At 41.5% G+C, this 576,716-nt stretch overlaps 4 protein-coding genes and 1 pseudogene across 6 annotated transcripts; 2 read left to right on the top strand and 3 right to left on the bottom strand.

Annotated features, from left to right (window-relative positions):
• The first annotated feature begins 108,714 nt into the window (after positions 1-108,714).
• On the top strand, positions 108,715-326,603 carry DOCK5 (dedicator of cytokinesis 5). Of its 2 annotated transcripts, XM_045997731.1 has the most exons (52): positions 108,715-108,994; positions 170,924-171,007; positions 190,535-190,575; positions 195,907-195,962; positions 197,801-197,897; positions 207,286-207,434; positions 209,878-210,013; positions 211,401-211,558; positions 212,742-212,823; positions 215,137-215,266; positions 218,208-218,280; positions 221,995-222,137; positions 225,580-225,705; positions 230,322-230,446; positions 232,577-232,675; positions 233,987-234,059; positions 242,751-242,854; positions 243,812-243,995; positions 250,354-250,451; positions 250,692-250,781; positions 252,475-252,575; positions 254,596-254,730; positions 259,849-259,960; positions 260,678-260,748; positions 261,338-261,444; positions 263,332-263,468; positions 268,150-268,245; positions 272,704-272,802; positions 275,818-275,912; positions 277,291-277,369; positions 278,915-279,015; positions 281,207-281,265; positions 281,579-281,733; positions 282,373-282,458; positions 283,631-283,790; positions 284,560-284,600; positions 285,252-285,342; positions 288,124-288,243; positions 291,566-291,655; positions 293,846-293,950; positions 298,712-298,853; positions 301,036-301,117; positions 302,724-302,808; positions 303,216-303,302; positions 305,132-305,308; positions 309,654-309,737; positions 310,353-310,490; positions 312,326-312,492; positions 319,742-319,910; positions 320,629-320,767; positions 321,796-321,899; positions 322,463-326,603. In XM_045997731.1, exons 1-52 carry the CDS (start codon positions 108,952-108,954, stop codon positions 322,565-322,567), a joined length of 5,610 nt encoding a protein of 1,869 aa, XP_045853687.1. In that variant the 5' UTR covers positions 108,715-108,951; the 3' UTR covers positions 322,568-326,603. The 2 variants fall into 2 exon arrangements, with proteins under 2 accessions (XP_045853687.1, XP_045853688.1); XM_045997732.1 differs by lacking the exons at positions 298,712-298,853; positions 301,036-301,117; positions 302,724-302,808; ... (7 more) ...; positions 321,796-321,899; positions 322,463-326,603 and having other exon boundaries at positions 291,566-291,659.
• On the bottom strand, positions 263,017-263,145 carry LOC123937703 (annotated as a pseudogene).
• Positions 326,604-329,721: 3,118 nt separating the features above from the next.
• On the bottom strand, positions 329,722-332,978 carry GNRH1 (gonadotropin releasing hormone 1). Its single transcript, XM_045997431.1, has 3 exons — positions 332,826-332,978; positions 331,411-331,506; positions 329,722-329,763 (listed from the first exon to the last, which is right to left on the bottom strand). Exons 1-3 carry the CDS (start codon positions 332,976-332,978, stop codon positions 329,722-329,724), a joined length of 291 nt encoding a protein of 96 aa, XP_045853387.1.
• Positions 332,979-337,698: 4,720 nt separating this feature from the next.
• Positions 337,699-386,664, bottom strand: KCTD9 (potassium channel tetramerization domain containing 9). The gene is made up of 12 exons (XM_045998583.1): positions 386,556-386,664; positions 377,246-377,367; positions 374,763-374,806; positions 370,926-371,022; positions 370,246-370,304; positions 369,913-370,041; positions 357,918-357,985; positions 357,735-357,830; positions 356,688-356,837; positions 343,180-343,285; positions 342,321-342,454; positions 337,699-339,626 (listed from the first exon to the last, which is right to left on the bottom strand). Exons 1-12 carry the CDS (start codon positions 386,601-386,603, stop codon positions 339,510-339,512), a joined length of 1,170 nt encoding a protein of 389 aa, XP_045854539.1. The 5' UTR covers positions 386,604-386,664; the 3' UTR covers positions 337,699-339,509.
• Positions 386,665-387,480: 816 nt separating this feature from the next.
• Positions 387,481-441,478, top strand: CDCA2 (cell division cycle associated 2). 2 transcript variants are annotated; one of them, XM_045986373.1, is made up of 15 exons: positions 387,481-387,602; positions 388,228-388,291; positions 388,387-388,563; positions 389,691-389,845; positions 401,519-401,669; positions 409,302-409,501; positions 411,119-411,203; positions 416,515-416,723; positions 418,938-419,022; positions 419,475-419,725; positions 423,746-423,824; positions 425,098-425,186; positions 426,319-426,456; positions 436,392-436,563; positions 440,104-441,478. In XM_045986373.1, exons 2-15 carry the CDS (start codon positions 388,228-388,230, stop codon positions 441,330-441,332), a joined length of 3,084 nt encoding a protein of 1,027 aa, XP_045842329.1. In that variant the 5' UTR covers positions 387,481-387,602; the 3' UTR covers positions 441,333-441,478. The 2 variants fall into 2 exon arrangements, with proteins under 2 accessions (XP_045842329.1, XP_045842319.1); XM_045986363.1 differs by having other exon boundaries at positions 387,582-387,782.
• Positions 441,479-576,716: the final 135,238 nt, after the last annotated feature.

Here is a 576,716-nt window from a genome sequence, read left to right as displayed (position 1 = left end):
ACCATGCCGTACGTTACATTCCCTTGACTTATTCTATAACTGCAAGTCCATCCTTTTTGATTCCCTTCATTCATTTTGCTCACCCTCCACTCTTTTATCCCTGACAACCACCAATTTGTTCTCTGTATCTGTGAACTTGGGTTTGCATTCTGTTTTTTGGTAAGATACCACAGGTAAGTGAGATCATAAGGTGTTTGTCTTTCTCTGTCTGATTTACTGATTTAGCATGATGCCCTCAAGGTTCATCCATGTTGTCACAAATGTCAAGATTATCCTTTTTTGGGGGGCACCTGGGTGGCTCAGTGGGTTAAGCCGCTGCCTTCGGCTCAGGTCATGATCTCAGGGTCCTGGGATCGAGCCCCACATCGGGCTCTCTGCTCAGCGGGGAGCCTGCTTCCCTCTCTCTCTCTCTGCCTGTCTCTCTGCCTACTTGTGATCTCTCTCTGTCAAATAAATAAATAAAATCTTTAAAAAAAAAGATTATCCTTTTTTTTAATAGCTTAATAATAGTCTCAATGAAACTTAACAACAGTAATGTGATTTATTCTTTTCTTTCTCGTTCTCAAAGTACCTTCATTATCAAAAACGTGGAACAGAATAACACAATAAAAGGTTAAACATCGCTTCCTGCTAGAGACAATACCTCATTTGGTGTAAATCTTTTTATTTCTGTCTGTATCTGCACACGCATCATACCCTACATGCTGCCCTAAGTCTTAAAGCCAGACAAACCAAGTGATTCACACTTTCTTTCATTGGGAGCAAGATGGAATCCTGCACTGGGAACTGGGAGGCTGGAACACTGGGGACAGTCTGCTGTGAACTTGAAGTCAACTATTTAACCCTGCTGGCCTCACTTCCCTCCTCTCTACCCTTCCAGTGCCTGGACTCTCTCTAAGGTTTCTGCCTGTTTGCCCTTTGAATCAAACTCTGAGGATATGAGGATGGATGAAAGGATAGAACAGGTTTTAGATCCCCATACTCAAGGCTGGTCCATTAAAATTCCCATTGTCAGGGGGTCAGGGTGGTTCAGTCAGTTGAGCATCTGCCTTCAGCTCAAGGTCATGATCCCCGGGGGCCTGGGCTCAAGGCCTGTGTCAGGCTGTCTGCTTGTTGGGGACGCTGCTTCTCCCTCTCTCTCTGCAGCTACCCCTGCTTGTGCTGTCTCACTTTCTCTCTGTCAAATAGATAAATAAGAACTTTAAAAAACAACAACAAAAAATAATAATAAAAGTCCCATTCTCCAGGTAAAATGGGACTTAAAACTCAATATCCATACATGACATACTTATAACACACAGGCACGGTATATAAACGGATGACTGGGACTCTATTAAACCATTTCTCTCAGACTTAAGAATCCTCTGCAAATAGCAGTTTGGGAAAAGTGCCATTTAATGCAGAAATGAACCTCTTTAACGTACAGATGAGTTAACTTCTAGGGCAAGGCTCCGCTGAATTGCATTGTGAACAAAAGCCACAGCTCAGAGCAACCTCTCCCTCCCTCTCCTGGGCAACGCCCTGCTGCAGTGTTTTTCTGCACCCCGTTAGCATTCAGCATCAGATCACCCGGTCCCATAGGCAGCAGTGGCCACTTAAAAATTCCAATTTGTTAAAAGGAATTGACTTTGGCTTGAAGAAGGTGATAGATCACGGGTGCTATTAGCTAACAGCATGTATCACCCAATGTCTTGCTCTTGGCAGATAGCAAGTAATGAAAACAAGGGTGAATGTTCATGGACACAATCCTGTTTGCCCTTTGAATCAAACTCTGTGGGTATGAGGACGGATGAAAGGATAGAAGTTCACAAGACATGGGAGTGTAATCTAGGTCTTTTGCTTTGGGTTCCTACACGCATAAGCTCTATGATCAATAAACTCCCTTTTATTTTCAGTACTTAGAAAACTGAACTGATAAAAGAGACTTTGATGTTAATAAGCCTAGATCTAAACAGCATGAAGTCAAGTGAAAATGGGTAACTTTATTAGTATCCGTGAATCAGTCTAAAAAACACGGGTTTCTTAAAGCAGTCTTAAAAACTGCATTTCTTGGGAAACTGAACGTTCGGATATGGCTGCCTACAATTTATTCATCTGCTCTGGTGATGCTGCAGAAAAGCACTTTAAAATGTTTACCACTTACAAATTAGCCCGTTTCCCACTGCACTTAGCTGAATCTGGAAACCCCAGCAGGGGATTCTAATTTCCAGCAAATATGCCATTCTTGACACTTAATTCCACCAAAGGATGTTGTTTTTTTTCCTTAGGTCTAATGGGATTTCCTGTCTTTTACGAGCATGGTTTTTTAAGAGTATGGCCCTTTCTTAAAATAAGCAGATGTAGATTTAATTTATTATACTGGTATTAATTTGATCATCTCACTAACAATTTTTAAGAAGATACCCAGATGCTTCTAAGAGCCTTTTGAATATGTATGACTTGAAGATGAATTATGTTAATCTGGACCTACTGGTCACTATTCCACATTTGATTAACTGTGGGCCTAAAGGAAGATCAGTTATTAGATTATTTCTTTGTAAAGGAGAAAAGGAAGGAGACAGCCTGATGGATTTGTAGGGCTCTCTGCAGAAGACGCACTATGGCCTGAAAGCATTTGAGACCATGAGGTTGGGAAAGCTTTCTGTAAAAGCCTATCAAGTTGTCTTCCTACCCAGCCAGTCACAAGTCTTTTTGTTCTGAACATGGTAAATTGCAGCCCCTAATGGGATGAACCAATGCCTGCCTTGCTCTAGCCAGCTTCATTTTATTTTATTTTATTTTTATTTATTTATTTTTAAAGATTTTATTTATTTATTTGACAGAGAGAGACAGTGAGAGAGGGAACACAAGAAGGGGGGATGGGAGAGGGAGAAGCAGACTCCTTGCTGAGCAGGGAGCCCAAAGTGGAACTGGATCCTAGGACCCTGGGATCATGACCTGAGCCAAAGGCAGATGCATAACAACTGAGCCACCCAGGAGCCCTTGGCCAGCTTAATTTTAGACCCAGGTCACCATCTGTGCCCAACACCTCTGATCCAGAGATAAGTTCCTTTACTGTGGAGCTAATCATTGTTCTTTCATCTTAAGTAAGGGTAATTAAACACCTGAAGTGATGGGGTGCCATTCTCAGGCCATCAGTATCTCCAGGCAGAATGAGACTAACAGACTTGAACAAATCAATTAACTCCATCATGTTGAAGTGTGGCATGCCCAGCCTCAGCTTGCTGGGACTGTTCTCTACCTGGAAACTTTGTCTGCAGACAGAAGTGCATCATGGGGGCCTGAGTTCCCTCGATTCATCAGTGACCCTGAAGATAGTCCATGAAGAAGATATCAGACTTCCACGATGCCTAGTGTCTTGCAAGAAGCGCACAACCGTTCTGCTGCCTGTGGGCAGTGCCTCGAATGCCTGCTTCTGGATGGCAAATGAAAGCTTGCTGAATGCCCAGACCCATGAAAAGTATGTTCATGATATCATAAACACAGGAGGCAGCTGCAGAAATTTCTAGCATTATTCAGATAATGTGGTAACTCTGCATTATCTGCCTAGAAGTCTTGAGTATAAAGAGTTAAGGGTGAATGTCTTGGTAATAGAAGTCTTTGTTGGAGTGGAGAGTCTTAATAAGCCAAAGACATGGAGGTAAGGTAGGACATAGGGCGGGGTCACAGCTAAGGGGCCAGCAGCCTAGAGCCCAGTTGGCTGGGCTTGAGATCAACCAGTGAATCAAGGACTAATGGCAGAAAAAAGAACCAGAACCTGTACTTTATTTTTTTTAATAGACCATTTTTTAGAGGAATTGTAGGTTCACAACACAATTGAGACAGTACGGAGATTTCCCAAATACCCTCTGCCCCACAGGTGCATAGCATCCCTCATCAGAGTGGTATATTTGTAACAATTAATGAACCTACAATGACACATCATAATCACCCAAAGTCCATCGTCTACATTAAGGTTCATTCTTCATGTTTATATTCTATGGCTTTCAAAAGATATATAATGGCATGTATTGGCCATTGTAATATCACACAGAATATTTTCACTGTGCTAAAAATCCTGTGTGTTCTGCCTATTCACCTCTCCCTGGCAATCACTAATTTTTTTTCTGTTTCCATAGTCTTGCCTTTCCCAGAATGTCATGTAGTTGGAATCATACAGTATGTAACCTTTTCAGATGGTCACCTTTCACTTAGTAATACGCATTAGGCTTCCTCTATATCTTTTCATGGCTTGATACCTCATTTCTTTTTAGCACTGAATGACATTCTGTTGTCTGGATGTACCAGTTCATTTATCCATTCACCTACTGAAGGACATGTTGGTTGCTTCTGAGTTTTGGCAATTATGAATAATGCTGCTATAAACATTCGTGTGCAGGTTCTGTGTGAACAGAAGCCTTCAACTTCTTTGAGAACTCAAGTTTTTTGACTTCCAACTGAGTTCTTTTCTCATCAACTTAGATTTCTTTTTTATATCACTTCCCTATGGAATCCTGTGACTTACTATTTCTCTCCCTTTTAGGTCCATGATGTCCTTACGATCAATAGATGGCAAGGGTTAGAAGAAAAGGGTTTCTTCACTTTACAGTTTTATACCTTATTTGACAAGTTTTTGCAGTTTTATACCTTCAATTTGATATTTTTTTCTAGACAAGAACTTTGGATCACCCACTCTAGATCCTTTATTTTACATAAATGAAAACCTGCCCAGAGAGATTACAAAGTGTGCCCAAGGGAACAGAGCTGGAAGCTGGGCCTCTGATTCTGGGACCCACACTGCTCCCCACACAATGCTGCCTCCTACCCCTGTGAAAGGAGTTACAGAGTCTTCTTGCCCAGGTGGCTTAAAATAATCTAAGTTTACCGGGGTGAATTGATCCTGTGTGAAGCGAAGAGGAAAAACCAAGTATAGAGGATCTTACCTGATGGAGGCAATTTTTCTTGCTACATTTCTCCTGAATGCTATTGTGATCTCTCATTTTATTCTGAGGAAGGTAGAACAAAGGCTTTTGTCCTGGGTTATGAATGAGGAAAGAGACCCAGCAGAGCCAGGGCCCACGTCTTCCGCCCCCTGGTGTAATGAATGGGCAACAACAGTTCCCTCCGGAAAGGTGGAAGTGAGAATCCCGCCTCCTACACTCTAAGCTACATACCAGCTGGAAGAGGACAATTTTCCCCCGAGGAATCACCGCGGTGTAAGTCCTCTACTGGCAACCAGATAAACATGCTGTGTATGCTGGTATCCTAGAAGCAATCCTGTGATATTAAAATTATTTGTTTATCTTCTTTTAATCAGACCATAAGTTCCGCAAAGACAAAGGCACAAAACAGCCTATTGATAAATATATGCATACTCTAGAAACTACTTTTTTTTGAAAAGTGCTGACTGCTGGAGAATTAGAATAAAATGTGATTCGTTCATAACTTGGCGCCTGCCAGCTTTGGCTCTTTCGCATGGCTTATTACAGCTATCTCATCTGAAACGTCCAACCGACTTTAATAAATGGTTTGACTCTACTTGGTCCTGAGGCTTTTCATCACAGGAAGCAATTTTAGAGATCATATGATAAACAGGGGGGAAGTCACTAAAAGCACCGGTAGTTTCCTTGAAGAAAAGATTTAGTGTGGATACTTAGTAAAAGTAATATTATTATGCTGTCTCAGTGCTGTCAGGTTGTGGAAATAAAAAAGTACTGGAGATTGTAAGGTCACTGAAATGTTACTGCCACCCCCTCCAATAAGGGGCTCTTAGGGAGGATGGGAAGTGACTGAGGCGGAGAAAGCCCATCTATGAAAGGGTAATAAAGCAAAGGGGTTGATAGAGAAGGAAAGGAAGACACAATGAGTACTAATGATTCCTTGAATGAGTCAGCTGTGTGCTTGAACATTCTCATCGATGCTCTTGCGATATAATCCTGTATCTCCAATATCTCTGATTTTCCATCAGCTGAGCTCAGTACACATGCACTGTTAGGTGGCCTGTGTGTGTGTGTGTGTGTGTGTGTGTGTGCACGTGTGTGTACGGAGGTATCAGGAGAATCCTAACAGCAAGTTAATGAGCTTTATGTATGGAAAGTTCAATCCTCAGAAATGACTCATTTATTCCAAAAGAACCTTCTTTTCATGACGGATAGGTAGTCAATTTCTGGCAGCTAATGCATACATGTCCCCACGGTCTGAAACGATAAAGAGGTTCTCTCTGAAGAAGGACGTAACAATAGCTCTTTCATGATTATATGCAGAGAGAAGACAGAAATGGGATTCCAGCCTTGTGAAAGGTGGTAAAGGAAAAAATATAATCATAGAGCACTGAACTAGGCAGCAGACTTTGTCAGTCCACACTCTATTAGTAGACTAACCTGTGTGACCTTGGCACTGTATGATCTCTAATATCCCTTCTAGAACACTGGCTTAGAGCTATAGTGCATTTCCTCCCACAAACTCTGATCTTCAGTTTTCTAATAGAATTTCTTCTGCTATAGTCTGCTATGTCATTCATTCATCATTTGCTCTTTGATCCAACAAAGATTTATTGACACCAATTATATGCCAGGCCCTGTAATATCATCATATTGTAAACTCCCTGCAGGCAGGTTCATCTTCACATTTTCTACTGCCCAATCCACTGTCATTGGGTCTCAGTAATTGTTTGCTGGATTGAGTTGAATGGTGTCTTTCAGTTAAAACCAAAGATCAGACATGTGATTTTAGCTGCGATGATATTTTGTTGTGTTAGAAATAGCCCAATCCTTGGAGACAGACAGACCAGAGTTCTAATCCCAACTCAGTCCCTACTTGGAGGCCTTGGGCAAGTTACTTAACTCCAAGGCACCTCAGTCTCCTCCACTGTAAAATGGGAATGATCATTCCTATCTCATAGGGTAGTTGTTAGGATTAAATAAGAATGTCTACATCAGGGGCACCTGGGTTGCTCAGTGGGTTAAAGCCTTTGCCTTTGGCTCAGGTCATGATCCCAGGGTCCTGGGATCGAGCCCCGTGTTGGACTCTCTGCTCAGCAGGGAGCCTGCTTCCTCCTCTCTCTCTCTCTGCCTGCCTTTCTGCCTACTTGTAATCTCTGCCTGTCAAATAAATAAATAAAATCTTTAAAAAAAAAAAAAAAAGAATGTCTACGTCAAAGGGCCCTCAAAGTGCCTAAAGCATGGCAGGCTTTTCATAAATAGTAGTGATTATTTTTCATTAAACCCATCTGGGTTTCGGGGCTCTGTATTCTCATTGCCACATTGGTCCTGCAACTTTCCCTGAACTAATACTGCTGTGATACTCTGAAAGGCTACCCTAATTCTTAGAAGCACAATCCACAGGAAACTGTGTCTCAGAAGTTTCGCTGGTAAGCTAATGTGAAACTGCATCATGGCGCAATGGAAGTGTGTAAGTGGGAGCCAGATGGCTGTACCGAATCCCAGATCTGCCACTGTTAGCAAGTAACTGCATAGCAAATTACTACACTATGAGCATGGCCCTTAAACCTCCCTGAAACCCAGTTTTGTTGTCTGTAAACACTAGGTAAAAAAACAACTTCTAGCACCTGTTACTCACTTTTCATTCAACACATATTTATTCAAGTTTTTTGGAGTGGTAGGCATTTGGAATATAGAGAAGATGGAGTGGGGTTTCAACTAGGAATATTGTAAAGACCGAGTAAATCCAGATGCTACATGGTAAACACCTGGCACATAATCCGTGTCTGATAAATATCCACAGAGTGCATCCGCTGAATGAGGGGGCCTTTCTGGTCATCTCCCATTCTCCCCTGCACTTTGATAGGAAGATGAACATAATATGCTTCCTATCATGGCTCAGAAAGAATAGACAGAAGAGGATAAAGCTTTCTAGTCTACTTAGTCTCTTTGATTTCAAGTCACTCATGTTATCTCATAATTTACATGATAGGGAAGTCCCATGGAAACCCAGAAAAGCCATATGGCTTAGTTATATAAGGTCAGGAATTGCAGCACATCTGAGATGCAGAAGAAACAGGAGCCGAAGAAGTGGGCCTTGGGTCTTCCCTCCCAGGAGGGCATAGAGCAACCAGCGCCTTTTAGGCAGAGAAAAGAGGAAAGCATGTAGCCAGAGACCCTGGGAACACCAGAACACTAAACCTAGTCAGGGGTGGGGGGAAGCATATGATTTTGGGTACAGTGCTGGCTTTTTTTTTTTTTTAATCACAGATAAGTTGTAACCTTTATTTTCACAGTACTAATGTAACTTGTAGTTATTTCAAAGACTGGCTGGCCAATATGTAAGTTGTGAAGACCCTTTCCATGTCTGTGTCCTTTCAGTTACTTCTTCATGAGACAAACAGGAGTGATCACTGCGCCACACTGCTTCTCTCCTCTAATTCACTCCTGATATGGAACTGTCGGGAATACCAAAGTCTATCAGCAGTTACAAATAAACGTTATCCCAAGGCCGAGCACAGCTGGCGCGGGAGCTTCCTATTTCCGAGGATCCCTAGGGCAGCCCACTCCGGTTGCTACGGCAACCCCAGCTCCTCCTGGAAGCCATGGGCGCCTCAGTCACTACCGGAAGTGACGTGTATCCAGTGTTAGCTTTTTTAAACGTAATAGTCATATTAGTTAATAGTAGATAAACACCCTTGGTAATCTCCAACTTCCTTCATGAAAGTCAAATCCTGATGAAGAGGAGCTCTAGGTGGAGTGCAGGTGGGGCCTAGACCTCAGAGCCTCTATTCCTGTCACCTGAGATTTACTGGCCCCTTGGGGCTTTCTCACTAATTGCCAATCTTGGAAGATTGGTGCAAACCAGATGCATTCCGTATAAAACTAACATACTTATGAGCGATTCAATAAATATTTATTGGTTCAATCAATTAAACTTCAGAGATAAAGAGGTTCTTTTATATGTGAGTCCAAAAATCCTCTAGCAATTCTAATTTGACATTAGGGAGCACGGAAATCTCAGCTGTCAGATTCAACTGACCATATTCATCACCTTCATTTGACACAAAATCCTATATCTCTGAAGGGAGAGGACATTTCAATAGCTTTGCCAGCATCGATCTTTCTAGTATGAGTGGGTTAGAGCCAGAAACAGGAACTAGTGGTAGCACATTTAAATTCAGAAGAAACAAGATTTGAAAGTTATTTGTATTTCATATCATAGGAGTAAATTCAAACCCTATTGTGGTCCACAATTGGCGGCTTTAAATGGTAAATAAGTATATGTGTTTACATTTTTTTCCTAGGGTGGGAGGGGGAGGAAGGTCAAGATACTGTCATAATATCCTAAAGTTTTATATCACTTTTCTTCCCCACAGCTTCTAATAGCATCTCATTTCCTCTTATGGAATCTTTTTATTAGGAACAGCTTTCTAGAGTGACATATGGGTGCACTTTAAATTCCTTTAAAATGTTCAAACTTCCATCCTTACAATACTATTATTCAAACACATTTTAGATTTATCTCTTCTCTGCCCTTGTTTTTTTTTTTTTTTTTTTTTTTTTTTTTTTTTTTTGAATAGCTATTTTCAGTGAGTCACCCCAACAGAGCCTCTTCCAATTCTTTCGCAAATATTTCTTTTCAGGTCATCTTTTCATGGATGTTCCCAAGCAAAGGGTCCTTTTCTTATCCATCTTGCAAGTCATTTGCATTTGATTAAAAATATCTTTTGAACCTACTTTCTCTCCTAGATTCTACGATGGACATGTTTTCCTCTCTCAGCTTGATACAGACATCGGGTTCCTGATGCTCTCCTGATCCTCAAAACAATGATATACTTCTTTTAATGAGTCCCAACCTCACCTGCAACTAATCACCTATTAGAAAACCCAACACCTGTATAATAGGAAACACTGAGTCAGAAATTAGAAACCCAGCATCCCATCTCCCATCTCTCATTCCTAAACTGTGAGAACTTTCACAAGTAACACTACCTCTCTGAGCCTGGATTTCTTCACCTTTAAAAGAGGGGTAACGATTCACCCTGGCAGGCTGTTAAGCTTATTCTGGAAAAGCACCTAATGTCATTCGGGGACACAGGGGGTGCTCAGAAAATGGATTGACATTGACCATAGCGCAGTCGTATTTTAGGACTCGCGTATCTCATGTCTAGACGGCTGTAATAATTTCCTAACTGATTGGGATTCTTTCCCTCTTTAAATCACTCCTGTGCTATGGTGCCAGATTAATCGTCTAAAAGCATCATTTTTATTATGTCACCCTCTCGGCGTAAGGACATATATCAGTAAAGAATCAAAATCCTCCTTCTGCCATTCAGTTCTGGGTGACCTAGTGACAAGGCAGAGACTTACTGCAGACTCAGCCAGGCTTTTACACCCCTTCCCCATCTGTCCCTCCCCTGCTCCCCCTTCACCCTCAGGGATGGATTCCAATCCTTACTGTCCTCTTCAAGGTCGTTGCTGGGAAGCCTTCTCCCAAGTTCTACCCAAGCTGTCTCTTTACTCACTTACCCTCCAGGAGACTCGTGTACACATATAACGTGCATATATTTCCTGCAGCGTACGTTTTATACATTTATATGCATTCAATTTAATAATTGATTATTTATCAATTTATTCAATTTATTAATTCAAATTAATAAAATTGATTTATTAATTAAATTAATTTATGGCATGTACAACTCTTTCTTTGTCTCATATGTGGAAGTTTAATTCCTATGTGGAAATCGTGCCCCCAACAAGGCGATTAGCTGCCTGGAGGCAAGTGCCATGCCACTTGCTGGCTCCAGTCTGGTAGGAAGTTGGCTCTTGGTATACGCTTCTAAAGCGTAGGTGTAGTCTTCAATTTACTGGGCTTTTTGTGAATCAAATTTCTCCTTTTATTCAATACTTACAACATCCATGTCATGCCTCTGTGACATACTCCCTGTCTTCGGAGCATCCGCAGGCTGAGAGAGGCAGACAATGACAGGAAATTGCCCTGAGTGTGGAAGAGGACAGATAACCGCCGCTTCCGCTAGCCTCATTTCCGGGGGTGCCTACTATGGCGGTGCCCTATAGCTTCAGCCAGAGAAACTTGAGTATCAATTCTGTCACTTTATCCTCTCCCAAACCTAGGAACTGAAGAGCTGGGTGTGACCCTCACCTTCGATGTATTGAGAGCTGTAAGGGGGGGTGCCCCAGGCCAGGGGCTAGTCATCTGCATCTCAAAGGATCCTACCCCAGGTCCGGTCTTCTCTGCATCTCCAGGCCCTCTTTCTCCCTCATCTGAGGTGTAGGACCAGTCCCTCCACCTGCTGAATGAGGGCTGGCTCTTTCTCTTACCCTCCCAAGGAAGGCCTTTGGATCCTAACAGCAGGGGCTTGCGACACCCCCCTCTGTCCCCAGTCATGGCCGGGTTTTGCCCTGGGCGATCCAGCGCTGCCTCTGCTCTGAGCTGACGCTCTTCCAGCAGGAAACTGCAGTGACTACAACCTTCCCTGGTCCCCACACTAATCACAAATGCTTTTCTGGGTTTCCAGGCTGCCTCCTTCCTACTCCCACCCCGTCCCCATGCAGCCATCTAGACATGAGATACGTGAGTCCTAAAATACGACTGCGCTGTGGTCAATGTCAATCCATTTTCTGAGCACCCCCTGTGTCCCTCCCCACAACTGTTCTCCTACACAGTGTTTGAAATTGCTGCAGCCCATCTGACCATCCTGATTGATCCAGGGCTCTTGTAAGTCCCTCAGCAGAGACAGCAACCCCAGGACCCCTCCTGGGAAGTAGATTCTGGGCTGGCTGACTGCTTCCAGTCTCAGTATGGCCTGGGCTGGGGTAAGGATGGGAGAGGACTGGTGTGCACTGAACTCCTTGGGAGTGCCTAGTACAAAGCTAGAACCTCTTCACATGTTTCATTTACTCCTTCTAGTAAACCTGGAGGGAATATTATCATCCCTGGTTTTGAATGTGAGGGACCTGGGGTGCAAAGAAGTTAGGTGACTGGCTCCAGTTCCACAGCAGGGTGGGGATTCAGAGGCCCAGGTCTCCTGCCCCGCCTCACAGCCTCTTGCTCCAGCACCCTAGGGCTGTCTGTCGAGCCAGACCCGACCCAGCACCCGGCAACATGATGCCGTGGGTGAAAAGAAAGTCCTGCCTCAGCCTCCCTGGGCTCTCGCTTTAATAAACCGCTCCTCACCTCTCTTCCATCAGCTCACAGATACTGGGAACTCCCCAAGCCAGGCATCAGGCAAAGCATCCTGTGCGAATCATCTCAGTTGGCTCTCTAAGCAGTCCGATAAGCAGGAGCAACCCCATTTTACAGGTGAGGTAACTGAGGCATAGAGGGCTTCCTGTCTGTCACCGAATAAAGGCAGAGTCATACACTCAATTCCAGAAAACTGCAGGAAATAACAAAATCAGCGTTTCTCTCCCAGCCCCTCAGTGATGGGAGCCCTCTGAGGTGATGTCACCCTATCTTCCCTGGGGGGAATTAAGAGGTAATTTAGCCAGGTCAGGGATGCTTTCCGGCCTTCCCTTTTTTTCTTCTCAATTCAATTTCTTTCTCCTCCACCTTGAAGGCCTTCTTACTAAGGCTAGGGGTTTAGAACTCAGATTAATGCTCACATTGGGAGGGAACATTTAAGCATCTCAGTTCACAGAGGAAAATGAAGGTAAATGCTATGCTTGCATGGATCCTATCCAGTCCAGCAGAATATTTGGCATATAATAAATACTCAAAAATGTCATATGAATGAATGAATGAATGAATGAATACATGGGAAGCATTTCCCCTTGAAACAAAACTGGGTCTTTATTAGATTGGTCAGGCCGGGTCTAAAACGCCTAAGAAGAAATGTAAACTTAAAATAACACCTCTCGGCCCTACACAGATTGTGGCCCTGGAGACTGAGTCCCCCTTGGAGCGCCTGCTGGAAACCTGCTCTCTGTCTGGTGATGCCAGACTCTTCTATTCTAGGTGTGGCCAAAGATGGAGCTTGGCTGGAGGGAATACAGTGCTGTGCCTTTAACAGGGCGTGCCTGACGCTTGCTGCAGTCTCTACCGCAGTGAGCTGGGGACAGCAGGCGGCCCCAGGCTGAGCCCAGTGCCTGGGGGGGACACACCTTACAGCCAGCCACTAGGGGAGCCACCAGGAGCCACCCGCTTAGCTCTGGTGATGCCACAAGATCCTCGTGTCTAAGGAAGAACAGATGGACCAGGAATGGCACAAACCCCGCTTTCCTTAAACAAGGCTCCTGACGTTAAACCATTAATTACAGGCACCAAGTTAATGGGGAACCGAGTCATCTCTAATGCTTAGGTCAGAGCTACTTTCAGATATACAGAGCGCAGTCCCTTAACTGAATTTTTAAACCTAACCCCTCAATGCAAATGGGATGCTTTATTGATTTTTTTTTTCACACTTTGGGAAGATTTTCTTCTGTGATGTGGTTGTCTGGTGAGGGTTTACTGAACCTTTTTATAGCAAAAACTTCACTCGTTTAAAGAATATGAATCTTTTCGAGATCGTAAGACACAGGAGCCTTCTAGAAACAGATTCTTATTCATAATGTCACTGCCATGCTAGCTATAGTTCAGCAGAACCCGTGTGCCCTTGGAGGATTTGCCTGTATCCTCACTTGATTGGTTTTGTTCATGTTCTTTTATATAAGATTCCCCCTTTTTTCAAGAGCCTGCTGTTACATAAAGATATATAGAACACAGCACCAATTAAGTGCCTTTCCTCCCCTCTGTAAACTTCCCACACCTCCCAGCTCTGGGATGACAAGCCCAATTAAGCAATTTAAAATAGGTCTACGATAGCCCCATGTAGGCTGCTATATATTACTTTACTGCATGTTACACCCTGAGAGAAATGGCCAAAAAAGGAAACAATGATATTAATATGTCCCTGTTCCCATTGGCTTATAAGTTAGCTGGTCCAGCGATCATCAGAGAAGAGCTAAATGTTCCAGCCCATTTCGGGATGCTCTGACATATATTTCCCTCCTACTACTCCCTCCTATTTCCCTTCTGTCCCTCCGAGACAGAAGCAGAACAGGAGGCAGAAAGGGGAAAGGGGAGGGTCCTACAAACTTGTGCTAATAATGATTGGAGATTTGTGGTCAGAGGATTCATCCCAAGAGGGGCGAGTTAGAGCGCCCTTGAAACAAGAGGCAAAAGAACACGGGGCTTAAGATGTTTGCACATACGTACAATATTTGCACAAACATTAGCAATGCTTCCTTGCCAGCTTAGATTTACTATGTGGAGGCTCCTGCCACCTCGTGGTCAAATCTCACCATGGCAAAGCCCAAAGCAGGGAGAAGGCTGTTGTGAAACCTGATGGACTTCTCTCTTGGATCAACACTATTGCAAAGGATATTGCTAGCTTCCTCCACTGTGTTCACAGGCCAAAGCGGTATAAGAGTATATATGTTTGAGGATGTTTTTCCAAGCCTGTTGAGGAAAGACTATTGATTCCTTCTGTACTTGATTAAAAAAAAAAATAAATAAGAAGGGTGGTCAGATCATGAGGAAAATTAGATTCAGCTTTTGTCTTTGCCATGAACCAGATTTTGAGAAGTTTAAACACTCTCAGTTCCTTTATTTAATAGAAAGATTGAGCAAATTCCCCCTCTCTCTCTGCCTGCCTCTCTGCCTACTTGTAATCTCTGTCAAATAAATAAAATAAAAATCTTTAAAAAAAAAAAATGGGGCGGGGGCACCTGGCCACTGGCTCAGTTTAACCCACTGGCTCAGTGGGTTAAAGCCTCTGCCTTCTGCTCAGGTCATGATCCCAGGGTCCTGGGACAGAGCCCTGCATTGGGCTCTCTGCTCAGCAGGAAGCCTGCTTCCCCCTCTCTCTCTGCCTGCTTCTCTGCCTACTTGTGATCTCTTGTCTGTCAAATAAATAAAATAAAAATCCTTTAAAAAAAAGAAAGAAAGATTGAGCAAATCAAGATAATGGCTACTCTGTTTCTAAACTGGGTTGGAAAGAATGTATTGGCAGGCTCACATAGGCTTCAGTATGTATATTTGCTGCTTATTACACCAAGAGAAATGTGCAAGAAAAGGGACAAAGATATTAAGATCATGGAGGGTACAGTGATCATGCCCAGGACTGTCACAGCAGGTGGGAACACTTTGTTTTGAATACTCTGGGATATCTTGGGAGTTAAGTGAGGTTGATGGTCAGCAACCAGAGCAGCCCAGTTACTGCCTCTCCCCCCAGCCTTCAGATGTCCTATTGCCAAACACCGTTTCCTTTATCTGATCGAAATAGACACCCCAGCCCATGGAAGGAGCACACACTTGAACTCATGAAGGCAAAATTTCCCAGAAAGGGAAGCATAAAGGCAGGGCCCTTGGCATTCACTGTGGCCTGTCTGGGGAGATGGGAAAGTCTTCAGCAGCCACATCCTTTGAAATTAATTTTAAAATGCAGCTCGGGTAAGTAACAATTGAAATCTCATTGTCACCGTACAGGATGACACTGTTGTAGGGCATAAACTGGGTTCTCCGAAGGTTGAGATTGATAGGGACACGCACTACCCTGCTGACAGGAGAGAAAGCTGCTACCAGTTCTGTAGTGATTACAGACAGCTAGAGCTTGTTTTTTCCCTGAGCGTGGCAGAGGGGATGGGCAGAAGTGGGAGGCCACACTGCAAACTCAGGAAACGTTGGCCATTGCCAGAGTCATGTTCCCATCCCTTCCTCTCCTTGTTTCCTCCTGCAAGGAGAGCGTCCCCAGCCTCAGCTGCTGACTCTGAGTAACTGAGACAGGGGAGATCTGTCCATCTCGCTCAGCTAGGGAGAGGGGCACCACTCAAGTTGTGCAGAAGCAGCCCCAAAAGGGGCTAAAAGAAGTCAAGTTGTTCAGGTTCCAGTGGAAGAAAAGGAAGACAGTGATCCCCATTAGATGCTGTTGTTTCTGGCAGCAACCCCCACTGTGTTTGGGTCTCAGCCTGGAAAATGGAAGGTTCTGACTTCAATACAATGAGGTCCTAGATTTTAAAGGAGGGCAGAATGGGACCCCACACACCCATGCACACACATGCCTAGGGATAGAAGGAAAGCCTTCCCCAAGAGACCAGTCCTCCTTGAACTCACACTGAGGTGCGCACTTAAGTCATAACCCAGTTCTACCGTGTTTTAGTTCTCTCCCTCACTACCTCCACCCTCCACCCTCTTTCTCTCAGGAGTCTGGTGAAGTGTATGAAAACCCCATCTCATAATAACATTCTCAGTGCCATAAAATAATAGGAAGCCAATGATACTGAAACTAAAGATTCTTTAGTTTAAAATATAATTGTGGTCTAATTATTTCAGAAATAAATTCTGCCTTCCCCATAAGATTTGAAGTCATTTTAGGTTAGCAACAGTCCTTTTTATTTTCCTAAAATTCCTCTTTCCAGAACTCCTCCAGAACTCTTCCCCAAGTGTGTACTATAACACTTAGCACAGTTTGGAGGTTCATCAAAGGCCAGTGTCTCTTTCATGGGTTATAAACTCATAGGTTAAAAAATGTAATGTAAGATACGTAATATTCTCAGTAGTCATGACTCATCCTCTGCTGATGGGAAGATAAAATATCACCCTTAATTGCATGAGTGAACATGAATAAAAACATCAGTGTGGTTTTATCATTGAGAGATCTGCACTAAGCAACAAGGTTACTTCTGGTTGCATATTAGGATCTTTTAGCCAGTGCTCTCTGAGCTCATGGACTTCGTCTAGAGCCCTTCTGTCAGATAAGCAAGGTTATTTTGTGTTCAGAGTTGGAAGAGGTCACATGCTGAAAGGGTGGGGGGCTCATTCATGTATTCACTGCTCGCCCCTCACCATGGCAGATGACATAGTACAGAGTTTTTTGACAAGCTCATATAGACAAGTTGCTCTTTGGAAGAAAGACATTCAGAATTTGCTGATTTGGGCAGGCCAATTGTGAGAGAAGCATCTTCTGCTGAGGGGCTCACCTGGTAAGTAAACTTAGCAATTATTCATTACCTCAGAAGGCATTCAGATCATATATTGATCTTGGAAATAGCTAGCTCCTAGGTGACAAGCTTTGCTCTAGGCATTGTGTGTTGTCCTCTGTAATCTTGATCTCAAGTCTGTGAATAGTTACTATTATTCCTATTTCCAGGAAAAAAGGTGAAAGTCAGATGTCAGAGTGGTAGAATATAGATTGATGTTTCCATAGGGAGGAAAAATTATTTTTTCTCTAACTTTCTGAGCTATTTGCTGAGACCCCCCCATAACAAAAGACATTAACAGAAGAAAAACAAACAGAAGTTTATTAATATGTATACATCAGGTATATATAGGAGATACCCAGGGAAATATGAGTAACTCAAAGAAGTGGCTTAGATCTCTGACTTAAATACCATCTTGACCTGAAGACAAAAGACAAAAGGTGTTGGGGGAGGCCAGTTTGGGAGTTTACCAGAAAAAGCAAGATAAATAAGGGTAAGGTTTTTTTATGCAGATTTAAGTCCAGAGCCTTTTCCATTGACAAGATTCTTTTGTGATTTAGTCATTGTCCTATATCTAATAAAGAGAAGGAGATACCCTTGTCAATGGACATTTCCTTATAAAAGCAAATTTCTCTTACAAAAAGGTAACTACTCTTCTGTTTTCAGAGCTTCTCCCATGTCTACTATTTCTCAGAATAATTGACTCAAAGTAATCCTAGGCCAAAGAGTCATATTTTGGGGTGGAATACTCTGCTACTTGTCATTTAAAACCCAGGTCTGCCTAAACTTCAAAGCCTACACAGTTCCTATATGTCTGGCAGACAGCAAGGAGACACATGTGCCAGAGCAAAGGTGGATGGGAGTGGGTGGGGAGTTAAAGTGAGGGAGTTGCTGACACCTCTGTAGCCAGCATAGAGCTCCCTTGTATATGTAAGAGTTCAATTAGTACGTGCCCATTAATCGGGGGTTAGGGAGTCATATTTTTTTATTATTAGTTATTTATTTGACAGAGAGAGATCACAAGTAGGCAGAGAGGCAGGCAGAGAGAGAAGGGGAGTCAGGCTCCCTGCTGAGCAGTGAGCCTGATGTGAGGATCAATCCCAGGACCCTGAGACCATGACCTGAGCCGAAGGCAGAGACTTTAACCCACTGAGCCACCCAGGCACCCCAAGGGAGTCATATTTTACTTCCACATTTAAGGGCATAAAACTGAAAGGGTAGTTTGAGTTCTATTCACAGGATTGAGAATGACTTTTGAAATACCCAAATGAGCCTCAGGTTTTATTCTGAAAGGTGTAAGAAGCCATTATCAGTCATGTCAGACATTATTAAAGATTAATGTGTGTGGCACAGAGATGGAATAGGAAGGATGATATTAGACACCCAGAGCATTGTTAGGACAAGAATTTGGGCTTCATGGGTTCTGTGAACTTTCTGATATTATACTCAAAATCTTGTATGTATGTATACTTGTATGTATGTACACAATTACATTTTGGGCGGGAAATGATTCATCAAGTCCCATGAAATCTCAAAGGAGTCTGTACACACAATGAAGTTTAAGGACCACAAGACAAAAGTCTAAAATGGTGGGCAGTGATGGAAATAAAAGAAGGAGATCAATACAAATGGGTTTTTTTTTTTTTTTTTGGATAAATTAACTGGACTTAGAGACTTCTTGTTTATAAGCAATAAAGGAAAGGAATGAATCAAAGATAATTCAAAATCAGCTGTCTTGTGGTGCTATTTATCAGAAATGGGGAAAGAAGGAGAGGGAGTCAGGAACCTGACTTGTTATGACAGAGAAATATTTGAGAGGAACTTTTCATTTTGGGGAGAAAGTAGAATGAACCTAACTGTAAGTATAATTTTAAAATCATCTGTACAGAAGATTTCATGGGGAGTCTGGAAAACAAGATGCCTTCTGGGTAGGGAGAGACCAGGAAAGTGTAGGATCCAAGAGCCACAAGAGATTTGGGATGAAAGAAATGATCAATAAGGAGATGCATTTAAGAGATCAATGGCGTTCTTGGCTTCAAGAAAACACCACCAAAACAACCTGTTGATGAGACAAAGCTGAGTTCATTGTTAAGAAAGAACACTACTTAATCTTAGAGGGGTAGGGCCAAGTTAGAATATATATGAGATTTGGGGTTGGTTTAAGGTAGCTTTTTCAATGCTGGGTCTCATTAGGACTAGGCAAGAATCATGATAAGAAACTTTAGAACTGTGGACACCAAAAGGTGAGGGTTTTGAAGAAACGTGTACAGAAAATGCTTCTTTGATGCTGTTAATTGAAAAATGTAATAGTATGGTGTTCATTGAGTTGGGTTTTTCACGAAGTTTCTGAAATAAGTAATAAAGTGATCTGCAACTTTCTTCTTTTTTTTTTAAGATTTTATTTATTTACTTAACAGAGAGAGAGATCACAAGTAGGCACAGAGTCAGGCAGGGGGGTGGGGGGGGGAAGAAGGCTCTCCACTGAGCAGAGAGCCCGATGTGGGGCTCGATCCCAGAACCCCGAGATCATGACCTAAGCCGAAGGCAGCAGCTTAATCCACTGAGCCACCCAGGCGCCCCTGCAACTTTCTTCGTATTGGGCCAGAATTTCCAGAATAGTGAAGGTCATTAATGAAGACACTAGAGGAGTCAAGTCATGTTATGATGACAGCCAAACAGCACAGTTATGTTCTGCAGACATGCTGTGTGGTGTCAATGATTTCAAGTCTCGAACCCAATGACTTACCAGCAAATTTCGTTAGTAAGAGGTTGTTAGTGGCCTTTGGAGCATTAGAGGTTGAGTTACTGAAGAATTTACTCAAATTCCTAGTCTCCCTTCACAGTCTCCCCTTCCCCCAAGTTCCTCCCAGACCTGGTCCAGTCTAGTCCTACTGCCAATAATGTGCTCTATAATCTGAACTAAATCCCAGGCAGAATGAAGCTACCAGATTGTTTTCCGCTATTCAATCATTGAGGTTCCAATTTGCATACTGTTTGAACACATTTGCAGTGCTAACTTCAAAACACCCCATTTGTGAATCAAAAGAACAAAATTCTTTGCAGTCTGCTGCAATTCTTCTCAAACCAAACATTCAGTGCAAAAAAAGTGGAAAGAGAGGATTTTAAATCACCACACAGAGTAAAGAAGAGGAACCCTTTGCCTTCCATATTCTGAACACGTACATGGCTCTGAAGAGTAGGACGAGGAAGGGAGGGACCAGTTCCTTTTCCCTGACGCCCTTGCCCACACAACTGTCTCAAAACAGAACCTGAGTGGCAAAGGACTCACTCCCCGAAACCAGACTCTCAGGAATCTTCACTCATCTCCATCATTATCCTGTATCTGCATTTGCTCCTGGATAAAAACAGAATGCACCCATCATTAGGTGGAGGGAATATATCACACCATCTGTGATCATTACAAGAATTTCTTTCCTCAGAGGAATTTTTTTCTTAGAGAATTTCTGACTGCAGAACACAAGCCCTACCCTGTTAAAACTTCTTGCCTCACAAAATGCAAAATTCCAAAGCTGTGTCTGTTCTGCAGGCCTCTCACAGTGGGACTTGGGTAATAGCTCAGTTACGCACACCTCCACAAAAGTTCTCAGCTTCCTGATCTTAATCTTAGGGGTGTCTTGAACATTGGTGTTAAAAGATTTTATTCTTTGCGTCAGTTCCTCCTTCAAAAATAAACAGCTGTGATTGAAACAGAAAATTGCACCATGAGTCAGCTAAAAAGAATGCAAGGAGGCCAGGGCCTCTGCTGTGGAGTTGGATGCCTCTAACTCACGATCTTAGAGTGACATCTAGAGTTGACAAGGTAAAGACCAGCTATTCCCTGATCACAGCGCCAACATCGTGTTAACATTCATAGTAACTACAACTGGGTCACTTTACATGTGTGATACGTGAATTGTAATCCACAACATCCATGTGCAGCAAATGTCTCATTTTTCCCCCGAATCCAAAATAATTTGATGTGATCCACCATCCTATTAGGTTGTCAGAAAAATTCTATTTCAGCCATTATATTGTTTCCCTCTGTACAATTCTCAAACCCATTATTTGAGAAGGTCTCAAAGGACCTTAAACAGTACAGAACATTTAGGAAAATGCCTTCCATATTTCAGCCCAAACAGGTCACCTCTGATATGCTCAAGGTTCAGGATGACAAGGATTTGAATCCCACCTCTGTCAGTTGGGCAAGTTACTTAATCTGCTTCAATTCCCTTTTGCAAAAATTGAGGGGCACCTGGGTGGCTCGGTTGGTGAAGCGTCTACCTTCATCCTGGCTGGGGTCATGATCTTGGGGTCCTGGAATTGAGCCCCGCATCAGGCTTCTTGCTCAGCGGGGAGTCTCCTTCTCCTCCTCCCTCAACCTCTCTCCTGCTCCTGCTTTCTCTTTCTCTCATCTCTCAAATAAATAAATAAAATCTTTTAAAAAAAAATCAAATCTCCCTCTTGTAAGGGCTGTGAAAGAGAAGAAATTTAATCTGCCCTTCAAGGTTCTTCTAGCTAGACTAAGAAACGAACTGACATAAGATAGATTAACAAGAGAAAATCAAATTTGATTTTGTATGTATAGGGAATTCATACATATGTGGAATTCCAAAGATAGTCAGACAAAATGAGGTACATATGTCATCCTGAACCTAGGAGAAGGAGTAGGTGTGTGGGGCTTCAGAGGGAAGGAATACAATTCACAGAAGGAAAAACAGTAAGTGTTTGGTAAGCAAGTGTTTGCTGGGCCCCTGAGAAACCATGGGATGATCAAACAGGTTCCTGCCTGTCCGTCACACCGGATTCGTATCCTAAAGTAATCATCTATGGCAACAGCTCTCTCCCTCTGCCTAAATTCTTTTAGGCAGTTGGGAGAGAAGAGTAGTGTCCACGTTTTTTCTTTAACCTTGTAGGCCTTGTTTTTAGCTCCAGATAATCTGCATGGCAAAGTAGCCCATCTTGGGGTCGCCTGCCCTGGGACGCTACAGGATCAAATGAGGTAAGGAAAAAAGGGAAGTAAGTGCCTTACACAGACAAAGCGCTCAAGGGATCCGTTCTTTTGTTCTTTCTTTCTTTCTTCCTTCCTTCCTTCCTTTCTTTTTTTCTTTTTAAGATTTTATTTATTTATTTGACAGACAGAGATCACAAGCAGGCAGAGAGGCAGGCAGAGAGAGAGGAGGAAGCAGGCTCCCTGCTGAGCAGAAAGCCCCATGTGGGGCTCCATCCCAGGATGCTGGGATCCTGACCTGAGCTGAAGGCAGAGGCTTTAATCCACTGAGTCACCCAGGTGCCCTGGGGATTTTATATTTTAAACCTCAGATACACTATGGAGATTTTGCTATTTTTTTTTAAAGATTTTATTTATTTATTTGACAGAGAGAGATCACAAGTAGGCAGAGAGGCAGGCAGAGAGAGAGGAGGAAGCAGGCTCCCCATGGAGCAGAGAGCCCGATGCGGGGCTCGATCCCAGGACCCTGAGATCATGACCTGAGCCAAAGGCAGAGGCTTAATCCACTGAGCCACCCAGGCGCCCCAGATTTTGCTATTTTCAAAGGGGTAATGCTCCCACTTGACTCCTCTTCCTAGTTGCCACATATCTTCTATCTTTCTGAGATATTGGTTATAGATTTCTTAATGTTTTTATGTTCTCCATGGAGTAGGGTACTAGATTTAGCAAATAAAAATGCAGCATATTTAGTCAAGTTCTAATTCCAAGTAAAACTTTTTTTTTTATATAACTCTATCTCAAGTATTGCTAGTACCAAAATAGTATTAGCTGAAATTCTAACATGACTGGGCCTCATATTTTTTTTTAAAGATTTTATTTATTAATTTGACAGACTGAGATCACAAGTAGGCAGAGAGGCAGGCAGAGAGAGAGGAGGAAGCAGGCTCCCTGCTGAGCAGAAAGCCCCATGTGGGGCTCCATCCCAGGATGCTGGGATCATGACTGGAGCCGAAGGCAGAGGCTTTAACCCACTGAACAACCCAGGCGCTCCTCAAGGGGTCCTTTCTTTCCACATTCCTCCTCATAAAACTTCTTTCTGCTCCCAGTCACGCTGCACTCATTTTCGCATGCTTGGTTCCCAACGCTGTACTGAGGGTGCTGACAAAGCCTCTCTCTTGACCAAACTCTGCATAGGCTCCTCTGAGCCCTTTTCTGACTAGGTCCCATCCCGGAGCACATCCTCAAGAACTCAGTTTTAAGGGGCATCTGGATGGCTCAGTGGGTAGAGCATGGGACTCTTGATCTCTGGGTTGTACATTTGAGCCCCACTCTGGGTCAAGAGATTACTTAAAAGTATATATATATATATATATATATATATATTTTTTTTTTTTTTTTTTTTTTTTTTTTAAAGACCCCAGTTTTAGCAAGAATCCTGCTAGGTCCATTTAGCCCGACTCCCCTACCCTCAGTATCTGATCCCCTCATTTTCCACCATCCCCACAAGAGCTATCTGAGCACCCTGGCCCGCCTTTAGCAACAGCCCTGTTAGGTCATTGCAGCCAAGAATTACCCTACCCGCTTAGTAATGATTCTCCACGGCTTACCAGCCCTGTTCCTTGTCTATAGACGCCCACTGCACCTCACTGTAGTCAGAACTGGGCCCAATCTCTCTCCCCTGCTGCAACACCCCATTGAAGGGTCCCTACAGCTATCATGACAGTCCTAAGGAAAATCTGACGTCCTATTTTAACGAGTATAATTTTCACTTCAGTAGCACCCGAGAGAGGAGTCACAGTGCGCATTTTTGAGGCATCTGTAGCATTTGCATACAGAAAACAGTTTCTGAGGCTCAATTTCATCCTCAAAAAATTCTGCTGCATCACCTCTGTTCACCTCCTCTTGGACTATTGGCACTTCGCACATCTGTAGCCATCCTGTGAATAATGAGGGTCAAAGAAAAATTGCCTGAAGTCCGCGAAATGCCTGGGAGCTAAAGAACACTGAGAAGTATAAATGACTGAGAAGTATAAATGAAGAAGAATCTGTGAGTATTTCTGCCTCCAGTTAATGCAGTCTGTATCGAAATGAGCTTTCCTCATCTAGAAAATGTGGGTCTGGCACTGGGGCAGACATTTCAGTAAATCACGAAGGCACCACCAACAGGCTCAAGCAAGTTATTTAGAAAAAGGGCTTATTTATCTCCATCAAAGCTACTTGCCTTGTTTTCTTTCCTGACAGTCCAACATGTTCTCTGACATAGCAAGCCATTTCGCAAACCGGGAAAACAATGAAAATGACAAATGGGATGCATCAGAACAGGAGCTGCGGGAGGTAGAAAGCAGGAAGAAACTCGTACAACTGCATAATCTCATCTTCTCTCACACCTGACTTTTCCTCTATAAAGAATTTTTTTTAAGATTTTATTTACTTATTTGAAACAGAGAGATAGACATCACAAGTAGGCAGAGCAGCAGACAGAGGGAGAGGGGGAAGCAGACTCCTGGCTGAGCAGAGATCCCAACACAGGACTCTGGGATCATGACCTGAGCCAAAGGCAGGCGCTTAATCAACTGAGCCACCCAGGTGCCCCTGGAGTCAGTATTTAAAAATAAATCTGTGCTGTCCTCATGAAGCAAAAAGAAGATTTCAAAAACCCATCAGAGTTCCCAAAAAGTACAAATCTAATGAAGCAAGTGTTGGTGGCCATGTCACTATGTGGTTACTTCCTTAACACTGGATTTGGCAGTGGAAGGAGGAGCCATCATGACGGAACACGTATCCAGCAACATGACTCAGCATTTCCAGCCCGAGATATATATCCTCTGGGAACACTCATTCAGACAAAAAGAAGACACAGTTGGGAGTCCTGACTGCAGCAGGCTCTAATAGAAAAAAAAAAACCAAAACCGTCCTGAAAATAACCAATGTCCACTAATGGAAGAATGAGTAAATAAACTGAGTTGTAGATAAACAACAGAGTATTATTTAGAAGTTAAAATGAAAAAAAAAAAAAAAAAAACCCACAGGAGAATCAAGTTGCAGGAAGACAGGTAGAGGAAAATGCTATTTATAGAGAGTTTATAAATATTCAAGATAATCATACATTGCTTAAAGAAAAGTAAAGACTTAGTTAAAAGCATAAAAACGTACATGGAGATTATAACTGCCCAAGTCAGGATGGTTGTTAGTCCTGGGAGGGGAGGAGACTGGTTGGTGAGGGCTGCACAGAGGGGGAAGGAGCAGAGTTCAAGTTTGTCTGTAATGTTCTTTTTCTATCAAAAGAAAAGTGATCTGGAGCAAACAGCAAAGGGAGATTAGATTTGATAAAGCTTCATATTGGGAGTGATAGTATTCATGATATTATTCTTTTTAGTTCTCTCAAGTTTTCAGACTGTTCACAGTTGTTTTGTTTTGTTTTTTTTTAAGATTTTATTTATTTACTTGACAGACAGAGATCCCAGGTAGGCAGAGAGGCAGGCAGAGAGAGAGGGAAGCAGGCTCCCCACCGAGCAGAGAGCCCGATGCAGGGCTCGATCCCAAGACCCTGGGATCATGACCTGAGCCAAAGGCAGAGGCTTTATTTAACCCATTGAGCCACCTAGGTGCCCCATGTTCACAGTTTTAAAAGGAAATCCAGACTTCTAGATCCCTATAGGAAAACAGGGGCCACCTAAATCAAAATTTCTTCCCACACTCTCTAAAACCTATGAGAATGCACCACACACACACACAAAAAAGCAGATAAAACCACCCATATCAGGCACCTGGGTGGCTCAGTGGGTTAAGCCTCTGCTTTTGGCTCGGGTCATGATCCCAGGGTCCTGGGATCAAGGCCCACAGCGGGCTCTCTGCTCAGCAGGGAGCCTGATTCCTCCTTTCTCTCTGCCTGCCTCTCTACCTACTTGTGACCTCTCTCTGCCTCTGTCAAATAAATCAAATCTTTAAAAAAAAAGAAAGAAAGAAAGAAACACTCACATCCATGCCTTCAGCAAAGCTAGGAGACAATATTAAAAATCTAATGTATGTGGGGAAATAAATATTCAAAACCAACAGAGACAACTACTGGGCCAAAGAAAAGTGTCAGACAGGTACTGCAGGAAGAAGAGGAGATGCAGGTGATCTTAAGTTCACTGGGGAAAGCCAAGAAAATCAATGAAACTAGTATGAACAGTAAGATAACTCAATAAGGTAGCATGACATAAACTGAAAATTAAAAAAATCAGTGATGGGGACACCTGGGTGGCTCAGTTGGTTAAGCGTCTGCCTTCGACTCAGGGTCCTGGGATGGGACCCAGTGTCAGGCTCCCTGCTCAGCAGGGGGGTCTGCTTCTCCCTCAACCCCTCCCTCCGTCCTCCTTACCCCCATCATACTCTTTCTCTCAAATAAATAAATAAAATATTTTTTTAATAAAAATTAGTGACTTTCAGGGCACCTGGGTGGCTCAGTGGGTTAAAGCCTCTGCCTTCAGCTCAGGTCACGGTCCCAGGGTTGGGTTGGAGCCCCGCACCTGGCTCTCTGCTCAGCAGGGAGCCTGCTTCCTCCTTTCTCTCTGCCTGCCTCTCTGCCTACTTGTGATCTCTGTCTGTCAAATAAATGGGTGGAATCTTTAAAAAAAAAAAAAATCAGTGACTTTCAGGGTGCCTGGGTGGCTCAGAGGGTTGGGCCTCTGCCTTCGGCTCAGGTCATGGTCTTCAGGGTCCTGGGATCGAGCCTGCATCAGGCTCTCTGCTCGGCAGAGAGCCTGTTGCTCCCTCTCTCTCTGCCTGCCTCTCTGCCTGCTTGTGATCTCTCTCTATGTGTCAAATAAATAAATAAAATCTTAAAAAAAAAAAAAGCAGAAAAAATCATTTACTCTCATGTATACAATCTACAACCAATCAGAAGGTGTAATGAAAAAGAAGACATCATTTTAGTAGCAACAAAATAGAAACAAAATTCTTAGGAATAAACTGAACAAAAAATTTGCAAAAGCTGTAGGAGGAAAATTTTCAAAACATGAAAATACCCAAAGATAGACTTGAAGAAATGAAAAGACATTCCTTGTTTTTGTTTAGGATGACTATACCAAAAAGATGTCAATTTGCCACCAGTTAATGCATACGTTTACAATGATCCCAGTAAGATAATATTTTTTCTCTAGAGCTAGGCAAATTGATTCTAAATAATATCCTCTGTATTTTACCTATTCAATTTTATTATCTATCTCTTGCATTGGAATGTAAATTCCATAAGAATGGTAGTTTTCATCTATTTTGTTTACACCTGTTTCCCCAGGTGCCCGACGCTCAATAAATATTTATTCAATGAATGGATGAATCTTTCTGTTCTGGTATTATTTCTTCCCGAAATTTTCTCCAGTTTCTCTTTCTGAAATTTCTATTACGCAGATAGTAGATCTCCTGGATAGATCCTCTTCGGTTATATTACTCTAATACTTTTTTTTTTTAAGTGCCCACCATGGGTTTCAATCTCACAACCCCACAATCAAGTGTTGCATGATCTCCTGAGTCAGCCAGGCACCCCTTCTCTATTACTTTCAATTTCCCTGTCTTTGTTCCTTACTATGTACTGATTTTTTATTGCAGTAGCATATTTTTAATTGTGATAGTGCTTCTTTCTGTTTTTCATAGCATAAAGAATTTTTTTCCTTAGAAGATATTAGACTCTTTGATGCTTTTTCTAATTCTCTGCATTGTATCTGATCTTGTAGAATCTCATTCTCTGTTTACTTTGATCTCTACTTTTTCATCTTGGAGGCAGTCCTCAGCTATCCCTTCGGAGTGAGACACTGAAAACTGATTGGAAACTGCCTGGGCAGGGCTTGTGGACTCCTGGGTTCTGTTGTCAGGTGATCGTGAGAGGAACCAGCCCTTTCATTTCATCTCCATATGTTAATGTCTGCTCTCTGGGGCTGTTCACTTTCTCTGGAGAAGAATCCGTACATTCCCATCTTCCTGAATTCCTGAAGTGAAGCAAGGAAAGGAATCTGGGGAGGACATCTGGTCATTTGTTATCAGACTTTTACTGAATCCACCTGTTTTTAACTGCCCCTTCTGCCATCCCTGAGTCCCTGATTCCCAAGTATCTCATCTACAGCCAATTTCTCTAAACCCAAACCTCCTCTTTCTTTCCTGATGGTGTAACCAGATGATTGTGAGCATGGAATAGAAGCCCTGGCTGTCCTACCACTCCGTTCAGACTTCCGGCCATGTTGTCATCCCTTCCTCTCAGCCCTCCCTCCCCTCTTTGGTGAACCTCTTGGGGATTCTCCAGAACAGATGAGCTCTTGAAGCTCTGCTCAGCTCAATCAGTTGCACCCGTTCATCCACTTTCCTTCTTCCCAAAACCTATTGCAATCTCTTTGTTCCTACCATCTCCTCTCAATACATTCTTTGCTCTTAGTGGTTATTTACTTTTTCATTCTTGAGCTATCATTTTGTTTTTTTTAAGTTTTTTTTTTTAAGTCCAGTTAGTTGACACAGTGTAATATTAATTTCGGGTGTATAATATAGTGATCAGCACCTGCGTTCAACACCCGGCGCTCATCACACGGGCAGTCCTTAACCCCGTCACCTGTGTCACCACCCCCCACCCACCTCCCCTCTGTAACCCTCAGTTTGTTCTCCAGAGTTACGAGTCCGTTTCTTGGTTTATAGTCAAGAGTCTGTTTCTCGGTTTGCCCTCTCTCTCTCTTTTTTTTTTCTTTGCTTATTTGTTTTGTTTCTTAAATTACATGTATGAGTGAAATCATATCCTATTTGTCTTTATCTGACTGACTTATTTCACTTAGCATAATAGTCTTTAGCTCCATTCATGTCTTTACAATGGCAAGATTTCATTGCTTGTTATGGCTATTATTCATATATATATATATAATGGGTAAAGAAGATGGGATTATACATATGGGATTATATATAATTATATGTATATAATTATATATGTAATATATATAATATATGAGGTCACATTATATATGTTTTATATGGGATTCCATTTTATGTATATATACGGATATGGGGTATATGTATACATATATATTGGTACTATTATATATATTCATGCAGGCTAATAATAATATATGGCTAATATTCCTATATATCTATATATATAATTCATAAAGAAGCTGGGATTATATACATATGGGACTATATATGTAATTATATATGTTATATATAATATATAGAATTATATAATATATATTATATATGGGATTTCATTTTATATACATATATATGGATATGGGGTATGTATATATGGGAGATATGGGGCATATATATGGTGTGTGTGTATGTGTGTGTGTGTGTGTGTATATATATATATATATATATATATATACCATCTTCTTTATCCATTCATCAATTGACGGACACTTGGGCTATTTCCATAATTTGGTTATCGTTGATAATGCTGCTATAAACATCAGGGTGCATGTATCCATTTGAATGAATATTTTTGTATTCTTGGGGCAAATACCTAGTAGAGCAATTGCTGGATCATAAGGTAGTTCTATTTTTAACTTTCTTTTTTTTTTTGAAGTAGGCTTTACACCGATCATGGAGCCCAACTTCAGACCTGAACTCATGACCCTGAGATCAAGACCTGAGCTGGTACCAAGAATCAGATGCTTAAACAGTGAGCTATCCAAGCACCCCTGTTTTTAACTTTTTGAGGAACTTCCATACTGTGAACGCATGAACGCATACATGAACACAGACAACAGTTTGCGTTCCCACCAACAGTGCAAGAAGGTTCCTTTTTCTTCACATCCTCACCAACACCTGCTATTTCTTGTGCTGTTGATTTTAGCCATCCTTATAGGTGTGAGGTTTTATCTGTCATTTTAGATGAGTTTTAGGAGGGGGATCACAAATGTTAGTTGTCAGTCTGTCAGTTTAAACTAAATGCTGGGTTTTTTAAAGATTTTATTTATTTATTTGAGAGAAGAAGTGTGTGTGAGTGAGAGAGCATAAGCAGGGGGAGCAGCAGAGGGAGAGGGAAAAGCAGACTCCCCACTGAGCAGAGAGCCCAATGCAGGGCTCGATCCCAGGACCCTGAGATCATGACCTGAACCCAGGTGCCCCCTAAATGCTGTTTAAACAAGATTTAAAATCTGGGCACCATGCATCCAAATCTCAGGAAAATTAAGTCCTGGCCCTTTTTTTAGTTACTCCGCATTAGGGGAGGAGACTTACAAATTGCAACAACCGTTAAGTCAAGGGACCCAGTAACTAGATTCTAGTGTTTTCTTTTACGAGAACATTTCCGTGGCTCGGCTTTTCTGCCTATAGATGGTTGGAGTATACATACAGTGAAATTCATTCAACCTTAAAAAAGGATGCAATTCTGACACATGCTACCATACGGATGAATCGTGAAGACAGTAAAATAAGCCAGGCTCAAAAAAAAAAAAACAAACAAAAAAACAAATTCTCTAGGATTCCTCTTTCCTGAGGTACCTTATAGAAACATAAAGCAGAGTGGTCACCCCCCTTCTGGAGAGCTGGAGGGAAGAGGAAATTGGGAGTTACTGTTTAATGGGTACAGGTTACCCAGTTTGGGAAGAAGAACATTTTCTGGTGACAGATGGTGGGTGACGGTTGCACAACAACGTGAATGTTCATAATGCCACCAAACTGTACCCTGAAAAAAAATGATTAAAATCATAAATCTTATGTATTATATATATTTTACCACAATAAAAAAAATGGGAGATTTTTGGGAGGATACATTAGGCACTTGAAGGGAATACTAAGCATCACTCTTACTAATTATCATTGAAATTCCTCTCCCATTAGGAGACACGGATAAATTGACATGGTTCAATTACTGCTTTCACACACAATTTTTCTCATATAGAAAAATAGAGAGTGCTACAAATCCAAGCATTTGGGGCTGGGATGACAACCAGGGCATCTCTTCGTAATGAGGAGGAAATGGAGACAGTGTGGCAAGGGGTGGAAAAAGGGGAAATCTAGAGCCTGGCTTGCTTTTGTAATCTTCTAGAACATGATGGATGAGACTGGAGTAAATGCTTAGGGCAAAAAAGCCCAGGCCGGTGAAAAAAAAACAGTTGGCAAATTCCTTTCAAGTTCACTCACTATCAAATCTTCCTTCTTGATGCTAAAATCATATTTCTCTACAAGAATCAGAATTGACCCTATCACAATGAGTTTCCATAGTTGGAGAGCTACCATGTGAGCCATTCATACCGCATGGACTTTTGAACTTGCTTTATGGCTGTGTGACACCACACAGGGGTGACAGATCACGGTCCCCTGTGCAAAACCACTTTCCTTGTGTTACACAGCACACATTTGCCACAAGACCTTGATGTGAACGACATTTCCTAGAATTGTGCAACATGCAGCTTTGATGGGGATATGCCCAGACTGGCAAAAACCCATCCTGACTGCTTGGAGAAGAACTAGCAATAGCATATGCTTCACTATAACATCATTTTGGATAGGAGAGATACCATTCTGACTTCTATTCCTCTTGCTCAGTTCTGGAGGTCATCCCTCAAGCTCAAGGGTATTTACTCTTATGGGCTATTTGCTTAAGAAACTATTTAGGGGCAAAGAGAAAGTCACAATTCCCCTAATTTAGCCATTCCTGTGTCTGTGCTTAGAAGGTAATATTTTTACATTCACTAAAGTGTCATGTAATGAGAATGGCAAGATGGGGCTCTGGAAAATAAATTATTAAAGAGAACTCTTTTCTTCTAGAGGGAAATTAAATGAATAGCAAGTAGTCCTGTTATTAGATTTTAAATGACTTTAATTTCTTAACACCAACCGGGAAAAAGTAACCAGGGTTATAATGTATAATTTCTGATAATAGTAATAATAAAGTTTTTATTTGCAATCTTACTATGCAGTGAGAAGGTTACTAAGCAATTTACCAGAGTGTGGGCTGAGGATAGTAAAATCCCATTTACGTAGAAATGATACAATGCGTTGCCACGGTAAAGGACTGGTCAAACAGGATAATGTTCTGACTCTTTCGAAATTTATGGAAGCAATGATTATCTGGTTTAAAAGAAGCAACTTCATTCTCATAGTCCATGAGCTTTCTGGAAAAAATGCAAAGAATATTTGGAAACTAAAAATTCTAACGCTCTGTTCCTCGAACTTGGCTCTATGCTGAGATCATCTGGAAAGCTTTAAAATATACTGAAAGCCAAGTTCTATCCCCAGAGATTCTGATTTAATGGGTGTGAGGTGCAGACTGGAACTGGGATTCTTAAAGTTCCCCCAGGTGATTCTAAGGTACAGCCAAGACGGTGTCACATCCCTCCATCCGAAGAGTAGAGTGAAGTGAACTTTATTTATCACCTATTTGTGATTCCACAGTAATGAGGGCTTTGTGTTAGAGGTAATTACATCTATCTGTGTGTCTAAAGACAAGTGAAGAAATAAAAATATAGCAGTAGAATATAAATATAATATATTAAAATAATAGATAACATAACATTGTCTATTAACATAGCAGTATCCGATTATATTGTATACGTTAGAATCAGGTTACATTTTATATATTATATATCTACTACTATGATCTTGTCATATAATCATAGAAATGTGGGAGGACATGTAATTCCAGAGTTTATAAAGATTGACATTCAAATAAACGTAATCAGAACTATACCTGTCTAACTGAAAGGGGTGCAGGGTGAGATGTCCCCAAATGTGCCACTTTGGCATAAAGATTATTTCGAGTTAAAACAATCAAAACCGGGTTTTGAAGGGTCAGGGGTGGGAGGTTGGGGGAACAGGTGGTGGGTAATAGGGAGGGCACGTTTTGCATGGAGCACTGGGTGTTGTGCAAAAAGAATGAATACTGTTACGCTGAAAAAATAAATAAAATGAGGAAAAAAAAAAAAAACAATCAAAACCCAGCAGACGCCGGAGAAGCTCTCTGCCTCCCCCATAAATGCCTAAATTTACATCAGAAAGGAGAGGCCTCAAGAGGAAGAGTAACAGAGCCTGCATAATCAGCAACCTGTTTGCCCAAATGTCTCCTTTCACCTTCCAGCTAATGAGCTTTCTCTCCTTCGTGTCTTCAGACCCCTACTATTCTCCTTAGCTCGTAGAAGCGTCCTGTTGCTGCCTTGTCCTTGGAAGTCCACATCCGCGTGGATTCCCTGCAGGTAAGCCTGGAAAATCTGATTTTCTCCTGTTCATCTGTTTCATACCAATTTGATTCTAAGTCCAGCTCAAAGGACCAGCGGGCAGAGGAAGTTCATCCTCCCAGGCACTACAGTGAAAAATAAGTTTTGTTCCCAGAGACTGTCTGGGACTCCCTCATTTTGAAGAAAACCAAGTGCCCTCACCTGTAGAATCAAGCTCTGGCCAGGTAAGGCACATAGTTATGATAGTTATGATACCAGTGGACGCAACTGATTTAGTTTCCATTTGAACCTGAGTTACTTAACTTTACTGCATCCTATGGAGCCAAACGGTGGTATAAATGTTAACGGATGATCCCAGAAAAGCCTAGATTTGGTTACAAAGGACACCAAGTTTAAATCAGTTGTCACCAGGGAGAAAACGATTCACTGGTGTCAAGCTCATACACTCATCCATAAAGCATTTCTTGAACACCCACTGCTGGCAAAGCAATGAGATTTTTGAAAATGGAGGAGAACTTTGTATCTGTAATTTTATGACTTCAAAATGATCCAAGGCAAATACGGGTGAGTTTTGCTCTGTGTGTTTGTTCAGTACGACTGATGAATGCACGTGTTCTTTCTTATTCTTTTTACTTTTCATATTCATCTAAAATATTCCACTGAAGAAGCTTGAGTCAACATGGACTCTAATGAAATCTACAATCAAGGAGATGAAATAAGAGAGCTATATAAGCAATGATAATATACAGTGGAAAACAATGGGTAGTATGCAACAAGAGTTTAATTCTCAGCCCCTTCACAATCCAAAGCAAGCGTTCGGCAGACAGCTTTCAGTAGAGTGATTTAGGGGCTCAGGTTCTCATGGCTGCGCTGTTTCCTATAGCCTACTGGCCCCTCACTGGATCCTCAGAGAGTAGACTGGAGGCAAGTAGACTGGAGGACTACATGGCAGGTTTCTCTGAGTCAGACTTTGGACGGGCACACATCATTTCTGCTCACATTTTATTCCCTAGAACCCATCACGTGGCCAGCCCATAGTGCAGACTGGAAATAGAGCCTGGCTGTCTGCCCAGGAAGAACAGGAAAAGGGTTTGGTGAGCATCTGTGCACAAGAGCAAGAAGGTAGAAAGTATGTTCCATGCAGGGACCAGAGAATGATAATGGAAGGTGGAGCATGTGTAACCTGGCTGATATCCATCTGGTCCGGACGGGAAGGATACATGAGCTGCTGAAACAAAGAAATACATCTGAGCTAGTTGAAAGATCCCCCTGTCCCCACCCCGAGTGTGCACACTGCCATCCTAGCTGCCCCCTGGGCTTCCGGGACCTCCCTGACCCAGCGAGCCTCCTGCGGGACCCTGCCCCATTGCTGGATTCTCATCAACTCCCACTGACTGCTGCCCCAATTTCAATGGCTGTGACACGTCTTGAACATCATGCCTGAACACGAGATTATGAGAGGGACCAACAACAGGCTCTGGAGAGGCAGGTTAGAGCCAGTTCAGGGATATCCTCAAATGTCATCACCATGAAGTCAGGATTGTATTCACTAAGAGGGAGGAGAGTGTTCATCACAGATGTTTTGAGTAGGCAAGGAATACGATCAGGGCTCCGTTTAGGAAGATTTCTCTGACAGCAGCTAATTTAGAATTTGCAGAGAAAAACTAGAAGCAAAGATTCAATGATCTTTGTGAATGAGAGACACTGCGTTATTAAAACAGCAGGGAGGCCACATCTAATTAGTTATTACCTTATTAGGGTAAGGAAAATATTTCTAACAATTAGATCAGACCTAAGCTTATTACTTTGTTCTAATTGCCAATGTTTATAACTGGAATTGCTCTTGCTATATGTGGGTGAGTGGCAATGTTACTTTGATATATTGTTGTGAGGGCTCCTGTGCCAGGACTCATAGACTATCACAGAGTACACGTCCTCAAGGAGCTCGGGAAGGGCAAGGACCTCACTGTTCTGCCTGTTCTGGGAGGGACGTGTCTGGGGTCTCCTCACCCACATATGTTCCCTACATACCCACACCCACACACGTACACACCACAGCAAGGGTGCACATGTATACACACACATGCATGCACAAACACACTCATGCACACACACACACACACACACACACACACACCACACCAGGACCCTGACACATAAGAGGGAATCTTATACCTGCCCTCGCATGTTTACTAGAATCCACTGGCTCCTCTGTGCCAGCCCCGCATCCGAGACAGTGGGCACGATTTCTGCTCTTTTCTTTCTAATCTTCAGACTGTTTGCCTCTGACTTAAGAATCCAAGCCAGATCGTTCTTGCTGTGTACTTCTGAGGCCATGGTCTTCCCCAGTTGCCCTAGACCAGACCCTTCCTCTCCAACCCAGGCTCTGGAAATCCCACCCAGGCTCTGGAAATGAACCATGTTCTCCACACCCCTGCCTGGGCTCGACTGAGAGGGCTGACATCTCCTGGGGGCTCCATGTTTCCCCCAAGTTCCAGCTAACATCTCACTAATGTCCCCTGTGCAAGACTGGAACAGACCCTTCACTCTCCACATGTTTGCGTGATTTGTGCAACATAGAGGGGTTTGGGTCTGTTCTGTTTCCCTTCAGTCTGAGGCTGACAGAAACTATCTGTGGACTGCATTCTCCATAATGCCTCGCTCTGTGCTCAATACTTAGATTCTCACTAAAAGCTCCAGTTGACGAGAATAATGCAGGGACAGAGCACTAACCTGAAACCATAGAGTACATGCCCCTGGTGGCGCCTCTCCCCAGCTCACAGACCTAAGTCCTCTGGCCTCAGTTTCCTTCTCATTTCTCAGATGGGGGGATAGAGCTAGGCCAGTGCTTCCTTGAATGCTATCCAGTGGAACATGGTACTAGGGGGAAATAATAGGTTATGTGGGGGACAAAAAATTGTTGGGAATGTGGCGTGTTTTTGTAGATACACATTTAGAAGACAAGATAAATACAAATAGACTTCCTGAGTGCAGGAATTCTCAGGGCCTTTAATATGTGATGAAGCTTAGAAATAAAATAAAGAAAAAGGGACTCCTGGGTGGCTCAGAAGGTTAAGCGTCTACCCTCAGCTAGGTCATGATCCCAGGGTCCTGGGATTGAGCCCCATGTCCATCGGGCTCCTTGCTTAGTGGGAGTCTGCTTTTCCCTCTCTTTTTGGCCCTCCCCCTCTCATATGCTATCTCTCAAAATAAATAAATGAAATCTAAAAAAATAAAACAAAAAAGATAAGATATACAATGTTAACCCAAATTATTTCACCATGAGGCCCTTTTGTCTCATAACATTTGATATATTAACATTCCGAAGAACCCAGATTTTGCCTAGACTAACCTCAGGTTCCCCTCCATTCTTAAAGAGCCTCATCGGATGACATGACCTCCAGAAAGACTGATGTCTGTCTGTCTGAATTTCCACATCATGTTATCTCTAACATCCCACCCCCACTATAAACTCCCGAGGGCAGAGCTTTGGTCTTATTCACTCTTGTATCCCAGCACCTAGAAAGGTATCCAGGACTTAGCAAATGCATGTGGAATAATATGATTTCCTCCTCCAGAAAATGGTCTGGCCCAGATTGCTAATTGCTCCCCCATTACCTTTTATTTTATTATTCTTATAGAATCCTAGATTTTTAGTCAGACACCTGACTGTCTGGATTAAAATCTACGTATGACTTCCCTTGCAGTTGAGTATGACCACTTGGCTAAATCTGACACATGAGATATAAGGAAATGACACGTGCAAGTTCTAGCATATGTCCTTTAAGAAGGGAGCTGCCATGTCCTTCTTCCCTCCTTTCTCCAACCCACTATCTGGAACACAGACATGATGACTGGGACTTCATCTTCCATAATAAGTACATGGGTTCTTAGAAGAACTATAAATATATGGTATGTTCCTACCATTATAATATTCTTGTGTGATCATTTAAACTCCATGAAATTTGGTGAGTTCATCTGAATAGGGTTCTAAGATAGTTTTAAAATCTAGGCTTCACTGCCAATAGGGCCAGAGTATTCCAGAAGCCTAATTTCCAGTTATTGGTGGAAAGACTATGGACTTTGCTCTACTCACCCCGTACTCTCCTAACTTATCAATTAGTGCAGGAAAAATTTCTCTCCTTTATTGTTTATAAATGTGACTTCATCATAATTGTAATAATTTTAAGAAAACCTATGCTTGGCTGCAATAGGACTATATTTATCAGAGTCCCCAGAAAACCAGAAACCACACTAGACTTTTCACATCGAGGGGATTTAATACAGGAACTGGTTACATGGGCATTAAAAGATTGGGCCATTCATAATGACAGGAAACAGTTCCCACCTCTAGGGCAAAAGTGAAGAAGAATGATACCAAAGCCGAGGAGCTCCGGGAACAGTTGGCTAGATTTCTTGTTGGATTGGCTGGTGCTCTGATTTCTGAACAGGATACTGCACAGCTGGTGCAGATCTCTGAAGGGTTAGTGTGACACAGAAGGTTCTGGAAGTACTGAAAGAAGCTGGCGGGTTGACTTGTGCTAACAGGGGCTAGAAACAAGAGGGAAATCCCCACTGCTCTCTCTGTCCCATCTCCCACTAGTGTTCTACTTGGTGACATGTCACCTTGCAACAGGATGCCAGAACGGACCAGAGGGCAGGGCATCTGGTTTACACAGTCCTAACATCAAAGAGCTGAGCACTATAGGCTCGGAGCCAAAAGACCATCAGTGAGTAGTCAGCACAAATGCTTCATGCCACAGGAATACCCAATGGAGTCATCATGTACATGGAGGCTCTACTCAAGGTGATGGATTTGAAGAGTCACGTCATTACTGTTGGAGAGTATCCATCACAGCGGAGAACGGCCAACACGCTTGTTAATATCCACATGTAGGTCTCCCAGCCTTTGTTTTCAGTTTTAGTATTATGATTTTTCTAGCCTACAGTGGAAGCCAATTTGGATCTAAGTCTATGTTTGAACTCACATTTCTTATGCCCTTATTAATGATGATAATGTAAAATTATTTCAGGCTATGAAAATAAATATGCAATTTTTGCAACACTGAATATATTCAGGGAAAACATGTAATTTCAGTTATTACATTATGGTATCAGACATTATGCTGTTTCTGGTCCAACCTTCGTTTTGTAAACATGTGACCCTTTCTATAGCAACCCTTTGTTTCAAAGACCACTCTGATGCAAAGATTTCAAGCACATAAAAGCCCATAATAAATCCACATTGATTCTTCCAAAAGAGCTCATTTCTGTGACTAAAAAATGAAAAGCAGATGGTAAATATTTGCCAGAGTTGGAAAAAAAAAAAAAAAAAAGAGCCTGGATCCTAGAGTCCTAAGCCCAGCTCTTTTTGTTTTGATTCACCAAATAGTGCCTCTCAAAACTGTTTTCCATGCCTCAGCTCCATGAGAAAAGAAAGGTAATTCATTCTTAAAATTTCAAATCTTAAGGCTCCCGGATTCCTTGGATTTGATGAGAAATGAGATGTCTCTGGGCCCAAGTTCATCCAGCTGTTCTTTGTACTTTACTTCTACAACACTGTGATGTGTTTAAATGCATTAGTTCAAAAATTCACAGTCAGTTCCTACGCACTGAGAGGTCATGGCATAAAGAAACGTTCATACATTTCGCTCAGCAGAAAGGCCTGATATAAATCATGGCATCTTTTTTTGGAAACCAGTATTAGCAGCCATCCTGACTATGCATTTTAAAAGCCTTCTTGACTGCTGTTACTCACTCAGGGAAAAGAGTATATAAAAGGAAGAAAACCGCAGAATGGCTAGAGACCGCTCAAAAGGAGTGACAGCAAAATGACATTGCAAATGTATGCTGTCCTTCAAAATAGTCACAGTGGGAGAGAATGTGCATCTTTCAGTGACACTGTCATTTGCAAGTGTTTGGATGACCACTTTGAATCTTTCTGAGTCCGTTGAAGAGACCTAGAAGAAGTCAATTTAATCACTTTCTTCCCGGTCCCTGTTTTTTTGGGGGACCAAAGAGCACTTACGTAGCTCAAGGTGTTACCAGATTGGGGTTCTCATTTTTAACAGCTATCTTAAGAGACAGCATTATATATCTATTGAGAATGCTCCCCAAAATGGGCTTTTTTCCTAAAACAATTCCAAAACCAAAGTCCCAAAGTATTTTGCATCTTGGCTATTATCTAAGGGTTGGTTTCCAATGTTCCTATCCTGAAAGAAAAAAGTCACTGGAGTGTTCAGATTCTGGTATTTTGTTAAAGAATCGGTCACAGTGTTTTATAGACTATGTACTTTAGCTGTGCCTTTAAGGGTGGGAAAAATTTCAACAATGTTCCTCAGCTTTTTGTTTTTATCACGTACTTACTAATTCATTTAAGTGAGATGTTTTGCTCCAAGATGAGTTTCTCAATGATGGAATCACATCCAGTTACATTCCAGAAGATTCACAAATGAGTAAATGTTCGCAAACTTAGAAAGTGTCTTATTATTGTTAAATGAATACTGGAAAGTAATCAAAGATGGCATAGAGTACTTTCTCAACAAGTCAAGTAACCACAAGGAAACCAAGAGGCCAGCAGGGGGTAACTTCCTAAAAGTAAATATTTGGTGGTGATGACATATGTTCTTTCCTTCTATATTAGTAGTCTGTTTGGGTGATCACAATAGAAAGCCACTGACTTTGGGACTTAAATACCAGAAATTCACTTTTTCCCAGTTCTACAGGCTGTGAAGTCCTAATACTGGGATTCTGGCAGGCTTTGGTTTCTGGTGAGAGCTCTCTTCCTGCCTTGCCCAGCTCCATTTTGTCCTCACATGGCCTTTCTTCTACGTGCATGTGGACAGAGTGAGCCCAGGGGTCTCTTTCTCCTCTTACGAGGACACCGGCCCCATCAGGTTAGAGCTCCATCTTCACGACCTCATTTAGCCTTTATCATCTAACCTCACAAACCCCATCTCCAAATACTGTCATGGTGGAGGTTAAGGCTTCAACATATGAATTGGAGGGTCCTGAACACTTTCCTTCTGAACACTAAAGTCATTTTTGCTGAGGTTCTGGCACACGTTAAATAGGGAGGCCAAACGGTTAAGCGACGGGATCTTCTAAAAGTGAGGTCCAAGTTAGCAAAGGAAGGTCTGGACAAAAATTAAAATCTAAAAAAGAATTGGAAGAAGCACACAGACTCGAGCCGAAGAAATTAGGGAGTACAGAAGTTCAAGCTTCGCACCTGTTTGAAAACTGATAATGAGAAAGAAAAAACTCCCTGGCAGTGAGGACTAACGCTGAAATGTCCACTGCCACCGACCACCACTGCTCCCTGGCAGGCCCGGCAGGCCCTGGCCACAACTGTAGAGTCCCGTGCCTCCACCTCTTGGCCGTCCCCTTGGCCCCCAGACTGGGCATCCACCCCCCTCACACCAACCTAGTCCCAACTTCATGCTCTCCGGTGCTCTTTCTGTTATATTCCAAAACACAAGCCTATTTGGGAAATAATTTAAAGGTTAATATTCTGCACCACCCAGCTGTTCCAGGTCCTTAGTTAGAATGAAAGATCTGGATTAAACCTTGTGTCATTCCACCTTCCCCACTGGCCATAGAGACATTTGCTCTGCTTGTTTCTTGCATTCGTTTTTACCTTATTACTCTTCTTTTTTTTTTTTTTTTTTTTTTTTTTGCTTCTCATCATCAGAACCCCCTTCCCATGATCCTCTGGTTCAGGAATCGCCATTATGTGACTCTTGGTCATTGGTAAAATTCTATCTCACCGTGGAAGCTTCAGATTCAAATGTGGACCATTGTTTTCCCCAGACCCTGGCAGCTGTAGCTTGGGTATGGGAGGAGAACTCAGCTGACTGGATGATCCCCCAGAATTTTACTCTGGAGGAAATGACACAGGAATCGGGGAGCCCCAAAGGAGTCTCTCTGATGGTAGTGTCAGCAGTGGCCTGCAAAGGGCATTCCACTTCCCCTGGCTATAGCAGTGTGGTAGAGGGGCCCTGTCAGCCTCCCCACGGGGCATGCTCTGGGACTCTGACCCCCTGTTCTCCTTTCCCTATCGCTTTGTTTCTACATTTCTCCATCCTCCCTGTCCCTTCTGTGAACTCTCTGATACCCATTTAATAAATTTCAATTCTACTTAAACTAACCAGAGGTGGACTCTCTTTGCAACTAAGAAGCCCGAATAGTGCACTAAAACAGGTTCTGATCGTTGGAATGGAAATGGATTTCTAAGCCAGAAGAAACATCAAAAATCTCACATAACATCGAATAAGAAAGCGGGACATGAACTTGATGGGGAACCAATTAAAATATAAGTACAAAATAATCCTCAAGCATTTTTTTTTCTTTTGTCCCTGAGGCTTTTGTCCCTGAAGGTCATGCAGACTTTTCAACAGTTTTTGGGCGGCAGGCTTAAAACACCCTGAGTCCGATCTGCGGTTAGGAAAGGCGTACCTTTTTTATTTGCTTGGCTAGTTCCTGAAGCCAGCTCTCTGCAGTGTCTCACGAAGGCTGAGCAACTTTAAAACTATTACAGATTGCTTCTAGAGCGCAAAACTTAGCCACATTTGCAGGAGTAATTTACTCATAACCTGATGTGTTCCATCACGTAGAAGCCCAGGGGCCTCTTTCATGTCCAGTGTGTCAGGAACAAATGGGCCTCGGTGCATTCCAGAAAACAAAGACATTTGGGGAATAATTTTAGGGAACATTCAAAACTTTCCGGCACTTCAGGGTCTAATTTGCTGCCATATTGAATTTCAGTGATCCTAATTTTAGGGTTTTTACAACACCTGCTGGTAAAGCCATCCAACTTTCTCTTACTGAGCTGGTAAGTAGGGATAGATGATGTTTTACTGAGAGCTGGGTGATCAGGAAATATGGGGGAGAAAAGATTGATTGCCCTTGTTCTCAGAGATGAGCCCACAAAAAACAGCATGAAATGTCTACATTTTCACACAAACTAATTAAAACTACTTGAGCCTTACCTCATTAGACCGATTTCATTGGAGCTAAACATGCAGAGACTCCTACAGTCAACAGGATTACAACAATACAGGCTGTGAGGCTACTGTGATTTCCAGCTTGGTAGATGGGCCTCCCTGGGTCTAGCAAAGATCTGTGTCTCCTACCTAATTTGACCACTGATTAGATTAAGGACTTAGACCCAAAGGTAAATATAAAAAGGACTGCAATGCCGGTAATGAGTTGATCACAGTGGATACATTGAGGCTGACAACTTTGATTACAAGCATAAGTGATTACATCAGAGTTCTGTTTCCAGCTAAGGTTTTCCTTTTCATTTATTTTGTATAATAATAATTAAAAATTACCAAGCTCCTCACAGGGATTTCTGGATGCCAATAGCTTTGTGGGTATTTGATCTTGATACCTAACATTCAGTATCCGAGCCATCAGATTTTGGTTTGATGTTTTTCTTTTTTTTTTTTTTTTTTTTTAAAGATTTTGTTTATTTATTTGACAGAGAGAGATCACAAGTAGGCAGAGAGAGAGGAGGAAGCAGGCTCCCTGCAGAGCAGAGAGCCCGATGCAGGGCTCGATCCCAGGACCCTGAGATCATGACCTGAGCCAAAGGCAGCGGCCTAATCCACTGAGCCACCCAGGCGCCCCTGGTTTGATGTTTTTCTTTTCCCTCTCTCGGCCTTAAGGCTCTATTTCCCTCATCCTTTTTTTTCTAATGCCTGAAATGAAATTTCTCATTCATGCTCCTTCTAGGTAATCTGAGGAAACTATAGTTGTCAGCCTCTGCTCTGGGTTTTGACCTTGTTCTCTTTTCTGACTCTGGGGTAGCATAAGTCACAGTAGGAAGCCCACAAAGGGATCTGGCCAGGACAGGACTATGCCTCAGATGCAAGGTCTCCTTGGTGCCTGTTAAAACACACCCCCTCCACCCCTGCTGGAAGTTAGGGCCGACTGGTAGGTATGGCATCACAGGGACTCCAGGGAGGAGAGTTTTCAGGGGACACAAATGAGGGGAGGGGAACAGGAGTGGAAGCAGGAGGGATAGAAAACCAATGAGCAGGCCCTGGATCCTGGCCAGCACCAAGAGCAGAACTGACCACCCCAGTGGAGTGGGGAGGGTCAGGAGGAAGGTCAGGAGGAAGGTCTGCTTTGGAAGTCAAAAGCAGAAATTGGGAGAACATCAGGCATAGTGCAGGTCATTGTAAGAATTCTTGCAAGTCAGGAGAAAAGAAGCAAAGTTTAGTTCTGGAAGTGACTCTAGAAGAGACCAAGAAGAGCGTTAGCTGCTACCCTTGGGCAGCACAAGGCTGGGTTCCATTCTTTTTCTTTTTCTTTTTTTTTTTTTTTAATTTATTTTAGAGGGAGAGAGAGAGCGCGTAAACAGGGGGAGGGGCAGAGGGAGAGGATCTCAAGCAGACTCCATGCTGAGAGCAGAGCCCAACACGGGACTTGATGTCAGGACCCTGAGATTACAACCTGTACGGAAATTAAGAGTCCGATGCTTAACGGACTGAGCCACCCAGGTGCCTCAGGACTCCACTTTTGAGTCAGTACAACCCAGGACCTTGGGAAGACTCACCAATTAGGTTACCCCGCCCTATGGGGCTCACTGATGGTCTGGTCTCAACAGCATTTGCTCTGGGAGGGAAAGGAGGATCTGAAATATGACAGCCTTACAGAGAAAGTTGCCTTACAGCTTAGAACAGCAAGAAAAAAGATATGTCAGTTTGTAACAGTGGCTCTTATTTATTGAAAATATCTTTTTTCCTGGGGACACAGTCATAGTGCGGGGAACTTATAGTCCTTGCTTCTGAGTCCCTTCAAACCCAAGGGTGGTGTGTGAGGTTGGCAAAGCCCAGGTCTTGCGATCATGGCATCACGGCAAGAAAGGCAAGTTCTAGCTTCCATAATGGTAGGTGAGCTCTGACTCCCACAGTGATTCATACAGCAGAGAACTCTTCACACTGGAAACATTGGCATGGGACACAAGAGACGGGCAACCAAAGAGAATGACAGAAGCGATTACTAGTCCTCTGGTACCTCTAAAACAGTATGCTATGGACTTAATGTTTGTGTCCCCCACACCACCCCAAATTCATGTGTGGAAGCCCTAACTCCATAGTGTAAGGGTATTACACTATGGTGATTAGATCATGAGGGTGGTGCCATTGTGATGGGTTTAGTGCCCTTACAAGAAGAGACACAAGAGTTGATCTCTTTCTCTTTGTCTCTCTGCCATGTGAGGACACAGCAAGAAGGAAGCTGTGTATAATTCAGAAAGGGAGCCCTTACCAGACAGCAAACCTGCCAGCACATGATCTTGGGCTTCCCAGGCCTCCAGAACGGTGGCAAATAAATAATGTCTGTTATTTAAACCACCCAGTTCAAACTGTTCTGTTACAGCAACCACAGCAGACATAAACAAGCTGGAATGCGCTAAACCTGGTTGATGGATGACCGTGCTGTGCCTCACACCTCTCACTCTGCCTCATGTCTATGGTTTCATGGTCACCCCTCCTGGCTGAATGCCTGCTGGGGCTTCTCAGTGTCCATGTCCTCCTTGTTCTCATCTGCCAACAGTCCCTGACCTGAATCCTGGACATGGCTTGCTTTCCTGGTGGTTCAGGATATTTATTCTTCTCCGAGTCTGGCCTTTAGTGTGGTTCCGATGGTCCTGCCACGGTAAATGATTCTGACACCCCTTCTGAACGGTACGTATGTGGTCCTCAGTGATAAAGCATCCTGCTGTATCTTAGGGTCAGAGGTCTACAAAGTCACATGATGATAAGACCCTCTAGGTAATTGAATCCCTGTGGATGGAGCTGTGATCTATGTGATTTGTGCCAAACCTTCTAGCGCCATGGACTGTGTTAAGCTAGCTGTACTGTACCACTGAAGTGACATTTTTGCTGACTTTTAATAATAGGTTCCCCATCCAATCATCCTCCTAGAGCGTGTCTGAATTTTCAATAAGTAAGTTAAAATATTACTTTGAAAAACCTGTCTCTTGAGTACTCTTTTACAATAATTGCCATAAATCTGACAAGAAGCGGGAGGGAAGAGGAAGTAGCCGCATCAGCAGCTCTGCAGTGAAGCCCTGGTTTCCCTGGTACGGCTCCTTATTTACATGTCTGTGGGCACAGCCTCAGCAGCCCCGTGGCTAAATACCTTCAACTGTGAGGTTCTCTAAAAATCCTAATAACACACCTTATAACACTGTTGAAAGAGATCACTCAAGTATGCTTGAGAAACATTTTTTGCCAAATAAAATGTTGAGTAGTCATCTAGAAAGCTCGACACCATCCAAAGGCAGATAGAAGAAGAATTGCATTAGGACACGTCATGTTCTTTCCATCAAAAATCAAACAGGATGTCAACCCTAAAATGCAGCAGTGCTCCCTTCTGGGAGTCCTCGAGCTGAGCAAGGGGGTTAGATTCCTGAAAAGGAAAAAAACATGAAGTGAACCCAACAGGGAGATAGTTGACCCCTGGCCAGAACCAGATAAAAATCTCTAAAGGAATTTTATGTAGCAGTCTTCTGCATCCACCCTGGCTGCAATGAAAGCCTTCACTGTGAACTTGGACTTGGGAGTCTGCCTCCCGTGTGTTAGGCTTCAGATGGTGCCGTCTCTGCTGCTCTGGAGCCACTGCCACTCTGGGATTTAAGAAGCCACCTGGTTCACAACATCCCCAAGTGTCTTGCAGTGTGCAAAACATTCCGTTCTTTCCTGTGGATCTCAGGGCATCTCGGCAGGTAAGCAGAAGATATAAAGTCATAGGAGCTGAGCACACAGGCACAGGCTGTCTCATGCTCTCTCCTCCAAGGGGTCCAGCAAAGGGGTTTCCTCCCTTATTTTTTTGAGGAGCCATGAGCTATTTAAATCTACTTAGCATCTCTTCTTTTCCTTAGGGAATTACCCCTTCCTAATTTTTGGCGGTGCTCCTATCACAGTCATCAAGAGGTGGGTTCAGAGTCTCCACAACTCCTCCCACATAATGTCTCCTGAATAGGTGACATCCATATGGAAACTGAGAATACAGGCTTTTCCACTATTCACCCAAAAAGGAGAGTTGGATTCTTTCTGCTATTGAGATCCCCGAAAGTCCCCGGTGCTGTCCTTTCTGAGGACAGGAAGTCATATTTCTCTTAACTTAGCTGAACTATGCTAACCCATGATTCCACTTCATTAGTGCCATTAATCAACTGCACTGGGCGGGGGGGGACTTGAATTTTAAGTCCTCGAAAAGCAAACAAACTTTACTTTCTGGGAAACATATCAAAAATCATTTTTCTTATAGGCAGGAAGATACTTTTTAAGATTTGTCTATGTGTGCAATCTTGGCCTGGCATCAACAATCTAAGTTTATTCGGGTCCTACGGCATCAGCAGAAAAGGCCTCACAAATCTGTCAGGGAATAGTAACACTTTTCAGACAGTTACTTGCGGAAGTGCAAATCGTCATTAAACATCTTCGTTGACTTGACTAGTCAGATCTAAACAGGCTTCTGAGCTGAGAATGCCCAGGGGATCTTAAATAATTACCTTGCCAAGTATTTTCAAAAACACATCATGCTCTCTGAATTCTATTTGGCCTAAAAGATTGGCATGGGCCCAGTTTCTCTTCCTTTGCTCTTGGAAATCTTCCCCTTCTTCCCAGTGTTACTGCTAAGCCAAATGAGAACCCAAGAAAATGTATGTTTATTTCCTCTAAACTCAGTTCCTCACTGGGACTGTCGATTCTTCCTGGCGTCCCTTATATCACAGCATGCTTCTAGCAAAGGAGACAATATCTATTATTTATCCTACAGCACACATTTATATCTGAGTTAGGTAACTACGTGGGGTAGTAGCAGGCTCACTTTCAGCTATTAGCCAGCAGATGAAGAAAACATGAGGGATGGTATTGGCACAAAGCAGGTCATACTTCTTACTTATAGCCAAGGCTGATGTCACCTTCAGAACTCTGAGAACACAATATGTGAGTGAAGCCATCAAGATCCCTTCACGTGCAAAGATCCTTATCCCAACTCCCCACTCCAAAAAGAGAAAAAGCGAGAGCATATTAATTTATTTTTATTGCCAGGTTTTCTCCAGACCCACTCTAATTTCTTTTTTGCAGGAAGACACAGCTGCCCTCATGACAAGAACAGAGAGTTTCAAATCACCAGTGAGAGGAGCAGAGAGCAGCAGACTTAGGTTCCAGTCCTTCTTTTTCTCCATACCGCAAACAACTCATGCCAGTGAGCCCCATGCACCTCACGCTTCAGAGGCATAGCCACACAGGTCATTACCAGTCTAAAGAAGTAGGGTAACCACCAGATGATTCAGGAGCATTTTCCATTTGGAAACTACAAGTTCTGATCACTGCAGGTGAGGAAAAATAATTTTCCTTCTACCCTTCTAGGTTCCTAACAGAAACAACCCTGTTGTAAAAAGACAGATCAACAGGAGAAAACCAAATTTAATTATATATGTATGTACAGGAGCCCCACAAAGATATGTCTCAAAGAAGTGACCAGAGCAGGAAGCTTTCATACTTTTTGAACAAATAAACAATGAATTTCTGAAGAATTAACAGAGTAAGGGGGGTTTGAACTAGAGATAGTAAAGGAGTGAAGAAGTAATAAGATTTGTTTATAAAATTCCCTGTGTCTAGTGATAAGGAGGCCTTCAGCACTATCACTGTAGGGAGATTAACTTTCACATGGGAAATTTATCTTCTGCTTTCAGAGTGTCCTTAGTGCATCAGCTGTTTCTCAAGTGCCTTTAATTCAAAATAACCAATAAACCAAAGTGGCATATTTGAAGGGAAGCCATTCTGAACCCCTACATCACCAATTCCAAGGAATAATGGTTGTTTTTGGGGGGGGTTGTTTGTTTTTTTCTTTTTCCACACCAAGCAATTCTCAGACACCAGCTGGGTGTCCTACAATTCAACTCAATTCTGATACTATCTACCTGGAGATAGCATCAGATTCTGCACTATAAGGGTGCAGTTCTACAAGAGTGCCCCCCATTTCAGAGCTAATCACAAATCTAGGTTATTTTCGATGCTTCTGACTATAAATCATGCTTATGGCCATAAATGCTTCATATTTATGAATGATTCATAGATGCTTCTGGCCATAAATCAGTGGTTCCCATGAACCCCATTTTGGGTTAATTTTTTAGAGCAGCTCACAAGATTCAGAGGAACATTTTCCTTACTGTATTACCAGTTTATTACAAAAGAATATACCTCAGGAACAGCCAGATGGAAGAGAGGAATAGGGCAAGCTATGGGGAAGGGGCACAGAGCTTCATGCCCTCCCCAAACATGACACTCTTCCCAAATCTCCATGTTTTTGCTAACGAGGAAGTTCTCCAAACTCCATCCTTTTGTATTTTTATGGAGGTATTATTATATTGCCGTGACTGATGAAACTATTGCCCATTGGCAATCAAACTTCATCTCCAGCCCTTCCTCCCTCCCCAAAGATAGGGGTGGGAAGTAGGGAGACTGAAAGTTGTAACCCTCTAATCACACAGTTGGTTCTCCTGGCAACCAGCCCCCATCTTCAGGTGCTTTCCAAAGGTCGCCTTATTAACATAACAAAGGAGACCTTGATTGCCCTCATCACTTAGGAAATTTCAAGGGTTTTAGAAGCTCTGTGCTTCTAAAGGGGAAAAAGACCACATATATATTTTTTTTATTACAAATCACAATATCACAGGGACTGACTCATCAAAAGCACTGTCTTGAGGCAAAATTTTAAAGGCAAACATTTTGACTTTGCTCCCCCTGAAATAGTTTTAAGGCCCCTGAAATCATATTGTCCTATATGGCCTCCTGCTGAGATATGATAATAACATGAGTGGAGGAAAGAGCAGCAGGAATCACTGTGCTGTGGCTGAGAAGAGTGGACCCACAGTTCATCTCCACCACTAGCTCCAAGACCTTGGCCAGGTCACTTGCCTTCTCCTCACTGTAGTGCTTCATGTCCAAGTTGACAAGATTGGAAATGAGGAAAGCTAAGATCCCTTCAATCACTAACATTCTGCCCCAAACTGTCTACACTCTCTAGGCAAATGCCTCTTTTCTCTGTGATGGCCATGCAAGGCTGGCATGTGAAAAGTGAGAATATAGCAAAACAAAGCAAATAAATCACCCCTAGCAGTGCCTGCAAATTATATGCAATAATTTTGCACAATAAAGACACGCTAAACATTTTCTGTATTAATGGTGCTGAGACATATTAAGACGCACTCATTGTGCACCTCAGGTTCTTTTATTTTAAGTTGAGGATTAGGACAAACGTTAAAGATAATAATTCATTGCCATGAGCAGCAGTCGAGAGGAGCAGCAGTAGTTTAGGGTGGGGAGTGTGTAGAATAGGAACTATCTATATCTCACTAAATTATCTCTAAATAATAATAATAATCTGAAGACAGCAGGTAGCTTTGATATTTTAATCCTTAATTTGAAATTTTTAAAAACTGATTTTAGTGATTTTGGTGTACCGAACTCAAACCATTCTCGTAACATGTCAGGTGTGTAGTGAGTTAAATGGTGGCTCCCAAAAGATATGTCCACATCCTCATCTCCAGAGCCTGTGATTATTACTTTAGATGGAAAAAGAGTGAATATTACTGTATTGGACAGAAGATGTGGTTAAATGAAGAATATTGAGAAAAGAAGCTTATCCTGGTTCTTTGGGTAGGCCCTAAATGCAGTCACATGTGTGTTCAGAAGAAAGAGGCAGGGGGAGTTTTGAGACATACACACGACTATGGACTGAATATTTGTTTCTACCCTCAAATCCTTGTGTTGAAATCTTAACTCCCAGTGTGATAATTTCAGGATGTTGGGGCCGCCGGTAGATGATTCGGTCATGAAGGTAGAGCTCTCATGAATGGGATTAGTGTCCTTATAGAACAGACTCCAAGGAGCTCCATCACTCCTTCCACCATGTGAAGACTCAGCAAGAGAAAGATTGCTTATGAACCAGGAAGTGAGTCCTCACTAGACACCAAGGCTGCTTTGAAGAAGAAACAAAGGAAAAGATTCCCTTTAGAGCCTTCAAAGGGAACACAGCCTTGTCCACACCTCCATTTCAGACTTCTAACCTCTTGAAAACTGAAAGAATAAATGTGTTATCTGAAGCCACTTAGTCATGTAATTTGTTACAGCAGCCCTAGGAAACTAACACATGTAGCAAACGTACTTTAATAAATAGATGATAATTATTGATAAATACCAGCAAAATAGCCTAAGTAGAATAATATTTGACTTCCATTATTGCTTGAACTATTATCTTAGAATTATAACTGTATACAAATTTCAAAATTTTAGTAACATATAGATCAATCGAACAGAATTACAGAGCTGAGGGAAAAAAATCATACTTATATGGTCAATTAATCTACAACAAAAGAGGCAAGAACATACAATGACAAAAGGACATTTTTTTGATGCTGAGAAAACCGGACAGCTACATGCAAAAGAATGAAACTAGATCACTTTCTTACACCATACACAAAAATAAACTCAAAATGAGTTAAGGACCTATATGTGAGGCCTGATTCAATAAAAATCCTAGAAGAAATTATAGGTAGTAATCTCTAATATCAAACGTAGCAACATTTTTCTAGATATGTCTCCTTGGGCAAGGAAACAAAAGCAAAAATAAACTATTAGGACTATACCAAAATAAAAACCTTTTGTACAGTGAAGGAAAACATCAATTAAATGAAAAGGCAACCTACTGAATGGAGAAGAAGATATTTGCAAATGGTGTATCTGATAAGGGGTTATTTTCCAAAATATATAAAGAACGTATATAATTCAACACCAGAAAGACAAACGATCGAATTAGAAAATGGGCAGAAGATCTGAATAGACATTTTCCCGAAGAAAACATACAGAAGACCAACAGACACATGAAAAGAGGCTCAACATCACTAATCATCAGAGAAATGTAAATCAAAACGCCAATGAGATATCACCTCACACCTGTTGGAATGGTTAGAATCAAAGAGAAATAACAAGTGTTAGCAAGGATGTGGAGAAAAAGGAACTCTGGAGCACAGTTGGTGAGAGTGTAAATTGGTGTAACCACTGTGGAAAACAACATGGAGGGTCCTCAAAACATTAAAAATAGCAATACCCATACCATCCAATAATTCCAGTATTGGGTAATTTACCCAAAGAAAACAAAAACATTAATTCAAAAAGACATATGAACCCCTGTTTATTGCAGCATTATTTACAATAGCTAAGATATGGAAGCAACCCAAGTGTCTACTGATAGATGAACAGATAAAGAAAATGTGATAACTGGGGCGCCTGGGTGGCTCAGCGGGTTAAAGCCTCTGCATTCGGCTCAGGTCATGATCCCAGGGTCCTGGGATCGAGCCCCGCATCGGGCTCTCTGCTTGGCTGGGAGCCTGCTTCCTCCTCTCTCTCTCTCTGCCTGCCTCTCTGCCTACTTGTAATCTCTATCTGTCAAAAAAAAAAAGAAAGAAAGAAAATGTGATAACTGTATATATATACAATGGAATATTATTCATGCAACATTAAGTTGCATGAGATCTTGTCATTTGCAACAACATGGCTAGACCTAGAGGAAATTATGCTAAGTGAAATTAGTCAGACAGAGAAAGACAAGTACCATCATTTCACTTATATGTAGAATCTAAAAAACAAAACAAATGAATAAACACAGAAACAGACCCATAAAAACAGGGAACAAATTGGTGGTTGCCAAAGTGGGGAAGAATAGGCAAAATGGGTGAAAAGGAATAGAAGATACAGGTTTCCAGTTATGAAATGAATGTCATAGGAATGAAAGCTACAGCATAGCGAATATAGTCAACTGTATTATAATTGTGTTGTTTGGTAACAGGTGGTAGCTACACTTAGGATGAGCATAGTATAATCTATTGAGTTCTTGAATTACTGTGTTGTACACATGAAACTGATGTAACATTGTGTGTTAACTATACTTCAATAAAAATAAGAAAATCTCAAATTTTGAGAAGCTGAAGAGGTCACTTAACTTTCTACGCACACTCTTTTGTCTACGGCCATACCACCCTGAACGCGCCCGATCTCGTCTACGCACACTCTTTTTTTTTCCCAAGATTTATTTATTTTAGAGAAAGAGTATGTATGAGTGTGGGGAGGAGAAGAGAGAGGAAGAGAATCTCAAGCAGATGCACGCTGAGCATGGAGGCTGATGTGGGGGAGGGGGGTTGATCTCAGGACCCTGAGATCATGACCTGAGCTGACACCAAGAGTCAGACACCTGACCGACTGAGGGACCCCTCTACACACACTCTATAAGAGTCTGAAAAATGAGTTCTGTTTCAAACACCATCTGATTAGTATCACCTAATGCAGCATTCATTCTCAAATAACTTGGAAGATACTAGGAACAAAAAATCACCCAAATATAAGGTTAACAGATAATTTATTGTCAGAATCTGGGGTTTCCTTTAACAGATGTTTGAAGTATTTATAATTTCTTTTTTTTTTTTTTATTCGACAGACAGAGATCACAAGCAGGCAGAGAGAGAGGAGGAAGCACTCTCCCTGCCGAGCAAAGAGCCTGATGTGGGGCTCAACCCCAGGATCCTGGGATCATGACCTGAGCTGAAGGCAGAGGCTTTAACCCACTGAGCCACCCAGGCGCCCCAGTATTTATAATTTCAAAGCTAAATGCTTGACTCCATTAGTAAACATGGGTGAATAAGACAGGCCCAAGAAGTTTAAAATTTCAAATAAAATATAAAAAAAAAAAAAGAAGAAATGTTTGTGAAATGAATATAATGTAAATGTTTCTATCCACACTAGATATACACTATTTATAAGATGCATAATTAATACATAATGGCGTGAATAGTTAGAAGAAAATAGACTGAAAACACATGCACACATGCACAACACTGCACACAGCAGACAAGTACAACCAAAAGAAAATTGACGTTGCTCTTACAATTATGAATAAAATAGGCTTTGCTGGAAAAAAAATCATTACTAGTAGTAAAGTTAATCACTACTCAGTAATAAAAAGAACAATGAAGATTTATCAATTTTAAACATATATGTACTTCAGTATATATATTCCAAGTATATGAACAAAGCTTTTCAGAATTATAAAAAAATAATAATACCTGCACTGCTGTGGTAAGATGTTTCATATAATATTCTCAGTAATTGCTGTATCAAGCAGACAAATGATTACTAAAAATGAAGGTTGGACAATACAATGAACACATTTTCTCTAAGTCATATGAATGAATTACTGAGGCTAAAAAATCTTTCCAAAGATATGTACAGTATTTATAAATTTGATGATGCATGATGCCAATATTCTATCAACAACATTCTCTGACCACAATACCATGAAGAAGAAACAGATAAAAGATAACCCCAAAATGCTTATATTGGCAAGTCAAAAAAACTTTTCCAAATAATCCATGAGCAATTGAAAAAAGAATGGAAGTTCGAATATAACAATACATATAAAACTTGTGGAATAAAGCTTACAAAGTATCAGAGGCAAAAACATTTAAATACATATTCGAGGAAAGAAAAGTCATTGAAATTATGAGTGAAGTATCCAATTTTGAAAAAAGTATCAGTGCAAATCCTAAGGAAATAGAAGGAAAAATAATAATAAAGGTAAGACAAAAAATAAAGACACAATAAAATATATATAAGAAAACCTGGTTCTTTGGAAAGACTAAGTTGAAAAAAATCATAAAGCCTGAATTAGAAGAAGTTGAGACGGTAAAATAAGTAATCAGAAATGAAAGGGCAGGAGTGTAGGTAAAATAGAATTTTTCCAAAATACAAAAAAAAATGAAATTGTTATGCCAGAAAAATCCTTTCTTCTCCTGAGTATGTGCACATTTTTGAGAAAGGATTTTATCATTATGATACTAGAAACAAGTTTATAAAGAAAGCGATTAATCAAACTAAAAAATATAAACTAAAACTTACTCTGTAAGTTAAAATAATAATTTAAAAATGTTTTAAATTTTGGGACGCCTGGGTGGCTCAGTAGGTTAAGCCTCTGCCTTCAGCTCAGGTCATGATCTCAGGGTCCTGGAATCGAGCCCCACGTTGGGCTCCCTGTTCGGCAGGGAGCCTGCTTCCCCCCCACCTCTCTGCCTGTCTCTCTGCCTGCTTGTGATCTCTCTCTGTCAAATAAATAAATAAATAATCTAAAAAAAAAAGTTTTAAATTTTTAGAAAACTAGAAAATGTTTTGACAAGTATGTCAGATAAATGTTACTATATTAAATGTTCCAAGAATCTTTCTAATAGATAATAGCTAAATATCCCAGTGGAAAATGGAAAAGATTTGAATATATAATTCAGAGGAGTAGAAAACAAATGGCCGTTGGATTTTTTTTTTCTAATTCATCCTTGGCTCACTGGTAACCAAACAACCCCAAACAACAGCAGCCAAAGACCTGAGAAACATTTTGCTCCCAGCACAACCGTAAGTTAACAGATAATATAACACATATCTAAGCCTTGGAATAAAGGTACACTCTCATCTAGTGCTGGCAGGAACTTAGCAAGATATATTTCCAAATAGCACTTCAAAAATATATAGGAAACACTTAAAATATATGCATTCCTCAGAGTCAGCAATTCTAGTCCTGAAATTTATTACCCTATGAGAAAAGTCATGGGTTTGCATAAAGCCTTATTCCTGGTGGTATTCATCCTTATAATACAGAAAGTTTGGTAGCAAACTAAATATCCAGTGATGGGAAAAACAAAGGTTTGCAACTATTAAAAATGGTGCTGTAATGTCACAAAGATGTAAACAAACAGTTCAACAGAAGAGAAAGTAGTGTCCATAAAAAGACTCATACATACACAGCCTCCTGAGTAAAACAGCAAAGGTGTCAGTGAAATTTAGTGGGAGAAAGATGAACTTTTCAATGAATGGTATAAGAGCAATTGACTATTTGTATGAAAAAATGAACTTTGATCTTTAGCTTATACTGCCGACAAAAATTAGTTTGTAGTGGACCGTAGAGTAAATATAAATGGTAAAAAAAAAAAAAAAAAAAAAAAAAAAAAAAAAAGGCAAGCTTTAGGAGAAAATAGACGAATGGTTTCATGACCTTGTGGTAGGCAAAAGAGGACACTGTCCTGATAAGCAGGAGACTAAAAGATTTAATCAAAAAGAAAAAGAATTGATAAGTTGGATTTTATTAATGTAAAAACTTCAGCTCATTAATAAGTATCATTTCACAAAAATGATGTTTTACAGAAGAGGATGCCACATAGGTGGTAAACTACAAAATATACTCAACATCATTATTCATCAGATATGTACACACTAAAACCACAATGACTGTAGCAAATGCCTACCAGAATGACTACAATCAATGCCCCAAATGCCAAACGTTAGCAAGGATATGGCAGAATTGGAGCTCTCACATATCCCTGAAGGGAGTATCAATTGCTTTGACCACTTTGAAAAGTTGATCTGGCTACTAAAACTAGACATATACCGACCATATGATGTGTTCCTAGGCATCCAAGAGAAATGAAAATGTAGTCTTCAAAAAGACTTGTATGGGGGCGCCTGGGTGGCTCAGTGGGTTAAAGTCTCTGCCTTCGGCTCAGGTTATGATCCCAGAGTCCTGGGATCGGGCCCCACATTGGGCTCTTTGCTCCATGGGGAGCCTGCTTCCTCCTCTCTCTCTCTGCCTGCCTCTCTGCCTACTTGTGATCTCTGTCTGTCAAATAAATAAATAAAACCTTTAAAAAAAAGAGTTATGTGACAAAATGAACATGAAAAGACTTACATAAGAATGTTCATGGCAACTTTATTCACAATAGTTACAAAATGGAAATAACCCAATGTTTGTCAATAGGAGAATGAATAAACAAATTATATATATAATTAATATAATATAATAAACAAATTATATATAATTAATATAATATATTATATATAATAATATTTTATTATATTGAATCTATATATTTATAGATTCTACTATATTTATATAGTAGAATACTATATAACAATGATGAAAAAGGAAGAGCTATTAATATATGCAACAAGATGAATGAACCTTTGATAAAATTATGTTGAATGAGAAAAGGCAGATCCAGAGGAGTACTTTTTAAAAACTTATTTCACTTTTTAAAAATTTGTATATTATTTATTAGAGAGAGAGACAGCATGAGCAGGGAAAGGGTAGAGGGAGAAGGAGACTCCCTGCTGAACAGGGAGCCCAGTGACCCTGGGATCCCAGGACCCTGGGATCATGACCCAAGCTGAAGTCAGGTGCTTAACTGATTGAGCCACCCAGGCGCCCCAAACCTATCCCATTTATGCAAAGTTCAAGAATAGGCAAAAATAATCTATGGTATTAAAACTCAAAATAGAGGGCACCTGGGTGGCTCAGTGGGTTAAAGCCTCTGCCTTCGGCTCAGGTCATGATCCCAGGGTCCTGGGATCGAGCCCCACATCTGGCTCTCTGCTCCGCGGGGAGCCTGCTTCCTCCTCTCTCTCTGCCTGCCTCTCTGCCTAGTTGTGATTTCTCTCTGTCAAATAAATAAAATATTTAAAAAAAAAAACTCAAAATAGAGATACCTATGGGGAGATCTTGAATAGGAAGGAGCTCAGGGATGCCCATGAGTTGATGGAATGTTCTATATACTGATGGGGTGGGGCTAACAGATGACACGTAAGTAGACATTTATTGAGATGAACATTTAAAATACATACAATTGGGCGCCTGGGTGGCTCAGTGGGTTAAGCCGCTGCCTTCAGCTCAGGTCATGATCTCAGGGTCCTGGGATTGAGTCCCACATCAGGCTCTCTGCTCAGCAGAGAGCCTGTTTCCCTTCCTCTCTCTCTGCCTGCCTCTCTTGTGATTTCCTCTGTCAAATAAATAAATAAAATCTTAAAAAAAAATTTAAAAAAAATAAAATAAAATACATAAAATTTATGTGTGTAAACTATACCTTAAAATCTTTTTAAGAGATTTGTAAAAGAATATTTAACAGTATGTGGGAATGTTAACATAATACTAAGTAAAAACAGGTTTTATTCATTAATTCATCCATTCAACAAATATTTATTGGGCACCTACTAAATGTCAGACATTGTCTTAGGACACAGAGAATGACAGTGAATAAAACAGAAAATGTCTCTATACCCAAGCAGTTCACAGTCTAGTGTGAAGTTTGTTAAACAAGGAGTACATACATGATTTCACTTATGTGTGGAATCTTTAAAAAAAAAAAAAAAAACAACTGAACTCATAGATAGAGAGAACCGATTGGAGGTGGCCAGATGTGGGGGGTGGGTGAAATGGGTGAAGGTGTCAAAAGGTACAGGACTCTGGGATCATGACCTGAGCCAAAGGCAGAGGCTTTAACCCACTGAGCCACCCAAGCGCCCCTGAAAGAGTAGATCTTAAAAGCTCTCATCACACACACACAAAATTGTAACTATGTGTGGTGATGGATATTAACTAGATTTACTGTGGTGATCATTTTGCAATTTAAACATGTATCTTACCATTATGTTGTATACCTCAAACTAATATGATGTATGTCAATTTGATCTGAATTGAAAGTCCCAGCTTGCATAACACGTTACTTTAAGTTAAAATGTGTTATTTAATAAAACCAGAGGGAAAAATGTCCTTGGTACTGAGTGTCAGAGAAGTTACTTGGTTGCTAAAGAAAATTTCAGTCTACTCCATCCTCACCTTCCCTTGCACACACCTCGTCACAGTAAAGATTTTTTGAAGGAGTGAATGGAGGCGTGACTGCCACTGTATACTCTATTCTTTTGCAAATAATAAAGATCAGTCTGTTTCCATCATAACCCAAAAGTTAGGCAAAATATTGGCTACATTACCAAGAAATAGTAAACATTTTGGTAAGTTATAGTAATCATTCAAGTATCTGGAATGCTCACTGCATATCTATTCAAATTTATTTAATCAATGAATAAGTCTACAAGCAAACAAAACAAATGACTACATAGATATACTATTTATTAAAGTGTGTGTCCATGTATGTGTATACAATTGTGTTAATATATGTTTAAAATAAGCATAGGAAAAAAGACGAAAATTTTAGAAGTGGTTTCTGTTTGGGGGATTACGAGTAATTTTTATTATCTTCTCTGTGTTTTTATAATTTTCTACAATGAGCATATATTCCTTTTATAATCAGGAAGAAGTGTTATTAACAAAACACTTAATACAGGCATGTTGGTTCTAGCTGTTTCTCAACCTCAGTACGCTCCCTGAGAATTTGCAGCTTATTAGTTTTGACAGCTGTGTAACACCTGGAGCAGTTGCATAGACCCTGAATGAATCTCTTCAAGGCAGTTGATGTAGAAGTTATATTAAGAGAGGAAGGACAAAGAGTCATCCAGAAAAACTTTTTAATTGGCATCATGAAATAGTCTCTGCAGGGATTATTTGCCAAGCCAGGATTTTTCATCGAACGTTAGGTCAAAGTCATTAAATCAGAGCCAGGAAAGTATATAAATTATAGTGGAATGTTTGTCCAGCCTGTTAAGTCATATTTGCCTCTGTCATTAACTTGCTGAGCATCCTTAGGTAAATTCACACAATTTGATTTCTCATCTATTAAGTGGGGAAAATAATCTCTAGATGAGAGGTCTGCTGCCGTTTTCCACTTGGCTATCACTGACCTAAACTGTGCTCCTCCTACTTCAAAAGGTCCATGGTGGGGCATGCACCCAGAGCTCCAAATGACTATCACTTCTTTCATGCTTAGACTCCTTTACAAGCCACACCACAGAGAAGACATTATGTGAACACATGTTTGCAATGGAATTTAGATTATTTAAAAATCCACAATCTGTGATTAAGCTGATCAGTCGATTCAGAACAAGTAAGTGAGACATTAACTTTGGAGGTGAGATCTTGCTGTGTGTTCACCATTGTTTTTCTTTGTCCCAACACATGGAAGCATTCAGCTATGTGAATCTGCTTCAAATTGCAAGCCCTTTATTTCAGAGAAAATCCTGTGTTCTATATATTTATTCCAGATAGCACTTACATTAATTGTAAAACACATGCACACACACACACACACACACTGTGATGCTTAACTTTATGTATCAATTTGACTGGGTCACAGGAGGCCCAGATATCTGGTCACACACTATTTGGGGTGTGTCTATAATGGTGTTTCTGGATGAGATTAACTTTGGTTCAGTAGATTGAGTAAATCAGATTGCTTTCCCTCATGTGTGGGTCCTCATCCAATCAGTTGAAGGCCCAAGTAGAATAAAAACCTCAATAATAGGAAACTCCTTCTACCTGGCTGCCTTTTTTTTTTTTTTTTTTTTAAAGTAGGCTTCCACCTTGAGCAAAGAGCCCAATGTGGAGTGTGAACTCACGGGACTTGAATTCACAACCCTGAGATCAAGACCTGAGCTGAGACCAAGAGTCGGAAATGTAACCACCTGAGCCACCCAGATAATCCTCTACGTGTCTGCCTTCCAACTAGGACATGAATTTTTTTTCTGCCTTCAGACTCAAACTGAGAACTGGCTTATTCCGGGTCTCAAGCCTGCCAGCTTTTGAACTGGAACTATACCATCAACCCTCCTGGTTCTAGGCCTTTGGATTTCAGATTAGGACTATAACTTTATCTCCCCTCGGTCTCCAGCACACCAACCACAGAGCTTGGCACTCTGTAATCACGTGATCTGATTCTATATAATAAATAAAGTCATCTGAGAGTAAAGATCTTGACCATCTTTCATATGTTTACTGGCTCTTTGGGCATCTCCTTTTGTAAAATGATACTTTTTAATGAACAGAAGTTTTTAACTTTAATAAGGCCAATTTACCAAGACTTTTTCTTTGTGGTTAAAGATTTTAGTGTCCTGCCTACCACAGCCTACCAGAAGATCATTTATTATATATGTTTTTAAAGATTTTATTTATTTACTTCTTAGAGAGAGAGAGAGCACACAAGTGGGGGTAAGAGCAGAGGGAGAGGGACAAGCAGACTCTGCAATGAACACAGTACCTGACATGGGGCTCAGTGTCATGACCCTGAGATCATGACCTAAGTGGAAATCAAGAGTAGGACACTTAAAGACGGAACCACCCAGGTGCCTAAATATATATATTGTATTATATATATGTATATACATATATACGATATCAGTTACAATTGATAGTATATATTGAATTTGTATCAATATAAAATTTCAAATCATTATGATAATTTAAATAGTGGTTTCTGGATCTGTCCAGGAAAGAGGTGGTTTTAGAATTTATTCATTATTATAATTTATTCATAAAACATGACATGTTTTAATCCTGAAACTGCTAAAATGATTATAAATTAGCTATGCAAATATACTAAAAAGTCATAATTTTGTCTATAATTATTGGACCTATTGTAGATTAGTTTTCTCAAAGAAATCAGTTATATAAATAAGATTTTTGTGAATGTCTTCAACGTGATTATCTTTATTAACATCCTTTGCTCTTTCGTCTTCATCTCTCTGAATTTTAAATGTTAGAGTCTACCATGCTCTGTCCTTGGAACAATTATTTTTTCTTTATTTTTTTTATGTATACTCAACCCCTAGATGATTATATCCAATATAAATTGCCACATTTTACTCTTCAGAATGTATTTCATGACTCAGACATTTCCTTGGACTTTAAGCACATATCCATTCCCACTTATAAGCCTCATGGACATCTCAAAATTATAAAGATTGAGTCAGCACTGAGCTTCTGATATTTGTACACACTCTTTCCACTTTCTCAGGCAATTCCAGTCTCCCAGTTACTTCTTTTTCCTTGATATCCTATCTATAAATAAACACCATCAACTCTAACCACAAAATATATTCAGAAGCTTAGAACATCTGCAGTTGTGACCCTAGTCTGAGCTATCGTAATCTTTTGTTTAGACTATTGCAACAGCCTCCACCTGGTCTACTTATTTTTTCCCCTTTCACCATTTACACCACTCTCAAGAGAATAGTTAGGAAAATACTGTCTAAATGTAAATCAGATCATCATTCCTCTGCTTCAGACCCTTTAATCACATTCAGGGAAAGAGTAAAATTCTTTCCAATACTTACAAATCTATATTAGTCTGTGGTCACTGAGAAGCAGATCTCAAGATGGAATTAAAAGTGCAAGGATAACCCTGAGTGAGATCAGCAAGATGGCAGATGAGGATGCCCCGGACCATTATTCCCTCATGGAAACATTAAATAAACAACTAGAAACTGCGTGAAATAGCTTTATCAGAATAACAGAAATCAGTCAAAGAATTTACAGGAACCAAGCAAATGCCAAGCCAAATTCAAAATGTCAGGAAATCTCATGATGTATGTACCTTCCTCTTCCTTGTGTAGCGCAGCTTTGGGGGAAGCAGTGGCCTAGGCCCCAGCCCCTGTCCATGAAATGAATTTACAACATTTTAACCTGTATGTGGGCTGCCTGTGGGATTTATCTCAGTATTGCCTAACTCAGAGTCCAGACAGCAAAAAGTGGCTTAGACCTTAGGCTATAATAACCTTCAGAAAACAGCAGACATGGTTCGTGAAAATTACAAGAGTGCAGCAGGACCTACAAGTACCCTAGGACACAGCTCACTAATTGAGGAATACAATAGAACGGCTAAAACCCTGAGACCCTGAGAAGAAGCAAATGCTTAAGTGCAAGTGTATATACAGAAGAATGGAAGTGAGGGGAGGCCCACCTCAAGGAAAACGCATGACCAGTTTATGTTTCTGACGACCATAAACCTTCACACTGGGTTAATGAGTGAAGGTCCTCCCCTAATCGCCAGTCTGGGAAAGGTAGCTGTTCCTTCTTCAAAATCCCAACCTTCCTTCCTTCTTATTCTTCCTTCTTATTTATTTATTTATTTATTTATTTATTTATAACAGAGAGCATGCCCATGGGCAGGGAGAGGCGGAGGGAGAAAAAGAGGCTCAGCGCAGAGCCTGATGTGGGCTCTATCTCACAATCCTGAGATCATGTTCTGAGCTGAAATCAACAGTCAGAAGCTTAACCAACTGAGCTACCCTGGCGCCCCTGAGCCCAATTTTCAACAAAAGATCACAAAGCATATAAAGAAACAAGAAAATATTGCCCGTGAAAAAGAACAAAACAAATCTCCAGAATCTGTCACTGAAGAAACAGGCATCAGACTTACTTGGAAAAGACTTTTAAAAACTATCTTAAATATGCTCAAAGAACTCAAGGAAAACACAAACAAAACCTAAGAGAAATCAGAAAACAAAATATGAACAAAAAAAGAACTAAACAGACATTCTGCAGCTGAAAAATACAATAGCTGAATTGAAAAATTTGCTAGAGGAGTTCAATAACAGACTCAAACAGGCAGAAGAAAGAATCCATGAATTTGAACATAAGTGATTTGAAATTATTGAGTCTGAGGAACTAAAAGAAAAAAGAAAGAGGGGTGCCCGGGTGGCTCAGTGGGTTAAAGCCTCTGCCTTCAGCTCAGGACTTGATCCCAGGGTCCTGGGATCAAGCCCCACCTTGGGCTCTCTGCTCAGCGGGGAGCCTGCTTCTCCCTCCCCCCCCCACCTCTGCCTGCCTCTCTGTCTACTTGGGATCTCTGTCTGTCAATTAAATAAAATCTTAAAAAAAAAAAAAAAAGAAAAGAAAAAAGAAAGAAAAGTGAAAATCACCCAAGGGCTTAATGTGATGAAGTTAGATATATTCCTGGAATGCAAGGATGGTTCAACATACAAAAATCAACATAACATACCACATCAATAGAATGAAGGGGGAAATCACCTGATTATCTCAATTGATACCAAAATTTAACATCTTTCCATTATAAAAACACTTTTCCAAACTGAGAATAAAAGGAAACTATCTCAACATAACAAAGGCCATATTTGGAAAGACCCACAGAACTCATACGCAATGATGAAAGACTAAAAGGTTTTCTCCTAAGATCATGAACAAGTCAAGGATGCCCACTCTCACCATTTCGGTTCAACATATTGAAAGATGGGAAAGGACTTAAATAATCATTTCTCAAAAAAAAAAAAAAAAAATTCAGATTACCAAAAAGCACTGAATGAGTTTCTCAACATCTCTAATCATTAGGGAAATAGAAATCAAAATCAAAATGACATTGATTGCAGCAATTAAGAAGACTATTATCAAAAAATTAAACAGGGGGTGCTTGACTGGCTCAGTTGGTAGAGTATGTGACTTTTGATCTCAGGGATCATGAGTTTAAGCCCCACATTGAGTGTTGAGATTGCTTAAAAATAAGATCTTTAATTAATTAATTAATTAATTAGAAAATAGCACATGTTGGTGAGTATGTTGAGAAATTAGAACTCTTATGAATTGCTGGTGGTTCAGTCCCTGTGGAAAACAGCTTGGTTGTTTCTCAAAACATAAAATAGATTTACCTTGTGATCCAACAATTCTATTTCTGGGTGTATACTCAAAAGAACTGACCACAGGAATTTGCACAGAGCTTCACTCATACAGATTGTTCACCAATTCATAGCAACAGTTTTCACAATAGCCAAAAAATGTAAGCAATCCAGGTATCTATCAATGGGTAAGTGGATAAACAAAATGTGTCCTTTACATATAATGGAGTATTATTCAACCCTTAAAAAAGAATGGAATTCTTACACATGCTACAACATGGATGAACCTTGAAGACATTACATTGAGTGAAATCAGCCAGTCACAAAAGGACAAATACTTTATAATTCCACATATGTGTAGTACCTAGAGTAGTCAAATTTATGGAGACAGCAGGTAGAATTGTGATTATCGGTGGCTGGGGAGGTGAGGGAAGAATAAGGCATTATTGTTTAACATTTATAAAATTTCATTTTGGGAAGATGAAAAAAGTTCTCATGATAGATAGTGGTAATAGTTGCACAACTATGTGAATATACTTAGTACCACTGGACTGTATGCTTAAAACTGGCTAAAATGGTAAACTTTATGATTTGTATCCTTTTTCACAATAAAAAATTATCTTAAAAAACAAAGTGCAAAGATTTTATTAGGAGAAATGTCTTTGAGGGGAAAAGAGGAGGGAACTGAGAGATGTTGAGATAACTTTAGACCATGAAGCAAATCTGATTCTCGGGAAAGGAGATAGGAAAGCAAGACTGAGTGGAAGCATCCCAGACCTCCATTCAATCTAAGAAAGTTCTGGCAAGTCCATGAGTCACAGTCACCCATAAGAGGAGTCTCCATTTTCTCCCAGAAATTGGTCTGCTTTAATGTCATTGAGCTATTGGTTCAATGACAGGGAGCTGCCCTAGAAAGTGTCAGTGGGTTTCAGAATGCAGCATCTGGGGCCCTTGGTCAATGACACTCTTTGTAACTGGAGGTCAGTGAGACATATTCTCACTGACATCTCAAAGACCTCAATCTGCCCTGACAATGGCCTCTTGACTCACCTCTTGACCCCTTGCATCATGTATCCCAGCCACATTGGCCTTGCTATTCCCTGAAAACACTAAGCATATTCCCACTGTAGAGCCTTTGCCTATGTTACCATTCCTAAATGCTCTTCTCTCAGATATCCACATGGTTTGTTCCTTCACTCACTTCAGATTATCAAATATCACTTTCCCATTGAAGCCTGCTCTGGTCACCCTATGTAGAATTTTAACACCCCTCCACTAACCCCCATACACACACACATACACATACTTTCTATATCTCTCCTCCACTTTATTTTTTTTCCTTAGCACTTGTCACTATAAAACCTACAATACTCATTTATTTATCTCATTTATTTCCTGGCTCCCCTACTATAATGTAAATTTTATTTTAGCAGTAACATTGATTTTCTCAGTTATTATTGTTTATTCAGCAAGTAGAATAACACATAGAAAATATTAAGCATTCAATAAATATTTGCTGAATGAAACATTTAACACAGAGAAGAAAAAGATTGAGAAATATTAATCAATTTACTGCTAATGTGCAAATGAGTCATTACAAGAAATCCAGAAGGACATCTTCTTGGCAACATTTAATTCACAGTTAGTCCAAATTTCCATGTGTACTTGGAAGGAAGAAACCTCATGACAAATCTACAATCCAAACGTTTCTCAAATTTAGAATGATTTTCATTAGAAAAAAACAAGGAAGCTTTCAAAAATAAAAATTATGAGACTAAGTAGTCATCATCAAAAGACACTATAACTAGCTTTGTGACTTCTTTGGGTCAAGAATAAGATGATTTGTGCCTCAAAAATGCTAGTGAAAACAATTGATTTAAACACATCAAACTTTTTAAAATACCCACAGTTCTGGGACGCCTAGGTGGCTCAGTAATTTAAATGTCTGATTTTAACTCAGGTCATGATCTTGGGGTCCTGGGATGGAGCCCCGCATCAGGCTCTGTGCTCAGCAGGGAGTCTGCTTCTCCCTCTGCCTGTCGCCCTCCCTGTGCTCTCTCTCTCTCTCTCAAATAAATAAGTAAAAATCTTTAAAAAAAATAAAATAAAATACCCACAGTCCTTAATGATAAAAAGAAAAAAAATCGAACAAGGGTAACATCAAAAATAAAAACTTTCCCTTTGGGACACAAGTAGGAAAATCAGGGCACCAACTTTTTATTGTGGAGATTGGCAATTAAAATACAAAGATTTGCCACTTAGCCTAATTTGGGGACAACCCTTAGTTAATAAGGAAACATCTTCCTTTTCAGAAAACATTCAGCTAATGAATGAAGAAATACAATAATTTGTACAATACATCATAGTGAAATATCTGATTCAATCAAGCAACCTCAGTGAGAGTAACAGAAGAAATTGATAGGAAACTGAAAGCACACATCATGCTATCACCCATCTAAATGAAGAGTCAATCATCGCGTCACTAAAGGTAGAACAGACGTTTTTGTGCTTCCTGTTGTAATGCGATACAAAACACACGGCTCCATCTATGAAGTATTCTGGCCAAGAAAGCAGAACCTGAATCTAATCAAGCTCTAGAGCTTACTTCCTGTTACAGGAAAGATGAAAAATAGAGAAACAGGGACAAGTGAGATGACACCACCAGGAAAATCAGACAAACCCAGAAGGTGAGACATTCTATAAGACAACTGGCTTGGCTTTTGAAACAAGTAAATAGCATGCAAAAATATGATGGGAGATTGTTCTGGATTTTTTTTAACTTAATAACATTAGTCAACAAAATATAATGTGTAGACTTCTTTCGGGATCCTAATTCAGATGAACCAAATACAAAAATACTTTTCGATAGGCACCTGGCTGGTTCAATCATTTAGGTGGATTTTGGCTCCAATGGTGATCTCAGGCCCGTGGGATCAAGCCCTTCATTGGGCTCCTCATTCAGTCTGCTGGAGGCTCTCTCTCTCTCTCTCTCTCTGTCCCTCTGCCCCTCTCCCCTGCTCACTCTCTCTCCCTCTCAAATAAATAAATAAATCTTAAAATAAAATATTTTTGAGGGGCGCCTAGATGGCTCAGTGGGTTGGGCCTCTGCCTTCGGCTCGGGTCATGATCTCAGGGTCCTGGGATAGAGTCCCACGTCGGGCTCTCGGCTCAATGGTGAGCCTGCTTCCCCTCTCTGTCTGCCTGCCTCTTTGCCTACTTGTGATCTCTCTCTGTCTGTCAAATAAATGAAATCTTTTAAAAATATATTTTTGAGACAATTGAAAAATCTGATTATTGTCTGATTATCAGAAGTCACCAAAGAATAATAATTATCATTATTAATTAACATTAATTATTAATATCAATAATAATTAATGTCAATATTATTATTAGTGTTGCTGGATGTGAACATGGAATTGTATTTAGGTAAGAATATATCCATATTTTTAGATTTATATTAAAATATGGAAGAATGACACATATTTAATTACATTTAAATGACTTCAGGAAAAGAGGAAAACAGATTAATCCAATGGGGCAAAATCACAATAATTTTTGAATATACATAATGAATGTGTGTGGTTTATTTTATTATTCGCTCCATTTTGCACATGTTTGGAAAATTTAATGAAAAAAAAAAGAATAGGTTATCTTATTTAATTCTAATGAATGATTGTTTATAGTGAATCACAAAAGTCACAATTAAATCATCCACTTACCTGAATTATGTTACAATAATATCCTAAAATACGTATTCATATAATTAGAGGGGGAAATATAGCAGGAAACGATCTAATCTTAAATATTTGGAAGGTCTGATATCCATTAATTCAATATATGTTTATTGAACCCTTACTATGAATCTGCCATAGTTCTAGATGCTAGGAATATAGTGGTAAACAAAATTAAGTCCCTTTCCTTTTAGATCTATATACTAGTAAGAGATAGATAGACAAATAAATGATCATAGTGATCACAAAGTAATAAGTACCATGAAGAAGATAAAGCCAGAAAAGAGGGCAGAGGGACAGAACAGCAGGAGTGGAAGACTGCTGAGATAAGAAGTTTAGATTTTATTCAAATGTAATGACAAATCATTTAAGAATCTGAAGCAGGAAAATGAAATGATTAAATATTTTAAAAACATATACCTTCCTAGATTTAGAGTTTGTGCATCTGAGTTCATAACAATAACAAGATTGGCCTAAAACTTTCTTTTCTCATTTTGTCCTTGAATGGTTTTGATGTAAGTTATATTAATATAATTTAATGAGGTAGAGAACATTCCTTCATTTTTTATCCTCTGGAACATTTTGTATAAGACTAGAATTATCTGCTCCTTGAATAATTTATAAACATTGCTTATAAAGCTATCTGATCCTGATGTTACTTTACGCATAAATTTATGTTTTAATTTATTTAGCAGCTATATATTTCTTCATGTTTTCTATTTGCTAAGTTGAATTTGGTAAGTTATATTTTTCTGAGAACATATTTCTTTCAGAGTTTTTTTTTTAAAGCTTTTGTTTTTACTTACTGGACACAGAGAGAGAGAGCACAAGCACAAGCAGGAAGAGGGGCAGAACAAGAAGCAGACTCTCTGCTGAGCAGGGACCCCAATGCGGGGCTCCATCCAGGGACCCTGAGATCATGCCCTGAGCCAAATGCAGACACTTAACCGACCGAGCCATCCAGGTGCCCCACTTTCAGAGTTTTAAAATATATTTACATAGCCTTTCGATTTACCTCTTAACCACAACAACTGTTAATTGTTCGGAAAATATAAACAAAACTTTGAACACATTAGACAACAGGCAACAAAAACAGTACCCCTGAGAGACAGAAAACAAGATGGACACAGCAATGGACTATTTTATGCCCCTAGAAGAATTTCCAGGCTGCAGCCCAGGGTGGGAAATCTGAAGTCGGGCATGGAAGACTCCCAGAGTTGGAATATAGAGCGGAGGGCACAGTTGCTCAATTCACAGAGTACGAGAGATGAGGGAGCAGTCCCTGAGGACCCCTAGCAGAGTGAAAATCAGTATAAACATGCGAGAAAACTACCCCAGGCTGAGGAAAAAATGACCTGAAATTATTAAAAAGAACAGTTCCCCAGGGCTCAGAATAGTGCCCAGTCCTAACAGCCAGTCAGGAACACCTCATTATTCATGGGGCTTTAGGCAGGACATTCATAAGAATCTTGCTTCCACAGTGGAAAATAGCTAGATCCAGATTAAACACTGCTCCTGTCCTACCTCATGAGCGAGAACCGAAAGAATCAAACAGTGTCCGTGGAACCTAACTATATACCAAAATAAAGCTCAAGAATTTTTATGGAAATGCAAATATACTCAAGCATAAAAGAAGCTAAAATTCACAATGTTTGGTATTCAATCAAAATTTACTATGTAGGCAAAGAAACAGGAAAATATGACCCATGGTGAGGGGGGAAATCAATCAACAAGAGTCAACACAGAATCTATACAGATGTTAGAGATAGCAGATGAGTGTACGAGAACAGTTATTGTAACCATATTCTGTATGTTCAGAAAGAGAAGAGAATGAGCATCCTAAGTAGAGATGCAGAAGATAAAAAATGATATGATTCAATGAAGTAAAAAACTGGTATTTTGCAAAGATTAGTAAAAAACGATAACCCTCTAACCTGGTGATTCTCATTTGAGGTGATTTTGCCTGCCAGGGACATGTGGTAATGTCTGAAGACATTACTGAGTGCCACAATTCAGAATTGCTGGTATCTAGCAGGTGAAGAAAGGCCAGGAATGCGGCTAAACATCCTATAGGAAATCCCCCCACAACAAAATTATCCAGCTCAAAATGTCAATAATGCTCAGGTTGAGGCAGAGCAGAAAAACAGAGAGAGAGAGAGTGAACCCACAAATGATCAGTATCAGATATGAGAGCGATGACTCCATTATAAGTTTTACATATATTAAAAGTACAATAAGGGGGATCTGAGTGGCTCAGTCGGATTAAGCATCTGAGTCTTGATTTCGGCTCAAGTAATGATCTCAGGGTCATGAGATTGAGCCCCACATTGGGCTCCATCCTGGGCATGGAGCCTGCTCAAGATTCTCTCTTACCCTTTCCTACTGCCTCTCCTCCTACTAAAAACGCAAAACAAAACAAAACAAAAATACAATAAGCTAATGTTACAGATAACTGTGTGCAAATAAGTATGAAAATTCAGGGGCGCCTTGGTGGCTCAGTTAGTTGAGAATCTGCCTTTGACTTGGGTCATGATCTCAGGGTCCTGGGATTGGGCTCCACATAGGGCTCTCTGCAGCAGAGAGACTGCTTCTCCTTCTCCTCCCCATTCATGTTCTCTCTTGCTATCTCTGTGTCTCTTTCAAATAAATAAAATCTTACCCAAAAAAAGAAGAAAAAAGTAAATTCATGCAAACTTGATAGATTTCTTGAAAAACATAAATTACCAAAGCTCACTCAAGAAGAAATAGATTACTGGGCGCCTGGGTGGCTCAGTGGGTTAAGCCTCTGCCTTCAGCTCAGGTCATGATCCCAGAGTCCTGGGATCAAGCCCTGCATTGGACTCTCTGCTCTACAGGGAGCCTGCTTCCTCCTCTCTCTCTGCCTGCCTCTCTGCCTACTTGTGATTTCTATCTCTGTCAATTAAATAAATAAAATCTTAAAAAAAGAAGAAATAGATTACGAAATCACTATATATCTATTAGAGGAAATAAATTTGTACATTAAAAAATGTATACAAGGAAAACTGCAAAATCAGATGGCTTTCTGGATAAATTCTACCAAACATTTGAAGAATAAATAATATTAATTCTACAAAAATGTTTCTCAAAAATTGAAGCAAAGCAACTACATCCCAAATCATCCTATAAGACCACCACTAACCCAAATCAATGAATTATTTTAAAACAACAACAACATGTATTGGTCCTTGAGAAAAGACTCATATAAAAGATATCTATGAAAACCTGTTGCTAACATATAGCTAACATGTTCCTACTAAGATGAGGAACAAGGCAAGGATGTCCACTATTCAATGTCTATTCAACATTGTACTGGAAGATATAGTCAGTGCAATAGGGAAGAAAAAGAGCCAGACTGCCATTCCCACCCAGCAGAAATTAGGAGCCTCCCACTATGTGCCTACAAAGGCTGAGTAAGGAATCTTGGCTTCTACCATCTGGTAGTAACAAGTTGACTTCTCCTTCCTTCCCTAGTCAGACCAGTGCCAGAAGAAGACAATTAGAGCAGAAGGTCTCTATGTCTCATAACATAATACCTAAAATATCTTTGTTTTAACTGAAAAATCGTTTTCATATCTAGGGCCAGAAAGATCTCAAACTAAATGAAAAAACACAATCAACAGATGCCAATACTGAGATGACAGAAGTAATAGAATTATCTGCTGAAGATTTTTAAGTACATATGATAAAAACTTAAATGAGCAATTATGAACAGACTCAAAACAACTGAAGAAAATGGAAAGTCATGGTAAAGAAATAAAGAATCAAATGGAAATTTCAGAACAACCAAAATAAAGAGTTCACTGGAAGGACTCAATAGCAGAATGGGGGAGACAGAGGAAATCGTGAACTAGCGTTTAGAACAATAGAAATTAACCAGTCTGTAACAGCAGAGAGAAACAGAATGGAAAAGAAGAACAGAGCTTAAGGGACCTGTTGAAATAAAACAAAAATTGAACATTTATGTCATTAGAATCCTGAATGAGAGGAGAAAGAAAACAAAGGTAAAAAAGCATTCAGAGAAATGAGGTGGAAATTATCAGAATTTGGAAAAAAAATTAACCTGTAGATTCAAGAAATTGAAATGTCAACCTAGAAAAACAAATTAGCCAGTTATTTTCTTAGCAAAATGAGTTTATTTGGAAATAGCTGAGGAACTGCCATTTGAGACCAGCACACTATGGAAAAAACATGGAGTCTGAAGAGACTAAGGGAAAGTCAACATATTGGCTTTTAGGAGGAAATTGAGGAGAGTTGTTTTGAACAAAAGTTCATTGAGAAGAACATGACTTTGAGGTCCTGGTGACTTCCCATTGACTGTAAGGGGAGTTAGTGCGTTGTTGCTGAGTCAAGGAGGGACCTTCCTTCTTCCTGCTGGTTATGCAGGCTGCAGAAAGTGTGTATGTGTGAGAGCTGCCCCTTTGGGGCAGTTTCATAATAGATGAAATTTCCTTTACTTATTTTCACATTTCCCCCTTTTGACCAGGATCTGTTCTTAAAAGTTTCACTGATCAAGAGTTGGGTTTTTCACATTTAGGGATTTTTGTCCCTCGGTGCCAGAAGGGACATGACAAGTTTGTCATGTCCCATGTTGCAGAGAAAGTGCACAGAATGGAAACTGTTGAGGCTACATTTGAGTAACAGGAAAGCGTAGCAAGGGGACTTCTCAGGCATTGTCCCCCTAAGTTCTGTATCTTTTGAGGTTCTAAGCATTGGAGATCACCTCAAAGCTCTGAGTTGCCTTTCCACTTTGTTGGTAGTGTCCTGTGAAGCACAAAATTTTGAATTTTGACAAAGTCCAATTAATCTAATTTTGATGCCATCACTTGTGGTTTTGGAGTCATTTCTAAGAAAACATTGTTTAACATGAAGTCACGAATATTTACTCCTATGTTTTCTCTTAAGAGTTTTATATTTTTGCTTTCACATTTGGGTTTATGATCCGTTTTGAATTAATTTTATGTATTGCATGAAGTAGGAGTCTAACACCATTCTTTTTCATGTGGCTTTCTGACTGCCCCAGTGCCATTTGTTGTAAAGACTATTCTTTGCCCCATTGTAGTGCCCTAGCACTTTTTTTTTTTTTAATGCAGATTCCACGCCCAGGGGAGAGCCCAATGCGGGGATTGAAGTCATGACCTTGAGATCAAGTCCTGAGCTGAGATGGAGTCAGACGCTTCACCAACTGAGCCACCCAACTGCCCCATGTCTTGACACTCTTACTGAAAATCAATGGACCATAAATGTTAGGATTTATTTCTGGATTCTTAATTCTGTCCCACTGAACTGTAAGTCTATCCTTATGCCAAGATCACACTGTCTTGTTTACTGTAGCTTTGAAATAAGTTTTCAAACTAGGAAATATAAGTCTTCCAACTTTTTCTTCTTTTTCAAGATTGTTTTGACTATGCTGGGTCTGTTGTAATTCTATATGAATTTTAGGATCAATTTTTTAATTTCTGCATGCCTAGCAATTGGCATTTGAATAGTCACTGCATTGAATCTGCAGATAAGTTTGAGCAGTATTGCCATCCTAAAAATTTTTCAAATATTATATTTATTTATTTATTTATTTAGAGAGAGGGAATGAGCAGAAGTGCAGAGGGAGAGGGAGAAATAGGCTCCCAGCTGAGCAGGGAGCCCAACACTGGGCCCCATCTCAGGACCCTGTGGAGTTTTCTTATAATGTCTTTTTGGTATCAAGTCATGCAGAAGTCACAGAATGAGTTGAGAGTTCCCTCTTCTTTTTTGGGAGAAAATTTGTGAAAACATTGGTGTTAGTTATTCTTTCTATGTCTGTTAGGTTTTACTAGTGAAACCATCTTGACCTGGCTTTTACTAATTCAATTGATTTACTTGTTCTGTTCAGATTTTGTATTCTCTCTTAGGTCAGTTTTAGTAGTGTATGTCTTTCTAGGAATTCTCCCTTCATTTAGGCAATCTAATTCGTTGTCATACTGTTCATAGACTTCCTCTATACTCATTTTTATTCCTATAAAATCAACAGTAATAATGTTTCTTTGATTTCTGAAATTAATATTTGAGTCTTTACTCTTTTTCCTTATTCTGTAGCCAAAAGATTTTTAATTTTATCGTTCTTTTAAAAAGCAAAAACAGGGGCGCCTGGGTGGCTCAGTGGTTTAAGCCTCTGCCTTCGGCTCAGGTCATGATCTCAGGGTCCTGGGATCGAGCCCCGTATCGGGCTCTCTGCTCAGTGGGGAGCCTGTTTCTCCCTCTCTCTGCCTGCCTCTCTGCCTACTTGTGACCTCTCTCTGTGTCAAATAAAATAAATAAAATATTTAAAAAAAAAAAAAAGCAAAAACAGCTTTTCTTTCACTGACTTTCTTCATTGTGTGTCTATTCTCTATTTCATTTATTTCCACTCAAATTTGTATTATTTCCTTCCATGTGCCTACTTTGAATTTAGTTTGCTCTTATTTTCATGTTTCTTAAAATAGAACATTAGCTTATTGATTTAAAATCTTTTAAAAAAACTTTTAAGAGGGTCCCTTTGACCCTCCCCCCATAACTCGCTCGCTCTCTCTCTCTCTCTCTCTCTCATTCTTTCTTTCTCTCTCTCAAATACATAAATAAATCTTTTTTCAAAAAATGCGGTGCCTGGGTGGCTCACTTGATTAAGCGACTGCCTTCAGCTCAGGTCATGATCCTGGAGTTCTGGGATGGAGCCGGCATTGGGATCCTTGCTCAGTGGAGAGTCTGCTTCTCCCTTTGACCCTTCTCCCTTTCATACTCTGTCTCATTCTCTCTCTCTCTCTCAAATAAATAACTAATCTTAAAAAAAAAAAACTTTTCTTGTGATAAAAAAACCTTAAATCTACCCTCTTAACCATCTTTAAGTCTACAGTTCAGTAATGTTAAGTATATTTAAAGTGTTGTGCGACAGATCTCTGGAACTATCACGTCTTGCAATACTAAAAACATGTACCCACTAAACACTAATAAATACCATTCCCCAGGCCTTGGTAATCACCTTTATACTTTCTATTTCTGTGATTTTGACTATTTTAGATACTTCAGATGAGTGGAATCACACAGTATCTGTCCTTTTGCAACTGGATCATTTCACTTAGCTTAATGTTCTCAAGGTTCATGTGTATTATAGCATATGACAGGATTTCCATCTTTTTTAAAGCTGCCTAATATTCCATTGTTTAGGCCACATTTTCTTTACCCATTCGTCCATTGATGGTTGTTTCTACCTCTTGACTATTGTGAATAATGCTGCAACGAGCATTAGTATGCAAATACCTTTCTGAAAGTCTACTTTAAATTCTTTTGCATATATAGTCAGAAGTTGGATGAGTAAATGTTACGGTAATTCTATTTATAACTTTCTGAGGATTTCCCATACTGTGGCAACATTATATTCCTATCAACAGTGCACAGGTAAAAAGTCCTTTGTCCATTTTTAATGTGGTTGCTTGTTTTTGTTGTTGCTACATTTTAATTGTAGAATTTGTTCTATATTTTGGATTTTAATCCCTTATCTGATATGTGTAACTGGCAGTGTTTTCTCCTCTATTTTATATTTTTTCTACCCAGTGATCTACCCACTAGCAATGAGCACACTTAGCCCCCAACATGTGATCTTAAAATATCATTTTCTCTTAAAAGAAGTCAAAACTTCTTGAAGAAATTATTAATTCCAGGACTTGGGCAAGAAATATACAAAAGAAGCCTAGTGTATCTTGTCATACCAAGTAAGCTATCAAAGAGTATAGGAGTACTATCAAAAAGACACAAAAGCAACTTGAAGAAACTTCCACCAAACACAGGTGGACAGGATGAACATTAGTAAGGATAAAAAGAGTAGGGGGCGCCTGGGTGGCTCAGTGGGTTAAAGCCTCTGCCTTTGGCTCGGGCCATGATTCCAGGGTCCTGGGATCAAGCCCCACATCGGGCTCTCTGCTCAGCAGGGAGCCTGCTTCCCCCTCTCTCTCTCTCTGCCTGCATCTCTGCCTACTTGTGATCTCAGTCTGTCAAATAAATAAATAAACTCTTTTTTAAAAAAAGGATAAAAAGAGTAAAATATTTTAATGGTCCAAGAATAAGAAAATTTATCTCTTTGGAAAAAATACTCTAATTTAGGAAGGATGATGAAAACCATACTTTATATTCTTAAATAGGTTGACATGGTTTCAGGGATTCTAAACTAATTACTTTCACCTAATCTAAAGTGCAAGTTAAGGGGTGCTTGGGTGGCTCAGCCAGTTAAGTGTCTGACTCTTGGTCTCAGCTCAGGTCTTGATCTCAGGGTCATGAACTCAAGCCCTGACTTCACACCCAGTGTGAAGCTCTACTTAAAACAAACAAAGAAACAAATAAATAAATAAAGTGCAAGTTAAATATGTGAGTTCCTAATAATGTTTTAAGGACTTGGTTACCTTTGGGGGTGCCTGGGTGGCTCAGTGGGTTAAAGCCTCTGCCTTCAGCTCAGGTCATGGTCCCGGGGTCCTGGGATCGAGCCCCACATTGGGCTCTCTGCTCAGCAGGCAGCCTGCTTCCTCCTCTCTCTGCATGCCTATCTGCCTACTTGTGATCTCTGTCTGTCAAACAAATAAAATAAAAAATCTTAAAAAAAAAAAAAAGAATTTGGTTACCTTTGAAGGATGTTAGGGAATTAACTCATTATTTTTTTAAACTGTTTTTTTTTTCCTTAAAAAAAAAATCAAGCATTTCTCCTGACTTTCTTATAATAGATGATATACTGGATTTTGCCGATGCCTCTACATAAGTATTTTAAGAATTCACTCTGTCCTTTGTGTTGCCTGTGAATTGAGATTAAGATCTATGAGCTTGGTCATATTTGAAATGACCAGGTTTGAAATTTTGGGTCATATTATCTGATATTGGGGAATACTATCAGGAGAAAGATCCAATTTCTTCAGCAAATACAATGCACAAGTAAAAGATGATGATCGAGGGGGATCTTTAGATTAAAAGAGGCTTAAATAACCTTTTTTAAAAAAGATTTTACTTTTAAGTAATCTCTACACCTCATGTGGAGCTTGAACTTACAGCCCCAAGATCAAGATTCACATGCTCTCCCATCAGGCTCAGTAACACATTAAAAGAAAGAAAAGAAAAGAAAAAAAGAAAAACAGACAGAACTAAACTTTTTTTGTTTAAGGATACACATGGGGTGGGAAAACTATAAAGTGAAGCAAGGACCTGATTTTTATATTACTTGAATAAATCTCTGTCTTCCTGCCAGAGGGACGGGGCATGTGGTAGGGTAGTGGGTGGCTGGCCAACTTGTATCCCTTGACCTGTGTGGTAGTTGCAAGTGTTTACTTTATAATTATTTTTGACTTGATATATATATATATATATGATGAGGCTTATGTGCCTGTGCCATATTTTAAAATGAAAATTTAAAAAAACAAGTCTGGACAGTGATGAATTTTGAAGGCAGGGTTTAAAGCGGGCACGAAGATTCCGAGAACATGGCGGCACTCTCTTTTGGATCCAAGTAGTAGGTACACGGGTGTGTGTAAAAATGTGCCAAAATAAACATCCATGATGTGTTCACTCTTCTAGATGTATGTTTTACTTCAATAATAAAAGTTATGTTAAAAAATAAAAGGAAGAAAGCACAAGAGTCTTCCTTAGCCACTACTTAATTTACCCTTCATTTTTTATTTTAGGAAATGTTGCCTTTTGGTCTCATCTGTGTCATGGGAGAAATACATAATTTCATACTCGATTTAGAAGGCGTCCAGATGCTGTTACATTATTTAGTTGGCGCTGTGTGGAAGTGTTGCTTAAAGAGAGACTTTTAGTGCCAGAAATTTCTTTGCAATATATCATGTTAAACACCAATGATTTGTGTTTTAAATTTTGCCTAATGCTTTTTGTAGTATTTGAATTCTCATTGTAAACCATGAGAGCTATCTGCAGGGAATCGAGACCTTTCCTGTTTCCCATTTCCTTCATTTGGGGAGATAACATCACGGTATATAGAGAGAGGACCCAGTTATTTCCAAATCCATAGATTCATCGGGGCTGGAAAATGTCAAATCGGCACCTGAATAAATAAAACACGAGCCCATTAGTGCAAGCTTATGTGACCTGTCAGCATCATTAAGCTTTCCCGTGCACGGGAAGCCAGCTGGTATAAGGCCTTTAATAATGATGACATCTCTCAAGAGAGCCTAACAAATCCAGGCTTTGCTTTTTGAATAAGCATTCTGAATGTTTACTTTCCAGTCAAAGGGTCTCACTTCGTCTTCAGGTTGCTGTAATTCAAACCTTGCCCTCCTAGAAGTCTTCCCGCCCTGCTGTGAATGGATGCACCCAACTAGATTCCATCATGGAACTCAATTGCATAGACCTCACTAACACACACAATGACCCAGCAGTCAGACTCTTCACTAGGCTTTAGGTCCCTGATGTTGGTATTCAAAAGCAATCTCTACAAGGACCCCTTTGTTTGAGAGAGTAAACTCATTTGTATCACAGTACAAGTTCATGTAGTGAATATTAATGTTGAAGAGTGTGAAGTTTAGGAGCATGGACCTGGACCCAGATTGTCCAGATTCAAATCCCTTGCCACTTATTAACTGCGTAAACTTGGGCAAGTTACTAAAACTTTCTGGCCCTCTGTTTACTCATTTATGAATGTGCAGCATGATAGCTGTCGCATAGCATTCAGATGAGAATTAAATAATATTAATATGCACCTATCTTGGGGCGGCTGGTTGGCTCAGTCGTTAGATGTCTGCCTTCCGCTCGGGTTGTGGTCCTGGGGTCCTGGAATGGAGCCTCACATCAGGCTCTCCACTCAGCGGGAAGCCTGTTTCTTCCTCTCACACTCCCCCTTCTTGTGTCTCTTTCCCTGTCAAATAAAGAAATTAAAAAAAAAATTTTTTTTAATATGCATATATCTCATAAAACAAAGCATTTAATAAGCACTCTGAATGCTTTGATTATTATTATTAGCTGTGTGAGCTTGAAAAAGAAATGACCTCTCTTGTGATTCTCTTACCTACAGAAATGCAGCTAGGAAGCTGGGCTGAATATAGTTTATGCCACATGTTTACCAATTTTCAGGAGAAAATTATAATTGATTCTTTAATACAATCTATTTAACATAAACTGTGTTTCAGATTATAAAGGAAATCTATTTCTGTAATAATACATTTGCAAAATAATAGAAAAAATGAAATCTCCATAATCTCACTATGCAATTATAGATATTATACATATATTATACATGTATATTTTTTTCTTTCCACTCCCTTCTCTAGCATATAAAACTTGAGCAGGGTACAAGAAAATCATAATTTTTTTAAATTTTTTTTTAATTTCTTTTCAGTGTACCAGAATTCATTGCTTATGTACCACACCCAGTGTTCCATGCAATATGAAAATCGTAATTTTAACACTGGACCCTTAAATTCCTTTTAAAGGAAACCTGTCTTCCAGTAGCAAAATCCTCTAGTAGTATCACTTGGGTGGAATGTGAGACAGTCAGGGCTTTATAATTGTCAAGGACACCAAAAGGAAGCTAAGGCACTCAGCAATAGGACTGACCAGTAAATTTGAAATACAGAGCAGACAAAGGAAAGGGGAAAGCAGAAGTGAGGCTGAGAAACACAGTGAAAGGGATGAAGGTCTTTAAAGAACAAGAAAGTATGGTAGTGTAATTTCCATCATTTATGATATAAATAGCATCTATCTTTCCCAAACTGAATCTATTATCTATTATCACCAACAAAAAATTTGTGCAAATATGCATGGTTTATGTGTGTCTGTGAGTCATGAGAACTAAGTTCCACGACTGGACCAGTGTGGTGTAGAAGAGAGACATCATGCCTGAGTGTGGCCAAGACTGACTAATTGCTTGCAAGTATCCTTCATCTGCATCTTTAATAACAGGACTCCTAAGTTTCAGATCAGGAAGAGCTACTCAGCTCGGTCTACATTTCCTACTGTCTTGCAGCCAGTTTTGTCCGTGTGAAAAGCTCGAACCTGTGAGATGGGAGAGGAGCGGTGGGCGCTACGTCCTAGCCAGATGATAAAGCCTCCAACACACCACAGAAAAGACTGTGTATTCACCCAAGACCCTGGGCTTTGACCCGGTTGGAAAGGATCAGTTAGACTTTGGGCTGTTTCCCTTGCGGAGGGGCCCAGTAAGTCCTGCACCAGCAAAAACAAGTTGTCCATGTGACACAGACTTTAAGTGGGCCAGACTCTTTAGGTGTCTGCTTCATCACAGAACAAGGGGAGAGAGAGAACAATAGATCAAAGAGTTCTGCCCAGAGAACAGAACCAGAGTCTGCCCTAAAAGTCACTCTACTGCTAAAGCAAGGAACCTTCACAGCTGGTTCTGCAAGAATTAATCAGTGCTATGGAGCATCGTCGGCTAGTGTTTACAATTCTTTTCCTTTTCTAAATAAGATTTTATTGCAGTTGTCCTTGACCTAGTCTACCATTTCAATGTGCATCTTTAGGAGGGATACACACCTGTGTTCTTTGTTTTATGAGTGTTGGGGAAGGCCGCCTCATGCATTCAGTCTTTTCACCATCCCAGACCTCCCATCCCCCACCCTCCATTCTGTTGCATAGGAACTGGCCTTGGGCCTGGAACACTTCCCACCAAGAGATAAAGAGCCCACGTGCTCTGTGCAGGCTTATCGCCCTGTGTGAGAGTATCTTTTCTTGTTTCAGACTCAATAAGTACTCTTTTGTCTCAGCTTAAAGCACGTGTGTCAAATGGCACCTGGCCAAGCCCATTGCAATATCCGTCCTCCATGAGAAGGGAACAGAGTTCCCTCAACTGTGGCACTAGAGGGTCAGCAGAGGCCAACTGCTCTGTGTCCCTGCTGGGAGAGACCCTCTGGTACACTACTAAACCTAATCTTGCTCTGCCCCCTTCTATGTGAGTAAAACATTGTCTCATTTAGTACTGTCGCCTTGGCCACTTCGATACCAAGATGCACTGGGCAGAAGTGTTTGCACCTTCTATTCCTGGTGTTTGGCATGGTGATGATCTTTGCTATCCTCCACGTACGCAGAGTCCTTTGGGGACTGGTAACTGGTACATGGTACTCTGCTCCACAGTAGGTCATCAGATCATGAGAAGCCACATCCAAACTTGATGGACAAGAATGCATAGCAGCTTGAGATCCTAGCCATTCACCCAGAAAAGCCTTTTGAGATGTCTCATCTGGGGAGGTATGAGAATGTCCGGGACACTGAAAGGCAGGAGTGCATTAAGGTATCCAGAAGCATCAACAGTGACAGAATGCCAATTGTTCCCCCACTATATCCATAGCCATGTTCCCCTTATTCCGTAGTAGTAGCTATAACTAACCCATGTAAGCCAGCTAAAGCTACATTTCCCAGCCTCCCTCGCAGCAAGGTATGGTCATGGGGTAGGAGCAGGTTGATATGTGTCAGTCACTTCCGCAGCATTTTTCCAAAACAGTTGGGCATGCACTGCCCTGGCTCTTTATGCCCCCCTTTCCAGAAATGCTTGGAAGATGATGAAAACTGAAAGCACTGACCAAAGCTCAGCTTTTTATCTCTAGACAAGTACTTTTCTCATTATCTGTGGTGAAGGACAATCTTTCATAGACTGGTTCTTTGGAAAAAATTTCTAAAAGTAAATCTCTAGGAAACATGAAATAAATTAAAAAAAAAAGACAGGCCTCAAATATTTCATTGTTAGATTCCATAATAATAAAATTTTATTTCAAAAACTATAGTTAATAATGACATAGAAAAATTATAAAAATTTGGCACATTAAAGTTGATAAAAGACATGCAAGATTCTTTATTGGGAAAAATGGAATGGAAAACTCAGTATTCTTAATTCTCCCCAGACTGACTTATGGAGTCAGTGTAATCCTGATCTCTATTCCTGCAGGCAATTTGGTTGCTATTGATAGGTTAATTCTAAAATGTATAATGAAAATTTCTATAGAACTAAAAGAGCAAAAGCCATTTTTAAAAAGAAGAAAGTTGGATAAAGCTATCTGATTTCATGGTTTACTACAACAGAGCTATAATAATTAGGACAAAAATTCAAAAATTAAGCTTTCAGTAAAAGAATAGATGTAAAGATCACTGAAATAGTATGGTGACTCCAGAAATAGATCCACTAATATTTGGTAAATTCATTTTCCCCAAACATGTCAAAGCAATTCAATGGGTAAAAGGAAAGTCTTTTCTATAAATGCTACTAGAACTACTGGATATCTGTATTTTTAAAAGCTGACCATTCATCACACTTCACACTATTATAAAAATTAGAAGTGTATCATAAACATAAATAAAAAAGCAAAAATTACTATGCTTGTAGAAGAGGGGCAGAGGTGAAAATCTTAGATAGGACATAAAAACATAGACCAAGAAAATTAAATAAAAAATGGTTTTCTTTACAATAGGCATCATTAAGACAATAGGAAAACAAGCTGCAGAATGGGAGAAAACATTTACAGTACATACCTGACAAAAAACTTGTATCAGAATATAAAAAGCACTCTTAAACGTGCAAACTTCCAGTTATAAAATTAATAAATCATGGGGATGAAAAATATTGCATAGCAGAGTCAATAATGTAATAATTTTATATGGTGATAGATGGTAATTACACTTATTTTAATGAGCATTGCACAATATATAGAATTGTCAAATCACTGTTGTACACCTAAAGCTAATACTAATATAACATTCAATGTCAAGTACAATAAAAAGAAAGAACTCCTACAATGCAGTGATAAAAAGATGAGGGGCACCTGGGTGGCTCAGTCGGTTAAGCCTCTGCCTTCAGCTCAGGTCATGATTTCAGGGTCCTGGGATGGAGTCTTGCATCGGGCTCCCTGCTCAGTGAGAAGTGTTCTTCTCCCTCTTGCACTCCCCCTGCTTGTGCTTTCTCTCTCTCTCTCTCAAATAAATAAATAAAATCTTTAATTAAAAAAAGACAAATAAACTTATTTTTCATAAAAAGGCTGGAATATATATCCAAATGGCTGATAAATACGTGAAACACACTCACTATAACCAGTCATCAGAGAAATGCAAACTGAAACCACAATGAAATACATCTATAGACTCATTAGATTAGGTTAAAAATTAGAAAGATTAACAATGCCAAGTGATGGTAATGATGTGTAGCAACTGGAACTCTAGCACACTGCTGGTGAGAATGTGAAATGGTACAACAACTTTGGCAAATACACACCTCCCATACAACTCGGTTGCAGGAGTGTGAAGGTAGCTGTAGACAATGCTCAAACTGTGTTTACAGGGGCACCTGGGTGGCTCAGTGGGTTAAAGCCATTGCCTTCTGCTCAGGTCATGATCTCAGGGTCCGGGAATCGAGTCCCGCGTCAGGCTCTCTGCTCAACAGGGAGCCTGCTTACCCCCTCTTTCTCTCTGCCTGCCTCTCTGCCTACTTGTGATCTCTCTCTGTCTGTCAAATAAATAAATAAAATCTTAAAAAAAAAAAAAAAGCTGTGTTTACAAAAGCAGCTCGTAAGCTGGAGTTGGCCCATGGGCTCAGGTTTTCTGCCATGGTCTAGAACATCTTCTTGTGCCAGAGAGAAAAGAAGTGCCTAAAGAATGAAGAAAGCATATCTCGATGACCCTATCTGGGATAATCTGAGCATAAAATAATGATTAACAGATTAGCGCTTTGAATAAAGTAAGCATCATGAGTCGTATGTACATCCACAAGAAAGGAAAACTCTCATTTTAATAAAAAGTCAGTTAATACATGTAGAAGAAATAATGGAATTAGGAAATCAACATTTAGCAGCCATGATAGTAGTAACTGATTAAAGCAAAGAATCACCAACAGACATCAAAACTAGGGGGGTAAATTTTGCTGAAGAACAGGAAATTTGCACAAAATACTGAGTACAAAATATTTATTTACTCTACAATAGAGGAACACGGCAGACAAAATTTTAACCAAGTGGAAAATGTTAAAAGTTGTGTGTCTCCTAATATAATGCACTAAGAACACAGAATCACTTCTGTGACATTCCTGAAAATATTATACAGCCTGAACGTAATCATGAGGAAATATCAGACAAACCCAAACTGAGGAACATTCTACAAAGTAAGTTGCCTGCACTTTTCCCAAATTGCCAAGGTCAGAAAAGCCAAACGAAGACTGAGGAATAGTTCCAGATTAAGTAAAACAACCAAATGCAACATGTGATTATGGATTGGATCCTAAATCTGTATGAGACATTTTGGGGACAGCCAGTGAAATGCGAATGGGATCTGGGGGTGAGAAGGGACTAGTGTCTCAGTGTTAATTTCCTGACTTTGATGGCTGCTCTGTGGTTATGCAGAAGGGTCTCCTTTTAGGAAACATTAACAAGTAATGGCTTCATACCTGTAATTTGTTCCCTAATGACTCAGAAAAAAAAGATTGGTTAATGTATTGTCCTACTTATAATAGCTGAGTAATTATCCCAAAACTTAATGGCATGGAACAACCAGTTATTATGCTCATGGATTCTGTGAGTCAGGAATTCAGACAGCACAGAGCATTAGGAGGCTTGTCTCTGCTCCATGATGTCTGTGACCTCAGCTGGAAGATTTGAGGGTTGGAGGCTAAATCATCACTCCCCTGTCTGGTGGTTGATGTTGGCTGACAGCCAAGCTGATGCTGATGCTGTTGACTGGAAAATCTCTATGGCCTAACCATATGTTCTGGGCCTTCTCAAAAAATGACAGTTGGGTCCTAGGGTAGATATAACCAGGCCAAAGGTAGAGATAACCAGGCCAAAGGTGTATCTTTTCTATGATGTAATCTGAGAAGTCACATAACCTCACTTATGCTGAACTCCGTTCTCTACAGCAGTCACACACCCACGCAGGGCAAGAACAGAGGATGCAGACCACACTTCTTGCTGAGGAGTGGCAAGGTTCTAGAAGAGCGTATGGAACAGTGACATATTGCTCTGGCTATTTCAGAAAGTATTACCTGCCATGTCTCTATAGTGAGAGAGAGAGAAAGAGAGAATGGTAAGACAAACGTGGTAGAATGTTAGTCACTGGGAAATCTAGGTGAATACGGGAGTACTTTGTATTAGTCTTCTGCCTTTTCTGAAGTTACTGTTGTTTTAAAACTAGAAAATAAATAATAAAAATATATTCCATTAAGCTAATCATGTTCAACAATGAATTTAAGAAGGCTTGGTTAAGAAACAAAACAATTACTAATATTTAATAGTGTAATAAGTATTATTAATTACTAAAATTTCAAAAATGCTTTAAATCATTACATTTTCTCATACTGAACTTTAAATATCACATGTTATAATAAAGTCCTACCGCCCAGGACCTCCACCACCCACCATGCGTTCTCAGCCTCCAGAATGCGATATACCATTTCCGGACAGAAGATCGTGCACTTGAAGGTCACAGCAAGGTCAAATGGCCATAAAAGTTTCTAAACGCTCACACTCAGTTTCAGGACCTACGTCTTCATAGACCACAAACACGTAGTGTGTAGACCACACATGGAGCAACAACACCCTGAATTGTATTTCTGGTGTTTTGTTAAAGTGGCTTAGCTATATCCCATTATTACCATTTTTTGAACACACTATATTTCCTCATCCAATTTGAAGTGTCATTTCATCATAAACCAAGTTCTCATACAATTAGCCCTTTTCTAGGTCCTATATTTTATTCCATCAATCTTCACTACTACCACTTTTTAAAATTACTATAACTTTAAAAGATATTTACTCAGTACTCTTCATTACAAATTTTTATAAAGCTCTCTCTCCCATTATTCTCTCAGAGGACCTTCAAAGTACCATTTCAAGTTAGGAAAGAATCACACTTGTAGGGGCACCTGGGAGGCTCAGTGGGTTAAGGCCTCTGCCTTCAGCTTAGGTCATGGTCTTGAGGTCCTGGGATCGAGCCCCGTATCAGGCTCTCTGCTCAGCGGGGACCCTGCTTCTCCCTCTCTCTCTGCCTGCCTCTCTGCCTACTTGTGATCTCTGTCTCTCAAATAAATAAATAAAATCGTAAAAAAAAATCACACTTGTATATTTATCAGTATGCATCAAATAACTGATTTAGAGAAAAATATCATTAAATGTTCCCTTCCAGGAACAGAATGTGTCTTTTTATTTATATGTCTTTGTATATTTGTATATTTCCTTAAGAAAAGTTTCATAATTTTCAGAGTGTCTAGATGGCTCGTGGGGCACCTGGATGGTTCTGTTAATTAAGCATCCAACTTACAGTTTTGGTTCAGGTCATGATCTTGCGGTCCTCGGATACAGTCCCACCCGGGGGCTCCTCACTCAGTAGGAAATCTGTTTGAAGACTCTCTCCCTTTCCCTCTGCCCCTCCCTGCTACTCACACCCTCTTTCTCTCTCAAATAAACCTTTAAAAAAAAAAAAAAAGAAAAATTTCAGAATTTTCTTCTCATAGGGCTATTCATTTCTTATCAGATTTATATTATTCCTGGATATTTAAGAAGGTGCTAATAGATACCGGCAGCATGAATGAGTATGTCTTTATCAAGGTCCTGCTCCAGCCCAAACACTGACCAGGGTAGGATTCAGAATGTTGGATGCAGGGTCCTGGCAGAAGTAGGGCACATTGTAGTCCAAGAGGCTGTCAGGATGTACTCATTGTAGGGAAGAATGAGAAGCCTGTAAAGTTTGGGTTTATGATGATACAAACCCAAACATCAGAGAGAAAGAGCACATGAAACTGTGTAAACCCTAAAGAAAGAATGTAGTGAGTGAAAATGGAAACTCTGTTTATATAGTAGACTACTGGGGGAAGCTGATTCTACAGTTTATATACTTAAATTAAAAAGCAATAGCCAGAACACTTTTGGGGGGAAAAAAACCAACAAAGCAGTGAATGTTTTAGCTCAGTTGGTTGAGCGGCTGCCTTCGGCTCAGGTCATGATCCCAGCGTCCTTGGATCGAGTCCCACATTGGGCTCCGTGCTTGGCGGGGAGCCTGCTTCTCTCTCTGTCTCTGCCTGCCACTCTGTCTGCCTGTGCTCACTCTCTCTGACAAATAAATAAATAAAATCTTAAAAAAAAAAAAAAATTTTAAGTGGTTTGGTATTAAGACATGAATAAACAGATAAGTAGAACAGAATAAAAAGACCAGACATTAGGGGCACCTGGGTGGCTCAGTGGGTTAAGCCTCTGCCTTTGGCTCAGGTCATGATCTCAGGGTCCTGGGATCGAGCCCCGCATCCGGCTCTCTGCTAGGCAGGAAGCCTGCCTCTCTCTCTGCTTGCCTCTCTGCCCACTTCTGATCTCTCTCTCTCTCTTTGACAAATAAATAAATAAAATCTTAAAAAAAAAAAGTCCAGACATTAATCAAAATATATGTGGGAATTTATTCTCCCTCTGCCCTTCCCCATTCCCCACTCTAACCCCACCCAGCCACTCCCTCCCCACTCACACATGAGCACACTCTCTCTTTCTCTCTCTCTTAAAAAAAAAAAAATAAGTATTAATTGCAAGATGGTTTGTAGCAGTAAAAATCCAAAAATAATTCAAGTATTCATCAGTAGAGCAAGGTAAATAAATTATGGTAATCCAAAGAGAATATTGCGTTGCATTTTTCAGCACAGGAAAGCTTTTTTGTACTGCTTCAGAAAATCTCTGCTATGTTAAGTGAGAGAAAAGCAAAGTGCAGGTTCTAGTTCACTAGGTCTATGCTATCAAGTTGCCACAAACTAGATGGTTTACAACAACAGAACTGTATTGTCTTATGTTTCTGAAGGCTGAAAGTCCAAAATCAAAGGGTTGGCAGGCCTACCCTCTCTCTAAAGCCTCAAAAGAAGGGTCCTTTCTTGCTTCTTTTAGCTTCTATTCTTGGCTGGCCGTCCTTGGCCTTCCTTGGCTGGCAGGTGCACTACCCCAGTCTCTGCCTCTGGTACCACCGGAATTCTCCCTCTCTGTCTGTGGCCCAATTTCCCCCTTCATAGAAGGTCACCAGTCATATTAGATTAGGGTCCACCCTAAAGACCTCATCTTAACTTGATCACATCCACAGACACTTTATTTCCAAATAAGGCTATATTCATGGGCACTGGAGCTTAGGATTTTTAAAAATACGTTTTGGAGGGACCCAGTTTTACCTATAATTATCCAGAATCATACACAGTATGCTGCCTTTTGCATAAGAAAAGGAGTTAAAAATACATTGCTAGTATTTATTCAGAAATTCTAGAAGAATTTAAATTATATACAATATAATAATAATATCAGAAACTAATATAAATCTGTATTCTCTGAAGGGAGAATTGGGCACATGCAGGTGAGAATGGAAGCCAGATTGTATGTTTTCTTATATCGTTATTATATTTTATTTGTTATACCATGAACATTTTACCTCTCCAAAAAATAAAAACGTAATTCAAAAAAATCACTGTGGGGGCACCTGGGTGTCTTAGTTGGTTGAGTGTCCAGCTCTTGATTTCAGTTCGGGTCGTAAGCTTGGGATCATGAGATCGAGCCCTGAATCGGATTCTGCTCACAGCTGGGAGTCCGCTTGAGATTCTCTCTCCCTCTGTTCCCCCACCTCCACATCCCCCTGAAGACATGATCTCTCCCTCTCTCTCTAAAATAAACCGATAAATCTTTAAAAAAAAAAAAATCACTATGATATACTGAAAGCTAAAGCCAATGGTACTTTGGGTCCAGGGTCAAGGAGGATGGTAGCGCATGACTTCAGGGATGTCAACTGTCATACCCAAGCACACACCTCAGAGGCATGGGGCCAAAGCAGTGCCCACAGAATAGACACGAGCAGCCACACCCTGAACCCCACGCTGAAAGCCTGCTAGTTCTGATGGGCCCCAGCAGCTTTGGTACCAGTGAATCTATAACAAGAGAGTCTGAAGTAGGTAGCGATTCAATATCAAGAAGTGACGACCCCTGGGAGGTACGTTTATGTAGCTCTGTACATGGCAGGGACCTCACCAGCTGGTCAGGCTGAGAGGATCTGTTTGTGAACACACATGAGATACTCCCTAAAAAGTTTTGGGAGTAGTGTGAAAGGATTTTGAAGGGGGAACAGGGCCTACAAGAGAGAAATAATGTTTGTTTGTACTGTTTATGAGACCCCTGGAGTTTGGTCGTACCACTTACAAGCTGTGTCACCTTGGGCAAGTTGCTTGCCGTCTCTGTGTCTCAGTTTCCTCAACTACAAAGCAAAGATCCCTTCCAATTTCCTTTTTTGTCTCTTCCTATAGGTGAGTACACCTGCTCACTTCACATCAGGTGTGGCCATGCCAGCTGGCCAATAGAATGAAAGAGGAAGTGATGGGCAATGGGTCTGAGCAGAAGTTTTCAGAACTATTACCAAGTTCAGCCGCCTCTTTTCCCTCTGCCATGAGACCAAAATAGGGGCTGACCTTGACCTTGACACCAAAGTGAGGAAGAGCTGCTGATCTACCGCTGACCCACAGCCACCCTGAAATACAAGTAAGAAATGAAGCTTTGTTGTTGAAACCACTGAAACTTGGGTTTGCTTGCTACCACAACCCTACCTAGCCAATACTGTTTGATGGAGAGTACTTTCTCCCTCCTAGGATTGTCGTGAGAATTAAATGAGTGAATATACTGAGCATTTACAATCATTGCTGGCACAGTTATCACTACTTAATAATTGTGACCGTTGTTTTGTTTTGTTTTGTTTTTAAGATTGTATTTGCCTGCTTCTCCCTCTCCCTCTGCTGCTCCCCCTGCTTGTGTTCTCTCGCTCTCTCTGTCAAATAAATAAATAAAATCTTTAAAAAAAAAACACAGCAATTAAAGCAAAAGTTCTAAGAAAGATATGAGACATATAAGATGAATCCAGATGGTCCTATTACCACATGGTAGATATTCCAGAACAGAGAACAGAAAATGAATGGAGGACATCATCAAAGAAATAAGAGAAGAAAAATGCCCTGAGTTGGGGAAAACTGAAGAGATGTGGGTCTTCCAGTTTAAAAGGAGCATCAGCATGATCTCAGGTCGTGAGATGGAGCCCTGCCTCAGCATGGAACCCGCTTAAGATTCTCTCTGTCCCGGGGCACCTGGGTGGTTCAGTGGGTTAAAGCCTCTGCCTTCCACTCAGGTCATGATCCCAGAGTCCTGGGATCACCTCCTGCATCGGGCTATTTGCTCAGGAAGCAGGGAGCCTGTTTCCTCCTCTCCCTCTCTGCCTGCGTCTCTGCCTACTTGTGATCTCTGTCTGTCAAATAAATAAATATATATATAAATAAATAAAAATAAAATTTAAAAAAAGAAAAGATTTTCTCTGTCTCTCACTCTTTGCCCCTCTCTACCCCCAAAAATTAAAAAAAAAAAATTAAAAGAAAACTAAGAATTAAGCAAACTGAACGGGGGCGGGGAAACCAAGACACATGCCCGTAAAATTAAAGCACTTCAAAAAAAAGGAAAGAGAATTCCCAAAATTTCCCGACAAAAAAAATTTCCTATGAAGAAAAAGCAGCCTATTGGTGTCAGATTACTGATCAGCAACAATGAATGCTATAAGAAAGTGAAATGATAACTTCAAGATTTTGAGAGAAAGTTTGGCACTGAGTGTTCCATCCCTGGCCAAACTCTCAACTGAACATAAGAAATGATTATCAACACTTTCAAACAGGTAAGGACCCAGAAAGGTAACCTCCATTGCACCATTTCTGGAAAAAATTATTTGAGGTGTTATTTTAGCAAAATGAAAAAGGATTCCAAGCAAGAACATATATAATCTAAAAAATAGTATGATGCATTCAAAAGTGCAAAGAAGAGATTCTTGGAATAATTGTATGCAACTTGCCTTGAAAAAAAAGTAGTTCAGGGCACCTGGGTGGCTCAGTGGGTTAAAGCCTCTGCCTTCGGCTCAGGTCATGATCCCAGAGTCCTGGGATCCTGCCAGCATCGGGCTCTCTGCTCGGCAGGGAGCCTGCTTCCTCCTCTCTCTCTGCCCACCTCTCTGCCTACTTCTGATCTCTCTCTGCCAAATAAATAAGTAAAATCTTTAAAAAAAAAATGTAGTTCAAATTAAATCAGGAAGTTAGAAGGCTCTTTGAAACAAACAAACTAAAAAACCTTTGAGTTCATTCAATATATATGTTGAATATGAAAGTAAAATTTTGCTCTTCTTTCCTGTGAACATGAAAATAATAAAAACAATACAGTCTCCAGTAAAACAAAAGCTGTCCAAGGAGATCACAGGTCTGCACAGGGGCAAGTTAAAATGTGAACCAATTTTTAGAAGTTGCTGGGCGGGGAAATCCCACTGACCTTGGTACTTGGAATTTTTTTCTTCCAAGAGATACAGTTTTAGGGATGTAGGATTGCAATTTCTTTTCTATAGGTCTGCTCCCCCTGTTTTTCCTTCAGTGACTAATACCTTCAGAATCATCATATCAGAATCACTATGTTTAATTTGAGAACTAATCTATAGACATATAGACAAAGCACATGGAAGGCTTAATTATAGAAAATTAATCCTTGACAATAAGAAACTAATGATATCACTGACGAGCCAAGCATAGAGGAGTAGGAGGAAACCTTGGGAAAAGTATAAATACAGCAACTCTTGCATCCTGCTTAGAGGCCATCAATAAACAGTGTCAAATGTCAATGTCAGGGGCGCCTGGGTGGCTCAGAGGGTTAAAGCCTCTGCCTTCGGCTTAGGTCATGATCCCAGGGTTCTGGGATCGAGCCCCGCATCGGGCTCTCTGTTCTGCAGACAGCCTGCTTCCTCCTCTCTCTCTCTCTCTGCCTGCCTCTCTGCCTACTTGTGATCTCTGTCTGTCAAATAAATAAATAAAATCTTAAAAAAAAAAAAAAAGTCAATGTCAGGGGCACCTGGGTGGCTCAGTGGGTTAAAGCCTCTGCCTTGGCTCAGGTTATGATCCCAGGGTCCTGGGATCGAGCCCCACATCAGGCTCTCTGCTCTGTGGGAGGCCTGCTTTCTTCTCTCTCTCTGCCTGCTTGTGATCTCTATTAAAAAAAAAAAAAAGTCAGTGTCAAGTCAGTTAATTAGAGGAGAAAGGGAATACTGAGAGGCAAGAGAAGAGAGGTGTGTGTGTTAAATTCAGTATTTGTCAACAAGTAAAAATATCGACAGATACTTCTAAAGTTTATCAATCAACAACTAGAAATATATAAGTAATGCTAGTTAGAGTTTGGTAGCAAACTAGCAGAACTTATGATAGACACAATTAAAAATTATTTGGGGGGTGATTTGATTTTTTATGTTATGCCCTCTATGTTACTTATTATCCTTTTATCAAGTGTGGTAGACAGAACAGTGATCCCCAAGGATGTCTATTTCCTCATCCTTGGAACCTGGGGCTATGATACCGTACATGGCAAAAGGGACTTTGAAGATGTGATTAAGTGACAGATCTTGAGATGGGGAGATCATACTTGATAATCTGGGTGAGCTCCATGCAATCTCAAAGGTCCTTGTAAGAGGGAGGCAGAGGGCAAGACTCAGGGAGGAAAGTGACAGTGGCAGCAGAGCCTGGAGTGACGCACTCTGAAGGTGGCCGAAGGGGCCGGGAGCCAAGGAGGTTTCTAGAAGCTGGAAAACATAGCAAAAAAGAGTCTCCCAAAAGAAATACAGGTTTGCAGACACCGTGATTTAGCCCCTAAGATTCATTTTGCACTTCTGACCGGTAGAACTGAAAGAGAGTAAGTTTGTGTTGTCTTACGCCGCTCAGTTTGTGGTCATTGGTACAGCAGTAACAGGAAATGAACACACTCTGTGTGTATTACTTATGCTACTTGTTAAAAAATTAAAAGAAATGGAAACAAACAGATGTAAGCCTGTTGGTAGAGGAAAGGTGGGAAATGGGATGAAATCCCACCCTCTTTCCTTGGTGAAGGCAGGGAAGGCCATGATCTGATTTTTCATGGATTCGTTTTAAGAGTTTCAATCAGGCTGGAAAAACTGCAGGAAGATCCACGTCATGAAAACACAAACACTGGATTATCAGACACGGTTCTGTTTTGAAAGGCTTCCAACCCGAAGAACTTTCTGCCACCCTACCCACCATGGCTGCCCAGGGAGGGTGGCCCAGAGACCAAGCTGAGGTCTATGCCTAGGGATATCTCTGAGGAATCTTGCCCCAATGAGAGTGGGATAGCCCCACTCATGGCCTTTTATTTAGAAATCAGTGCGGCCATCAGTTAGAAGGACTGGCGAGAGATCCCAGGACTAGGGCCTACGAGAGATGGGCATAGCTCTGTTTCAGCCAGGTAGGCAAGAGACCTCCCTTCTTCATCCCATCTCCCCTCGACCATTCCTCAGGGTGACTTTTATCCCCAGTGCTGGGACTTTACACTTCAGAAGCACCTAGCAGGATGACGGACCACAACGCTCAGACTTACTGGTGACAAACTAAGAAGACACACTTCACCCCTATCCCCTCATTTTTAGCACAACTGTGTGCAGGATTTAAAACCACCAGAGAGTCCTTGGTAGTCAGTCCAGAAAGTCTGGTTGGTATAACTCAAGTGAAATACAATCTTTCTCCCACTGAAAAGGAGGAAAAGAAGGCGGTACAGCGCAGGTGACAAGCGCAGTTGGGAGTTTGGAAGCATAGTTGGGGGGAGGAGGGGGACTAAAAGATTGCATTACAGCTCCTTTTTGAAAATTTCTTTATCACAGCACTCAACGCCACTTGAAAGGGTCTTCATTTATCTGAGGCTCTGGAGTGTTGATGGTTTTCCTGCACCTGCCAAGTCATTCCTGAAACTTACACTCTTTTTCCCAGCCAATGGAATCATTCTATTAAAAATGGGAATGAGCCGACTTTGCGGTGCTTTGGTTCATGGAAGAAATAGTCATTCTTGGCAGAAAAAAAAAAAAAGAAAAGAAAAAAAACAACCCACGTGGTGAACAAGTACCAGGACAAAGACAATGTTTAGTCAAAGAACAGGGAAAATAAAGTACTCGATCTAGGGACAAGAATTTCTCCTTTCAGGGACGGCTATTGTATGGTTGAACCAACATACATGGTAGCAGGATAAAAGGACACTGACAGATTGTGTAAATCCATCATGGAGCCCATTCCCCAGTGAAGAAATTGCCTTCAGGTAAAGCTCGGTGATTGGCCCAAGATCTATTAGGTGGTAAGTGGCCGAGCCAGGAATTGAAAGCAGATGTCCTGACTCCAAGCCCAGGGCTGCCTACTTAACAAGCGACTTGGCTGTCAGAAAGACTTTGTGATGCTAGCTGTTTGTAAGCCTCTATCACTTCTGCGCATACTTTCTTAGCCAAGCAGGCCACATATCCATGAGGCAGGATGTATAAACCTGGAAGCGTAGTGAATAAACGGGAAGGATGATAAAATCCATACCATTTCCTTCAGTCCTTTCGGACCAGCAGTGGTAGCAGCTGTTTGCTAATCCCTAAATTACCTTACTGTCTGGCGTTGGGCTCTTCCACCCTCTGGGTTCCCAATCCCCTCTACTGGCACCTCTCTGTGTAAATATTCAAGAAGTTTTCCGCTTCTTAGTTAGGCCAACAATGTCTGCCACATCCACATTTGAAAGCTTTCTGCATTTGAGGATGTCCTGGGCACAGATAACAAAGTGTGGTGTGGATTTTTTTTTAAGTAGTATATCTAAAAATACCATGTGAGTAATAATCATGATTGTGATCAAATTTGTATCAGTTATAGTTTGGTTCCATTCTGAGTGACAGAAAACCCCAGGCAACAGTGGCGTGAACAAGAAAGAACTTTTTCTTGCACATAAACCATGCCTAGAAATAAGTGACCCAAGGATCTGATTTGGTAACTCTGGATTTATTGGGGACGCAGGATGATCCCAATTCATGCTCCAAAATAGAATGCAGCAATGACGGAATGTTCTGGAACTTAGTAGTTCAGATGGCAGCCTCCTGCCACCCCATCTTCCAAATATTTTGAAGGGAGCTAATTGCCTATATTAACTTTTTTTCTTTTTGGCTTAAAAAACATGTAGACAGACCCAATTTCAATTGGCCAAAACTCCATACCTAACCACAGCTCGCCACAAAAGAAGCAAAGAAACACTAATCTTTATTCTAGACAGCTATGTGTCCAGCTAAAAACAAAACAAAACAAAACAGGAGTTCTGTTATTAAGGAAGGTGTAGAGGGACTAGACATACAGGAAAAACCAGCAATTTCTGGCACTCCCCATAAACATTTTCATGAGTTGGTAAATTTTGAGTAACTATTTCTGTATTCATAGAAGCTATAAACCCGAGGAAAGACAGCTGTTTTTCCATTTGAATTTGAGAGGAAAGGACTTACTTTTCAGAACCCTGAAAGACATGTGATTAAGAAAGCTTGCTATCCTCTGAGTTATTAAAAGAAAGAAAGCAGCTAAATGACAACAAATTGAAACAGAAATTTGCTACAAATGCTATTATACTGATATTCACTAAAACTTATTTAGTCAATGTTTATATCACACTTTTTTTTTAGAATTTACAATTACTCTCATTAAATTCTCACCCAAAATTTGTAGTCTGCTTTATCATCCTCATTTGATAAATGAGAAGGTTGAAATTTAAAGAATTTAAATGATTTTCCTAGGTTTAAAAACAATGGACTACAGTTAATGTCCTCCGAGTCCAGAGTTCAGGATATGTCTTCTTTCTTCCCTCCAGCATGCCTCCTTTCATGGAATTTGACAGAGCACACGTCTCCATGCTGGAAGCAGATGATGATGACTCCCATAAAATTTCTGGATGACATACAAGGACACTGGAGATCTGAGCTATGTAACCTGCATGAGTCACTGAAGAAAAGTTCCAGCCCTTTGTTGCAAATTTGTCTTTCCGTAAACCCAAGGGGGTCATGCCAAAAGCTACATTATGTTCTAAGTGAAACGTACAGGCAGTGAAGCATGGCGGCCAAGAATTCTGCCCACGTGCTCTGCTTCCTGAAACACTTAGCTCTACTGATCATCATTCTGCCTCAGTTTCCATCAACACTCCCTAGACTGCTAGACTTGTAGGTTGGGTAGATTGGGTTTTCAAAAAACCCAATTTAAAAAAAAAATAAACACCACACCCATGTTCACTGGAGCATTTACAACAGACAAGAGGTGTGATTGATGTATGAACGGGTAAAGAAAATGTGGCATATATGTACAATAACATATTACGCAGTCTTAGAAAAAGAAAATAAAAGGGAGGCCTGGGTGACTCAGTGGGTTAAAGCCTCTACATTCGGCTTAGGTCATGATCTCAGGACCCTGGGATGGAGTCACCCCGCCCCCCATAGGGCTCTCTGCTCAGCAGGCAGCCTGCTTCCTCCTCTTTCTCTCTCTGCTTGCCTCTCTGCCTACTGGTGATCTCTGTCTGTCAAATAAATAAATAAATACATCTTTCAAAAAAAAAATCTGTCACATGCTAAGACATGGCGGAACCTCAAGAACACTATGCTAAGCCAGTCACAAAGGGAAATAATACTGTGTGATTCAACTCATAGGACGTATCTCAAGTAATCAAAATCATAGAAACAGGAAATAGAAAGGCAGTGACCAAGCGCTGGAGAGAGGAGGGAGGAGGAATTAGTTTTAATGGGTATAGAGTTTCAGTTTTGCAAGATGAGAAAGTTCTAGAGATCTGTTGCACAACAAGGTAAAATATACTTAACGCAACTGAGCTGTACAGTTAAAAATGATTCAGATAATACATTTAATGTCATGTGGGGTTTTTTTAAACCACAATTCTTTAAAAAGAGAAAACAATTTACAACGAATACACACGCATGTAAGAGGTAGGATTCCGCAGGCCAGAAGCAGGATCCTGGCCCCGGCAATCATTACACCGCTTGGAGATGCCAATCGAGTCTGTAACTGAGTAACTAAGCCGTAGCTCTTGGGCGCACCGTGCTTAATCAGATTGGAACTCAGCCACTGAGCTTTTCCAGCCTTTACAGCTAGATGGCATTAAATACTGCCAATGCAAATGTGCAGTGAGGACAGGGAAAGGAGGTCTGTTGAGACAGATTTTTGACTACTCACAGTGTACAACTACCACAGTGCTCTTTATACCAAAGGCACTGGATAAATATTTATATAGTTGAATTGATTGGACTCTAATAGTATCTGGTGTTGACTCTCTTTATTTGAAAGGTGTCCTCTTAAGAAACAACACACGCTGGCATGGAGTTCCCAGCCGTGGGCTTCCCGCTGGGCTCAGCTCCACATCACTCCCCATGGGTGCGTGCTGAGACTGCATCTCCAACTTCTGCTTTTCCTAGGAAGCGCCTCCTGGGTACATATCCCTGATTTTGCTTCCCTCCTCCAATTGGATTCGCTATCCTGCCGGTGTCTCCCTCTCCCTTTCCCCTCTGCCCTCCTAAACTCCGTCTATTCTATACTTTTCCATTTGCTTCATCCCTTCTTTGTTTGGTGTTTTCAAACCTTGGACACAAAAACCCACTATATTTAGCACAAATCCAGGGATTCACAGGAACATAGTACTACCAGTTTTTAGCATCTCCATACAATGGCCAGTAAAAAGTTTGGATAACTAGGGGTGCCTGGGTGGCTCAGTGAGTTAAAGCCTCTGCCTTCGGCTCAGGTCATAAGCCCAGGGTCCTGGGATTGAGCCCCGCATCGGGCTCTCTGCTCAGCGGGGAGTCGGCTTCCTCCTCTCTCTGCCTGCTTGTGATCTCTGTCAAATAAAATAAATAAATAAGTTTTGATAACTAGCTTTCTATACAAAATAAGGACCAATAAGTCATTCTTACCCCCTGATAGAAAAACAATGGTGGTGGAAGCCTTAGTCTCAGAGGGGGAGCCTTTCAGGGAAAATCTGGCCCATCTTCCTATCACTAACGGTAATCTGAAAATATCCAAAAACTAGTTCTCTCTGTCAGACATGCAAATTAGCACAAAGGCATATGAAAGCTTGAAACTTGATAACCGGGTTTTTTTTTTTTATTAAAATAGGAAGGACCACCCAAAATAACCTGCAAAACCTCTTTTTTTGCCCTAATAGTGTTTTATAATAATTCACTCCCCTGTGTGAGTTCTTCTGAAGGTGATAAGCTGAGGCTGAAGGCATGGAAACATATATTCTGGAAGATCTCTCCCAAGGAGGATCCCAAGACATAGCCAAAAACCAGACAAAGGCAGAAGAGCAGCCTGGAGGTTGATTTCTGATCAGAAAGTTCTACCCCTGGCTCTGTCCGTCCCCGCCCATGGGACCTGGGCTAAGCAGTTTAGCGACTCGAAAGCTCCAGTCTATGTAAAGCTCTTAGCACAGTCATTCTTCATAAGATTTAAGGAAGTGGAAATAGTGAAAGCAACTCAAAACACCTTCTCCTGCCTTGAGAGGGCAGGTTTTAAAAGAATTTTGAAAAATCAGAGAGAACTATTGCGTAGCTGCAATTTACACCTACAACAGTGGGTGGCGCTGGTATCATATCTATGGAGCATGACATTGTCCGGATTTTTATTTTTTTTAAACTGCATTCCTTCTTAGCTTTCTTTTCCAGGAATAGCAGCATTCCCCCCTCCACACACACACACCCCACCACCACCACCCCACCGTGATCTTTTAATTTTTGTTATCCCCTTAGAGTTTCATAGGCTATTTTCAGTAGCATAGTAAATTATTTCTATTTTAAAACGCAGACACAAATGACCATGGGCTGATTTCATGAAATTTTAAAATCTATTTTGAAGTCTGGCGCTCTTTCTAATTCATTCCCTAAACTTGACTGTATTGTTCTACCATGGACATTGAAACAAATATTTCACCTCTGTGGACATCGTTAATCCCAAGAAAGTTTCAAGCCCCTTTTCCTAGGATACCATAGGATGTGTTTATTTAGGAGTGTTTGAAGAAAAGATTTTGAGCATGGCAAGAAAACTACCAATGGTTCTGAAATCATCCCTCAATTCTTTGTTGGTTAATTCAGCAGTGATTATAATTGTGTGTGTGTTTTTCTGTTTAATTTTTAAATTTTTTAAATTTTTGTAAAGACTTATTTACTTATTTTAGTGGTGGGGCGGTGCAGAGGAAAAGAATCTCAAACAGACTCCCCACTGAGGAAAAGCTGACTCAGGATTCCATCCCACAAGATCATGATCTGAGCCCATACAAAGAGTAGGACGCTTAACTGACTGAGCCACCCAGGCTCCCCTACAATTATAGTTTCCAGTTCAGTTTGTGTTGCTCTCACAAACACCTTCGTGAATTTTATTTCCTATGCTTTTGCCACTGCAACTAAGTTCAGCCCAGCCTGTAGCTATAGGTTGGGCCTTATTTGGGTGTATCAGGCTTGAACTGTAACATGGCCCAGGGCTCCTTTGCATCACAGGGTTTAGAGATTTTAGAGTTAACTCAGTCCCCAAAGGTAGGAGGCTCCCTCTGAGCCAACTGTACGCAAACACAGGCTCAGTGCAAAATGTATTTGTGCAACCACACCCCAAAGTCTTGTTTGCAGCTGTAGTTCTGTGGTCTGAGCACAAACGGTGGTGTTAGCAGAGATCAACAACAGGGGCAGGGCTGTCAGCTCACCCTGGGGTGGGAGGTGAACTCTGAGGGTCCTGCCAATGCTTCTTAGGGGAGCAGGCCTTGCAGAATTCAGAATGACATCCTACCACCCACTGAAATTGGCTCTCTACCTAAGAGAGCACACTACTGACAAAATAATAGCAACTGAGCTGACCCAGTTAAACTTCTCTGTGACAAGTGAAACAATTTTGAAGCTAGATTCTCTTCTGTGTTTAAAGATGGGTTAAGATTAAAGGGGGATCCGAACTTTGTAGAAACTGAAATATCACACATTACCGTGCAGTAGTAAATTTGGGGGAAGAATCCCATTGTTGGTTTTTTGTTTTTGTTGGGTCTTTTTTTTTTTGCTTTGGTTTTTGTTTTTTTGGTCTGTTGAAGTCCCCTTACATGTACAACAAAACAGGAGAAAAGAGTTAAATATAATATATGATAAAATTCTGATTTATTTGAAAATATTCATTGTTGATTCTGTTAGCCAGTTATATAATTGTCAAAGAATAACAATTTGGTCTCTGTGTTTCGCATTTCCTTGCATTGGACAGAGAGAGCAATCCTGAATACTGCTCTAACCACTGTGTTGCAGGACCTCACTTCTGATTTCTGGTGAATGGGAATGCATGACACTTAGCACTTAAGTGTTGTTTCTTAAGTGCTTCTTTCCAACATACGTTCTTCATCAAGTTGAGGATGCATGTCTTATTCTTAGTTTACTAAGAGTTTGGATTGCAAGCGAATGTTAGTTTTAATCAAACGCCTTTTGTATATCTACCTACGTGATTGCTATCCACACTGAATGCTTGATGCGCTGCACTAATATTTCATTCTGAATCTCTATTAATCGCAGTATTTGTATTATATTTGCACAAATATCAATTTTTATCTTTTTTTTTTCTTCCACATTTTCACAGGTTTTTCTGCCAGGGTGGTGTTGTTTCATACGGTAAATCAGGAAGCATTCATTCCATCTTTTCCTATGGAAGAGTTCATATTACATCCTCAAGTGATCTTTTGTTGGACTATACAAAAGTATTTGTCTTTATGACTAGGCCTGCCACGTTTTCAGATGTAATATTTTGATCACATTTTCTATGTCTTCTATGCTGTTTGGCTGCCTGAGGTTGTTTGTGTATTTCTTGGCTCAATTTTGGTCATTTACATTTTCCCAGTGAATTCTGTTTGTGATTTTTTACAATTTATTAAGTAAGAACTATATGCATAATCTTACATAAATTTGCTCCTCTAACTCTGTAGTCCTATGTTCTTTTGTATTCCTAGTTTGCATATTTATGTTTTGTTTTGTTTTTTAAGTAGGCTCCGGGCCCAGTGTGGAGCCCAACACAGGGCTTGATCTCAGGACCCTGAGATCAAAACCTGAGCTGAGATCAAGAATCAAACACTTACCCGGACTGAGCCACCCAGGCACTCCTGTTTTTCTCTTATACTTGGCTGGATTCACTACAGGTCTATTTATTTTATTGGTATGCTTCTACTTAAAATGGCTTACAGAACATTAAGTAAAATACATGGCCGCTGGAATTTTCCTTTTGTTCACATTTTAGATGACTAGTAGTTTCCTGTCTTCAAAGAACTACTTAATCTGAAGAATTCTAACATTTGAACCCAGGCAATGAATTACAACAACAGGTTCACAAATAGGAAGACTGAAGTCAAGAGAGGCCCTTTTGGCAAATTACAGGAGAAATCAAAACAGAAGTCCCAGAGCCAGGGCCGGCTTAGCACTTGAAGCGTGGGCCAAGCCCGGTTAACAAGGAAGGACATTAGCAGTCTGATCATTTCTAAGTGGAGTTTGCCTCCACAAAGAACATAAGTGAGTTTACTTCTCCTAAAGGACCTTTTGCCTCTGTGGTATGAGTGGTTCTGAGAAATGAAGCCTGAGGCATGATTTTATGGAAGGGAAGGGCTTGTTTAAATAAGAACATTATGCCACAGTGACGTGACTAAGAAACTAGGTAAGTAGAAAGCCCCAGGGCGCCCTCCCCTGAGGTGGCTGAGCCAGGTGATCTCGGCAAAGTATGTAGACAGACCTTGTTATCTTGAAAGAAGTGAGCTCGGGATATTGCCCAAATAGGAGGTGAAACAATCTTGGGATGAAGCCGGACCCTGTAGACTTTAGAATGCCATGCCCGAGACTGTAGACTTTAGAATGTGGTCTACATTTTTATATGAAAGTTTTGTTAGCTATCATTAAAGGGTTGGCAATCACAGATTCGCTTGATTCAAAGAACAGCTTTCAAAGGATCCCAATTTAAAATCTTGCCTTCCCAATGAACAATCCCTAAAACTTGGAGTTACTTGTCCTGGGGCACTAACTGTAGGTTCTCTCAAGAGAATAAAAAGACTGATATTCAAAAACATGAGTTCTGAGCCAAGAAAAAGACAGCAAATGGTGGTCTCAATCTTAGTGCGCTAATGAATGTGAAAGCATTCAGAATATTATTCATCAAAGGAGATGAGAACAGGATATTGAAAAGGTATCTGCACCCTCATGTTCACTGCAGCATTATTCACAATAGCCGAGATATGGAAATAACCTATCAATGGATGAATGGGAAAAGAAAATGTGCTGGATTTATTTATGCACAGTGGAATATTATTCATCATGGAAATAGAAGGGGATCCTGCCATTTGCAAGAACATGGATGGATCTTGAGGGCATTATGCTAAGTGAAATAAGTCAGAGAAAGACCAATACTTTATGGTCTCATGTATATGTGGAATCTAAAAAAAAGTCGAACTTTTTTGAGAGTCGAACTCTCAAAATAGAGAGGAGATTGGTAGTTACCAGGGCCTAAGGGGAGGGGAATATGTTGGTCAAAGGGCACAAACTTCCAGTTATAAAGTGGATAGGTTCTGGAAATTTAACGCATGTGTGATTATAGTTAACAATACTGTATTATGCACTTGAAAACTTCCTAAGAGTAAATCTTAAATGTTCTTACCACACACACAAAGTGGTGTAAGTGACAAAGGTGACCTCACAATATAGAAGTATAGCAAATCATCATCACACTGCACACTTTAAACACATGCAATTTGGGGCGCCTGGGTGGCCCAGTGGGTAAAGCCTCTGCCTTCGGCTCAGGTCATGATCTCAGGGTCCTGGGATTGAGCCCGGCATCAGGCTCTCTGCTCAGTGGGGGGCCTGTTTCCCGCCCCCCATCTGCTTGCCTTTATGCCTACTTGTGATCTCTCTCTGTCAAATAAATAAATAAAATCTTAAAAAAAAAAAACGCATGCAATTTGATATGTCATTATATTTCAGCAAAATTGTTTTAAAAAGTTCCTATCGGTTGCTGGTTCTACAGCTTCAACACCCTCATTTATTTCCCTGCCAAGTCTCCCTTCCAGTATTTCTGGAAAAGCCCAGAGGGTGTAACTCAGAATTCACAGCAATCTGCCCACTTTTTCTTTTTTTCTGCTCTGACCTTTGCCAGATGGTCTCGTCAGGATCTACCTGGCGTGCAAACTTTTCATGGAGCTTGTCATCTCTCCTAGTACCGTGATCTGAGAGCACCCATTGTCATTTCCACTAGCATATTCATGAGAGTGCCTTCCTCCACTCTTTTCCTGTTCAGCTTTACTGAGATATAATTAACATATAACACCGTGTAAGTCTAAGGTGTACAACATGTTGATTTGATACATTCATCTATTGCAAAATAATTAATCCCACAGCTATAGCTAACACCTTGATCACATCACGTAATTACCATATGCTTTCCTATATAGTTCAGGTGAGAAAATTAAAGATCTACTCCCTTAGCAGCTTTCAAGGATATAATACAGTATTGTCAGCTATAATCACCATGCAAGATCCTCACAACTGGGGCGCCTGGGTGGCTCAGTGCGTTGAGCCTCTGCCTTTGGCTCAGATCATGATCTTAGGGTCCTGGGATCGAGCCCCACGTCAGGCTCTCTGCCCGGCATGGGGTCTGCTTCCCCCTCTCTCTCTGCCTGCCTCTGCGCCTACTTGTGATCTCTGTCAAATAAATAAATAAAATCTTAAAAAAAAAATCCTCACAACTTATTCATCTTCTAACTGGGGGAGTTTGCGCTCTTTGACCAATATCTCCTCACTTCTCCCAACCCCTGCCAACCACCATGATACTTTCTATGACTCTGGCCTTTTTAAAGATTCCACCTTCAAGTGAGATTATACAGTATTTTTCTCAGACTTATTTCACTTAGCATAATGCCCTCAAGTTCCATCCATATGCTATCACAAATGTCTGTCTTTCTCATGGTGGAACAATGTTCTATTGTATGGACACACCACATCTTCTTTATCTATTCATCTTGGATGGACACTTCGTTGTTTCCATATCTTGGCTCTTATGAATAACAGTGTGAGAAATGTGCCTCCCCCGTCCACCTGAGGAAGTCTACTTGTTCCACGGATACCAAAGCAGCTGCTTGTGTGCTGTCTTACAGAGGCTGTTATGTTTTTTTTATTTATAGCGCCTATCATTCAGAATAGAGTTCAGAGGAGCTAGGCCAAGAGACAGAAGAGACAGTTCCCCCAAACAGGTACTGTTTTCAGGAGTGCCCAAATCTCTAAAGCAACTTTTGTTACCTGGAGTCATTCTCTTCCAACGACTTGTTTTCCAGGAGCTTCTCTCAAACTCTTAATGTAGCAGACTTCTGGTGGAAAGGTCCTACACTGATGTCTCCCTTGTTACCCTGACCCTTCTCCTGGCGGCACCCCCAGCCTTTCCACTCACTTCAAAAGGTGGCGGTCATAGTTTTGAGCAGGGATTGGCCAACTATGGCCCTCGGGCCAACAACAGCACACGACCTGTTTTTGTACGGCTTCACGTTGAGAATGTTTTCTACATTTTTAAATGATTGAAAAAGTCAAAAATAGAATATTTCATAACATATGAAAATTATATGAGACTCAAATTTTGCATCTACAAATAAAGTTTTATTGGAACATAGCCACACTTATTTGTTCACATACTGTCTTTGGCTATTTTCCTGCTACAGTTACAGAGTGGAGTGGATGCAACAGAGACCAGATGGCCTGCAAGATCTAAAATATATGTATGGGCTCCTACAGCAACAGTTCACTGACTCCTGGTTTATAACATGGACCCTGGAGCCAGTCTGCTCAGGGTTTGAATTTAGTTCTGCCACTAACTCATCATGTGGGCAAGATCTTAGATTGTTCTGGGCCATGCTTTCCACATTTGTAAGAGTGGCGGGCAATAGTTTGATTTACCTCATTAGGTTGTGTGGGGATTAAACAAGTTGATTTAGAATAGTGCCAGGCACAGGCCATGAATATTATTATTGCTATACTACAGCTGGCAACCACGGAAAATCTATCTGGTGTTAAATAAAAATTCTGGATCCAATATGTGTTTCTTAACTGACCATGAAGTAATGGGAAGACAAATCTGCTGACTATGACAGTCACCTAAACAATATAGTCACAGTGTCACTGTTACCAAAGATTGCAGAATGAAGCTTCACTCTTGTCACAAGTAAAGGTTAAATTTGTGCATTTAACTTCTTGTTTTCCTCTATCATCCAGGAATCTCAGCGACCAAGAAGTTTTCTTTTATTTTATTTTGAAGAAGGTTGAATAAAACTTTTCATTAAAAAAAAAATTTTTTTTTTAATTTGTCAGAGAGAGAGACAGAGACAGCACAAGCAGGGGGAGTGGCAGGTGCAAGGTGCCTAGTGTGGGATTCCAACCCAGAACCCTGGGATCAAGACCTGAGCCAAAGGCATAGGCTTAACAGACTGAGTCACCCAGGTATCCCAAAACTTTCCCTTTTTTAATGTTTGATGTCATTTTCCAATGTAAAATATAATTTTATATATTGGCATGTACAAATTAATTATTTTGACTTATGCTTATATCATAATTTTTTTTTGCTTCTTAGTTCCTATCTCCTCTTGTTTCAAAGAATTTAAGGAAGACAAATTTTCAATACATATAGGAACTTTTCAAGATACATGTATGAGTAAAGTTTTGAAAATTCCAATAGTTTTCATTGCTTCTCACATGAATATCCAATTTTCATCAAACTAATGACTTTGAATTGCTCATGTCATCAGCTTCTCCCAAAGGTGATCTTGAAGCACATTTCGGTCTTTGCAGCAACGAGCATTCTAGAAACAAAACTAAAAGCTTTCTGCTGTGTTCGTGAATAGGATGAAAGTGCTTCCCAAGCATAAATCACGCAGCAATGGGGATGAAGCTCTGACTTGCATTAGAGCACCGACCATCATCTCCCATTCCTCAGAGAAGCAGGACCTACAATATCACATGGCAGAAGCACAAACAGACCCAAAAATGCTCACCAGACAAATCATTGGGGGGGGGCAGAGAGTGGATAGTGATGTGAGTTTGTAGGGTACATTAAAAAAAAGTGCTTCTAGGAGTGTGGAGGTCAGTTTCTTTGTCCCCTTTAGCTAACGGGTCCCAAATGACAATGCATCGCCCTGTGCTCCACCTACATACAACCACCTTGTCCTAAAGCATTTGCCCTTAGAAGGCCGTAAAGTGGTGGTTAGAGCTGATTACGCTTTTCCTTTTTTTTTTGGCGGGGTGGGAATTCTAGCAAACACACTCATTCATACGTAGGCTCAAAGAATGAGCCTCTTCTATCTAGGGAAGACAAAAAAGAGACACTTTTTAAGCAGAATCCATAGTTTCTTTCAGAGAAGCAATCAAGCCAGCCAGATTTGGCAAAATAAACCTGGTAATCAATGGAGGAAATGAAGGCTCTTGCCAGTTATCCCCACATTTGTCTATTCTCTTAGGCACTGTAAGGGATAGCCACAATTTTCATGTCAAACTGGCCTTCAAATTAATTTATTCTCATTTCTTTCTCCAAAGCACACTTTCTCCAAGGCATACTCTGAAGCAGAGTATGCTAAGGCTGGTGGGTGCATAAATGTGTTTGTATTTGTGTAGGTTTTGAAGTCTGAATATCTCTGGTTGTGGAATACGCTTACTGTTTCTTCTGAAAAGAAATCAGACCGAAAGTGAAATGATATTTCTGGGAATCACGCTCTTATTTCACCTACCCATCTGGCTGAGTCTCTAATTTTAAAGCCTAATTTTAATAAAAGACATTGAATAGCTCTGCTTTTATGATTTAAATGGACTTTCAAATTTGGATTTAACCATCTGATATAACAAAGTGGGTGGGCTTCAGGCTTCAGAGGAAAAAGAATAAACATACTGAAAGCTGTAATTAAAATTTTCCATTTGCCTCCAACCCTCTTAGTGCAACTATTGTCAAACCTGAGATATCCAATGCCCAAATTCAAACCTCAAGTGTTGCAAAATGTGGTAGGGGGGTGGCAGTTGAAAACATTCCAGAAAAGGCAGCTGAAATGATTTTGGTAGAAATCCAGATCTACTTAATGAGCACGAACACGCTGATGAATTAAATTCAAAATATAACAGTGGTTAGAGAACATTGGTGAAACAATTTCCTTGAACAGAGGTGATTAAAATAACTGTGAAGTTCCCATTCTATAATGCAAATTCTTCAGCTCCTAATGGTCCACCTGCAGGCATCACTGACTGAGGAAGGTATGACGAAGTAAGCCATAAAGAAATAAGAAGGCAAAACTTCAATACGGAACAATGTGGATGTATTTACCAGTTGCTCAAGCCCTCAGCCTTAGAGTCATCATTGACCCATCTATCACACCAAGGGACAAGATCCAAGTTCTCTGGGGCCTGAAGCATATAGGGTAAAGATCTTAAGAAAACACACACACAAACACAACACATTTTTTTTCTTTGCAAATTTTCCGGAAATATAAGCTAATGAAAATGTCCAGAAGCCTCACAGTAAATTCCCCTCTGTGCACACGGCACTCCTGTTGGTTCTGCCTTCAGTGTATGCTAAGAATCCAACCTCTTTTCAATCTTTCCCCTACCATCCTGGACCCAACTATTTTCATTTCTTGCTTGAACTACTAAAATATTACTGTGTCTTCCCTTGGGCCTTTAAAATCTGTTCTCCCCACAGGCAAGCAAATTAGATTGTGTCCTAGGTTGGCTCAAAACCCTCCAACCTTTTATTGTAACGTATAAGTCCTTATTACTCCTTTCAGGGTCCCGCTCTATCTGGCCACCCTGTGCCTCTTGGACCAAACTTGGTCCTTACTGACCTCTTACCAACCAGGATTTCTTGTTGTTTTAAGAACATGTTAAACATGCCTCTAGGCCTCTGCATTTGTTGTTCCTGATGTCCAGAATACTTTCCCCTGGAATCCATTCTTCCTTCTAGTCTATACTTCAATGTCACCTTCGCTCAATATAAAACAGCAGAATCTACGCCCCCCTCCCCCATCCAATCCTCCCTGCTTGGGACTTTTCTCTACATGCTTAGCCTCATGTGGCAGTATCTTTGTTTTGTTTTACTCTCCTCTTCAGAACTGTAGGCTCTATGAGGGTAGGGGTTTTACTGTATTCATTGCTGTGAACCATTCTTAGGATAGTGCCTGAAACCTAATAGGCACATAGCTAATGTTTGTGGGAAGAAGAAGAGATTATCTAGCCTGGAAACTAGGTTAATCATGATATCATTGGCAGAGAAAGAAAAATTATTTTCAGGGAGATGGTGGAATGCCTTCATGCCTTCCTGATGTTAAGTCTACAGTGACAGATTCTTAAATTATCACTACACTCCGTGAATAAATGCCTATTTTTTGATGGAGAAGAAAGTAAGCGCTAGGAGTTACCTACCTAGAACAGGACTTTTGTTTTGTTTTGTTTTAAATTTCAGATCTGGTTTTGCAAAAGTTACCAAACTTACAATGCACTAATTCTCCAATCAAGTTTCATTCTCTTTTTTTAAATTTCTTTTCAGTGTAACAGAATTCATTCTCTTTTACTACGTGTACATTTTATCTTTCTTTCATGTTCCAAATAGGCAAGGAAAATGTCATAGACTGCAAGGACAACACAAGTTGTTTCACGAGGTGTTTTCTCAAACCCTCAACATAAATGGGCTGGTCATTTACTCTAAGATTTTACTTCTGTGGGTAGTTAGATAGCAAAATGTCCCTCCCCCTTTCCCTCCCCCCATCTCAGGTGTCTCTAATCCCACCATCTTCCCGTGGTCTCTCCAGGAGGAATCTCAGAGGGCTCTAGTAGAACCCTTCTGCAGTTCAAAGGAGCAGTCCCTGCGTTTGGCTGTTGGTCAAAACTACACAGCAGAGACGACTCGGGTGTGCCCCGTCCCCCACTCCGCAGGGATGGTCTTCAGGCTGCAGGTCTCTTGGAAATAGAGGGTCCTGGGGGGGAACTTTTCCCTCGAGCCTAAGGGTCTGCATTTCTCCAGCTGGGGAGGAGTGCCGGTGTTTGGGGGGTACAGGATTTCCAAGTTAAGGCTTTCTGAAGAATTTTTCTAAACTGAGCTCCCCTAGGAAACTGACACTTCTGAAGAGCACGTCTCCCTCGCATCGGGTCTCTCTATTTACCCGAAGACAGATGAGCCCTCTTTGAAAGCTATAAACGGTGGCCCGGGGAGATCATGTCTGCCCTGGAGTCCGGCTTCCGGCGCTCTCGGTGTCAGTTAAAGCTCTAGGGGGTGAACGCAGTAGTCAACTGCTCATTCATTCAACAAATATTTATTGAGCGCCTGCTGAGTGCCAGACACCGGGGGTGCCCGGGCCGAGAAGCAACTTAAGAATTTATACTCGTTCCCCCAGAGGCGCGGCGCGCAGTGGGCGCGACCCCGCACTCCTCGCCCACCCGCAACCCGCAGCCCGCCTGGGTGTGCCCCGTGCCTCCAGCGCGGCCCTCCCGACGCCCCCCGGGATCCAACCTCTAGGGTTTAATCCGGGTGAGGAAGACGGGGAGGGGGTGGGGGGAAAACGCCAAACACTAAATGGAAAAAACCTGAGCCGAAGCGGCTCGCGGGAAGTGCGTGAGGCGGAGCCGGCAGAGCGCAGAGCCCCGGGGCGGGCGGGAGAGGCCGGGAGCCCGCGGGTCGGGGCGCGGAGGCGGCCCCCGCGGGCGGAGGGCGCGGCCGGCGGGAGGGGCCGGGGCGGCGCCGGGAGGGGCGCGCACGGCGGCGCGGCCGCCCGGCCCAGCAGGTGACCGCGGGCCGGGGCCGAGCCGGAGCGAATCCCGTGCGGGCGGCGCGACGGGGAGAAGGCTCGCGGGGTCAGCGAAGTTTGCCGGAACATGGCGGAGGAGCCCGGGGCGCGCGGGAGCGCGGCGCGGCGGCTGCCGGGGCCCCAGGAGCTGTAGCCACCGCAGCCGCAGCCGCTGCTGCCGCGGGGCGAGGTCGCCGCCATGGCCCGCTGGATCCCGACCAAGAGGCAGAAGTACGGGGTTGGTGAGTGCTCGCCCCACCCCGCCCGCGCCCGGCTGCCGCGAAGTTCGCGGGAGCGGCCCTGGCTTGCGCAAAGTTGGGCGGCAGACGCCGGGCCACTGGGTACCCGCTCTGCCCTCGCAGGCACAATCAGGACTCAGCTACCCCCGCGACAGTTTCCGGGTGGGGACGTCCCTCCCGGTTTGGGGAATCCGAGGGGCTAAAAGTGCACTCGGGCTCCGGGACTGGTAATCCGGCTCTCGAACCCAAAACTCCGGCGCTCTGCACGATGGAAACGTCAAAAGACGAGCGCTCGCCTGTTATTCATTTGGGGCACCGCGCCCGGGTGCTGGCCTTTTTCCTCCCCATCCTTGTGGTATCATTGAGTAGTTCGTAATTCCGCCGCCGTCGGCCGACTGCGGGTGCCGCTCAGGGACCCCGGACTTTCTGCCTTCCTTCTTCCTGGGTTCTCTCTGAGATCCCAAAGTGAGGGTTTGGGGGTGGAATGCCGCCCGCCCCCCTTTCCTTCCAGGGACTGGGACCATGCTAACAGTTGTAAACTGAATGGGAAACTGAAGTCGTGGGGTGGGGGTGATGGAAGAGACAGGAAGTGTGTGACCAGGCAGCGGGGGTGCTGGCTGTGCAGACAGGCTTGTCCCTAACGGACCGTGCATGAAGACAGATGGTGTAAGACTGCCTTCCGAGCCCTGAGTTTCATCGTGGGATAACATGAGGATGTTCTGTTAAGAAAGCTGTGACAGGTCCAGCCCAGGCACTTGGCATTCCTAACCGCGGTCCTGGAGGAGCCCCCATCACCCGCGGAGGGATTGCTGTTGTGTTGTTTTGGACCCAAAACACTGGCTCTGCCTGGTTTTGACTCAGGGGAAAAACCGTGGTCCTTGCACCTTTTATCCAGGAGTGAGGTTGCTGAGGTCTCGTGGGAAGACTGCCATTAGTCAGTAGATTACAGGGCAAGTAGATTTCCGAGCGGTTCCCTAGAATAAACACAGTTGTGTGTGTTGAGAATTTTATCACTTCCTGTCAGGTTCATTCATTTGGCCCATTTGTAATTTAATCTTTTACTTTTGTCCCTTCCCCACTCCCATTTCCCCCTCACTGCTTCAGTTAGTAGGGAGTGGTCCCTGGACCTCTTATGTGCTTCTGCGTTTTCTGACCATGAAGTCCTTTTCAGAGATACTCTTAAACATCCTCTAGTCCTTTTAAACTCTGTAACCAGGAGTCAGTTTGAAAAAACCAACAACCAAACCTTTTCATATTTACTATAGTATTCTTAATTGTGACCCTCTATGTATGTATGTAAGTGTATATAATACTATATATTGTATATACATAATTCCTTGTTTTCCCTCTATTCAAAAACAACAACAACAACTTGTTTCCTCTTACATTTTACTTAGAATCTTTGCACTTTCCTGTGGCTCCAACTCAGAAATGAGTAGGTCTTCTGCCCCAGAGCACCTTGTCATAATTTGGTCATGAGGCTTCCACGTGGCAGGTGCCAGTAAGTAGCCAGTAGTTACGGAGGTGAAATGGTCTAATAAGATGGAATTAGTTTGTTTATATTTGAGCGTTACAGACTACTACTAAATTAAGGCATATTTAGCAATGCCTAATCATTAATTACTATTTACAAAGTTATCAGTTTTAATTTTAACAGGATCCAAAACAATTATGACTTTCATGTAGTTCCCCCCCACCATATGGGGTTTTTTGTTTGTTTTAAAGATTTTATTTATTTGACAGACATCACAAGCAAAGAGACAGGCAAAAAGAGTGAGGAGGAAGCAGGCTCCCTGCTGAACAGAGAGCCCGATGTGGGGCTCTATCCCAGGACTCTGGGATCATGACCCGAGCCGAAGGCAGAGGCTTTTTTTTTTTTTTTTTTAAGATTTTATTTATTTATTTGACAGAGAGATCACAAGTAGGCAGAGAGGCAGGCGGGGTATGGGGGGGAAGCAGGCTCCCTGCTGAGCAGAGAGCCCCATGTGGGGCTCGATCCCATAACCGTGGGATCATGACCTGAGCCGAACGCAGAGGCCTTAACCCACAGAGGCTTTAACCCACTGAGCCACCCAGACACCCCCCAGTATGGTTTTAATGCCATTGTCACAGGAGCAAGTATGACGTGTTTTCTTTTTAATACACCCCCTCCCCTTCTGGGATCAGATTACCTGGTTATTTATCATCAGTCAAGAAAAGTATTTGAGTTGCACTTCCAGGGCATAGGTGGTAGCAAAATTGCCCCAGGATATAATTTGGCACACTTATTTTACTAGACACAATGGATTCTGATTAATCTTGGCTTGACAAAAGGACCCACTGTTAGGACAGATTAGCCTCAGAGATAAATCACCATTGTTTATTCCTAAAACTCACTGTTGTTCATAACACCTCCCTAGTTGGAAGCCTTCCTTGGCCTACAGGGTAAAGTCTAAATTGAGCCCAGCTTTCAAGGTTATGATAATCTGGTTCAACCTGTCTCCACCAGCCTTATCTCTCCTGGCTTCTTTCATGAACTCACTAGTGCAGACACTGCCCTTCTTTGCTCTTGTGCAATATTCAACCGAGAGGCTCTCCTTTGGGACTTTGCTCCCTTGTGCCTGTCCCCTGTCTGGAGTACCCTCCCACACCTGCATCTTCCCGAATCCGGCCTTTTCCTCAGGGCTCAAATCCATTCCCATTGCTTCCCCAGATCGGGTATGAACAAAGAGCTTCGCAAACCCTTACGCCTCTCCTCACACTACAATCACTACATTGTGCCATCCTTTGTTACTTATCCTTTTATCCTTGTGTTCACTGAATCAGAAGGTTATGGTTATGTATCCCTGTCACAATACCGGGTATAGAGCATATATTCAGTAACTGCTTATTCTTGGCATTGAGGTGACATTGTAACTCCTTAACCTAATTTCTATGATGATTTAATGCAGTTCCTCTCCCCACCCACCCCCCATTCACCACAATATAAGTTTTATTTTGCTTGGTTAAATGTGTGAAATGAGAGCCTTCAGTCTGTCTTTACCTTTGCAAGTAAAAAAAAAAAAAAAAAGTGTGCTGTTGAGAAAATAAGCATAGAGTAGACAGATCATTTAAATATAATTAGGAAAATTGGCTTGTTGGACGTTTGGGGGGGATAGTTATCACTTGTGAGCGTCTGGTGGTCGGATTGCGTTTCTGGGTGAAGGAAACCATATGATAGCCATTTTGAAGCATCTTAATGACTCACAGACAGCTACTCTGTGTGAGGGTAGCACTTTGATCTCCCATTTGAATTTTGCTAGGGGAAGCCAGCAGTCTCTACTCTTATATTATCTTGGTGCCACTATTGGCTGCTCCTGACATAGCCTAGATTTTTCTATGGGGACTGAAATGCAATCTGTCTGGGCTTTCTTAGTTCTTAAACATAGCTCTTTTGGCTCAGTCTCTAGCATTTAGAAGGGCCTGAATGACCCACACGTGTTATCTGTGTTATCAAGGGAGAGGACCAATAGATTTGCTTCTTGAAAGTTCTAGTCCATTAGTATCCCGGTGTGAAGTTCTCCGTGCCAGTGCTTTGATACAAGGGCACTTCCCATTGCCATGGAAAGTTGTCTTGTTTTTCTCTATTCTCTCTCTCTCTTTCTTTCTTGAAATTTTTGTTTGAGAATATGAGGGTGTAATCACTTTTATTTAGATTTAAAGGACATTAGTGATATATATCCAGGTTACTCTTCTGATGCTTTGAAACATTTGTGTTTAAGTCTGCATCCAAACAAGCAGTTCCTATCAATAATAGCCCTGGATTATGTGGATGTTTGATTTTTTTTTTTTTGCAGAATAATTAATTTTTGCTTATTTGTGATCTATATTGTTATAATGCGATAAACGGTAGTGTGGGAGGACCTTTGCTTTCATCCTTAGCTCTTCATCTGTTTGGTTCTGCTAAACTGCATTAATCTGAAAGCATTTAGCTCAGTAGACTCTCAAATGTGTAAAAATGGAGAGCAGACCCTTGTAGCTTTGTGTTAATGCAGTCAGGTGTGCTGTGGGTTCCTGTTCAGCTCTTGAGGGGAGTGTCTCAGAGGATAACTGGTCTGGGTTCCCTTTAAAGAGAGGAACTTAGAGACTAAAGTTGTAAAGTGAATTGCCTAACGCAAGGTAACCTTTGACTGCATGAACTCTCTTAGTCATATGGTTAAACCTGTGGATCACTTTCTTCGAATAATGATTTTAAATGCACAAAGTCAACTATGAAGGGTTGGAAATGAAACCCAGTTGTTTTGAAATGCAGCTGTCAAGATATTTTTCAGAATTTGTGGTATTGTAATATATGTGCTTATTAAGGCACTAGATAACAAGATCTGGTGGCAGGTCTAATAACTACCCTACTTTTGAATTAGTGATGAGTATATGTGATTTTCGTAAGATATCTGCAGTAACTGATATGATACAAAAATACCTAATGATTTCGGTTTTCTGCAAGTGGGGTATATTGCCAGCAGTCATAATTAAAGTAAATGCTGAGTGTTAGAAAATAGAGATGCATTTTCTTCCCCTTTTCAGATCCATGGGTCTCTGAATTTGAACACAGAATAAAAATCCTTAGCTGAAGATCACACAGCTAATTAGTTATGGAACCAGAATAAGCAACAACAGTAACACTTGTTGGTCATGTGTCTACAGGAGGCATGATGCTGCTGTAGAAATTCTACAGCTGGAGAAGTCTTTGCCCTGATGTGTTCATGTTCTAGTAACATGGAGGCTAAGGGTAAGGGGAATAGAGGATTAATATTTATTATGAATTTACTTTGTGACTGTTTTAAACCCTGTAAGTCAGTATGTTCCAGGTACATGTGGGGGTTACAGAGATGTTTTTCAGGGGGATTAGAAACTTCTTTGGCAGTAATACTAAGATATTACTGGCCTGTTTCACTTCACCCTCCCTTAAGTATACAGTACAGTTTCCCAGAGACTGCCTGAAGTGTGATACTGCAGCAGTCTGAACACCGAAGTTGATGGAGGAATCCAGTTGCCTTTCGTGAAGGCAGAGGTTAAAGAGATTTACACAGATGCAAAGCAGTGTCGCTCCTAAGTGTTTTTGTTTGGAAAAGTGTTTTTATTTGGAGAAATACATATTCACAAAAAACATGCATTGGGTTTATAACGATTATTTTATTATTTATTTAATTAAAACAAAAAGATCTTATTATTTGAGAGAGAGAGAGTGCATGCAGGGGGAGGAGAAGGGAGAGGAATGGGCAGACTCCACACTGTGTGCGGAACCCGAGGTGGGACTTGATCCGGGCACCCTGAGATCATAACCTGAGCTGAAATCAAGAATCGGTTGCTGAACCCACTGAGCCTCCCAGGTGCCCCGTAATTATTTTATTTTTATGATTTTACTTATTTATTAGAGAATGAGTGGAGTGGGAGGGTGGGAAAGGGCAGAGGGAGAGGGACAAGCAGATTCCCTGCTGAGCATGGAGCCCACTGTGAGGCTCCATTATAGGACCCCAAGAGCATGACCTGAGCCGAAGTCAGCTGCTTAACTGACTGAGCCACCCAGGTGTTTCTATTATGATTATTTTAAATTAGTTGAAATCAAAAAGTGTAAAATATCTCGGTTTTACTTTATAATATGATAAATAGTGATAGATGTAACCCACATAACCAAAAGCTTTTTGAGATTTTTAGTAACTTTGAAGAGTAAAAAAGGGTTCTAAGACCAAAAAGTTTCAACTTTGCTTCTTTACCTATTGTTTCATTAAATTGAGATAATGCTGTAATTCTCCTATATTGCCCCCTTTTCCAGATAACAAAACTGAGGCTCGTGGAGGATATATTTTTCATCTGTAGCTGTATAATCTCGCTCAAGCCAAAACTCCATTCGTTTTCCCAAACTTCACTTGTTCATTGTCACCTTGATCTCTGACGTGTCCAGGTGCCCTTGTGAAACAGCTTCATGTTTGAGTCCATACCTAGTTGTCCGGTCTGTTTCCCACTTTATCTTCTATGTTGCCGCTTTTTTTTTTTTTTTTCCATTTTTACTGAAAACAATTATTGCAAAAGAAAATCCTACGTTCCTACCATTAAAGGAGAGCCAGCATCACATGCCATAGGAAAAAGCAACTATAAAAATAACACCAACAAAAATAAAAGAGCAGTGTCCTGGAGTCTGGCTAGAATCCGGTCCCTGTCAAGCCATTTCTCTATTAGAGAGCAAACATGATGCCAGACTGAGGCATTCTTTTTGTTGTAATGTAGATCCCTGTGATTGGTGGTAGTTAATATTCTTTTTTTTTTAAATTTTTTAAATTTATTTATTTGGTAGACAGAGATCACAAGTAGGCAGAGAGGCAGGCAGAGAGAGAGAGAGAGGAGGAAGCAGGCTCCCAGCCGAGCAGAGAGCCCGATGCGGGGCTCGATCCCAGGACCCTGGGATCATGACCTGAGCCGAAGGCAGAGGCTTTAACCCACTGAGCCACCCAGGTGCCCGGTAGTTAATATTCTGTGAAGTATCTGGGAACCCTGACTTAGGGAATACTGAGCCATGGCTCCTAGGGGAAATTCAGGGTCAGGTTCCTGGGAGCCTCTGGTCGTGTTTTCATCAGCTGGTCAGCCTTACTTTATGTGTGTTTCTGTGTCAGGTTTAAAGACCTGCTTTGATATATAATTTAATATATGTTATATATGCTATATATATAACATATATTACATATTATATTTTATAAATATAAGTTAATATAATATCATTGATTCACCAGCAGTGAACTCACGGCCTGAGCAAAGCACGATGACCCAAGCCTGAACAAAGCCTATCTAACACATGTATTTTCTCCATGAAACAAATGCCAGCCTTTTTGGGCCCAGAGCACTACACAGCACTTCAGCGCAATTCTTGGGGCCGTTTCCAAAGGTGAAATCATTAACAGAAAGCGTAATATGAGAAGAACATGGCACTGCCTTTAAAACCGCAGAAAGGATACTTGTTTGCCGTATGAGAACTGAAAGAAAAAGAGGGCATGTGGCCTCGCTGGATTTCAGGTGGGAATTTGCACATCGCATTCTGCCCCTCTGCACACATCTGAGAGTGGCTGTGGAAGGACCAGGAATATTCATTTGAGGCTGCAGGTACATTCTAGCAGGTAGGAGAATTCACAAATACAGAATCTACAAATGAAAAGCACCAGCTGTAGTTTGTGAGATAAAAAGAATTAAGAATGGAATCACTGTTAGAATAATCCCTCCTTAGGTTCTCCTCAGAACCCTAGCTAAGGGTACTACTGTCTTTGCCTGTACCTTGCCCGCCCACACTTCTCAGTGTCTCTCTTTTTCCCCTTTCTTCTCTTTACGTGGTCTGTGACTGTCCTGCTTACTTGATTGTGTTTACTGCTTGTCTCCTGTGCTACAATGTGAAGTTATGAGGACGGGAACTTGGTTTTTTCATTAGGGAACTCCAGCCCTGCGAAAAGCACCTAACAGGTGGTCAGCACTCTGTAAATAAATGATGGAGTAATAAATGAACACCGAACCCATCATCTACCTAAATTTGTCTTGTCTATCATAAGAGGCCATTTTGTCCAGGCTATGGAGTATACTGCCCTATGTGTCCTTCCAGTGGGGCAATCAAAAGTAGTGGGAAAAGGAAAATTTAAATAATAGATAAAATAGATTTAATACATTGCTTGAGCAGAGGATTGTGTGAACATTTTGGGGTGGGAGAGGAACTGAGATCCTGCATGGTGCCTTATTAGATAGGAAGGGAAAGTGGGAATAGTCCTCCTCTTCCCTTTCCCCCTCCTCCCTCCCCTCCTCCATCATTATTTGTGGAGGCTTCATGGAGGAAGGTGCTTGACCACAGTGGTAAATAGGGTTTAGGAGGTTCTGAGTCATTGCATTACTGCTGTGTTGAACACATGAGTTGGAGAGAAAAGAAGATGAAATCCAATGAAAGAAACAGGGTTTTATTTTTTAAATTTTATTTATTTGTTTGAGGGAGGGATTGTGAACATGAGAAAGGGGAGGGTCAGAGGGAGAAGCAGACTCCCTGCTGAGCACGGAGCCTGACCTGGGGCTGGATCATGACCTGAGCGGCAGCAGACACCCAGGGTGCCCCGAAACAAGGCTTTTAAATGCATTTGTTCCTTCCTATTACCAAAAAAGGAGTTGAGATCTCTTACAATAAGCACAGCATATTCTGTGCACAGGGTAATTAAAAAAATAGGAGATTACAAGTCACGTGGAGAAGAAAAGTAATTTAGAGTATTGGCAAGGGGCTTTGCAGCAAAAGGGAGTACTTACTCAAGCTTCAGTGTGTCCGCATTCCCTGAAGGCTGTTTGTGGTGGTCCTACCTTTCAGTGTGTTAGCTTTCAACATAACTTGTAGTTTCTCCTCATCTAAGTATTAAGAGACGAACCAGTGGAGTTCCGGGAGTGAGGAATCAAATCTCACTGTAATGATTTTTTCCATAAAGGGAAAACTTTCGAACTTCTAGTTTCTTCCCAGCAATATTCAGTGTGACAACAATTACAACTCTATACGTAGGAAATATTTTAATATTGTCAGAAGAATCAGGAAAGGAACCCAGGTCAGTGTATTACCGCTGATTTAAATTGAGAATTATAATAGAATTGTACTAGAATTGTACTGTATCTTTGGCCCCAGAGATCGATTAAGGTCACATAGTTTGTTCTTCACAAAATGTTTGAAAGGAGGGAAAAATAGTTTTCTCCCTCATCAAAGATAAAATCCTCCTGGAGAGGTCTACTGTTCGTGGGTGTTAAAGGCGTTAACAAATCCTTTGGGAGACCTTTGACTTTGGTTTGCAAGTAGCCTCCGGCATTCCTCAGGAATCACAGGCTTTTATTTTTAAGTTTAAGAAAGAGCTTTTGAGATGGGGCTAAGAAATGACTTTGAGGGAGAGCTTTGGGTGAGCAAGGGAAAGCGGAGGATGGTTGTGTTAATTTTATTTTTGCAAGTGATGCCCAGGCCATGTCCTCTGGGAGCCTGGCCTGGCAGTCGGGAACTCAAAGGATTGTTTGAATCGCTGGCAACCAGTTCCCAAGCAAGAGACAAAAGTGGTCTTTGTCTTTCACAAAGCTCTGTGCCATCGCAAAGCTGCTATTGTTCCAGTGGCTTTAGATTCGTGGATCCACGTTTCCAGATTGTGCCATTTTCTCCTACTTTTCTACACCCCATTAAACTCCGGCACTGTCCATGTCAGACGCTGTAGGTGGACCGCATGGATGCCCTTGCTCAGAATCCTAGGCATCCGTTCTTTATCTTGTCAAATAACTTAGCTTGGGGGAAAAAAAATCATAGCAGAGATTAATTCCCTCTTGAAAATAGCTCTTTGCTGACTCAGCCGAGGTGAGTAAGACTACGTCCTGCTGACTCGTTCATTACACGTGTACCTGGACAGGATGTGCTGTATTTCATTTGTACTTTCTATGAGCCTGGAATGATAGGGCTCTCCCTCCCCAGCCTGTCCTGCTGGAGAATGGTTATAAGTCATAAACCTCTGTTATAAAAATCTGACAGCTTTGCCCTTTTGTGTGTAGAATCATAAAATACTGAGGGCTAGTTGTGTCTGTACGCCTCCCCTCATAGCTAACATATTGGGAAATAATATTGGGAAAACATGCCCCAGAGGCAGGAAGTAATCACTCAGAGTCACAGGGCTGCTTACACATTTGTGTTTCAGCCTGTCTTCTAGCTGCTGCTTCTCCCTTTACAACCGGGCGGAGCAAGTTTCTTTAGATGTCTACTTAGGGAGCCCCCCATGCATCCTAAAGGGAAAATGCCCATCTTCCCTGTTTTTTTTTCTAGCTGGAGGTTTTGGTATAAATAAGATGCAGCTATAAAATCATCTCCCCCTCACCTTTTATTGAAATACCACTGACGTATAACATGATGGTAGTTTCACTTATACAGTGTAAAGTGTCTATCATGTGAAATGATCAGCATGGTGAGTCTAGTTAATATCCATCACCACACATCTTCACAAAGGTTTCCTCATGATGAGGACATTTTTTTTTTTTTTAAAGATTTTATTTATTTACTTGACAGACAGAGATCACAAGTAGGCAGAGAGGCAGGCAGAGAGAGAGAGGAGGAAGCAGGCTCCCCGCTGAGCAGAGAGCCCGATGCGGGGCTCGATCCCAGGACACTGGGATCATGACCTGAGCTGAAGGCAGAGGCTTTAACCCACTGAGCCACCCAGGCGCCCCACATTTTTTTTTTAAAGACTGATTTATTTGCTTTAGAGAGAGGGAGAGCATGAGGAGGAGGGAGAGAGAGAGAGAATCTCAAGCAGACTCCACACTAAACACGGAGCCAGTTGCGGGCTTGATCCCATGACCCTCACATCATGACCTGAGCTGAAACCAGGAGTTGGACGGGTGCTGATTAGCTGCACCACCCTGGCACCCCGTGGTGAGGACTTTTTTTTTTTTTTTTTAAGATTTTTTTATTTATTTATTTTTTGACAGAGAGAGAGAGATCACAAGTAGGCAGAGAGGCAGGCAGAGAGGAGGGGGAAGCAGGCTCCCTGCTGAGCAGAGAGTCCGACGTGGGACTCGATCCCAGGACCCCGAGATCATGACCTGAGCCGAAGGCAGCGGCTTAACCCACTGAGCCACCCAGGCGCCCCCGTGATGAGGACTTTTAAAAGGTATTCTCAACTTTCAAATATACAGTACAGTATTATGAACTGTAATCATTATGCTGTACATTACATCCCCACGACTTACTGGTTTTAAGAGTTGGAACTGTGTACCTTTTGATCACCACCCATCCCCCACCTCTGGCAGTCACCAGTCTGTTCTATGAGTTCCTTTTTTTTTTTTTAAGATTCCACATGTAAGTGATATCATGCAGTATTTGTCTTTGTCTGACTTCTTTCACTTAGCATAATGTCCTCAGAGTCCATCCATGTTGCTGCAAATGGCAGGATTTTCTTCTTTTTTTTTTTTTTTTTTTTTTAAATTTTTTTTAAGATTTTATTTATTTATTTGACAGAGAGAGAGATCACAAGTAGGCAGAGAGGCAGGCAGAGAGAGAGGAGGAAGCAGTCTCCCCGCAGAGCAGAGAGCCCGATGCGGGGCTCGATCCCAGGACCCTGAGATCATGACCTGAGCCGAAGGCAGCGGCTTAATCCACTGAGCCACCCAGGCGCCCCGATTTTCTTCTTTTTTGATGGCTGAATAATATTCCTGTGTGTCTGTAACACTTCTTTATCTGTTCATCTGTCAGTGACACTTAGCTTGTTTCCGAATCTTGGCTGTTATAAATAATGATGCATTAAACATAGAGGTGCAGATATATTTTCAAGTTAGTGTTCCTTTGAATAAATACCCAGAAGTGGGGTTGATGGATTATAAGGTAGTTCTGTTTTTAATTTTTGAGGAACCTCCATACTGTTTTCCACAGTGGGAACATTTACATTCCCATTGACAGTACAGAAGGCTTCCCTTTTCTTCACATCCTCACCAATACTTGATTCTCATCTTTTTAATAAAAATGTTCTAAAGGATGTGAGGTGAGATCTCATCGCGGCTTTGATTTGCATTTCCCTGATGACTAGTGATGTTGGGCATCTTTTCATGTGTCTCTGGGGCATCTGTATGTCTTCTTTGCAAAAATGTCTATTCAGATCTTTTCTCCATTTTTAATTTGGATTTTTTTTTTTAGCTACTGAATTTATGATTTCTTTATATATTGGAGAACTCCTTATCAGATAGGTGATTTGCAAATATCTTCTCCCATTTGGTAGACTTCCTTTTCATTTTGTTGATGATTTTCTTTGCTGTTCACCTTCCCCTTTTTAAGAGTTTTGGGAAGGAAGTGTGTTTGGAGATTTGAGCCTGCTGAGTAGAAGTCGAGCTGTGGGTTCCATACTGGTCATGTTTCAGGCCTGCTATGGGCCCAGTGGTCTTAGGTCCCCAGCACCATGGTATTGACATGATGTCAGTTGCAAAATTAATAAGCAGCATGACATTCTTACAACATTATAGGTGTGTTTGAGAATGAATGTTACTGTCATTTACCAAGTGTTGATGGGTGAAGGTGAGGTCATGTATTGATCATAAAGGATTTTAGTATTGACCTGGAAATGAGAGAACATTGGTCTTCTTTAGACCTGTATTTTGAACAAAATAATGATGCTTTCTTTGGAACACTTAAGCTTGGAGAAGTTTGAGTGAGGCCTCTTGCTGTCGTGGTGAGTGCAAGTCCCCCTATGCTGTTCCCATGGGAAGGGACAGCTTGATAGGAGGGCGGCGATGCAGTCTCGTCTCAGGCAGAGAGCCACTTCGGACTTAATGTAGGAGCCAGCTCCTCCTAGAACAGGGCTGGCATCTTCTGCCTGGTTTCTGAGGCATTCCAGCCGGGCTTTGAGCTCCCCTGTGAACAGAAGCAAGTAAACAAGAGAAGGCCTGCCCCCAACATCATGACAGCATGATTCATTTTCTTTTCTTTTTTTAAAGATTTTATTTATTTATTTGACAGAGATACAGGGAGAGAGGGAACACAAGCAGGGAGAGTGGGAGAGAGAGAAGCAGGCTTCCCATGGAGCAGGGAGCCTAATGCAGGGCTCAATCCCAGGACCCTGGGATCATGACCTGAACTGAAGGCAGATGCTTAATAACTGAGCCACCCAGGTGCCCCAGCATGATTCATTTTTGTTTTTCCGTCTCACAGGATTGTGAGGCACAGTTTCCATGAACTTACATGCTTGTATAGCTTTTCTCAATCATGGATACTCAAAGCGTAGTAACACATTTATTGTCTTTGAAAAAGGGATCCTAAGGCTCAGAGAATATTGGGAAATTTGGTATAAGTGAAATTCTCATGTGCCGGGTCTTATAATAATACTGTGTGTATGGTATCATTGTGGTCTGAACAAATCCAATTAAAATTGGTATAATCTCTGTCAAATATTGATTAAAATAGAAAAGTGCAGGGTCGCCTGGGTGGCTCAGTTCGTTAGAGCCTCTGCCTTCGGCTCAGGTCATGATCCCAGGGTCCTGGGATGGAGTCCCACATTGGGCTTTCTGTTCAGCAGGGAGCCTGCTTCCTCCTCTCTGCCTGCTTCTATGCCTACTTGTGATCTGTCTGTCAAATAAATAAATAAAATCTTAAAAAAAAAATAGAAAAGTGCATATACCTTTTGACTTACGGGTTCCATTTCTGTGAGTTTATCCTGCAAATATAGTAATACATGTGGGGAATGATATATGGACAAGATTATTCATTAGCGCATTACTCATAAGAAAAATGTGAAAATGTATGTGACTCAGTCGTGAATGGGTTTAGTAATTTATGGCACATACAGTGGAATGCTACACCATTAAAAAAAAATGGAGCTCGGGGATAGACAAAATATCTGCTAAAGATGATACTGGCATTTGGCAGTTTAAGGATGAGCTTTTCAGAAAATGGGGTTGGGTCAGTTGGCTGTGTATATTGAAAAAATATATTGGACCCCTACCTAAGGCCAAAAAAATTATCACTGGACCCCTACTTCCTGCCATAAAAAGGTGATCCAAATGTCTGGAAGGTAGAGACTTTCAGAAGAGAGTGTAGCAGGGTCATCTGGGTGGCTCAGTTAAGCATCTGACTCTTGGTTTTGGCTCAGGTCTTCATCTCAGGGTTGTGAGACCGTGTGTCTGGCTCTGTGCTAAGTGGGGAGTCTGCTTGATCTTTCTCTCCCTCTGCCCTCCCCCACTCTTTCTTTAAGAATAAATGCATCTTAAAAAAAAAAAAAAAAAAGCAGGGGCGCCTGGGTGGCTCAGTGGGTTAAAGCCTCTGCCTTCGGCTCAGGTCATGATCCCAGGGTCCTGGGATCGAGCCCCGCATCGGGCTCTCTGCTCTATTAAAATTAAGAACTTCTGTTCACAGGAAGTGAACAACCCACAGAAGGAAGAAGACATTCCCAGTACACGTCTGACCAACAGATCATATTGCAAAATTGTAAAGAACTAGAAATCGGTAAGAGAAAAGAATAACCCAGTAGAAAAATGGGCAAAAGATTTGAATAGACACTTCATAAAAGATGGTAATCCAGACGTCCGGTAAACGTTTGGAAGGTGGCTGCTTTGCATTTGTCAAATGGAGTTGTAAACACAATGGCAGTCCCACCAGAAGAGCTAAGTAAAACACAAAACCGTGGAGGGCACCTGGGCGGCTCAGTGGGTTAAGCGTCTCCTGTGGCTCAGGTCGTTATGGGACCAAGTCCCCCATCTGGCTCCCACTCATCAGGGAGTCTGCTTCTCCCTCTCCCTTTACCCCTCCCTCCTGCTTGTGCTCGATTTCTCTCTCTCTCACAAACAAATAAAATCTTTAAAACAAAACCAAAACATGGAATCGTTCCAGCTGTTGATGAGGACATGTGGCTGTAGGAAGTCTCACATGTTGTGGAAGCACAGATCGGTACAACCATTTTGGAAAGCAGTTTAGTAGATCTTAGGAAAATTAGATGTGGACCTCTTCTGTGCTTCAGCAGTTTCACTGTTAGGGGAATGACAAATTCCTACCAAAAGCCTTGTGCAGAATGTTCAACTACCCTATTTAAAATAGCTTCAGATTGGAAACCCACATACATGCCCGTTGGCAATTGAATGTATATAAATTATGGTGTTCCCACCCAATGAAATACTATAGGTCAGTGAGAATGAAGGATTTACATGTCCTCACAAAAATACAACTAAATCTCACAAAAGGCTGTGGGAAAGAAGGTGAACACAAAAGAGTACCTATCGCATTACTGAATTTCTATAAATACCAATATAGGCCAAAGTAACTGGTTTTTAGAAGTCAGGGTAGTGGTTACTCTAAGCATCCCCAGAGTGAATGAAAGGTGTGCAGGCAGTGATGATGAGCAGAACGTGTAGGTTATTGGTAATGTTTTATCCTTTCTTGATCAGGGTGCTGCATAGCTAGGTGATTCGATTTATGAAAACTTAGTGCACTGTATGTGTGTGACATGTGTATTTCCTATATTTATATTACACTGGAAGAAAAATATTAGGAAAAGAGTGAGGCAGCTCTCTATACCTTAATATGGGCTGTTTCCAAGATATATTTGAATGCAAGGGCAAGATGTATAAAGTGTTAATTTTGTTAGACGAATATTTGTGCTGTACCCACTGTATTATGTCAGGTACTGTTCAAGGCACTGAATGCAGTAGTAGGCAGAGAAAAGTGTGTGTTTGCATGTACCTGTAAATGCTAGACCATTTCTGAAACTGTACGTGAGCAATTGTCCATCAGTTGTTTCTTGGAAGGGGATGGTGGATTGGATGTCAGAAGTAGAGAGCTTTTTAATGAGTATTTTGGTACCTTTTGAAGTTGTGCAATGTGGACTGCACAATCCATATTGAACCAGTGTGGATTTACCAATTTGAACAAATGAATAAATTGGACTTAAGTATCCTGTGATTATTAATGTAATGTTTGACCTAAAGGCAGTAGCTGTTGTAACCCCTCTTTTGGAGGTCTAGCATATGAAACAGAGTATTTTGGTGGTTTGCCCCAAATCATACAGGATGTCTTGGTTGGGTTTGGCAATTAGGTCTTCAACCCCATCTCTCAAACTATGCTGACTCTTGCATATTCTAGCAAAAATCTAACGTTATGTGTCACTGTATTCTTGAGGACCATCTGTAATTTAGCATACTTTGCTTTCTATGGTTGGGTGTATTACTTGTGACACACTCTGTCTCTTTGTTCACAATCAGAAGCCAGTGCCAAGATTGCTCTTCAGTTAAGGGAAAAATGGAATTTTCATGTTTACACTAGTCTCCTCTGTTTATAATCTTAAAACTAAAAACTTGTAGAATCACATCTCACTAATTTTAATCTGTCGGCTGTTCTGTGGAACTGGATGACTGTTTTGTGGCTGATAAATCATTAATCTCTGCTTTGACTCCTCTGTTCAAAGTATGAGGTCATGGTCTTTTTTTGATAAGGTAATGGATAGTCCCATGGCCTACACAAGACTTGGTCTTGCATTACTTAAAATATTTTGCTAACAGAACAGAATATTTATATATGATTATTTCTATATATTTCTATATAGAATATTTATATATGATAACTCTAACAGCTTCACTAATAGGGTATGCATTTTAAAAAAATAAGTCATGTTCTGGGGCACTTGGGTGGCTCAGTGGGTTAAGCGTCTGCCTTCGGCTCGAGTTATGATCTCAGAGTGCTTGGATTGAGCCCTGCATTGGGCTCCCTGTTCAGTGGGGAGTCTGCTTCTCTGCCCCTCTGCCCCCGCCTGCTCATGCTCACACACTCTCTCTCAAATAAATAAAATAAAAAATAAAAAGTCATGTTCTGAATAAGTGAAGCAGAACGAGATGACAATATTGATGTGCTCAGTGCCACATGGTAGGCTCACATGGTTACCACTTCCCGTCCTGCAGACTGTAGTTACTGCCAGTGGCCAAGCCATGTTAAAAATCAGAATTGTCCACTCAATGTGAGAAAGGAATCCATCAAAATCCTTGAGGAGAATGCAGGCAGCAACCTCTTCGACCTCAGCCGTAGCAACATCTTCCTAGGAACAACGGCAAAGGCAAGGGAAGCAAGGGCAAAAATGAACTATTGGGATTTCATCAAGATCAAAAGCTTTTGCACAGCAAAGGAAACAGTTAACAAAACCAAAAGACAACTGACAGAATGGGAGAAGATATTTGCAAACGACATATCAGATAAAGGGCTAGTATCCAAAATCTATAAGGAACTTAGCAAACTCAACACCCAAAGAACAAACAATCCAATCAAGAAATGGCAGAGGACATGAACAGACATTTCTGCAAAGAAGACATCCAGATGGCCAACAGACACATGAAAAAGTGCTCCACGTCACTCGGCATCAGGGAAATACAAATCAAAACCACAATGAGATATCACCTCACACCAGTCAGAATGGCTAAAATGAACAAGTCAGGAAATGACAGATGCTGGCGAGGATGCGGAGAAAGGGGAACCCTCCTCCACTGTTGGTGGGAATGCAAGCTGGTGCAACCACTCTGGAAAACAGCATGGAGGTTCCTCAAAATGTTGAAAATAGAACTACCCTATGACCCAGCAATTGCACTACTGGGTATTTACCCTAAAGATACAGACGTAGTGATCCGAAGGGGCACGTGTACCCGAATGTTTATAGCAGCAATGTCTACAATAGCCAAACTATGGAAAGAACCTAGATGTCCATCAACAGATGAATGGATAAAGAAGAGTGGTATATATACATAATGGAATACTATGCAGCCATCAAAAGAAATGAAATCTTGCCATTTGCGACGACGTGGATGGAACTAGAGCGTATCATGCTTAGTGAAATAAGTCAATCGGAGAAAGACAACTATCATATGATCTCCCTGATATGAGGACATGGAGAAGCAACGTGGGGGGTAGGGGGATAGGAGAAGAATAAATGAAACAAGATGGGATTGGGAGGGAGACAAACCATAAATGACTCTTAATCTCACAAAACAAACTGGGGGTTGCTGGGGGGAGGTGGGATTGGGAGAGGGGGAGGGGGCTATGGACATTGGGGAGGGGAGGCGAACCATAAGAGACTATGGACTCTGAAAAACAACCTGAGGGTTTTGAAGGGTCAGGGGTGGGAGGTTGGGGGAACAGGTGGTGGGTAATAGGGAGGGCACGTTTTGCATGGAGCACTGGGTGTTGTGCAAAAACAATGAATACTGTTATGCTGAAAAAAATAAATAAAATGGGAAAAAAAATATATCCACAAATACAAAAAAAAAAAAAAAAAAAAATCAGAATTGTCCAGGCAGATGCAAGAGCCTTTTGCTGCAGAAAGTTCTGGAGGATAGCTTCTTGTGGCTCAGAATTTTGAAGTTCGGTCTAATGACTTTTATGAATCTTTGCTTTATGAAGTCATGTAAGGCTCTAAGCCAAGTGAGAAGGTAGGAATATGGTTAGCATACTTCCTGGTACTGCAGGCAGTATGGCAATCATTATCTGAAATTCTGCTAGGCAGGAGCTGGCCTGAGAGTACACTGACCTGGCAATCAAGTGCTTCTGTTTGCAGAGCAGGGTTGATTATTAAGTAGTTAATGTTGATTAGCTCTGAACCCATCTTCAAAGGTCCAGACTAGACTCTCTTATTTCCAGTGTCAAAGCTCTTAGGGCTAGAAACAGCCTGGTCTTGCAAAAACTGTCATAGAAAATACTTGAATTCCCGGGCACCTGGGTGGCTCAGTGGGTTGAGCCTCCGCCTTTGGCTCAGGTCATGGTCCCAGCACCCTGGGATTGAGCCCCGCATCGGGCTCTCTGCTCATGGGGAAGCCTGTTTCTCCCTCTCCCACTCCCCTCTGCTTGCGTTCCCTCTCTCGCTGTGTGTCTCTCTTCAAATACATAAATAAATTCTTAGGAAAAGAAAAGACTTGAATTCCCAGAGGTCTCTGGGGGAGGGACTTCTGTTCTCTGTTTCTGTGCTTTTAGAGTAGCGCCCACTCCCTGGCCCAGATCTGCCTGGCATCTGAAGAGGTATACATAAATAATAAATTCACACATAACTGTTGGACTAACATGGGTGTTTTGAGTCAGGCCAACTGGAATTGGAATCTCTACTCACCGTGACTAACTTACCGCTCTGGGGAAGTACACATTCTCGGCGTACCTGCTATGTTCCAGTAGCTCATGGGCTGTGAGGATTATGTAAGATATGGAATGTGTGGAAAATGCCTAGGAAGAGTAGATGCTTCATGAAGGCTGGCTTCCTTCCCTTTGGCTAGATAGAATGCCACAAAGTACATCTTCTCCAGCCTCATCTCCAGTCATGGACTCACAGACATTTGTGACCAGTAGCTGCCATTTCTGGCCCTATCACATAGACTATCATAGAATCTGAAAATAGGAATCCATGGTGGACAGAATCCCGAATGATGGGCTTGTCGGCCTTTCTTAAAGAAGACCGAGGCCTACTTGAGTCTAAGACAGTTGACTGCTTATAGAACACTGTGGAATATTTCAGAAGAACTTTAGATACCTCAGGGGAGGCTAGTACCCAGTTCACGTTGGGCAACGTGAGGACTGCAGCTCCAGCTTTTTTCCTAATCGCTCGGTAGCTTCAGGGAGGTCTTTTGGAAGCTCACGGATTCTGAAATAGTATGACTCGAGGAAGAATTCCTTTCATGTTTGAGCTCCGACCTAAGCCAAGAGCCTTGGAAATTTTGAATCCACCTCTTATATTTCTTTCCTGAATTAGATATGAGCTTGCCTGCTCCATTCAGATTTGACAACGGAATTATTTCAGAAGCAAACGGCTCATTCCCTGAGGCAGACGGTAATCCCATCCACTGTCCTTCATGGCATTTTGATTCTGATTTAAGGCAGTGACATGAGGATGGATTTTGGATCCGGGAAACAGCCCCTCATTTGTTGTCCAAAGACCTCCATTTGTAAGGATCAGATCCGAGTCCGAGGGTGTTAGGGAAGACCTATGCATATGTGGAATCTTGCTTTCATTTGCTTTCTTTTTTTCCCTTCTTTACTTTTGATTTCTCTTGGATCCCAGGGGGCTAAGTTCCAGGTTGAGGAGGCTTTAGCTAATGGTTATAAAACCTTAGGGAAAGTACAGCCTTTCTGTGATCTAACTTCGTAAAACTGCTCCTATCAAGAAATGACAGATGAGGGCACCTGGGTGGCTCAGTGGGTTGAGCCTCTGCCTTTTGCTTGGGTCATGATCTTGGGGTCCTGGGATCGAGTCCCACATTGGGCTCTCTGCTTGGCGGGGAGCCTGCTTCCTCCTCTCTCTCTGCCTGCCTCTCTGCCTACTTTTAATCTCTCTCTGTCAAATAAATAAATAAATCTTAAAAAAAAAAAAGAAAGACAGATGAAGGAAATATACATGTTATCTACAGTGAAGTGTGCATTCCCTGTAATATGTCTTTTTCTTCTTGCATTTATCAGCAGCCTTGGGTGACAGGGTTTTAGACTTTTGGAAGATTAGAGGGCTTGTTTTCTTGCCGAAATAGGCACTCTACCTTGTTCGTTTGTCTGCCTTAGTTCTGAGATTTTTTTTGTTTTCTTGTTTTTTGTTTGTTTGTTTGTTTGTTTTTACCAGTTTTTAGCACCACGTGTTTGGATTAAGTTTCCGAAATGATCCGGCTCATAAAGGTCACTTGTTTTTTTATATTCTGGGGCACTTAGGGTTTGGAGGGATGATGAGTAGAAAGAAACCCACAGAGAAGGATTGAAACCAGGATTAGGAATGCAGGCTTGTATTTCAGTCTCTGTTACAGACACAGTCAAGTGGCTTGACTCTCTTTCACTCTGTTTTCCATCCATAAAATAGAGACAATATTTTATGCCACCTTCCAGATTCTCAGAGTGTGAAGAATTTTCAAATTTTGAAAATTTCTACAATGAATTGAGCAGTGCTGGTAAGGCCATAGACATTGACCAAGAATTTTAAGATCTAAAGTCGATAGGCCATTGAACTCTCTGCCTGAAGCCTTACTCAGAAAGTGTTGTCTAGGAAAAGCTTTGGGCAAAGAAGCCCATTTCTTCAGGACTCTACTCTTCACATGCCGATCGGGTAATTTTCCTTCCAATTACTTGGTGGCTCTTATAGACTCCTCTGCTGGTTAAGCGATTCATCACTTAAAGAACTAATTTTCTCTTGACAGTGAACTTGTGATCTTATTCATCCAGTTCCTAGTTCTGAGATTTCCCCTAACACTCCGAGAGTCATCTTTCTCAAAGTCCTAAAGAGAGATCAGCTTTAATAAGGGATCGATCAAGTTCAGTAGGTGGTTTGAAGTATGAATCTGGTGTTGCTAGGTCAAAGCTTAATCCCTATTTATATCCTTGATTTTTTTTTTTTTCCTTCTGTGGGCATTTAGATCTAGTGAAAGTAACACACAGACCAGATACATGCCTTTAGATGGCATCTGTTGATGCCTTCATGGATCCTGTTGTCTGATTTGGTTGTTAGGGCTCATCTCTATTGGGGATCTCACGAGTTAGCGGGTCTGGAATGGTAGGTGCGTGAAGGTGAGGCAGAGATGTGTTATTGACCAGCCATTATTGACGTGATTGTTCTGTATTCATTCACCATGTGCAATCAGGTGTCTGAGGAGCATTATGTGCTCAGCACTTGGAAAGGATCCAGAAGAGAAATGGACATAGATCTTGTTCACGGGAAGTTTATAATGAAAAGAAGGACCCCATGTTATGAAGTCAGAAAAAACTGAAGTGGAAGGCTAAACATGAAAAGGGGTGCACAGCTGTACACTTTGGGTTCTAGGGGTTTAGAGAAGCAGAGATTATTTCAATTGAGGGAATTAGGTAGTCTTCAGGGAAGAAGAAGTTGACCTTTATGGAGTTGGGCATCGAGATTTGGAAAGGCTGGGGATATGGCTCAGCACAAGCCCTGGCTCCGGCCTGCGGGGCAGGTATCCGTGGGAAGTGCAGAATGAGGAAGCCTTCTGTTCTGGCTGCAGCGAAGCCTGGGTGAAGAGAAGGGGGAAATGACAGAGATTACCAAATGTGAGATTGTCGGGGAGCCCTATTTACCTTCATTGCTTTTCTTCTTCTTTAACCATTAATGCTACGGTGGTATGCTGGCAAACTAGCTCTCCAGAAAAAAGAAAGCAAGTCCCTAATTTGTAGCATTTGCCAATGTCTAGGGTATAAGTACTCCCACTGTGGCCAATTTCAGACTACTAGTGGATTAACAAATGGCTCACACAAATCCCTGAAAATTTAACAGTTGGCTCTCACACGCCAGGAGAAGCCTCCTGCACCGGTCCAGCAGTCTCATGTAGTACCTGGAATAGTTGCTGTACCTGTCTGGCCAGGGCCACTGCAGCAGACTTCCGGAAGGCCTAGGTAACCAGCCCTGACCTACACTGCATCTGACTCCCTCGGCCGTTGCCGATTGGTGTGTGGGTGGGCACCCCACTGCAGGGTAGCTATTCCGTAGTCTGGACAATGACATGGCTTGGCTCAGAGAAGTAGAGTCAGTCATAGTCCCTATCTTGGGAGTTTGAATGAGAGAATCCCAAGAAGCAAAAGCTAGAAAGGATGCCATTTGAGAGAGCTGTGTCCTTGGCGAACTGAAGTCACACGGAGGCCAAATACAAATGGAAAGACCGTATGGAGGATGGAGGAAAAAGGTGTTACACGAAGTGAAATAAGTCAGAGAAGGACAAATACGATATGATTTCAGTCACGTGGCATCGCAGAAAACAAACGAGTAAACAAACAGCAGAATCAGATCTGTAAATACAAGGAACAAACTGGTGGTTGCAAGAGGGGAGGGGGGCGGGGGAGGGACAAACTGGTGAAGGGGAGTAGGAGATGCAGGCCTCCAGCGATGGAATGAGTAAGTCATGGGAATAAAAGGCACAGCATAGGGAATATAGCCAATGATATTATGATAACGATGTAATGGGACAGATGGTAGCTGCACCTGGGGCGAGCACAGCGTAGTGTAGGGATTTGTGCCGTCTCAATGTTGGACACCTGAAACTAATGTTAACACTGTGCGTCAACTACGCTTAAAGAAAAAAGGGAAACAGGAAAACCAGATGGAAACGGAGGAAGCTGACAGAAGGGAGCAGCTGTGGAGAGCAGCCCTACAGCCTCTGGGGTCGGGGGTAGTGGGGGTGCACCCAGGTCCTCGAGCCCTCCTTGTTCTCAGCAGTTTCCATTTCTGGGTCCAGAACATCCCGTTTCCTGATGCAGCTTGGGTGGGTCTCCGTTCCTTACAATGGGACGGCTTGACTGAAAAAGTTAATTTGGGACCTCAGAGTTCTTTGCAGAGCTTTCTGTGAGCACAGACAGTCGGAGGAGAGGACAGATCATGTGCTTTTGATTAAAGGTCAAGTATACCCCGTCCTTGATTTCTCCGCACGCCTCCCGATGACTTGTGAATATTGGTTTTCATTCCAGCAGGGCTGGTTTGGAATCCATGACGTTGGAAGAATAGCCAGTAGGACATATGTTGGGGGCGATATTTTGTTGGCACTTGCCACCATAGGAAATCATGAGAAAATCGGAGCCATTGGCAGTCAGGAGAAAAAGAAGTTCTTTATTTGCGGAGGGCATCTGGTGAGCGAGGGTACGTGAAGATGCCCTGTCCTGCATTGGTATGAAATGCTGTTTGAAAGAGGCTTAGGGCAAATTTGAGCCTTCACCCCTCTGATGTTCTCTCTACTTGCAAATTGGTGAATAATTCAATTGAGAGCAAGAGTGAGAGCGTGGTGCCCTATTTTTTGCCCAGGCCTTAGTCATACACACAAAGAAGTAACTAATCCCATAGCCCAGGGTCCAGGGTGGCAATCTGGCATTGTCTTGAGGGGAGGGTCCTCTTTTTCTAGGAGACATGGGGGGAGGGGCTAAAGGGACTGCTTGGGGATCAACAGATGTGTACTCTGCTCACAGCTCTGTTACTAACCAGCTGTTTGGTCCTTCTTTTTTTTTTAAGATTTTTTATTTGTTTATTTGACCGAGAGAGATCACAGGTAGATAGAGAGGCAGGCAGAGAGAGAGAGAGAGAGGGAAGCAGGCTCCCCACCAAGCAGAGAGCCCGATGCGGGACTCGATCCCAGGACCTGAGATCATGACCTGAGCCGAAGGCAGCGGCTTAACCCACTGAGCCACCCAGGCGCCCCTGTTTGGTCCTTCTTAAGCTGCCTCTTTGGGGGCCTCCAGCTCCTCATCCATAATAAAGGATTTTGCCAAGAGAATTTTAACTTTTTGTTTGAGAAATAAAACTCCTTCGAGACCCAAATGAGAGCCATGGATTCTTGCCACAGAACATTGTGCATATTGCATACAGACGAAATTTCACATACAGTTTCAGGAAGTTTAGAAATCTTCAGGGACTCACGGACCCTAGATTAAGAAGAACCCCTGGGGCGCCTGGGTGGCTCAGTGGGTTAAAGCCTCTGCCTTTCGCTCAGGTCATGATCCCAGAGTCCTGCGATCGAGCCCCGCATCGGGCTCTCTGCTTGGCAGGGAGCCTGCTTCCTCCTCCTCTCTCTCTCTGCCTGCTTCTCTCCCTACTTGTGATCTCTATCTGTCAAATAAATAAATAAAATCTTTAAAAAAAAAAAAAAGAAGAACCCCTGCATTACATGATGTCCAAGCCTTTTCTATTTGTAAAATTTCATTTTTCTAAGACTTGGGGACCTGGAAGGAACTTGGAACGTCAGCTAGGCCCTTCTTTCTGTCAAATGAGAGATAAGACTCCTCTGAAACACTGCAAACAGAAGGCTTAAACAGCCGGGAGGCTTGTCGGTTTCGCTCCAAGAATCCATTACCTCCTGGAGTGTGTGTTCTATGTGGGAAGAAACAGACAGCAAATTTGAAGCATATATAATATAATGGCAGTTAATGCTAGGGGCTGAGAATATTGGCAAAGGATTATAACACCATGGTGAGTGATAGGGAGGGTGCTGTGGTTGACTTAGCCATCAGAGATCACTCCTCTGAGGAGGTGACATTTGGGAGAGATCTGAAGAAAAGAAGGAGCGAGGCATGCAAGTCTAAGGTAGGAGTATTCCAGGGAGAAGGTTTGGCACAGTTGAGCAGTAAGGAAGGCCAGCGCGGCTGGGAGTTGAATGAGGGAAAGGGGCAGGGAGGGAATATTGGGAGGTAGGTAAAGGGGTTGGCTAAGTGTGGATGGGGGTAGTTCTGTATCCACTTGAAAAACAGTTGTCTGTATCTTAATTGACATCTCATAATAATGGTTACTCATCAAACCATTCACTGCTGAGTTTTGTTCATTATACACAACATGCAAAGCAGTGAGCTGGTCGAGTAAGACAGTGGTCCTCAAACCTGGTTTGTGTCAACAGCACCCCGACAGCCTTCTGAGGCTAAAGGTTTTAGAGCACCAGCCAACACCCAGAACCTCCAGGGTGTAAGGCCCAGGCCTCTGCTGTGTTTTGTCTGAAAAACTGCCCAGGGGACCCTGATAAGCAGTTGCTTCGTCTGCCTTGGCAGTACCACGGGAATAAGGTAGCCCCATCTCCAGAAAGCTGCCAGTGGACCAGAGGGGACCGGACGATGCTTGAGTTACTGCCTATACAGGGGAGCGTGCAGTATGTCTCGTAGGAGAAGCACAAAATGTGCTAAGTGGGGTTTCAGAAGCAGAAGTGCATCCTTTGCATTGGAGAGGTCAGGGAGGCCCAGGGAACAACGAAGTCAGTTTCCTCACCTCTGCAGCGGGGACGATAGCAGAACCTGTTACAGAGGGTCGTAAAAACAAAGTGGGTAAGTGCCTGAGAGCTTTCCAGACAGGGTCTGGCGCATGGAGGTGCTCAGGAAATATGACCACTTGAATTGGGTCGTACAGAATGGCTAATGTTTTCTACAGTTGATCATCTAAGAAAAATTTTCTCGTTAAGCTTCCATGTAAAGAACCATTCAAATGGAAATCACCAGCTCTTATGAAAAATAAAGAATCTGGCTGTTAGCTTGATGAATAGTCATAGTTAACAAGGGGATCAGGATTTTCCAAATCCAAATCCATCTGTATAACCTGACACAGGAAACACTTTGTTCCTGACTTTGATTGGTGTTTAATCCGATTGATTGAAACTTTCATCGTACATATGTATTGCCTCATTGATTGGACCAGCTTTTAAGGACCTCCTGTGGTCAAGCATTGTGCTCCGTGTAGTGGGCAAGGATGCCATGCCCACGGCCTGGAGGAGCATGTATTCTATGTAGCAGAAGTACGAAGTACACATAAAAGTCACAATAAGTTGAGTTTTCATTATGGAGGTACCCCCTAGGAAGGGAACTAAATATACATCTGCTTACAACATCTGGATCCCATTTCAGCTGGAAAGTCTGTTTTAAAAGGAAACATCCAGATGTGTCATGTGACTGTAACCAATTCATTCACAGTAGTTAGAGAGCATCTGAATGGTTTTGCTCATGTTGGTGCTTGTAAGTGATAGGGTTGGAACTCCCTTTCTGCTGGACTGCAGGATAACCTTGGAAAAAGAAGGCTGTGGAAGGCTGGTATGATCTCCAGCAGGACCCAGAATTCTGGGGCTGACAGAATCCTCTGCTGCTTCAGACCTTGCATGTGAACGCTCAGGAAACGGATTAAGGCATTAGTTGTTGGCTCTGTTTAATTGACCCCTGAATTTTGACTGCCAAAACTCAATGAGGATTAATCTGCTTTTTAGAGAATATTCCCTTGCGGTTCAAAGGCCAGTTTCTCAGTTCCAAGAAAAAGGCATGGTTAATTCTTAGCATGAGCTTTGTAGCTTGCCCACAGTGATTGTGGGTGGGCGAGTCCGTTTGAAAAGGCCCCCTGACTCTGTTCTTGGTGGAGTGGCAGAGTGTGTGGGTTGGAATGAAGGATGGAAAGCTGAACCCTGGGCTCAGTGGGAGTCTAATCAAGAGAGAGGTTTCCTGTGGATTGGGTCCAGACCCAAGAGGTGGTGGGGGCCTCTCTGTTTCCTGCCTGAAATGAAACGGCAGTATGGGAAGCCCGGGTGTGTTACGGCAACTTCCCTGGGGCAGCTGGCCCCTTCAGAGAGTCCCGCTCACCTCCACGTCCTTGTTTGTTTCACACACAAGTCTGGGGCCCTGGGAGAAGTGCACGACGGCGGCAAACAGAGCTGATGATGCCAGGTTTCTCCCGCTTCTGGCTGGGAAAACCGCCGGAGCTTTCACGTGGTGGGGCCCATGGGTAGTGCCTCTTCTGAAGGCTTTCACGATGTGAGACGCTGGAGACCCGGGCGGCAGAGCTCGGTTTTTACCCTCTTCTGGGCTGTCCTCAAGCTACATCAGGGCCTAATGAGAACTGGAGGCTCAGCTTTCCGGGAGGAATCAACTTTCTTTGTGAATACCTCCCCCATCTCCACAAGGAGAAGTAATAACGCAAATCAGATGCATATCCAGCATTGCGCTCATTTGGATCCTGACATCATAAACACACGTACTCTCGAAGGTGACTGCAGGGGGCCTGGGAAGTGTTCGCTTCTTACCACGGCCAGTGAAGGAGGCCCCTTTAGGACATTCGGAGGAGGGGGCGGGTTCATGCATCCATAGCAAACCTGCCAGCAGGGTTCTCTTTGCTCCCCCACCTGCCTCTCTGCTTTTAGAGAACTAATTCTTCCCTTCACATGGCTTGTTCCTCTTTTGATTTTAACCTTGGCTAGTCTGCTACGCTCCCCGCAAGTTTGGTGGACGGTGGGGGTGGGGAGCGGGGAGCATAGCAGGATAAGCTGGGACAGCCTATCTGGCTTGTGAGTGGGAAGTGGTTTAGGGTTAAGTAATCCGGGGGTGCGAGTGGGGCAGACCGTTTCTGAGCACCTCTGATAAAGGAGAAGTGGCCTTTCACACCTGAACATAGGTTACATCAGATCGAGTAGTTCTGGACTTCAGTCCCGTATTTGTCTCTTCAGTCTCAGGTATGACAGTCACGGCTGGTACCTCTCATTTCGCACAGTGATTCTGGCTTTAGGGGTCCCAAGGAAAGCCCTCATGCCCCCGCCTCCGGCCTCTGCCACTGTCGACCCCCCCCACCTCTGGCCCCCCGCCGCTGATTCACCTGCCCTGTCTCCAGGCTCCTTGGCTGAGATGGTTCGCTGTGGTCTGACAGCCCACCTCAAATGCCTGTCCCTTGTTCCTCTTTTCTTGCATGGAAGTAGGTCGGATGGGTTCAGTGCATACTGGGTGAGGGTTATCCTTCCAAAGCTATGCCCTGGGTAAATGTGAGGGGGACAGAGATGAATGGGACTTTGGGTTATGACATATGGGAGAGGCCCCATCTGTCCCAGGACTGTGGGCTGAGGTAAGGACACGGCACAGAGGACCAGAGTGGGATGCCTTACATCAGTGTTCCTACCACACCTTGTTTTTACTCCCCCACTGGCCAACTCCAAATTTGCTCTTACCAACAGCAAGCTGGTGACTAGAATAAAAGGCATACTATAACTCTGGCTGGACATATTTCTGCCAAGCATCAGCAGACGACTCTTTGGAAGGAAGTGGCATGATCTGAGAGCAGGGTTTTGGGAAAATGTGCAGGTCATTCAGCCAGGGACATCCTGGGCTCTGTGTCTCTGATGGAGTCATTCTCTCCACCACTGGGATATGGTTCTTCAGACCTGGGAATGCCCTAACAATGGTTCAGCTGGCTCTTTGTGTCTGTTTCAAAAGCATAGGGGGAATTGGGTGACCAGTTTGATTTCAGCTTTAAACCATGCACCAGCTAGAGTGACATGGCAGTCAGCATATTCTGTGGGAATAGAGCACCTTTGAACAAAACAGTCAGTTTGTGTGAGGCAGGGGTGGGTGTGGGGAGGTTTTTGTGTGTGTGTCTTGGATTCACAGATACCCAAGAGAGAGGTACGGAACTTTCATATCAGAGGCAGGAATTGTTTCTTCGTGCCTGTGGGCCCCCAAGACCTTAAAAAAGACCATCTATCAAAGCAGTGTAGTTTTATTATTGAAGAATTTACTAATAGAAAGTGACCACTGTTAACTTTGGTAGCGCTTCCCCCAACTTGGATAGAGTAAACGTTTATGTGATCTCTATATTAAATAATTAGAAATAACAAATCTTAGGTTTTTCTTAATCTTTTCAAACTCTGGAAACACTGTACTACACACACACACACACAGTTCATGTGTTAATTGGGAGGGGATTTAAGAACTATTTTGTGTTTAAATGAGTAATTATATTGATTATCTCTGGACACCTAAATAACGGGCATCTTAAAAAGAAGCAATTGAAATGGACTGTTTGAATCACCAACTGCTTTCTGAACTTAAAACTTGTGGGACTTGTCCTGATCAGTGGAATTAGCTTGTGTGAGAGTTTTGGCTTCTTCTTTCAGTGTCAACTGATGGGAACATTGAACATGCCAGAAGTCAGGCATGTCACTCTCGTACTTTTATCCCAGTTACCCTGAATGCAGAAATCAAGCTTGAGCTCTTGGATGGGACATGTTGGCGGAGGACAGTGGCTCAAAGTTGGCCATAAGGGAATGTTATTGCTCAGGCCAATACTTGCGAGAAGGGAACCATGTCTATGATTTCAGAGAGCCGTAAGATTATTTTAGATGGTCCAGTACATGGCATTAATTTAATGTTGAATCATATAGTGAGGAAACGTTTTCTTCTGAAATCCGTTTCAATACCTCTGGTTTCACCAAATAGGAAATTTTGGTGTAATGTGTTAGTAATACCTCTCAAGCATTGGAATTTCAATCTTAACAGGCCACTATAGCTCCTAAGACTTTACTTTTTTTTTGAAATACAAAATTTTACTTATAATTTGTTTTAATTCCAATATAGTTAATATACAGTGTTATATTAGTTTCAGGTGTACAGTATTGTGATTCAGCACGTCCATATAACACCTGGTGCTCATCACAAGTGCCTTCCTTAATCCCCATCCCCTATTTGACCCATCATCCCACTCACCTCTCCTCTGGTAACTGCCAGTCTTTTTTCTACAGTTAAGAGTTCGTTTCTTGGTTTCTCTCTCTCTCTTTTTCCTTTGTTTTTGTTTGTTTGTTTGTTTGTTTGTTTGTTTCTTAAATTCCACGAATGAGTGGGGCATCTGGGTGGCTCAGTCGATTAGTTGTCCGGCTCTTGATTTCAGCTCAGGTTGTGATCTCAGGGTTGTGGATCGAGCCCCGCATCAGACTACACACTGGGTGTTCTGCCTGCTTGGGATTTTCTCTCTACCTCTCCTGCCTGTCACCTTCTTTTGCTCATATTCTCTTTCTCTTAAAAAAAAAAAAAGAAATTCAATTTATGAGTGAAATCATAAGGTAGTTGTCTTTCTCTTATTTTGCTTAGCATTATACTGTAGTTCTAGGCATGTCATTGCACATGGCAGAATTTCATTCTTTTTTATGGCTGAAAAAATATATATACACCACATTTATATATATATGCACCACATTTTCTTTATCCATTCATCTATCAGTGAACACATGGACTGCTTCCATAATTTGGCCGTTGTAAACAATGCTGCTATAAACATAGGGTGCATGTATCCCTTTGAATTAGTGTTTTTTGTATTTTGGGGGTAAATGCCCAGTTGTGCTGGTTTACTGGATTATAGTGTAGTTTTATTCTTAACTTTTTGAGAAAACTCCATACTGTTTTCCAGAGTGGCTGCACCAGTTTGCATTCCCATCAAGTGTGCAAGAGGGTTCCCCTTTCTCTGCATCCTCACCAACACTTGTTTTTTGTGTTTTTGATTTTAGCCATTCTGACAGGTGTGAGGTGATATCTCATTGTGGTTTTAATTCTCATTTCCCTGATGACGAGTGATGTTGAGCATCTTTTCTTGTGTCTATTGGCCATCTGGTTGTCTCTTTTAGAAAAATGTCTATTCATGTCTTCTGCCTATTTTTAATTGGATTATTTGTTTTTGGGTGTTGAGTCACATAAGTTTTTCATTTTAGATACTTATTATTCATTGGATATGTCATTTGCAAATATCTTCTCCACTTCTATAGGCTGACTTTTAGTTTTGTTGATTATTTCCTTCACTGTGTAGAAGCTTTTTATTGTGATGTAGTCTCAGTAAATTATTTTTGCTTTTATTTCGCTTGCCTCAGGAGACATATCTAGAAAAATGTTGTTGTGACCAGTGTCAGAGTTATGATTGTGCTCAGTTCTATGATTTTTATGGTTTCAGGTCTCACATTTAGGTCTGTAATTCATTTTGAGTTTTTATTTGTGTATGGTGTAAGAAACTGGTCCAGTTTCATTTTTCTGCATGTTGCTGTCCAGTTTCCCCAACATCATTTGTTGAAGAGACTTTTTCCCATTGGATATTTTTTCCTGCCTTGTCAAAGACTAATTGACCAAATAATTGTGGGTGTTTTTTTGGGTTTTCTACTCTGTTCCACTGATCTGTGTGTCTGTTTTTGTCCCAGTACCATGCTGTCTTAGATTGCTACAGCTTTGTAATATGGCTTAAATCAGAAATTGTGATGCCTCCAGTTTTGCTTTTCTTTTTCAAAATGGCTTTGGGTAGCCAGGATCTTTGTGGTTCCATATAAATTTTAAGATTGTTTATTTTAGGGCGCCTAGGTGGCTGAGTTGGTTAAGCCACTGCCTTCAGCTCAGGTCATGATCCCAGGGTCCTGGGATGGAGTCCCGCATCAGGCTCTCTGCTCAGCAGGGAGTCTGCTTCTCCCCCTCCCCTCTCTGCCTGCCTCTCTGCCTACTTCTGATCTGTCACATAAATAAATAAAATCTTAAAAAAAAAAAAAGATTGTTTATTCTAGTTCTATAAAAAAAGGTGTTGATATTTTGATAGAGATTGCATTAAATCTGTAGATTGCTTTGGGTACTATAGACATTTTTTGAAAAGATTTTACTTTTTTGTTAGAGAACTAGCACAAGAGTAGGGTGAGGGGTAGAGAGAGAAGCAGACTCTGCACTGAGCAGGGAGCTCGATGTGGGACTCAATCCTGGGAGTATATGGGGTCATGACCTAAGCCAGAGGCAGACACTTAACCCACTGAGCCATCAAGCACCCCCTATAGTATAGACATTTTAACAGTATTTGTTCTTCCAATCCATGAACATGGAATGTCTTTCCATTTCTTTGTGTCATAAGTCTGTACTTCTGATACTTGCACTATGTTTCTTTCTGCTAGATTCTTTTTCTTTCCTTCTGCTCTCATTTTTGTCTCTTTTCTTTTCACTGCAGGACGTTTCATTTTGGAGATGCTTCCCCAAATGTTTGCTGATTCTTGACTGTATATACAAATGAGAAACTCTGGACTGCCTCTTTCCTTTTCTTTCTTTTTCTTTTTCCTTTTCTTTTTCTTTTTTCTCTTTCTTTTTTTTTTGTCTTTCTTTCTCTCCCTCCTCTTATCCTTTCCTTTCCTTTAAGACCTTCACATGCCTTCATTTACAGATTTTTCTTTGGGCAGGGCAGTTCATATTTTCCCAGAAAAGATTTTGTTTTTTGGGCATCAGTAGGAGATGAGGTCTGGGGTCATCAGCACAACTTCATATGTAACGCTCTTTGTCTGTCTCACTCCAGCCCCTCTCCCTTGCCTGATGTCCCTGTCATTCAGTTTTTACAGAGGATAAACTTCCTGTCTCCTGTTGGGTAGAGAAGGGTTGCCATCTGGAAGCATATGGGGGCTGGGATGTCATTCATTTATCTCCAGCTTCTTAGACTTCCCCACTGGACAACCTGCTTCTCCAGTCTCTCTAAAATCATGGTCAATCTATCTATATTGCATTATTTCTACACATTATTTTTCAAAATCTACACTGTATTTAGGCACTTAGTTTGCTATTTTTCCAAACACAACTAAATTTTGTGTTTAAATTCACTTGTCTATTTCTCTGTATTTCCAAAAGAATATTTTTTTTTTTTTTTTAAGATTTATTTATTTGACAGATAGAGATTACAAGTAGGCAGAGAGGCAGGCAGAGAGAGAGGAGGAAGCAGGCTCCCAGCTAAGCAGAGAGCCCGATGCGGGGCTCGATCCCAGGACCCTGAGATCATGACCTGAGCTGAAGGCAGAGGCTTTAACCCGCTGAGCCACCCAGGCGCCCCCCAAAAGAATATTTCTAATAAGTGAAATTATTGGATTAAATGGGAAGAAGACAATAAAGTAAGTGAAGCTTTTCAAAAGCTTTAGCTACATTTTGCCAAATCTTAAATCCCAGTTGCACCACTAACCGTTGTCATCATAACCATGATCACCATCACTGTCGTCATCGCCATCATTCACCATCACCATATTATCACCACCATTATCATCATCATCAGTATCCATCACCGTCACCATCACCATCGTCATCTCTAGAGGAACGCTTGCAGGGACTGTTCTAAGCATTTTACATTCCCATTTCATTTAGTCCTCACAGCAATCCTGTGCAAAAGTCACAGTTACTAGGCATTTTGGTAGAGGACAAAATGGAGGTTTAGAGAAGTTTGGTAACTAGTAGATGGTGGAGCTGGGATTCCCGTCCAGACCCACTGGCTGCAGAGTTATGGGGATGCTATCAGCTCGCCATCCCCAGGGCTACCCTGTGCTCCTGTTTCCCTGAACTTATCTCCAGGCCATTTGGGAGTGAAGAAATGCCCTCATCCCTCCATGTTAGGAAGGAGTGCTGGCTTTTGTTAAGATCTTTGCTGTTTGTGGGGCCACTGTTTTCTTTCAGGGAGCTATTATGAGTGGGTGTTCGTGTCTTCTTCACGCTGCTCGAGTCCACGTTGCAGTGTGGGAAGACTCTCAAAAGCCCAGGCACGGGGATAGTGCTTTAGTTTGACTTCTAGGGTGGTTGTAGATTTTTCTTTCTTTTAATAATCTTGATAATCTTGATATTATTTCAAAGGGGATCGGAAAGGCAGACCATACCCCTGGGGACCTCTGCCTTATCACTTATGAATAGTTCCCGAGCCCCGTCTTTAAAACAAAGGGAAATACAATTCGGTGGGTCATATCATGTTCACTTCTGGATGGATGGATATGATAACTCTTAGGAGACAGGGGGCCTGAATCTCCCCCTGACTCAGACGCTCCTTTATTTTCTCAAATATAACTAAAAGAATGATATGCCCAAACCCTAGCTGTTTCACAGAACTTCCCCGGGAGTAAGTAAGAAGATCTCTGTAAATTCGTTTTTTCCCCCCACTAATCAGATAGGATGAAGACCAGGAATCTTAATTATTGTTGCATTACCACACCGAGGTAGAGATCATGAGAATTCATGCCTTTCTATCTCATCTCTTGTTGTTCCACCTGTTCCTACCTCTCAGCAGAGGCTCCTGGTGAAACCCAGAACGCTCTCACTTCTTACTAGAGCACAGTCAGCTAAAGAATTTTCATAAAGGCCTTGGGACATCAGTATTTCTTTACTATAAGCAGACTTCCCATCCGCAGGAGGGTTGGAGTGTTTGAGAAAATTTGCCAAAAAAATGTCTTCCAGCCTTGGTGTCAGTTACAGCTACCTGCCTAGCAGATGATATGCTATGTGACCTTGTCCCCTGATTTCTTCTCACTGTCTGAGAGTGTAGCCCACACAGACTCCTGCTCTGGGCCCTTTGCTCTGTCATTTCTGAGCATTTCTATTGGAGGCTCTGGAACTGAGCAGCTGATTCTTCCATCCTTGTGGGGGCCTGGTGGTTTATCCATGGGTCGAGATTTGGGAAATATGCATGCTGGGTACTCGTCCTCTAAACAGGGTACATGTGCTGAAAGGTTTTATGATCCCCCCCCCCAAAAAAAATGACTACGTGAAGGACTTTTAATGAAGCATAAAAAGTGAAATGAGAATGAGTGGTAAGACTGGATTGCTGTTGTCAAGAGAAGTAATGTCTTGGTCTGCTTGGAGTGTTCTAACAAAACACCATAGACTGGGTGGATGAAACAATAGTCATTTGTTCGTCACCGTTCTGGAAGTTGGAAGGTCTGAGGTCAGGGTACCAGCATCATTGGGTTCCGGTGAGGACCATCTTCCGGGCTTGTAGTTGGCCTCCTTTTGTGTCCTTCCGTGGTTAAGGGAGGAGCGGAGAGGTCTGGTTCTTCCTCTTCTTGTAAGGATACGAATCCCATCATGGCAGCCCCATTGCCATGACCTCATCTAAACCCGATTGCCTCTCAGAACCCCATCTCTGAATATCATCACGTTGAGGATCAGGGCTTCAGTATATGAATTTGGGGAGGGGCACCAATATTCCTTCCATGACAAGGGACTTCTTTTTAGAAAATCTTATAAATGCACACTTACATATTAAGATGGATTTGGGCTGTTTTGGTAGGTGATTATTTAGGTTTCTCACAGTCTTTAAACAGAATTCATTTTCTGTTAAGTAGGGAAACGCTGTACCTCATGGGTGATGCGTGGACATTTGTGGCGTGTTACAGCTGAGACTCATCATAAGAGAAAGTTTCTCCAATTATCCTGAGTATTACGCCACCCTTGCTTACCCAGCATTACTTTTTATAGCACTTATCGCTTTCTGATTTTTTCTGTTTTGTTTCCTGCTCTGTCTGCAGCAACTAGAACTAGACCAAGTTGTACTTGATAGGTTGTATGAATGAATGAGGCAATTTTATCTTAAGCATTTTTAAGCTTCCTCCATTTATATCATATTCTTGAGATCTTTTTTTCTAATATCTCTATATTAACAAATGTATCTTTTTTACCCCATGATAAATATTATTGGTATTTTTTATATCCATAAGTAAAAGAACAAGTGAGTCACTGAATCTCATTCCCTTGCAGTTGGGAAAGGTAGAAATGAACTGAGAATAAATCTATCTTCACTAGGAAAGGAAAACTAGTTTAAAACAGTTAGATGGGCAAGAACTTGCAGGGGTTGGCACGAGGCCCCTTTTGGCAATGGGACACAGATTCATCTTACTTTCCTATAATTCATTAAATGTAAAAATAATCTGAAAGGTTTCATAACAAACTAATACAGAGACGAATAAAGAAAAAGTTACTGACTTCATTGCCTCCACCCCCACACTAGGCCCCCCTGGGACCTTTCTCAGATAGTCCTACAACTTAACAGTGAAGAAACCCCAAATAATTCAATTTAAATATACACAAAGGATTTGAATAGATGTTTCTCCAGAAATGTATACAAATGGCCAACAAGCCCATGAAAAGATGTTCAATATCACTGATCATTAGAGAGATGCAAATCAAAACAAAATGACCTATCACCTTATACCCATTAAGATTGCTACTATTAAAAAAAAAATAATAATAATAATATTGGCAGGCGTATGGAACAATTAGAACCCTTATACCTTGTTGTGGGAATGTAAAATGGTGCAGCCACTATGAAAAACAGTATCGTGTTCCTCTAAAATTAAAAAGAGAATTACCCACATGATCCAGCAATTCCACTTTTGGGGAAGACCACAAAGAATTAAAAGCAGTGTCTCTAGGGGCACCTGAGTGGTTCAGTCAGTTAAACATCCAGTTCTTGATGTCAGCTTGGTCATGATCTCAGGGTTATGAGATCAAGCCCTACTTGGGGCTCCCCACTCAGCACAAGTCTGCTTGAAATTTTCTCTCTCCCTCTGTTCCCCTGCCCCCATGTACTTTTTTCTGTCTCTCTCTTAAATAAATCTTAAAAAAAAAAGGGGGGGTCTCTAGGAGAAAAGGGTATGTTTGTGTTCATATCAGCATTGTGCACAGTATCCAAGAGGTGAAAGGAACCCAGGTGTCCATCGATGGATGAGTGGATAAAATTGTGGTATATACATACGATGAATATTATTCAGCCTTTAAAAAAGAGTGAAATTCTGACATATACTACAACATAGATAAACCTAAGGACATTATACTGAATGAAGTAAGCTGGTCACAAAAAGACAAATGTTGTGGGGTTCCTTTTATATATGAGGTCCCTAGAGTAGTCAAATTCATAGAAACAGAGAGTCGCCTGGGTGGCGCAGTCAGTTCAGCACCTTACTCTTGGTTTTGGCTATGGTCGTGATCTCAGGTTCATGGGATCGAGCCCTACATGGGGCTCCACGCTCAGCACAGAGTCTGATTGGGATTCTTTCTCCCTCCATTCTGCCCCTCCCACTCATGGTATCGCTCCCTCCCTCCCTCCCTCTCTCTCTCTTTCTCTCCCTTTCAAATAAATAAATAAATCTTTTAAAAAAATCATAGAAACAGAAAGTACAGTGGTAGTTACCAGGGGCTAGCAGGTAAGGGGAAATGGGGAGTTATTGTTTAATGAGTAAAGAGTTTCAGTTTTGCAAGATGAAAAAATTCTGGGGTTTGGTTGCATAGCAGTGTACAAAACTGTATACTGAAAGTAATTAAAGTGGTAAATTTAATGTTATGTGTGTTTTGCCATAGTTAAACATTTTTTTGAAAAGTAAAATAAGAAGTTAGCTGTGTCATCAACACCCATCTCAGTGTTCTTATAAGCCAGATATGTATATAGGCTAATTTTTGCTTCCTGTTTATTTAAAAAAAAATAGGGGGATCACATTGCAAATACTACTCTACAGCTTGCTCTTTTTCTTCCTTTTTAATCCATTAATAGCATATGATGGGCAAATGTCCAGGTCATTGAATATAGATGTGATTCACATGTCTTTCAAAAATGACTCCTTATTCATAGGATATGTGTCTGATGATTAATTTAATATTTCCTTTTTCTGAACCTTCTGGTTATTTCCAGTTTGGTTACCACTACAAACAGTGCTGCAATAAACACCTCTATTTGTATTTCCTTATATGCTAATGCTTTTATTTCTGCTGGTGTCCAAAAATAATTGCTAGGTCAAGAATATTGTCAGATTATTTTCCAAAAAATTTATAGTGGTTCACATTCATACCAGTACTTTATGAGATGTGAACCTGCTGACCCCTCTCTTAGTACCAGATTCTGTAGTCTCCCGGTGGTTAAGTTTGCTATTATTTTTCAGACTTGTAGATGTGAAGTTGGGTATGTTTTCTAAGTGTACCAGCTCCTTACCTCTATTTGTATAGGGGATAGGATAGGGAGTCAAATTTTGTTTTCCTTCGGATGAATAGCCAGCACCATTTATTAGAACATTTTTCCTCACTAAATTAAAATGATGTTATCCTATGTATTTGCATATTTTTCTAGACTATTTGATACCATGGATTTATTTTTCTATTTTTGTGTCAGTGCTGAACTACTTTGAGTATATAGAAACTTTATAGATAGTTTTAATGAGTTGAAAGAAAAATCCCTTTTTAAAAAGTTATCAGTTCTCAGATATCTTTTCATTCTTATAAACTTTTAAATGACTTTATTCAGTTTTCTTGAAGTCCATTGTGATTCTGATCTGTTTATTACATATAATCTGGTGTATGTTGTATGTGTTTGTAGACTTCCAGTTCTTTATGATTAAGAAAACTATACATGCTCATCATTTTCTTTTTTTTTTTTTATTCATTTGACAGACAGAGATCACAAGCAGGCAGAGAGGCAGGCAGTGAGAGAGAGGAAGGGAAGCAGGCTCCCTGCTGAGCAGAGAGCCTGATATGGGGCTCGATCCCAGGACCCTGAGATCATGATCTGAGCCGAAGGCAGAGGCTTTAACCCACTGAGCCACTCAGGCGCCCCCAATGCTCATCATTTTCAACCAAACCATAAAGTACTAGATAATGCTGTCTCATATCTCTTGAACACGTTAACAGTTTATTGTGTGAACTTGTAGACATATTCTGTGCTTTTGAAACACACGTTGACTTATTTAACAAAAATGGGACATCACAGATAGGTAGATATAACAGTATACTCTTGCAAGGAAAAATTATGGACATTTTATTAACAACTCTAGTACAGGGCACCTGGGTGGCTCAGTCGTTTAAGCATCTGCCTTCGGCTCAGGTCATGATCTCTGGGTCCTGGGATGGAGCCCTGAGTCCTGCTCCCTGTTCAGCAGGGAATCTGCTTCTCCCTCTCTCTCTGTCCTTCTCTCTACTCAAGCACATGCTCTCTCTCTCTCAGTCTCTGTCTCTCAAATAAATAAATAAAACCTTTAAAAAAAAAAAAAACTCTAGTTCAATACCCATGCATATTCATAGTTCACTTTTCATACAGACTCTGTGGTATTGCACAGTATGGATGTACTCTAATTTATTTAAACAATTTTTTTCTGGTAGATATATTGTTTGGGATGCCTGGTTGGCTCAATTGGTACACTGTGTGACTTTTTTTTTTTAAAGATTTTATTTATTTGACAGATCACAAGCAGGCAGAGAGGGCAGGCAGAGAGAGAGAGGAAGGGAAGCAGGCTCCCCACTGAGCAGAGAGCCGGACGTGGGGCTCCATCCCAGGACCCTGAGATCATGACCTGAGCCGAAGGCAGAGGCTTTAACCCACTGAGCCACTCAGGCGCCCCTACACTGTGTGACTCTTGATCAGGGTTGCAAGTTTGAGTCCCATGTTATGCATAGAGATTACTTAAAAATAAATTTTAAAAACCTCAAATGATGTATTACTTCTTGCTCTTTCACTTTTATGAATGTATTAATTTACTAGGGTGGTCACAGCAAAGTACCAAAGACTGGGTGGTTTAAACAGCAGAAATGTATTGTCTCACAGTTCTGGAGCCTTGAAATTTGAGATCAAGGTGTTGGCAACATTGGTTCCTTTGAAGGACTGTGAGGGAAGGCTGTGTTTCAGGCCTTGTCTTGTACATGGCCTGCTTCTCCCTGTGTCTTTTGTTTTCTTTTTTAGAGATTTATTTATTCATTTGTCAGAGCGAGCAAGCACAAGCAGGGGGAGCAGCAGGCAGAGGGAGAAGCAGGCTCCCTGATGAGTAGGGAGCCTGATGCGGGGTTGATCCCAGGACTCCGGGATCATGACCTGAGCAGAAGGCAGCCACCCAGTTGGCTGAGCCACCCGGGCTTCTCTTCTCTGTGTTTTTACATTATCTCCCCTCTATGCATGTTTGTCCATATTTTCTCTTCTTGTAAGTATCCTAGTCATGATGGGTTAGGGCTCACTCTAAGAACCTCATTTTAACTTGATCACTTCTGTAAAGGCGTATCTCCAAATATGGTCAAATTCTGAGGTTCTGGGAGTTAGGACTTAAACATGTAAATTGGGGGAGGGGACAGAATTTAGTCATTAACAATGAACAATCCCATAGTGATTACTCCTGTACATTTTTCTTTGTGCACTTAAATAAATATATCATAAACTCCTATAAGTGCTATGTCAGAATTTATGTACATTTCTAATGCTCATGCATAAAAAGAGTCGTGAATTATTTTTCTCTCTGTATGATTGGTGATATTTTTCCTCATTGGGTACATAGAACTTACCAGGGAAGCCATGTGTGCTTTGAGTTTTGTTTGGGGAAAAGTATTAATGATTCAGTTTCTTTAATAGCACTGCTTAGATTTTCTATCTCTTCTTCTGTCAGTTTTGTTAAGTTGTATTTTTCAAAAGAATTTCTGCATTTCATCTAGGTTTTCAAATTTGTTGACACTAGTTTTTAATATCTAACAACTTCTGATTTTATCGGTCCTTTTAATTGATGCATATTTTTGGTTTTATTTAATTTCTGCTCTTCTATTATTCCTTCTTCCTTTGGATTTAATTTGCTATTTTTTTTTAAGCTTCAAGATATGGATGATTTGATCATTGATTTTTTTTTTTTTAGACTTTCTTTTCTAAAACCAAATGTTGGTTAGGATGTGGAGCTACATGGAACTCTTACTCACTGTTCGGTTGGGTGTGTAATTTGATACAACGACTATTAAAGCTGTTTGGTGATACTTACTAAAATTGAACATACATGTACCATGTGATTCAGCATTTTCAGTCCTGTGTAAATATCCTATGGGACCAAGTACATATGCATACTGAAAGGCATGTGTAAGCGTGTTTATTTTATGGACGCATATAGCTGAAGGGCCCCAGATTGGCAACAACCCACATGTCCATCCAGCATGGATGAATAAATGGTAGATTCACAAAATGGAATACTATGTAACATTGAATAGCATTAAATAGAGCAAACTACTAGTAAAAGCAAGTACATGAATGAATTGCATATATACAGTGTATGATTCAGATTCTGTGTACTATTTAACCACAGACCAGGGGAACCTATAGTTTCAGGAGAGTGGTTATATTTGAGAAGGAAATTGGGAAGGGTCATGAAGGGAGCTTCTGGAGTATTCACTCCTAATGTTCCATTTCTTCACCTAGATGGTGGTTATGTACACAGGTTCATTTCTTTCTTTCTTCTTTTTTTTTTTTTCCCTAAAAGATTTTATTTATTTGACAGAGAGAGAGAGATCACAAGTAGGCAGAGAGGCAGGCAGAGGGAGAGGGGGAAGCAGGCTCACTGCTGAGCAGAGAGCCTGATGTGGGGCTCGATCCCAGGACCCTGAGATCATGACTCAAGCTGAAGGCAGAGGCTTAACCCACTGAACCACCCAAGCGCCCCCACAGGTTCATTTCTTAATAATTAATCAAACTGTATATCTGTGATTGTGTGTCTGTTTTACTTCAATAAAAAGGTCTGTTTAAATGTACTGCATATTTCTTAAATGGAAATGGGACATTTCCCAAAAAATGTCTTTGGTATTCTTACTCTGCAGTGTTTGAGAGTATCTGTCTCCCACACTCTTCCAACCTTGAGAATTACCATATTTTAAAATATTTCCTAATCTGATGGGGAAAAAAATGGATTGCTACTTTTTTTCATTTTACTATTTTTGTTGGAGATATTATGCATTTATTGGACATCTCTATTTCTTTTATATTTGGCCCATGTTCTTTGCTTATTTTTCTCTTGAGTAAAAATCTTCATTTTTCACCATGATTGGTAAAATTTTATGGCATACATCTTTCTGTCATTGCCATGTATGTTGTAATTTTTTAAAGGACTCCTTATAAAAGAACATTTTTAGCTTCACAGCAAAATTGAAAGGAAGGTACAAAGATTTTTTATATATCCTTTGTCCACACATGCAGATAATCCTGGATTATCAACATCCCCTAGCGCGATGGTACATTTGTTACAGTTGATGAACTTACACTGACACATCATAATTGCCCCAAGTCCATAGTTAACAGTAGGGTTCATTCTTTTTTATTTATTTATTTATTTATTTATTTATTTATTTATTTGACAGAGAGAGATCACAAGTAGGCAGAGAGGCAAGCAGAGAGAGTGAGAGGGAAGCAGACTCCCCGCCGAGCAGAGAGCCCGATGCGGGACTCGATCCCAGGACCCTGAGATCATGACCTGAGCCGAAGGCAGTGGCCTAAACCACTGAGCCACCCAGGCGCCCAGTAGGGTTCATTCTTGTTTTTGTACAGTTTATGTATGGGCTTGGACAAATGTATGACATGTATCTGTCATTATGGTATCATGCCAAATAGTTTCATTTTTAAAATCTCCAAAAAAAAAAAAAAAAGACCTAAAAATGCTCTGTGCTCCACCTATTAACCTCTCCACAACTCCTACCTCCACCCCCACCCTTCAACCCCTGGCAGTGACCGCTATTTTCACAGCCTCATAGTTTTGCCTTTTCTAGAATGTCATATAGTTGGAATCATACAGTAAGTAGCTTTTTCAGATTGGCTTCTTTCACTTAGCAATATGCATTTGAGGTCCCTCCATGGCTTTCCATTGATTGATAGCTCATTTCTGTTTAGCACTGAATAATATTCTCTGAATGTCCCAGTTTATTCATCCATTCACCTACTGAAGGACATCTTGGTTGCTTCCAAGTTTTGGCAATTATGAGTAAAGTTTCTTTACACATCATATACACATCCCGGTATATGTTTTTGTGTGGACATAAGTTTTTAATTCATTTGAATAACTACCAAAGAGTGCGATTGCTAGATCATAGGATAAGAGTATTTTTTATTTTTAAACAGATTGCTAAACTCTCTTCCAAACTGGCTGTACCATTTTGCATTCCCATCAGGAAGTTCCTATGGAAGAAAGTTTCTGTTGTTCCACATTCTCACCAACATTTGGTGCTGTCGTGGTTGGATTCTGGTTATTCTAATAGGTCTATGGTGGCATCTCATTGTTGTTTTAGTTTACAGTTCTCTAATGACATATGATGAGTATCTTTTTGTATGCTCTTTTGTCAATTACATATGAGTATCTGTTTTTGGTGAGATGTCTGTGAAAATCTTTGACCCCCCCCTTTTTTTTAAAGATTTTATTTATTCATTTGACAGATAGAGATCACAAGCAGGCAGAGAGGCAGGCAGAGAGAGAGGAGGAAGCAGGCTCCCCGCTGAGCAGAGAGCCTGATGTGGAGCTCGATCCCAGGTCCTGGGATGGTGACGTGAGCCGAAGGCAGAGGCTTTAACCCACTGAGCCACCCAGGTGCCCCTCTTTGACCCCTTTTTTAATAGAGTTGTTTATTTTTCTTATTGTTGAGTTTTGGGTTCTTTGTATATTTGAGATATAAGTCTTTTTGTCAATTATGTCTTTTGCCCATAGATTCTCCCAGTTTGTGACTTACCTTCTCATTCTCTTGAGAGTGTCTTGTGCAGAGTAGAAGTTTTAATTTTAATGAAGTATAGCTTATCAGTTTTTCTTCCACGGATTGTGCTTTTTGTGTTGTCTCTAAAAAGTTATGAACAAACCTATGGTCATCTAGATTTCTTCCTGTGTTATCCTCTGGGTGTTACATAGTTTTGCATTTTGCACTGAGGTCTGAGATACATTTTGAGTTAATTTTGTGAAGAGTATGAGGTCTGTGTATAAATTCTTCTTTTAATTAATTTTTTTTGTGTGTGTGTGCATGTGGTTGTCTAGTTCTAGCACTGTTTTTTATTTTTTATTTTTTTTAAATATATTTTATTTATTTGACAGAGAGAAATCACAACTAGGCAGAGAGGCAGGCAGAGAGAGAGGAGGAAGCAGGCTCCCTGCGGAGCAGAGAACCCGATGCGGGGCTCGATCCCAGGACTCTGGGATCATGACCTGAGCCGAAGGCAGAGGCTTTAACCCACTGAGCCACCCAGGCGCCCCTAGCACTGTTTTTTAAAAAGACTATCTTTGCTCCATTGTATTGCCTTTGTACCTTTGTCAAAGATAAAGATGTATTTTGACAAAGATATATTTGTGTGTGTCTGTTTCTGGGCTTTATTCTGTTCTCTACATCAGTGTATTATTTTGTTAGTACCGCACTGTCTTGATGATGGTAGCTTTATAGTAAGTCTTGAAGCTGGCTTGTATTAGTCTTCCAACTGTATTCTTTTCCTTCAGTATTGTTTTGGCTATTATGGGCCTTTTGCCTCTCCATATAATCTGTAGAATCAGTTTGTCAATATACACAAAATAACTTTCTGGGATTTTGATTGGGATTGCATTGACTGTAGATAAATCAAGTTGAACTGACAACTTGATAATATTGAGTTTCTATCCATGAACATGGAATATCTTTCCATTTATTTAGTTCTTCTATTGTCAGAGCTTTATGGTTTTCCTTATATAAATCTTGTACATAATTTATTAGATTTATACTTAAAATTTCATTTTTGGAGGTGCTAATGGAAATGGTATTGTTTTAAATTTCAAGTTCCATTTGTTGGTTCCTGGTATATGGGAAAGTGATTGAATTTTATATATTAATCTCGTATTTTTTTTAAAGATTCTTTAATATTTTCTGTGGAGATGAGCATGTCTGCAAATACCATTTACAAAGACAGTTTTATTTCTTTCTTCCCAATTTATATACCATTTATGTCCTTATCTTACTACATTATGTAGGACTTCCAATCTAATGTTGAAAAGAAGTGGTGAGAAGGAACATTCTTGACTTGTTCTTGATCTTAAGGGGGAAGCTTCTAGTTTCCTATCATTAAGTATGATGCTAACTGGGGCACCTGGGTGGCTCAGTGGGTTAAGCCACTGCCTTCGGCTCAGGTCATGATCTCAGAGTCCTGGGATCGAGTCCCGCATTGGGCTCTCTGCTCAGCAGGGAGCCTGCTTCCCTCTCTCTCTCTCTCTCTCTCTCTCTGCCTGCCTCTCTGCCTAGTTGTGATTTCTCTCTGTCAAATAAATAAATAAAATCTTTAAAAAAAAAAAAGTATGATGCTAACTTAGGGTTTTTGTAGCTATTTCTTAACACATTGAGGAAACCCCCTCTATTCTTAGATGACTGAGAGTATTGTCATGAACGATCAGTTGACTCTGGTGCCAATTCCAATGTGAATATGTATGTGTCTGTATGTAGGGGACTAACAATCAGTGCTTTGGATACCAGTTGGGTGTCCTACAATTCAACTCAGTCTGATACTATCTTCCTGGAGATAGTGTCAGATTCTACAGGTTAAGGGCTCAGTCCTACAAAACTTCCCCCCAAACCTTCAAGCACCAGTTTCAAGCTGTTATTTGTGTTTCTTATGGTCCTGCTACAAATCCGAGATTCTAGTGACCCCCTCCAACTTAGAATGCCCGTTGCCAGTCCGGGTTGTTACCTGTCCTTCTGACTGACTGGATATAAATCAGAAGTTCCTGTGACCTCTTCTTTGTGTTTAATTTGTTAGAGTGGCTCATGGAATTCATGAAACATATTACTTATTGCATTACCAATTTATTATAAAGTGATGTAACTCAGGTACAGCCATGTGGAAGAGATGCATAAAGCAAGGTATGTAGGGAGGGTTGTGTTCACATGTTCACCAACCTGGAAGCTTTCTAAATTCAGTTCTTTGGGAATTTTATGGAGGACTTACCGAGCAGCCTTGATCTGCGATTAATTCCATTTTTAGCCCTTCTCGTTTCTCAAGAGAATGGGGGAGTTGGGACTGAAAATTCCAAGCTTCTAATCATGACGTGTCTTTCCAGTGACCAGCCATTACCCAGGGGCCCATCCAGAGTTACCTCACTGGAACAAACGGCACTTCTATCACCCAGGAAATTGTGAGGGTTCAGGATCCCTTTGTTAGAAGTCAAGGTCAAACCAGTAATTGAGGGGCGCCTGGGTGGCTCAGTGGGTTAAGCCTCTGCCTTCAGCTCAGGTCATGATCTCAGGGTCCCTGAGATCGAGCCCTGCATCGGGCTCTCTGCTCAGCAGGGAGCCTGTTTCCCTCCCCTCTCTCTCTGCCTGCTTCTCTGCCTGCTTAAGATCTCTCCCTCTCTGTCAAATAAGTAAATAAAATCTTTTTTTTAAAAAAAAAAAGGTCAGTAATTGAATGAAAGATGCTTCTAATACTCTTTTTTTTTTTTTTAAGATTTTATTTATTTATTTGACAGATAGAGATCACAAGTAGGGAGAGAGGCAGGCAGAGAGAGAGAGAGGAGAAAGCAGGCTCCCTGCCAAGCAGAGAGCCCGATGCGGGGCTCGATCCCAGGACCCTGGGATCATGACCTGAACAAAAGGCAGAGGCTTTAACCCACTGAGCCACCCAGGCGCCCCAGATGCTTCTAATACTCTTATCACCCAAGAAATTCCAAAGTTTTAGGTGCTCTGTGTCATAAACAGAATGAAGACCAAATATACATATTTCTTACTATAAATCACAGTACCGCAAATGGTTAATGGATTTTACCAAAAGCTTTTTCTGCTTTTATTGATATGATCATACCAGCATATGGTAATTTTTTCCCTGTTTGTGATTCATTTTTCATGTCATTATGGTCTTTTGTTCTATGGGAGCTTACCTTTTTTTCTGACCAAATCTGTAGTCTTTTTTGCTATCTGACCTGGCCATCAACTAAGAAAGGCTTTCCTTTTTCCAGAGTTATAAATACATTGCCCTGTATTTTTCTTTTAATACTTTTATGATTTTTATTTTATTAAGTCTCTAATCCATTTAAAATTTGTTTTCATATATCAAACGTATCTTTTCTCTACCCAGGAAGGTGCTTATTTTGGCAACATTTATTAAATAATTTCTACCCTATCTATAGCTTAAATTGCCAGTTTTATCATTTATCACTTTCCCATATTTGTGTCTATTTCTGGATTTCAAAAATTTGCTAACTGATCTATCTATTCTAAGTAACTACCTCAGTTTCATCATTGTACCTTTTTTTTTCTTTCTTTTTTTTTTTTAAAGATTTTATTTATTTATTTGACAGACAGAGATCACAAGTAGGCAGAGAAACAGTCAGAGAGAGAGAGGAGGAAGCAGGCTCCCTGCCAAGCAGAGAGCCAGATGCGGGACTCGATCCCAGGACCCTGAGATCATGACCTGAGCCGAAGGCAGAGGCTTAACCCACTGAGCCACCCAGGCGCCCCTCATTGTACCTTTTTTAAAAGAAGTATTGGGGGCAAGTTTCTAGTTTCCTTTATGTTAATTCTTCATTTTCCAAAATATCTTTAATTTTTTTCATACATTCTTCTAGATGAGTTTCATTATCATTTATGTATCAAAATCCTTAAGATTCCATTGGAGTTTTAATTGGAATTTAATTTAGTATACCTTGTATTTAGAACATTGAGATCTTTGTTGAGACCTAATATTACTACCTTTCTTACAGGAACTTGCTATGTTTCTGTTTACTTGGGTCTTCTTTGTGTACTTGAATCTTTTGAACAAAAGGTTGTTTGACTCAAGAATTCTAAACTCAGTTGAACTTGAAGGCAACAATAATTCACAGATACAAGAGCCAAGAAAGAGTCCTACATATATGCTCAGATTAAATGAATTATTAGGGGACTGATTGTCTTAGTCCATTTGGGCAGCTGTAATGAAATACCACATACTGGGTACCTTATAAATAGCAGAAATTTACTGGTCACAGTTCTGGAGGCTGGAAGTCTAAGATAGGGCACCAGCATGGACAGATTAGGGCCTCCTTCCTGGTCATAGACTTCTCCTGGCCTCACACAGTGGAACTGGCTAGGGAGCTCTGTGGGATCTCATTTACAAAATAGTAATCATCTTCATGAGGGCTTTACCTTCAAGACCTAATCACTTTCAAAGGCACTGCCTGCTAATACCATCACCTTTGAGGGTCAGGATTTCAACATATGAATTTAGGGGGTGAGGGATAGATACAAGCATTCAAACAATAGTAGAGATTTACTCTAGGCAACCTAAAGATAAACCTGAACAATGCACAAATCAGGAAGTTATGCTAGAAAATGTTAGTAGGAGATCAGTAGTAAACCAGAAGCCAATTAGACAAGACTACACACAAAAAACTAATTAGTTTAAATATAGGTGCAAAAGAGCATGGAACAGTACTTTTTCTAAAAACAGATAAAAAATAATCAGTTAACTATAATATTACGTAATGAAGCTGCCAATTTATAAGAAGAAAAACTAAGAAGTAGTGTAGATCTGAGGATATAGAAGTGTTTTTCTTACATCAGTTGATTAATGTTTAATTAAAGATACTGATAATTAAGATAAATTCAAGAGTTTTTTGAAGTGGCAAAGGAATCAGTCAAACTTTCTGTGCTTTTCAATTAAAATTTTTAAAAAGCAAGGTATAATTTGCATATAGTAAAATTCACCCCCTTTTTTTTTAACCACATACGTCTGTGAATTTTGACAAATTAATTCATTTGTGTAACTACCACCCCAATAAAAATGTGAAATACTTCTATTACCTACCAACTTTTTCCTGTGCTCCTTTCTGGTCATCTCCCTTCCATCCCTTTAGCCAGTACTGACTGACCTGTCTTACTCCTCTATAATTTAGTGTTTTCCAGAATACCGTGTAAATGGAATCAGACAGTGTAAATGTCTTCTATTGAGTATAGCTTCTTTCACTTAATATAATGCATTTGGGATTCATTCATATTGTGTTGTGGTTGTTCCTTTTAATCGCTGAGTAGAATTCAAGTGTATAGATGTGCCACACCTTGTTCACTTATTCTCTTATTGAAGGACATTTCGGTTGTTTCCAGTTTTTGACAAATACAAATAAAGCCTCTCTTAAAACCAGAAGGGGAAAAAGGAAACCAGAATCCACAGAGCAAGAGATAAACAAAACAAAACAAACAAGAATATTTTACAGGAAATAGAAAGCATAAGATAACAAATAGATTCAAATGTTTATAACAAAAAATATTGTTAAACTTTCATTAAATGACAGAGAATTGAAAGGGGAAAAATGTTTGTAAGCTTAGGTGACCAACTTTACTCTTTCTGAAATTTCTTGAAAGGTCCAAAGAACTACCAAGATAGAGAAAACCTGGAATCAGCCTTGTTTGTTAAGGGAGCAATGTCATCCATATCCCCTGTACTTGGCACATTTCACATACCACATATTCACACACACGTCACTCCACACTTACGTTCCCAAGCCACCCCCTAGCCCCAGAGGAACTTTTTGATAGTATCACAGCATAGTGTGGGTAAGGAGAAAAAAAAAAACCCGAAAGACTGTGTACAGTGGTGTACAGACAGGGCTTGACTAAAGGATGCTATCCCGAACACTCTTAGTTCTCTTTTGAGGAGATTCAGTGAGGGGAAGAAGCTGTTGTAATTTAGATAAGTAGAGACACAGCTACATGGGGCCTCTCTTGTCACCTCTTCAAGAAGACAGGTGTCAAGAAACCCATGGGCACATGGGACCATGCCTGATGCGAGCCGCCTCTTTTTACGGAGACCCAGGAGGGACCTGGGCAGGTCAAACCACACAGCAAGCTCTAGACTGTGGAATAGATGGAGCATTGCTATCCCTCAAGTGGTAACACCATCAAAGGTGGGGATAATCCCAGCGAGTTTGTAGTTGAGCTTTTGTGAATTTACTTTATGGCTACGATGTGGTGGAATGGAAGAAAGTAGAGAAGGCTGTTCAGGCAAAGAGGGTTACCAAAGAAGATTCAGGAAGGGATGAGCTTTGAAGATTCTTAAATCATATGCATCAGTAGAAAATAGAGAACTATGGGAAGATTTTTGAGTGTCTTGTTAGAAAAGTGTTAGAGTGGCATGATTATGCAGAATAGTGTTGTAGGGCCAGTAATAGCTAGTTCTTCCTATGCAAGTATTGTAGGAATATTATTTAATCTCCACAACAGTCCTGGGATGTAGTTGTCATTGATTGTCCTGTTTCATACCTGAGGAGCAACTGAGAGCAGGGCAATCAGCAAAGACCCGAGGGTAGTAACCTGAGTTCTAGATGATGAACAAAGACAAACACAGGAGGAGTGGAGATGGGGAGCATCAGGTCTAAGATGCTCTGCAGGTGTCAAGCCTGCATGACTCAGAGAATAAAGTCTCTAGTTATCTAACTAAAATAGACTGGTCTTTGTTTTTTCTTGTTACCTATAGTATGCTGTGATATCATAAAAAATTTCCAATGAGGCAGGGCAGTAGGCTGGGGATATGAGTGGGGAGTGAAGTGGGTGTGATTATGTCATATGTGCAGCTCCTCATAAAATGGGTTGCCTTTTGATGGTACGTGATTTTTGTCCTCTGTGGTTCACAGCATAGAAGCAGAAGTTAGAACTGTAACACTTTACGTTGGAGCAGATGCAAATACAAGCCTAATTCATTATTTTGAAATAAGTTATAACTTGCTAATGTGGAAGACCAGGAAATACATTTTTCCACTAGCTTTAGATGATTTCTATTTTTAAATGCCAAAAAATGAAGAAGCCTAGATTTCTGGTTGGAAAAATGTTATTTTGCTGTTAACATTTAGATTGCATTGTAAAGTCGTTTAGGTTGTTATATTTTATGAACAATATATTTTTTTATGAATATGCATGCCTAAAATTTTAATGCTCTGGCAATAACTTGAAAGGCATGTTGAATTGGAAAAACTTATCTACTCTACTTCTGATTATGCTCAAATGTATGTGAAAAGAAAGTGGAAGTTGGGTGAATTTTTTAAAATGTAAAATGATTATAGTGAAATACAACCCAAAACTTATATTTTTCTTTTGTTCTAAAATTAAATCAAAGAAATAATGTAATCACCTTTCTTCATGTTGCAGGAAGAAACGAGATGGAAAGATTTTCTGTATTTTTGCGTGGAATTGACTCCAAATAATTGGGTCTTCTTAAAAAAGGATTTATTTATTTATTTTAGAGAGTGAGAAAAAGAGAGGGGGGAGGTCCTGAAGTGTTGGCCTGAACCAGCAGCCTCAGTGCGACCTAGGGAACATGTGCAAATGCAAATTCTCAAGCCTAACCTGCTGAATCAGAAACTCTAGATGTAAGGCCCAGCAATCTGTGTTTTAACAATCCCTCCAGGTGACTTTGCTGCATGTTAACACTTGTGAACCACTTGTGAATGGTATTTATGAAGGTATATGTTACCCCGTAATGAGTTATGTAAAAGAGGTATTTTGGGGAGGCGCCTGGGTGGCTCAGTCATGATCTCAGGGTCCTGGGATAGAACTCCGCGTCGGACTCTCTGCTCAGCGGGGAGCCTGCTTACCCCCTCTTTCTCTCTGCCTGCCTCTCTGCCTAATTGTGATCTCTCTCTGTCAAATAAATAAATAAAATCTTTTTTTTTAAAGTATTTTTTGTCATTATGAATACACCCCGTATATATGTGTCAGTGCTGATCTTCTTCATTTGAATTAAATACTGAATACATAAAAGAAGAGTTGCATCACTTGTGAAGAGTATAAAGAGAAACAGTAATAAACTCTCCTGTATTTCACCATCCAATGAATTGCGAAGAAAGGTTCTCTGAATATTAGCCACATATCCATGCTTCCCCCCAGTAGTTCCCTACTCCATTCCTAACTTGGGTGTAAAAATATTCTGAAATTCTTGTGTTTTATTTCCAGTTTTTTTTCTATGGTTTTTCCATATATACATGCATATTTTAAAAACCTAAATCATTTAGTTTTGCAAGATTTTGAATTTTCTCTAAAAGCATCATTTTGTGTATATTTCTCCAGTGATTATTTGCTCAACATTTTGTTCACGGTATGTTTGCAGATTTGCATGCATTCATTTTCTTTGCTGTACTGTTTGAATATATCATAATGAATTTCTCCATTTTCCTTTCAATGAACATTGATGGTTCCAGTTTTTGCTGCTACAAACGCTGCTTCTGTGAATATTCTTGTACCTATTTCTTGGTACATTTGTGGAAGAGTTTCTCTGGAGCACTGGTTTTCAAGCCATTTCCCTGAGAATCTGTGGGAAGAAATGCACATTACATCATAACCTAGTTTTAGTTTCCTGATTATACAACAATACAAAGGATTTCTGTATATTGACAGAAATTGGGTCCTGATACCACCTAAACTCATTTGTTGTTCTGGTAACTCTTGTAAAAGATTTTCTGTGTAGATGATCATGTTATTTTCTATGTCATCCTTTTCAATTAGTAAACTTTTTATTTCTTTTTCTTGCCTTATTACACTAGCTAGAACCACCGAATAGAGGGGCGCCTGGGTGGCTCAGTGGATTAAGCCTCTGCCTTCGGCTTGGGTCATGATCTCAGGGTTCTGGGATCGAGCCCCGCATTGGGCTCTCTGCTCTGCAGGGAGCCTGCTTCCTCCTCTCTCTCTGCCTGCCTCTCTGCCTACTTGTGATCTCTCTCTCTGTCAAATAAATACATAAAATCTTTAAAAAAAAAAAATGTGGAATAGAAATGATGAGAGCAGATGTCCGATGTCCTCACCTTGTTCTAGTATTAGGGAAGCACACTTAATATTTGACAGTTTGATATGATGTTAGCTGTAGGTGTATCATGTATGCTTTTTATCAGATGAAGATATTTCTAATTTGCTGATGGTTTTTTCTTTTTAAACCATTCAGGGATATCAGATTTTATCAAATGCCTTTCTGCATCTATACAGATAATCATATTTTTTTCTTCTCAATGTGGTAGGTTGCATTGATTTTTGAATGGTCCTCAGGCTGGTAAGCAGTATGTTGCTCAGTTTCAAATACTTTGGGATTTTTAAAATGTCTATTACTGATTTTTTGTTTAATTCCATTATAGTCAAAGAATACACTGTGTATGATTTGACTCCTTTAGTTACCTGAGCCGAGTTTTATTGCCTGATCTTTGTCATTTCTAGGTCTTTTGCTACTGATTCATTTTTTTCCTGACTTCAGGTGATATTTTCATCCTTCTTTGCATGCCTGCTAAATCTTGAACTGGAGGTTGGACATTGTAAATCTTATTTTGTTGGGAGTTTGGATCTTGTTCTGGGATGCAGTTAAGTTATGAGGACACCTATTCTCTCCACGTTTGCATTTGATCTTGGTCAGGCAGGACCAGCACAGCCTTGTATCTGTGGGCCAGCTGGGTTGCACAGCCGAGGCGCTACTCTTCCCGTACTCAGAGCAGTGGCCACATCGCACAAGGCTTCTCCATGCCGGTTGTGGAAAACATGAACTGTCCCCAGCCCTGTGTGAGGTGCGGAAATTGCTTTCTGTTCCTTTCTAGTGGTTCTTTTCCTTGGCCTTGGGTATTTTCTTTGCATACATGGACTGAGCAGTACACAGCTGTAGACTCGAGGGGAAACTCCTCTCTGAGTCTTTGTCCTCCATATCTTGGCCACCTGGACCTCCTGGAATTCTCAACTGTTTCCTCATCTAAGGATGACTACAGGTGCTGTTGTGTTTCTCCTCCCTGTACTTCTGACTGGAGATTCTTTTCAAGAAGTAACCAGAGGCAGTTGTAGACTTACCTCATCTGTTTCCATCCTCTCGGGCATCCCTCTCCTGCACTGCATGCTGTTTGGTGCCTGAAAATCATTAGTCATATTTTGCCTATTTTTTAGATCTTTAAGACAAGAGAGTTTATTTAATCCCTGATATGTTCTCTGGTCCAGTATATAGTCACAGTGGAAGTGAAAAACATACCTAAAATATATATGTTTTTAGGAAAATAATTCTAAATTCATAATGATATTTCTAATTCACACACATTAGCCCAGATTTATTTATCTTTTTTTAATTTGTTGTCTTTTATGCTGAAATATCTTAGTTCTAAAGACATCACTAAAAATTATTCACTTTTATATTTCTTTTCAGTTTATTATGTTTTACTCTTTATTTTAGAGAGTGTGTGTGCACAAGCAAGGACAGGGCATAGAGAGAGGGAAAAAAATCTTTTTTTTTTTTTTTAAGTATTTATTTATTTGAGAAAGAGAGAGACAGATAGTGACAGAGACAGTGAGAGAGAGCACAATGAGGAGGAGAGGGAGAAGCAGGCTCTCTGCTGAGCAGGGAGCCAGATGCGGGACTCAATCCTGGGACCCTCTCAAAGGCAGATGCTTAACCGACTGAGCAATCCAGGCACCCTGGAAAGACAGAAGCTTAAGCAGACTCCACTCTGAGCATGGAGCCCAGTGCAGGGCTCAATCTTATGACCCTGAGATCAGGACCTGAGCCGAAATCTAGAGTTGGAGGCTTACCAGACTAAACCACCCAGACGCCCCTCATTTTATTCTTATAACAACCCTAAGAGGTAGGTAAAATACCAGTTCACAAATGTCATTTTATTGATGAGGACATTGAAGCCTGAAGATAAATGACTGTGTAAGAGTCCGGGATGGTAGTTTTCCTGGCCAAGCTGTGGGAAGGATCTTCGGTGGCCTGACTGTAAGTAGGTTTCACCTTCATGTCACTTTTCAGCTACACGTACACACACACGCACACACAGACACACACACACATACACATGCACGGCTTCCAATTTCTCATGTATGAAACAAGGAGATTTGACCAAATGGTTTCCCAGATTTCTTCAGCTTCTTCCGCTCTTCTCATTCCCCTCTCCTCCTGGCCACATACACACACATTCTGTCTTCTCACTGTGCTGGTAGCAAGATGTGACTGGGGTGGATATAAGATGGAAGGTGCCGGGGTTCAGTTCTCAGACCCTCCTGGATGTGGTCTGTGGTGGGAAGGCGACCAGTAAAGCTTGTCCTGGGACGTGCCGTGCTGAGATGTAAGCCCGGGTCCCAACCCGCTGCTGTTGTATTCTCGTTTTCAGACTGATGTTTTCAAAGTGACGAGTTTCACAGCCTGGTTGGGGATCATTTCTTCTTCTCAGTGAACTGTGTTTGGTCTCTAATTCATGTATGTGTGGAGAAAATACTCACTGACATTTTTGCCTATCGTTTCAGGGTGGTGGTTCTAGATTCTGCAGTAAGCCGTGGCTTTTATCTTTAGATTCTCTATTCCTCAGCTGTGATTTCTGTCCGTAAATTAGACGCCGTAAGCTGGACACAATCTTAGTTCTGATCTTTTTTTATCTCAGTTCTGTTTAGTTTGTATTTAGTAAGAATGCATACCAAGAAGAACCTGATTCATACCTTATTTTGTTGGGGGAAGGTGTTCTAGCTTAGTAGTAGGCCAGGTTTGTGTTTTGTTTTGTTTTGTTTTTACTTCATCATTAAAACCCTGCCTCAATTGCCCTCAGATTTTTTTTCTCTTTTACTTTTTCTTAACAATAGAGAGATCAGTGGAAACGAATAGAAGCTAATAAAACTGAAGGCATGAGGGGCACCTTGGTGGCTCAGTGGGTTAAAGCCTCTGCCTTCGGCTCGGGTCATGATCTCAGAGTCCTAGGATCGAGCGCCACATCTGACTCTCTGCTCAGCAGGGAGCCTGCTTCCTCCTCTCTCTCTGCCTGCCTCTCTGCCTACCTGTGATCTCTGTCTGTCAAATAAATAAATAAATCTTAAAAAAAAAAAAAAAAGAACTGAAGGCATGAGTAATACTGGAATGTGTTTTATTAATGTTGTACCCAGATTGAGAGTATTGTAGTGATTGAAGCATTTTTGGTATTCTGAATAAAACCCTGTTTCCTCAGTTGATCCACTGTAAAAATACTAGAAGGGATGACAAGAAAATGGTTAAAATATTAAAATATTCCCTCACTCTCGTGCTGCTTCTTAGGGGAACTCTGTTCTCAGCTGCCTGTCGCATAGTGGTTTTGCTGTCCTTAGGAACACCTGCACTGAATTGCCCGGCAACATTTACCCTGGAAGGACTGCTGGGCTACCTTGTTCTGCTTTCCTGCACGCCTTCCTGATTTCCAGACTTCATTGCATGACTTTCACTGGCTTATTGGTAAGGTGGCAAGTGTCCATCTTCGAGGACATGGGTGCCACCATTCTCAAAGTGGGGGAGCTGGACTGGGTGAGAAAGGGAAGATGACTGCCATTTTTTCAGCGTCCACCAGGTGTTGGTCATGGTCCTAGGGATTCTGCATACCTTCTCCTCTCCCGGCTTCACAAAACCTTATGAAGAATGTACTGTTGCCTCCACTTTTTAGGTGGGGAAGCTGTGGGAGGAAGCTCTACATGTTTGTAGAATATAAAGCTTTCCTCTATAATTGTGACTTGCCTTTTTTCAGCTTTCCTTCTTTAGACATTCCAGGTAAACTTAATTTCATATGAGTTTAAATGAGGTGGTGTCTAGTAATCACTTGGTAACAGTGAGGCAGTCTGTAAACTATAGTTGAAATATCTGTGAAATATCTCTCCTGTTAAGGGTATTTATCAGTTTCGTCTACAAAGAGATATAATCCTTACAAGAGAGATTTCTTAAAGAATTACCAATAAATTGGTCGATAAATTCGCTCGTCTCCTCAGTGGACTGGAGAATGAAGTTAAGGATCCCATAAGAGCCTGGTCCTTGGAGTACTATGGAGGAGAAATGTAAGCTGTAAGGACCACCGTCCTTACTCGGTGGTCCCTGGCTGGGATGTTTCTGAGTAGAGAGGTGCCAGCGTGGTCATCTCATCCTAAAAAGATGAGTTTGGAACCTAAATAGAATGATCAGTGTAGAGACGCCTGGGTGGCTCAGTGGGTTAAAGCCTCTGCCTTCAGCTCAGGTCGTGATCTCAGTGCATTGGGCTCTCTGCTCAGTGGGGAGCCTGCTTCCCTCTCTGCCTGCTGCTCTGCCTACTTGTGATCTGTCAAATAAATAAATAAAATAAAATCTTAAAAAAAAAAGAATGATCAGTGTAAAGCCATAGATTTACACTTCTTGGGGTCAGACCTGCTGTTGAATCTCATTCTCTGATCCTTAGAGTAGACTGGAATTAAAGAGCAAAAGAAAGAAAAGTCCATTTGGCCCTTGGCGACATACTGCATTAAGTCTGGGGCAAAGATCAAAGGTGGAATCTTTTTTGTTTTTGTAGTTCTAATGGTCGAAAGTAGGTAGATCAAGATAATACTGAAAAAGATGAAGTTTGGCCATTTTTTAATATTCTGAATAGTAAACAATTCAAACTGGGACGTTGGTCTGTGCTTGCTGGATCTTTTGTGGAGTCTATCAAATGACTAATAGGAAATGTTGTGTATGACTTATTCTTCAGGGGGGTGTAATTTGAGGATTCATGAAAGAACCTAATTTGTTAGAAAGATTAAATGCTAGTAATGCATAGACTTTTCACTCTAGAAACTGATCCTTGTTTTGGGGCCTGTTAGTGTATTCTTTTGTTTTCTTACTGCATGATCTTAAGACCCTAACCTTCTTTTTACCTCTCTCATAGAAGCCTGGTTTAAAAGAAAAGGCCAAATCAAAGATTTGGTAAAAAGAAAACTATTTTAGATTTGTAGACATACTGTCTTGTCTACTTAGCTCTGCAAAATTACACTTTCATGATACAAACAGTAAGCTGCTTGGGGAAAAATTCCAGCAATTCGTCTTTCCCAACCTTACACATAGCAGCCAGCAAGGCAATTTATATTCAGTAACTCCCTGTTCTTGTTTAATTTCCTCAGACAAAACAAGAGATTGTGGTGGGCCTGCTAGTTCCAAACAGCACAATTTGTTTCTCCTGCTTCTTATCATCACCTCATGAATCAGAGGCTGTTGGAGCCACAGGGACCCTTAGAGTCATCTGATCTGATGCCTAGTTTACAGATGGGGAACCGAGGCTCAGACTGAGAACTCGTTCAAGGTCATGTGTTTGTAAGTGGTATAGTTGAGTCTTCAATAGTGTTTTGTTTAACCCTCAGTGTTTCTCTTATTTTCCCTTTATCTGTCTTTCTCTGCAATAATTACTCACATTCCGAGAAGAAAGCACCGTCCACTGAGAGCTAGTTGTATGCCTGTTCTCCAAATAGCTCCAGACTAGTGGACAACGTGATTACCAGTCACTGCTTCGTATAATAAAGCTTGTGTTTGGAAGTCGGATTTCCGTTTTATGAGAGAAGTCTAAGGCAGACATCATATTGACAATCTCTGAGGCTCCTGTCTTTGTTTCCAGGCTGTTCCATTCGGGAGCAGCCTTATAAAATATGATGAAGGCATCATCACCAGCATTAGGAACAGCCTTGCTGCTTATAAAGCTGAATTACCTGGGGCAAGGTATTTACCCCTACTGAATCTGTTTCCTTATGAAATAATGTGGTGTGTGGCACACACTTCTTAGAGTTACTGTATTAACATACGGAAGGGAAAACATAAAATACAATGGAAATGAGGGGTAGTGGGAGAGGGAGGGCAAGTTTCAAAGTGCATCGTTGGAATGAAAAAATGACAGCTCTGAGTGATTGGAAATCTTGTTGGTACTTCTGCCTGAAGACATGAAACTGGTGAATGTCCTCTACCTGGTGACTTTACACCAGTGAAAGCCATTTAAGGGTTGCACCTCCCATGGGAACCCCTCTGAAAGCTTGGATTGGAAAAGCAGATTCTCTCTTGTGTAATAAACAAAAAGTGGTGGGAGAAGTGATTTTGATATCTCTTTCGTGAGGGCTGGGGGACCACAGCTGTTGCTTCTCAGGAAGACAGAAGTGTCTTAAGGTTTGGAGAAGAAGCGGTGAAGGACTGAATCCATTGGTAGATTCTGTAAAAGTCATCGTTGTGTCTTGAGCGTGTTCTTTGGGTCTAATCCAATGCCTGGCAGTGTGAAAGACGCATAGACTGCAGCCAGAGCCACATGTGTGAGGAGTTTACCTTATGATTGGGGGCAGATGAGAACCAAGATTATCTGAGATTAATCTGTGTTGGAAGGAGAAGACGTCAGATATCAGGAGAAACAGATTGATGCAGAGTGATAGGGAGTCAGTAGTTGCTTGTCCAGTGGAATTGTGAATGTGAGCTTCGGGTGGTTATGTAGCAGAAGATGAACTGTTGTTCCAAGTCGGGATAAACCGTGGGTTGAGCACGGAATTTAGGGGACACTGTTAGAGTCTTGACTGGAGCAGAGGGCAGAATTTGGCCAATGATGGAGGCTAAGGGGCATAATTAAGGCCAGGATAACTTTGGAGGATTTAAGAATCTAGGAGTTATGGTTTATGGCGTGTGTGTGTGTTTACAACAGTCCTTGGTAGGTGTTTGTACTAGGTGCTGCCTGTGAGAGTGTCTGCCTACTTTCCTGATGACAAGAATGAGGAAGACATAGACCTTGGTCCTTACACAACACATTGTGACACAGCAACCTCATTACTTCCTGTTTCCATCTGTGAGCAGGGCCTCTGGAAGGAACAGACAGGTTCCGAGGGAGTCTGAATGGGGACTAGGGGGAGTCAGGGCTATGAGATGTACGTTTTCTATGGAAAACCAGACATACACTTCCACGGGCAAAACCATTGAGTGACCTGACTCTCGGGTGAAGGAGAACTTCCGTGGACTAGCAGCCGTGGCCCGTGGCCCACAAAGAGGTAGTTTCTCCGAACCCACTTCATTAACCCAACCTTGTTCTGAATTCAGTCTAGTCTAAAAGCTCAATAGTAAATTAATTTCAGCATAATTTGTCCAGGCTTCTGTGCCAGGACTACAGAAGAATACTCTTTGGGTGAGTCTCTCCAGAAAGAGAGGCCACTTGATAAAAGATGTGCTGGAGGTGTGCTCCTTCCATTCATGGATAGACTGTGAGGTAAGGAAAAGCCTGTCGTCAGGAGGCAGACAGAGGGAGCATTGCAGGTTCCAGAAAGAGCAGTGAGTACCCACAGTTCGCAGTGCGGGCATACCTTTTCTCCATTTTTTAGTGACCCTTGTGGGATCTGGCAGATGGATTGAATGACAACCCTCACGTGCTCATTAGAGCTGCAGAGATGGGGAATGTCTCATTTCCTTGAATAGTCAGGAGAATGGCTAGAAGTGAATCTCTGAGGTGGTTCTTTCTTCCGGAAAGGATGCAGATCCCTAATTAAGACAATGAGGGTAACAACTAGACCTACTTTGTAAAAAAAAACAGCTTTATTGAACACTATTTATGTACTATAAAATCCACCCTTTCAAATACATAGTTCAGTGGATGTTAGTAAATTCACAGAGTTGTGTAACCACCCTTCAATCCAGTTTAAGGATGTTTCCACTTTGCCAAAAACCTCCCTCATGCCTGCTGTGTTTAGTCGCTCTTCCCTCCTCTCCCCTGCCCAGGCAACCAGTAATTGGCAGGACTGTGTCTGATAGATTTGCCTGTTCTGGACATTTTAAATGAATGGGAGCCTAATATAGGCATTTCACATAGGGCCGTCATTTAGCATAATGCCTTTGAAGTTCCCCTGTGTTGTAGCACGCGTCCGTATTTCATTCCTTTCTGTTGTTGAGTGGTGTTCCATCGTATGGATATACCCTAGTTCATGTATCTATTCTTTCATCATTTGATGAATTGTTTCCACTTTTTGGCTATTGCAAATACAAGTGTTGGCTATATTTATTTCCTGTGACTGTTGTGACAAATTCCAGCAAAGTCGGTGGCTTAAAAACAACAGAAATAATTGCTTTCACGGTCTGAAGACCAGAAGTCTAAGGGGAAGGTGTTGCTGGACTGTGCTCCTTCCAGAGGCTCTGGGGAGATTCCATTCCTTGCTGCCTCCTCTGGTGGTAATGCCAGTCCCTCACTCAGCCCTTTCCTCCATCTCCACGTTGCTTTCTCTTCTGTGCATCTCCCCAAACTCCCGCTGACCCTCTCTCACCAGGATACATGGGCTTGTCTTCAGGGCCCACCCCAGTAAGCCAGAAAAAGGTCTTCCTCTTAAGATCCTTCACACACTCAAATGTTTGGCCACACAGTGTAGCATTTGCTGGTTCCAGAAATTTGATGTGGCTGTCTTCTGGGGGACTGTGTTTCTGCCTACCTCAGCAGTTGTGAGCATTCACATAAAGTTGCTGCGTAGACGAGTTTTCATTTCTCTTCATGGATAACTGGGAATGTCATTGCTGGGCCACATGGGAACTTATGTTTAACTTTCTAAGTAATCGTCCACCTGTTTTCTGAAGAGACTGGGCCATTTTACATTCCTGCTCACGATGTCGGAGGGTTCCAGTCTCCACATTCTTACTGGTTGTCTGCCTTTCTAGCTGGTGTGAAGTGTTACCTCATTGTGGTTTTAATTTGCATTTCCCTGATGACTAATGATGATGAGTATCTTTTCATGTGTCTTAGCCAGCTTATGATTCTTGGTAAAATGTCTCTTCAGAGCTCTTACCTGTCTTAAAATTGGGTTGTTGGGGCGCCTAGGTGGCTCAGTTGTTAAGTGTCTGCCTTCAGCTCAGGTCATGATCCCAGGGTCCTGGGATCGAACCCAGCATTGGGCTCCCTTCTCAGTAGGAAGTCTGCTTCTCCCTCTCCCACTACCCCTGCTTGTGTTCTCTCTCTCTCTGTCTCTCTGTCAAATTAATAAGTAAAATCTTTAAAAATAAATAACTGATAAATTAGGTAGTCTTTTTGAATTATAAGACTAAGCTTATTTTTCATAATCTGGCCCAGTCACTGCCAGTCTTAAGACAGTGGTGATTGAGGTGACCTTGATGAGGAGGTGCTGGGGCCATCCAGGTCCCCAGGGTGCCTGGAACTGGGACAAGGCAGCCATGTCTACAGGGTACCATGTCAGTCTGTTCCTCCCAGGTAGATGGGACCCACAGTGGCCTTTTGACTCCCAGTTACTGTGTCAGGGAAGCGAGGAGATGGCTTATTCTGTGTCTTAGAGATCATAACCTCAGTGGTGTTGTAGGCTGGCTGTTGTCTGATGAACAAGGAGACCAACCTAAAGAACCCCACAGCATATTCTCATTGTAGCCCGTTTTTCTTTCTTTCTTTCTCTTTTTTAAAGATTTATTTATTTATGTTAGAGTGAGTGCGAGCAAGAGCATGAGCAGGGGGAGGGACAGAGTGAGAGAGAGAACCCTGGAGCAGACTCCCCACTGAGTGTGGAGCCCGATGTGGGGCCCGATCCCAGGACCCTGAGAGCATGACCTGAGCCAAAGGCAGACACGTAACGACTGAGCCACCCGGGCGCCCCTTGCCTGTTTTTTTTTTTTCTTTCATAACTCTTGCCACAATTTAAATTAAGTAGTTGTCTCTATAATATTTTACATTGACTATCCTCCTCTTCCTCCTAGATGATTAAGAACCCCTGGGATGAGGACCACATCTGTGTTTTGTCGCCCCCACTGGTCTCTAATACAGTATGCCATAGGCAACCAGCCAGTTTTTGTTGGGTGGAAGAGTGACTGGAACATGCCAGTCGTGGGGGTTGAGGAGGATGTCCTCTGCTTTGCAGTGGGTGATTCACACGGAAGTACGAGACAGACGGTTTTCTGTTAAATAAGTAATTCATGAGCCGCCGCATGTGCTGCTCAGTGTCTCGTATTTTACCCACCACTGACGCCATTTCCCCCGTGTATTTCTCCTTTTCAGCGATCTATAACTACAACGCCTCTCAAGATGTGGAGCTCTCCTTGCAGATTGGAGACACGGTTCACATCCTGGAGATGTATGAGGGTAAGTCTGGATGGCCTTCTGCCACACGGGGAAGGGGAAAAATGGTGGGAGTTACTTATTAATGAGGCACTTAGTGCAAACATCAACATGCTTTACTTCCAGAGGTGGGGCTAGTAAAAATCCAGGAAGGACTTTAGGTTATACAGTTTCGTACCGAGGGCGATTTCAGAACAGCCTGTTGAATGCAGGAGTGCAGAGGTGCCCAGACACCCGAAACTCAAAGTATACAAGTCGTTGAAGGCCAAGCACGGGATGCCAAAGGGTCTGCCGCAGAGCTGGCTTGGGACGAGCCGCGTGGGACACCAGATTGACTGTCGTGCCAAGGAGCCATGCTGATTAAGTGGCCTTTTCTACTCAGCACTAAATGTTGCCAGCTTGGGGGAGAAATGAAGGAGAGACCTACGAGTCTGAGATTCTTTCACAGAATTAGGTCAGGGCTACAGCTGATCCAGAAAGCCCACTAGTGTTTTCTTGCAACTAGCTCAGGCCAGGGAGGTGGTTCTGGTTAACCTATTAGTGGGCTGCAGGTAGTACTCAGGACTCCCGATTGAGAGGCACGTGTTGTGTCTCCCGCTCCCCCCACCACATCCCACCCCACCCCAAGTTTCAGCTCCAACTCAAGCTCTCGGATTCCTAGCTGGACTCCTCCACGCATCCACATGTCAAATCCCCTGAGTACAACAGACATGGGCCCAGGCCACTGAAGTTGAAGGTCAAAGCAAAGACCAATTTTGAGGGCCCATTTATTCTCTCTGAAGATTGAGACAGGAATGAGGTGGGACGCCAGACAGACTTTCCTCGTAGAGTGAGGCTTGTCAGAATCAGGATCTCTAGATTTTCAGGATCTGCACTCCCTTTCATCCCAGTAAGTGCTGGTGACGGTGGAATGGCAGAGGGGGTCACCAAGAACCTAATGTGGATTCCTAGGATGGGGAAGAAGGGATGTGAAGCTGCAGGACAGGGGGGAACAGGAAGCAGCGTTTGGCCATAGAAAAGCTAAGTCATTCTGCCCAATTGCACAGAAGAGTCTGTTATTCCTGCTGCCTCCCTTTATTTTTAGGCAGAGGGCAGGGTTTGCTTCTCCCTTCCACACAAATCAAGGTCCAATCATGCAGCTCCCGGGAAGGGAGAAGCCAGGGGGTGCTGTGTGGACTCCTCCCGCTTTACTGTCTTTTCTCTTTTCATCCTCACCCTCTCAGGTCCAGCCCAACAGCAATTCCATATAGTCCCTAAGTCTCTGAGGCACAAGGGACAATCCACTATCGTCTCATCTCGGGACTCCTTTGCTTATTGAAGCCATAGTCCCCTCAAAACTTACTGGTCATACCTCTTTATCAGGAGCCAAATTAATCCATTCTTGGGGTGCCTGGGTGGCTCAGTGGGTTAAGCCTCTGCCTTTGGCTCAGGTCATGATCTCAGGGTCTTGGGATCGAGTCCCGCATTGAGCTCTCTGCTCAGTGGGGAGCCTGCTACCCACTCTCTCTCTGCTTGCTTTTCTGCCTACTTGTGATCTCTCTCTCTCTGTCAAATAAATAAATAAAATCTTTAAAAAATTATTCCATTCTATTTAGCGTATCTGTGGGCACACATTTTTGAATTGTACAGGTGAAAGGTGTACGTTCGGTTTCTGTACCTCTTCTATATGGGGTTGAAAAGAATGTGTATTAGGATCATGGGGTGAGAGTTCTATAGATGACAATCAGGTTCTGATTTCTCCATCTTTTTTTTCCCCCCAAAATGCACGTTTTTCTGCACTTTCCGTCACTGAGAGAACCATGTTAAATCTTCCACAGCGCTTGCAGTTTATGTCAGCAATGATTTACACTGATGTCGGTTTTTTGCTTTATATATTCTCAGACCTGTTTTTAGGTACATAAAAGTTTAACTTTAGAATTGTTATAGTAAGCAGTTTGAACTTTTAATTCCTGTTTACTAAATCTCCTACCATTATTTTTGTCTGTAGCAATGATTTTTCCTTAGTCTACTTTGTCTGAAATTATAGCCAACTCAATGGCAATCCAATGATTCTCCTGGATCCATGAGGCCGTCAGAAATGCTGCTCAGCCATTCAGGACACTTTTTTTTTTTTTTAAATTTGGCAGGTGCCCCAACAAAAGAGCAGCCTCACATGGTGGTCTCATCTTTCTGAGTTTTGTTCTTTTTCAGATCTTGACCTCATAATTCCCGCTTTACTGTGTTAGATTTTCAGTACGTGTGCATGTATATGTGTGTGTATGTGTGTGTTGGGTCATTAAATCTTTCTAAGTGTACTGTGGAGTGTGGGAGGGAAGAGTGGAGAATTGATTGGAAATAAAGTAGGTGTAGTCTTTTGAATACATTTTCAAAATTCTTTTTTCATCTTTATGTGACCCCAACATATTTTTTGAAATAGCTAACTGAAGCACTTTGTCCTCATAGGGTTCATATCAATGACCATTTCGTATTTGCATCCTCTCTGTACTTAACTGAATAGTCTCCCACTTGACCAATGAACATTCCGAAAGGTAACACTCCTCTGGAGCAAGCTGAGGGGGTCACCAAGCTTGGTTGAAGATAAATGGAATCAGAGACGCACAAACACATCAATTTCAAGCTTGAGTCCAGAAGCCATAGTGCTCCTAGCGCTTCGCAGCTCGTACAGCGGTAGGCTTGCCGGTGCTGGCCCCGCTGATAGTCACACAGAAACCTGCCAGGTGATAGATGTTGTATCTTGAATATGATGATCCTGGTGCTCTTAGTCCTGACAGCAGGAAGCTGGTATGCATGTTAATTGCTACCATAAAATACTGGGTGTGCTACCAGTACTCTTTCATGTCAAAAAAAGGATGTCCATGCCCATTCAGCAAAACTGCCATGTGTCAAGGTATGAATGGGCAGACTTAGAACATGAGCTTCCAGAGTTAATCTACCACCACCAAGTGGCCTGTCAGTTTTACAGAGATTATTATGTTGGATTAAGTTTTTAAATAGTGCTTATTTTATGGGATTCATTTTTTTAACAGTGCCCGCCTTGCCAGATGCAGCGATAGGTTCTTCTGTCTCCTAAGTACTTCAAGTTCTTGGCTGGGTTCTCAGATTCCTTTATTATTTCAGGCAGTGCAGGACTGAGTGAGGGCAGGAGTCCTTTGCAAACATTAAACACGGTGGAAATGCTGAGTAATAACTTGAGTTCTCGCCCTCCTCCCCCATCTCCTCTTTCCTTTAAAAAAAATAAAAATAAACAGACTGGAAACACCCAAAGTACTGCCAGATGGAATTTAAGGCTAATGCTGGTGCTATTTCATGGCCTCAGGGATTTTGGGTCTTCCAGCTTCCTGTCGGATTTGGCTCCTGGGCTCCCCAGCGCTTGCTCTGCCCCACCCCGCCTTTGCGATATTCTCATACCAGACCCGTGTGTGCTTTTTCCGGTGTGGGCAGGAGTCTACCTTTCTGGAGCCCAGATATGGAAAATTCTCTTCTGCCCACAACCCACCACAGAATACCACTTAGAACTCTTCCTTTTGCTGTTTCCTGCCCTGTGGTCGAATGAATAATTACGAAAGTGGTAGCCCCTTGAAGGCAAAGCACGCTCCCCTTTCATTTCAGGGTCGGTGTCTAGCATAGCACCTGGCGTAGAGGGGGTGTTCTGCAGAAGTCTGCTAGATGGTTGAAGATAAAATACGAGACCAAGGCAAGCCCATTGTAGCAAGGCAAGCTAGTGTGGAGAGTAAGAAGGGTAGGGGGTCACCTCCATAAAGCCCCAGATATTATAGGCAGAGCCTGTGCTCCTTCCATGAGGGAAATACAGGAGGCGCCAACATTTCCTTGTCCTTTGCAGACTGCAGAAGGTTTTGGTTATTGCATGAGTTTTTTTGCTTTTGTTTTTAATAACAGCTTCATTGAGATCTATTTCAAATACCATGCAATTTACCCATTTAAAGTGTACAATTCAATGGTTATTTACAAAGTCCGCCATTCACAGAGTTGGGCAATCATCATCACTTTCTACTTTCAGAACATTTTCATTATCCCAGAAAGAAACCCTGTACCCATTTGGTGGTCATTATCCCCCAGCCCAGAGCAACCACCAACCTAATTTCTGTCTCTATAGATTTGCCGAGTCTAGACATTTCATGTAAATGGGATCATATAATATGTGGTCTTTTGTGACTAGCTTCTTCTACTTATTGTAGTGTTTTCAGGGTTCATCATGATTATAGCATGTTTCAGTACTTCCTATCTTTTTGCAGCTGAATGAAATCTGTTGTATGCTTATATCACATTTTATTTATCCATTCATCAGTTGATGGACATTTGGGTTGTTTACACTTTTAACCTATTCTGAGTAATGCTGCCATAAACATTGATGTATAAGTTTCATGTGTTTTCAGTTTTCTTGGGTATGTCCTAGGAGTGGAATTCCTGGGTCATATAGTAGCTTTTACTTTTAACCTTTTGGGGAACTGCGGAACTACCGATTGCTTGAGTTTTGCCTCCAAAATAGGCCAAATGAATGATGAGCTGCTCTCACTTATCACTCATGTCTTTCTGTTGCCTTGCCCTTGAGCTTCATTTGTTACTAAAAAGAGGGGCAGGGAAATAGGATTGACTGAGGAGCTATATGCTGCTCATCTTTTGTAGGCGCTTGAGAATTCTTTTCCTTCAGAGACTTTTTCAGGGAACAAAAATCCTCAAGGACTGAAGCAAGTGTCCTCTCCTTTCTTCATCTTTGGCCCTAGGCAGCCTGTGGTCATTGCCATCTCTTTGTTGCTCACTCACTCGTTCGTTCATTTGTTCTTTCTTTTTTTTCTTTCCATGTCTTTGTTTCTTTAACCAGACGAGGGATTTGGTGGTGAGACAGGTGTTCTCCATCTAGAATGTTCTTTCCTACCCCAGATCCATGGGCCTGGCTGAAAAATCACTGCTATCTGGAGATTCCAGTTGTGATCATTTATTCATTCAAAAACACTTGCTGAGCAAGTATTATGCTCTTAATATGTGCCAGGTACATTTAATGAGCACAAGAGATGTTCTAGGCACTGAGGTCACCTGAGTGATGAAACAGCAAGGTTCCTGTTCTTATAAGGTTTTCATTCAAGCGAGGGCTAGACAAAAACAAGTGAACAAAGTAAGTAAACAAAACAATTCAGATGCTTAAAAGTGCTACGAGGCAAAAAGGCTGGTATTACCAGGCCCAGAAGAAGATGCGAGTGATTGCACAGGGAGTGGAGGGATAAGGCAGAAGGACTACTTTAGCTCAGATGGTTTGGGCCCTGTCAAGGGTAACTGTCCTGGGCAGGACACTTAAACTTGTTTTGTGTCCTGGTCATTGCATCTAAAATTGGGTTACTTTTGAATTGAAAGTGATTAAATAAAAGTGCTCTGAAAAATAAGGTTACAGCATTCCTTTTTTCATTAAGCTCACCTCTCTTGTGATTAACCAGATTCCAGTCATAAGTAATTTAATGCCCAGGGTCTCCTGTTCCACCAATGGGTACTGGTTTCTTGCGTTTGATTCCCATCCATTGGTTAACTCCATAAACTACTCACAAGCTCAAGAGAGAGGGTGGCTGGTATTAACAGTGATTTCTGGGGGTAAGCATAACACAGTTGGCCATAACAAAATGAGATAATGTCTCAAAGGCGTTCCAAGCTCTACAGAAGCAAGCACAGCATAAAGCTTTGTGCAGTTTTAGTGTAATGTGTAAGGACCCAAAGGATAGCACAAATGATTGCGTTGGAACCAGACAAAACAGGTAATCTTGAAAAGTTGAAATAAAAAGAAGCATTTGTGTATATACAGGAGGTCCCTAGTATACGCATGTGATTTCTTCTATATAGAACGAGTCTGGTTTTAAAATGCACCTTAACCAAGAAATCCATTCCCTGATAATAAAGGAAATTAATAAGGGTTATGACTTGAGCTGTACTTATCTTGAATCTTTATAAAGCAGGCCTTTTTTTTTTTTTTTTGGTGAGCAAGTATAGTGGGCGGTTTTATGGCAGATAGGTAGAGTTACCTGGCCCTGGATTTTGGCTCCATGGTTGACAAAACTTTGTTTAACAGAAGCATGGAAGAGAGTGCTTTTGAATTCGTTTCACATAGAGGCTTAATCATCTCTCTGAGATGTGCTCATTGGACCTGCATTGGACCATCTGACACAGTAGGGTCTTACTGAACTCTTTCAGAATGTCTGAGTCAGGAAGATGGGTTGTAACATCCTACGGTCCAGTAGAACAGCTACTCTACCCAGTTCCCTTGACGTTCCTTGATCGTATCGCTTTTCTTTGCCTTCTCTCTTTGGTCAGCCATACCTAATGGTCATAGATGAGTGAGAAACAAATCAGAACTAATGTTTTAAAAAATCATTTCTAAACAGCATGTATAAAGTTTTACTGGGTATAAGCTGAGATACAGCTTTTGATGTGTTTGTAAGTTTCATTTACTTTTGTTACCCCATTAGTCAGGATCGTTGAAAGTTTATTGTAACTCAGAATCCATAGCTTCACCATTTTCTAGTTATAAAAACAACTGCCTTTCGCAAACATCAATGGCAGTGAGCCCAACAGCTTGGCTTTTATGATAAGGACTGCGTGCGAACCAGCCTGGAAAGCAAATGAGGCCGTGTGGCATTTTGTTGAGTGTGCCGGTCACTTCCCACATCTGTTTGACCTTTACCTTAAGTACTGCTTGTCAGCTCCCTGCTACTGGGGACATATGTTCCCGAGATGTGTTTTTCAAAAGAGGAGTGTGGCAGCAGGAGTGTGTTTACAGAAAAACTAATTAAAAAGTAGAACTGGTAAGAAGTCCCCTCTCAGATTTAAGCTTAGCGAAAGGAGAATGCCTTTTCTTGTTCTTCCTTTTGAGATATGTTTGGATGTGCTTCTAAAATGCCATCTTCAAATGTCTGTTCTTTGTATATGAGGCAGACATGGGATCTTCTAGGGTTGGGGTCAGAACCTTTTTTCTGATTGGCGCCTTTGTTCAGTTACTTTGCCATGAACTGGCACTTGTAGTTGGCTCATGTGAACAGCTGCCCACACATCTAAGGAGGCAAGCTCAGCCTGAGAGCAAAGACATTTTGGGGGATGCTCTGGAGGAATGTTCTCATGAGCTTTTGGTGTCCCATAAATTTTGGTCTCCAAAGGATCCTGGGGGGATCAAGGGGCCAAGGAGGTGGCAAAGCTATGAGCTGGCTCCTTCCATCCCACGCATAGATAACCGCTCATGGCTCCCTTCACACCTCTGAATGCGGGGCCATTCACATTATTTGGTGTATAACTTTGATCAAAAATGCCTTAGGTGTTCTCCATTGGGAAATGTGGCGCATCAAACCATCATGGGGCTAGGTATGACCCAGTGAGGGACTAGTGTAAGGAGAAAGTCCTAGAGAGAAGTTCAAGATTGATTGCAGGCAAACAGGACTAGCATTTTTCTCCTCTTGCTTATATCTGGAGAGAGAAGATTAACATATGCCTCTACTTTGCTCGTCATAATGTGAGAGCAATTTATGATCTCAAAAAACATATAAGGGGACTTGGGCATTTTATTCAGCCCGCGGAAGCAGATCATTCAATAGAAAGCATCGTAGAAAGCATGAGCATGCTGCCTAAAAAACCTAAATGTTGCCAGTGCATCTTAGAAGCGCAGAGAACTGTGGTTCTTTCCCTGGCCTCTCCTCCCTGTGTGACCAGCTACACACAGTTGTGGCAGGGACAAGAGAGAAGGATGCTTGTCATAGATGAATTTTTCGTCACACTCTTCCATTCTCCACGTCTGTGCCCAGCATTTGTCATCTGAGCAATATTAAATTCGTGTGCACTTAACTTTGACAACAGCAATATGAGCTTTTCAACAACTGTACCGAGTGCTTCAGTCCATCTTCTCAATGACCAGGAGTAATCCATGCTGAATTCCTAACCTCCAGCGCTTGCTTAGCTCTCACCGGCGCAGACTGAAGAGTCTGTCCCTGTAGTTGGAACTGAAGGAATGGGAGGGGGCGGGTGTTTGAATTAGTTCTTCCTGCCACATTCATTGCCCACTGAATGTCAAGTCTTTGGGTAACTTTTGAGTTCTTTTTTTTTTGCTGCATTCAGCCGAAAATCTGCTCAGGCCCTGAGTTACTCAGCCCTATTTTCTCAGTTATTCTAGCCATTCCCCCAAGCTCTTTCTTCTACTTTTACTTGGTACGGTTCCCTTAAAGTCATCTTGTCTATGGTTTTCTTGTGGGCAGGGAACTTACCTCGGAAGAGAAAAGTATGTCTTATCAGGTGCTACGGTTCTGGAGTAAAGCTTCCCCTTCTTCGCCTGGTACCCCAGCTGCCTTATGTACACTTTGGCTTTGTTCATCAGTAACTTGAGAATAATTTAGGGAGGTTTTTCTCCTTCTTCCAGGAAGCACCGACACATTCCTCACAAAACAAAGAAAAGAGAACTTCGTCTGCCATCATTAGTCCGGGAAACAGACGATGGCCCTCGAAGTGGGAGAGAGTCCCTGGATTATGTCACTGGTACCCTCAGTTCCAAATCTGTCTGGCATTTTACTCTCCTCTGTGTGCCAGGCATTGAGCTGATGGCTTTCGTGTACCAAATCTTAGCTCTTACAATCATGGGAGTTCCCAATGCTCTTTTAGTAAACGTGAAAATCAGGTTCAGAAACTTGAAACTTCACCCAGCCGTTAAATGGTAGAGCTGTGATTCTCACCGTGGCCCTTCGGAATCAAATTAGAATCTGCTTTCCATATTGCAAGGCCTTTGAAGAAATGACGCTTATCTATTTTGGACCTAACCTATAGTGTTCCAAAGAGGGTGAGGTTCTTTTGCTTTTGAAGTAGCTGTCAGACAAGCTTCCCACCACTCCGAATGTGTCTGTGTTGGGGTGAGCTCTTTCAGACCATCCTTCCTCCCAACCCCCCAGCTCATCCACACTCACTGGCTGCTCTGGCCGGGGTGGGGGTGGGGGGGTCTCCTCGCTTCTCTCTAAGCTCACTGTGTTCTTGTGCCCCCTGTTCCCCCAGGGTCCATGTGCCTCATCTGCCCTCCTACTCCTGCCTGTTTTCCAGAGCTGGCATTCTCTGAGCAGGTAGGCACATCTGTTCCAGGGGAGCAGAGCACCCTAGAGAGGGATATCCCCCATCCGGATATCCGAGCCCCCACACTCCAGGTCAAAATTACTGAGGGGCTGTGCTACTATTACCCACAATGTGTCCAGCCCCTTTAGGTGTGACAGGCAGGTCAGAGAGGGAAAAGTAAGCAGAGAGGTCTTTTGGCAGGGTCTTTGATGCCACAGCCTGAAGCATTCTCCCTCCCCTAGATGTTTGTGGCAGCGAGTGCCCAGCTGGGGTCCCCGATGGTGCCTTCCTGCCTGTGTTAGTCCAGAAGGCATTGGCATTGAACCCAGCGGTCTGTGGCTCCCACAGTCTCGGGGGGTCCTACGTGGTTCACGTTTGTGCCCTTGCTGCTGATCCTTTGCTACCAGGCCTCGTGCTGCTGTCACCACCACTGGGTCCCCACCTCTGTTTCTGCCACTGTTGATGTTGTCACACCCCTGACAGCCTCTCCTCGTCTCTGTCTGGGTTCGCAGATTGGCACCCAGTGGTTCACTACCAGGGTCTATAAGTAGAGCTTTGCCCTTTCATTTTGAGGATGCACTACACAGAGGAACGCAAAGCAGGTTTCGAAGTGGCCCAGACTGACTGAGTCTGGGGCCAGCGTCATCCGTGTCCCGAGCGCTCCAAGCTAAGGCATGCGTGCTTCCAGTGCCTCTGCACGGGCTGTTTCCTATCTTGCTGGGGCCTCTGTTCTCCCTTCAGAAAGGGAGGCTGCCCGTGTGCATGCCCTTTACCATCACATCCTCCTCAGGAGGCTTAGACAGTCACCCGAGAAAAGCAGCCTGCCCTGCAGTTCTAGAAATCCTGGGTAACTGGCTGTGCAGGTTTGTCTTCCCTCACCTGTGTCTCCTTCCGCCAGCGATCAGATTAGAAATTCTCTGGGATCGGGAGTTGGGGTTTAAACTCTCAAACTGCTGGAGGCTCCACAGAACCTCGCATAGATCTTTATAAAAATGGGCCCCCGAAATATTTCTCGCCTGATGAACTCATTCCTCACTCACAAACCTGCATCCCTCTCTTGTTCATCTTGCAAATTGGTGCAGATGATAAAACCAGTCTTAATAGTGAATTGCAGCGAAACTATATGCTCTGTCCTAGCATTTCAGCTTTCTGGAACTGGTTGAATAAGCTAGCGACATGTGTCACAGAGGAGGGCAGTTAGAGCCAATAGCAAGACGCCTGACTGCTGGCAGAATTACCTTGCTTTAAAAAAGAAGAAAAAAGCACATCCAGGAAATACAGCGGGAGTTGGCACACCCGAGTGCCGATGTTGATTAAACTAGAGGAAATTTTATTTCCCCCGTGTCACTGAGCTGCAGGGTGTCTGTGAAGCCAAGAGATGTTTCCTCCGTTCACAGTGGCCATTTGGATGTGTCCTCTCTCCGTCTTGCCAACTGTACTGGCCCTACCCTCACCCTGGACCAGGTCCTCCTGCCTCTCTCGGGAGGTGTTCATGCTTGAAAGAAGTGTCCTGACCTTACCGTCTCTAGTAGGCAACCAGGAGAGCTTCAGCATTTTTAGCTATGGAGTGATGAGGTAACAAGACATGGGGGAAAAGTAGAATGTTTTTGTAGAAGGAAATTGAAGCCACAAACACCTTAATAACTCGAACAGTTGAAGAGATGGGAGCCCACGGAGTGGGAGAGCACAGAGCCAGACCCCTGCCTTTCCGATGAATCTTCTTCACAAGGAGCGATCCCTCCTCTTCTCTGTACATTCTGGCCTCCGGGCCGGGGCTCAGGTCCCACCCAGCTCTGCCCACTGGGCTCAGGAGCTCAGGGGGAGAGAGGGGTCTCTGGGACCCTGCTGTCAGATCGTGCTTTGGAGGTGCGGGTTTTATCATACAGCCTTTGCATGATCTATTCTGCCTGTGACCACCAGCTCGCGGGACGTTCTCTTTCTCATTGATGAACTCATTTAAACTTTATGGCTTGTCTGCTATGTTCCAGGCACCACAAAGTCAGGCCCCTTTCCTATTCCCTCAAGAAATAAAATGAAGGATGGAAACCTCATCTCTTTTGTTTCCACTTACTTGGCATGGGTTTTTCATATTGGTTGGATTCCATGGCCAAGCTTCCTTCCCATGAGGAGGCAGGGCCTTTGTGTTGGGCAAATATCCCATTGGCTGCATGGCCGTGAAGGCAGGTAGTTGAAGGCAAACCGTGGCAGAGCCCTGTGTTTGCCTTCCCAGCTTCCATAGTAAGTCACTGGTTGACTTTGCACAACCTTTCCAATTCCCTGGCTGTGTTTCCTCTTTCTTAAGTAAGGGTGTTAGATTTGGTGGGAGTCTGAGTTCCTTTGGAGCTCACACTTGTGACATCTATCTTTGTATCATAAAGGCACAAAACTGAGCTAAGATGTTTAACTGGGAAGACTGATTTGTGTCCCAAAAAGGTATGAAAGAATAGAATCATCTTTTACTATCTTTGCATCTTTTTCCTTTCTGCTTTTGAATTTACTCTCCAATTTTAGTATATGTGCTGCCGAAGCGAGCACTGAATTTACTCTCACAAGCACTGGTGAGGCTGGTAGGCATGCAGGCTGGTGCAGCCACTCTGGAAAACAGGAGGTTCCTCAAAAAGTTAAAAGTAGAGCCACCTATGACCCAGTGATTACACTACTAGGTATTTACCCCAAAGATACAAATGTGGTGATCCGAAGGGACACCTGCACCCCAGTGTTTATAGCAGCAATGTCCACAATAGTCAAACTGTGGAAAGAGCCCAGATGTCCACCAGCAGATGAATGGATGAAGAAGATGGGGCATATATACATAATGGAATAATGAAATATTACTCAGCCATCAAAAAAGAAATCTTGCCATTTGCAGCAACATGGATGGAACTAGAGGGTATTAGGCTCAGTGAAATAAGTCGATCAGAGACAATTATATGATTTCACTAGTATGTGGAATTTAAGAAACAACAGAGGAGCATAGGGGAAGGGAGGGAAAAATTAAACAAGATGAAACCAGAGAGGGAGAAAAACCTTAAGAGACTCTTAGTTATAGGAAACAAACTGAGGGTTGCTGGAGGGGTGAGGGGTGGAGTTACACAATCGTGTAACTGGGTGACCAGGCATTCAGGAGGGCATGTGTTGTAATGAGCACTGGGTGTTATATACAACTGATGAATCACTGACTGATATGTTAATTAATTGAATTCAAATTAAAAAAATAAAAACACCAGCGAGCTGCCCAGCGCATTTGGACAGTGAGCATCCCGTAGCTGGAGGACAAGGTTCCAACACCTGAGCTGTTTGTCCTCCGAGGAGTTTGCACTCAGCTGTTTCTGCTCACCAGCTTCCCTGGAGGGCCCTGAGCCATCATTTTGAGGGACATTCACTTGGGGATAGGAGGGTAGGCTTTGGCCATGGGAACCAGCCAGAGGAACCTGACAGGGTTACCTGACCCACAGGGGATGGACCTTTGACCTTGGCCTAATTAACTACCAGAGCAGTGACACTTACAGGAAAACAACAGGATCTAGCACCTGCTCTTCCTCTATGGCTCTTCTCAGCCCTTCCCCCTCCTTCACCCGTGGTCCACATAACCAGTGGCTCCCTGTCTGTTTCTTGCCTTTAACTCCTGGCAGGTCAACAGTATCACAATGTTGTGAATGTACTTAATTGCCACCGAACTGAACACTTAACAATGGTTAAAATAGGGGCTGAGTGGTTAAAGCCTCTGCCTTGGGCTCAGGTCATGATCCCAGGGTCCTGGGATTGAGCCCTGCATCAGGCTCTCTGCTCAGCCGGGAGCCTGCCTTCCTGCCTGCTTGTCATCTCTGTCTGTGAAGTAAATAAATAAAATCTTAAAAAAAAAATAGTATATTTTATGTATATTTTACAACACAGGAACGATTTATTGTTCTGGGGGTGGGACTAATTTCTTGTGGGACTGCGAAATGAGGAGAGCTTTTACAAAACTCTCTGTGACTTACACGTCTAAATAATGCTTTTATGGTTCAGAAAGTCTGGAGTCCCCCTCAGTAATTGCCTTCAGAGGCTTTAGCACATTCATAATTCTCCCTTTGTGCGCCAGTGTCTTCAAGTCTGCCTCTTAGAAGCTCTTTGTATTCAGTTATTTGTGTATGGCTCTGTTTCCTTCCTTCTTGAAGACAGGGTCTGGCCCGCTGGTGTGCGGTGAGTGTTTTTATCTATAATAAATGAATGACCACATTAGTGATGTAAATCCCTGGCTCCAGTCGCTCCTCCAAGACCATCGTCTCTAACCACACGCTCTGAGGGAGCCCACCCCCACCCATCCCTCTCCCACCGTCCTCTCCTTCCTTGATACCTTTTCACCCCGCTGGCAGTTACTCTGTTTATTTGCTGGGTGTTTACAGGTATGTGGTTTTTTTATTCCTGTGATAAAGCAAGACTTGGAAGGATGGAGACGCTGTACACCTTGCTCGCTTGGCATCTCTCTGTTGAATGAGTCAATGAATGTCCAAACCGTGATTGCTCTTTTGGAAATAGCAAAACTCCTTCAGATTAGCTTTGGCGCATCAAGTGAGGCGGGAGGAGGGTAATGTCTTACGGAGGCACAGTAAAAAGTAAAAATGAAGGGGAAATGGTCCTGTGATTTTTCACACATGACTCAACGCTGGTTTCAGAGGCAGTTTCATACAAAAATATTTAGTAATATTTGAGCAATGTCATGATCATGGAATTCTGTATCACCTTGAAGGGCTTACTTTGTAATGCTTATATGATCATGTGAAATTTCATATGGCTTTTCAAAATTGCGGAAAAATACTCTCATCTTAGGTATTCAGTTCACTGAATTTTGACAGATAAATGCCCCTCATGTGCCTAATACTCCAGTCGAGATACAGAACATTTCCCTTACCTCAAGAAGCTCCCCACTGCATTCTTCTACACAGTTCTCACCCCATAAAGCAACTACTACTCCAGGGAAGGGCACCATGCATTGGTTTTCCTGCTCTTCAACTTTATGTAAATGGAATTATGCATGTCTGTTGTTTTTGGATTTTTTCATTCACGTGATGTTTTTTAGGTTCATCAGTGATGTTGCTTATGACAGTAGTTCATTCCTTTTCATCATTGAGTAATACCCTAGTATGTGAATATACCACAGTTTGTTGATACTCCTATTGATGGACATTTTGATGGGTTCCAGTTTTTGGCTATTAATAAGAAAGCTTCGATACACAATCTTGTAAAGTATTTTTAAGATCTATGTTTTTACTGATCTTATATTTTTCCCCCAATTATTTATTTATTTATTAGAGAGAGACAGAGATAGCAACAGAGTTCAACAGCAAGTGAGGGAGAAGCGGGGTCCCCGCTGAGCAGAGAGCCCGATGATGCGGGCTCAAGCCCTGGGCTCTGGGATTATGACTAGCTGAAGGCAGATACTTAACGACTGAGCCACCCAGGTGCCCCTGATCTTTATTTTTTATTTTTTTATTAGAGCAAGAGAAAAACCGAGCATAGGGGAGGATCAGAGAGAGGGGGAGAAGCAGACTTCCTGCTGCGCAGGAGCCTGATATGGGACTCATTCCCTGGGATTGAGGATCCTGGGATCATGACCTGAGCCGAAGGCAGATGCTTAACCAACTGGTCCACAGAGGTGCCCAGTTGTTATAGGTCTTGGGTGCATACTTAGAAACGGGGATATTGCTAGGTCATAGGTCATATGCATATTTTTGTGGTGGTTTTGTTTTGCTTTTTAATTTAAATTTTGCTAGTTAACATATGGTGCATGTATGTTTGATCTTATGTGAAACTACCAGCAATGTGAGAGAATTCGAATTGCCCATGTCTATACCACCTTTTGGCAGAGTCCGTCATTTTACCTTTAGCCATTCAAGTGGTTGTAGAGTATATCTCATCCAGAAAACAAATATTATTTACACTGAGTTGAATTCACCCTGTGTAGCATACAGATTTTGACGAAAGCACGCAATCATGGAATGCCACCACAAGGTAGAGAATGATTTTGTCAAAAGCCCTAGATTCTCCCCTGTCCCCTGTACCAACCTCACACCAACCTCAGCCTTGATCTGTTTTCTTTCCCTATAATTTTGACTTTTCTGGTCCTGGCTTACCAGGACTTATTAGCTGTATTTTTTGTCTTAATTTTCAGAGTTATCATTATATGCATATCATTGCATATAACCTTAAAGGTCAAGTCATTTCTATCAAGTTGATAATGATAAATAGCAGCCTCTTCCCACCTCCTCTTGGTTTCTGATTCTACTTTCAACTCTTTCAGCCCTTGGTTGTGGTACACACTTTTTCATTTCTAAGGAATCATGCTTCTAGGGCAGCTGGGTGACTCAGTTGGTTAAGCAACTGCTTTCGGCTCAGGTCATGATCCTGGTGTCCCAGGATCAAGTCCCACATCAGACCCTCTGCTCAGCAGGGAGTCGACTTCTCCCTCTGCCCCTGGCCCCTCTCATGCCCTCTCTCTCAAATAAATCTTTAAAAAAAAAAAATCATGCTTCTATTACTTGATATTTCCATTTTCATTTATTAACTGCTTCTTAGGGAAGGTAAGGATTTAGCTCTCGTATAATTCCGACCAGCCACACATACACCTGGCTGTATCTGGTAGAGACCTCCCACTATAAATACATTATTATTTTTTAGAAGTTATTATTTAGTTACTGAGTCTATGTAGTAGAAGCAGCAGATGCTGTGGAGCGTACCTTCATTCTATTTTCTGTCTTGAATAATGTTTTTCTAGAGGTGTTAATTCTTCTTTTCTTCATTCTCTGTGGACCTACTTCTTTTTCATGTCCAGACTTTCTGACAGAAGTGTTTATCTCCTTCTCATATGTTCAGACAAAGGAGGTAATTTCGCAGTTCTACTTGCTTTCTTGGATTTCTTTGTCGAGTCCTCTGCCCTCCTGCTCCATCACGGACTGGTCACTTTCCAGACACTTAAATAGCTGCTTTTCTGAGCTCTCCATCATCATCTGTCTCAGGGTCAAAAACAGTAAAAACTAGTAGGTATCAGCTGAGCCAAGGATAAAGTGCACGTGTGTATAAGTACGGGTTAACACATGATTCATTTTGACCAGTCTGCCTGTTTAGGAGTCACGTGTGCACACGGGGATCTTCAAGTCCAGTCCAGCATCTTTCCCTTTCTTATAACTCTGTCCTGTGCCAGTAAGAAACCTGGCTCCCAGGATTAATATATTTACTTATTTCATCAGATCCTCAGCATGTAACCAGTCTCTGTCTTCATGACCACACCTCCTCCCACAGGGACACCCTCCTCAGCCTGTTCTCTCTCTGTACCGTCCCCCACCCCCAGGTCGTGGTTGTGGATGCTCTTCTCTTCACCCTCTTCCTGTGGACCCCCATCTCCCATGGATGCCCACCTTGTTCTGCCTGGCTCTGACACACCATGCCAGTCTGGCCCCCTGTGTGGATGCCCTCCCCACCACCTTTGCAAATGCCTTAGTTGCCGTGTCCCACCTAACAGCTGAGGGCTCAGTTGTTCAGGAAGGGAACAACGATACAACGAGACGGGCCAAGATACAGCTCTCGATTCTGTCTTCCATCCCCCAGTGCTTTCCTTTTTTCAGTCTTCCTATCCCTAAGAGTTAATTCTGGCCATCCATTTGCTTGAATATTTGCATTTGGGGTGGGGGTGGGGGAGCTGGATCCCAGGGCCCTGAGATCTTGACCTGAGCTGAAAACAGATGCTTAACCAATGGATTGGTCCACCCAGGCACCCCAGTGATTGGATATTTGCCTTTATTGAAAAATGTTCATCACAATAAGTCTAATTAACATACATTAGCATACATAGTTACAAAATTCTTTTTCCTTGTAAAGAGCAGTTTTAAGAATTACTCTCAAACTGGGGGTTGCTGGGGGGAGGTGGGATTGGGAGAGGGGGAGCGGGCTATGGACATTGGGGAGGGGAGGCGAACCATAAGAGACTATGTACTCTGAAAAACAACCTGAGGGTTTTGAAGGGTCAGGGGTGGGAGGTTGGGGCAACCTGAGGGTTTTGAAGGGTCAGGGGTGGGAGGTTGGGGGAACAGGTGGTGGATAATGGGGAGGGCACGTTTTGCATGGAGCACTGGGTGTTGTGCAAAAAGAATGAATACTGTTACACTGAAAAAATAAATAAAATGAAAAAAAAATGCCTAAAAAAAAAAAAAAGAATTACTCTCTTAGCAACTTTCAAATATATGCAACAGTATTATTATCTGTGGTTGCCATGATGTACGTGACATCATTATTTTATAACTAGAAGTTTGTACCTTTTGACTCCCTTTCACCCATTTTGCCCTCACCTCCACCCCCTGCCTCTGGCAACCACCAGTCTGTTCTGTGAATCTGTGGGCTCAAACTCACTTGTTGAGACTGACATTTCACCTAAATCTAGGTAAGACTGGCCCTCTGCACTCACCATCCCCCACTGTTCTTTATTTCAGTAATGTACTAATTTTAAAAAGCAGCCGAGATTCCCCCTAGCTCACACTGCTTACTGATTGTGGGTGCTTGTTTGATATAGAGCCTTTACTGTCTCTTTGCATCGTGATGCATTTGGAAGCCTTAAAAGCATACCATATTTAACTATAATGATCCTGTTTTAAATATTGGGATCAATTGGAACACCGTGTTCTTGCTCCAGTCGCTTGCAGTTATTAGCAATTGAATGTATGGGGTCCCGAGAGTATATGACTGAAACTCCAGAGACAGACACTCTTCTGCTAGTACCTAATGCCAAGCAAGATGAACGTTTTAGAGATTCAGTGTGGTAATTTATGCCTTTAGATATGGGTTTTATACAAACCACAATTCTAGAGGAGACTTAGGAGGTAAAGAAAAAAAAAATTTTTCAAAAATGACAGGTTTCGGAAGCATAATTCTGTGATGAATGGCTGCACAAAAATACTGTTTATGCAAGTACAGAGACATTTTTCTCTGACAGTGGAGCAAAGTCCAAACTTACATCTTGGTTTTGTAGGACACAGGGAGATGGAAACTGCTTGGAAAAGACCATTGTTTCTCAGCTTGCCTGCCCGTCCCCCACCCCAGGAGGAGCCTGAAGCCAGTCATTCATGCAAAGGCACTTCCTGGGGCAGCGGAACTTGCCAGCCACGTCTGGCCTGGTGTTCTTCTTACACCTGACTCTCTCCTGCACTTTGGCATCCGAAATTGGGAGCAGTGTTTCCTGTTCAAATACCTTTTTCTCAACCGTGGGCCTTGATAAAAACCTGCAATGATTTTACAGCATAGTATCCTATTCTTTCCTGATATTTAAAAAAAAAAGAAAAAAGAAAAAAAGAAATAGCAAAATTCTTTAAATTTTGAATACTGACAGTTTAAAAATTTGTGAAAGTATTCTTAAATTTCTGTTCAAGGTAAATTCAGCTTTCTTCTTGTAACATATCCAGAATAGGTTATGTGTCTCTTTGGATGATTTCATGTAGAACAAATTACAAGACGGTTCTAGAACCCTATTGGCAGATGCCTTAAGTTTCTAGTAGGTGATCAATAAATGCTTAATATAAGTTATCTGTTTATGGATTGATTAAATTGTATACTCCCTTTACCAGATAGAGCATGGAAAAGCATCCAGAGGTGTATGTGTATTTATTGAAATTTTTATAAAGAAATTGAAGGCTTTTTTTTTTTTAAGATTTTATTCATTTATTCATGAGAAACAGAGAGAAAGGCAGAGGTAGAAGCAGGCCCCCTGCTTGAGCAGGGAGCCCAATGTGGGACTCAGTCCCAGGACCCCGGAAACATGACCTGGGCCAAAGGCAGTTACTCAACCGACTGAGCCACCCAGGTGCCTGTGGAAGTTGAAGGCTTTTTTAAAGTCTCATCAAGCCAACAACTTTTTTTTTTTTATTTTCAGGGATGTGAATAGCATTGCCAAGAATTGTTTTAAATATTCTTTTATTATTTGTTTATTTCAACTCTTTTAGGTACAAATATTTATGTATGTAAGATTTGCCATTCCAGTTTAAAATTCTTCCAGAAGAGTGGTTCCTTACCTGAGAATTTAGATAAGAGAGAGACTATAAATTATTTTAAAGTATTTATTTTTATAGTATAGGGTGATTTGTAGAATGTATATATATGGATGAAAGACCTTTTTCATTCATGCAAAAACGTTTGCTGAATATCTAAGGTATTAAAATATTAAGAGATTGAGCTGCCTTCTGTCTAGTTTGTTTGTTTGTTCTATCCTTTCTCCAAAGGAGCAGAGATGAAACGTGTGAATTTTAAATCCTTTACCTATGAGGAGAATTAAGCTCCAAAATAGATCTAGATTTCAATTGTGTACTCAACCAAAATGTACGTATTCTAATTAGTCTGCTAATTGCCTCTTGGATTCCATCCCAGCGTTCCAGTAGAGTAAGAGGATGCATTTTGCCCCTATCTTTATATTATCTCAGACAACATAAAAGATTGTGTTTTCTTATTCCCCGGCAGGTTGGTACAGAGGATATACCCTCCAGAATAAATCTAAAAAGGTATGGTTTCTCATTTACTTTTTAAATCTGAATCTGCCTGCTAGCTTTGTGTTATGCTACCTGGGCCCATTTTCTGCTCCTTGCTGCCTCTAGACCTAGTCTGTGTTCTGGGGGATGGCTGTTGTTTAGATCTGAAAATAAGTTCTCTGACCTCAATGTGTGTGAAATCGCACAAGTCCCGTGGACCACATTTCCCACCAGCCAACTTAAGGGGAAAGGCCAGAGTTGAATTCACTCCCCAGGTAGGGCCCTCGCAGCACTTGCAGGCTTGGGGCTCCCTGCCCCTCGAGCTCAGCAAGGTGGTGACAGGATGAGAGTGTTATTATTGGCTGTCTCCTTCCGGGGAACCCTGCTGCTGCTTGGTTCTTTAGCTCCTCAGTGCCAACACCCCAGAACTAAAGCATCTCCCCATTTCTACTTGAGTCCATCCTTTGTTTTAAAATGATAAGCCAGAGTAGTAGTTTTGAAACTGTGAACCTCACAGCCAATCCCAGTAATACATCATGAAATCAACATCAGGGGTTATTAATCACCATCTTCCAAAAACCGAAACTCCGAAAAGTAGAAAAGAAAATGGAATGCCGTGAAAAATACTGTCTCATGAAACTTTTGTGGGAGGTGCATATTTTTTAATGTATTTTAAATTATATTTTATGCATAGTTAAGGACTCGTTTGCCATGAAAATGTATCTTGTCATGGGCAGAGAGTTTGAAAAATAACTGACCCTAGCAGGTTCCTCTGCCCCGTGCCAAAACTACTCATCATCAAGTTAAAGAAAATCTATTAGTTATGTTAATGCCCCCTCAGTTAATTTTAGGTCAGGTCAGGCCTTTTCCTTTGACGCTGCATTCTGGGGCAGCAAGGCCTGTCAGCACTTTGTTTTGAAACAGAAACGGGGTTGATAGGACCATCACTTTTCACAGTTAGTTTACATGCAAAATAGCTAATTAGGAGAGGGGTAAGAGAAACATTTTAGAATTTATCAAGAAGCAAGTGAAAAAAAACCACACACACACACCAACAAAAACCACAGTTCTTATTTTTCAAGGATGGCATGAGATACAAGTAATCTGAGCACACAACTCTTGAAAGAGCTCAGGGCCCAGAGAATCCCCTTTCTACAAGGTTGTGGTCATTAGAAATCAGCATTGTTTGGATCAAGTTTTCTATATATTTGGATCTGGAGTCACTATTTTGCACATTTACATGTCCACACATGCAGTTTGTTAACGTTGACAATTTGAAAATCTACCAAAATAAAGGAGTGTTTGCTTGTCACGTGAGTATCAACTCCCACAGTTTGGTCTTTTATCCCTCCCCAAATCCTGATGCTGAATATTTCTGCCCCGTTTCGATTCCTACATTTTCCCACCTTTTTTCATTTCTAGCTTAACTACTTTGATTTAATCTCTTGCTGACTTCAATTTCTCCAGGCCTTCAAATAGTGACCGAGGACAAGGACATCCTGGCATGAATAAGAGCGTAGTGAGACCAAAGCCTTTCTTTATTTTGGGATCCTTGTCCGTGATTTATAGATATTCCTTCTTCTTAGTTTGGTTAACCCTATCTTTGTTTATTTTACTCATAATTATAGAAATGATAAGTTATTTCAAAGCACGATTGGAGCTAGCCATTTAGAAGTTCTGAATTTATTAAAGAACAAGAAGATATACTCCATTTCCCAGTCTGCTTTTTAAAAAAAAAAAGTCAACTTAAAAAAATGAACAAAACCCCATTCTCAGGTATGATCACATGAACTTAAAGAACAAACACAATTCTTGATTTTTAACTGGTGATTGTGAATCATGTTGAAACAAGGTCCCCGACCACACTTTTCCCATTCAGAGAGCTACAGTATGTAAGGCTTCTTTTTGCACATAGAAAACCTTGGTTTCTAAGGCATCCTGTGATGTCCTAATAGATCAGAATCTATCCAGCTCCTACCCATGTTGTTGGCTTTGAAAAGGAAATAGCATGCTCCCTGAGTATGTTTTTAGTTTTGTTTGTTTGTTTTCATTTCCTTAAAACCCTTACTTAAACTTTAAATCTCACCCTTTAGAAGACTTATTTCAGGAAGAACTTCTTTTAGTTCTTGATAATTCAACTTTGTAGTTCAATGAAATGATAGTACAAACAAAGATGTTACATTTACTTTTTGATTTTTAAGTTGAAATGTCCTCCTGGTGAAGAGTAGCAGGAAGCATCAAGGGAATTTAGATTCAGTCATCATGAATTATGTTCGGCTTTGACACCCTTTCATTAAGAGATCCATCCTGTTTGAAATCCTCTCCTAATGCTGTTTTTTCCTGCCTTTGCCAGTCTTTGGGGGAGGAGCTATTTGAAAGGCCTATTATTTTAATGGAAATTTTTGGTGTCATTTATCAGCAGACCTAGCCATTTAGAGTGGTGATAAAATGCGCTAGTGGTTTTACGAATTGAAGAAGTCTGGAGCTTTGCAGAAACTGATTATTGATTCTGGCAGGATTGTGGAAGTGTGGATAACGGCAATATCTAGAAAGTGGTTAGATATTTTTTTTTTCCTCAAGTAAGTAAGTTGCATTGAGAAAGGAGAATCAAAATTGAGATAAGCTATAAATTAGTAATCAGTCCCCCAGGTTTTTCCTGCCTTTCTTTGTGTCAGATGGAAAGAAGGAAGGAAAACTTCTCCAAGGCTCAGATTTACTAGAGCAGTTAAATGGATGTAAGTGGACGTATGTTGTCATGGAAAGATGGGGCCTGCAAATAACAGAGAGGTAATGCAACAAAATAAATATTCTCTTAAGATGAAACTCCTCCGGGCGCCTGGGTGGCTCAGTGGGTTAGGCCTCTGCCTTCGGCTCAGGTCATGGTCTCAGGTCCTGGGATCGAGCCCCGCATCTCGCTCTCTGCTCAGCAGGGAGCCTGCTTCCTCCTCTCCCTCTCTCTCTGCCTGCCTCTCTGCCTACTTGTGATCTCTGTCTCTCAAATAAATAAATTAAAAATCTTTAAAAAAAAAAAAAAAGAAGTTGCTATGGCTTATGTCAAATAGGTTACTACTGCCTGTGTTCTCCTGTAGGATTTAAAAAAAAAAAAAAAGATGAAACTCCTCATGTCTGTACATTCAGTATAAATTATCCGCTTGTAATCTGCTTGGGTGTTACAACATAAGACATTGTTTATATTTCAAATGCTTCTGTCTTGGATTTCTCCAAATTATTAAGAGACTAGTAATCAGATTATAAATGCACAAAAATTTTAATTCGTCTTTTACCTTCTTGATGAGAAAAGTTTTCTGCAAGGATATTCCCTGGGATAAGCAGTGTTACCTCTTATTTTAACCTCCAAGTGTGGCTTCTTAGAGCTACTGCTTTAAGTGGCTCATCATTTACCAAGTGTCCACTCCCCATTCCTCCCCAACCCCATCCCTGGCCGTACCCATTCTACTTTCTGTCTCTATTGGATTTAACCACTCTAGATCCCTCCTACAAGTGGAATCATAACAGTATTTGTCCTTTTGTGTCTGGATTACTTCACTTAGCATCATATCCTCAAGGTGAGTTCTGGACGATCAAGTCTGGTTCTCCACCAAGATGGCAGTCAACAAGACGGTTACCTCCAGATGGACAGAAAAAACACCCAAAGTTCCTTAGACACCCTAAGCACAGATCTGGAGCTTCAGAACATCAGAAATTAGGCCCCACAGGAATTATACCTGCATTTGAATTTTTGTTTAACTGATCAGTTTTCCAAAATCACTTTGAATCCTGCCCCTGTAATGAAAAAGGTCAGTGTCATCTTGCCTCTCTGTGTGTTCTGGCTCTTATCAGTAACACATCAGCATAGTAGTTTCTTACGTACACACCACATGCATACCCCTTTCTCAAAGCGAGGAGAGGAAGGTAAGGTACGTTTTTTTGTTGTTGTTGTTGTTATTGTTTTTTGGTTCTTCCTGCCTGGCTAGAAAGGACGGTCATTTTGCTTTCGACTCAGGTAGTGACAAGTTGTACCTTGTCATCACCAAGGCTGGGAGCAACTCAGTCTCAGATTTTCTTTCTGTTATTGGCAAAGGGCTAAGATGGAGAAAGAAGAGTATTAGATAAATAGAGCACAAGAAGCCAGACACAAGACTGACACCAGTAGAAGTGAACTAGTTTTCTGTCTCTGGACAGATTAAGGATCACTGTGTACATACACATCTTTGACTCAGCCCCCACGTAGGAAGGTCTTCCTTTCCCACCTTTGTGGTCAGTCCCCCAACAGAGAATGCGCACAGGGTCCCACTGACCTCCGCAGGTGCAGGGCTAGGAGCAGTCAAACCAGTGGTACCCGGTAAATAGGCTCTTCTCCTCCCTCTGCTGGTCTGGCGTGCAGAGTACCCTAAAACAAAGAACAGCAGTGCCTTTTCCCCATGGCATTGCCTCCATTTATCCATGAGCGTATCACACAGTTAAACAACAGAAGCCGTTGGCATTTAGGAAGACTCAGATCCATGACTTGCTTTCTGTGATCTGATCTTCACTTCTTCAGTTTCTACTGACCAGTTTCCAGGCATTCTCTTAGGCTCTTATGGGCCTCAGTTTCCCCACGAGCAGCATCGCAACAGTGATGAAGAATGGCCTCTTTTTTTTTTTTTAAAGATTTTATTTATTTACTTGACAGAAAGAGATCACAAGTAGGCAGAGAGGCAGGCAGAGAGAGAGAGAGAGGGAAGCAGGCCCCCTGCTGAGCAGAGAGCCCGATGCGGGACTCGCTCCCAGGACCCTGAGATCATGACCTGAGCCGAAGGCAGCGGCTTAACCCACTGAGCCACCCAGGTGCCCGAAGAATGTCCTCTTAAGAACATAGACTGGGGAGCAATTTGAGACTGGGAAGTGCTAAAAATAACCAGATAATTAGTACTAATTGATTTGGGGCTCATTTGGCTTAAGTGAAGGCGGTGAGAAGGGATTGTTTTGGAAAATCACTATAATTTCATGGGCCACTAAGTACACAGCCCTCCGGGTCACTCATTACGAGAAACCCTTTCACGGCAGCAGTTCATGGCATTAGGATCTGGAGGGTTCTAGGAGCTGGCTGTCGAACCCCTTACCGTTACTGCAGCCCTGAGTTGACCGGGACATGTTTGCCCCCTTCTGAAGCACTTCTCCCATGCTCTGTGAACCCCAATCTTAATTTCTATCTTTCCAGCCATGCTTTCAGGGAGGCGCTGTCAGTGTGGGCAGGCCCTCGAGCCTGACCGCACACTCTGGCGACGGCCCAAGTATCCTGTCTCCTCACTCGTTCCTGGTGCCGTGTGTGCTCTTTACTCCAAGGTTTTTACGGCCACATAACCCACGTTCTTCTCTCTGTAGGGGATCTTCCCTGAAACGTACATCCATTTGAAGGAAGCAACTGTGGAAGACCGAGGGTAAGTTCCCATCCCGGGAAGACCCCTAAAAGTGGTGGACGTGTGAAATGATCATTAAAGACTTTCTTGTGTATGTTACTGCTCTCATCTCGTCAGTTGCACTTCTCTCAAGGAGAGAGACGTGAATGTGAGCTTTATTCCTGAGATGATTCCTTCTTTTATAATCGCTCCTCTCTGGCATCCTTCCCCCAGGATAGTAAAGACAGACAGTGAACGAATGGAGGCCCTCTGCCTTCCTCCTGCACTGTGCTCACTGAGTGTGTGCGCACACACACAAACATTGGGCACCCTTTTGCTGCTTGGATTTTCAAGAGTCCCCAGTTTGTCAGCCGTGGGAGAGAGATGAGCAAGCTGCCTCCGGCAGTGATCCGCTCTGGAGCTTAGACAAGTCCATTAGCCTTATTGCCCCTTGGGCTTTGCCCATACAAATTGGAGGACTCGAGCTTAATGTGGAATGATGAAATTATGTGTGTGAACGTGCTCTGCAGATGAAATCCATCACATTTTGGATATTCTAATTTCTTACCCACCTTACCGGTTGTCCTGGACAGTGACTGCCTCTGTGGAGACTGAGGAGGAGTAAGACACTCAGCCTGAGGTGGGAGAGAGAGGCCGCTGGGTTGGTGAGCCCCGGGGACAGAGGAAGGAAGGAGAGACTGGAGACTTCCAGAGCAGGACTGGAATGCCAGGGTTGCTAGAGAGGAGAATGGATGAGAGTCACGCAGACTCAAAGTGGCGGAAGAACATTTTCAGTTTTAAATTCTACACCTGCATTTTATAGATGAGGAGTGAAGACAGGCCCAGATTCACACAGCTCTTCGGTGGCAGAACCAAGACCGGAAACCAGGTGTCCTGGCCATCTGGAGAAGCTTCTTCCCAGCGGGCCATTTCCCGGGCAGCCTCTGCCGTCACTAGCCTCAGCCATGTTGGCAGAAGGGCATGTAGGAAGTCGTATACCCACTAACTAGGGTTGTCAGAGAAGAAGGCAGGGCGCTCAGCTACATTTGAAATCCAGACAACAAGTAATTGTTTACAGTTAGTATGTCTCAGGTATTTAACGAGTCATTCTTCCACTGAGAAGTTATTTCAAAACAAACAAACAAACAAACAAACAAAGAAGTTATTTCAAGCCATCTGAAATGCAGACTTAACTGGGCATCTGGTAGTCTTATTTAAGTCTGACAGTCCTACCTCTCTTTCCCATTCGTTTGCTTGCCCTCACTCTCCTTTTTGCTCATCATGAAAATACCAGAGGATTGATGGGAATAAATGTTGGCTCTGCCTTGTTCTGAGTCTCCTGTGAGCCCATGAGGAGTATGGTAGAGACACGTTTTCAGTGCAGTGAGGCAGCAGGTGAGAAGAAAATCGAGCCCCATTCCGTCAGAGGGCAGAGCCTCAGTCCCCACCAGCAGGTCCTGTGGGAGATGCCCAGCCTCAGGGCCCTGGTGTCTTGCACACTTTTCCACCCACCCTCCCTAACGAAATGGCCACTTGGCAGAACCAGCAAAAATACTGGGTTTGGGCCTCCATTCCGGGAGTCATGGAAGCCAGCCAGGCTCAGCAGTTGCTCCTGTCGAGATACCAACTGGGGTGGTCCCGGCTGGGCTGATGCCTTTGTTCCCTCGCAGAAGTGGTTTATTTTGAGAGCTGGATCAGTAAGCCCTTTCTTTTCTCAGAGGCTTAGGTGTAATAAGGTCCACTCAACAAATTTCCCCACAACAGATTCGTTGTCTTTCCAGCTGGGCCAGCCCCACACCTATGGGGAATATGACCCCTGTCAAGAAAAGCAGGGATGGTCAGCTGGGAGTAACAGGAGCATTCTCTCTGGTTCTCCGTAGGCAGCACGAGACCGTGATTCCTGGGGAGCTCCCGCTGGTCCAGGAGCTCACGTCAACGCTGCGAGAATGGGCCGTCATCTGGCGCAAGCTGTATGTGGTGAGCTTTCCCGCAGGTCTTAGAGCTGTCTGTTCCACTGCCGGGTCTCAGCAACACGTGAGCTCTCTGCATGGAACAGGGTGCATGTTAGCTGGACCGTACGTGGCTGATAACCAGCAGATTCTCATTGTCCTGGAGTAGAGTCACTGATGACATGGGATGGCAGAAGAAACAGCGGGACAAGCTCTTAGCCTGGATATGTGTCCTGGGGAATAGGAATTTGTCAGTGTTTGCTGCTCAGCCGCACGAGGACTCCCGGGAGGACGGCATTCTTTACTTTAGCCAGGCTTTCAATACAGACTCAATACAGATGCTATAACTTGAGTGGTATTAAGCCGTGGTCTGAGGAGTCTTTCTTTTCAAGGCCAACTCAGGGTACCGTGTCTTGCAGTAACGGTTGACCTCAGAATGCGAATAAGATACATCAGCTCAGGGGGAAGTGACACAGGAAGCAGCATATTCTCTCCATGATAAACCGTAATCTCAAGTCCCGTGTAGGTTTGCAATTAGGAAAAGGTAGATCTGGCCTTTAATGTTATCAGAGTGAAAATATGTGGGCAGCTGTCTTGCAAAAGGCCAAAAATGCTCCGAGTCCCCTGGAAGCAGCTCTTTCCTTGACATTGGAATGCACAAACACCTTTTTCTAAAGTTCCCTCTTTCCTGGGAACCCAGAAGTCACTAGGTCCTGCCTCTGTAAGCATCTTCCCGGGCCAACCAGGGATTCCCAGAAGGAAGGTACATTTTCTCGTTCGATGCGTGAATGAGTACAGTGAGGGAGTAGACTAGACCCGCTGGCCTGGAAGCCAGTTTCTTTCCTTTATGTGACTTTTTTATCTAGGTTTTTGTTCAGTCATGTGTTAATTCTTCTCTCAAAAACCAATCTCAATAACTTATGAAGAATACCTTCCTCTAGACCTTTAGTACCAAGAAAGTAATCAGAAGCTCAGTCTAGCATGACTTCTGAGAGTTAATGTATGATTTCATTTCCATCCTGGGCTGTTGTTACCCATGATGGATCACAGCAGCAGAAATCACCAGCCTCTTTGGTGGGAAAGCACAGGATTTTTCTCTGCCTGCCCATCTTTCAAGGCCTATTTCAAGTTCTTTTTTCCTTGTAATGTAGCTTCTAAAACAGCAATCCATGATGTTTCCTTCTGGACCTTAGGGGGAGTATTTATTGCTGGGTCCATCATCTGGCCCTTGGGGCATCCTGCCTCATGATGCAAGTATCTTTTGGTCTCTTTATGTATAATTGAGGAGAGAGCTACCTGTAAGTTCTTAAATCACCGAGACAGTCGTGCTGTTTTAAGCCCTTTGGCCTACATCGATCATCTGGTACCTCTGTTGAGAGCACTCTCTGGTTAATTGATTGGTTCACGGAGCATGCAACAAGTCTGATAGATGAGGAATGCATATACACGGAGAGCTTCCTTAATGCGTTCTCTCTGGAAATTGATGAGTAGCGATACATACTTGATAGTAAGGACTGGGCAAAGAGATTTTTAAAGTGGTAATGTTGGGGCATCTGTGTGGCTCAGTCCGGTAAGCATCTGCCTGCCTTCAGCTCAGGTCGTGATCTCAGGTCCTGGATTGAGTCCCGCATCGGGCTCCCTGCTCAGCTGGGAGCTGCTTCTCCCTCTCCCTCTCCCTCTGAGCCCCCACCCCCCGCTTATGTATGCTTTTTCTCTCTCGCACTCCCAAATAAATACATAAAATCTTAAAAAAAAATTATCCACTTAAAATGGGGTCATTATTCATCATGACTTTGTTGGGTTCCCATTCCTAACATACTGACAGTTCACTTCAGGCAGAATTTCTGAACTTTCTCAAAAATTGGCATCAAAGTAGCAAACTTCAGAATATTATCCTTCACAGGGTAAAAGGTAAAAGGACCCCAAGTCTGTGGTTTTCACCCCCCCCACACGATTTCATTAGTGTTTTTGTTTTCTAATTCTGTAAGTTCGTTCAGTTCGCATAAAGATAAATACCGATTTTACTGAACCACATCAGTACTGTGTTTCTCTCATGACTTTCCTCCCTCAGATTATGAGACCAGGTGTTCTGTTTTATTTATTTGTTTATATATTTATTTATTGAGAGGGTGAGAGAGAGCACACACATACACAATAGCGACGGGGAGGGCAGGAGGTGCATGGTAGGGGCGGAGGGGGAGACGGAGATCGAGTCTCAAGCGGGGCTCAATCTGACGACCCTGAGAGCATGACCTGAGCTGAAATCAAGAGTCAGATGTTAAACCGACTGAGCCGCCCAGGCACCCCCTGTTTGGTATTTCAGGACAGCTGTAGAATCTTTGACCCTCCTCAGTTCTCTCCAACACATTTCCTAATTCTCTCCTTTTTAGTCTGTGCTCATGAGAAATGTGTGTAGTAGATCCAGAGCCTTAAGTGAGAGGAAAATGCCATCCACTAGCCAGAATAAGCCCAGCCGTGTAGACACAGGTAATTATTCCAGACAGGAAAGACATTTGGATGGCTGTGACTTAATTTTAGCAGCTGCACCGTAACTTTGTGAAATAACCATAAATATGTTTTAAAGGGGGGAGGAGTTCTTCATGCTGAAGAGAGGAAAACCCACTCCTCCAAAGCAGAAAAAGAAATGCTGATCGCCGCCATGTGCCTTCTTTTCCTCTTTGTTGTATTAGTATTATTTTGTCCCATTTCATTGTCTTTCCTGGCGGTGTTGGCTTTATGCCGGCCTGTAGGAGACAAACCCTGGACTGGAAATTCGGAAGCTTGGCATCTCATCCAGGCCCTGCCCAGCAAGCCCCGTGGTCTTGGGCAAGTCACTTGATGTTTCCAGGTATTGTCTGGATTCTGCCCCCCATGTGAAAGCAATGGAAAATCTGCCTTGTTGACTCCATGGGGTGTGTGAGCATCAAGAGAGGTGCGGGCGGTGAGGTCATTGTGCAGACGGAGCATCCAGGACTCTGCACATGGCATTCTTGCTGCTGTCTTAGCTTGAAACAGTAGCCACTCTGGACATCTTCCCTCTGGGCAGCCTTGACTTGGCATCCCTCTGACCCAGCTTGGAGACTCTGAAGCTCCCTTGTGTGTGCTCCCTGCCCTCCCCCCCAATCCAAGGCCACTTCCCTTGTCTTTTGTTATCATCTTAGGTGGAGTGACCTTGAGCACTAAGTAAGCAGGCTAAGTGTTTCTCACAACCTATAGCAGATAGCGAGTCTCCTTTGTTTAGGCTCAAGTTCGGGAGGCATGGATCATTCCAGCAAAGAAAGGGGGAATCCTGCCAATGCAGAGTGCAAGTTCACAGCAGTTTCTGGCTTCATCTATACTCCTCGACCTCATTTGGAGCCTGTTTAGTGAGTGTGTTTTCAGGGGTGATCCGGAAAGGGGGAAACAATATGAATGAAAGGTGGTCCCCTCTTGAAATGACAAGACTGTGGACACTGAGCTTAGGCAGCTGGTTCTGAAAGTCTGGCTTGCTCCTCTACTTGGAACGTACGTATATATTCAGAAGAATATAGCATACCCAGTAATAGTTACTGCAGACAAACACACTAAAACAGGAAGAGCTCAGATCCTGAAGGCAGGGATTTGGGTCCAGTGTAGGCCACTAGCTGATTCTGCAGCCTGAGACAAGTCCTTTGACCCCTACATTGTACTTCCCTCACCTGGAACAGTAATGATATATACACTCTGCACGCTTGCTGTAAGGATTCAGTCGGATAATCTGGATAAAACTTCCAGGACAGTTCCTGGCGCTTTGTCATCAAACTGTGACAGCCCCTGGCTGTCCCCAGACTGCCTTCATGTAAGAGTTCACTGATGATGGGAGGTGTTAGAAGAACAAGACTGCATGGTGGAGTTCTATCCTGAAGTCATTTGAGGGTGCACCCTTCAGCTTGGGGCTGACGGGCGGGCTTGCTTCCAGCCTGGTGTGAATGTAACCGCCGTAGGTCAGTGGTTGTAAGTGTTCTGCCCGTTCTTCTCTGCCGCCTCTCAGAATCACTCATTGTCCCCAACCTGGGAAAGTAGATCCAGTGAGCTGAACTGTGGCCTTCTTTCCCTTCTAGCAGCACATCTCCCTTGTTCCATGCAAGTTCTGCCAACCAGAAGGGCGAATGACTCTGCATTGATTTAGACATGATTGGACTAGTGTAATACCCAGACTTCCCTTCTCACTAACAACCCAATTATCCTTTTTGAATATGCACGAGTCTACATCCCACATTATATTTTCTCAACAATAAACAGGACTTGAAAACTGACAAGTTAGAGTGTGTTTGTGGGGACAGAAGGAGGAACATTTGTGAAAGAGGGACTCTCCTGGAAATTCTGAGTTAATTGGTGATGTTAAACATACTCTGTAACTTCTCACCCCAAGATTTAACTCAGCGCCGTTCCCCCACCTTCCAATTGGAGAAATGGTTCAATGAGTTTTGGCTAGCGAGGCTGTGTTGTTCATATAATTTTGGGAGACTGAATCTAATCCTTTTTCCTTACAGAAAAGAGATATGAGACAAGCCTGGTGTGGAAGGTGGTTTATATGTATTGTTGAATCAAGTAAACATAATTGCTAAAATGTAGTTCATAGAACGGACTGATCTCCTCTCATTTATTTATTTTTTGAAAAAGATGTATTTATTAGAGAGCACATGCCCGTGAGTAGGGAGGGGGAGGGAGAGACAGAATCCCAAACAGACTCCCCACTGAACAGGGGAGCCACGCAGGGCTCAGTCCCAAGACCCTGAGATCATGACCTGAGCTGAAGCCAAGGGACATTCAAATGACTGAGCCACTCAGGCGCCCCTGATCTCCTCTCATTTAAAATTCACCAGTGCAATAAAACCTTGAGCTAGTCTGTAGTTGTGTAAAAATTTGGAGGGGAGAAAGTGCCCATAACTGAGGCGGGGGGTGGGGAACTTGCCAGACACGATGAATTGCCCTTCTTCCCATCATCGTATATCCACGCCGATTAAAGCTACTCGAGTCTAATCTTCTGAACGGGTGGTTATTACAGGCTGCTGGAGCATATGCTCTGAAGTGTAATTAAGCTGGTCTCATGGTTGGAAACCAGCATCTGATTGCTTATTACCAGGGACAGAAAATTCCCACAGAAAACTCGGTCTTGTCCGGGCATTCCATCTGTGAGTGGCGAACCCTGCTTGGGCCTGGCTCTCTCGTGAGAGACAAGATGAGAGATGGCTGTGACCCAGGACAGGGCAGGGGGGGTGTGCTCTGGGTCCTTTTCCAGATTTGTTCTATCCCATCTTGCTTGCTTGCCTCCCAGGATTTCTTGTGCTACATCCTGAGGCAAAAATGGTCTTAGTGGAATCTTTGCTTCAAAAATGAAGCCTTTGCTAGTCAGGCAAAGAATTTTTGTGGCAAAGAAAAGAGGCATGGGGTAGAGAGGAGGAGTGTCAGGCCATGCGGATTCCTTTTCTCCCAGAGTGCAGTGTGGTTCGAGGTCACACAGGGGAAGCGGGACACTGCTCCAGACCCTAGGAGTTTGAGAGAGACGGGAGTCGCTGCAGAGAGCTCTGCCAGGTGAAACTGGATGGGAGCCTCCGAGGGGTAAGCACATCGGAGGGAGATGGTTAGAGTCGGAGCCAGTTAATCAGGAAGTTGCTCAAAAGAGTAATTAAGTTGAAGGTCTCCACCATAGACTCACAGACGCTCAGCCTGGGGAATGGGTCTCAGACCCAGTCCCTTTGTTTTACCGCTGGGCGTATCTCAGGAAGAGTGAATTGCCCAAAGTCGTTTAGCCAGTTAATGATAGAGTTAGAGACCAAGTCCCCATACTTGCTGTCAAGCCCTTTGCCTCTACATCAAAATCTGCAGGCAAGAGGAAGGGTTTGCAGAGGAGATGGGGAGGACGGGAGGAAAAGTCTTTTGACTGTCTTCTGCATTCTTTGGGAAAGTGAGGGATAGAATCCAGGTTTTCTGACACGAGGGAGGTGGTGCCATTTTCCCAGTGGTGTCTAGAATTTCTGAATACGCAGTGGAGGCCTCTTTATCCCTCTTTGCCATTGCTGAAGGTAAAGCTGCTTTTTTTTCCCCCTTGTGAGTTTGTTATTATCTCTAGAAATCCTTAGGGAGAGAGCACGCCATTCAGAATAGAAATGTAAAAAGTGAGACCTTTGAGATCTCCAAGTGGAAAAGAGGGAGAAATTCTAAGCAAGTGCAGAAATGCCGTTACTCTCTGGTGGGAGAACATTTAGATTTCTCTCGTACATGCTGCTATAACTGAAACTGAAACCAGAGTGTGTTTTACATTGGAACTGTCAAAATTTGTTTTCGAGTCCCCGGATTGTGCTGACTTTTGCAGAGGCAATCAAAGAGATTATTATTAGAATAAATAAATAAAGATAATAAATTCCCTGCCCTCTTAATTATGTGACGGTGGCTGCTAGTGCAAAAACGGTTGGGATTAATGGTAACAGAGAAGGCTCTCCACAACAGGCTGGTGCGGGCAGTGCAGGATTCAGGAAGGAAGACAGGAAGCGGGGCGTGATGGGAGAACAGATGGAGACACTCAGGTCCTTGGCTCAGGGTCTTGTGAGGAGTGTGCGATTTTCTCCTCACCTGTCCTCATGTGCTTCTCCGGAAACCCATAAAGTATCTGGATCCAGCTTTGCACGGAACATCCTACTTACAACAGTTTTAGAAATGTGACGATGAAATCCATTTCCTTCAAGTGAGTGGGGAATTGCTTCCTTTGGTGTGTTCCAGCTTGTCCATTCAGAATTCATTTGTTTGGCACAGTGACTCAGAGAAGAATGGCTGTCTTCATCCTTCTTTTGGGGGGGGATCTTGGCAAACAAGGCTGATATGAACAGGCAGTAATTAAATTGCCTTGGATAGTGTCTAATATAATTGAGACCAAGAACTTGTGGACATGTGCCACAAACAAAGCCCTGTCTCTCAGAGGATCCCCTGAGTCTGAGGTCTCCCCTTTTCTTACTATAATATAAAGCCTAATATCTTCATTGAAATTAGAAAACAGTTGGGAAAAAAAAAACACCTAAGTGAGAGCAGACAAATTACTTGCAAGAAAGAAAAAAAGGATCCCCTTTCTGCCTAGCAAATTTTATGGACTTAATTTCTCACTCCCTCTTTTAGTTCGAAAGAAAATGGAATGGCAGTATTTTATACAGAATTCCATGGGAAAAAACCAAATAGTATTTTTCCCTTTGCTTATTAAAAATGGAACTTTTCAAGTCCGTTTTTATGCTTTTGAAAGACTGGCTGATGAGAAAGAGTCAATTCAGAAAATGCTAAACACTTAGAATGTAGGTATTTACAAAATTTTAAGCAGGTTTCACGGTTTGTATTTTTCAGATCAGTAGTGTTAATGGAGCACGTAAGGGAGTTCTTCCACCCACTCCTTTGTGTTCTCACAGAACATTGACCTTCTTTTAGAGCTTTGACCACACTGGGCTAATCTTCGCTCTCTCCCCATCCCCACTTCTGGGCTGAGGGATCTTGGCTCCAGTTTGCTCTTTGTTCAGGAGTATCTTGGATATTTTCAGTATCTTGATTGTATTTGATAACTTGGACAGGAATCTGCCCCAGGGATTGTTGTAGAAGATCACAGAAGGACATGCTCTCCAGCCATTCACAGTTTCTTTGGGTGTGTACCTGTGTTGGGGGGGTGAGGTTGCATTATTTTTATAGCAGGTAATAGTATTTCCTATAATCTTAAAGCATATAGTTATATAAATATATCATGACTTTTCACCTGTAAATTAAAAAGTAGTGATTTTGTAGTATTTAAGGGGTGAGTGGAATTTTGTAGGTTTTTATTTTTTTAAAAAGCATGTTTCAAATACTGAATCAGAGGTCCAAACTGAGACAGCTTTGTTGTGTAATTTTCAATTATATTTATGCAAATATTTCAGTTTTTATCTCTAAACTTACACACAAACCAAAAAAAAAAAAAAAACCCAACCCAAAAAGCCAGAAAAAGACCACTTTTTTTTTTTTTTTAACTAACCGTCTCATTTCCAAAAAGTATGGCGTAACTTTCATCAATGATTCCTTGTAGAACTGACTAATAGATGGTGCAGACAAATTAAAAAAAAAAAAAAAAAAAAAGACATGTTTCAGAAGTGCTACACAAACCAGATTTTCTTGAAGACTTTATCTCAAGGGTCTTCCTTTCCCATGTACACTGGATCATATTACCCACATGTATTTTCCTTCTGGCACCTCTCACAATTTAAAATTATCTTGTGTTTATAAAAGGATTAGATAAATATTGTTAAACAATATTGTATATGTTAGTGATATGATCTATCATATATATATAACTGTATATTAATCATTTAGATAAAACCAAGGTCATAATAGCTTGGACATCAGATATTTGACTCTTAAAATGATACAAGTCCATATACTGAGCTGGTCATAAGTTGGCTTGGTCCAGGTATGGAAGTTCTTAAGGAAGCCCAGAATAATGGTTTAATTATTGTAGGTCTGACGATTTCCAGGATGGTCTAACAGTTTTATGAGGCCTTTAAGACAGCATTCTCCATTTCATTTTCCACTATTCCTTTATCTCTGAAATTATAGTTCTTTCTCCATCCATAATTCACGCATGCATGCATTTTATAGAGCATCTACTCTATACTAGGTCCTAGGGTTACAAAAATGAACGAGCTCCTTGTCCTGTCCTGTGGGAGCTTAGGTCTTGGAAGAGAGTCAGACGGGCCTATGGTCTGGGTTCTGATTGCTGGGATGGGAGTAAATTCCAGGAGCAGTGGGAGGGATAGCCAGCCCACAGCTAAGGTTTTGAGCAAGAGACTTCTCAGTTGAGAACAAAGAAGTGAGGATTAGCAGTTGGTGGAGGTTGTAGTCTGTGAGGAGACATGACGTGGGGGTGAGTTTGGGGGAAGAGGAGAAAAGTGGTTCCAGGGAGAGGAAGTACCATTTGAGGGGGTCTGGAGCACTTGGGACCAGTGGACATAACTTTTGCATGGAAGGAACATAGATTTTTGAGGTAGAGATTGGTGTAAAATGCAGTGGGGGATGTAGGCAGAACCCAAGATAGGAAGGGTTTTATGATGTGATTTACTGTGTCTGGAGGACAGAGGAAATCCCTGGAGGATTTAGAACAGAGGAGGGACGTGGTCGACCTTAGGGTACATGGACAATCCCATCCATCGTACAATGGTTTATCTGATTCTAAACTTGGAATAGGAGACAGAGTGGGAATGGCCTAGAGCAAGGCCATCCCTATTTAAAAAAAAAAAAAAGAAAAAAATCCCTTTGAAGTGCACAGTTTACTATATGGCAAAATTAATTGCTTCAGTAACACCTTATAAAGTCAGGGTCATGTCAAAAGCCGCCTCCTTCCTCCATCATACCTTTATTTTTTGTTCTTTCCTCCACCTCATTTCCCGTCCTAGAACAACAAGGTCACACTCTTCCGCCAGCTGCAGCAGATGACATACAGCCTGATCGAGTGGCGGTCCCAGATCCTGTCTGGAACCCTCCCTAAGGACGAACTGGCAGAGCTCAAGAAAAAGGTCACAGCCAAAATCGATCACGGGAACAGGTAAACCGGGGGTGATTTCACCAAGAACTTGGAAAGCGATGGGCACAGTCATGCTAAGGACATGCCTCGCCCTCAGCTTTTGATCTTGGAATGGTCAAAGAATGATACGTACTGTTTTCTTCTTGCGTCGGGAAGCATTTAATTCTGTTGGGAAAATATGGCAGCCCCTCACATAGGCCAGACCTTGTGTGGGATCTCTGTGTCGAGGAGATGACAGACGATCAGGGAAGATGGGACTTTGCTGCCAAACAAGACTGAAAGGGACAGCGCATCTGAAGTCACATTTTCCGAGGCCTGCATCGATCTCGGTTTTTATTCCAAGAGTGAATTTTAAATCAGCATCAGACACATTCTCTGTCTTTCTCTCCCGTGTTCCCTAACTGGGACCATGGTGTGTAGTGTATGAAAACCAAATTTACAAGAAGAGTAAAACACATTTTTAGCCTGTTGATTATGCCTCCAGTCACCTCTCAGGAGTTAATCACTTCGCTAATCTTCTGATTAGCTCAAGTACATACATAGGTTCTAGATGTTATTGCCCTTTAGAAAGTGAGAGATCAGTCAGTTCATCAGTTACTGGCCTGGAATGCATCTCTCCTGACTCGTTCCTTTGAAAAGACTGGTTGGTTCCTCAGTTTTGTTGATGATCTGTTTGACATCTCGTTTGGTTTCCTAAATTTCCTCAAGTTGTGCAGAGGTGATTTTTTCCCCTTGCCCCTTTGCCTCTGGACCCTTGAATATACTTCTGACACCTGTTAAAGTAAGGCCCATCCATTATCCTACTCACTTAAATGTTACAGACATTGACGGATGTATTCAGAAGAAAGCTGGGGTGACTATAGCATACAAGATTCAATCATTATTTGAAATCTCCTGTGTACCCTTCACATGTATTACTTGATTATAATCCATTTTATGATTAAAGAACACAGACCAAGTGAGCTTAAGAGACTTATTTCCAACTAACAGAGATCGTAAGTGGGGAAGTTGAAATTTGAACCCTAAACTTACAGTTCTATGTGTAATGCTCCCTTCTTAGGGTTAAGAATGGACTGTTCCTCCCTTGTCACTTGTCCATTCACAGGACTGTATCCGCAGGGGTTATATTTCTAGCTGGGTGCTGAGGCATTTCTTCAGAAACAGCGATGGTGGGCCAAGTCCGATCCCTCCTGGTGTCTGTGCTGTCCTTGTATATTTGAGTCTTATCACAGTGTGACATGGGCCTAGAGGACTCTGAACTTCAGCAGAGGATGTTGATGTCCCATAAACAGCCGGACACGCCTGCCATCCCACTCCAGCTTGTAAAAGCTGCTTCGTCTGTGTGTCAGTGCTTAGTCTCTGAGCCGCCAGCAAGACCCACAGCTCTTATGTCTGGGTGGCCTGTGGGTCTGGCTGCCGTGGAAAGGAACCTGCCAGATTAAATCAGTTGATGGAGATGCTATAAAACAGGGAGGGGGAGAGTCATTAGACATTTTTGCTTTCTTCCCAAAGACTTGGCACATTTCACTATTATCCCTCAGCTTTCTTGTTGTTTGGACATCCCTGTTCCCAAATTGCTGGTTCCTGGAATGAACACTGGGCATTCAGATAGCAGTATCCTCTTTCCAGCACGTCCCCAAGTCTTGGAATGAAGCACTTTTTTTTTCAACTTCTTTGTGCACATTGGGCACAAGAGCCTGAGTAGGGATTGTGCCCTGCATAGACCATATGGCTCTTTTCCTGTGTAACACTCAGCTACAACTTCACACAGCCAGGCGTGTTCTGGTGCCAGTTGCTGTGATAAGACCTGCCGTGTATGGAGAGTGGACTAGATACTAGACGCGGTGTTACTTGCTTTACATGTTATCTCATTAAATTCTCACAACAACCCTGAATGGTAGGGAGTATTTACAGATGAGGAAGTCAGGGCTTTGCAAAATCAAGTAAATCACCCTAAGTCCTCTTGCTAGCATGTATTCAAGCCAAGATTGAAATCCTGATCTGAGCGACAGCAGAGCTCATGCTGATCGCCTTTTAGACAGTCTTGAGTTAAGGGCTGTCCTCAACCTTGAACTTAAAGGAAATCAGGCATAGCCCCCAGATATTTGGTCTATCATTGTTCTTATGTCAAGCAATAGAAAATTGGAAAGAGGCGTTGGTCAGAGAAATCTGGTCAGAAGCAGTGATGGTTTTGCCTTTCCTGTGGAGATTCTGTGGAATAAATATACTTTGCACATCATATGAATTTGGTTAACACTACCATAAGTTTTTGTAACTTATTGACCACAAGGTTTGCGGAAAGGAGGCAGACATCAAAAAGAGAGAAGCCAAGGAACTGTTCTTAACTTGACTGGTCTAGCACCCAACTTTCTAACCATGAATCCTCTGGGTTCTTTCCTGGGGAATTGTCAGGAAAGAGTCTGTTCTTAATGAGGAGGCTCACTGTTCACTGCTTTCTTTCTAGAATGCTTGGGTTAGATCTGGTGGTGAGAGATGACAATGGGAACATACTGGACCCAGATGAAACCAGCACCATTGCCCTCTTTAAGGCCCATGAAATGGCCTCAAAAAGGATTGAGGAAAAGATCCAAGAAGAAAAGGTACACTTCCTCCAATGTGCAGATTTGGGTCACTGAGATTGCATTTTTACTTTTGTTTTTAATGAGAGAAAGGGCGTCATTGAGAACAAGAGGCAGAAATGTTTAGAAAGTCATTAGGTGCCTCATCGAAAAGCAAAACAACAACAAAAAAAAATGAGGCAGCAGTATACCTTCTGATATGGAAAGATTGCAAAGACCTGCATTAATAGAAAGAACAAGATTCAGAACAGTGTACAAAACACTAGTCTTTGTGTCTCAAAAAGGGATATACAGACCTCTGTGTTTGCATATGCATAGACTAACTCCAAAAAGATAGACAAGAAATTGACAATCCTTGCCTCTAGGAAGGAGAACTGGGTGGGAGGGAGCCTTTGTTCTGTGTAACCTGCTGTATTTGGTATACATTATACAGTTTCCAAACACAGTACAATAATATTTAAATATAAAGCATTTGAAAGGTTTTGAAAGTAACAATGAGACATTAAATAAAAATGAGAAAAGTACAGAGGAAGAGAACAAGAAAAATGCCCCAAAGTATGATGGCACAGACCAAGCTGTATTGATATTTTGGTAAATAACCTTCCAATATTTCTGTTCTAATGAGTAAAGGCTTCTGTTTATTTAGTTCATAGTTTTATTTCTTTAGCCCAATTGTGATAATATTTAATTGTGTTTCTGGATCCAGTGTCTAACCACACTTGAGAATGAAGCCTTTCTAGTGGAATCTCTTGTTTGCAAAGAGAACTGTTCCCGAAAAGAGGAATAATGGATCATGATTTTTATGCCTTTGAGGTTCATTCAGAAGCCTTATGGGAGATGAGAAATTCTTGAAGCTACTAAGCCATGAGTTGTCATCTTGAGATAGCACTTACTGAATTTGCTGGGCTCGAGGCCCTGAACAGGACAGTTTGGGTTCTGTGGGTTTGTTTGTTTGTTTGTTTGTTTTAAGATTTATTTACTTATTTGAGAGAGCAAGTGAGAGAGAGCGAGCCAGAGAGAGAGAGAGAGAGAGAGAGAAGACATGTAGAGGGCGGGGGAGGGGCAGAGAGAGAGAATCTCAGGCAGACTCCCTGTCGAGCACTGAGGCTGACGTGAGGCTCGATCTCTCGACCCCGAGATCATGACCTGAGCTGAAATCAGGAGTCAGACCCTCATCTGACTGAGCCACCCAGGCGCCCCATGAGTAGGACAGTCTTGATCATTCAAATCATAGCGATTGTATTTTGCTCACTTAATCATCTGGCCACATACACACACTTTCTTCTCAGTCGGTGCTTCTCCCCTCAACTGGCGATTATATTTGTCCCCATTTGATGGCCCACGTCTTTGCCATTATTCCCTGATTGCTGCAACCACAAGGCTTTTCTGTCTTTTCCTGTGTGTTCAGTCAGTTCTTCAGAACCTGGACTTGCGGGCCCAGTCTGTCTTCAGTGCCGTCCACACCTACGGCCTCTACGTGAACTTCAAGAACTTTGTCTGCAACATTGGGGAAGACGCTGAGTTGTTCATGGCCCTCTATGATCCAGACCAGTCCACCTTCATCAGGTAGTGGGGTCCCACCATCTGCTGTGGACCTTGCAGAAATACCCAGCCTTCACCTGCCACTCACCTGTGGAGCCCTTTGCTCCTCAGGAGATAGAAAAGGGGTAGGATCTAAGCGGTAGAAAATAAAATCCTTTAGGCTACTGAGCCTTTCTTCGTGGCTATGGGAACAGTGCAATGACAGATTGTGTGCTCCCTGGGTCTTAGGATCCCATAAAGCTATCAGAACAAGCAGATGAGGACAAAGCGTTTAAAAGACCACAGGGGATGGGGTAAGGGAGGAATGTGTCAGCAGAGCACAGAGGATTTTTAGGGCAGTAGAACTGTTCTGTGTGATTCCGTAACGGTGGTTGTGTGTCATCCTACGTTTGTGCAGATCGGTAGGGTGCAAGCACCAAGAGTGGACCCTGAGGTGAACTGTGGACTCGGGGCCGGGGGTGGGATGGGGGGAGATGTTGAGGTATCGGTGTGGGTTCTTCACCTGTAACAAATGTACCACCGTGCTGGGGGGTGTTGATAGTGGGCGAGGCTGTGTGGGTGCTGGGAGGCAGGGGGCTATGGGAACTCTCTGTCCCCTCCACTCAGCTTTGTTGTCAACCTAAAACTGCTCTAAAAAACAAAGTCTGTTAAAAAAAAAACAATTTTTTTTAAACTGTAGAGAATGGTAGTAGGTTTCGTTCGACCCTATCTATGGTCACGCTATCACTTAGCTGAGCAACTAAGAGAACAGATCGGTTTTTGAGCAGATGGTTAAAAGTAGTTACTGACAAATTGTTTATTTCTATAATCGAAATTTTATCTGGATGTGGTGGAGTGGATTCCAGGGCATGGATTTAGAATGATTATTCTAAAATTATATTTCTGGTTCGGCAAAGCTGAAGATCTTACACAAAGATCTGGAGGTGGAAGAAAGACGCCAGGCGGAACCTGGCAGAAGCTGCTGCGTGTGTGCCTGTCCCACGTCCACGCTGGGCGTGTGTCACGGAGCCTGGCTGCGGCACGCGCGCTTGCTTCTCCAAAGCCAGGGGACCAGGGAGTGGCCCACTTGGGTGCTACATTGACACTTGCCTGATAAATTCAGCAGGGCTTTTTGGGGTCTTCCTTGGACCCTGTCAAGTCCGTGTCGTGGGCAGCTCCAATGCCAGTTAGCCCTTCATTAAGGATAATTTTTTTTTTCCTTCACCAGTGAGAATTACCTAATTCGTTGGGGCAGTAACGGGATGCCCAAGGAAATAGAGAAGCTTAATAACCTCCAAGCGGTTTTTACTGTAAGTCCTACCTTACATCTAATCATTTCTCTGTGCTTACGATATTAGCAGACGCTCATGGTGAGTATATGGCAAAACCTCCGAAATGAAAAGCTGAAAAGGAGAATCATCATCATTCCCCCTAGCAGGTATAACCGCTCATTTATTCAGCAAATATTTATTGGGCACCCACTAGATGCCAGCCACTGACCTAGGCACTTGAGATACAGCAGTGAACACAGCAGAAAAAACATCCCTGGTCAAGGAGCTTTTCTCCAAAACAGGGAGACAGTAAGAAACGATGATCCAATAAACGAGTGTGTTATATAGGATGTTAGAAGTCATAAGTACTTGGGGGGGGTGGTGGGAGTTTCTGGGCTGGGGAAGGGGTGCCGTTTTAAGTAGACGGGTCAGGTAGACCTTCGTGAGAAGGGGCCATTTGAGCAAGAGCTGAAGTTGACAAGAGAGTGAGCAATGCTAATAAAGAGAAGAGCATTCCAGACCAAGGGTACAGCTCAGGCAAAGATGGGGATCTTGACTTTTTTGTTTGCTCATATTTTAATGGACTTTATCCTGTACTGTTCCTCTTCTCCAAGGAAGGAGGAGTGCTGCTCTACATGGGTTAGGAGCAAGGAGATTTATTGGGTTATAGCCTGGGGCATGATGACTCTCTTTCTCTGGGGCTGGAATTTTCTTGGGGTTCTCTCTTTTTTTAGGACGTCAGAGCTTGAAGTGCCTTAGAGTGCTGCCACCTGCTCTCTACGAGGCCTGCAGGAGACGCTCTCTTCCTTCTCTGCCTTCTTCCCTTAAGCCCACACACATATTTTATCTCCTTATTCTCTTACCACTCATACGCAAGGAAAATAGAGTCTTAGAGAAAATGCCTAAAAACATGTTGCAGAGCAGTAGACCCAGGATAGGCTTATCAGATCTCTCCTTCATTCATTTCTCCTTCTTATTATCCATTCCCTCTGTTAACATCCCGTTTCTGGGACAAGTGTGTGATTACTACTCTTGCATTGACCCACCTGTCTCTCTACCACCTGGTAAATAAAGAGAAAGAGCTGGAACTCTTCCTAAAACCTCCCTTCCTCAGTTCACAGACATGTGGATTTTCCCCTAAAATCAAAAGGCATTTATCAGTCAATGTGTACCTTGAAAAAAACAATAAAAAAGGAATTATTGACTTTCTGGTCCATCTTCTGCCTGAGAGCATTTTAGAAAAGCTACATTTCATCCCCTTTCCCGCACCACCTCCCCCTGCTGATCAAGATCTTCTTGGGATGCAAATTTCATGTCCAGCCTTTTCAATTAAATAAAATGTGGTGACTATTTCCTTGATCACTCAACATTCTACAAAAACTTCTTTTACAAATGATTGTACCTTAATAAACAGTAACAGTGTGTCACAATTTATGTAACTGGTCACCCGGAGTCTTTATCTTTCTGTTATTAAGAGAAGCCTCACAAAACCTAGAGCAGAAATTCAGGGTCACTGTTATCATTGCTCTGTATTCCTATCTTGGAGACCTGAGTTAATTAAATTACAGAGGATGGATTTGGAATGACTATTTAGAAAGTAATTTTTGATTCAGTAAAGAGGCCTTGGACAGCTGTTTCATGAAAGGAATTTGAGATGCAATTAAATTATTTCTCATGTTAAAGAGAATGAGATATGTGAGCTCATTCATGGGTTTACTCACCCATCCTTAAGAATACAAACAAGTGTAGAACATGAACCGCAAAAAAACAGAGACATCTCATCTACACATCTTTGGTTAATCCACATACACCCAGAAGCTCTCAGTGAATACCTCTTGTAAAACAGATGAATAATTACAGAAACCAGCACATGTAAATTTCTCTGTTATAGTTGCCTCACAGGATTATTTGGAAGATGAAATGAAATATCACCAGCCTGTGTAGACCCCCAGTAAAGATCAGCGTCTTGCAAGCTTTGATTCCCTTTGACACTGGCATGCTTCAGGTGCTCAGCCATATCCTGGCGAAATATAAAGCAGCAATGACAGGTGTCCCGACTTTTAAGTACCCTGCTTAAATTGATAAATTGGAGACTTTAGATTGAAAATGATCGGATTTCTCAATTTGAAGTAGGAACTGGGAAATCAAATACCTTCCTTTTTTGAATACAGTCATTTTCCATTAATGCCATGGTCATTCTTGGATGGGAATGGGCGAGGGAGGGAGTCGTTCTGCTATTCCAGCACGAGAAAGAACTCTCTGAATGGTGTTCTGTTGTCGAGTGGGAAGAGAAACAAAGGTGACAGGGTGATGCAGCTCGATCTCCTTTTTGCGTGCTCTCTGTCCCTGTAGGACCTCAGTAGCACAGACCTCATCCGGCCCCGCATCAGCCTCGTGTGCCAGATTGTCCGGGTGGGCCACATGGAGCTGAAGGAGGGCAAAAAGCACACATGTGGGCTCCGAAGACCTTTTGGAGTAGCAGGTACAAAAGACCCAGAGACGACTGTAAACGCCGCAGCCACTGTAAAGGACGGCATGGCAGGGTCTCCAGCGATTGAACATTGAACTATGACCCAGGAATCCTACTTCTGGGTGTCCACCCGGAAGAACTGGAAGCAGAAGGCCTCGGGATACTTGTACACCCGGGTTTAGAGCAGCCTTATTCACACTAGCCAAGAGGTAGAAGCAACCCAAGTGTCCGTGGGTGGATAAATGGATAAGGAAAACGTGGTCCGTCCAGACAGTGACCTATCCTTCAGCCTGAGAAAGGAAGGAAATTCCACAACATGGCTGAACCTTGAGGCTGCTGTGCAGAGTGAAATAGGCCAGTCACAAAAAGATAAACATGGCATGGTTCCACTCCCACCTGTGTGAGGTGCCCAGAGTGGTCAGATTCATTATGAGCAATGGAAGGTAGAGTGGTGCTTGCCGGGGATTGTGCGGAGGAGGAAAGGGGAGAGTTAGTGTTTAAGGGGGACAGAGTTTCGTTTTGGGAAGATGGAAAAGTTCTGGAGAGGGAAGGTGCTGATGGCCGCACAAATGGTGAGTGTACCTAATGCTGCTGAACTGTACATTTAAGAATGGTTAAAACAGCAGATTTTACCCCCACCACACACACACACAATTAACTATAGGAGGGAGGGAAAACCCAGAGACCGCGCAAGATGAATTTGGTTGTCAACATGAGTATTGGACACACAGCGTTTACTGCCTGGGGCTTCCAGTTATCTTTTCTGGGGGGTTCCGAGTCCTCACCTCGACCCTGCCTCCTTTGTTTCTCCCTCGGTGGTGCCCCACACAGTGCCTTGTGCATGATATGATCTCAGTAAAGCCTTATTGGGATTCTCGGCATTCTCCCCGCCTGTGGGCTGATTTCAGTCCAGTGAAACTCTCCCTGGAAAGTGGTTTGCCTGCCTGGACGATTCACTCTTCAGAGGCAACATTGGATTTGTCACCCCTCTCAAAGAGGGTCCTTGGCTTACATCAAGCCCCACAACCTCCCAGGAGGCCACGCATTTTCTTATAGTTTGTTCAATTAAGGAAATACATTCCTGGTTGTACATTGATGTTTCAGTCACTGAGAAGTTTTGAAAGCTGTCGATGAAAGGCCATAATTCTCCTGGAACAAATGGCCAGAGAATGTCGGCAGGACTGACCTTGTGGGTTGTGTGGGTAACAAGGCTTCCTCTCCATGAGGCTGTGTGCATGGTCATTCCCTGACCAACCTTGCCCTCCCACTGGCTGCTCAAGGCCTGCCAGTTTCTGAGGAGGCACGGCATTCCTCCTGACAGAGCATTAAAATGAAATCTCAGAAAAGGAAAGGAACTTAGCCATTTATATGACAATCCACTAAGCTAAGAATTTAGGGCATATTTAAAGTCACTGTCGTTCAAAATGGGCTAAAGAGATTTGAACATCAGGCTTGGAGCTTTTGGTTTCTTTTCTGTTTAAGGGGGGGTGGGGTGGGATGGGGTGTGTGTGTGTGTGTGTACTCGGAGATTTGTCATTTTACTCTGAGCCTCGGTGCTAAGCATCGATCAGCAGAGATCTGGAGTAACTGCATGACGGCATGGACAGATGAACCGCCCCTTGGAAAGCGGGTGGTGCCAGACACAGATTTTTCAGGTTTCTTTCTTTCTTTTTTTTTTTTTTTTTTTTTTGGTACAGTGTTTGCAGGAGTTTCTTAAGGGCTGACAGCAAGCTTTTGCAGCATCCTTTCACCAACATTATTATTTCCCAAGCCTTACCCACTGTGGTTTGGGTTACTTTGAGAGGGCATTTCCTTCCTTATCCTTTAGTTTTTCATCTGAGAAATGTCTCCTATCTCAGTACTGCTTCTAATCTCTGAACAGGTTATCTGGGGAGTGGATAGTGAGTGTGTGTTTTATGGCCCAATTGTAATTCATTAACCCAGGGCTAGCCTCTTGGCTGTGGGCCCTGCCTGGTCTGAACAGCTGTGGGGTGGCCCACTTATTAGTTCTCTGGGCAGCCGGGCGTTGTTGGCTTAAGTGATTTGGTCCTATAATTGCTGTTGGGTTCATACCCCAGCGTCACTACTTAAAACTTCTGGTCTGGGGCAACCTTTCCTGTGTTGGGTGTCCTCATCTCTCTCTCTTTCTCTTTTGTATTTCCTTAAGATTTTATTTATTTATTTGGGAGAGAGAAAGACCACGAGCAGGGTGTAGGGCAGAGGGAGAAGCAGACTCCCTGCCGAGCAGGAAGCCTAATGCGGGACTCAATCCTGGACCCTGGGATCATGACCTGAGCTTAACCGACTGAACCACCCAGGCACCGGTGTTTCCTTGCCTCCTAAAGTAGGGCGAATAATAGTGTCGGTATAAGTAAGATAACAGACGCTGTGGGCACAGGACGTGCTGTATTTGTTGCTCTTCTTGTGTGCAGAGAAGCAAATCACTGCATGATCTTCTGTTCTGTGCTGCTAGTGCCCTGCCCAGCCTTCCCTAATGAACGTGGAAGCCTGGTGCAAGCGCGTCAAGCCCAAGAGATGGTTGACCTCTTCGAGTCTTGAGTTTCTCTCTCAAGTCCTCATTCTGTTGACTCTCCCGATATAAAATATGTGTGCTCTGTGTCTTTGAATGCAGGCTTGCTAAAAAACAAAACAAAACCAATCTGGTTTCCGATTTCTCAAGAATTTAGCACTTGGTTGTGTAGAATTTTAAAAAGTGGGTAGTCTGCCAGATTGATATGAGAAAAATCCAAACCCTGAGCTCCGTGTCTGAGCTCCTGATGAATTGTTCCACAGGCTGGGCACTGGGAGCCATCGCTGGCAAAGCCCTAAGTGTCCCTGTGTGGTATCTCACTTATCGAATGTCCTGTGTTTGCAGATACTATAGTTTTCCATAGTAACTTACTGAAGCCTGACACAGTTAAGTTCTTTAATTAAGTTTTATCCTTTTTCCTAGTGATGGATATCACTGATATCATACACGGGAAGGTGGATGATGAAGAAAAGCAGCATTTTATTCCCTTTCAGCAGTAAGTACTTTGGCATTGATCCCAGGTGACTTCGGGCCTGGACGAGTTCTTTGATCTGTTAACACAGAACCAGGTGCTAGGAACCATTTGCTCAGTTCCAGAAGGAAAGCCTTGTAACTGGAAGATTGTGAGGTAGAAGCCGATGGAAGACTTTATTCAGGGTCCTTTATATTGAGATCACATGTAGGAGTGTAAGCCTGACTTTTCTGGTTCGACAGAAAGGACCGATGGGATAGCAGGGGAAATCTGTATCTGCACCAGCAGCCAGAAAACGGTGCCCCATAGGTGTCGGAAAGGCCAGAGCATATTTGCACTCTGTTGTCGGGAACAGGTATTGCAGAGGACAGAGCATCCTGTAGGACAGCTCAGGGTTCCCTGGAGATCTTGCTAGAGTGCAAAACGTGGTCTGGTGGGTCAGGAGGCTGCCGCTAACGAGCTTCCAGCTGGAGAGCACACTCGGGGTAGAAGGTGTTTAGGAGGTTGGAGAGTGAGGGGCTGATTAGTAATGCCCGGGTGCCTGTGGGGGGAGGGGAAGCCCGTCTGGGAGGACACCGAAGGATTGCCTGAAGAGCTCCGCTAAGGCCTCCAGACAGCTTCAGGAGCTAGAGCCCTGTGTGGGCGCCTGTGGGTCATGGGCCAGCAGGTGTGAACGCACAGGACTCTGAAGAAGTGTATGTGTGAACGTCAAGGCTCTAGCAGTTGTGGTCGCCTTATCCTGGTCGTGGATAGTGGCGGCCTCGAGGAGATGGCAGACCATGCTGGAATGGAGCCCTACTGGAGCGGTCCTATCAGTGAGGGAAAGTGACTATCTCAGCCGGCCTGCAGCTGCCACAGCAGATCAGGAGAACCACTGAGAACTCTGGCAACCAGCCCAAGGATACTGAAATTAACATATGATTTTTTAAAAAAATCATAGCGCAAATCAGTGGAGAAATAGGAACTAGGCAGAAATGAACTGTTTGACACAATTAGCTACCCATTTACGAAACCCAGCTTAGAACCTGTCTCACATCGTATGCCATGGGAAATTTCGGATGATTAATTGTGTAAGTATAAGAACTAAAATCTTAAAATACTACAGGAAAATCAAAGTTTTATATAATAGTGGTGAGTGGGAGGCCTTGCTGACTCAGACTGCAAAGATCTGACTGAAAAAGAAAAACTGGCAGGTAAACCACACAAAAATTTTTAAATAACTTAGGTACAGAATAAAATTTAGTAAAATGTTTGCAATGTGTATTAAAAGAGAATGAATATTGTTACTATGTAATTAATAGAAATTTATAAGGATATGAAGATAAAATAATGTATGTGTATATATATATATACATACAAACATGCACACATACACAGAAAGAAATGGCCCATAAATTCATTGAGAATCAGTGCAATTTGGTTTAAACAAGGAGTTTTGGTATTTTGTTTGACCAAGTTTTAAAAATATATATAATATCCAGAGTTTGGCTGGGTAGAAGGAAATATACAGTAGTTATAGGATTATAACAATGCATTAAAAGCCTCAAAATTTAGATATTTCAGAGAATATACTCCATAATTAACAGTGATTCTTTCTGTTGATGTGGCCAAAGGTGATTTTGCCTTTTTTTTCTAACTTATACCAAAATGTTGCCAATTTTGTTTAACTCTGTATTTCTATTTTTTCTACAAAAACTGTGCATGATACATAATTTTATTTAAAATATAAAAATCTTCTCGTTCAGTTTAAAGCCCACCAGCTTTAGACCAGTTTCAAATGTAACAGTACAGATAGCTCTCGCTAAGTAGCAGTTCCTTCCTTCATCCAGAAGCTGCTATAAATAATTTTTTTAAAGGGCTTATCTAATACCCTACTACCTATGTACTGACCCTCTAAGAATGTGGTGAAGTAAATATTTTATGTTGCTTAGTGCTAATATGAATTAATGAGGTGACTTTCAAATTCATGGATGCTGATCCCAATATAAATATATATATATATATATATATATATACACACACACATTCAAATATATTAAATAAATATGTTAAGTGTAACAAATATAATTTACTAACTATAATCTTTTTTTTTTTTAAAGATTTTTATTTATTTGGCAGACAGAGATCACAAGTAGGCAGAGAGGCAGGCAGAGAGAGAGGAGGAACCAGGCTCCCTGCTGAGTGGAGCTTGATCCCAGGGTCCTGAGCCAAAGGCAAAGGCTTTAACCCACTGAGCCACCCAGGCGCCCCACTAACTATAATCTTATATTAATACATTAAGTTAAATGTATCAATATATTAAATATATGACTATAGCTTAAACATTAATGAATAAATATGAAATAATATATAGAATAAATATGAGTATATATTTAGATATATTAAAATGTATATATTATACTTACGATAAATACAGACATAAAGAACCTTCACGTCCATGGATGTTCCTGTTACGTATACATGTGTAATGTTACCGTCTATCACTATTATACGTTACCTATCATTACCTAGATACTATGCGTTACTTACATCATTACCTAGATATGCGTATGAGATGTGTATGTACATGATAGGAGCAGCACGCATGGATATGGAAGTTATTCTGTATGCTTGTTTCACTTCTGAGGTGGGTTTCTTCCTTCGGTTGTGTGCCCCCCTGCCTGATCTCTGAACCAGCTCCCATCCCACAGCTGTGTTGAAACAGCCCTGAGGTCGCCTTCACTGTGTGATAATGCACTCTGGGTTTCCGAGGAGCCCAGCCCTAATTTGATTACCCGTCACTGTGCGGCCAACAGGCACTGTAAAGCATTCGTGATGCAGATCACAGTCTCTGGCTTTTAACTCCTAAGATTTATGGCAGATGCTTTCATAACTTACCTCATCAGTAAGCTTTACAGCGTATTCTATGAGGAGAGTCTCCTGGATGGATTCTGGTAGTCCATCTAAGGGAGCGTCCTTTGAAGGCAGCCACTCAGTCCGCAGCCATCTCGCTCTTCAGTGAGACACCGCAGTAGGTTTCCTCGCTGCTATCTGGGCACAGATCAGACGCCTGCAGAGAACAAGACCACAGCAGAGAGGGAGCCCACTGACCCGCAGCAGGCTGATCTGTGCTTCCTGAGAGCACTTGTGCTGTCAGGAGGGGCTGTGTTTGGGTCTTGGATCTCAGCCTGGTCGATCATGAGAGTGGTCGTGCCATCTCACTCTCACTCTAAGGGTCTAGAGCACCCTCCGAAAGCTGTTGTGTGCATTCTGCTTGTGTCTGTGCATGGAGTGCTGGTGCCAGATGGAGGCCTTTGCAGGCGTATGATCTCGGCCCATTTTATGGATGCGGAAACTGCGGCCCGGAGCTTATGTCAGGTAGAACCAGGACTGGAGGCCAGGTCACCTGTCCCGTCCCTGCTGCTGCGTCAGTTCCATGACTTCAGCCTCCCCCACCTCAGAAAGAGCATCAGGCCTTGCCTCTGATTTTAACATTTGCCATTAGTTTTATTTGTTCCTGGGAGGTTGTTTTTTTTCCTTTTTCCATTGGGTGCCTATCTTGGACACCAAATTCATCTTGGAAATGACCAAGACAGGCCCCCAGTGGAAAAATAAAGGAAAGAGAGAGTCCTCTAGTGAGGTGTGTGTAGTGTTTAGATTTCCAAATTACTCGCATAGAACCCACCCTGTCTGAGGCTGTGCTGTAGAAACTTCCTCTTTTTTTTTTTTTTTTTAACCTCTCATTTCTGACTTTCCCAGAATTGCAATGGAAACGTATATCCGGCAGAGACAGCTAATCATGTCACCCCTGATAACATCCCATGTGATTGGGGAGAACGAGCCACTCACTTCGGTCTTGAATAAAGTGATAGCCACGAAGGAAGTGAATCACAAAGGACAAGGTACACAGCCCTGCATACTCAGCTGGGAGGGGGCTTGGGGGACAGCACTGGAGCGGGGTCCTTGGACTGCCACCCTTTTCTCTTCCTTTCTCTGATGCAAAGCAGACCCTACTGGGGACTGCTCCCTGCAGCTTCCTGCTGAATGCAGTTAACACTGAAGAGCTTAGAGGCTGCACTCAGCACGGAATTGGATCACAGCTGTGTTTTGTAAATTCTGTAGAACAAATTTTTATCCCACGAGCCCTTTCTCTGTTTTGTCTCCCCTACAATCCCAGTGCTGATTCTAGGTAAATGCACAAAGAATCAAGTTTGGGGATAATTATGTTCCACCCTCGGAATGCTTGTCCCATTACATTACCTAAAATTAAGAGTAAAGAGACCAAAGTAACACAAATGAGTGGATATTCATTTTTTTTTAAGATTTGATTTATTTATTTGAGAGAGAGTGTGCACAAAAGTTGGGGTAGGGAGAAGCAGACTCCCCACAGGGCAGGGAGCCCAGTGGCTGGATCATGACCCGAGCCACCCAGGCACCCCTGAACAGATAATAATATGAAATCATGGGCTAGCTAGCAAAACACTTGGAGTTGTTTTTAGTGTTTCCATATATCGTCCTGTTGACACAGTTTTAACTAAGAAATTCTACTCATTGAAACTGCATTTTAAATTCGAATAGTATTTTTTGGGGCGCCTGGGTGGCTCAGTGGTTTAAGCCTCTGCTTTCGGCTCAGGTCATGATCTCAGGGTCCTGGGATCGAGCCCCGCATCGGGCTCTCGGTTCAGTGAGGAGCCTGTTTCTCCCTCTCTCTCTGCCTGCCTCTCTGACTACTTGTGACTTCTCTCTCTCTGTCAAATAAATAAAATATTAAAAAAAATAAAAAAATAAAAAAATAAATTCGAATAGTATTTTTTGAAAACTAGTTAAAATTTTATAATTCAAATACCACGATGGTGATGATTTGGGGACAATTTTGAAGATGGGTCACTTTTTGTTTTTTTTACCACCCTGTAACTATCTTCTACTAAAGCAGAGGCAATCAGGAAACACATTATTTTCAGCATATTTCATTTTCCATGTGTTCACAGTTGTTCTGGGTAGGAAAGACATGTGAGGAAGCATTAAAGAATCTGAAAATAAGGCCATCTGGGTGACTCAGTGGGTTAAGTCTCTGCCTTCAGCTCAGGTCATGATCCCAGGGTCTTGGGATTGAGCCTCGGGGCTCAGTGGGGAACCTGCTTCCCCCCTCTCTCTGCCTGTCCTTCTGCCTACTTACCATCTCTCTCTGTCAAATAAATAAATAAAATCTTAAAAAAAAAAAAAAAAAGAGGCACCTTTTTAAAAAATAAAAAAAATCTGGAGGCACCTGGGTGGCTCAGTGGGTTAGGCCTCTGCTTTCAGCTCAGTTCGTGGTCTCAGGGTCCTGGGATCGAGCCCTGCATCGGACTCTCTGCTTGGTGGGGAGCCTACTTCTCCTTCTCCTTCTCCTTCTGCCTGCCTCTCTGCCTACTTGTGATCTGTCTCTGTCAAATAAATAAAATATTAAAAAAAAAATCTGAAAACGGTGCTCGCTTCGGCAGCACATATACTAAAAAAAAAAAAATCTGAAAACGAATAATGAAATACATAATCTGTTGTCTTAGACCTCCTAACCTAGGATATGATTTATTAGAGTGAAAAATCCTTATAGTAAGTAAATTGCTGTGCATATGTAATTCCTTTCACAAAAGTGAAAAAAAGTATTTGCTCTCTTGCTGTATAACAAAGCAAGTGATTTGCAAATGTTTTTATGCTCATAACAAATATTGTTTCTGTAGCTGGCTGCACGATAGTCCATTGCTTGGATCCCCCTAGGGAAGCATTTAAATGTTTTCTGTTTTGTCCCCATTATAAATTTAAATAACTCTGCTATGACTACTTTTATACATGAAGCCTTTTCCATATTTAGGGTTATCTCCCCCAAGAAAATTCCCAGCAGTAGGACAGCTGGGGCAAATGATGGGAACAGGCCAGATTGCTTTCCATTGACTTCTGCCAGTGGTGCTAATTACTGCGGTGCTTGCTTGGTGACCCGATAGTTAAAAATCTATTTGTTGGGCGCCTGCGTGGCTCCGTTGGTTAAGTGCTTGGCTCTTGATTTTGGCTCAGGTTATGATCTCAGGGTCGTGAGATCCTGCCATCTGTCAGGCTCTGTCCTGGGCATGGAGCGTGCTTAGGATTCTCTCCCCTTCCCCCGCTATTCCTGTGCTCTCTCTCTCTCCAAAAAAAAAAAAAAGAAAAGAAAAACCCTAAAAAAAAATCTTTACCTATTTGAAAGGTGAAAAGTGGACTTCCGTAGTTCTCTTGCAGTTAGAAAAAAAACTACTTGATGGGGAATTACCTAGACTTCCTATGCATTCGTGAGTTTTTCTACAGTTTTCCTTTTCAGTTTTTATGAAGATAATGATGTCTTATATAGAACATGTATTTTTCAGTTTTTGATTTGTTAAATATTTGCAAACTTCATGTACTTCTTTGTGAATTGTCTATACATGTTCTCTTTATTTGTTGTTTTTCTTGTAATTTCATAATAGGTATTTCACCCTTTTGTAGCCTGCCTTTCACTTCTTTCTAAATATCAAAACTTTCCATTTGTGTATAGATAATTCTTTTTTTTTTTTGAGATTGATTTATTTACTTTAGAGAGAGTGCGCATGTGCTCGTGCACACAAGAGTGGGGAGCGGCAGAGGGAGAGGGAGAGAATCCTCACCAGACTCCCCAGTGAGTGTGGAGCCCCATATGGGGTTCATTCCCCTGACCCTGAGATCATGACCTGAGCCAAAATCAAGAGTCAGACGCTTAACCAACTGAGCCACCCAGGTGCGCCTAGATAATTCTTTTTGTATGTGATTTCTTCATTTGTCTATACTTAGAAAAAATGTTCATTTTATTTTTTTATTAGGAATTTATTTTAATGAAAACATGAGGTGAGAAATTAGTTGCTTCTCTTTTTAAGTAGCAAGAAAATTATTCCAGCACATTTATGAAGTTGTTTCTTTTTTTCAGGATTTGTTATGCATCTTTACTATATATTAAATTGCTATATATTATAGTACTTAATCTAATTGTTTCCATTGATTTATATATATATCTTTTCTACCACTAGTAAAATACTTCATTGTAGCTCTACAATATTTTGGTATCTGATGGGGACTATCTTTATTCGTGTTTCTTTTCCCCCAAGTAAACATGTGTTCATTCATACCTCTGTCAAATTCTCAAGGAAGTCTTGTTGTGATTTTGATAGGAATGTCATGAAAATGGTAAGTTAACTGGGGGAGCATTTACATTTTTGTAAAAATATCTGTATATTAATACAATGCATATATTTTTCAGCATTTCTATGGGTATTTATGGTATCAATCATAAAGAGAACTAAAAGTTCATTCTTTATTTCTTTAAAGGACTCTGGGTATCTTTGAAGCTTTTGCCAGGTGACCTCACACAGGTTCAGAAGAATTTTTCACACTTGGTGGATAGATCAACTGCTATTGCCCGAAAAATGGGATTTCCTGAAATAATACTTCCAGGTAAAAGCTTTTGCGTGGTTCACCTGTTCTGCAACCTTTAGTTCCTCCTTCCATGCAGCAGTTACTTCTGATGGGACAGTTGAGTCAAGGTAAGAACCTCTGTGGTCTTTCATGACCTGCATCCGTGATATCGAGACAGTGGGAAACTCTAAGAGGGCCACAATACCCGGTGCACGAGCCCAGGGTGATGCTTTTCCGTGTTAACTCAGAGGTTCTTCTTCATGCTCTTCCTTTCTGCCCAGCGCAGGCCCCTCTGAAATTCTTCCCTACATTATCCATTAAGGATCGCTAATGGCAGCACAGGTTTTGGGCCCCAAGAGTGATGTGCCTCGTCACATGCCCCTTTCTCGGGATGACATCACCAGCATCGGGGCTGCTGGCCGAGAAGTTCCAGTGAGGGGCCTGCTCAGCTCAGTGTCTGCCAGACACTTTGCTCCATTTGCTTAATCTCCGACTGTGCTCTTGGCTGTCCCCATACACGTGGTGACAACAATGTAAACATTCCGCGATTTTCTTACTTTCTTTTTTTCTTTTTTTTTCTTATTTTCATTTTGTCTTTTTTGTCACCGTATGTTGGTGATCTGCACAGTTGTTCTCTTAAATTCGCAGACTTAACCCATTTGATTTCTTAATCTTTATAGTAATAAAAGAGAAATCATTTCAGGGACTTTCTATAAGATATTTATGTGTATTACATAAAGCATATGTGCTATAAATATTAAAATATATATATTTTTACAGATAAGTAAATAGAATACATAAGTAAGAAACCTTTGGCATGTTAGGAAAATTTTAGAAAACCATGCTGTTGTCTACTATGTAAAAATTGGGGTTCCGTTAAAGTAATACAACATCTTATTCCTCCTTTCGGAGAGGAAGGGGCAGTGATGACATGTTGCCACACACATCGTCTGCATGTAGTTGGCATTGAAAGGATGAACGGGGAAAAGCTGTCTATCAAATGGAGACCATCTTTTTCTTTTCTTGTGGAAGAAGGTGGTTCTTTATCGGCCGATGTCATCCCTTCCAGACTCACTCAGCCCAGTGCGTCTTCATCTTCATTCTGTGAAAGTGTTTTGTCTTCTTGTTTAAAAAAAATAAGCATTAGTGATACCCCTGTAACCGAAGGCAGTGTTATTACTACAGCAAGAGTGAAAATCTGAAACAGTAACACGGAGAAGTTTATATTTGGGGACAAAATGAATTTGTCTTTGAAATCTGGCTGGCAAGATTCTTTCTAATCTTTCTAGTCAGTAGGCTTGGTTCCTGGACCACCAGGGCCATCATAGGCTCACGTCATTACCTAGGACAATGGCGCCCAAATGCCAGTCTTTGGATCAGCTCAGAAATGTTACAATAGAGGTTCCCGCAGTGATCGAGAGACTCGATTTCACTTTGTAAAACCATGGCTCTCCTGCTGATTCTGGTGATCAGACAGTTTTGAAAAGTAAGTCCAGACCAAAGTTCCTTACCTTGTCACTCCTCATCCCCATTTGAACAGGCTGCAGAGATGCCCGAAGCCCTTCCCTCAGCCCGACTTTCCCCTCTAGCCTGGGCGCTCCTGTTGTCTCCATCATCTGCACAACCAGAATCTCAGAAGCCATCCCATAATGTGCTCTGTCTCTTCTTCTGCATCTGCCAGTCACCCTCTGTTCTGGCTAGAATGGTGTCCCTAGAGTCACCCGAGAGTGTGATGTCACTAGGTCCAGTGGATATTTTTTAGCCTAAAGACTATCTCGGCTTCCCTCAGCAGCACATGACACTGTTGACCAACCCCTCGGGAAGACGATGTGCCCTCATCGTCAGGGACCCATGTTCGTCTCTTTGTTTCCATTCCCCTTTGCCACTATGTCACCTTCTACCCTGCCTTTAAATGTTGGAGCTCCTCAGCATCTGGTCCTTATGTCCTCTGTTAGTTTGCTCGGGCTGCCCTATTAAAGTACCACAGGGCTGGGCAGCTTCGACAACAGACATTTATCTTCTCATACTTCGGAAGCCAGAAGTCTGAGATGTCAGTGGGGTTGGTTTCTTCCAAGCGTCCCTCTTTGGCTTGGAGATGGCCTTACTTCTCTCTGTGTCCTCACATGGTGCCCCCCAGTCTAATCTGTTGTTATAAGGACACCAGTTATATCGGATTAGCGCCCACCATCTGACCTCATTTTACCTTAGTCACCTGTTTAAGAGGCCCGTCTCCAAATACAGTCGCATTTGGAGGTATTAGGGTGATGGCCTAGGCATACGAATTTAGGGGGAACAGTGCAGTCCACAGCAGGCCTCTTTTCCTTCTCGTGCCTATATTCTCTTCCTGTGTGATCTCATACACTCATTTTGCCTCTGTGAGCTAGTTATCTCTAAATCCATTTCCCTAGCCCCAAGACCACTCCTTTGAACTCCGTTACCATAGATCCAGCTACTGTCTGCCTCATGTCTTCAGTAGCTACTGTTCCTACCTGACTGGATCTCTCTTCTCCTCTTACTGGTTAATTCTTACTCAAAATCCCCATCTGAAACTTGTGGTCTTTGCATGTAGATTAACTCTTCTGTTGTATTTTATGTCAGAGAATGGCACCCTGATCCATCCAGTTGCACAACAAAAAGCCTGAAAGTCAGCCTTGAATTTCCCTTTTCTTTACACCTTACATAAAGTTAGTGACTAAGACTTGTCAGTTTTACCTTTGGAAGGCTTCAAGTCCATTCCCATCTCCCTTTCTCCATTGCAGTAGCTACATTAGTGGTAGCTGCTGCCATCAGTTCCCTGGATAAACCGTATGTTTAGACCACGATCTTGTATACTGCCTCTGGACCTTTGCACATACTACATTTGCACCCTCTTACTCTCCTGCCTCCAGTATCAGCTCAGAGGAAAGATTCTCACAGCCTCCAGACACAGTTGGGACTTAGTATTATGCCTTCACAGAGCCTGACCTTTTCTTTCATTGGTAATGATGCATTTTGTCCTGTGATTTTCTCCTAATGGCTTCTCTCCTCCACTAGACCAGAGGCTATGTGAGAGCGAGCTGGTGCATGGCTTACTGTTGTCTCCCAAACACCTGGCACAGTGCTTGGTACACTGCAGGTGCTCAGTCAGTTTTTTAAATGAATAAATAAATATTATCTCATCTGATTATTCTGTAATTTGTTCAGACTGCTGCCTATTGTTGGAAATTGAGGATTTTCCAAGTTTTCACTTTAGTAAACAATACCACAGTAAATATCCTTTTCTTTTTTTTTTAAGATTTTATTTATTTATTTGACAGAGATCATAGGTAGGCAGAGAGGCAGGCAGAGAGAGAGAGGAGGAGGAAGCAGGCTCCCTGCTAACAGAGAGCCCGATGCGGAGCTCGATCCTAGGACCCTGGGATCATGACCTGAGCCCAAGGCAGAGGCTTTAACCCACTGAGCCACCCATGAACCCCCACAGTAAATATCCTTATAGATAAATCTTTGCTTATGTTCTTAACACCGTGGGACAAATATTACCAGTGAAGGTGCTTTGTCACATAAGGCTTTTAACACAAATTGTCAGTTTCTCTATTGACAAAGTGTATGTCCGTGAAGATTTTGAACTATGTTGTATGAATAAGCCCCTTTTGCTTCACCTTAGCCAACTGTGGGCAAGACCTTAATCTTTTTCTTAAGCAGATGAGTGATGGGAATGAAAAGTGCTCTAAATGTGTGCCCCTGTTTTCTTATCATGCTGGAAGGTTTTGTTTTTTTTTTACATTTGGGGGCAGTTTAATACAGTACAGATTTTGGAGTCCTTTTTATAATACTGAGCCTTCCTGGCCAGGAAGTTGGTATGCCTTTCATTCATTCTAGGTTTTGTTTAAGTGTATTACTAACATTCAATTTTTTTCTTCCTTGTGGGGGCTATTCATTTGCTAATTAGTTTTTAAAATTTTGTGCTGGACAACTAGGAATATGACAAGCAGAAATGATTCTGGTACTGGTAAAAACAATTAAGCTGATTTAAATAAACGTAATGTTTACCTATAAGACACGTACCCAAAAAATGTTAGCTTCTGTTATTTTCAGATGTGTTAGAATAACCACCTTCCAAGACATACTAAAAAAAAAATCAAAAAATCTGCCGCTGTAACCTAATAAAATACATTGTGTACTTATTATTAGAAAACAGTTATTAATAAACAGAACAAAGGATTACAGTTGAAAAGAGTTTGTTTTAAACACTACATTTTAGGGACCCTTTGGTATATATGGAAAGATAGGGTGCGGGAAGCTGAAGAGGACAATACATACAAGCACTTCTGCTCTATGAATAGCTCCCTGTAAAGTCAGAGCATTTCTTTCGTTGTTGTTAAGTTCTTATTTATTTATCTGAGAGAGAGAGTGAGTGAAAGAGAGAGTACGGGTGGTAGGGGGAGGGCCAGAGGAAGAAGCAGACACCTCGCAGAGCAGGGAGCCTGATGTGGGCCTCGATCCCAGGACCCCGAGATCATGACCTGAACCTAAGGCAGATGCTTAACCGACTTAGCCAACCAGGTGCCCCAAGTCAGAGCATTTCATATTTTATGTACATGTTATACCTTATTACATCCTCAAAATTCAAAATGATTCTCTTAGTACTGCTCACAGGATGGGTTGTCCTTTTGCAGGCGACGTGAGGAATGATATTTATGTCACCCTAATCCACGGGGAGTTTGACAAAGGGAAAAAGAAGACGCCAAAGAACGTGGAAGTGACCATGTCTGTGTACGATGAGGAGGGCAAGCTCTTGGAGGTAGGTGGGACCACCTAGAAGTCCTGCTGCCATCACACAAGTCTTTCCAACAGGGGACTTTAGTCTGAGGTGACTTGCTCTCCATGTTAGTGTGCGTTTGCTTTCTTCATAAGGAAAAGGGATGAAACCTGTTAAATTTGTGATTAGCAATTACCAAGTTTACTAAGGAACCCATTTAGACTCTTATTTTCAAAATTTAAAATTTTTTAAAAAGATTTTATTTATTTGAGAGAGAGCACAAGCAGGGGGAGTAGCAAAGGGAGAGGGAGAAGCAGGCTCCCTGATTAGCAGAGAGCCCGATGTGGGGCCTGATCTCAGGACCCCGGGATCATGACCAGAGCCAAAGGCAGCCACTTAACCGACTATAGACTCTTATTTTCATTATTTCTCCTGTTCTAAGAAGTATTTCCAGCCCCTAGTGATTTCATGTGTATGCTTCTGATCCAGAAGTTCTATGTCATTTGCAAGTTATTTGGCCACTTTCAAGCCTGGTAGGTCCCTGTGGGGCTGGGGTGCGGTGGTCCGGGTGCCCAGAAGGCATTGCGGGTACCAAGCCAGAGAACTAGAGGAGACACCGCCTGTTGAGAGCTGTTAAACTGGTAGGGCTCTTGGGTCACATCAACTCCCCCTGGTCTTTAGGTTTTGTTTTAGTAATCAGGAAACTGCACCCCAAAAGTGGTAAGCTGTTTTCTCACAGAAATGCAGAAGGTTGTGGAGGAGGTAAGACTAGATCCAGGTATCCTGGCTTTCAGTCTGGAGTTCCTCCACCCATGGCAGTCTTCTGTCCAGACAGAGAAATAGTGCTTGTTGATTCTGAAATCACGGAGGCTCTCATTGTCTCAGCTGAGATCCAGCTCCCCCCGTATGAGCCGTAGTTACCACTAGTTACCTTCTGTGGCACTGAAGACCCAAGCTCTCTGAGTGCCGGCTCACCAGAGTCCGTGAGGGCATGGCAGAGGGCGCACCCCCTTCCTTCCCCATGGGCATGATCACCTTTGAAGGCAACAGTGGACTGAATGAAGTCATAATCTGTGTTCGGGGGGGCAAGCGATGTGGTGGGCCCTGGTAGGGGGGTGACTTCTTCGTGCTACTGATAGAGCCCTTGAGCCCCGTGAGTTCACTGAAGTAAGTGGCTCATTACCAGGGGAAGACAAGCCCTGAGTTTTAGTGAACATGCTAGACCTGTACACCAGGTCCTTAAAGCAGAGCGCAGACTGGACCTCCGACAGCAGTGCGTCTGCACGTGTGCCACGGCTCCCGGTCGCCCGCACCTGCCCTCTACTCCCTGAGAGAGGAAGAAAGAGGAAAGAAGGAGAATGTCTGTCTGCAGATGGAAGAGAGAATGAAGTTTACGGCACGGGAGTGTTAGGGTGATGCTGGGTCCCTTAGTGACTACCGCAGTTCTGTACTGACACCCTCAAACAAAGGAGTGGAAACTCATTCTTCCCCCTGCTCTTCAGCATCCAAGTGCGATTGGCTGCTGTGTGCCACTGTGGGGCACACACTGGCCGCGTGGAGGGCGGAGGGCTCTTACTTTTCTTGATGAAGTTATTCCCTTTTAGTATCTACTCCCAAAAGACAGAAACACTAACTCCGAGGGATACATGCACCCCTGTGTTTACCGCAGTGTTATCTATAACAGACAAGTTATGGAAACAGCCCAGTGTCCATCAGCTGAGGAGTGGATAAAGAAGATGGGTATATACACACAATGGGTTATTACCCAGCCATCAAAAATGAAATCTTGCTATTTGCAACAACCTGGGCAGAGCTAGAGAGTATTATGTTAAGCGAAATAAGTCACTCAGAGAAACACAAATATTATGACTTCACTCATGTGTGGAATTTAAGAAACAAAACAAACAAGCAAAGGGGAAGAAAACAGAGAGACAAACTAAGAAACCGATGCTTAACCATAGAGAACAGACGGCCACCAGACAGGGTGGGTGGGGGGATGGGTGAAATAGGGGATGAGGCTTCTGAGCACACCTGTGATGAGCGTTGAGTAATGTAATTGTCAAATCTCTGTATTATACACTGGAAACTAATACAACACTGTATGTCCACTCTATTGGAATTAAAATAAAAAGCAGTAAAAAAATCATCTTTTAACTTTTCTCTCATCCAAAGAAAGCAATTCATCCTGGTGCTGGATATGAAGGCATTTCAGAGTACAAATCAGTAGTCTATTACCAAGTCAAGCAGCCCTGTTGGTATGAGACTGTCAAGGTGAGATACGCCATTCGTCCTTCATATGTCAAACCTCATGTGGATTCCTTTCTTCTTTTCTACGCACAAATCATTCCTTCTTTATCCTGTAGATAGAGTGGGGTTGGTGCGGGGTCCTATAAGAAATGAATTGATGCGATTCTGCATGAGAGTATTTATCTTTAACTCAGAGTTCTTAAATAACGTTCTCATTGATAAATGTGTAGAAATTTGACTAGAGACGCTGATAGTCGTAATGATGTAATAGGCTGCCAAGACGATCCAAAACCAAATGGAAATTTTCATACTCGGTGAGCAGTTGCCTAACATTTTTTCCTACCTGGCCTCTGCCCAAGTTTTCTGGGCCTCTTTTCAATTTAAATATGTGTATTACAAATTCCTAGGTGCTTTTTAGATAAGCTATGCCTTGTGAGTCGCTCAGTACCCTGTGGCTAAAACTGTCGTAATGCCCTTTCTGATTAGGTAATGAAGGCTCAAAAATGTCAGGTGATTTTTCCAAGATCCTGTAACTGCTTAGTGTCCAAACCTAAATTGGAGCCCACTTCTGAATCCCAGATTGTCATAGTCAAATTGTCAAAGTCTTATGAGCTCTCCCTAGAAAACTAAAAAAAAAAAAAAAAAAAATTGTGCTAGTATCTCAATGCAGAATGATTATTTTCCACAACTTTGTATGCTTCATATGTTTTGGAATGTGGTGTTTATAACAGATGTATATTGTGCTTTTTAAAACTACTTATCTCAAGGCATTAAGGGTTCTTTGGAAATGGGTTTCTAGGTACTTGGGTAATATTCCATTATATGATCATGCTATAATTTATTTAACTATTGGCCACAAATTCTCTGCCCTTTATTGCCATGAACTTCTGTTTTCCTTGTTCCCTCTGTATGTGAATAGCAGAAAGCTTCCTTCTCCCCAATATTCTGTCTTTTCCTTCTGGGTATGGACCTTCATTATTACCATATCAATAAACATATAATACACCTTGCAGTCTGGAAGCTTCTGCGTAGATAGACTCCACAGTCCTGGTCTTTCTCCTCTGAAATCTTTCCTCTTTCATGCTTGAGAAACTACTGGAAACTTGTAATATCTCCATCCACAGAATCCCTGATAAATGGCAGAGATAATTTCTCTTGAGATTCTTTAGGTTTTGGAAATAACTCCATCTGTTTTGAATGGAACTTTACTCTCAATCTCACTGTGTAGAAATTAGTGCTTTAATAAGATACTGAAAATGAACCAGCTCTATCAGATGAGCTAAGAGTGCAACGTGCTGTGGAAATACCAACTGTAAGTTTCTTATCACTGTGCAGGTTTCCATTGCTATAGAGGAGGTTACTCGCTGCCATATACGATTTACCTTCCGGCACAGGTCATCTCAGGAATGTAAGTACTAGAAGGTTGGCAACATATTTCTGTTAAAAAAAAAAAAAAAAAAAAAATATATATATATATATATATATATATATAAAATAACAAATTATAAAAAAATAAAATATATATATATATTTACTCTTGCTTGTCAGTACATTCATGGATCTGGAAAGCAAAATACTTGGAAACGAGGTCCTTCACATCATTACTTCAGGATTCATGTGGTGCTAAGGAAATCAGAAAGACAAAGACCATATGCTATCACTCACATGTGGAATTACAGGAACAAAACAGACGAACATAGGGGAAGGGAAGGAAAAATAAAATAAGATAAAAACAGAGAGGAGGGCAGACCATACGAGACTCCTAACTAGGGAACAAAGTGAGGGTTGCTAGAGAAGGGTGGGGGGATGGGCATTAAGGAGGCACGTGATGTAATGACCACTGGGTGTTATATGCGACCAGTGAATCACTAAACTCTGTGTCTGAAACTAATAATACATTTATGTTAACTAAGTTGAATTTCAATAAAAAAAATTTTTTTAACAAGGATTTCCCCAAAATGTGTTCTGTGAATGTTAAGGTTCTGTATGATAAACGGTGCCCTATGAGGGTTTCACAGGCTAGGACACGGGTAGTGCTCTGAAGTCTCTGCTGCTCTGGTTAAGAAGATGAGCAAGGGAAAAGGCAACTGAGGTCAGAGCAGTGTGGTTGGTGCCACCGCAGCAAAGAGCTGTAAGGGGCCACGTAGCACAGCGTCCCACCCTGTCATCCATGCTTGATCGCAACATTCTAACTGAGACTTGCTGGTGTAGAAGGAACCGAGGTCAGCCCAGGGAAGAGTGGTGGTTGGGAAATGTGTTCAAAACCCACAAGGTGGGGGGGAGGAGTCAAGATGGCGGAGAAGTAGCAGGCTGAGACTACATCAGGTAACAGGAGATCAGCTCGATAGCTTATCTAAACATAGCAAACACCTACAAATCCAACGGGAGAGCGAAGAGAAGAAGAACAGCAACTCTAGAAACAGAAAATCAACCACTTTCTGAAAGGTAGGACTGGCGGAGAAGTGAATCTAAAACGACGGGAAGGTAGACCGCGGGGGGAGGGGCCGGCTCCCGGCAAGCGGCGGAGGAACGGAGCACAAAATCAGGACTTTTAAAAGTCTGTTCCACTGAGGGACATTGCTCCAGGGGCTAAACCGGGGTGAAGCCCACGCGGGGCCAGCGTGGCCCCAGGCCCCACAAGGTCACAGAAGGATCGGGGGTGTCAGAGTGTCGGAGAGCTCGCAGGTATTAGAACGGAGAAACCGGCTGCAAAGACAGAGCCGAGGACTGAACTCTCAGCTCGGGGTTACCTTGAACTGGTCGCGGGCTGGGTGAGCTCGGAGCGCGGCTAGAGGCTGGGGATACGGGAGTGATTGGGTGCTGTCCTCTGGGGGCGCACTGAGGAGTGGGGCCCCAGGCTCTCGGCTCCTCCGGGCCGGAGACTGGGAGGCCGCCATTTTCATTCCCGTCCTCCGGAACTCTACGGAAAGCGTTCAGGGAACAGAAGCTCCCAAAAGCGAACCCGAGCCGATTACTTAGTCCGGCCGCCGGTAAGGGCGGTGCAATCCCGCCTCGGGCAAAGACACTTGAGAGTCACTACAACAGGCCCCTCCCCCAGAAGATCAACAAAATATCCAGCCAGGACGAAGTTCATCTATCAAGGAGAAAGCAGATTCAATTCCTAAGACAGCAGAGCAATTCCAGAGGAGGAGAAAGCAAAGCATGGAACTCATGGCTTTCTCCCCATGATTCTTTAGTCTTGCGGCTACTTCAATTTTTTTTTCTTTTTTCAATTTTTTATTTTTTTTCTTTTTTCAATTTTTTTTTCTTTTTTTTTTTCTTCTTCTGCTAAATTTTTTTAAAAACTTTTACCCTTTTCTTTTTTAACGTTTTTTGACTAGTTCATCTAAATATATATATTTTTCTTTCTTTTTTATATTTTTTTTATTTGTTTTATTTTTTAAATTTTTTTCTTTTTTTTTTTTCTTTTTTTTTCAGAACCTGTTTTTTATCCCCTTCCCCCCCCCCCCCCCCCCCCCCCCCCCACAATTTGGGCTCTCTTCTGATTTGGTTACAGCGCATTTTTCCGGGGTCTTTGCCACCCTATTAGTAGTTTATTTGCTCCTTCATATCCTCTTATCTGGACAAAATGACAAGGCGGAAAAAATCACCACAAACAAAAGAACAAGAGACAGTACCGAAGGCTAGGGACCTAATCAACACAGACATTGGTACTATGTCAGATCAAGAGTTCAGAATGACGATTCTGAACATTCTAGCCGGGCTCGAAAAAGGCATGGAAGATATTAGAGAAACCCTCTCTGGAGATATTAAAGCCCTTTCTGGAGAAATTAAAGAACTAAAGTCTAACCAAGTTGAAATCAAAAAAGCTATTAATGAGGTGCAATCAAAAATGGAGGCTCTCACTGCTAGGATCAATGAGGCAGAAGAAAGAATTAGTGATATAGAAGACCAAATGACAGAAAATAAGGAAGCCGAGCAAAAGAGGGACAAACAGCTACTGGACCATGAGGGGAGAATTCGAGAGATAAGTGACACCATAAGATGAAACAACATTAGAATAATTGGGATTCCAGAAGAAGAAGAAACAGAGAGGGGAGCAGAGGGTCTATTGGAGAGAATTTCCCTAATATGGCAAAGGGAACAAGCATTAAAATCCAGGAGATGCAGAGAACCCCCCTCAAAGTCAACAAGAATAGGTCCACACCCCGTCACCTAATAGTAAAATTTACAAGTCTTAGTGACAAAGAGAAAATCCTGAAAGCAGCCCGAGAAAAGAAATCAGTAACATACAATGGTAAAAATATTAGATTGGCGGCAGACTTATCCACAGAGACCTGGCAGGCCAGAAAGAGCTGGCATGATATATTCAGAGCACTCAACGAGAAAAACATGCAGCCAAGAATACTCTATCCAGCTAGGCTATCATTGAAAATAGAAGGAGAGATAAAAAGCTTCCAGGACAAACAAAAACTGAAAGAATTTGCAAACACCAAACCAGCTCTCCAGGAAATATTGAAAGGGGTCCTCTAAGCAAAGAGAGAGCCTAAAAGTAGTAGATCAGAAAGGTACAGAGACAATATACAGTAACAGTCACCTTACAGGCTACTAATGGCACTAAATTCATATCTCTCAATAGTTACCCTGAATGTTAATGGGCTAAATGCCCCAATCAAAAGACACAGGGTATCAGAATGGATAAAAAAACAAAACCCATCAGTATGTTGCCTACAAGAAACTCATTTTAGACGCGAAGACACCTCCAGATTTAAAGTGAGGGGGTGGAAAACAATTTACCATGCTAATGGGCATCAGAAGAAAGCTGGGATGGCAATCCTTATATCAGATCAATTAGATTTTAAGCCAAAGACTACAATAAGAGATGAGGAAGGACACTATATCCTACTCAAAGGGTCTGTCCAACAAGAAGATCTAACAATTTTAAATATCTATGCCCCTAACGCGGGAGCAGCCAACTATATCAACCAATTAATAACAAAATCAAAGAAACACATCAATAATAATACAATAATAGTAGGGGACTTTAACACTCCCCTCACTGAAATGGACAGATCATCCAAGCAAAAGATCAACAAGGAAATAAAGGCCTTAAATGACACACTGGACCAGATGGACATCACAGATATATTCAGAACATTTCATCCCAAAGCAACAGAATACACATTCTTCTCTAGTGCACATGGAACCTTCTCCAGAATAGATCACATCCTGGGTCACAAATCAGGTCTCAACCGGTATCAAAAGATTAGGATTATTCCCTGCATATTTTCAGACCACAATGCTCTGAAGCTAGAACTCAATCACAAGACGAAAGCTGGAAAGAACCCAAATACATGGAGACTAAACAGCATCCTTCTAAAGAATGAATGGGTCAACCAGGAAATTAAAGAAGAATTGAAAAAATTCATGGAAACAAATGATAATGAAAACACAACAGTTCAAAATCTGTGGGACACAGCAAAGGCAGTCCTGAGAGGAAAATATATAGCGGTACAAGCCTTTCTCAAGAAACAAGAAAGGTCTCAAGTACACAACCTAACCCTACGCGTAAAGGAGCTGGAGAAAGAACAAGAAAGAAACCCTAAACCCAGCAGGAGAAGAGGAATCATAAAGATCAGAGCAGAAATCAATGAAATAGAAACCAAAAAAACAATAGAAAAAATCAATGAAACTAGGAGCTGGTTCTTTGAAAGAATCAATAGGATTGATAAACCCCTGGCCAGACTCATCAAAAAGAAAAGAGAAAGGACCCAAATCAATAAAATCATGAATGAAAGAGGAGAGATCACAACTAACACCAAAGAAATACAGACAATTATAAGAACATACTATGAGCAACTCTACGCCAACAAATTGGCCAATCTGGAAGAAATGGATGCATTCCTAGAGACATATAAACTACCACAACTGAACCAGGAAGAAATAGAAAACCTGAACAGGCCCATAACCAGTAAGGAGATTGAAACAGTCATCAAAAATCTCCAAACAAACAAAAGCCCAGGGCCAGACGGCTTCCCAGGGGAATTCTACCAAACATTTAAAGAAGAACTCATTCCTATTCTCCTGAAACTGTTCCAAAAAATAGAAATGGAAGGAAAACTTCCAAACTCATTCTATGAGGCCAGCATCACCTTCATCCCAAAACCAGACAAGGATCCCACCAAAAAAGAGAACTACAGACCAATATCCTTGATGAACACAGACGCAAAAATTCTCGCCAAAATACTAGCCAATAGGATTCAACAGTACATTAAAAGGATTATTCACCACGATCAAGTGGGATTTATTCCAGGGCTGCAGGGTTGGTTCAACATCCGCAAATCAATCAATGTGATAGAACACATTAATAAAAGAAAGAACAAGAACCATATGATACTCTCAATAGATGCTGAAAAAGCATTTGACAAAGTACAGCATCCCTTCCTGATCAAAACTCTTCAAAGTGTAGGGATAGAGGGCACATACCTCAATATTATCAAAGCCATCTATGAAAAACCCACCGCAAATATCATTCTCAATGGAGAAAAACTGAAAGCTTTTCCATTAAGGTCAGGAACACGGCAGGGATGTCCATTATCACCACTGCTATTCAACATAGTATTAGAAGTCCTAGCCTCAGCAATCAGACAACAAAAAGAAATTAAAGGCATCCAAATTGGTAAAGAAGAAGTCAAACTATCACTCTTCGCAGATGATATGATACTATATGTGGAAAACCCAAAGACTCCACTCCAAAACTGCTAGAACTTGTACAGGAATTCAGTAAAGTGTCAGGATATAAAATCAATGCACAGAAATCAGTTGCATTTCTGTACACCAACAACAAGACTGAAGAAAGAGAAATTAAGGAGTCAATCCCATTCACAATTGTACCCAAAACTATAAGATACCTAGGAATAAACCTAACCAAAGAGGCTAAGAATCTATATGCAGAAAACTATAAAGTACTCATGAAAGAAATTGAGGAAGACACAAAGAAATGGAAAAATGTTCCATGCTCCTGGATTGGAAGAATAAATATTGTGAAAATGTCTATGCTACCTAAAGCAATCTACACATTTAATGCAATCCCTATCAAAATACCACCCATTTTTTTCAAAGAAATGGAACAAATAATCCTAAAATTTATATGGAACCAGAAAAGACCTCGAATAGCCAAAGGAATATTGAAGAACAAAGCCAAAGTTGGTGGCATCACAATTCCGGACTTCAAGCTCTATTACAAAGCTGTCATCATCAAGACAGCATGGTACTGGCACAAAAACAGACACATAGACCAGTGGAACAGAATAGAGAGCCCAGAAATCGACCCTCAACTCTATGGTCAACTAATCTTCGACAAAGCAGGAAAGAATGTCCAATGGAAAAAAGACAGCCTCTTCAATAAATGGTGCTGGGAAAATTGGACAGCCACATGCAGAAAAATGAAATTGGACCACTTCCTTACACCACACACGAAAATAGACTCCAAATGGATGAAGGACCTCAATGTGAGAAAGGAATCCATCAAAATCCTTGAGGAGAACGCAGGCAGCAACCTCTTCGACCTCAGCCGCAGCAACATCTTCCTAGGAACAACGGCAAAGGCAAGGGAAGCAAGGGCGAAAATGAACTATTGGGATTTCATCAAGATCAAAAGCTTTTGCACAGCAAAGGAAACAGTTAACAAAACCAAAAGACAGCTGACAGAATGGGAGAAGATATTTGCAAACGACATATCAGATAAAGGGCTAGTATCCAAAATCTATAAGGAACTTAGCAAACTCAACACCCAAAGAACAAACAATCCAATCAAGAAATGGGCAGAGGACATGAACAGACATTTCTGCAAAGAAGACATCCAGATGGCCAACAGACACATGAAAAAGTGCTCCACGTCACTCGGCATCAGGGAAATACAAATCAAAACCACAATGAGATATCACCTCACACCAGTCAGAATGGCTAAAATTAACAAGTCAGGAAATGACAGATGCTGGAGAGGATGTGGAGAAAGGGGAACCCTCCTCCACTGTTGGTGGGAATGCAAGCTGGTGCAACCACTCTGGAAAACAGCATGGAGGTTCCTCAAAATGTTGAAAATAGAACTACCCTATGACCCAGCAATTGCACTACTGGGTATTTACCCTAAAGATACAAACATAGTGATCCGAAGGGGCACGTGTACCCGAATGTTTATAGCAGCAATGTCTACAATAGCCAGACTATGGAAAGAACCTAGATGTCCATCAACAGATGAATGGATCAAGAAGATGTGGTATATATACACAATGGAATACTATGCAGCCATCAAAAGAAATGAAATCTTGCCATTTGCGATGACGTGGATGGAACTAGAGCGTATCATGCTTAGTGAAATAAGTCAATCGGAGAAAGACAACTATCATATGATCTCCCTGATATGAGGACATGGAGAAGCAACATGGGGGGGTAGGGGGATAGGAGAAGAATAAATGAAACAAGATGGGATTGGGAGGGAGACAAACCATAAATGACTCTTAATCTCACAAAACAAACTGGGGGTTGCTGGGGGGAGGTGGGATTGGGAGAGGGGGAGTGGGCTATGGACATTGGGGAGGGGAGGCGAACCATAAGAGACTATGGACTCTGAAAAACAACCTGAGGGTTTTGAAGGGTCAGGGGTGGGAGGTTGGGGGAACAGGTGGTGGGTGATGGGGAGGGCACGTTTTGCATGGAGCACTGGGTGTTGTGCAAAAAGAATGAATACTGTTACGCTGAAAAAATTAATAAAAAGGGAAAAAAAAAAAACCCACAAGGTGAATGCAGTAGGGCTGAAGTGAGAGCAGTGGGAGCAGTCATAATGTTAGGTTGAACGCCACGAAATGGTCGTTTTTGGGGGTCAGCATCAAATAGGCAAATATCAGCAATTTCCTCGGGTTCTACAGAAATAGCATTAACAGGCCCTTAGTTTGGAGGAGACACTAAAAGAATCTCTACTTATACGCTGTGTAGTGTCCACAGTCACCTGATAAGATACATAATGCTTTTATCCACATTTATACAAAACGGAAACTGAGCCCAGAGAAATGAGATCCTTGCCTGGGGTCGTGGAGCTGGGGAGTGACAGAGCCCAGACTGACACTTCAGCGGTCTGAATCCAGGCAGACTAGAGCCACATCATGAATGATGAAGGTTCATTTGAATGAGGTTATGGAGGAGCCCTTAAAAGATGTTATGGGTGCTCGTGGTGGTGGTTGTGGTTTGGTGTATGTTTATAACAGCTTTATTCATAATATCCCCACATTGAATATAGCCTAACGGCCACCAGCAGGACAATGGATAAATAAATTGTAATGTAATCCTACAGTGGTTTACTCCTCAGCCGATCTAGGGGCACGTGAGGTACAGCTGACCTCAGAGCTGTGTGTGTGATGAGAACAGGCCACAGGTTGCCCCCGGCATCAACACCTAGTTGGGGGACAGTGAGCTCAAAAGCCAACACCTAAAGATCCAGAGGAAGGTGCTCTGCTTCCTGGGGGAGGCCGGACCCTCCTGGCACGTGGGGTACTCTCTTGGAAGGAAGAGACAGCATAATAAACCTGGGAATATAATTAATACTTCGCTGAGTCTACCTTTAGGCAGCAGAAATGTATCTCCTGAAGGTGTTTGGTGGACTGATTAGATCTGCTTTTGGTAATCTCTCTCTGGCTACAGTGTGGAGACAAGGACTGCTTGGAAAGATCCTCTAGAAACCCAGGGGAGACTTGAATGGAACCAGGTTAGGAACCGAATGGAGGGAGAGGAAAGACAGAGGTTTCGGAGGTCTTCAGTACATGGAGTTAACACGGTGGGGGGAAGGCAGTGTCAGCGTCCACATTTCTGATTTGGGTGAGGGGGTAGTTGCTGGTCTCACTCATTTGCAAATGTAGAAAGAAGAACATAACACGAAGGTACTAGAAGATTTCAGTGTGGGGAATATTTCCTTTGAGGGGCCTGTGGTGTGCGCAGTACACGTGGCTTATTGTAGCTTGCTGAATGGTGTTGATGAGAGCGTGACCCAGTCTCACAGCCTGGAGCGAAATGAGAAATTGTCCGTCACAGCCAGCGCTTCCTGCTGCCGTTCCGCACCGCTCAGACCTGTTTTCTGTCTTTTCAGCCAGAGATAAATCAGAGCGTGCCTTTGGCGTGGCCTTCGTGAAACTGATGAATCCGGACGGTACCACTCTGCAGGATGGGAGGCATGATCTGGTGGTTTATAAGGTGCTGCTCACAGAACGAGGCTCGGAAAATGGCTTGGGATATATTTACTCCCTCCGAGATGGGTTCTCGAGGCTCCAGTCAGAATTACGTGGATAAACATCAGACACTTCCCTGGAGCCCTAAGTGTTGGCCCCTTAAGTCTAGAGAGCCAGAGGGCTCCAGCTGCAGGGTCTCCCATCCCCTTGGTATGAGGAATGAGTTGTATAAATGTCGAGGCCTCTGAAGAGCATCTCTATTACCTGCAGCGGAGTTCTGTGGTCGAGGGCTGCCCCCTTGCCTCTCCTCTGCACCGTCCTGCATGGGACAGAGAGTGTAGCACCGTTGGGCCTGGTGGGGGGTGTGGTGGGTGTGGTAGGATGTGGTTTTCATATTGCCCAGAGCCGGGCACCATTTCTCTGCTTAGGGGCCCTCGCTTCCTTCCCCAGCTGTTCGGTCCTCACTCTTTAACTGCTACGAAATTATCTTCTGAGATTTTTTGAGTGGAAAGTAAGACCCAGGAAGGTCTTTTTATCTAACAATATCACAGAACTGGTAGCTTCTTTGAGTTGCATCTACTTGGTGTGGGTCTTCTGTTTAACAGCTCCTGCTGTTTTGGAAGATGTGGCAAGCTGTTCCCTCCCAATGGATCCAGTCATCCCCTCAACCCAATGACACATCATTCTGACCATTTATAGGTTCAAGAAAATGAAATCGAACCTTGGTCCTTCATATGGATTGATTGATTGATTGCAGAGATCTAGGATTTCTCAGTTAGTAGTTCACAACTTTTTCCATTTTTATTCAGTGTTGAAATTATTCTGGGCTCCAGCCCTGGAGAAATATCACAGTGTCTTAGAGTTGGAAGGAACATAAGTGTAATTTGATAAAACCGTGTTTTTTGCCCTGGATCATGTGCTCATGATAGAAACTACTGTTATTTGCCCATCATTTGGTGTCCCTCACCCACTTCCTTTTCAGGGTGACAACAAGAAAATGGAAGATGCTAAATTCTATCTGACCCTGCCGGGAACCAAGGTCGAGATGGAAGAAAAGGAGCTCCAAGCATCCAAAACCCTGGCCAACTTTACCCCGAGCAAGGACAGCACAAAAGACAGCTTTCAGATCGCCACCCTCATTTGCTCCACAAAACTCACCCAGAATGGTAGGTGACCCCACACTGGGTTTTCTCTTTGGTGCACCTGGGCTCCTTTGTTGGACCCAGCGGGGCTGGGTGTCTTTCGAGGCCGGATGCTGGGCACTTCGGATTCTACTCCCTGCCCTTCGTGTGATATTCTGGGTGCCACTGGTCGCAAAGCTCACGCTCAGTCTGAGGTTATCTTGCCTATCTTCCAAATAGGATGAAAAGTAGTTTGTATTGCTTAAGATCATACAACCTGTAAATGTAATTCATGAGCAGAGGCTGAAAACTTTTTTGAGTCCTATGTTTCCTTCCTTCACGGCAGCAAAGAGCTCTGATAATGTACTCTGTAATAAAATAGGAAACAACAGATGTTGGTAATTAGGGGGAGGATACTGATAGAGAAAAAGAACCCATCTCTTGCCCAAACAGGTGTGGCCAAGAGCCGGAAGGGTTTCCTGTTAGAATTCCATCTGTCCCCTCCCCCCTGAGCCTCCTCTTTCCCTTTTTTTTCCCAAGCAGTTGAGGGCTTTTCATAAAATCAGCTGAATGGTTCAGATGGGCCTCACTTTGTTCCTTCTTAAAATCTCTGGTATCAATTTTAACTTCTCCTGTATATATAATGGCATTTGATATCCAATAACAGCTTTTCATTCAGTTAACTTACGGGTAAGGGGTCCTGCTGAACATAGTGAGCCAAGAATAAGGAACTCTGGGAACTTGCCTTAGAAATCCTATAGCCCCTATGATGGATAGAGGATTAGTCACTTTGGCCTTTTAGGAGATTTGGGTGAGGAACACGGCTGGGACTCTGCCTTACGGAAGTGCTAAGGGATAGACAAAACAGTTTAGACAGAAGAGGTACACTCAGGGATCAGATGTTGGTTGATCTTTAAAAGGGGTCAGTATTGTTTGTTTTGATGAATCATGGTTGGCTAGAGAACATGGATAGTATTTCAACTTGGACAAGGGGCCAGACTCAACAGAGTGAAGTACAGAGCTGATATATATGCGAGAAGTACAAACACACTCACCAAGAATTAAGCCAGAAACAAGGCCAAGCTGTGGAGACAGTGAAAAGTTTCATGGTTGCAAAGGCCTTAGAGGGAGGAGGAGGGATGAGTAGGCAGAACACAGGGGATTTCTAGGGCAGCAAAGCTACACTGCACGGAACCACAATGGATCCGTGGATACACGTCATTACGCATTTGTCAAAAGCTACAGAATGAGCTACACAGAATAAACCCTAACATAAACTGTGGACTTCAGTTCATGAACGTTATTAATATTAGGTCATCCGTTCCAAGATGTACTACACTAATACAAGATGTTAATAGTAGGGGAGCTGGGTGCATGGGGAGCTCTCTGTGCTTTGTGCTTCATTTTTCAGTTAACCTAAAACTGCTCCCAGAAAAATAAAGTCTATTAAGAGAAAAACAAAAATATAGCCAGAAAACATTCTGAGCTTCATAGACAACATAACGAACTCTATCAGTGACCTAATCCTTCTGAGGGAAAAAGCCAATGTAAGAAACTGCAGGTACCGGGTTAAGTGATACAGTATTGACAGAAGATGACTTAGAAGGTGTATCAAAGGTTTTGAATGTATTCAGACCCTTTGAGCCGAGCCAGTCATCTCACCCCTAGAAATGAAACGTAAGTAAACAATGAAAGATGAGCACAGACATTCACGTATGAAGATGTCTCCATATTACTCATATTACTCATAGGGGAATAGTGGAAATAATCCAAATGTCCAATAATTGGGGACATGATCATGTAATTAAATGACATGTGTGCAGCTGCCAAATATCTGTCAAATGTAACCAAAGATGTGAAAACTTGAGCCCTAGGTGGGGTATAATCCTAATTTTGTCTAGGTATGTGCTGATGATTTGGAGCCAATTTCCTGGGTTCAAGTCCCAGCCCTGCCCCTAGCTGTTGCATCTCAGGCAAGCCACATGTCTTCTTTGTGACTCACTGTCCTCATCTTTAAAATGGGAGTGATACTAGTGTATACTTAAAAAATGAAGTAAATTAAATAAAAGCAAAACATGTGTCTCGCCCATTGTAAACTATGGATATTAGCCTCCACGACCACCACCATCGTCATCACCATCAACGTTGTCATATATACGCAGGAGAACACTAAAGGGAACGATGCCAGAAGTTGGAACAGTGTTTATTTTCTGTGCTCTTTCTGTTACTTTCCAGTCCTCTAACTCTGAAATGTTACAATGGTATTTTTGTAAGTATGGCAGCAGGGAATACAAAGACTTAATATGCTTTGGGGACTTCTAAGGGATAGTGAAGAAAGATGGCATTTATCCAATAGATTATCCTTTCCAGAGATTAGACTTCAAGTAAAGCAAGTGACCAAAGTAGCTAAAATTAACTTATAATGGAAAGCAGAAGGAATTTCCATGAAGCATAACCATATGTTGAATTGTTTCTTATCTCCAGTCAGAAATACAGGAAGCGCATGGACAGGTGGCAGTACTCAGACACTTGATTTGCCGATGTCTGCGTCACTCATCTTCTAGATGTTCTAAAGCTGTGCTGTCCCCTGTGGTGGTCACCAGGCATGTGGAGCTTGTGAAATTTAGTTAGTGTCAGAGGGAAGTATGGTTGCTCTAGTCTTGTTTCCGGGGTTCCATGGTTTCGTGCTGCTGGTGGCTTTCGTGTTGGCTAGACAAACAGCGTTGCCGTCGTCCCAGAAAGTTCCATCAGGTGGAACTGCTCTCTGCTTTGTTGTCCATCCCATTCCTAGTGGTTAGGTCTCAAAAAAACTCAACATACAAACCAGACCAAACCAAACCAAAGTCATACAATAACCTACCCCAAAGAAGGCTGAAAGAGGCAAATTCATGGAAACCAGGGAGGAGAGATGTGATATCCTTAGGGCTGGGGTGGGGGTGGGAGGGAGGACAGATGTGCGAAAAGTGAAGGGAACAGCGGGACATTCTGAGCATTAGAGGACACAGGGCATTCTGAGGGACAAATAACGATAAAAAGGATTGTGGGTGGTTCATGTATTTGATTTCTTCTAATTGGATGGAAGTTATAAGGAACCACTTTAATGTGTTCTGGGAAAGAGGAAGCTGAAGAACAGTAAGAAACCCTCCACTCAGCGAGGGCACTTCCTGATAAGGAGGGTGGTGGTGCTTTCACAGAGACCATGACCAAGGACATTTCTCCTTAGCCTTACAAAGGACTATTCAGATTCTAAAGGTTAAAAGCCACAGGCCTTTGTTGCAAACAGAGCTTGTAGACTCTTCATTTATAAATTTTTTTCAAAACTAGATCAGGCCCTATTTACATGGGACCATTTGTTTCTGGGCCCGTTTGGAGGTTGAGAATAGATTTGTGGCTCCAACAAAGGGAGAAGGGAGTTCAGGTCCTTGCAGGTGTGGGGCCTGGTGCCACACGATTTCCAGAGTCATCTTATCTTACTCTCCAAACCCTAACACACGAAGATGCCGACATTGCCATTATTCTCCTGTTTCTATCAGAAAGTTGAATTAAAGTTCCAGAATACTTTGTCTAAGTTCATAAGTAGTGGGCATGGATCTGAAAATAGATATTTGTAACCCCAAAACTTAACAGTTTTTCTTTATTTTTCTTTTTTAAGTGTTATGGCCTCTAATCCTTTGCCCAGAGTAGTCACTAGCCTAAATTTGGGGATCGTCATATCAGACTATCCCGAATTCTTAAATAGTTTGGGGAAGGATGTCAATTGAGAGGACTTTGGATAACATTTGGATGGTCATTCCTGATGATCCAGAAATTCCATTCTAGATTTATTGCCCAGAGAAACTGCTGTACCTGGAAACCAGGAGATGCCTGGGAATGTTCATGGCAGAATTGTTTGTGATAAATAGAAAAAAATGCGAACAACTCCAGTGTTTATCAGCCATGGAATGGACAAACACAGTGTGGTGCATCCGCCCAAGTGGAGAGATACTGGGTAGAAACTGACACGATTAACTAGAGACACTTGCCTCAACCTGCATGAGTCTTAGGAGCACAGGAAGTCTGGGGACTTTGCTCTAATGGGGCCTCCACTTTTCTAGCCCCAGGACCTTATGATTCACCAGATGCCAGCTCTATTCCTGACACGGGCGGTGATGTGGCATGCAAATATTTCTAGGGTGTAAACCTCTGGGCTGATAGAAGGGTTGTTTGCAGATGCTTAAAGCTGCCAAGTGACTCTTCACCCTGGTGAAGTATCTAAATCCTTTTCCTCAGGCAGCAACTAGTGGAGGGAAGTAACAAATGGAGCTGTACCATTGACTTGCCTCTGGTGGAAGTAGGAGATGGGAAGTGGACAAGCCCAGCACACGGTCTATTACTAAGTTCTAACTGAACAAATGAGTAAATCCAAGAACTGTGTCGGGCACACTGCCTGCTCCCTCAGGGCTACCGGTTCCCTTTCCACCCAAGCATTCATTCTGCAGCAAACATGGCGCCTGGCGCCATGATGGCGTATCACAATGAATGCAACAGAGTTCCTGCCCTCAAGTGGCTCAAGTCTGCGGGAAGAGCCAAAGAAATGCCAAGTGTGTCTTTATTATTCGCTATGTTTGTCTCTGTACATGCGTATGTATATGTAGGAAAGAGTACAAATAGCACAGAATGATTTGAGGTGGGTCTTGAACATAAGTACGAGCTTATCAGATACATAGTGTTGAATAATTTCTGGGCATTTCAGACAAAGGGAAGACCATATGGAAAGACCTGGATCTACCAGAGCATCCCTCAGTCTGGGGAGTAGTGATCTGATCTCTCTGGTTGCTGAGGGGTAACAAAATGGTGGGCGATGGGCTGGCAGGAAGGCCATGGGTGGGGCCTCACCCCCTTCTGTGAGTGGTATCGTGACTTTATTCTGTTGACAGAGAGGAGTCTCTAGGCACTGGATTTTGGAGGTTTCCCAGGGACTAAAGCTAATAAAACAAGCCAATAAAGCAAACACTCATGAAGCAAATGGGCTATTCTAAGGAACAGTGTATGTTTTCAATGACTTCTGTGAATTATACAAGTCCATTGATTAGGAAGCATGTGTGCTACTTACACTAGATAATGCTCTGTAAATTGGAATAGTAGCTTAATGTACCACACAAAATGACAAAATCGTAACAGCCCAGATGCCGGTTACATTTCACTGTGACACTTTCAACATTGATTAAAACCATAAGTGGCTTAAAGATCCATAATTCTCCACTTTAAAGCCAAATACTTCTCGAGATTTCTGTCACAGTCTTACCCCAAGGACCGTGAGTCTGTTCCTCCATTGAAATAGCAGTCTGTCGGATTTGCTTGTCTGTTTCTTTGAAGAACTCTCAGAAGGCAGTGTGATAGAGTGGCAAGGACATGTTTTTTTGGGAATCAGATAAATCTATAATTAAATCCCATTCATAGTATTCCTGGCTGTTATGTGACCTAAGGCAAGTTATTTAATTTTATAAAAGCCTCAGTTTCATCAACTGAAAAATGGAAAAAAATGCTGTCTCTACACTGTGGATGCAGTTTAAATGGATTAGTGTGGGACAGTTGGGTCGCTCAGTTGGTTAAGCATCCAGCTCTTGGTTTCGGCTCAGGGTCCAGATGGAGCCCCATGTCAGACTCTGTGTTCAGTGTGGAGTCTGCTTGAGATTCTGTCTTCCTTTCCCTCTGCTCATGCTCTCTCTCTCTCCCTCCCTCCCTCCCTCTCTCTCTCTCTCTCTCTAAAATAAGTGAAAAGATCTTTTAAGAAATAAATGTATCAGTGTATGTATATAAGTTCCCTTTTCCCTTTTTATCCACTGAGATACACATCGTGGCAAGGGATGAATTAAGCAGGGCAGCAAATTGAAGACATGAAGTTTCCTTAAGAGTGTTTTTAGGATGTCTGTATGGCTCAGTCAGTTAAGCATCTGATTCTTGATTTTGGCTCAGGTCATGATCTCAGGTTGGGGGATCCAGTTCCGAGTCAAGCTCTGCACTCAGTGTGGAGTCTGCTTCTCCCTCTGCCCCTCCCTACTCCAGCTCATTCTCACTTGCTGTCTCTCAAATAAATAAATAAAATCTTTTTTTAAAAAAATGTTTCCAACTTTTCATCTATATGGCTATGATGTAATCATTTCAGAAATATGACTTCCATTCAGGAATTCAATTTTATGTTCTCATGTATTAGTGGTTAATTTCTTTCTCTGAAGACTGAAAGACTGCAAGGTTCTTTCTGATCTAGATAGGAGACATAAATTAAAAAAAAAACACACAAGGAATTATCCATTATTAAGAACAGTTATCTTTTCTAGAGAGTTCTGTAGTTATATCCTGAAATAGTGTGCATTACTTCTTCTAATCAATGTCTGATTTTATGGTTTGTGGTCATTCTTCCTAGTTGACCTGTTGGGCTTGTTAAATTGGCGTTCCAACTCCCAGAACATTAAACACAACTTAAAGAAGTTAATGGAGGTGGATGGAGGCGAGATTGTTAAGGTATGTTTATGTATTCGTGGTTAGAAACGCCGTCACAGTATCATTAGTTCTATATTACAAATTAAATCAGTGGTCAGAAATATAAAATTTGTTATCTACATTGGAAAGCAGAAGTGCCAGTTTTTAAGAAATGCTATTTTTAAAGTCATTCTATTGCAACCTAATTTCTCTGAATTTTCACAGTATGGAACTAAACTGAAAGCATGAAATAACCTCTCTCTCTCTCTTTTTAATGTTCAGTTTTTGCAAGATACACTAGATGCACTTTTTAACATAATGATGGAGATGTCAGATAATGAAACCTATGACTTCCTCGTGTTTGATGCACTGGTAAGCAGTTAAACACATTAACTAATTTATTCTCACAACTGTGTGGTGTTCAGTATTTCGCTGTTGTAAATGACTGCAGTGATTATCCTTTCTGCACAAATACTTGGATACATCTCTCTGTTTTTGGAAGTTAAACAACTGACTTACGGGGTGTCTGGGTGGCTCAGTGGGATAAGCCTCTGACTTTGGCTCAGGTCATGATCTCAGGGTCCTGGGATCGAGCCCCACACTGGGCTCTCTGCTCAGCAGGGAGCCTGCTTCCCTCCCCTTCTCTGCCTGCCTCTCTGCCTACTTGTGATCTGTCTGTCAAATAAATAAAGAAAAATTCTTAAAAAAAAAAAATGAAACAACTGACTTATGTTTAAAGACTTTATTGTTCTGTTACATGATATGCTTTCTTTTTCATTAGGGTAAATGAGGTATTATATTACATTAGAAATCAGGAATCACTTTAACTTTAAAATTGCCTAGTTATAAACCAGAAGATACCATTAATGAGGGTGATTGTGGCTCTGTTGTGTGCGCTTGTATGTTCATGCAAGGGACAATGAATTCACACATTGGAAACGAGTATCAGTCTCATTCTGTACAACATATAGCCCATTCCAAAAACTGAGATCCAGACGGGGAGAGATGATGTTAGAGTCTTGGAAGGCGGGTTGCCTGGGTGGCTCAGTTGGTTTCTGCCTTCAGCTCGAGTCATCCCAGGGTCCTGCAATCTAGCCCCACGTCAGGCTCCTTGCTCAGCGGGGAACCTCTCCCCCTCCCTCTGCCGCTCCCTCTGCTTGTGCTCTCGCACTCTATGTCAGATAAACAAATAAAATCTTAAAAAACAAAAATAATCTTGGAAGGCTACAAATCGTGGTGGAGTGAGTGGAGGAAGCCGATATATCCAAACCAAGCGTGTTTTCTCGTTGTTGGGGTTAAAATTCTGTGCAGAATTTACCTGGATGTTGGCTGTTTCACCAGTTTAGAGAAATTAATACATTCAAGAAGTGGTCAAGGCATTAAGGATACAAGATAAAGAGAGGAAATGCTCCCACTGAGATTCACCTAGCCAGATTCATGGAAAAGAATGGTTCCAGGTTCTGTGGGATGGGGTCTGCAGATTCTCCTGGGATAGAGCAGCTGGCAGTGGATATATGCAGGCACCCCAGGGGTCCTTCTTCTGCATTCTTTGTCATCAGTAGGTGCCACATGGTGGTTTTTTATTATGTGCCTGATAGGGATACCATTCCCAGAAGAAGAGGAAATTGAGAGGCAAAAGTCTAATAAAGTTGAGTTACTGGGGGCACTCCTGCTGCGCTCAGGAGAGTGTGGTCACAAAATAATTCATCAGCTGCATCCTTGGATTCGAGTTCTCTTTTGTCTTCTGCCTCTCCCCGTCTTCCTCCCGGACTCATCTTGCTTGTGCACTGGCCTCTCTTAGAGACAGTGAGCTCCCTGAGGCCAGGGGCCGGCTCTTAGATTCTCCGTAGCATTTAGCCCAGTGCCTGACACATCATAGTTTCTCTGTTGAATGAAAAGAAACTCCACGACTTTACTTACTTCAGCTCTGGAATAGTAAAGTGGGAATGCTGCAGAAGTGGTCGAGAAAGAAAAGCAGGCACCAAGATACCAACATCCGGCCTATTAGCAGAATCGATGCCTGGGGTCCTACAATGCTGCTATCTATGTTTTTCACCTTTGGCAGGTGTTTATTATCTCACTGATAGGAGACATCAAGTTCCAGCATTTTAATCCTGTCCTTGAAACCTACATCTACAAGCACTTCAGCGCCACTCTGGCTTACGTGTAAGTCTGTTTCAAGGGGACTGCCTGCTGCTGGGTTGTTGGGTTTGTATTCTCAGGGTTGGGTTGTCAAGAAATGCAAGGGACATAAGCTGAGTAAGGGTGCCCCTAAGTGCAGAAGCTTGTTGTAAGCTTCTGGGGGGAGAAAGAGCACCAGCTAAGTGTTCCACCCCTGGGAAGGGCATTCAAGTCAGTCCTGCCTTCTGGGATGCTCCGGAAGAGATAAAGCTCTGTCTTTTAGAATCCAGAACACAGAGAGTTGAGGAGTTAAAGGCATCGAGAGCACAGTCAAGAACAGAAGATCATACTCGAGATCTTAGGAGAGTTGGGTGTCAGGGATTCTCAGGAAACCCCAAGGGGATCAAACAGTGGGTTAAGCAAGACTAAGTTTAGTAGAAATGGGGGTCATGTCCTCAGCGGTACATCACAAGTGCTTTGTAGCATTTATTACTTAGAGGATATGAGATGATACCATTTTTCTTTCTTTTATATAAAGGAGAATGGTCTCTGCCTTTTCCATGATCAGGTCATGGAAACCTCCTTTCTGTCCTTGGTTTATGAGCCTCTGACTCAGGAAAGCAGCTAGCATGCGTCCCACCTCACCATGGCATTGTGTGTAGCCTGTCATCCCCACCCCTTGTGTCCCAGCCACTGTGCAGAGCAAAGTGATGAAGAGTGGCAGGAATGTAGCAGAGATCTTTCTTTCTTTATTTTATCATTATTATTATTATTACTTTAATAAACATATAATGTATTATTAGTCCCAGGGGTACAGATCTGTGAATCGCCAGGTTTACACACTTCACAGCACTCACCATAGCACATACCCTCCCCAATGTCCATAACCCTACCACCCTCTCCCTACCCCCCTCCCCCCGGCAACCCTCGTGAGATTTGTAAGATTAAGAGTCAGCAGAGATCTTTCTGACAACGGCTTATGCCGGGTCAATGCCAGCCGCTGTGGCTGATCTATCATGTTGGCTGCTGACCTGACTTTTCAGGTCAGATCGTAGAGTCCCGTGTCTTCTTTCTGAACTAAACAAGGAAGTTCATGGTTTGATTTGCGTGAGAGGTCCAACAATGTTACAAGTCTAAGTGACAGAAAAGAGGTGTAACATAGCATAATCACCCACAAACACAGGGGACGTGATGCCCGTTGGGTTGGGAGAAGCAACAGATACACTCGTGAGAGGTTTCTTTGCATGCAGTAGCCTCACTTCCCAAGCAGGCAGTAGCTGCACGTGGATCTTCATTGTGGATCCAAGTGGATCACTTCCATGGATCTTCATTCCACAGAGTCGAGTGCAGCACTCCAGGAAGTAGCAATCTGCGTTTCTTTACAAGACTGTATCAGTTCGACGTGTGTGCTGTGGATTTTTTCTTAACACTAGGAAAACTCAGAGAGTCACCGAAACAAAGATCAAGCTATGAGTGTCCCCAGAAGTGTAAGTCAGCAGACAGTTAAGAAAATGGCTAGACTCTGGAAAGACACCGCAATCTGACATCCCAGCCCAGTGTTATGTGTTGGGATGCCCAGAAACCATGGCTGTCATCAGATCAAGCCAGAGTCAGGTGGAGCTTCTCTTCTCATCCTCACCGTTCTGTGACTCCCAAAGAGTTCAGGCAGATTGAAGGGAATTAGACCTCTTTCAAGGTGACTGTTAGGCAGACAGTCCCTTCCTTCCAGGAACTTCTGAGAATGTGCGTATAACATACTGGAGATTAAAATGTTTTCATGGTTTGAATCCCTTCAACTTTCATTTTTGATTCTTTTTAAAAATCCTGCTAAGGAAAGAAACCACCCATTATTTCTAAGCTTTAGGGATGCTCCAAACTTAGACTGCGGTGAGGAAACCAAACCGCAAAGGAGTCCGTTTCCCTACTCAGGGCATATTCTAGAATAGATCATTATAGTTGTGATTTCTGCTTCCTCAGTATGCCAAGTTCCCTTCTCATATAACATACCTCAAACCTCAGAGTACCATTTTGCCCCACTGACATTTTTCTTTCTCACCCTTTTAAGGAAACTCTCCAAGGTACTGAACTTTTATGTGGCGAATGCAGATGACTCCAGCAAGACAGAATTGCTTTTTGCTGCTTTGAAAGCCCTAAAGTACTTGTTTCGATTCATCATCCAATCCAGAGTACTCTACTTGAGGTAACGGTAGCTGCAGTAAGACGTTTATGCTGTCTGTTCTCTCTTTACGGATTTTCCCTTAATCCGCGTGCTTTGTGTTCAGCACTATGATCACAGTTGGATCATGGAACTGCCAAATTTCAGAACTCCAAGGCTGAACATGGTGGTAGATTCTAAAACCCCTGGAGAAGTCTGGTCCAGAGTCCTTTCGAGGCAGCAGAATTTCTAGGGCAGTAATGACAGGAGGACTTGGGGACATAGGTGGCTACTGTGTTGATGAAAGCCTTGTTTGGTGATGGCAGCTCTAGGAATCAAGGTTCCTATGGCAAGACTGCATTTAGTGCAGCAAGGGACTTCATGATGATGTCAGGTGTGCAATTCTAGAATCGTGAGCTCTTGGTGGTGGATAGACAATGGTGGCCATTGTCATCGGGGAGATGTTTCCTCAAGTGTGTGTTTCTTTGCTGACGTCATGCTCAGCTACTTGCTGAAACTAAGCCAAATATGATAATTCCCAGCTTGAATTTCTAAAATAACAGCTCCATCAAAAATAGAGATGGGGCACTTGGGTGGCACAGTGAGTTAAGTGTCTGACTCTTGGTTTTGGCTCAGGGTGATCTCAGGGTCATGAGATCAGCCCTCACTGGACTCTATGCTGAATGTGGAGCCTGCTTGAGATTCTCTGTCTCCTTCTCCTTCTGCTACCCATACCCCACCTCGCTTGCTCTCTCTCTCGCTCTCTCTCTAAAATCTTTAAAAAGAAGTAGCAGAGACAGAGAATGAGGACGTAACTGCCCTGGGAATGCTCCCACCCAGTGTCATCTCTATCTTTCAATAAGAGTTGGATTTCCAGACTGAAAATATGTTGCTAAGGCAGGTTTGGAGACAGGACAGAGAGCATGCTAACATGTCCTAGGGGTAAAACCATAGGTAAGAGGATTTCAAGTCTAGACCTGAGCATTTGTATTGGTTTTAACTTGTTATGTTTCAACAATCATAAACAAAATTAAAGGCAAACAATTAACATTAAAAAAGCTTACAATGTACAATATAGATCAAGATCTTTAATTAGCTTTTTTTTTTAAGATTTTATTTATTTATTTGAGAGATTAAGAATGAGAGAGAGGGAGAGAGCATGAGAAGGGGGAGGGGCAGAGGGAGAAGCAGACTCCCTGTCGAGCAGGGAGCCTGATGCGGGACTTGATCCCGGTACTCCAGGATCATGACCTGAGCTGAAGGCAGACGCTTAACCAACTGAGCCACCCAGGCGTCCCTTTAATTAGCTTTATTAATGAAAGGTTCTTCCCAATCAACAAAAGAATAATAAACATCCTTAAATAATAGAAAACAAAAACAGATAATGTATAAGAGAAAAATTCAAATGGTAAATTAAACTTCTTAAGAAATATTCAGGGGTGCCTGGATGCCTCGATGGTTGAGTGTCAGACTCTTGATTTCAGCTCAGGTTGTAATCTTGGGGTCCTGGGATCAAGCCTTGCATGGGGCTCTGTGCTCAGTGGGGAGCCTGCTTGGGATTCTATTTCTCCCTCTCTGTCTGCGCCTGCTTCCCACTCTCTTTAAAATAAATAAATGAGTGAATGAATGAATGAAAATCTTAAAATTCATACTATCAAAGTACCATACACGTGCAGTATCTTTTTTCTGTACATTTGATAAAGATTAAGAATCTTTATCCTTTGATGAAGTTGCTGCATTTTAATGCTGATAGGAATATAAATTTCTTCAGGGCAGAAATTTGGCACCTTGAATAAAAAGCAAAACCAAAACAAAATAAAATCCACCAAAAGCAAAAGAAAATACCACCTTTGTCTGGTAATACCCCATCTAAAAATTTATCTACTGGAAAATAATCCAGCAGGTGTGAACCAAGTTGAATGGGAAAAGGATATGTTAATGAGGAAAGACAACTGTGATAGGTTCTTAAATAATAAAACTAAAGCATGAGACATAAGTGCCATCTGATCCCATTTTGAAAATACTGGTTTGGGAACTAAAATTTTAGTTAGGAGTAAAACTGTAGATAAGAGGGCTTTAAGCGGGTTTTTATTCTTTCAGCATTTTTGAAGTTTCCACAGTGATTTTTTTTTAAATATTTTATTTATTTTTTGACAGACAGAGATCACAAGTAGGCAGAGAGGCAGGCAGAGAGAGAGGAGGAAGCAGGCCTCCCGCTGAGCAGAGAGCCCGATGTGGGGCTCGATCCCAGGACCCTGGGATCATGACCTGAGCCAAAGGCAGAGGCTTAATCCACTGAGCCACCCAGGTGCCCCTCCACAGTGATTTTTTACATTTTTATGGTTTTTAAAAATGTTTAATGACTTAAAAGTTCAGCTGGGTGAATGACCCTTCCTCCTTGCCTAGTGAAGCAAGAGCAAAGTGTTTGCCATGAAGACTTTATTTTTTTTATTTTTAATTTTTTAAAAGATTTTATTTATTTGAGAGAGAGAGAGTGAAAGAGCACAAGCCGGGGGAGCAGGAGAGGGAGAAGGAGAGGCAGGCTCTCTGCTGAGCAGGGAGCCCGATGCGGGACCTGATCCCAGGACTGTGACCCAAGCTGAAGGCAGACACTTAACCATCTGAGCCATCCAGGCGCCCCAGTCCAGGCTTTATACGCAATCTCTTAGTCTCGCTGTCTCTTCAGGCAGGCTTCTGTAATAGCTAGCTCCTCATTCTGCACTATGTTGAATTTCCACAAATTCATTTAGGGCCTGGAGTGTCCCACTGAGGGAACATCCCCTTACCTAGACGTTTGCATAGTGAACCCTGATGTCTAGGAATAAAGATCCTTGTAGAACCATAGAAAGGAAATCTTCATTTATGAAATTGAAAAATATATTCCGTTAATGACTCACTAGCGTGTCAGCCTTCACCATGTTGCAGTGTATCTGAACCATTGTTTTCAGTATCGTATAGGAGGAGAACAACAGAAAAGCCAAGATTAGGGTGGTTAAGTAGCCCCTGAAATTAAGGGAGTTGCTGTTTCAAACTCGGTCCTTGAGCTGGTTATCCCTACCCCTCTAATTGTTTCCGGTTAAACAAGACCCTGATCTGAGAAAGCCAGCCTAGAAATCTACATTCTCTGATTGCTTAGATCAGGTGAACATCAGTTTACTGGCCCTGTCCAGGAGCTGCAAATGAAATGTCACCCTACACAGGTCCCCTACCCTCACCCCTTTGCCCTCCTCAGAGCTTAAATTCCTCTTCTGAGCTCATTTCCTGGCTGGAATTTACCCCCATTTGGGAGACACCTAGGGAGAATTCAAGTTATAAGCTGCCCGTGGTAGGTCATTGAGGACTCGGCTTCAGTTTTGTATTAGCCCCACCATACCCCCCCTTCCCGGCCCCCAGCCCTTTCCCTTAAAGATTTATTCATTCATTCATTCATTCATTTTAGAGCGAGAGCATGCATAAGTGGGGGGAGGGACAGAGGGAGAGCAAGAGGGAAAGCAGCAGATACCTTAGGAGTGCAGCTCAACCCCAGGATCCTGAGAGCATGACCTGAACCAAAATCAAAAGTTGGATACTTCACTGACTATGCCACCTAGGTGCCCCTGGTGCCCTCTTTTTAAATGCCTAGCTCAGAGGGTACCCGGTATTGTTCTGGGTGCTGGGGACCTAGTAGCAGAGGAAACAAGGCTCCAGCTCTGATGGTGCTTCTGGGTTGTGTTGAAGCCAGGAAGGCAAGTAGCAAAAGAAGAAAGGGAAGATAATTTCAGATCAGTAAGGGCTGGCCGGGGAGGCCTTGGGGATGGGGGAGAGAAGGGGATAATGACCAGGGAGGGAGGAGGCGTCTCCAGGAGTTGGCATCTGCATTGAGACCAGACAGGAGGAGACCACCTGTGTAGGTGTCAGGGAGGAGGAGTGCAGGTGTGTGGGAGGCTCTGTAGAGCCTGTGTGAGGAATCAGGAGAAGCCAGTGCTATGAGAGCATGGGGAATGACAGTGAGGGAGTGGGGAGCAGCAGGAGAGTGACAGGAGAGGTAGGACCTGGCAGGCGATCGTACATAGTTTGGATTTTACCCAAGTAAAAATCCTGATGCCGGAAGATCCCTACTCTTGACCAGTTGGTGGTACCATTGCAACCCAGTGTAAATGCACTTGGACCACAATTTGGGCTTTCTGTGTTTCTGAGAAATGTGCCCAAGACCTCTGATTTCTACTTACGAGAAAGAACCAACTTTCGGGGCACCTGGGTGGCTCAGTGGGTTAAGCCTCTGCCTTCGGCTCAGGTCATGATCTCAGGGTCCTGGGATCGAGCCCCGCATCGGGCTCTCTGCTCAAGCGGGGAGCCTGCTTCCTCCTCTCTCTCTTTCTGCCTGCCTCTCTGCCTACTTGTGATCTCTGTCTGTCAAATAAATAAATAAAAATTAAAAAAAAAAAAGAACCAACTTTCATCGGCTGGACAGATCCCGAAGACAAACAGAATACCTTAATCAAAACCAGCAGGAATCAGCGAAGGGGAGGTGTTCTCGTGTGCTGCGGGGCCCTGCTGTAGAGCAGGTCAGCACCCAGCAGGCCACTGCAGTGGAGAGAATGGCATTCCGGAACTTGCAGACCGTGTTGGGTTCAGAACATGGCGGGTCCAGTAAGAAGAGAAGAGGAGAATGGGGGAGGAGGGCAGGAGTGACAATGGAGGATAGGCTGCAGCAAGAGTGTGAGTTGGGAACGTGCGCTGGGGGAGTCCCCTGCGTGTCAGGTGTTCTGCTAATGAGCTGAGGAGAGTGGGCATGCGCACAGGGCTCACATCTGATCCTTCAAGGCAGAGCAGCTTCCTGCTGCTCCCCCTTGGCCGGAAATGCCCGCACATCGCTAGGAGGGATGGCCTCATTCAGCTTCCAGGGAGTTCTTCCCAACTGACTGACCATAGCGGACTGAGTGAAGAGCTCTGTGGTGGGACTATAGCACAGGTTCCTACGTGCTCTTGTCCAGGTGGTAATATCTTCTCAGCCTACTACTGGGCATCTGTCTCCTTGGCGCACCCTCTGACCTTCCCTTCACACAGTCTCAAGTGATGACCAAGGAGGCACGGGCCTCCAGCATTGCTCAGGTGATGGATCTTTTCAGAAATTTCTTTTTAAAGGCGGAAAACCTGACCACTTTTTCTCTTTCTCCTATTAAGATTTTACGGCCAAAGTGAAGACGGAGATGAATTTAATAATTCAATCCGCCAGCTATTTCTTGCTTTCAATATGCTCATGGACAGGCCCTTGGAGGAAGCCGTCAAGATAAAGGTCAGCAGGGTATCAGCGCGGGTGTCCCTTTTCTTGCTGTCGCTCAGCATGTTCTGTGACAGCATAGAACTGGACATGGTGGGAGAGAAGCAAAGTGAATCATATTCGTGGAAGGCCTGTGAGTTTTAATCTGACTTACTGAAAGCAAAGGGAGAAACCCGTGTTTTAACTTTTATGTCCTTTTGTATTCCCAAATGGCAATTTGCCCCAGACAAACTATCCTTTTAGACATCCTATGATGTCTGTTAATTCAGCCAGTCGATCCCAATGTCACAGGCAACAGGTTTCTATCCTAAGTTCCCACATTCTTCCCAGAAGCCCAAAGTCGCCCTCATGTTCATCATTACCAATTTTTTCATGGAAAATATGCCATCTCTGAGGATTCAGATCTGTACTTCATTATTTGTTCTTTGTTCTTGATGGGCACCTTGTGAAGGAGATGTCAAGATCTTAACGACCTCCTTACATAGAAAGATGAATTCCGAACAAACAGTACTTGTTGGTAATGAAGAAAAAGAAAAGGCCATGCCATCTGACCTTTCAGGAAGACATTTTAAGCAATCACCTTTAGCAACACTGAGCTCTCCTCTCTAGTGCGAGAGCATCTGTGTCCAATTCCCTACGTGGATGCAAGCCTTTTCTTCCTGGGATTGAGTAACACATTCTGTGTTTGTCCTGCTTGGCAACTGAATTTGCCTTTCGATGTTTTTCTGACAGGGGGCAGCTCTGAAGTACCTTCCTAGCATCATTAACGATGTCAAACTCGTGTTTGATCCCGTGGAGCTCAGGTAAAGAGCAAAGCGTGTTCGCGGACTTTTACAAAGAAGCGGCCCCTGCTTGGGGCCTAGGCTGCTGCACATTCTGTTAATCTTCCCACCCGTATTAACTGAACCCCTTCTGGGGCTCCGTTTCTGCGGAAAATATAAAAGGAGACACAAAGCCTGTGCCTGAGCGAGGTTTGCCCTTTTCTCTGGAGAATCGATGCGCAGACGGGAAATTAACTCCAGAAGGACGTACGTAACGATCTGCTTCCAGCCCTTTACCCAAGACCCGGGGCCGAGCAAACAGGTGGTGAGCGACAGCGGGTGGAGTTAGCCGGGAAAGGATCCTGCAGGAGAGGAGCATTCAGGCGGGTCCGCACAGCCAGGATGGACGTGACCGTGCTCTGCGAGTTCAAACAGAGGCAGCTCTGAGGCTGAGAGCTACAGCACGCGTGGAGCACAGTCTTTACCTCCGAGGGGCAGACGCTCAGGCCGCCTGGGGGAGATTTCCAGGGAAAACTCTCCCGGCCTGGATCTCGGAGTCAAGGGGAGCTGCGTAATGGTCCCTTCTGTGGGACAGAAAGAAAATAACTAACCTCTGGGATCTCTCTTGCAGCGTGCTCTTCTGCAAGTTCATTCAGAGCATCCCTGACAACCAGTTAGTTCGCCAGAAACTGAACTGCATGACCAAGATAGTGGAGAGCAATCTTTTCCGGCAGTCGGGTACGTCCTCACCAAAAACTACTGCTTGCCGAAATTCCAGTCTTGCGGCTTCTCCAGCCAGCACTTGCTTGCTTTTTTTTTAAATGTCAGTAATGACCTTGCCAGTAGCTGGTTGGGACTTAGGGATCCCCCAAGAAACTGGTTTTAAGAAGCAGACAGTCAGTTTAATATTTCCAAGAGGATCTGAGACATTTTTTTTTTAATGAGGACAATCCAGTCTTTCAGTAATTAGAGAACTTTGTCCTCCAAATGGCACACCCCAGCAGGCAAACAGGAAAGATGGTTCTTTTCAACAAATGTGTCTTCTTCGACCTGTATTTGTTGCATAACCTGAAAAGTCAGGGAGCAGCTGTGCAGGGCTGTGTTGTCCTCCCCTCCTCCCTGCCCCCCGGCTCAGGAGAGCAGATTGTGTGTATCTTTTCTTAATTTCCATGCTTGGTCATGTCACGTGAGGCACTGAAAATGGGCCACAGTGGTGATATTTACACCACAGAAATTGGCAAACACTCTAAGTCACAGGTTTTGGAGGGGCCTCAGGGCTTTGTGGGGAAGCTGGAGGGCATGGAGGAGAGAAAACTCTAACATGGATGAAATGCTCTTCGTTTTGTGACTAGGGGCAAGCAGAGAGCCCCACTGTGCTCTTGTCCACAAGCTGATATGGGGAAGAGGTCTGATATCTGGTCTTTCCCCCATAAACCCGAGACTTGCCAGAGAGGGGCTGCTCTCGGAAGCTTTTTGGGGGCTACCAGAGGGTGAGGGGCTTCCAGAGGGTGACCCCATGTTGCGTGTATTACCTGGAAGGTCTGTACACCAGCAAGACTCCTCAGAAATAGGGAAAGGTGAGCGGGTTGTTGGTGCCAGGCCTCCTGGCCTTGCCCCAGGCTGGTTATGTAACTTTGGACACACCAGGAACCTTCTGTAAGTCTCTGCCTCCATTTCCTCGGAAGGGAGGATTTGAACTGGATCACATCAGTAGCCTCTTTTGGCTCTGAAATTTTCTGACCCTGTGAATTTTTGCTTAGAAATTCCAGCTGTTACAAGGACAGTGTTGGAGGTGTGTACAAAGCTAGTGAATGCTCTTAAGTAGAAAACCTAATATTACTAGACATCTTCATACACTATGATATATCTGCCTCTAAGCATGCAGAAAGGATACGGGAGATGATAAAAATGGGTTGTTTGAACACAAAAGCTAGCAGGCACTGTGTGTTCCAATTAGAGGAGGTATTCTTACTGTTAACAGTCATTTCCGTTAGCGTCCAGAACATCTGGCCTCATCATAATAATGTCTTCTAATAGCGAGGATCCCAGAAGGAAGACATCATAGAAAGATAAGCCCTTATCTCGTGAAGCTCATATGCCTGCCAAAACATCAGAATGTCCTTGAAACACATCACAATGTCCTAGGAAGGCTCACTCGGTATTCATACAAATTTTAGAGTCCATTCTCTCCATTCAGTGGAAGCTTTTAAACATTTTTTTACAAGTGTGACTTGCTTAATTTGTTCCTTTTGTAGGACTTTACCTCTGGCTGTCAAGTTGGCTTTTTTTTTTTTTTTTTTAAGCTAAAGACATTGTTGAATACTTGAAACCTTTTTGTTTATGTGCCTGTGATGGGTGTAATTTTCTGAGCTTTTTAATTAGCAATAATCGCGCCTCGGATAAACCTCATTGGCTACGATACTGCCACTGCGCAAAGCTCTGAGCTTTTTAAAATGAAGTTACAAGTTCCATGTCTAGGCTGCTGTGCTCCCACTGGGTGGAGCTCAGAGGTCAGCTGTGGTATCAGACAGAGGGAGAGTTGCAGGCAGAAGCGGGGCACCTGGGGGCTGGTGGGGCAGGGGGTGGGTGCTGCAGCTGGTGAGCTGGGTGCACTTTCTCCCCCAGAGTGCAGAGATGTGCTGCTGCCGCTGCTGGTGGACCAGCTCAGCGGCCAGTTAGATGACAACTCCAGCAAGCCCGACCATGAGGCCAGCTCGCAGCTTCTGAGCAACATCCTGGAAGTGCTGGACAGGAAGGATGTGGTGAGTTGAATCGTCACCGATGCAGACCACAGTGTACATGGGTCCCTCTGCCTCGGGCAAGAATGACTTCAGGGCCTTCCTTGTCTCAGGGCTTGGCCCCAGCGGTTTAGAACCTGGGTCCTGGGGCTGGTTTTGAGGTGATCAGAGAGACTTCTGCTTGCCAGAGGCTGGTCTGCAAATCTAGGTCTAGGAGAGCTCCGCGTGCTGCTGGCACCTGTCGCGGGCTGCTTTTCCCGGCTTGTCCACGGTGGAGATCCCTGAGGGGGCTGTGAAGAATCAGAGGCCTGTTTAGATTTTTTTTGCAGAAACCTTGATCCTCTTTTACCACTGGTACTGAGAGGACTGTTGTAGCTATGCCTGAGCTTCTGAGATGCTCTCATTTTTATACTCTCTCTGACACCAATCCTTCCTTTTGGAGCCTCGTGGAAATGATGTGTTTTCTCATCTCACATCTTCTCTCTTACCTCTCATCCTCTCCAAAACCCTGGGGCTTCATCTGCCTGGATTTACCTTGTTCTAGAGATAACACAGCCCATAGCCTAGGCAGGGCCACTCTCAGGAGGCTGGAAAAGGTGGCAGAATGTGTTCAGTTGTGCACAAACCATACCTACCGCCCCCCGCAATGGCTGCCTGGCACCAGTGTTCCCACAGAGCAAGGAGAACACTCTTGGCTTTGCCTGAGCCCTTCTCTTACCAATATGTTTAGACTCCATTCTGCTAAAGGAGTTGAAGAACACTCTGTCCCTTTTCCCATAGCTAAATTCTTAGCTTATGTTTCAAGGCCCACGCCAGTGTGGCCACAGCCTGCCTCCTCTTTACCCAGGTACGTCTGCATTTCTGCCAATTCACACCTCAGCCGCAGAGGCACCGGAGAACGCCATTGCCTTTTCCATCTACGCCCCCCCTTTCTCTGAGTCCCTGCAGCCCCTGCAGAATGTGTATTATTTACTGGGTATTTATTAATTATAGGTCATGTTCCCCTTTTTTTTTTCTTAAGTGTGTTTCTGGAAACCAAATAAAATGTAATAAGTTTCCCCAAGGAAATTTATGACTGGGGATTAGATTCCTAACCAAGGATTTTACGACAGATAAATAAATGTAACCAATCATCTCGTGATGATAAGAATATTTTTAAAAAGTAACTCTTATGACTCCGTAATCAAGGTACTGAAATGAAACTCCAAGCTCTAGTTGGCAACAGTGTACCAGCGTCTTCGGTTTAGTCAAGGCTCCAAGGTGTGTATATGATCCAGGGTTAATCTAAAACATGGGAATTGGGCCGTTTTCTGGTGCAGTATTAGCATGTGTAGCTCTTTATCCTTAGGCAAATCTGTAGACGCCTCAGTTCCCCTTACGTAACATGGAGGGTTTGTTCTGGATGGCCTCTTAGGTCTCTTCCACTCTGACACTACCTTGTTTTGTTTTTTAAAGACTTTATTTATTTATCTGAGGGAGAAAGCATGAGTTCGGTGTAGGGACAGAGGGCAAGGGAAAAGCAGTCACTTACCCGACCGAGTCACTTAGGTGTTCCATGTTTTGATTTTATTTATCTTTTTAAAAGATTTAATTATTTATTTGACAGAGATTACAAGTAGTCAGAGAGGCAGGCAGAGAGAGAAGGGGAAGCAGACTCCCCGCCGAGTAGAGAGCCTGATGCGGGGCTTGGGATCATGACCTGAGCCGAAGGCAGAGGCTTTAACCCACTGAGCCACCCAGGCGTCCCCATGTTTTGTTTTTAATATAATATATTTTAATATAAATTTTTAATATAAATTTGTTATATTCAATTTATATTTATATTTATATAATATATATTGCTACATATGATATTAAAGTAATATATATTTGTAGTATAACAAATAATATATAAGTTATAAATATATATCTATATAAATTTCATGTAAATTACATTATATTCATAAAGATATAATTGTATGTTATTAAATATATATTTACATATAAGTAAAATATATAAATTTATATAATTTATATACAATTTGTATAAATTGTATATAAAGTATATGATTATACATTTATATAAATTTATATATTTAAATCTGTTTAATATAAATTTAGCATAACATTTATATTTAATGTAAATATATTTATATATTATATAATATACATAGATTTACTTTATATTTATATGAAAAAAATCTATGTTATAAATATAAAATTAAATTAATTAAATTTAAGGGTGTATATTTCATATAAAAATTTTAATATAATATCTTTGCCCGCCTTCATACACAGAGAAGGACTCTTTGGAAATGACTTGAATGTATTTACATTTTATGCTGAAAGATTTAGTTGGCTTGAGGAAACTTTTTTTTGGTATTCCTAATAAGGTTCCCTGTAATGAGCAGAAGCATTCAAGATTATTGATCATGGAGCTTTTGTAAAAGTAGTAAATTTGATAAATTTTTGGTGATGGTAAAGATACGGCTTTATCCCCCACCATAAGCATTCTTAAATGTATAAGCAACCCTGTACGTCTTCCCCTATCCCCCCATTTCCTCAGTTAATTCCAGGCACTGATTACTGACATGGATTCCTACGCCTTTTTTCAATAGTCCAGGATTCCTCTTTTCCCAAAGCTGTGTCCTCACACTATGCACATTCTTCAAAGTCCGGCTGCCATAAGTCCCTGCCTGAGGCCGCTCCTGGTCCAGTCCTGCCCGGAGTCCCCCACTCTGCCACTTCCCTTTGTGCTCTCCTTACATCCCGCTTAAGGTCCTTCTCGTTCGGTATCCTGAGTTGTTGTTCAGTTCACAGACACGTCTTGAACAGCGCCCATGTTCTGGGCGCTGAGATAGGTCTGAGTGCAGCACTGAACACGAGAGGGAAGCACCTGCCGTCACGGAGCTGCTCTTCTAGGAGGATCCTGTGTTCTGCTCATTGACCTTCAAGGCCCAGCTCTCCGGCTGAGGTGAATCTTTGAAGGGCTCCAAGAGCACCTGATTCCTTTTCCTCCCTCCACCCCAGCTGGCAGGACTCACTCACCTACCCGGGTCTGGGGTGTGGTCTCGTTACGGAATGAGGGTGAAATGCCTCAACAGAGAGGCAAGGTCTATGGATCACTTTCCCTCAAAGAAATGGAAAGCAAGTGAATGTATAATTAAAACGAAGAAGGAAAGAAGGGAGGCATGACAGGGAAGCTAACAATACTTTATATTATAATGAAATCATATATGGCAGTGATTTAGTTATTTGAACCATTAACCAGGAGTTTCAAAATATCTATCACGAAGCCAGAATGGATAAAAGCTTCGAAAGACAAGGTTGACTATTGCTAGCTCGGGGCCGAATGAGTGTAACATTAAATCACAAGAAGGAGAGAAGGAGAAATAAAGAATATGTATTTGTGGGGCGCCTGGGTGGCTCAGTCAGTGAAGCCTCTGCCTTCAGCTCAGGTCATGTTCCCGGGGTCCTGGGTTCGAGCCCCACGTTGGGCTCCTTGCTTGGTGGGGAGCCTGCTTCTGCCTCTCCATCTCCCTCTGTGCTCTGTCTCTCTCTCTCTTTCTTTCAAATATATAAATAAAATCTTAAAAGAAAACAAGAATACGTATTTGCGAGGCACTGTTTATTGTGTACACCAGCCCAGCTAATTCCTGTAAGGGAACCTTTTTTTTTTTTTTCCAGCTATGGAAATGGGAGGCTCAACAAAGTTAAATAATTGCCCAGAGTGACACATGACAGAGTCAAAATATTAAGTCCTGTGTTAGTCTTCTGGGGCTGCCAAAACGAAACACCCTAGGCTGCAAAGCTTAGACAACAGGTATTTATTTCATAACCATCGTTCTGGCAGATGCAAGTCCAAAGTCAGGGTGCCTGTGTGGTTGGGTTCCTGGGGAGGGCTCCCTCCTGGCCTGAAGATGATTGCTGGCTCTCTGTCCTCACATGGCTTTTCCTCAGTCTGTGTGTGGACAGGGAAAAAGCCAGCTCTCTGGTGTCTCTCCTTATAAGGATGCTAACCCTTTAAGACCAGGGCCCCACCTTCATGACCTAACTGGCTCCCCGAAATCCATCTCTAAATGCCATCACACAAGAAGTTAAAGGACCAGCATATGACTTTTGTGGGTTTTCAAAAATTAATCTCTGTGCCCCGTGCAGGCCTTAGACTCAGAACCCCGAGATCAAGAGTCACATCAGCTGACTGAGCCCATTGGGTGCCCCCAGCCTATGACTTTGAACACAAACATTCAATCAGTAGCAATCTCCTTGACTTGAATTTCTTGGTTTTTTTCCTCCTACACAGAAGATGGCAAGAACGTTGAATTTTTGCCTTTTCCTTCCCGTGCACATGCCTATTTCTCCTGGGCCACCCATGTGCTCAGTGTCAGGACTGACTTCTCATGCCAGGCGGGTCCTCCCAGAACTACGTTGAATTGGTGGCCACAGCGAACTTGCAGTGAACATGGATGGTCTGGGTTACTAGGGAGGCGTTCTCCCCGACATCCCCACGCTCCGTTTTTATATGCTATTCCTAATCATTTTAATCGATTCCTAAGTAACAGCATGTATTCATCTGTGAACTTTTTTTCCCCTTTTGGACAAGAGATTGCTTTTCAGGGAAGAGCCTGAATGAGGCTTAAGGAGAAAATTCACCTCTCCAGGGTTTTTTGAGGAAAAGTGAAGCTGAGTCAGAAGAAGTGGGTCAGTTCCCATGTTTCCCCCATAGGGCCCCACGGCGATGCACATCCAGCTGATAATGGAGCGGCTGCTGAGAAGGATCAACCGGACCGTGATTGGGATGAGCCGACAGTCTCCCCATATTGTGAGTATCGCGTCAGGGGACCCCGCGGCCACCGCGGCTTCTCAGTTTCCCACCTGCCCATTGGGAGTCCTCTAGACCATTCCCACAGGCCCCCCTCATCCCAGTTCACCGTCGGTGTCTGTGCATCACAGCTGCCAGGGGCCATGAGCGGGTTCTAGAACTTTCCAGCCCTCCCGGATGAGTGACCTTGGCTCTAACCACCTGCAGATCTTGATTCTAACACTGATTTTTCTCTTGAGGGGAAATGCTCCCAAAGGGTCGTGGGAGAGGTTAAGGGGGGAGAGTTATTAGGGACCCTGTACACACAAAATATGCAGATCCATTCCTGAGGAACCTTGCTCCTACTAAAGATTAGACAAGCCTGTTGTAATATGTTCCAGCAGAGACTGAGACGTGTGGGCCCCCCAGGTAGGCTAAGTTGGTACCCATTCGACCACATGCTCTTTTAATATTTATTGACTATTTCATTTAAGAACAACATGAGCCTTTGTGAGCAGAAGATGATGGGTTGTGGTGGCTGCATTTAGTCCTTCCTCTGTTATCTCAAGCAATTGCATTCTAATTCTCACTATGTGGTATGCATGCTCAGTCTGGATCTGCCCCAGTTAGAATGATAATGGGAAAAATATTAGAGTTCCTAGCTGTAGTGATGGTAGTAGTAGTAGTCAGTAGCTGGTTTGGGTTTGTTTTTTGTTCGTTTTTGTTTTTCTTTTTTTTTAATCTGCCAGAAATTATTTTAAGCACTTATATTTCTTCCTTTTTTAAAAAATAGATTTTATTTATTTGAGAGAGAGAGTGCCTGCATGTGCTAGAGAGAGAGAGAGAGAGAGACCGCGCATGGGAGCACAAGTAGGGGAGAGGGAGAAGCAGGATGGCTGCTGGGCAAGGATCCCAGGACCCTGGGATCATGACCTGTGCCGAAGGCAGACACTTAACCAGCTGAGCCACCTAGGTGGCCCCAAGGCTTTACATATCGTGGAAGCCTCACACAGATCCCAGGAGGCAGTTCTTTCTTTGGCTGCATTTTTCAACTCAGAAACTTACAGAGAGAGGTTAGGAAACCTGTGTGAGGTTGCAAGACCACCAGGGGGTGAATTGAGGTTGGGGTCCCCAGCAGCCAGCTTGCTGCCAGGGCCGTGCATGGCAGCCACCCCCACCCCATGCAGCTTACCAGGTAATATTTTCCAACTATGCACTCTAGTTGCCAAGAGAGGAATTCTGATGAGTTCCATCTCCCCCCATGTTGGATTTCCACTTCTGTGCTTGTAGATGGGTGCCCTGTGGTACTGTCCAGCCCTTTTGGCTCAAAAAACCCCCAAATGTTTGAAGGAACTTATGATGAGCATGTTTTTCAGTTTGCCCTGTCCTCTTCCTCTTTGCCTCCTGCATGTCAAATTAGATGAAAAAGTATGTTTGCAACCAGAGGTAACTGTTGGAAAATCATGTTGCATCATTACTTATGATAGTAAAAGCTATGATTTGATCTGAGAGGACAGAAGGAAAAGAACACCCCAAATGGCCACAGTCAATGAAAGCCATTTGTTTATTCAACAAATAGTTGTTAAGAAACTACTGTAAGCCAGGCACTATTCCAGACACTGGAGGTAGATTAGTGAACAAAACAGAAATCACTACCTTAGCAAAGTTCATATACTAGCAATAACAATAACAAAGAAGATACAAGAAAAGGGCAGTCAGGGTGGGAGAACTACAAATTTAAATGAGGTGATTAAGAATGATTTTCATGAGAAGGGAAAATTTGGACAAAGACTTGGAGAAGGAAGAGGGATTAGTATGGAGGTATGGGGAGGGGCCTTTCTGGCAGACAATGGCCAGGGCAGAAATCTCAAGATGTGCCTTGTTAAGATTCACATCTGGTGATGGAGCTGATCCAAACAGGAATGTAGGGAATCACCCCCTGGGTTAAGACTCAAGGTGATCCAAAACACGAAAGGATTCAAATCACTGAAGGATTCAGATCACTAGATGTACCCTTCGTTGTTACTGCCAACCCATTGCTGCCCTGTGTTTAAAGAACTCAAGGGCAGGTTGAGAACTGTGTTTAGGAAATGATAGATTGGTTTTCAGATAGTACTTAACATATCTTAATTTAAATATACCTGTTCAGCTTCTTCTGGTAGTGAAATTGTTGTTCGTTATCTTATAAGCTCCAGCCAACTCAAGAATGTTGGCTGTTTCTGAAGAGCTGGGTGGGGAATTGAATGTGAAAGAAGCTGGATCCCTGTTGTGCTTCTGTTAAAATAAGATGATGGGAGCTTTACTGCCTGAGATACCGGGAGTGGTGGAAAGGCAGAGAGACACTAAGAACTCCTAAGATGAACCTAAGAAGGGAAAAATCGAGGGAAAGACAGACGAGACAAAGATACAGTCACAGTGAGAAATATGCACATAAGTGAATGAGTATAGATATATGTCTTAATATAGCTTATTCTCATACATAAGAATAGTTAAGAATTAGAGGATCTGTTAGAGGCATCTGGGTGGCTCAGTAGGTTAAGCATCTGACTTTTTTTTTTTTTTAAGATTTTATTTCTTTATTTGACAGGCAGAGAAGCAGGCAGAGGTGGGGGGGAAGCAGGGTCCCTGCCCAGCAGAGAGCCCAGTGCAGGGTTTGATCCCAGGACCCTGAGATCATGACCTGAGTGGAAGGCAGAGGCTTAACCCACTGAGCCACCCAGGCGCCCCAAGCATCTGACTCTTGATCTTGCCTCAAGTCTGGATCTCAGTCAGGGTGTGAGTTCAAGCCCTGCGCTGGGTGTGGAGCCTACTTAAATAAAACAAAAAAGAGAGAGAGAGAGAGAGAAATTCTTTTCGGTAGAGGATCTGTGAATAAAATGCATCAGTTGAACAAAAGGAAAAACACTCTATATGCCTGTCTCCATAGATGCCAAATATATGTGATGGATGTAACATCTTTTCCAAATTAATGGAAGGAGATGTTCACCTGCAGTCACTAGGCAACTTGATGGTCATGAAAAGGAGAATCAAGGTGTTAAATCTCAACACTGTTCAGCACTTTTCTATAAATTGCTGCCAATATGATAACACATGCACACATGTATGTTTTATATATATTGAGAAAGAAGAAGATAATTTTCATAATTTTCATTTTTAGTGAAGTGACTACCATTTCTAGGAAGCCTAAGAGGCCTAACAAAATTTTAACAAGTAATGAACAGTTTGTTAAACTGACCAGTTTCAGAATAAACAAACAATATTCAGTGGCCTGTCTATATAACAACAGTAGCTGTTTAGGGGCCATAAAAGAAAAATCCCATTTAACTTAGCCACAAAAATATGAGAGTAAAAGTAAATACAAGATGGGGTGCCTGGCTGGCTAAGTCAAGAGAGTCTGTGACTCTTGATCTCAGGGTCATGAGTTTCAGCCCCATGTTAAATGAATAAATAAATTAAAACTTAAAAAAAAAACAAATACAAGATACACATAAATGAATAGCTACATAGATTTTAATATTTTATTTATTTGAGAGAAAGAGAGGGAGATCAGAGGGTGGTGGGGACAGAGAGGGAGAATCCCACATCTGCCTGATGTGGGGCTTGATCCCAGGACCCTGAGATCATGACCTGAGCCAAAGGCAGATGCTTAACTGACTGAGCCACATAGGCGCCCCAGAGAGTACTCGTTCATTGTTTTTGTGTTTAGGAAGTCATTCCTTCCATCCCCAAAATAGCTGCATATTCATCTTCTCAATGCCAATTCATTTAAATAACTATAAATAAAGAGGGCGTTCCCCCTAGATATTTGCCCTTTGGCCAGAAAATTAAGTGCGTGATTCAAATGTGATTGGACGAGGGGAAAGCACATTGAATATGTAATGCCTGACTTCAAAAATATAAATTGATGCTAATCATCAAGCCCTTCAGTCCCTTTCTTTGAAACCCGTCTGTAATCACACACGCATAACATGCTGGCAGGAACTGACTGAAGGATTCTGGAACTGGAAGAACGGCGTTGAAGTGCTCTGGGTGGGAGTACTCATTTCCCTCTCTCTCCGCTCTTTGTGCTCAGTTTTACGTTCTCTCTTTCCTCCTTGCATTCCTCCAAAATTAAATCTGTGCCATTTCAGACATTTCTCCACGGACTACAGCTCTGTCTCAACAAGAAACTCCAAGTTCTCAAGTTGTTGTGCTCCAACCAGTGATCTAGCTGAAATCTCAGAGCCCGTGTCCGCTGACCTGCAGGATTCTGCAGGTCATCCTGTTAAAGGGCTGATCAAAGCCCTCCACATTCGGTTATTTTAAGCAGAAACAGCAAAGTGTGTGCCTTTTAGCCTTTGGAACGCACAGTGTTTCCAGGTTGGCAGGGTCCCTGTTTTGGTAATTGGGTGGCGACAGCCAAAGTCCACGTGCACAGATCTTGTTTTGGCATCTGGGGGCCTCAGGGCTGTTGGCTTTGTGTCTCTTCTGTCCTTGCAGGGGAGCTTGGTTGCGTGTCTGATCGCCGTCCTGCGGCAGATGGACGACAGCCACTATGGCCACTACATCGGCACTTTCAGAACCAGACACGACATCATTGTGAGTTGTCTCCGCTGGGGCCTGGTAACTTTGAGACCTCTTACATCCGGCCAAAACAAAAACCGAAGTGAGCATCCTGACTCCAGAATTCCCTTCCCGCCCACCTCCAGAGCGGCGTGGCTGTCCACGGTGATGACAAAAAGGAGAGGGTTGATTCTCACTTCTCTCTGTGATAGCATTTGAAGACTATAAAACATGCACCAGGAGGCCCTCACTTACCCTCTGAGTCTCTTGGATTTAGAGAGAACCCTCCTTTGGAACCATCTGGGAGATCTTTTTCGCTCGCAGAAGAGAGTAGTGCCTCATTTTCAGGGAGAGTAATTACGTCATGGCAAGGATTCTGTGCACAGTACTGCTTTGGAGATGCGGTTGGTGTCATTCTTTTCAGTTGTCCCTGGAAGGGGAAACAAGAAGAGGTCATACTTGCCCCTTGTAACATCTGTAAGGTGGTATTTGCCAGGGCAAATATCAGTCACCTTCAGTTGACAATATTCTGTTCTCTTTGGTTTTCAACAAGAAAATTGTTCTCATGATTAGTAGTCAACATACAACCAAAGGTTGCCCAAGACACAAAGTTAGGCCTCTGGCTGCTTCCCCAGGACCCTTCCCCTTAGGGAATTGTTAGTGGCTGTTAACAAGTCCCTGAAAGTATCATCTTACCTCATAAAGCAGTGGGCTGGACACCGCTGTATCAGCAGTCCAATGTCCTATTGCACTAGTCCTTGCTGTGGACAGTCTCCCACCATCCATGCATTTTCCAGTTTTCTTTATGCTCTAGATTTTCTACTTTCTAGCTATATGGTACTGGTAGTATGTGGCCTGTGCACCCAAGGATATCCAGCTCCTTCTCTGCCAGTTACTTTCCTTTCTGTGAGGTCCACATGATGGAAAAACACACGAGGCACTGCAGAGAAAGAAAGTGCTGTTGAACAGTAGTGGGACTCATAGTAGGACTATGTAATGGTGGTAGTAGTGGGTCCAGTGATCTGCAGTGAACCACGCGGCCTCATCTGGAGGCCTCCATGAGCCTTCAGTTAAGCCACACTCTGGCAGGCAGTGTGGCGCTGGGACCTGCAGTGAGGTGATGGGTCTCTGTGCCTGCAGAGACCAGGGGCAAGAGAATTAGGAACAGAGGAGGAGACAGGGGAGGTGGAAGCTGAGGTAGCAACGTTTCTCCTCCACAGGCAGGAGGCGGAGTCGGTTTAAGAACACAGGCTTTCGAACATCCCAATCTGGGTTTGAATTCTGACCATAATGCTTCCTTCTGTGAAATTTTGGGCCAGCTATTTAACTTCACTAAAGCTCAGGTTCCTTGTCTACAAGATTTCGAAGGATAATGTAAAAGGGTATCGATTCAGTGAACACCTGGTAATCACCAAGCTTTGTGCTTGGCCTGAGGTTAATGCCTATGCAGCCAGCTATTTACAGTGGTAATCTTATTCTTGTCATGTAAAATACAGTTAACACAAAAATAGTCTAACGACTCTTGGAAAACTTCCTTCGGAAAGCATAGAAGAAGGAAAGTTATACTAAATTCAAGCTCTTGACAATTTGGCTCCATTGAGTAAGCAAAAATTAACAGGTTTAACTCCTGTCTTCCAGAACAATGGTAAGCGCTTTCCCCTGTATTATTAAAAAGGATTAGTATCTACCTGAGGGAACTATGGTCACCAGGGGCAAGCCTGAGGGGTATAGTTAGGCCATTTGACTTCCTGCAGACTGTCCTTTCCCTCCTTCCTGCTGCCTTCTGAGTAAATCACCTGGAAGACTGTGGGAAGTGGGAGATAAAGTAAGGCCTGGGACAATCTCTGAATTACCTTTATTATACCACCACTATTTGCGATTAAGTTAGTTTACCTAGAGTTGAATGTAGAATCAGCATCAGGAGTGAATAACCAGCCTCTAAATTTAATCCTTGCTTCACAAACCACAAATTCTTATTGACTTGAGAGAGTTAATAGAATAGTTGAGAAATTGGTGGGTATACTTCAAATGTATAATGAAAAACTTTTAAACTCATGAAATACGGCCATCATTTGGGAATTGAGGAGAGAAAAGTTTGACGCTCCATTGAACTGGAGGAAGAGTCAGGGATCACATAGACGTCACAGGGAGGTTTGTTTGCATTCCCGGTGCTGTATGATGTCCCAAGTGCCGGAAGTCGGCCATCTTGCCCACCGTCTTTTAGGAACATCCTTAGAAATAGAACCCAGGCCGCCTGCTTCCCAACTCCTGCATTCCTTCTGCTACATGATGTAACTCAGATAGAACCGTGCGATTTAGTGCGGGAGGAATTGGCCTGGGTTTTCAACTCAGGAATCCAAGTGGAAAATGTCTAAATTTAACTAACTAATAAAAAGCTTTCAAAACTTTTTAGCTTTGAATTTCAGTCCAGATTGTTCTAAGTTGCTTTTTGCTCACGGTCCCCTTTTGAGTCAAAGAGCTGTTCTACAGATACTGGGCTGCGTGTTCTTTTGTTTTTAGTTATTACTGTTGTTGTGACCCACTGCTACTGACGCTTTTGAGGGACCCGTTAGGCCCCTTCCCCCAGGCTACCCATGGGAACGTTCCTGGCATAGGAAGAATCATGACTTTGCTTTTTATTTATAGCAGGTTTCTTCTGTTCTAATAATAATAAAGGAGAGTTGGGCTCAGAGTTACAAGAAATATCACAATTGCTGGTAAATCCAGTTTCAGTGCAGTAGATCTGTTTGGACAAACTGCAGCAGAGGCCTAAAAACACCATGGCTCTAAATTTGGGGTCCAGAACCCCAAGTTCTCTTTCCCGCTCTCCCACTGCCCAGTTTCTATGGCCTTAAGCAACTCTTTTACCTTTTCACAGCCTCAGTTTTATCATTTATAAAATGTGGACAACTTTTCTGTTCTTGTTGGATCCCTAAAAACCCTCATTAAAAAGATAGGCTGTAATTGTGGGTAAGGGACATCTTGTTCTGAAGCTGTGCTCCCTCTTGTCACCTGGTTTTCCCCCAGACGTTCCTTCTTTGTTCTCTGCAGGATTTCCTCATGGAGACTTTCATCATGTTTAAGGATCTGATTGGAAAGAATGTCTACGCCAAAGACTGGATGGTCATGAACATGACGCAGAGCAGGTAAGACACCCTGGGCCGGGTGTGAGGCCTTTGACTCTGAATACTTGGTTCTCGTGACCAGGTGACCAGTTATCTGACCTTCAGGGAGTGCCATTAAATCTCTTGGTGGGACGACATGCTCTGTGGAGTAGTAAGGAGCCTCCTCTTCCTGGGATGCCGGTTCTGGGCTCACGTTCTTGCCTTCCCCTGGGCTGTTGCAGCTGTCCTGCCTCAGGCTTTTTGCTCGGGTGTAATCTCCTCATTGCCCTCCTGTCCACCTCCTCCCTGGCTCTCCCACAGTGTGGCCTTCATCATCATGACAGGACAGGCCTCTGTGGCCTGGCCCACCCTGCTTTTCTAACCTTACCTACCACTATTTCCCTCGATAGCCTGCACTCCAACCAAACTGGCCTCTTCCTGCTCCTGGACATGTTCCGTGCTTCCTTTTGGGCTGCTGCTGCCACTCGCGGTGCCTTCCCGCATAACCAGGCGCTGACTGTCAGCGTCCTTCTCAGATGCCATCTCTAGAGGAAGCCTTCTGACCTGGACGTGGCGTTCTCTTCCTTTGATGTCCCGTACTCCTTTGGCAGCCCCTCTGCCGAATTTTCCATCTTCTTTGTTGGATCATGGTTAGATTTATAGGTTGCAAGTGACCCTCACCAAGTTGTAAACTCTTAAGGCCAGGAACCCTCTCTTTCAAGGCAAAACCTAAAAGCCAGTGCTTTGCAGTTGTTGGACCATAACATACACTCAGTAAATGGGAAATGAGCTGAATATATTTATCTTTTCAGAGTTTCAGAATTATATGTGTATATATTACATACGCAAAACACACACACATATATACACACACAAAAAATATATATATAATAAGATTTCAGAATTATATATATAATTATATCATGATATTACGTTATATATAATGTTTAATTATGTCATAGTTATTATATGATATATATAATAAGATTTCAGAATTTTTTGAAAGAAGTAAATAAATCATTCTAACAGTTGTTAACTCCACATTCCTGATTAGAAAAACCCTTCCCAACTATATACAGGTTAAAGAAAAACTCTCATTAGTATCTCTAGACTTGCAAAGACAAGCATCGAAATAGGGTTGACGAGCCCTGAGGCTCCGGGGACCTGGTTGGTCATCCCAGCTCTACCCTCAAGTGGCTAAATTGTGATGCACTCTTGAGTGGCTCTTGTAGTCAGTTCTAGAAACTGCACATAAGTGTCCTGGCCCGTCTGCTCTGGCATTGGTCTCAGATGACCTTGGTGGAGCTGACGGTCTCATGTTGCCGAGTCCAGGTTTAGATTGCTTTGGTTTTTCCCGTAGGTGGGAGATGTTTGGAAGAGCAGAAAGTTGCCTTCTTTATCTGGTATTTTCCTCCCACAGAGTTTTCCTCCGTGCAATAAATCAGTTTACTGAGGTTCTCACTAAGTTCTTCATGGATCAGGCAAGCTTTGAACTTCAGGTAAGCGTGCTGCTCGCCTACGAGGCTTCTTGAACTCTCAGCCACAGCAAGACAACTGTGGCATTTTGGAAAATGTCACTTCAAATTTTATCATTTTCAACTGCAGTTTTCTTGTTTTTTCTCCTATCCCTAAAGCACACAGTCCTGTCACTCTGTACTCCAGACACAATCAAGTAGAGTTTTTTTTTTTTTCTGTGTATAACTAATACAGGTTTTTGGTTTGTTTTTTTTTTTAAGATCTTATTTATTTATTTGACAGAGAGGGAGACAGTGAGAAAGGGAACACAAGCAGGGGGAATGGGAGAGGGAGAAGCAGGCTTCCTGCTGAGCAGGGAGCCTGATGTGGGGCTTGATCCCAGGACCTTGGGATCATGACCCGAGCCAAAGGCAGTTTCTGTACTGAGCCACCCAGGCACCCAACTAATACAGGTTTTGTCTGTCTGTTTTTAAAAAGGATTAGTAGAAAATATGGCTGAGGAAAAAGAAAAAAAAGAAGAAAGACAAAAAGTCCTGCCTTTTGTTGTTGCCGTGAACACAAATACACACACACACACGTGTGCCTGCAGACAGACCAGCAGACAGTTCTCTGCCTGCACGTGGTTTCATTTCTCAGGGGAGGCTCATATACACACTTGTGTGAAACAGGTGGCCTCTCGCTCCTCCTGTGTTCGTCCAACAAATACTAGAGTATTTATGGGCACAGGGCACCATTCTAGGCCCTGGGGAAGGCAGACAAGGTCCCCGCCCCCATGGGGCACACAGTTTGTTGGTGATGTGCTTTTGCTCTGTCCTGTGGCTTTGTTTGTATCTGTGAACTGTGGAGAGTCCTCAGAAGAGGAGATTAGATATGCATTTACATATACATACATGTGTGTGTCTGTATGAGCTAAAATGGAATGTCTGTATTTGCTGGTTAGACGTTACGTATATATGCCAAGATGCAGTCAAGCTGTGCAGTTCTTTGGCAACATTAATATGATTTTTTCGATCATCTTTTCAATGACACTAAATGTTTTCACAGGATTTTTAGTGGTTGAGTACAGTTGTGATTTATTTAACCGAGTTCTTCTTATGAACGTTTAGATGGTTTCCATCTTCTGTCATTTAAATAACACTGTGAAGGCCTTCCTTGCTTTAAATAGTTTTAAATACCCATGATTGTTTTGCCAGGATAAAGTCCTAAAGTATTTACCATTTCAGCAGCTTGGCAGAATTTGGGGGCTTTTGATACATATTGCCAAACTACTTACTATAAATAGGTGTTCTTCTTGGCAGCAGCTTTCCCTTATCTCAGGAGTAAAGACAAATAGAGTAGTCTGGATTTAAAAAAAAAAAGAAAGAAAGAAAGAAAGCCTTAATAGTAAGTGTTAAAACTTTCCAGGCTGAATAATTGAAACATGAGAAAGAAAATGGGGCCGGTGGGTTTTATTTTGTTTTTTTCCTTACTCCCTGTGAGTAAATGTCTACCATGTGGCACTGTTTTACTCTGACCCATATTAATGTTATTTTCCATTCCTTTTCTCCCACACAATCAATTTTGAGCAGCTCTGGAACAATTACTTCCACTTGGCAGTAGCATTTCTCACCCACGAATCCCTTCAGCTTGAAACCTTCTCTCAAGCCAAGCGCAACAAAATTGTCAAAAAGTAAGTGTCCTCTTAAACTTGCTTAAGATTGGCAAGGTGATTCTTCCATTCCTAATCTGAGAGAGAGAGTACAAGCAGGAGGAGCAACAGGCAGAGGGAGAAGGAGAAGCAGGCTTCCGGCTAAGCAGGGAGCCTGATGCAGGGCTTGATCCCAGGACTCTGGGATCATGACCCGAGCTAGAGGCAGACTCTTAACTGACTGTGTCACCCAGGCGCCCCAACCGTCACAATTTTCTTGAAATGGAATCCGTACTTGGAGAAGCACCGGAGCTGGCCAATACTCCCGTTTCCCCGAACAGCGGCCCATCTGCTGGCATCATGCCCACATTGCAGGCACAGCACCTCTCCTTCTCACGCCGCAGTTTCACCTCCGTCGTGTCAGCAGAGGAGCCAGGACTCACACATCCCCTAAAAATCCCTCCAGATTCCTGGCTCGGAATTCGATGTGGACGTATGACCAAGAGCGATGAGAGATTTAGGGAAGCTTTTCATTGCTTTCCTTTCCGGTCTGTTTCAGAGATCACAAAGAGCCTGGAAACTCAAGGCTGTGTAGTTAAATAGAACATGAGAAATGTGTCACTTAAAGGCTGTGAAATTTGAGCTCTGTTCCCTTGCCAGGATGTCTGGGATTCTAGGCAAATTATTTGGTATTTGTTTACCCCTGGTTTCTCCCTAAAACACTGAGATTGGTGGTTTAGAGATTGAGATTTAAATCTCAAAGATAAAAGTAAAACCGGTTTTATGGATTTCCCTATGGGGTGCGTATGGAGACAAAACTGATTTTTAAGATGGATGTCTTAAGCTTATTGTTTAGACTATCGTAAATACACAACTTCTCTTAAGAATGGATTTAATTTGGTTAAACAATGAAAAGTTAGTTGACCCCGAGTCTGGTGAACAGAGTGGCTACGTAGGCTTAATGATTCTGGTTTTGATAAGTTCTACTATGGACAGGCTATATAAAATATATATATGCATATGGGCAAATTGCACCCTGGGAAAGCATTTTTATTAATGTTACAGAAATACAAATGAGTTTTTTTCAAGATTTATTTTTAGTAGAAGTTGCATCAGCAACAGTATTAATGAATAGAAGTAGTTACCATGTATTATTTATTACGTGCCTGACATTGACTGCATATGCTTACCTAATATAAATAATAAAATTAGATGTTTTGTTAAAAGGGAATAGTAAGAGAAGTTTGTTTTGTTTTTGTACGAGAAGTCTTCAAATAAGAATTTTACACTGGTTTCTGAAGGCGTTTACAAAAGAGGAATTTGAAAACAGTGTTTGGTGCAGTGAGCAGAAAATGTTGAAATGCGGTTATAGGATGGGCCATAGGTGCTCATTCGAGTTCCCAGGGAACATTGGCCATATCTGCTTTTGACCCACGCTGTTTCTAGTAGCCTCAGGCCTGTGTGTTCTTTGAGAGATATCCAGGTGATTTTGATTACTCTCCAGCCATGAACCACTGTCTAGATGACCGTTTCTCTTTCTCTCTCTTTTTTCATTATTGACTCCTATAAGGAACCTTTTCAGAAATTGGTTTCCTAATCACACCCCTGCCGAAATATTAATACCACAGATCCACTGCATGTCACATACAGTAATATGTGATTTGTACTTCACACATAAGAACAGTAAGCCTGCTGTGCCCCCAAGGACCAAGTTTCACCCCTCTGGGGACAACACCCCCCTCTACTGAGAAGGTGTATCTAGAGCTTTTCTCAGTGTGAGTACTTTGAAGAACATACTGAAGTGTGGGTGGGTTACTCAAATAAAAAAAAAGTCAGCATGTTTGTCCAACATCAGTCACCTGACTATTTACATCATACCGCATTCATCTGCCTTTTCATTAGCGCTTGGTATGTTTTGTTTTGTTTCTTTGCTTAGCAGTGGCCAGAATAGTCCCCCACCTTCTCCCTTCAGTAAGTTTGACAGTTTCATTTCTAAGTTATTTTTTAGTGTTCACATGTGGCCTCCTCCTGCTAGTAAAGTCCCCCTCTCCATGTAGCCCAGTTCTCTTTGGGAGTTCTTTTCAGTGTTGACTGCATCTCATAAAGTGACCTTGCCTCAAACCTGCCATAAACGTGACTGAGAGGGACAACAGGTCATTCCTACTCACCTCATCATTTTAATATATGAACTGATTTCCACTGCAGATCTTTTTCTTGTTTATGATCTTCCTAGGTACGGGGACATGAGAAAGGAGATTGGCTTCAGAATCCGGGACATGTGGTATAACCTGGGTGAGTGTATGACCTTGAACTGGCCCATGTACAAGTCCTGTGTAATAAGCTCCCTGTGATGGTTCTTCCGATTCTAATTCCCAGTAACCCTGAGACGACTTTGTCTGTGTGTCTAGAAGTGAAAGTTGACTTGTAGGTCTTGCATTGTGACATCCACATGTTATCAGAATATAACATTTAGTCACTCACCTCTGAATTGAGTTGATTTTACCCCCATGACCTTTTTCTTTTCTTCTGGCCCTTTGGAGGAACATGGTGATGCCTGACTTCCAGTGAAACCACTTTTTAATATCCTCGCTTACTTTCATTTCAGGTCCCCACAAAATCAAATTTATCCCCTCCATGGTGGGTCCCATTCTTGAGGTCACCCTGACCCCTGAAGTCGAGCTCCGAAAAGCCACCATCCCCATTTTCTTTGACATGATGCAGTGTGAGTTCAACTTCAGCGGGAACGGCAATTTCCATATGGTAAGTGGTAGAACTGGAGTCTTCCAAATGCGCAGATAGATAGTCAGCTCTTGCTTACTTTCCTTTTCCAGAGGGGAGCCGTAGCCTGAGTAATACAAATCCAAGTTGCTCTAAAAACTGTTTACATTTCATTTTGTAAAGCACTTAGAGACAGAATGGGATGTTGTATCCTATGGCCTAGAAACAGTCTTTTTGCTCCATGTGTTTCCTCAAACAGCATTGCATCTCTGGATAATTAAAATTTGACATCACGCATCTTAGTTCTATCCGTTGCATTGTAGCTGGGAAGATAGTGCTGGGGATTGAGGAACTGATGCAGTGGTCTCTTATTTTGCATCTCCCTCAAAGGAAGTGGTCTCGTGTTTTGACGTTTCCTTCAAAGGAAGAAAGGCTATTCTATTTCCTACAATGTAAAGCAAAGGACAAAGTAACATGAGTCTAGTATAGAGCGTTTCAATAGGGCCCTGGCACATGATTAATGGAAGACATGAAGTGTGATCTTGCCCTATAATATGTTGGCAAGTGTTCGCAGTTCAATAAAAGGGTCGGGTCGAATCTAGAAATGTTGGCTGGGGGGCTTACGTGCCCTCTTCTAAGAATACCTGGCATTCTCCTGTGACATTCTGAACCTGCTTTCAGTTTGAGAACGAGTTGATCACAAAGCTGGACCAAGAGGTGGAAGGGGGCAGAGGAGATGAACAATACAAGGTCCTTCTGGAGAAACTGTGAGTATTTCAGAAACAAAGTCTCAAACTTTTCTGTTTTTTAAGATTTAAGGAGCCAGAGCACACTGGGTGCTCAGAAATGGAACTGAATTGATGACTCAGCTATATTTTCAAGAACCAGAAGTCTTTCTTAGTTTGCTTTTAGTGGATGACAAGACCAATTCGTTGATCTTTTTATCCTGTTTCTGTTAAGTTTACCTGTTTGAGTTTCAAACCCCACATTATCATCAGTCTTGTAATTTGGATCTCATACAGGAATTAAATGGAGAAATTACATACCTGTACAGATATATATATACCCACACTTTACAAATGATAAACTACCTTTTTTTTTTTTTCAAGTCCCAAGCTGATTTTTCACTGTAAGTTCTTTTTTTTTTCCTCCATTCTATCTGAATCACTCAGAAAAATTTGACTATACAAACCTCCAGTGTTCAAGAATAATTCTAAAGTCTGGGCTTATTCTTTGAGCCCATTTCTTTCTCTTTTTTATCTTGTTCTCTGAGGGGTTTTTTTTTGTAGTTATCAAATCCAAGAAGCTCCTGTAGAATAACTTTGCTGTATTTGGGTCCAACAGGAGAAGGTTTAGATCAAAAATTTATCCTCAGTTTATTTATTTATAACTTTGCATTTTTGTTGTTGCTGTTGCTAAATAACACTTTCATCTGAAGAGGCACGTGTGTGGATGTGCACTAGATTCCTAGCATCCTCTAGATTGGGCACTGATCCAGGCCTTTCCAGAATGCCCACAGGATGCTAGGGACAAGTGCTAGGCTTTAGGGAGAATGAAGACATAAAAAGATGGTCCCTTTCAGTTTCAGTAGACTGATCAGATAGCATACATAAACCTTTTGGGCAAAGGTTCTCATTTCTGTGGTATGACAAAGACAAAAACAAAAAGCAAGTACAGATAGAAGTTCAAAGATGGGCATTGTGGGCTGGGATTCTAAATGCCAGTGGGACTTGAATCAAAGCCCTGAAGGCAATGTAGGACTTGAGTCACCAGGAGGGACAGTGAAGTGGAGCCCTGGAGGGGCTGGCCTTACACAGAAGGTGTGTGGCTCCTGGTCTGGCGCCACCTGCTGCAGGAACCTTGGACAGTGCTCACTAACGGTGCTGGAATGCCAGACAGTATGCAAATGGAGCATTTGTTTCTGTGTCCACCCTTCCAGGCTCCTAGAACATTGCCGGAAACATAAGTACCTCGCCACCTCGGGAGAAGTGTTCGCATTCCTGGTCAGCAGCCTGTTAGAGCACCTGCTGGACTACAGAACCATTATCATGCATGACGAGAGCAAGGAGAACCGCATGAGCTGTACTGTGAATGTGCTGGTAGGTGCCAGGATCCCGGGCTGGCGAGAGGGCACTGCTGGGCCACCCCTACAGGCATAGCTCAGCTCTGAGTAGATGGCCCAGGCCCAAAGCTACCCAGAGGCCACCTGTATGGAGTCTGCATCCTGCTGAGTTCAGCTGGAACTGCTGACTCAGCTTTGGGCTCAGAAGTCAGCTCCCACAGACATGGGGGTGGAAAGTGAAACCTAAGCCCTTGGCTCCACTCTTGCTCGAAGACCATCCTTCACTTTTTCCTCTGTCTTGTTTATATGTGGTTGCTTTGTTTGTTGGAAATGTTGCATCAGAAACACTGTATCATGAGGACAGAGTCTGTAGAGTCCTCATGATGGTAGAGCTCTGTGGTCTTGCCTTTCCCTAGATATGTGTAGCCGGGACCACAGCTGTCAGAAGTTTAGGCTGCTTTGCATTCCTCTGCTCAATAGAAAGGAAGAGTCTGACTCCACTGACCCCTTGAGAAAAAAAAAAAGACCACCCATTGACTGAAGTACCAGTTGGTTATCTGTTCACATAGAGGGTTTCCCTCACATTTTTTAGAGGCATGAGTCCTAAAAAAAATTTTCAACTTAACTTTATAAATGATGGCTACCTTTTTTTGTGGCAGTTAAGGAAATTTTCTTCCTGTGTTAAAGGAAAACAATAGCCTCTGGAAAAGTGACACTGTAAATGTAGTGGTTTGGTCATTTCCGTGGCCAGCTTGTCCATAACCTTTGACTTACATTGGTATTTCTGCCCCCCCTTTTTTTGGTAGAATTTTTATAAAGAGAAGAAGAGAGAGGACATATACATAAGGTAAGCTGGAGGAGATTTCTGCTTTTGCCATGTATGTCCTGGCTTTATTATTTATTTCTTCAGTAAACAAATGCTAAGTCCCAACACCATGCTTGCTGCTTTGAGAGACACCAAAAAATAGGAGAGCTGCCCCCTCCCCTATGGAAAAGGCAGACTCTTTAGACAGATGCCGAAGTCCAACCTGAGGGAGCGCGTAGGGAGGATGGTGTTGGCATTCCGGGGAAGGATGGAAGACTGGCCAGAGCAATCAGGAAAGGCTGCATAGGTCAGAGGCATGGATGGACAGGTGCCTTGTGTCAGGGACCATCCGCCTGGGATGCTGAAAGCCCTGAGCATGGAACAAACTCGGACTTTAACCAAATGCATTTTCTCGGGGAGAGGTTTCTCAAAGGGGTCCATGACATTAAAAAAAAAAAAAAATAATAAGCACCACTGCATTAAAGGAAGAGTACAAAATAGAGCCGTTGGAGTAGAAAAGACACGCAGACAAGAAGCAGCAGAGAGGGGTAGAGGGAGGGGAAGACAGGAGATGATGGAGTCCTTAGTCTGTGAGAAAGCAGGGAAGGAAAGCTGGGGAAGCAGGCTGCAGTGCGGTTGTGGAATGAGCTGAACCCGAGCGGCAGAGTGCCCCCTTCCTCCCCTTCTGCCCAGGTACTTGTACAAGCTGCGGGACTTGCACCGAGACTCTGAAAACTACACAGAAGCCGCCTACACCCTCCTCCTCCACGCCGAGCTGCTGCAGGTGAGTGGGTCAGGCGTGCCTTTTTCCACTGCATGGAAGTCCCCTGTCCAAGCCCTTTGGGACCAAATCCTGCAGCTTCATGACTTTGAATGGGAAGGAGCCATATTCAAGGGAGATCCTTCTATCCAAGAGCACTCATATGCCTTCTAAACAAGCACTGCTTTTTTTCTGCCGAGGTGGGGAAAATGTCAGTTATTTGTTTAAAAATCCTTTGGAAGCAGAGTGCGGCTTACGGGCTTCCAGTAACTGACAGTCTCATTGAAGAAATAAAATACACGTTGATTAATGTATGTAAAGAATCATCATAGAACTGCCAAGAGATGAGCTGTAAATGAATACAGCAGCACTCCCCTACTTATACTCTCTTACAGAGTCAGAGTCGTGTGCCGGGGATATACATATACCTACATGTCATGGATCCCGAATCATGATTTCTAGCTCTGACCAGTCCGCTAACTTTGCATTTGTGTGTGAACTGTTCCTTCCACATCATAGTCACGGAGCGGCTAATAGTTCACACTTCTCCCAGCAGTAAGAGAAGTTGTCATTCCCCACAGTGCTCTTGGATCCTTTCCTACCCTCTTCTTTTTTCCCATTTTCCTAAAGGGCTCCTCTCTTGACCCAGGCGCTCAGGCAAATACCTGTTGTCATCTTTTATTCACCCTCCCACATGGAGGCCAAGCCGGAATCACAGACCAGTAGCGATTGCGAACACCTCTCACAAGGCACATGCTTACCTCTTTTATTTTTTGGCATGGGAACAATTAAGATCCAGTCTCCTAGAAAATGTGAAGTTTGTGGTACAGTATTGTTGTCTGTAATCACTATGTGTTAGGTGTCTGGGATTTATTTATGCTCTGGTTGTACTTGCCCCCTTCAAATAACATCTCCCCAGTGCCCCTGCCACCCCCAATCTCCTCGTAACCACCACTGTGCCCTCTGTTTTCATGTGTTTGGCTTTTTCTAAAGCCCACATGTAAGAGCTACCAGGTAATCTTTGTCTTTCTCTGTCCGGCTTGTTTCACTTGTAACACCCGAAAGTCCATCCATGTTGCCCAGAATGGCAGGATTTCCTTTATTCTCATGGCTGAATGGCATTCCAATGCATATATATCCCACACCTTCTTTATCCATTGTTGGATGCTTAGGCTGTTTCTGTGTCTTGACTGCTGTGAACAATGCTGAGTGAACACGGGAGTGCAGACATCTTTTAGGGATCCTGATTGTCTCTTCTTTCTATCCACTTTTCTTTATCGTCTTGCTGTTGTCTTGGTCCGTTGTCTCTCCCCTAGAGCATGGCGGTAGCCCCCTATTACATCTCCCTGTCGCCATTCTTGCCCCTAGCAATTAATTTTCCGGTATAATTTATTTTTTTTACTAAAATAAGGCATGTACATTGTTCTTAGCTTTGTCATTAAAAACAGGAGGCCTCTGCCTCACCACTGCCCAGGGCAGCCATTCACAATTCATGTTCAGGTTCAGGGCACTAACAAGCTTATTGCATTTGGGATGGTAGGAGGGCTTGCTGACCGTGGAATGATCATAGAGAGACTCTGGTGTGCCGGTGACTGTAGGTCCTTTTGTCTCAGTTAAACTCTACCTTGGCATAAAGTTGGAGGTGTGGATGCAGCTTCCCGCCCCCCCCAACAGCTAGCTACTGAATTTAGGGGTGCTCTTTATTAAGTATAGTCCATATTTTCCTCATTGGGATAATATTCTATCTTTGTTATGTAGTAAATCACTACTCAAGGCAAGTCTCTTACCAGATTGCATACACTTTTGCATGGTCTGAATGAACTCTTGTCCGTTCACGCACCAGGACCACACTGTTTTATGTTTATTTTTCCATGTGGACTTTGGAATCATGAAATTTAAACACTGATATAGGAAGAATTTCCATGTTTATGGAGTAGCATTTTCTTACCCAAAAACATGTTAGGACTTCCATTTGTTCAAGTCTGCTTTCGTGCCCTTCAATGATGTATTAAGCTTTCTTGTGTAGAAGTCTTGCATATTCCTCGTTATGTTGATTCCTAGGTATCTTTTCTTTTTTAATTTAATTATGGTAAAATACACAGAACTTAACATTTACTGTTTGAACCATTTTAAAGTGGACCATTCAGTAGCCTTAATACATTCATATTGTTGTGCCTGGATATCTTCTCATTTGGGGTTTATTCTAGTCCTGGTCTTATCTCTTCAACATGGTTATCTATTCCTGGGAACCCACCTCTAAATTATCTCTAATTTATCTGTTAATTAATGTTAATTAATGTTAACTAATGTTAAATTATCTGTTAATTTTTATGCCACTACTTAATTCTCTCATTATCTGTGATAGTTGTTCAGTTGGCATGCTTTGTGAAGGAGTGGATTATGAAGAATACAGTCTTTGCACACAGTCATAGTTTTACCCCTTCCTTCCCATTTTCATACTTCTAAATTTTTCTTTCATCCCGTTGTCTGAGTGGTACCTTCAGTGACCAGTGTGTTGGGCGGCCCTCCCCACCCTTCGCTACTGTTCACAGCAGTGCCTCACGTGGTGGCCCATTTTGGCATTACTTGTTTTGAAACTGACATATGTCTTATTTGGGGGGTGGGGCAATTTTTGTGTTTAATAAATAATCTAAACAACACGGCTGAATCAAATATATATACAAATATGTCTGTGACTTTTATCGGCTGAATATTTGTTACATGGATCTCCTTTGGTTAATTGATTTGCTTAACCGACATGTTAAGATGTGTTCATCTCTTTTGTTCCTTTTGTTTGTTTTTCAGTGGTCGGATAAGCCCTGTGTACCCCATTTGCTTCAGAGAGACAGTTACTATGTCTACACCCAGCAAGAGCTTAAAGAGAAGCTGTATCAAGAAATCATATCATACTTTGACAAAGGCAAAGTGAGTATTGGACTGTCTGTTTTTGCAGTGTTGCGGGGCAGTTCTGATGCTAACTACCCACAGTTAGCCCAGTTCCCTCAGGTTCAGGAAATAGTCCCCAGTCAGACAGCCCTCATTTGAGACACCAGTCACAGTTCAGGGGTTTCTGGGCTACCCACATGGATCAGCAACTGACAGTAAATTGGGGGAGGGTGTCCTCTGAACCCCCTCAGATTTGATAATACTCTGGAACAGCTAACAAAACTTGGTAAGGTGCTGTGCTTACAATTACAGTTTTGTCTTAAAGGACACAAATCAGGACCAGCCAATTGAAGAAAAATGTAGGGCAAGGTCTAGGAGCAATCCATATGCAAAGCTCCTGTGTCCTCTCCCGTGAGTGGATTCAGGGCACATCAGCCTCCTAGCAAATAGATGTTGAGAATTTCACCTGGGCCTCTGTGCATAGTTTTTGTTGGGGTTTCATTTGAAGCCTTCGTTGGTTGAACCTTTGGCTGTGTGAGTGAACTCTGTCTCCAGCAGCCCTTTCCTCCCGGGAGGTCTGGCTGATTCCATGTAGATCAGGGCCCTGATCCTCTGATCCCGTGGGCTGCAGTCTGGCAAGGCCAGCCCCGTTCTGAGACCATCTCGAGGCCCACCAAGAGTTCCTCACTAGTATAAATTCAGGTGTGGTCTGAGGGGCCCACCAGAAACAACAAAGACACTCCCATCACTGGAGAAATTCCAGGGACTTAGAAGCTCCTTCACAGGGACTCAGGATAAAGACCACACAAATCCTTTATTTTAAAACAATGACTCATGACTTACTCTTTATTATTCCCATGTGTTTCTTTGAATTTTGGTATTTTTAGTGGGAGAGCAAATGAATAGATAAATTAGGCTAACAAAGTAAATAAAGATCAGTTCTTCAGGACACTTAACCCAATGGAGGATATAATGGGCAGCCCAGAGCCCGATTCTCTATAACCATAATTTTACCTTTTGAATACTGCTGAGTGCCAGGAGCTAGCACCATGATTTTCAGTGCATTCTCTAGAGATTGTGGGCCAGCCCCTGGTGCACATCCCACACCCAGGCCACGACTTGCCTAACGCCACAGGTAACAGGGGGCCTAATTAATTGCCCCAGGGGCTCTGGAAAAAGGTAAACATGTGAACTAGGCAGGAAGTTGTGGAGTCTTTAGTCAGCTGGTCAGCATGGCTAAATGAAAGGCTTTTAAAATAGGAAAAAAATATGGAAGGTGTCAGGGGAGGAAGAAAAAAAAACATGCACTATCCAAACAAAACAGATCCTAGATTTGACTCGTTTCAGAGGTTTGGAGAGTTCTTATGGACTGCCACTTCCAGCCATTATTCCTGATTTAGCAGTGAACCTGTTTGTGAAATAAGTAAATAAGCCAAACAACCTTTGGAATGGGAAAGGATGTTTGCAACGACATAGCCAATGCAGGGTTAGTAGCCAAAATCTGTAAAGAACTTACGAAGCTCAACACCCAAAAAACAAATAATCTAGTTAAGAAATGAGCAGAAGAAATGAATAGACATTTTTCCAAAGAAGACATCCAGATGGCTAACAGGCACATGAAAAGATGCTCGAAGTCATTCATCATCAGGGAAATACAAATCAAAACCACAGTGAGGTATCACCTCACACCTGTCAGAATGGCTAAGATTAACAACATAGGAAACAACAGATGTTGGAGAGGATGCAGAGAAAGGGGAACCCTCTTGCCCTGTTGGTGGGAATGCAAACTGGTGTAGCCACTCTGGAGAACAGTATGGAGGTTCCTCAAAAAGTTAAAAATAGAACTGCACTATGACCCAGCAATTTCCTACTAGGTATTTACCCAAAGAATACAAAAGTACTGATTTGAAGGGACACATGCACCCCAATGTTTACAGCACCATTATCAACAGTAGCCAAGTTATGGAGAAAGCCTGAATGTCCAACCACTGATGAATGGATAAAGAAGATATGGGGTGTGTGTACACACACACACACGTATACAATGGAATATTACTTAGCCATCAAAAAGAATGAAATATTGCCATTTGCAATGACATGGGTGGAGCTAGAGAGTATAATGCCAAGTGAAATATGTCAGAGAAAGACAAATACTATATACTGTCACTCATATGTGGAATTTAAGAAACAAAATAAGGGAACATGGGAGAAGAAAAAAAGAAAGAGACAAATTATGAAACAGACTCTTAACTGTAGAGAACAAACTGAGGCTTACTGGAGGGGTGACGGGTGGAGGGATGGGCTAGTGGATGATGGGCATTATGGAGGGCACTTGTTCTGATGAGCACTGGGTGTTTTATGTAAGTAACGAATCACTAAATTCTACTCCTGAAACTAATACTACGCTATATGTTAACTAACTGGAATTTTTTAAAAAGAACATGAAACAAAAAAATTAATTTAAGAAAAATCAGGCAGTGGGGCGCCTGGGTGGCTCAGTGGGTTAAGCCTCTACCTTCAGCTCAGGTCATGATCTCAGGGTCCTGGGATCGAGCCCCACATCCAGCTCTCTGCTCAGCAGGGAGTCTGCTTCCTCCTCTCTCTCTGCCTACTTGTGGTCTCTCTCTCTCTGTCAAATAAATAAAATATTTAAAAAATATATATGTATATAAATTAAATAAACAAATAAATAAATAATACTCGTCATGATAAAGTAGCTACCATCTATTTAGTGCTAGTTACTGTTTTGAGTGATTTCCAGGCTTTTTTTCTAATTTAATTCTCCCTAAAACCCTATTGGGTAGGTATTATATCTTTTTTACAGATGAAAAACTGGAAGCCCAGAGACCCAGTAAGCTGTGTCTTACAATTAGTGAACTTACAATGTTCATCAATACAAGAAACATCATATATATATATATATATATATATATATACACACAAACGCACACATACTCCAGAACCAGAACTAAGGCCCACACTGACTTCCTTTCCTGTCCAACGAGATTCACAAGCTCTCATAACCCAGGCTTTGGAACGGGGTTCCTCTCAGCTCTCAATGGTATTAGTGCTTTGCCCTTTCAGTGCAGTATCCCTTTCTTTGGAACACATGGTGTTCTTCATGTTCTTACAAACAGAATTCTAGAACATGCTCCCTGGCAGAGCAGCCAAGATAGAGTAGCGTTATCCTGTCAAAAGAAAAGGTTTAGTTGGTCCAAGAGATGAGGCGTGGTGGGAATATTTGCAGAAACTCAATCCACCGGACTCCTTGGTCATTGTCAGCCACTCTACCCTGGCTTTCGCAGACAGATCAGTGACTGCTTTGTTCTCGGCTTATAACCCTACTTTTGTTTTTTCCAAGATGTGGGAGAAGGCCATCAAACTGAGCAAAGAGCTGGCTGAGACCTATGAGAGCAAAGTATTTGACTATGAGGGCCTCGGCAACCTGCTGGTGAGTCTGGGTCAGCATAGGGCAAGGGTCCGACAGGGGTGCTAAATTTGTGTTCGTGAAAATCTTTTTCTACGTTTGAGATAATCAAGATAAACCATGTTCTTCACAGTGGGAAAGCAAACCTTGCTTGAAAGAAAAGTGAAAAAAAGATGAGGTCCTAAAGGTGTTATCATGATTCCTCTAAATTATCTCTGATAAGGGCCTAGGATCCTTGCCTCCGGACCTCTCTCTCTTCCCTGTGCATTTTGTTTCCCTAGAGTAGGGACCCTCCTCCATATTCCTGACACATCTCCTCTTCACCCTCTTGGTTACTCTGCCTTCTGAGAACACTGTCCACAGTTCAAATATCTTCTGACATCTTCTGTTCATCAGAATCACTCGTTCTGTGGTCCCCGTCCTCAGGGTCCTCCCGAATGAATGAACTGCCAATCTATGAGCCTTCTTTTTGTTTTTTGTTTTGTGTGTGTGTGCGCGTGTGTGTGTTTTGTTATGCACATCCTGGTATGTTGTTAAATGCTTCTGCTGGATCTTGAGTCTCAAATTTTGCCTCCCTCCTTCTCCCAAAATGTCACTGTGGGGCTTACACACATTACACACATCACAGTTCCATGAACTTCTGTGTGGTGCCTGGCCACCGGCACAGACCCAACTATTAGAAACAAAACAGCAAAACAAAAATAACACTCTGAATGTCCAGTGGTAGGCCAACACACATTACATTTGATAATTTTTAGTAGTGGAATCACAAAAGGTCAAGTCACCTGTTGTTACGTAATAATATAGTTGACCTTTGCACAATGCAAGGAGGGGAGCTTAGGGGAGCCAACCCCCAACACTGTTGAAAATCTGCATATAATGTTTGACTCCCCCCAAAGCTTAACTACTAATAGCCTATTGTTGACAATAGAAGTTGTCTTCTATTTAGCTGCTGAATAGTTGCTGACTAGAAGCCTTACTGATAATATAAACAGTTGATCACATATTTTATATACGTATTATATACTGTTCTTATAATAAAGTAAGCTGGAGAAAAATGTTAAGAAATTGAAAGGAAGAGACTTCCCATACTATATTGTATTTACCAAAAATATCTGCTTGTAAGTGGATTCATCCATTTTAAACACGTGTTGTTCAAGGGTCGAGTGTAGCTTCTTTGAGGGGATAGTCGTCAAGATCACTTTGAACAGCTTGCCGGGGTGTGGTACCAGCTCCTGCTATCATTACACACAGAAAATCGCTTCTTTGGGGCACCTGGGTGGCTCAGTGGGTTGAAGCCTCTGCCTTCAGCTGATCCCGGGGTCCTGGGATCGGGCCCCGCATCCGGCTCTCTGCTCAGTAGGGAGCCTGCTTCCTCCTCTCTCTCTGTCTGCCTCTCTGCCTACTTGTGATCTCTGTCTCTGTCTGTCAAATAAATAAATCTTTAAAAAAAAAAAAAAGAAATCGCTTCTTAATTTCCTTAACTAAATGGAGCGATTAGTGATACACCGCTTTAACCCTGCTAAGAAAACGTGCTAGAAATCACCTAAATAAAGAAGTAAATACTAAAGTAAGTAAATGGTCATGGGACCATTGTGAGAGGGGCCTAGGGACGTCCCCCGAAGGGTCTGGCTACCTATTTTGCTCTCTTTAAGGCTACTCTCAGCCCTGGCCAGAAATCCTGTTCCCAAGGGAAGGATTAATGGTAGCGCTGAGACCAGACACTGAAAAACAGAACATCACCACCACCTTCTGGGCACTTGTAGCTGAACCAAGGACTTTAATCGAAACCACCTGTGTGAACCCGAAAGTTCTTTATCTTCTTTTTTCCTGGGTCTCTGTTTAAGTGCAGCCACCCTCTGCACATCTCAGAAGGAGCTTTTTAACCTTTTAGGGATCTTGAACCCTCTTCAGAAAACTGGTGAGAGCTAAACACTGCCTCCCTTTACAGAGGAACGCACGCGCGGCACACCGCGCGTGTCTTCCCGCAGGCAACTCCGGAGATTGCCAGACCGTCCAAGGCTCATTCACAGACCCAGGTCCAAACCCTTCCATCTGAGAAAGGGATAGCTTCTTGGCCCACAGGATATTTTCCAAAGACTGTTCCTTTGCCTCTTGGCTCATGGGAAACAACAAAGCAAATAGTCTGATCTTCCCCACCCCTCAATGGTGCCCTTGTAACTTGCCTGTGGAATGTCTTGTTTTGTTTTCCAGAAAAAAAGAGCCTCGTTTTATGAGAACATCATTAAAGCAATGAGGCCTCAGCCTGAATACTTTGCTGTTGGATACTACGGACAGGGCTTTCCTTCTTTCCTCCGGGTAAGAAACCTCAGGGTGGTCCTCCGAGCCATTAAGCCGCGCAGTCTGAAGGAGGGACAGTCTCATCTCTTTTCCAGATGGGCCTCATGTGTTAGCAGCTGGAGGCCCGTGTCTTCACTGTGGGAGGCCAGGGAGGGGAGCCACTTCCTGCGTGGCCGGCCTCTTCACCCCACACCGCAGCCTCCGGTATTCTGGCAACTCCTTTGTAAAATGGCTTTTCCCAGGTGGAATGAAAAAGGGAAAAAGAACCGTCGCCTCCATGGGTCTGCTGCTGTGGGTCAGGCTGGGGAGAAGTGTGGATTGATGTATTTAGCTGTTTGTTTTATTTCCAGCCTGAGCCGGTTGGAAAGCAAATATCCCAAGGAAAAGACTGCAAAAGTTTCACAAAAATAAAAACAGGTGTTGTAATAGTGAGAAGGACCATGTTATTCTTCCTTCTCAAAATTTTCTATAATGTGATACTGATTTTAAAATCTACAAAACAAATAAAATCTGATTTCCTCCCCACACACACACACACACACAAAAAGGAAGTCTCTGTAGAGCTGGCTGTGTTTAAACATATTATCCATTTTCCTATCCCCTGATTTAAGAAAAAGTGAGAAAAGAAGTACTTTACATTCCTCACGTGCCGGAGGAGGAGGTAACTCATCCATTCGTAACGGTAGCGAGCGCCTGCTGTGTGCCAGGCACACATGAGGCAGATTCCAGTCAGATACAGTCCTTACTCGGAATTCACAGCCTCACACGTGTAACGGTAATTAAATAATCACGCCAATGAATGGAGATTGAAACTGACCAAGGCGGGTAGTCTGTGCTCTAAGAGTTGGTTAATTAGGGAGGAGTTACCAAGTAACATAAAAACTTATGTTCACAGGAAAAAAAAAATTGCACATGATTGTTTAGTATTTATAATCACCAAAGACCGGATGCAGCTCACATGTCCCTCCACTGGTGAAGAGTTAAATAACCTGTGGGATAGCCGTACGATGGCACACAACTCAGTCATAAAAAAGAATGAACTCCTGATCCACACAAGCATGTGGATGAGTCTCGGATGCACTATGCTGAGTAAAAGATCTTAGACCAGAAAGTCCACGTCCTCTTTGATTTTATTTATATGGCTCTGGCCAAGCCGACACTGAACGGCAAGGGTGGAAAGCAGATGAGTGGTCCTCTCGTAGCACGAGGGGGAGGGTTAGGCTTCAGAGGCACAGAGAAATTTTGGCTGGTGGTGAAACGGTTGTGTATCTTGATTGTGGTCATGGTGATGTTTGTCAGAACTCAGAGAATTTACCCTAAAGAGGGTAGATTTTACTATATGTAAATTACGCATGATTTTTTTTCTTTTTAAGAGTCGGGAAAGACTTCCTAGGGAATTTCTGCTTCAGCTGCAATTTGAAAGGCGAGCTTGGAGTCTCAGAGATAAAAATAGTAGGAAAAAGGCATTGCAGGCAGAGGAAGTGGTGGGCAAGCGTGTGGCAATGCCTGGGAATGGAAGGCCAGTCCAGCGGGAGCAGAGGAAGTTGGGAAAGCCGGGAGCTGAGGCACGAAGCATGGGGACAACATGCAAGACAGGGCCATGAGGTTGCTGTGGCTGTGTTGTTGGCACCCCAAGAGCAGGAGGGAGCCATTGCAGATTCTGTGTGTTGGCAAAGTCATCATCTGGCTGGTACGGACAAGGCTGGATGTGTACAGATAAGCCACTTAGAGACTATTACAGATGTTGAGGGAAGGGATGGCTGGACATCCTAGGGAGGTGGCTTTAGAGAAAAATGGAAAGGTTTCAGATGATAAGGTAACAGTATTTGATGATTGTTCTTGGGACACGTGGGTGAGGAAGAACGGCAGTGGCAAGAATGGTTTCTAGATTTCTGGCTGCCTAACGAGAAGGACTATGGAGCCATCCAGTAAGACAGCAATACTGGAAAATAGAGTCATGGTAGAGAGATTCAATCCATTCACTGAATAAATATTTATTGAACTCCTGCTCTCTGCCTTGCTCTATTATAGGCATGGGGGCACAGTCCAAATCAAGCCAAATCCTTGAAATTGTGGAGCTTATATTCTAGTTTAGAAACATACAAAAAGTAAGTGAAACATTTAGTGTGTCCGATGGCCTAGAACAATGCCTCAGCCCTTGTAGACACTCCATGTGTATCATGGAGAAAGTGTTGGGGCCGGTGAAGAGAGAGGCAAGTAATGGGAATGGAGTTGTAAATTTAGATGGAGCGAATAGGAAAAATATCAGTGAGAAAATGCCATTTAAGCCAAGACCTGAAAGAAGTGAGGTAGCAGTCAAGAGATGACAGGTTCAAAAGTGTGAGGCTGGAAGAATGTGAAGAAGAGGGCAAGTCGGGGGTGGGGGGGCAGGTGGCTTGGGGTCCCGGATCACAGATGGCCTTTCAGATCTTTATATATTCTTTGTGAAAGTCTGGTTGGGGCCACACTCCACATGAGGTAATGTGGGACATCCAGCAGATGGGAGTCAGCAATTTGACGCATGGACCTGGAACTCAAAGGAAAGTTCCAGACTGGATGTAAAATTGGTGGGTTGTTCACGTGTGGAGGGAGAGAGAATGGAGCACCAGGAGGAGAGGGTCTGGGAAAGAGCCTTGCAGTAGCTTCTGGACTGAGATTGGCGGTCAGTGTCGGTGCTCTAGTCCTGATAGGGCAGTGGTGGCTGCTGTGCATGGGTGGGTGACTGTGGTGTCCCTTGAAATAGGGGACGTGAGCTGGAGACGGCACTGGTTTGAGCAAAGGTTAGACTTTCACGTTGAAGGGGGGGTCTCCATCATCAGCTATAGGATTTTGGCTGAATTATGTAACCTCCAGTTGTCTGATGTGTGAGTTAGAGAAATACCGCCCACGTTCCAGGGCTGCTTCGGAATTAAATAAATAGCATGGAGGAGCGCTCTGTAAACTGTGAAGTGGCGTGTGGATGTTAGGTATGTCACTGTGTGCTGGAAAATATAAAAGCCTCTGCATGGTGTAACCTCCATGCCCTTCTGTGTTATGGGCCATTTCCCCAGACTCAGAATATCCAGACTTGTGTCGTCCTCTTCCCTCCCTGCCCCAGCCAGGCCTCCCTCCCTCCCCGTTTCTGTCAGTGGCACCGCTGCTCCTCCTGCTCTGGGCCAGCAAGCTCAGAATCCTTGGGGATTCTCCCCCACCTTCTTTGCCTTCCACCAGACACCAGGGTCAGACACCAGAAGCTTCTCCTCCTCCCGTTCAGTCCTGCTTGGGATTCCTGCGGTTGAACACACACCCCACTTTGCACTGAGGTTGTCTACACTCGTGGTTCTGTCATGTCACTCCCTCCTTCCAGAACCTCCAATGGATTCCCTGAGCTTTGGGAACTGGTGCCTGCCTTTCAGTGTTCGGGCTCATCCTAGCTTATCTTCTACTTCAGTTCCATACTTTCTGCCCTGTGGCCCTGTCCTTCTTTTCACTCTTCCTGCTGGTTGCCCTCCCCTTCTCTTTTCCTCTCCTTACTGTGTCCATTCACCTGGGCGCAATCAATGCCACGTTTTCCTGGAAGCCCCTCTTTCAGTCTGCGCAGACCTTGTGCTTGTCTGCTTCCGTTCCCATTGTCGTCCACATCCTACAATTAGTGCTGCCTTACCCTCTGCTTCCTTACCGGCCACAGCTTTGCCCGAATGATGGAAATGCTTAAAGATTCTCATCTTTCCCAGCTTGGAAAAATCTCCTCATCTATTCCAGAAGACCTGGCAGTTTTTCCTGCCATCGGTGTTTATCCTAGAAGGTCTGTTGCCTTCCTGGTACTTACATAAACTATCATACTTTCTTGTTTTCTGTTTCTGCCCACCAGAAGGTGAGTTTTGTGAGAGTAGGTTCATCGTTATATCCCTAGTGTCTTAGCATTATCTCCTGTTTGTCCAATACGTATTTGCTAGAGGAATGGACAGGTGATTTTCAAAAACATTTTCCAGGACAATATGGGACCAGGGTTTAGTTAAAAAGTGGATGCTGTATGGGCTTCCAATGCTGAGTACTCATCTGAGTGATCATCATATGAGCAGGAACCTTTGAAACATGACTACGTTTGAATTTGCATCGGCAGCAGCACTGTGAATCAAATTACTCCCATGCCTGGAGCCTAGGAAATTTCTTTCTAAAAAAAAAAATCCAATTTCATTAATTTTATTAAACAGAAAAAGAATGTAGATTAGAAGGGAGAGAATAGGATTCGGAGCACTTTGACATTGCTGTCCACAGGGATTCTCAGGATTGCCGAGGAGCTGCTCTAAATTAATCCTGTTCCCTGTTAGTGGAGAGTTGTTGTGCGTAGTCTCTTCCTAACTTTGCTGTTCTCCAAGTCAGCCCCAGTCCAAGTGCTGGTCCACAACCAGATCATGATAAGAAGAGGGCTTGTCTTGCTACAAAAAAAATCAACTAAATTCAGCGTTGTGCCTGGTGACATCGTGGGTCTACATTAGGGCACAAGCTCATCTCCCTGTGGGTCGGTGCAGACCATTTACAGACCAGTGGTTCTCATGGGGCCACGCTCTGAGAAGCAGTGAAGTGGCAGCCTTATGCCAATGACTTATCTCCCCCAAGAAACCATGAGCTCTTGCCAGGTACAGCGGTTGCTGCTGGGCGCATAGTAGGTGTTCAGTGAGAATTTCTAGCAGAATGTCCTTTGGCCAGGGAGGGCTGTAGTGTCCTCAGCACCAGGATCCCCAGTCGCCCTTTCACTCTTCATATGTGATCAGTCCCCTTGCTGTCTCTGACCTGCAGAACAAAATCTTCATCTACCGGGGCAAGGAGTACGAGAGGCGAGAAGACTTCAGCCTGAGGTTGCTGACCCAGTTCCCCAATGCCGAGAAGATGACCAGCACCACGCCCCCAGGAGAGGACATCAAGTCGTCCGCAAAGCAGTGTATCCTCACCTTGGAGAGACATGGCGCGGCCCAGCCACAGAAGCTGAGGGTTCAGTCCTGTCTCTGCGCGCGGATATGCCCTGCCCTCTGACCACTCATGTAACCTTTTTTTTTTTTTTAATATTTTATTTATTTATTTGACAGAGATCACAAGTAGGCAGAGAGAGAGGAGAAAGCAGGCTCCCTGCTGAGCAGAGAGCCTGATGCGGGGCTCGATTCCAGGACCCCAGGATCATGACCTGAGCCGAAGGCAGAGGCGTTAACCCACTGAGCCACCCAGGCGCCCCACCACTCATGTAACCTTCTGCCTCAGTTTCCCATTCTGTGTAAAAGCTTTGGGACCCTGATGTCCTTAGCTTATGGTTATGAAGTAAAGGAGATAGATAATAAGCAAATCTTAAATATTAAAGGATATGTTTTATAGCCATATGAGGAGCTTGAGAAGGACTGTTCAGAATTCTGGATTCTGGAGAAAGATGTATAGCTTTTCTTCTGTAACATTCAGTGATTTAATAACATTGGATGACTTACTGTAAAATTAATTACATGCTTTCTTAGAAAAAAAGAACAAACACTAAGAACTCTATAACAAAATTATCTTTAAAACTTTTTCATGTGTTTTGTGCTAAAATAAAGATACTCCCAACACTGAACACTATTCAAAGAGATGTAGATAAGCCAGAGCTTGTGTGACAGGATAGATAAGAGAGCAGGCTCTGGAGCCAAGGTGCCTGGGTTCGAGTCTCAGCTCTGTCACTTACTTTGTCCCTTTGAGCAAGTTCCTTAATTTCTCTGTGCCTCAGTTTTCCCATCTATAAAATGGGGATCATGATCATCCTTTCTCACAGAGTTCTTGTAAAGATTGAGTAAACATTTTTCAAATATTAGGAACAGTGCCTGGTATATAATAAAAATTCGATATATATTGGCCATTATACATATAGGTTGGTAAGTAACTATAGAAAGATTGACAATAATAATAACAGACCTACAGACAGGCACACCTTTAAGAGAAGAGCAGCCTGTTAATACATAGCAGATGCTTGGGAAGGAATGGTCTTCCAGGATAAATCCTTGTTTGGGCTATGTGGGTTCAGAAGACAATGGAGGTGCCTTTGTGGTGTGGGAATGACGAGGTCTTCAAGAACTAGATTTAGGATTTCCTGTCACTGGCCCCTCAGTCCTTTCTGCCTGCCCTCTTGGACTTTCCCAAACGGCTTCCCTCCTCCAGGCCCTTGGCTTCTCATCCATGAGGTTTGAGTTTGTTTTCCCCAAATACCCAGTAGCGCTTCTGGGAGGCGCAAAGTCGAAAGGAGGTCATTTCTGTGAAAGTGCTGTCAGCTAGACCAGGTAAGGCACAGCCCGGTGGTCCTCAGATTTTGTTATACGTGAGACTCACCACGGAGAGGTTCTCGTTCAGCTGTTGGGAGTTCTTATCGTGCATCCTGTGAGCGTCCATGTGGTTCTGGTGCCCGGGGCCACACACCACCCTGAGATGCTGGCAGTCACTGTTTTGTCCCCACCAAGAGCCTTCACCTCGACTTTAAATGCTCTAGATTTTGAAACAGTATATCTGCACTGGCAAGGACAAAAAAAAGTCATTATTAAAATTATCGAGACAGTTCTTCCCCTGAGCTGGATTAGAAGCCTGACTTCACCATGGACAGTTGTGTGCTCTGGGTTTTCTCAGAACCTCAGAGTCTTCCTCTGTAGAAGGAGAGTCATAACATCTGCCTGTTGGTTGTTGTGTTCATTACTGGTGGGAACATGTTAAGAACCTCGTTCCGTGCCCAGCTATGGCCTTCTATGTACAGGTGATGGCCACAGAGACCAGACGTTCCTACTGCACGGGCCCCACAGTCCAGCCGTTTCACAGGCATCTTTGTCCAAAAGAAATGACTTAAAATAGTTTGGAATCCCTCTTCCCCTGATAGTTCTGTTTCCCTGCGGCAGAGTTGCTTGCCAGGGGTCTGACCAAGAAATGTCCTAGGATTATAACTTAATCAGGCATTTTCATAATACATCAGGAAATGCTGTTTCAGTGCAATGCCAGCATTTGGGGAAAAGGAGTGATTCAGGCAGGTATCATTTCCATCCTCAAAGCAGGAGAAACAAGTGGTGCTTTCTGCCTGGGACAGCTTCATGGCCTGGCCCCTTGTCCTTCCTTAACGAGTTTCTCAGACATGCAGTGTTTCACCGTGAAGCCGGTGATGAGCCTGCCACCCAGCTACAAGGACAAACCAGTTCCGGAGCAGATCTTAAAGTAAGTGGGGTTTTTATTTGTTTATTTTTTGTTTTGTTTTGCTGCTTTATTTTTATTTATTTATTTATTTATTTATTTTTGACAGACAAAGAGATCACAAGTAGACAGAGAGGCAGGCAGAGAGAGAGGGGGAAGCAGGCTCCCCGCTGAGCAGAGAGCCCGATGCAGGGCTCCATCCCAGGACCCTGGGATCATGACCTGAGCCGAAGGCAGAGGCTTTAACCCACTGAGCCACCCAGGCACCCCTGTTTTGCTGCTTTTAAAAAAAAAATTTTCTCTCTAATACATTCTGTCTAAAAGTATATCAAAACCCAAGCTTTGGGGCTCTTGGGTGGCTCAGTCAGTGAAGCCCCTGACTCTGGATTTCAGCTGAGATCATCTCAGGGTCATGAGATCGAGCCCCATGAGCAGAGTTCACTTGATTCTCTATCTCCCTTTGCCCACCACTATCCCCCCTGCTCAGGTACACACTCTGAATGAATGAATACATGCATGAATGAATAAAATCTTTAAAACCAAAGCCTTAAACTCATGTGGAAGACCTTCTGTTGTTTCAGCCCTTTGGGGCTGCTATAGCAGGATCCCATAGACTAGATGGTTTATAAACAACACATTTATTTCTCACAGTTCTGGAAGCCAGGGAAGTCTAAGGTCAGGCGGCAGCAGATCTGGTGTGTGGTGAGGATCTGCCTCCTGATTCACAGACACTGCTCACTGTGTCCTCACACGGCAGAAAGGGTAACAGAGCTCTCTTGGGTCTCTTTTATGCGGTCACTCATCTCTCCGCACCTGCCACAGACACTACTTACTGATCCTATCACATTGGGAAGCAGGATTTCCACATTGGCATTCAGACCACAGTAGCCCTTTATTGTATTTTCAGTATAAAATAAGAGCTTGGTGACTCAAAGGGATTTGGGAGCTTGTGGGGTTTTTTTAGGCAGACAGAGGGAAATCAGGAATTTCACTGTGAAGCTTCAGAGCTCCTAGATCTTCCTTACACTCAGAAGCACTCGCTGAGGAGTGGCTCACCTCACCTTGCCTGGTGGGGTGGGGTCCCCAGTGATCAAAGGCCTCATTTCTTTTTTCCTGAGAAGCTAAAATGCTAGTAGGATTGCTACAATTTTGATTAAAAAAAAAAAAACACAAATGAAATCACAAACATGGATATAAATACATAGACCTTTTTTTTTTAATATTTTATTTATTTGACAGAGAGAAATCACAACTAGGCAGAGAGGCAGGCAGAGAGAGAGGAGGAAGCAGGCTCCCCGCAGAGCAGGGAGCCCGATGTGGGGCTCGATCCCGGGACCCCGGGATCATGACCTGAGCCGAAGGCAGAGGCTTTAACCCACTGAGCCACCCAGGGGCCCCTACATAGACCTTTTTAAGTGGTGAGCTGTGGAATGGATTCGTAAATAAGAAAGTGAGCAATAAAATCAAATAGTGCACCTCCTCCAGCCTTCTCTGTGGAGACAGTTCAGAGGTCACTTAGTGGCTAAGACTCAGGCTGTGTAAGAGGCGGCCCAGGGTTTTATTGAAATCTGACTGAGGACTGCCCATTCTAAGAGACCAGCTACAACATGGTGGCCATGTCTTTCTCCAGCTACTACAGAGCCAATGAAGTGCAGCAGTTCAGATATTCCAGGCCATTCCGGAAAGGAGAGAAGGATCCAGACAATGAATTTGCTGTGAGTCCACCCCCTTTCCCCTCTAAAACAAAGTAAAGTAGCCTTTCCAACTAACCAGCGCAGATCACAGAAATGACGGCAGCCGTAGGAACATAGGACAGAGGTGCTGCGCACTTTCCACCTGGAGAGCAGCCCGGCTCAGTGGAGAACTCGAGACTGGAGCCCCTCCCCCCAAGACTGGGCTCTGCTTTTACACTCCAGGGTTGCTGCTGGGCTTCACGCGTCCCCTCTAGAGGGTGACAGGGCCCAAGCAGATGATACCTTGCAGTTTTAAACCTCCAGCATCCTCAAAATAACGGCCCATTTACCAAGGAAGCATTTGGAAATAGAATCTCCCTGACCTCAAGCAGGGAGCATTGCCGTGTTGCCTGGGAACTGACATTTCCGATTTTCCTTCCTTCCACCAGACCATGTGGATCGAAAGGACCACGTATACAACTGCGTACACATTTCCTGGGATTCTCAAGTGGTTTGAAGTCAAACAAATTTCAACGGTGAGTCATTTGAAATGGGAACTCAGAAAATTCTTTGTGTCTCCGGATATAATAAGAGCCTTTGTTAAGCCCTCCTCCAGTTCTCACTAGCTTGGCCAGCCTCCTCTGGCCAATTTTGTTTTCCAAAAGAGAAATAAAAGCCATGCTTGTCTAATAGAACTCCTTTGTATAACTGATGTTACTACACAAACCCTAAAGGTTACTCACAGTCAATGATTCTTTTATGAGCAAATGAATCTCGTCTCCTCATGATCCTGCCAGTGCACCAAACCATTTTCGGAATGTCTCCTTTGAGTGTGCTGTCAGTCACATTCTCTCCCAGAATGTTTCCTCTTCTTTCATTCGTGGCTAATCACATCACCGGTCATCCCAGACAATTCCTTCTCCGTCCTTCTCCAAAGCTGCCCCTTTTACCTTTTTAATATTTATTAAATCTGTTTTCTTTATTACAGATCTCCTATTACTGTACCCCATTTTAGTACCTCATTCATCTCTGATGGATGCCACGGAAAAAGCCCCTTCATTGGCCTCCTGCCTTGGCTGTTACAGGCCTGTTTTCCTCACAGTTCCACAGAGAGTTTCACAGTGGAAAACTGACCATCTTCTTCTCATGCTTAGAACCTTGCCGTGGCTCCCTAGTACCCAGAGCATAAAGCCCCTGTTCCTTAGCAGGTTCATACAAAATCCTTGTGACTCAGCTATGCCACCCCATTTCCTTATGGAATCTTCTGGAACTAAACTCATTCCATGTTATTTCAACCCTCCATGACAGTGGGGCATTTTCTTGGCCTGAAATGCTACTTCTCAACCTAACTACCTCCCATCGAAATTCATTTTAGGTAATAGTTTCACCTGGAAGCCACGTCTGAAGCTCCCAAGGAGGGTTAGATGCCCTTTCCCTGTGCCTCGCCGCAACCTGGGCTTATTTCTAACAAGTTGCTCCCATGCTTATATGTCTTGAGACCCCACAATAAAACCATAGGCTCCTCCCAACCACGAATTATATCCTAGTCACTTTTGTGACTGTGGAGCACAGCACAGTACTTGGCAGGTAACAAACTTTCAAGAAATAGGTCTTGAATAGATCTGAACTGAAATCTGATGTGTTCCTTACCACTAGTAATAAGTTGTTACTTTTCAAGTATGAGTATGATTTTCTTGGACAGAGACTTTTGGCATCAAGGCTGCAGTAGGCGGTCATGCTGGCTGGCAATGGGTAAAATGAAGAAGGCGATTTTTCTTGAAACCTGCCTTTGAAGACGTTTCCACAGGAGTTGCTCTTTCTGAATCTGTGTTGAATCTTCTTTCATTTTCATCCAAAATTCAACTTGAATATTCTAGTACATCTTCTTATTTCTGACTTCTTTGAACCACAGAACCTATACTAAGGTGACTTATGTATGGTCTGAATGTATGGCTTCCAAAATCGTTTCCCTTTTCTCATGGAAGAAGCATCAGGCCTCTTGCCAAGGAACATTCTGGGTGCTGCAGAACTATCTGGGATTATTACAACAGCTCCAATTTTTTTTTTTTTTTTTTCAAAATTTCTATAGACCCTTGGCACCAAGAAAGAATCACTGTGAGAGCTGTATTTTTGGGGTCACCCTTATACTTCCTAAGGAGATTTTAAGTCACTTATTTTGCAACTGAGCAAAACAATTTCCAGTAAGTGTGGTATCCAAATAAATATGACCTTGACAAGCAAAACCTCACTCTTTTATGGCTTGGTGAGAATTTTATACCTTTTAAAAGAGAATGCTTATAATTTTCTTTCCGTCTTTCCTGTGAGCTCACAAAATGCCCTTCCTTTTCCTTGTCCTCTGTCGCAGGAGGAAATCAGTCCCCTGGAGAATGCCATAGAAACCATGGAACTCACCAATGAGAAGATCAGCAACTGCGTTCAGCAGCATGCCTGGGACCGAGCCCTCTCTGTGCATCCCCTCTCTATGCTGCTCAGTGGCATCGTAGACCCGGCTGTCATGGGGGGCTACTCCAACTATGAAAAGGTGAATCCCGTGTGTCGCCATGCCTTGCTCTGTGCAGCCAGTGAATTCATTTCTTACAGCTTTTCTGAGACTTTTTTTCACTCTGCCCTCTTTACAAATGGGCAAATGAAGCTAACAAAAAGCGTGTCCTTGACCTCACACCTCCTAGAGACCCTCAGCAGCCCAGACAGGGTCAGGTCACAGCCCGGTAAGGAGTCACTGAGAGATCAGTCTCATACACCTCGTCTGGTTGGTTTACCCACTATTCCCTCTTCCACTCCCTCTCTCCCCTGAGAGGTGGAAAACATACAGGTGGGCCCAGAACTGAGGGTGCTCCGGAGGTGAAGAAGCTTCTGGGAGAGGCCCACCTGCACTCTAGTTAAAATGAGCCTCTAGAAATGCCCACCCCGACTTGGTGTGCTATAGGTTGTTTGGACAAATGCTGGCCCTGGCTGCACAGTGACATTAATTCAGCTAAGTGTCGTATCTTTTCTTCTGGAAAAACAGGAAAAGAGTGCTCACCAGATGCGAATCCATTGCTTAGGTTTCGATGTAGCATCATTTAAAATGGAGGTAATGGGGGGGCACCTGGCTGGGTCAGCTGGTTAAGCGTCTGCCTTCAGCTCAGGCCGTGATCCCCATGTCCTGGGATCGAGCCCAACATCGGGGTCCCAGCTGACCAGGGAGTCAGCTTTTCCTTCCCATTCACTCTCCCTCTGTGGTCTCCCTCCTCCTCTCTCTCTCTCTCTCTCTCTCTCTCTCAAATAAATAAGGTTTATTTAAAGGTTTTAGAAAAATAAAACCTTTAAAAAATAAAAATAAAATGGAAGTAATGTGTACAGTAGGTAAAATTGAGTTAAGTGCAATTAATTGAGGCAGGAGTTTTAATTGTTCAGGTGTTTTCAGTGGCTAAGTAGTTTTGGAGTCTTCTTACTGAATCTAAGTAAACATTTGGCCACCGCACCCCTGGAGAGTGAGTGAAAGTGAAGGAGGTGGACAGGAAGAGTGAGTGGACATTCAATGGGCCGATTCTCTTATTTCCATTTGTACACCAAGACCTAAGAAGACCAGGGACAATAGAATCAGCCACGCCAGTGACCCATTCCTGGCTTCCCATTGGCCGCTGTGTGCCCTTGAGTGAGATACTTAACCTCTCTGAGCGCCAGGCTTCATACCTGAAAAAAGTGAGGAAAGTACCTAACACACAGTGTTGGCTAGTAGCTGAGGAAGGCATTACGTGCAGAGGGGACATCACCGAAAGCTTACCATTTAGCTGAGCTTTGCTGAGGATGGGTTTTCTTCTCCCTCCTGTCCTCTTGGAGCCAAACGCAACTGAGCAGGGCACCCACTGCTCTGTGACTGCTGCTGTAACCATCTTTCCCATCAACCGTTGCACCTTCTTCAGGCTTATGACCCTCAGCACCTGGTCAAGGAGTCCACTGGAGGCCACGTCCAGTACGCCCATGCCAGGTGTCAGCGATAATGTCCAGTGTCATCACCAAATGCAGTGCAAAACTAGGTTCCAGAATATGATACTTTTTTACGTTGTAATAATTTTGGTGTGTGATTTTTCATATAAGCTAAGCTATCTAGTACTAATTTTTGTGTGTTTTTCCAAGTGTTTTTTTTCCTTTCTCCTTTTCTTTTTTTTTTTTTTTACAGAATACCCCTTATGTCAATATCTGTGAATAGTATATAATTTCATATGAAGGTTTCCCAATGTCATTGTCTTCTCACTGAAATTTTTTGAAAAGGGAAAGCAGGGTATGTAAACTAATAAATTTCAAGACAAATAGTAGTTTTTGCTTTTTTTTTTTAAGATTTTATTTATTTATTTGACAGACAGGGATCACATGTAGGCAGAGAGACAGGCAGAGAGAGGAGGAAGCAGGCTCCCTGTTGAGCAGAGAGCCCGATGTGGGGCTCGATCCCAGGACCCTGAGATCATGCCTAAGCCGAAGGCAGAGACTTTAACCCACTGAGCCACCCAGGCATCCCAGTAGTTTTTACTTTTAATTAATATGTATGAGTTTGTGTGTTTCTAAACATAAGAGAAAGGTAAACTCATTGATCACCAGTGTTCCCCAGTGCAATTCATTGGGGAATTCATCATCACCTACCTATATCAGTGACCTGTCTTTGAATCATGGCCCGAGGGGCGCATGGATGGCTCAGTGGGTTAAAACTTCTGCCTTTGGCTCAGGCATGATCCCAGGACCCTGGGATCAAATAAATAAATAAAATTTTTAAAAAATAAAAAAAAATTAAAAATCATGGCCTGAGTGACAGGAACCCAAGAACTGTTTGCTGTAATTCATCAGCCCCTTTCCGTTGCAAGGCAGGACCCTCCTAAAAAAATTGAATTTCAGAGCACTTGGCTCCTCTGTTTCTTTTTTTTTTTTTTTTAAGATTTTATTTATTTATTTGAAAGACAGAGATCACAAGTAGGCAGAGAAGCAGGCAGAGAGAGAGGGAGAGGGGGAGAAGCAGGCTCCCCACCGAGCAGAGAGGCCAATAGGGACTCGATCCCAGGACTCTGGGATCATGACCTGAGCCGAAGGCAGCGGCTTAACCCACTGAGCCACCCAGGCGCCCCGGCTCCTCTGTTTCTTGACTAAACCAATGTTTTGGGAATTTCAGTGCATTTTATTTTACATCAAAAACATTTTTTTTTAACTTTTGAAGATTTAAACTGCTTATATTTGGAAGATAAAGGCGGATGGAGGTTTACGCATAGGACTTTTTCCCTCATTTCTCTCTAACCCTGAATCTGGCCAGAGGAAGCGCTGTCTGGATGTGCTGTCCTGCTTCCTGTTTGTGAAACTCAGCCCACAGGCCCGCTGTATTTGTATCCCTCCTTGTGTTCATTCGTTGGGGCTTCCAGAACAAAGGCACACATAGGGTGGCTAAAAACTGGAAATAGATCGCCTCACAGTCCCAGAGCCCAGACGCCTGAAATCCAGGTGTCAGCAGGGTCGATTTCCTCAGTGGGCTATGAGGAAGGATCTGGTCCCGCCTCTCTCCCAGTTTCTGAGGGGTTGCTGGCAACCTTTGGCGCATATTTCTAGGCTTATAGACCATGTTCTCCTTGTGCCTCTTCACAATGTGTTCTCCCTGTGTCTGAATATCCCCTTTCTATAAGGACTTCAAATATACTGGATCGGACATCTGGGTGGCTCAGTAGGTTAAAAATTTGCCTTTGGCTCAGGTTGTGATTCCAGGGTCCTGGGACGGAGCCCTGAGCCCTGTGTTGGGCTCCCTGCTGAGCCTGCTTCTCCCTCTCCCTCTGCCCCTCCCCCCGCTCACGCTCACTCCCTTGCTTTCAAATGAATAGATAAATCTTTTTTTTTTAAAGATTTTATTTATTTATTTGACAGACAGAGATCTCAAGTAGGTAGAGGCAGGCAGAGAGAGAGGAGGAAGCAGGCTCCCTGCTGAGCAGAGAGCCCGATGCGGGGCTCGATCCCAGGACCCTGGCATCATGACCTGAGCGGAAGGCAGAGGCTTTAACCCACTGAGCCACCCAGGCGCCCCTGAATAGATAAATCTTTAAAAAATACATTTATACAACATTTTCGTGTCAATATCTCATATTGTCCTCAAAAAAGCCTTTTGGGGGGCGCCTGGGTGGCTCAGTGGTTTAAGCTGTTGCCTTCGGCTCAGGTCATGATCTCAGAGTCCTGGGATCGAGTCCCGCATCGGGCTCTCTGCTTGGCGGGGAGCCTGCTTCCTCCTCTCTCTCTCTCTCTCTGCCTGCCTCTCTCCCTCTCTCTGCCTGCCTCTCTCCCTACTTGTGATCTCTATCTGTCAAATAAATGAATAAAATCTTTAAAAAAAAAAAAAAAAGCCTTTTGGATAAATGAGTAATAAGAAAGCCATCTTTGCTTAATACAGGAAAAAAATGTGATACAGCCTATATCAGATGATAGCGCAGGAAAACTGTTGTCCATATACAGCCTGCTAATTTTTGGCTTTTTCCTTATTTTAATATCTGCACACTTAATCTAGTAAATAACCTTTAGATACTATCATTGGCCTTAGTCCTTTGGGAAGGTTACTTCACTGAATGTCATGAGTTAATTGGTTTGATGTGTGTGTTTGTGTGTGTGTGGTCGTTGTGGAGAAGGTACTGTGATTAGGCATTACACGGTTCCAGAAAGATCACAAAACAGCACAGACCTTTAGAATTGTCCACGGTGGCATAAGGGCTGTCCAGGAAAGGGGTGAGTAGTCACTTAGTCGTTCCAGGTTTAGCAGATGGAACAGAATACATTTTCACCCTTTCCGGCTCCCCTCTCCTCCCTCGAGGGTCAGTACACAGATAGGAACGTGTTCTAATTAACACTCGCATGTGCTTCCCTGTTAGGCTTTTTTTACAGAAAAGTACTTGCAGGAGCATCCCGAAGACCAGGAGAAGATTGAGCTGCTGAAGCGACTGATAGCGCTGCAGGTAGGCATCGTGGGAGGGGTGCGGCCAGACAGGCTTCCGCGACCCAACGCCAACATATTCTCTAGGGCTTAAATCCACAAGCCCACTTTTAGGGTGTTTTGTTCTGTTTTGTAACCTTTGGAATCACAGTCTGTCTCATTGTTTGGCTGAGTGACCCTGGGAATAGTGTTCTGTTAGACTCTACAGTGCCGAGAGGGACCTTCCTAGAGAAGAAACTTGAGTCCCCAAATCAGATCCAGCTGAGACATGTTGGCCTCAGTCCCTCTCTCTCTCTTGCTACTTCAGCAAACAGTGGGACAAAAGGCAGCCATCCAGTTCAGCCTCAGCTTTTAAAACTAGCAGTTGGTCAGCCACAGAGAAGCCTCCGGGCTCAGGTCTTGGCTGGCCGCACTTCCCGGGTTTAGGGCCTCCTTGCCTCCTGTGTATTTCTCTGTGTACTTGACCCAAGGGCGTCCAGTGCCCCCGCCCCCATGGAGAAGTAGCATTCTCACATGGTATGTGCTGTGTCTGCCAGTTTACCTGTCTGTCTCCCCCACCCATCCTTCCCTAGCCTCCACATCCAAAGGATCTCTCTTCCTAAACCATATTTCCTTTCTGCCATGCCCTTTTCTCCAGATGCCTCTGTTGACGGAGGGGATCCGCATCCATGGGGAGAAGCTCACAGAGCAGCTAAAGCCGCTGCATGACCGCTTGTCTTCTTGTTTCCGGGAACTCAAGGAGAAAGTGGAAAAGCTCTACGGTGTTATAACCCTGGTAGGCTCTGAGTGGCCGATTGGCTTTTTCGGTCTCTTTGACTGTTTTTTATATTGAGGAATTTTTCATGAGTCAGAATAACAGAGGCAGGACATGGGAATGCTGGGGGCAGGGAGGAGAGGACATGACATGCTTTCAGTGACCTTCTGACGCTGACATGCTGCATGGGGGTTCTTGGACTTGAGTGACTATCCGAACCATCTGGAAGGTTTGTGAAAACACAGATTGCTGGGCCCCAGCTCCAGAGTTGCTGATAGGGACTCTGGTGGCCTGAGGGTTGGCCTTTCTCACGTACTCCCAGGGCAAGGGCGGGGATGTGCTGAGGCCCCTGCTCTGGGCCCTCAGTGCGTGCGCCCTACTCTACTAGGAGTTGGGGTGTTCCTGCTCCCAGACCTGATTATTCCTGTCCTGTCTGGCCCAGTTCTGTGTTTTTTCCTAGTCTTTATTTTTCATTTTGATAAGAAGTTTCCACCGTTGACACCTTTGAAGGGGAGAAAGAATGGCGGTGAAGTACGTTTCACAGTGCATGTATAGCTGATTTCATCATTTTTTCTAACAGTTCCAACACATTTCTCCCAGTGACAGTTGTCTCTTTCCTGAGAAGTTGGATGGGTTGGCGCATGCGCTCCATGACCTTTTCTCTCTGGGCACCTGGCTGGCTCAGTTGCAAGAGCATGCAACTCTTGATTTTGGGTTCATGAGTTCGAGCCACATGGGGTATAAAATATGCCCACGTTAATAAAAAGTAACCTTTTCTTTCCAACAGTGGATTGACTATTTGGATCCAGCTTCATTTTTCATTTTACATTTTTCTTTTTTAAGATTTATTTATTTGAGAGAGAGCACACACACATGTGTTTGCAAGCATGGGGAGGGGCAGAGGGAGAGGAAGAGAGCAAGAGCAGCAGACTCCCTGCTGAGTGCAGAGCCTGAGACAGGGCTGGGTTCCATGACCCTGAGGTCGTGACCTGAGCCATAACCAAGAGTCAGATGCTGAACTGACTGCACCCCTCCAGGTGCCCCATTTCTGCTCTTTTTAATATGAGTTCACCTTGCTTTCTGTCTCGCTCTTAAACCCCTGATTTTCAAATTCTCTTTCTTTGGACCAAAGCTTTGAATTTCCTTTCATGTCCTCCTGTCTCCCATCCCACACCTCCATCTTCACTCCTCTTTTCTCCAGAGTATCTTTGTGATCATTGTTTCTAACCAGGTCCTCAGGCATGTCTCACCTCCTGACCTACTGTCAGTTAAGAGCTTTTTCTGAGGAACATTTGTCTCTATACAGTTCCTGATGGAAGGACTGTGACGTTCACCTAATGACTGGTTTTTCTGAGATCCAGGCTAGTGTTTCCTTGTAGATTTGATTTGGTGGCCTACTGGGACAGTCAGTCTTGTGGAGACATTTCTAATGAAAGTAGATCACTGTTCCTCTACTTCTTAAGATTTACCATTCACTTCTTAAGCATCAGGTCTATAGTTTGAATCTAAAGCTTCCTATTAGGCCAGCATTCTGGTTTTTTTAGTGGCTGAAAGAAGCTAAAGTGGAGAAGCAGACCGAGGGTGTTGCCGTTCTGTTGGGAGTGATGAACAGCTTGCTTTTCCTCTCTTATGTGACGGGCTGCAAATTAGGGGGAATTTTTCTCTAGTCTTAACAAGGTAGGTTTAACCTAGCTGTGTTTATAATTAAGAATAGTAGGAGTTGCAGTATTTAACAAGTGAGGCAGCAGTGGGTACCCGCCAGTACAAACAGCACCGGTCACAAACGGAGGGGGTGGGAGCCAGCATATGGGCTGAGTCCCAGGCCAGCTCACCATGAGATGCCACGTGTCCTTCAGCCACCCACCTTGACTGAGAGGAAGCAGAGCCGCACGGGGTCTATCGTGCTACCCTACATCATGTCATCTACGCTGCGGAGATTGTCCATCACCTCAGTGACTTCCTCGGTCATTTCCACCTCTTCTAACTCATCCGATAATGCTCCTTCCAGACCAGGATCTGATGGGTAAGGGTTCAATTTTTAATTGCTGGGAAGAAGGGAGGGCGGGTTGTCTCCTTACCCTTTGCCTTTTGTCACCAAAGGAACCTTGATCCATGTAGACGCATCACCCTCATAAGGGCGGTAATTCAGAGTATGTGGTGCTTAGCCTCTGGATCATTCTCATTGTCTTCCTCATGAGGAAGATCATGATTTACATAATAATAATAGTTATGACAGATGGGATCATAATCACCCATCATCCTGTCACATTCCGTCACCCATCCTCTCACATCTGATTTTTTTCATCTGAATTGATTTTCAAAAGTAAGTTTAAAATTTATATTTATTCTGTAAATAGGTAATATAATTACATGATACAAAGTTCCAAGGTACAAAAGGGATCTCTCATGAAAAATGACCCATTATTGGTCCTTGACTCCTACCTTACCAGCACCCCTCTGTGGAGGCAAACGATGTTAGCCTTCAGGTTCTTGGTGCCTTTCCAACAGCTCTTTATACACACGCAAGCAATACCTAAATATATATTCTTCCTCACACTTTCTTTTTTATATGAATGGAAACGTAATACTTTCTTTAGCTTGCTTTTTTTTACTTACTATATCTTGAAAATCATTCCACTTCAGAATGTCAAGAGCCTCCTCTTTCCTTTGAGCCACAGACATCTTGTGATATGGCTACGCCCTGACATGTTCCACAAGTGCTTATTGGTGGATGTTTAGTTGACGTCAGCTTTTGGCTGTCACAGCAGGGTGGCAGGGCAGAAGCATAAAAAGAACGTATTCTGTAAATATACAAGTATATCCATATGAGGAAAATTCCAGAAGTGAAAACTGCTTTGTCAAACATTTATAGTTGCGGTTTTCGAAATTATTCCTAGACTGACTTCCATAGACATTACACCAATTTAGAGTCCTGTCAGCAACATACAAGGGTTCCTCGTCACCCACACACCCCAAATTGTGTATTATCAGCCTTTTTAATTTTCGCCAGTCTGACAGGTGGAGAGTATTTTCGTGGTATAGGGTTTCATTTTGGTTTGGTTTTATTTCTCTTGTTTTGTGTGAATCTGAGCTTCTTTGCATTCTTTAGTAGCTGTTTGTATTTTATGTTCTGCAAACTATGGTGAAGTATTTTGGGTACAAGTTTCTGCTGCGTTTGCCCTGTCTGTAATATTAGTTGAAATACATCCTCCAGTTTCTCCTCTGTCTTTTGACTTTGCTTCTCATTTTTTATTTAGTTGTGCTAATTTTTTTTTAATGCAGTCCAATAAATTAATGCTATATTTCATGACTCCTGGATTTTATATTATGATTAAAGGCCTTCCCCACTCTAAGGCTGCAAAAAACTAATTTTAGAGTTTCGCTATTCACCACTAAATCTGATTCTTTGAAATTTATATGAATATAAAATGTGAGGTATAAAGTCAACTTTTTTTTTTTTTAGCCACATAACTACTCAGTTTTCCCTGTAACATTTAGTGAGCAAACCATCTTTTCTCTACTGATTTGAAATGTCAACCTCATTACAAAATCAAGTTCCTGTATGTCTATAATCTATTTGCGGACTCCCCGCGCCCCACCATTTCTTTGATCTCCCTGGGTGTTCATGCGCTAGCGCTCTGTGGTTTTAACTACTGTAGATTTGAAAGGCTTTTCTTTCTTAGTTATCCTTTTCAGAATTTTTCTGGCTACTTTTACTCATTGCTCACTTTTCGATTCACTTGTCTGGAATCTTATTGCTATTTCCTGGGATCATGTGAAACTTCTGGACTAACTTTGGGAGGACTGATGGCTTTTTGATGTTGAACCTTTTTTGCCAAAAACCTGGACTGCCTTCTCATATGTTCAAATTTAAGATATTTTGAAGGACTGAATTCGTAGTTGTGTTCTTTCTGTTTAAAAATACTGTTTGAAAACAGTATTTTTCTAATTATATACTTAATCTATGTACACGTAGAAATTTTTCAAAGTACTAGAAACTTAAAAGAAAGATACTTACCACATCACTCAGAAGTAACCACTGTTAAGGTTTAGTTGTATAACAAAAAAAGCTTATATACGTTTTATAGCATTGGAAAAGCATCGTATGTACCATTTTGTGACCTGCTGTTTAATTTAATATACATGATGAATTTTTTTTTTTATTTAGAGAGAGAGAGGGTGCATGTGAGCAGGGGAGGGACAGAGGGAGAGAAATCCTCAAGAAGACTTCCCACCGAGCGCAGAGCCCTGTGCAGGTCTCTGTCTCACGCCCCTGAGATCATGACCTGAGCCGAAATCAAGTTGAGACTTAACCGACTGAGGTGCCCTGATTATCATTTTTTTAAAATTTTTTGTTAAAGATTTTTATTTATTTATTTGACAGAGAGAGATCACAAGTAGGCAGAGAGGCAGGCAGAGAGAGAGAGGAGGAAGCAAGCTCCCTGCCAAGCAGAGAGCCCGATGTGGGACTCGATCCTAGGACCCTGAGATCATGACCTGAGCCAAAGGCAGAGGCTTAACCCACTGAGCCTCCCAGGCACCCCTGATTATCATTTTTGATGACTATTTATACCATTGCATCCTACAAATGTGCCATAATTAAGCCTTCTCTTACTATCGAATATTTAAGCTGTGTCATTATTTCTGGACAGGTAATCATCAAAGTTCATTATGAATTTCATATGAAAACCTTTAGCTTCTGTCAGTATAAAATGCAGTTTTATTGTTATGAATTGTACTAAGCGTATGTGTACAGATAGCTTTCCAGTTATTTAGGATACATTCTCATATCCTTTCTTGAGCTCTTTTGGTGAAGACCAGGTATAGGATGCATTTTCTAGAAGCATACATTCCGTAGTCAGAGGATGAAATTCATCACAGTTCTGATGTCAAACAGTACACAATATGCAGTGCCACATGCAATAGGAGGACTGGGTATTTGCACTATTTTTAATCCTTAGCGTAATAAATATTAGAGTCCTTAATTCATTTATTTTTCTCTTTTTTTTTTTTGTTTCTCTATGGAAAGCGTAAAAGTGTTCAGTAAGACTCTTCTTAAATCAGTGGTCTCATTCAGAAAAAGAAAAGGTTTGACACAGCTGTTGAGCATTAGGGCACCATGATTGCTGACGGGCAGTAAGCAGAGAACAGGTGAGCAGGGCCCTCTTAATGCCGCAACCCAGGCAAGGTGGGTTATTGACCTTGCCCAGGTTTCCCCAGTGAGTAAGAAGCCATTGATACTATTTCCTAACGTTAGTTAGGATGTTTCTTTAAGGCATCTGAAACTGATTATCGACTAATGACCCCGAGTCTCCCATTCCCAGTGTCATGTCACAATATTCATGAATACTTTCGTGATGATTATCGGGGGTGCCGTCGGTAAAGGGCCAGTTCTTTATCGGAGGGAAGTGGAACATATCCATCCTATCTGGCAAATGGTAGGCCAAGGCACAGGAAGAGAATTAGTTTTTGAAACACAACTCATTGTGTTAAGGAAGCCAGAAGGCCAACTAAGTACATGCTTAGAACACCAGCAAAGTTGGGCTCCAGAACAACAAAATTGTTTAGGAAAAAACTAATCTTAGATATTTCAGGAAAATCACTGAAGTAATCATTATAAGAAAAAAATGACACAGACCCTGGGTGAACCACACTGTAGTCATTTTATAGTTTATTTGATTCCTAAGTAGGCCCTAGTGAAACTCACATTTTTGACAGGCGACCTGGTGACCCACAGCCTTCATTTGCAGTCTCTGAAGCAAAGTCATAATTGATTCCATAGAATCTGGGGTGGTTGTTTTCTTTCTCCCTGACCAATTACTGTTTGAGGTGATCTTGTTTGTCTGATTTGGCTTATTCGGTTTTAAGAATAATTAGAGTCTTGGGGTACCTGGCTGGCTCAGGCAGAGGAGTGTGCAACTCTTATTCTCAGGGCTGTGAGTTTGAGCCCCATGTTGGGTGTAGAGATTACTTTAAAAAATAAAATCTTTTTAAAAAATTAAGAATAATTAGTCAAAAAGAAATAAAAAAAAATTTAAGAATAATTAGTCTTTCTTGGAATTTGGTTCTATGCTGTTTCTTTAACCAGTACAGATTTAAGATAAATAATAGCGAGTGGCTTCCCCATAAATATATTAATAATTGAAAAATACCAGATAGACGTCTGGGTGGCTCAGTGAGTTAAGCGTCCAGTCTTCTTGATTTCGGCTCAGGTCATGATCCCTGTGTCATGAGATCAAGCCCTACATTGGGCTCTATGCTGAGCATGGAGCTTGCTTAAGATTCTCTCTCTCCCTTGGGTGCCTGGGTAGCTCAGTCGGTGAAGCATTTTCCTTCGACTCAGGTCATGATCCCGGCATCTTGGGACTGAGTACCCACATCAGGCTCCTGCTCAGCAGGGAATCTGCGTCTCCTCCTCCCCCTCCCCCCACCCCTGCTTGCTCTCTCTCTCTCAAATAAGTAAATAAAATATTGGGGAAAAAAGGGTCTTTCACTCGCTCTCCCTCGACCCCTCCCCACCCCTCACATGTTCTCTCTCTCTCAAAAAAAAAGAAAGATAAATACCAAAACATTAAAAGCCCATGCATGCAGTCTTTTAAAAAGTAATAGAAAAGGAGAGACTAATTTGAAATTAAAAAAAAAACAATCTACAGGCATTTCCCAGTGTGACTGTGTGGGCTCAGTCTCAGTCAGACTTCCCTGGAACTTTTTCCCCTCACCTTCACAGAGCAAGGCACGCACACCTTGCAGAAAAGGGGGACCATGCACATTAAAAGTTTAAAATGATTTAAGAAGCATTTCAACCAAACAGTGAATGAATCCTGTTCAGATCTTGACTCAAGCCACTTCCAAACAATTTATAAGACATCAGGAAATGTAAGCATTGGATGTTCAGTGAAATGAAGGAATTATTTCTTTTTGTAGGACTTATGATGGGAGTGTAGTTATGTTATGAAGTGAGTCCTTGCCTCACTGAGGTAAACACTGAAATATTTATGAATGAGATGATAGATGATATAACATCTGATCGCTGCCAAGTGATCCAGTGAGGGGCGAGGAATGTGACTTAGGTGTACATAAGAAAGCAGACTGGCCATGAGTTATCATTACTGACACTGAGTGGTACACACATGGGCATTCTCTTCACTTTTTTACATGTTTGAAATTTTCCATAATATAATGTAAAAAAGTCTTTGCCCCCTCCAAATATCTTAATATTTGAGTATTTAATAACTTTTGACACTAACTTTTTAAACTTACTTGGATTTCCATTTCATGAAATACCTATTTATCCTTTGACGATTTTAAAAAATTGAACTACTCTTTCTTTTGTTTATTTGTAAAAGTTTCTTATATATCAAAGATATTTGCCATCTAATGTATGTCCAGCAGATAGTTTTAATTTACTAAGGATGCTTTCTGCCAAATAGAATCTTCTGTTTTATCTTTATTTATTTTATTTTTTTTAAGATTTTACTTACTTATTGGAGAGACAGTGTGAGAGAGTATCAGAGAAAGAACACAGCAGGGGGAGTGGGAGAGGTAAAAAGGCTCTCTGCCAAGCAGGGAGCCCCATGTAGGACCCATGCAGGGATCCCATGTTCAGGACCCTGGGATCATGACCTGAACTGAAGGTAGACTCAACTGACTGAGCCACCCAGGCATCCAGAAGCTTTTATTTATTTATTTATTTCAAATACTAAGAACCCATCTGTGTTTTTATGTTGTCTTATTTCATGCCACAGCTTTTGTCTGTGTGTGGGTGTGTGTGTGCTGTGTGGACTTTATCTTTTTTAGAGCAGTTTTGAGTTCACAGCAAGATTAAGAACATACAGCAGAGCGGTGCCTTCATTACCACTGATGGACTCACGTTAGCGCATGACCGGCTCCCAGAGCCCGTAGTTGACGATCGAGTCCCCTTTTGCTGTTGTGCGTTCTGTGGGTTTGGACAGATGTATGGTGACAAGTATTTACCAGTGCAGTATCCTCCAGAATAATCTCCCTGCCCTGAAAATCCTCTGTCCTCTGCCTGTTCTTCTCTCTAAGCTTTCTACTTTCATGGAGCAAAACTCTATCAATTTTTAATCAAACCTGGGCTCACTGAGTACCCATTCAACTCTAAGCAATACCCACCATAAAGGTCTCATATCTTTTTTAACCCTCCTTGGTTTTACATTTTGCTGCAGTCACTCCCTCTCTGCCTGTCCCCCAGCAGCCCCGCTCCACCGTTTGAGAGGAGGTGTGTTCTTTATGCTGTAAGGACAAACGCCTTATCTTACGTCCCTGCATCCTGCCTGCAGCCTGTCCATTCGGAGATTTGGTGTTGATGCAACACTGCAGACTCTACCCCGGATCCCAGTTTTGTCAGTTGTCCCACTGTGTATCTCGTACGGAGCAATTTCTCGTGTAGAACCCAGTCGGGGTCACGTGCTACGTAGGACCACACCCCTTTATTCTCCTTTAATCTAAAGTAATTTGGCCTTTCCTTAGTTTGTCTTTCATTGTATTGACCTTTTTGAAGATTACAGTCCAGTTGGTTTGTAGAATTTCCCTTTGGGTTTGTCTTACATGTCCTTGTGCTTAGGAGTCAAGTTACAGACTTGTGTGTCATGTTGTGTCTTTTTCCTTTTTTTTAAGATTTTATTTATTTATTGGGTGCCTGGCTGGCTCAGTGAGTTAAGCCTCTGCCTTCAGCTCAGGTCATGTTCTCAGGGTCCTGGGATTGAGTCCCGCGTCAGGCTATCTGCTCTGTGGGGAGCCTGCTTCCTCCTCTCTCTCTTTGCTTGCCTGTCTGCCTGCGTGTGATCTCTGTCTGTCAAATAAATAAATAAAATCTTTAAAAAAAAAAAAAGATTTTATTTATTGTCCCCATTTCACAATAAGGAAGTTGAGGTATGAAAAGATTTTCTGCCCAAGATCACCCAAGAAGCAGTGGAGGTAGGATCTGAACACAGGCTGTCTGTTCTCCACCGTCTGAAGCTGCTTATTCATCTTTTACTGTATGAATTCTATCTTTGCCTGCAGATGTAGTAAGCCTTTCTCTTCCTGTGGTGAGATGCACGTTCAGAGATTTTCCTTTTGTACTTGGATGGTCTCGTTTCATAGATACCTCAGGATGTCTAATTGGCAGTTAGAAATTCAGATTTAGAACCTGAGAGGGGAGTCACAGGTCAGGATGGGATTGAGGAGTCCTAACCCCTGTCTTGTGGGAGTACATTCTGACTGCCCAGTGGTCAGTGTTCTGTGATCCTGTCCTTGTTCTTGGCTGGTAGATCAATCCTGGAGCCACTTCTGGAGCGCAGGGCTTCGTCAGGTGCCAGAGTTGAAGATCTGCCCCTCAAAGAGGACAGTGAGAACCGGATCAGCAAGTTCAAGCGAAAAGACTGGAGCCTCAGCAAGTCCCAGGTCATTGCAGAGAAAGCGCCAGAACCTGACCTGATGGTAAAAACAAAACAAAACAGCAACAGGGGGTGGGTGTTGAGGGGGGCAGGCATGGCAAGCAAACAAGGGCCAGAGGTTCCCTAGTGCTGTCCTTGAAGCCGGCCACACCGCACTTACCACAGAGCCGTGAGTCACCTGGTGGAAGTCTGGCCGTGCTTCCTCAGGACCTGGCAGCCTGTGACAGCATTTGGTCTTACATTGTGCTTAAAAAAAAAAAAAAGAAAACACTTAGGGTGAATTTGAGTGTCTAAACCAGTAGTGGTGCAAGATCTTGTACTCACAATGTAAACACGTGGGCTGATGCTCAGAGTTGTGGTTCGCACCACCATGTTCCATGAGTCAGTACATTGTCATTTCTCTTCTTTTAACTTAAAAGAAAAAAAAGTGTTTTTTCTTCTTCCATGAGCCATATCATGTTGTTAAGTGCGGTGAGACCAGCCTTCCCTGAGAATCAGGGGTGGCTCCTTTCCAACCCAGACAACACAGTCTGACTGTGGTCAGACTCAGGCTCATGGCTAGCCAGGAAAGAACATCTGCTTCAGTGACGCCCTGTCAGGGCCTTCGCCGGCTCGCCACCTGACAGGGCGGGTAACTCAACAGTGGCCCCCAGAATGGGTCTCTCTGACAAGTTGGTTCTCAGCTGGCAAGGTGTTGGGAGCATTGACTAGCTCAGCCTCTCTCACATGAGTCTGTTTTGCTGTGCCCCACCCCCCACCAGAGCCCAGCCCGAAAAGCACAAAGACCAAAGAGTCTCCAGTTGTCGGACAATCGGCTGACGCCATTTCATGGTTCTTCACCTCCTCAGTCGATGCCCCTGAGCCCACCTCCACTCACTCCTAAAGCTACCAGGACCCTAAGTAAGTTCTGTATATATATATATATATATATATACACACACACACACACACACACACACACACACAGATTTAGAAAGATACAGACATATACTTTCTCTTCGCTTTAGTAGGGAACAGAGTATGCGTATGGATCTGGGCAATATTTAGCTGGAACAGCCACACATTATATGAGGTTATTATAAAGTTGGCTCATTCCATGGTGGTGGGTATAGCAAAATTAGAGTCCGAACAGGAGTCTTTGAGTTGCTAGGACTCATTACCCTTCTCTGTAGAGTGACCCAGAGGGTCTCACAACTCCTTTTCCATTTACGAAGGTATAATGAAGTAGAGCCAGACGGGGACCAGACAGGAAGCAAGTAACTTAAAAACTACTAGGTAGGTAGCCCTGTACTTGGTACTGGAAAGGGTCCCAAAAAAGGACAAGAAATAGGCCTGTTCCATATACTGCTTACAGTCAGGCCTGGGGAATCAGCAATACACAAGGCCTGAGAAGAATTCCAAGGTACCTTAGTACAGAGAATGGAGGGGTAAGTCATCATGCCCATGGGCCGTGGGAGTCAACCATGAGCTAGAGATAATGAAGTAAGTTTTCCTGGAGGAAGTGGATATTGCATCCTTTAAATGATCAAACTGAGACTGCTCAGTTAAATTTAACCAGTCTTTATGGACCGCTTACTTTGTGACAGACATTTTTTCGAAGTACTTGGGGTAGATCAGAGGATAGAGTTGTACCTTAAGTTCTAGAAAACGTCTTCATCTCCAGCTTAATAGTAAAAACCCTACGCAAAAAAAGGGGGGGGGATTTTTACTTCAGAACTTTTTATGAAACCTTCTGGTGAGTAAACAGTGCTACATTTGTCATGAGGGCTGAGAGATTGTTTCTATTCTGTCCACGGAAACTATAGAATATGACCTTAGCAATTTGATTGGCCAGGTTGGTTTAGGTGTTAAAATGGCAAGCAGAGGTTCTATTAAGATTCCTTGATGAATTCTTCTCTCTGCCTTCATCTACTTTGTATCATTTCTAGGCTCTCCGTCTTTGCAGACAGATGGGCTGATGACTACTACTGTCCCGCCTCCCCCTCCCCCCAAAAGCAAGCCCTACGAGGGCGGCCAGAGGAACTCCGAGGAGGTAGGGAACAACAGTGCTGGGGTCAGAGCGTCCCACTCCTGGGAGTGCAGTGTTGGTTTTCCAAGCTTTTTGCTAGACAGGTTTCCCATAGATTTGTCACTCTAATCACTTCTTGATTCATGCCTAAAACCATAAAACATATAAGGGAGATTCTAATGGGAAGTAACGAAAGGAAGCAGACCTTTTTGTCAGATCAAAGGTAGAGCTCTTCTCTGTACCTCACCCTGGGTACAGGTGAGTGAAATCAGTGAGTTCTGGTTCACATGTGAAGACTGTACTCCTTCTGGATGAGTAACAGTCATTCTGGAATGGCCTCGTCCTGCATTCTTTAACAAATATTCAGTGCCTTCTGTAGATATGCCAAGAATGCAGGTGTTGGGGAAATAACATTTTGGGGTATCTCTGATTAACCCAAGGAGAACAAGAGAAGTTAAATGAGTGTTATTTTCCTTCTCTCCTGGATAGATCTCTCCTAGAGAGATCAGTTAGAAGCTAAAGCAGTGTGTCAGAAATGTGGAGGAAAGATGGGACTCCTTTGACTCTCATTGTGTCTGCTCCCTCAGATTGCCCCTCCGCTGCCGGTCCGCAGAGAAGCCAAATGCCCACCTCCACCTCCTCCCAAAGCTCGAAAATCTGGCTTCCTTGCTTCTGAGCCTGGATCCCACTAGGGGTCTTGCCAGGTCTCCAGAACTCTGAACGCCTTGAACAGCTGACGCCTAAGAGTAGGCCCTGGCCTCATACCCCGGGGCCCCTTGCTCACCTGACTCCCTTCCTGATCTGGGGTCAGCGGTGCCAGCTCCGAACTGGTGGTTCTTTGAAAGGCTACTCTGAAGGACGCCTAAGCACCGCCCCACTCCAGTCCGCATGAATTCCAGAATTGGTCGTGTCCTCTGTTTTTCTCAAAAGAGAGATCTCCCTCACCATTATTATCCAGCCCAGAGCTGCTGCGGCCTACAGACGCCTGGCTACGTTCTTCTGTGGAGGTCGTTGAGCAACCCCAGGAACTTGCACCTTGGAAGGATTTCTCGCTTTGCTTGTGAAAAGCTCTGCTTGAGACTTGATTTTCTCACATGGACACACCGTGTCCCGAATAACATTGGAAAAGACGCGCCTCAAGTATTCCGTGCCTCAAGTGCTTCAGTAGTTGAAATAATCCTACCTTTCTGATGTCTGCTTATGTCTTCTTTAAGGAAAAGAACATCTTTGTAATGAAGATTGGTAACTTTCACGTATGAATAGCTATCATTGGTGAAAAACCATGACTCGACTGTGGGATCTGAGCTCCTGCCACCACCACCCCCCACCCCCACCCCAGACCGGCTATGTGTGGCACAGGAACCCTCTCGGGAGTCCCTCACACTCTCAACTAACCAGCCCTCACCACACCGTGTCACTCCCTCCTGCTACAGACTCCCTTGAAGCTCTTTCTTTTACCTCTTCTGAGCTCACATCACTGGACAGAAGGGACCTCGAAGCCCGGGTTCAACAGCTTCTCTTCCAGATCCCATTTGGATGGCTCAGCGGCCCCTCTCTGCCACCCGATTTTACCCTGGAGAATATAGTGCAATATCTCCCTTTGATTATTTATTCCTCGTGATTGTGGAATTAATTTGATTACATGTTTATGGTACTAAGTCCGTAGTCCTTTCGGAAGAAGAAATGGCCTGATTCAGATGATGGGATATTCCATACACCTACACGAACCACACAGGTTAGAGACGTTTTGAGCTAGAAGGGCCGTAACTAAAGGTCATACAAACAACCCCCTCGTTCTGTAGACAAAGAAACTGAAGCTAAACACAGAAAATCTGCCTACAGATTCTTAATAACAACCCAGCTTGCTAATTGAGGCTCTATCCTCAGGTGACACTTAGATCGAGAAGACAACCCTGACGAACTCCATGATGAATTCCTACCCCTAGTTGGAACGATGGTGGAAATGTCCCAGATGTTTCTATACTACTTTGACACATATGGCAAAGTAGAAAGCTTGTTGTGGGTCTCCTAGGTCAGCATGTGGGGAGGCTCACCAGGGTCCCTTCTGGAACGGGGCCCAGTCCTCTTCCCCGCCCACCCTGCCCTGAGGTAGAGAAAAGGAAGCGATTTCACCTCCAAGAATCCGGATTTGCTGGCCTGATTCTTGGTGTATCTGTTTCAACACCACCCCTCTCAGAAGAGACATACTCATGCTTCACAGAGTCAGGGACATACAAACCTCGGAGACGTGGCCAGCGTTCCGCGAGCAGTTAGAGTGTGGATTTAGAAGTGGTGAGGGAAAGGCGGTTCTCCACTTCCACTCAGGGCATCCTTCAAGAGGGTAAACTAGAGAGAAGCTGGGTTTTGAAGTAAACCATTTGGTCTCCAGCCATCCCAGCTGCGTCACCTGTTAACTTTGCAAACTCCCTCAACTCCTTGCCATCGTCTGAACCTTCATTTCTTCCCTTTCCGAAATGGCGACGAGGACCTGCCACACAGATAAGGTTCAATGAGACTGTGTGAAGCAGTAGGTACGAAGTGGTGCTTCCTTTCCTCTGCTCGGCCTGAGTAAGATCTGGAATTCTCTAAGAGCATTATTGATACTCTCCCCCACCCTGAGGTCATTTGGAGAGTGCAAGTTAACTGAGCACATATAGTTCGTTTTAAAAAGATGACATCTTTTGGAGTCTCTTACATAATTATTTATGACTGAAAGAGAAATGTTAATAAGAACCAAAAAGGGTTTTCGTGGAGAGAACGCAACAATGAGAAGGAATGGAAAGGTTATACGGGCCTTCTGTGGAGCCCAGAGCAGCTGCTGAGAGGTTGCCTCGCATACTGGCTAGTGAGGATCTGTAGGCCTCCCTGACCCTATTTTTCAGTCTGGCCTTGAAAATAGAAAGATGTAAGCTGGTCACAAAAAATACCAAACCTCAGGCATGTCCCTTCAGAGCAGTGCAAGTGAGTTTTGCGGTGTGGGCTTTGATCAGGGGCTGGGGAAGTCTGATGCACCAGTGCCTGAATACCTTCCCTTTTTTAACAGAACATATTTTTCCATCTGATTCCCCTTTCACCTTAATGGAAATACTGGGTCTCTCCTGCCCGAATAGAAAGGATTCTAGGTAACGGTGTGGATTCCAGATTACAGGGAACGTGGGGGAAGCCACGGGTCAGAGGCATGTTTGACAAAAGATGATAGATCATGTCCTGACGTCAAAGAGGAAGACTACAAAGAAATGCCTTATGATTACCTTACATATGGGAGAGATAAGGGGCGGGGAATAAATGAGGAAAGAAGTGGTCTTTATTTTCCTTGTTAAGAACTCTGGAGTGTATTGAAAGGCATTGAAAGTAGTCCTCAAACTGTCACAACTGTGTGGTTATTAGTTTATGGGATTTTTTTTTTTTTTTTTTTTTTGAGTCTCTTATTTTCTCTCTCTCTCTGTTCTGGTGACTTGCCTTCCTTTGAGATTTTTTTTCCCCTAAGAATCATTTTATTCAACATTCATTAAGCTTTTATTGAAATCCGGACACCATACAAGACCCGCAGGATATGGCAATTCAGTGTGTCCAGTGGGAACAGCCTGGTATGCAGAGACTGTGTTGTGATGTGTGGTTCGCAAGAGAGTGGGATTAGGGGAAAGCGAACCCCTCAGTAAGGCTGCTGGGCCATGGGCTTCCCCTTTTCCACCTCCCATCTGGATTCCAGAATTGCAGTCAGGGAGACCCATGAAAAATGCAGTCACCCTGCAGATTCCTGAGGCTAATGAGAAATAAAGAGGGATTTGAGATAACAATCACCTTTGTTAACTTTTTCCATGCTGTGGGAGGCCTTTCCCTCTACTGGCCTCCAGATCAGGGGGTGATTTCTCCCTTTAAAATTGAGGCATGTCTTAAACAAATAAAATAAAATTGAGGCATGTCTTAACATACATATGGTCAAGTGCACAAATCTTGGGGGTACAGATGGATGAAACTTTACCGATTCATACACCGTGTCACACCCTCAGACCCAGACCCAGATTGCCTCCAGAGCCCTGGAAGTTTCCCTCATGTCCATGCTGTCCTTCTGCAACAGGCATTCAGAAGGACATCCATAGCTGTAATTTCCGTCCTCTTGCTGCTGGGCTATAATGAAAAAAGGGGGAAAACCCCACCATCAACACAGAACGGGACCTTTTGGCAAGTCAATTTATAGTCAGTCCCTGGGCCTCATTTTTCTCATGTAAAGCATATATATCCAAGGCTACATGACTTTTAGAATCCTTGCGGCCCTCGCTTTCTTTGATTCTAAGTGAATGAGAAAGAGGAAATCTGAAGGCAACGAAGTTTCCTTACAGTGGATTTTAGGCCTACATGCCATTGACCAAGTGGGATTTTAATATTAGTTGGCGAAGGTAAGTTCCTCTTTGGAGCGGTGGAGCGTGGAACCTCCAGTTCAAACCTACAAAAGGAAAAAGGTAGTTTTCCTTTTAAGTTGATGATTTCAGGCTGATTCTTATAATTCAGCCAACACTGGCCTCCCACATACGCTGCCTAAAAACTCGTCTATTTGTCAGATTTTGTAAGTTGTTCATCCAGACTTTGTCAAGGCTCTATTGCCAGGATTTTGTAAACTAGTTGGGTTTCAAACATGGACCATTAGGAAGATGTGCATCGAGGTAGAAAAATTTTGTTCAGATTTGCTATTATTTATTTTTTAAATTAAAAATGAAAATGTATTTTGAAGTTTATTGTGTTTAGTCTGTTATTACCCTTATGTGAATGAAATGAAATCATTCCTAAACTTTCCTTTATCGACACCTCCTTTGCAACACGTCAAACCCAGTCCCTCTGGCCTCCTGTCATCTTAAGTCCTGTCAGTTTAGACTCATGCTGTGGCATCGTGGAATCATCGTCGCCTGGGAGCAGCAAGAACTTGTGCTCTTCCCTCATTTCCATCCCCATCCATCCATCCCTTTGGCATCAGAGCTGATGGCTCTGACAACAGCTCATTTAAACAATGGACTGTGGGATTAGGGGAAAGCGAAACCCTCAGTAAGGCTCCTGGGCCATGGGCCTCCCCTTTTCCACCTCCCATCTGGATTCACTGCAAAGGGAAATGAAAGAGGAGTAGCTACTAACTTACCTGGGAAGGACAGGAACTGATTCTCAAATGAGGCTGAACATTAGCATAACCTAGAAAGAGGCCACACCCCAGACCAATCAAATCAATTTCCAAGAGAGGGGAGCATGACCCAGGCACCACATTCTTTTTACATCTCCCCAGTGTTACTCCAACCTTTGACCAAGGCTGAAAATAGAGGAAATAACACCTTGAGAAAATTGGTGTTCGAAATGGATGTTCATTTCTTAAACTCCCTGCTGGTGGTGTGTCGTACTGGGGAGAGGGGATGGCCACATTTCAGTTAGAATAGCCACACTGTTTGAAGTCCTGGGCTTATGCCTAAGATTTTTTTTTTTTTTTCTTTAAAGAAAACTGCCCCAGTGCTTTTAAACATTTGCCATCTCTTGCTTTTTAGGGCAATAATGCCCCCACTGTGTACATGAGAATCCCTGGCATGTTAAAGATGCAAATGGTTTGGGGCCCCAAGACTGAATCAGTAAGCCTGGGGAATCTTTTTGGATCTACAGTCCCCAGTGAGAAATGCTACTTTAGGGCACCGTTCGCTGATCAAATGTGTAAGCACTGTTATTTTGTATAGTGATCCTCAGCTTTTTCCCAGTCCTCTCCAGGATTCTGCAACTTCTAAACCCTTTGCTAAAATGGTCTGTCTTCAAAGCCACTCTTTTGACTCTTGATTATTTAAAGCCACATATACTTGAGAACTTAATGAAAGGGAGCTTTTGGTATGTTTCCCCACCCTTTTCTTTTAAAAGGCTACAGGCCTTTTTTTGAAGCTGCGTTGATGAGGTAGAGAGCTCTTGAAGTTCAGGAAAATGTGTAAAATGTTAAGAAAGGGGTCATTTTCACTCTCCTCCTCAGGCAGTTGGCCATTCGGGAATCAGGTACCCAACATGTTCACGTACGTTGCAAACCACCAGATGCTGTCCGCATCAGGCAGCTGAGTGAGCATCTTTGTAGCCCATCCAGGGAAGCCCACGGCTTCTGGAAAACTGGGACTCCAACAGAATGTAAAAAAATAAGTGACTGTGAGAGGGGCACCTGAGTGGCTCAGTCGATTAAGCGACTGCCTTAGGCTCGGGTCATGAGTTCCGGGTCCTGGGATCGAGCCCCGTGTTGGGCTCCCCGCTCACTCTCTCTTTCTCTGTATCTCAAATAAATAAATAAAATCTCAAAAAAGAATAAGTGTGTTGCCCTGTTCTTTTAATGCATTAACTGATGTAAAGATTGTAAAAGGTGTTTTTAGGAACAAAAAGAAAGTTACTGAGCGATTGGCTGATGGAAGCCTCTCATCCTGCCTTGTATGTGTAATGAAAATAGGCAGTTTTGCTTTTTGTTCCACAGAAGAGGTTGTGAACTATATCTCTGCCTAATTTTATTGAAGTGGGAGCAAGAAAGTTCTTTGAGCTTTAGTGATTCTTCAAATGGAGATATTTGGGGAATCTATTGCACTATGATGATCTGTATTTAAAAAGGAATGTTTTCTCTCCCGTGGACTGTTTCCAATCCCAGTTCAAATTTCTTTACAGGGGCCCTTTTTTGAGGTGGAGGGGCAGGGAGAAGAGGAGGAAGGTTCTGTCTGTCTTGAGTGAAACAGGGAAAGGGCCTCGATCATTGCCATGTGAATATGGGCTCAGTTTGTTACTGTGACATCAGGCAATTTACCTGAAATCAGTGTTTTTCAAATGGTCTCATAGTCACTTGGAAGTTGGGAGGATAATTGAGAACTGATCTCATAGTGTCTGGGACCCCACAGTGAAATGGTCACCAGTAAATGAAGTCGACACATGAGACCCCAGGATCCCTTTTCAGCTCCAGCTAACACACTAGAACCAGTTAAAGTACATACTGGCTTTCGAGTCTAATACCATCCGCTGCTCTTCTAGCGCAACATGGGAGCCCTGCCCCCGTACCCCAATGGAACCGAGCAGTCCCTTAAACCCCAGTCTCCTTTTAAAGGGAAGACAAGAATAGCTAATTTCCAAAGTCGCTGTGAGGGTTAATGAAAACGTTTATGCGTCTGTCCCCGCACAAAGCCTGACACTGGTCTCTGTGGAGAGCTGAATGGTGGCCACAGTATTTGACCAGGGTGCACAGGAATACCTGAATCCTGTCTTCAGCAGATTTTATACTCCAGAGCCTTTTCCGAGAGAGCACCGAAAAGAGCTGACAGATGAATGCTGTTACCTTCAGGCCTGGTCCCAAGCCTCCGCGTGCACCACTGGATGTGGTGAATGCAGGGACACCATGTGCAGCAGTAGGAACACTGGACCGAGGGCCCAGCGCAGCCAACTTTCTCCGGAGGAGAGAACCTCTCAGGTTCCAGTTGACCTCCAAAGAGATGCAAGGCAGTCTGGGAAGGGAACTGCACCCCAAGACAGGGGAAGGCTTGGCTGTGACCTCACTTCTATGGAGTATAGTCAAAAATCAAGCTACAACCCCAACAGAAAACTGTTGCTGAATCAGATTTCAGGGCCCGGCCCAGTAGGTGACTGTTCTTGGGGCAGGGACAGGGACCCTCCCCCACCAGAGTTCGGCCTTAGAGAAAAACTTCACATTTATGCCACTTTATTCACAACACTGTACTTTGCCATAAATACATGAGTTTAACATAAGCATATCTGGAATTCGCACAATTTAAAGATGTTAAACGAGTCGCAAGTTTCAATATCAGAATTGCACTTGTGTTGCCAGTCCCTCTGACTGACTGGTTCAGCGGATTTAAGTCCTCTTCTGCCCAGTCTCCTCTTCGATCAGACTTTCCTAAGAAGTACATGAGCAAAAATTAGGTCAGAGTTGGTTTTACTAGCTGAATTTCACTATGCTTTTGATCTTTTAATTTCTTAAAATATTGACATAGAAAGAATAGATCTGTTTATTTTTGTGCACTAGAAAGGGCTAGAGAGATGTAACAGATCCTGTATTTCTAACTTGTTTAATAAACATAAGATCTACATGAATAGTTTAAGGATAAGATATGAAGGAGATGAAAAAAGGTCTGATCTCAGTTTTTTTGTTTTGTTTTGTTTTTAAGATTTTATTTGAGAGAGAGAGAGAGAGCCCTTGAGCGAGTGGGGTAGACGGGAAGGAGCAGAGGGAGAGGGACAGGCGGACTCCATGCAGAGCGTGGAGCTCAATGTGGGGCTTGATCGCACGACCCTGATATCACCATCTGAGCTGAAACCGAAAGGTAGACACACTCAACCGACTGAGCCACGCAGGCCCCCCTGATCTCAGTTTGTTTTTAACCCAGCTTTTGCCTCAATACCTTCTTTCTAAGGTACGCTTGGGAAATGTCACTGCTTGCTGTTATTTTTATTATGTGGTAAGTAGGAGTAGACACAGAAAGCCAAAAAGATGTCTGTCTGCTTTTTTTCGTTGAACTGGAGGTGTGGAAGTCAAGGTCAGTGGACAACATGAAAGCTACAGCTTGTATTTGTATATGATTTATTCAGGCTTTCCCTGCTCCTGGGCAGAGCAGCTAATCAACTATAGTGGCCTGAACTGCTACAAACAAATGGACCACAGGAGCTCAGAGAGTACAATGGTGAGCTCAAGATTCAAACTATATTCAGTGCTCTGCATACTTGCTTTCTTGTTATCAAAAACCTGGGCGCGTGGGTGGCTCAGTGGTTTAAGCCGCTGCCTTCGGCTCAGGTCATGATCTCAGGGTCCTGGGATCAAGCCCCACATCGGGCTCTCTGCTCAGCAGGGAGCCTGCTTCCCCCTCTCACTCTCTCTGCCTGCCTCTCTGCCTACTTGTATCTCTCTCTGTCAAATAAATAAATAAAATCTTAAAAAAAAAAAAAACCTGCATGAGGTTAGCAGATTCCCGTTTTGGGTGGGAATTTGGAGATGGTTAGAATCCAGTCAGAAGACTGGAAATCAAAGATGTGGCTCTGAATTATGAATTTACTAGTTTGGAATTTTTCATTCCAAAAGGGAAAAATAAACTAGAGCACCATTTTTGATTTGTACATTTTTCCAGGGAAAAGCCATTTCATACCAAGAACATTAGTGAAGACTTAAGGAATACCGTGGAGGGGTGAGGATTAGCCTAGATTAGATGAGTGGGGGGAGGGGGGGACAGTGGTGAAGAATGTGAAGAACTGACACGTAACGGTGGGAAGAAATGTAACAGTCATCCCAAAGGCTAGAACCAAGATTAGGGGATAAAGATTACAGAGAGATTTCAATCTAATGGAAAAAAGGTTCTAAGCGTTAGTACTGTCTACCCACTGAGAGAGGGTGTCCCAAAATAGTGAGACCCTACCCCAGGAGGAATTCAGGCAGTCAGAAAGGTAAGCCCCACAGAGGCTGAGAGGTGGTTGTCCCAAGTGGACAACCTGGGAGGTGGCACCAAGGACCTTTCCATCTCTAAAGCGCCATGTCATTACCGCTGTGACTCACCAGAGCTCCTTTCAGGTCCCTGAGGGGAGGTCGGGTCTGGTGGATTGTGCATTCCAAGCGCTGAGGTTTTGCCGGTTGATCAAGCTCTTCCGCTAGCTGAGAAAAAAGAACGTGATTCTTGATGATGGAGATAAATGGAATGGAACGGTATTTCCCACTTCCACCAAGAACTGTGTGTGGAGAGGGAGGTCAAGGGAATTGTGGGACGGGGACTTTATGAACATAAATCCACCCTTGAGGCATTTATACAGAGGGGTGGGGTGTTCTGGGGGTACTGGTAGTAAGGAGAGTATATTTTCTCCCTAGAGATGATGAGAATGAAGTACTTTGAACCTCACGAAGGGATGGTCTACAAAAAGTTTAGGAGCTTCTGGTTATGAATAGGGGTGACTTTTATTTTCAATTTTTACTAAATATGTTGTAGTTAAATAAGAGTTACTTCACATATATAATCTGTGGAGACTTCAGGTTCCAGGCCATCTGGAATGGCCCGAATTAGTATGAATTTAGTATGAATTAGTATGATAATTTAGTATGAATTAATTTCATACTAAATTATCTTTCTTATGTCTCCAAAAAGAAAGATAAATTATTTTAAGTTTCCCTAGTTTCCTTTTGTCATCACTATGTTAAGTGTCCCAGCCCCGAATCGCTCATCCTGTAGGTTCTGTTTGTTTCCCATTAATTTAAGAACAATAACGACTGTATGTTTATTAATCCACTATCATTTTGGGGATTAGCCAGCTAATATCTAAGACCTCTTTCATGTGATCCTTACATGACCCCAAGAAGTCTCATATTGTAGATTAAAAAACCAAGTACCCTATGTTAGTCCTGATACACGTACTGAGATAAATTTATATGAAATCAAATTCAGGATACTTTCCAGTATATATTTTGTGTCCTTGAGCTTGCTAGCCCCTCCTCACTAGCAGCTTCCAAGTTCTTTGCCTAAATGCCCATTTCAGTAAAAAGAAATGATAAGGCATGATGCATCCTTGATAAGAATACTTATTTATGAACTATGAAAATGTACACGGCCTAGTATCATAGATACTTTTAAAAGACAAAATAAGGAAAATAATAAGCAGAAGTTCTAAGATTTTCTTTCTCAATCCCAAGGAATCATCTTCCTCTGGAGACCTTGGGTCCATCCCACCGTTTTGAACTCCTTTGGCAATTCTAGATATTCAGAGTACAACCCGCTCCTTCACACCTGTTGCCATATTCTCTTGGAACTGTTCCTATCTGGATAGAAAGCAGGGATGGGACTTGCCTTTGCACGTGTCTCATGTCCCCCAGAATACCAACAGTCCATGGAGCCCAGCATAGCACACTTTGGGGGCACACACAGAATGTTACTGTAGACCGAACGACATAAGCCACATCTTACTTTGATGATGAAAGAGCCTTACCTCTTGGAAAGAATCAATCAAATTTTCAGCATTTCTCTTCCCCCCAGGACGCAGTCCATAGGACCAGTGTTGGCCGGAGCAGCCCATCACACATAACATCAGCAGGAGAAGACCAGCGACAAGTTTTGGAATTGGCCCCATTCTAAGGGACATCAATGCAACAGTGAGAACAGACCTGGACTGGGTTGAGCAAAAAGTCAAGACCTTTTTGGTGAGAAGCCTGATGTCTCTATGTTAAGTCTATAGGAGGCAGAAGTGCCAGCTGCCTGCTTTCACACATAGACGTGAAACACACATCCCCATGTGCTTGCCTCTGGTGTCATAGCCACAGGAGATAAAGGCAGTACTTGGAACTTCCATGCTTAATACGTTTTCTTACCAAGTGAGTCTGCTTTTATTTTTAGTATTTATTTGGTTATCCAAACTCCCTGATTCCTTCCCTTACCAAGTTCACCTTTTTGCCTTAACATCTCCACACCCCCCCCCCGCACCTCCCCCGACCCCAGATTCCAGTTTCCAACTGTTTACCAGTTCCTGAGATAAAGAGAATTGGGCCATCGGCTTGGAAAGGTAGATCCTTCTAGGAATCTCTGGCTAATATAAAGTTGTAGGACATTAAATGCATACACTGTGGCACTAATTACATTTTGCTGAGTGTCTTTCCTGTCGTAAGTGCTGGCCGGACCATCTGTGAATGTGAGAGAGAACTGAACACCTCTCAAAGTACCAAGCCGCAGACCATATGCCTCCGTGGCCAAGGCGGCCTTGAATTAGCTACTTATAGGAGGTATTCTCACCAAGTCTTCAAGTTACATTTGGAAATGTAACATGGGAAAGAGGCTAAAGACAAAAATCAAATACTAGTCAATGAGCTGTGGTAATTTATTCCCCAAAGGCTGGATCTCTGTGGCCCCCGGTAACAAGGACCACGAAGGTCAAGGTTTCTTGGATTTAGCCCTTTGGGTGAAAAATGCCCTACAGACAGACAAAAGCATGTAGTCTCAAACAAGTGCTAGAAATAGAAAAGCTGTTTTACCTGTTTGCGGACAAGAAGCCAAAAGAATCCCGAGCTGCTTTTTGAGTTTGTAGAGTTCTGTGATTTTTCATTTTCTTAGCTTCCTTTTTATATGAAACTCTTTCAGTACTGAAATCTTTCCTGCTGGTAAATTACACTGCACCTGGACTATGGGGTTTTTTTAATTGTAATTTTTTAATCCTATTCACATAAAGCTCTTTAATGGTGTATGTAATTGGAACACCTACTGGTGTCTCTATGAAATTTACTTAAATCTTGGCCATTAAAACCTTAGCTAAGACTTTTATAGCTGAGAACACAATTCAGAGATTAAAATCTAGCCAGTTTAGATTCTCTTGAGGAAACTGATAGACCTATCCAGAGCTGAGGGAAAATGGCTGTCATTCAATTAAGTGATGTTAAATGCAAACTGTAAAGCTTTCACAAAGGAGGCCATGTAATAATTATAGAAAGAAGTTGAGTCAGGATGCCTGGGAACTGGTCTCAGCTCTTCAATTCTTCATTTGTAAGCAGAGCTGATTTATAAATACTAAGAAGTGATTATTGGCACTATACCTGCATCCATATAGGACTCTAAAGTAGATTATGTGAGTCTGAAAATTCCCCTGTCTCCTCCCATCAGGTTCCTTCCTTACCTGGAAAGCCTTCTGTAGCATCACAATGTTAGGGAGAAACATTGTAGTTCAAGTACACCAAGCCCAAGACCACCTGGGGGGTGGACAGTTGGCTCATTTCAGTAGAATACTTGAGTTAAAATATGCAAATCACTGTCTTAAAGGCGGTGGGAACACAAAAGTGAGAAATAGGAGTTAACTGGCTTGTGAATAAGACCAACCTCACTCATTACAACAGTCTTGCCAAGTGGATACTGTTATCCAAATGTCATAGATAGATGTGCCACCCCAGTGGTGAACCATTGGGATATTTTATTTACACAGTATATATATTTACAAAAGAAAAAGCCATTACTCTTTGTTACATTTATTTGAATACGTGATTGTCTTCCCCTAATTTACCCCTGGGTTGTAACTCAGGAGAGTCAAGGAGCCCATCTTATTTAAAAGCCCGTTAAATCTGGGCGCCTGGGTGGCTCAGTGGGTTAAAGCCTCTGCCTTCGGCTCAGGTCCTGATCTCAGGGTCCTGGGATCCAGCCTCACATGGGACTCTCTGCTCAGCAGGGAGCCTGCTTCCTCCTCTCTCTGCCTGCTTCTCTGCCTACTTGTGATCTCTGTCTGTCAAATGAATTAAAAAAAAAAAAAAAAAAGCCCGTTAAATCCCTAGCATTTAGTCAGCATTCAGTAAGTTTAAGTTCAAATGAATGAATGAATAAAAAGCAGGACCTTTAAACCAGATTAGGCTTAATGCTTCCTCTATTTCTGCATCAAAGATATGTTTGTTTTTTTTTAAAGATTTTATTTATTTATTTGACAGAGAGAGAGATCACAAGTAGGCAGAGAGGCAGGCAGAGAGAGAGGAGGAAGCAGGCTCCCCGCAGAGCAGAGAGCCCGATGCGGGGCTCGATCCCAGGACCCTGAGATCAGGACCCGAGCCGAAGGCAGCGGCTTAATCCACTGAGCCACCCAGGCGCCCCAAAGATATGTTTTATCAGACACAGAATTAAATCTTCCTGTACAATTGTGAGACCTGTTACATCAGCTAAGTTGTAAAAGGTTAAAAATGACTGGAATATTCATTTTAGAGCTGGGATTGGCAGTGTCTCCTCAGGTAGGATCTAAACCAATCAGTCATTGCCCAGTGTCTTCTGGAACAACTACATTTGCAAGATGTCAGCATAAAGAGCAATGTGGAGGGCAACTTAACTCTGTGCTTTCCTCAGCCATTTCTGTGGTGATTGTCAGAGTCTCATGATAGGGTAGAGAAGGAGATAAGCTTTCAAGTATAATTGCAGACAGAGGGGAATTTAAAGAAAAAAAAAACAAAGTGATTAATTTCATTTATTTTAATTATTTCCTTAGACACTGAATAATTTAAGAGCCATTTGACATGAAAGTTATCTCATCTCACTGTAATACAAAGGTAATGAGAGGCTCTTTTTCAACAGGAGTTCATTATGTTTGAATAGTGTTCAAATTCTCCAACAGATTTCCCATTTGCTGAAAGAGGTGTGCTTCTAACAGTGTTATGTAAGCAGATGTGGTCATTGGTCAGGACTAAGAAAATGGGAGGTAAGGCATCTGACCCTTATTTCATGTTAAGCACTTATCTTTGGTTATGCATCAGTGGATTTCTTGTAGCTTATTTCTCTCGGTTGGTATTAAACTTTTGAAACATGTTTTGAAATTTTGGGATGAACACAGCCACATAGTATATAAATACATACAGTATGCTTTATGCCAAATCTGTGTCATATTCTTAGGGCACATAGAGCCCAAGGGCAAAGGCCAGATTCATTTCCTACAGTATCAAACAAGAGATCAAACATGCAGTTAATGGAATTTCGATGTTTAGTGACAAACTTCTAAGCTTTTCATAGTTCCAAGGATAGACCATTTATCATGGATTTTATGGTTGTCATAAATTTTTTCTCAATTTAGAAATTTCCAGATCTTAAAGTGTATGGCTTTAGAGGGAAAATGGTTTCACTTTCAACATTATCAAAACTATTAAAGTGTTACAATAATGACTCTGTAATCTTGATGAGTGATGGATACAACCCTCTTTCTTGCCTAATGTAAAATCTCAGCAGGAGGAATCCATGGTGAACTCCTGCTGGCATAGTTGTAAGTTGTGAAAGGCTTTCAGAGAATTAATCCTTGCATTAAGGTGCTTTGTGCAGAAAATGTAACCACTTTTCTTCACAGAGGTGTACCTTTTAAAGATAATACCTCCTTGGAAATTTAATGAAATTCTAGGGCTTTCCATTAAACATGATTTGAAGCTAACATGGGGGTAGATTTACAGTGTAAGTCACCAGTTCATGAAATGAGCAACTGGAGAAAATATTCCAAGTCCTGGTTTTTGATAGTAACCTTTGTAAGAAAATGAATCTGCAATATTTCCCACTAAAATTTTTTTGAAACTGTAATTAGAAGAACTAGATAATATTACAACCTAATACCTGAGTAATTACACAAGTACCGAATTTTATCCATGTTGGTAATCTGTTAATTTAGCTTTAACCTTTTTCTAGTCTCCCACCCCGACCTGTATTTTTACCCGTGAAGAGATGTTTCATCACTAGGTTTAATATGTTTTACTATTTTGAAACTCCTCCCTCAAAATCCTCTCTCCCAGGTGTTAGGTGAGAATGTTTGGGGGAACATGTTCTTAACCTAATAAAGCTAACTTGTAATGTTCATCAGCTGAAGAGTAACTCAAATTAACTCGAAGTATTACTGGAAGGCAGTCTTGTCTTTTCAGAATTAATGAGATCTCTTTGTGTTGTTAGCATGGTGGATTTTAAAAAGAGGGGTCATAAAATAATCACACTTTAAGAAGTAAATTTGCCTGGGGCGCCTGGGTGGCTCAGTGGGTTGAAGCCTCTGCCTTCGGCTCAGGTCACGATCCCGGGGTCCTGGGATCGAGCCCCGCATCGGGCTCTCTGCTCGGCGGGGAGCCTGCTTCCTCCTCTCTCGTCTCTCTCTGCCTGCCTCTCTGCCTACTTGTGATCTGTCTGTCAAATAAATAAATAAAATCTTTAAAAAAAAAAAAGTAAATTTGCCTGAACGGCACTTTCAAAGAGACTAATCTGTTTAATCATAATGTTGCATTTTCTTTTCCAACCCTACCCTTGGGGCGGTCATCAACATATGGTGAAGAAATGTAAGCAAATTACAAGTGCTGATTTTCAAAAACATGACAAGAAACTCCTTTTCAACATTTCACATCATTTATTAATGCAGTATACATTAGATCCAAAATATGCAGTTTCTAAGCATACCACGTTCAGCTCTTTCGGATTCTTCTGCAGTTTTAAGTTATGTCTACAGAGGTACCCTTAAGTGGATGAACAACATGTTCTATAATTATTGAAAATATATAGTACAGAGTGAAATGATTTAAATATAATTTAGGCAAATATTGATTATGAAAATAGATATCTCTCAATACAATACTTCTCTGTCTTGGTAAAAATAATAAAGCAAAGAAAATAATTCATTTCTTGAAGTTGCTTTCCCTCACGTGTAAAGGTCTGATCTCCCACTATGCATATTGTACCCTTTACTGTTAAGGAAAGCTTTGCATATGTATATATAGAAGAAGCTACGTAAATATTGAAGACATGTCATTCTCCCAGAGGAGACAAAGTAGTTTTGAATGATTCATTGCTTCAATCTGATGAGTCTGCAGAATTCAGAACCTATTTGGACACAGCTTATATCCCTGTTCTTGGGGCAGACAAAAGGACACGGGTTACTGGTAAGGAGTAGGGGCCCTGTCTCTGCTACCACAGAGTTGAGGACTTGAGAAAATCAGGCTAGAATTGATTTAAATGAAACCAGAAACTAGAAGTCAAAGAGAGGTGCTGATTGGTATTACATCTTGGACCAGCCAAATGCCTTTACACTTATTTCAGTTTTTTGGTGGCTATAATCAAACTGTCAGTTTAAAATCCCCTCATTCCCCACTGTAGGGTTTTAACTGCAGTTATGGTGATGTTCAAAAGATGACTGCCATATTCATTCATATTTTATTTATAGCCTGGATTGCAGTGGACTGGGATTTATGCCTATTTCTAAACTGGCCCTGTTTAAACTATTTGGCATTTGAATTAAATTAATATAAATAATGCACCTTGGTTTTTTGGTTCTGACATATCTTCCTATGCTTATTTTGACTATACAGGAGGAAACAAGGCGAGTAGTGTAAATTGATAAAATTGCCTGGTCTGGCGTTGAGTGGAATCTGCTTTGAATGAAATTCTAATGATGCTCATTTAAAAGCTGTAGCAATAGGTAATTCTTTGTCCATCTGGAGACTGTCCATCTGGAGAATTCCACCTTAACTTGAGCTGATAATGATGTCTTTTCTTTCACTCTGTCTCAATCAGTAAGAACTGAGGATTTAACTAAGCTACTGCTTTGTTCTAAAAAATAAACATGATAAAAATGAACCTGAAAAGAGAGCCCTGGGGAATTTGATCTCACCATATTCACACAGCGTGACAGGTATTTAAAGTAGGGGAGTACATCACTAAAGCTATTAATAAACCTGAACTCTGCAAAATTTTCATAAAGTTTAACAATTTAAATGTCCATACTGCATCTAAAGATTCAATAAATATAATTGCATATGTTGTGCTTTTCATAAATTAAAATCCTCAAGTACATTTCAAACCAAGATGGTATTTCCACATCATGCCTATTTAAAAGCAAATATAATGGATCCTATTCCTGGTCATAAAGCCAGGAAAATCCCCCTACCTCCACTCAAAAGGCAGCAAGCTAATCTAGCTTCCCTACATCTATTACATGAGCGCTTCTCCATTAAAACCAGAATGTGGAAAAAAGTCACTTTTTTCCTTTATGCACCGCTGAGAACAAGCATAATCCTTTAAATGTTTTGTTTTTTTTTTTTTTTAAATTCTCTTACAGTGTTATTTCTTCTAGACAACTGAGTGGGTGGAGAAAAAAACTGATAAGGAAAATATTTTGCATCTTGGACTTCTTCCTTCAGCGCTGAAATTCTCATCTGACACTTTGTGACATGTGCAGGGGTGTCAGCATCTCTTCAAATATAGCTCCCTTCACGTTGGAACCTCTCAGGTTGGCTTCTTGAAGATCACAGCCAGACAGATCACAATTCTGCAAGACAAAACCAATATTCACGAAATTCGGGTGCAGGGTGAAGGCCTTCTCTGCTCCCTCTCAAAATGATGTTATCATAAAACTCATGTTATCATAAAAAATCAGTTATTTCTGGAAAACTTCTGTTTTAGGAAGAAAGTCAGATTTTCTTCTATTGGATTTGTTTTCTCTAGGTGATGCTCAGGCTGACCATCACAAATAGAGATATGGAACAAATAGAGATAAACAAAGGTTAAAGAGGAAGCATGTCTCTTCTGTTCATATATTTAAGAATCAGTCATTTAAAACCCATCTAATCTAATGTAATAAATTACATAACTAATCTAATGTAATAAATTTTATCTGTGCAAATTTACTACAATCCAACAACAACAACAAAAGGCCTGAGCAGGGCTGGGAAACATCATTAAAAAACATCTGAGCAAGAGATTTTACTTACAAAATTAAATTATGTAAGAGATTTTGCCTTTCCTCAACCTGAACTTTTTTATAGCAGGGAACTGCCTTTTTTTTTTTTTTTAAAATCCCAAATTATATGCACAGTTCAATGAGTTTTAATAAATGTATACAACAGTTAACTACCACCACAATTGGAAGTTGTTTTTTTTTTAAAGATTTTATTTATTTGAGAGAGAGACAGTGAGAGAGAGCATGAGAGGGGAGAAAGTCAGAGGGAGAAGCAGACTCTCCAAGGATCAGGGAGCCTGATGCGGGACTCGATCCCAGGACTCTGGGATCATGACCTGAGCTGAAGGCAGTCGCTTAACCAACTGAGCCACCCAGGCACCCCTGGAAGTTGTTTTTAAATTTCTCTTGCCATCACAGTGACAGATGAGACAGATTTTGGATAAGTCCCTGGAGATGTTGGGCGACGACACATAACCATTTAGGACAGAATGTCACCAGCTGCCCTTCAACAGTCAACCTGATTAGTCTTTGCAATCAGTTGCAATCAGGAAGGCTTTGACTACATGGCTAACTAAAACCAAGGGTGGGGGGATCATCATCTTTGGTCTGACAGTACCAAATAATAAAAAATTAAATAACTGTGCTTATAATAGGTTTATACTTTTGGCTTTAGGCTGATTATTTTTGCATTTAAGTTTAATAGGGCCTGCTACTCTGTTGCCAACATCTATCAAGAGAACAGGCAAAAACATTAAAAGAAAAAAAAAATAAGCCAAACTTTAAAAAAATTTTTATTTTTTATTTTTTTATAAACATATATTTTTATCCCTAGGGGTACAGGTCTGTGAATCGTCAGGTTTGCACACTCCACAGCACTCACCATAGCACATACCCTCCCCAATGTCCATAACCCCCTCCCCCTCTTCCAGCCGCCCCCCACAGCAACCCTCAGTTTGTTTTGTTAGATTAAGAGTCACTTATGGTTTGTCTCCCTCCCAATCCCATCTTGTTTCATTTATTCTTCTCCTACTCCCCAAACAAGCCAAATTTGACCTACTATTCTCTCCAGTCTAATATAGGCCAGATTTTCTGGGATAGGGCTATACTGTTCAATATGATGGCAACAGCCACATGTGGCTACTTATATTTATTTATTTATTTATAAAGATTTTATTTATTTGACAGACAGAGATCACAAGTAGGCAGAGAGGCCCACAGAGAGAGAAAGAGGAGGAAGCAGGCTCCCTGCTGAGCAGATAACCCAATGTGGGGCTCGATCCCAGGACCCTGGGATCATGACCTGAGCCGAAGGCAGAGGCTTTAACCCACTGAGCTACCCAGGCGCCCCATGGCTACTTATATTTAAATGGATTAAAATGAGATAAAATTTAAAAATCCATTTCTCAGTTGCACTGGCCATATTTCAAGTGCTCAACAGCCACAGGGGCTGGTTGCTACTGTACTAAACAGATTTAGAACCTGTCTAGCATTGCAAGAAGTGCTATTGGACAACACTAGAGTCTGATCAATAGCCCTTAGGTCTGCTAGCTGCATTTGCAAGTTAAGACAACATACAGAATTCTGATGAAAGATACGTGGACAAAATTAAAATCTCAAGTTGAGATTCAAAATGAACATGATTCCTGTTTAGAACAGGCTTTCTTTGAACTTGATTTCAAACCTGGATATCTTTTAAATTTCTCAAGTAGTTAAAAAAATAATCTGACCCCATTCAATTCTGCTTGGAATTAAAACTTAAGAAAAACACAATGAGGGGCTCCTGGGTGGCTCAGTCGGTTAAGCGTCTACCTTTAGCTTGGATCACGATCTCAATATCCTGGGATCAAGCCCCACATTGGGCTCCTTGCTCAGCGGAGAGCCTGCTTCTCCCTCTGCCTGCTGCTCCCCCTGCTTGTGCTATCTCTTTGTCAAATAAATAAAAATCTTAAAAAAAAAAATCCACAATAAATTAGATTAATAAAGACAACCATCAAAACTGATCTACCTGAAGGAGACCCAAGGAAAAGAGAAAGAAAATCAACTTAGAGTGAATGTCAGATGAATCTCCAAAGCTGAGACTGGCATCTAGAACTTGGGTAACTGAACCCTGCTTTGGGGTTCAAATTTGTTGAAACAAGCAATCAATAAGAAAACATCCCTCCAGCGTGCTGGCATGCTACCTGCCGGTTTTTACCAGACAAGTACTTTCTGATTTCAATAAATTTTCATGAGATACTCGGTAACTGTGGATTCACAAAAACTCTTAAGAAATTGGTGACTCACCTCTAAATCCGTTCCTGCCAGAGTTGCTCCTCTAAGGTTACAGTTCTTCAACTTTGCATTTTTTAAAGTAGCAACTCTCAGGTTAATTCCTGTCATTTGACTTCCTTCCATATCCACACCTTTCAGATTAGCACCTAAAGTGAACATATTTAGGGAGTAGTTGAACTTAAAAATATTTATAGTCCTCTATCTTCAAAAAACCACAGGATGACTTAATGGAGGTGAATGATGACAGGCTCCTTTAACTTTTGGAAAGAACTCTATGAACCATAAATCTCAGTCTTTCAACCAAGTTCCACACACACAAAGAGTTCACTGTTAAAAAAACTGTTTCCTTATACTATGAATGAAAAATGTTTAGTTGATATTTTTGAGGGAAGGATTCAATTCAGTCTTATATAAGTAGCATTTTTACAGCAGCCTCTGGAAGGTTATAAGGAAGGGAAGTACCCTGTGTCCCTAACCTGCAACTAAACCAAGTGACCAGTTCACTGACACAACAGTCACCAGGCATTCATGAACAAAACATTAAATCACAATGACAAAAGCTGCCTGGCTTTGTGCAAACTGAAATTCATTTTAGTCTGTGTAAGAGTATGCTGTTTAGTTTCCAAGTTTGAGATGCTGGTATTTAATGCTCCAACTAAAGCCTTATTCATGATCAAAGGCTGGATTTTCCCTAACTTCTTGCCTAACATATGACTGAGACCAAGACAGAATTTACTCTTTTGCTCATTCTTTAAGTATGAGGACAGAAGAAATCTGTATCTTCCTATAGTGGTCATGACTTATTTTGTTGGGCTTTTTACTTCATGGTTTGTTTTTCCCTTAGACAGTGTAATTATAGATAGAAACTCACCTTCTAAATTGGCTTTAAGACCAGAAGGATCTTCAAAATTACACAGTTTCAAGGATGCTCCTTCTGCATTAGAACAGAGCATCTTGACTCCTTGGAGATTTGCACACTGGCAAGGAAAAGAGAGAAGTTCATGTTTTAACATTCAGAATTTTGTTTGGGCAAGAAAAAATTGGCTCAAACAGTAAAAGAAAAGATAGACAAGGGGTGGAAACTCAATTCCATACATTCACCATCAATTATTTTCTGTTTACAATGAAGACTTTCCCCACTAGACCCAAAAAGAATTGAGAACTATTTTAAGAAATAGTTTTTTAAAAAAAGATTTTAGTTATTTATTGGACAGACAGAGAGAGAGGTCACATGTAGGCAGAGGGGGAGGCAGAAAGAGAGGGGGAGGCAGGCTCCCTGCTGAGCAGGGAGCCTGATGCGGGCCTCAATCCCAGGACCCTGAGATCATGACCTGTGCTGAAGGCAGAGGCTTAACCCACTGAGCCATCCAGGTGCCCCCGAAATAGTTCTCTTAAAAGAACCGTTTTAAAAGAAAGAATAGCCCAATTAATAATAATACACCTACTTTACACAAAACGTTAAGAGTATAGATTAAAGAGTTGGGAGAGTCAACTGTGACATCCTACTTCTACTTTCAGAACAGCCCTGGGTGTGACATGAGAGCTGAAATGTATGGGTAAAGAAGGCATAACTTGTCAGGGGTAGGGATTTCTCTTCCTTATTTCTGTAGGAATCAACAAAATTCTTGATGTTCAATCCTGCTATTACTACCTTCATTTCAAAGGTAAGAATACTAAGGCCAGTAGTTCCGGGCATCATCTGGCTGCAAAACACTACAAATTTTTGTTGGGTCTTTCTGTACCAACCACTACTACACAACATGGACAACCCTGAACACCCAAATTATAGTGGAAAATACAAAACTAGTAAATAGTAAACTAGGAAAAAAAAACTAGTAAAAAAAAAACTAATAAAAAACTAGAAAATATGTTAGAATTTAAATTATGTTAATTTATCTCTGAGGATTCAATGTCATCAGATCGGAACTTCAACAGCAAATGGATAAGGCAGGAAGCTATAAAGGTGACATTAACATCAGAACTTCACAAATTGTGACAAAGTAGATGATGAATGTAAAGCTGTCTTAAAAACTGTAAGGCACATACAAACAAAAATGTAAGGCACTATATAAATGACAATTGTAGTTGTCATTAAAACTACAACAGTGAATTGGGGCACCTGGGTGGCTCAGTGGGTTAAGCCTCTGCCTTTGGCTCAGGTCATGATCTCAGGGTCCTGGGATCAAGTCTCACATCGGGCTCTCTGCACAGTGAGGAGCCTGTTTCCCCCCTCTCTCTGCCTACTTGTGATCTCTGTCTGTTGAATAAATAAATAAAAATATTTAAAACAAACAAACAAAAAACCAGAATAGTGAAGATTTCTAAAATCCTAAGGTTGATCAAGTTATGTTACTGCCATACCTAACAAAAAAATTGTATTTTATAAGTGCAATTCCATTTACCCCACAGTCAATTCTATGGAAAGGGAAATATGCTACAGATCATTTCAAATCACAGAAAATTGAGAAATGCACACATACTTTCCCATCTCTGTCTTTGCATTTATACAAGGTAGTACAGAAGCTCAGATTGAGTGGGAAGATAAATGAGGACCTGGAAGGACAAAATAACTAAGAGATGACTCTATTTTATTTTTTAACTTTAAAAAAAAAAAAGATTTTATTTATCCATTTGACAGAGCGAGAGAGCACAAGGAGAGGGAAGAGCAGAAGGAGAGGGAGAAGTAGGCTCCCTGCAGGGAGCCCAATGCAGGACTTCATCATGGGATCATTGGATCCCATGACCTGAGCTGAAGGGAGACACTCAACCAACAGAACCACCCAGGTGCCCCAATGATTGCATTTTAAATACTAAAAATATTAACCAGACGGAAAGTTGATAATATGAAGATAAATGTCTCTGGTTCTCTGTGTTGTGCACCCAGGTAAAATAGATTGTAACTGTTATCCAAAGTTCCCAAGGTGACAGCACAGGGAGAGTACCCTGCAGTTAGGTGTGACTGTAGCACCAGCAACAGGCTGGGGGCTGGCATCTGGTCTGACCCAACTATAAGCCCAAGGTGGCCCCAGATTGGCACTTAATAGCACAGGGACCAAACCCTGCCCACAAGGAAAATGCACTGAAGCAACCAACCAGACTGAAGGCAAAAGCAGCTCAATCACAACAGTAGGGCACATGCAACACATATGGGAGACACCTCTGCCCAAAGTGCCTGGTTCTGGTGAACAAGGACCATTGAACTACAGGCCACTACAGGACCTCCTCTTCCTAAGGCCACTACTTTTAAGAGCAGGAGACAGAGCTGATTCTTGTAATACATGGAAACAGATACAGAGAGTTAGACAAAATGAGGAAACAGAGGAATAGGTCCCAAATGAAAGGATAGGACAAAATCACAGCAAAAGAGCTAAATGCAATGGAAATAAGCTAGATGCCTGATAGAGAATTCAAAGAAATGATCATAGAGTTACTAGATCTAAGGAGAGTGAAGGATCTCAGTGAGACCCTTAACAAAGAGAGAGAAAATATAAAAGAACCAATCATAGATGAAGAACTGAAATTAAAAATACAACTAGAGGGAATAAACAGTAGACCAGAGAAAGCAGAAGAATGGATCAGTGAGATGGAGACAGAGTAATGGAAGTTAACCAAGATGAACAGCAAAAAGAAAAAAGAATAAAAAAATTAAACTATGTTAAGGGAACTCAGTGACCTTAAGTGTAGTAACATATGCATTACACAGATCTCGGAAAGAGAAGAGACATAAAATTTGTTTCCAGAAACAATAGCTGCAAACAACTTGAATCTGGGGAATAAAAGAGAAATCCATATCTAGGAGGCACAGAGACCTCAAAAGAATCAACCTGTGAGGGTTCACACTAAGGGACATAATAATGAAAATGGCAAAAAGTAGTGATAAAGGGAGAATTTAAAAGCACCAAGAAAAAAAGTTATATACAAGGGAAACCCCATAAGGTAATCTGCTGATTTTTCAGCAGACACTGGAGGCCAGAAAGGAGTGGCATGAAATATTTATGTCTAAAAGTGCTAAAAGCCAGTTATGTTTTTCCCAGCATGGCTATCATGAGGAATAGAAGGAAAGAATATTTTCCAGACAAATGAAAGTAGAAGGCAGTTCATCTCCACTAAACCAGCTTTACAAGAAATGTTAAAGGCAATTCTTCAAATGGAAAAAAAAAAAAAAAAAAAAAAGGACATTATCAGGAGTAAGAGAATTAGGAAAGGAAAAAATTTCACAGGTAAATGCAAATATAATAAAAGTAGTAGATGAATCACTTATAAAGCCAGTAAGGAAGTTAAAACACCAAAGCGTTAAAACCAGTGATACCCATAAAAATAAATCAAGGGATTCACAAAATAAAAGGATAAAATATGACACCATCTACACAAAATGTGTGTGTTTGTGTGTTAGGGACAGGGTGGGGTGAGTAAAAAATGTAGTGCATTTAAGATGGGTTCAAACTTAAGCAACCACCAACCTTATGCAGATACCTGTACACATAAGATGTTATATATGAACCTACTGGTAACCACAAATCAAAAACCTGTAATGGATATGCAAAAAATTAAGGGAAAGGAATCCAAGTAAATCATTAAAGAAAGCCATCAAACCACAAAGGAGAGAGCAACAGAAAAAAGGAAACGAAGAACTCCAAAAACAACTGTAAAACAAGTAATAAAATGGCAGTAAGTACATACATATCAATAATTACTTTGAATGTAAATACACTAAATACTACAATCAAAGATATAGGCTGGGGTGCCTGGGTGGCTCAGGCAGTTGAGCGAGCAATTCTTGTTTTTGGTTCAGGTCATAATCTCAGGGTCCTGGGATTGAGCCCAGCTTCACAATCTACATTCAGCACGGTGTCTGCTTGAGGACTTTCTCTCCCACTCCCTCTGCCCTTCCCCCACTGCTCATTTTCTCTCTCATAAATAAATAAATAAATCTTTAAAAAAAAAAAGATATAGGCTGACTGACTGGACAAAAAAGCAAGAACATCTATATGCTGCCTACAAGAGACTCATTTAAGACCTAAAGACACATGCAGTTTGAAAGTGGAGCGGTATCTGGGTGGTGCAGTCAGTTAAGCATCCAACTCTTAAAATTAGGTCATGATCTCAGAATCTTGGGATTGAGCCCCATGTCAGACTGTACACTCAGCGGGGAGCCTCTGCTTGAGGATTCTCTCTCTTCCTCTGCCCCTCCCCCTGCTCACTCACCCTCTCAAATAAATAAATCTTTTTTTTTTTTTTTTAAATATTTTATTTATTTGACAGACAGATATTACAAATAGGCAGAGAGGCAGGTAGAGAGAGAGGAGGAAGCAGGCTCCCTGCCAAGCAGAGAGCCCAATGTGGGGCTCGATCCCAGGACCCCGGGATCATGACCTGAGCCGAAGGCAGAGGCTTTAACCCACTGAGCCACCCAGGCGCCCCTCAAATAAATAAATCTTAAAAAAAAAAAAAAAAAGAAAGTGAAGGAATCGAAAATCATTTACCATGCAAATGGAAGTGAAAAGAAAGTTAGGGTAGCAAAACTTATAGCTTAGACAAAATAGAATTTATTTTTTATTTTTTAAAGATTTTATTTATTTATTTGACAGACAGAGATCACAAGTAGGCAGAGAGAGAGAGAGGCAGAGAGAGAGAAGGGAGGAAGCAGGCTCCCTGCTGAGCAGAGAGCCCGATGCGGGGCTCGATCCCAGGATCCTGTGATCATGACCGGAGCTGAAGGCAGAGGCTTTAACCCACTGAGCCACCCAGGCGCCCCGACAAAATAGAATTTAAAACAAAGACTGTAACAAGCAACAAAGGACATTACATAATGATAAAGGGAACAATGCAACAAGAGGATATAATAACGGCAAATATTTATTTGGAGCACCTATGGAACTATTAACAGACATAGAAGGAAAAAAAATATCGTAATGCAGTAGTAAGTACAGGACTTTAACACCCCACTTATATCAATGGATAGATCAACCAGACAGAAAATCAACAAGGAAATAGTGGCTTTGAGTAATACATTGGACCAGATGGATCTAAAAGTTATTTCAGAACATTCCACCCCCAAAACAGTGGAATACACATTCTTCTCAGTTGCAAAGGGTACATTCTCCAGAACAGATCATATGTTAGGCCACAAAGAAATCCTACCAAATTCAAAAAGACTGAAATCATATCATGCAAATTTCCTGACCATAATGGCATGAAACTAGAAAACAGTGGAAAGAACACAAATACATGGGAGATTAAATAACATTTATTAACATGTTCAATATATTAATTGCTAATTAGCATTAGCAATGCTAGTAACATTTTCATTTTACATGGAGAAAAAGGAAATTAAAATGGTCCAAAACCTGTGACTGCAGCAAAAGCTATTCTCAGGGGAAGATTATAGCACTATAGGCCTACCTAAAGAAGCAAGAAAAATCTCAAATCTAACTATACACCTAAAAGAACTACAAAAAGAAGAATAAACAAAGTCCACAGCCAGTAGAAGGAAGGAAGAATAAAGATTAAAATAGAAATGAATTCAAAAGAGACTAAAAGAACAACAGATCAATGAAACCAAGAGCTGATTCTTTGAAAGGTTCAACAAAATTGATAAACCTTAGCTATACTCATAAAAGAAAAAGAAAAAAAAAGAGGACACGAATAATATTAAAAAAAAAAAAGGAGAAATAACCACTGATACACCACAGAAATACTAAGGATTTTAAGAGAGTATTATGAAAAATTATGTGCCAATAAATGGGCCAACCTGGAAGAAATAGATAAATTCCTAGAAATATATATTATCTCCCAAAACTGAATCAGGAAGAAATAAAAAACTTAAACAGACTGCTTAGTAGCAATGAAATTGAATAAGTAACTGAAAAACTCCAATCAAACAAAAACCCAGGACCAATGGCTTCATAAGTGAATTATACCAAACATTTAAAGAAGAGTTAATACCTATTTTTTTCAAACTATTCCAAAAACTAAAAGAGGAAAGAAAGCCTCCAAATTCCTTCTATGAGGCCAGTGCTATTACTGATAACAAAACTAGACAGACTACAAAAAAAACAAAACAAAACCACAAGCCAGGATCTCTGATGAACCCAGATGCAAAAATCTTCAACGTAGCAAACCAAATTTAACAACACATTTAAAAAAAAACTGAATTCACCATGATCAAGTGGAGTTTATTTCCAGCATACAAAAATACAAATAATATTTGCGAATCAATCAACATGACATATCACATTAACAAAAAAAAAAAGGTAACAATCATATGACCATTTCAATAAATGGAGAAAAAGCATTTAGCAAGTACAATATCCATTTATGATAAAAACCCTCAACAAGGTAGGTTTAGAGGAACATACCTCAACATAATAAGACCATACTTAAAAAACCCACAGCTAACATCATCTTTAACTAGGAAAAACTGAGAGCTTTTCCTCTAAGATCAGGAACAAGACAAGGATATCCACTTGAACCACTTTCATTTAAAATAATACTGGAAGTTCTAGCCATAGCAATCAAACAAGAAAACAGAATTAAAGGGAATTCAAATTGGTAAGGAAGAAGTAAACTTTCACTATCTAGAGATAATATGGTACTCTATAAAGAAAACCCAAAAGAGTTCACTAAAAAATCCTAAAACTGATAATTGGATTCAGTAAAGTCTCAGGTTACAAAAATGAATATACAGATATCTGTTTGTATTTCTATACACTAATAATGAAGTAGAAGAAAGAAAAATTAAGAAAACAATTCTACTTATAATTGCACCAAAAAGAATAAAATATCTAGGAATAAGCTTAACCAAGGAGATGACAGACCTATATTCCAAAAACTATAAAACACTGATGAAACAAACTGAAGATGACACAAATAGAAAGATATTCTGTGCTCATGGATTGGAAGAACCAATACTGTTAAAATGTCCACACTACCCAAAGCAATCTAGAGGTTTAATGCAATTCCAATCAAAATACCAACAGCATTTTCCACAGAACTAGAATAATCGTAAAATTTATATGGAAACATAAAAGACTCTAAATAGCAATCTTGAAAAAGAAGAACAAAACTCAAGATATCACAATCCCAGATTTCAAGGTATAAAACAGAGCTATAATAATCAAAATAGTATGATACTGACACAAAAACAGAAGACCAGCTTAACAGAACAGCACAGAGTTAGAAGAGGCCATGCTTTTATTGTCAATTAATCTATGACAAAGGAGGAGTGCCTACGCAACTCAGTTAAGCATCTGACTCTTGATTTCAGCTCAGGTCATGACCCCAGGTTGTGAAATCGAGCCTGCTCAAGATTCTCTCTCCCTCTTTCCTCTGCCCTGCCCCCCTCAAAAGAAAAAAAAATATGTGACAAAGGGCAAGAATACACAATGGGAAAGACAGTTTCTTCAACAAATGATGTAAGGGAAACTGGACAGCTTCATGCAAAAGAATGAAACTGGACTGCTTTCCTAAACCATACACAAAAATAAACTAAAAATGGATTAAAGACCTAAATGTGAGACTTAAAACTGTAAAAATGCTAGAAGAGGACACAGGCAGTAATTTCTTTGACATCAGCCAAAGAAACATTTTTTGAGGTAAGTCTCCTTTGGCAAAGAAAACAAAAAGAAAATTAAATTATTGGGTCTACACCAAAAGAAAATACTTCTGCACAGCAAATGAAATCATCAATGAAACAAAAAGACAACCTACTGAATGGGAGAAGATATTCACAAATAACATATCCAACAGGGGGTGAACACACAAAATATACAAAGAACTTATACAACTCAACACAAAACAATAAAAAATCCAGTTAAGAAATGGGCAAAAGATATGAACAGACATTTTCCCAAAGAAGACAACCAGACACATGAAACAAAACACATGAAACATCATTCATCATCAGGGAAGTGCAAATCAAAAATCAAAACCACAATGAGGGGCGCCTAGGTGGCTCAGTGGGTTAAAGCCTCTGCCTTCAGCTCAGGTCATGATCCCAGGGTCCTGGGATCAAGCCCCACATCAGGCTCTCTGCTTGGCAGGGAGCCTGCTTTCTCCTCTCTCTTCCTGCCTGCCTCTCTGACTAGTTGCAATCTCTGTCTATCAAATAAATAATTAAAATTAAAAAAAAAAAACAAAACAAACCACAATGAGCTATCACCTCATACCTCTCAGAATGGCTAAAATCAAAAACACAAGAAATAACGAGTGTTGACAAGGATGTGGAGAAAAAGGAACCCTCATGTACTGTTGGTGGGAATGCAAACTGGTACAGCCACAGTGGAAAACAGTATGGAGGTTCCTCAAAAAATTAAAAATAGAGGAGTGCCTAGGTGGCTCAGTCAGTTAAGCATCTGACTTTGGCTCAGGTCATGATCTCAGGGTCCTGGGGTTGAACCCTGCATCAGGCTCCCTGCCCAGAAGGGAATCTGCTTCTCCCTCTCTCTCTGCCCTTCTCCCCACTTGTGCTCTCTCTCAAATAAATAAAATCTTTAAAAAAAAAAATTAAAAACAGAATTAAGATATGATCTTGTAATCCCATTACTGGTTATCTACCCCCAAAATACTAATTCAATTTGATACATATGTACCCCAATTTTATAACAGTATTATTTACAACTGCAAAGATACTGAAGCAATCCAAATGTCCATCCATAAATGAATGGATAAAGATGCGGTATATAAACATTACACAGAGGAATATTACTCAGCCATTAAAAAGAATGAAATCTTGTCATTTGTAACAACACAGATGGAGGCAGAGGGCATAATGCTAACTGAAGTAAGTCAGAAAAAGAAAACTAGATTTCACTCTTATGTGTAATTTAAGAAAGAAAATAAACAAACAAATGGGCGAAATAGGTCAAGGGGATTAAGAATACACTTATAGGGCGCCTGGGTGGCTCAGTCAGTTAAGCATCTGCGGTCAGCTCAGGTCATGATCCCAGAATCCTGGGATCAAGCCCTGCATTGGGTTCCTTGCTCAGTGGAGGAACTGCTTCTCCCTCTGCCCCTTCCCCTGTTCATGCTCACTCTTTCTAACAAATAAAATCTTTAAAAATAAAAAAGTATGCTTATCATGAGAGGCACCTGGGTGGCTCCGTCTGTTACGCACCTGACTCTTGGTTCTGGCTCAGGTCATCATCTCAGGGTCATTAGACTGAGCGCCGAGGAGGCTCCACACTCAGTGCAGAGTCTGCTTGAGATTCTTTCCCTCCCTTTCCCACCTCTCGGCTCCTCTCCTGCTCATGCTCTCTCTCAAATAAATAAATAAAATCTTGAAAAAAAAAAGTACACTCATCATGAAAATAATAACACACTGTATGCTAATTATGCTTAAAAAAATAGGGAAGAGGCAGAAGTGAATGGGAGTATAGATTAGACCAGCTTGGTCTGGATGAATGGGTGATTGGTATATGGGGGATTTTTTAAAACCAGTGTTTGTTATTTGAAATAATAGCAAAAATAATAATAATAAAGTCCCAAGGTAATTTTAAGTACAGATCTACACTGAAAGCTATACGCTATGGAATCTCACAAAGAAACAGATTTATAAGAAATTCAGCAAAATTTTCTACCTTCGACCACAGAAAATATTTCCCCATCTATTCATCAATGGTAAAAGCAGGTCACCAACACCAAGGGTACAGAGCTCAGCTACTCAGTAAACCAGCACTGCAGCTGTTAAGTTTTGCTATCTACTGCATCAAGGGGCAAAGAGTTTTGATGAAAGCAATTCAGGTATTACCATTGTTTTTTAAGTATGATAATGGTATTATGTTTTTTAAAATGGTCTAAATCTTTTTTTAAAAGATTTTATATATTTATTTATGTGTGAGAGAGCGAGCTCAAGTGCGGGTGGGATCGTGGGCAGAATGACAGAGCGAGAGAGAGCACTGAGCAGGGAGCCTGCCTCGGGACTAGATCCCAGGACCCTAAGATCATGACCTGAGCCCAAAGCAGACACCCCAAATGGTCTTTAAGAAATAGGGGCGCTTGGGTGGCTCAGTGGGTTAAAGCCTCTGCCTTCGGCTCAGGTCATGATCTCAGGGTCCTGGGACCGAGCCCCGCATAGGGCTCTCTGCTGAGCAGGGAGCCTGCTTCCTCCTCTCTCTCTCTGCCTGCCTCTCTGCCTACTTGTGATCTGTCAAATAAATAAAATCTTAAAAAAAAAAAAAGAAATAAAATGTTTACAGTAAAATGAGTTGCTTTAAAATAATATGAAAAGAGGTAGAGACAAAACTGTTTACATGCTGATGATATCTGTTGAAGCTGAGTAGTAGAGGTAACAGGGGGATTCATTATTCTATTTTTGTATGTTTGATATTTTCCACACAAAAAAGTCATTTAAAAAGGAAATAAGGAAGAGAAAACACATGCTCTAGAGTCTAGTTCCAACTCTGCTAACAAACTAGCCTTTTTAAAAAAATTTATTTATTTATTTTCAGCGTAACAGTACTCATTGTTTTTGCACCACACCCAGTGCTCCATGCAGTACGTGCCCTCTCTATTACCCTCCACCTGGCTCCCCAACTTCCCACCCCCCCCCACCCCTTCAAAACCCTCAGGTTGTTTTTCAGAGTCCATAGTCTCTCATGGTTCATCTCCCCTTCCAATTTCCCACAACTCCCTTCTCCTCTCCATCTCCCCATGTCCTCCATGTTCTTTGTTATGCTCCACAAATAAGTGAAACCATATGATACTTGACTCTCTCTGCTTGACTTATTTCGCTCAGCATAATCTCTTCCAGTCCCGTCCATGTTGCTACAAAAGTTGGGTATTCATCCTTTCTGATGGAGGCATAATACTCCACCATGTGTATGTACCACATCTTCCTTATCCATTCATCCGTTGAAGGGCATCTTGGTTCTTTCCACAGTTTGGCGACCGTGGCCATTGCTGCAATAAACATTGGGGTACAGATGGCCCTTCTTTTCACTACATCTGTATCTTTGGGGTAAATACCCAGCAGTGCAATTGCAGGGTCATAGAGAAGCTCTATTTTTAATTTCTTGAGGAATCTCCACACTGTTCACCAAAGTGGCTGTACCAACTTGCATTCCCACCAACAGTGTAAGAGGTGGTATCTCAATGAGGTTTTAATTTGAATCTCCCTGATGGCTAGTGATGATGAGCATTTTTTCATGTGTCTGATAGCCATTTGTATGTCCTCATTGGAGAATTGTCTGTTCATATCTTCTGCCCATACAAACTAGCCTTTTTGGGCTTGGGCAAATTGCTAGGTTTCAGTTTCTCAGTCTACCCAACAAGAGGGTCATACTTGATGATCATCAGGGTCCCTGCTAGCTCTTACCCTTCATAAATCTTGGACGGAAATATGCAATGGATATGTAACAGCTGAACTGTTACACCAGCTTCTATGCAGTAGGCTGAAATCACTGATGGCAGGCAGAGCATGGAGAAGAAACACTCAAAAGCATGCTGACAGAACAGGTAATGTGGCACAGACATCTGCTTAACAGGAAGAGCAACTGAGATAATTTCGGCTGACTGCAGAATCACATTGTTCCTTTGGAAAGGCCTCACAGCCTGTGAGGGATACACTGGGTGAGATGTTCAGGAAGAGTGGTGGAACGGTTAGGTACCTTTTTGCAGGAAAGTGCTTGGCACACATCCTATTTTCTGGATATGACAGCTACTCATTAGCAATCATCCTCAAGTGCCAAGGACAATTAGCAGTCAGTTTTGACTTCACAGCCTATACACCCTGGGCAATGACTCTCCAACATGAGCCATGTCCATCATTAGTAATTAAACTTACAATTCTACAGTGCTTCTGTTTATCAATTATACAGTATGGGTAGGACAAGTATTTACAGATTAGAAAATTATGGTGCAGGCATATTACTACAATTCAATATAACTCAAAACCAGCTTACTGAACGACCCAGTCTATCTTTTTAACTTTTTTTTTGTTTTGTCCTTAACAAAAGCCACACGAGTGGTCTCTCGACATTTCACTAAAGACTAGGTCCTTCCAACTTTTCCTTTGTGCTACTAGTCTTTTGTTTATCTTGCTACCAATGTGGTTCTTCCTCATAAGATGGACAAGGAGAGTGAAAATACTGGAAATGTATATTGGCAGATCTTTTTTTATAGATCTGATATCATAAACTTCATGGAAAAATAGGTTGCAAGTAAGGAAGAAAACTAAAATTATAAAATTCAATGAACATTTATTCAATGACTACTAAAAGCAAGGTACTAGGATGCCTGGGTGGCTCAGTCAGTTAAGCATCTGCCTTTGGCTCGGGTCTTGATCCCAGGTTCTGGGATTGAGTGTGGAGCCTAATGTGGGGCTCAAATTTGTGACCCTGAGATCAAGATCAACCGACAGCCACCCAGGTCCCCTATATGTAGATTTAAAAAAATCAATATAATATAGTACTGTAAATGTATTTTCTCATTCTTATGATTCTCTTGATAACATTTTCTTTCCTCTATCTTACCTTATTGTAAGAGTATGGTATATAATACAGACGACATATAAAATATATGCTAATTACGTTTGGGGCACCTGGGTGGCTCAGAGAGTTAAGCCTCTGCCTTCAGTGCAGGTCATATTCTCAGAGTCCTGGGACTGAGCCCCGCATCGGGCTCTCTGCTCAGCAGGGAGCCTGCTTCTCTCTCTCTCTCTGCCTGCTTCTCTGCCTACTTGTGATCTCTCTGTCAAATAAATACATAAAATTTTTATGCATTTTAAAAAATATGCTAATTGACTGTTCATGTTATTGGTAAGGCTTCTGCTCAACAGTGGACTATTAGTAGTTACCTTTTGGGGGAGTCAAATGTTATATGTGGATTTTTGACTGCACAGAGGCCAGTGCCCCAGCCCCAGTGTTGTACAAGTATCAAATGTATATATATACACACATACATGTAAATACACACACATATAAGTATATATATATAGAGAGAGAAGGAGAGCCACAGAGATGCTAACTTACACAACCTGACATACATCATGTTTATTTCACAGTATCTCTGCCAAAATCCTGTAGAGCAATATTTCCCCACTCCAGAAATGGGGCTGAATAAAAGATCTCAAAGGTCCTATTCAGCTTTACCCTCCTAATTCACTTAAAATAGAAGTCCTTTTAAAGTACGCTATATTGAAGGGATGAGGATCTAATTTCAAGATTTCATTTCTTATTAGTTGCTAAATATTTCAGGTCTTCATTTATTGAAGAATATTAAAGTTGCAAAACTAACACATTTCTCTTTCAGAACCTTGGGTTTTATCAACTTAAACTGTTTTCAAGTAAAACCCCAAACAGAGAGAGAGATCGTTTCTGCTTATTGACACTGTTCAAGAGACTAAACATTTAATTCTCTCTTATAAAAAAAAATGATTCTTACGTCAAGTACTGATCCGGAGAGATCAGCTCGTTCAAGATTTGCACAGCAGAGATTAGCATGTGCAAGATTGCAGCGGCTTAAATTGGCCATTTTGAAGTTAATGTATCGAAGGTCCAAACGAGAAAGATCAGCACCACTGAAGTTTAAACCCTAAAATTAAGAAAAGACAAATTGTCACAAAATTTAAACCATCTGTTATATTACATCTAATGACTGTAGCTAACCCCCAAGTTTCTTAGAAGCAACTGGCAGGTCAGTCATTTGGAGTTTACTAGAAGACATGATCAAATAAAACTTAGATATAAAACCAGCATCCTTAATGGGTTCTTAGTAAAAGAAACTTTAAACATAACATTAAAATCCAGTCTGGCTATATTTTATGTGTAAAAATTCCTTTTTTTAAAAAGATTTTATTCATTTATTTGACAGAGAGAGACCATAAATAGGCAGAGAGGAAGGCAGAGAGAGACAAAGAAGCAGGCTCCCCACTGTGCAGAGAGCCCAACATTGGGCTCAATCCCAGGACCCGAGATCACGACTCAGGCCAAAGGCAGAGGCTTAACCCACTGAGCCACCCAGGCGCCCCATGCGCAAAAATTTCTAAAGATCCATCTCTGTTGGCCATGTACGTATTAATAGGTATTGTTTATATATTTTTATCTATTTTATAAGTATTCAATAATTCAAGGTAGTTTTATTCTTAAAAAGTAAGTATTGAGATTTATAAAATCTTTAATACATAAAAGTATCTATCACTGACTGGCCATATATAACAAATGTACAAAGTATGGACTTTTTATTTTAATTGCTGCAATTTTGGTGAACTATTCAAATTGCCACATGGGGCATATTAGATAATAAAAAAGGCCATTACATCTCTTTTTTTGCCAACCATTTTGGGATTAAATCAATGCTATCACCCATAATTAAACTGTCTCTTGCCTGAAAAAGGAACATAAGGCAAAAAAAAAAATCCAAGAAAAATGTTAAACTTTACTCAGAGCTTTGCTGACACAAATAATTCACATAAAAGTCTGCTTCAATTACCTGGCAACGCAATTCTGATTTGGTTGGAGTGGCTAGCAGAAATCGGACGAATTCCTTTCGAGATATTGGCGAATGATCTTCTGGTGGTTGAGAATTCTTGAAACAGATATTAAGAAATCAGTGGCGCATTTTGGGAGACAGCTGTAATAACTATAACACTGGCTACTGTAAAAAGAGCCTTACCTTTATTGCCACTTCCAGGTGTTCAATCAATGAGTCAATACCAAAAAATCTGGCTTCTTCTAACACACCTACCATAATAAAAATGATGTGACTTTTACAGAAAACTATTCATTTTAATATTTATAAAAAATTCTTTGTTAAATCCTCACAAATACAAGTGAAATTCAACAAGCAGGCAATCAATATAGAAGAAAAATAACTCAAGTGTAGAACACGTACACAGAATACTTTTAAATAATTGTAATACAAAGTTTTTCTACATAGTTTACATTCAGCAAAAGAAAAACAGGAAACTAATGAATCAGAATGAAAACCTTCTATATTTCTCAATTTTCTGATAATAGGCCACAGGCAAAAACTCCTAATTTTACGAGTTCCTAAAATAATTGAAATAAGTTTGATTGTGAGTCTAATACATTAATGCACCTCATCTTAACATTTCATTGACTTCTTCAGTGAAGCAGATATGAATGGGTTTGTGACAACTCCCTTTTACTTACTGAATCAGGAAATTATAGAAATAAGTAAATTAGTTTCAAAATAAAAGTCAACAGAATGACTCTCTCCCTCTCTGAAGGAGAATCAATTAAAAAAAACTATTTCTAAATGATAAAAGGGATTTTTATGTATCATTTGCTTGTCTTAACTTGGTTAAAAAAATCTGTACATTCTCTAGATGACTTAGTATATATACTGTATGTTCTTAAATCTATTAAACATCTTCATCAGGATATTTGGGAAGAAATTTGGAATCCATTTTCCTTCAAATGATGACCTCAGTCATTTAGCTGAGTTTTTTAACTTGTTAAAAAAAATTCCTAAGGATTAGAAATCACAAAGAACGTTAAGTGACATGATCTCTTCCTTTGAATAGTTCCAAGCCAATAAGGGTAACTATAGGTAGATATAGGAAGCTCAGCAGTTATCTGGGAAGATTATGATCTTCTCAAGGAAAGCCCATTTCCACTTCTAATATTCCAGTTGTAAAACAAAGGTCATCTGATGAACAGCACACTACTTAGGCAGCTGTTCTGGCACAACACTTCCAGTCCACGCCACAGTGGCCTCATCTTTGGATTCCTCATGGGGCAGCCATATTTCCTATCTATCCCTGGTAGACACCCACCATAAAAAGGGGTTTCTAGGGGCACCTGGGTGGCTCAGTGGATTAAGCCGCTGCCTTCGGCTCAGGTCATGATCTCGGGGTCCTGGGATCGAGCCCCGCGTCGGGCTCTCTGCTCCGCAGGGAGCCTGCTTCCTCCTCTCTCTGCCTACCTCTCTGTTCTCTGCCTACTTGTGATCTCTCTGTCAAATTAAAAAAAAAAAAAAAGGGGGTTTCTAATGAGTTTGACTCTCAGTGTGCCTAGATCTTCTGAGTCGATCAGAACCCCCTAAGGAATAGAGTAAGGATTTTTTCCCCCTACTTTTAGGTTTAGAATCAAAACTTTAAAAATTCCAGAAAAGCCTTATAAACACAAAAGGCACCTATGGGGCATAGTTGAGAAAAGGAAGTAATATTTAGCAAATTTCCTGTCAGCACCAGTAGGAATTAGATTTGAATCCCAGTTCTGCCCCTTACTTCCTTTTTCGCCTTGGAGAAGTTATGTACTCTTTTCTCTTAATTAAAGTTCATTTAAATTGTGAAATGGGAGTATTATCACTTTCTCCACAAAGCTGACATAAGTATTAAGAGAGATATGCAATAGAATAGGAGGAGCAAAATGGCAAAAGAGTAGGACACCTAAATATCATCAGGTCCCAGGAGTTAAGCTTAGATAGCTACTGAACCATTCTGAACACCTACAAACTCAATAGGAAATAGAAGAGAGGAAGAGCAGCAATTCTAGGAACAGAAAATCAATCACTTTCTGGAAGGTAGGACATGCAGAGAAGTGATTCTGAGGCAACAGACGGGAAGAGAGAATGCGGGGTGTGGAGCCAGCTCACAGCAAGAAGTAGAGTAGCAGAGCACAAAATTGGAACTTTTAGTAGTCTTGTTCACTGAGGGACAGTGCTCCAGAGGCTAAGTGGGAGTGGAGTCCTCACGGGGACATTATGGTCTCAGGACTGGTGGGGTCACAAAAAGACCAGGGTACCTGACTGTGACAGAGCCCCAGGTATCGGAGCAGGGAAGCAGGCTGCAGAAAGAGCCAGGCAGTCGGCTCAAGCTTGGGGTTACCTTAAGCCATAATCTCAGCATGGTCGGGCCACTGCTTTCTGAGCAGGAACCCCACAAGTGGCAGATCCAGGGAGACCCCCCCTCCTTCCTCCTCTGGGAGGAGCAGCACAGAAGTACACTGCAGAAATCTGCTAGGTTTCTAGACTCCAAACAGGATTATGCACCAGAGACAGAAACTCTCAGTCACAGGCCAGGTGAGCACAGAATGCAGCTGGAGACCAGGGAAATGGGAGGGATTAACTGCTTTTCTCTGAGGGTGCACTGAGAGGTGGGGCCCTGAACTCTCAGCTCCTGCAGTGCCAGAGATTGGGAGGCCACCATCCTCATTACCGTCCGCCAAAGCTATACGGAAAGTGTTCAGGGAATAAAAGCTCCAGAGACCAAAACCAAGCAGATTACTTAGCATGGACCCTGAAAAGGGCAGTGCAAATCCAACTCCGGCAAAGACAATTGATAATCACTGCAACAGGCCCCTCCCTCAGAAGATCAGAAAGAACATCCAGCCAGGACCAAATTCATGTATCAATGAGAACTGCGGAACTCCAGAGCTAGGGAAAAGCAACACATAGACTACATGGTTTTTTTCCCCCATGATCCTTTACTCTTCCAAAGTTAATTTTTTTTTAACTTTTCCTCTTCCCTATTTTAATTTTTTTAAACTATTTTACCTTAATAATACCTTTTAAAAAATCTTTTTAAATTTTCATTGTTATAGTCATATTTTATCCCTTCATTGTATTTAACGTTATTTTTTGTACACAGACAGGTTTTTTCTTTAAAAATTTTGGAATACAATTTCTTCTAATAGATGAAAATATACCCTAAATCTACTGCATGGCTTTGTTCTAGTCTCCAGCCTGATAACATTCTTTCCTCTTTTTTTCAACCAACTTATCAATCCATTTTTAGAATCTTTTAAAATTTTCATCTTCACAGTAATATTCCATCCCTTCGACGAGTTTACCTTTATTTTTAAATATATGTAAGTTTTTCTTTCTTTAAAATTTTGGGAGGTAGTTTCTTTTTTTTTTAAAGATTTTATTTATATGACAGAGAGAAATCACAGAGAGGCAGGCAGAGAGAGAGGAAGGGAAGCAGGCTCTCCGCTGAGCAGAGAGCCCGATGCGGGACTCGATCCCAGGACCCTGAGATCATGACCTGAGCCGAAGGCAGCGGCTTAACCCACTGAGCCACCCAGGTGCCCCGGGAGGTAGTTTCTTTTAACAGACCAAAATACATCCCAAATAGAGTGTACGGCTCTATTCTATTCACCAGTCTAATACACATATATATATAAAATATTATATTATATATATGCACACACATATATGTATGTGTGTGTATACACATACATAGAAGTAAAATAAAAATAAAAATAAAAAAAAATATTATTTTTCCCCTCCTTTCTTCTCCCCCTGATTTGGTTAGAATATATTTTTCTAGGGTCATTGTTAACCTTTTAGTTTTTTGTTCTCTCATTCATCTATTCTTTTTATTTATTTATTTTTTTTATTTTTCCATTTTATTTATTTTTTTCAGCGTAACAGTATTCATTCATCTATTCTTATCTGGATAAAATGACAAGGCTGAAAAACTCACCACAAAAAAAAAGAACAAGAGGCAGTACCAAAGGGTAGGGACCTAATCAATATGGAAATTAGTAATATGTTAGAACTAGAATTCAGAATGACTATTATCAAGGTGCTAGTTGGGATTGAAAGAAGCATGGAAGATACTGGAGAATCCCTTCCTGGAGAAATAAAAGAACTAAAATCTAACCAAGTTGAAATTAAAAAAAAAAAAACTATTAATGAGGTGAAGTAAAAAATGGAGGCTCTTACTGCTAAGATAAATGAGGCAGAAGAGAGAATTAGTGATATAGAAGATCAAATGATAGAGAATAAAAAAGCTGAGAAAAAGAGCGATGAACAACTATTGGACCACAAGGGGAAAATTTGAGAGATAAGTGATACCATAAGACGAAACAATATTAGAATAACTGGATCCCAGAAGAAGAAGAAAGAGAGAGAGAGGTAGAAGGTATATTGGAGCAAATTCTAGCAGAGAATTCCCCTAATTTGTCGAAGGGAACAAGCATCAACATCCAGGAGGCACAGAGAACCACCCTCAAAAATCAAAAATAGGTCAACACTCTGTCATCTAATAGTAAAACTTACAAGTCTCAGTGACAAAGAGAAAACCCTGAAAGCAGCTCAGGACAAGAGGTCTGTAACATATAATGGTAGAAATATCAGATTGGCAGCGACCTCTCCACAGAGACCTGGCAGGCCAGAAAGGACTGGTATGATATATTCAGAGCACTAAATGAGAAAAATATGCAGCAGAGAATACTATAGCCAGCTAGACTGTCCTTGAAAATAGAAGGAGAGGGGTGCTTGGGTGGCTAAGTCATAAGCATCTGCATTTGGCTCAGGTCATGATCAGGGTCCTGGGATCGAGTCCTGCACTGGGCTCCCTGCTCAGCAGGAGGCTTGCTTCTCCCTCTTCCACTCCCCCGGTTGTGTTCCCTCTCTTGCTGTGTCTCTCTCTGTTAAATGAATAAATAAAAATCTCTATTTAAAAAAAAAAAGAAAATAGAACAAAAGATAAAAAGCTTCCAGGACAAGCAAAACTTAAAAGAATTTGCAAACATCAAAACCAGCCCTAGAGGAAATATTGAAAGGGGTCCTCTAAGCAAAGAGAGAGCTCAAAAGTAAGATAGACCTGGGGCGCCTAAATGGCTCAGTGGGTTAAAACCTCTGCCTCTGGCTTAGGTCATGATCCCAGGGTCCTGGGATTGAGCCCCATATCGGGATCTCTGCTCAGCAGGGAGGCTGCCTCCTCCTCTCTCTGCCTGCCTCTCTGCCTACTTGTGATCTCTGTCTGTCGAATAAATGAAAACTTAAAAAAGAAAAAAAAAAAGTAAGATAGACCAGAAAGGAACAGAGACAATATACAGTAACAGTCACCTTACAGGCAATACAATGGCACTAAATTCATATCTTTCAATAGTTACCCTGAATGTAAATGGGTTACATGCCCCAATCATAAGACACAGGGTATCAGAATGGATAAAAAGAACAAGACCCATCAATATGCTGTATATAAGAATCTCATTTAAGACCCAAAGACACCTCCAGATTTAAAGTGAGGGGGTGGAAAACAATTTACCATGCTAATAGACGTCAAAAGAGAGCTGGGGTGACAATCCTTTTATCAGATCAATTAGATTTTAAGCCAAAGACTGTAATAAGAGATGAGGAAGGACACTATATCATACTTAAAGGGTCTGTTCAACAAGGAGATCTAACAATTTTAAATATCTATGCCCCTAACAGAGAGCAGCCAATTACATAAACCAATTAACAACAAAATCAAAGAAACACATCAATAATAATACAATAATAGTAGGGGACTTTAACACCCGCCTTCACTGAAATGGACAGATCATCTAATCAAAAGATCAACATGGAAATAAAGGCCTTAAATGACACACTGGACCAGATGGACATCACAGATAAATTCAGAACATTCCATCCCAAAACAACAGAATACACATTCTTCTCTAGTGCACATGGAGCATTCTCCAGAATAGATCACATCCTGGGTCACAGAATGGGATTATTCCTTGCCTATTTTCAGACCACAATGCTCTGAAACTAGAACTCAACCATAAGAGGAAAGTTGGAAAGAACTCAAATACATGGAGGCTAAAGAGCATCCTACTAAAGAATGAATGGGTCAACCAGGAATTTAAAGAAGAATTAAAAACATTCATGGAAACAAATGAAAATGAAAACACAACTGTTCAAAATTTTCGGACACAGCAAAGGCGGTCCTGAGAGGGAAGTATATAGCAATACAAGCCTTTCTCAAGGAATAAGAAAGGTCTCAAGTACACAACCTCACTCTAAACCTAAAGTAGAGAAAAAACAACAAAGAAACCCTAAACCAAGCAGGAGAAGGGAAATAATAAAGGTCAGAGCAGAAATCAATGAAATAGAAACCAAAGAACAGAAGAACAAATCAATGAAACTAGGAACTGGTTCTCTTAAAGAATTAATAAGATCGATAAACCTCTGGCCAGACTTATCAAAAAGGAAAGGGAAAGGACCCAAATTAATAAAGTTATGAATGAAAGAAGAGAGATCACAACCACTACCAAAGAAATACAAACAATTATAAGAACATATTATGAGCAACTGATGCCAGCAAATTTGACAATCTGGAAGAACTGGATGCATTCCTAGAGATGTATGAACTATCACAATTGAACCAGGAAGAAATAGAAAACCTGAACAGACCCATAACCAGTAAGGAGATTGAAGCAGTCATCAAAAATCTCTCAACAAGAGCCCAGGGCCAGATGGCTTCCCAGGGGAATTCTACCAAACATTTAAAGAATTAATACCCATTCTCCTGAAACTGTTCCAACAAATAGAAATGGAAGGAAAACTTCCAAACTCATTTTATGAGGCCAGCATTACCTTCATCCCAAAACTACACAAAGACCCCATCAAAAAGGAGAATTACAGACCAATATCCTTGATGCACACGGATGCAAAAATTCTCACCAAAATATTAGCCATTAGGATCTAACAGTACATTAAAAGGATTATTCAGGGGCGCCTGGGTGGCTCAGTGGGTTAAGCCGCTGCCTTCGGCTGAGGTCATGATCTCAGGGTCCTGGGATCAAGTCCCGCATCAGGCTCTCTGCTCAGTGGGGAGACTGCTTCCCTCTCTCTCTCTCTCTGCCTGCCTCTGTCTACTGTGATCTCTCTCTGTCAAATAAATAAATAAAATCTTAAAAAAAAAAATAAAAGGATTATTCACCACGACCAAGTGGGATTTATTCCTGGGCTGCAAGTTTGGTTCAACATCTGTAAGTCAATCGATGTGAAGCAATGAATTAATAAAAGAACAAGAAAAAAAAAAAAGAAAGAACAAGAACCATATGATTCTCTCAATAGATGCTGAAAAAGCATTAGACAAAGTACAATATCCTTCCTTGACCAAAACTCTTCAAAGTGTAGGGATAGAGGGTACATCCCTCAATATCATCAAATCTATCTATGAAAAACCCACAGCGAATATTAATTCTCAATGGGGAAAAACTGACAGCTTTGAGGCTAAGATCAGGAACACGGCAGGGATGTCCACTATCACCACCGCTATTCAACATAGTACTAGAAGTCCTAACCTTGGCAATCTGACAACAAAAAGAAATAAAAGGCATCTAAATTGAAAAAGAAGAAGTCAAACTCTCACTCTTTGCAGATGATATGATACTTTATGTGGAAAATCCAAAAGACTTCACTCCAAAACTGCTAGAACTCATTCAGGAATTCAGTACAGTGTCAAGATATAAAATCAATGCACAGAAATCAGCTGCATTTCTATATACCAATAGCAAGACAGAAGACATCCAAAACCATAAGATTCCTAGGAATAAACCTAACCAAAGAGGCAAAGAATCTGTACTCAGAAAACTATAAAGTACTCATGAAAGAAATTGAGGAAGACACAAGAAATGGAAAAACGTTCCATGCTCATGGACTGACTGGAAGAACAAATACTGTGAAAATGTTCATTTACCTAAAGCAATCTACAGATTTAATGCAATCCCTATCAAAATACCATCAATTTCTTCAAAGAAATGGAACAAATAATCCTAAAATTTATATGGAACCAGAAAAGACCCCATATAGCCAGAGCAATGTTGAAAAAGAAAACCAAAGTTGGTGGAATCATAATTCTAGACTTCATGCTCTATTAAAAAGCTGTAATCATTAAGAAAGTATGGTAGTGGCACAAAAACAGAGAAATAGATGAAGGGAACAGAACAGAGAGCCCAGTTAGTCAACTAATCTTCGACAACAGAGGAAAGAATGTCCAATGGAAAAAAGAGTCTCTTTAACAAATGGTGTTGGGAAAACTGGACAGCCACATGTAGAAGAATGAAACTGGACCGATTCCTTATCCCACACACAAAATTAGACTCAAAATGTATGAAAGACCTCAATGTGAGACAGGAATCCATCAAAATCCTTGAGGAGAACACAGGCAGCAACCTCTTTTACCTCAGCCACAGCTACTTTTCCTAGAAACATCGTCAAAGGCAAGGGAAGCACTGCCAAAGGCAAGGAAGTAAGGGAAGCAAGGGAAGCAAGTAGTTCATTTTTGAACTACTGGACTTCATCAAGATCAAAAACTTTTGCACAGCAAAGGAAACAGTCAACAAGATCATAAGACAACCAACAGAATGGCAGAAAATATTCTCAAATGATGTCAGATATAGGTCTAGTATTCAAAATCTATAAAGAACTTCTCAAACTCAACACCCAAAGAACAAATAATCCAAACAAGAAATGGGCAGAAGACATGAACAGACATTTCTGCAAAGAAGACATCCAAATGGCCAAAAGACACATGAGAAGGTGCTCAACATCACTTGGCATCAGGGATATACAAAGTAAAACTACAGTGAGATACCTCACACAAGTCAGAATGGCTAAAATTAACAAGTCAGGAGAAGAAAGATGTGGTGAGGAGGCGGGGAAAGGGGAACCCTCATACAATGTTGGTGGGAATGCAAGCTCGTGCAGTCACTCTGGAAAACAGTATGGAGGTTCCCCAAAAAGTTGAAAATAGAGCTACCCTATGACCCAGCAATCACACTACTGGGTGTTTACCCTAAAGATACAAACACAGTTATCCGAAGGGGCACGTGCACCCCACTGTTTATAGCAGCAATGTCCACAATAGCCAAACTATGGAAAAGAACCTAGAATGGATAAAGAAGATGTGGTATAGATAGATATATAATGGAATACTATGAAGCCATTAAATCTTGCCATTTGCAACAATGTGGATGGAAATAGAGGGTATTAGGTAAGCGAAATAAGTCAACTGGAGAAACACAATTATCATATGCTCTCTCTGATACGAGGAATTTGAGAGGCAGGGCGGGGGATCTTCGGGGGTAGGGAGGGAAGGAATGAAACAAGATGGGATGGGGAGGGAGATAAACTATAAGAGACTCTTAATCTCACAAAACAAACTGAGGGTGCTGGGGTGGTGGGGTGGTAGGGATAGGATGGCTGGGTTATGGACGTGGGGGTGGTATATGCTATGGTGAGTGTTGTGAAATGTGTCAGTCTGATCTGATGATTCACAGACCTGTACCTGTGGGGCAGATAATACATTCTATGTTAATTAAAAAAAAAAAAAGTGACATGCAATATATAATTAGGTATAATGCTTGGCACTTGGTAGGCAAATGATCACCTTGATCATTATTAAACTGTATGCTTCCTGACATTTACGACCATTCTCTTTTTACTGTATCAAACTGGGGTTCAGAAAATCTATGTGACTTCAGACCAAATTTATGTGTTCAGAAATTTATGTGACTTCAAGGAAATAAAATATTGCAATGCAAGAAAAGCTTTCAAGTTAGAGAATAATTGAAGTCAAATTTACCTACAAGGTAAGGAAAGATAATTTAAAGCAGAAAATGAGGGGTGCCTGGGTGGCTCAGTCAGTTAAGTGTCTACTTTCAGCTTAGGTCATGATCTCAAGGTCCTGGGATGGAGCCCTGTCCTGGGCTCCTTGCTCAGCGGGCAGTCTACTTTTCTCCCTCCCTTTTTCCCTCCTCTCCACTCGTGTTCTCTCTCTCTCAAATAAATATTTTTTAAAAATCAGAAAAAGAAGGTTTTGAAGATAAATGGTAGCAGAATAGGACAACATGATTCACTGGAAAAAATGAAGGTCATTAAAGGCAGAAAACAAATAATGAAAGGAAGGAAAAAATATATTCACTGATGAAAGCAGAAATTAGGAAGAATAAGAAATAAGGTCATTTAAGTAGAGGTAGAAGGTAAATAAGTCAGTGTGGATTACTGTAAAGCATATAATCAGTTGGGCAACCTGTAAATGTTATAAAGAGTCTGGATAGATTTTGTACTAATTAGAAGTAGTAATGCTTTAAAAAATGAATCCAGTACAGAGCTCTGCTTGCTGAACAATGAATAAATAAAACAATGGCTGAGAAACCTGAAAAAGGAACAAGCATAGCTTGGCATAGCTCAAGTCTGGGATAGCATGGATATGTATTTCTGATGTTCTTTCCCAGGCGGGGAGGATATGAAAGGCTACAAGCAATATAGAGAAAAATTAAACTAGGAAGCATCGAAGAGCCCATAGGATGCACAGTGAAGTTTAAGTGTCCTCAGAAAAAAAGTGGCCATCAGAGTGTAAGCAGGAGTGGTCTAGCTGCTAAAAAGCAAAGGACTGTACAACAGAGGACCATTGTTTATTTTTCTAATAATAATTTCTGCAGAATGACTAAAATAAAAATAGGTCTTACATGGTTTTAAGCAACAGTTGGTAGGTAAAAAATAAGAAAGCAACAAAGAATTTGTAATGAATAGGTATGAAGCTAGATGAAAGGTCAAATAAGGTCATTTTTTGCAACGGGTAAACTTTAAAGGCAATACAGACTTTAATACAGCAACAATGAAAGTTACTGAATGTTATCTATCATACTCCAGAGATTGTTAAGTTAGCTCCTTTGCCTCACCACCAGCCCAGGCTGATTCTGATGTTTTTGGCATACAGTATTTTCAAAACAAGAAGATTTCACATATAATTTTAGATTTCTATCTTTTCTTTAAAAATCAAGGCTCTGACACCCTATGTCCACACACCTACATGGCAATAGTCTGTGGAAGCTAACTGGGAATGTGCACTCAAGATCACCACACCCTCACCACTCATCAAGTCACACCAAATTTAGTCAGGTAGAGGCCCAGGAGCTTTGAAGACGCATCTACTGCTTTATAAGGGATCTGGCTGACATCATCTCTATGATGTGAAATTCCTGTGATGTAGTCAGGGATGAGCATTTTTTTTTTTTTTTAAAGATTTTATTTATTTATTTGACAGACAGAGATCACAAGTAGGCAGAGAGGCAGGCAGAGAGAGAGAGGAGGAAACAGGCTCCCCGCGGAGCAGAGAGCCTGATATGGGGCTCGATCCCAGGACCCTGGGATCATGACCTGAGCCGAAGGCAAAGGCTTTAACCCACTGAGCCACCCAGGCGTCCCAGAGATGAGCATATTTTTAGTACTCTATTTTCAAAGTAGACTCAAGAGAGAATTCCCCCAAGTTAAACTTCTAGTAGGTTGTAGAATTGAGATTCTAATCCAGTCTTATGATTCTGAAGATAATTTCCCCTTTTGATGACCCTACATCTCAACATGATGGGAAGGTGCATAACCTGAAGTGAAGTCACAGTCACAATTTGATTCAAAACAACAACAAAATCGCTTAAAGTCTCTTGTGATAAAATCTAAATCTCTTTAGAATCTAAAATCAGAATTTATGGGTTAGACATATACCCATATACACAAAGACTGAATCTGTGCCTACATCTCTTTCCATACTATATATACTCATATATATAAAAAAAATTTAGTTTTTTTTTTTTTTTTTAAAGATTTTTATTTATTTATTTGACAGAGAGAGATCACAAGCAGGCAGAGAGGCAAGCAGGGAGAGTGAGAGGGAAGCAGGCTCCCTGCTGAGCAGAGAGCCCGATGCGGGACTCGATCCCAGGACCCTGAGATCATGACCTGAGCCGAAGGCAGTGGCCTAAACCACTGAGCCACCCAGGCGCCCAAAAAAATTTAGTTTTAAAAGTGGAAAAGATACACTCTCGCTTTATGAAAATATGTTACTAATATTACTCTGCAAGTGGAAACAAAATTTAAAAATCCCAACTTTACAAAAATGTGAGGAATCATAAAAACTTACCCAATAAATTAATGCCATCATTTACAATGAGCTGTCCATGACGCAAGTAGTTCAAAATGGGCTCAAAGTACTCAGGACTTCGGTCAATTAAGAAAGCTCCTCTATGATCTTGCTTATTTCCCCAGACACCTGTGTCACCATTATAGCGAAAAGAACCCCCCCATGAACAATAAACAAAGTTAGAAATTTAGGAAGAAAATTATATAACATATTAGTAAGTTTTCACTTGTGTAAAAATTATTGGTATCATTAAAAAGTACAGAAGGACAAGAGTTAAGCCAATACAGCTATAAAGAGATCTCACAAAATGTGAAAACAATGTGTTGTACTTACCTTTGTCCTTAAACATGTGGGCCAGCATACTGTCAGGTTCTTTATTCACTAAAGTGCTCCTAAGAATTCAGGGAAAAAAATTGATTTCTCCATTTGTCTTTATAAACAAACATATAAGTCAAGAGTATACTTGATCCCAGCTGCTCTCTCAAAAAGATGCATGCTATAACCTGGTAGGAGTGATGCTGGGAAACAAAAATGTGCAGTAAGTTGCCACTTGTCAAAATCCCTTCTAATCTGGCATTTCCTTTGATTCAAATATTGTTTTAGGTTCTTTTAACTTAAACACTAATCTATCCTTCTAGCAAGCTATTTTATCACAATATTCTTGACCTAAACTTGCCTTGTTCTTACCCCTTTAACATAAGCAGTTGTAGTTGCTACAAATTTCAATACTGTTCATTTTCACTTTTGTTACATGTTTATTACCTGACATCTAAAAAACCTGTTTTAAAACTCTAAAATATTTGATACTTAAAAAGCATGTTCATGCCTTTCATGCTTTCTTTGGAAGGACCTGTGAATCATTCTTCTACGCTTTGAAAAAACTTTCTAAAAAATGGTTTAAGATCACAAGGCACTACAGTCTTTTCTAAGGAAATCAGCAAAACTGAAGGAAAGAACAAATACTACATAGTGTCCTCAAACACACACCTGTGCACACATTCACATGCACCTACCGTGTAGTTGTAAAGTACCGCCCTCCAACATTTAAGGTTAGCCAGTCTGTGTGAGATCCTGACAACCCTTCAGGTAGTTTAGAATCTGTCTGAGGATCTAGAAATGACATGTAGAAAACAATAAAAAAGGTAAGATTGAGTTAATGGGGAAGATGGCAATAAGCTTCAACTTTGAAAGTAAAAACATGCATAAAAGCTTAACAGAGCTACTAGAGATACATCAATAGCATTTAAGACAAAACTGATAAGGTAATCCCACAGATACAAGATCACCATGGTATCAGCATCTTTGAAGGAAGAAGCTGACAGAAAAAACAGGTTAGGTGATGAACCCAAGAATTTCAAAGTAATCCATACTCACTTCAAAGCTTGGCTAATCTATTTGAAAATGGACTGAGAGTGGAAGGGGTATGTTCAATCCATGGATGGGTGAAGCAAGTAGTTTGCAGTAAGATCTGAGGAGGCTAGAAATGAACCTCAAAACCCACCAGCCAAAACTCCCTTCTACAACAAAGCCCAATACACCAAGGATAAGATGCTGGAAAAAGAACCCAAGCTGAATGGAACAAAGACAGAGACAAAAGAGAAGGGAGTCCAAATAAAAGTTAAAAAGGTCTAAAACAGCCAGAATACATCAGAAGGTGACTTATATATTTTTAATACATCACACAAATAACAGAAAAGTGAACTTCAGACCCATGAAATTAGAAAACCTTCCCTAAGTTAGCTTTCCCTTCTCAAGTTAAAGAAAACAATTTCACGTTAAATGGGCAACAGAAAATCTCATACAAAAATTTTCAAAGAATAAGACTTGACTTACATCCCTATAGATAATGAAAATGTGCCAGAAAGAAATGCCCCCAAAATAGATAAAAACTATTACCAAATATTCCAGAGATGTTAAAAGTAGTTAATAATATAAAATATGAAAAGAACATAACCCAGAATTACAAAATTCACAAATGACGTGAGAGAACTCAGAGGAGAGAGTAAGAACTACGATGAAAACCTAATTCAGGGGGCCTGGGTGGCTCAGTGGGTTAAAGCCTCTGCCTTCGGCTCAGGTCATGATCCCGGGGTCCTGGGATCGAGCCCCGTATCGGGCTCTCTGCTCAGCAGGGAGCCTGCTTCCCTTCCTCTCTCTCTGCCTGCCTCTCTGCCTACTTGTGATCTCTCTCTGTCAAATAAGTAAATAAAATCTTAAAAAAAAAAAAACCTAATTTGAAATGAAACTACACTAGAAGAAACACAGGAGAGAATAAACAGGTAATACCTTAAGGGAAAGAAAAGATGAAAAAGAGGAAAACTTTTAAAATAATAAGAAATGAAGGAAGACATAAAAAGGATTGCAGAGAAGATTTCCGATATAGAAGACAGGTGTAGAATATCCAACATACAAACAATAGGAGTACTGAAAGAAAATTAAAGCAGGGGGACAAAATAAATGCATAATTTAGAGTTCAAGAAAATTTTTCTGAAATTAAAAGAAGATCTGAAAATACATATTGACAGGGTTCACCACTTATCAGACAGAGAGAATCAGCTCAGAATACTCAGAAAAAGTCTACCAAAATTACTGTTCTTTAAAGAAAGAATAATCCTTTGAGTGACCTAGGAAAAATAATCATTATGAATGATATTTTTTGGACACAAACATTTTATGCCAGAGTAAGACAGAGTACAACATATTTAAGATATCTGAAGAAAGAAAATGTGAACCAAGGATTTTTTTTAACAGCTTAGTTGAGAGATAACATATACAATAAAACATACATCATTAAAGTTTTAAATTTGTTCAGTTTTGCCATATGATTTTACATCCAGTCAAATTGACTTTCAAAAATAAGCCACAAACTGTTATTAACATGTGAGATGTCAGAGAACATTGTTCTTCTTGGAAGTTCTTTGTAAAGAATCTACTAGGGAATAAGTTTCAAACAACCACTGGAGGCATCAACATAAGGATTGGGGGTGAGCATTAAATACATTTGAAAGAGTAAAGCTAAGTGACACTTTTTTTTTTTTTTAGAATTTATTTAATTATTTGACAGAGAGAGATCATAAGTAGGCAGAGAGGCAGGCAGAGAGAGAGAGAGAGAGAGAGGAGGAAGCAGGCTCCCTGCTGAGCAGAGAGCCCAATGTGGGGCTCCATCCCAGGACCCTGAGATCATGACCTGAGCTGAAGGCAGAGGCTTAACCCACTGAGCCACCCAGGCGCCCCTAGCTAAGTGACAGTTTTAAAAGAGAGTATAGTATATAATGGCTATGTAAGCTGGTAATGTAGAAACAATACAATTATTTTTTAAGTAAGGAAAGAAAGGAATAAGCATTTGCAAAAAAATTTTTAACTGTCTTTAGGATTCATATCGGTACTGAAACTATTGGAATTGATACTGACACTTTTATGTCTGTTTTGTGTGGGATGAAATGAGTACTTATGTGACATAATTCTATCATTCCCTACATTCCCCCAAGCCAGAATTATTGATATGGATGAAAGGAGACATAGGTTTAAGACAGAAAAGGTTAAATAAAAATCTTACAATCCTGATTATAAACCAAAGTATGAGTGAGTATGAACCCAGGAGCAATTTTACCCATCTCTTATACAAACCTTCTTATCATATATTACACATAAATTTCATTTCTAGCTAGCTATGTATTTCCAACTCTGGCTATGTATTTCCAACTCTGTCTACCAAAAAGCCTAGTAAAAATAATGAACCCAGTAGCAATGAGCCTGGCTGGCACCCAGACTGTGTTTTGAAATGACATTTCCTACTAAAAGACATTAAGGCTTCTTGGAAAACATATTGATCTGGGTCTGCAACAGAAGTATAAGATGAATACCTTGTTATTCCAGATAGTAAGGAAGCTATAAAAGACCAATGGTGTTGTAATAAAGAGTTGAAGAGGTTTCCACCAGTCAAATGTAACACAACGTAAGCATCCATAAACGCAAAGCATGAAATACCAAATATTTTTAAATCCAGAAGTTCATAACGGTAAGACAAAAACATTATTTGATTACTTTTTGTTTGTATGTGTACAATGAACCAAATAAGTGACCACTTTGCTTGCTAAATACTTTGTTAAGCTAATGGATAAAAGATGTGGAAAAATTTGTGCTCATCGTCTTAAGATAAAGACAGAGAAGAGAATATACTTACTTCTAATTTGGCAACTGCCCGTGTGATGATCCTGAGAATTCCCTCTGCTCACCAAATACAATTACTGTCATGGCTTACACAAATTATTAAATATTCAGGGTCAGATTGTATGGACCTAAATATATCAAATACTCATTAAAGAACAGTGATGTTATTTAAGCCTTAGGCTCTTTTTCTCGAGATGCACAATTGTATAAGCTTTCTTCCAAATCAGCCTATGTGTTTGTGTATGTGGTTGATATCAAGTCATTTTGACTGATCTGATATGACCACTGTAAATGATTGTCAAATGCTAACTTATGCAAGCAGTGCACACTCAAAATTCTACAACCTAACACTTATAGGAATTGGGACAAATACTCTCAAGGAGAACATATCAGAAAAAAGTTGTATTTCCACAATCAAAATGACCTTATCATGTCATTTTTGATGAACCTGTGCAATTCCAGTGCATTTTAAAGGCATGTAAAAGATGAGGTATCCATACTAAAATATAATTCAAATTAAAACTTTACTTCAACACACACCCAATTTAGAATAAAAAAAGGTATGAAGATCTGAATGCTGTCATGAGATCCTTTTCAATTAAGCTTAGTAAGTGCATGTAAAATATTTGCCATCTTTTTCATTTTGGCAGATAAAATTGGCTTGTAAGGAAGTCACTTACCAATAAATGGTTCTCCTTCACACACAAACAAAACATCATCATCCCTGGGAAAATCAAAATTTAAAAGCCATCATCAAAATCCAGAAATCACATTAATTATCAGTTGTCTAGAGGACCTATACCTTAGAAATATGCAGAAGACAGGTTTTGCTATCAATCTATATTGCAAAGAAACTAAGTTTCCAGTGCTTTGCTTAACTTCTTGACTTAACTGTCTTTGGATTTAAATTCAAATAAGGTCCTGCACATGGAAGAACTTTTAAAATGGTAAAAACAAAACAAAACCCACTATGCACATCATTTGAATTCACAGCTTTCTTATCAACTGGAGAACATACTCTCATGCTCAAGGGATATGATTAAAAGCACTGCCAACTCTTCTTTTTTTACTTTAATTCTATAACCCTAAATAAATTATTGGGTTTTTCTTCTAAGTCATCAGCTGCTCTGTGCTCTGGAAATGAAAATACATTTTTATGTTACATGTAGGAAGAATAAAGTTGCAATCAGAACTCCGCTATAAAAACTCATTAACACCCACCACACACCCAAAGGTAAAATGATTGCATATAATCCAAAATTCTAGATTATCAGTGCATATGCTACTCCCCTACCTCAATATATCTCACCATTAGTGCAAATAAATGATTAGAGAGTATACTGTGAGCCACCAGTTCTTAATCAGATATTTTCTAGTTCAGAAGGCTTCAGTTATGACCTTCTATGTTGTAAAAATTTTTTTTCCTATAAGGCATCATAGGAATACACTGAATGTTTCTTAGAGGCAGCATCTGGGTTAAGGAGAAATTTAGCTTGATGCAAATCATCCAACAATGAGACTCAATTATCTATCAAAACACAAAGAAGCTGGGAGACAGATGTTGAAAAACTAAGAAAGTCTAACTGATTTGGATTTTAAAGCTGTATCTTTTAAGTCCACAATCTCTTCTACTTAATCACTATGCCAATTAACTTTTTAAGACTAGTATGAACATGTTTTCTTCTCATTAACAAAAATCAACTACTAAACTGTGTGACTCAGGTAAGACACTGAACTTCTCAGATGTTTAGTTCCCTCATTTATAAAATGAAGAGATTAGGAGCGATTACCTTCAAAAGCAGTATATTATGTTGAAAGGTCATTCTGACCTGAGTTTAAATGAAAACTCTGTATTAGCTTTGTATTTTTGTATTAGCTACTATAATTTAGCGCATCATTATCTTCATACCATCATTTTAAAAAATCCCATGTCTTGCCAGTTAAATGGAAGTGACTTGGGCAGAGTCAGTACTTAGCATTCCCTTCCTATTTTCTTTCTCAAGTCTCTTCTTGCTTCAAAATTCTATGATCCTATGAGGATGTAATGAGATAAACTAATATTTGTTTTAAGGAGATAGATCTGCCTGGGATGTTTAAAAACAAAAACAAAACCTAACAAAAAAAAAAATCACTATGGTGGTGATCACTAGTGAGTTAACCCTACTTAAAGCTCTACTTTATTTAGAAAGTTTTTACCAAAGTAGGTCCTTGTAAGGTTTATGAAATTCAAAGCATTCTTAGGAAATGAATGGAACAATAAGCAGCAGCATATAAAATTAAAGAGATCAATCGGATTTCTAACATTAAAAAAATGCATGTCTTCAGAGTCAAAAGTTCTAGGCATCTGAATTTTGAAACATACTAAATGGGTATTAGCCAAACCCAAATTATAAGCTGGTGGGAAAAGAAGTAGAAAAGATGTGGTGAGGGGTGCCTGGGTGGCTAAGATGATTAGGTGCCCCTTTGGCTCAGGTCATGATCTCCAGGTCCTGGGATTGAGACCCACATCAGGTTCCAGGCTGCCTCAGCAGGGAGCCTGCTTCTCTCTCTCTCTCTCTATCTCTCTCTGTCTCTCCTGCTGCTTGTGTGCTCTTTCTCTCAAATGAATAAATAAAAAAATTTTTTTAAAAATGTGGTGAAATTAACAACTGGAAGACACTGGGCAAATTCGTCATTTGACAAACTGATTTTTGATGAACTGGCTTTGTGTAAATTAGTCATTTAGCAAATTGGCCTGATTTGCTGTGAGGACTATTTTTATAAGTAGAGAAGGATCAACATTTTAAATTTATCTTACAAGAACACATGTTCAGAGGCAGTCAAGTCATGAGTTAATGTATGTACATCAATTCTATAATACCAAAATAAATTTTGACACCCCTCCTGAATTGTACCTCCTATTAGATCCACCTCTATTAACAGAAAGAAAAAAATTCCATGTATGAAATATGCAGGAAGACTATCAGAATATTGGAATGTACTGAGGATCTTTTACCATATAGTAGAAGTCTAAATTACTTAAATTCTAAAGAGCAAATTTTAGGCAATCATTTGCCAAAATTCTGTATTCTTACCAGTAATTAAACTACTGCCTAAGGGAAACAGCAGAGCACCAAGGTGCTGAGGGAACACTGTAGACAGCTTATAAGAAGGTGAAGGTTACCTGATCAAAGCAATATCATCGATCAGTCCACCTTTCCCATTATACACACTGGTGGCTTTTATGCCGAGTTTACTGCTGGCCACAGAAAGCAAATCAGATAAAGTTCCATACACAGCGACCACCTGTGAACACACCAGATTAATTTGGACAACTTATATAATGAATTTCATTATTTACAAATTATAAACCACCATACTATAAACAGGACTAAAAATCAGACTATCAAATAAAAGGAGATTTTGAGAGGTTCTTACATCTAATATTGCTGAAATCCAAAATCAGAGTCTAAGAAATCATCTCTGCATGAAAATAATCTACTATCTTATGTATGTTAAATAACGCTCTAGTTCTGAAGACAGACCCACACCTGCATGTAGATTCTGACATCCTCTAGCTGTTGACATGAGACAAATTAACTTCTTCATGCTTCTGCTGCTTTAACCAAAAATGAATAAAAGTCACACCGACATCAGATCATGAGGATGAAATGAGTTACTGCATTGTATGAACTTAGCAAAGTGCCTGAGACCTATTAAGTCTCTATAATGTTGCTTTTATGTTATTCCTTTGTTATAGGAATGGTTTATTTTAAAAATAGGAATGATTTACTGTTTATGATAACATTTACTACATCAACCACCACGTGAAAGGTAACAACTTCTCACTTCATTTATTCAATTCTTCGGTAACTACTGATACTATAAAAGCTAGATTTTAGCTAACATTCTAAAATACAGCCAACAGCTGGGATACAGTGAATTGTTCTCTCCTGCTTTACATCAGGCACAGTCTGATAGATGTAGGAGCAATGCAAATGCATAGGTGGGGGTGCTGAGAATCTCTACATGTAGTTAAGTTGTTTTTTGCTCCAGTGTAATTTTAACTATGGGCTCCCAGTGGCTGAGTTGTATCGCATTACCATTATCAGTTAGGATCACTGAAAATTAAGAATAAAACATAGATGAGGGGCTGAACATGAAGAATGAACAGCCAATCAACTTCCCACGGGATACTGGATCAAAGTGCCATATGAAATAAGAAACAAGGCTGATCCTTTGTTTACCAGTGACTGGAGTTTAGTAGACCTTGAATTTTCAGTTAAATAAATGAAATGAATAGCAGGGTATAGAGGGAATTGTTTGCCAATAAGGAAGTGTGCAATTTTCATGGCAGAGTACTCAGACTCCTGTCTTCTCTTGGATAATAAAGACGAAAGGACAGATGACTACAGCAAGCTGGGGAATTCTAGGGAAGGGTGGTAGGCAAGCACAATTTTAATGGAATGTAGGTGGATTAAAAGTCATACACAATCCAAGTGTCCTTAACAGATAAACAGATAAACTAAATGTGGTAAATACACACAATGGAATATTATTCAGCTATTAAAAGGAATGAAATTCTGATACATGCTACAACATAGATGAATCCTGAAGCTATACGCTAACTAAGCCAGACACATAAAAGGGCAAATATTATGTAATCCCACTTATATGACATAGGCAAATTCATAGAGGCAGAAAGTAGAATAAAGATTACCAGGAGGGAGGGTGAATTGGAAAGTCATTGTTTATATGTAGTTTCTACTAGGTATGATAAAAAAGTTTTGGAAGTAGGGGTGAGGTTACACTGTGAATGTACTTAATGCCAATGAACTGTATGCTAAAAATGGCTAAAATGGTAACTTTTTATGTTATGTATATCTTGCCATGGTTAAAAAAAAAAAACAATGGAAAGCACTTGGTAGTGTCTCAACACAGCAGACATGCCATACATAACTGAAACCTGAATAAAATGTGTCTCCTTTATTTCCTATCATTTTTTTGCCTCTGTAATAGAGCCTGGAATTCTGTTACTGCAGATACATGTTCCTGGGAGAAAAGGAAGAGAAAAAACATAAGGCATTACATGCAACAAACCCATCTGGGCAGAGAAAGGGTGTGGAGAGAAAACAGCGAAGAATCAAAAGCATAGAAACACAAGAGACTGACCAAAGCAAATGTAAATCGACTTTTACAGCCTGGAAACTGCCAGGGGAGAGTGAGAAAATCCTTTCCAATTTCAGCATTCTTGTCATAGTTGCCATTATGTAAGAAGTTTCTAATTGACCTTTGCTTCTTATATATCTTTACATGGCTTTAGTTGGCCTGACATTATCCTCTCCTTGCTAGAACATCAACTTTCTCCCCCAATATTTCTTTTCACTCCTCTCCCTCAACCAGCCATATCACAAAATGGATGAAAATTTAATGTATCGATGTTATGCAACTGACACTTTCCTCTAAATGAAATAATCAAAAGGCCAGCAATTAGAGAAAGTAGTAGTGAAATTATTGCAAGAAATCTCACAGTTCTGTAGATTTGAAAACTGCCCTCAAGTCGGGCTACTATTTTTCATTTGGAGGACATTTTTGGCATTTGTTTTTTAATTAGATCACTTTAGCTTTACTTTCTTGAACATACTAACAAATAACATGGAATTATATTGTAAACATAATATTCACAATCTGTCTTTCATATGAACCAATCAGAATATCTAATTTAAAAATAGATATATACCAATATAAAAATGTAATAGGCTTGGAAAACATTTTAAGTTGATAAGAAAGTCTCTAATAGACTGGCTCATGTAGCTTTCTTTATGTAACAGCTTTGCTGGGGAGTAAGCAGCAATGAAAATCTTATATATCATAGATAGGAGCTTTGTTATATACTAAGCTTATTTTAGTTCTCAGAGAGGCCAAGCATTTGTAAAATGATCATGCTAAGAATGGTTATTTGCTTTCTGTGTGGTATGCTCCCCAGGGTGGACCTGGAGTTCCCAAGTTACTGGGATTATCCACTTTAATAAATAAGGCACTATGCTTAGAATGGAAATATTCTATGGAGTAAATTGAGAAGTGCTTCTAGTTAAGTTAATGATCACCATATTATGCTACTATTTAACTTAATCCTTTCTAAATTTCAGACCCCAAGACAAGTGAAACCCATCTACCAACTGGGAAAGCCAATGTTATACTGTATCTAGGAGGGCATATCAGTTTAGTGAGTTTTAATTTGCCTATAAACACCATTTTCAAATTGTAACCTATGTTATTCAAATTTAAAAATTACATAAAATGTACACAAAGCATTTTTTCTTGATGCCCATATTATCTATTAATTAATATACTATCAAAAAATACTTATTCAATTTATGCAGGCTGATTTATTCAACCAAACCATCAATCACAATAACTAAACACAGAACTCAATTTACTCTACCTAAACTCTTAGTTCAATACATTTAAAATGGGGGGGGGCTGGTTTTTACTTAAATTTCAGTTAGTTAACAGTTTAACATTAGTTTCAGGTGTTCAATATAGTGATTCAATACGTGCATACAACACCTGGTGCTCATCATAAGTGCACTCCTTCATCCCCATCCCCTATTTCACCCATCCCTCCCATCCTGCCTCCCCTCTGGTAACCATCAGTTTGTTCTCTATAGTTGTTTGTTTCTTGGTTTGCTTCTCTTTTTCCCCTTTCTTGTCTTGTTTCTTAAATTCCACATATTTTAAAATTATTTTGTTCCTAAAAAAGAGAACATAACCTTAGGTCAAGAAGGCAAATATTAAAATATTAAATATTAAAAAGTCTTGAGAATATCAGGCATTGAGGAGGATGTGGATCAGTGGGAAGGTTTATGCAATTGCTGGTGGGATATAAAATTACTGCAATGACTCTAAAACACAATTTGGCATTTTAAAAAATTAAACATTCATATACCTAACACCCAATACAGTTGACTCTTGAACAATGCAGGGTTTTGGGGTACCAACTCTCCCTCTCCTGTGTAGTTAAAAATCCACATATAACTTCTGACTCTTCTAACACTTTACTAATAGCCGACTATTGACTAGAAGTCATACCAATAACATAAATAGTCAATTAATACATACTGTTTATGCTACTCTATTTTTATAACCAAGTGTGCTAGAGAAAATATATTCATAGTACTATAGGGTATTTATAAAAAAAAAATCTACACATAAGTGGACCTGTGCAGTTCAAATCCATATTGTTCAAGGGTCAATTGCTAGTACAACTTATATTCACAGAGCATTGGTTCTCAAAAATGTGGTCCCTAGGGGTGCCTGGGTGGCTCAGTAGGCTAAGCAGTTGCCATCACCTTGGGTCATGGTCCTGGAGTACTGGGATCTAGGATGGAGCCCCAAATCGAGCAGGGGGTAGGAAAGTGGAGCTAGATTCTTCCTCTGCCCTTCCCCCCCGCTCATGTTTTCTCTCTCTCAAATAAATAAAATCTTAAAAAAAAAGAAAAAAGGGGCGCCTGGGTGGCTCAGTGGTTTAAGCCTCTGCCTTCGGCTCAGGTCATGATCCCAAGGTCCTGGGATCGAGTCCCGCATCGGGCTCTCTGCTCGGCAGGGAGCCTGCTTCCTCCTCTCTCTCTCTGCCTGCCTCTCTGCCTACTTGTGATCTCTATCAACTAAATAAATAAAATCTTTAAAAAAAAAAAAAAAGAAAAAAAAGAAAAAAAAGTGTGGTCCCCACATTGGCAGCATTAGGCTCACCTTGGAAATATGTTAGAAATTCAAATTCCTAGACCCATCCTAGATCTACTGAATCTGAAGCACTGAGGATGGAGCCCAGCAGTGTGTTTTCTCCATTCCTCCAACGGATCCCAATGCATGCTAAAGTTTGCAATCCACTGCCCTAGAAAAATGCTTGCATGTGTGCACCAGGATACCTACACAGGAATATTCATGGCAACACTGTTAATTTAATAGCAAAATATAAAGAAATGAACAACCCAAATGTCCATTGACAGGATGGATAAAATGGGATAGTGCTTGTATACAATGGACTATTATAAAGCAGCAAAAATAACTAAGCTATGTGTAGCATTAACTAAACTACGTGTAACATCTAAGATGTAATCTTAGAAATACTATATTGAATGAAAAATATAAGTCCAAAGATATTACATATGACATCCATTTAGGATATGTCCCAAAGATGACAAATACATAGTTCAGTTATATATATTTATGCAGATCAGTTAGATCTATTAAAGATGTATATAACAAATTTAAAAAATACAACTATATATAACTGAACTATTAAAGACACACAGCAAAGAAAAATACAGCATTCATGAAATTAGCTGACTTCACAGATAAGCAGGGTGATAGGAAAGTGAATAAACACATTAAGTTTTGGCAATATATTTTTCCTTATGTTGTGTGGCAGGTTTACTGATATTTGGTATAGTATTTTCCTCTTAAGTATTATGCATATTAATATTCTTTATATATATCAAATGTATTTTTTAAATGTTTTAAAGTTGAAGAGCAAAGTTCTTATTAATTTTTAGATTTCAATAGGCAAAGGTCACATGGATTTCATCTTTCTTCAACTTAATATAATGGATTGAAATCTGGATACTTTACATCAACAACATTTCTGACCTAATATCAAAGCCAGAAGAAAACAATTATGTCCTGGATAAAGAGTATAAACATCAGTATAGGAGATCTATCTCACATCCCATTATGTCTGCAGTGAGCTGGCTTGATTCCTTGTACAAGATGGTACTCAGTAAGTTCTGGCTAAAAAAATAAGGTATAAAAAGGTCTGTGACTTGCATAGCCTATTACTGAATATTCTGAAGTTAAAGCAACTCCTGTTCAAAATGTACAGAAATTTTGAGCTGACATTAGTTACTCAGAAGCCACTTACAACATTCAGATGTCTGAGTCCTCATTTCAAATTCCTTAATGTTATTTACAGAGAATTTTAAAAAGAGAAAAATGGGAATTCTGAGGCATACAGAGAAAGGATGAGAGGATACACTGATCCTTTTGGAGCAACTAAAAAAACAAATTTGAAGACCCCAATTTTTTAGAATTATGGCCTTCAAACATTTTTGATTATGTACCCCATCAGTAAAACATTTTTGGGCATGTGCTCAAACATTTCTATTGTATATTTATTTACTTATATATAAAGTTTATGCCACAGTCAGAAAAAACATATGATTTCCCAAATGAGGACCTTTATCAACTTTCAATATGCTGCTGGCCAGTAAAAATCCCCTAAATATCATTAAATTTAGGGAAATCATGCCAAATGTAAACTTCATTTTAAACACTGAAAACAAACAAGAAAGGAAAAGAAAAACATCTTATTGTCTTCATATACTGGAAAATATTTTTAAACATCTTGCTACTTAGGGTGACCTCATCTCATCATCAGCTTATGTTTCAAAGAACAATATACACTTAGGGAGTGGCTTACAGTTAATAACAGCTATTAAATAGGACTTCAAATAGTCTTCTTAAAATTCAGCACTTTTGGGGGTGCCTGGGTGGTCTAGTCAGTTGAGCATTCAACTCTTGGTTTTGGATCAGGTCATCTCAGGATCATGGGACTGAGCCCTAATTCGTGCTCTGGCACTCAGTGGGGAGTCTGCTTGAAAGATTCTCTCCCTCGGCCTCTCCCTCCACTTGCACACGTGCACGAGCGCTCTCACATAAATAGGTAAATCTTAAAAAACAAAAACAAAAACAAAAACCTGACTTTTGGACTTCTTAGGTCCAGAGATTTTTTTTTTTTCTTTTCCAAATCTCATAGTTTATATTTGGAGAAGTGGTAGCTCTGCCATTTTCTCATTGCTTACTTGTGTGCAGGTAACAGTCTTCAGTCTGCAGCTTTGAAGGAATCTTTTACAGCCACTTGGCATTTTGGTGAAGGTTAATTTAGTTTAAACTGGATAATGCAACCTTAACCCGCACTCGTATGCTTCAGTACATCACAATACACCAATGTGAACCAACCAGGGAAGAAGTTTTCACATATGAACGCACTCCCTTCTCTCAGTAGACTTGAGACCACCTGACACATTCAGTAATGGAAAACGTGTGTGTTTACGGATTAAAAAATCAAGTTTTCATATGATTTTATATTTCCAGGTAAAAATATAAATAAAAAGTGTAATATTTCTTCTTAAACTCCCCTGGCTCCTCTTGCACACCCTTTGTGGTGTACTACCTCACTCTGGCAAGCACTGTGTTAGAGCACGCACAGCCCTCTCTACAACTACAACATCAAAGAATGTACTAGAGACACTTAATGTTCATTCAGTATATAGAAAAGTCATGGTAAGCATATGATGTAGTTCCCTGCAGTTAACTCTGTGCCTCTCCAAGCCCAGGCTTTAGGGCCCAGTCTGGCAACCACTGAAGCAGCTTTATAGGAGGGAAATTTACTTGAAAAAACAGACACTAATCTTTTAGTTTAGAAGCTAGATTAATAAGGAGAGATTGAAAGTGACAGATATTCCAACTGCTGGATGGGAACTCAAACTCTAATAGTAGTGCTCCGTTTCAGCATGTCTTTCATGAGCATCGTGTCACGATTATGCCAATCCTGGCTAACTCTAGTCACGTTATTTACATAAACATGCAAGCTGTTAACGTATTCTGTGCTCTTTTGTCAAATAAGAGTAATTATAGTTTTTTTTTTAATCAGCTGGAGAGAGAGGAAACACTGAGAACTTTGGCAAAGAATGTTTTCTAATTGAGTAGTAAGGATTATAGTATGATCTGTTTTTAATATTGAATCATACTAGTATTCTTTCTCTAATTTGGGTCTTTATAATCTTCACAACATAAATATATTTATCTTTATTTACTTGAGATGTGTTTTTTTCAATCTTTTGAGACTCCCTTCAAAATATTTTTTAAAAATTTAAAAATTTAAACCCCAAAACCTAATCTGGTCAAACCTAGATAGCTTTAAAATATATATGGTAAGATTAACATAGCCGATCTTTGAAGGAACAAAATCCAGTGGTTTCAGAGGAGAATGAGAGCATAGTTAAATATTTATGACTGAGTCTAAACATCTTGTCTTTCAGAGAGAAACAAAAAGATGCTAGATAAAAACGTCAACCAAACGTCTGTTTTTGAGAACATATTACAATTGTTTGGCTATACTAATTTTTTCTTCCAGTAACAATGTAAGTTTTAGATTATTAGTAGCTAACAGACAAAACAGGTTTAGAAAATTAATGGTCAGAAATAGTAAGACCCCTGTGAAATATATTTTGAAGTAATATTTATGAAAACTCAAGAACTTGAATATATGCCAGTTGTTTTTATACATTAAATCTCTAAAACCAGAATAACACAAAATTATAGTCAACAAACTATACGGGATTCAAATTTTTAGAGCAGATTTATTTAAAATTTCAGAGTAGTTCGAAAGCCATTTTTTATACCGGGGCACAATTACACTATTTTAAAACGTACTGTTTGCAAAATATGCAAGAAACGAAGTATTGTATTCTGGCAAATAATATAGTGAGGTCAATTTACCTTTACCTTAGACTCTAAGGCAGTTACTTCTAGATGTCATTTAGCCACATCATAAATGTCTGCCTTGAACAGTCAAATTTTCCAAAGAAGCCGAACAAGTTTCATGGGTGGGGCAAGAGGCTTGAGAAGGAACAGGATTCATTTTGGCTTGCTCCAGCCTTGGAAAAAACATTTGGTACCACACCCTCAATAAAGGCCTAACACAGCAACTAGTAATCAAATCAACCCATTTTGGTCCATTGTGACAGTCTTCTAAGGAACTAAATAAAACAAGGCGAAATAAAAAAGTGAGTACAGTACGTAAGTTTGGCGGCGGCGGGGCTTGGGGCGCCTAAAAGATAGGTAGGAACCATCAAGAAAATGTCCTTAATTTTCAATCTTCTATTCGCCCTAGGATAGAAAAATATTTGACTTATCCACCGACAGGCAGTTTTATTCTTTCTACCTGATCAACCTTCCGAGTCTGCCTTAGTTGTTAACCACCACTTTCTGGAGCAGACCATTACTCAGCACCAAGGTGGCAACGAGCGCCCTTGTACAGCCAGGGGTGGGGGGCAGCAAGGTCTTCGGGGAGAAGGTGGAAAGAGGAACACCAGCACCAAGCGCTCAGGTGATTGCGGCCCTCCCCTCACCCTCCGAGTCCTCCGCTTTCCAGGACCCACACCTGGACGTGGGAACGATAAAGCACAAGCAGACCTGCGCTGGCCCCTAGGGCGGCGGGGGAGTCGAAGGGCAGGCTCGGGCCAGGAATCCCGCGGGCTGGGAGGAGGCCGCGGGAACCCGACGTTCACCTCCTGGACGTCCTCCACCCCGGCGCACGCCCACCTCCCAGCCCCTCTCCCCAACTTCAGCTCAGCCCTCTGCCCTGCCAGCCCGTTCCGCGCTCCGCTGCCCTCTCCCCCCACAGGCGGCCAGTCTCCTACCGACCTCCTTACCTTTCCATTCTTGGGGCTGCCGTTAAGGAACAGGGTCACCCGCCTCATCGCGCTGCCCCCACTAGGTCCTGAGTGAGTCGCCACCCTCCCACCTGGCTCTCCTCCCACCTTTTTCTTCTCCCGCCCTACCCCTCCCTCCACCCACTCGGACTCTCCTCCCTTCGCCACCTTCCTTTTCTTACAGAGACACACTCGCACGCACTCTCGGTCCCACACCCCAGGGTTGGCCGGTCCTCCCTTCCCACCCCGCCCCTGGGCTCCTCAGTCAGCCTGGGACCCTTCCCCCACCTTTCCCAGACTGACACTAAGATCCACCAATCAACCGGCAGCGCCGGCCAGAACTCAGCCAATTATCGTCCTGCACTGGGTGGGCTCATACTAACCCAGCCCAGGTGGAGGGAGGGAAGAGAGGTTGCAGTCTTGCAGACGGGAAGGGTTATCAGCCAATCAGCACAACCTGGAGCCGAACGGCGGCTCTAGGCGTTACTGAGCAGGCGCAAACCCCATACCAGGTAGAGCTTATCTGCATAGGGAGGCGGGGTTCGAAAGAAAGAGGTGGAGCGCTAGCCGGGCCCCATACAAGTCAGCGCCTCCTCCCACTCGCTCAAACCACGGACTAAACGGCCGCTGTCCGGACTGGATGATTGGGCAAGAGCCCGCCCGTCGTTCTGCCAGGATTGGCCCAATGATTCTTTTCGAAGTTTGCAGTATCCAATTGCGAAGCGGGGGCGGAGCTAAGGACTAACCGAAGGGTTCCTCCGCGAGACTTTCACGGAAAGTAGTCCCCCCTGGATACAGGTTAGCAGCCAGTCTCTCTGGTTGGCGCCTCACCCGCAGCTAGTGGTGGCTTCTCTCGAGCTCACCAAACCACTCCTGGTCCTGGGAGGACTAGGTAGAGGCCCGGGAGAGTTCGGAGTGCGCGTGGACACGTGTGGACAGCGGCGGCGTAGAGATTCCTGGAGTAACGCCAACGCCAAGGAGGCGGGGCCGGCGATTTGAATCTGGCGGCGGGCGGCGGGCGGCGGGCAGCGGCCGGCGGAGGAGAAGGTGGGGAATCGCGGACGGCTGGGTTGGCGTTCCTCCGTCCGGGCGAGGCAGATCCCGGCGGCCGGCTTGGCGGCCGACAGTTGCCTTCTCGAGGGAACCGTCAGCACCTGCACGACACTCAGGCGGTGGAACGTTCCAAATAAACCCAGTGGGAGGAGAGCCCAGCTGCGGGAGTGAGAGGTAGGGCAGGGGCCCTGGTCCTGCAGAGCTGCTTCTGGGCCGTGCTTCTTAAAAGCGTGTTCTCACTTATCCTGCTCCACGGAGATGGTGGTCCTCCTGAGACCTGAGCCGGACCCCCCGCGTGCTTTCTAGAATGCAGGTTTCCTGGAGCCCAGCCAGACCTACTTAATAGAATTTCTGGGAATCCGCAAAGCTGTGTCTGTAATAGGGTACCCAGATTCAGATGTTCGCCAAGGCTGAAAAGCCATGGCTTCTAGTGTGAGGTCTGCTTTGTTGCATTCCCCAACAGCAGTTTCCTGCATTTCTCTCTTTTTTAAAAGCTCTCAAAATACCCTCTTGACCTCTATTTTCATGCCTGTATAGATAAGAATTCAGTCTTGAATGAGAATCTTGATCAAATCGTTAATTTTGGAAATGGGGTTTTTTTCTTCTTTTTTTCTTTTAGATGGATAGCAACCCCAAAGACAGCGAGTCTCTTGAAACCAAGGAGCCTGCTCTTGGAGATGATGGTATGTAGTGATCTGTTGCCTCCTTGTAAAATGTGAGGTTTAGGTATTTGTTTTCATAATGATGTTTAGCCCTCACAACATGTTGTCTGTTTCAGAAAATTCCTCTTTCATTTTGGGAAATGGGAATCTTGTAACTCCTCAAAAGCATGAACCTGAAGTGACGACTCCTAATGGTTGCACACTGGATACTTTCGAGTCACATTTGGACTTTTCCACAGTGACAGTAGACCAATTGGGAATTACACCTGAAAGCTTTGTAAAGAACTCTTCAGGTAAAAGAAGTTTATTGCAGTGCTTTTGAAGTTTAAAAATAACTTTAACTCAGTTTTGTTCATCTAATCTACCCTGTCCCATTAGTTTGACTCTGCAAATGTTCAGTTAGGGAAATTTCTGTGAATATGCACGGTGCAACTAGCATAGCAGAATATTCGGTTCCCAGGGCAAGCAGCATAACGTTCAACAGTGTGCCCTGTGCCCAAACTGGGAAAGAATACACATGTGAATCACTTTTTGACCTGACTCCTCTGAGTAGTAATAAATTTTATGCTTACATATGGCAAAAATAAGAGAAAGTTGAAGAGCTATTAAGAAAGATTGGGTATGCCTCTTTCAAAATCACAAGCAAAGTTGACTTGGACTAATCTGCAAGGAGTAGAAATGAAATTCATCTGTGAAGTCTGATTTAGCTAAGAGAGGAAATAAACGTGAAACTGGGATTAGGTTGGAGAAGAGTATTTAGAAGTAGAAGGTGAAGGAAGGCTGAAAAGTCAGAGGGCACTATACTGGATAATGCATGGTGCAGACAAGACCACAGTGATGTGCCATTCTGTGTACACTTCTCAAGAACATTATCCATAAACCTTTAAAGAAAAAACTAGATTCATTTTGTGCTCTTGAGCATGTGGCCGGAATGCAGCGTAGTATGTGGAAGGTGGATTGGTTTCTCAGAGAAACAAATGATTTTGAAGAATTGAGAACATGGGAGTACGTGTGCCAAAGTGGAGAGAGCTTTCTTTTCAGTTCTTGGGGATAAGACAGACTAATTTCGAGAAAAGAGAAGTTATTAGTCCAAAGCTAGACATTACCCATTCCTGTGTGCAGGAAATATGAAACAGAAATGAGAACTATGAAAATATGTGTTCATGTGCTCATTCCACAACTCTCTGATCAATGTTTTCTATGTGCCAAGCCCTTCTAGAAACATGGAATAAATCAATAGACAAAGATCCCTATCCAGCTGATGATGTGTGAATAATTTCCTCTATAATTCTCTGTTTAGATTTCTGTAATAAGTGCTTCTCATGTTCTCTCTTAGGCTGGTATATTACAGGGAATTCAGTACATGATTACTCATGATTGCCTTGTTTTGTTCCAATTTAAAAGACAGTTTTCGTTACAGGAAAGTCCTCATCCTACCTTAAAAAATCCAGACGACGTTCTACAATCGGTGCTCGGGGCTCCCCTGAAACAAACCATCTTATTCGTTTCATTGCTCAGCAGCGGAGTTTAAAGAAGGCAGAGAAGTCTCCTTTGACACAGAATTCCCCTTTTCTGGTATGATACTCTTCTAACTTCTGTCATGAATTCTCTTACAAAGCTTTTGTACCGTGTGTCTACCTTCTTGTGCATCTCATCTGTTTTTGGATCTGGGGAGGTAATGTTTTCTCTGTCTTTGCAGCGAGTGTTCAGTTCTCATTGATAGTGATGTTGAGCATGGCTATGTTAAGAATCAGGAAATCCTGGATAGAAATGGTTTTCTAGAGGAGCTATTTTATTTTGCAAGGGATTTTTTTTTTTTTTTTGGCCAGTTGATGCTTTTCTCTACAATGAAGTGAGGAAGTGTTTTTCAACCTTTTTCTTTTAATATTTATTCTTGAAGCATCTTAATTTTTTTTGACTCCTGCATGTTGGCATGTAGGAGTAAGAGTTCCCCCAGGACAAAATATATTTGGGATAACCTGGCGAAAACGAAAAAATTACTTGTCTGCTGATCAGGAAGGATGTAGCTATTTTTGTGGATTTTTATAAGAATAATCCATGTTCCTAAAAAGTCAATAGTGTACAACTGTCTCTATGAAAGACATAGTTAATGCTTCCCCTTCTTGAAGGACAGCTATTTCGATTGTCTCTTTTGGTACTGGCCTTCCTATTTTAAAATGTACTTTATTGCCACTTCTTTATTTTTCAGTTTTAGACACTATGCACAAGGCTACGTAGTGCAGTGGTTCTCAGATATTATCTGCCCATCCTGGGGATCTCTACGTCCCATTTAAGAGGTCTGTGAGGTTAAAACGGGTTTTTGTAATAGCACTGAGGCGTTTGCCTTTTTCCACTATGTCGTTTGCATTCGCAACACAGAAGCAGTGGTAGGTAAGATTGAAGGCACCAAGCTATCATTTTATTCCACACTCCCAAGCCTTCACAGGGAATGATAATGTTCATTTAGTATCCTTGATGATGATGCAGTAAACATTGTAAATTTTATTCTCCACTCTTGTGTGTTATGTGTGATTGAAATGGGAAGTATGCTTCCCATACTTCCAATACAAAGTACATACAGAAGTATGATGGATGTTCTGGAAAAAAAAATCATATCTGTAATTGTTTTGAGCCATAAACTGAACTCTGGCCACTTTTTTTCATGGATCATCATTTTTACTTGAAAGATTGACAGTCATCATGCTTAGTCAGACTTGGGAATGTGAATAACGTTTTTTCAGAAATAAACAGTGAACCTGCCACTTCAAGGAAAAATGGAAATGTTTCTTACTGCTTAAAAAACTTGAGTTTTCAGGAGAAAATTAGAATTTGGAAAACTTCTGCTCAGCACCATGAGTTTGAGAACTTCCCACTAGCTAAACTTTCCTGATAAGATCAGTGGAGATATTAATGAATGTGATTTTCTTTAATACTACATAATAAAAGGTGTCAACATTTGGAAGATCTGCAGAAGTAAGTGAACCAATATTTCACTAATGACCAGTGCATGCAAAATATACCCTCAAATTGCAAGAGACTCATAGATTTTAGCCCACAGAATATGAAGATTCATTGATAGAATTTCATATTTGACATTGCAACTGACTTTTAGGAAATCTTTGTGTTTTACGTTCCATGAAAGGAAGAATAGCCACAATTCTGGAAAGCCTGTTAAAACACTCTTGATAGCTATAGTGCATATGAACTAAGAGCCTTTGGTGTTCTCAATAATTTTTAAGAGTGTAAACACTTTCTGAGGACTGCTGTTAGGGTAGGTATGAACATGGACTGTGGAGCTATTTGCTGAGGTTTTATTCTTGGCTTTATTGTTAATTAATTGTGCTTTTGGCAAGTCACTTAATTTTTCTTTTCTTTCTTTCCTTTCCCTCCCTCCCTCCCTCTTTCTTTCTTTCTTTCTTTCTTTCTTTATCTTTACACCTGTTGTGGGGCTCAAACTTACAACCTCAAGAACAAGAGTTGGGTGCTTTATATAGGCTGAGCCAGCCAAGTACTTCAAGTTACTTCTTTGTCTCTGTTTTCTCACATATAAAATGGGGGTGAAAATAATAGCAAGATTTTCGGGTCACCTGGGTGGCTTAGTGGGTTAAAGCCTTTGCCTTCGGCTCAGGTCATGATCCCAGCGTCCTGGGATCAAGCCCCGCATCAGGCTCTCTGCTCAGTGGGGAGCCTGCTTTCCCCTCTCTCTCTCTGTCTCCCTCTCTACCTACTTGTGATCTCTGTCTGTCAAATAAATAAATTAAATATTAAAAAAAAATAATAGCAAGATTTTCAATGAGGATTAAATTAGTAGAGATGAAGTACTTAGATCTGTGCCTGGAACATGGTGTGCTTTGGATTTACTATCATTGTAGTTATTTCTGTGAAAAATGAGATTTTGCTCTTATACCTCCTAGCCATAGCTGTCCTAACACTATCCCCTGTCCCCATTCTTCCAATACAATTATAATTTTTGTTTGAATTAAGACTTCGTGTGCATTATTTAACCATGCAGATATTTTTCACAAACTGCTGTGTGGTATGCTATGGTGCCATTTCTTTTATTACACAAGTTTTATTTTTCCTCTAGTTAATAAGTACTTTTTATTACTTTTTGGTTTAGTCTTATCACATAATTTCATCCCCAAACTTTTACGGTTATCTGTTAACCTTAAGGATCTGCAGGTTCTTTTTTTTTTCCTTGGTGTTCTCTTTCTTCTGTTGGCTTGGTTGCCATCTGGGTCTGTTGGTCAGCTGTCACTTTGTGACTTGCTTTCACCATCCCTGGTGATTTCCTTTTCTTCCTCTGTTTGGATTTTCTGTTTCCTTGTCCACATATATTTCTTCTTGTTTTACTAGCTCATTTTTCTGGAGCTTCTGCATATCTGATGATGTTTACTAACACATTTGGATTATAGTTTGTCTTACTCTAGAATCTAGGTTGCACATATTTCCCATCAAAATTTGAAAGCATTGCTCCATTGTATTTTAGTTTTCCAATGAAGAATCCTATTCATTCATTCATTCATTCATTCATTCACCTATTTTGATTCCCTATCTTTTGTATGGCCTATTTTTTCATTTGAAGCTCTATTCTTGTATTAAATAAAGAACACTGTGGCCTATTAGGCACATTATATTTTCCTGGATGTTTTCGTCCTCCCCTTGCAGGATCTCTTTGCCTTCAGGTTCCATTTTGCTACCTGATTAGTTCAGACTCTGACTCATGCTCAGATCTTTCTTCAGATATCTAGTGATCCTTGACACTCTGTTCATTTTTAAAAGTGAGACACTTTAAAAACTTGACTGAGAGGTCAGTGTGCCTGGTCCAGTTTTGTTGGCCATTTCTGTGTAGACATGGCCACTTTTTCACTGGAGGAACTCCCAAGTATCAGAATCCTGTGGTAATTTTCTTTTGGTAGATCTTTTTTCTCTGAAAGGAATTCCTGCGGTATAAACCTGAACCCCCCGACTCTGGAAATTAAGTGTCGAAAATGCCTGCAAGTCAAAAGTTCACCAAGAAGTCTTGGATGGCCTCTGTTTTCAGTGCAGACTCCTCTCTTTAGCTGTATGTGGGGTCTTAAATCTCATGGAATCCTGAATCTCTGTGTGCCCTCCAGACTGTAAAGGTCTTTTCTTCTTTATGAAGAGATCTTTGGGTTCAAGTGCTACTACAGGTAGGGTTTCAGTGTTCCTGTTCTGAGTTGTGCCCTTGACCCTGGTTTTCAGAAATACCTGATACATTAGATAGCTGAGTCTTCCTGGTGCCTACTGCAGGTCTGCTTATTTCCTGTTTTCAGAATGCTTAAGGAGTCCCTGTCAGTTTCAGCTTTCTCTGGCCTAAGTTCCTTTTTTGTTGACATTCCATATGTGCTGATGATAATTCTGGTTTTTTTTCTTACAGATATGCATATAAATACATATATGTGTGTGTATAAATATATGTATGAAAACATCCCATACCCATGAAATGTGATTATATGTATTAAAAGAATTTCTTGAATATATAGCTCTAGTATCTAGATTGTTAAGAGTAAGGGCTCTCCATGTGAGCAGTTTTTATGGACAATCAGTGCTGTCCTTTGAGCTTTCGAGATTTGCCTCTATAGTAAATACCCTTGGTGTCTCTTCCAGTTCTCACCCTATCTTTTCTTCCCTTGCTCAACAAATTTATTCACTGCATAAATAATATTAGTTCACATATTCTAATTTACTGAAGTTTCCACAAATATACTAGTAGGACTTGTTTTTTTTCTTACTGTAAATTATAAGGCCTCTATGCTTATATATTTCATCTTTTTTCTCCACTTTCTCTTGCTTTATTTTTTTGAAGATTTTATTTATTTGAGAGAGTCAGTGAGAGCACAAGAGCAGGGGGAGGGAGGAATAGACTCCTTGGGTTTCGATCCCAGGACCCTGGGATCATGATGTGAGCAAAAGGTAGATGCTTAACCGACTAAGCCACCCAGGCACCCTGATCTTTTCCTGTTTTAGAAAGAAAATACTTTAGAGGAAAAGTTAAAGGGCAGTGGCTCTCCATCTTTCCTTTACCCTTGCCATCTTTCTTTCTTTTTTTTTTTTAAAGATTTTATTTATTTGACAGACAAAGATCACAAGTAGGCAGAGAGGCAGGCAGAGAAAGAGAGAGAGAGGAGGAAGCAGGCTCCCCGCTGAGCAGAGAGCCAGACCTGGGGCTTGATCCCAGGACCCTGGGATCATGACCTGAGCCGAAGGCAGAGGCTTTAACCCACTGAGCCACCCAGGCGCCCCTTACCCTTGCTTTCATTCTTGAATATTTCAGTAAGCACCTGATTGATCATCCACCATCCTGGCAAGTCAAGCTCCTTGACTTCTGAAGCTCCTATGATCTTTTTTACCTCAGGCATCTGCTTACTTGCTTCCTTGGCTACTGTTGCACCTTTGAGATCTTCTCTCAGCCCACCTTACTCTGACCCAGATTTCATCTTTCCAGTTTATTCACAGTTCTCTCATCCCGTTGAAGCCTCCAGACTATTGATCTCACCACACCTGTACTGTCTACTGCTCACGTTATGTCCTCTCTCACCCTTACCCAGTCTAGAGCTATGTTCTAACCCTCTGAAGTTTTCTCGCAAACATGTTTTTTAAAGTTTTAAAAATTTATATAAATAAAAATATTATGTATGCACATTGTTTAAGGAAACAGTACTTTAGGATTTATTTATAAGAACTGTGGTGTGCAGCTGCCTTTTTTCCATGTTTCCTTTCCCAGGGCTCTCATTTTCAACTTTTGTAGCTGTTGCTTTGGTAGTTATTTTCATATCTCTTAATAAAAAGTTTCTTCTGTTGTTTTTTTTTTCTTGCAATTCCTTTTTTTAAAAATTGAATTCTAATTGAAATACAACATCAGTTTCAGGTGTACAATGTACTGATTCAAAATTTTATACACAGTTGAGCCTTGAACAGCATGGGGGTTAGGGGCACCTAACCCCTAAGATTTTCAACAGCACCACGCTGTTGAAAATCTTAACTACTAGTAGCCTAGTATTGACCAAAAGCCTTACTGATAACAGTCGATTAACACATATTTTGTATATTATATGCACTGTGTACCATAAAATATACAATAAGCTAGAGAAAAGAAAATGTTATTAAGAAAATGAGAAAATACACTAACAGAATGGTATTCATTGAAAAAAAGCATCCATATGTAAGTGGATACTTGAAGTTCAAACCCTTGTTGTTCAAGGTTCAACTGTGCTCTGAATTGATCACTGCAATAAGTCTGGTTGTATCCATCACACAGTTACAAGTTTTTATGTGTGTGATAAGAACTTCTAAGATCTATTCTCAGCAACTTTCAAATATAGATTATAGTATTATTATTATTATTATTTCTTGGAGTTAGAGCAGGGAGGCTGCTCTTCTTTTTTTTTTTTTAGATTTTTTTAAAATTTATTTACTTGACAGAGAGAGAGATCACAAGTAGGCAGAGAGGCAGGCAGAGAAAGACAGGGGAAAGCAGGTTCCCCGCTAAGCAGAGAACCCAATGCGGGGCTCGATCCCAGGACCCTGAGATCATGACCTGAGCCGAAGGCAGAGGCTTAACCCACTGAGCCACCCAGGCGCCCCGAATATAGTATTATTAATTAGAGTCATCATGTTCCACCTTACTTCCCTATGACCTATTTTATAACTGGAAATTTGTACCTTTTGACTCCTTTTACCCATTTTGCCGACTTCTGCCTTTGGCAACACCACTCTCTCCTCTGTAACTATGAACTCCTTTTTTTCTTTCTTTTTAAACTTTGAGCTTCCACACGTAAGTGTGACATTGCAGTATTTGTCTTTCTTTGACTTATATCTGTTAGCATAATGACCTCAGGGTTTGTCCATCCATGTTGTCACAAATGACAAGATTTCCTTCTTTTTTTCTGACTGAAAAATACTCTATTATGTATATACACCATATCTTCTTTACCCATCCATTCACTGATGGGCACTTATTCACTGATGGGCACTTAGGTTGTTTTCATATCTTGGCTATTGCAAATAATGATGGAGTGAACATGGGGGTGATACTTTCTTTCAAGTTAGTGTTTTCATTTTCATTGGGTAAATACTCAAGTAGAATTACTGAATCTTATGGTCATTTTACTTTTATTTATTTATTTATTTTAAAGATTTTTATTTATTTATTTGACAGACAGAGATCACAAGTAGGCAGAGAGGCAGGCAGAGAGAGAGAGAGAGAGGAGGAGGAAGCAGGCTCCCTGCTGAGTTCGATCCCAGGACCCTGGGATCATGACCTGAGCTGAAGGCAGAGGCTTTAACCCACTGAGCCACCCAGGCACCCCTACTTTTATTTTTTTTTTTTTGAGGGACCTCCATACTGTTTTCCATAGTGGCTGCACCAATTCACATTCCCAGCAACAGTGCACAGGGGTTTCCTTCATATCCTTGCCAACACTTACGGCTTATTTTTTAATAGCCATTCTGATAGATGTGAGGTGATATCTCATTGGGTTTTGATTTGCGTTTCCCTGATGATGAGTGATGTTGAGCATCTTTTCACATGTCTGTTAACCATCTGTGTCTTTGGAAAAATGTCTGTTCTGATCTGCCAGTTTTTAAATTGGATTGCTTGCTTTTTTTTGCTATTGAGTTGCATGAGTTTTGGGTGTTTTTTTTTTAAGATTTTGTTTATTCGCTTGACAGCACAAGCAGGGGGGAGCAGCAGGCAGAGGGAGAGGGAGAAGCGGTCTCCCTGCTGAGCAAGGAATCCGAGGGGGGGCTGGATCCCGGGACCTGGGGTCATGACCTGAGCCCGAAGGCAGATGCCCAGTCAACTGAGCCACCCAAGTGCCCCAAATTACAGGAGTTCTTTGTATATTATATCAACCCTTTTATCAGATATGTTATTTGCACATATTTTCTTCCATCCAGTAGGTTGCCTTTTTGTTTTGTTGATGGTATCCTTTGCTGTGCAGAAGCTTTTTAGTTTGATACAGTAAATAACATTTATTTTCACTTTTGTTGCCTTCGCTTTTGGTGTTAAAACCAAAAACCCTTGCCAAGACTGGTGTCAAGGAGCTCACCACCTATTTTTATGATTTCATGTCTTTCAAATCTTTCATCAGTTTGAGTTAGTTGTTGTGTAGGTGTAAAACTGTTGTTTAGTTTCATGGTTTTGAATGTGGCTGTCCCGTTTTCCGCATGCCATTTTTGAAGATACTGTCCTTTCCCCATTGGATGTTCTTGGCTCTTGGTAAATGCCACTAGAATTTTGTTGGTAATTGCATTGAATCTGTAGATTGCTTTGAACAGAACGACATTTTAATAATTTTCTTCCAATCGGTGGGCACAGAGTATCTGTCCATATATTTATATCTTCAGTTTCTTATTGTTTTCCTTGCATAGGTCTTTTACTTCCTTGGTTAAATTTATTTCTAGCTGTTTAATTCTTTTTGATGTAGTTGGTTTTTTTTATTTTGGTTTCCGCTAGTTCATTAGTAGTGTATAGAAACACAACAGACTTTTATATGATGGTTTTGTATCCTGCAACTTTACTGAAATCATTTATTCTAATGGTTTTTTTTTTTTTTAAGATTTTATTTATTTACTTGACACAGAGAGATCACAAGTAGGCAGAGAGGTAGGCAGAGAGAGAGAGGGAAGCAGGCTCCCCACTGAGCAGAGAGCCCGATGTGGGGCTCGATCCCAGGACCCTGAACTGAAGGCAGAGGCTTAACCCACTGAGCCACCTAATGGATTTTTAGTGAAGTCTTTAGTTTTCTATATTTAATATGCCATCTGCAAATTGTGACAGTTTTACCTGTTTGTTTCCAGTTTGGATGCCTTTTATTTCTTGTCTAATTGCTACTACTTAATCTTTCAGTATAAAGGCATTAACTATTAACTTCCCACTCTGGATGGTAGAGAATTAGCCCTTCTCTCTTCCTTACGCTTTCTATCATACATACACATGTGTACTTCCCATTTTCCACAACTTCCTAATAGTTGGGTTACGTAAGTATTCAGGGGTTTATATTACTATGACTACATAGGTCATACTGAGCTCGTTTTTCTTCTGCAATTATGTTATCCTCCTTTTCTTTTGGGTCATTTTCCATTAGTACAAACAAATCTTAGTATCTCTTTAACTCCTCCTAGACCTCCAGGCATCCCATTTCTGCCTCTTCATCACAGCAAAACTTGGTGAGCGTATTGTCTGTCTGTCTTGCCGTATTGTCTGTCTGTCTTGCCGCACTTCCCTTCTCCCATCCTCTCTGTGGCTGCTAGCCACGCCAACTGGGCTTTTGTTTCTACCACTCTGTCAGCAAGACTCTTGTCACCATTGATCCCTGGCCAAAACAAAGACTAAATCTAAGCATGCCTCTTAGCCTTTCCTCAGCTTTTGAAGTGTTCAACCACTCCCTCCTTGAAACACCTTCTGCACTTGGTTTATAGGATTCCATATTGACCTAATTTTCCTTCTGTGTCGTAGGTCATTCCCTCTGTGTTTCATGTGCTAATTCCACCCCCTGCTTCCAGTTTTTCCTTAGAAATGCTCGAGTACCCTAGGGCTCCCCTCTGTCCCCTTTTGTTTGCTTTGCTTAGGCAACCTAATCCCTTCCCATGGCTTCCATCATTAGCTGTAGACTGACTGCAAAATGTCTGACTTTGGCCCAGAGCTTCCTAGAATGCTAGACTGTGTTAGATATCCAGTTGCCTATTCAACATCTTCCCTTGGGTGTTTTTATAAGCATTTGGCCACAACCAAACTGTACATTTCTTCTTCCCACCAGCTTCTCCAGCCCACTTCCCAGTCGTAGGACATGGCACCATCATCCAGTTGTTCAGGCCAACAACCTATTAAGGTTCCTTGGTTTCTTTCTTCCATATCCAGCACATCACTACCTATCAGAACCCTTTCTGTAAGTCCTCATGTCCCACAGCTCCATTGCTACAACCCTCATATGATTCCTGCCTAGATTACCAAATGCACTTCCTAACTGTTCTCTTCAATTCCCTCCTTCCCTAATCCACCCAGCATCCACAGAGCAGTCAGAGAGAGACTAAATCAGATCATTCCTTCTGCTGCTTAAAACTTTCCACTGGCTTTCTGTTATGCCTTGAATTAAACCCAGACCCCTTCTTTGAAGCTTGCATCGCCCTTCCTGATCTGAGCCTTGCCCACCATTAGCCTCATATCCCCATCTCCTTCCGTTTCCTGGGCATGATGGGGTTTTTTTTTCCCCCTGCTGCATCCTGTTTTCATCCAAGCTTTTGTTACTACAGAATGCCTTTCTCCTCCACTGCCACTTTCTCACGGTTACTTTTTTTTAATTTTTTAAAATTTAGTTTAACTTTTTTTCAGTGCTATAATTCGTGGTTTCCTCACTGTTTTGGTTCCAGCTTAGCTATTGCTTTGATAGGATGCTCTTCTGACTCAAGCCAGAGCAACACTTTTACTTCATCACGTTCCTTTTTCATCTTCTCACTACCACTTCCTGTACCTGAAACTACATTAATATGTTTTCAGAATTTCAGTCCAAAGTGTGATTCCCCCACCTCCACTCTATGTCCTGAGCCCTTGGAACAATATCTGGTACATGGAAGGAATGTTGTTGACTAACAAAGGTCACAAGACAAAAGAATAAAGCAATGCATTTTGAATGGTTGGTTTCCCTTATATATTCCCGTTCTCCATCAGGAAATAGAGAAAAACAGTTCTAACTAGGGACCTTGCATTTGTGTTAGGCAGGATTTCAGTGCTTTAAATTCCTAGGACATTAAACCTATCCCTACCGTGTTCAAATGGGAGTACCCAAAAGAAGCCCATTGGAGGTAAATTGTATGACTTTGGGAGAACCTGTTTCTTTTCTCCATATCTCATAGAGAAGAGTTGGCCACCAGCTTTTTATGAATGTTGTGTGTTATGTCATAAAGGTTTACATCATCAACCATATTTGGATTTAAAATATTCTGTTATGTAACAGTTCGCTTTGTGAATGTATTTAACTGGGAATAGAATCAAGTGTGTGAACAGATCCACCATCAAACATGGCTTCAAACTTTCAATTGATTTTCCTCCAGATGATATCATAAAGGGAGGTAATTTTTTACTTTTATCTGTTGGTGTAATTTTTAAATTATTAGCTCCAAATTAGTGGAAATATTAGAGTAAATAGTAACAGGGGGAAAACTGGATAAAGAACTTAATAATTTAAGGGTAACAGAACTCTTCAATTGTATGTTACTTGCATGTATCTGGCACTTCTCTCCCTGCCAGTGTCAATTTCATTTGATGACTCCTTGGCTAAAACCCTGTTAGCAGAGTTTCCAGAGCGCTCTTGTGCTTAAACCCTCTAACTATTTGGCTTTGTGGTTTTAGCATATGACAGCTTTTAGTGCTGAGGAAGTAAGGTCCTATGAAATCGGGAAAATTTAGCTGGGGAGAGGGTAAGTGTGAAGGTGGGTCTCTGAACTGCTCCAGGAACATCTGCATCTTGTCCTGGCCTCCTGGGAAGGGGGTGTGTGTGGACGGAAATAGGCAGTTAGATTAGCTTGGATTGAACTAGGTATGTTGAGACCCTCATGTGTCATGCAGTTGGTTTTCAGTGGATTGAGATAGATAGATAGATTATATATATATATATAGGCAACTCTGATGAAATTTCCTAGGTGGCAGATTCTTCTTTCTTACCCCATCTCTGGATTCAGTGCTTTCCTGTGTTCTCCATTTAATTGCTTACTTAGAATGGCCTCTCAAACATTTTTGTGCTCAACTTCTTTCCCTTTCCTAATGGGTTATGAACTCCAAGTTAGGAACTCTAAAAGAGAGACCTTAAGCTCTGTGGGAAGAATCCTTTTGAAGAGTTTTTAGCCCCCAGATAACTGGGGATGTATTTTGCATGGGTGCTTTTTTTAAAGCTGTTCCCCACCTACTCCAGATTTTTGTCATGTGTGTGGCTTAACTAATAACAGTATTGAGCCAGGTTGTACGTCTAGACATAACCACACAGCTGTTTTCTGGGCTCGGCTTGAAAACCAAGGGAGGAGCAGAGGAGAAACCAGGGTGATGGCAGCACCCGAAATACTCAAACTGAAAATACATGATTCAAGGAAGAAGAGGCTCTGCCACACTCATTACCTCTGATCTTCAAAAAGCCTTTATGTATTTAGTCCTGGAAACAATGGTTATAGGCCTAGAATAGAGATACTATGTTTGATTTCTTTATAATACCCTCTATGTCTGTATTTTAACAGGGCAGTCCTGTACTGTGTCGAAATGGTAATTCTTTAAGGGAGCGAATGTCTGCCTTCCAGTCAGCTTTTCACTGCATAAAGGAGAATGAAAACATGATCGACCATCCTGAATTCTCGGAGGCTGAAGGAGAGTTCAAGACAACAGGCTTGTGTAAGTAAAAAGAATTCAGTCAGTTTGGACTTCTGTGTTTATTCAGAGACGCCTGTGAGGTATAAAAAAGATTTAGTTCCACAGTGTGAAGGCAGTCTTTTCTGAGCAGAGCTGTGTTTTTAAATGGAGCCTAACATTTAAAATTTGGGAAATTTCTCACAAAAATTTGGATTTCTGGTTTGTCTTGAAAAAACCTGATTTTTCACTCATTCCCAAGCCTGTAATTCCACATGGCCACAGTTGAGTTTTGTGTGTTAACATGTCAGAGCTGGTTGGCTTGTTTTATCCTTAGAATGAGGGAAATTTGAGCATTTAAACCTTGATTTTTGGAAGTTGATTATTAAGCTTAGCAAGCATTTCTATGAATACCAAACAAACACCCAACCCTGATGTTATAAACAGATATATCTAATCTGACACCTTAATAGCCTGTCCTCTTCTTTTTTTTTTAATTATTTTTTTATTTCTTATTTTTTTATAAACATATAATGTATTTTTATCCCCAGGGGTATAGGTCTGTGAATCGCCAGGTTTACACACTTCACAGCACTCACCATAGCACATACCCTCCCCAATGTCCATAACCCCCCTCCCCCTCTCCCAACCTCCCCCACCGCCCAGCAACCCTCAGTTTTTTTTGTGAGATTGAGTCATTTATGGTTTGTCTCCCTCCCAATCCCATCTTGTTTCATTTATTCTTCTCCTATCCCCCTAACCCCCCATGTTGAATCTCCTCGTCCTCATATCAGGGAGATCATATATGATAGTTGTCTTTCTCTGATTGACTTATTTCACTAAGCATGATACCCTCTAGTTCCATCCACGTTGTTGCAAATGGCAAGATTTCATTTCTTTTGATGGCTGCATAGTATTCCATTGTGTATATATACCACATCTTTATCCATTCATCTGTTATGGACATCTAGGTTCTTTCCATAGTTTGGATGTGGAGCACTTTTTCATGTGTCTGTTGGCCATCTGGATGTCTTCTTTGCATAAATGTCTGTTCATGTCCTCTGCCCATTACTTGATTGGATTGTTTGTTCTTTGGGTGTTGAGTTTGTAAGTTCCTTATAGATTTTGGACACTAGCCCTTTATCTGATATGTCGTTTGCAAATATCTTCTCCCATTCTGTCAGGTGTCTTTTGGTTTTGTTAACTGTTTCCTTTGCTGTGCAAAAGCTTTTGATCTTGATGAAGTCCCAATAGTTCATTTTTGCCCTTGCTTCTCTTGCCTTTGCCGATGTTCCTAGGAAGATGTTGCTGTGGCTGAAGTCGAAGAGGTTGCTGCCTGCGTTCTCCTCAAGGATATTGATGGATTCCTTTCTCACATTGAGGTCCTTCATCCATTTTGAGTCTGTTTTCGTGTGTGGTGTAAGGAAGTGGTCCATTTTCATTTTTCTGCATGTGGCTGTCCAATTTTCCCAGCACCATTCATTGAAGAGGCTGTCTATTTTCCATTGGACATTCTTCCCTGCTTTGTCGAAGATTAGTTGACCATAGAGTTGAGGATCTATTTCTGGGCTCCCTATTCTGTTCCATTGATCTATGTGTCTGTTTTTGTGCCAGTACCATGCTGTCTTGATGATGACGGCTTTGTAATAGAGCTTGAAGTCCGGAATTGTGATGCCACCCACTTTGGCTTTCTTTTTCAATATTCCTTTGGCTATTCGAGGTCTTTTCTGGTTCCATATAAATTTTAGGATTATTTGTTCCATTTCTTTGAAAAAAATGGATGGTATTTTGATAGGGATTGCATTAAATGTGTAGATTGCTTTAGGTAGCATAGACATTTTCACAATATTTATTCTTCCAATCCAGGAGCATGGAACATTTTTCCATTTCTTTGTGTCTTCCTCAATTTCTTTCATGAGTACTTTATAGTTTTCTGCATATAGATTCTTAGCCTCTTTGGTTAGGTTTATTCCTAGGTATCTTATAGTTTTGGGTGCAATTGTAAATGGGATTGACTCCTTAATTTCTCTTTCTTCTGTCTTGTTGTTGGCATAGAGAAATGCACCTGACTTCTGTGCATTGATTTTATATCCTGACACTTTACTGAATTCCTGTACAAGTTCTAGCAGTTTTGGAGTGGAGTCTTTTGGGTTTTCCGCATATAGTTTCGTATCATCTGCGAAGAGTCATAGTTTGACTTCTTCTTTGCCGATTTGGATGCCTTTAGTTTCTTTTTGTTGTCTGATTGCTGAGGCTAGGACTTCTAGTACTATGTTGAATAGCAGTGGTGATAATGGACATCCCTGCCGTGTTCCTGACTTTAACGGAAAAGCTTTCAGTTTTTCTCCATTGAGAATGATATTTGCGGTGGGTTTTTCATAGATGGCTTTGATAATATTTAGGTATGTGCCCTCTATCCCTACACTTTGAAGAGTTTTGATCAGGAAAGGATGCTGTACTTTGTCAAATGCTTTTTCAGCATCTATTGAGAGTATCATATGGTTCTTATTCTTTCTTTTATTCATGTGTTGTATCACATTGATTGATTTGCGGATGTTGAACCAACCTTGCAGCCCTGGAATAAATCCCACTTGGTCGTGGTGAATAATCCTTTTAATGTACTGTTGAATCCTACTGGCTAGTATTTTGGTGAGAATATTTGCATCTGTGTTCATCAAGGATATTGGTCTTTAGTTCTCTTTTTTGGTGGGATCCGTGTCTGGTTTTGGGATCAAGGTGATGCTGGCCTCATAAAATGAGTTTGGAAGTTTTCCTTCCATTTCTATTTTTTGGAACAGTTTCCGGAGAACAGGAATTAGTTCTTCTTTAAATGTTTGGTAGAATTCCCCTGGGAAGCCGTCTGGCCCTGGGCTTCTGTTTGTTTGGAGATTTTTGATGACTGTTTCAATCTCCTTACTGGTTATGGGCCTGTTCAGGTTTTCTATTTCTTCCTGGTTCAGTTGTGGTAGTTTATATATCTCTAGGAATGCATCCGTTTCTTCCAGATTGTCAAATTTGTTGGCGTAGAGTTGCTCATAGTATGTTCTTATAATTGTCTGTATTTCCTTGGTGTTAGTTGTGATCTCTCTTTCATTCATGATTTTATTTATTCGGGTCCTTTCTCTTTTCTTTTTGATAAGTCTGGCCAGGGGTTTATCAATCTTATTGATTCTTTCAAAGAACCAGCTCCTAGTTTTGTTGATTTCTCTATTGTTTTTTTGGTTTCTATTTCATTGATTTCTGCTCTGATCTTTATGATTTCTCTTCTCCTGCTGGGTTTAGGGTTTCTTTCTTGTTCTTTCTCCAGCTCCTTTACGCGTAGGGTTAGGTTGTGTACTTGAGACCTTTCTTGTTTCTTGAGAAAGGCTTGTACCACTATATATTTTCCTCTCATGACTGCATTTGTTGCGTCCCACAGATTTTGAACTGTTGTGTTTTCATTATCATTTGTTTCCATGAATTTTTTCAATTCTTCTTTAATTTCCTGGTTGACCCATTCATTCTTTAGAAGGATGCTGTTTAGTCTCCATGTATTTGGGTTCTTTCCAGCTTTCCTCTTGTGATTGAATTCTAGCTTCAGAGCATTGTGGTCTGAAAATATGCAGGGAATGATCCTAATCTTTTGCTACCGGTTGAGACCTGATTTAGGACCCAGGATGTGATCTATTCTGGAGAATGTTCCATGTGCACTAGAGAAGAATGTGTATTCTGTTGCTTTGGGATGAAATGTTCTGAATATATCTGTGATGTCCATCTGATCCAGAGCGTCATTTAAGGCCTTTATTTCCTTGTTGATGTTTTGCTTGGATGATCTGTCCATTTCAGTGAGGGGAGTGTTCAAGTCCCCTACTATTATTGTATTATTATTGATGTGTTTCTTTGATTTTGTTATTAATTGGTTTATATAGTTGGCTGCTCCCACGTTAGGGGCATAGATATTTAAAATTGTTAGATCTTCTTGTTGGACAGACCCTTTTAGTATGATATAGTTTCCTTCCTCCTCTCTTATTATAGTCTTTGGCTTAAAATCTAATTGATCTGATATAAGGATTGCCTCCCCAGCTTTCTTCTGATGTCCATTAGCATGGTACATTGTTTTCCACCCCTCACTTTAAATCTGGAGGTGTCTTTGCGTCTAAAATGAGTTTCTTGTAGGTAATATATTGATGGGTTTTGTTTTTTTATCCATTCTGATACCGTATGTCTTTTGATTGGGGCATTTAGCCCATTAACATTCAGGGTAACTATTGAGAGATATGAATTTAGTGCCATTATATTCCTGTAAGGTGACTGTAACTGTATATTGTCTCTGTACCTTTCTGATCTACTACTTTTAGGCTCTCTCTTTGCTTAGAGGACCCCTTTCCTGTAGAGCTGGTTTGGTGTTTGCAAATTCTTTCAGTTTTTGTTTGTCCTGGAAGCTTTTTATCTCTCCTTCTATTTTCAATGATAGCCTAGCTGGATAGAGTATTCTTGGCTGCATGTTTTTCTCGTTTAGTGCTCTGAATATATCATGCCAGCTCTTTCTGGCCTGCCAGGTCTCTGTGGATAAGTCTGTGCCAATCTAATATTTTTATCATTGTATGTTACAGACTTCTTTTCCCGGGCTGCTTTCAGGATTTTCTCTTTGTCACTAAGACTTGTAAATTTTACTATTAGGTGACGGGGTGTGGACCTATTTTTGTTGATTTTGAGGGGGTCCTCTGCACCTCCTGGATTTTGATGCTTGTTCCCTTTGCCATATTAGGGAAATTCTCTCCAATAATTCTCTCCAATAGCCCTCCTGCTCCCCTCTCTGTTTCTTCTTCTGGAATCCCAATTATTCTAATATTGTTTAATCTTATGGTGTCATTTATCTCTCGAATTCTCCCCTCGTGGTACAGTAGCTGTTTGTCCCTCTTTTGCTCAGCTTCTTTATTCTCTGTCATTTGGTCTTCTATATTACTAATTCTTTCTTCTGCCTCATTTATCCTAGCTGTGAGAGCCTCCATTTTTGATTGATCCTCATTAATAGCTTTTTTGATTTCAACTTGGTTAGATTTTAGTTCTTTAATTTCTCCAGAAAGGGCTTTTATATCTCCAGCGAGGGTTTCTCTAATATCTTCCATGCCTTTTTCGAGCCCGGCTAGAACCTTCAGAATCGTCATTCTGAACTCTAGATCTGACATATTACCAATGTCTGTGTTGATTATGTCCCTAGCCTTCGGTACTGCCTCTTGTTCTTTTTTTTGTGGTGAATTTTTCCGCCTTGTCATTTTGTCCAGATAAGAGGATACGAAGGAGCAAATAAAATACTAAAAGGGTGGCAAGGACCCCAGAAAAATGCACTTTAACCAAATCAGAAGAGACCCCAAATTGTGGGGGGGAGAAGGGATAAAAAGAGGTTCAGAAAAAAAAAAAAGATAAAAATTAAAAAAAGAAAATAGAGAAAAAATATAAAAAAGAGAGAGAAAAAATATATATCTTAGATAAACTAGTCAAAAAAACATTAAAAAAGAAAGGGTAAAAGTTTAAAAAAATTTAGCAGAAGAAGGAAAAAAAAAGAAAAAAAATTTAAAAAAGAATAATTGAGGGGCACCTGCGTGGCTCAGTGGATTAAGCCGCTGCCTTCGGCTCAGGTCATGATCTCAGGGTCCTTGGATCGAGCCCCGCATCAGGCTCTCTGCTCCGCGGGGAGCCTGCTTCCTCCTCTCTCTCTCTGCCTGCCTCTCTGCCTACTTGTGATCTCTCTCTCTGTCAAATAAATAAATAAAATCTTTAAAAAATAATAATAATTGACTTAACTGCAAGACTAAAGAATCATGGGGAGAAAGCCATGAGTTCCGTGCTTTGCTTTCTCCTCCTCTGGCATTCCACTGCTGTCCTAAGTATTGAACCTGCTTTCCTTGGTAGATGAGCTTCGTCCTGGCTGGATTTTTTGTTGATCTTCTGCAGGAGGGGCCTGCTGTAGTGACTCAAGAGTCTTTGCCGATGCGGAATTGCACTGCCCTTACCGGGGCGGACTAAGTAATCCTCTCGTGTTCGCTTTGGGGAGCTTTTGTTCCCTTGAATGCTTTCCGTAGAGTTCTGGAGGGCGGGAATGAAAATGGCGGCCTCCCAGTCTCCACCTGGAGGAGCCGAGAGCCCTGCGCCCCACTTCTCAGTGCGCCCCACTCCTCAATGCGCCCCCAGAGAACAGCGCCCAATTGCTCCTGTATCCCCGGCCTCCAGCTGCGCTCTGAGCTCACCCAGCCTGCGACGGGTTCAAGGAAACCCTGAGCTGTGAGCTTAGTTCTCGGTTTTGTCTCTGTAGCCGGCTTCCCTGTTCTAATACCTGCAAGCTCTGCGACACTCCGACACCCCCGATCCTTCTGTGACCCTGCGGGACCTGGGGCCACGCTGACCCCGCGTGGGCTTCTCCCTGGTTTAGCCTCTGGAGCAATGTTCCTCAGTGGAACAGACTTAAAAGTCCTGATTTTGTGCTCCGTTGCTTCGCCGCTTGCTGGGAGCCAGCCCCTCCCCCCGCGGTTTTTCTTCCCGTCATTTTGGATTCACTTCTCCGGCAGTCCTACCTTTCAGAAAGTGGTTGATTTTCTGTTTCTAGAATTGCTGTTCTCTTCGAACATCCGTTGGATTTGTGGGTGTTTGCAATGTTTAGATAAGCTATCTAGCTGATGTCCTACTACCTGATGTAGTCTCAGCCTGCTACTTCTCCACCATCTTGACTCCTCCAGCCTGTCCTCCTCTTTACCATAACTTTTAGATTGGTTACTTTTTCCTGTCACTTCTGAATTTGCAATCACAATGCATTGGAAACACCAGAATTGAACAAAGTCTTGACATTACCATAATCATAACCATTCCTTGGTGCTTTGCACGCTGAGGTTCCACACGATTTTGTTTTGGTTTCTTGAACCATCTTCAGGTACATTTCAACACCTCCTCACACACAGAGCACTTTTACTCAAGTCCCATTCATCTACCTCCCTAGTGTGTGACCCACTCTGACATGCTCGTTTGTATTTGTAGTTTGTAACTTACCTATTTTTCACTCCTGACCTGCATTTTAAAATATTTTACTGACATGATTACTCTAGTTCTGTAGACGACCAAATTCACTTTTTGTGGCTGGGAAGAACTGAGGCACATTTAGGCTGTATGTTTCATAAAATCATACACAGTCAAAGCAGAACCAGTATTAGAACATAACCACATCCTTTAAAATGTTCAAAAGAGGGGCCCCTCGCTGACTCAGTTAAGCATCTGTCTTAGGCTCAGGTCGTAATCTCGGGCTCCTGAGATGGGAGTCCTGTTTTGGACTCCCTGCTGAGTAGGGATCCTGCTTCTCCCTCTCCTGCCCCTCCACCTGCTTACATGTGTTCTTAAATCTTAAAAAAAAAAAAAAGTTAAAAAGAAGGTTTCATTGTATATTTTAAAATAGTGAGATACTATATCAGAAATGGAAATACATATTAGCATATCTTTGTACATTTTTAAAATCTAGAAAAAAATTTTAATAATATTTATTATCCTTTTAGTAGTGATGTTCTCTTATCTTCCAGCTAGATTTCTTCTGAATAGAAAGATGTACTTTTAATTGATAAAATATTTAGATTCAAGCATTATATTTTACTGAAATTATTATGTGCAAAACTTAAAAGTGGTATAGTAAAAGAAAATATTTTTGCCTGTGTATAGCCAAAAAGGAACATCTTGGTGGATGTCAAGAGTCTGAGTTCCCTGCAAACTTATCATCCAAGCGTCGAAGGATATCCTCTCAGAGTGGCTTTGATGAAAATCTCATGGACGCCGTTCATCTCCAGATATTCCATAGTGCCCCTTCTCCTAATACAGGCAAAATGTGTGCTATTGAAGCTGCACCTGCAGATTTTTCCGAGGTAATTCACTGACCAGAGTCCTAGGAAAAGGAAGCTTTGGTTTTTCCGGCTGGACAGTTTTAAGACTGTCAGAACCCTTTTCCAGCTAGGGTACCTTGTTTTTTTACATTGTAGCTGAGTTTTCAATTACGCTGTGTGTGTATGAATCACCTACTTGTTAAATTTTTTTATTGTTAGCTTATTGGTTAGACAGTTCTGATGAATATGTTGCTTTTGGTTACAAACAAACATTTAATGAAAATATTAAGCCCTGCGGTTTTCTGCTTGCCAAGTATTGTTCTAGATACCGATGGTACAGCTGTGAGAAAATTATGGTCCTGCCCTCGAGCAGCTTTTAGTCTGCTGGAGGAGGCAGAAACAGGAGCATATTATTTACACAACTGGCAAATGAGCTGAAGATTCTCTATGGGCTGTGCTGCTCAAGTCTGAGAGGTCTTGCACTTGGCTTTTCTGCCTCTACCTGCTTTATTACTGGCTAGGAAGCAGGGTGCTCTTTAGCAATATCTCCTTTGCTGAGCTCACTTCTTTCAAGTAGGTTTAGGGATTTTTGTTTATGACTACCTAAAGCCTGTCAAGATTATTAAAAGATCGTAAGCTCCATGAATTAAATACTACTATTGAGGATCCTTGACTTTCACTCACATGTAAACAGGAAGCTGCTTCTCTCATCATGGGCTTTCCATGTTTTAGTTCTGGTGTGACACAGCTGGTTCCCATATCTTTAGTTAGAGCAGACACCTGACACCATTAGATCTGAAACTTTTTATCTGTAACTTCCCTGTCACAAAGACTCCGAGCTTATTCTGTTGATCTGATTTGGACTGGCATAATAAATGTTTGATAGTTAAGATTCTTGGGGGCCCAGTAGGTTTCATTTGTAGCTTACAGTCACTTATAATTTCTGCTCCCTCTGTTTTTTTCTAGTTGATATGAAATTATCATCCAGCAAAACCAATAGTTTTTCATCAGCACTTTGGGCATACACCATGATTTAGAAATGGTGTCCACATTAATAGGAATGTATTTTCTATCCTAGCTATTAATGTTTTTCCTAGCTATTGATACATTTTTAAATAATTACATAACATTTTTTGCCTTTTTTTTTTTAAGATTTCTTTATTTATTTTAGAGGTGGTGGGGGAGAACAGAAGTGGGAGGGGTAGAGACGGTGAAAGAAAATCTCAAGCAGACTCCACACTTAGCATGAAGCCCGGCATGAGGCTCTCTCATGAACCTCTCTCTCCTGAGATCATCACCTGAGCCAGAACCAATGGTTGGATGCTTAACCGACTGTGCTACCCAGACACCCCTATTCTTCATTACTTTTGAGAATTTCCTCTTTAAAGTTAATCAGAATAGTTTTCTAGACTTCTAACAGTAAGGCAACAAAACGTGCCCTCCAGACTTCCTCGGGAGCTGAAATTTGTTCAGTAGGATGTTTAGGCTGCAGTTACGGTGTTTTTAGTTCAATCCCTATATGCTTTCCTAACAGCTAGGTAGTGATTGGTTTAAGATCAGATTTCTAGATAATCTATACTACTTTAATCTTTACAAAGATCTCAGTACTCTTGTAAGTAATAAGACTTAATATTTCTTTAATTTTATCCCTCTGCCAAGAAATCTTTTGAATCTGGTTTAACACGGTCTGGATATTTAGTTGGAGAGTCTGTTTCACCTTCCGAGTTCACAGAGGCTTCAAGTGGTAAGTATTTAATCTTTCCATAGTACCTAGTACCTGTGCCAGTTCACCTATTGAAATATGTGTTCAGTAGACATTTGTGGTTGGTTTACTAATCTTTGGGGAAACTGAGGCAGTGCCCTGCATTTTAGGAGCTCTCGGTCTAGTAGAAATGTTTCAGAATTCTTGTATGAGAGAGGACTTTTTTTTACTTAAACTGCTGATGATAAGAGTGAGATATTTCCAAGTTGACAGAATCGGTTATTAAAAAAAAAAAGGATGTCTTGGGGCGCCTGGGTGGCTCAATGGGTTAAAGCCTCCACCTTTGGCTCAGGTCATGATCCCAGGCTCTTGGGATTGAGCCCCACATTGGGCTCTCTGCTCAGCAGGGAGCCTGCTTCCCTCTCTCTCTGCCTGCCTCTCTGTCTACTTGTGATCTGTTTGTCAAATAAATAAAATCTTTAAAAAAAAAAAAACCAGGATGTCTGAACATATAACACATACTTCGTAAGAGAAAACACTGCGTGTGTGTTGTTTTTTTGTTTTGTTTGGTTTTTGGTTTTGTTTTGTTTTTTTGTTTTTTTGTTTTTGTTTTTGGTTTTGGTTTTTAAGTGTGGAAAGGGACCAGCGTTCAAAACTTTCCCCAAATCAGTATGCCGGTATTGTGTGAAAGTCACCAGTAAGGTATTAGGCTTATTATCAACCTACCTGTGTCTTTATCTTTAAAGTAAAACTTAAAGACGGAGTTAGGCCTTGCATTTTTATCCATTCCGAGAGCCTGTGCTTTCCATGGGGCATTTGGCCCATTAACCTTTTAAGTCATTATTGATATGGTTTGATTTATAAATCTACCGTTTTTATCATGCATTTTCTGTTCCGATTTTTGTTCCTCTGTTTCCCTTCTCTCTTTTTGGGGTTTATTTGAAATATTCTTTTTGGAAAGCCACGCTAGAACCCTACCCATTTACCTTTCAGACTATACCTCATTGCATCATTTTAAGGTTACCTTAGGGATTGCAGAATACATTCTTAACCTTTCAGTCTACTTAGAGTTAATGTTGTACAACTTCATGTAAAAGACAGCGTAGTATAATAATTTATAAAATATATATTTATATTCATTATCTAAATGAATATTTACTGAATGAATAAATAATAATAAATAGATGACCAAATACACGGTTTTCAGATCGATTTGGTCTTCCTCCACAGTTCCTGAAAATACAGCTATAAAGGTGACACAAGGTGCCTTTGGACCCCACCAGCTGGTTGCCAGGAGGACCAACTATGTGATTGGAGGGTGGAACTTTAAGCCCCACTCCTGACTTCTGATGAGGGGCTTGGGGCTGGAGGTTGAATCAGCCAATGGCGTTACCATTCATGGCCACAGAATGAAGCCTCAATAAAAACTAAGAAACACAGGGTTCAGAGAGCATCCTGGTTGGTGAACAAACACATGGAAATGTGGGGAGAGTGGTACTTCTAAAAGAGGTCATGAAAGCTCTGTACCTCTTCCCCAGACCTCTCCTTTGTTCTCGTCATCTAGCTGTTGATTGATATCCTTTCTCATTTCCTCTAATGAACTGGTAAACACCGTGGTTCCCTGAGTTCTGTGAGCTGCTCTGGCAAATTAAAAGAACATTAAGAGAACCTCTTGATTGATAGCCACTCAGTCAGAAGTTTAGGTAGCAATCTGGACTTGTGACTGGTGTCTGAAATCCAAGGAGGAGGTTGTTGGAACCTCCAGTCTGTAGCATGTCAGAGGCACCAGTGACAGCCCAGGACTTGGGACTGGCTTTTTGTTTTTTTTTTTTTTTGTTTTTTTTTTTTTTAAATTATCTGTTTATTTGAGAGAGAGTGAGAAAGAGCACACAAGCAGGGTGAAAGGCAGAGAAAGAGAAGCAGACAACCTGCTGAGCAGGGAGCCCGATGTAGGGCTCAATCCCAGGACCCAGGGATCATGACCTGAGCCAAAGGTAATCACCCAGCTGACTGAGCCACCCAGGTGTCCCAGACTGGCATCTTAAATGAGTGAGGGATGCTCTTGTTGGACTAGCCCTTGACCTATGGAACCTGATGCAGTCTCTGGGTAGGGTCAGGCTTGGGTTGGAGTTCTTGGACCACCTGCTGGTGTCAGAATTGTTTGGTGGCATTGTGTGTGGGGAATCCCCTTCACCCAAGTTGGACTTGGGTCCTGGAACCCAAAAAGAGTTGGTGTTAGGGGAAATAGATCCAGACAGTTTGTAAAGTTTCTATTTCCTGTCTGCCCACCCACGTCTTTTTTGGCCCTTTACACTATTGATAACTTCTATATTACTTTTATATTCATTTTAAATCCTGCACTGTTTTTGCTTTACACAGTGTATGTTTCGTGCAGTATTTTTTCTTTTATATCAACATACATACACATAAATAATTAGATATAATTCAAAATTGAACTGGGCCTCATGTATTTGTATTTGCTAAATCTGACAGCCCTACTCATGAATGACTGAGGTAAAGTTCCCTGGTGCCCCTTCTTTGTCCCTGGATGCTTCTGTCATGGAGAGAACGAAATATGTCCAAGGCAAATGGCCTGGGCCGCTCACCACCACATGCTCATGCTCCTCTGAACAAGCGTCTGTTCCCTCCCCCTTCCTTCCTGTTCCAGTAGATCCTCTGTGCTCTGACCCAAGGCCAATCCCTTCACAGTGATCCCTTGTCGCTTGGAGGACCTCCTGTCTGAGGTGTTCCCTCTGTTCTGAGTTGTTCACGTCTCCCATTAACATAGAGTGTGCTGTATTATCTCCCTTCTTAAACTGACCCTTGTCCCGGGATTTCCTTCAGCCAAAACCCCATTTCCTTGCTTCCTCTATGGCAAAACTCCCTTTAAGAGCAGGTGGTGCTCTGTCTCCTCTGCCTCCCATTCTCACTTGCACCACTCCAAACAGGCCTTGATCACCTCTTCATTGCTATCCCATTAGGCATTCTCAACAGACCCTCTTCTCAGGGCCCCAGCATGGCAGGCAGAGCTGCCATTGCCCTCCCTAGATGAACCATTTCTTTACTGGGAATCGGGACGCTGTTCTCTCTTGTCTTCCCTGTTTTACTGACCATTCCTTATTTGTCTGTTTATTTTCTTCTCTGACTTCCTTTAACCTTCAAGCATTTGAATGCCTTTAGCGCTCGGGCTTTTTCTCTCTGTGGGCATTCCCACAACACTAAATGCTACCTGCATGCTGTTGACTTCAGAATTTAAATACCCGTCCTTGGCCTCTTCCCTGAACTCTTAAGTACCCAACTGCCTTTTCTGGTCTCCACAGGGATGTCTAATAAACATCTCAGACTTAAGACTTAATACTCAAGAAGATCTTGACTATTTTTCCTTCCCCAGTCTGCTCACCTCTGGGTTGTTTTTTGTTGTTTTGTTTTATTTCATCTCAATAAACCATCCTACCATTCACCCAATTGCTTGCATCAAAAGCAAATGAATAACACTGGCCACCTCCTTTTTAAAAGTTAAACTTCTGGGCATACCTAGGTGGCTCAGTTGGTTAAGTGTCTGGCTCTTGACTTTGGCTCAGGTCATGATCCTAGGGTGCTGGGATTGAGCCCATGTTGGGCTCCACACTCAGCAGGGAGTCTGCTTGAGATTCTCTCTCTCCCTCTCCTGCTACCCCTCTTCCCACCTCTCTCCCTCAAATAAATAAATCTTAAAAAAGAAAAAAAAAAGTTCAATTTCAGTCCCATTAACAAGTGCTGTTGGTTTTATCTTGACGATATAGTAGATGTCTAACCACTTCCCACCCCCTAACTTATCATTGTGGTCCAGACTCCCACCTTCTCGTGCCTGGGTTGTTTCGTGCGTCCTCTTATGTGATTTCTCTGCTTCCATCCTTGCCAGCCCCCCTCTTTGGAGTCTTCTACATGGCGTCTAGGGTGCTCCTTTTAAAATGCTAGCTATACTGTGTCATTCCCCTTCTCAAAATCTTTCACTGACCTCCCACCCTACTTAGAATGGGACTCAGTCCATACCTGACCTAGTCCTTAGCCTTCTCTTGGAGCTTCTTAGCTCTCTTCTCCTTTTCATGCTGTTCCAGCCACACTGGTCTTGTTCTACCTCTATGTGTCCAGTACATTCTCATCTCAGTTCTCTGCACTTGGTTTCATGCATGTAAGGTTCTCCTTAGATACATGCATGGCTCATTTCCTTACTTCATTCAAATGCCTGCTTGATCCCTGAACACCTCCAAACAGCAACTCCCCCCTCCCACCTTGTCCTGCCATATCCCCTTAATTTTGACATTATTTCCTTTAAAGGCATACATTACTACTTGTTACCTATACATTTCTGTAACTTTTTATTTTGAGGTGACTTAGAGTCACAAGCAATTGTACAAAATCATATGTAAAGGGATCCAGTGTTGTCCCCCTGACCCCCCAAATTCCGCAGGTGGTAGCATCTTGGGTAGTGATCATACAGTATCCCAAGCAGGAAATCGACACTGATACAAGCCACTGACTCTTTCTCAGATTTCCCCAGTTTTACATGCACTCATTTGTGTATATATTTAGTTCCATGTACTTTTATCCCCTATAGACTTATATGACCATGTTGCAGACAAGCTAGAGAACAATTCTAACATAGGGGTCCCTCATGCTATGCACACCTTTAATAGGTGTAGCTCCCTCTCTCCTTCTACCATTCCTGGGTGTCTTATATTGTGTGTGTGTCCCCTAGAGTATGGGAGATTTGTCTGTTTTATTGATCATTGTCTTTCTAGCACCTGGAAAAGAGCTCCTGTCATATTATAAGTACCCAATATATATTTGTTAAGCGTCGATCATAAGGAAAGGCTCTCTTGTGAGGAAAAAAAATACGCAGGAGGAAGCCTTGCCTTGTTTGAGGGCACACACAGCATATGAAATTTTTTCTTTAATCATCTCTCTCCTCACATCCCATCTTCTCCCTTGCACCACCTTTGCATCCTGAAATGCCTCTGACTCCAGCATGAAATTGGTCCTCCTCCATTGTTCAGCTCAGGTTAGTTTTCCAGTGCAAAGCATGGGGGTCATGTGTGGAGGCCTGGGCACTCTTCTTAGATTCATGGCAGCCAAAACCCCTTGCTTACCTTTACCCTCAGGAGTTAGATTTGAATTGGAAACTATGGCCAGCACCACGTCTCTTCTTTACATATTCAAATGAAATTCCAGATGTTATGCCCTAAGTTGGATATTTTGGGGTCAACTTCTTCTAATGTGTTTGTTAGTCTCTTTGCAAATGCACAGTATTTTTGGTGTAGAACACTTGATTCAGATGTCTTCTACCTCTCTTGTTTACATGTTTCCTTTGAAGGAATCATGGTTGCCAAGTGCGTAGAGGGCAAAAGATCAAGGGATGCTGTTCCACTTGACAGTTTGATGGAAGTGAGCACAGACACCACTCCTGAAGTCAGGTCCCTGGTGACTTCACAGTGTACGAGGGATGTTTCAGCCTCTGAGACCTTTGTACTTCGTTCTGTGCTAAAGAAACCCTCTGTTAAGCTGTTTCCAGAGGGCCTGCAGGTAAGTTTAGAGCTCCTTTTCCTAAAGCAAAGTGAATAAATATGCATTTGGACTTAAAGCAATTCTTGTGAATTGTTGTATATGTCATACTGGTTTCAGATGTTTTCCCCTCCTTTCCTTACTTAGAGCACTGTGGAGAGTTCATTCCTTTCTTCTTTCCTCTCTTTCTAAACTCAGCATAGAATATAACTTGTAGAATTTGAAATATGCAGACTGTATTGTATGAGAGTTTCATAATTATTAATGTATGTTAGTTATTTCCACCTAAAATATTTGGTCTCAGAGATAGCTTTTTCACAGGCCTGTATGTTTCTCTAAACTCAGCTTGGATGAGCTAAGAGTAGGTTGATGGGAACTAGCTGGCATTTATTGAGTCTTTTAAAATTTTATTTATTTACTTTTTTGAGAGTGTGCATGCACATAAGTTGTGGCAGGGAGGGATGGAGGGAGACAAGGAGAGAGAATCTTAAGCAGACTCCATGCTCAGCACAGAGCCTGATGCAGGATTTCATTTCATGACCCTGAGATCATAACCTGAGTCGGATGCCTAGCTGACTGAGCCACCCAGGCGCCCCTTCTTGAGTATGTCTACAGACAGTTCTGACATAGATCATGTACATGCAGCCCTAGTACTCTAAGGAGAATATTACCCCCATCTGAAGTAAACCTAGGCTTGAGGTTATTAAATGAACCCAGATAAATCTGATACAGAAATCCATGGCAGGCTATAAACTTGGAGAGGTGGAGAGGATGGGCTCTGGAGTCCCAAGTGCCTGGTTTCAGATCCTCACTTGAACCCAGTTCAAGAGCTGGGCCAATTATGTCACCTTTTTGTACCCTGGCTTCATTATCTGTGAACGGACAACACTAGTAACTACCTTACAAGGTGATTTGAGCATTAACTGCAATAATAATATGAAATTAGCACCAGTGCCTGGCAAATGAGAAGTCATTTTGTTTTCAATCCACAGGCGTTTAAATATATAACCATGCCTACACATCTGTTTCTAAAGCTAAAAGGAGGTAGCCGTCTTCTATTGACATGAATAGTTATGGTCACCGGTTATCTTAAACATTTTAACAGTTTTTCCGGTCAAAGAGCTGATGTGGGTCTCTATGCAAAACTGCTTATTCATATCTTGTATTCGTTTTATCTTCTCCTCAAACAGACTTAGCATCTTCGTGATCCATATAACCCTTACTGATTAACAGCATTACATAGCCAACAACAAGTCCTAACACGAAAATTTATGAAGATTTTTATGATCAATGATCTTTTTACTGAGCTCTCTAAAGTTTGCAGGTGTATACAGTTTGAGTCATGAGCTAATTTTCATGGTTGTTTTAATTAACGATAGCCTAAAAGTTCTCAAGAATTTTGTTTTTTACATTCGCTTATTTCACAAATAAAGGCATTTCCCTGATCAGGAAGATGAAGTGGACTTGAGGGATAGTTGCTCAAAGAGGCTTGTTGGGGGCAGGACAGCCGCTGAGAGAAGGTGCTGCTCCTAGAACGGGGGCAGTGGAGTCAATGAACAGCCCTAGAAAATAGGAGCTGGTCCAGGGTGTAGGAAGCAGGTGATGAATTGGAGGTGACTCATGGAGCCCACAACCCTGGCTCCCACCTGCATCACTTGGGGGCCCTGTGTTGAGTGCGACCCTCTCTGGTGCTTCAGGACTTGGGCTGACCCCCCTCCCCAGCTTGCCAACTCTCTCAAGCTTTTGGGGAAGTATACAGGGACAGACATTACCTTCTTCCCTTGTTCCAAACTCAAGAACTTAGAAAAGGTGTGGTTCCCATATTTAAAAGACAAAACACCCCATTATGCCATTTACCTTTTGGTTTTCTTATTTTCATGCAATTCTCATACCTGTAGATCGTTCTCTTATCTGACACCAACTGTGGTATAACTAGCCACTCACATTTTCCTGATCTTCATTTGCCAGATTAAAAATGATGGAGTGAATTCAGCCCTTATTATGGATTTCTGTTCTTTAATCTTGACCTAAAATACTGTTTACTAAAGTAATGTTTACGGCATCCAGTTTTTCTTTGTGGCCCACGTCAATAAGCCAGAACAGTTATGAAAGTAAATGTAATCTGCAACACTGCATCGTATCTATCCTGGGAAGACAGTTCAGAGTGGCCCTTCTTACCAAAGTGCATATGCATTTATATATGTAAAATTATTCATTTATGTTTATTTTGTTTAGGAACACTGTGACAATCTCTGTAATGATGGGACTCAACCAGGCTTAATCTCAAGTCTTGCAAACTGTTGCAAAGAACAAAAAGCAGGTAAGAAATTCACATTTATTTTGAAGCTTCATGGTATTCTTCTCTTGTGAAATATCTGATCTACTATGTGGTAGTTTCAGTGATCTGCTAAATGCCTTGATGCTTCTCACATTATACGGGAAGGAAGGACAGTTGACTGGAATCTCTTTGGACAGACAATTACTCTATTTCATCTGCCCCTTTGTTCTTAACGGTACTACTTGTAAAGAAAATTGATATTCCAGTTTTCTAAACTTCTAAGATACTCCTGCAACATTTACTTTAAAATCTATTATCATATTTTAGAACTACTTCTTAACCTTTTCCATTTTGAATTTCTTTTTTCTACAAACTGTATTTTCTATTAAATGGATAAGAGCTGAATCTAATCATGTTAAAAGATTCTAGGATATGCATTTTTAGATAAGAAATATAGCCCAATTTTTTTTAACCTACCCATTTATTATCTACAGAAGGTCAAGAAAATTGCAAAGTGCCAGCTTTTCTAAATATCAGGAAGAGGAAAAAAGTTACTTTTGGAGAGGACCTAAGCCCTGAGGTGTTTGATGAGTCTTTGCCAGCAAATACTCCGTTGCGTAAAGGAGGAACGCCTGTCTGCAAAAAGGATTTAAGTGGTGTCAGCCCCCTGCTACTTGAGCAATCACCAGTTCCTGTGCAGCTACAGTTATCACAACCAAATTTTGATGACAAGGGGGAGAATCTTGTAAGTGTGAAAAATGTGAAACAAACTTGTTTTTATTTCCATCAGGCCTTGCCTGTATTGTGTGAATAATAATAATTATGCTTTGAAATCATGAAACAGACTAAATGATGTGTCATGGTATAAATTAATGCATTTTTCTAGGTAGGTCCCCCCCCACCTCGTGCTCATCATGACAGGTGTACGGGATATTAGCCGTGTTCTCATATTTCCATGACATCTTGTGCATTGCATATTTCATGACCCTAAATACCGTTGACTGTAGGATGTACCATCATTTTATGTATCACCAAGAAAAGGGCCAGAACTGAAGCTGTCACACACCATGAATTGTAGGATATACTCAGATTTCAGAGGTGGAAAGATGTGAGAGAGCAACAACCTTAGAACTGATACACTGTAAATACAAACTTTTTTCCTCTAAGATGACTTTCTGCAGGTAGAATTACCGGATGAAAAATGGATTTTTTTTTTACCTTTTTGATAGATATTGCTGAGCATCCAGAAAATGTACCACTTTGGACTTAACAGCAGTATAAATGGTTTTATTTTACTACACTTTGTAAACCTAGGTATTGACAGTACTTTTTAAAAATATCTTAATAAGAGAAAAAGATGACTTGAAAACTTTTAGTTTACTAATAAGGTTTGAACCTTTTTCCTAGGTTTATAAGCCTTTGAATTTCTTCTCTAGAGAATTGTCTATTAATCTTTACCCATTTTTATATTGGGACCATCATTTATTCTCTCCCTTGCCTGTTATATTTTGAAATAAAAATATTCCATGTTCAGCCAAGGTGGAGTTGGAGGGACCTTATTGACATTTTTGTAAGAAACAACTAAAAAAAAAAAATCCCCAGAAAACATACAAAACAGTGGTTCTCAGACATTGAACATCAGGAAGCACAGGATAGTAATCCCCAAGAGAAGAGTAACAAATGAGGCAAGCTGTATAGGAGCCCCAGCTTACTGCCTGGGCTAGACTTCCCAGGCCACAGCACAGGAAGGATTTACCTTGGTGGAGCCTGGCAGTCTCCATGAATTGAGAAAATGGAGCTGGGGTCTGGGAAAGCAAAGGAGGCTAGAGCTCATGGCAAAGGACCAGAGAGGAGAAAGCTGCAGAGAGAGCTCTGGAGATGTGAAAGGGTTCACTTTAGCTTGTCGCTGAATACTGGTCAGTGTGTGATTGTGAATAAACTGCCTGATGTCAGGGAAAGGACTATCCACATGGAGCAGAGGAAACAATCCCTAGAGCTTACAGATGGGCAGGAAGTATTCCCACCAACATGATTGGTTGGAAAAACCTTGTAATTCAGAGGGCAGCAGATACTTGGGAGAGTATTGCCTCACTAGCAGAACATAATTAGACTACAAGCCTAGCAGAGCTCAGAAGCAAACTTTGAAAGGACACAGCTTTCCTCCAAGCAACTTTACTGCATTGTATAACCTAACTCAAGAACAGAAAACTATTCAGTGTCAAAGAACATTAAACTCAAAATGCCTGACATTTCAATTAAAAACTTATAGATGTGTAAGAAAAGATGCCCCCAGTGGGTAGAAAAATTGTTCAATAAAAGTAGACCCAGAGATTACACATATGGTAGAATTTGTAGACAAAGGCTTTGAAAAAGTTACTTTAACTGTCTTTCATATGTTCAAGGTAGTGGAGGAAAGTTTGAACTTGTTTAAAAACATGAAAGATGCAAAGATCTAACTTGAACTCTGGACTTTATAGTTGCTGAAAATTAAAAGCTTCGGGAAGAAAAATATGTTGAATGAGATTAATAACATATTAGAGACTGCAAAAGAAAAGATTTGCAAACTTAAAGATGTAGCAAAGCAATAGAAACTATTCTCCTTGAAAGAGTAAAAACAACTGAACAAAAACGAGCAGTTGATAAGCCTGGGACAACTTAAGGTGACATAATATGCATATACTTAGGGTCCCCAAAGGAGAGGAGAGATCAGAACAGAAAAAATATTTGAAACGTAATGGCTGAAAATTTTCCAATTTGATAAAATTTTAAGCTCACAAATCCTCAAGTTCAAATTCCCAGCATAAGAAATATGAAATAATATGCAAAGACACATCATTACTTAGAAACCATAATATATGGCCTGGTAGGACGTAGAAGAAAAAGACCCGTGACCCTAAAGAACAACAAACATGAGAGGCAGCCGAACTCTCGTTACAAACTGCAAGCCAAAGGGCAATGCAGCAGCATTTAATTGGAGGAAAAAACCAAAACAGTAACAACAAAACTTACCAACCTAGAATTCTATATCCAGTGAAACCATCTTTCAAAACAAAGGGAAGGACAGGCTTTTTCAGACATCTGGAAGCTGAGAGAATTCATTGCCACAGTGGGTTAGCATTAGAAGAAATGTTAGAGGAAATCCTTTAGTCGAAAGCAAAATGGCTCCTGATTACAAATCTAACAAAGAAATGAAGACCACTGAAGCTGCTAACTCATGTGGGCAAATGTAACAGACTTTTTTTTTATTATTAAAACTCTATAAAGCATTCTTTAAAGCAAGGATAATGATAGCATATTGTTTGGTTTATAACATGTCAGTAAGAAATACAACAAAAGTAATATGGCATGAAGGCTGGGAGGTGTTCTTAGGCTTTACATAAAGTGATTTGAGTTAAACATGTATGCTATAAATGCTAAACTAAAGTAGCTTAGAGGGAAATAATTAAAGCCTGTATTTCAGCATAAGAGACATCTCAAATTAATGATTCCAACTTCTACTTTAAGAAGCTAATAAAAGAAAATTAAAGCCAAAGTGAACAGAAGGAATTAAGATAAATGCAGAAATCAATGAAGTAAAAAACAAAAATAGAGAAAAAAATCATTGAAGTAAAAAGATTATGCTTTGGAAAGATATGAGTACACTTCTAATCAGACTATTATGAGAAATACTCAAATTACAATATAAGGAATAAAACATGTCTTGACCGCATTTTCTAACAGGTTTTAGAAAGGTGATACAGATAAAAAGATAATAAGGAAGTATAATGAAAAACTTAATGCCAATAAATGCAACAGCATAGGCAAACTAGACCCATTCCTTGGAAAACAACCAAATCTCACACTAGAAGAAATAAATGACCTCATTAGCCCTATATCAACTGAAGAAATTTAAAGTTGTAGTTAAAACCTTCCCACAAAGAAAAAACTGCATGTCCAGATGATTTTGCTAATGAATTCTACCAAACACTTAAGGAATTCTTAATTTTGTGTACACCCTTTCAAGCAAATTGAGGAGGTGGAAGTAATGCCCAGTTCAAAAATGTCAGCATTAACCTGCTACCATAATCAGACATTGTAAGAAAACTATTACCTCATGAACATAATACATAAAAAGGTACTATATCAACACAAACTGAGATTTAACCCAGAGATGGCAAGTTGGTTTAATATCTGAAAAACAGTCTATAATTCACCATATTAACAAACTAAGGAAATCATATGGTCATTTCTGATAAGAACTCTGAGCAGACTGGTGATTATTGAAAATTTCTTCAAACTGACAAGTTTTATTTATGAAAATCAGTAGCTACCATGATAATGTCAATTATGTGGGAAAGAAAATATTTGACATCTGCATTTGTATTGCCATTTTCCCTGAAGTTCCCCTGAGTAATACTGAAATGTTAGGTTGTGTTTATTAATGGAATATCCTATTTACTTTAGAATTAGGACATGTGATTTTTAAGTAGACCACAGAGTAACTTATTAGTGCATCATTATGGCTGCTTCCATTTAATATTTCATTTATCGGACTGTAGTTAGTAAACAATTTGATTAAAGATTGGTAAATATTGTAAAATATTTTTATATTCAGTATGTTTGTTTTGCTCTGATTTTTTTTTTCTTAATCTTTTATTGATTTCCCATCTGTATGCTTACCCCAGTTCCATCTACAAAAATAAATGTTTTTTTTTTCTTTTGGGCACATTACATGTCCACTGGATTTAAAGATGTCTAATTTCTACTCTTGTTTTTCTTTGTTTAGGAAAACATAGAACCTCTTCAGGTATCATTGGCAGTTCTGAGTCCTGTTAATAAGTCTTCAATCTCTGAGACTGTTTCAGGTAGTAACTTTTATTTATCTTAAAATCAGACAAGTGTCATTTTCATTATGAAACTAAAACTTAGCTTCCTTTTTAAAAAATTTTATTGTAACAGTGCATACTTGGTTTGAAAAATCATTTAGTATAGAAAGCTTACAAGAAGTCTCTTGGGGCACCTGGGTGGCTCAGCCACTTACATATCCAACTCTTTTATTTCGGCTTGGGTCATGATCTCAAGGTGGTTGAGACTGAACCCTGTGCAGGGCTCCAGGATCCACAGGGAGTTGGAGCCTGCTTGAAATCTCTCCCTTCCCTATCCCTTCCCTGCTTGTGTGCTTTCTCTCTAAAATAAATAAATAAATCCTTTAAAAAAAAAAGTTGTCTCTTGCCCATCCAGGCCTCATACCTTGTAATCACCCACAGTTAACTTCCGTAGATGGTGGGCCTTCTTTTTCAAGTCCCTGCAGGCAATGGAGTTCTCCTCTCAAGTCCTGTCAGTAGTAAGCTCCTTGTGACAATTAACACAAATGAATGATGTGGATCACAAGCATCATTTTCCAGGGTCCAGAATTGTTCACCAACATTAAGTTGGCCTGTTGGACACTTGCACTTTTCAAGTCCCTGGCTGCTTTATGATCATGACAAGGCAAGACAGGACTTGGGTGACAAATGTCATGGGAACCGTTATGCATGTCTTTCCCCTGAAAGAAATCCCCTGAAAGAAATCCCTTAGTGGTTTCTCATTGGCTGGAAGACACAAACCAGATTCACTTGTACAGAATCTAAGACCTGGAATGTGAAGTTAGAGCTAAACCTGGAAGCATAGTCTGTTCCAAAGCCCATGCTCTTTTACACATTATACTGCCTTTCATATACAACATTAAAAGTGATCAAATGAAATAGTTAACCTGAATTTTGTAAGTTAAAAAAATTATTTTCATGATCATCTTAATGCCCTTTATGCAATTTCATTGGATAAAATGTAGCTTGAAATATATGGACATGAGTGAAAATATGGCATTTATTATAATCTGATTTCATGTGTTATCTTAGGGTTAAATGGCATGCATTCTCCATGGAAAGTGGTAAAAATTTCTGGGTATTCAGTAAACTAAATCTTAAAACATGTTTTGGATCTCAAAATTTAGTTTTGGTAATTAATTATTTATGTTTAGATACTGTATTATGTTAAAAGCAAAGGTGCATATCCAAAACAATGTCCAGTGTAACTGAAAAATGATGACTCTTACAACTTTTTGTTAGCTACCCTTATTTTGCTTGTCTTCTTCATCAGGCACTGATACCTTCAGCTCTGCAAAAAACCATGAGAAGGTAGCCTCCCATAAAGCTGGTAGAATAACACGGGCCTCTAACAGAAGTAGTGTAAGTGTTTGTATTTGGCAATGTATTTGTTTTTAAATCTTGCTATAAATTTTTTTGTTTTTATAATCATGTGATTATGGGTAAAATCTTGATTTGATTAATATCATTGAGAGCTAATACCTTACCTACATAACATATAACCGATTGTAATGTTCTTTTTTCTGATTACATTTTCATTCTGTTAGAAGAAAAATACAGTAAAACAAGGTGCTTTCAAAGTTTGTGTTAATGTAGAAGGTAATCTGTTTGGAACATTTGTTTGGGGTCTGTGTGGTTTTATGAATTTTATTGAGGTTCACAGTGGAGAAGAGTAATGTGTAATTAACAGACCCAGAAAATGACATAATTATAACTTTTCATAAAATATTTAATTTTTTTCCAGTTTTTTTAACACTGGGTTTTAACTATTCCATAGGAGCATAACTCCCACTGAATGCATGTCTTTTCCTATTTCATTAAATTAGATAAAATAGGATTTTTGTCTAAATTTATAAACATATAGTATACCATGATGGGCCTTTTAGCTGAAGTTGTTGGGTGATAAACCCAGAATTCACATTTAGATAAGCTAAGTACATGTTTCTACCCCACCATCTCCCATAACTCCACAGCACTTAGCTGCTAAATTGTAGATGCTTAGTAAATATTGATGAAGAAATAACTAATGTGGGGGCACTTGGGTGGCTCAGTGGGTTAGAGCCTCTGCCTTTAGCTCAGGTCGTGGTCCCAGGGTCCTGGGATCGAGCCCCGCATCGGGCTCTCTGCTCGGCGGGGAGCCTGCTTTCTCCTCTCTCTCTGCGTACTTGTGATTTCTGTCTGTCAAATAAATAAAATCTTAAAAAAAAAAGAAAGAAATAACTAATATTAAACTTTTTTTTTCTTTTTTAAAATAATGGACAGAGTGCATAATAGCTTCTGGGTATATGTTTAATAAGATCAGAAATTGGTAATTACTCTTTTCTCCCATTTGGGTTTAAGATGGTTAAAATACTTGCAGTGGAACTTGTGAATTAAAAGGAAGTGGGACAGAAAATGTAGAAACAGTGTGGGAAGGTAAATAAATGTGAGAAACATACATCAAAATGCACTTGCTTGTGTTTTGTGATATCCCTCCTTTAAATTTTCTTTATAGCAATTGATCACTTTTGCAGAAGAGAATGTTTGCAACTTATTTAATACAGAAGCTCAGCCTTGTAAAGAAAAGAAAATTAGTAGGAGGAAATCTCAGGAAAGGAAGCCCACAGGAAGAGTACTTCCTAAAAAGAATCAGGTAAGTGCGTCTTTAAAGATACAGTAAGAGTAGAATTGGTACATATCTTTGTTGTATGATTAGGAATGCATGGAAACAAAATTTTTCTAGTTAATATCAGACCAAGAGTATTAAAATCATCATAGAATAGAAAGGGCCAGAGGCAATTTTTTATATTTGTGTGTGTATTAATATATGTATATATAAAGTTTATAATATATGTAACCAGCTATAATTACCCGAGGACCATTTTTGTATTTTCTTCATTGTATTATGTACATTCAGCACAGTAAAACTCAGCACTCAAGTGTTAAATTGATTCTTACCTTTGAATCTCATCTAATCTCACCCTATGAAAGGAATCCTCTAATTTCTTAGACAAAGATGAGTGTGCCATCTGCCCTTGTATGCTTTCACCTCTGCCAGGGCTGGATCTCTTCCCGTATTTAAGGGAGAATTTAGAAACTGGCTCTTCATCTTCTTCAACACTTCAAGGCATGTGCTGGCTCAGGGACCTTCACGATCTCTTTATGGATGGCTGATCTAGCACCTTAACTTAGTCCCCAGACCTCGACCACTTCAGTGATCCAGGCCTTCCTCTGCCTTTCCCCACAGCTTGTTGGTACCTAAGACCTTCCTGCTTTTAATAGTACACACTACTTTGTCCCATTTGCTGACCCCAGCGGCCTCTCCTGCCAGCGTTCTCACTCCCTTACCTACCTCTTCTGGTATGAACGATCTTCTGGGTCCTTCGCGTACCCTCCAGCATTCAGATATACCATTATTTCCTACGTTTCCTTGTTCAAACTGCCTGAGCTGTTTCGCAAACTCTTGTCAGTAACGTCCGTTCTCCATCCCTTTCCTTCCACTTCTCCTCTGGATTGGTCCCCCACCGCCCCCCTCCCATCTAACGTTGATTCTGGAGAGACTCACATCCGTGATCCTATGGCAGTCATAGCTGCAGATACTGTGTGAAGTCTGCTCTCACTTTCCACTTCTTTTCTGGAATTATTTTCCCAAGGTGTTGAGAAACTTAGTGACAATCAAGAGCAGCCTTTGATTTGAGGTCTCATGCTTAGTTACTTGCCACCTCAGCAGCATTTGACATAACAGAACATCCCTTTACAGTCTCTGTTACAGGTTTATTTCCTTCCTTCCACCCTTAGTTTGTATTACCCAGGGCTCCTCTTTGCCATTCTAAATTGTATATTTTCTGGGTGATGTCATTGGCAGCATGGTTGGTGCGTCCCAAATCTGTCTGATATATAAACATGATTAATGGCCTACTAGACTTCTCTTCTTAAACCATCCTACAAGCCCCTCAGATACCAACTTTTCCGAAACTGAGCTCATCAATCTTACCCCAATACCCCCCCAAAACAGTTAGTAAACTTCCATCTTGTTCCATGAAACAAAAACTGACTTAAACATGGCCCAAACATCTGCAGGTCAGCAAAGCCGAAAAAACTGAAAGTTTTCCTGGTTCAATCCCTCTTTTAGATCACACTCCTTTGAAAGATCCCCTTGCTGAAAAAAAAATACACATAAATTAAAAAATATGCATACTTCTTTATTATTACATCAGAAATTGGTTTTCTTCAGACTAAAAAAAAAAACTGCTACAAAGAATATACATGTACATTTTGACATAAAATCGATAGCCAGAAAGTTCAAGGAGGATTGAGCATTAAGGTTTGTTTTAACCCCTCCCAGGATGCATTGGAATTAAAATAATTGATATAATAAAAAGACTAGACTCAGAATAGCAATGAGAAGAGGAAGGAAGGGTGGAAGGATGTTAAGCAACAGAGGACAGCCTTCAGTGAATCTCTGGAAGACAAAGCAGACGAGGGCACATTGACTGACGAAAGATGTAGATTTACAGCCCAGAATGTGCTTGGAGGGAGTCAGAGAGGTATTGGGAACCAGCCAGCACATAGCAAGATCCCAGGAGACTCTGTGCCCAGTATTGGCAGGTCCAGTGGAAGGTGAGAGTGGGAAGTGGTAATAGAAAACAGAAAGACTGAAGTTTTGTATATGAGACAGTTTGCACCAGTTGGCAACCCACTCCCTGTCCTGTCAGGTTCTCCCATCTCAGAACAGATGATGTCCTGTAGGTGAAAGCCCTCATTCTGGCATTTGGAAAGTCCCATAGTCTTGACAGCTTGCTCTAGCCCTCAAGCAATGCCTATGGTTTAGACACCCCATTCTGCCCTGCCCCACCCTGCACAGAGCTGCCATTAGGATTTCCCTGCAGGAAACAGAGTTGCTGGAAAACAGAGGGAACTCTCAGACCAATTTATCCAGTCTTTTCTTATGTAAAATCAGACAACTCAGTAGAAACAATAGATGAGAGATCTATATTTAAAAGTTGAAAAACTGACCCCAGAAAGAGATTATTCTGGGAATGGAAGGAAACTTTATTTTAAAAAGACCTGACGTACTCAGTTTAAGAAAATATTATCTGCATCAAACTAAGAAGATGATGCTATAAAAAAGGAGCAGAGGGAGAAATATTCATAAATACATAAAATTTAGTCATTGGACTAGAGAATAAAGGAGTATCCCAGAAGGTAGAGCAAAAGAGAAACAGACTAGTAGTAAGAGATGTGAAAGCTGAATCTAGGAGACTATGTAGGTATTTGAGAACAAGAAGATAGAATGAGAAGAATTGTCAAAAGAAAGGGTTTCCAATAGTGGAAGAAAAGAGTCTTCAGGTTATAAGGGTCTACTGAATGCCTAGTACAATTAAAAAAAAAAGGCCAGGACTTCAGCCTGTCATTATGAAATTGAACAATAAGGATAACAACAAAAGTGGACTTTTCCTCCCAGGAAAACAAGAATCTGAGAGTATCAAGTTTACCAGCGGTCTGAATGGTGAAAGGTAATTGAACAGGACCTTTAAAGTTTTGAACAAAACTTGATTTCAGCCCAATACTCTGTACCCAATCAAATTCAATTAGGTGTAAAAGAAGAAAATAAAGACATTTAGACACTTCAAGGATTCTGAAAGTTTTTCTTTGGGCATTACTAAAGGCGATACTCCAGCAAACTGAGGAAGTAAGCTTAAGGATTCAGGACACAGTGGATCTAATAATACCGGAGAGCAATGCAAGGGAAATCTCCAAACGTGGTTGTTCAGCCAGCCCAGAAGAGCAACCAGTCCCAATTTGAGCAGGAAGAAAGGGTGCTCCAGGGAGAAGGTCTCTGGAGAGAAAAACGAAAAGACCTATGATTGAGAAAGTGGAAGGCATGTCATATAAGAAGAAAAAGAAGGGTAATTATATGCCTATACCATTTCAAATAAAAGTCCGTGTATAAAAGTTCTGGAGTAAACATGAAGCAATAGTTAGTGAGATTTCAAGCAATAAAGGAGTGTTAAGGAAAAGTATGTTTTCTAGTGCCAAGAGTCATCTACAGGGGGCGCCAGAGGAAAGGAAGCCAAGATTTGTCCTTAGCAGTCCTAATGTAAATTCTGTTTTCAACTAAGGGCAAAGCTTTTTAAGAACCTGATTGTTGTGCAAGACGATCTGAATTAGCTGAATCCGAAGGTGAGAAGTGGGTAGAGAAGATGTCAGTGAGGGTGTTAACATTCAGTGTAAGGGGTAATGTGCACATTCTGAAGCCAGACAGCCTGGATTCTAAATTCTGGCTTGACCACCTCCTACCAGTGGAATGGCAGGCAAGATTTTTGATTTCTCTATTGGTTTTAAAATAAAGGTAATGTGCTTAATTTATAAGCTTGTTGCGTGCATTAAATGAGTTAGTATTTGTAAAATGCTTAGAATGATGCTTGGCCATAGCAAGCACTACAACTGTCCTTACAACTGTCTTACGTATTAGGGGTTCAAGATCTATTTTGAAAGTTGATGAAACAAATTTACCTTTTGACCCAGCAATCTCATGTCTGGGAATCTGTCTCAGATCCAATGACAAAAGTGCAAAAAGGCATATGAACAAAGTTATTTTTTGCCGTACCCTTTGTAATGCAAAAACCAAAAAACCAAAATGTCTGTCAGTATGAGACTGGTTGGATAAACTAGGGTGTATTGACAAAGTATTTTGCAGCTATAAAGGAGAGTGAAGAGAATATCCAATGGTGGAATGATGCCAGGATGTATTTACTGTTATGTGTTATGTGGGAAAAAGAAAAGTAGGTGTAAAATAACATATATAGTAGGCTTCTTGATACTGAATTGTGATCCACCCCCACTCTGTCACCAAAATACTTCTTTGTTGAAACCCTAACCTCCAGTACCTCCGAATGTGACTCAATTTAGAGATAGGGCCTTTGATGAGGTGACATGAGGCCATTGGGATGGTCTCTAATTCAGTCTTAACTGTGTCCTTATAAGAGGAAGTTTGGACACAAAAGGAGACCCTAAGTGAGCACACACCCAGGGAGAAGACCACATAAAGAGGCAGCAGGAAGGCAGCCATCTAAACACCAAAGAGGGAGGCCTCAGAGGAGCCAACCCCACCAGTGCCTTGGTCTTGGACTTCCAGCCCCCCAAACTGTGAGACAAGAGACTAAGACTGTGTAAGCCACCTAGTCTGTGGTGTTTTGTTATGACAGCCAATATGACAAACGAATATACTACGTTTTACCTAAGAAAATAGGGAACACTAAACATGTGTGAATATGTGTATATATTCATACACACACATAAATCTTTTCATAAAAGTGGGAGAAAAGCCAAAGACAAACAGTATGAAGAGTCCTTTGAGAGAGGAGCGCAATCTAGAATAAAGAAAATAGAGGTTTTTGTGGGTTTTTTTTTAACTGTCAGGAATCCAGACTTTACCGTTAGACAAAAAATAAAAATTCAAATTCAGAATCTTGTTAGGCTAAATTTGAATTAGAAACATCAGTATGGACTCATGTTTTTTTTTTTTTCCTTTAAAAAGACGTCCTAGCTCTGTCAAGGTTTAGAAGCAGTGAGCAACCCTGGTACCTAGGTTGCCATTTCTGAATACCATTTTCAACTAAAAGTGATCAAGGTTCCGGAGTGAAATGGCTGTTTTCGGATTTATGAACAGTGCATGTAGGAAACGAGCCTGGGTATATACCAGTGTACAGTGAGGGAAGCTTTAAGAAACCACTGGGGCCAGGGGCGCCTGGGTGGCTCAGTGGGTTAAAGCCTCTGCCTTTCGCTCAGGTCATGATCCCAGGGTCCTGGGATCGAGCCCCGCATCGGGCTCTCTGCTTGGCAGGGAGCCTGCTTCCTCCTCTCTCTCTGCCTGCCTCTTTCCCTACTTGTGATCTCTATCTGTCAAATAAATAAATAAAATCTTAAAAAAAAAAAAAAAAAAAAAAAAGAAACCACTGGGGCCACAGGGAAGTTCCTCAAACCATTTCGAAGGGGCTCCACTCATCAAAGGTAGGACAGTGTGACTATCAGAAATAACAATGGCTGGGCATCTGGGTGGCTTGGTCGGATAAGTGTCTGCCTTTGGCTCAGGTAATGACCTTGGGTTCCCAGGATCATGCCCTGCATGGAGCTCCCTGCTCAGTGGGGAGCCCACTTCTCCATCTCACTCTGCCCCTCCCCATGCTTGTGTTCCCTCTCTCACTGTCTAATAAATAAATAAAATCTTTAAGGGAAAAAAAAAACAATTGCAGTGGATTGAAACAGACTTAAATGTGAAAAAAAATACTCCAGTTCATAATAGTTAAAAAAATCTTAAAGGTCACCTTAGGAGCTATCTAGGACACAAGCTCATTTTTGTGAAAATTGGAAAATACAGGAGTTTTATTTCTGGGAAGCAAATAGGTGATGAGGGAGTTACTTACAGGAGAATTTCTACTAATTAAAAAAAAAAAAAGACTTTCATGAAAGTTGTTGGTCATGAGGTAGTAGACTGATGGTGGAGTCAGAATGGATGGATTGCAGTGGACATCTGAGCGCCCTGGTCAATCACAGTGTCACGGGGAGAGAACATGGTCCTTCCAATGCAATGAAGATGTCTACAGGCATCCATGAAATCATCTTTTCAAAAAAAAATCAAAGCTGAATCTAATCAAGCCTACATCTAATGACCAGTTGCAGGAAGTATAGGGGAGAGAGGAAAATAAAGACACCTTGATTGCAGTCAACCAAATCCAGAACTTGGCTAATTCTCCGAGATAAGTGCCTCAGTTTACTCATCAAATGGTGAGGGAAGATTATAAGATCTGCCAACCGAATGGAATGTGTGAGGACCTTATTGGGATCCTGATTTTGAACAGTTGTAAAAAACATTGATGGGCCAACTGGAGAAATTAGATCTCTGAGGAAATAATAGGGAGAATTGCTGTTTTTGTTCTTTGTGTCTAGGCTGTTTATTTTGAGATCATTTTAGATACATGGCTGTTGTAACAAGAATTACAGAGATTTCCCACGTACCCTCTATCCAGTTTCCCCCAGTGATGGCCTATAAAAATTTAGACAGTATCACATAGAAAAATACCAACAGTCAAAATAAACGGATCTCCTCCTGCTCTTTCGTAACGCTGCTACTTCCCATGCCTGTCCCCACCTTAAACTAATGTGTTCTCCATTTCTTTTGTCATTTCTGAAATGTTATATAAATGTAATCACACTCTATGTAACTTCTTGGAACTGGCTTTTCTCACTCAAGTCATTACATTGTATACCTTAAACTTAAATTTTATCTGTCAGTTATATCTCAATAAAGCTGGGGGGAAATGACATTGTAAAAGGGAAACATCAATAATAAAGTACAATGCCAAGTAATAAAAGGTTTCATTTTATTATGGAATAAAAGGAGCTTTATCTCCTAGGGATGCTGCAGGGATTTTCACACGAAATAGGGTAATGCCTGGCATTTGCTTTAAAATAATCTGAGAGAAGGGGATTATAAATGAATCCTGATTTCTATAGGTTAGTAATTGTTGAAGCTAGAGGATGGGTACCTGGGGTTCAATATACTATTCTACCTGCTGTGTGCTTAAATTTTCCATAGAAAGCTAAAAATACAACACTATGAGCCTCTTCTTTAGAGAGCTATAACTAGCTATAAGAACTAAAAATGGAACCAAGAAGTAAACAGGACGAGTAAGGAAGTACGTGCTTTTCATCATAAGTTTTCCTGTACAGTTTGATTTGTTGCCATGTACATGAATTATTTTTAAATAATTTTGAAGCACCTCAGTGGAAGCAACTTAAGTATTATTTATGCAAATAAAAGATAAGGATTTATGTCTGTTTCATGATCTCCTTCACTGAGAAGAAATACTGGTGATTCTGGAATAAATGGAATCACTTTGGGAATAATATCTTCAGTTGTGCATCTGCTTTAAGTCATAAACCAACCTTACATTTGTAGATCTGTGGCTTCCCTAGAATCCCAGTCACGTGCGGCTGGCTTTCTTATTGTATAAGCAAGGCTTTTTTGTACTGGAGCAGACTTAAATTTTGTTAAGGTTCTAGCCTCTGCAGATGAAACCTTCTAATGGACAAGCAATACTAGACGTATGTTCATGAGAGTATGAGTGCTTTACTCTTTCTTCTTGTCTTTTGGTGGTATACTTCTGCTGGTCTATAACAATGAAAAAGCATTATTAGCTTTTCATTGTGGGTAGCAAATTTTATGAAGTTTAGCTAGATCTCTCCTTTCACATTTATTCATTTGTTCTTGTTTGTTGAGAAGTCATTATGTGCCGGCACTGTTGCAGGTACTGGAGATGCTTCATATAAACAAAGATGTCCAAAATCCTACTAAAAGGGTATTTTCTGGACCTATGAATCAGAGGCTGTTCTAGAAGTTATAATCTGACAATAGTGACCGTAACATATTAAGGTGCAATGCCTGTGTCACACAGTAAGACTGATCATAATTTGGTATTAAAAATATTTAAAAATTTTCCCTGTATCCGTTCTCATAGTGCTAGGAAGGAATGTGAGAGAACGAGAAGAGCTGACACAGATCTTCTGTGTACGGCCCAAGCCTAATTTTAACCATTTCACTTATGTTAACTAACTTCATACTCGCTGTAGGGATCTGTGATGTGGGCTGGTGTGGTTCCCATTTTGCAGGGAGGACGTGGAGGTACAGAGAGGTAAGGTGACTTGCCTAAGATGGGAAGGCATTTAGGTGGGAGACTCGGGCACCTGGCACCAAAGATGGAGTCTCATCTGTGGAGCCCAAGTTAAGATTTTTCTCTTGGTTTCCACATCCATTGACCAAGCTGTCGTTTCCCCAACTGTTCCATGGAATGTCAACAGATGTTCCATAAAATATATATATATATATTTCATGGAAAAATAGTTAACCCAGCATATTCCTAATGTGTATGGAGATTATTTATACTGAGGACTTCTCAGAGAATGTAATGTTAAATGTATATTATAAATCACCAAGAGGAACATTTATCTTGTACAGTTCTAAAATTATTTTTCCATGGAATGTTTTATTTTGTTTTGTTTTTACAGGATATCTATAGATATCTCAAGGAACATACAGTTCTGTGCCATTTTTGTACTCTTGAATATATCAGCCACTCTTTCACATCATTAGTTTCTATGCTTTCACCCAAATCATCTTTCTTAAATGTGAAATCAAATGTTGTCTCCCTGAATCACCGTGCAGTGAACCTTCATTGTTTTCAGGCTCATACCCCTTGCATGCAAGGGCGTTGCTTGCTTTATGGAGCCACCTGTAGGCCAGGTACCCATCTCAGTCCATATCGTCTGTCATGGTTTATATATTGATATATATAAATATATAAACATTTATATATATAAACTACATATATAAATATATATATATATTTCTGTTAAGACTGGGAGCCCCCTAAAGATCACATTCAGTTTGGTTTTTTCCACCTTGCCATTTAATACTTATACATAGTGATCCTCAATAAATGTTTGAATGGATTCCATTTTTTGGCAGCTTTATCTGCTAAAAACATATTCTTTATGTTGACCTAAAGTCCATTTCTCTCCAGTATTAACACATTGAGTGTATTTTTTTTTTGTTTATAACAATGCAATGTTTGAGTTTCCCCAAAGTCCTTTCTAAGTGAAACTTCTTTTTTTAACAGTGAACATTAGTTCTCAATTGTTAACGTGGCAGTAAAAACTGAATTTAATACTGCATTCCAGATATTATTAGAACAGTTTTAATTTTTATAGAAGCCCACTTTTTTTACATCAGTTATTACCAGGCCATTGTCTGTCATCTTCTGTTTGTGCTCATTAACCCATCTTATTTTGACTTACTCGTTTTAGTCTTGATGAAATCATCTGTTGTCGGAAGCACCTCACCTAGCTTTGTGTTATCTTTAACACATTTCTTCTTCCAAAAGAAATTTTCTTCATTTCTTCTTCCAAACCTCTGAGCAGAAGACAATATCCCATAGCTTCCAGTAGATAGCTCATTCAAGATTAATCGCGAGTGAGGGGCGCCTGGGTGGCTCAGTGGGTTTAAGCCTCTGCTTTTGACTCAGGTCGTGATCCCAGGGTCCTGGGATCGGGCCCCGAGTTGGGCTCTCTGCTCCACAGGGAGCCTGCTTCCTCCCCTCTTTCTCTGCCTACCTCTCTGCCTACTTGTGATCTCGGTCTGTCAAATAAATAAAAAATCTTAAAAAAAAAAAAAGTTTAATCGTGAGTGATCCTAACTGTATCCTACTTTCAAATATCTCATGTCTTAAGTCTGTCAAATCTATAGCATCTATCTTTCACTTACCCAGAACTTATTTTGGCAAATATTTTGTGGAAATGTAGACCATTGCTTATCAGATCATTTGTAAATTGAGTTCTGCTTCATATTCTATTTGACTTTGTGTAAGCTACCCAGCCCTCCACGCCTAACTCAGAATTTCTAAAAGTTTAAATGGCATAACTGGTCCTTTTCAGTAAGAATTTTTGTTGTTGTTAAGAATTAATTAGAGGGTCGAAATTGTATATGGTGTAACATCTTTCCCGATTACGACATTTTAATACATTTCACAGGCTTTAAAAAGTTTCAGGAAGAAGAAAGCAAAGGGAAAGAAGAGCGTTCAGAAGTCTTTATACGGGGAAAGAGACCTTGCTTCAAAGAAGCCACTGCTCAGTCCTATTCCGGAGCTGCCTGAGCTTTCTGAGATAATGCCTCCCACTCCAGGCCCCGGAAGACTGTGTTCAGGTATTCTGCTCTTTTCCTATTGATGTTTTATCCCCTCCACCACTTTCTTGCTGTTGCACCTTCTTTTCCCTTTTTCCTCGTCACTGTTAAAGAGTAATTGTAGGTAGGGGTGCCTGGGTGGCTCAGTGGGTTAAAGCCTCTGCCTTCAGCTCAGGTCATGATCTCAGGGTCCTGGGATCGGGCACCACATTTGTGGGCTCTCTGCTCAGCGGGAGCCTGCTTCCCCTTCTCTCTCTGCCTGCCACTCTGCCTACTTGTGATCTCTCTCTCTCTCTGTCAAACAAATAAAATCTTTTTTTTTTTTTTTTAAAGAGCAATTATAAACTGTAAAAACTGTAAAAATAGCAACCATCCTCATATTACCAGGAGAATTTTAAGTTAAAGAAGCAGTAGTTCATAACTTTAACTCTCTTCAGAATCTGATGGGAGCTCTGGATCCTCTCCCCAGAGAAACTTAAGACACAAGGTAGTTTGTATAATTTTAGGGGAAATAACTTCTTTCCATCCTTTTTCTTTGTAAAGCATTTTATGTTTTTTATAGTATTCTGTTATAATGAATTCTGTCTTGTGTTATGGTCCATCATGAAGAGTAAACATGGTGATGGCTCAGTAATAGATCTTTTATAAGCAAGGACAAAAATACATATATTTTTTAAAGATTTATTTATTTGACAGATAGAGATCACAAGTAGGCAGAGAGGCAGGCAGAGAGAGAGAGAGAGAGGAGGAAACAGGCTCCCAGCCAAGCAGAGAGCCCGATGCGGGGCTCGATCCCAGGACCCCAGGATCATGACCCGAGCTGAAGGCAGAGGCTTAACCCGCTGAGCCACCCAGGTGCCCCTTGGACAAAAATATTTTTAAAGTTTGCCCTATGATGTTTCAGTAGAGTTGGCACTGCTAAAGCATCTACTAGAAATAACATTTATAAATTGAACTTGATTACCTTTAACAGTTTTGTTGAGAAGCAAAGATTAAGTCAGCTGACATACTTGGTTAGATAAAAATTGGAGTTGCTTCTGTTTTATAATGCCTGAGTTTTAAAATTAACCAAATCATGCTGAAATTAGTAAGAGTATGTATTCATACGTTTGGTGTGTTCATTTTGTATAGAATAGTTTTTAAAACAGCCGTCTTTGTCTTTCATCATGTGTGTAGAACCTGCATTCTAGTTGCAACATATCTGTAGAATTTATAATAGATCCAAGGATGAATAGGCATATGCCATCCTAGACTATTGGCTTCTGCCTACTTCTCAACTTCCGGAAAGCACAGAGTTTAAATAAACACAGCTAGCCCGTCATCACAAACACGCTGCTCCTGCCCCAGCCCATTTATGTGCTTGTCTTGGGACAGGAAGCTGGTCAGCCCACCTCCTTTTTTTTTTTTTTTTTTAATTTGACAGAGAGAAATCACAACTAGGCAGAGAGGCAGGCAGAGAGAGAGGAGGAAGCAGGCTCCCCGCGGAGCAGAGAGCCCGATGCGGGACTCGATCCCAGGACCCTGAGACCATGACCTGAGCCGAAGGCAGAGGCTTTAACCCACTGAGCCACCCAGGCACCCCAGCCCACCTCTTTTTAATCTTGGCCTAATGCTGCTTATCCTTGAAGATTTAGCTCTGCTGGCCGCCTTTCCAGGAGAAGTCTTTGTTCGCATTATACCTTTATTTACCATCAAGTTTGTAATGTTCCCTCTATCTCCCTTCCCTGCAAATTGCAGTTCCCCTGAGACTGAAAACTGAGTGATCTCATTATATCCCCAGTTCCTGACTGGAGTTTTTCCAAAGATGTTTAAATAATGAATGTTAGTATATGTTTTCCATCTTGCATCTTATTAGGGAATTTCTTTTTAAAAATACCTGAAGTATTTTTTATATATATAAAAATATATGTATATTTATATATAAAAGGGTATCATCCCTTATAAGGGTTTAAAGCAAAATCTTTCCTCCTTTTCCATTTTTCCCTGTCCCTTTTTCTCTCTGTTCCTCCCTCCATCCCTGTCCCCTGCCTTTCTTCTTTAGCACGCCACTTTCATGAAAAATACATTAAACATCGATTTTTAAAGTTGTATAAAGAGCCCAACTGACATATTAGTTGGTTGCCACTGATGGACCCTATGTTAATCTCTGCCTTAGGTGACCTGATTTGAAGTAATCAAGTCATGAAATACTGGTTTTTAGATTTGTGCTCAGCTGATGTTTTGTATATCTTACAGTTCTGATTTTGTTTAAAACATTTTTTATACTTATTTGACTGGGCCAGTTAAAAACCTTACTCTCTGAGATAGCAAGAGAGATGGCATCCAGTAGTACTGAGGTTTAGAATGCTGAAAGCCTGAATTTGTTTAGGCTGTGTTACATAGCCTAATTTTTTTTTTAAAGATTTATTTATTTGAGAGAGAGCACGCAGGTGTGCACATATGCACATGGGAGCTGGGGGAGGGGCAAAGGGAGAGGAAGAGAACCTCCAGCAGACTCCCTGCTGAGCTCAGAGCCCAGCCTGGGGCTCTGTCTTACAACCCTGAGCTCATGACCTAGGCTGAAATCAAGAGCTGGAGACTTAACTGAGCCCACCCAGGCACCCCATTTTTTAAAAATATTTAAGGTATATTTATTTAAGGCTGTGCTATATAGCTTTAAAACGTCGATGATGTTTTGTTCACCTGTGTGATGTGACAGAGTGTGTCAAAAACAGGAGAGCCGGGGCGCCTGGGTGGCTCAGTGGGTTAAGCTGCTGCCTTCGGCTCAGGTCATGATCTCAGGGTCCTGGGATCGAGTCCCGCATCGGGCTCTCTGCTCAGCAGCGAGCCTGCTTCCCTCTCTCTCTCTCTGCCTGCCTCTCTGTCTGCTTGTGATCTCTCTCTGTCAAGTAAATAAATAAAATCTTTAAAAACAAAACAAAACAAAACAAAAAACCAGGAGAGCCTCCACATGCAGTATCTTCCAGTTAAGGTGGAAGGGGAAGATTTTTAGAATATTGAAACAAACAGTTCTATTTGAGAATATAGTGCAGTTTAAATCACGTTAAAATTTTTAACACGAGACATAAGACCTAAGCATCTTGAGAAGTACCCTTTCAGCTAAATCCTCAGATCCCTCAAAATTCCAAGTTTTATTTTCTCTATTTCAGGGGAAACATAGCTAGAAAATTTGCCGAGGCACGGTGGCACCCATTTTCAGTAATTCATTTTTTGGGAAATGGAAAATGGGGCTGCCTCATACTAATTGATCTTGTAAGTGTGGAAACTACAGTAGAATAGAGGAAGCAATTTGAGATACACTTTTCTCATTTTCATGGTCTGAGGTTATGTACTTTATTCACTCATGTATTAAATTCATATTTTCTTAACCTGTGGCTTGAGGAAGAACTAAAAAAGAAAGAGCAGGATGACAGATGGGAGCAAGTATGGCATAGCATTTGTAAGTCTTGTGAGTACTGAAAGCCTAAAACACAGAATACAATATGGCACCTATTTGATCTGTTGACCTTTCTTTCCATTGGTACTTTTTAGTGAGACTTAAACTTATTTACATGCCCTTAGATGATTTCAACTCCAATGGTGAACTTGAAGAAACAAAGCTTCCTACAAGAAAGAATCCTTTGCCCCAGAACCCAGAAGATTTGCAGATGAGTCAAGGCTTTAATAAATATGATCTGTCTGCATTGTGCAGCCCTTTCATGAAAAGGTCCTTGTCGCTTATAAACGCTACTTTAGAGCAAGATTTAAATAAAAGTGCCATAGCCACTAATGAACAGAAAACTATTCCAAAAGCAGAAATTAAGTCGGAAGGCGAAAACGGACTGAAAGCCGGCCCCGAAAGTGGAAGCGGTCATGTTTCTTGTGCTCCTGTGACCGCAGAGCCCCTGGCATCAGATGATGCAGAATCCAGTGCCGTCCCGCCACCCCGGGAACTGGCTGCTGCCGGTCAGAATGCGGAGAACCTTTTTCAGATCTTTAAAAGTTCAGAAAATGTAAACATAAAGTATGAAAAGCAGGATGACTTTTTAATAGCTACTGAAGGAAAACAGCAGACCATGCCCTTAACATCTGACTTAAAAAATGAGGAGATCTTAAGTGACCATGTAGAAGACAGTAATAGTCTGAATGCAGCTCTGGGAAGAAGCTCTATAGAAGGTCAAAGTAGCACGGGTGTGAGTGGTGGAGAAAAGAAGCACAGAAGGCGCTCTACGTGTTATTCCGACGGCCAAAGTTTATATTTGGAAAAAACTGGAAGTCACAAACTTCCCTATGTGGTGAGCAACTCTCTAGAAATTGGTTTAGAAAATTCTGAACTGTATAAAGATTTATCCGCCTCCATAGAGCAAACCTTCCAGAGAACAAATAGCGAAACAAAGGTAAGACGTAGCACAAGGCTACGGAAAGATCTGGAAGATGAAGGACTTGTATGGATTTCACTTCCATTTCCTTCCATGTCCTGCACTTCCCAAAGAATGAAAAGGAGAACAATATGTACGGTTGACAGCAGAGGATTTGAGAGCCTGTCCCTCTCTCAAGAAACTGCATCTTCTGGACAGAGCCAGAGTCTGTCGCTCCCCGTGTCAGGTAAAGAAAACAGGGAGGGCTTTGCTGCCACGGCTTCCATCTCATCTGGAAAGAGGAGGAAGAGCCTCTGTACATCTACACTCGCAAATTCGAAAGATACGACTCAGTCAAAGTGCTACAAAATAAGAACCTCTCTCAGCCAAAAGGGAGAGACCTCTCTAAAGGACTTCGAAAGAGTGGGACATGTCCGGGAACTAAAGCAGTGACTGGCATTTCCTACAGAACCTGTGGCCGCAGAGAAGGTAACCATCCGTGCTTAAAAGATCCTTTCATTCTGGTTCATTCTGGTTCTCGTCCTTTGTTCAACTTCGGTGTTTTAAAAGTTTCAAATAAAATCATTTGAGTTGAACCTATTTGTAAGTAGAAATAAGTGAATTTCTTCATTCCAAAGGGAAACATTCTATTAAAAATGTTCTTCCCTCCCCAAATAGTATATATTTACTAAAGCTTTCACATTAGTACATGTTCACTGAAGATTTAGAGTCTCGTCTCCGTTGTAAAAAAACAACTGTCTTTTAGAAGTGACTCATTCTGTCTGCATGAGAAGAGTTTAAAAAACAAAATGATGGAATTAATGTAATTTTGTAAAAATTGAAGGGAATAAATACAAGGTTAAACACTGTTAGAAAGTGAGAAAAGGTGTGTTTTAAAATGCTGCCCCCCAAAAAAGGGTTAAAAAATGTTAACAGGAAAAATGGAAATCATAAAACTTGTTGGTTGAAAGTTGACAAGCTTTAATGATTTACTTAGTCTCAAGTGAAAATTGTATATTAATAGGTTAAAATCAAAACCTAAACATGGCATTTTGGAAATTTCTTTCAATAATCAGAATATTATAAATCTAGCATTATAAAATGAATATATAGTTCATAAATAACTAGGGTGAAAACATTTTGTCCTTCAAACAAGATTCTTACATGCTTTGTGGGGTGGGAGGTGCAGGACTGGTTTTTGGTGAAAACAGAGCAGTTTAGTTGAATCATCTTCCAGATCATTCCAATTAGTCACATTTAGGATTTATTCCAAGAAATCCCAAATTAGTAATTTGGGATTTAATTCATGGTTCTCCATTAAAACAATTTTTTTTAAAAAAAATCCAGAAACTCATAAGAAAGGGCGCTGGAAAATTCGTTTACTTAGTATGAAGGTGGTGGTAGATGGCTGATTTCTTTTTTAACAGGGTCTTTTCCAGCAGTTCTCTTTATTTACAACAGCAAGTACTATCGCTTGTTTCGGATTTTCCAGTTACATTTCAGCAGTGTGCTCTTCTATCACTGTTTTGATGACAGCAGTTTGAAAACCTAAATTGCTATATATCTGGAATTTGTGAATTACATAAATCATTGTATCATTAAACAATTGTCTCTGAAATCCTTTAAATCATTAAACTCTCCCTCTCCCTGATAGCAGAAACATGTTAACAAATAGAGCTCTCTATAAATAACACAACAGGGAAGAAAGCTCCTGCTGAGCTCCCATTTCCCCCGGCCTCAGAGAGAGACTATTTGTTACCTTCTTGGCACCAATAGGTCTGGAAGCCCTGCTGCTAAAGACTAAATGTATTTTACATTAACACTCAAAGTGATCCCCAATTTCTTCTGCTAAAAGGTGGATTGTTTAAAAAATTCTTTTATCTTTACACGTAAATTATTTATGGGCTTTTTCTCCCTCCCCGTTTATACTTTGGTATGGTTGGCAAATCTCTAACACTGAAAACAGTCAACACCCCCCCCAACATCCCCTGCCCCGCCCCCCCCACAAAAACAAAGCATTTTGGTTTTGGTAAATTTAAAAAGAAAAGATTAAAAACTTTCAGAAACATGGGATGTTTAAGAGTTTTGTTTTTTTTAAAAAGCTTTTTGTTCTCCTCATTTAATATGAAGGCCAAAACTACTGATCGTTTTTTTCTCCCCTTTTTTGCTATATGATGTATGAGCTCAGTTGTATTTGAATTTTAAGAATTTCACATGCTTATTTTATTTCTTAAAATGTGCTAATGAGGATGAGGGAAACATTTGATCTGTGGAATTTTTTTTTGGCTTGAGTTTTCAAGTGTAAAATTGTTTTCTGGCATCTCCAGTTAAAAATGTAAAGCCTTGATGCATTTTGTTGGTTTCAGGGTGTGTGGGTATAAATGTTTTGTTGATATTTGTAAATAACAAATGGGCAGTTTTTCAAAAAAAAGAAGAGGTCTGAGAAATCAAAGCAATTTGGACATAATTTTATCCACTGTCTCATTTGTATCTTAAGATTTGTGAAAAGTTGATTATTTCTGTATTTGATCATGCTTGCATGTTTTTTAGCTGTTTCTTTTCATTAATGGTTGAGTCAGAAACTGGGCTTCGGAAGAGTTTGTACTTGCCTCATCTTTTTTACTGCAGTAACCTTTGACATTCTGCCTTAGGAAATCTGTGTATCTTTTGTTGATCCTGTAGATGCTTGTTTGTTCCAGAAGATGGCAGTATGACATCTGGCTACATTACCTTAAACCCCGGGCAACTAGTCACTGTTGCTATCAGTACTTTCTTTAACTTTTATTTTCACTCATTTATATCATCAAAGTCCTGTATGTCTATTGGAACAAGTAGAGAACGGTACACAATTGAAAACTCTCTTCTCCACTCCATGTGAGCATCCTGTAGCCACACCTGCCTCTTCCGGAAAGCTTTCTGTGTAAGCACTTAACAACTGGCCTGCGTCTTCCAGACCTTCGCCTGTGTCATCATGCTTTTGAACGGGATCACTGTAGTGTGCCGTTCTGCAACTCAATTTTTTTATTCAATAAACTACCGTGTTGTTATGGGGAGGCCTCGTGCTCCTTCAGTCTTTCGAATCCCTGCATAGAGTTGTACACTCTGTGCATTTCCTTACTAACAAATGCTAGTTGTCTCCACTTCTTGTGGAGACCCAGGCTGTGCTGAGCTTGTGTAAAAATGTCCGTAAGATAAATTCCTTGAAATTAAAAGTAAATGGATATCAAGTTATCCTCCACAGTTCATACCTGATCCAGGTCTTTCATAAAGATTCTGGGATGCATCTCCTTTCCCTCTGCTTGCCACATTGTCCCCTCTGCTTGAATGCCACTTGGCTTCCATTTTCTCTCGCTGCCCCAGCTCAACTGGCCCTTGAGCTGTGGAATCAAACTCGGGGCTTAGACTTGGTGTAACAAGGAGGAAAGTGATTATTAATGCCCAATTCATGCTTTAGATTGAAAGAACTTCGTTTTTACAGAAGTCAGGTTTATTAAGGTGTAATTAACTCCAGTAAACTGAGTGAAGTTGATCTTTTTAAGAGTACAGTGTGAATTTTGGCAAATTCACCCAGTCATATAATGACTACTGCAGAAGAACATTTCCATCACCTTGGAAGACCTCTGCCCCCTTTGTGGACAGTCTCCTCTCCCCCAATCCCAGCCCCTCACAACTGCTTAGCAGATTTCTGTCTTTCTAATTTTTCCTTTTCAGCAATGTCCTATAAATGGATGTAAGAGTTAATAGCCTTCTGTCTTTTTTTTGAAATTTAGCAGAATGCTTTAGAGATTTATCCACGTTTCATGTCATAAGTAGTTGATTCCTGTTTATCACTAAGTAGTAGTATTGTTTTACGGATGTACCAGTTTTCTTTACTCATTCACCCATAGATGGCTATTTGTATTGTTTGTTTTTTGACTATTACAAATAAAGCTGCTATAAACATTAGCTTTTTTTTTTTTTTTTTAAGAGATGTTTTTGTTTCTCTTGGGTAAATACCTAGGAGTGGGGATTCCTGGGGTGTAGGATGGGGATATGTTTGACTTTCTGAGAAACTTACAGGCTTTTCCATCGTGGCCGCATCATTGCACATGCTCACCTGCAACGCGTGCAGTTTGCCACGCGTTTTCACCAGCACCCAGCGTTGTCTGCCTTCATTGTAGGATGCTGGTCACTGTCCTGTCGTATCTCACGGCAGTCTTGATGTAGGTGTCCCTAACGACTAATGATGGAGACATCTTTTCCTGTGCTTATTTGCCATTCTGGTATCCTCTTTAGTGAAGTGTCTATTCAAATTTTTTGCCCACATTTTCTTTACTTACTGATGTTTTCCTGTTCAGTGAAAGAGTTCTGTGTTTATTTGAATACGGATTCTTTATTGGATGTGTCTTACAAATATTCTTTCCCGGTCTGTGGCTTATCTTTTTATTTTCTTAGCAGTGTCTTTTTAGTGTAATCTGTTAACTTATCAAATTTTTTGTTTAATGGCTCATGCTTTTGTGTTTTATCTAAGAAATCTTTGCCTAGTTCGAGAGCACAGGGATTTCTCCTCTGTTTTCTTGTAGAAGTTTTAGAGTTTTAGCTCTCAGGTATTAGATGCACTTTGAATTAAATTTTGTATATTGTATAAAGTCAGGATTTTTTAATGGAAATTATTCGCCATTTGTTGAAAAGATTATGCATTCCTCATTGAATTTCTGTGGCACTTTTGTTGAAATTGATTGACCTTATATGTACAAGTCTATTTCTGGACTTTATTCTTTTCCATTAATCTGTGTGTGTTCTCAAACCAACATCACACCATCTTGATTACTATGGAAAGCTTTTTTATTTTTTTCCCCATTATCATGATTCTTTATCACAGTTTATGTTTAAAAGTTCTTTTTGTGAGAGAGGCCAATAGAAGCACGAGATTGACCAACCAATTCTATCTGCAACCTACAATTATATCCAGACCTGCATTTCCATTTAGGGCTAAGAATCTATAATAAGCTATCAGAAATGTAGGAAGGAAACCAACTTCCTTGAGTCCATACACATTCAGCCCAGTGCTCTTGTAAACTAGTTTGCTATAGTTCATGATTCTAAATTGTCACCCTGAGCCACTATAGGATTTAGTCATTGAGAAAGAATTCTTTTTTTGAACACTGCCATTAAATCAAGGAAATAAAGTTAGTTGAATTAAAATAAGGTTCAAAAGTCTTTGCCAAAAATATTAAATTATAAGTCTGATTTATTTCTTCTCATAAATAAGGTTTTTACTATAGTTTGGTTTTTGTATAAAAACTGCCACTATGCTTACTCATAAAGTAGTCTTAGCATTTGAGGATTATTTCTTAAACATGGGAAAACTTTCCTACAGCAGGTCACCTGAGGTAGGCAGATTGTAGACTCATTAATATGCATGCCAGGGATTAATTTCTTAAGTGATCACTGCCTTCAAGATACTCAGTTTTGTGTAAGGAGCAGAATTATAATCCAGGGTGGTCCTGGGCCTCTTAACCCTGAAGTGGCATCACCTGGAGATCACGTAAGTTTGTTTGGTTTCTTTCTGGAAAACTGATGCTTGAACAAAATACACTAACAGAAGTTTTAGGGGATTGGGGATTCAAAAGACATGTTCTGTTCCAAACGTAATTATTGTAATTATTTTGTAACTTTTGCAGTTATTTGCTGTGAGGAGGCAATGTAAGTTGGCTTCATTTCATACTGTTTTTGTTTTCCATATTTTTCTTAACTTCCCATTAAATTCTGACCTATGAATAAATCTGGATGAAGCATGGATTCGAAACTAGACTAGCAATTGTGAATGCACATAACCAAGTTTTAAAGAAATCTCCCCTCTTGAATGCTAATGCATTCCTATCTTTTGTATTACCAGATTTCTTGGTACTGTGTCAGAGGGTTGACTCAGGGCTTGGAATCCATGATCAAGTGAACAGAATTGGGATGGAATTAAATCACAATAAATAAATAATTATATATTTTAAAAAGTGTGGTGTTTTTTTTTTACCTTAAATTTATTTGGAGATTATTTCCTTTCCCTTTTCTTTTTCTTTCTTTCTTTCTTTTTTTTTAAAGATTATTTCATAATCTTAACTTGGCTCTAGAATTGACTAATTACTAATGTACTATGGCCTAACAATTACAAATCTGTCTACTGTTGTACTGGTGTGTTCATTTTTGTACCTTCTTTGATGCTTCTCTGTTTTTTATTAAATCATGATACAGACTACAAGTAACATAATAGCTTTAGTGAGAAGATGAGTAATTACTGCCGTTCTCCTGATACATAGTTTTGTCCCACATCTTCCACCAAAGTCCTGCTTAGCCTGGGGGTGACCTTAATTTTAAGATTTATTAGGACTCTGGAAAAATTTAGGATATTGAGAAGCATCTTCTGGAGCTGCTATTTGTAGATACTTTAAGCATTATATCAGTCAAATGAAAAGGGAAAATGAATGAGCATGCACATTAAAGAAAAATACAAGTTTGCATTTTCTGCGGGATAGGTTGGGGTTTCCAAAATTTCCAGTTGTAGAGCAGAGCTATAGAGCAGCTTTTCTTCAGGCCTCCTCCTCATCTGTCCACAGCATACACAGTGTCTGATAAATGGTTTACGTTATGTTCTCTGTGATCAAAATGGCCCGTGGGATTGCAAACAGCTGGCATTTTGGTCTTAGATATAATTTAAGAAAATTCCAATTATATATATATATTGAAGTCTCAACTTCTTAAGTGTATTCGTGAATTGTTAAGCTCTGAAATGTGAAGATAGCTCTTCTATTTGCTATATCTAATAATTGTTTTATTCTCATGGCTTTATTTACTCACTTAATATTTGCTTTAAAAAAACAATTCTTGTTTTTATGTTAAATGTGGTGATTTGTTAGTGACATTTCTGTTTTTGCTATTTAAAAACAAACTGCATTTCCAGGGTTGTGATATCTGGTAAGCACAAAGTGAATGTCCTTTTTTTTTTTTTTTTTTGGTCTATTTAGGCATGTCAGATAACTGCTAAATAGCATCAGGTGTTTGGAAAAATTAGTTCTTCCACATATATGACCCAAAGAGTGACATAATTTTTGTTTCGTATAAAATTGATCTTGAACAGTTGAAACTTCATAGAAAGCTAAAGGATTTGCTTGGTTCAAATAAGGTTAGTTCAGATGCCAGGCACATGGATGTAAAGTGTGTAATTTTATGCCTAACATTTGAATACAATGTGTTTGTTTTCTAATTGTTCATAACAGAACAATAATCCAAAACCGACCAGTCTTTTCTTGTTTCAAGTATGGTTTGGGAATGAAGATTTCAGAAGTATTCCCTCAAACCTGAAAAACCTGGTGTTAGTCTTGGGTGATTTCCAGTGACCCTGTGACTCCCTTCTTCCTGCCCCCTGTGTAGATTTGGAACTGGGCAGCCATTTTTGTTTTTGGAAGGGAAAGGAGACAGATATAATGAATGACTTTTATTGTGCAATATTTCAAACTCTCTTGAATGCATTCGAATGGGATGGAAAGTGTTCTGCCCTGTGTCATAGCCAAAACAAACAAAACATATTCCCTAAACCTGGATGTGTGTTTCTCTCAAACTGGCAGTAGTTAGAGCTCAGCTCTCAAACAAGAATTTGGTTTGACAATTTTTAGCCCTTGTTCAACTGAATATTAGGATAGTTTGCAGCCAAAGCAAATATTGTGGGGAAAAATTAATACACATATTTACAGCTTGCAGGTGGCCCTTTTTTTCTTACATTTTTTTTTCTTACAAATGTGTGGCATTTGTCTTTAGTAATTGCATTTGTGGTACTACTTTTAAATAGACTACTTTTTTTGCTGATATTTTTTAAATGAACTTCCCTCCGATAATAGTAACTCCAAATGTAAATAAATTCTACAGAGGTCCCTGAAGAGTGATAAAAGTTTGAATTTAAGTATTTAAACATTTAGAAAGACCACTAAGAATCTGAGAATTCTAGGAATATCAGACCCAGCAAATATGCAGTAAAACTCCCTTGATGGTAGCCTTCTGTGGCCCCCGCAGAATTCACTCTACTGAGTATCAATGACTCCTTTATGATGATGCCTCCAACATTGTTTACTGACTCCAACTACCCCCACGTAGGTTGTTAAGTATTTCCACCCTTTGGATCTGTAGGGAGAAAGTACTCTGCACAATCAAGATAATTCATTCTGTAATGCACCATTGTGCTTCATGACCCTGGCAACATATATTTTTTATTAGAATAATAACTTTAAATTTATGGTCACCCATGCCACGGTTTGTGCCTTAACCAAGAAATACTGGAAACATAAATTTTTGAGCCAGGCAGTCTGCTTCAAAAAATGGTAGCAAAGACTTCATTCAATCCACCTTTTAGGTCTTTCCTTTGAAATATAAAATGCAAACGTTCATCAAATGTTTGGTTGAACAATATCAGACATCTGTGCGAATGGACTTAAGCCATCGGTTAATTTCATTGGTCGTTAACTTTTCATACAACAAACACTACAGAGAACGCTGCCCCCATCTTGCATTTCAGTTAGCAAAGTTGCACATTGCTGTGAAGATAGCTAATTACCAAGCCCTGCAAAGTCCAGCTGTATTCCAATCAAGCAGCCCGACTGGCATGTTCTGGACATAAATCATTTGAAGGAGTGGGTTTTTAGTGTTGTGTGGTGTGTCTGAATGGTGGGAAATGGAAAGACTTCTGTTGGGTAAGTGGGTCCACGAGGTCCATGGCTCTCGGGCTGTCGAGAAGCAAATGTGAATGTAAGATTTAAGATGGAGGAGAGGGGTGGAATGCAAACTTTTTTTTTTTTTAAGATTTTATTTATTTATTTGACAGAGAGAGATCACAAGTAGGCAGAGAGGCAGACAGAGTGAGAGGGAAGCAGGCTCCCCGCTGAGCAGAGAGCCCGACGTGGGACTCGATCCCAGGACCCGAGACCACGACCCGAGCCAAAGGCAGCAGCCCAAACCACTGAGCCACCCAGGCGCCCCGGAATGCAAACTTCTTGGTTAAAAAAAAACAACCAAAACTCTTATCTATTTTAAATGTTGCTCTAAGTTCTTCAACTTAACTATTCAGACCTAAGTGTGGATGCATAGGGTTCTTTCACTAGGTTGTCTAAGAATAATTGGACACCGAATTATCAAAGTTCTGTCGTTTTTCTCAATCCCAGGGGAGCCAAAGGGTTTGTGGTGTTTTGTTTTTTTTTCTAAAAATAAGTAAACTTATTTTTAGATTTAAAAAAATGTACATTTCTCAGTCAAATTGGAATCTCTTAATGTGTACTGTGGCTTCCTTTCCCCTCAGAAACCTTTTCTTTAGGTATGTACCCTGGGCCCAACTGCCTTCTACTCATAACCCTTAATCAAGGCTTTAACTCTTCAAGTTTGTGGGTTTTTTTTTTTTCCCAACCCACACTATAGTAAAACATACAAACGCCTTTCTGAGGTATTCTCCTATCTCAAAGCACATAGTAAGACAAACGATGCTCCCATTTCATGAATAAGATGAACAAGAGGGAAGTGGTTTTCTCTGCCTACAGAGAGAAGCAGCAATAATAAAGCCTGGAAAGACCAGGGGCCTTCTGAAACTGGGCCCATCGCTTTCACTTGCTTAAGGGGCCTCCCCTGTCTTCCACCTGCGTGCTTAAGGAGGTCAGGCCATTTGGGTACTTGTTGGCTGTTCTTGTACAAAATTTAGTTGGAGGAGCCCTTGAAATCAATAGCTGCCATGGGGTTTTGAATCTCATCCAGAATCTCACAAATAATCAAAATTTGCATCTCTCTTCCTAAAAGTAAGTGAATGATGAGTGTTGATTTGCCATTTGTTCTATAATATATTTGGTGAGGGGGAGGTAGGGGGTGGGAGAGGAGATTGGGAACAGCAAAGAAGCCAGAAGAAATAGTGTTCAAACCAGAAACCAGGACTGCCTCTACGTTTAGATGCCAACACTTCCAACAAGCAGCACTCTCAACCGGATCCCTGAAATGTGCCCAGTGTCCCGCTGCTGTCGTGTTAACGTCTGTGGGGATTTATATCCCGTATTTCTCCAGGAGGGGAGAACAGTTCTGGGCATACGCCGGACACTTCCGCAGCATGTGTCCTTTTGACATTTCCCTGCCTTCCCTGGCCGGGCTCTGCCATCTCCACAAGCTAGGAGCTGTTACCGCCAGGCCAAAGCTGTAACAATATTAAGATGTTTTCCTCAACCTTGTCCCCAGAAAGATACTCTGTTTCCAGAAGACTCTTCTCCCCTGGGCATTACATCATGAATTGATTCAGTTCTTGGAGGAAAAAATTGGACAAAATATAATAGATTACCTCCTGGGGAAACATACTTAGGTTGTTAAGTATTCCCACCAGAAAACGAAGAAACTGCTTATATATTACTATTCTGTCCACATTTAACCTTTCACCTTATCGCGGCTGAGCAGGGTGCTTTTTTTCTGCAAAGGTTTTTGTTTTAGCGGGGGTCAGAGAGAACATTTCTCCTTTATTTTTTTAAGGAGTACAAGTATTCTTTGTTTTTGCCATCACCCGGGCTATGTCCGTTTCACGAGGCAGTTTCACCAGCCGGTCGTGCCATCAGCCTCTGCCTCCCTGGGCAGCGGGAGGCCGGGGGTTGCAGCTGGGGTGCAGGGGGCCGCTAGATGGATTTTAATTTTCCTGAAGGATTTCCGCCCCCCCCCCCCCCCGGCGTCGTGGCCCACAGGAAAGATGGCCTCACATGCCGAGCATTCGGGAGGCATCACCTGGGTGGTGCGGATAGCCCGCCCGGCAAGCGGTATCTGTGTTGAAGGAAAGGATAGAGTTGCCTCTTTTCCTGGGAACCAGTTCTCGGAGAAGGATGTTTATGATTGATGAAGTCACTCCCATCCAGTACACAGCGCAGGAAGAAATGTGGGAGCTCTTTTCCCTTCCAAGCTCCAGAGTTGGCGCGCACGAGGGGCGGGGTGCAGTTGGCCCTATACGTTTGCTGGCTTCAGATGGGCTAAGTTGGAACAGTGAGCCGAGCGCATGGAAGAGCGGATGAGGCGCAGGGACCGGCAATAAAATAGCGAGCCTTTCATCACCCCGTGCCCAGCTGGTGACTGGAAGCCAGTCAGCATCCAGAGCCTGGTTAGCAGATTAGAGGACACCGGAGGGAGCTGGCAGCCTCCATCGGCCGGATCGCTGAAGATCGGGTTGGTAGGGCCAGTTCCCTGCTCCGAGGCAGAAGCCGCCGTACCCAGTCGGTGAACCTCAGTTACTGCCTTGTCGCATAAATCTCCAATCAGGGGATTAGTGCAAGCTCCCCAGAGCACTGACATCTATTCGTTCATTCCTTAATCCCAATAAAAGCCCTCTAGTGGCCCCAGCCACACTCCCGACTGTCCGCCTCAGAGGGCTGGGCTCCATGTCTTGGAGGTGACCCTGAGGACATAGGAACAGCCCCCGCGTTTAGGTGAGATGCAGCCAGGGGAGAGACTAGGTAACCGGCCCACAGGACCTCTAGGCTTTGTGCAGCTTCCTGTCAATCTAGAATTACAGTGAACCCTTGAACGACAGGGTTTTGAACTGGGTTAAATCCAGTTAGGCATCGATTTTTGACAAATATTGTACCATCAATATATTAGGATTTTCTCATTTTCTTTTTCTCTAGAGCTTATTGTGTTATGAGAATACAAGCTATCACCTATATAACATACAGAGTACGTGTCGGTCCACGGTTTATGCTATCTGTAAGGCTTCTGGTCAACACTAGGCTATTTATTAGTAGTTGAGTTTCTTGAGAGTCAAAAGTTAGTTAACAATTAGTTAAGTAGTGGATTTTCAACTAGGGGGGCAGTGTTGGTGCCTCTGACCCCTGCGTTGTTCAAGGGTCAACGGTGAGAAGTTTAAAAAAAAAAAAAAGTGAAGTGCTTAGAACAGTAACAACAAAAGTGTCCACTAGTTATCTTGTCTGTGAAATGGGCAGGTTAGTGGTACCTACCTCCTTTATGTGGGTGCCTTAAAAATCAACTAACACAGATGTGATGCCCCTCGTTTTCATTATCTTTCTATACTTTCCCGTGGCAGAAGCCCATTTCCTTTCTCGGGTGTCTGTCCACAGTGTGGTCGCTGTGGGGTTTTCCCATGGGCCCTCATTTTACATGGTCTCATTATTATGCCCACATTACAGATAAGGAAGCTGAGACTTTAAGTCATGTGACTTGCTCAAGATCACATAGCTAGTGAGTGACAGAGCTGGAATTAGGAGTTTGTTGGGCTCCCAAGTCCATTCTCCTTTGAGGAAAATGCTGTAAATAGTCAAGGATGTGAAGGTGAGAATTTTCTCTGTGCTAGACTTGCTCATGTTATTAGAAATGCCCCTGATGGAAGGCTGTTACCCTCTGCCTCAGGATTACCGACACAAAGGCCCCCTTTGCTCCGTTTGGCTGGGGTGGGGGGGGCATCTTCCCACTGCTTGTCTTGCTTTCATGTTCTTAGCCACTAGCCTCTTCCTGCATGTCTTCAAAAGGAAATCGGTCCCATTAGTACCTGAACTCCAGCCACTGAACCACCTGCTGCACTCCTCACTCCCTACTTCCGTTATCTCTGTATCAAATGGGGGTTAGGGCAGACATGCCGAAGAGCAAGGTGGGTGGTTGTGTAATCCTGTACTGAATGCCCTGACTTTTGATAACTTTTATATTATCTTACTTAAAACTTTCCCTAGGGTTTTCCTAACTGTGGAAATCAAACATTTTTATCGACCCAAAATATACTCAACTATGGTTTCACAGCAAGTGGTCACATGTGCATTTTGGCCAAAAACAGTCAAAATGGAGGAAGCTTGCTAGATGTTCTCCCTAGAACTGACAGGAAGACTAGACTCCCTAGTCTGACAGAAGAACGGGGTTTCCATGAGGGAGTCTTGTCCACCCTAAATCCAGCTCTGGGAATGGTTCAAGTTAAATAGGTACTTCTCCATCCTTCTGGGCACCTCAGCCCTGTGTAGAAATCTGAGTTGTGGGAAGCTGTTACCATTTTTGTTCAGAGACCCAGGAGGTGGGACTGCCATAAGTCCTGTGTTGAGGGCTTGGGGAGGCAAATGCTAAAAGAAATGTTTGGCAAATGATCGCTAATTACCAGTAGGTAGAGATTAAGTTTAGTTGGCATGCTAGCTTTTAGCTGAGAGGCTGGTTAAAGTGAAGGGGTCCCTTCAGCTTATTGCTCTAGCTCAGGCAGTGGTACCAAGACATTTCAGGGTGAGAATGGGCGCTCCCTTCTAAAGGAGCTAGTATCCACGTTTGGGGCATGCTACCCTGCTTTCTCCTATAGCTTCTGCAAGGGCACTGGAAACAGACATTTTTAAAACTTTTCTACTGCGTGATGGTCCCTTTTAACCTGTACGCACCATGTGCCATAAACACTGATGCCATAAAATGTCAGTTAGAAACTTTCAAGATCTAGTATTTTTGTGCCTGTAATTTGGAAGCCTTGAGATATGCAAATGTGTAAAACAACTTTAGAAAATTACAGAATGATAGAAATGAAGAACAAAATAGAGACTGGTTTTTTTTTTTCCCCCAAACTTCTCACTTTGTATATAAGGAAGCTGATGGCCATGGACTTGGAATTACTTGCTCCCTCCTTGCCAGGATAAGGTCTGCCGATTATAGGGCGTGTGTCTTTTCCCTCTGTATGTTGCTTTTGTGGGATACATGATATTCTGTCACCTAACCATGTCCTAGCCTTCTTGAAAGGACCACCAACTGGGCTTTCTGTGTATTGTGTATCGACCACAGCAATAGGCTCGCTGCTGGTCACAGAACAGATGTCATAGATGCTTGTTGAGGGACTGAGGGGCCAGGCGATGTAATGATACACCTGCTTTAGGGGCTGAGACTATTGTTTCTGTTGGAAAAGCATGTAGTCCAAATTCATTCTACACCCTTGGGACAGATGTTGAGTGGGGGCAGGGGGAGGCTGGCTAAGCCTCCTGCAATCATCCCGATATTTCTCAAAGCGCCGCCCATTTTAAACAAGTCAGGGAACTTATTTAAAAGATGGGTGACAACAATCTTGTCCCATTTGAAGATCAGTGTCCCTGTTGACCCACTGCTTGTAGCAGCTGCTGGACTCTGAGACACACAGATCTCGAGCTTCTTATGCTCTCTGCTTTCTAATCATTTTGTAAGCTTTACCTTTGATGTCAGTTGCCAGTGAGACCTCTGTGGGTCAAGAGCAAGGGATTTGGAGTGAGACCTGCGTTTGAATCTCAGTGCCCCAGTTACTGTATTATTGGCTGAATTACTTAGCCTCTTGGGACCTCTCGGTTGCTGCATCTGTAAAATGAGGGTAAAAAATAATATTTTCCCTTGCAGTAACTGGGAGGGTTGAATTATGTAGTGATTATGGGTAAGGTCCCTGTTCAGTGCTTGGCATGTGATTGAATAAGATAACATTAAGTTTCACTTTTTCTAATGTGATTTCAGACTTACAGAGATTTTAGGCTTAAAGAAAAGTTAACAGAAATACTACAAATCACCTTCACTAAGATTCCCCAAAGATTAGTATTTTACTGCGTCTGCTTTCTCTCAAGAAACGCGTAGCTGTACAGACATAAATAGATCTATGTCTGTATAGATCCCGATCTTTGACTTATAAGGGTTACCTCCCAGTAAACTTATCCTAAGTTGGAAATCTCCTAAGTCGAAATGCATGCAAGGTGCCTAATATACCCATCATCAGAGCTCAGCCTAGCCGACCTTAAACGTGGTCAAAACACTGACATTAGCCTACAGCTGGGCAAAATCGTCTGACACAAAGCTTGTTTGATAAAAATGTGTTGATTCTCTCATGTAGTTCTTAGATATCGTACTGAACGTGACAAGAGAATAGTCGTGTGGGTACAGAATGGTGCTAAGTGGATGGGTTGCTCACCCTCATGATGGCATGGCTGACTGGGAGCTACTGTCACGGCCCTACATTATGAGACAGGATCCTTCCCCTTGTCGTGGCTCAGGAAGTAATCCAAATCCCACATCTGGAGTCTGGCTTCTATAGAATGTGTATCACTTTTGCCTTATCATAAAGTCAAGTCACTGAGTTGAAATGTTCTAAATTGGGGACCGTAATATCTATCTCTATATCCATATTTGTCTATCTGTAAATATATTTTTTTCTGAACCACTTAATAAGGTTGCAGATATGGTGCCTCTGTACGCCTGAATTCCTCAGTGTAAACCTCCTGAAAACACGGGATAGCATGTCACGATGATTATTATTAAGGGGCTCTAATTACAGCGATGGGAATACTTTCACAGTTCCGCAGTGTTTCTCTGTCTCTGATTCAGATCGGGAGCCAACCGTCTTTTAATGAGCGTGTATTATGTGCCAGCCATAGTCCTAGAGGTTTTGGAAAATATTCCATCGGATTCTCTCAAGAGCATCAAGAAGCAGATATTATTAACAACATTTTGCAGAACATAGTAACTAAAGAGACGTAAAGAGTTAGTAAATTTCCAGCAGGAACTCTGTTAGTGGAAGACGAGGGATTTGAACCCATTTCTGAGTCCTCGAAGCCCTGTGTGCTTTCCAAAACTACACTCTTAACAAACACAGTGTTCTTTGTTCTAGATTGCTAACCACATTCTATTATAAAAATGGAAAAAGTAAGAAAAACTAGGAGTAGCTCTACCGGGGCCCTGAGATCCTCCGCGCTAATCTTGGCTCACCTGTCATGTGCTTCTGTGGCTGGACCTATTGGGGCTTTGTTTTCACAGTTCTTCCTAATTCTGATGAGCTCTCCAGAACTCTATTTCTAAGTAATTGTAATCCTTTTGTGTAGTTTTGTTGCTGGCTGGAAACCAACACTTTATCTTCAGATACCTCTAGTCAGGTTTATTTTTTGAAATGAAGGTTTATTTTCTCAGGGAGTGCTGACGATATTGTTAACATTTTGGTGGTTAGGACTTGAGAAACTGGAGATGTGGTCTGGTGGCGTGCTTTTAGCTCAGTCCAGACTCGAGCAGCAAGCAAGAGCTGTCGATTTGCTCTCGTTCTCAGCTAACTGGAGCTGATTGGCCTGACTCAATGTTCTCATGCCTAAACACGGAGAATAATAACAAGCACAATCCATTGGGGTGACATATCCTTTAGAGATTTTCACTGAGGAATTCTGGGGCAACCCTTTTGGTACCAGGACTAATTTACTTCAAGTAAAATCCTGTGCTTTAATCATCAGCCCTGGCTTTCAGTCACATTAAAAAATTCAAATTCAGTGGGAAAAGAATATTGATTCACAGACCAGCCACTTTAATAGAAAATTCCAAGTTGCTTGGGAACCACAAGTTAGCCATTGTTTGGCCAAGACAAGAGACAGTGTTTGGGAATATTTGGGGTCCCTGCTTACAGAGCTTGAAACGGGGAAACAGTCCCCTTTGGAGGTCGACAACTCAGGCTCCACAGCCAGACTCAACTGGGTTGGGATTCAGCTCCACTCCCTCGCGGTGCGACCTGGAGCAAGGTAATCTCAGATTCATCGTCTGAAACAATGGCAGTGTTTTTCTTTCAAGGGTTTTGTGAGACTTAATGTAAGTAAAACACCTCATATATAGATGGTAGCCCTCAAACGATTCTCAAAATGGTGGCTAGTTAGAAAAGCAATAAACTTGAGTGGGATCAACCCCAATTTTTTCTGTATTCTTTTCCTTCCTTCTCCTTTCCTGTTCTCTCCCCTGTCCTTCCCACACCCTCCCACTCCTCTCCCCTACCCCAGCCCCATTCTGGATGATCTGAAGGAAGACGTTAATTATTAGAGAACATCCAGTTCTTGGCATTCTGTGTAGAAGAAATCAGTGATTTTGAGGACCCTAAAGAGAATCACTGATTTTGTAAAGGCTTAATGAAAAGTCAACAATCAAACAAAAGCTTTTTCCCCTCTGAATCATTATATTCTGTTGTTCCTGAACATCTGGGCAGAGGGGAGGGCTGCCTTCGCTGGGGCCTCAAAACACAGCTTCTTGGGCTGTAGCTATGTCTCTGTTTATGCCTCATTTGGAACATAAGCCATCATTCCAGGATTCTCTTTCTGGAGCTGCCACTAACTATGTGGGTGAATTATTTTCCAACTTTGAACTTCAGTTTTTAAATGGAACAAGCCAGGCGAGACTTACTATAATTGATGGAAGTCGATGAAAATACCACTCAGATTTAATGCTTAATCGTATGCTCTTATGTCGTTTCCTATGTATCCATCTTGTCTTGACAGCCAGCTCTTCAAGCAGGGGGACAGTGTCACACTCCACAGGAAAGAACATAAGGTTTAGAAGTAGGGGCCTCGGGTTCAAGTCCCAGCTCTGCGACCTACCAACCTGTGTGACCTTGGGTGAGTTGCCACACCCCCTCCATCCGTGCTTTCCTCTGCTACAAAATGGGGTTGATGCACCCTTTAAAAACACAAGGTTATTGTGAGGACGAAATAAGGTAATAATTAAAACAGCACTTGCTAAACTTAAAAAAGAGGTTCATTACAATTCATTGTATTGCCCACAGAGCCTACCAGTAGGCAAATTATGTAAGTTTTTGTTGAATGTCATCTGTTTTTTTTTTTTTTAAGATTTTATTTATTTATTTGACATAGAGAGATCACAAGTAGGCAGAGAGGCAGGCAGAGAGAGAGAGAGAGAGAGAGAAGCAGGCTCCCTGCCAAGCAGAGAGCCCAATGCGGGACTCGATCCCAGGACCCTGAGATCATGACCTGAGCCGAAGGCAGTGGCTTAACCCACTGAGCCACCCAGGCGCCCGAATGTCATCTGTTTTAAGAACAAAGCTAAGACTTGGTATTATTGATTTTAAAATCACTGAAGAAGTGTATTGTTGGTATATGATTAAAACGTTTCATTTCCAATGCAAAATTTTGAACACAAAAAAATATGCTTTCAAAACCAGTAAAGGCTTTGAGTGATGTTATGTAAATAATATTGATGTTAATATTCTCTAGGTGCCTTAAGATTTATGTGGTAAGAATAAATACCAAAATTAAACCTGAAATGAAATACTAGTGCTCTCAGTGGGATTAATTTTGTGAGGCTCCCTTTGCATAGTACATCGCTCTTAAATTTGCATAGATAAATTTTAAAAGTTATTTTCTAATTATAAAATAATATTGTAGAAGATAGTAAAGTATAAGTGCAAAACCAGTTGTATTACTTAGAGTTCTCCAGAGAAACAGAACTAATAGGATATATTTTATATATAGATATATATAAAGAGATTCATTATAAGAAATTGGCTCATGCAATTATGGAAACAGAATCCCAAGATCTGCAGTTGGCAACCCAGGAGCGCCAATACTGTAGTTTCACTCTGAGCCTCTTTCTGGAAGCAGAAGACCAATGTCCCAGCTGAAAGACAGTCAGACAGAGAGCATCCCTCTTACCCCACCTTGTTATTCTATTCAGGTCTTCAACTGATTGGACGAGGCCCACCCACACTGGGGAGAGTAATCTGTTTTACTCAGTCTAATAATTCAGATATTAGTCTCATCCTAAACCATCCTCACAGACACACCCAAAATAATGTTTGGCAAAATATCTGGCCAAGTCAAGTTGATACATAAAATTTACCATCATACTAGTATAATAGACTACTGGGAAATGCAGAAGGAAAAGAACTGCCCAGATTCCACCACCCAAAGATAACCATGATTAGAGATTTGACATATTTCACATGTTTCTTTTCACTCTTTTCTGTTTGGTTTGTTTAGTGTGCCATGGATCAGTTTTTTAATTAATTGTTCTATTTGACTAGAGGGTTCATGTTGTCTCTTCTTATTTACTTAGAAAAGTATCTAAAATTTCCATGCCTCTGGTTTTGCACTTCTAAAACAATTATTTTAGAAAACCTGCCTTGAATATATGACACTGTCATTATAACCGAATTAAATGAGCATGACCCACAACGCTGTGTCTCACCCAACGGAAAGAGAAGTGACATCCAAGTTAAGGAAGCAGAGGTTGGGGGCAGGGGAGGTATTGGGAATTCCTGAGAGACACCAGGGAATTCCATCCCCTTTCTCCAGACTGATGCCTATGTCGGAAATGGTCCCAGATGGTCGGCCTGTTGCTTTCCCCCCTGATCCAGCACTGAAGGCGTTAATAGCCCATCTCACCCTCCTTGTGTCTCCAGGCTGAGGTGTGAGCAACTAGGGAACCCCCAATAAATTAAGGATGGCAGCCTTTCTGAGGAGGGAGAGGTGGCTTGTTCAGCATTTTAAGCCTTTTAGTTGGTGTCCTTTATTACTGATTGATTTATTGGATATTTGCGCAGCGGGCAGGGGGATTTGAAATATAACATAAGCGCTTCCTGAGATGTCAGTACTCTAATGTTAGTGGTCTGCACGAGGATGTAATTCATATCTGCAGGTGCTTACTCTAGTATCAAATACTTCAATAACATCATGCCTGTGGAATCCACTACTCCCAAGTGCCCTATTTGTATTCTGATATGCCCACGTCTTTTCCTATGTGTGTTTTCCTTTCTTAAGGAGCTCTCATTTCCTTCAATAGGATATGTTTTATTTCATCCCTTTTCCTGCATTTACTCATATTAATGTCACCGCATTCGCTGGTAATAGCCAAGCCTGGAAATACCTCCACACAGCCACGGAAATGCTAGCCTGTGGTGCGTTATGATGAAGGAACGGCATGGAACCAGTGGAAGTAACGGTTTCTTTGGAGTGTTAATGAGATGTTGCCCAGTGAGAGAACACATGAGGGAACAAGTCCAGAGAGCATGGTGGCATTTCCCTAGAACTGGCAGGGTTGGGGAACCAGGAAGGAGAATTTAGAGTTTGGGATACTTCATTTCCAATCAGAAAGTTCTGGGTTGATTGATAGAAGCCTGGCACAGTCAAAACATCCCTTGGGGTCTTGCATTGATTCCCCCCATCATAGTGTAATAGCTGAATGTTTCCGATTGGCCAACACAGAAGACTTTGAATAACTGAAAAGCCCCTAGATCTGCTGGGTGGGACCATGGTGATAAAGTGCCATCTTTTGGGCAAGGTCCACTCTCCTTCTCTTTTTCCAGAGCTTCACCTATGTATCGGGGAGACTGATGCAGGCAGGCAAGCGGTCCTGCTTAGCAGAAGGAGAATCTGCGCAGGACCTAAGGTGAATTTGTTTTATCCTCTCTCTAGCCTCCACGTTTTCCATTAATAGGATGGAGCTAGCACTTGGTCTGCTATTTATCTCCCAAGAAAGTGTAGAGAGAAAACATGTTTTTTGGTAATGGTGCAGGATATAGGACATTATAAGCATGTATAAAGGGACCAAGAATTGTGTTCAAAATTACTTGCTTAGAACACAAAATGAATTTTCCTCCAGAATCTATTTTGCATTGTTGGATGCAGATAATTACTACGGTCCTCTAGTATTAATGTGCAATTAGAGTTATAGATGCTTTAGTTCAAATGGTATAGGTTTACTCTTCCCCATGTCTGTTAAATTCTTATTCATCGGCTAATAAAAATGTAGGGTAGAGGGACCATTGTCCCACTGTTAGGAACAGAAACTCTGGAGGGAAGACTTGAGGGTACAGGGGACACTGGCAAAGGCAGCCCTTCATAGGCTTGAGCTGTCATAAGTCAACAAACCCAATATGTAGTGTGTTATATATTATCTATAATATATGGATATCATGATATATATATATGTGATATAAGCTGTAATAAGTATAGCTTATATATGTGTGTGTATGTGCATGTTTCCTATAATAAGATACAGGATGGAACCCCTGGGGTTTGCTGTGGGTGGCCAGCTTCCCATTTTAGGCTGTGGGTTTAGAAATATTTCCTTTTTGCCTGAACTGCTGAGGTGTCTGTAGGGGAAAGACAAAAACAGATACTGTGAATTTGAGCCCCGCCAAAGAATTAGTCCTGGGATCTTGGAAACTTTGGGAAAGTATACTTTTAAAAGACGGGATCTTGAAGAATTTTAGGACAAATATTTCTTGGTCACAGGAAAACCAGCTTAGTGGGACCTTGGTGTTGCAAACTTACAGATCTTTTCCTTCTTGGAAAGGATAGTTTTCAAATCAATTAGAGTCTCTAAGAAGCATAAGCTGTTCTGCAGAATAATGTAGACGGTTGTCTTTGTGGGTAAGTTGTATCTCCACAGATTATTTTCTTTTTTAGGAAAAAATGTCTCCCCCCATACAGATTTTGATAGCCCTCTCACTAAAAATGATTGTTGGCTCCTGATAAAGGCATTCCTCAGCCGGAAGATCAGGAGCAAACCCCAGACAAGGCTAATAGAAGGACCCTGAGTTGAGACCAAACTGAGTACTTAAGAGTCTGTGTGAAGGGCCCACAGGAATGTTATTCCAAACCAAATTATCCAGCCCTAAGTAGCTCGCTGATGGTGGAATCCTGGGCTCCACCAGATGGGAGAAATTTGGGGTGAGCTACCTTGAGGTCAGGGGACCGAGTTTTCTCTAAGATGAAAATCCCTCTGGTCAGCACCCAGCAAGGGGAGAGATCCAGGGGTGGAGAAGGAAAATGGAGGTGGTGTTGGGGTACAAAGAAGATGGGGCATTGAAGACATGACTTTTCATGAAAGACATGACTTTTCATACTAGAGGCCCTTCTAGCTCCAGTGATGGAGAGGACACAAAAGGAGGTGGGACCTTGGGACAGGTTTCAGGCTGGTGGACAAGAGGTAGGAGAGTGGGAGGATCAAACACCTAATTAGATTAGGGGGCAATGGAAGCACCCATTGAGTTTGCCCAGGCAAGGTGCTTTCTGTTGACAGAGTTCATCACAGGGATGTTCTGTTCTTTGAATGTGCAAATCCTGCAAATCTTTTAAGTTTATCTGTATTTCATATTATTTGTTATTATAAATGGTATTGTTTTAAATTTCATTTTCCAATTGTTCCTTGCTACTATACACACACACACATACACACAGACACACACACACACACACCCCATATATATATCATTATATATATAATTGATTTTTATATATTAATTTTTCATCCTGAAACCTTGCCAATTTCACTTATTAGTTCTAGTAGTTTTCTTGTATTCGTTCTAATATTTCTGACTTTGGTTCTTTTAAAATACCTTTTATGTCTCAGGGTACCTGAGTGGCACAGTTGGTTGAGTTTTAGACTCTTGGTTTCCACTCAGGTGTGAGGTCAAATCTTGCATCGGGCTCTGCACTCAGCATGGAGTCTTGCTTGTGTTTCTCTTTCCCTCTCCCCCACTGTACTCTCGCTCTCTCTCTAAAATAAATAAAATAAATCTTGAAAAAAATATATACCTTCTACATCTCTATTTAGCTTGTTCTATCTTTCCTCTAGCATCTTGAATATATGGAATACAGTTAGGAAACTTCTATTGTCTTTTTTATTGTCCTTTTCTATTGACGCTACCATCTGTGTCATTTCTGGGTCAGTTTCAATTGATTTTTTTTTTCTTTTCATTATGGATTGTATATTTCTTCTTTGTATGGCCTGGCAATTTTTGTTGGCTGCTAGACATCATGAATTTTGTATTATTTGGTAATGGTTGTTTTTGCATTCTAACAAATAGCCTTGAGCTTTGTTCTGGGATGCTATTGTTTAAAAATAGTTTGATATTTTTTGTTGTTGTTGTTAAGTAGGCTCTATGCTGGGTGTGGAGCCAAATGCAGGGCTTGAACTCACAACCTTGAGATCAAGACCTGAACTGAAATCAAGAGTCAGACTCTTAACTGACTGAGTCACCCAGGTGCCCCAGTTTGATCCTTTTGGGTAAGCCTTTTTAGGTGAGATCAGAGCAGTGTTTATTTAAGATTAATCTGTCTTCAGTTGTGAGGCAAGGCTCTTTTTAGTACTTTGATGCTTCATGTACTATGAGATTTTCCACTCTGGGTATTTGGAATAGGTACTGATCCTGGCCCTGTGTGTGGTCCGAGCATTGTTCTCTCTAATCCTTTAAAGTGGTTCTTTTCTTGGCCTTGGGCAGTTTATTCTACATATGTGCTAAGTAATACTCAACTGAGTACTCAATGGGGACTGTCTATGGAGTCCCAGACTTGTCTCTCCGTGCAGCACCCTCTCCCATCCCCCGTACTCTGGTCTGTGGCCTCTAGCTGCTTCTGCTTCCCCAGACTCCTACTCTATATCCTCAATTCAGGGAGATGGATGGACTCAGTCTGGATTTCCCCTCCCTATGCTGCACACTGGAAACTTTCTCCAGGCCATTAAGTTTGGGAAGTCAGTGGGCTCACCTCATTTCTTTCCCCTCACTCCAGGACTACTGCCCTTTGTTTTCTGATGTGCTATGTCTTGAGAACCATTGCTTCATATCTACTGTCTGATGTTTTAATCGTCTCAGACATCAGGGTAAATCTAGTCCCTGCTGTACTATTTTAGCCAGAAACAGGAGTGCTTGCCCACCATCTGAAAACCCAAGCCCACAGCACTCCACTGAATTTCTGCTGTTGAAAACTAGTCCTGTGGCTCCACTTGGATAGAAGAGGGGTGGGGCAATCTAGTTTCTGGCTGAATGATTAGTTCCCGGCAACAACTCTGCATTAGGAGGGGAGGCACACATTTGGGTGACTAACTAACCGTCTCTACCACAGTGTTCTTGCGCTTATCTTGGCGATGAGCAAGCTGAGGCCTGGTGGAGTGAAAGAAAGCTTCATCTAGGGGAAATTAGTATGTGGTCACAATGGAGTTGCCCTTGTAGCTCCTACAGGCTTGTCTTCTAAGCTGTGTTTCTGTTCTGGGGATTCAGAAAGTCATGAAATCAGCTGACCTCATCCACTATCAGTTAGAGCCAGGAGGAGCTTTGATTGTGAGAACAAACCTCTCAGTATTCAAAGTGGGATTGCATATGTGGTGAAAGAAATTTTTAAAGCAAAACAGAGTTCAGTGTCTATGGAGCTTAGCTTTGTTTTCTTTGTTTGACTAAAACCTCAAGTAAGAGAGGAGAATGTAGTGGGAATAATTAGCCACAACGGGTGGTATAAATCCAAGGAGAAAAATAATTCATCAACTTTAAAGCAACTCATTTAAAACTGTGAGTGTAGTTTATTTGACCTGCATTTGGGAGCAAATATTAATGAAGAAGTAAAGGCAGCTTATGGCTTTCTCAGTTCTTTCATTTCCCACTAGATGTCTTTGATAGAAACTAATTATCAATGTTCTTGATTTAATTTGGAAAAAAATTGGATGAAGGTTTTCCTTTAGTCCCAAGTCAGTGTTCACAACCCAGGAGAACTAAAATTAACCCCTGATCCTTCCACAGTAACTGCTTTAGCCAGTGAAGTCCAAGGAGTCCACTTTAGAAGATAAGAAAAATTATGATTATTATTATGGTGATTATTATTTTTTAAATAAAAATTTCTTGTGGGAATGCAGGAAGACTAGAGGAATTTTCCCAGTGCTTAAGTTGCTTTTATTAAACCACTAAGCCGATGCCACAAAACTTTCATTAATTGAAACCCAACTAAATTGAACTCATTTTTATCTCATATCTACTTTCAAGAAAAAAGTCAAAGGCAAGAAGGCAAGATATCATCATCAACTTATCTTTTTTATTAAAAGATTTATTTATTTATCTTAAGGGGAGAGAGAGAGCAGGGGAGAGGCAAAGGGAGAGGGAGAAAGAGAATCTCAACCAGACTCCCTGCTAAGCATGATGCCCAACACAGGGCTCGAGCTCATGACCCTGAGCCGGAATCAAGAGTCAGATGCTCTGGGGCGCCTGGGGGGCTCAGTGGGTTAAGCCGCTACCTTCAGCTCAGGTCATGATCTCAGGATCCTGGGATCGAGTCCCACATCGGGCTCTCTGCTCAGCGGAGAGCCTGCTTCCCTTCCTCTCTCTCTGCCTGCCTCTCTTGTGATTTCTCTCTGTCAAATAAATAAATAAAATCTTAAAAAAAAAAAAAAAGAGTCAGATGCTCAACTGACTATGCCACCCAGGCACCCTTGTCAGTATCTTATCTTAAAATCAACTTTCAAAACCATACTTAGGATCCATTACCCATATCTCAGCAACATACAGTTTCTATATTTTCTCTGCAGTATGTTCTTAATAATGATGTTCTGTAGGCTTATGTCTTCTCTTTTTTTGGTAGACTAGCATTGGGATTAAGAGTATGGGTTCTGGATTTAATACTAGTACCATCATTATGAGTTTTGTGATGTCATCTGTAGAATAGGAAAAATATTAATACCTGTGCATAGGGTTTTTGGATATTGAATGTATACAGGTCGTGTGCTAGAGTAGTGACTTGCCAGCTACTCTATGGAGTAAGTGCTCAATATGTTTTTCTATCATTATTATTATTGTTACTACTAATAATATATTTATTTTTTTGAGGGAGAGAGAGGGAGAGAGAGGAGGTGGGAGGGAGGGGCAAAGGGAGTGGGAGAGAGAGAGAGAAACCCAAGCAGGTTTCATGTCCAGTCTGGAGCCCCATGCAGGATTCCATCTCATTACCCTGAGACCATGACCTGAGCTGAAATCAAGAGTCAGACGCTTAACAAACTAAACCCTGGTGTCCCTCTAATGGTAGCTGTAGATGGCACTTGGCCTTCTGTACAACCATGACTTCAACTTTCATTTATGTCTAACACTGACAGCACTCAAAATAAATATAAAATTGTACGTGTGTATCTATTACTATGACTTTGACCCATGTTTTTACTGTTTGCTGGACTTTTATTTCCATTTACCTTCACCCTTGAGAGATTCATAATATCATTTCCAAGCAGTCACCTGTATAGATAGGGTTCTACATCTCCTTACATCTCACTGCAGGGGACACCTGGGTGGCTCAGTCGGTCAAGTGTCTGCCTTTGGCTCAGATCATGATCCCAGGGTCCTGGATTCAAATCCTGTATTGAACTCCTTGCTCAGTGGGAGCCTACTTCTCCCTCTGCCTGCTGCTCTCCCTGCCTGTACATACTCTCTCTCTCTGACAAATAAAACCTTAAAAAAAAAAAAAATCCCACTGCAGGGTGGTATCATGGCATCTACGGAGAACCCATTGTCATCAGTCTTGACTACTGCTGTCTTCTTCCAGAGAAGCCAGAACCTAAACATCCAGCAGACTAGGCTCCCTTGCAAGTGGCATCCATTCAGGCCCTGGGAGACTAAGGCCTAGTGTCCCTCTCCCCACCAATAAATCCATCTTGCCTCCTCTCTCTGTGATTCTTGGTTGCCATCCAGGTAGCTTCCTCTCATCCTTGTAGCTCTCAGCTTTGATTCCTCACCCCCCTCCCCACTGCTCTCCTTTCCAAGACTTCCTTGCTCCCATCGGAAGCAAATTCTCCGCATCCTCAACCTTTTCACTAAAGATTAAACTCTATATCCATTCCTTAACTGAAACCCACCTCTTTCCTAAGGATACTGCTTCTCTTGGTAGCTGTCTCAAATGGATGATTCTCGTTTTCTGACTCCACATATGCCTCCACAGGGGAAAGAAAAGCCCTGCTTTCTTCTAGCCTGTGTCATAGGGCTACCCCCTGTGGTTGTATCATTAGCTGTCCTCTGGACATACACCCTTCATTCAATGAAGACACTGGTGGATGGGGCTCATCGTCCTAACTTCCACTCTAAGTCTGGTTCATCTCTGAGAGCTTTACTGTACTCCTCATGAGCCGTCCTTTCCAAAAACATATCACGTACCTTATCGTGACCCATACCTATCCCATCCCAGAAACAGTAAGTGTAGACATTCCACTGTTGACCAGACTTCTTAATTTCACACCTGTCTCATATAATTACTCTTATTTTACATTTTCCTTGATCATATGGCCTTGTTACTATTGTCTTCCTTGAGTCTCTTGCAGCCTAGGTCTTCCCCTATCCACCGTTCACTTTATTTCCCACCCAGTTTGGGCTTCATGCTTTACTGTTTCCACATTTTCCTTGCCAATTAAATTCCTTGCCCCCTTTTCTTTTTCCGTTATGTCCACTCTAAAAACCCTTGGATCATTCGAGTGTCTGACCTCAACTTGCCTAAACTGGGGACTGCTTCACTGCTGAAGAAAATAGCATTATCTTGGAAGTTGGTGCATTCTTCACTTAGGTTTTTCAGCCTTCTGATTCTCTGAATTAACTATTTCAAAACTTTTTCATTCTACTCAGTGGCCTACAGCACTGTGCATTTCAGGCTTTCACCTCCTACTGCTTTCTTGCCGACACCTTTCCAGCCACAATCAAATTTAGCCACTTGCTGCTCTTGAACATGACTATGATGGTGGGTTTATGTGTCAACTTGACTAAGTTATCATTCCTAGTTATTGAAACATCAATATAGGTGTTGCTGTGAAGGTATTTTATAGATTGTAGATTAAAGCTCATAATAAGCTTACTTTAAGTAAGGGAGATTATCTTATGCACTGTGGGTGGACCTGATTCAATGAGTGAAAGGCCTTAAGAGCAGAACTGAAGCTTTCTTCAGTTCTTCAGTTCTCGCAACTTTAGCTCATTCCTCTAAGTTCTAGCTCACCATCCTGATGGCCTGCCCTACAGATTTAGCACTTGCTTAGCCAATTTCCTGGCTGTCTGCTGGACTTTCCTTTCCATTGACCTTCACCCCTGACAGGCTCACAATATCTTTCGAAGCAGTGACTTCAACATCTTGCTTCAACATCACGTAAGCCAATTCCTTGCAATAAATCTCTTACTATATATCTGATTCTACTTGTTTTATTTCTCTGCTTGAATCCTGGCATGGATTTTATGCCCTGAAAGTGGGTGCTGCTCTAATACCTAAAAATGTGGAAGTGGCTTTGGAATTGGGCAGTGGGCAGAAGCCAGAAAAAGCTTAGATAGATTGTCTTCAGCAGACTGTCAGTAGAAATATAGATGTTAAAACTCTGCCTGTGAGGGCTCAGGAGGAAGTGAGGACTCCTTCTCTGTTGTGGAAAAGTCCATATTGTCTTGGAGAATACACAAATCACCACAACTAAATTGTTGGTAGAAATTTGGATATTAAAGGTGCTACCAGTGTGGACTCCGAAGTAAATGAAGAACACATTTTTGGAAACTGAAGAAAGAAGAATCTTTGGCATAAAGCAGCCAAAACAACAGAGTTGTGTCCTACAGTTTTGTGGAAAGCAGAACTGTTAAACAATGAATGCAGATATTTACCTGTGATTCTCAAGCAAGATGTTGAAGGCACAGCCTTCTGTGAAGCAAGAACTTTGAAGAAAAATGAAGAGGACTTGATTCGGGAAATTCTCAGCTTATCTAGACAGCAAAAGATGTTAAAACTAGGAGATTTACTATCAGGAAAGCTGTGCTTTGGAGAGAAAGTCAAGGGTGTGACTGGGCAAACTTTAGTTAGTGTCTAGGATCACGATTTAAAGTATTCAGTCATACAGATGACACTTTGAAGAGATGAGGTGTGTGACTCAGCCTTCTCCCCAGAAGCCAGGGACAGAGAAAAGATTACTGGGAACAGCCTGTGGAAGGGTCTAATGGAGTCAAACGGATCCCCATGACATACACAGGACGCAGGAGGCCCCAAGGTTTCTGAGAATGTCACACCAGTGGAAGCACCACCAGCTTGACCTAAGAAGACAAAATGAAAGAAGGCTGTAGAACTCCCCAAATTCTATAGACAGGAAGCAGGTAAAGCTATTCAGCTGCAAACACATGCTACCCTTCATGAAATAAGAAGGATGACTCAGAAAGCAGAACCTTGGGTCCAAAGCGTAGAGTCTCAGGCCACAGGATGTTATTTACAGATCTTGAAAACTAATGGTGTTTGCCCTGCTGGATTACCAGATTGTCTAGGACTAGTGATGCTTTTTTCCATCCTTTTCCTTCCTTTTTGAATGGGAACGTCTCTACCTGGCAGCCTATGATGGTCCCACCATTGAAGTTTAGGGACAGATAACTTGTTTTCTAGTTTTACAAGTCTGTAGGTGGAGAGGAAATTTGCATCAGAATCGATCCTATCCAGAGTTCCATCTGTATTTGACTTAGACAATATTTGAGATTTTTGAGTTGACGATACCTAGATGAAATTGTGGACTTTGAATTGATGCTGTATAGGATTGAGACTTTTAGGTATGTTGCGATGGCGGTACATGTATTTTTTTTTTTTAAGAGTGCATGCACACACCCATGTGCAGTGGGGGAGGGGCAGAGGGAGAGAATCTTAAGTACATTCCATACTAGACAGGGCTCCATCTCATGACCCTGAGATCATGACCTATGCCGAAATCAAGAGCCAGATGCCTAACTGACTGAGCCACCCAGGCACCCTGGGTTACATGTATTTTACATATTGGATGCATGTGAATCTCTGGGAGCCAGAGTGTGGACTGTGGTAGGTTGAAGAATGGCCCCCAAATATATGCAGGTTCTAAACCCTCAGCCTGTGAATATTACCTTACAGTGGCAAAGGGATTTTGTAGTTGTGACTGAGGATCTTGAGACAGGGAAATTATCCTGGATTATCTTAGTAGGCACTAAATGTAATCACAGTTGTTCTTAGAAGAGGAGGCAGAGGAAGATTTGACTACAGAAGAAGAAGTAGGAGGGGGCACCTGGGTGGCTCAGTGGGTTAAAGCTTCTGCCTTCGGCTCAGGTCCTGATCCCAGGGTCCTGGGATTGAGCCCCACATCGGGCTCTCTGCTCAGCAAGGAGCCTGCTTCCCCTTCTCTCTCTGTCTGCCTCTCTGCCCATTTGTAATCTCTGTCTGTCAAATAAACAAATAAAATCTTAAAAAAGAAAAAAAGAAGTAGGCGATGTGAGGACAGAAGAACAGGTTGGAGTGATGCAACAAAGGGATCATGAGCAAAGAAACTCAGGCAGCCTGCAGAAGCTAGAAGAGGTTCAGATTTCCCCTGAAGCCTCCAGAAAGAACTAGCCCTGCTGATACCTTGACTTTAACCCTATGAAACTGATCTTAGATGTCTGCTTCCAGAATTTAAGAGAATAAATTTTGTGGGTTTTTTTTTTTTTCAAAGATTTATTTATTTATTTTAGAGAGTGAGCATGAGCGGGGCCAGAGGGAGAGGGAGATGGAGACACAGAGAATCTCAAGCGGACTCCTCACTGAGCATGGGGCGAGCATGGAGCCCCATGTGGGGCTCAGTCTTACAATCCATGAGATCATGACCTGAACCAAAACCAAGAGTTGGACACTTACCTGATTGAGCCACCTAGGTGCCCCAATTTTGTGTTGTTTTAAACCATAAAGTTCATGGTAATTTGTTACAGCAGCAATGGGAAACACAGGGTCCAACCTTAGAACTTCTGCACTATTTGTTCCTCTTCAAACACTCTTCCTCCAGATATCCATCAAATTCCTTCATCATATTCAAATATTTCCTCATATTTCCTGTTCTTAGTGAAGCCCACCTTCACCTCTCTGTTGGACATTGCAAAGTACTCTCTGCCTCCCTGTTAGGCACTCTCCACCTCTTCCTTCTACTTTCTCACAGTATTTATAACTTAACACACTATATAATTCATTTATTGTGTTTATTGTTTATTACCTATCTTCATATGCTGGAATTTAAACTCCACAATGAGAGGAATCTTTCTTTTTTTCATGAATGTATTCCAAGTGCCCAAGACAGTGCCTGGGCATAGTAGGTACCCCATAAATATTTGTGAAGTGAATAAATAAAACCTCCTATCCAATCGTTTCATAGTTTCTCCTCAGTAGATCTCATTTCCAATTTCATAGGAAAAAATAGAAAGCTTCAGAAGAAGCACCATCAATTTTCTTTGATCATGCCTATTCATGGTCTTCTCTCCTCTCTACCTTTTACAACAGAATAGGAATTTCCCCTCCCGTTCAAGGTAAATCCCTCCACAAGTGTCCTAGTTCCTACCTACTCCCACCTACTTAAGAAGATGCAATATAAGTTATCCTCTTTCCTACATTATCATTCTTTACCTCTCCTTTTTCTTGGCTTTTCCCTATCAATATTTAAACATGTTCATGTCTATCCCAATCTAGAAACATCAGTAGTCTCTTGAACTTTGTCCCCTTCCTCTGTTTGTGGCTCCTTCACCGCCAGACATTTCGAGTTGTCATTATTGTAAGCTCTACTATCATCATACTACCCATTCATTCCTCATCCCTCCATCTGGTTTTCACCCACTATCCTTCAATGAATCTGCTTCTGCGAAAGTAGAGGATGACCTCTTTCTAAATTCAGGAGACCCCCCTTTAGTCCTTGTCTTAGATGAGCTCTTGGCAGCATTAGGCAACGACTGCCACGCCCTCTTGAAATAATCTCATCCTTTGCTGTTTTCAAGAGCTACACTCTTCTGATTCGCTCTCTGCTTCTCTGTACTTTTGCAGTTGTTTTTTTTCCTCTTTTTTAATAGACTTTTTTTTTTTTTTTTAGAGCAGTGTTAGATTCCTAACAAAATTAAGTGGAAGGGACAGAGAGTTCCTCTTTGTGCCCACCCCCACACATGGCTAGCCCTTCCCCCACTATCCATGTCCCTCACCAGGATGGCATATTTGTTACAATCCATGACCCTACATTGACACATTATCATCCAAAGTCCAGATAATTTATATTCGAGTTCACTCCTGATATTGTGCCTTCTATGGGTTTGGATAAATGAGTAATGGCATCTATCCACCATTGTAGTATCATAGAGAATAGTCTCATTGTCCTAAACATCTGTGGTCTGCCTAGTCATTTCCTCCTCCCCCAACTCCTGGCAACCACGGATCTTTTTCTGGCTCTTTAATTTTGTGCTGTGTGGTTGGAATCACAGTGTGTATGTAGCTCTTTCAGATTAGCTTCTTCTTAATATTGTTTCCTCCATATTTTTCCACGGCTTGATAGCTCTTTTCTTCTTCTTTTAATTATTATTATTATTATTATTTTAGCATTGAGTACTATTCCATTGTCTGGATGTACCACAGTTTACGTGTCCATCTACCTACTGAAGAACATCTTGGTTGCTTCCAAGTGTTGATAATCACAAATAAAGCTGCTATACTTATCTTCATACAAGTTCTTTTGTGGACATAATTTTTCAACTGCTTTGGATATATACCAAAGAGCACAATTGCTGCTGGCTCGCAGTAAGAATATGCTGATAAGAGTATGTTTAGTTTTGTAAGGAACCTCCAAACTGTCTTCCAAAGTAGCTCTTCCATTTTGCACTTCTGCTAGCAGTGAATGAGAGCTCTGTTGCCATTACATTCTCACCAACATTTGATACTTCAGTTACCTTTTTAGAGTCTTCTTTTTTCCTGCTCCTAAAAGTTCTTTCTCCCAGAGATTTGTTCTAGACTAGCTTTTCTTTCCATATCATACATTCTTTGAAACACACAGGCTTCAATGACCATCTCTAATCCAATGGTTCCCAAATGCGTTATTTTATCAGATGTGTGCCAGCTGCTGTTATAGGGACTGTTGCTAGAACAGTGAAGAAGATGGACACATTGCATGGATTTTCTACCTGGGGGTGGGTGGAAGACAGAACTTAAGAAAAAATTTAAAAGCAGGGTGCTTGGATGGCTCAGTTAGTTAAGCATTTGCCATCAGCTCAGGTCGTGATCTTGGGGTACTGGGATTGAGTCCTATGTCTGGCTTCCTGCTCTGTGAGGAGTCTGCTTCTCCCTCTCCTCCCTGCTCATGCTCTCTCACTATCTCTGTCTCTGTTTCTTTCAAATAAATGAATAAAATCTTTAAAAAAAATTAAATGGTAGAATGATTTAGAATAATAGAATTACTTTTAAAACTAAATCAGGGTAACAGTAGACAAGGTAACAAGGAAAGTGTAGGGTGGGAAGGCTACTTTGAATAGAAGGTCAGAGAATGTCTCTTTGAGGAGCTGGCCTTTGAGTGGAAGAGGCCTGTGACCCCGTGGGCCAGGTAAGCACAGACTTGGGCACAGAATTTAGGGGAGCACCAAAATCTCAATAATCAAAATAAATACTATTTTAAGGAAATATTTTTTTAAAAGTGAAATTAATGTGTAGAACATAAGGAACAAGATATCAAACTTTAAATTAAAGAGGATCAGTAAGGTGAAGCTAATCAAAAATTGTTTAAGATTATCACTTGGTCAGGAAATATCATCAAATATGGCAATTCTCTCAATTAAAAATGAGATCATCTAGGAAGAAATGTTGAACATATTCTTGGTGAGTTTGCTTCTGTTGGAGCCAATAAATTCTGGCTTGGGTATAAATAAAATGTTTAAACTTAAAATAATGTGAGTTTTAATATACTTTTAAAGTTTTTGATATTTTTTCAACTACTTTAATGTTCTGGAAAAATATTAATCAGTCAAAAAATACATGAAAACATCGAGAGAGGAGCATATTTCCCCTCTGGTCTCAGACTCCTGTATTGTCTGGACAGACTCCTGTATGGCTCTGGACAGCCCTGGAGCTGAGGCCTGAATGACATGGGGAAGTATGGGGAAAAAATGTGGGATCCGATCACATGTAGACCACAGAAAGAAGTGTGGATGTTTCTTCCAGTTGCCTTAGGGAGTCATAGAAAGGTTTTGATATAATTTTTTTATTGCGATGTAGTTGACATTTAATATTATTATTTTAGTTTCAGGTACACAACATAATTCAATATTTATAAATATTGTGAAATGATCATCACCACAGTAAGTCTAGTTCACATCCATCACCACACAGCATTGCAATTTCTTTTTCTTGTGATGGAAACTTTTAAGATACCCTTTTGACACCCTTCATCCATTTCGCCTTCTCCTCCTCCCCATGCCCTATTTCTGGCAGCCACCAATCTCTTCTCTGTATCTATGAATTCAGTTTGTTTGTTTAGATTCTATATATGAGTGAGATCATACAGTATTTTGTCTTTCTCTGTCTGACTTATCTCACTCAGCGTAATAGCATCAAGTTCCATCCATGTTGTTAGAAATGGCAGGACTTCCTTCTTTTTTATAGCTGAGTGATATTCCATTTTTATCTATACACCACATTTTCTTTATCTGTACATCCCATGGAGGACACTTAGGTTTCTTTCATGTCTTGGCTGTTGTGAATAATGCTGCAATGAACATGGCGGTGCAGATCTTTCTGACTCAGTGTTGTTGTTTTCTTTAGATGAATATGCAGAAGTAGAATTGTGGTATTTCTATTTTTAATTTTTTGAGAAATCTCCACACTATTTTCTATAATGGTTACACCAATTTACATTTGGCTCACAATTTGGTGGCAATTATGGTAATAGCATTTACCTGTCCACAAATGAGCACCATGAGGACAGAGAGTGTATCTTACTTGGCATATATCCCAAGCACACTGGCTGAGTCTCTCTATATTTTCCATTTCAAATTCTGATGGGAGAGAAAATTACTTATTACCTCGTAGGTAGATTGTTTTATGCCCGACCACCTCACTGGTTGGGATCAGTCTATAGATTGGCCGACCGTGGACCAGGTGCCCATTTCTGGTACAATTAAGGCTATCCCCTGCTCAAGAAACACATGACATCACTTGAGGACTATGGGTGCTTAAGTCTCCTTATAAATGGCCAGTGATCTTGTTAAGTGTTCTGACTGACATATCCGGTATCTGTAATAGCTTTGGAAGAAGGAACCAAACTCAGTTAGTTCACCTTCTCTTTACTTCATAGCATTTATTCTTACCAAAAGAGAGATGTATTTGGATCAGGTTATTACCATTCGGTTGAGAGTACTTTCACTGAGCAGGGTTTACCCGCCAGTCCTCAGAGGTGGCTGGCCTTCCTCAGGCGGAGAGGATGGGTGGCCTGTTGTTTGCACTGATATCTGGTTCCTTGTGGCCCATGTGTGTTTCCTTAACTAGGAGCACACATGAGAGAGTGAGGCAACACAAGGAGGGGAAAAAACCCTCTTGGAGCTTACTAAACTTTCTGGAACTCTCTGGCCTCCTTATTTTTCAGGCATCATGGGAAAATGAGGGGTTCTGCATCAGTGAGTCTTCCAGACAACTGTGTATTTCATTTTAAATGACAACCTAGACAGAAATTCAAGGCATCTTATGAGAATATTTCTAAAAAGTATTTGATACTTTCTTCTTTCATCAACTAAGAACTTTGAGTGTTATTTAACTTTTTCAATGATGCCTTGATGACTTGATTATGTACATCAGTCACTGTGCCAGGCCCTCAGGGCCCGTTGAGTTGTGAAGAGCTGTTTGCTTCAGCACTAAATGGTCTCAGTCTGCTGATTTTTATTAGTTTTGTATATGCTTTTAAGCATTATCCAGTATCTTTTCTAGACTCTGGTCTTAGCCTAACGTCTTTTCCCTGCTCTGTCCTACTGTCTTCAGACGTGCTGTTCTGAATTTATTGTTGGCTGAGAATCCAGAAAACTAAGACTGGGATGGGTGACTGTCGAGTGTTGGTAATTATTGGAAAGAGGAATTCTCTTATCCATAAGAATTATGGCTTTTCTGCTGGGGTTCATGTCTTCCTTCCTTCCTCACTTACTTTCACATCATGTCTCAGATTCCTGTGGCCTGTGTGTTAACTATGTGCTGTTCTTAGAAGTTCTAACTGAAAATCATAGAGTCAAAATCTAGGTTTGAAAAAAATCTTTTTTTCCCCATTTTTTAAGCTGTGGTAAAATACACCTAACATAAAATTCACTATCTTAACCATTTGTAAGTGTATAATTCAGTGGTAGGAACCACATTCACATTGTTGTGCCATCGTGGCCACCATCCGTCTGTATAACTCCTTTCACTTTCTAAATGTCAAACTCTGTCCCCTTAAATGATGACTCCCATGGGCTCCTTCCCCCAAGTGCCTGGCAACTGCCATTCTACTTTCTGGGTTTTTTTTTTGTTGTTGTTGTTTTTTTGTTTGTTTCTTTCCCTCTCTCCCATCCTCCCTCCTTCTTTCCTTCTTCTTTCTCCCTTTCTTCCTTTTACTGTGTCCTTAGATTTGAAAAGATCTTTTATTATAATCTGGTTGCACCTTCCATCCTCATATTTTAGGTTCTCTCTAGAACATGCTCTGACCTTTGTCTATTATTCAGTATTCTTTATCATGGCTTGTTTCCTCATATGTTAAAGAAAGTAAGGTAAAAGGTTGACATTGTAAGTTTTCAGGAAATGGTGATGGTAATAGAAATAATGAAAATAATCATACCTTCCTTGCCCAGAGACAACAGCCTGAAAGCTGTGTAAAATGCAAACAATGTGTGGTTTTGGACAGAGATTTCTAGTGATGTAGACAGAAGGCTTATTTGAGAAGGCTGGCGCAGAGGCATGGGAGAGAGATGGGAGTCACTCTGAGGCTCTTTAGTGGAGACACAGGCCCAGGGATGGAAAGAAGCCCAGGAGCAGAATGGCCATGGGCTGATGCAGGAAGATGAATGAGCCTAGTCAGCTTCATCTGTGTAATGACCCCATCCTTTCTCTGTTCCCCTTCTCATGCTGGGATAAAAAGGAGCCAATCAGGTGGTTGTGTGGGTTTCAGTGGCTGAGTAAGCAAGGCCCCCACTGCCAAGCTTGGCCACAGTGGCCTGGAGAACTTCCTATCTGTGAAGAGGAAGGCTTGGGAGGAAAACTGACCTGTTGTCCAGAGTCTGATAAGAGAACAGAATTGAAGTCATATTTCAAAGGACCCAAGGGAGCTCGGGTGGGGACAAAGATTGTTACAAATGATGAGCAGAATTTTGTAGACCCCAGCAGATATTTACCAGCTGTATCTTTAAAGAAGGATTAATCTTGGTCTTCCCCAATGTTCTTCTGGCTGGCCTTGCACATTTAAAAAGAGAGACCACATATCTTCTCTAGAATATATTCTTGGAAGAGTAGACCAGGAGAATTAAGACAAGATAGCCCAAGTTAAATCATACATGTAGTTATAAAATCATAGACCTCAGGTGTAAAGGGCCTTGAAGGTTTTCTAATTAACAAGATGCTAACCCATGCATTTCAAATTTAACAGTAAAGATGACAGACTGTCTTTTTTTGAGCACTTCTAGCAGCAGGGAATTCAGAATATCCTTAGGTAGCCTGGGCCGGCCTTGGACAGTGTCAGAGATTGCTGTAAGAAATCTGATTTTCTGGACTTTTCACCTCTTGATGCTTGCTTTGTCTGGGAGAATAACTCCAATCCTTTATATGCCAGACCTAAAATCTGTGGGCAACTCTTACGGTCTTTTCAGAGCTGAACACCCCAAGTTTTCAATGTTTGTTTTATTCACTTGGTGTCAAGCCTCTCAACTCTGCTAGCCATTCTTCTCCAAGGAGGTTTCAATTGGATAGTGTTTCTCCAGGTGGTACCCAGCGTGGTCTACTCAGCACAGAGAAGGGCAAGAGGTTCTCTTCCTTTAATGACAGATTGGTCACTTCTGAGAGCACATCTTAGGGTCACATCAGTCCTGGGGTTCATAATCAGTTGAATGCAAGCTGCTGGTGCCTCTGGGCTTGTCCTACTGGTTTTTAGAATGCAACAAACTCTAATTACCTATTGTATTTACAGGGGTCATAGTCCCAAAGTGTTAAGGAGCCAAGAAGGGCTGGCTTTTAGATGACATCAGAGAGCAAACTGAGCTGGACGGAGGATAGTGTAACTCCACACAGGGAGCCCAGGCTGGTCACTGAGGACAGAAGCCTCTTCAATTTCATCACAAGGCAAATTTTAAGATGGGTGAATTTCTTACCAGGAAGGGGAGTAAAGTACTAGGAGCTCTAAGTAGAGGTTGAGACTTGGAAATTTTATTGGTGAGTAGGACATGAAGACAAGGGACGGAGGAGGCATTCCGATGGTCAGTTCTTAACAAGAGCCTGGGGATGACTTTAAAGTGTCGTGACGTTATTCCGACCGCAAAACAAAACAGTCAAGAGACTGGAAAGCAAATTGGTTTGGGTGGTCTGATCATGGAAAATGGTGGAAGCTGGAAATAGGGATGGTAACAGGAATAATTAAAATAGTCATTCAGGCAAAGTTTTCCTGGCTTTATCCTACCGGGTCTTTCAAGGAGCTGAAGGGGGGCTGTTTGTCAACATGGATTAGGGCAGATTCTCACACTGAAAATGTATTAAAGTTGGCCCATTTTCTCAAACTGAGAAAATTTGGGGCCTGAAATATGTTATCTCTCCCTCCTAGTTTCCTGTCATCTGCTGACTTAATAAACATATCACCACTGTCCTCATCTAAGTCATGCAAATGTTTAACAGAGCACGCCAAGGACAAATAGTTCTGTGGCACGATCTAGAAGCCTCCCTTTGGGTTGACAGCCATCTATTAATCACAGATTTTTGAGAATAGACATCCAAGTGCTTACTAATCTATCCAATGGTACCAGCATTTAGCTCACATTTCTAAATCTTGTCCAAAGGAGCTAATGAGAGACCCTGTCAAATACCTTACAGTTTAGTACGTGTTTTTGCAATTCTCAGTGCCAAAAGCAGAATGGAAGGCAAACTGGCATGATTTATTCTCAGTGAACCCATTCTGGCTTTTGGTGATGACTGCTTTCCTTTCAGAGTGTGTCCACATACCATCTCCCTTAAAACCCTCTTTGAAATTATTCTAGAAACTGTCATCAAGCCTTTTGGTCTTCAGCTTATGAAGACTTTTTCCTACCTTTTCTGGAAAACTGGGGATATGTTGAGTCCTCTCCAGCCAACTGACACTTCTCTCATTCTCCTTAGATGTTCAGAAGGTATCTGTAGCATTTCAGCTTTCATTGTCTCTACAAGGTGCTGGGGGCATAATTTGTGTAGACTTAAACTCACGGAGGGCAATGAGGTGTGTTATAATAACCAACTTTGGCTTATCTCTTACAAAGTTTGCATTCTCTTTTATCACATGAAGATTGATCTCCCTAAGATGAAATAGGAAGAAAAATATGAACAGAAGCCAAGTAGTTTTATTTCTATCCATGACCAATTAACAAGAACCTCTGCCCCAAACATGAAGACTTCCTTATTCTTCTTGCCTTTGACCTACCCTTTAAAAGCTGTTTTTTTATCATTTTTATCATGGACATTTATCAGCACTAAAACCCAGAAAAGTGCTTATACAGTTTTTAAGGGTGTCTGACTTCATGTTTTTGAAAAAATTGTGAAAATGTCTTCCACAGCCACCCAATCACTGCTAGACCCAGCTGTCGTCAGCTGATTTGGGAGGTCCAAAAGATCCTACCCCCATATAGAAGAAATACAGCTTTACTACAACTACTGCCATCATTTGCTCAAGCTGATGTAGGTGGGTGTCTGTTCTCTATCATAACCAAACCAGCCTAACCAGAACCAGTAGCAACCATTCATCCATCCAGTGAAATTTCAGAGAGCCAGGTGCCAGGGCCCCCTGAAACTCTCTAAAACTAAAATTCCTCCCTTCTTGCTTTGGCATTTTTCCTCTTAAATATCCCACAATTCAGTGTTTGACTATCCTTAACATTTCCATCATCAGATAATGTCACCTGATGTCCATTGTACATATTTGCTCTATCTAGTCTAGGAGTCCTATGTCCTTTCATATGAGCTTCTAATATTCTATATCTGTGCTGTCCCAACTGGTAGACACTGGCTTCGTGTGGTATATAAGACAGTGCAGATATAGAACATTCCCGTGATGCTAGAGTTCTGTTAGACTGCACTGCTGTAGCTGTTCCTTGAGCCCTTCGGAATTTTCAAGCCGGAAAGGCGGATGCGTTAGACACACACAGAACTGGCACTTGCCAGGGTCCTTACAGGCCATCGGAATCGCATTTATGGGAAGGCTTTATTGCGGTGGGCTCCTGAGACTGTCACTTTTAAGGTAATCCATGTGCTTGTTTTGGACATTCCTTTAGTGGTAAGTGATTATAATGAGCATCGGCTCCTTGGGTTCCCCCAAGGAACCACGGTTTGCATATCAGTGTTAGCAAATATTCCCCAGATCCCATTGGTGGTCACTGTCATTTACCATGCCTAACAAAATGCTGGCACCTGCAGGCACTCAGCAAGTTTGCCTGAAGGAACGAATGGATTAAGAGAGGTTTCTTTAGTCCCTGAAAAGCCCAAGAAAAGCACCTTGGGATTAGGAAGGAAGGAAGGAAGGAAGGAAGGAAGGAAGGAAGGAAGATCCTACCATCTTTGAATTCTCTCCTCTATCTTTGTCTCTCTCCTTCTGTGCCAGGGGAGCCGCAGAGGCGGACTGGAATGAGGTTACAAAGGAAGTATAGAGAAGGAAGGAAGGAAGATGAGAAGGAGAAGGAAAGGAGTATCACAGCAGAGGGAGAGAGTCACAGCGTTTTAAGCCTCGAAAGGATGGCAGAGTCCAGTTGGCCTAATTCCTCATGTCGCCCATGAAATATGAGCATTTCATTTGGCGTTTAATACAAATCTGCTGAAAAAAATGAAGCAGTGAGGTCGAAAGACATAGGTTAAGTGACTTGTCTAGAGTTACAAAGCTAGTGAGTGTGAGAGCAAGGGCTAGAAGCCAGCCCACCTATCCAGTGATCGCCCACCATCGCAGGGTGGCTAAGGGAGGGGTGAGAAGAGAGAGGGCGCGGGCAAGGGAGTGGAATAGGTGGGGTGAGGGGCGACCCGAGGGGAAGGAGAAAAGGTAAATGTGTCTGTCGGCTGTCAGCCTCCCTTGTGACTTTATTCGAAGCAGAAAAAGGTTCCATGGTTGCTTCATCTACTCGATCGGACCTTCACGGTTTCTCCATCCGGACAGAGACTTCTAGTTGGGACTTCACTATGCCTCAGTGGACTGCATGACCCCAGGCAAGGCATTGCTTGGCTAACTTACACGACCAGGTTGTATTTATTTAGTAACCACTGGTCCCTCCTAAGTTTGGTCCAGATCCAAACTGATTTCTGAGGCAGCTCAAGTGTTCCTAAGGTTTCACCTGCCCTAGAATATAAAAACACAGTGATGCAGAATTTGGCCAGGATTTTGAGCAGAGCTCTCAAGTGAATTTGTCCCATTCCCTCCCCAACTGATCCTTTGACAATCAAGCCCTGGAGCAGGTTTTTGAAAATGGTTCACATTCGCTTTATTCCTCATCTCGAGAAGACTCTCCGGTAAAGAACTTGGGCGTTGGAGGAGGGAGCTGGAGGTCATACAGAGCTGGTTTCAAACGCAAGCTGTCACAGGGTTGTGTTACCCTGCGGAGGGAACTTACTTTCTCCAATGCAATTTTGATAGGAAGAGGAACATGGGAGGACGGTGGAGACTGTCATTAGCATGTGGGGCCACAGCACCTGGGAAGCATCACGTGACCAACATATGTTAATTACACGGGTGGCTCAGAGTGCGGAGCCCTGGGTTTGAATCCGCACCCCCCCCCCGCCGCCCCCCCCCCCCCCCCCCCCCCCCCCCCCCCCCCCCGTTGCAGCAGTGTGACCTGGGGACCTGGGGCAAGCTGGTTGATTTCTTTCCAGCTCGGCTTTCTTATCTGTGTCACAGGATTACGAATTGAGATAATGCATGTAGCATGCTTAGCACAGACCCTGGCACACGACATAAACATCGGCTCTCACTAGGATCTCCTAACTCCCTGTGATTTCTTTATCTGCGCTGCATTGTCCTCAGGGGCACCAAGCAAGCCGGTTTAAAAATCCTTGGCCAAAAAACATCTGCCAAGTGGCAGCATTCACACCACACTTGGCGATAAACGTCCTTATTCCAATCCAGCTTCAGCTGGGCTAAGCGAGGCCAGCATCAGGTTTTATGGGTCTGACGAAGATGTTTGAAATATTGTAGGAGACTGTCAAAGAATACTTAGACCCACTTCGAAAAGGGGCCGTTCTTAATTTTCATCTTTCCTGCAAGTCAGAAAGATATATACTCTCCAAATAAAGGCAGTTTCCTCGTCCTGAAGTTATGGCAGCTTTGGTCATACAATAAACAGCACCCTGTCATAAGGACCGCATAAAACATGGTCTGACAGTTCTTTAAAAGTAAAAAGAAACACGACTGCAGCCGATGACCTTTCCTCCGAGGGCACAGCTGTTTTGTGTGGTTGGAGAGACCCATGGTTTCATACTTAGGGGCTACGATATATGACTGGCTTTTCACAAAGTGTTTCCATGAGAAATTACAGTACGTTCTAAAGGGGAGTTCCAATTGTGCTGCCTTCGCATTAGGCAGGAGCACTTTTCCCCCGTTCTTGATGTTTTCCAAATGACATCGTGCTGAATACTCATGATTAGAAACTTCTTTAGTAGGTGAGGTGTAAGCAGTCTTGAGAATACCGGGCATCTTTGATTTCCTGGGGGATTTTAATGATGGGCCTTTTGTAGGGTTGGTGGGTCAGCGCCTTGGAGGACTTCTGCATTTATGAGGAGTTACCCCCAGACCCAGTGCTTCTGTGGGTGAGGACTGGAAATCTCCGGGAAAAATGTAAAATAATAGCTTTGTTAGAGATGGTGGGTGATTTCCATTTTCTTGAAAAATGTTTTTTCCTCCTGTAAAATGTTATTTGTGCAACATTGAAATGAAATGAAAAATTGATATCTAAAATTTCTAATTGTGCATGCGTTGTGTGGGTGAGAATGGGTGTTTTTCTTCTTTTGTTTTCCAAGTTTTCACGTGTTTTATTTACTTCATAATGAAATTAACAAGAATGGTTGCATCTCCATTTCATTTTTTGATCTCCCCGTACGTATCCATGGTTACTGAAACATTCCTGTTAAAGCACTGGATCCTCCCCCCCCCCCCCCCCCCCCCCGCCCCCAACCTCCAACCCTCTCCAATCTCTGTCCTCTAAATTAGAACAGTAAGTCCCTTGAGATGGGAGTTTGGCAATCTTTCTGCAGAATGGGGTGGAATATATGCCAATTACTGATGGCTGTCGTTCCAATATAGAAATGAACTCTCCTTGCCTGGATCCCAAACCCTGCTACTGACCTGCCAACAGCAGGGCATTGACTGCAAGTTCCAGTATGGTGGGAGATTTGTTCTGATTGATCTGTGCTCTCTCACCTCGTCCCCTGAGTCACCAAAGCTGGGCATGTGCAAAATGGCTGGCTTGGTTTAGAAATACAAGTGGAGACCCTGGAACAGTTGACTTATTGGTAATTAGACCACACTGGTATTGAACCCATGACCTCAGTCTCATTAGAGCTGCGTTTGGGCCAACCAGAGTTGACCAGAAACAGATTCAAAACAGTGAGTGATAGAGGTCTTAGGTGCAGGGTCAAAGACCTACTTACACTACCCAATATCATAAGTGGGTTCTTAACTCTGCCATCTTAAAGGAGCAGCCACGGACGGAAATGGCCATATGGACAGGTCACAGCGCTCTGCTTCCTGGATGTGGCTTGTAGAGCCTTGCTAATCTGGCCAACTCCCTTCCTTCAACCGCATCTCCTTGTAACTCAAGGGTTAACAAAGAGAGAGACAAGTGTTTTAGCAGGACTCGCCGCTCCCTCCTTTCAGTTGCTAATGGCTGATAGTAACAAAAACAAGGGGATTAAAGCCCATTTCTTTAGGAATGATTTCCTTTGAAACGACACTCTCCTATTTAAAAATATCCATGGTTAATCATTATTTTCACTCTTTTGCTTTTTCAAGGAGCTCTAAAAACAGGTGACTTGTCTTCATTTTGTACAGAAAAGGAATCCGTTTCCCAGTGGTGGAGCAGGATAAATGGAAAAGGCAGGACAGAAGAATGATGAGAGACACTCTGTGTGAAATCAATGAAATGGAATAGAAAGAGACTCCAAATATAACAGAATTTTTTGTGATAACACTGGCCTTTTACGTCAGTGGGAAGAGAATGGATTACCTGAGAATGACTAGCCATTAAATAAAGGCAAATTTCTGCTGGAGGCCACACCCAAAATAAAGATTTAAATGTGGAAAAAAAAAACCCCACAAAACTTTACAGTTCTAAGAAATAATGAAATAAATATTTTGTAACCTTGGAAGGCCTTTCTAAGGGTTCCAGAAAGTACAAAAATCGTAAAGAAAAATACAGAAGATAATTTGACCTCATAAACATTTATCATGAAAACTTATGTATACCAAATACTAAATAATATTAAAAAGCAAAGGGGGAGACAATATTTTTGGTGCCTATGAAAGAGTTAATTACAAGATATTTATCAGTGGGAGATTTAATAATAAAACATTTAGAAATCAACAAGAAAAAGAGGAACAATTTAATACAAAGCAGACAAAAGAAATGAACGTCACTTTACATAAGAAGAAATTTGAATAAATGGCCAGTGAACCCGTGGAAAATATATTTAACTTCCTTGGCAAATGTCAAGAATTGCACATTTTAAACAACTGAAAGTTAATTTTTCTTCCGAAAAATTGGCAAAGATAAAAATAAAAGTGCTGGCAGTGTTGCAGGGAAATTAGTGCTTGTTTTTATACCACTTGTGGCCATGTAAATTGCTATAACTTCTCTCAAGGGATATTTGGCAATATACAGAAGAAAAGCCTTACGAGTTCACTGTGCTGTGACCCAGAAATTCTACTAGTGAAAATCAGTCTGAAAGGAAAAATCAGGGATATGTGCAAAGATTTTGCTTTTAGGATGTTGATCAAAGCCTCTTTATAATAGCTAAAAATTGGACACAGCTAAAGTCCCCGACAATAGAGAATCAGTTAAATGTACCATGATGTATGGTGCACAATGGAACTTCATGTAACCTTATCATGTTGTAGAAAAAAAATATATTGCATGTCACTATTTTGCTCAGAAATATTCAATATTATCTTGTTCAAAGAACAGGTAGCTTTAAAATTTCAGTAGTAGAAAGTTATATGTTACATATGCATAGGAAAAGATAGTAGATTAATACATGTCATAAAGATTAAATTATTAAAATACTTCTCTCTGGGCATAGGAATAATAGATAATTTAAAAATGTCTCCTTTTATCAGTTTTTTTTGTTTGTTTGTTTTAGAGTGAACATATGTTACTTGGAGAATAAAAGATAAAGCAATATATTGCTGGGAGTTTCATCCTAGAAATTAAATGGGATAATGTATAAGAAAGTTCCTAACATAGGATTAGAAAGATAAGGGGACCTTGGTACTTAAGATTTGAATTTCAATATAAAGAGTTATCACATAGTTCAAGAATTTACAGTACTCTGTTAAAGACTCACTTCCCTAGTTCACGGGTTGAATTACTCTGTTTCTTTTGCTTTCTATTTTAATGGTTCAAACATATCTCCATAAGCTATCAGGGAAGGAATAGACCAAAAAAAAAAAAAAAAAATTCCAGCCTACCTTTTTTTAAAAAAAAATATTTTATTCATTTATGAGAGAAAGAGCACAAGGCAGAGGGAGAAGCAATGTTCCTGCTGAGCAGGGAGCCCAGTGTGGGTCTCTATCCCAGGACCCTGGGATCATAACCTCAGCTGAAGACAGATGCTTCACTGATTGAGCCACCCAAGTAGTCCTCCAGCCTGTCATTTTAAGATGATTTCTGTCATATTCATCTTCTCCACTATACTGGGAGGCATGCTGGACTGTGACCCTTTCTTTAAGGTGAGCTGAAGCAATGGGTCTTCCTCTACCAGCATTCTCGGCCTCCATCGCGGATGCTTTATTATCTATCACACTATGCAAAAATAGAAATTATGTATATGCAACCAAAACATCAAAGAGAAGCCCAGAGCTTGTGACCTGTGGCTAGATTCCAGAATCCCTGGGAGGTTTTGGATGACAGGAGGGAGAGGAGTGTTTGGCAGGTGAAGTGAGCACTCAGGCGATGGGAGGCACAGGGCTGGAGGATAGCGTTGGAGTTGTTCTGGAACCTGCTCCCGGGTTCACACCATGGATTTACATCTGGATCCATGGGAAATAAAAGGACTACACAGGGGAATGGAAAAGAGTGCTCTGCCTTATGATCCTTCTAAGATTTGACATATAACACAGCACTAATGTAGGATCATTTTGACAGACCTTGTCACTATGGGGTGTGGTGTGTGTGTGTGCGCGCGCGCACGGACACGCACGCTCCCAGGGTCCATTAATGGTTCCTGTAGGTGGGTATTGGGAATTAGAGTGAGGTTTTTCTTTATATCCGTGGAGTGTGGTGTTGCTACATTGTTGGCATCCAAAGGACACAATGGCAGTTCTTCTGGTGCTATTAAAGGGGAAGATAAAGAGGATGGAAAAAAGAATACGGAGGTGAACGCCATATTGAAGCTATCAGGGCTCAGTTTTCTGTATTGTAAAATCCCGGCAGAGGTCCCAAGACAGAATTTGGGGGAACTTGTTAGGAAGTTGGATATTCTGTTGGAGCAAGCAGGGTGGAAAAACTCAGCAAGATATGGATTGCAACTATTAATGTAGCTTCCCTTTAAGCCCAGAGCTTAAGTGCCCTGGGACAATGTGTCTGACATAGACAAGTGTTCATTTGTATGATTAATTCAGCTGGCTAGAGCTTGGTACTAATGAGACCAAGGCCAAGGCTATTGGTTCTATCCCCATAGGAGCCGTTAGTGTCTCGTGGCCCTGAAACTGAGGTGACACCCTTCACCCTTGCACACAGTGGGCACTGGGTGAGAGAGTATGATGTCTGAGTCCACTCTGAATGCTTCTCTAACCCCCGCGCTTTCCCCTCTAACACAATGTCGCTGCTCTGTATACACTTACAGTTGGGATTTTGTAACATGACAATCTAATCAATGATATTGTCTCCAGAGCCACGTTGCTCTTGAACAGCGGAGGCTGCCCAAAGAGATATCACAGGTTGCGAGGCTGCTAGTCACTTCGATGGTTCCAGGTTGCTGTACCAACTTGTACCAAGATTGACTGATTCTAGGTCATATGTCCATTCCTTGAGCTTGTGTGTATCATGTTGAGGGGTGGGGGAAACAGGGAAACTATGTAATAAATAAATAGATTAATAAATAAATAAATAAACTGTGTAGATCTAAGAAAAATAGTTACTGCAGTTCTTAACCTTCCCTAAGACCTAACTGGTTGGGGACACTTGGGTGGCTCAGTGGGTTAAGCTGCAGCCTTCAGCTTGGGATCGAGTCCCGTGTCGGGCTCCTTGCTCGGCGGGAAGCCTGCTTCTTTCTCTGCCTCTGCCAGCTGCTCTGCCTGTTTGCATGCTCTCTCTCTGACAAATAAATAAATAAAAAAAATCTTTAAAAAAAATAAAAAGACTTAACTGGTCAGTCTCATCTGCTTAGAGCTCAACAAAATGGTGGAATCTTGAAGGAACCCAGATGCAAATCAGAGAAGAAAAAAAGTCTCTTTTTGATAAATTTGGAATTTAATTTTTATATTGTCATAAGGACTATCATTTAGAACCTTCTTTCATAGATGAGGAAAATAATTCACAGTTAATTGAAGTGAATTGCCCAAGCCAAATTGCCCAACTGGGCAAACCCCAAAGCTCCTCCTTCATCCAGATTTATTGTTTTTTTTTTTTTTTTTCTTCCTGTGTTGGGCTGCCTTCAACAGACTAGTCATCAAACTCATTCCTGACTTCAATGGTGGGAATTTCAAGGAGTAGAAGGTCAGCCTTGATGGTCTTTAAGTCCCATTGCTAGGGCACCAACTCTCTTTTCTTGCCTTTAGGTCAGTAGGTACATCTGCTTCTACAGATAAATGGAATATGTAGAGCCAGCTGGCTGTGGACCTTAGACTCAGAGTCAATCCAGGCCTCCTCGTCTTCTTGGTCATGTGGACTTTCTGGGACAGAAGGAAAAGAAGGGAGAGATCAACATTCAAACCCAGTCTACGGTTTCACTTCTACCTAAGATGTAGATAGCCACCGAGAACTTTGCTTCTATCCTAATAATGAGAAAAACCTGGATGTTCAATAAAATCACAACTTTTTTTGAGCCCGTTAGAGAGCTGAGGTCATGGGGCATCCCAAACTGAATTCCACTGTTGGAATAAGCCTCTCCCTGCAGACATGGGGACACATGAAGAGGTAGCAGCCATAAACAACTGAAGTTTTTTTTAGCAAATTCTTATAGAGCAAGTGTAGGGTGAACTTACTTGTTCCTTGTTTGATCACTGACAGTGTGCTGGGCACTGAGCAGGGACTTTTCCAAAGTGGTCAGCCTGCTTTTGACCCTTTTCCTTCTACAGAACTGAAAGGTGGATATATTGGTTCTTGATTGTTGGTACAAATTACCCCTTAAATTACCCCTTTAAAAAGCTTAAAACACCCAACATTTATTCCCTCAGTTTCTGTGGGTCAGGAATCCTGGTGCAGCTTAGTAAGGGACTTCTGGCTCAGGTTCTCTCATAAGGCTACAAGAGAGGCACGGATCACGGCTCTGATCATCTCAAGGCATGCCTGGGGAAGGATCACCGAAGCTTATGAACCTGACTTTTGGCGGGGCTTAGGTCCCTATTGGCAGCTGGTTAGAGGCTGAAGTTCCTTGCTCTGTGAGCTCCCCATAGGACAGCTAACAACATGGTAGCTGGCTCCCCTCTGAGCAAGTGGGTAAGCGAGAGAGCCAGAGAGAATACCCAAGAGGAAAGTACAGGCTTTCTGTCACTTAATCTCAGAGGTGACATTCCATCATTTCTGCTGTCTTTTTTTCATTAGGAGTGAATCATTAGGTCCATCTGAAACTTAAGGGATGGGAATTATGCAGGAACATCTCAGGAGTCAGAGATCGTTGGTGGCCATCTTGGTGGCTGTCTACCTCACAGCAGAAGACTGTTTCTGGGGACTCGTAGCTAACTACTACACCCTTGGGGTAGGAGGTGGTAAGTGGGAGTAAAAGGCATTACAATGCCAAGTTTTGAAAGGACTGGAGCTTTGATAGGAAAGTTGGAGCCGCAAGTATCAAGGATTTGAGACTTGATTGGGTTAGAATAGAAAGACACCAAGAATGAGAGAGGAAGGAAGGAAACAGACACGTGAGCCCCATGCTTTATGTTACATCATTAAATTCTCACACAAACCCATGTAAAAGGTATTAGTCCCATCTTACAGAGAAGGAAACTAAGGCCCAGAGAGATTAAGTATTTTTCTCAAGATTACAAAGGTATGGTTGCCCAACTCTGTAAATACACTAAAAATCATTGAACTGTACACTTAACACCAGCTACATTCTATGATATATAAATTGCATTTCAGTAAGCTACTAAAAAAAAAAAAAAAGAAGACGACCACACAGGTAGTATGTGGTGGAATGAGAATTTCAGACCTAATTGTTTTCAGCTTTGTGTTAGTCAGCTCAGGCTGCCATAAGAGAATGCCTCAGCTTGGCTGGCTTCAAGAAACATTTCCTTTCCCACAGTCCTGGAGGTTAGCAGTCCGAGTTTCAGGTGTTGGCATGTTTGGTTTCTTCTGTGGCCTCTCTGCTTGCAGACGGCTGGCTTCTCCCTGGGACACACTGTGTCTCCTCTTCTGTGTATACCCATCCCTGGTGTCTCTTTGTTCAAATCCCCTCTTCTTACAAGGATCCAAGTGAGAGTGGATTAGGACCCACGCTTCTGGCCTCATTTTAACTTAATGACCTCCTTAAAAACTTTATCTCCAAATATGGTTATACCCTTAGTCAGGGGGTGTTAGAACTTCAACATCTGAATCATAATTCATAGGGAGCGGGATATAATTCAGCCCGTAACAGACTCCAAAGCTTATGCTGTTTTGTATCCACTTTTTCAGACAATAGAAGTCTATCGTATTAATGAGATCGGCGGATAAACATTATTCTGGCTTTATTAGTACAGTCTTTGTTTTGTTCGCTTAAAACAGTATTGGGAAAATTCTAATTCATACAGATAAGTATTTGCAAATGGTAACAGTTTAAAATTGGCTCATATTGCAATCTCTAGATACTCTTCGAATAAATTGATGCAAAGCCCAAAAGAGGAATAGTTGGATTTAAAACAAAAATTAAATTGAATTACTACCAATATTTAACATCTGTTAATATCATTTATCACAGAGAGGGAATTTAAATAAAAAGCATCCAGAAAGCATAAAAATTGCTAAAACTATTTTTAATGTGACGTTATTGCAAGTCTTGTCATCTCTTTACTTGTTACTGTACAACTCACGATGCCTAGGAGAACACATCGTCTGAGCGGACTCAGGTGAGCCCGTGCTATTGGAACCTGAGCACAGCCAATGCAGACTAAAAGAACATACGTGTGCAATATGACACGAGGAGACATGCGTAGGCCTAGGTTTTTTAAATGTCCAGACACATGAGTTTACTTATTGCTGTCCTGATGTGTTAAAATTTGACATAGAAGACGTTTGAGACTGCATTTTCCTTTTTTTAAAGATAAAAATAATTTGTTAAAGATACTTAAACTGGGGCACCTGGGTGGTTCAGTGGGTTAAGAGTCTGCCTCCGGCTCAAGTCATGATCCTGGCGTCCTGGAATCGAGCACCATGTGGGGCTCTCTGCTCAGTGAAGAGTCTGCTTCTCCCTCTCCCTCTCCTTCTGCCCACTGCTTGTGTTCTCTCTTTCAAATGAATAAATAAAATCTTTAAAAAAAAAATAGAGATCCTGAATGAAACTTTTGTGGGACCCCGGTACAACTTAAGAGTTCAGGAGTACACAGTTTGAAACTATCTGCATATATCCTAAAACACTTCACGCCTACCTCCCACCCCCCGACTTTAGGGCCACTGGTTACCGACCTGGGGACTTGCCTGGCACAGACACCATGGGCGGCTGGCTTCAGTTTTGGTTTCGATAGACAAGACCCGGGCTGCTGGGCTTTGAGCAGCTGGATTCAGAATGGGAGACCCACTGGGGAAACACTGAGTAAGTGTTGGAAGGAAAAATTCCACGACAACGTGAACTAAACACTCCACTTTGGGTTAACAAACCCATGGATTTAAAGAGCGACTCAAGAATCCCTACTATCTGCTCTCCAGATCAACCACAAACCTTAGCATTCCTCAGGAAGAATCGAATGTCACTTAAAACTGCCTTTTTGTCTGCTTCCTCCCTCAATTAGAGAAGCCTTTGTAGCGCTGAGACCAAATGAGTCCATAAAAAGAGCTTATTTACCATTTGGCACTCAGATGAAGCCAGTGTCTCTCACTCTTTCCCTGGTTCCCATTTATTCCCCCTCCCCACACCCCTTTCTCCTGTCTTTTAAGCCAATTAAGGGAAGGGCAGATTTTGTTCAAGTGCCACAGAAGTTGTTCCTTTTAGAGTATTGAGTTTTTCAGTCAACAGAGAGAGGCCAGTCAAGATCCTTTATCTCAAAGACAAACAAAAGCAGCTAATGAGGTGTGGCTGGGGTGGGGGGTGAAGGAGAAAGGACATTCTGGAAGCTTTAGTAATTCTTTGGAGGAGACAACATGATTTCATGTAGACTGAATTTTATGGACTGAATCATTTCGGTGACGAACCTCTCCACCACACAGTTCTTATCCACTGGATGGCAACAGAGAGCTGTGTTCTGGAATAACTTCACCTTTTACCTTGCTGAAGTTGAGAATCTCCGTTTATCGAATGGCATAATACCAAGAATTTCGCTTAAGAAATGTCTGATTCTTGGCCATTTAGACCCTCCCTTCCCACCCTCTGCCCCTTAGCCACATTTGTTCTGTTCATTACTATACTGGGTATGTACGGTCCCTCATGTTTTCACCTCTGGGACACACGGCCAAGCACATTTTTCTCTTTCTCTTTTACACAAGAGATTTTGTTGTTTTTTGAATTTTTTTTTTTTTTTTTTTTTTTTTTTTTTTTTTTTTTTTTTTGCGGTTTGTTTCCAATTGAGAAGAGCTAAGTAGCCAGCCTTGCTGGATATGAAATTGTGTACCACCTACCCTCAGATAACAATTTGACCCCTGTCAGATTCTAGGATCAGGGGCTCCCTCCTTGGGAGCATGGTTCCGTCACGGGGTTTTGCGGGAGGTGTGGGAGAAGAGCTGGGAGGCTCAAATGCCTTCCTGCTTACACAAGAGAAAACTCGAGTTAAAAAGTGGGGGAGCGGGCTATGGACATTGGGGAGGGGAGGCGAACCATAAGAGACTATGGACTGTGAAAAAGAACCTGAGGGTTTTGAAGGGTCAGGGGTGGGAGGTTGGGGGAACAGGTGGTGGGTAATGGGGAGGGCACGTTTTGCATGGAGCACTGGGTGTTGTGCAAAAAGAATGAATACTGTTACGCTGAAAAAATAAATAAAATGGAAAAAAAATAAATAAATCTTCAAAAAAAAAAAAAAGTGTATATACCAAGGCCTGTGGGTGTTGATGCTATCCAGGGATTTAATTCATGATTTTGTTCTAAAACCAGAAAAATTGCTGATTGGGAGCCGCAACAAAATGGGGACAGAGGAAAAAAGGGGGCTTCGTGTTGTGGCCACATGGCAAATCTGAAATAGAAAGCCCTTCGGTTCTATGTGTGATGGGTAAGTAGAGGTGCCTCTGGCTTACCTATCATTTAGAAAGGAGAGAAGGGAAAAGAGAAAGAAGGGAAAGAAGACAAGAAAGAAGGAGAACATCTGAGTGGAAGAACGATGGAACGTCCTCCTGATGTAGCGTGCCTGCTGATGCTTTGAAGACAAACCTGGCTGGAACCCCCAGAGCCTTCTGCTACCTGCCTCTCTGCCCAGGTTGTTTGTGGGGCACACCAAGAGCCAGATTCTGACCACTGGGAGGTCAATGTGGCCAGTCTGGCTGGGGGAATCCAAACGGCTGATGGCTGTGCACTTGGAGCACCGAGCAGGAGGACAAGAATGCCCCAAAGCAGCGTCTGCTTAGCTGGAACTGAGCTGGATGGTGCAAGTTCCCTTGCATCCTGAAACCACAGTGTAGAGTGTCAGCTACTGAAACTCTAGGGTCCTTTTAGCCTGGAGCGTTGAGGGAAGGGTCCCCGCCAGCAGGAGGACGGCTGTCCTAGGAGGCACGCGTGAACAAGAGAGAGGGAGAAAGCAGAATGAGGGGGTGCAAATATTCAGGAAACTCCTCGGTGGAGAGGCCCAGATTCTTCAAGGCAGGGACTTCTCCGGGGACATTTGGTTGAATCAAATTGAATATAATCTCATATCGGATCAAATAACACTACTTCGTATTTATATAACCTTACAGAACAAAACGAAAGTGTGTTCTTGGCTGAGAGCATATTGAAAGACTAAAGAGGGAACTCTTGAGAGATGACAGAATTTGGTCTTGCTTTGGAATTAAGTAAGAAATCATTTTTCTATTTAAAGGCCAACAAAACCCATTTATTGTGTTTGAAGCATTTTAGATTTTCTGAATGCTTTGGTGACCAAAGTTTCTTCCTTTCATGATGAGCAGCACCAAGGTCAGGGGATGACAGAAACTGTTTCTCAGACCATTTGATATTCCTGACTTGATCACTGAATTGTTTTTCTTCGCCTCAATCCTCAGGAAAAATACTATATATTTGTTCAAGACTTAACGTGTTTTGAAGCCTGGTTGTACCCACTCCCTGCTCTGCTCCATACAGCAGCTGTGAGATACAGAAGGGCCCTACTGGTGGTCCTAATTCACTAGGTACAGGTTTTTGGCCCAGAAACAATGGAGAAGCTGATGCATGGTCTTCGGGAAGATGCTAGAAAGAGTAGGGCAGAAGTCAGGTCTCCTGTGTCCCAATCTCATGTTTTACCTTTTAGCCTGACATTTTCATTTTTATATATTTTACAAGATGTTATATTTATGTTCATACGTCATATGTTATGCTCTATGACGTGCGTCTTGTTTATTTTGCTTTTTAGCTTTGTAGTTATTAACTTTCTATACTTACTATAACATACAGCAGAAAATGTGACAGCAGAACGATTATCATGAGGTCAGCAGTGGGAAAACCGTAGACTGATTCTATCTTCTTCCTTCTGGAGCAAGCCCCCTAATATAGGCGGTCCTGGCCAGTACTGACCACTTTCCTCCCACTGTGACCATTGTCTGGTTTCTCTCAGACACGACTTTTGTGCATTGTAAAATGACTATGCAGTAAACGAAAAGAATTTCTATTTAAGCCAAAGGAATCTGATTGTTCCAAGTCAGAGGTTTTTACCTGATGATTAGAAGGGGGAATACTTTTTAAAGGTGAATCCACATCAGGTGTTATTATCCTGAAGAATTCTTGGAGTATGTCTTGATAATTTTCAATGTAATGAGTTTGGGAAATCTCTGAAGCCATAGATCTACATCGGCAGGAGGCAAGATGGTTTCAAAACGTGTCTTCGAGCTAGCCACTTTTTGGTTGCTCTCCTTGTTCTAAATCACCCAGATATCCAGTGGGATTTAGAACTGGCCCTAATGGAACTTCTTGCAACAAGACTTCATTAGACTAACCCTCATTTAATCTTCTCCTGTAAGATGTTCCTAACGCCAGGTCCCCTGGCAAACGCCCTGAAGAAGTTTCATTTCAATAATATTGCTTCATATTTATATAACCTCTATATCTAAGGAGCTTAAAAACACTTATGGCCCATGCTTCATTATTTATAATTTAACCAAAAAGAAAGTCAACCTATTTCATATTAACAAATGTAAGCTCTCCCTTTGGACATAGGTAATAATCACAAGGCTTTGTCTGTGTGACACATTTGTCTCCCGCGAAGCTCAAATTGATTTGAACAACTGAACTCCTGGAGAAAAATAAAGAACAGATAAGGCAAGCGCTTGGTTGAACGTAACCCAGCAAAATGGCAGCAGAGGGTGAATCGCTCAACAAAACTTCTGACTCTCCTGTCACCCCTCCATTAACACTGGTCACAGGTATGGTGACAGTAAACTTCTAAAGAAATTTAAAATTTTAATTTAAAATTTAAAATGTTAAAGAAATTGGAAGAAATTCCCTTTGCTGTACCCCATTGCAAATCTGTGTAGTCTAATTTTTTTTTTTTCTCCACTAAAGGGAAAAGTCTCTAAACCATGCCTCTGTGTCTGGGTGTGAGGCTGCATTCTTTATCTTTGTGTCCTGGTTAGCTCTCCTCAGGTTCGCAGAGATGGTGCAGAACGTTCCGGATGGCAAAGTCCTAATTAACCCGGGACTTTGAGTTGAGCATTTTAGTTCTTTGAGTCAAGTAGTTAAGTGAATGTTGCATAGTAAACCCTTTTTATTTCAGTGCTTGTTATATGTTCCTCTAAAGTCTGGAGCCACCGGCTGACTCTGTCCTTGATGATTCAGGCCCTGGGTGTTCTCTGTCCACACTGTGGCTCTTCGCTGTCAGACCTGCGGGGATATCAAACGTGAGAAGTGGGAACGGCCGTGTTCTGGTCTCTGGATGCATCCTGGAGAACCACGGTGTGTTTGACAGTTATTTGTCCCTTGACCCTCTTCTCTCGTCCCTGGGTCCAATTCTTCCGGAAGCTTGGGCGAATAACTCCTGAATTCAACATGGGTTTGTCACAGAAACGGTACACAGGATGTGGGGACTGTCTGTGGGTGCCTGGGTGCCCCGCAGTTTGCCCATTTTGGATTTCTGTCCTTTGTATATTTCCCTTTTGTTCTTCTTTTGGGAAAACTCAGCATGCAATTTGGGAAAGGAAGAACTTCGTATTGCTCTTTCTTTCTTCATAGGGTTTGTCCTTCTCTTGAAATATATTGGACGTATAACATCGTGTAAGTTTATGGCATAGAACATGTTGATTTGATATATTTGTATGTTGCAATATAATCGCCACGGTGCCATTAGTTAACATTTCTATCGCATCATATAATTATCATTGTTTTTTGTGATAAGAATAATTAAGATCTAGTCTCTAAGTGAGTTTGACGTTTATATCCATATTGTATTTTTTTTAAACCGTCTTTGATGCCAGATCTTGTACCCTGTTCCCTGGAGCTGCACAGTTTTCTGGATTTTTCATTGAATTTGGAGTGTGTGTGTGGGGGCAATATATTTTTAGTCTCCTATAAGGAACACTCCCATGCCCCCTAAGAGAAATCTAGCTCCCCAGTTCCCTTAAAAAATGTGAGCTGGATGGGATGCCTGGTGGCTCAGCTGTTAAGCGTCGGTCTTCAGCTCAGTTTATAATCCCAGAGTCCTGGGACCAAGGCCCTCAATGGGCTCTCTGCTTGGCAAGCCTGCTTCTCCCTCTCCCTCTGCCTGCTGCTCCCCCTGCTTGCTGTGCTCGTGCTCTCTCTCTCTTTGTGTCAAATAAATAAATAAAATCTTAAAAAAAAATGTGAGCTGGTTCCTTAAACACAAGATAATTCCTTAGTGGAAGCACAGTGTAACTGGCCACTCTTACACTCTTAGGGTGGTTTTTTCTTGCCCCAAACAGCCTGATTTAAACTGAAGGGAAATGGAAGCTGAGAGATCAGTTGTCTGGAGACTCCAGCCTCCTTGAGCAAATATTCCATAGCAGAGACCTCTGGGCTGCTTGGCGTAGATATGGCAACCTGAACTTGGCCCCCGTCTCAGAGCGCATATGGTGTTCCAAGTCAAGATCACACACAGCAATATACCATACTGTGCATGGGGAAAATATTTATGGGATAATAAATGCGAGCAAAGCATGTTTGTGCTCTGTGCATAATTGGCAGTAGACTATGTAGATGAACTGATTTCTTATTTTCCCTTTTGGGGAGCTGTGGCCAAATGCCCTCTTAGACATGCCTAGGAGCAATGTAGTTTTCAACTCCAGAGCAGGGGTTGAGGCCTGGGGAATGGCCACTATCAGCTGGCTTAGGACAAATCCTTGTAAAGGACACAGGGAATTCCACATGTGGTCTGGCTGAACAATGAACACCGAATTTTTCCCTCTAAAAACGTATTTTATTTTATTTAATATATGGAGGGTAGCTCAACCCTGTGAAATAGGCTTTAGGTAGTCCCTTGCAAGCACTGAGAAGAAAGTTAGCATGCTATGACCATTGTCTTAGCAAATACGGAAAAAATCCAGGGGAGACTGCCTGATTCAGATAAACTTCTGTGTTTGAGATGTCCATCTCATTGTTCAGAGGTTTTTAGACAGAGAATTCAGAAAGTACATTTTGAACCATCAACTGCATTAGACACCGTGTGATCATTCCAATGTTACCGCAACATCATTACATTGCTATCGTGCCTTTATTTTTCAAGAGCTCATATGTAGAACAATAAAGAAAAATCTCAAAAAATAAATTCTAAAGGTTGGATTTTTAAAAATTTCACCTTTTAGTAACTTTCTACAAGTCTATCAGTAGAGAGGCAGATTTACTGACTAAAAGAAATACTGGTGTTTGAATATAAATTTGTACATTTGTTGTGTACAATTTTAAATAAAATTTAAAAGTGAGGTTGCATTTCTTTTCATGAAAGAAATCTCTTGCAGTTTTCTTGCCTGTTTGCTATTGTTATGCAGTGGGTAGATTTCTCTTCACATTCTTTTTGCATTATTGTAACAGACAAGTCTAAGACACTGTCTAATGTTAATTCTACACACTCCTGCCAATTATAATCAGAGCTAGTCAAAATAAACAAATTAAACAAATAAACATGTCAAAACATCTCTGAGTTAGCGAAAATAAGCCAAGTCTGAACTCTCCCAGTGTTTCGGCATAAATGATGAGCTGTGGGTTGTAAAACGCTCCATAACATTTTTTCACCTTTGCTAGGGGGAAGGTGGGTCAGTTTAGAATTACAGTACAGTTCAACTTTGAGAAAGGGGTCTGTGACTGAAACCAAATCAAACCCAAATGTTGCTGGCTTCACCTAGGGTAGTAATGATCTGCCGCATGCTCTAAATGCTTTAAAAAAGAAAGAAGGAAAGAAAGGAAAAGCAGTTGATTCTTTGCTGATGTGATGCCAGAACCCCTAAATCACTGGAGAGCTTGAACACAACGCAGGTGAAAATATACCAAAGGCGGATGTACATTTCAATATGAAACATACTGTCACTGTGACATTTCCCAATCAGCACATTTAAAATACTAGGCAATTAAGTTAGAAAGCTCTATTGGCTTCAAGAAGGAACATAAAACATGACTTTGCTACCCAAGTAGGATATCTGGGCCAGAGCTATGCTTAAATAATGAGGGGTATGAGGTAGAAGGGTGCGTGTGTGTGTGTGTGTATGTGTGTGTGTGTGCGTGCATGTGTGTGTCGTGCTATGTTAACCTATAAAAATATGGAGAGAGGTTAGGGGAGAAGGCTGTCACGCTGGCAGGTGGTTCTCGTAAAAAGGCAACCTCTTGAAGTTCGAGAAATTTAAACATATCTACACCCACTCCCGGGCAGCATGCCGCAAAGCAGGTGATTCGTGCAAACCCCTCAATGTTCTTCATTCACCAAACACCCATCCGGCACCATTACCACACCAGGCGCGGGGCAGTGAGGTCGAGCCCGGCTCCGTCTGTGCCTTCGAGGAATGCCCTTGGTCCCCACGGGGAAGTTGAATTGTTGGGTTTCGGGGGGACGTCAGTGATGGGCAGCAAGGAAGAGCGAGGGAGACCAGGCTCTGACATCTCTTACTGTTCCCGCTTCACCTTTCACTTGTCAGGGAAGAAGATTCGGGTAAGCCTATACTCCAAGGAGACAGACGGGCCTTGCACAGGAGTGAGAGGAGTGACATTGGAAAGGGGCTGGCGGTGGAAATCGTTGTGCCTTTGAAATGTTGTTTTCTGAGGACAGTATATAGAATCTTGGTTATTAACAACCTCTCACAAGACAGTTATTTTTGGAGTGGCCTCTTAGGAGGCAACCTCTTGGAAGTGAACTCATTTATTTTGCGTCTCACTGTCCTGCCATTTCCTGCGGAGAGAGGGGAAAAGTGAAACCACATGTTTTGAGGAGCGAATGGAGGAAATCCCTTCGAAGACAAATGACGACTCCTCTCCCCTGGCAATTAGTCAAACCTGGGCTTCAGGCCAGCCCAGGTGTTCCCGACTGCGTATAAATTTGCCAAAGAACAATGAAAATAGCAGCTGATTGTGCTGACAGATTCTTCTGGTAATTTCCTGTTGTTTGGCATCTTCACGTTACTTTCCCACAATTATGGCTGCTGATGAAGTCTGGGGCCCTTCGAAGCAATTTTCCAACTCTCTCCTTGCCCCTTCCTGTCATTCCAGCAGCGAGCAGCCTCTTACCCCCAACCTAAGAGAAATGAAAGAATAAGAACCTGAAACTGAGTTAAAAAATATTTCAGAGTTGTAGATATTTTTTCCCCTCTCCCAGATGTTTGAATTTAATCCCCTTGCAAAATACATATTTTAATGAGTCTGAATTTAAAAGAGGGGAAAAATGATTTGCACCTGCATCATATAGAGTTTCTTGGCAACTGTAAGCTAGGATTCAGGTTCCTTCAGATTCTCCAACGTACGAGTTGGAAGGTTTCCTTGTGTTGTCCATGAGTATCTAATCTCAACGAAGCAGGGTCAGCTGGGCCTGCTGTTGAAAGGAATTGGACTCCAGCCCAGCACTGACCAAAAGGGGCAGCCCCAAATGGGATTGGGCTCCATTTTGATGGCCCCTGTCTAAACAAGTACCTCTGTTCACCTACTGCCCCCTAACCCACCCCCCACCTCACCCCAATCCCACTCCTCAGTTTAAGAAAATGCAACTACTGTGATGTGTGGATGGAAGTTCTATTTGCACCCAAAGCATTTGGGGGTGAAATGAAAATAAGGGGAATGCCACAATTTTCTCAAATCTCCACATTATCCAATCTGCCAGGAAGCTATGCATATTTTCTTGGTTAGAGCAACTATGTAAAAGGCTTTTTTTTTTTTTTTCTTGGAGGGTCTGGGGAGCTGGAGCTATTGTTGAGAAGCTGCCAAGAAGCTGGTTTCTTTCTCTTCACTTCTCCCTTTCCTGGCCCCTCAAACCCCCAGAGGAGAGAGTGAACGTGAACGCTACAATGTGGGTTTGCAAAAGAGTTGCTTAGGATATATTAGACTAGAGCATAATGTATTGAATTTTTCTAAACAGGGCTCCGTGTCCCCTATTAATCAGGACTGCTAGTCAGGAGAATTGCAAACCAAATAAAAACTTCAGGATAATCCACGGCATTTGAGAAGAGGGTAAATCTCAAAACCTATCCGATCTGAAAAATGTGTTTGAGATGGGCTTTGGAATAGCTGTCGGTCTACTCTGTTCTGGATGTACTTTCAGTAGAAAGACTGCATTTCTTTCTGTCTTCAGGTGAGAAGGGTGGGAAAAACACATTAAAGTCCAAAAGCAACTGGAAGACCTTTTTCTAGATTCCCAGACTCCTAAAAATCATAACAAAACATCCAGGTGAAGGTGGAGTTGGAGGCTGTCTGCAATGACACGAGACATGGAGAACGCTGGTTATTTGTGACCTTCCAATAACCCTTCCATCCCTATTCAGTACCCTGTTGCCATATGTGTGGGGTGTTGATACAAAGCGCCAGATAGGTTTTTAGAATAATACCTTTAAATTACATTGCCATTCCCTTCACCAGGGAAGCCTTTCATTCATTAATTTTTTTATCCATTAATCTGTTTATTCATTAATTTACACTCCCTGTGTTGGTTATACTTTGAAGCATTTTGCCTATTCTCTTGACCATAGGTTAATCTTCTCTTTCCCTTTATGGAAATGCTACCCACCGTAAGGGTCCAAGCCAAACAGCACCTCCTCCATGCAATTCTCCCTTCTGTACCTTCTGGTCCTGATTAATCCTTCTTTCCTCTATCTATAGCAGGCATGCATTCACTCAAACATATTGAGCAAGTGTTTAAAAAGTGCATGGTGCTGGAGGGAGGGAATACTGTGTTGATGAACACAGTCATGGTTCCCTGCCTTCTGAATCTTGAAGTAGAATGGAGGCAACAGGCACTCAGAAAATTGGGTACAATATGGTACGCTAAACCTTGTGATGTGGGAGGCTGTGGAGCAAGGAAAGAGGCCCTGATGGGTAATGATGTTTAGTCCAGACTTGAAGGATGGGCAAGGAGCCAGGCAACTGGGTGTGCGTAAATGCTCTTGGCAGAGGGAACAGCATGAGCAGCGCGGCATGCTGGGAGAGGAGCGCAGGGAGGGCCCAGTGACTTGGGGAACAGTGCTAACTTCCGGGCCACACGTGGAGGGAGAGGAGGGAGGAGAGTGGTGAGAAACAAGGCCCAGAGGCAAGCAGAGGCTTAATCCTGAACTGGCCTTTAAAGCCAAGTGAGGAATGTGGACTTTCTCTGGAGGGGAAGCTTTAGGCAATGGAAGCTTTCTCTGGAAAGAGACGCTTTAGGCAAAAGAAGGGTCACGATTCAATTTGCGTTTTGCAAGCTGCCCCCACCTGGGGTTTGGACCATGGACTGGGGGCTGAGGCAGTGAAGGTGAAGGCTGTCTCAAATGGAACTCACCTAACTGTGTTCAGTTAACACACGGTTTGCTTTCTTTCATCGTCTGTATCAGACTTTAACCTTTAGCCTGATGATAAGCCCCTGGAATCCAGGCACCACATTCGATCTCTCTGCACACAATGGGGAGTAGATGCTCATTAAGTACAAACGGCGTCCGATTGGACTCGTATGCTGCTTTCTTTTCCGTTTGCCATTCCGACACTTAGGACAGTGCAGTAGGCCTCAAGTGGGCAACAAACGGAGGGAGACTTTTTCTGGGTGGGTCTCATGACAGCAATTTCTGAACCTCAACTTCCAGGACAAAATTCATGCCTCTCTTCCTATTTCCTTAATTCCCAGGAGAGAAGAGTTGGGATTTTACGCGCGGTATGCGGTTCCCAATATTAAAAGTCGAAGTGCTTTTGCCACAAGGCTGGACAAAGTCCGCTGAAAGGAAAGTGGGGCTGCTCGGGCTGGGCAGGAGGAGAGTGCTAGGACTTTTGGAAAGGCCACGGAGGCTGAGATCCATGGTTAATTCTCCTGTACTTCCCTGGAAAAGTGGCTCCCCTCCACCACCCACCAGGCATATTCCTCAGTGTCCACCAGGGAACCTGACCCCGTTAGCACGGAGTATTTATGACCCACATTTGTCGGTGATTATATTCACAGTCAGATGAGCACAACTCTGAATGCAATTGTGTATGTGTATGTGTGCGTGTGTGTGTGTGTACACGCAAGTGCCCACAGGCGTCAGGAGGAGGTTGGTTAAGGAAGAGAGAGTATTCCTGAAGCAAATATATTGTCTCTTTTAAGTTGTGTCCCCTCATATCAAATTGGAAATTTTGGTGATAGACTTATTAAAGGATGTGGAGGCAGAAAGTGGAGTAACTGAGAGGAGCAGTTCCCAGGTGAGGACCCTGATGTGCAGAGGGTGTTTGTCTTGGGCCACACATCCAGACAGCACAGCTGCAAGTGAAACAAGGTCTCTTGGCTCCCAGTCCATGGTGCCCCAGGGCTTTTCCTCCATGTGTTTATGACCCTCATACAGTGCCTGTTTGAAACTGAGCCTCAGGGTTTTTATCCTTATCTAGACATTCCCTCTTTCCCCCACTTCCTTATCATCCCCCCCCAAGCTGCTTGTCCCCAAGGGGTTGTGTGGGGAAGAAGGGGGGTCGGGGTGTGCCAGTAACGCTCACTTTCTGTGGTTGTCCCTCCTGTAGTCACTTGACAAGAAACTCAGATCCAGGAGCCAAGATTTCAACTATGGGGAGGCTGGGGCATTTTTTTTCTTCACCAACCCTCAAGCTTGCACTCTGGTTTTCACGACAACCTCTCCCTCCACTCTCTTTAGCTCCTTGGGTAACCTGTCTTAACGTCTACGTCTGTCTTTACCGGCTGGTAGCTGGGCTTCCCAATCTTTTTTCATTAGTTTGCCACATTCACAATTTTTGCAGTAGCTATATCCATATTGTATGCAGTTAGGTCAACTAACTTTTTTTTTTTTTCCAAGCTAAGTACATTACTTAAAAACTTTATAGCAATCCTATAAATAATCAATATCATTTGCCGATAAAGAGTGAAAGTGAATATGAATGAAATAAAGAATGAAAATGAGCAATGTTATTAAGTTCTCGCTAGACTCACTTGCATGCTGAAGGCTATAAAGTAGATCCCTGCTCTTTTTTTTTTTCTTTTTTTTTTTTTTGTTAAAAAAGGTTATTAGCTAGGGCACCTGGGTGGCTCAATGGGTTAAACTGCTGCCTTAGGCTCAGGTCATGATCTCAGGGTCCTGGGATGGAGTCCTGCATCGGGCTCCCTCCTTGGCAGGGAGCCTGCTCCACCCCCCCCCCCCCCCCCCGCCGCCTTCCTCTCTGCCTACTTGTGATCTCTCTCTGTCAAATAAATAAATAAAATCTTTAAAAAAAAAAAAGGTGATTAGCTAAAACCACATTGAGTTACCACCTCATGCCTGTTAGAATGGCTATTATCAAGAAGGCAAGAGGTAACAAGTGTTGGCCAGGATGAGAAAAGGGAACTCTTGTGCACTGTTGGTGGGAATGCAAACTGGTGCAGCCACTCTGGAAGAAAGTATGGAGGTTCCCCACAAAATTAAAACTAGAACTACCCTATGATCCAGCAATTCCACTTCTGGGATTGTAGCTGAAGAAAACAATAACACCAGGTGGAAAAGACATCTGCACCCCATTGTTCACAGCAGCCTTATTTACAATAATCGAGACATGAAAACCACCTAAGTGTCCATCGGTGGATGAATGGATAGAGAAGTTGTGCTATATCTATGTATTTAGCCATAAAAGGGAAGAGATTCCTGCCATTTGTGACAACATGGATGGACCTTGAGCGCATTATGCTAAGTGAAATAAGTCAAACAGATAAAGATGAATATTGTATGGTCTCACTTAAACAATGAATGTAACTCCCCCCAAACAAAACAAAAAAACAGAGATCCCTGGGTGACTCAGTTGGTTAAACGTCTGCCTTTGGCTTGGGTCATGATCCCAGGGTTCTGGGATCGAGTCCCATGTCGGGCTCCCTGCTCACCAGGAGTCTGCGTCTCTCTCTCATTCTTCTGTGCTCTCTCTTTCAAATAAATAAGTAAAAAATCTTTTAAAGAAATCTTAAAACAAAACGAAACAAACAAACAAACAAAAAACCCCAAACAAACAAACAAAAAACCAAAAAAACCTCCAAAAAACTGAGCCATAGGAAGAGATCAGAATGGTAGTTAACAGAGGTAAGAGGGATGGGGGAGCGAGAATTGAGGGAAGGTGGTGAATAGGTCAGTACTAGGATTAGTACTAAGATAGATATGGATCCATCCTTGGATGGATCAGTACTAGGAATGGATCAGTACTAGGGATGTTATGGACACCACGATGACTACAGCTAACACTGCTGAAAGTTGTTAAGAGAATAGATCCCAAGACTTCCCATCACAAGGAAAAACACATTTTCCTTTTTCTTTCTTTTTCGTTTGGTATTTTTATGAGATGATGGGTGTTAACTCATCGTGGCAATCATTTCACAGCTTACTAAGGCAAACCGTCATGCTGTGTACCTTAAACTTCTACAGTATTGTCACTTGTATCTCAATAAAACTGGGGCAAAGGATGCTTAGCAGGTGGTAGATGGGTTGTGAAAGCAGACTTTAATTTATTTTTAAAATATTTAATTTATTCATCTATTTTAGAAACAATGGGGGAGTGTGGAGGTGGGCAGGGGAGGAAGAGAGGCAGAGGGAGAAAATTTCAAGCAGGGTCCATGCCCAGCACAGAGTCTGACACGGGGCTCCATCTCACGACCCCGAAATCAAGATCTGAGCTAAACCCAAGAGTTGGGTTCAGCTGACTGAACTGAGTCACCCAGGCGCCCCAAAGCAGACTTTTAGATGATAAATGTTAAAACAATGCCCGGCAGAGTAAGTACTTAACAAAGGTTAACTCTTATTATTGTTAGGAGAATGATTTCAAGGAAAAAAGAGAACCATTCCAAGATGTTCCGGAATCCGTTCAGTCATGGTGTCCTGTGGACTGTAAACTGCATGCTAAAGGAATTCAAAATCAAGGGGAAGATCACCGAGGACTGGTATTGTCAGGGAAAGAATTGTCGTGACGTCCCTGTACTTCTAGCATGCTTTATTTCTGCCTCAGTTTGTGAAATTATATTCCATTTATGGTTTCGGGAAATATGAGTAGGATTCATCACCGGAAGAAAAATCGTAAGAATACTGGCATCTCTATCTTGCTGAATTATTTATTGTTTCTTGCTGAAGAGAAGACTGCGTGTTTCTTGGCCTGCTCTAGATGGATTGGATTTGATTCTGTCCCCATGCAGTCTGGCGAGCTTATTTTAATAAGAACAACTTAATATTGCAACTATATAGTAAAGCTTTTGCGTCCCTCTAGGACATTCCGTGCTACACGCTCTGAGCTAACCCTGCTCTTCTGATTATTTTGGATGAGGAAACTGAGTTATCTTCCTGGCTTACATGAGTAATCTTAGAATTGACATTTAAATCCAATCAGCGTGTATGTGTGCATGTGCGTGTGTGCTCGTGTGTGCATGCGTGTGCGTGCACACACTTGTGTGTGTGCATCAAGTGCCAGGCACCAGGCTAGGCACTTTCACATCCATTATTACAATTATTCTCTAAAAATAGTCTTATGAGGTAGGCATTATTACTATAAATTTATTTAAGACATAAGAGAGCTGAGGAGAGGTTAAGTAACTCACCCAGGGTGAGTTAATAGGAAACAAAATTTCCAGCTGATTTCTGACTCCCATTTCTACTGTGCTGTGCTGCTTGAAGCTACACTGGTTGGCAGCTGTCTGTCTGCCTTTCTTCCTCCCTTCCTTCTTTTCCTCCTGACCCCCTTCCTCCTCCCTTCTTTTCTCTTTCCCTCCTTGATCCTTCCCTTCCTCCGACCCTCCCTCCCTCCCTTCCTTCCTACCTTCCTACCTTCTTACCACCTTCTTACTTTTCTTCTCTGTAATTTTATTTTTGTAGATGACTGTTTTTCAGCTCCAAGGTAAAGTAGCAGGGACACTGGATAAAGCTAATCAAGTTTGTACTCTTGATTATTTTTAACTGTCTTCTTTTCTACAGAAAAGAAGTTGGCATTCTCATTACTGTGCCAGGCATGAGGTAGGCACTATACATACATGTTCCAGACCTAATTTTAGAGAGCTGTTCTCTGCGCTGGGCATTCTCCTCCTCACACCACAGGCAGGGAAGTGAGTCTTTGAGGGGCCCTGACTTACCCTCTGGCTGTGTAGCTATAGCACACTCTGGAGTCAGAATTTGAAGACTTATCTTCCTGGCTTCAAATCCCATCTTTTCTTGGTTGCATTATTTATTTTTCCTAACTAAGCCCTAGTTTTGGCTAGACTGTCGACTTTAAGACAGGCATATTTAAGGGTGCCTGGGTGGCTCAGTGGATTAAGCCTCTGCCTTTGGCTCAGGTTTTGGTCTCAGGGTCCTGGGATCGAGCCCCACGTCAGGCTCTCGGCTCGGCGGGGAGCCTGCTTCCCCCCCCCCCCCACCCCCGCCTGCCTGTCTGCCTACCTGTGATCTCTCTCTGTGTCAACTAAATAAATTTTTTTTTTTTAAAAGACAGGCATATTTAAGGTTATTTAGAAAAAAAAAATAAGGGAGTTTACTTAATGGCAAAAATGAGACCCTTCAAGCTCTGGGATCCAAGCAATTCCTCCCTCATTGGTAACAGATGACCGAAGTGATGGAGATCATGTAAAGATCAGTCAGAACTTCTCAGCCCGGAACAAGTCCTGTGGGCTGATCAGCGAGAGCCGTTGCATCGGGCCTGTCTTGCGCTGGCCGGTTTGGGACTGGGATTTCCTTCACCGCTGACCTCCCGTCCTCCCTTGTGAGGATAAGATGCTGTTTACTTTCAATCTTAAATGATTGTGGTTCTGTGAGCTGTTAAGAAGTCAACATGTTCCAGGCTCCCATGTTAATGGCGTGGGGATTAAAACTAAACAAAGCGAGCAAGCAGTTGACAATAAATGAGTCTATTGGAAGTGAGTAGTGAGTGCAAAAGGGAGTGTGTGTTTCTTGCTTGTTTATTGACTCTGGTGTTTTGGGCAAGTCTTTAAACTTTGGTTTGCCTCTGTTGTGCCCGCTATAAAATGGGAGATAATGGTAGCACGTGTCTCTTAACACTCAGAGGTGGTGAGAGGTTAATTACTTAATGCCTCAAAAATTCTTCAGGCTCCGTGGCCAGGACCAGAAATTGGAACGGTTTACTTTCCAAACCTTATCAAGAGTACTCTCCTGCTCTCTGAGGCTCAAATCTTAGTGGGGAATGGAAGAAACAAAAAAGGAGGGTGAAAAAGAATTGAAACAGGAGAGGTTCATAGGAAGCTGTGGTCGGGCATGTTTTGCATTCTCTTAGATAAAGAGAGGTATCCAACAGAAGATGCAAGGAGTCTGTTCGCTCTTATTCTGCAAACTTCTATGCTTGAATTAATGCTCTTCGGAGAGACGTAGAGAAATTGTGTACATTTTTTGAATGTGAGTGCTTCCACGATCTAGGGTGAACAGTGGATTTACTTTTGAAAATCTTTGAGTCTTCAGAGTAGACCCAGGGGCTCCCCATCTCACTGTGCCTCCCTCCCCCTTCATGTCATTTCTGGCCACAGCTGGGATCTAGGCCATGCCTGAAGGGCAGAGCACCATCAGCCCACTGGGCAAATGCCTGCAGACTATGGAGAGACTTTGACTTTGTTCTGGAGCACAGTTTTTCACCTTCAGACAAAATCAGATCTATAACAGACTCCTGAAGCCAAGGTCCAGCTCTGATGCTCCTCCATATTGTCCCCAGATTTCTACCCAGCCTGGCAACTGAAGGGTGAGACAGAAAAGAGAGCTGAGTGCATTATATTCTCTAATCAAAGGGAAACAAATTTTGCTCTGAGGTTTTTAACAGTTTTTCAGAGGGAATCAACAGCATTTTTATCACAGGACCCTATGAAGTCCCAGGTTTATTCCATTTTAATCTCTTTCGCAAAGGACTCTAATCAACCTTTGGTTTATAATAGAATATGAGATAACACGGCAAAGACACTGAGATACCCTATTCACCATGGTTTTGCCAAGCTGTTAAATACCTTCACATTAAAGAAATTGTGGCAAAATAATTTTCTGTCTCTGCTATTTATACCATTGGAAAATCTGAGTTCTCACATGGCCATATTTTTCCTTATGCCCAAGAGCATTTCTTTTCTGTCCTTCTGTGGGTCCATGGACAGTGCGATAGAAGTGAATGAGTGAGATTTATGGGAGTGGTGGGAACGGAGGGATCACATGGCTGACCCAGCATAGCATTCCTAGGTTCCCATTATATACTGGAATTAGAGCTTCTGACTGGCAGGTAGAGAGCAAAAGGCTTTTCTCCCTGGCAGAAGGATAGGCTTATAGAGCTACTTTTTATTTTTTAAAGTAACATAGAACCTTTTTCTCCCTCCTCCCATCCACACTGAAGCTCTTTTTAAGAATTATTCTGTTTCAGGTGTACAGCATTAGAATTCAGCATCTGGATGTACTAGAAAGTATACAAGTCTATAGCTACCATCCATCACACTGCAGTCGAACCCCTTTACCCCTTTTGTCTACCCTCAACTCCCTTATCCCCTGGTAACACTGATCTGTTCTCCATATCTGTGAGTTTGTTTTTGTTTTATCTGTTCATCTATCTTGTTTAGTTTTTTAGATTTCTTCTGACTTATTTCATTTAACATAATATCCTCAAGGTCCACCTGTGTTGTCACAAATGACAAGATTTCATTCTTTCTTATAGCTGAGTAATATTCCACGGTGTGTGTGTGCCTATATATATGTCACATTTTCTTTATACATTTATCCATTGATGGACATTGAGATGATGTATGGAAGCTTATTTGGATGGAAGCATATTAGTTTGATGTATGGATGCTTATTAATTTGATGTAGTCCCATTTCTTTATTTTTGGTTTTCTTTTCCTTGCCTTTGGAATTGAATCCACAAAAACACTGCTAAGACCAATGCCAAGGAGCTTACCATCTGTGTTTTGTAGGAATTTTATGGTTTCAGATCTTACAGTTAATTTTCAATTCATATTGAGTTAATTTTTAAATCAATTAATTAATCAATTAATTATAAAAGATTTATTTATTTATTTATCTGAGGTGGGAGAGGGAGACAGAATCTCAAGCAGACTCCCACTGAACATGGAGCCCAATGTAGGGCTCAATCCCATGACCCTGAGATCATGACCTGAGCTTAAATCAGGAGTCGGCCACTTAACTGACTGAGCCACGCAGGTGACCCTTTATTGAGTTAAATTTTGTGTATGGTTTAGGATAGTGGTTTAGTTTCATTCTTTTGCATACAGCTGACCAATTTTTCCAACACCATTGATTGAAATGACTGTCATTTCCTCATTGTATATTCCTGGCTCCTTTGTTGTACGTTAATTATCCATATATGTGTGGATTTATTTCTGGGCTCTCAATTTTCTTTCACTGATCTGTGTGTTTGTTTTTGCGCCAGTACCAAACTGTTTTGATTGCTACAGATCTGTAGCATAGTTTGAAATCATAAAGCATGTTACTTTTGGCTTTGTTCCTTTTTAATATTTCTTTGACTATTTAGGATCTTTTGTGGTTTCATACAAATTTTAGAATTATTTGTTCCATTTCTGTGAAATTATGTTTTTATTTCTATGTTTCTATTATCTGTTCTATTTCTATGCCATTGGACTTTTGATAGGTATTACATTGCATCTATAGGTTGTTTTGGGTAGTGTGAACATTTTAAAAATATTAAATCTTCCAATCCATGAAGACAGAATATTTTTTCATTTATTAGTGTCTTTCTCAACTTCTTTCTCTCTCTCTCTTTTTTTAAAGATTTTATTTATTTATTTGACAGAGAGAGAGATCACAAGTAGACAGAGAGTCAGGCAGAGAGAGAGGGGAAAGCAGGCTCCCTCCTGAGCAGAGAGCCCGATGCGGGGCTCGATCCCAGGACCCTGAGATCATGACCTGAGCCGAAGGCAGTGGCTTAATCCACTGAGCGACCCAGGTGCCCCTCAACTTCTTTCATTAGTGTCTTACAGTTTTCAGTGAATAGGTCTTTCACCTCCTTGGTTAAATTTATTCCTAGGTATTTTATTCTTTTTGATGCAATTGTAATTGAGATTGTTTTCTCAATTTCTCTTTCTGACAGTTTGTTATTGGTATATAGAAATGCTACATATTTCTATATATTGATTTTGTGTCCTGTGACTTTACTGAGTTTATTTATTAGTTCTGACAGGGTTTTTTTTGTGTGTGGAATTTTTTAGTGTTTTCTATATATAGTATCATGTCATCTGCAAATAGCTGTTTTATTTCTTCCCTTTTGATTTGTATACCATTTATTTCTTTTTCTTGCCTAATTGCTATGACTAGGACTTCCAATACTATGTTGACTTAAAAGTGGGTATTTTTCTCTTTTTTTCTGATCTTAAAGAGAAAGCTGAAAACTTTTCCTTATTGAGTCTGATGTTAGCTGTGGGTTTGTCATATATGGCCTTTATTATGTTGAGGTAAGTTTGCTCTATGCCCACTTTTTTGAGAATTTTCATCATAAATAGATGTTGAATTCTATTGAGTGCTTTTTCTGCATGTATTTTGGAGTGATTGTATGTTATTTATTTTTTATTTTGTAAATGTGGCGTATCATGTTGATTGGTTTGTAGATGTTGATCCATCCTTGTGTCCTGGAATAAATCCCACTTGATCATGGTCTATGAGCCTTTTAATGTATTGTTTAATCTGGTTTGCTAATATTCATTGAAGATTTTTACATCTATGTTAACAAGGATAGTGTTCTGTAATTTTCTGATTTTATGTTGTCCTTGTCCGATTTTGATGTCAGAGTAATGCTATCCTCATAAAATGTGTTTGAGAGCATTCCCTCCTCTTCAGTTTTTTCTAAGAGTTTGAGAGAAGAGGTATTAAATCTATTTTGAATGTTTGAAAGAATTCACCAGTGAAATTGTCTGGTCCTGGTCATTTGTTTGTTGGGAGATTTTTAATTGCTGATTTGATGTTCTTACTAGTAATTGGTCTATTTAGATTTTCTACTTTTTCCTCATTCAGTCTTGGAATATTGTATGTTTTTAGGAACTTATCCATTTCTTCTAGGCTGTCCAATTTTTTGACATAGACTTATTCACAGTAGTCTCTTAGCACCTTTGTGTTTTTGTGTTATCAGTTGTAACTTCACTTTCATATCTAATTTTATTTATTTGAAACTTCTTTCTTTTTCTCTTGGTGAGTTTAGATAAAGGCTTGCCAATTTGGCTTATCTTTTCAAAAAACCAGTTCTTTCTTTCATTGATCCTTTCTATTGTCTTTATAATCTCTATTTCATTTATTTCTGCTTGATCTTTATCATTTTCTTCCTTCTACCAATGTTGGGCTTTCTTTGTTCTTCTTTTTCTAGTTGTGAAGTTAGATTATTTATTTGAGATTTTTCTTTTCATGGAAACCTTCTTAAAGCTCCCCCAAAGACTGCTGCTTACAGGATCCACTTAAGGAGAAGTTTCCTCCTTGTCCTAAGCCCTGTGGGTAAATGCTGGCCAAGAGCATCTGCATGCTAAAGTTGCCAGAGAAAGAAGCAGTTGACCTCTGGTGTTTGTTTTGCAACTGACAAAGAACCAGAGGAAACTTTTCTGAAATGTTTGCTTCAGGGTACAGTGATGAAACTACTGTTGGCTTCTTCTTAGAAAATCTGTTATATCTGACAGCAGAAAAATAGCTCCTTTTGATTATAAAAAAAGAAGAAGGAAGACTTTTATAATGTCAATAATGGGCAAAGAAATGACTTTACGCTTTTTTCCTTGGAGGTGGTGACATGTGCCCTGATAGGATGGCAAAGCCCATCCTGACTCTCAAACAAACCAGACTTTTCCCCCACAGCCAAGCTGGGTAAAGAGTGAACATGGGTAAAGCAGAGATCAGCTTGGACAGCTGACATCATACACCAAATAGGGCTTTAATGCCAAATAGGCTCAATACATTTCTTTCCTAGAAATGATTTCAGTAGAAGAGAACATGTTATGGTACATAGGAAAAAACCTTTTTAATGGAAACTGAAGATAAGCTTAAATTAAATTTCCAAGAATGATTGAAGAATAGTGAAAAAGGAGCAAAATTATGCCTTGGTAGTTATTGATTTATGAATTCAAGTCCTTTCTTTTTAAAAAGATTTTACTTATTTACTTATTAATTTAATGGAGAGTGAGAGAGAGAGCATGAGCAGGGAGGGGGCAGAGGAAGAGGGAAAAGTAGACTCCCTACTGAGCAAGGATCCCGAGAGGACAAAGCAGGGTTCGATCCCAGGACTCTGAGATCATGATCTGAGCCGAAGGCAGACACTTCACTGACTGAGTCACCCAGGCTCCCCGAATTTAAGTCCTTTGAAAAGATCGCGTTTCTTAGTGTGGCTACAATGAAGAAGCTTCACCAATAATTGATAAGCAGGACTCTCGGGTTAATATTTTCAGGGCAGGGCAGACATGCTTAAAGAAAGTCTGTTCAGATTGTGAGGTAACAATAGGAATCCCCACCCACTTGGTGGCACATACCCTAATTGGTGGCAATATATCAAGGAGAAAATAAATCGCTTCTTTAATTCCAAACCCAAACTGATGGAGGACAGTGTCATAGACCCACAACATGAACGTGTTGTCCTGCTGAAGACCAATGATTCGACATCTAGAATTAGAGTAGTAAAGAACTTGGGCATTTCTCAAGGCTGCAGTTGGGACTCTGTCTCTAACCTGTGGATACAGGTGTCTGGCCTTGTTCTGCCAGGTCACAGCCTGTGTAGGTTTATTCTGTGGGTGAACAGAGGTAGCCATGCCTTGCTGGAAATGATTCTTTTTTTTTTTTTTTTAAAGATTTTATTTATTTATTTGACAGAGAGAGATCACAAGTAGATAGAGAGGCAGGCAGAGAGAGAGAGGGAAGCAGGCTCGCTGCTGAGCAGAGAGCCCGATGCAGGACTCGATCCCAGGACCCTGAGATCATGACCTGAGCCGAAGGCAGTGGCTTAACCCACTGAGCCACCCAGGCACCTCTGGAAATGGTTCTTAAGGTGGTGTGTAGTATAAGCAGGGAGCATTCCCACCAAGGAAGGAAAGATGAAATAATTAGAAATGGGGCATTTTCCCAAATGCTTCCAGGGAGCTTTGCTGTTTTCACCTGGGGACATAGGTTAATGCAGTTTTCCAACCAGCAGCACAGCGCAACCCAAACCCTGGCCTGCTAAGTACTCAGTGCTCACAAAGACAATAGATATTGGCACCTCGGGAAATACTTCGAGGTAATAGACCTCATTTAGGAAAAAAAATTAAGAGAACATCTAACTATCTCTGAAGTGTTGATATGGAAACCCCAGCGTAATGTTATAATACTTTTTTTTTCCTTTCCCTGATTCCTATTTGGATAGGCTCCAATACCATGCAGCAGAAGTACAGCCCTACTTTATCTTCAGTAGCGACTTCAGGAGCCCAGAAGACAAACAGTCCCTACTGGGGGGGCGGGGGTCATGTCTTTTGGGCGGCCCTCTGGATTGAGGTCAGTTGTCACGAAGGAGACGAGAAAGGCAGAATAAGCTGCTTTGCTTTTTGAAGGTAAAGCTAATTACTCCATTGCATTGTGTCATGTGTGTGGTTACGTGATCTTCTTTCTGAGGCTAGGTGTACACTTTTGTGATTTTACGCCTATCTCTTTAACTTAGGAAAATAGCAAATGCAACTTGAGATAGGAAGTCCTCCCATCCTGGGTTCTGTTTCTAGCTCTTTCTGACTTTATAGAATGACCTTTTTGCCGGACATTGACACATGCTGCTTGCCGGCTGTTCCAGGATGTTATGGCTAAAGCTAATAAAGTATAATCACGATGTCCTAAAAATGTCAAGTTGCTGCCCCTTGGGCCTCTCATAACTATTCTCATCTGCAAAATGGAGCTGGTAGCTTTGCACCCTGCCTTCCCTGCACAGATGTTGGGAAGCTAGGCTAAAGAACATCTGTAAAGCAGTTTTAGATTTTGGAACATGGGAACAATAAATGGCCATAACAGCTATTTATCATGCAAGAGGAGATGACGATATATTCTATATTTCAAGCCCCACTTCTCTCATCTACTTGAAAATAGTTTTGCATGATTGAAGCCATTAGTTAAGAAGGGGTAAGTGTACGCAATGCAGAGCAAGGTAGGGGATTATGACCCAAAATGATGATGCCATCGTAGGTGAAGGATAACTCTGAAAGGATGTGGAAGTCCATATTCATGAGCTGAAATGATCAGTGTAGCTTTAAAAATGAAAAGAATGCTATTGAGCTTGATGCAGGATAAGTGAGGGATGGCAGGTGCCAAGAATCTGGGACTTGCCTTAGCTGTGACCCGAGGCAGTTTAACTGGGGTCTGTTGTGGTATCTTTACTTGGTCAGGGATGACTTAGCAGGGAAGGTCTTAAAAAGAAGAAAATTATGTCCTGAGTAAATATCACAGAATTCAAGAAAGGTTAAATCCTAGAGGATCATGGAAAATATCGGGGTAGACCAACTGGCTAATATTTTGATTAAACACTTCTTCTTTGGGCATCCATCCAAGAAGAGGCAAAACAATTATTTTCACACAAGTGAGTAATCTTTGGGGAGAGGCCATGCTAAAAATGGTAAAGTCAGTTGTTTTATCTCTCTGGGCTTCATGGTTTTGTGTATATAGTCCTCAAATATATGCCAGGTAAAAATATTTATATCGAATGTACTCAACTCAGTGCCTTGTTGCTTTGAAGACACTGAGGTGAAAATGGTGTCTGTCCTCAAGGAGCTTGCAATTAATTTAGTAGGTGATTTGACACTTCCGTAGTGTGTTAACTTCTCTAATTAAATTAATATTGTCTCCTGCTCCTTTCCCACAACCCCTCTAACTTGATCAGAAGTCCAATATCGACTTCTCCAGCCTCCTTCTCTTGTACCCTGAACGTTTTAAAACTCCTCCAAGGAGGCCCTTCTGACACCAGTTGCAAAGAGCTGGGGATCCTGGGTCTGTCCCTTGCCTGCCACTGTCCCTGCCCCTGCCGTAGCTCCTCGCTGCCACAGGATGCCACTGTTGAATGCTGGCATAGGCCCGAGTGGCTTTTTTTCTGGAGGCTAGATCCTAGCTGATTCCTCATCTTAAGGGTTATGTCTTATGGCCTTTGTTTCTCACTAGGTTCCTAGATGACAGGCCTTAGTGTCCAGTCCTTGGAGTGGTTCACACAGTCCTCTCCCCACCTCAGAGGAGCTCCGCCGGGAAGTCTAGGAGTCAGTGCACTGCTGGGCTCACAGACACTTCCTTTTTCCAATCCTGGGAAGCCACTCCAGGAGATGGTCACTTTTCCTTTAACCCCAGAAACACAATGGGTTCTTAACAGTCCCTCTGTTCACTCCGTACCTCCCTTTAATAAAGTCCTCGCCTCTAAGATGTTTCTAGACCTCAAATGACTGCTTTCCTCTATTTATAGAAAATGCCCTATCTTAGGATGAGCTGCCCTCTGGAGAGTGGGGAGGAATAAGCCCTAGCACCCCTCTTGCTAAAGCAATGAAAAAGCAAAACATAGGTTGTATCTTCAGCTAGACATATAAAGAAATAATTAAAACTAGGCAGAATGCAAGAACCGAAAGGAGAATTACAAGGAAATAATGATGGAGAGTGACAAGGAACATGGATCAAGGAACACTGGTGTCAACCTGGAGTCATCTGGGAAGACCAGATGGGGAGGCGACATTTGTGTTGGTCCTTGACTTGCTATAGGATTTCAACAGGTGAATGTAGTAGGGAATGGTGCTGCAAGCAGAGAGAGTAGAATAAGCCAACACACAGAATTAGAGGAAAACCATTTCCAACTGATGACCAATGTGGAACGGCAGTGGTGATGGCAGAGGGTTTTGTGTGCCACAGTGTGTGGGGTGGGGATCAGGGGAGACATGGGAGACTGAAGCCTGGGGCTCAGAACAGCCCCTGCGAAATACAAACCTTAAACAGACCAGCACTCTGTTTTCCTTTCCCATTGCCATATCTCTTGGTCAGGTTAAGTCATTTGTCCGTTAACAAATTAACAAAGAAGCTAGAAGAGTCAAAAACAAAAGTTGAAATTAAGTTGCCTTGATATAACCAATCTTACATTTTTATTAAAAACAACAACAAATTCCCAAAGAAAAAAGTTGAACATATAGCTTTAGGTAAGGTGAAATAGAATGTTTGGGGAATTTCAATAAACCACTGAATTAATAAGTCTACTTTCTCCATTTTCAGAACCATTTTTGAGTTGTGTAAACAGTCAATACTTCACCGTTATGTCCTTGAACTGAGTCCTTTTCGTTTTCAGAAAGAGACATTTAGAAGAAAATGACACAGAAATTTCTTCCTCAAACCACCTTGTTGAAGTTTCTCCAGGGACCAAAGTAGATGATTTGTAAATTCCTTTACTCTTAAAATAAAAGGCATTTTCATAAAAGAAAAGGTGATGGGCACAGCAATACCTACTCAGGAGGGAAAATAGTCACCGGGAAGATGTCATTTATTCTCTTCTTCACGGGACAAAACTGTTTTGCCTTCAAAAGCTTCCTAAGAGGAAGACGGCATTTGTAGGTAAAAATAAAAACCCTTTTACAACATTTTTTTAAGAGTTGTAGGAATCAGAAAATTCACAGGGAGAATGATACCATCTTATATTTTATAGGTGTGTAAACTGTTTTCAGCATCTTCTTCCAACCAGCTTCTCCTTTGTCCCTTGCTGAAGTCTCATGGAAAGGGGCAGGGCATGGCTTCTCAACTATTTCACAGTTGACAAAGCCAAGGCTTGGAGTGGTAAACGACAGAACCAGTCTTACCACTGGGTGGAGTGGGAAGGCAGATTTGGAGCTGGGCTTTCTGCAAGCTCACCTAAGCACGCTCTTTCCTCTACTCCCGGCTGGCTGTCTCTTCCTGGATGGAAAAATTCCTGGAGGATGGCGATTGTGTCCTAATTATCTTCTGATCCTTCCACAGTGCCTTCCACACAATAGGTGTTCAATAAATGTTAATTAAATAAGCACTCTAAACTCTGAAGTCTAAATGGCTCTAAGTTAGATCTTCAAAGTTTTCTGTCCCTCACACATTTTTTTTTAGATTATTTTTTACTTAGTAATTTTTTGCATTACTTTTACTTTAGATTATTTGACACAGAGAGAGAGACCACAAGTAGGCAGAGAGGCAGGCCAGAGAGAGAGAGAGAGAGAGAGAGGGAAGCAGGCTCCCCGCCAGCAGAGAGCCGGACGCGGGACTCGATCCCAGGACCCTGAGACCATGACCCAAGACGAAGGCAGCGACTCAACCCAAAAGAAAAAGCTTTGATTCCTTAATCTAGCAATTAAGAAAGAAACAATTAGTTCATTTCATTCCCTAGGATATTTGGAAACAAAAATTGAGAACTGTAAGGAGGATGAGGGTTTCCTTCAGATTAAGCAGCAACAATGAATAGCTCTAGAATACAGTTCCGTCTCTTGCTGACACACGTCTTTTCCTCCTAGCTCCTGGGTTTGAGAATGACCTTTCCTAGCTCTTGCTGGACATGAATAGTCTTCTTTTTTTCCAACCAGTTCCTGTATTTCCTGAAGTCAGTCGTCATGTGTCCTTTGACAAATGAGTTGTAGGGGTGTGGACTTTCCCCTGAAGAACACTTTCTCCTGTATTTTTCACTCTCGTCCATAGGACCAGTGTTTTGTCTTTGCCAAGTCAGGTGCAAAGAAGACTCATGCCCTCAATAATTGTGAAGTGGACAGTTTTTTGCAGCTTATATTTTTCTTTTCTTTGAGTGGTTACGGGGAAGGAGAGAGGGGATGTGATGGGCAAAGAGCTTGTCCTAGGGATGAGTTACGCTGTATCTGTGTGACAGGATGCCAGGACGCTGGGGTTGCAGTAGCAGCAGTGATGGTCGTGACGAGGCTGGACCTGTTTGAGACTCTAATTAGCATTAGCCTTTTCCAGCTGTCCGGGACACCGTATCTACTGCCATACCCTTAAACTAAGCATCACCGGGGTTTCTACAGTTTCTCTACTTATTCACTATCTTTTATTTTAAAATTTATTTCTAACAGAGCAAAACTATTTTTTGGATAGTAATCAAGTTAATAAGTCAATGGCAAAAGCTGTTAAGAAAAGAAAGAGAAGAAACGCAAATCACCATTATTAGGAATCAAATCTGAGGCATTCTCTACAGAGCCTGTGGATGTTAAGAAGGATTTTGTGAAATACACAGGTCAAAACATTTGACTACAGAGATTAAAAAAGCACAGTGTTTTGGGGGAGGAGTGGGGGAAAGTAGGGGATGGGGATTAAAGAGTACACTTATCATGATGAAATAAAATGATTAAGAAATGCACAATGATTAAAAAACTTTTTATAAACAACAGATTATAACATAAAGTAAAACTATAAGCCACTAAATAGAACCAATAATTCATTTATTTTTCATAGAAGTTATCATGCACATTATAGCAAATTTTGAAAAAGCAGAAGAAAACACGTATGCCAACCTCTCTACCCAGAACAATTTGAAAACATTTTTTGTTCTCATTTTTCTTAGGCATAGATATTGAAGAGTTTCATGCAAGGTGGTTATCATGCTGTGTAAATAATTTAGTTAATTGCAATTAGATGCCTGCTTCTGGAGATAGAGTCCCAAACAACGTAAAGTTCTTGCTCTCGCTGCTCCTAGTGCATAAATCTGGTTGCCTCTCTCCGAATAGAATCCTAGGGAGGAAATTCTGGGCTCACGGGGTATATGTTAAAGGAGAGGTAAATTTAAGCCAGCGTGTGGAGAGGAAGAATTTCTTTTTCACCCACCTACCCTCTGTTTAGTTTATCAATTAATTTGCTTCTTTGTGTTTTCCCAAAACCACAATGCAATGAACGCCTAAGAAGAGCCCTGGGTACGTAACCCTGACCTGGAGCAGCTGTTGGGGGCAGTGTTGCCTGATGGGGGGAGTCCTGGGCCTGCAGAGCTGAACTAGAGTCGGTTCACCTCAGAATCTCTGTGTGCCTTGGAGAGCCCCTCAGGAGCACAGTTGAGATGAGAGGAGCTTGGGCAGCCCCGAGTGGGAAGCCCTGATATGAAGACTTTAAGTGTCTGACCTTGGGAACTCTTACCTTTAAAGAAGCCCAGACAGAACTCCTTCTGCTCCTCTGGTCTGAGAAGACACGGTTGATTCCCTTCAATTTCCAAGCACCATAATCAAACAAGGGCTTATTCTCCTGGTTCCTGTTCTTGTAGAGCTTATATTCTGGTGGGAAATCCATATCTGAAGTAATCACAAACAAATAAATGTATTTCCCTAAGCTCTTATACAGTTTAGCTGTTAGGGAGGAAATGTTTCCTATACTTACAGGATGATATGAAAACATCTAATAAGGAAAATTTTTAGCTTGGGGTCGAGTGCGCTGGGAGGGTTGCCCCAAGGAAGTTACCACTGAGTTGTATTCTGAAGAGTGGGGAGGAATTAGTACGTAAAAGTGGTGTGGGAAGGAGGGTGTGGAGATGTTTCTGACAGATGGAGCAACAGGCTAAAGCACAAGGAAGCAGGTCATTACCTCTGCTGGTCACCCAGGCATGGCTGGCATCCATAGCGGGCAGAACGTGGGCTGGACCAACTCATCTTGGTTTTAGCATTGAAAATCTGGTGTGCTGGGAAACTCCTCAGTCCCATACAAGCTCAGACAGCTTGCTGGTAACCCTGAAAGTATCCTCTGCCCCTAAAATGAAGAAAACTTCTGAGTGTTAAATGTTGTTTGGTTCAGCCTTGTTCTGCTCTGTCTGGGGGACTTTATTAGGTTATCAGTACTTATGGAAAAAGGCAAAGTAGTTAGCTATCTACTTTTTGTATATATTGGCTTATTTAAAGTCTAAATTCTTTGCCAGTTATTCTCTGGCCTGTAAAGTTACAGTGAGACCTGGAAGGGAATGGAAACATGGAAGGAGATGTTTTTAACATCCAGAGGAAAAAATAAAGGAGTGATGAATACTTGCTTGGCCTGTGTCATTATTTTGCCTGTGACTAGGTTACCTTAGGTCTATATTCACTGTGTCTTGACTTTTATCTATGAGGTGGGAATAGCAGTAACCCTTGTCCCAAAGGCAAGGAGTCCCAAAGATGGTGGGCCCGTTGCACTCTTGGTTAATGCCATCTGATGGCAAGGATCTTTGTCTTCTGTTCTCAGCTTTAGGGAAAGCCTCTTTTCAAAGTTCTCTTGGTATCCATTTGTGAGAAGCAAGTCACACAGAAAATAAGGGTCTTCCTGCATTTTTAGGAACCTGTGGACCCATCTTACATTGAGCTTCAAAGAAGGCCAATATGTGTACAGAATGCATGAAGCACTTTCACATGTCTTGTTGTCTTAGAACTATACAAAGATTCAAGGAAAATGAACAATAGCCAATACCTGTTTAGCGCTTACTCTGTGACAAGTTCTATCCCAACTGGTTTAATTGAACTATGCCATTTAATCCTCACAATAATCCTCACAATAATGGGGCAGGTATTACTACCACTCATCTTGCATATGAGAAAGTGAAGGCTAGAAATCTTGAGTGACTCATCCAAGGTCATCTAGTTATTACATGCGGCAGTCAGGAGTTGAACCAGACATGATGGTTCTGGAACCAGCTGGAAGAGGGTACTGTCAGCACTCTCATTTTATAGTGGAAGGACCTGAGGATCAATGTCCTTGGGGCCTATGGAAACCCTTGGTGTTATAGAGGGACCAGACCTCAGGAAACTCAGGGCCTCTTATCTTAGAAGGGAACTCATATGCCTTTTGTTTTATATAAAGCAGCCAGCTGTCAGGGTAGGGAAAAATCAACCCAAGCTTCACTGGAAGAGGAAGTGAGGAGGGAAGTCTTGGCAAGAGGAGAAAAGAGAGAAATTCCTGCATTTGCCGGTGGGACATCATAGGCCCAAGAGAGGATAGGCAAAGTAAGGTTGGCCCATGGCTGCACAGCAGAGAGGATGTGGCCTGCGGTAGGGGCGGTGGACTTGAGGAGAAGCACTGAGGCGGGAAATACAATCAGTGGTTTCATCCTGTGTCTTGAGCTTAGTTTGGGTGGACATAGCTCCCCTTCTTCCCCTTGGTTGATCAGTGGATGAAGGAAAGACCTTGGCAGAACACTGAGTTAGAAGGGAACTTGGTTGTTGAACTCTGGAGTCCAGGAGCACATCACAGCGACCCGATTCCTGAGTTTGGCAGGAATTTAACCTGTAAGTCTTGCCGGTCGGTTGCAGGTAATCCTCCCACCCCCCACCCCCACACCCCATGACATCTCTGAAAGGTCACTGTCCAGGCATGGCTTCTTTGTCACAAGAAAGCTCTCTTGCCCTTCTTAGTCTGAGCATTTGGTGGCTGCTTAGATTTGACAATCCTTAATATTCTCCTACTTGAATTTAATTAAGGAGAGGAATGTTGAGGGGGAAAAAAAAGATAAGTTGTTTGGACATGAATTCTGTAATATACTGGGTATAATTTGGAGACAAGGTACTGTTATGAATTGTCCAGACCATTAACATGGAAAATCAAGAGTTGGGACATAGAGAGTCCTGATGGATAAATATTTGCTTCGCTTTCTGTAGCTATGTTCTGGCTTCTGACTTCCATTAATGAAAGATACGTGAGTGAATGAATGGCTAGCCTCTGCTCAGTTTGGTCACTTGTAGACTGGATTGTATAGGATTGTATAGCTCTGTTTTCAAATGCAGTCAATCCCTTTGTCCCCACGGAGTTAACTGATTTGTCCAAAGTAAACTCTCAGAAGCATGATAAAAGGCTGTGTTCCAGGTTTACAGACACTTGGTCCTAAGGACTTGAGAGAGCATTTGATTGCCGCCAGGAGACACCTACTAAGAGTTCCCCCAGTGTTCTCTAGGAAGAAATGCCTCATCATTTAGGGAGATGCCCCATTAGACCCTTTTGCCCTTTGCTCCTTTCCTTCATGTTTCTTTTCTTTCCTTCCCCTTCAAAAAAGAAGCCGAGTGAAGTTTTTTGCATTCGCCCTCTGTGTTTCGTACCTGCATGCTTGCGGGGAAGAAAGCAAGAGAGGCAGGGAAAGCTTAAGTGGAAACAAATGTGAAGGTGGCCGTTGGCTGGTGCCGTGGAATGAAATTCCAGGAGGCAGACAGGCGGTCTGTCCTGGGACAGTGGAATCCGTTGAGAACAAGCATTCGCTCTGACATTTGGATAAAGAATTGTCAGGATTTGCTTTTCTATTTTTCACCCTTCTGCCAGAATTGGTAGTACTTTTATTCTTCATGAAGCCCTTAATTTTTAAGCACCTACTGTGTGCAAAGCAACACAGTGTTCCAGGTGCTGCAGGGTGGCTTGTCTCCACCCAACAGAAGCTTAGGATAGTTAAGGCTTTTATTTTCTTCTTTAAAAAGAATGTTGTGTGGTCTTGAGACAGAGTGAACACTTCAGCTAATAAATTCCTGAGACCCTTCAGCACAGAGGTGAGAGCCCCATCACTCACACGTGCCTCCGACTCTTGACCTGTGCAGCCCTTTGCCACACTGTAGCAGAGCCTCTTTATATTAATACCAATTTATCATTATTCCATTTAAATGCTCTTTTTTTTTGTCCGAGAGAAAGAGACAGAAAACATCTGCATATCGAGTAATATTAGCTACAGTTGGTGTCTCAAGTGAGAATCAATCTGACAGCCCCATTTATTATATCGGGGTAGGCTTTATTATGGAGTCTCGTGCATTTGAACTTTCCCTCTACAAGATATGAAAGAGTCTCTGATGTATTCATATCTTGCCTTAAAAACAACAGTTTGAAATACAGGGGAGATAGCAGCTATAGATAACATTTCAGTTATAATAGGAGAGGCCAAATGTGAGCCAGTCTTAAAACAATAACAACAATAAAGACACTTAGAAGTGTTATTAGTTATTAAGCCATATGGTTCATGTTACAGCTCTGTTCTTTTGTTCCTTGCCTGTGTTGTCAGCATTCATGTGATTGTTGTGATTTGTCGTGTCTAGTGCATCACCCTTTTCAATACATTAGGCTAATAACTCTGGTCCTTTTAAGGGCAATGTCACGATCTGTTTCCCTTCGGTTGGGGCTGGCCATCAATGTTAAAACGTGTCATCGTTAAAACAAACCAAATTACCACCTCAGCCGAACCCCCCACCACAGAGACTCCTTTCTTCCTATTTGAAAAGCAGCCATTTGAGGCTTAGTTAAGGTACTCTTGGTTGTTACGGGAAATGTTCAAAGAACTGGCCTGTCAGTTAAGTTTGTTCACTGTTAAGGAGGACTTGAATTGTTAGAATCTGGAGGTGCTCATGTTGGTGGGTGTCTTGAACAGCACAGATGTTTAATAACTATTGTTTCTATATCTACTTCTTTGATAAATAAAAAGATGAGTCTGGTTCCCTAACTCCACTGAATCACACAGCTCTGCAGGTCCTCTTGGTCACCCTGACTCTGGGACAGAAACCCTCAACTGAGGTGGGGCAACCATGCAAGGATTACACTGGGTGTTTCCTCCTCACCTTCTTCTCATTGACGCTATTTCTTGGATGAGTCCTAGTACTCAACACCAGGAAACAGGAGCCAAAACAGGGCTCCCGTTCAGCGGACTGATGGTCAGCATGCAATTGTTTACGTGAATCTGTGAAAGTTCAATATGTTTATTTTTGTATGTCAATGTGTCTTAACATTTCCTATATGAGAATTTTTTTAAGCAAACCATTTGCATGCTCTAAACTTGATTTTTAAAGACATCCTAGAGCTACAGGCCTCATATATCTATGTCAATTAAAATGAAATGTATAGAGTACATTTATGAGCATCCCCTTACCCATAGGCCTCTGTTAGTGGCAAACTGAAATGGTGGCTTTTTCCTATTCCTTTATTAGTCTGCCGAATTTCTCTGAGTCTTCAGCTACCTCCCCCTAGCTCCCTACTACCCATTCTTGATCACCAGCTCTATTATTCTTTTGTATATGCTCTTTCTGTGCCTGGAATATCTACTTGTCCATAATCCAGGATTTTCCTTGACTTTTGTTATTTGAAGGCCTTTCACTTTGTTAATTTCAATACTTTTTCTTTTTTTTTTTTTCAGTTGAAACACACATAAACTATTCAGGATTCTCCTTAGCCTAGAGGACAGATCCAACATATGTTGATTCAAAGATAACCATAAAGCAAAATGTGATGTATGGGAAGATCAAAGCCTAGTGCCATAGGGAGGTAATGGAGAGATTGGTTTACCGGTGAAAGGATTCTATCAGAAAATATATTTTAATCTTACTAAAAAAAATAGCACACATTTAGAGAGGTGTCAGCAGGATGGCTGAATAGGAAGCATTAGGCTGTTATTCCCCTACAGAGACCCATAGTTAACTACAATATATGGATCAGAATACTTTGGTGAGAACTCTAGGGAGCAGTTGAGAAGTTTCAACACCCAGACCTTCCAGTGAAAGAGTAGGAAAATTGACTGAGTTTTCCACCCTTGTTCGTGCTCCTCTCTCTATCTGACCCAGTGTGGTGTAATCGGAAGGAAACCTCCCACACTCTGGATTATCCTTCACGACAGAAACAAAAGAAGAGAATGTGCATCATTTTGGTTACTCTGGAGACAGTCTGAGGGACTGATATCTGTCTCTCTTGACTCGGGAGTGCTGATGGGAATGGTGACCTTGTTTGGAAGCTGCAGGAAAGAAAAGATACGATCACAGAAGCACATTAGAGCTGCAATTCTGCCAGTAGACAGCAGGGAGAGCAAGAGATTACAGGCTTCTGAGAAGAAGCAGGGACAAGATGCTTAGGAAATTTGAGAGGACTTAAAATACATGCACATGCTCAGAGGAGATACATCCTCTGAAAAGTTTTGAGAGATTCTAGTATCTCTAATGGGCTGAGTGGTGAAAGGCATCTGCATGAAGCCAGTCCAAAAAGTTTGGAAGAGGTGGTTGTTTCTTCAAATGCCCAAGTCTTAATGAAAAAAATCACAAGGCACACAAATGTACAAAGAAACATAAATATGGCCAAATCAAAGAAATGAAATAAAACTCCAGAAACTGACCCTAAAGAAACACAGATCTATTTATTGCCTGACAAAGAACTTAAAATAATTGTCATAAAGAAGCTTAATGAGCTTAAAGAGAACAGAGACAACTAAATGAAATCAAGTAAATGATGCATGAACAAAATGGGATTACCAACAAAGATATGAAAACTATAAAAAAAAGAACCAAACAAATGTCGACATTAAAAAAATACAATAACCAAACTAAAAAAATTTGTTAGAAGGGTTCAACAACCAGTTTGATCAGGCAGAAGAAAGACAATGAAGACAAATAATTTGAGGTCACTGAGTCAGACAAACAAAAAAAAAAAAAAAAAAAAGAAGGAAAGTGAAAGGAGCCTAAGGAACTTATGGGATACTACCAAAAAACCTAATATATGCATATGCATTATGGGAGAAGCTCAAAGCCTTCAACCAGGATAAATCCAAAGGGGCCCACACCAACACACTGTGTGTGTGTGTGTGTGTGTGTGTGTGTGTGCTCCTCTCCCACACCACATTGGAAGGACCCCTCTTCCTCTCCCATGGGTTTTGAAATATGGAAAGCTGGGGGTGCCTGAGGGCCACTGGTGTGCACTATTAACCAGAGCAAGGAAGTATTCATGTGCCTGAAACCGAGAATGATACTACCATACAACATGAAAAGTCCAGCACAGTCTGTGTAGATACTTTATCTCTTGGTAAGGAAGTGTTCTAGGCCCAAGGCCTGGTCTTATGAAGGTGAGTAGGAGTTGAAAGACTGCAGTATGTGACTTCTTTTTCCAATAATATATAAAGATGTAATTTGTGATATCAATAATGTAAAGCAGGGGAAGGAGCATATAAGAATACGATTTTTGTATGTGATTGAAAGTAAGTTGTAATCAGTTTAAAATAGAATGTTTTAACTTTAATATGTTTCATGTAATTAAAATGGTATCTGCAATAAAATATCTATAGAATATACACAAAAGGAAAATGAACTGAGAATCCAAGTATGTCAACACAAAAAATTAATGAAACACAAAGGAAAGTAGTAAGATAGGAAAGGAGGGACAAAAATCTAAAAGACATACAGAAAACAATTAACAAAATGGCAATAATAAGTTCTTACCTATAAGTAATTACTTTAAATGTAAATGGGTTAAACTCCCCAATAAAAAGACATTAATTGCTGAATCAATATAAAAAAATGGATCCAACTATATTCTGTCTACAAGAAATTCACTTCAGATATAAGGACACACATAGGAAGAATGTGAAAAGATGGGAAAAATATTTCATGCAAAGGTAACCAAAAGAGAGTGGGAGTGACTGTACTAATATCAGACTAAATAGATTTTAAGTAAAAAACTTTGTTATAAGGGGGCACCTGGGTGGCTTAGTTGTTAAGCTTCTGCCTCTTAAGCAGGCTTCATGCCCAGTGCAGAGCCCAATGCATGGCTCAATCTTAAAGCCTTGAGATCGTGACCTGGGTTGAAATCAAGAGTCAGACACTCACCAGACTGAGCCACCCAGGTACCCCTACTGCATTTCTATGTACTAATAAGGAAGCAGCAGAAAAACAGATTTTAAAAAAATCCCATTTACAACTTCACCAAAACTAATAAAATACCTGGGAATAAATTTAAGCATGCAGGTGAAAAAATTGTACTCTGAAAAGTTAAAAAAAAAAAAGATAAAAAAATTGAAGACAACACAAAGAAATGGAAAGATATTCCATGCTCATGGATTGGAAGGACACATATTGTTAAACTGTCTATACTACCCAAAGCAATCTACATATTTAATGCAATGTCTATTAAAATACTAACAACATTTTTCACAAAACTAGAACAAATAATCCTAACATTTGTATGAAACTACAAAAGACCCTTGAAGAGACAAAGCAATCTTGAAAAAGAAACATGAAACTGGAGGTATCACAATTCTGGACTTCAAGTTATATTACAAAGCTGTAGTAATCAAAACAGTATGGTACTTACACAAAAATAGACACATAGATCAACAGAACAGAACACAAAAACCCGAAATAAATCCACAATTATATGGTCAATTAATCTTTGACAAGGGTGGCAAGAATACAGACAATAGAAAAAAGTCTCTTCAACAAATGGTGGGGAAAACTGAATAGCTACATGCAAAGGAATGAAAGTCACTTTCTTACATTGTACATGAAAATAAACCCAAACTGGATTAAGGACATAAATGTGAAGCCTGAAACCTTAACAATCCTAGAAGAGACCATAGGCAGTTGATATTAGTCGTAACAACATCTTTCTAGATAAGTCTCTTTTGGCAAGAGAAACAAAAGCTACAAAAAGCCATTGAGGTTGCATCAAAATAAAAAGCTTTGCACAGCAAAGGAAACAACCAACAAAACTAAAAGGCAACTTACAGAACAGGAGACATATCTGATAAAAGGTTAGTATTCAAAATATATAAAGATTCACACAAGTCAACACCAAAGCAACAAATATTCTAATTAAAAATGAGCAGAAGACATGAACAGACATTTCTCCAAAGAAGACCTATATAGATGGCCATCAAACACATGAAAGGATGCTCAACATCACTCATCATCTGGGAAATGCAAATCAAAACCACAATGAGATGTCATCTCATACCTGCCAGAACGGCTAAAATAAAAAACTCAAGAAACAAGTGCTGGTGAAGATGTGGAGAAAAAGGAGACCTCGTGCTTGATTGGGAATGCATAATGATGCAGCCATTTTTGAAGACAGTAGAGAAGTTCCTCAAAAGAAATAAAGATAGAACTACCCTATGATCCAGTAATTGCACTACTGGATATTTATCCAGAAAGTACAAAAACACTATTTTGAAGGGATATATGCACTGCTGTGTTTATTGAAGCATAATTTACAATAGCCAAACTATGGAAGCAGCCTATGTGATGAAAGGATAGATGAAAGGATAAAGATGTGGTATATATACACAATGGAATATTATTCAGCTATAAAATAGAATGAAATTTTGCTGTTTATCACAATGTGGGTGGATCTAAAGAGTGTAATGCTAAACAGAATAAGTCAGTCAGAGGAAAGCAAATACCCTATGATTTCACTCAGATGTGGAATTTAAGAAACAAAATGAAAGAAAAAAGGAAAAAAAAAACCCAAAAGATGAGCCCCCCGCCAAAAGACTCCAACTGTAGAAAACAAACAAATGGTTAGCAGAGGGGAGGTGGATGAGGAGGATGGGTGAAATAGGTGAAGGGAATTAAGAATACTCTTATCTTGATGAGCACTGAGTAATGTGTGGAACTGTTGAATCACTATATTGTACACCCAAAACTAATATAATACTATATATTAATTACAGTGGAATTAAAATTAAAAAAAAATAAAAAATATTTTTAATATTAAAAAATTCCTATAAAGACAAAACTTATCAGGATTATACCATGAAGTAATAGAAAATCTGTACAGATAAGTAACTAGTAAGGAGATTGACTCGGTTCAAAAACCTCCCAACAGGGACGCCTGGGTGGCCTCTCTCTTTGGCTCAGGTCATGATCTCAGGGTCCTGGGATCGAGACCCACGTTGGGCTCTCTGCTCAGCAGGGAGCCTCCCCCCCACAACCTGCCTGCCTCTCTGCCTACTTGTGATCTTTCTCTCTCTGTCAAATAAATAAAAAATAAAATCTTAAAAAAGAAAACCCCAAAAAACAAACAAAACAGAAACAAAAAAACCTCCCAACTAAGAAAAGTCCAGAACCAGACAGTTATATTGAAAAATTTCACCAAACACTTAAAGAAAAATTAATACTAATCTCCTTCAAACTCTTCCAATAAAGTTGATGAAGGAATACATCTAAGCTCATTCTATGAGACAAGCATTATCCTAATATCAAAGCCAAAGATACTACAAGAAAAGAGAACTATGGAACAATATTTCTGATAAATATTTACTTCTAGGATGCAAGGATGGTTCAATGTACAAAAATCAATCAATATGATATACCATAATAATACAATAATTGATGAAAACCACATAATCATCTTAATTGATGAAGAAAAAGAATTTGACAAGATTCAACACCTTTCATGATGATAAATACACCCAACAAACTAATAATTTCAGGAAACCACTTCAATATAATTAAGACTATATATGAAAAGTGCATAGTTAACTTCATACTACTCTTTCTACTTCTATTCTACATAATAGTGGAAGTCCTAGCCAGAGAAGTTAGGCAATAAAAATAAATAAGAGGCAACCAAATTGGAAAGGAAGAAAAAATTATCTGTTTGCAGATGACATGATCTTATATGTAGAAAACCCCAGTATTCTGTACACAAATAAAAAAACAACCACTAGAACTACTAAATAGATTCAATAAAGTTGCAGGATACAAAATCAATGCAAAGATCTGTTGTCACTATATACTAACAATAAATTATCTGAAATGGAAATTAAAAAAACAATCACACTCATAATAGCACTAAAAATATTTAAATACTTAGGAGTAAACCTAACCAAGGTAGTGAAAGATTTGTACACTGAACACCAAAAAACATTGCTGAAATAGCTTAAAGAAGATACAAATAAAAATACATCCATGTTTATGGATTGAAACACTTCATATTTTGAGATATTTATATTATTACGATATATTGTCTATATTGTAAATAATATTCAAAGAGATCTAAGAGTCAACACAATCTCTGTCAAAATCCCAATGCTATGCAGAAATTGAAAAATAAAATCATCCTAAAATTCATATGTAATTTCAAGGGACCTTGAGTAGTCAAAACAATTTTGAAGAACAAGATTGGAGGAATTGCACTTCCTGATTTCAAAACATGTCACAAAATTACGGTAATCGAAACAGTGTGCTACTGGCAAAAGGTAAGACTTATAACCCAATGGAATATATTACAGAGCCCAGAAATAAGCCCTAGTGTATATTGTCAAATGATCTTTGAAAGGGTTCCAGACTACTCACTGGGGAAAGGACAGTATTTTCAAGAACCAGTGTTGGGAAAACAGGATATCCATATACAAAAGAATGAAGTTGGATTTTGACCTTATACCATATATAAAAATCAGCTCAAAATGAAATAAAGACCTAAATAAAAGACCCCAAACTATAAAATTTTTAGAGGAAAACTTCATAACATTGGATTTGGCAATCCTCCTGGGCCAGGAAAGAAGGTAGTTCTTGGGCTTGAGGTGGGAAAATCTGTATCTTTCCATTGGACCAGTAGGAGCTGGACTTGGACTTTGGAAAGGAGGACATTTGGGGAAGGTAGCCTAGCACTTGCAACATGGTAGCAGGTCAGAAGATAATGAGGGGAGCATTTGGAGGGCCAGGAAGAGACTCTGGGAAACCAAGGCCCGTAACTAGGAACAGGGACACTTAACAACCAGTTTTAAAGTTTATTTTTGTGTTCAAATTTTCTTCTGTGGTGTTTTGTTAACACCACAAACCCAGTTTATTTGTCCTTCTAGGATTTAAGGAAGTGGCCTGTGTCCATTCATAAGGCTAAACTTGTAGAAGGAGCATTAGAGGCTAGGAGAAATAACAAGACTACAGTGACCATCAGGGAAAATTTCTCAATTTTTTGCAGAAATTATGTAGAAAGGGGAACTTGCAAGAAGGGAATTCTCATCCTAGGGAATGGGAGCCTGCTTTATTGTTATTTAGGTATTATGTGAAGGAAAATCCATGAAGACTGTGGAATATTTAGATATCTGAGTTATACTTAGAAAGGTCTTGAAAAAGCAACATTTAGACGTCTTTACTAATTGGGAAAATGAACATGAAAATTCTTCCATTTCTTTGTTTCTTTCTTATTTGACTACTATCTTGCCTTTTTAAAAAATCATGCATTTATACCAGTGGCTTATCCCATTGTGCATCAAATCATTCAATATTGTAATTTGTAAAGTTTTCAAGCACTTCAATTACAAAAGACAATTTTCTTACACTGAACACGTACTGTGTATCATTAAATTCCCACAGATTAGCTCTAATCCTCCTAACAATCATGTCAAATATATGCTTTTATTCCAGCTTTACTTATAATGAAAGTGAAACTAAGCCAAATTAAGTTAATTATCCAAGTTCTCACAGTTAGTTGGAGATATAACAGTTAGTTGGAGATATAACATACACCATATATACACACATCTGAGTTTTGGATGTCCACAGACATCCCATAAATAACTATACTTCTTTTCTCTATCCTACTTCAGGGCTCACTGATGCCAAGGAACTTGGTGATCTTGACTTTCTTTAACATCAACGAAAGCATTATTATTAACACAAAGCATTATTATTATTGCAAAGAATGATGGCTGAGTGGGCCTACATAGCAGACATACTAGTTTTCTATACTCTATAACAAAGTACTACAACCTTATTGATTTAAGCAAAACAAATCAATTTTCTGATTGACTCTGGGATTGCTATGCTTCAGAATTCATGTTTTTAATCAATCTGGTGGTAACAGGTAACTAATTGAAAAAAAAGGTAGATAGCTTCAAAATGGCTCATTATCAAAGGTATAGAAAATGATCATGGCTACTGTGCACAAGGAAGTATAATGGGGAGATTGAGAGCATGGACTTTGAGGTCAGGTTATCTGAGTTTAAACCCTTGTTACTCGGCTTAATATGCATAATCTTGGGTAAATTGCTTACCCTCTCTGGGTCTCAGTTTCTTCATCTGCTAAACAGAAATGATAAAGATAGTACCCCAGTCATTATGTAAATCAAATGAGTTGGTTCTTGGCACATAATGTACACTCAGTAAATGTGAGCTGATATACTGAGGTATGACTGGCTGTTCCCAAAAAGGATTGGTGGTTAAAATTTAGGGGTTGGTGGGGCACCTGGGTGGCTCAGTCAGTTAAGCGTCTTGTCCTTAGCTCAGGTTGTGATCCTGGGGTACTGGGATTGAGCCCCTCCACGGGCTCCCTGCTCAGCAGGGTGCCTGCTTCTCCCTCTCTCTCTGCCTGTTGCACCCCTGCTTATGCTCACTGTCTATCTGTGTCAAATAAGTAAATAAAATCTTTTAAAAAATAAATAAAATTTAGGCATTGGAATTTGTTTGAAATGAGAAGTCAAACACAGCAAAATAAAAATTGCAGGAGCGTTCAGGAGTCCTATGCAGAAGGAGACTTCTGGGCTTGACTTGCGTCTAGGTGACAATGGGCTGGAGAGCTTCATGATGAAGTGTAGCTCCTTGGTGACACTCATGGGCCATCTCTACCTGCCTTTCCATCTCCATTTGTCACTTCATCATCTTGTGGGAACTCTTCCTCTCAAAACCATCCTGGGCTTTCCCAGCTCTGAGCCTTTGCTCAAGTTACAATTTCTTCCGTTGATTGCCTCCTCCCATCTCTGCCTATTGAAATATCTCAAAGAATATTTTCCCTATGAAACCATTATGGTGTCTCTAGCCAGGAAGGACACTCTTCTGAATTTTTATAACCCTTTGCCTATTGTGATTAATTCTGTCTGTGTCTTTTCTTCTTTGTTAATGGTGGGGTGCCTGATATCTTGTTTACGCTGTGTTTTTTACAACATGTGGTATGAAATCAGCAAAGCTCTATTGAGTAAATGGTTGGTGAATGAGGGAATGAGTGTACCATGTCCAGGAAAGGATGTCTCAATGCTTTTTTGATGAGAAATTCGGTGATGGTATTCATATCATTCTATACCTTTAAAGTACCTCTTTGGAACACCTGGGTGGCTCAGTCAGTTAAGTGTCTGCCTTTGGCTCTGGTCATGATCCTGTGGTTCTAGGATCCAGTCCTGCATCAGGGACCCTGCTCAGCAGGGAGTCTGCTTCTTCCTCTCCCTCTGTTGCTCCCTGTCCTTGTGCTCTCTCTCTCTCTCTTTCAAATCTTTTTTTTTTTTTTTTTTTTTTTTTTTTTAAAGAAAGTCTCATGGGATGCCTGGGTAGCTCAGTGGGTTAAGCCTCTGCCTTCGGCTCAGGTCATGATCTCAGGGTCCTGGGATCGAGTCCCCTGAATCAGATACTCTGCTCAGCAGGGAGCCTGCTTCCCCCACCCCTGCCTGCCTCTCTGCCTACCTGTGATATATCTCTGTGACAAATAAATAAATAAAATCTTAAAAAAAAAGAAACTCTCTCTTTGATTAAATGTACACTTCCCTTGCTCTGTTGCAGTTCCCCAACCCTAAAGGTAAGTGAGCAGCCTCTTCTGAAATATAAAAAGTATACAGATAGTTCTGGAACTATCCCTAAAATTCCAAATCAGTAAGTCTGAGGTGGAGCCCAGATTTTTGTATTTTTTTTAAGTGTTAAATTTGTTCTCAAGTATGTCTCGGAAAGGTAATTATTGACACAGAGATTGAAAAGAATTCCAGATATAGGCTAATAGATGTTTCATGAAAAATAAATAGAAAAGGAAAACCAATCAGTTCTCTATTCTTACTGTTAAACACACTACCAGTCATAATTTCAGGGGAACATTATATATATATCAATACATGCATTAGTGATGGGGTTGAGGTTTGGGCAAAGTGAGCCAGTCAGGATGAGAAATGAGTAGGTATGTGACAATAATGTAGCTGTAGGTGGGGGAAAGGGTAAGATGGTTCTGGACATTCTCACCAAAATTCTAGCCAATAGGATCCAACAGTACATTAAAAGGATTATTCACCACAACCAAGTGGGATTTATTCCAGGGCTGCAAGTTTGGTTCAATATCCACAAATCAATCAATATAACACAATACATTAATAAAAGAAAAAGCAAGAACCATATGATACTCTCAATAGATGCTGAAAAAGCATTTGACAAAGTACAGCATCCTTTCCTGATCAAAACTCTTCAAAGTGTAGGGATAGAGGGTACATACCTCAATATCATCAAAGCCATCTATGAAAAACCCAACGCCAATATCATTCTCAATGGAGGAAAAACTGAGAGCTTTTCTGCTAAGGTCAGGAACATGGCAGGAATGTCCATTATCACCACTGTTATTCAACATAGTACTAGAAATCCTAGTCTCAGCAATCAGACAACAAAAAGAAATAAAAGACATCTAAATCGGTAAAGAAGAAGTCAAACTCTCACTCTTTGCAGATGAAAGGATATTATATGTGGAAAACCCAAAAGACTCCACTCCAAATCTGCTAGAACTTGTACAGGAATGCAGGAAAGTGTCAGGATATAAAATCAATGCACAGAAATCAGTTGCATTTCTTTACACCAACAAGACAGAAGAAAGAGAAATTAAGAAGTCAATCCCATTTATAATTGCACCCAAACCCATAAGATACCAGATAACCAAAGAGTCAAAGAATCTATACTTAGAAAACTATAAAGTACTCATGAAAGAAATCGAGGAAGACACAAAGAAATGGAAAAATGTTCCATGCTCATGGATTGGAAGAACAAATATTGTGAAAATGTCTATGCTACCTAAAGCAATCTACACATTTAATGCAACCCTTATCAAAATCCCATCCTTTTTTTTTTTCAAAGAAATGGAACAAATATTCCTAAAATTTATATGGAACCAGAAAAAACCTCGAATAGCCAGAGGAATATTGAAAAAGAAAGCCAAAGTTGGCAGCATTACAATTCTGGATTTCAAGCTCTATTACAAAGCTGTCATCATCAATACAGCATGGTGCTGGCACAAAAACAGACACATAGATCAATGGAACAGAATAGAGAGCCCAGAAATAGACCCTCAACTCTATGGCCAACTAATCTTCGAAAAAGCAGGAAAGAATGTCCAGGGGAAAAGAGAGAGTCTCTTCAACAAATAGTGTTGGGAAAATTGGACAGCCACATGCAGAAAAATGAAATTGGATCATTTCCTTACACCACATATGAAAATAGACTCAAAATGGATGAAGGACATCAATGTGAGAAAGGAATCCATCAAAATCCTTGAGGAGAACACAGGCAGCAACCTCTTCAACCTCAGTCACAGCAATTTCTTCCTAGAAACATTGCCAAAGGCAAGGGAATCAAGGGCAAACATGAACTATTGGGAATTCATCAAGATCAAAAGCTTTTGCACAACAAAGGAAAAAGTTAACAAAACCAAAGACAACCGATAGAATGGGAGAAGATATTTACAAACGACATATCAGATAAAGGTCTAGTATCCAAAATCTATAAAGAACTTACCAAACTCAACACCTAAAGAACAAATAATCCAATCAAGAAATGGGCAGAGATTTCTGCAAAGAAGACATCCAGATGGCCAACAGACACATGAAAAAGTGCTCCACGTCACTTGGCATCAGGGAAATACAAATCAAAACCACAATGAGATATCACCTCACACCAGTCAGAATGGCTAAAATAAACGAGTCAGGAAATGACAGATGCTGGTGAGGATGTGGAGAAAGGGGAACCCTCCTCCACTGTTGGTGGGAATGCAAGCTGGTGCAACCACTCTGGAAAACAGCACGGAGGTTCCTCAAAATGTTGAAAATAGAACTACCCTATGACCCAGCGAATGTACTACTGGGTATTTACCCTAAAGATACAAATGTAGTGATCTGAATGTGCACGTGCACCCAATTGTTTATAGTAGCAATGTCCACAATAGCCAAACTATGGAAAGAACCTAGATGTCCATCAACAGATGAATGGATAAAGAAGTTGTGGTATATATACACAATGGAATATTATGCAGTCATCCAAAGAAATGAAATCTTGCCATTTGCAATGACGTGGATGGAACTACAGGGTATTATGCTTAGCGAAATAAGTCAATCAGAGAAAGACAATTATCATATGATTTCTCTGATATGAGGAAGTTGAGAGGCAATGTGGGGGGCTTGGGGGGTAGGAAAAGAATAAATGATATAAGATGGGATCGGGAGGGAAACAAACCATAAGAGACTCTTAATCTCACAAAACAAACAGAAGGTTGCTGGGGGGAGGGGGAAAGGAAAGGGTGGTGGGGTTATGGACATTGGGGAAGGTATGTGCTATGGTGAGTGCTGTGAAGTGTGTAAACCTGGTGATTCACAGACTTGTACCCCTGGGGCTAATAAATTTTATGTTAAATATATATATATATATATATATATATATATATATATATATATAAAGAAGGTTCTGGAGAGATACTTTGTTTTTGCCAACATGAAAATTGTATTGCATTCTCTTCCTTTTTTTTTTTGCCCTTAGTATAGTAAGAGTCAAGAACAATATCAGTAAGTCATGGCAGAGAACACACACACACACACACACACACACACACACATATACGATGCATTCCCAAGCTATAAAGTCAAATGTGAAGCATAAGTCCATGGGCTCAACTGAGAAATTTGCTCCAGGATAACAATTCAACAAGAGATAAGGTAAACCAGGTTAGACTTAGATAAAGAAAAGAACAGAAAAACTTTCCACACTTGGAATTTATTGAAGGTGAAATTTTTCTAGAAGTTCCATCTTGACTTCACTTTACCCAATGGACTAAAGCCTCAAAAGCTGAACTATGGGTGACAACATTTGTATATTACACCTTAGCTGAAGGGGACCCAACTGGTCATCAGTGCCCTGACAGTCAAGAGCTCAGATAGGTGGAAATGGAAGGTGAGGCAAGAAAGGGAAAATTAGAAAAATGGCTGAGGGACTCAGAAATCAGGATAGGGTTTATTCACAAGATGGTACTCCTACCCTTGCTCTGATTTAAAAATTCTATTTATTTATTTATTTATTTAGATTTTAGTTATTTATTTGACAGATAGAGATCACAAGTAGGCAGAGAGGCAGGCAGAGAGAAGAGAAAGAGGAGGAGGAGGCAGGCTCCCTGCTGAGCAGAGAGCCTGATGTGGGGCTTGATCGCAGAATCCTGGGATCATGACCTGAGCCAAAGGCAGAGGCTTTAACCCACTGAGCCACCCAGGTGCCCCTCTTGCTCTGATTTCTTGATAAAAAGTGTAATTTTACCCCCCCCAAAAAAGTGTAATTTTATGGTGTTGTGGAAGAAATAGAACCATGACTTTTATTTCACAATGATATAGTTTTATTTCCCTTATACTCAACAACAGTTACAAATATATTTTTCTTCTTTGTGATGTTGATGTATTATTTCATTGGGTTGTTCAAAGGGTATAGTATGCAGCACCTCTTCTCCACCCCTCCTCTCAACCTATGCCCTGGGAACTGATGCAGAGTGCTCACCATTGATCCTTATGTTTTTTCCTTTCAAACGAATACCTCTTCTTTTCCCTAGTCCTCACAGATTAGAGCTATGAGTGGTCCAACATACTCACTTTGAGGCCTAGAAATGTGAATGACTTGGTGTCTTGGTTTTTGAGAGAAATGGGGTTTCCTGTGAAGAGGTCAGTGCAGTTGGCCTGGAAAACTGAGTCACCATGGAACAATGGCCATAGGGTATGTGGGGAAGAGGATATGTTTTAGTATCCACCAGCCTATTTTTTTGAACATCAAGAGAAATGTACCTTGTTTAGGAAGTCATTTTGCATCTGAGAAAAACAGACTTAGGAAAACCAGCTTACATTTATAAATGCTAAAATCCTAAGAATGAGGGTGAGCAGAATATATTCACTTGCAGGCAGTAAGGGCACAAGCTGGAGATATAGAATCCTGCAACGAAATTTGAGCTAGAAAGGACCTCAGAAGTCATTTAATCTCATTCCCTATTTTACAGGTCAGGAAACTCAATCCAAACGACTGAAAAGCTAATGAGGACAGGGCCCAGATTTCTCACTTGAGAGATCTTTCTACTCTTCTGAGTTGCTGCCACATTTGGCTTTAAGGATTATCATGGGATTATTTTTCAGAAGTTGGTTTATCAATTCAATGTTGCTGGCTATGGGCTGGTATTAAAACATCTCTGTCTTTCTGTGTTCCAGTGCTCATAGCAGCATTATTCACAATAGTCAAAAAGTAGAAGTAACTTGAATGTCCATCAACAGAGAAATGGATAAACAAAATGTGGTATATTCATACACTGGGATGCTTTTCAGCCTTAAAAAAACAATGAGATTCCGAGAGGAGCGAAATGGCGGAGGAGTAGGACACTGAGGTATCTTCAGGTCCCAGAAGTTCAGCTAGATAGTTATCAAACCATTCTGAACACCTACAAACTCAACAGGAGATAGAAGAGAAGAAGAGCAGCACTTCTAGGAACAGAAAAGTGACCACTTTCTGGAAGGTAGGATGTGCGGAGTAGTGAATCCAAGGCAATATATGGGAAGAGAGACCGTAGAGGGAGGAGCCAGCTCCCAGAAAGAGTAGAGCAGTGGAGCACAAAACTGGAACTTTTAGAAGTCAGCTCCACTGAGGGACCTCATTCCAGATGCTAAATGGTGGTGGTGGGGGGGGGGTGGAGCCCTTGAGGGACAGTGTGGTCTCAGGACCTGCTGGGTCACAGAAAGACTGGGGGTGCTTGAGTGCAGAAGAGCTCCTAGGTATCAGAGTGGAAAAGCTGGCTGTAGAGATGGAGTTCTGTAGAGGAGGGGCTCTCAGCTTGCGGTTACCTTAAACTGCAATCTGAGGCACAGCTGGGCCATTGTTCTTTGAGAAGAGACTCCACAAGTAGCAGATGCACGGGCACTCACCTTCCTCCCTCAGGAGGAGTGGTGTGCGAGTGTGCTGCAGGAATCTGCTGGGTTTGGAGACTCAAACCGGGCCATGCACTAGAGACAGAAATGCTCATTCACAGGCCGGGTGAGCACAGAGTGAGGCCAGAGACCAGGGAGACAGGAAGGATTGACTGCTTTTCTCTGAGGATGCATTGAGGAGGGGGCCCCTGAGCTCTCAGCTCCTACGAGCAAGAGATTGGGAGGTCGCCATTTTCGTTCCTGTCCTCCAAAACTGCAAGGAAAGGTTCAGGGAACAAAAGCTCCCAAGAGTGAATCCGAGCAGACTACTTAGCCTGGCCCCTGGCAAGGGTGGTGTAATTCTGCCTGGGGCAAAGACATTTGAGAATCACTACAACAGGCCCCTCCCTGAAAAGATCAGCAAGAACATCCATCCAGGACCAAGTTCACCAATCAATGAGAACTGTGGAAGAGCTAGGGAAATGCAACACATAATATTCATGGCTTTTTTCCCATGATTCTTTAGGCTTCAAAGTTAAATTTTTTAATTTTATTTTTTTATTATTCTATTTAAAAAATTTTCCCTTTCCTATTTTAACTATTTTATCTTATCAATACCTTTTAAAAAATCTTTTAAAATCTTCATTGTTATAGTCATATTCTATCCCTTCATTGTATTTAACCTTATATTTTGGTATACATATAGGTTTTTCTTTCTTTAAAATTTTGGGATACAGTTTCTTCTAACAGATCAAAATACATCCTAAATCTAGCATATGGCTTTGTTCTAGTCTCCAGCCTGATCACATTCTTTCCTCTTTTTTTCCCTCTTGCAACCAACTTCTTATCTTATCAATTCCTTTTTCAGAATCTTTTAAAATCTTCATCTTTACAGTCATATTCCATCCCTTCATCATGTTTACACTTATTTTTGAAACATATATGTGTGTGTGTGTGTATATACCCATATATATATATCGTGTTTACACTTATTTTTGTGTATATATATACAAAATATATATGTGTATATATATACACACACACACACAAACATATATATATATATGTTTTTTTGTGAATATATATATATATATATGTATATATGTATATATATATAAAGCTTTTCTTTCTTTAAAATTTTGGGAGGCAGTTTCTTCTAAGAAACCAAAATACTCCAAAAATCAAGTTTGTGACTCTGTTCTATTCACCAGTCTAATATATGTGTATGTATACATACATAGATTTTTTTTTCCTTTTTTTCCTCCTTTCTTCTCCCCCCAGTGTTGGGTCTCTTCCAATTACATTAGTGTATCTTTTTACTCTTTTAGTATTTTTTTCTCTCATCCATCTATTCTTTTTTTAAAAATTTTTTAAAAGATTTTATTTACTTATTTGACAGACAGAGATCACAAGTAGGCAGAGAGGCGGGCAGAGAGAGAGAGGAAGAAGCAGGCTCCCCGCAGAGCAGAGAACCCTATGTGGGGCTTGATCCCAGGACACTGGGATCATGACCTGAGCCAAAGGCAGAGGCTTTAACCCACTGAGCCACCCAGGTGCCCCATCTCATTCATCTATTCTTATTTGGATAAAATGACAAGGCAGAAAAAGTCGCCTCAAAAAAAAAAAAAAAAAGAGGCAGTACTGATGGCTAGGGATCTAATCAATATGGACATTAGTAAGATGTCAGAACCAGAGTTCAAAATGATGATTTTTGAGTTGCTAGCTGGGCTCAAAAAAGGCATGAATTACTAGAAAACCCCTTCCCAGAGAAATAAAATCCCTTTCTGGAGAAATAAAAGAGCTAAAATCTAACCAAGTTGAAATAAAAAAAGCTATTAATGAGGTGTCATAAAAAATGGAGGCTCTTACTGCTAGGATAATTGAGGCAGAAGAGATAATTAATGATATAGAAGACCAAATGATAGAGAATAAAGAAGCCGAGAAAAAGAGAGATAAACAACTACTGGACCATGAGGGGAGAACTGGAGAGATGAGTGATACCGTAAGATGAAACAATATTAGAATAATTTGGATCCCAGAAGAAGAAGAAAGAGAGAGAGAGAGGGAGAGAGAGAGGCAGAGGTATATTGGGGCAAATTATAGCAGAGAATTTCCCTAATTTGGCGATAGGAACAAGCATCAAAATCCAGGAGGTGCAGAGAATCACCCTCAAAATCAATAAAAATAGGTCAACACCCTGTCATCTAAAGTAAAGCTTACAAGCCTCAGTAACAAAGAGAAAACCCTGAAAGCAGCTAAGAACAAGAGGTCTGTAACATACAATGGTAGAAATAATATACTAACAGCAGACCTCTCCAGAGACCTGGCAGGCTAGAAAGAACTGGCATGATATATTCAGAGCAATAAATGAGAAAAATATGCAGCCAAGAATACTATATCTATCTAGGCTGTCATTGAAAATAGAAGGAGAAGGATGCCTGGGTTGCTAAGTCATTAAGCATCTGCCTTCAGCTCAGGTCATGATCCCAGGGTCCTGGGATTGTGCCCTGCATCAGGCTCCTTGCTCTGCGGGAGACCTGCTTCTCCCTCTTCTGCTCCTCCTGCTTGTGTTCCCTCTCTCGCTGTGTCTCTCTCTGTCAAATGAATAAATAAAAATCTTTACTTTAAAAAAAGAGAGAAAAAATAGAAGGAGAGATAAAAAGCTTCCAGGACAAACAAAAACTAAAAGAATTTGCAAACACCAAACCAGCTTTACAGGAAATATTGAAAGGTGTCTTCTAAGCAAAGAGAGAGCTCAAAAATAAGATAGACCAGAAAGGAATAGAGACAATATACAGTAACAGTCACCTTACAGGCAATACAATGGCACTAAATTCATATCTTTCAATAGTTACCCTGAATGTAAATGGGTTACATGCCCCAATTAAAAGATACAGGGTATCAGAATGGATTAAAAAAAAAAAAAGACCCATCAATTTGCTATCTATAAGAATCTCATTTTAGACCCAAGGACACCTCCAGATTTAAAGTGAGGGGGTGGAAAACAATTTACCATGCTAATAGACATCAAAAGAAAGCTGGGGTGGCAATTCTTATATCAGATCAATTAGATTTTAAGTCAAAGACTATAAGAAGAGATAAGGAAGGACACTATATCATACTTAAAGGGTTTGTCCAACAAGGAGATCTAACAATTTTGAATATCTATGCCCTTAAAATGGGCGCAGCCAATTATATAAACCAATTAACAACAAAATCAAAGAAACACATCAACAATAATACAATAATAGTAGGGGATTTTAACACCCCTTCACTGAAATGGACAGATCATCTAAGCAAAAGATCAACATGGAAATAAAGGCCTTAAATGATACCCTGGACCAGATGGACATCATAAGTATATTCAGAGCATCCCATCCCAAAACAACAGAATACACATCTTCTCTAGTGCACATGGAGTATTCTCTAGAACAGATCACACCCTAGGTCACAAATCAGTTCTCAACCAGTACCAAAAGAATGGTATCATTCCCTGCATATTTTCAGACCACAATGCTCTGAAACTAAAACTCAACCACAAGAGGAAAGTTGGAAAGAACTCAAATACATGGAGGCTAAAGAGTATCCTACTAAAGAATGACTGGGTCAACCAGGAAATTAAAGTAGAATTGAAAACATTCATGGAAACAAATGAAAGTGAAAATACAACTGTTCAAAATCTTTGGGACACAGCAAAGGCGGTCCTGAGAGGGAAGTATATAGCGATACAAGATTTCTCAAGAAACAAGAAAGGTCTCAAGTACACAACCTCACCCTACACCTAAAATAGAGAAAGAACAACAAAGAAACTCTTAACCAAGCAGGAGAAGAGAAATAATAAAGGTCAGAGCAGAAATCAATGAAATAGAAACCAAAAGAACAGTAAAACAGATCAACAAAACTAGGAGTTGGTTCTTTGAAAGTATTAATAAGATTGATAAATTCCTGGCCAGACTTATCAAAAAGGAAAGGGAAAGGCCCCAAATTAATAAAATCATGAATGAAAGAGGAGAGATCACAACCACTACCAAAGAAATACAAACAATTATAAGAACATATTATGAACAAGTATAAACTGGCAAATTTGACAATCTGGAGGAAATGGATGCATTCCTAGAGACATATAAACTACCAAAATTGAACCAGAAAGAAATAGAAAACCTGAACAGACCCATAACCAGTAAGGAGGTTGAAGCAGTCATCAAAAATTTCCCAACAGGGGCACCTGGGTGGCTCAGTCGTTAAGCCTCTGCCTTCAGCTCAGGTCATGATCCCGGGGTGCTGGGATTGAGCCCCGCATCGGGCTCCCTGCTCTTCGGGAAGCCTGATTCTCCCTCTCCCACTACCCCCTGCTTGTGTTTCCTCTCTCACTGTGTCTCTCTGTCAAATAAATAAATAAAATCTTAAAAAAAAAAAATTTCCCAACAAACAGCCCAGGGCCAGATGGCTTCCCAGTGGAATTATACCAAACATTTAAAGAATAATTAATACCCATTCTCTTAAAACTGTTCCAACAAATAGAAATGGAAGGAAAACTTCCAAACTCATTTTATGAGGCCAGCATTACCTTCATCCCAAAACCAGACAAAGACCCCATCAAAAAGGGGAATTATAGACCAATATCCTTGATGCACACGGATGCAAAAATTCTCACCAAAATATTAGCCATTAGGATCTAACAGTACATTAAAAGGTTTATTTACCATGACCAAGTGGGATTTATTCCTGGGCTGCAAGTTTGGTTCAACATCTGTAAATCAACCAATATGATGCAATGCATTAATAAATGAAAGAACAAGAACCATATGATACTCTCAGTAGATGCTGAAAAAGCATTTGACAAAGTACAGCATCCTTTCTTGATGAAGTCTTCACAGTGTAGGGATAGAGGATACATATCTCAATATCATCAAAGCCATCCATGAAAAACCCACTGCAAATATCATTCTTAATGGGGAAAAACTGAGAGCTTTTCTGCTAAGATCAGGAACACAGCAGGGATGTGCACTATCACCACTGCTATTCAACATACTATTAGAAGTCCTAGCCTTCATATCACTAGAAGTCCAGACAACAAAAAGAAATAAAAGACATCTAAATCAGTAAAGAAGAAGTCAAACTCTCAGTCTTTGCAGATGATAGGATACTTTATGTGGAAAAACCAAAAGACTCCACTCCAAATCTGCTAGAACTTGTACAGGAATGCAGGAAAGTGTCAGGATATAAAATCAATGCACAGAAATCAGCTGAATTTCTGTATACCAATATCAAGACAGAAGAAAGAGAAATTAAGGAGTCAATCCCATTTACAATTGCACCCAAACCCATAAGATTCCTAGGAATAAACCTAGCCAAAGAGGAAAAGAATCTGTACTCAGAAAACTATAAAGTACTCATGAAAGAAATTGAGGAAGACACAAAGAAATGGAAAAATGTTCCATGCTCATGGATTGGAAGAACAAATATTGTGAAAATGTCTATGCTACCTAAAGCAATCTACACATTTAATGCAATCCCTATCAAAATACCATCAGTTTTTTTTAAAGAAATGGAACAAATAATCCTAAAATTTATATAGAACCAGAAAAAACCCTGAATAGCCAGAGGAAAGTTGAAAAAGAAAACCAAAGTTGGCAGCATCACAATTCCAGACTTCAAGCTCTATTACAAAACTGTCATCATCAAGACAGTATGGTACTGGCACAAAAACAGACACAAGGATCAATAGAACAGAACAGAGAGCCCAGAAATGGACCTTGAACTCTGGTCAACTAATCTTCGACAAAGCAGGAAAGAATGTCCAGGGGAAAAAAGACAATATCTTCAACAAATGGTGTTGGGAAAATTGGACAGCCACATGCAGAAGAATGAAACTGGACCATTTCCTTACACCACATAAGAAAATAGACTCAAAGTGGATGAAAGACCCCAATGTGAGACAGGACTCCATCAAAATCCTTGAGGAGAACACAGGCAGCAACATCTCCGACCTCAGCCACAGCAACTTCTTCCTAGGAACATCGCCAAAGGCAAGGGAAGCAAGGGCAAAAATGAACTACGGTACTTCATCAAGATCAAAAGCTTTTGCACAGCAAAGGAAATAGTCAACAAAACCACAAGACAACCAAAAGAAAGGGAGAAGATATTCACAAATGACATATCAGATGAAGGGCTAGTATCCTAAATCTATAAAGAACTTATCAAACTCAACACACAAGGAACAAATAATCCCATCAAGAAATGAGCAGAGGACATGAACAGACATTTCTCCAAAGAAGACATCCAAATGGCCAGTAGGCACATGAGAAAGTGCTCAACATCCCTCGACATTAGGGAAATACAAATCAAAACCACAATGAGATACCACCTCACACCAGTCAGAATGGCTAAAATTAACAAGTCAGGAAATGATAGATGTTGGCGAGCATGCAGAGAAAGGGGAACCCTCCTACACAGTTGGTGGGATTGCAAGCTGGCGCAGCCACTCTGGAAAACAACATGGAGGTTCCTCAAAATGTTGAAAATAGAACTACCCTATGACCCAGCAATTGCACTACTGGGTATTTACCCTAAATATACAAATGTGGTGATCCGAGGGGGCACATGCACCCAAATGTTTATAGCAACAATGTCCACAATAGCTAAACTATAGAAAGAACCTAGATGTCCATCAACAGATGAACTGATAAAGAAGAGGTGGTATAGATATACGATGGAATACTATGCAGCCATCAAAAGAAAAAATCTTGCCATTTGCAACTACATGGATGGACTTAGAGGGTATTAGTTAAGTGAAATAAGTCAATCAGAGAAAGACAATTATCATATGATCTCTCTGATATGAAGAATTTGATTGGCAGGGTGGGGGTTTGCGGGGAACGGGAACAAATGAAACAAGACGGGACTGGGGAGGAAGACGAACTATACGAGACTCTTAATCTCAGGAAACAAATGAGGGTTGCCTGGGTTATAGGGGAGGGAGAGGGTGGCTGGGTTATGGACATTAGGGAGTTCATGTGCTATGGTGAGTGCTGTGAATTGTGTAAGACTGATGATTCACAGACCTGTACCCCTGAAGCAAATAATACATTTTATGTTAATAAAAAATTAAAATAACAACAACAACAACGAGATTCTGATACAGGCTACAAAATGGATAAAACTTAAAAGCATTGTGCTAACTGAGGAAAGAAGACATAGGGCACCAGGAGTCGTTCAGTCAGTTAAGAATCTTTCTTAGGATCAGGTCATGATCCCAGAGTCCTGGGACTGAGTCCCTCATCAGGGTCCCTGCTCAGTGAGGAGTCTGCTTTTTCCTCTACCCTTCCCCCCTGCTCGTGATATCTCTCTCTCTCTTTCTCTCAAATACATTTTAAAAAAAGAAAGACAGACATAACAGAATAGTGTATGGTCCCACTTGTATGAGGTACATAGAATTGGCAAATTTTTAGAGACAGAAAGTAGAATAGAGGTTCCCAGGAGCTGAGGAGGGGTAGTGGTGGAGGAATGAGGAGTTATTATTTAATGCATGGAGAACTTTCTGTTTGGGTTGATAGAAAGTTCTGAAGATGAATGTTGGTCATGGTAACACAAAACTGTAAATATACTTAATGCCCCCAAAACCCTTAAAAATGGTTATAATGGTAAATTACATGTTATGAATATTTTATCACAGTGAAAAAAAAAAGGAGACGGAATCTTGTCTTTTTTCACCACAAACCAGCAGAGGCCCAGGGAGTGGAGGTTTGGGAAAGTAAGAGAGGGAACCAGCTAGAGAAGGTCGTGTCAAGTCACCACACGGTAAACAAATGGATTTGATTTTCTCCTTCTAAGGGCTAACACGGTCTAAAGGATGGACACCTCAAAAAACAAACAAGCAAGAACCAAAAATGTGCTGAGCTTCTCTGCTGACCTTCTCTGCTGACCCTCTTGTACATACAAGAGTGAGGGGCGGAATGGTCTAGAGGGTAGAAAAGCAGACAGTTGTCTTGAACTCGCATCCTTAATCCATCACAGACCACCTTTTTGACTCATGTGATTATTTCCCCTCTCTGTGTTTACTGTTCTCATCTATAAAACCTACATAATAGTAGATGCCACCTCATCATATGTATATAGAGAAGACGTGAATTAGCCTTACGCAGCATTTAGAATGGGGCTGGCAGTGAGTTGTTCCCATTATTTGGACTGCGGTCTGCGAAGGAAGTAGAAATACAAGTGGCCTCTCCCGGTTCTCCAGGAACTATTTCTTATTGGGGAAAACCAGACTAAGACTGAGAAATCATTAGTAAATGCCATAAATAGTATCTAATTTGCTGGAGTGACAACAAGCATCACAGAGCTCCCTGTGTTTTGCAGAGTTTCTCCATCGACATGGGTTTATTTGATCCTTACAATATCTCTATACTGTTCTCACACATTAGAAAGCAGAGACTCAGAATCATTGCCTCGCCAGAGGATTCGCAGCTTCTAAATGGTACAAAGAATAAGAATCCTAGGAACTCGGGTGAACGAGAAACCACTGTGGTCTAAACCCAGCACGGAAGGCTTCATGAAAGTGGGACTTGAAAGTACCCTGAATGAGAAGGGGATATGGAGAAGAACATCTGGGGCTGACATGTCGGTTACAATATGAACACTTTTCTTTTAGAGTTGTGCAGTGGACCACCTCTGTGGCCATACAGGGCAGCCCTGCCTGCTAAGGGAATCACATGAGCGGGAATGGACAAATTGTCTCTGTAGTACAGGAAGGAGTTGGCGTTTGACTGAAGTAGAAGAAACATTTGGTGGAATAGGAAGTCCAGTGTGATAATAAACTGATTGCTTTAATGTTTGGATTATGTTGCTGGATGCTGAGAATTTCTACCATTAAAGGAGCTCTGGAATGGGAGACCTGTGGTCTCACCCTTGACTTGCTCCCTATCAACCACGTCACCCTGGAGAAGTCATTCTGACTCTGTGGGCTTCAGTACATCCATCTGTAGACTAAAGGGACTGACCTGGGTGGTTCTGACACTCTGTTTTATGTCCCTTAAGAAACAAAATTTTTTGGTCACCTGACTCACCTACTCCCCTTACTGGAAGAAAGAGGGGCTCCTTTACCAATTTTTCTTTTACTCGAAATACAAGCACTCATTAACAGGAATGGAGGCTTCCTACAGCCCCTTTTCTCTGAAGTATTTTAGAGTAGTAAGTAGAAACATGAGGTCTCTTTGGTATTTTTATTTAAAAAAAAAAAAAACCAAAAAAAAAAAAAAACAAAAACCAGGATGAAGATCTTCCCCACTTATCCTGCAGCCCGCATACCACCTGACCTGCCAAGGTAGGCACAATGCAGTGTTATCCTTGAACTGCATTCGTTCAAATAGATATAAAGTGCAAAGATATTTGCCATCATTTTACAGTCGGAGAAACCAAGACAGTGATTTAACTGATGTGCACCATGAAGACCAGGTATGCTGACAGAATTCCAGCTTTCCATTTCACGGTTTTCCCTATGAACCCCATGTCACTGCGGAGAGTTGCTTTGCATGGGACTGAAGGCAGGTCTTGCCAGCGCCACCAGATGGGTTTGGGAACCAAGTAGTGGGGAAGCATCCTATTCTCCACCTGTAATCCGCATTTATGGCCATTTGCTTACAACAAGAAACATTAAACAATTTTCCATGTTTCCTCTAAGTGAATGGGACTCTGCAGGAAAACCCTAAAGGGAAGTGTTTGAGAAATCGGTGGCAAAAGAATTTAACTGTGAGGAGAATGAGCCAGTTGGTTCTGTTTGCTTATTAATAGGTTCTGTGTCGCGGGCTCCGAGGGGACAGCCCCTTGAATAGCTGGTGGGGAAAGCATGCGAGGGCCCCGTTTGATGGAAATAGGGAATAACGGGAAGGAAAGGGAAGGGAAATAACTTCAGAAAAGACTGGAGAGCTTGTCCTCTGGAATGAAAACAAGCTGCTGCTAATTTGACTGTCCAAGCCACTGCCTGGCTGGTTGAGAGCCCAGCAGGAGGCTGAGTCGGGCAGGGCAGAATGTCGGAGCCTTGCTTCCCCTGTGCCTCATTTGCAATTTATGCGTAGTGTATATTACATCTCACTCTTGGAGATAAGGCTGTATTTAAAACTCGGCGTGTTTCAAAAGGCAATCTGCTCGGACTGGGGCACGCATAGAGCCTGTTACGTTGTTGACACTGACTGTGGATTAATAAACACCTGGGAAGCAGGAGTTGTCTAGAGGTGTCATCTAGACAAAATTGATAAAGCGATGTGACCCTCCTCCAGGAACATCCATGTGATCATCTGGTCAACAAATATTTATTCATGCCCCAGCCGGGTCTGTGTGGTGCTGGGGATTTGAAGCCACTTGAGTTGTGTGCCCGGTTCTCAAAAGAGGCTGGCAGGGAAGAGAGAAAACAGAGCTGAGATCACAGTACAGAGGGATACAACACACAGCCTACAGGTTTATATAGGGTCTGAAAGAAGGAGTGTCTTGTCAGGCTGGGGAGGGCAGGGTTCAGCAAAAGCTGCCTGGAGGAGGAAGAGGCTTCTGGAGGAGAATTGCAAGTCAGTCGGCAGGTTTTTCCTCCCTAATCAAAGATCTGAATTTTAAATACTCTGGGACCCGCTGTAATTGTCCGCAAACTCTTTTGGGTCTTTTTGCATCTTCCCGTCTTCACAGGACACATAGCTTTCATTAGACGCTTAGAGGCCCAAGACTTCTTTCTCCAGTTAATTATTTAGATTAACTGCACAGCACTTTTTATTATTTTGAATTTGTCCAATTAACAATCTATTTGCCTCTGAATATATGTGCATATATTTAATGCATGTATGTATGGAAATACAGCAAACATCAGTGTGGTTAAATCTTTGTGTACACATGTGATTATTTTCCTAAAGTCTCAGAAGACTTATTACTTCCTCAAAGAACATAAACATTTAAAAAAAGTTCTGTTGCATGTATTTCCAGATTTCCCTCTTCAAATTTGTACAGGTAGGCACAATTTGCTAGCATTTCTGATCAATTAATGAAGAAGCCCATGCCCCATTTCCATCCCTTAAACGTCTCCTTCCCTCTCCCAATAGTTTTCGAGTGGATATTTTCACATTTTTACCACTCACAGATACCTCCAACAATATTTGATTATGTTTGTGCTTTAAAAATATGTAATAATGGTGTCATACTGAGTGTAGTTCTTGTAGCTTTCTCGTAAACATTTTATACCCTCTGTGCTGCTTCTCTTTACTTCTTGCCCCTCCTTTCCCAATTGAATGGAACAATTTCTGAAATCCCATACCAGTTATTAGTCATGCTATCAGTCATTCTCCTCTCCCCTCTGCCAGTGGCTACTAGGAATCTATTATCTGGCTCTGTAGATTTGTCTATGCTGGATATTCATATCATGGAATCATATAATACGTGGACTTCTGTAACCGGTCATTTTGTTCCTCGCTTAAAATAATGTTTATGGTTCATCCATATTGTGCCATGTATAAGTCCTTCATTTCTTTTTATGCCTGAATAATAATCTACCGTATGCATAGGCCATATTTGTCTGTTCATCAATTGCAGAACATTAGGTTGTTTCCACTTTTTGATGGTTGTGAACACTGGTATAATGAACATTCATGTACAAGGTTTTGGGTGGACATATGTTTTCAATTTTTCTGGGTATACACCTAGGAATGAAATTGCTGGGCCATGTGGTAAGTCAATGTTTAACATTTTTAGAGGAACTGCCAAACTACTTTCCAAAGCAATTGCACCATTTTAGATTCACACCAGAAAAGTATGAGGGTTCTAATTTCTCCACATTTTCCCTAACGATTGTGATTTCCTTTTTTTTTCTTTTATGTAACCATTCTTGTGGGTGTGAAGTGGTAACTCATTGCGGTTTTAATTTGCATTCCCTAATTCTTAATGATGTTGAACATCTCTCCATGTGTATTTTGGTCATTTCTTTCTTTTTTTTTTTTTTGAGAAATGTCTCTTTGGGTCATTTACCCATTGTTAAACTGGGTTATTTCTTTATTTTTTGTTACTGGGTTGTAAGAGTTTATATATAAATATATAAATATAAATAAATACATATGTTTGGCCACAAGTGCCATAGCAGATACATGATTTTCAAATCTTTTCTCCCATTCTGTGATTGTCTTTTACCTTCTTGATGGTATCATTTGTGGCACAAAGGTTTTTAATTTGGGTGAAGTCTAATTATGTATTTTTTTTCTTTTGCCACTTTTGCTTTTCATAGTGTGTCTAAGAAGACTTTGACTAACCAAGTTCAGTAAGATTTACGTCTGGGTTTTCTTTTAAGAGTGTTAACATTTTAGCTCTTACATGGGTAACTGTCACTCTTGTTGAGTTAATTTTTGTGTAGGATCTAAGGAAGGGGTCCAAGCTCACTCTTTTCCAAGCAGGTTAATTCAGTTTTTCCAGCACCAGTCCTATTTGTAACATCCATATTGAACTTGAGATAATCTTAGTTTATCATTATTATATGTAGTGTTCCTTCAGAACACTTAGGACTCATAGACCACTGACACCTTGACTGTTCCTCCCTCTTCCAGCGTATTGGGGTCCAATATTTTACATCTGCCTCATTTTTAAACCCCCTCAAATTCTTACCACTAGTGCTTATTCAAGTGTGTTTGCTCATCATTACTTGCTTTTGGGTTTGTCTTCCTTTATTTTATTCTTTATTTTATTTATTGGAGACAGAGAGAGAGAGAGAAAGCATGAATGGGAATTGGGAGAGGGGTAGAGGGAGAGGGAGAAAGAGAAGCAGGCTACGCTGAGCATTAGATCTCCAGGCCTTATTCATCTACTAGTTAGGAGTCTGTGCCCTTAAACAACATCTCTCCTGTGCCACCACCCTCCACCCCTGGGAACCACCATTTTACTCTGTTTTTATGAGTTCGGCTTTCTTTTAGATTCCACGTAGGTGTATCTAAAGAAAAAAAAAACCCGTATTCATCTTTCCTATGTTGGAAAAGACCCGGTTCTTCCCTAGTGTGTTTTTCTCTTGTGTGTCCCTTTTACTTTTACATAGAATACTTCACCAAATTTATGGTGTGTTTTTTTTTTTTCCCCCACACCAAGCAGTTCTCCATGACACCAGTTGGGTATCCTACAGCTTAACTCACTTCTGACCCTATATACTTGGAGAAAGTGTCAGGTCATCCAGGTTAAGTGCTCAGTCCCACAAGACTGCTCCCCACCACATTTCAGATGTCAATCCAAGTTAACAGGTCCTCAAGTTACCCTCAACCTCTGTCCAGTTTGGCTATAAATTGGAGGTTCCCATGATTTCCTCCTCAGTTTTGATTAGTTTGTTAGAGCAGCTCACAGAACTCAGAGAAACACTTACTTACATTTACCAGTTTACTAAAGGAGAGGATAAAGGATGAACTTCCAGATGAAAAGATACCAAAGGTGAGACCTGGGAATATCCTCAGTGCGAAAGTTTCTGTCTCCGCAGTTAAGGCTGTGTCACCTTCCTGGTGTAGATATATTTGCTAACCTGGAAGCTCTCTGAATCCCATCCCTTTGGGGTTTTATGGAGACTTCATCATATTGGCATAATGGATTATTAACTCCATGTCCAGCCCCTCTCATGTCTCAAGAGAATGGGGGGTGGGGTGAGGCTGAAAATTCCAAGCTTCTAATTATGGCATGGGCTTTGTGGTGACCAGACTTCATTCAGGAGCCATCCAGAAGCTGACCTCCAGAGTAACCTGATTAGAACAAAAGGCACTTCTATCACCTGGAAAATTACAAAGGTTTCAGGAGTTCCATGTCAGGAACAGAGGTCGAAGATGAGTACTAGAACAAGAGATGTTTCTAATGTTCTATCACTTAGGAACTTAAACAAAGGTTTTAGGAGCTCTCTGCCAGGAACTGGGGGCAGAGACCGACATGTATTTTGGATTTTCTTGCTAACTGATATCATACAGTATTTGTCCTTCTCTGCCTGACTCACCTAATGTCCTCAAGGTTCATCCATGGTGTTAAAAATGGCAGAATTTCCTTCTTTCTTAGGTCTGAATAATATTCCATTGTATAAATTTATACCACATCTTCTTTATCTCTTCATCCAATCATGGGTACTTGGGTTGTCTCTATATCTTAGCTACTATGAATAACACTGCAAGAAACAGGGCAGTGCAGATATCTTTTTGATACCCTGTTTTCATTTCCTTTGGGCATATACCCGGGAATGGAATTGCTGGATCATATGATAATTTCATTTTTAATTTTTTGAGGAAAAAATACATTCATATGGTTTTCCCTAGTGGCTATGCCAACTTAGAATACCACTAATGCTGTACAAGTGTTCCCTTTTCTTCACATACATGCCAATATTTATCTCTTTTTTTCTTGACAGCCATTCTAACAGCTTTGAGATGACTGGGAAGGGGTTAATACCCAAAATATACGAAGAAGTCATACACCAATTAAAAAATGGGCAGAGAAACTAAATAGACATTTTCCCAAAGAAAATATCCAAATGTGAAAAGATGCTTAGCATCAATAATCGTCAGGGAAATACAAATCAAAACCTCAATGCCTTCCATTTTGTTACTTTGGAAGAACTGTCCATACTCCTGGCTTAAGCCCACCTTTCTACCTATACACTACGGGTCATCTGTTTTTGGCTACCCAAAGATACTGTTCCACCAACTATCTCCTCTCTTATATTCCTTTTGTCTCCCTACTGGACTTCTCCATTAGCATATGAATATGATTTTGTTTATCCCATCTTAAAAATAACCCCTCTCTTGACTTTACTACCCCTCCAGGTGGCACCATATTCTCTTCTCTCCCTTTCCAGCAAAGCTCTTGAAAGACATGTCTATCTTTGCTGACTTTATTCATACTTCCACCATTTTCCTTGGGCACATTTTATTCAGGAGGTTGCTAATGACTTTCATGTTGTTAAATAAAATGGTTAATTCCCAGTTCTCATCTCACTTGACCCACCAGCAGCATTTGACACAATTCATCCTGATTGAGTGCCATCTTCACCAGGCTTTCAGGACAGGCCCCTGGCCTGCTTTTCCTCCTACTACAATAATGGTTCCTTGTCATTCTATTTATTGATTTCTCATCATCTCCTTAACTCTTTAACTTTGAACCGTCCCTAACTTTTGAACCCATGTCAGTACATGGACATCTTTTCTTTTCTGTTTACACTCACTCCCTGGTACATGGTAGAGCTTCATGAACATTTGTGGTGGGAATTAATACAGGCTAGAAAATTCTTACCATTTTTAAAAAAAGTACAGCCTCTCAACATTTCTCCCTATTCTCTTTCCAGGAACTCCTATTGAATGTATGTTGGATGTTCTCATTCTGTCTACTGTATCTCTTAATCTCTCTTTTATCTTTTCCACTTCTTTACATCTCCATGCTTCATTCTGGGTAATTACCTCAGAACTCTCTTCAAACCTTTTAATACTCTTTTTATCTGGGACTCACCTGCTGCTTAATTTATACTTTGAGGCTTTATTCCAATGACAGTATTTTTTATTCCTATAACTTTTATTTTCAAATTCTGTCAATCCTAATGTCCTTTTTATGGATATAGTTTTTTTATACTTCTTTAATCATTTTGAGAATTTAAAACATATTTGGCTTATATTTTTCAGGTGAAAAAATTTCCTTTATCTGAAGTTTTTGGGGATGCAAATGCCCATCATTTTTGAGCTTGGGACTCTTGCTCATGGATGATTATTTCCTCTTGTGGTTTGTAATATTTGGGGAAGTTCATATCCAGGGAGCACGTGAAAAAAAAAATTCTTGAGATCCACAGATGCTCTTTAAAATAAAATCACTGGTTTGGGATTTCTTTCACCAAAAAGCACTAATTTGTACTGCACACTTGTGTGTGGCATAGATTTGGGTTTTCACTTTTTGTCAGGAGATTTTTTTTCCTTCCAGAAATCTAACCACAGATCACAACAATGCCTTTTCTTTCCTCAGCTGCTGGATGGAGTTTTTAAGTTCCCACTTCACAGAGGGGGCAGCCTTCTCTGGCTCGCTAGTGTGCACAGGAGTGTTTTTCAGTATGAGGGCCCACACTTAACACTTAGGTCTGTATCCTAGTTTGAAACCACCACTCCCCCACCCCCAGCTCTGAAAAATCAGCTTTCAAGCTTCCTGTTCTCTTTTTAAGTTTTCTGTTTTCCAGAGAATAAATATAAAGGTCTTTCTTGTCCTGAGATCACTTAAAATATTCATCTGTAGTTTTTCTATTTTTTTTAATTACTTCATTTTCTTTACATAAAAATTTTCTGTCACAAAGAATTTATTTTGCAATTTGGTGTAAGGTAGATACTATCTAACTTTATTTGTCTCCCAAATGATTAACTAAATATAACTGAAATCATTTTTTTTCTTTCTGTTTTTACCTTTGTAATAAATTCTTATGTATATGGGATGAGTTTCAGGGCTTTCTGTTTCATTTTAATGATCTGTCTGTCATTCCCTCTGCTATTATCATATTCTTTCAACTAGTGTATCTTTCTAATACATTTTAATATGGGTAATTCAAGCCACTTTGTAGTCCCATTTTTTCTTGTCTAGTGACAGGTGTTTATTCTTTACAATGAACTGGAGAATTATTTTTTGGTTATAAAAATATGCTTGAGATTTGATTGGAATGAATCATACTTATAAATGAATTTAAAGATAATGTCTTTTTTCTGATATTGAACCATCTCATAAAGAAGCACAGTTTGTCTTTCCATACAATAATTTTTTTTCTCTTACGTCTGTTTTCTGAGCTAACTCAGCTCAAGCAAGAACGTGGAGCCATAGGTATATAACTAGAAGAAAAGCAGGTTCTCCTCAGAATGCCCAGACACATGCTGGGGCTCCTTTGGATGTGGGACAGGGCCTTAATTATTATTATTATTTCCTATTATATAATTCAATAAAGACTTCGTTTGTTCCTCATATAACATTTCTTGTAAAATTTATTATAGGTACTTTGTGTTTTTCTTTTATACAGTTTTTTTTTTTAAAAGATTTTATTTATCCATTTATTTTAGAGAGATAGAGAGAGAAAGAGACAGCACAAACAAAGTAAGGGCAGAGAGACAGAATCTCAAGCAGCCTCCATGCCTCATACAGAGCCTGACATGGGGCTCAATCCCACAACCTTGAGATCATGACCTGAGCTGAAATCCAGAGTGAGATGCTGAACCAAATGAGCCACCCAGGTACCCCTCTTTTATACAGTTTTAAAAAATTTAATTGTGGGGTGCCTGGGTGGCTCAATCAGTTAAGTGTCTAACTCTTGATTTCAGATCAGGTCATGATCTCAGGGTCATGAGATTGAGCCCAACATCAGGCCCTTCACTGGCCATAGAACCAGCTTGAGATTCTCTCTCTCCCTCTCCCTCAGCTCTTCCCACCCCATTCTGTCTCTCTCTGTCTCTCTCAAAAAATATTTAATTGTGTTAAAATATATATAACATAAAATTTATCATCTTAACCATTTTTAAATGTACAGTTCAGTACTAATAAGTAAACTGACATTGTCATATAACTAATCTCCAGAATTCTTCTCAACTTGCAAAATAGAAACTCTATAATCATTAGACAACTCCTCTCTCCCCGCAACCCCTGGAACTCCCCATTCTACTTCCTGTCTCTATGAAATTGACTACTCTAGGCTCCAGGTGCCTCATAGAAGTGAAATCACTCAGTATTCGCTCTTTTGTGACTGGCTAATTTCAGCCAGCATAATGTCTTCACGGTTCATCAATATGTTAGCATATGTCAGAATTCCTTCCTTTTTAAGGGTTGAATAATATTCCTCTGTGTGTGTGTGTGTGTGTGTGTGTGTGTGTGTGTGTGTGTATACATATATGTATATATCACATTTTTTTCATCTCTTCATCTGTCAGTGAGGATTTGTATTGCTCCATCTTTAGGTTACCAAGAATAGCCTATTAACATGGGTGTGCAAACATCTCCTTAGACCCTACTTTCGATTCTTTTTTTTTTTTTTAAATTTGTTTATTTACAGCATAACAGTGTTCATTGTTTTGGCATCACACCCAGTGCTCCATGCAGTACATGCCCTCCCTATTACCCACCACCTGGTTTCTCAACTTCCCACCCCCTCGCCCCTTCAAAACCCTCTGGTTGTTTTTCAGAGTCCATAGTCTCTCATGGTTCATCTCCCCTTCCAGTTTCCCTCAACTCCCTCTCCTCTCCATCTCCCCATGTCCTCCATGTTAATTGTTATGCTCCACAAATAAGTGAGACCATATGATACTTGACTCTCTCTGCTTGACTTATTTCACTCAGCATAATCTCTTCCAGTCCTGTCCATGTTGCTACAAAAGTTGGGTATTCATCCTTTCTGATGGAGGCATAATACTCCATTGTGTATATGTACCACATCTTCCTTATCCATTCATCTGCTAAAGGGCATCTTGGTTCTTTCCACAGTTTGGCGACCGTAGCCATTGCTGCTATAAACATTGGGGTACAGATGGCCCTTCTTTTCACTACATCTGTATCTTTGGGATAAATACCCAGCAGTGCAATTGCAGGGTCATAGGGAAGCTCTATTCTTAATTTCTTCAGGAATCTCCACACTGTTCTCCAGAGTGGCTGCACCCACTTGCATTCCCACCAACAGTGGAAGAGGGTTCCCCTTTCTCCACATCCTCTCCAACACACGTTGTTTCCTGTCTTGCTAATTTTGGCCATTCTAACTGGTGTCAGGTGGTATCTCAATGTTGTTTTAATTTGAATCTCCCTGATGGCTAGTGATGATGAACATTTTTTCATGTGTCTGATAGCCATTTGTATGTCTTCATTGGAGAAGTGTCTGTTCATATCTTCTGCCCATTTTTTGATATGATTATCTGTTTTGTGTGTGTTGAGTTTGAGAAGTTCTTTATAGATCCTGGATATCAACCTTTTGTCCATACTGTCATTTGCAAATATCTTCTCCCATTCCGTGGGTTGCCTTTTTGTTTTGTTGACTGTTTCCTTTGCTGCGCAGAAGCTTTTGATCTTGATGAAGTCCCAAAAGTTCATTTTCGCTTTTGTTTCCTTGGCCTTTGGAGACATATCTTGAAAGAAGTTGCTGTGGCTGATATCGAAGAGGTTACTGCCTATGTTCTCCTCTAGGATTCTGATGGATTCCTGTCTCACGTTGAGGTCTTTTATCCATTTTGAGTTTATCTTTGTGTACGGTGTAAGAGAATGGTCGAGTTTCATTCTTCTACATATCGCTGTCCAGTTTTCCCAGCACCATTTATTGAAGAGACTGTCTTTTTTCCATTGTATATTTTTTCCTGTTTTGTCGAAGATTATTTGACCACAGAGTTGAGGGTCCATATCTGGGCTCTCCACTCTGTTCCACTGGTCTATGTGTCTGTTTTTATGCCAGTACCATGCTGTCTTGGTGATCACAGCTTTGTAGTAAAGCTTGAAATCGGGTAACATGATGCCGCCAGTTTTGTTTTTGTTTTTCAACATTTCCTTAGCAATTTGGGGTCTCTTCTGATTCCATACAAATTTTAGGATTATTTGCTCTAGCTCTTTGAAAAATACCTGTGGAATTTTGATCGGAATGGCATTAAAAGTATAGATTGCTCTAGGCAGTATAGACATTCCATCTTTTTGTGTCTTCTTCAATTTCTTTCATGAGTGTTCTGTAGTTCCTCGAGTACAGGTCCTTTACGTCTTTGGTTAGGTTTATTCCCAGGTATCTTATGGTTCTTGGTGCTATAATAGATGGAATCGATTCTCTAATTTCCCTTTCTATATTTTCATTGTTAGTGTATAAGAAAGCCACTGATTTCTGTACATTGACTTTGTATCCTGCCACGTTACTGAATTGCTGTATGAGTTCTAGTAGTTTGGGGGTGGAGTCTTTGGGGTTTTCCATATAAAGAATCATGTCATCTGCGAAGAGAGAGAGTTTGACTTCTTCCTTGCCAATTTGGATACCTTTTATTTCTCTTTGTTGTCTGATTGCCGTTGCTAGAACGTCTAATACTATGTTGAACAAGAGTGGTGAGAGTGGGCATCCTTGTCGTGTTCCTGATCTCAACGGGAAGGCTGCAAGCTTTTTCCCATTGAGGATGATATTTACTGTGGGTCTTTCATAGATTGATTTTATGAAGTTCAGGAATGTTCCCTCTATCCCTATACTTTGAAGCGTTTTCATCAGGAACGGATGCTGGATTTTGTCAAATGCTTTTTCTGCATCAATAGAGAGGACCATGTGGTTCTTTTCTCTTCTCTTATTGATTTGTTCTATCACATTGATTGATTTGCGAATGTTGAACCAACCTTGCAACCCAGGGATGAATCCCACCTGGTCATGGTGGATAATCTTTTGAATGTGCTGCTGGATCCTGTTTGCTAGGATCTTGTTGAGAATCTTTGCATCCATATTCATCAGTGATATTGGTCTGAAATTCTCCTTTTTGGTAGGGTCTTTGCCTGGTTTGGGGATCAGGGTAATGCTGGCTTTATACCAGAAGTGGAATTACTAGCCGTATGTTAATTCTATTACTATAAATATTTTATATTTTTATATTTTTGTTGGTTATTAGTAAGATTTTCTTTGTATCATATTCTGTAATTGGTTGTTGATGGCATAAAGGAAACTCTATTGGATTTGGTATATTTCTTATGTTTATATCAGTGGTTCTCAAACTTAGGAGCACAGTAGAATCATCTGAGAAGATTTTAAAATATACACAAAGCCAGGCCTTGCCCAAGAACAATGAAATCAAGATTTCTGGGGTGATCCCCTAGCATTGGTAATTTTTTAAAAAGTATGTTCCTTGCTCAGTTTGGAGCCCAGTGTGAGGTCTGAACTCATAACCTCAAGATTAAGATCTGGGAGAAGATCAAAAGTCAGACACTGAATTGACTGAACCACCCAAGCACCCCTAGCATTGGTAATTTTAAAAAGCTTTCCAGGTGATTCTAAAATGAAGTAAAGGTTGAGAAACAGTGGTCTAAACCAACTCACTGAAGTCTTAGTAGTTTTGTGTGATTGATTCATATGGATATTTTAGTAACTAACCCACAGTATCACCTCCAAAGAATAATTTTCTCTTCTTTTCTATATCTGTACCTCTTCTTAATGCATTTTTTGACTTTCTGAATTGACCAAAACTTTCTTAACAATGCCCAGTGAATCTTTGTTTTTATTCCCGATTTTAAAAGAATGTGTTTGCCTTAAGTGTGATATGAGATTCTGATTTCAAAGAGATATTCTTTTTCTTAATGAGAATTTTTTATGTAAGAGGTAAAAGTAGGGAGGATTTGAAGAGTTTACATATTATTCGTGCCTGCATATTTTGAAATTTTAGTATATTTTTCCTGAAACGAGCAGGTGATTTTTCAAAAAAATCAAATTATATAATTTCTATTTATTTTACTAATAAATTTAGTAAAAATGTATGTTAACTGAGTGTGTGTTGAATTACCCTTCCCATTCTCTCTCCCTCCCTTCCTTCCTTTTTGTGCTATTTGTTGCATGGTTTATCTTATTTCCCCAAATGATTTTTTTTTTTTTTAGATTTTATTTACTTATTTGACAGAGAGAGATCACAAGTAGGCAGAGAGGCAGGCAGAGAGAGAGGGGGAAGCAGGCTCCCTGCTGAGCAGAGAGCCCAATGTGGGGCTTGGTCCCAGGACCCTGAGATCATGACCTGAGCTGAAGGTAGAGGCTTAACCCACTGAGCCACCCAGGAACCCCTCCCCAAATGATATTTTGAGACATACAAATGGATGCGTTAGTACTGTACCCGTGGGATAGGGCTGTTTTGTAATGGCTCTGTCTTCTTTCCTTCCACTTGGATCCATGACCCTTGAACTGATGGCTCCTAGAAGTCATTGCAACCACCTTGTTTCTTCTTCTTCTTTTGTTAAAAAAAAAAAAAAAATATATATATATATATATATATTATATATATATATATATACATATTTTAGAAGGAGAAAGAGCTTGAATGAAAACACATGAGGTGGGGGGAGGGGAAGGAGCAGAGGCTGGGGGACAAAGAATCTCAAGCTGACTCCCCGCTGAGTGCAGAGCCCAGCTTGGGGCTCCATCTCAAGACCCTGAGACTATGACCTGAGTTGAAATCAAGAGTCTGAAGCTTAACAAACTGACCCAGGGACCCCTCTCCTCCACCTTGTTTCTTTTTATCTTTGCTCCTAGCTAAAGGGCCTTATTTGCTGTGCAATTTATCACTAGCTTCCTCCACATTTCCCTTCCAGAAGTTTACTGGGAGTAACTAAATCAGAATGACTGTAAAATTAATGCTGAGTGAGAGTGTGACAGAGGGGAACAGTACTCTGCCAAGACTAAGAGGCAGTATAAAGGCCTGCCCGCCAGCTTTCTGGGTCTCACAGCTTCTGGGTCTCTGAGTCAGGAGACAATGGTGAGGGAGGAGGACTTGCTCCTCCCTCCCTTTCTCTTTAAGCACAGATGGTTAAAAAAAAAAAAAAAAGAAAAAAAGAGAGAAATCAAATTACAAATGTATTTTCCCTTCACTTTACTAATAAATTTTGTAAAAATATATATTGAATTATCAGTGTGTGTTGAATTATCTTCCCTTCCTCCCTCCTTCTTTTTCCCTTTCTTTCATCCTTCTTATGAGGCAAAGACTGAAATTCATGAGGCCATAATTAAGCAGATTTTACTTAACAAATCCCCATTTATCTGTAGGTTCTGAGGATTTTTTCCAGTTTTGACATTATTTTGTCTGGCAGATTTTCTTTTCTTCTGGTTGTGAGTTTTCCTCTTCTTCCTGCCCCTCCCCCCACAGAAGAGACCGAACTAAGGTCCAGATTCAGATACCACTTTAAATCAGATGTCTTATCATTTGTCTTCTTTGTGCATTTCGCTCAGGAGCGTGATGTGCAGATTTGGATTAAAGGGGAGACAAGGAGGGGGGAAGTATGGAGACTGGTAAGGGTTGTAGATACTTCAAGGCAGCATAAAATAAGGTACCAATCTGAACGTAACTGGATATACGCAACCTCATGGAGTAAGAAGATCGCTGGATTTTTTTTTAAGATTTTATTTATTTATTTGACACAGAGAGAGAGCACAAGCAGGAGCAGAGGGAGAGGGAGAAGCAGGGCTCTTGCTGAGCAGGGAGCCCCATGTGGTTTTCCATCCCAGGACCCTGGGTTTATGACCTGAACTGACTGAGCCATCCAGGCACCCCAAGATCACTGGATTTGACCAGGAGATTGGAGCTTTAATCCTAGTTCTAATTAACTCTAACTACCTGTGCAAACTTGGAGAACACCCATTAAGTTCTGTATGACTCAGTTTCCTTATGTGAGAAGACCAAGTAAATGTCTAATTCTTGACACTGGCCTAACATTCTAGGTTTTGATTATTCCACATGCGAAAAGAGTGGGGTAGACATATTAAGGGCAGGCAAAGGTTGGGTAGAAGCAAGAGGAGCAAGGGACAGCCTTGGGAGAAGGTGTAGGAGTTGGGAGGGGGGGCAGTGCGGCCTGGGAGAGGATCCAGCCGGGTGCTGGCATGTGCTCTTTCTGGATCACATGCCCAGGTTGTTGAGATGGTTTGTCTTCTGTGGGAGGAGTAAGAGGGGGACATATTAGAGTGGATTTTTAAATTTTGGTCTGGCATATTACCATCTGTGTGGATGATCTTGGCAATAATTCACTGGAATTCTGATGCATAAAGCGGTCTTCACAATAGGTGCCCTTTCCATACATTAACTCATACAATCTTCCAGTAACTCCAGCGGATAGATACCATTATGCCGCCGTGAGGTTACGTCATGTGGCCCAGCCTACACAGATTTTGAGCGGACAGACTTCAGATTCTGTCTACATCTGTAGGACTCCAAATCCTGTGGTTTTTCCCACTAAGCTGAGCTGCCTTAACTTTCGAGTCCTCTAGGTGTGGCTGTGTTTTTGATAGTAAAACCAAGGAAATGTGATCCGTTTTGTGGGCTGGTAAGAAACTGTGAGCTTCTTGAGGTCAGTGACTGTGTTTTATCAACTTTGTAAACCCAGTGACTAGCACAATTACCAGACCATATTGTAGACACGCAATAAATATAGTTAAGTGGAATTGAATTACAAGCAATTGCAAATGAACGCGGGCACTCTGCCTTTCTGGACACTCGGACTGAATTTGTCCTGAAGTCTTGGCTTGAATTCCTCCCTCCAGGTGCTTGTCAGGGAAGGAAGGGCACCGCTCTTGAAGTATTTGCTTACAAGTTAATTTGGAGATCAGCAAGACTGAATCTCAGCACTGAGGGGAAGGAGAGTGATGCCTTCGGGCTGGCGTTTTGAACCAAACAATGAAGTTCATTAGCAGTAATGGAACGGGGGAAGACAGAGCAGCAGGGAAGAGCACAAGTGTAAAATGAGCAATAGCCCTCCTCAGCCGACTCTCTGACTCTCTCCGCCCCATGCCTTTTCACTTTCCTCCTCTCAAAGTAAAAGTTTCTGACCCTCTGGGCTTTGTTTACCCCTGTGAACTGTGAAACTATTGCGTTCCAGAATAATAGCAACTAATCACGGGGAAAAGACCTTTAAAAAAAAAAAAAGTCTAATTTAAAGCAGCTTGGTACAAAGAGGCAGCTTGTGCATTTTGAAAATATAAATGGATCAATGCAGACTCTTAGATCTCTGAGGACCAGGACCAAATCAAATTCAGTGTGTGTATATTTCTAGCACGGTGCAATGCTCAGCGTAGAACAGGTGCCCAAATTATGTTTGCGGGATTGCGCTGGAGAAACAAGTCTTGGCCAAAAGTGTGAACTGACCCTCTATTCTCTGTTCACCATGGCCAGCTTGGGGTTTGGTTTGGCAGAGTGGGGGGAATGGACAAAAAGAACCCCGTGTCTCTTAGCTAAAACAGACCCCAGGAAGGATCACTAGCAAAGCAAATGCAGAGCCACAGACAGGACCAGAAGGATGGGAGGAAGGAGGCCACAAGGAAGGCAGGCCAGCCCCACACGCCTGGGGTGAGCTGTGATGTGCTTCTAATAGGTGAAATATAATTGTAGTCACCCCCGTAAAAGATTTCTGTTGCAATTTATTAATCAGAGTCTGGGGAGATCGATGACACTGAATGATTATGTAGCATTAGGCTAACTCCCGTCCTTTGGCAGAGTTGCTCTCTGGATGGGGTACAGATGCTCACATCTGCTTTCGTTAGAGACCCAAACTCGTGCGTCCTGGTGTGAAGTTAATGAAGGCCCCTGCATTATTCCCCACATTCCTTTAGCAAAGTAAACCGTATCTGGCCAACCTGGAAATCCAATGAGTTAATTAAGGGAGAATTGTCTATGATTTCCTTTTACATTATAACTGCCCCCTCAACCCTTACCCACCCCCACATGGACCTGGCTCCCCTCCTCCCTGCAAACCTAAGCAGTGAAACTGCCTCATGCCCCATGTGCCAGAATGATTAATGGGGGGACTACAATGAGGTCAATTAGCCAGGGTCGGCTTGAAGCTGAAAGGTGGAGTGTGTTTCTTTATTGAACACTGCATTCACACTCCAAACAGTGACCTGTGTCGCAGTGATTTATTACGAGGGCAGTCCTCTGATCACTTACCTTCAGTGCTCCTACCTTGGCTTTGAAAACCGGGCTTTCACTGTCAATTAACGCCAGACAAGGAGATCCATTCAAAATCTGAAATGCATACCTAATAACAGAGTGGGGGAAGGGGGCAGTGCTGGGGAGCCGGGGAGCACAGAGAGAGGTGGACAGGACACCCAAGCCACAAGGACGCTGGACTAGTTAGGTTGGGCTTTCCTCTGGGGGCAGAAATGCTTGAGTTTGAAAGCAGGTTCCCTTGCATAGCAACAGAATCCCTGAGGTCTTGCTTCATGGGCCCCAAAGGGCACCCCCTTCCACTCAGTTTTGTAGACATGAGAGAGCTACTGGAAAAACTTCACGTTTCTGTGTATTCTTCAAGCAAAGTTTATTTCTTTTGAGGGCCTTTGAAATGGAATTTCAGAGTGAGTCATTTGCATCGGGAGATTTTCAGATAAGGGCTACTCGCCTCTTTGTGTAACTCAAAGGATCGATATCTATATTAAACATATTGGGGCAAGAAAAAAAAATGAATGAAAGTTCATTCCGGGGATGGTCCAGGCTTGTTCGTAAATAAATTGTTTCTTCCCACTGCTGTACTCAGCATCCTTGGAATCTCCAGCAGTGTGGACTCACCCCTGGGAGGGTTTTAGGGCATTAAGCAAGTATAGAAGAATTAGGCCCTCATCCCTTTGGTCTGCAGTACTCACCAGAAGGCTCTCCCCCAGGATCAGCACAGATCACCCCTCCCTTCCTTCACGGTGACCAAGTGGGACACCTTCTCAGTGAGACCTTCCCAGAACACTTCCTTAGCTTGAAATGCCCCTCTTGGCTTTCTGTGGGGTCTTCTCCGTAGCTTTCGCCACCGTCTGACGTGCCCTGCTTTTCAGGAATGTATGCGTTCACCGTGTCCACCCCAAGAATGGTAAGTTCCATCAGGCCCGAGACCATGGGGCTTTTTTTGGGTCCATTATTGTATCCCAGTGCCCAGAATGAGTGCAGGAAACCTCCCTTGCCTCTGCAATATTTTCCCAAAGACTGTATTTTATTGGTTCCCCAGACTGGTTTCATTTATGTTTAAAACTACGTTTCATTCTGTATTTAATTCATAGACTTGAGACCAGTCTGCAGTCGACAGGGCTGACGTGGCGACTACGAGCCCTAATGTCTTATATTTGATTGTAGCTCCTAATACCCATCAAAGCACTTTTGCAGCCTCAGTTTCCCTCTGTAAGAGGGAGTAATCACCCCTTTCTGAGAGCACTTCGGTGTGGATTAGCTGAGATGACACGGTCTGTGCCAGGCCATGCTATGTGCTTCAGTAACGCCAGCAGCAAGCCTTCCATGGCATCCATGGAAGAGGTAATTATTATCTGCATCTCGTATGCGAAATTCCTATGATCAGAGGCATTAAATGACCTGCCCAAAGTTGCCCAACGAATCTGTGTAGAAAGTGAGTTTAAACTATTGCTTTTATGCCTGTATGTTTCGTGGTCATAGATGGAAACTTACTCTTGGTTTTTAGTTAGTTAGACATCAAGAAGTTACACCAAAAAATAAATTTTATTCAGTATCAGAGAACTAAAGAGAAGTAGCTAATGACATTGAGGTAATAGGTAGGTTTTTTGTTATTTTTAAGATTTTATTTATTTATTTGACAGACGGAAATCACAAGTAGGCGGAGAAACAGGCAAAGAGAAAGAAGGAAACAGGCTCCCTGCTGAGCAGAGAGCCTGACTCCGCTTGGGGCTTGATCCCAGGACTCTGGGATCCAGACCTGAGCTGAAGGCAGAGGCTTTAACCCACTGAGCCACCCAGGCGCCTGAAACTGTGCATATTTAAAGATGAAGAAAAGATCAGGCGCCCCAAGGTAAGAGGTAGTTTTAAGAATATGTAGGTTTCTAGTGTTTTCCTTCCTGGAGAGAAGTGATACACAACCCGAGTACAGTGTGGTGGGCAAAGCCATGGGCAGGTCCCCTGTCACTGGCCTTTACTTCACTCCTTTCTGTCCTGCTCAGGAAAGCGTGGTAGAATGAGGATGGGGGAGTTTTGCATTTTCTCTAATTTACAGGAAACATTATTTGCAAGCCTAAGTATACATTAACAGAAACAAATTACTGTTCCCACACACCATGGGGGCCTAACTCTCCTTCTCCTTACCGGCCTTGCAAAACTGTCCTCACCTTGAACTTCCTCCCAGGCACTGACATGTGTAAGGGGCAGCAGAGCGGCGAACAAGTTTCCCTCCTGGTAATTACCAGTGGTGTCTCTCCACTGACTTAGAACTAGCCAACGTCTCTAACGAAGACAGAAAAAGAATGAGACCAACCTTTCCCCCAATCTGCCCTGATTTCTCTTTCCCTTTCCCCCAGGAGAAACTTAATGACAGACGTGTGAGTTTGGAAAGACCATTTTGGTTATTTCTTTCTTTCCCAATTGCAGATTTGTTCCTGTGGAATGTTCCTGGGAGCTCTATCTCAGCCCACTTTAAATGCATGAGTCAGTGGCACTTCCCTGGATTTCTCCCTGGAGGTCATTCTGCCAGCTTGAAAGTCTCTCATGATCAGCAGACAGTAGCTCCCTTTGCTTAGAATTATCTTGGAAATAGGGAATGTGGGGACGGCATTCTGGATCCATGATGTCTCCTGTGAGTAGAAATGTTGTTGGGCCAAGGGCAGTGATTGTGGACAAAGGATGGGAACCCAGGGCCCATTACAGCCCTATGAGCAGCCACTGCAAGTGCTGGAAGGTGAGCCTGAGTAGCCCGGGGATGTGAATCTCATGCCTCTGTTTGAGACCTGCCCTCGGATGGCTGAGTAGTAACCAAGTTAGGAGAACTCGAGAGTTTGGATCTGTGACTATGTAAACCTTGACCAAACAAAAGGACCAGACAGAAGGATGCGTTGGTAGGCTAGGACCATGCCAGGCTTTATCTCCCACACCAGTGAGGTCCTAGGAGTCTCGAGTGTGAGGAGGCATGGGTATTGTACAAGAGGAACTGGAATCTACATCCTATGTAGGGGGCTCTAGAGAGTTCTAGAGCATAGGGACCTATGCTAGGTTCTATAGGGAGTATAGAGAGTTCTAGAGCTCTATGATAGGGACCTATGCTAGGACCTATCTCTAGGTTCCTAGAGAACTAGAAGCAGATCCTAGAAGCAAAGGGCCAGACCACACAAAAAGAGCAGGGCTTGGAGGCAGACGGTGAGGAATTCGTTAATGACAAGAATTGGGATTCAGGGGGACCCAGGAAAGGGTCCATAAGGAGGGAAGAGACCATGAAGGCCATGGCTGGCTCACAGGACTCATGGGATTGGTAGAATTGGACAGGGATATTTCTCTTTCTGTGACCACTTTCTTCCCCCACTCTCTTCCTTCTCTTTTCTTCCAACGTGCCAACACACCAGTGTGGATCTAGGGGCAACTTCTGTTGGCAAAATATCCTGTCCTTCGAGAGCCAAATGGCAACAAAGAGGGGGCTAGGACAAACTCTTTCCATTCATGTCTGTGAAATGTTAAGTAAAAAGGGTTCTGCATTCAAATAATTTGAAGGAATGTTGGGTCACACAAAGTTAAGCACGTTTCTTTATGGGTGGATTTCTCAGACCCTTCTAAGTGCTGCATCAAAGGTTGTTGTAGGGGGCGCCTGGGTGGCTCAGTGGGTTAAGCCTCTGCCTTCAGCTCAGGTCATGATCTCAGGGTCTCTGGGATCGAGCCCCGTATTGGGCTCTCTGCTTGGCAGGGAGTCTGCTTCCTCCCCTCTCTGGCTGCTGCTCTGCCTACTTGTAATCTCTCTCTCTCTCTCTCTCTATCTGTAAAAAAAAAAAAAAAGAAAAAAGAAAAAAAAAAAAAAAAAGGTTGTTGTAGGAGTCCCATACGGGCGTGTCTTTGTCATATTCTCTGTGGCAGGGAACCTGGACTCTGCCTTGGCACAGAGAAGGAGACTAATAGTTACTTACGGAATGAATGAATAATTAAATGGAAAAAATTAATTTTCCCAATCTTATTTGATGACAAAAATTCAGTTGCTCTTGTCTAGTAAAATTTCACAGGGCAAGTGCTCCCTAGAATACCCGTTGTAAATGACTGGCCAGATGGCATGGGGACATGGGACAATTCTTTAAAGTTGATCTCTAATCAATTCCAGTGAAGACTTTTAGGCTCAAATTTAGTCCAGTTTACTGTACCAGAATCTAAGGAATTGGGTGGGTGGGGGTGGAATCCTTGCCGTTAGTTACTAAATGTATTAGAAGTCAATCTTATATGTTCCTGCAGAAGTAGCTAGGGAGGCAGCCAGTAAGAGAGACATCTGTTAGAAAATTTGGAGATACCGATCCTATTGGACAATAACTAAGAGCGTTCGTTGTCTTTTAGAGGATTTCTCAGTTACTTCTGGGTTTTGGTTTAGAATATTCTCTTTTTTTTCCTTAAAGATTATTTATTTATTTATTTGACAGAGAGAGAGAGAGAGATCACAAGTAGGCAGAGAGGCAGGCAGAGGGAGAGGTGGAAGCAGGCTCCCTGCTAAGCAGAGAGCCCAACGCAGGGCTTGATCCCAGGACCCTGAGATCACGACCTGAGCTGAAGGCAGAGGCTTAACCCACTGAGCCACCCAGGTGCCCTGGTATAGGATATTCTAACAGACCCTCATACAGATCTGTCTGGGTGGGGGGACTGAACTCGCAAATATATTTCTCCTGAAATTTACTCCTAAAGAGGTTTTCCTGATTTTTTTTCCAATGGAATAAGAATAAAGCCAAGGCTAGGACCCATTTCTGAATACCTACCATGTGTCAGGGACCAGGTGACCCTGATGCAGGCCTGTCCTGGCCTGGGGCACTGATGTCACCCATTGCTTCTGAGGCAGAGTTTCCTTGTGAATGTCCCACAGAGACCCAGGTTATGGGGTGCTCCTAAAGAAGGGAGTGTTGAGGCCAAAGATTTATTTTTGCAAATGTGACCTGTGAAAGTAAAAAGGATCCTGTGAGCTGGGCAGGCAGCGACTACTGTCATAGTGTGGCAAAGAGGGAAACTGAGGCTTTGAGGGGCCAGGTCAGTTCCTTGGATTCACTCAGCTGCTAACAGTGGCAAAGATGAGATCCAAAGACTGTGGATCAACTAACACTCCAGGGGCTGTGTGTTGACCCAGGTATGCACAAGGTGAGTATGGACTTGAACATACAGGTGTCCCCATCTTATCCTCCTAAAGTCATGGAAACACGGAAACTTCAGTACATGTGGTCATAGATCTAGAAGCAGCCTATATTAATATTTAAAAACAATGCTATTAATAATTAGAATAATCACTCTACCCAGTTTTATAAAATAGAATGATTGCAGACAAAAAAATAAACTAGTCTCAGAATCAAAGTCCATGTCAGCCGAGAGGAGAAAATCAATTGCTCATAATGAAACTGGTCGTAGATGGCTTCTTTCCTGATTTAAATCTAACTCTTGAAAGTTAAAAATGAGAACTATGTAGAGGGAAGAGAAGTGGATTAAGAGTCAAGAGACCTAGGTTTTCATCTAGCTCTGTCGCTAATTAGCTGTGTGACCCTGTCAAATGATTTAATGTCTCTGGACCCCCATCTCCTCATTTGTGAAAAGAGGGGGTACAGCAGATAATCTCAAAGGTCCTTTTCAGTTCTAAAAGACTACACATTTAATAACCAAATGAGCTCTTAAGGAGAATTTGATGGGTGTCTAGAAATGTAAAGTTTTCTCTTTACTGTTATCACAAGTCCCTCTCAAGGGCTATCTGCTTATGGTGTTATAACATTAGCATTCTTGGAAGGAGGCTTGCTGTCCCTTGGCTTGCCTTGGCCTCTTTTGGGGCTCCAGCCTTTCCTCATTTTTGCTAACTCCTCTCTCTCTAGCAACTGGACTCCTGCCCAGAAGTTCAGGCCCGCAGAAAGGCTGTCCACTCCCTGTTGCATGGCATGCATGGAACATCAGATTCTCCTGCTCCCAGATTCCCCGTGGCAATCCATGCTTTTCAGTGGCTGAGGGCCTCTTGATCACGTGTTCTTGGCTAGCTTGATTGGCTATCCCTCCGTTGGCAACACCTGCTCCGTTCCCTGCTTACCCTTCTCATCTAACCAACTTCCTGAGTGCCTGGTTTCTATTTTGACAAATGTGGAGATTGCTCCCGGTGGCATGTCTAAGTCAGGGTGGCAAGAAGCATTGGACAGGGGAGGAAATGGAGATGAGCAGGACCCCCTCTGTCTTGCTGTTGTCAGGAAACAGACTTGTCCAGTCCTCATGGGATACTAGTGATGTGTTGGGCTTTAGTTGGACTTGCGTTTTACTGCCTCTGTCCCCCACTGGCAAAAATGCTTCCGTCAGAAAATGCCTTCCACACCCGCTCCCTTTCTAGACCCACCCATCCTCCAGGGTCCACCTTGAATCTCATTTCCTCAGACTTCCAGGACCATGAGACTAAGTAGTCTCCTCTTCTCTGTTATTATCCAGCTCCCCACCATCTTGCACTCTCCACAGAGCTGAATTAACTCCTATTTCTTCAGATCTCAAATGAAAGGTCATTCTTCTTCCAGGAAGCCTTCCCTGACCTCCCAGGTGGACCAGACCCCTCTGCCCTATATGCTCAGACTCCGTGTACTTTTCTTTCGTCCTACGTAACACATTGCTAGTTATGTACTTATTCATGTGAAGATCTGATTTCTGATGCTCTCTCCCACGAGGGCAGGCTCTGCTTTCTCCTGCTCACTACTATATTCCTTGAGGTCCAGGTGAGTGCCACCTGTGTCCCCCCTGGGACCTTGCTTACTTTCTTGACTTTTTCTCTAAATCCTGATTACTTAAGATCTTTTCTCTTTAACTAGTCTGCAACCTCCTTGAAGGCAAGAACTGTTCCATCTTTCTATGGTACCTTCAAAGTCTCCAACATTGTTCTTGATAGATGTTTACTGATTTGACATTTCAACTTTAAGAAACATGATTTGATCTTGAATATGAATCTATATTATATAAACCGCAGGACTTATTCCTGAACTCCATGTGCAGAAGAGTTATTATGGAAGGTCAGAGTTGTTGATAAATGTGGCAAGAGAAATAAAAAGGAAACATATTCTTTCTGGCATAAGGACACTCAAATCAGGACACTGACTGGGATTCAGCATTCGGGGAGGGGGCAGTTGGAAGAGGTTTGGTCTTGGGAGCTGGGGCCTGATTCCAACTGTCTGCATTCCATTGAGGGTCACTCAGTCTTTTGAGCTTAATCCTTCTCCATTTATTTATTTTATACTTATTGATTTACCTATTTTTTTTTACAATTTTAACTTACTTTTCATTTTTATCCTTTTTAGTTGCAGCAAAGTTACATAACATAAAATATACTGTCTTAACCACATTTAGTGTATAGTTTAGTGGCATTAGGTACATTCACATTGTTGTATAACTTTCCTGACATGTACTTCCAGAACTTCCTTTGTCTTCCCCAAACTAAAACTCTATAGCCATCGGACACTACCTCTCCACTCCCCCTTCCTCCTGGCCCCTGACAATATCCTTTGACCTTCTGTCTCTATGAATTTGAGTATTCTAGATATCTCATATAAGTGGAATCATACAGGATTTGCTTTTTGTGACTGACTTATTTCATGTAGCATGATGTCTTCAAGGTTCACCCATGAGGTAGCCTGCATCAGTGCTTCCTTCCTTCTAAAGGCTGAATGATATTCCCTCCTATGGATAGACCATATTTTATTATCCATTCATCTGTCATGGACACTTGAGTTCCTTCCACCTTTTGGCTACTGTGAATACTGCCGCTATGAACACGGCAGGGGGAGACTCGCTTTCAACTTGTTGGGAAGGCATATACCCAGGAGTGGACTTGTTAGATCATATGATGATTCTATTTTTAATTTTTTGAGGACCTGCACACTATTTTCTACAGAAGCTGCCCTGTTTTACATTCCCACCAATGAACGGTGCACTGGGGTTTCCATTATCCCCGTGCCTGCCGACACTTTTTCACTTCCTGGTTTGGGGGTGGCCTCCATGCTAGCAGATGTGCATAGTGGTCCTTTTCCCGTACATGATGTGATGGATGTGATAGGGCCTGGTGAGCTATAGGTGAGGGTGATTGTTTCTGAGAGTCATATGATACCCAGCACTCACCCAGCATCTTGGACCCAGGCTTCCATTCCTTTCTGGAGTCTGTCCAAGTAACTAAATCTCCTTTTGTCTCTGTTTTCTCTGCAAAGATGGTGATGGGGCGGGAGTAGATGTGAATAAAAATAGCCTCCTTCTCTCCACAGGGTTGATGAAGCATCAACTGGGATAATACATGTGAAAACATGATGAAATGGAAACATCTATTTAAATCCAGGAGGTTGTTATTTACAGTCTTAAAATGATATTTGCCCGCTCCGGTTGCCTACCTTTAGCACATTCCACAGGAACTGTGGGGACTAGAAGAACCACAGAATGTGATGATTAAATTCAGAAACTCAGCCTGACCTGATCTGTTTTGGTTGGCAATCTCCCGGTGCAGTTGTCTCGTTTCGGGCTGAAGAAGCTTTATAGATGGACTGTGAGGAGGAAGTCTGTTCGAGGCTGGTGGCAGGCTGTGCCTTCAGAGAGGGAAGCCTAGCTTTTGTTAAGCCTGCTGACTGATTCCTTGTCAGTTTGAGATGATTTAACCACCATGCACTTGAACTGCCCCCAACCAAAAATCAATCTGGGAGACAGTGAATTCTATTTTGTGGGATAGAAAGAAGCAGGACAGGCAGTGAGGAAATGCCCAGAAAACTCTATGGACTCCTTCTTAAGCACATCTTTGGGTGTCTTTTTTTGCCCCCCCCCCCCACCCCAGATGTGTCTTATGGGAAGCTCTAAGCGTAGGAGTTAAGTATGTGGACTGTGGAGTCAGGCAGACTGGAGTTCAAATCCTGATTCTACCAGGGAGCCAGGGGAAGTTACTTTTCCTCTCTGTGCCTCAGTTTCCTTATCTGCATGGGAATAATAAATTACCTATCTCCTATGATTATTGTGAAGATCATATGTAACATATATAAATGTACAATAAGTGTCAGGTATCATTGCTCCTATTATTAGATACACAGTATCTCCTTTATCAGTTCAGTTCTTTTAGCTAATTGAAATAATTGACACTGTCTAATCTTGGTGTTCACAGAAGTGGCGTGGTATAATGGGAATTGGTCGTGAAGGTAGGGAGGGGAAACTGGATTCTTATGGATCTGTCGCTAAACTGCTTGGCGACCTTGGGCAAGTCATTTACTTCTCTGGCTTTGTTTCCTTGGTCTGTACCATAAGAGTTGCATGTTCTCAAGCAGATATTTATTGAATACCCAGTATGCTTAGAACATGAAGATGATACAGAGAAGCGTCAGCTGCAGAAGCAATGGCCAGGCGGATTGAGGGAGAGGGTGGCAAAGGCAGGATCTCCCCATGTGGGAAAGCTGAAGGTGCAGTGGGACAGGACTCAGAGCTGTGGGCTCCCTTTGCAGGGGTAAAGGAGGAGCTGGAGGATGCAGGGTAGCAGCAGTTGTGAAAAGGTCTGTTGAATAAATGAACACCTTAATAGCTGATCTGCAAGCCAGGGTCAAGACCACGTGGGTCTGTGGATGGTTCCAGGCTTGAGGTGGACACAAGAGTTACCTCCCCTCAACCTCTGGGCCTTCCGGCGTTTGCAGGGCGGGGAGGGGAGCAGAGAGGGAGCAAAGACCCACAGCGCCTTGGCACTGAGCAGGGAATCCCAGGCCACCCAGAAACCCGAGCTTTGGGACCCCAGCCAGAGGGCTGCGCAGGCGCAGGATGGAGGGGAGTCCGCGGCGCTCGCTGATTGGCCCGCCAGCGGCCCAAGTGAGGGACCGCGACTCCAGGGCCCGCGGGCCGCGTGTGCGGCTCGTCAGTCGGCTGGGCTCCGGTTTGTTTCCTTATTGGAGAGCTGATCCGGTTCTGCCCCAAACCTCACACTGAGGCGGACTCAGGCTATTTGAATATCTGGCTGGTAATCAGCGGTTGGACAACTCTTCCCGGCCCCTGGTTTTCTGGAGGAGACGTTGCTGGGATGCTGTCACGGCGCCCCTCCTGCCCCTCACCCCGCACTTTCTCCCCATCCTTCTTTACTCCTCGGTTCTTCTCACCACCACCACCCGCCCGCTTGGGGTCAACCTTTCTCCCTTCATTTCTTCCCATTCCCTCCCTGCCAAATACACCCTGATTTAAAGAGGCTTCCTCTTCGCTTGAGATCCTGGCATGAAGAGGCAGGGTTTGCCCTTTCCTGATTACCAGGCTGTCGTTTCTGTTGGGGTATGTGGGGGGGCGGGGGGGACTCTCCCACACTCTGCTCTTTCGGTCTCTTAAAAAAAAAAAAATTACCCACCTCCCCTTTCAAATAAAAAAAAAAAGTGCGCGCGAGAGAGAAATCTAGAGACAGAGAGCGAGAGAGAATTTGACATTATTGTATAATTTAAAATTGCACAGCCTAGAGCCCACAAAACCGAGCATGTAATTACACACTTACTAGAGGTAACAGCAGTGCTGATAATTATTCTTTACACAGGAGAGACCCTGCTGATATCCCACAGTCAGAAAGTGGGAACTACAATATCTTTAATACCATCCTCAGAGACCCTCATAAGCAGAAGAGAAGTATGAGAAGGCTCACAGGGTCCAGAGCAATATCTTCATCGCACCAGAATGTCAGGGGCTTTAGCACAACAGAAATCAATAGTTTTGAGTACATTTTTTGGTACCTTTTTTTTTTTTTTTTGACCCAACCTGAGAAAGTACAGGGAAGGCAGAGGTACCGGATAGTATGAAACAAAACCTTCTTAATGGAAGACCTGTCTGTTTAGACATGTCATGCAGCGGCAGCGTCAGGTTATGAGACACGCGTTCTTTATCCGAGCAACAAAACAGTGCGCCTGGCGAGATCCTTCTCCTGGAATGCTTTTGGTCATCAGGAAAGCCTTTTCATTTAAATCATAAACTTCTCCCTCTCCCCATGTGCCCTAATTAAGGCAGCATCTTTGCTTATCATTGGCTGTAAAGTTATGCAGTGTTTAGTCTCAAAAGAGAGAAGGAAAATATATGGGTCCTCGTTTCTAGGCCCTTGACCCTCTTCTTTTCCCTTCTTCTTGTATGCAGGAAATGAGTTGGTTGCTTTCTAAAAGTAAGGAAGGACCAAGCATTAGCTGAAACATTGGGAAGATTTAAAACAATACGCAGTGAACTCAACATAGTGAGGTAGAAGTCTTTCAGGTAGGGTCCAAGTCCAAGTTTAATACTATCTTTGCTTTCAAAAGACCATGTGTCTCTGTCCTGATTGCAGAAGCTGTGACAAGTAGTTACCCATTTCTGCCCTATGAGCAGAAGTCATAAGTGTGTAATTTGCTCTTTAAAACACACTGCCTTGATTGTTTGCAGGTTGTGATGGCATTCTGACTTGTCAGTGTGCATGGTTTCAGTTGGGCTAATAAACCATTCTAATTGGGGTCATCGTTCAACACGAAAGCCAGCCTGTTTTGACTGGTGGCTTAGTGAAAGAATCCTCTGACTGATTACTTATTGGGTGCCAGGCCCTGAGTTAGCTGCATTAATGTGCAATAGTCATTGAAGACTGACACACACTCTGTGGGCTGTATAGCATCCTCCCATTTTAAAGGTGAAAAAACTGAGCCTCAAACAGATGAACTTGGCCAACATAACACAACTAAGAAAGATTAAAGAGGTGAGACTCAATTGAAATCTATCACCTGTTTGGTCTGATGAGTGTATTAGGCTATTTCATTTTACAGTTCAGGTCAGAGTGGCCAGTGAGTATGAAGAGGCATGTAGCTCAGAGCAGGAGGCTCCTTGGAGCTGGCTTTACAAAATGTCTTTTAGGGAGGAGATGCCAACAAACAAAGAACAAGGTGGCCAGGGAACCCTTTGGTAACTCCCCAAGGAAGCAGATTCTGGGGGAGGCCCTCTCT

Source organism: Meles meles, chromosome 2, assembly GCF_922984935.1.
Source record: "Meles meles chromosome 2, mMelMel3.1 paternal haplotype, whole genome shotgun sequence".
NCBI classification, from domain to species: Eukaryota; Metazoa; Chordata; class Mammalia; order Carnivora; family Mustelidae; genus Meles; species Meles meles.
The sequence above is the reverse complement of the archived record's forward strand: the minus strand, read 5'-3'. Positions and strand labels throughout refer to the sequence as shown.

What these genes read in the sequence shown, in the direction of transcription:
- GNRH1 (XM_045997431.1), bottom strand. Translation starts at nt 332,978, where the DNA reads ATGTCCCTTAGAATGGGGCCAATTCCAAAACTTGTCGCTGGTCTTCTC. An exon ending in TGATTGATTCTTTCCAAGAG is followed by an intron (nt 331,507 to 332,825) that starts GTAAGGCTCTTT and finishes CTTTTTTCTCAG; the next exon opens with CTAGCGGAAGAGCTTGATCA. An exon ending in GGGACCTGAAAGGAGCTCTG is followed by an intron (nt 329,764 to 331,410) that starts GTGAGTCACAGC and finishes TGTACTTCTTAG; the next exon opens with GAAAGTCTGATCGAAGAGGA.
- DOCK5 (XM_045997731.1), top strand. Translation starts at nt 108,952, where the DNA reads ATGGCCCGCTGGATCCCGACCAAGAGGCAGAAGTACGGGGTTG. An exon ending in GTTCCGGAGCAGATCTTAAA is followed by an intron (nt 301,118 to 302,723) that starts GTAAGTGGGGTT and finishes GTCTTTCTCCAG; the next exon opens with CTACTACAGAGCCAATGAAG. An exon ending in TCCAGACCAGGATCTGATGG is followed by an intron (nt 312,493 to 319,741) that starts GTAAGGGTTCAA and finishes CTTGGCTGGTAG; the next exon opens with ATCAATCCTGGAGCCACTTC.
- KCTD9 (XM_045998583.1), bottom strand. Translation starts at nt 386,603, where the DNA reads ATGAGGCGGGTGACCCTGTTCCTTAACGGCAGCCCCAAGAATGGAAAG. An exon ending in GCAGCCCCAAGAATGGAAAG is followed by an intron (nt 377,368 to 386,555) that starts GTAAGGAGGTCG and finishes GTGTGTTCACAG; the next exon opens with GTGGTCGCTGTGTATGGAAC. An exon ending in CCACATGTTTAAGGACAAAG is followed by an intron (nt 370,042 to 370,245) that starts GTAAGTACAACA and finishes ATGGTGACACAG; the next exon opens with GTGTCTGGGGAAATAAGCAA.
- CDCA2 (XM_045986373.1), top strand. Translation starts at nt 388,228, where the DNA reads ATGGATAGCAACCCCAAAGACAGCGAGTCTCTTGAAACCAAGGAGCCT. An exon ending in GGGCCTCTAACAGAAGTAGT is followed by an intron (nt 425,187 to 426,318) that starts GTAAGTGTTTGT and finishes TTTTCTTTATAG; the next exon opens with CAATTGATCACTTTTGCAGA. An exon ending in CCCCGGAAGACTGTGTTCAG is followed by an intron (nt 436,564 to 440,103) that starts GTATTCTGCTCT and finishes ACATGCCCTTAG; the next exon opens with ATGATTTCAACTCCAATGGT.